Source organism: Pseudorca crassidens, chromosome 20 (genome assembly GCF_039906515.1).
Source record: "Pseudorca crassidens isolate mPseCra1 chromosome 20, mPseCra1.hap1, whole genome shotgun sequence".
Classification (NCBI taxonomy): Eukaryota; Metazoa; Chordata; class Mammalia; order Artiodactyla; family Delphinidae; genus Pseudorca; species Pseudorca crassidens.
In genome coordinates this window covers 37,024,213-37,600,928 of record NC_090315.1, presented here as the reverse complement: position 1 = coordinate 37,600,928, position 576,716 = coordinate 37,024,213, and the positions used below count along the sequence as shown (strand labels likewise).

Genomic DNA, 576,716 nt, shown 5'->3' with positions numbered 1-576,716 from the left:
CCTATCACAGTCTAATCTTTGTATTATAAAATAAATCAATTCTGATTAAATGAATGAAATGATCCAGGAAATCCTTTCGGTTTCTTTGCCTTGATCATTGATTTACCATCAATATTCTGAGGATTAATTTGTTTTCCTGTTATTTTGATATTGGGAATGAGCTGTCCTGAGTGTCTGAAACATACTTAGTTGTCTTGGTTAAATGCTTTGCTTTGTAAATTTATTTTACTTTCATATCCAGTTCAGTTTCCTGAGAATTTGGATGGTGTGAGATTTCCAGAGACCTGATATGAAAGTCACTAGTCTCATTCATTTCTTTTCTTGATCTATTCCAAAACCTCTCTGTATTTTCCCTCAGTACTTAGTGTTTCTCTCTCCCCAGAACTTACTCACCTTTTCCTACTCATTCCTTTCAGAGTTTACCTTTTGATCCTCAAGAATTGTAAGGTAACACTATATACATGACAGTTCCTATTTCAAACTCAGAGCTACTGTCCATACAAATACACTCACACCTGTCAGACTACATAGCCTGATGCTGGATGAACAAAATAGATCTCTAGCAGCTCACACTGACATCTCTCTAAGAGCAGTCAGCTTTCACAGTCAGTCTCTAGAGAGGTTAAAAAAAAAATGCAGAGAGCACTGCTGGCGTCCTGATAGCCCACCTTCACCGCCCCATACGACCTGCCTGTTGTTCCACAAAGTATAATTTCAACTCCACAGACTTCTCTTAAGTGTTCTCTTTTGCTTGGCCTCACATCAGATCACCATCTAATCTAGCCTAGAGACTTTTCATTAGGTTTCATTACAGGATGTTACAGTTTCTGTTGCATTGATGTGCTCTCCACAGAGACTTTTCACTGAATTTATTCCGAGAAATTAAGTGATCTCAAGTGCAGCGGTAGGAGCACCCGTTACGATGTCGGATTTTAAAGCCAAATAAAACTGAAAGATCATGTTTGGAATCCTGAGTATGCCAAAAGGTCCAAAGACAGTTTATTAAAATAATAACAATGATAATAATAATATTAAACAAGAGCAAAAACTACATGTTTTGAAAAAATCCATTTGTGCGTTCATTCCTTCAACAGATTATTTTGTTATGTATCTTTAATCATCGGATACATAATGGTGAAGAGAAATTTGGGGCTATTTGGCTAATCTGAATATCAGAAGTATATATATTCTTCTACATGAAGAAAGGTAAATGTTTATGTCTCAGGAGCAGCACATAACTTAGATAGAATTTTAGTAACTGGATCCCAGCTCTTTCTTGTGCGTTCCTTAGGAGAAGTCTCAGAGTATTTTCGTGTCCAAGGACCACAGATTCAATTGCAAAATTAGGGCTGGTTTACATAAAATGTACTAAAGTTTTCCTAAGTAAATAGAGAGGTGATATTATATGTCATTCATCAAGCAAAACTACATAAATATTCCATTTTCATCCTGTCTTTTTCCTTTCATTTCCTCATCTGAATAGCTATCCTTTGGACTCTCACTCATGCTTTCCCTGTCTCCACTTCTGTCTCTCTGTCAATCTGTGTCTTTCTGTCTGTTGATCTAAAACAAATAGACTGTCAGTTATTTCTCCAGCAAAAAAAAAAAAAAAAAAAAAAGAAAAGAAAAAGAAAAAAAAAGGGGGGGACAGTGGGGTTTAGTCAGGATTAGCAAAGAATTGCAATCCAGGGTATAAATGTCCACCTGGCAAGGGGAAGAGAACTGTTTTATAGCGGGGAAAAGGAAGCTAGGTTGGCTATAGAAAACAAAGTGTCCATGGTTTTTCATTGGCCGACTGTTGCCAAGGAAAGAAGGAGCCCTTATCCCCGTTGGGCAGTTATCTTTGAAGGATGTGAGCGCTCCCCTTTCTGGTATCCCAACTATATTTAATTGAGGTTTCTGTTTATTAATTTTGTATTTCTCTCTTTTTCTCTGTCTGCTCTCTCTCTCTCTTGCTTTCCACCCCCTCTACCCATACCCTCTCCATTCCCCTTTTTTCCTGCCTTCTCTTCTCCCACCTCATCCCTCCTTTCTGGAGCTCTGCCACTGGGTCATGGAAAGCCTCTTTTTTATAAAAAGCAGTGTGTTCCTCATTCTGCTCCTCTACTTAGCCTCCTTGGTCCCAGAGAGTCTCCCCACTCAGCATGACAAAGCACGTTTCTTACATTCCAATATCCTCAGAAGACAGAGAAAGAATTTTCCTGATGGTGAAAACTGTTCTTTTTTCTAATTATTTTTTTTTTCTTGACATAGTTCCTTTCATCACCTTCATTTAAAAAAAAAATTATATTGGTAAATCCACAGGATTTCAACAGAATCCCAGGAGTAACTTTTTTTTAAAGATGGCTGCATAAGTTTAAAACCCTTAGTAAAATGGAATACTAAGTTGGAAACCTATGGTACCCACTTATGCAGATTTAGTTATTATTTAATAGTGAGAATACCATTTTGGGAATATGATAGGGGGTCAAAAAAACTTCTGCATCATCAGGATTTAGTGTTTGCAGTCAAGAATGCAGACGGATTTCCCTACAATGTTTTCCTGATAAATGGCAAGTTGAAACTTTTCTTAATAAAGTATCGACCCAAGAAGGGAGCATTGATTGCAAAAAGACATTTTTGTGAACTCCAATATTTGAAAATACCTGTTTTCCATTTACTTCAAAAGTAACAGCCCAGGGGCTTCCCTGGTGGCGCAGTGGTTAAGAATCCGCCTGCGAATGCAGAGGACACGGGTTCGAGCCCTGGTCCAGGAAGATCCCACGTGCCGCAGAGCAACTAAGCCCGTGTGCCACAACTACTGAGCCTGCACTCTAGAGCCTCTGTGCCACAACTACTGAAGCCTGTGCGCCTAGAGCCCATGCTCCGCAACAAGAGAAGCCACAGCAATGAGGAACCTGCACACCGCAAGGGAGAGTAGCCCTCACCACAACTACAGAAAGCCCACGTGCAGCAACGAAGACCCAATGCAGCCAAAAATAAATAAATTAAATTAATTAATTAAAAAAAAAAGAGGGATGGAGGGAGGGAGGCTAGTTTAAAAAAAAAAAAAAAGGAACAGCCCAGATTTTCCATTTGCTCTAAAATAATCCTGTCAATTTCGGAAATAGTATAAAAACCTTAACACGTTCAGCTGCTAAGTTAACTTGCACTAAATTGAACACTGTAATCTAATACAGCAAAGATATTTTTATTTCCCTAAAGACATGCCTTTCTCATTTCCTAAGACATGTTTTGGGATTTAACAAACTTTTGGCATGGATAGAAACAAGATGGTTTCATCGTACTGTAAAGTAAAAAAACAAAAAACAGAAAAAGAAAACCCAAGAAACCTGTAAATAACTCTAAACCAAGCTGTGTGGATTTGTGAATTTTTTTTTTCCCACAGCTGGAATATTAGTTTTTATTACAGCTCAACTGGCATGGCAAATTAAAATTCATCTCTGTTTGTTAAATTGCTACTTAAAATGGCTTCCACCAACTGTTACAGTTGAATATTATGTTGTCATTTATGCATTTAGTGGGAATGGTTCGATAGCATGAATATTTTAAAACAAGTACATAGAAGGTACTTTTCCCCCCATTGGTTTTCAATAGTTTACTAACTGAATTATGTTTTGAGTTCTTAGTCAAACGCAGCTTAATTTTCACTGGTGATAAGGCAGCTGTTGACTGAATTAATTAAACAGTCCTTATAGGTACATTATAGCTGTAATTCCTGATTATAGCCAAACAACTCTACTTTATTACTTCTCTGCAGATTTGCTACTTATGGAAACCAAGGGGTTTCAATGACAATTCAACCTTCCACACACAATAAGTGACACATTGCTAGCAACAACAAGGACAAAAGACCCTCCCCTTTGTCTCTGTGCATTTGACACTTATATTCATTGAGCACAGACGTCTGCAGACTATTCAGAAGGAATTACATATCTGGTATCTGACCGTTTACTAAGCTAAGATTGCGTGTGTTTACAGCCACATTTATTTTAGGTCTTAATAAAATAAAACAAAGAAAAGCGCTCAGTGTCATGGTGTATCTGCATACGAAAATCAGCATATTACTCCTTCCTTTAATACCCATAATGCTAATTACCTCCTTCGGGAAACCTTTACTCACACCCCAGACCGAATAAACCATATTCTCATCTGAGTTACTCTCTATCTTCTGAATCATTCTGGTTTTTTCCTTACTAGAATGTTTTTTAAACTTTGTTTATCTGTCTGTCACAGTGGTAAGATCATGGGATGTATCCTGCACTTCATTATACATGGGAATGCCCAGCAGTTTCCTTTACTTAATAGCCCCTATCACCACTGAAATATTGAAGTAGGATTTTTATGACTTGTCTGAACCATGAAGAAAAATAGTAAAAATGCAGCTGAATTATTTTATCTAAAACTCTCTGTTCTTTTTTTAAAAAAATAAATTTATTTATTTTTGGCTGCACTGGGTCTTCATTTTTGGGTCTTAGTTGCTGCGTGCAGGCTTTCTCTAGTTGTGGCGAGTGGGAGCTACTCTTCGTTGTGGTGCATGGGCTTCTCGTTATGGTGGCTTCTCTTGTTGCAGAGCATGGGCTCTAGGCGCTCACGGGCTTCAGTAGTTGTGGCTTAAGGGCTCTAGAGCGCAGGCTCAGTAGTTGGGGCACATGGGCTTAGTTGCTCCGTGGCATGTGGGATCTTCCCGGACCAGGGCTCGAACCCGTGTTCCCTGCATTGGCAGGCAGATTCTCAACCACTGCGCCACCAGGGAAGTCCCAAACTCTCTGTTCTTACCAAGTCTTGAAGTCATAGTTTAAATTTGTTTCTTTTATATTTGCCACTTAAATAGCCTCTCTTTTCCTAAAAAAAACAGACCTTCATGGATGATAATTTATTTAAAAGTGAAAGTACCTTCACGTTTATTTTTTTCTTGTGATTTTCATGCTTTAACTTCCAATGAAAAGAGTAGCTTTTTATAAGCCCTAAATTGAGAAAAAGAGCTCAGGTTCAAAGACATAGGGTCATCATTTTGCTTAAGAAAATAAAAATGCAGTTACAATTAACCATTATTTTTTCCAGGGTCATCAAAATTACAATTCATCTACTATTTTACAGAACAAAGAGATTACGTAGATTGTTTCTTAAAGGATCAGATTCTTATAAGCATCTAACACTGAGAAGGGTAAAATACACATCTAATTTATAACCAATTTGTTTTCAAGTGTTTTATCCTAGGATACACCAAAAAAAGATGACAAGAAAGAAGGAGAAACCTTTATGATGGTTTTATAGCCACCAGTAAGAAAAATGTTAACCTTTTCTTCCTTTAATATCTTGCTAGAACAACATCTTCACCTGGCATTTATCCTCTTAGCTATCTTAATCATACTGTACACTGTGAATGCCAAGAAAAATGTGCATTGGCTGGCCTTAGTAAAATGTCATCTATCTGACAACGAGCTTGTTACTTAACACTCAGGCCCTGAATAATTTGATGTATTCTGTTTGTCATACTGCTTAATATTAGGGAAACTGAGGAACACAAAATTTATATGACAAACGTAAGTTTATAAGAAAACAGCTGCAACAAATCACTTTGGATGAGCCAGGAACCATAACTGATAGATCCAAGAAGTGAGCTTTAGGCTAATTTGCTAAATAATGCTTATCTTCTTTATATATTCTTATAGCATATTGTTTATAAAGAATGCTTAATTTTGTTGAGTAGAAAAGGATGGTTAGCATAAATTGTATTTAATTTAAAAAAAAGAGTAACATATTCCTTAAGCCTTGGACAAATGATTGTTTTCCACATTAATATTTTTCTACCCGTAGATAAATATTTTTCCATCCATCATATTTCATCAAATAAAGAAGTAGCAGTTTTGCTGCTTACCAACTGGGAAATATTGTGTCCAACCTGAAGGGGTTTTTTTGGGTTTTTTTCTTGCTCTCTTTTTAGGACTGAAATAAAGCATTCTTGAGGAGTTAGCTGCAACTTTGTAACTTCGTAAGTCATATAATCATGTCATAACGGAAAGTTAAAAATAACATTCTGTAGTATTTGGGACAAAAGGAAAATTATTGCTTTACTAAGGAATACAATAAGTGTAGTTTGAATCCTAGGTGGGATTTTTATATGATTATCTTTAGGGTATATTAGATAAGCATCTTCAAGTCTGTCCTTTGAAGTATCATCTCTAATCTCAGTACGAATTCCTAACAAGATTTTCACATCATTTTTTTAACACTATTGAAAGAAACTGCATGTCTACATAGAGAAGAAGGTAGTGACACATATACACAGAAATCCTTTTCATGAAAATTGTCAAGTATGCTGCCATAATGGCACGATTCTAGAATGAACACGCCACAATGGCTGAGTAAAGGGTAGAGAGCATTAAGCATCTCAGGTGGAAGAATACGCCACCCCAAAATGTGCCACTTTGGCGTAAGCATTATTTTGAGCTGAAGGCAATCGGGAAGAAGGTTCAAGAAAAGCTCTCTGCCTTCCACCTATTTGCCTAAAAGCAGGACATAAATTTTGAAAGGTATGTCCCCTCTCCTCTGTACCAGGAAGGAAATAAGTTAATCATTCAAGACAATCTTAGAACTTTATCAGCTGGGAGACAGCACCAGAGCAATCCACATAATAAACTTTATGAACTAGTCTTTATCTATCATTAGTTTCCATATATTTGCCTTCTCAAAATTTGCTGCCCAAGAAACTTAAAATCCTTTTCCTTTGTCTCGTCACTTCTCTAAAGAAGTACTGTGCCTCTGCTAATATACTATATAAACCCAAGTTCTAACCAGCCCTTTGTGTTACGCATCTGTGAGTGCTCCCAGGTGTAAGCGTGATACACATGCCAAAAAACTTCTATTGCATTAGTACCTTGGCTATTCCTTGATCAAAATTTACTTCATACAACTGACAGCCTAATTGACCTACTGGAGTTTTTTTTTTTTTAACATCTTTATTGGAGTATAATTGCTTTACAATGGTGTGTTAGTTTCTGCTTTATAACAAAGTGAATCAGTTATACATATACATATGTTCCCATATAGCCAAGGTAGTAATGCAGTAATAAGTTATAAATGTGCTCACTGTGCTCTAGAATGTCACGATTGGAATACAAGAAATATGTGTAAGAAAAAAGACAAATATTCGGGGCTTCCCTGGTGGCGCAGTGGTTGAGAGTCCGCCTGCCGATGCAGGGGACACGGGTTCGTGCCCCGGTCTGGGAAGATCCCACATGCCGCGGAGCGGGTGGGCCCATGAGCCATGGCCGCTGAGCCTGCGCGTCCGGAGCCTGTGCTCCGCAACGGGAGAGCCCACAACAGTGAGAGGCCCGCCTACCGCAAAAAAACAAACAAACAAACAAAAAAACAAACAAAAAAAAAAGACAAATATTCAATATTGATGGTTGAATGAGCTGAATAAGTTAGATGACTCTCCTTTCAATTTAAGAAGTTTGCCAGTGTTTGGATACCTCTGAACAAAGAAAAAATGGAAATAAAATTTTTATTAAGCATAAAAAATAAATAAATAAATAAACTTCTGTTGGTTTTTCTCTTGTGAATCGTCTTTTGTCAATCCACTTTACAAGACCTCAGCCAGAGAACCCAGAACAGTAGCAGGAGAAACAATTCCTCCCTTGCAGCATCCACTTGATTAGGAGTATAAGCAGCTTCACTTAAAAATAAAATTGTGAGGTCGTATCCCTGTTTAAGTTCTTCTATAACCTCCGCATCCCTTCTGATATTTTGCTGACGTTTCCCAAGTCATATCATTTACCATCCCACCCACTCATTTATTCAAAAGTATTTATCAAATCGATTTGCTCTGACAGTACCTTCCCTAACAGATCCTAGCACAGTGAAGATGGGGTTACTAATACATATTAATGTCTATTTGCAAATGGTGGGACAAACTGGAAAGAAAGGAAGAGGAGTCTCATAAGAGTAAAGAACAAAGAGATGTGACTCACTGGGAAAGAAGAAGGGGAGGAACAGGTCAGATTCAGTTTACCTAAGGAAGTAAAATAAAAATTGCGTTCCGGGCTTCATTGTTCTGTACAACATGGTAGCCATTAGCTACATGTGGCTACTGAGTACTTGAAATATAGCCTAGGTGATGGAAGAATTAGGTTTTTAAGTGTATTCAAATGCAATTAATTTAAACAGCCAGATGTAGACAGTACAATTCGAGATATACTAAATGACTCCTCTGGTTCCATATATATGGTGCGCCCCTATTTCTTGGGGTTGCATACACCGTTGCTTTTTCCCCAAATATAAATTTGTGTGGTTAAAAATACAGTCCCGGAAACATCTGATGAAAAAAAAAAGGAAGACAAAAATTATGATTTAAGATCACCCATGTTTTTCTATCTTACCATTTAAATAGAGGTGTCTCGGGCTTCCCTGGTGGCACAGTGGTTAAGAATCCGCCTGCCAATGCAGGGGTCACGGGTTCAAGCCCTGATCCGGGAAGATCCCACATGCTGCGGGGCAACTAAGCCCGTGCGCTGCAACTCCTGAGCCTGCACTCTAGAGCCCGCACACCACAACTACTGAGTCCATGTGCCACAACTACTGAAGCTTGTGTGCTAGAGTCCATGCTCCACAAGAAAAGCCACCAAAACGAGAAGCCCGTGCACCGCAACCAAGAGTAGCCCCTGCTCAGTGCAACTAGAGAAAGCCCGCGCGCAGCAACAAAGACCCAGTGCAGCCAAAAATAAATAGAGGGGTCTCAATCGCCATCTTAGAGTAGGATGGAGGTAAAGGAGGAAGGGAAGATAGAGAAGGAGCAGAACAGGGAGAGAGAAAAATCAAAATCCTTTAAGTTATCTCTTGATGGTTTTACAGAACCTTGTTTCCCACTTTGAGTAAGAGACTTAATGATGTAGACTATCTAATTTATCTCTTGTCTGCATGTACCAATTTAACTTGGAAATGAAGAGGGTACAAAGGTTATGGGGCTCTAATTTTACTGATGAATTTCAAGCATCTCTCCAGTAAAAGCTATGAAGGTAGACTTTGCTGTTACACAGTTGTTCTAATGCTACCTTGAACCGGAGCTCTCCCTGTAAACGTTTTAGATTTTAATTACTCTTGTCTAGATGCATAATGATTTTTAAGGGTTTTACCTCTTTCCTCTTTGAGGTACAACCTATTGTCCAAATCAAAGCCTGAATAACGCTTTTTCAAAGCCTGAATAATGCTTTTTCAAAAACAGCAAAGTCTTTCTACAAGTTATAAAAACATTTGAAGAAGAAAACTATAAATAAAATAAAACTTAGCTCAGAGAGACTCTAATGTAAATTAAGTTGGGTATACTACTCTGAGTTTCTCTTTCAGCTTTGTAAATCAGCAAATTTCATGGGTCCAAGAACTAGTATTAAATATATTTGTTTAAACAAGTGGTATTAGGCTGTTGTATGCACAGAAGTGCCAGCTGGTGTGTGTACGTGTGAGTATGTGTGTGCAAGGAATGGTGAGGAGAAGGCAACGCTAATAAAGCCTCATTCTATCTGTGCCTGAAATGACCTATTATATTAATTAGTTTATTTATTAACATATTAAGGATTGTTATGTTAACTATTATTAGTCATCAGTTACTTATTTAATCAATTCATCATTAATTAATTTATTAAGTTTTGCAGTAGATACGAAGTATGCAGGGGTGGTGAAGCTCAGAGTCTAGCATAGAAAAATAAACATCCATGTGAAGACTGAAACGGCATGCAGTCATTTAGAAGCACAGAGGAGGGTCACTCGCAACAGACCAAGGAGTAAGAAGGCCATACACAGGGGTTGTACCTGAGGAAATAAAACTTGAAGTGAACCTCAGAAAGTTTTGGGAGGGTGGGTGTTTCTAAGCATAATAAACATGTTATATAAAAGCAGAGAGGAAAGAGATTTAGAGCATGGAAGCAGACCATTGTGGCTGGAGTATGGAATATGAGGAGAAAAAAAAAGGACAAGATGAATGTGGAGATAGAGGCAGAGACTAGATAATGAAAACCCTTGTAAGTAACTCTATAGGGCTTGGTGTTTATTGTGAAAGTCCTGTACTGTGTAGAAGATATCTTTATTTTTGCAACGTTAGCAGCATTTCTTTTAAAAAAAACCCTTCTTCATCCATCTCATGGAATGTTGGTAATACCACCAGCCATGAACCATGAGAATTTCAGACACACATTTTGTGATCCCTTGGCCACCTGCCAGTGGAAGCCTCCAAGTATTAGATACGTGAGTTTGATTAAACTATTTGACTCCTACCAAGATGTTTAGTAACTTTGGGAAGTATAACTGTCAGATTTGCAAACAAATGGTACACACGTGGAAACAAAAGAATACAACTTTACAATGAGAGATAAAGACAACTTTTCTCAGAGCTGTATAGAAAGAAGCAAATAGTTCTGCCTGAGGGGAGTCACAGCCTTACTGATGAGATACCATTTATCTGGATCGTGATGGAGGGATCCTATCTATCTATCTATCTATCCATCATCTACTCTTTTTTCAAAGTAGGGAGAGTAAGCCATTCCAAAGAAGCATCACACACAAAGGCAGCAAGTCATAAAAGAGATCAGCATCTAGGGCTGTTACCCTCTAGCAAATGAGGATCCGACATGAATTTTTGTAAAAAGGAATGACATATATATCAATAGATTTATGTTTTCCAAAGGTAGCTCCTGTGGAAATATGGGAACTTATTGTAGTAAAGAGAAACTGCTAATAAGGGATATGCTTTTGAGAGTAAAACTGAAAGATAAGAAGGTAGTAAACTACATTTTTTTAAAAACATCTTTATTGGAGTATAATTGCTTTACAATGGTGTGTTAGTTTCTGTTGCACAACAAAGTGAATCAGCTATAAGTATACATATATCCCCATATCCCCTCCCTCCCACCCTCCCTATCCCACCCCTCTAGGTCGTCACAAAGCACCGAGCTGATCTCCCTGTGCTCTGCAGCAGCTTCCCACTAGCCATCCACTTCACATTCGGTAGTGTATATATGTCATTGCTACTCTCTCACTTCATCCCAGCTTCTCCTTCCCCCACTGTGCCCTCAAGTCCATTCTCTATATCTGCGTCTTTATTCCTGCCCTGCCACTAGGTTCATCAGTACCATTTTTTTAGATTCCACATGTGTGCGTTAGCATACGGTATTTGTTTTTTTCTTTCTGACTTACTTCACTCTGTATGACAGACTCTAAGTCCATCCACCTCATTACAAATGACTCAATTCCATTTCTTTCGATGGCTGGGTAATAATATTCCATTGAAACTACTCATTTTTTAAACGTTTTCTTTGTCTCATAAAAATAATATGGGCTTATATTCAACAACACAGATGTTTATACCTTACTCAGAAATTCTATTAAGTTTAATGTCATAGCTTAATTCTTAGTCGACTAAAGCAGTGGCAGAGCTAGTGATGGAAATGGCCAAGTTATTGACATGTCTAAGTTTGTTGTCTTCAGGATCCATCCATTTCCAATATTTTAATCAGTTACTATGTATCAAGTATTTTCCTAAAGGCTGGGGATACAGATGTAATGAGTCATGACCTCTGTCCTAAATAATTTTATGATCTAAATGTCGCTTTTCTCGCAATATGGTCCATAGACAACCTACATCAGAATCACCTGAGGAGCTTGATAAAAACACACATTTCTGGATCCCAACCCAGACCATTCCCAGCCTGGAATCTACAGGTGCCTCAGGTAGGTCTAATGTGTGCTAATTTTGCGGATAACTGGTCTAATGTGATGAAAGATAGGATTGGGATGTATCAAGGTTATTTCAAGCAGTACTTGGAGAAAATAGGTGGATGGTGATTCTATTCACTGAAATTGAGATTAGAGGAGACATGTCAGCATTGGGAGTAGAGAAAACATACTGAAGCATTCTCAAGTAGATGAAATCAAATAGGTATCTGTCACTTAGGGAAGTGGAAATAAATAGTTGGGAGTCATCAGCACAAAGATGGTCACTGAGATTGGTACTATTACTCAAGAAGAATGTTCTTGAGTAGAGTAAGATTTAATTTTTTTTTAAAGAATTAAAAAAAAAAGTCCTAAAGAAAAATCCTCCAAAGCAAGCAGAGAACAGAAAGTAATCAGTAGCAACTAAAAGAAGCAACTGAAGCATTTCAAATTACATAAATTAACATCTGAAGAGGTGGTCTGTCTTTATCCCCGGTCAGATCACAAGACTCCCATGCTGGCATCAAGACAGGATTCTCCACCTTTGCCTATTCCATCATCTTCATTGGCTTTGTTATCCACCTTGATCCCTTCTGTAGGCCCAATTAAACCTTCAGCATCTACAGATCTCATGTTCTCTCAGGTCCAAAAGCTCTAGTGCAGAGAGGAGCTACTTTCTCTCAGTGAATAAAACAAGTTCTAGCCCTATCTCTCATTGATCCAAGTGTGTCACATGCCCCCCCCCCCATCAACAAATCACTAGGATCAGGGAAGTATTGATAAAATATGCTGACTGTCTTAAGTCCCTCAGAACTCATCTATAGGAGCAGCGGTAGGGTTAACTCCTAACACAAACTACAACCACCAAATCACATGACCTGAGATTCAGAAAGAAAATAGACCTGAAAGAAAACCTGTAATAGCTTTAGGAAGTAGGAATGAAGGTTAACTAGTCAAACAGAACAAAAATGTCAACTTCATTGGGTATTAAAGTCATGCTCACAGCTCATCGTTTAAGGAATATAACTTCCTTGTCTTTTTGGAAACTAGTATATCACTTTCCTGCCTTGTCTCCCTGTTTGTCTCCCACTCACTATTCTTCTTCAAAGATCAGTAGTTTGTCAATCTAATTTCCTACTTACTTCAGTACCCTGGGAAGTCATAAATCCTAACCGGGGTCCTTAAACTCATTTAAGACCTCTATTTTGGTGTCATAATGTATACACACATCTGACTGTGAGATGCATTAAATATAACTACTCATTTCCATAATCATTCAGAGTTTTGCACTGTACTAAATAAGACTCACTGAATTTTTTTTTTTTTTAAACTGCTCTCTGGGCTTTGTCCATGGAAGAATGCTGTTTAAAGGGCAGCCTTAGATAATTCACATAGCTAAAGGTCATGAAGTTGGAAAAGGAAGAATGATAGAGTTGCTCATAAAAGAAGGCAAGTGATATGAAGTTGAGGTTATCTGAGTGTAAAGAAATCGAATAATGAATAGGAAGAGAGAGGAAGTTTGATTGAAAAAGTATATATGTATACCTTAAATATTGGGATATTATAGAGTTATTAAAAAGTAAACATCATAAAGGAGGAAAATATATTTAAGTCATGGAAAGTATTGGTTAGTAAAGTACTAAAACTGCAATAAAATTGCACGCATTATATATTTTATTCTTTATACTCTCCTTTATTTTCCAGACTTTCTAAGCACATATTACCTTGAGATTAAATCAAAAGAACATAAACATCATCTGTTTGAGTGGCATTCTTCTTCACCTCTCCCATCAAAAAATTTTAATTTTATTGCTTACACTCAGATTTTTCTTCAAAAAATGCACAGGTCTTGAAGCCATATCTCAAGGATTCCTATCAGAGTTAACCCAGATAAAGTCATAAAGTGTACGACGGCCACTACATTATTTTCCAGGGTCAGTGATCCAGTAACTTCAACTATCCAGAAAATGTCTGTGAAGCTAGAAGGAAGGTATAATCAAAACATGTAGACGTATGGGGAATGCTGTTATATGTAAGCAATACGTTCCAAAATTTTGTTGGGTGTGCAAAAAAATCATATAATTTGTCATTTTTCCCTGAAATATTTTAAATAATTTTATGGCTTATCTTAAGTGACTAATTTTTTTAAAGACAGTAATCCAAAAATTCTCATAGAAATCAATCCTAAACAAAAAGAAACAGTGTTCTCATTAACGTCCATAATATGCTTAATCTGGAGGTCGACTGAAGTAATTTCTGGATTGATACCTTTTCCTTTCCTTTCAGTTCCTTGCTCAAACCCTCCTCTTATGCACTTCAACTCATTTGCCAGTTTTCAGCTAAACTGATATTTCTCACCCTTTTTTTTTTATTATCAATCCCCAGGAATATTTTTAGACGTATTTTTCCTGATTGTTCTCCATGAAATTTTAATACCACAGGTATTTATATATACTATATATCTGTTCTTTCACTGTTTGTGTATTTGTGCTTTATACATAACAAAAGGAAGATTGTTTTCTGCCCCAAAGAATCAATTTTCACACCCTTAGAGGTGACATCACCCCCACTGAGAATGCACGTACTACAGAGCTTCACAAAGGAAGAGCTATTGGTGTTTAGGGACATGCAATTCTTTGTTATACAGAAATGACTCCCAAATTGCAGAACCCTTAGCTTACTTGGATCCTGCCCAACAAATATCAGTGATATCTCTAGTAACTGGGGTAACAAAAAATGCTTCCTAAGAGAAGAGATAATGTCCTTCTAGAAGAATTCCCAATAGTGTATGTAGATACTCCTCATCCAGGAAGCAGAGCTTTACCCCTCCTTCGCTGACCTTGGACTAGATTTATGATTGGCTTCCAATGAACTGAGTAGGGAAAGAAAAATAATAGCAACTTTATAGAGGAGGAACCTGGCATACACCATGTTAACATGTGATAAAGTTTACCAACCCCAGTGATGTCATGTAGATATCATGTACCCCTGATATGATGTAAGTGCACGTTGTGATATTCTTTTATAAAAGGTATAACTCTGATCTAATCATGAGGAAAACATTAGACAAATACAGATCAGTGAGCATTCTATAAAATGTCAGATTGGGCAGTACTCCTAAAACTGTCAAGATCACAAATAACAAAGAAAAGATGAATAATTTCAGAGACCAGAGGACACTAAAGAGACATGACCATTTAAGGCAAGTAATACACTAATTTAAATCCTGGAATGCACACACAAAAGGACATAAATGGAAAATTTGGTAACAGCCAAATGAAGTTGGGAATGTAGTTAATACATGTTTGTATGAACTAATGTTTGCTTTGACAAACGTACTGTGATAAGATACTGACAAAATAGGAAATTAAACGAGAGGTATATGGAACTCTCTGTATTAACCCTACAAGTATTCTGTACATCTAAAATTACTCCAAAATAAAAAGGTTTATTTTTAAAATGTCCCCTGTCCCCACACATGCTTCCAAACACTCCCTCTGATCAATAGTACCCTGAATGGAGAAAACTATTAGACTAACCTTTTAAAAATGCACATCCAATCATGTCACTTTCTGGCAAATTCTTAAGTGAGTACCTCCCCTTATCTATCACACAAGATCCTCACTGCATCTCTTCTGATGATCTTTTCAAACTCATCTCTCTCTACTCTACCTCAGGTGCCCTTCACTTCCTTCACTACTCCTGGCTTTTCACATTTCCCTAAATGCATCTGTTGTTTCATCCTTCCACACTACCTAATATCAAGATAGTAGACATGATTTAGAAATAGATTACAATGAAGATTTGTCTGAGTTTAAGAAAGATTAAACGGCCAAGGAGAATAGCTGTTTGTGTTCGTTTTAGTTATTCCCTGCTACCTACAATAGTCATCCTGTCTGACAGAATCTTTTTTTTTTTTTTTTTTTGCGGTTCATGGGCCTCTCACTGTTGTGGCCTCTCCCGTTGTGGAGCACAGGCTCCGGACACACAGGCTCAGTGGCCATGGCCCACAGACCCAGCCGCTCCGCGGCATGTGGGATCTTCCTGGACCGGGACACGAACCCGTGTCTCCTGCATCGGCAGGCGGACCCTCAACCACTGCGCCACCAAGGAAGCCCTGACAGAATCTTTTGATCAAAGATCTAGTCACGTAGATTATTGCCTGATTGAAAAATGGCCTGTGGTGCCCCAGGAATGAACCGGAGGCGAAGCAGCCCATAGTACGTACAATATCAGGCCTCACAATTCTATAGCTTGGATATGCTCATAGCACACCTTTGACAGATGGCTCTCAGAAATGATACACTTAATTTAAGTATTTGATTATTGTGATAATGAGAGGATGATAATGATTAACACAGGTTTAACCTCTCAGGCAAGGGCAACAAAAGCAAAACCAAGCAAATGGGACCACATCAATTTAAAAAGTTGTCGTGCAACAAAGGAAACCATCAACAAAACAAAAAGGCAACCCAATGAATGGGAGAAGATACTTGCAAATAATATGACTGATAAGGGGTTAATCTAGAGAATATTGAATAGAGTAAACCTGATATCTTAATACAAGTTGGTTAACTGAACACAGTATGTCTCTTTCCTTCTCTCTCCCTCTCTCTGTCTCTCTCTCCCTCCATAAAATACTGGATGTAAATTTGAAGAAGTTACTTGTCTTGTTCCATGGTTAACTTGTTAGTCTGTGCAGAGAACTGTTTTGAAGATTTAAGAAAAAAATCATGTTAAACAACTTAGCAGTGCATGGAACATCTTATTATCTAAACAGAGGGTTGCTATTGTTGTTAACATTATTTCATCATCATCATTATCAATGACAGCAGCAGCAGCAGCCTCTATATACAAGAGAACATACCCAAATAGTCAATTGTAGGAACAGGAATGTCTTTATTCATTGACATTTATTAAGGGCCTACAACAAACCAGTCCCATCTTCCCTGAAAAATGTTGGGGAGGCAAGTATGGTTGGGGCAAAGAAGTTAGTCAATTATACTTGACTAATGAAAGACAATAAGAACCCAGATACAGTGGGGCTCATAACTAGAGATGCTGAAGTTCTCACAATTCTTTAAAAAACGAATACAAATATCATACCATTTAGCATTTGGACTTTATCATTTTCATATAATATGATCAGATCTAGATAGAGGATTTGCCATTCTCAGTGAGTCAGCAGACTACCCTTCTCTCCAAGTTCAGGTGCCTGCCTACACTTAATTCTTCATCCAACATAAGAACCACCCAGATATGTTTTCTGAACATTCAGACAATGTTTAGAATAAAATGGGTTTGAGGAGAAGCATAGGAGTTACTTAAATTCTAGTAAATTCCAAGAACTCTTTACATGGATAGTGTTTATCATATTATTTACTCATCGTAACACTTAGAGGTAGAAATGAGTATCCTTATTTTACAGATTAAAAAATTCAGAAGTCAGAGAGGTTCAGAATCTTGCCCAAGGACACACAGCTAACAGGCAAAAGAATGAAACTACAGTTTGTGTAACTCATACTCTGACTTCCACTCTAGCATCGCCTCCCGAACTCATAAGAGATGCCATGATTTTGATCCATTGTGCAGAATTATTGAGTCATGTAGGTGGTTAAGTATTTAAACCTTTGAGCAAAGTTCACCTGATGCATCATAATTAGCAACGGAGATTAGCTAATCAAAGTCCTAATGATAATCTAATTGGTGTAGTGTTTTACTGCTTACAAAGCTCATTCATGTGATTGTATACTTTTTTGTAAAATGGATGACATGTGGTAGAGATTTCCCCCTAACTTTACAGGTGAAGTATTTAAGGCTCATAAATTTATTGACTTTCCCCCAAATCATTAAACCTATAAAGAAGTAAAGTTGGGAAATGAATGAATTCTAACTCAATATCTTACGTTCTCTAAATACAGTATATGCCACTATCCAACAGGTCAAGATGATCAAAAGCAGAGTTCTTAGGAGTCCTTCCCCTATTCAGAAACGGTTTGCGGTACATTCTTTAGTGAGTAATTACCCTTTCACCTGCAATCTTAGATCCTGCTTTTGATTCTGGTCTCTTCTCCATGGAAAGCATTTTTGAAAGGCTATTGCACCGCCCTGTGAACACAGATTTGGGTTTGACTGTTTTCTTACCATATACAACCTGGAAACCTGGCTAAGACTCCGTGCTCCCAATGCAGGGGGCCTGGGTTCAATCCCTGCTCAGGGAACTAGATCCCACGTGCATGCCGCAACTAAAAATCCTGCATGCCGCAATGAAGATCCCACATGCAGCAACGAAGATCCTGCATGCCACAACTAGGACCTGGTGCAGCCAAATAAATAACTAAATAAATATTTAAAAAATAAAAGATAAGTGTATATAGTCTCTCACTGGTAATCAAGGAAATGCAAATTAAAATCGTAATGAAGATGTTTTTGTTTAGAGTTGGTCAACTCAACACATGCATGAAGTTTCTCTTCCTCAAAGACTTGTATAGTATAAATAAAGGGACAACGACAACCAAAGGCAAGCAACTGGTTTACTAGTTGGGAGGGAGTGATTAAGTGAAAGATTACATGTTGAATTCTAAGAGCTTCTCCCCAGCCTTTCCCTAATAGCTTTTGGGACACTGGCAAAAAGACTTCTTCTGCCACATTGGAGACTATAAATATCTTGTCCGAGGAATCTAACCAGCTCCAGTGAAAAATCTAAAACTACTAGTGTCTGAAGTTACACAGTGAAATGGATCAACCAGATCACCCTACAGTGTGGCTCACATTAAACAAGCCCTTCCCAGAGCTTCCCATCAGCTTTTCACTGCTCTAGTCCTCATATCAGGAAAATAGCCAACAATCATCAGACTTGTGAAAATTTTCTAACGTGAGTATCACAAGCCAAAACAAGTAAAACAAATAAAGATAGATAGGACAGAGGGTAAAAAATGACAAAAGCTACTTGGAGGAAATAAACTACAGAAGGGGAAGAAAACGTAAAAACAACTATTAATGTCTTCAGGGAGAGAGAGAGGAAGAGATGCACAGGCTTACAGGATGGTGGTCTCCTCTGTAGTGGGCAAATAGAGGGACATCAAAGGAGCTGATAATGTTCAGTTTCTGAAGACAGAGGCCAAAACCATCATGAGGTATAGATTCTCTTTGCAATCACACTACGTGGCCAACAGAACAGCAATAATTGCTAGAGACAGAAGATAAATGAAGGGCACTTTTCATCAGTAAGATATTTTAGAGCTGGAGGGACTTCCCTGGTGGCTCAGTGGTGAAGAATCTGCCTGCCACCTCACTACAAATATCTCAATTTCATTTCTTTTTATGGCTGAGTAATATTCCATTGTGTATATGTGCCACATCTTTATCCATTCATCCGATGATGGACACTTAGGTTACTTCCATGTCCTGGCTATTGTAAATAGAGCTGCAATGAACATTTTGGTACATGACTCTTTTTGAATTATGGTTTTCTCAGGGTATATGCCCAGTAGTGGGATTGCTGGGTCGTATCATACAGAGTGAAGTAAGCCAGAAAGAGAAAAACAAATACCGTATGCTAACACATATATATGGAATCTAAGAACAAAAAAAAAGGTCATGAAGAACCTAGGGGTAAGATGGGAATAAAGACACAGACCTACTAGAGAATGGACTTGAGGATATGGGGAGGGGGATGGGTGAGCTGGGACAAAGTGAGAGAGTGGCGTGGACATATATACACTATCAAACGTAAAATAGATAGCTAGTGGGAAAGCAACCGCATAGCACAGGGAGATCAGCTCGGTGCTTTGTGACCACCTAGAGGGGTGGGATAGGGAGGGTGGGAGGGAGGGAGACGCAAGAGGGAAGAGATATGGGAACATATGTATATGTATAACTGATTCACTTTGTTATAAAGCAGAAACAAACACACCATTGTAAAGCAATTATACTCCAATAAAGATGTTAAAAAAAAAAAAGTATCTGCCTGCCAATGCAGGGGGCATGGGTTCGAGCCCTGGTCAGGGAAGATCCCACATGCCGCGGAGCAACTAAGCCTGTGCACCATAACTACTGAGCCTGCTCTCTAGAGCCCACAAGCCACAACTACTGAGCATGTGTGCCACAGCTACTGAAGCCTGCGCACCTCGAGGCTGTGCTCTGCAACAAGAGAAGCCACTGCAGTGAGAAGCCCCTGCAGAGCAACAAAGAGTAGCCCCCGCTCGCCGCAACTAGAGAAAAGTGCACAAGCAGCAACGAAGACCCAACGCAGCCAAAAATTAATTAATTTTTTAAAAAGATATGTTAGAGCTGGAAAGAAACATGCACACATACACACACACAATTCCCTAGAGTTTATAAGTGCAGAGAAAATAAAAAGTGAGGTGAGATCAGAGAGCAGTGACTAGTATGCTATATACAATTTTTTTAATGCTTATGGTAAAAGGAGTGAAGGATCTGTAATCAAATGCTTGCTCTGCCAGTTAATACTTGGGTGAAACTGGGCAAACTAAATTTTCCAAGACTTAGTTTCTTCATCTATGAAACAGAATAATAAAACACATTCTATGGGATTACTGTGAGTATTCAAGATAATGTACACACAAAGTTTGTAGCAAAGTGGTTGATCCAAAGTAGAAATTAAATCAACATCAGTTATTATTACAGTAAAATATATGGAGTTCTCATTACACAGTGATGGGTAAGCCACTCTCATCAAATATTTTCTCTCATTTTTCTTACTTTGTTAATTAAATAACCTCCCCAGTTATCTACCTATATCTATTATCAGTCAATAGATATGTATGTGTATGTGTGCGTATATATACATAGATATATTTACATATATCTACTGATTGATATATATCTACATATATGTGTGTGTGTGTATACTGATCCACTGATCAATCAATAGATTTATATACAAGTCTGCATGGACCCCACCTTACTGTGGAAGTCAAGCTCCTGTTTCCCAGAAAGAAAATAAACAGGCAACAGCTCCTCATGTAGAGTTTTGGCTTTTTAATTCTTGATTCTAATTCTAAATGTTAATATCTTACAATCAGCTTAAAGTCTTGCTTTGGTTTTGTTTTTTATCTAATATTTGCTAAATGGCCCTCATTTTGTTCTCCTGTTTTAGGATGATTAAGATGTTCTATGGATGATCTGAAGACCTAATAACTGATTGTGTGGGAAGGAAGGATATCGAAAGGAAGAGAAAGAGGAGCCGGATTATACAAACGAAAACATTCCAAGAGCAAAGACTGCTCTGCCGTGACAGATTAAAACACGTCTTGCAAACATTCACTTCTGCTTGCAGTTGCCAGGGAAAACGTGCCTGCGTTTTGTATCCCTCTAATGGACCCAGATCACCCTTTGAAATCAGAATGATCTGTGGTTACGCGCGTCCTGGTTTCCAGCAGGTGCCGTGTCTTTTTTTCTTCATTCGGGGGTCAGATACCTGAAGCTGGTGGCAAAGTCATAAACTACAAAGCTAAATGAAAAGGCATTTGGGTGATAATTTAATTCACACTTAATTGTGCCTAGAGCAATTAGGCCTGATGACAACCACTTTTTCAAAGAGTACAATTTGGATCCATTCTATGTCATCCCAGGAGCTCCAGACAAGCTCATACGTGAACTGGATCAAGAGATCACCAAACTCTCTTTAAGCATTAGACGTCGAGACTTTTTGTTTTTATTATTATTATTATTTAATGGAAGCCTTTCGAGGCACTGAATTCCTTTGAATCTTTGTAAATGAGGACCCTATATCCACCCAGATAGCATTAACTTCTCTCAGTCAAGGCTGCTGCAGAAATGATAATATACATAGTGACGGCAAACACTTACATTACGCAAGGAACAGCGTGAAAGCTTCACGTTGACGAGTACATCTGATGCTCACAACCCCGTGAAGAAAGTATTAAGCTGTTTACCATAAAGATAGGAAAAGTGAGGCCTAGAGAGGAGAAAAGAAGTGACTTGCCCAGTTCCACAAAGGCACTGTGACTGAGTGTACTGTGAGTTCATCAAAAGCCATTTTCTTCATTTATGGGGTACTAACCTACACTTTCCAACTTTTCCTTCAATTAAGCATGGCAATGTAATTAACTTCTGGCCAATAGAATATGAGCAGAAATAGCATGCTTCCAGGTGAATATGTTTAAGAAGTGGTGGTCTGCCACATGGGGCCTTTCCGAATCCGGGGCTGAATCGAGAACACACCAAGGCCGTTTGAAAATGGTGGAGCCACAAAAGAGTAAGAGCCTGGGTCTTGAACCGACTAAAGAGTGTGCAACCTACAAACTCCCTTAGCCACCCATTACACTTTATTTAAGCAAGAAATCAACCTTTAGAATGTCCGTGGCTTAATACAATAAGATTTATTGGTTACTAGCTACAATATTTACGTAAATGCTAGCTGCCTTTAGGGGCATAAACTGAGTGTTGAACTCGGATTTCGTGACTTTTAGAGAACAAGATATTAAACATTATGATGTACCACTCTAAGCCTGATGAATAAATCCTCCTCACTAGAATTCTGAACACTTGCCTGGGGAAATCAATCAGTAATTTACCCTGACTGTATATCCACTAATATATATATATATATATATATATATATATATATATATACTATTTGAGAAATCATAATATAATATTTTCAAAGTAAGGGAAAAGGGAAGTTATCTTTGTGGAGCCCTTGTTTTGAGCCCTGGGTACTTTGAGATTAATGACTCAAACAATCTGACAAATCTGGTAAGTTCTATGAACACTTATATCCCCCAAAGGCATATAAATATAATATTTTGCATAAAATTCTAGGGTCCATAGGAATGGATTTAGGACTCCTGACACATGTGTTCTCATATAATTCATGCAGAAGGTTTGCCTGGTAGCAGTTTTATTATCCTCATTTTACAGATGACAAAACATAAGATACAAGCGCTAAGTGACTTGCCTAAGCTCAGACATTTGGTAGATGGCAGAACCAGGATTTAAATTCAAGACAGTTTTACTCCACGGTTCATGTCCTTTCGACTGCTTTATGATTGCTCAGTCCCTGTGGTGCAATGAAACATCACCCAGTTTCTCACAACTACCTTAAAACCACTGTTTTAAACATAAAAATTTGGAAGATATGCCAGCCTTTACAATTCCAAATATTTATTATTCATGCAATTGTGCAGTCATTGTGTGTGTGAGAGAGACTAATAGAAATATTGTGACTGAGAAATGAAGAGAGATATATAGAAAGATTGAGAAAGATACTATCTTCATAAATTTTTATGTAAGGCATTACCTTTAAATGATATTTATCTTCATCCACAAATCTTATAGAAAGCTACTGGTAAACCTCACATGAAACAGCCTCATGTGCTTATTCCCAAAGTTCACCTACCCTCCAGACATAGGAGCAGCTTGGAGTTACAGAAAAGCACGCAGTTCTCTTTGGTGTTTTGTAACTTGGACTGAGAAGTTTCTCCTGTCCCAAATTATTTTTCCTCTTTGCCTTGATATATCCCACCCATCTTACTTAACACATACTCTGGCCAATGACCAGTCTCTTCCCCTAAATCAAAACAAAATGAATGAAACAAACCTAAGGAACCTACCATTGTCTCGTTTGGGTGGGAATAAGAACAGTGTGAAGGGCTGACATTATAATATTCCTCCCTAACCTGCAGTTTCACTTTCCATGGTTTCAGTTACCTACAGTCAACCAGGACCCCAAAATATTAAGTGGAAAATTCCAGAAATAAACAATTAATATGTTTTAAATTGTGCACTGTCCTTCTGAGTAACATGATGAAATTTCATACTGTCCAACTCTATCCTGCCTGGGAGATGAATCATCCCTTTGTCCAGAGTGCTCTCACTGTATATGTTTCTGCTCATTAGTACAGGAGTAAATACAGTACGTATATAGGAATACCTCATTTTATTGCATTTCACTTTTTTGCACCTCACAGGCCTTGCATTTTCGAAAAATTGAAGGTTTGTGGCAACCTTGCATTGTCAGATTATAGCTAACATTTTTTACCAATTAAGTATTTTTTAATTAAGGTATATCCACTATTTTTTTAGACATAAAGTTATTGCACACTTAATAGACCACAGTATAGCAAAAACATAAATTTTATAGTCACAAAACCTTCACGTGACTCACCTTTTTGTGATATTTACTTTACTGTGGTGATCTGGAACTAAAACCACAATCTTCGACGTCTGCCTGCATAAAGTTTGGTACTATCCATGGTTTCAGGCATTCACTGGGGGTCTTGAAACATATCCCTCTGGATAAGGGGTTCTGTTATATAGTCTGTATCACCAGGGTGTGGCAGATAATTGCACATCTCTTAATAGCAATTATTTATCTGGGGGTTGTTAGGCTTATTGTCCCTTTCCCCCAATAGACTGATTCTCCAGGAAGACAGTGATTATCATCTCTTTTATTCTCTATTTCATTCCCCAAACCAGCACAGCTCCTAATAAGAGTAGGTACATCATATGTGTTGAAAGACTAAAATGTGATAGCTTTAGTGCAATTCAAGGATTTGGGGAAATCTCTAATGATAATAGATAGAGAAAATTCTCTAGTTTGCATCATTCCTGAATGGCTTCAGCACACCTCACAACTGTGTTTCTAAGAATCTGACTAATGAAATGAGTCTGGTGGGGCGCAGGACGCGCAGGCTCAGCGGCCATGGCTCACGGGCCCAGCCACTCCACGGCATGTGGGATCTTCCCGGATTGGGGCACAAACCCGTGTCCCCTGCATCGGCAGACGGACTCTCAACCACTGCGCCACCAGGGAAGCCCCAAACTAACATTCTAAATTGCTTTTTCTTCCTCCTCAGGAGCAGCTGGGCTGGGAACTTGCAGAAGGGGCAGATGGTGTTGCTCTGCCACACTCTGGAAGCGCCTGTCTCAGTTCCACACCAAGAACATCTGCTTCTCTCAACTCCTTATCACAGCACTCCCTCCCCAGCCAGGAGACCAGCACGAAAGGCTCTGGCCTCCACAGAGCAGGGACATATTTTCTGCTAATTCAGAGAGAGATCACGAAGAGCTGACAGAAAATTGATTAGTTAGAACTCAGTGGTGTACACACCCCAGGGAAAAGTACCAATGGCAAACCGCTGCTGGACCAGCAATGCACCTTTATTTCCACATCTGAATTTTTTTTTAAAGATTGAGAAGAACAGCCTGAGGCATTGTCTCAGTGTCTTCATTATAGCCTGTATCACAGATACCTAGCAGAAAGTACAGAATCTTTGATTTGGGAAGACCTGGCTTTCTCTGATTCAAGGCTTCTTCATTTACTGACACTCTTACCTAAGATTCTCTAATATTTCATATCTCAGAGGCAGTTTCCTTGCTTATAAAATGGCAGTAAGGGGGCTTCCCTGGTGGCACAGTGGTTGCGAGTCCGCCTGCCGATGCAGGGGACGCGGGTTGGTGCCCCGGTCCGGGAGGATCCCACATGCCGCGGAGCGGTTGGGCCCGTGAGCCATGGCCGCTGAGCCGGCGTGTCCGGAGCCTGTGCTCCGCGACGGGAGAGGCCACAACAACAGTGAGAGGCCCGCGTACCGCAAAAAAAAAAAAAAAAAAAAGTTAGTAAGTAGATCTGTATCATGCACTGCTATGAAGATGCATCTTTTTCTTTTTGCCTATCTCATTATTCCACTAGAGACATTATTCTTGTTGTGCACACATCTCAAAATGTCCACAGACCACCTGCATCAGAATCACTCACTGCCCTGGTGATTCTAATGCATGCTCAAGATTGTTATAAACTATTCGATTAAATAAAAATCCAGATTGCACTGGCTTGGTCACAGACAAAATGGGCTTCCGAATCTGGGAGTTAGGTTCCTTAAAAACCTCATGTAGAGTTATTTAGGATCAAGAAATTTAGGACCTTATCTATATAAAACAATTAGCATAGCAAAATATATGCTTGAGTAAAGCATCCCACATAAAAGCCTTTACAGATTTTTTTTGATATGATCATAAGATCACTTAATATGGACAGCACACACTAACTGTAACATTAACAACAATATTATACTCCTCTTGAGGCATCCTGATGGTGGTTTTCTTGATATCTATTTGCCATTAGTTGTTTTATATACACTTAGGGATATCCCTTTTCTACATTTTTCTATAAAACATGGGTAAGTTCATCTGGCTTTGTAGCAAATCATCAGTGCATGATGTGATGCCTCTTTGTAATGTTTAATATGCTTATCATTTTAAAATAAGATGGGAGATTGGGGAAATTTAATCAGCGTTAACTAACAATTATATATATTCAGTCTAACATTCACATAGGTTCAGAAAGGATAAAGAATTTATAGTTTCACTTTCATGGCCCAGTAGCTTACAGATGAGAGAGATCACCATCCCAGCATCAGGCCAAATCCAAGATCTATATGTACAGAACTAGTTAACAAGCAGTGTGTTGCTAACCAATACCTTTATACCAGGTCAGCAGGATTGGAAAAATCAGTCTAGGGACTGAAGCTTGCTCTAGAATAAGGAAACAATGCCGGAGGAGGAGGAGAGAAAGGGAGAAAGAGAAAAAGCAGAAGCAACTTATCATTTACTGACTTCTTAGCATCTTACTTACATTACTTCAAGCTTAGGGAAGAGGTACTATTAGCAATTTCCTTTTACAGGAGGGAACATGGGTCTTAAATTACATCACGTATTAGCTAGATTAAGAAGAAGAGCCATTATTAAAATCTGATTTTTGTTTTGTTTTTGTTTTCAGTTCCAAAATAAACCCATCTTACTGTAGTAAGCCACAAACTCTTCTCAATTTTAACAGATGTAGAGAAAAAAAAGCATCTCTTCAAAGAATAAGGCAAATACACTGATAAAACCAAACAAAATATTAAAGTGCAAATTTTTCAGATTAAACAGCTAACAGTGACTCTATACATTTACCCAAGGGGGAAAATGGCTGGCTACATGTGGAAATTAAAAGATCCCTTTACACAGATATACCATAACAAAAGACGAGAAACTAGAGTTATTTAGGGAACACTGGTGTTTTAAGGAAAAAAACATTATAGTTTGTAGTTTTGAAATAATGAATGTTAGAAGTTGAACAAATATAAGTGGAAACACAAATAACGTTAATTTGCAGACATGATATCTTCTGTATTTCATCAACTCAGACTGAACATTTATTTTACATTTTAATATCTCTGAAATCAAAATGAGTAATCTATTAGATGGCTCCATACAGTCACTCTCAACAGGGTGAAAACTGTCTGATTCCAAGGTTAAGAATTCTTTTCCCCACCGTACCCTTAGTTTTTTGGTTGCAACTCCTGAGGGCATAATTGAATAATGGCAACCCCTGTATATTTCAATAAACAAACCAAAAATATCAAACCAGTTGAGAAAAGGACATGAATCTGAGTTGTCTGACAACATTCCATTGTTATTCTTTGGTAAGATCAAGAAAGAGCCAGCAAAAAAACTCCGAGACAGATGTTACAGAAAATACTGGAGTAATAAGCTTAAAGACCTGCTCCCTTCAGCAAAGCAACCACTACATTGACAAATACTGATAGAATCAATGTTTCTGGAAACTCTGGAATCTAAGCAAAAAACTTAGAGCAACCAGGGGTGTGTTTAATGAAGAAAGAGATTGCTAAATTTTGGTTAAAAAGTGATGTGGTTATTTTGCTTCCTTGCCTCTTATCCCCCATTCCCCAACTCAACAGTGGTCATAGAAACAGTGGATTGCATTCTTGATTCAGTTTGCTGGTGCCAGAAGGTGAAATACGAACCGTGTTATCAAAATATTGTGCCTAGGTATTGTGACTTGTCTGGTGATTACCTAAGGGACCAGCATAGAAGCTTGCCTTTGCTTTGCCCTCCTTTGGTGGAAGCAGCTTCTCAGACTGATGTCTATCAAAATGTTTAAAGACACATATCACTTATAACTGCCTGGGGCAAAGAAAAACATATGGGCGGGTGGCACGGAAGGCAAGAAACAGATAGACTGAAAATCCTGGGAAGGAGAAGGCTGAGGAGGAAAATACTTGGAAAAAAGGGGGCCTTTTATGGATACTGAGTATGGGATGGTCAGAGCCAGGCATGTGCTCAGAAAAGAGGTGAGAGGACCCTAAGCTTGACTTCTGGTGGATCTCTGAGGTCCGTGCAAGCAGGAGGTAAATATTAAGTCAGAGTCATAGGTATCTAGAATAAGCATTTCACAAGTGCCCCAGCTCAGAGCTAATCTGCAAGGACCAACAGACCATTTTCTTTTTTTTCTTGGCTCCCAGTTTAAGGAAATCTCTGTCAAGTCACTGGGGACCGCTGAAATAATACAACAGAGACTTTGGTGGTCTCACATGACAAGGAATAAAGCATTTGCAAAAATAAAAAAAAAAGTTTGGAGAAGTTACTGAACAAATGGATGGCTAAAACCATAACAACAGAAAAATCTGGGGAAGACAGGAGGAGAATTCGATTTCCAGATTTACCACACAATAATATTTAAAATTTCCAGTTTTCAACCAAAATTATAAAGGACACAACGAAAAAGGAAAGGATGGCCCAGTCACAGGGGAAAAGAAAAGAATGGACAGAAACTAACTCTGAGGAAGCCCAGACATTGGACTTACTAGAGAAATAGTTAAATCAAAGGTCTTAAATATGCTCAAAGAGCTAATGAAAACCATGAGAAAAGAACTAAAGGAAACCACGAGAAAAATATATAAACACACAGAAACTAAAAAGAGATAGGTATTGTAAAAAAGAACAAAATAAAAATTCTGAAGATGAAAAGTCAAAAGCTGAAATGAAAAATTCACTAGGGTGATTCAATAGCAATTTTAGCAGCAGAAGAACGAATCAGCAAACTTGAAGACAGAACAATTAATATCCAGTCTGAGAAGCAAGAAGAAAGAAAAAATGTAGAAAAATGAACAGAGACTTGGGTAACTGTCAGGCACTATCAAGTGTAACAATGTATGCATTATGGGAGTTCCAGAAGAAGAAGAGAGAGAAAAAGGGACAGAAAGAATATTTAAAGAAATAATGGGTGAAATTTTCACAATTTGAAGAAATACATGAATCTACACATTTGAGAAGCTCAATGGACAACAGGTAGGATAAATTCAAAGGAGCTACACCAAGACGCATTATAATCAAGCTCCTGAGAGCCAAAGACAAAGAGAAAATCCTGAAAGTAACAAGAGAGAGCCAACTCCTCACATAAAATGGATCCTAATTAAGATGAATAGCCAATTTCTAATCAAAAAACTTGGAAGCCAGAAGGCATTGGGAAGACAAATTTAAAGTCCTGAAAAAAATAATCAAGCAAAAATTCTATAACTGACAAAACTGACCTTCAAAAATGGGGAAGTAAAGACATTACCAGATAAACAAAACCTGAGATAGGTCTTCAATAGTAGTCCTTCCCTACAAGTAATGTTAAAAGGTGTCCTTCAGGCAAAAATGGAAGGCCAACAGACAGTAACTAGACTAGAAGCCACATGAAGAAACAAAAAAACTCCAGTAAAAGTGAGTATATAGGAAAATATAAAAGCCACTATTACTTTGGGAAGTGGGGAGGTTGTAACTCCTCTTTCTGTTTCTCGTATGACTTTAAAACCAAATGCACAAAACAATAACTATAAAATATTTTAATGTACACACAATGTATAAAAATATAATTTGTGACATACTAATATAAAGTGGGAGCACAGCTGTATAGGAGAGATTTTGTATTCTATTGAAGCTAAATTGATATCAATTCAGACTAAACGGCTATAAATTCAGGATGTTATTTTAATCCCATGGTAACAAAAAGAAAATAACTAAGAGACAGAAAAAGATATGAGGAGGGAATCAAAATAATATATTATGAAAGAGTTTTGAAAAGAAAGCAATATTGAATTAAGGAATGAAAACTGACATAAGACATAGAAATCAAAGAGCAAAGTGGCAGGAGAAACTCCTTCTTCATTAGAAACCAGTATAAATGCAAATGGAGGGACTTCCCTGGTGGTCCAGTGGTAAAGAATCCATCTTCCAATGCAGGGGGCATGGGTTTGATTCCTGGTTAGGGAACTAAGATCCCACATGCCACAGGGCAACTAAGCCCACATGCCACAACTACAGAGCTCACGTGCCTCAACTAGAGAGCCCGTGTGCCACAAACTACAGAGCCCACACGCTCTAGGGCCTGTGTGCCGCAAATTACAAAGCCCACGTGCTCTAGAGCCCATGTGCCACAACTAAAGAAGAGAAAACCCACACACCACAACTAGAGAGAAGCCCGTGCGCCACAACTAGAGAGAAGCCCATGTGCCGCAACTAGACAGAAGCCCATGCACCTTGACAAAGAGCCTGCATGCTGCAACTAAGACCCAATGCAGCCAAAAACAGTTTAAAAAAATGCAAATGGGGGCTTCCCTGGTGGCACAGTGGTAGAGAGTCTTCCTGCCAATGCAGGGGATACGGGTTCGAGCCCTGGTCTGGGAAGATCCCACATGCCATGGAGCAACTGGGCCCGTGAGCCACGACTACTGAGCCTGCACATCTGGAGCCCGTGCTCCGCAACAATGGAGGCTGCGACAGCGATAGGCCCGCGCACCGCGATGAAGAGTGGTCCCCGCTTGCCACAACTAGAGAAAGCCCTCGCACAGAAACGAAGACCCAACACAGCCAAAGATAAATAAATTAATTTTAAAAAATGCAAATGGCTTACGATTTACACAACACAGAATGGATAAAAAAATACTATACAACAATATGTTGTCTTCAAGAGACTCATTAAAAAAAAAAAAAAGAGACTCATATCCAAGGACACAAATAGGTTGATAGTGAAAGGATGAAATAGGATATTTTATACAAATAGTAACCAGAAGAGAAGTGGAATGGCTATACTAATAAACAAAATAGAATTATAGTAAAAAAAAAAAAAAAAATGGTTAAAGAGACAAAGAGTCACTATATATTGATAAAAGGGTCTATTCATCAACCAAACAATTATAAACATATTTAAAACAAATTAAAAAGCCCAAAATATATATAAAGAAAACAGTGACAAAATTAAAGAGAGAAAGAGGTCTACAGTAATAGTTGGAGACTTTGGTAATCCACTTTCAGTAATGATTAGAATATCTACCCAGCAGGTCAATAAGGAAGTAGAGGACTTGAACCACACTATAAACCAACAAAACCTAACATACAGAGAACACTCCACCTCCCAAGAAACAGAAGACACATTCTTCTGAAGTGTCCAGGTACACATGGAATAGTCACTAACACCATATGTCGGGCCACCAAAGAAGTCTCAATAAATTTGTAAAAATTGAAATCATGCAAAATATCTTCTTTTACCATAATGGGATAAATATAGAAATCAATAACAGAAGGAAAACTAGAAAATTCACAAATATGTGCAAATTAAACAATGTAGTCTTAAACAGTGGGTCAAAAAATAAAAATGGAAATTTGAAAATACTTGGAGATGAATGAAAATAAAAACACAAGATACCAAAATGTATGAAAAGCAATGAACTCAGTGCACAGATGGAAATCTATATACAGCTGTAAATACTTACATTAAAAAAAAATCACAAATCAATAATCTAACTTTACAACTTAAGGAAGTAGGAAAAAGAAGAGTAAGTTAAAGCCAAAGCTAGAAGAAAGGAAAAATTAATGATTAGTGTAGAAATAAATTAAATAAAGAATAGAGAAAATGACACAGAAAAACAGTTAACCAAAGTTTGATTCTTTAAAAATATCAACAAAATTACCAACCTTTAACCAGACTGACTAAGAAAAAAGAGAGAAGTTGAAAAGATCTGAATTAAAAGCAGATAAATTACTACTGACCTTACAGAAATAAAAAAGAAACACAAAAGAATGCTATGAATAATTCTACATGTAAAAAATGAGATAAACTAGATAAAATGAACAAATTCCTAAAAACACACAAATTACCAAAACTGACTCAAGAAGAAGTAGAGATTTAAATAGATCTGTAACAAGTGAAGAGATTGAATCAGTAATCCAACAACTGTCAACGAAGACAAGTCTAGGATCAGGTGACTTCACAGATAAATTCCAACAAATATTTAGCAGGAACATCAATCCATCTGAAACTAATATAAAAACAGAATAAGAGAGAGCATTACTTAATGCATTCTGTGAAGCCAACATCACCCTTACAGCAAAGCCAGATAAAATGTCAAAAACTGGGAAAAGCAGACCAATATCTCTTCTACAGATGTAAAAATCCTCAAAAAATAATAGCACACTGAATCCAACAGTATATTAAAAGGACTTTATACCATGGCTAAGTGGGATTTATTCCCCACACCCAATGCAATGGTGTTTCAAAATTAAAAAAAAAAAATCTCAATCAGTGTAATACAGTGCATAAATAGAACAAAGGAAAAAACACACAGTATCGGGCTTCCCTGGAGGCTCAGTGGTTGAGAGTCCGCCTGCCGATGCAGGGGACACGGGTTCGTGCCCCGGTCCGGGAAGATCCCACATGCCGTGGAGCGGCTAGGCCCGTGAGCCATAGCCGCTGAGTCTGCGCGTCGGGAGCCTGTGCTCCGCAACGGGAGAGGCCACAACAGTGAGAGGCCCGCGTACCGAAAAAAAAAAAAGCAAAAAAACCCACACATTATCATCACGTTGATTGACACAGAAAGGCCATTTGACAAAATCCATCACTTTTTCATAAGAAAAATTCTCCACAAACTAGGAATAAAAACAGATTTCCTCAAACTGATAAGGAGCTTTTATGAAAAATCTCAAGCTAATATCATATTTAATGGTGAAATCTGAAAGCTTTCCCTATTATCAAGAACAAAACAGACAGTCCCACTTTCACTACTACTACTCAAGCTTGTACTGGAAGTCCCAGCCTTTAGGTGAGAGCAATTAGGCGAAAAAAAGAAATAAAAGGCATCCATGTTAGAAAAGAAGAGGTAAAACTATTTTTATTTGTAATTGGCATGATCCTATATATAGAAAATCCCAAATAATACACACTCGCAGGTGCACACACACAACACACACACACACACACACACACACAAACTGTTAGAGCTAATAAATCAATTCAGCAAATTTTCAGGGTACAAAATCATTATGCAAAAGCCAGTTGTGCTTCTATACTGAAAAGGAAATTAAGAAAACAATTCCATTTAAAATAACACCCCAAAATATAAAATGCTGAGGAATAAATTTAAGCTAGGAGGTGAAAGACTTGTATATTAAAACCTGTAAAACACTGCTAAAAGAAATAAAGGAGATATAATTAAACAAACAAACAAACAAAAAAAACCCCACATGTTTAAGAGTTGTCTTACTATTGTTAAGATGGCAATACTACCTAAAGTGATCAAAAGATTTTTGTGTTTGTTTGTTTGTTTTTGCAGAAATATTAAAGCCAATCCTCAAATCCATATGGAATTATAGGGGAGTACTTGATAGCCAAAGCAATATTGAAAAAGAAGGCCAAAGTGGAGACTCATAGTCTCAATTTCAAAACTTACAACAAAACTACAGTAATCATAATAGCATTGTACTAGCATAAGGATGGACATATAAACCAATGGAAAAGAATTGAGAGTCCAGCCATATACCAATATATCTATGGAAAACTGATTTCAACAAGGATGCCAAGACCATTTAATGGGAGAAGAATAGTATTTTCAACAAGTGCTGCTGGAGTAACTGGATATTCACATCCAAAAGAATAAAGTTGGACCTCTACCTCACGTTATATACAAAAATTAACTCAATAAAGATGTTAAAAAAACTTAACTCAAAATGGATCAATATTATAAATATAAAACCATAAATTCTTAGAAGAAAACATAGCAGTAAACTTTGGATTTGGGCAATGAATTCTTCTTAGATATGACACCAAAAGAATGAGCAATAAAATTTAAAAAGAGGGATAAATTGTATTTCATTAAATTAAAAATATTTGAGTGTCAAAGAAAATTATCAAGAAATTAAAAAGACTATCTCCGAATGGGAGAAATAGTTGCAAATCATATATCTGATAAGAGTGCATGATCCAGAATATATATACAGCACAACTCAATAACAAAAAAAGCAAACAATAGAATCTTGAAATGGGCACAAGACATGAATAGAGATTACTCCAAAGAAGATATAAAAATGCTCAATGAGTACATGAAAAGATGTTTAATTAGCATTAGTTATTAGGGAAATGCAAATCAAAACCACAATGAGATATCACTTCATATCCACTAGGATGGCTATAATTGAATAAAAGAAAAATAACAAGTATTGGCAAGGATGTGGAGAAATTTGAACACCTGTACATTGCTGGTGGAACCTAAAATGGTGCAGTCACACATGAAAATAGTACCATAGTTCCTCCAAAAATTAAACATAAAATTACCATATGACCCAGAAATTCCATTTCTACCTAAAAGAAATAGAAACAATTATTCAGATATTTAGATACTTCTCCACATATGTTTATAGCAGCACTATTCATGATAGGTGAAATAGCCAAAAGGTAGGAATGATGCAAATATTCACCAACCAATGAATAGATAAATTATATGTACATTAAATGGAATATCAGTCAGTCATACAAAGGAATGGATACTAATACATGCCATGATACAGATGAACTTTTTTTTTTTTTTTTTTTTTTTTTTTTTTTTTGCGGTACGCGGGCCTCTCACTGTTGTGGCCTCTCCCGTTGCGGAGCACAGGCTCCGGACGCGCAGGACAGATGAACTTTGAAAACACTTTTCTAATTGAAAGAAGGCAGACACAAAGTTACACATCTTATGGTTCCTTGTATATGAAATACCCAGAATAGATAAATCCATAGAAACAGAAAGTAAGATGGAACTATGAGGAGTTACTGCTTAATGGATATGAGTTTTCTTTTGGGTGATAAAAATGGTTTAGCACTAGACAGAGGTGGTGGTACAGCACCTGTGAATATTAAATGCCACTGAATGTACATTTTAAAATGGTTAATTTTATGTTATGTGAATTTCACCTCAATTTTTAAAAATACAAAGTTAATGTCAGCAGCTTGGAAGCAAATCTCAGAGTTACTAGAGGTGCCCTCTTTTAGAAAATACAACATCATCAGCACTTTCGACTGCACAAAAGATGACACCAAATGGTAAAAAATGAACATTAACAACTCTAAATAACTTCTCAAAAAAACTTCAAAGGGGGCTTCCCTGGTGGCGCAGTGGTTTAGAGTCCACCCGCCGATGCAGGGGACACGGGTTCGTGCCCCGGTCCGGGAAGATCCCACATGCCGCGGAGCGGCTGGGCCCGTGAGCCACGGCCGCTGAGCCTGCGTGTCTGGAGCCTGTGCTCTGCAACGGGAGAGGCCACAACAGTGAGAGGCCCGCGTACCGCAAAAAAAACCAAAACCAAACAAACAAAAAAACTTCAAAGGGTCTGCCTCTGAATATTAGAATGCTTTATAAATACCTTAATTCTGCCTCCCCCACACACAAAAAGATGATAGGTATAAAAAAATTGACAAAGTCAACAGATTTCAATAGTAAGTTATTAACATTATTCTAAGTGATAAGAAAGCATGGTTAGAGTATAATTGGCAATGTATTTATTTATATTGGCATATAAAATAATGGTGCTTCCTACAATTAACAGCATTTTGAGTTTAGTGAAAAATAGTAGCTATAATGATATCACTACACTTTCAACAGATGCTTTTCTTACAATGGTGACCACTCATTCACTTACATTCATTAATCAAGATTTTGAATTTGCGGTGCTGAATTCAGAACATAAATGTTTAAAAGTTTTGCTGTGACAAATCTGAAACACATTTGATTAAAAAGGATTGAATCAACTTCAAGAAACATTCACTACCTTGCAAAAGTTCACCATTAAGCAGAAAACGCAAGAAACTAGGAGAAGAAACCAAGAAACCAAGAAACCATACACTATCGCAGGGGCAGTTAAAGGGACATTTTGGGCACAAAACAGTGATTGTCTCTTCTTAGAGATTTACAAGAGGTTTTGTAGAAGCAATAATGTTTGAACAGCATCTTACAGGACAAATAGGAGTTTTGTGTTTATCTCAATGAATAAAATAGAAAGGTCATTCCACCCAGAGGAAATTATAAGGACCAAGGGGAAAAGGTGTGAAGCAATTTATGAAGAGAGCGCAACTGGACAGGCAGAAGGGGTAGAGCACAAGACAAGGCCAGAACCAAGTCAAGAATCCTTTAAAACACTGGATTTCTGGATATCAAATTAATAATCATTTCCTTACCTAGCCCTTTTAACAGAAAGTTAAATGCTTTAGACCACGACATTAATCTTTACTGATTTCTTTGATAAACCAAACTTGATATAGCACTAGGACCAAAGGAAGGTTTAGACTTTGGCCTGTGTCCATGTCACACTATCTTTGGAATCTCTAAATTCTCTATTAAAAAAAAAAAAAAAAGTAAAAATGCTAACCTTATACAACAGCTCCCAATTATTGAGGATATATTTTGTCCCAGGAATCATATCCAGTACATGTCCAGTACACAAGCACACACACACAAACACACACAAGGATCTTTCAAGCAATATCTTTACATGCTCACTTTAAAAATCATGAAACGTAGCCTCACAGAGGTTTGATAAAATTTGTGTCATTACAGAGCAGCAAGCCACTTAAGTCAAATGTCTAAGATTTCATCATTCATTCATTCATTTAAATATGTATTAAGTAAACACTCTGTACTACCAATTTTGATGAATTATTTAAAGACTCTTTCATATGCCATGTTAAATGCGTTTTTCTAATTTCCATGGGCCGACGACTGATTAAAGCCAAATGTGCCACAACCCATGATCTCAACCTTGAACCTCCTTGGTTTAGAGAGTGTGTGTGTGTGTGTGTGTGTGTGTGTGTGCGTGCGCACGCGCGCTGTGTATAAGTGGTCAATTCAGAGACGGGGGGATGAAACACCTATAATTTTTGCTACAATCTGCCTTTTGTTATGACTTAAAATATACTCGAGGGGATATTGTTTCATATCAGCATCAGAAATAATTCCATCTTTGACATAACCATGTGATATTCATTTTTGAGTATTCAGAAAACAATAAACAATTATACCTTTTACTTCTTTGGAAATAAAATATTGAGCCTTGCCAGTATGTCCCTTTACTGGAAAACAGAAACTCATTGAAAGCTGTAGTTAAATTACAAAAGAAAAAGAAATTAACCGTGACACATGTGTTCTTGTTCTTGATATTGATATTGACTTTTGTCCAAATATATTTAATTTGTCTTGGAATCAATGCTGTTCTTTCTTTTATCATCTGTTCTGCAAATTTGTTGCACTGCACATTTCAATTTACTTCTCCACTCATCTACCTTCCCTTTATACCATGAATTGCTTGAAAGCAAGAGCTATTTTGGATTAACCTTTTTATCCCTAGACCCTAAGATTCTCCCAAGCATGGAGCAGTCTCTTGATAATTATTTGAATTGCTGGAAAGAGAATGAGAGAGCGAGATTATCAGTGAGTGACCGAGTGAACATGAACATGCTAGTCAGTATATATTATAACTGAATGGGCAACTGTCCTTGAAGCTGTTGCCTAATTCTAAAAGGTCAGTAGCATTATTACCCCCATCTAACAAATGAAGAGTTTGAACCTCAGAGAATTTGAGTGATAAAATATCACATGCAATTATTATTGTCAAGAAAATTATTATGTACCAGGCATTCTGCTTAATATTTTCTACATGAGATTTTTAAGGGGGTCCCTCTCAGCCCCTTGAAATCTAATAAGATGGGCTTAAATCTAGGTGTCCATATTGTTTATTTTACAAACTGCAACAAATGCAAAAGTGAAGAGGGACATTGTTATTAAGTTTCTAGGACTACAGAATCAAACCAGAATTGTCCCAGGAAAACTAGGACATGCTATCACCCTAGCTTAAATCTTATTTCATGGATAAGGATTGCCAAAAACCTCTTTGCGGTACATTAGAATCACCATGTCCCCATCTGCTTCTGTGTTCTCAATTTCTTCTATGTGAGGAAGGAACTAAGTATAAATTTGGGGCAAATATAAAGAGAAATGACATCTCCACAAAGCATTTGTTAGCAAAGCAGACTAAGTTATGATTTGGGGTAAAACTGAAAGAAATTTTATCAAAGCACAATCAAGAAGACTGAGCTAAATGTTAACCAGTGAGGACATAAATTAACCCACCAGCAAATTTCTACCGGCCACTTTCCCAGATGGACCCAACCTCAAAGAACCTCTTAGTCATTCTTCTCGCTTTTCTTTTCTCCCCCTTCAATTCTAGGAACAAAAACACAGCTCCTCTATTTTTTGTCCATGCATGCAGTTTTACCATCACTTGGATAACTGTATGTGTGAAACCCCTTCATGATCTTACCTTTTATTCCAAAGGCAGTATCCAAGTATTCCCTGCCTCTAAAACCCAATAATTCCCCTCTTCTGGAAACAATGCAGAGTCAATATTATATTTCACAGTGTCATCAGGTTTGAAAATATGTGTAACAATAACTTGTAAATCCCTGGACTTCTAACTTACTACACAGAGCATTCAGTGTATGTCCCAATTAGGTCCTTGCTTAAGATCTCAGTGGAGTACCTGAGGGTCTATTTCTTTCCTGTTCCCTACAGATTCATGTCTTAAGGCTGACCTTTCATCCCCAGAATGTTTTCTGGAGGGACGTTCCCTCTCTGACCTCTACCTTCACTCTACTTTTACAGTGCAGTTCTGAAAATGTGCTTCAGATCATCTGTTAGAACTTATCTGGGATTGGTCTGGGTTGGTCATCTTGCTGGATTTGTATTCTAATCATTGTTCTCCCTGTATACATTACTAATCTGTTAGTTACAAGTGACAGAAAATCAACCTAAATGAAAATAAACAAAAACAAATTAAAACAAAAAACTTACTGGCCACTGGGGTTAAAAAGTTCAGGATTAGGGCTAGATTCAGGACCTCAGATGACGGTATTAGGAACTGCTCTATACCCATATATGCTTCACTATCCCTCTTTTCTGTATGTTGACTTTATTCTCTGGATGTAAACTGTGTTTAGATGACTGCAGAAGCATGATCTTCAAATCCTCCCAGGTAAAAGAACATCTCATAAAGGAAACCCTCTCTCTGTTAGTTTCTCCAAACGTTATGAGTTTCATTCTAGTTTTGTTACAGTCAGTCAATCACTGAATCAATTTCTGTGGCCAGCCGTATTTGGGTCTCTGTTATGCCTGGCCTGGTCACATGCTCCAGGCCTGCAGCTCCACCCAACCAGCATGGGATGGACATAGAAGAGTGTGGGGCTTTATATGAAGGAAACAGATGGTAGAAGGCACAGAGCGAATGTCTTCTAAAACCTCATTTTGAGAAAATTACTTTATTCTTCTCCCTTTTTTTTTTTACATTGCTTCTACTGTCTTTTCTCTATGAACTGCTTCTCTTCTTTCCTTCCACCAAGCTATAGGGCCACACTCTTAAAGTCACTGATACTGAGCTCTGTATCCACTGAATGCAGTAGTTAGAATAAAAAGTAAATTTCTCAGTTTAATCTCTTCCCATCTGTAATACATACGAATAATGTATGTATTCGTATGTATTATAGATGGGAAGAGATTAAATTGAAAGAATTTAACAACACAGGAAGAACTGTGCAAGATGTGCACAGGGCAGTATGTTATAAAGCAGGCACTCAATAAATATTCATGGATAGGCTTTAGGTCCCACTAGCCATTTCCTCAGAGCCCCTCTGGCCCAATTAATACCTCTACCAGAAAAGACAAATCCACAGAGTAATGCTGGAAAAAACAGATTGATTTTGTATATAGCTTAGTCTATAATCTTCAAGATGTATGTTGCTTGGAGAGGTACCTGAAGTGGTTTGTCATTCCCATCTTGTCTCTTTAGCCTCGATAAGGGATGTGACAGGGAAAAGAACAGAATTTGCTACTAAATATTATAGCAACAGACATGAAGATTTACTAGGAAAACTAAGAATATCAATGTGTTTTCTAATTTTAAGAACCTCAGTCAAACCAAGTTGGCTTTAAAGAATGAGAGAAGGTGTTTATTCTTTTCATTTTTGTTTGATGGAGGAAGGCAGACATAAAAGAAAACACTTTTTTTTTTTTGGCAATCAGGAGTGGAATGTCACACAATGCAGTCGCATTTGAGTTTACATAGCAGTGTGTCTATACTCCAGGTCTACCGTTATTGAGAGTATGACCTGCGGAGTTTATTTCCCCCTGTGAATCTCAAGTTCCTCATCCATAAAAGGGAGGAGGTGATTATTGCTACTTCAACACAGTCATTCTAAGGGTCACATACAATATGCTATTTCCTTTTATTTTTATTTATAATAGTTTAACATAGCAGCTAAAAACACAGACTTGAGTGTTACGTTTTCCTGGTTGCAAGCCTCAGCTGTGTGACTTTTGGGAAATCATTTAAGAAACATGTACAGTATATTTCCATTTGTGTAAAAAATGTTACTGACATATATGCATGTACATGCTTAGGACACTTTTGAAAGGATACACACAAATCTGTCAAATATTGTAGCCTTTGGGAGGGGTACAGAGTGAAAGGGGGAGGGAAATATGTCAAAAATAAAGAAATCAATTTAAAACTATAGCTAAACCAAATAACACCACCAACAAAGAGACAAATAGAGTAGAAACTTGTTAATGATTTCACATGAGACTTAAAAGGCTATTTTCTTACGTTCTTTAGCTTACAGAAAAAGAGTCAGACAGAATTGGGTTTTGTTGCCTCTTCACCGTTACTTGCCATAACCTTGCATAAATTAAATTTTTCTCAGTTCTTTTCTATAAAAATGAGAATCAAAATACCTACATCCTGAGATAATTTTAAAAAGTAAGGAAAAAGATCTGTATAAAATTTTAGTATAATGACTAATAAACATCAGTATTACTCTGCTGTTAACATCGACCATTAAAATCAAGAGGTCAAGACCATAAATTGATGGTACATCTAAGGAGAACCATCTTTGCCCTCGCTTCCCTGTGAGGGAAGTCCTGAGCTTCCCTGTAATTTACTCGAAGAAGTGTAAGTAGACTGTTGCTAAGGAATATCTGCTGCCAATCTGCTCCGTGGAGTCTGACTGCTGTTTCTATCTCAGGCTAGAATTTTCTGACTCATCAGCATTTGGACCTATCTAGCACTCAATGACTGGTTAACAGAGAAGCGGTAAATGGGTTCATTTTGAAGAGATCCTTTCAGAAGGGCTCCTGCAGGAAAGCGATTTTTCTCTGGCCACCAAACTGTCAAAATCTTCCAGAAAGTCTTGTGGCAGGAACTCTGCAAAGCACTCAAATCTGCTGAGTGGATGTTAACATGAAACATCATAAGGCACGTACTATTTTTCCTCCAGAATAGCGTCCCATGGCTTTCTTACCGCCATTCCTCCTCTCTTCTCCTTTCCCATCCTGACATGTTGGAGAAAGAGTAGTAAAACAGTGTCGTTTTTAGCTTTTCCTCTCGTTAAACACGACCTGCCTTCTCCACAGGCCAGAATAACTGGCAGCACAGGTAGCACGTGTGGTTATCAAAACCGCAAAGCGGACGCAGACTTAGAGGATGGCTCGAGGACTCAGGGAGGGGGAGGGTGAAGCTGGGATGAAGTGAGAGAGTGGCATGGACATATATACACTACCAAACGTAAAACAGGTAGCTAGTGGGAAGCAGCCGCGTAGCACAGGGAGATCAGCTCGGTGCTTTGTGACCACCTAGAGGGGTGGGATAGGGAGGGTGGGAGGGAGGCGCAAGAGGGAGGGGATATGGGGACATATGTATAGCTGATTCACTTTGTTTTACAGCAGAAACTAACACACCATTGTAAAGCAATTATACTCCAATAAAGATGTTTTAAAAAACAAAACCCACAAAGCAAATGTTTCTCTATTTTTAAAACATGCGGCCACAAGAGTAGTTATTATCCTCACTCCCCTTGGGGAAAATTTGCCCTGGAAGCAAATTTTGAAAAGGCCTAAAGAACAAACGTAGAAAATACTCCTTTGAGTAGGAAAAAAATGGCAACGTGAGAAAAAAATTACTGATGACAGAAGCTATTGCTCACGGTAAAGTTTACAATATGGAATTGGAATTGGACTTTAAACTCTGCTCTTGTGACCTTGTTATGATTAATAACTGTAAGAGGTCCTTTTTTTTTTTTTTTGCAACCATTTAAAATCAGTGAGTCTCTTCCCCAGAGAGAGACTTTATTTTCCATAAAAGAATATCCCTGAATCTGCACAGTTTTATACATCCTTGTGTGTATTTCATAGCAACCTTTGCTTCGATGGAAAGTTTATTCAGGCTTGGGAATCAGAAAACTGTGTGTTTGCATCTTAACACTGATGATCGCGGAGCTAGAGCATCTCTGGTGAACTCCCTGAGTCTCAAAAGGTTTTTATATTCAGGTAAGCACATTATTAAATTAAAAGAGAGAAGAATATATATCATATATATATATATATATAATATTATGAGGAATTAGCTGACATAATTATGAAGGTTGGGAAATTCCACAATCTGAAGAGCCAGGGAAACCAGTGGTATAATTCAGTCTGAGTTAAAGGGCTCAGAAAAAGAGGAACCGATCTCAGTCCAAGGGAAGAAGAAGATGAGATGTTCCTGGTTATGCAGTAAAGCAGGGAAAATGGGGTGAATTCCTGCCTCCTTGTCCTTTTGTTCTATTCATGCCCTCCATAGATTGGACAATGTGCCCACACATACTGGGGAGGCCATCTACCTCACTGAGTCCACTGATTCAAATGCAAATACCATCTGAAAACACTCTCACAGACACACCCAGAAATAACATTTAATTTGGACACCCCACGGCCAGTCAAGTTGACATATAAAAAACTAACTATCACAAAAGGGCTATTGAAGCAGTGGCAATGGAGGGATGATCCCCCACTTGTTTCTAGTAACTTCCAAAGCAATCCTTGGAAGGTCTCTGAGGAAAACAGTCTGAAAATCTCTGATCCCTTTAAATTTAATCGTTTTTGTGAAAGGTTGAAAAATACTCCTCAAAAAAGTCCTAATCCCTGGAACCTATAATTGTCACCATACGGTTGAAAAGAGTTTTTGCAGATGTGATTAAGCTAAGGTTCTTGAAATGGAAAAATTAACCTGAATTATCAGGTGGGCCCTAAATGTTATCAAACATTTCCTTATAGAATAGAGGCAGAGGGAGACCACACAGACAGAAGAGGAGAGGACACGTACAGAGAGGAAAGTCAGTGTGAACTTGGTGGCAGAGGTAAGAGTGAGGTAGCCACAAGCCAAGTCAGCTGGGGCCAGGGACTGATCCTACCCTAAAGCTTTTGGAAAAAGTGCAGCCCTACTGATGCCTCTTTTCTGGCTCAGCGATACTGATTTTACACTTCAACACGCAAAAAATGTGATAGAATAAACTTAGGTTGTTTTAAGCACAGAGTTTATGGTAATTTGTTAGAGCAGCCACAGGATTCTGCATTTTGGAAACGAAGGCCTGTAGAAGAATAGAAAACCTCCTGAGGTCACTTAGCTAAGTAGTGATGGATTTGTGAATGGATTCCAAGTCCAGCGCACTTTCCACTTCTCTGCATGGAGGTACCTTTCCTTTTTTATCACATTCCCATCAGCCCAACTCCAATTACTATAACTTCCCCTTAGACTTGCTCCCTAGTGCTTCTTTGCTTTTTTCCATCTGATTGGCCATTCCCAGTTACCTCCTTAAAAACTACCTATTTTTTTTTTTCAACATTTTAAGTAACAGATGCCACTTTTCATTTGCTAAAAGACCATGTCTGGAAAATGCACATACTTAGAGAGAGTTGGTAAGCAATGTACATGAGGGAAGTGAAAAATAAAGAACCGGAGAAATCATTTTCCATCTAAAACAGTAGATTCCTAGCCCTGAGTGTGTATTAGAATCACCTGGGAGCCTTTCAAAAGGCCAGATCCCAGACTAATTAACTGAAGTCTTTGGGGGTGAGAACTAGGGATTTGTATTTTTCAGACCTCTGCAGCTGATTACAACGCACAGCCTAGAATCACCTACCTAAAGAGAAAGACTGCTACTACTCCCAACAGACTATCATTGTGGAGAAACGCACATCAAACCTAATTTTACCAGATGTTCTAAAATTTTCAGAGAAACAGAAATCTCCATATTTTACATGAAATCTCCAGATTTTTAAAATGTCAACAAAATTCATTTTTTAAAAAAACATTTCCTGGTTGCCATGGACTGAATATTTCTGTCTTCCTTAAATACACATGTTGAAATCCTAAGCCCTAATGTAATGACATTAAGAGGTGGGGCCTCTGGAAAGTGATTCGGCCGTGAGGATGGAGCCTTCACAAAGGAGATTAGCAACCTTATAAAAGCAAGTCCAGAGAAGTATTTATCTCTTTCTCCAACACATGAGGATACAAAGAGAAGTCAGCAGTCTAGAAACTGGAAGAGGATTCTCACCATGATGGACCATGTGTCACCCTGATCTTGGACTTCCAGTCTCCAGAATTTTGAGAAATAAATTTTTGTTTATAAGCCACCCGGTCTGTGTCTATGGTACTTTGTTACAGCAGCCCCGAGAAACTGGTGAAATGAATATGCCTGTATGTCAGATTCAGCCTGTGGGCATCGTTTTGCAACCACTGAAGTACATTAACTTGTTTTGTCTTTCAAATATCTTCTTTCTACTAATAAGGTTTTATGCATATTTTTTTTTCCAAGATGAAATTGGACAAAACAATCAACATTTGATTGAGTGAGTTTCTATAGCATAGAAAGAAATGCCTTCTCTTTCCAAAAAGACATCCATATGAGAAAAGGTATTAAGCCATTTGGTAATTACATTCTAAATAAATCTTACAATAAATGAAAAAATTTAAATAATTATAATATTTTGGGAAATACATTTTAAAATCCTTAGTCTAAATGAGACATAGAACTGATATGATTACAACTCTTCTTTCTGTACCAGTTATTGAAAATGAATTCCATTTCTGCAAGATGAAGGAAGTAGCTACACCCATGCCAGAAAACTGATTAAATATGTTTGAGGTAAGCAATCCTTTTGCCATCAATTCATCTTTAGAATATTCCTGACTGAATTGTCTACCCTGTGTTGTTGCAAGATGCTAAGTCATGAAAGACAAGAACACTAAGAGTTGAGGTGTATCACACTTAAAATCTAGAAGTCTTGACACATTCATGGGTGGACTTTGGGTGTTTGTGACATTTGGCTGAAAATTTTGCTCACTTTTATATTATTTTCTTCCATATTACTTTAGAAAATGAAATGAATCAAAGAGAAATCCTCTAAACAAATTTAATTTCAAAGATCAAACTCCAATATTTAACTCAACATAAGTGACATATAGAGTTTAAGAATTTTTATTATTTATATTTATTATTACATGAGTATCTTGTTTAACTAGATTCATTGATATGTCACCCTAAATGTCACCAGAGAGAAAGATTCGAATCATACTATTGCTAAATATATTAAAATAAAAGGTGGAGGTTCATACAACCCTCTCCTTGGGTTTAATTCATTTGCTAGAATAGCTCACAGAGCTCAGAGAAACATTTCACTTACTAGATTACAGGTTTATTACAAAGGATATAACTCAGGAACACCAAATGGAAGAGACACATAAGGCGAGGTACAGGGAAAGAGTGATGAGCTTCCATGCTCTCTCCAAGTCTACCACTCTCCCCAAATTTCCATGTGTCCACAACCCAAAAGTTCTCCAAGTCCCATTTTTGGGGAGTTCTGAAGGAGGTACCATTACAGAGAAATGACTGATTAAATCACCGGCAACTGATGCACCCTCCAGCTTCTATCTCCTCCTTGGAGGTCAGGGAGAGGAACTAAAAATTCCAACCCTTCAATCACATGGTTGGCTCCACTGACAACCAGCCCCCAATCTTAGTCGCTTTCCAGAAGTCCCCTCACTAACAAAAAAAAGACACCTTTGTCACTCTCCACACCACTTAGGAAATTCCAAGGGTTTGGGGAGCTGTGAGCCAGGAATCGTGGACACAAAGACCAAACTTCTATGAGAAATATATTTTGGTCACCTGAATGACCACATGTATATTTTTCGTATAAATCACAATCCTGCAGGCTACAAAAGGAGTTGCTACCCCTAGACAAAATCAGGAAGCTTCAAAATGAGAAAGTTATCTGTTAAGTTGCTAACTTGGTCACTGGCTCCAGAAACACACCTTCACCTGGTCTGTGACAGAAAAGAATGAATATACCATATCCTGCCTCTACCCACCTGACGTGTTCTAAACACAAGTCAGGTTTATTTGATTGGCAGAACCTAAACACAGTTGCACCTTTGTCTGCCAGGGAATCTGGGAAATGTAGGTTTTAACTTTTCCACCTCTACATGCTTGGAGAGGGATAAAATGTAATTTAAGCTAGTTGATTTTTAGTATCCACCTTTCTCAAGTAAAAGATATTAAATATGTGTGTATAACCTTTTCTGTAATTAAGCCTGGGAAGAAAACACAGGAATCTTAAACACATTCAGAGGTTATATTCACATTATAGAAATTCTTTGGTATAAACAGAAAATGGATTTTAATCAGACTGACAAATATAATGGAAAAAAGAGAGAGAATGAATGAGTATTGAGCCCCTATAATATGTACACTTTACATTAAGTCACTTTACTTAATGCTTGTGACAGTCATATGAGATGGTAAGGACTACCCCCATTGGAGAAATGAAAAAAACTGAGGATTGGGCAAGTGTCACAACCTCTCAAAATTCAAAACACTGTCTAATTGCAAAATCCCTACTTATTCCATTTTATGACATCTCAGACCACTTGATACTCTGGGACCTTAGCCCACTTATTCTGGTGAAGTTATGGAAACACTGTCTGTGATACCCCGACATGTATTTCACTCTTGCTGGCTCAATAGCGTGAAGCTAAGTTTACATCTGGAACATAATCTGCCCTTTTGCAAAATCACTGAACAAAACCAATGAAATGTATGCATACTTCCAAATTCCCACAAGAGAATCTTCAGAAAGGTAAATTTCCCGTAAAATCATTTCACTTGTTTTGGAAATATTAATAGTTGAAAAGCAAAGCTGAAAATAACAAGAGCTAAAATGGAGACACTTGAACGTCCATGTGAGAAGAGAAGATTTGCCCAAGGGACTTGGAGAGTAGGAAATATACTAGAGAAGAGTGCAAATTTATCACAAAGTATCCTTCAGCTGAGCAACAACTACATGCCAATACCTGTGTGTGCCTGGACTTATAAGTGTAGATTAGGGGACACAAACAGAGGCTGGACTCAGAGAAGGCCATTTTGGAACGTGAACATCACCAAGGTGGAAAGACCTTTGAGTATAAGGAAGAATATGGTTTCCAACATATTAGAGCTAAAATCTGAGAGAGATTTCCATGGTAAAATTAGTTAAGGAAATGCTACTTCATCCACCCTGTTTTTTCAAGAGTTGTACTCACAATCCCACAGGACTTCGTAGACCCTTTAAAATGGAAATGCTTATATTTAACAAAGTTGTCCTCAAACCGATGCGCCAGAGAGCTACTTGTGTGTGTATGTGTGTTATGCATCTGCATCTATATCCATATCTACATAATACTTGCTCACAACCTACAGGTATTATGAAGAACCTACAGTAAACAATGCTGACCTGATCCTACCACTTACCCATCAAGTAACAGATTAAATCAGATATGGTAGATGGAAGTGCTTTATAAAGGAAATATTGCAGAAAGCACATGGAGGCAAAAATTTCAGCAAGCTAAAGCCAGGTAGAAAGAAATCATATATACCTAATTGTAAAACAGCATTTTCAATATTCTGTGAGAGAGAGACAATTGTTAGATTCTTCTAACTCTAGACTTAAACCTTCAATGAAAGCACTTAATTAGACTCAGACCTACTGAAATTTCAAAACACATAGCAATCAGCAAGTTGTAAAATTTATGTTCTACTTTCTGAATAAGATTGGCAAGATAATTGATGGAAAATCAATATTAATACCAAAAGGAAACTGTCTATAGGATTTGGTGATTGCACAATATGTTTGAACTTATGAAGCAGACATCATGGGTTTATTGAGGTTTCATTTAATTATGGTAAATGTATCTGTCAAATAATAACTTTATCAGACAAAGCAACACATAAGTAGAACCAAATGAAATTGTAGTGTCTGAAATACACTTAAAATTCACTATATTTTACTAGGGAAAAGCCCTCAACTTTTTAGGATATCAGAGGATGAAATTACAACTAGCAAGTCTTTACAAACTTTTAATTTAGGAATTTCTTTTCTTTTTCTCTTTCAGTGTACAGTTTAGATTTTCTTATTTTCGTTTACTGATTTTTTGTTAACAACTGTTCATATTTCCTTTCACATGTTCTCTTACTACTTTCCCCTCTCTGCACAAAATAGCCGGCTTTATCTCTCTGCCTCTGTCCTCAGTTCATCTCTGCATTCTGGGAGATAAGATTAGAGGCCTTGATCCCCCTGCTGTTAGAACAAGACCTCAATCTCTCACTGTCTCTATTTAATCAGGTCCCTATTTTAGCTGCCACAAAGCTGTCAACAAAAGAAAATAAGCTATCCCCCATCAAGGGGTTAAATTGGATTTCACAGTATGCAAAGGCTCTTCTGAGCAAATTCCACCTGCACCCTCCGTCAGGCAAATTACTTCTGACTTTTAATTTATTTCTCTAGGAAATGGAAAGGTATGGCATAACCAAAGTCAACAGGGAATAAAGTACAAGGTGTAATCAGGTGCTCACCAATCGCAGGCTCCCTTCCCTGTCAGCTTTAATAGGGTCTCAGAACATACAATTTATAGAATGCATGACATGTCCTCTCTGTTCTGAGTTTTATTTTGGACTTGTCCAGTTAATGGCCCCAACAAGTGACAACTGACGTTTGCTTGATGCAATGGTGCCTGGAAGGTGTGTATATTGTACATTAAGGTTCAGTCTGAGAGTTTGTAAATTAAGATGAAGTAATTGCACTGGATTCTTGACTTCCTAATGTATAACGCCTAAACTGGGGAAGAAATCTGATTCAAGTGACGGCATTACTTGTTTTTCAGGATTATGGTTATCAAGAAGAGGGGTGCATATTGAAATCCAGGGAAATGTATTTTTTAGATGAGGTCATTGTTTTGAGACCAGATCAGTTTAGCAGTGAATCACTAAATAATTTAAATAACATGGTTTAATATAGTACCTTTTCTAAAATTTAACTGAATGTGAACTTATTTCTATGATTTAATTTTACAAAATCAATATTAAGGGATGGAGGAGATTTATATAAATTCATAACTTCAAGTACACATTGCTATGGGGGGAAATGGCAAACATTTCTGTCTCCAAGATCAAAGCCAAAAATGTTTTTAAGATACAAATTTAGTAAGTGTGTAGGGAATGCCTCTTCAGTGAAGGAAAAAGGGGATAATGGTGGAAATGTTCATTTTCATTATAAATTAAGAATCAGCGATTTTTCTGGCAGATTTTTTTCTAGTACTATTTAACATTTAATTCAAGCTAGCTTTGAAATAAAAGTTTATATACCCCTGTCGAGTTTATCTCTTTTTCCACTATAAAAGACTGATTAATTTCATATTCCTATGCAGCAAATTCTGAAAAATGAACTCAAGATTATTCATTGGGTGGAGAATTAGGGGAAGGTTATTGAGCAGGAATAATTTTTTCAAGCGATATATAAATAAAACACTTTGAGCTGACCTATTATAATTGACTTTCAAATCTTGTTTCCATCCTCGTAATGGTTTCACTGGTCATTTAAATCAACGTTGTCAAACAAACTCTAAATTATGGATTTCGGGAGAACATGGGGTTAGAGAGAGTATCTGGGAGTATCATAGGAAAAACAACATTCATAATACTTACTATAAATAGAGACGTGCTAGGATCATTGAAACTTCAAAGCATTGTGTTGGACCAGTACTGTTAATATGTATTTGAAGTAGTGGGGCTCTTTTAACAATGGAAATCTACAATTATCACTCCTATATGGATGTCTAAGGAGGGTGCAAGAATAATAATTCCTGGTCTAGTAAGTTACTACAGCCAACAAATCTCCACGTGGCTTAGTCTATTTTAGATGGACTTTATTTCGCTTGCAAAAAAAAAAAAAAAAAAAAAAAAAAAAAAAAAAAACCCAACAATTTCATCTACTGATCTCATACGTGGAATAGAAGATACATTTCCTATTGCCTATCCTTTTCTTCTTGGCCTGCTTCTTGGTCACAAAAATTGCCACCAGTTCTTAGATTCCTCATCAAGATGCTCCACCCTATGTACCAGTTTCTTTTCACTTGTCCTCACAAAGCAGAATGCTTTAATCCTGAGGCTAATGTTAAATTCAACATGGATGAAATGTCTCCACTTATGCTACATCTCTATTCTTTTAAATCTGGGTAGGATAATAAAATTAGGACACCTTACGAGTAACATGTGATAGAGAAGTTTTGACCATAAAGTTTATAACCAGCCCAATGAATGTATTTTTCCTGTGTTACATTAACAAATTACTAAACCACAATGTCCCAAACAACGTTGGAGTATATGCCTATAATATTCTTTCTGCGCTGCTCTCCTGGATTATGTATAAAAGTGAGTGAGCAAACAACTATGAACAATTTAAAAATTAGTCATCTGTAGAAACAGAGTTAAATATTGATAGTATCAGGATGGAAAGGATACCAAGTATCAGAATAAGCCTCCCTCCATCTTCCCCTTGCCCAACTACGGAATAAATGTTTGCTTTTCTCTTTGAGTTTCTTCAGCTCTCTGTACAGTGATCAAGCTCTATTTTCCACCAGGTTTATAGTTAAGCCTTTTCCCTTTAAATCTGTTCATCTTGTTTGTGATCCAGATGGCAGAAAGCAATTGCACTAAGTCCTTAACTTAAGTCTGCTTGCATACAAATGGCGCCTTCTAGGCCTGATTTACATTACCCAAGCAGGTTTGGTGTGGGAAATTCACTTTCCCTGAGACTTGCATGTGGGTCTCCACTTTCATCAAGGGGGAATCCATTGGTCTCCTTCATTTCCTGATTACTCAAGGGTTTATCAAGTAGAAGGGATTTAACTTGCCTGAAAGATGAGCAATCCATCCATTTCTCCAGATGTGGTAAATATTTCTCTTTGGATCTAACCATAAAGCCAGGTACCTGGGCCATAATATGTTACCCTCTGATGGAAATGCTTTTACAGAATTGGTCTTTGCTGTTCTGGTCTTGCATTAAAGCGCATTTATAAAAGTAGACTCAGGAAAACTTAGCATCTACTTGTATTGAAGCCTGAGAAAATTTGTCAAAAACATGTCTTCCATAATAGAGTTTTCAACCAGTGTCTGTGGCACGCTGGTGAACTGGGAGGTGTGCCAAATTATTAGTTCACTCAGTCTTCAGGGACATACGGCAAGCCCCCAGGGCTGGTCCCTTCTGGCTGAGAGCAACCTCATCTATTTATCACTGTGTACCTTAAAAATATGACATTTTCCTTTTGCTCCACGATATAAAAAAGGTTGGGAACACTGCTGGTAGAGCCTTATAACAAGAACATCAGTGAATTGATTTTCTAAGTAACTTGTTTTCTTTTGTGTCACGTAGAATTTAAATTTTGTAACTGGTCTTGTTGGTTCCTACTGGATCCTTGGAATTTCATATTTAATATTGGCAGCCCAGTTCTGGCTGCTGTAGAGGGCCTTAAAGCACAGGGTTTGAATTTTGACCTTGAATCTATGTTTGTTTCATGCCTTTATATTTAATTTGTCTTCACTACAGTGTTATCCTTTTGGTGTGTGGGTGTATGAATGTGTGTATACCTTTGTGGGTATATCTTCGAGCATTTCCTTTTTCATTTCTTTCTGCTTTATGGTGTGTCACCATAAATCCGGTGTGGAACAAGGTGAGACACGGGAATAATATGATATACAAAAATATAATATACAAATATAATAGGACACATATATACTGTACATAATAATTACTGATTTATGAAACAGAACAGTCTCAATTTCATCTCAGGTCAATTTAACATGGTAAAATTCTAAATATCTTTTGAAATAGAGGCGGTGGAAGGACTATTTCTAATCATGAAATGAAAGAAACATATGCAAAAAGTAAACTTTGGATTTTTTTTAATACAAAAACAAGGGGAACTTCTGTTGTTATTTTCAGGTAATCTGCTCAGCTAATGAAAATTTAACATCACTGCTGAGAAAGGACAGAAAAGCAAATGAAAACAGAGCAAACAGAAAAAACAAAGCAAACAGAAAAAGCAAATTATAAATAACAACAATAGAAAAATTGCTATTATTGGACCAGACATGCAGTGTTCTTTTAGGAACAGAGTTACTGATTTTACAACATGAAAGGGGAGGGAGATACAATTGTTGAGGAAAAATAATGAATCAGGAACTTTATTTGCTTGCTATTCACTTTATTTCTAACTGCCTTATGAAGTATTATTACCCATATTTTCAAATGAAGTAATTGAGGATCATGGCATCTTGGTATCTTGTTCAAGAAAAGAGCATGCATGTGAAATAGCCAGAATCCAAACCACAGTAAGTATCTGTCACCAGGGCAGTGTAATTTCCACTCTGGGAGTTGCCTCTAATACATCTACGGCCAGTCTTAAAAGTCTCGATAAGTCTTTGTGGATGCCAGTAATGAACACAACTGGCCACTTCTGTCTAGAGAGAATCATTGTGCCAATTGCCCAGCATGGGACAGGCCCCTCACCACAGAGAGCTCAGTTTGATCCAGAGTCCTAATCCAGATAGAATACAGCAGCAGTAGAAATCCAAGGATGATTGCAAACATCAAACACAAATAGAGAAGAAAGTCACACACCCTGCTTTCCAACCATTCCCAGACATAATTTTGAAGCCCGGGTAGGAATGCTCTGAAATACTTATTGGTCTCTGTACATGGTTTTCTATCTGTATATATTGGTTTGACCTTAACTCCATTTCGCTGGTTAAGTAATTATCCCTCCTTCTACTTTCCTATACTTTTTTCATTCATACATTGTTTATTGAGAACCTCCTATATATAGGCTGGTCCATTAAGCACTAGATTCAGAAACTTGTAAGATGTGGTTTCCACCATCATAGTGTTTACAATTTTGTGGAGAAATACATTTATTTGGGCTTATTTGTTTGCCACCAGTGTTTCTCATATACATTTCTGTCACAGCACTTAACCAATTATTGCAGTTATGGGTTTTTTGTTTTGCTTGTTTGTTTATGATAGCTTTTTACTTGGATAATATTAATTCCTGGGAACTCAGTAATGTGCAAGGCACTTAAGGGAAGCAGAATTTGCCACCCCAAACATGCCTCTTTGGCATAAAGATTATTTCGAGCTATCTATTAAAAGAAACAAATAGTGCACATGGGAGAAGCTCTGAAAGCCAACTAGGAGTTACCCTTTTGTAAGAGCAATTTACACTTATAATGGAAATCTTTATTTGTAAGGGTATCTCCCCTCTGTACCGGGAAGAGGAGAATGACTAACTCTTTAGAAACTCTTATCTATGGACTTAATTCTGCCTAACAACCTTACTCTACTGTGCTTTGTTTGAAAACCTGCCCCCCTCCATGCCCTACCCCACATCGTGTCTTCAGCTGGAGATAGTATTTAAGGTGATGGCCTGGGCCATTTCTGGGAGTTACTCAGTTTTCCTGGGCATCTCCCATGAATACAGGAGACATGAATGTTATTAAACTTCTGTTTGTTTTTCTCCTGTTAATCTATCTTTTATTATGGGGGGGGGGTCTCAGCCAAGAACCTAGAAGGTCAGAAGGAAAATTATTATTATTAATATAGGGTAACAGTATGAATGAATTCATGAATGAATGAAAAGTTAGATTGACTAACTTGATATTTCTGGAATTTAAAGAAGAAAAAAGTTCAGACAGTGAGGTGGTGACCTATTATACCAAGTCTCCGATGAGAATGGGAGAGAGGCTTTTAAATATTCATATGTGCCTTTATCCAAAATTTAAAGCTAAATATAGGTGCCGTGGACAGGGTGGAAAGTCTATCTGGAAGGTGGAAGAGAATCTCTAATGTGAATAGGGCATGTTGGTAGAGGGATGGCAGAAGGAACAATTCCTTTACCACTTTAATGTATGTTGTGATTGGAAGCCATTTAAATTTTCTGAGAAACTGTAAGACAAACAGATTGTAACTATTCTGTGCAGATGTGAAAACTGGCTTTTGCATGAGCTACCACATCTAGAGAAGGCTGAAAAGTGGACCGACTTCCAGGGGTCGTTCTAAAGCATGCGAATGACTGAGAATGTGCGCTGAAATGCAGGCTGCAGGCCTATTCCAGGGATTCAGCTTTATGAGATCGGTTGCATGCACTTAGATTCTGTGTGTTCCGTGAGTATTTTCCCTGATTCCTACCTAAGTGCTCTGTGACCCCAATTTTGGGAAGCATTTTGTCACGCAGGCAGGGTCCATGCAATGTGATTAGACTGACAGATGTCCAGGGAACTCTTGAAGCAAACCAGTAAGAAAAGGGTAGATTTCCCAAGAATATTTTCCCTTTTCAATCTTGAGAAAAAGCTGTGAGGCTTATTCTCTGCATCGCCAATGAAGTCAGTATTTTGTATTAAAGGTTCCCTGCTGCGGAGCTAGCTCCTCTCTCCCCTGAGGGATGAGGCAAGCTCCTCTGTCCTCTTTAGGGGCTCAAGGCACCAGAGACTCTGGTGTGGGTCTGACACTCTAGGAGCTGTCAGATGGGAGAAATTCTGCTAGAATTTGGATTTGACTTTTTTTCAAAATCACTCCCTCACCTTGCCTGTTTGCTGCATGTAGTCCAGAGCTCAGTGTTTCAACCTTTCTCAATAGGAAAGTCTTTTTGAGGATCAGTGAGCACATTTGGGGTATAAAAGAGTGACAGGAAGACTTGAGGTCAGGGACCTGAGTTCAAAGCTTGGCCAATTACCACATGTTTAACATTTGCTGCTTAATACCTCCAAGTTTCCTCATCTGTGAAATGGGGATAATAAATCCACCACGGCAGGGTCAATTCATTCAATCTACAAATATGTATCGAACCGCAATTAGGGGTCAAGCACCCCAGTAGGCGGTGGGTATAGGTTGATAAATACAGAGGGTTTCTGCCTTTCAGAATTTGTGGGGAAGGCAATCAGTGTAGCTGTCAACATCCAGAAGCCCACTTACAAATTGTGATAACTTTTTGTGAAGCAAGTGAAAGGTTTGGTGAAAGATACTTTATATCAAAGATTAAAGGGCAAGGTGGGGATACTTAGGTAGAATAACAGAGTCTTCCTGGGGAAGTAACTTAGACGAGCATATCAAGCAAGCAAAGGGCTGGATGGAGTATATGAAAATAGAGAAAAACGTGAGGAAGGACTTGAATTGGGGAGAACTTCACCAATAAGAGGCCAATAGCATTGGGGAAAAGCAGCAGGAGATAAGGCTTGGAGAGTTGAGCAGGGGCCAAATCACACCTGGCCTAAGTGGCCAGAGATAGGAACTTACATTTTATTCTAATATAATGGCAGATTATTGAAGAGGAAATGTATGTTTCAATTATGAGAATTATACATGATATGAGAGTGTGCAAAACAGGTATTCTATAAATAGGTATTGTGCATAATACATATTCTATAAACAGCTCTTCCGAAGTCATGCCAACTAAGCTTTCAGTCCCAGAACATGACAGAATAACAGAACCTCATTGTTTATAGAGTTCATCACATTATTGTTTCCTGTAAATTGAATGCCCCAATCTGTACAACAGCCAAGTTCTTGAACCTATACATTGAGAATAACATTTCCTCCAAGTGGTGAACAAAGAGTTAAAGGGAAGAATTTCCTAAAATAGGATTAGGGATGTAAGTGCTTAATATGCGTCGAGTGAAATAAAATATTTTGAACAAAGAATGTTTATATACACCGTCAGTCTGTACCCCATAACGAACAGAAATTTCCTCAACACATACTCTGCTGATTGGTGGTAACCTAACATTTGCTGATGAAGGAGGTACGGTTCACAGTGGTTAAGTAACTTTTTCAGTGACATCCAGCTAGTGAGGAAGGGAGCTAGGAGGACAATGAAAACCACATAACGATTTCATGTACTTATCACTGTAAATTTCTAGACTTCAGAGCTCCTGAAGTTCTCTTTTGAAATAGAAAACAACGTAAGTAGTGGACAGAACAGGCTGACTAGGTAACTCAGTGCAAAGTTACCAATTATTGACAGCAAGTAAAAAGATTACAAAAATGAACTATTTAATACAGAAGGCAAGAAAAAACCTGAACTTTCATGGGGCTAAAAGCCAAATCACATGCATTTTAATAGAAACAAATTCAAACATGTTAAAAAGCAGTAAGGCCATCCCTGTTAGATATTCAATCTAATGTTAAACAACCTTTGAAACAGAACAGAATGACACTACGAAGGTCTCCTCCAAAGAATACCTAAGCCATCTCTCTAGTTCAGTTCATCTTTCTGGATTTAGCAAGGCAATCTTAATTTACCATCATAATAAGTCACAAAAACAGTGTTAGTAACCATGCTCTACTAGTTACATAGTGAAATGCAATTAAGAAATATAGTGCAAAGGAAAATAATGCTTGAGATAGCTGAGTGAGATTAAAAAAACCAAACCAAACAAACACAACCGTTCTTTTGTCAGAAATCCTAGTTCTGCCATATATATAGCTTGGGTCCCTGTTCACCTGAACACCAGCCAGCCTTAGTTTCTTTCTGCCTTCCCTCCACTATAAAATCTAAATAATACTCACTTTTATAAGGTAATAAAGGTGAATAACACTTTTGAAACACCATGGTAGTGCTTATTTCCACACTATATGGATCTAATTCAGTTTTTAAAAACAATTCATTTAGGGAGTATGAAAAGTCATGTAAAATATAAATGTCAGCACTAAATTAAATGGATAGAATCATATAGTCTTCTGTCAATCAACTCTTTTCAAATGATTTGCTTACTGGTGTTATCGCTGGTTTCTCCCCCCTTTGCTTTTTCCTTCCACAGATATCAGAGATGCGTTTCTTTCTGAAAGCCAGCAGGTGGCTCTCTGGTGTACAGATGCCAAAAAAAAAAAAAAAAAAAAAAAAAAATCACAGGTCCCAACCCTCTTAAATTAGTTTCAAAGTTTATGATAATCTCGAAAAGGGACATCTTGAAAACTCACATAAAACCATTGTAAACATCTCCTCAGCCCCACCTTAGGGCACCAATTTCAATGCTGAAAATGTTAGTAATTTAATTTTTGTTCAAAATTACAAGTCAACAAGTTAGAATGGATTTTTCATCATCCTGACAGCATCACAGAGGGAATTAGTTTGTTTCCCTCCTCCTTATAGTAAGCAGTATACATTAGAACAAGCAAATAACAACATGCAAATTAGTATAAAAAGACAAATGTGAATAATTTTAAAGTGGCCTAAAGTGGCAGAGTTTGTGTTACTGGAGGACCAGTATCAATATGTTAAATGACACATAAGTTTAATATAGATTTATTTCTACTCAGTATTATTTATATTACATTTATTTCATAAATCACCCCCCTCAAATCTTTAAGCTAAACTCCATTGAGGTCATTCTAATATACCGTAAGGTAAACTTCCAGTCCTATATCATGGATTTTAATGTAGTTTCTGATAAGTAATCATTATCCTCAGGTTTCACAGGTATTTCAGGCCACGTATGCTACTCAGTTGAATACATTCTACTAAGAATTAAGTTTGTAGTTTACAAGATATTAATCTAGGAGAATCGATTATGATATGGTACCATGGATGTCTGAATTTGAAGCACAAACTACTGTTTAGGTAAAAGTTATTAAGAGGACCTTAATTATTTAGCTTTTTCAACATAACTAGGAACTCTGAGTTTACTGTAAATGTGGTTTATTAGGAATGAAATATTACAATTTGGAGAGTTACTCGAGGCGGGCAACTGAATGAATTAATTACTTATGGCTTTAGAGTCAATTCTTCCTTGAGGCTCCACAATCATACATGTTTTAGTATCAAAAGCTAGATGGTGAATATTAAAAGTAATTTTTTTAAAGCCTCACAGTAACCCGAATTTGAAATGGAGCAGGTTGCCTGCGTGTTACTCTGTAAAAGAGAAAATCAACTAGCCTGGGTTTTAAGATAGGACCCCTTTAAGAAAAGAAAAAGGAAAATACCCAAAGATTTGGCATTCCCATTTGTAAAAGCTGAAGTGTTACAGTTACAGTTAACCTGTTTTTGCAAGATCCGTAACCATGTTATTAAAATAGAATGCCAGCTTCCTTTCCCACCCACCAGCCCCTTTGCTTAGAACTGCTGAACGATCTTTATACACCAAACTACTGCCCATTAATTTCCTCCTCATCAAGGCAACTAAGAATTACATAATGCATGTCTGTAAACTCAACTTTAATTGCAGGCAAAAGCCTTATTTCCACTTCTGTTGTCTACAAACAAACAAAACACCAAAAAAATACAAAAGCAAACAAGTCTCAAGGGCCTTAGTTAAAATGGTAAAGGTTGTTAAATTGACTGAAGCAAGGTTGAATTGAAACCTATATAGGTCAAATTTGTGTGAACCAAGGAAGAGAAGATTGGGGTATAGGTATAACCAGACTTCTCTCCACCCTCCACCACACACACACACACACACACACACACACACACGCACACGCCTCTTTTCTGAAATTTTATTTTATTTTTTTACTTGTTTTGAGGGAATTCTGCGGCTCGACTCAACTGTAGTCATCACATGCTAATCTCCCCAAAATCTAAACCGCAAACAACATCCAAATTGACCGTGAATAAGGGGAAGCTTGTCTGTGCCTGGCGGGTTACACAAATTTTCTTGCGCTATCCCATTCCTCCTCAGTATGCACCATTTTTTACGTGTAGGGGCTATAAAAGCCACTGTCAGTCTGTCCCCTGCCTCCTGCTGTTGGCTGTCGATCTGCTGCTGCCTTCCCACTGTGCTAAATCATTCAGCTCCTGTCCAAGCAACACCTCTCATTGATCACTCCAGAGGGGCTGCTTCTGAAAATGCTGATTCAACTCAGTGGGGAAGATGGGCCGGGTGCAGCTGAAGGAGGAGGAATGGCAGAGCCTCTTGAAAACAACACACCTCCTAATTTTCATGGGCACAAAAGGCAATCGCAACCCCTCCCTTGCCTTTTAAGCAAACTTCTGCCGAACTGGCAAGTGATTCCAACTTGAAGTGAAACAGGGCAGGTGGAAAACCAGTTGAATGGCGTCACACACACCAACTGTTTGTTTCTGCCCTGGTGCTACTTGCATATTTCCAAGAGAATCCCAAATCCAGCTGCCTTTGGAGTCATCAAGCTCTCCTTGATTCGAAACCTGGAGAATTGAGGTTAATGCAAAGTGCTTTTGCCACTAAAAATACCTTTCCCAAAGCAGTGATTTCCTAACCCACAACTGTTTAGGATGGCATTGTTTAACAATGTTTATACGTCATAAAACATGCATTGGGCTGATGTATGAGTGTGTATCTAGAGGAAACTAGAATTGCAAACAAACCAAAAGAAATCCCTCAAAACAAAAAAAAACAAAACTGCAGGGAGAGAGAAAAGAAAAACTTCTAACAGATGTGTTCACTACTAAATAGAACACACAACATGTGCTGAAAAATAAAAGAACCATTTGGCAACATAAAGTATCTTGGAATCTGTGTTAGATTTGTAACCACAGTAAAATATTGATATGGACCATAAAATTCAAGTTCTATATCCCCATGCTTCTGGGTGACTCTGCTTTGAAAGACTTTTTGCACTGTACAATTATTCTTGTTTATCAAAGACATTTTATGGCAAACCTGCTTTATGACATTGCATGATTGGCTCATTTTCCAAAAGTAGAGGCACAGAAATAGGAACATCTATTAATTCTGAGCAAGGCATAAATTTGACGTCTTAAGTGAATACAGAAGAAACTACATAGCTTGGACCCATTGAGAGGAAGATGTACTTAGGGAAATGTGTCCAGACAAAAGCTCAATGAAGCCTGAAGCTGAGTTTTAATATTAACCTTACATTTGGTTAACATATCACGGAATTGGCTATTTTCAGAAGAATGAACATGGTAAAAGGTAGTGTCTAAAAAATTATACAATATTTAATAAATTAAATGTTTTATATAAATATATACTCTAAATGGTATGACACATATTTTAATAAAATATTAAATATAATCACATATTTTACCTATTTCATAATCATTACAATATTATAAAATATAATCTATACATAAAAGAGTTCATGTAGACTAAATAGTATACTAACTATAGTTTTTTAGACAAAGCGTCCATTCTGCTTATAAATACAACTACTACTTTAAACTTTTTTTACCTTATAGTTATCTCTATATTTAAAAATATATGTATTTATGGTGCCATTTTCTGTCTTATCAATGTTAGACATTATTAACTTCCTAATATAAAATACGAACATTCTGTCCTTACGTGAACCCCTAATTATAATATTACAATTATGAGTTAAATAATAAGAGTTAAGCCACTTTTCACAGAGCAATATTCACAGTGTAGTAATAAAGTAACCATAGTATACTGCTTTGCTCAGAATGAACAAATGATCACCTCTTTCTAAAATCTGTACTTTGATTTCCATCTATCATTAATTCATCCTAAACTCCAGCAGATATGTAATTTACCACACTACCAATTTCTCCCCTCCCTTCCCATCTGACCCCCAGCCTTGATTCATCCTTCTCGAAGCCCCCTGTTTTTCTATGCCTGTATCTTTCTTCGTCTCATTATGAGTGTCATCCTGGAATGTGCCTTCCCCTTTTCTAGGTTACTCCCTTTACTTCTCTCATATGTTGCAGCTTCTACTTCTGAACCCCCTGTCCTCCCCCTTGTTGGTTTACTCTCTTTGTTTGGCTGCAACACATATTCTAGTATTTTCCTGATAAATGGTATATGAGAGAATTTCATTTTGAGAACTTGCAGACCTAAAATTATCTCCACTTCTCCTTTTCATTGGATTAACAGTTTGACTAAGCTTAGTAGTATAATTTGAATATCAAGTATCTCCATGTTAAGTATTTTTGTTCCATGACTGTCTGACTTTGAGATGTTCTCTGAAAAACCAATGTTCTTCTGTGTCACAGTGCTTTCTGAATTTGTAAATATCTTTTCTATCTCAGGTGTCTACAATTTCATGATGGTACACCTTGTTGAAGGTAAAAATCAATAACACACCGGTCAGAATGGCCATCATCAAAAACCTACAAACAATAAATGCTGGAGAGGGTGTGAAGAAAAGGGAACCCTCTCGCACTGTTGGTGGGAATGTAAATTGATACAGCCGCTATGGAGAACAGTATGGAGGTTCCTTAAAAAACTAAAAATAGAACTATCATATGACCCAGCAATCCCACTACTGGGCATATACCCTGAGAAAACTATAATTCAAAAAGAGTCATGTACCACAATGTTCACTGCAGCTCTATTTACAATAGCCAGGACATGGAAACAACCTAAGTGTCCATCGACAGATGAATGGATAAAGAAGATGTGGCAATATATACAATGGAATATTATTCAGCCATAAAAAGAAACGAAATTGAGTTATTTGTAGTGAGGTGGATGGACCTAGAGTCTGTCATACAGAGTGAAGTAAGTCAGAAAGAGAAAAACAAATACCATATGCTAACACATATATGTGGAATCTAAAAAAAAAAAAAAAAGTTTCTGAAGAACCTAGGGGCAGGACAGGAATAAAGATGCAGACATAGAGAATGGACTTGAGGACACGGGGAGGGGGAAGGGTAAGCTGGGACAAAGTGAAACAGTGGAATGGACATATATATATACACTACCAAACGTAAAATAGATAGCTAGTGGGAAGCAGTCGCATGGCACAGGGAGATCAGCTCGGTGCTTTGTGACCACCTAGAGGAGTGGGATAGGGAGGGTGGGAGGGAGACACAAGAGGGAGGAGATGTGGGGATGTATGTATACGTATAGCTGAGTCACTTTGTTATACAGCAGGAACTAACACACCATTGTAAAGCAGTTATACTCCAATAAAGATGTTAAAAAAAATCAATAACAATAGAAAAGCTGTATTTTTTTTCATATGGAGCATTGATGCTTGCAATGTTTACATTTTAATCTCAAACCAATTTGTCCTATCTCCTTTACATTTCTTTTAAAGGGTATGTTTATTCTAAAAATACCTGGGGCCTTTAAGAGTGATAACACAAAACAATTATATCCCCAGAATGATTTTCTTACATTAAATATAATTAGAATTGGTGAGGAATGTCCCTATAAATATGCTGAGTACATATACATAGCACCTAGAAAGACTGCCTTGCCCAAAGAGAGAATGCTGTCATCAATTGTATGAATCAAAGGAAGGAATTATATTGAGAATTTAACAAACAAAATGTACACAAAATAGATGCTAGAAGCCATCAGTAGAAATAAACTGAAGTCTGCCTATAAAGGTATGCGTGAGTGATTTTGAAATAGCCACAGTTCCAATCAAAGTGACCTACGTGTAATCTCAGGAAGGCAGAACCAAAATGCAGTTGAAACTTAGCAAGGGTGCGTCTCAACAACTGCGTTAAATGGGGTCTAGAGAAAGACAACGTGAACGAAAGAGGAGCATCTCTTGATGAAACACAAATAAGGGAAATCCCATGAGCAGAATGTTGGTAGGAGTTGTCCACCCTAGACTGCTGAAGTGCTGAAGTGTTAAGATGGATAGATCAGGGCATGAAGAAAACTCTGCCATCAAATTTAAGAAACTCCTGCCCAGACCTTAACATTTTGAAGTATTACAGCAGAAAATTATCTCCCCAATTCACCTCCCATTTGGAGATGTTTCTGTAATTATTCTGCCATAACTATGATGGCCCCAGGGAGACTGCACCACATTTGATCATCTGCCCAGCCCAGCAGCCTTTCTCTTCCTTTTCCGTTGCACAGATAAGGACAGAACTTTAAGTAAAACCTTATTAAATATTCTAATAAGTGAAAGAAAAGGAGGTTAGTGGAATAAGCAGAGAAATATTCAACTGGATTTTCTGGTTTATTAGATTCAATGTACTTAGGCTTTGCTTGGTGTTATTTATGTCTCTATTGCCATAAAGCAGAGGCCAAGTTTCCAAGTGTCAAGAAAGGAATAACAAATGCACCTACGTTCACACTTAGCAAGGAGTTTCTCCCAGCCTCTCAGATTCTCTGTGCCTGAGTATTACCTTCCCCTGGGTAATTGGCAGTGGGAATATATACCCTCATGAGGGGATTGCTCTGATATTTATACACAAGGGGTTGATCTTTTTCTGTGATATGAAAAGACTTATTAGAAAATAGTGATTCAAATCGGAAAAATGCACGTACACTTAGCACAGAACTGCCTTCTTTATAGAGATCGACAATACAGTTCAACTATTTAAAAAGACATCTGTCATCAGGACTATGTGTCGTGTTCTCACTGAGTGATCGTTATAAATAGCCTTTGAATTAGAGGCAGGGATGTTTCATTTGCAACACAGAAGATACTCTGCTTTTCCACATACTTTTTACCATAGGGAAGAGCAATGTTGAAAATACCAGGGAGCTCAGAATTCAAATCAAAAAGATAATTTTAATGGAATATTTACAAGCTACTTTTATGGATTTTTTTTTGGATTGTGCTGAAATCTTTTATGAAGTAGTTTGGTAAAATGTGCCTCTTGAATCCTAGCCATCTGGGGACAGTGACAATATTGACTTCTACTTCTTGCCAAGCTGATGGCTAAATCTTGGGTCAGAGTGACCAAAATAAAATAATGTCACCCTAGAAATCTTCTTGATATACAGTCAGTCTGCCTTCCCTAGTGATCGTGGTAAACAGCTGATTGCATCCATTACACTGTATCGAAAGGAGAGGTGATGTAAAAGACACCACCACTGGACCATGTGTAAAAAAATACCAATGCCCATTTAGAGGAAGTGAGGGGAAATGTCAGCTTCAGGAAGTCCAAGAAAAAATAAACAATAGCAGGTAATCTAACAGAGAAAATTGAGGCCTGAAAAATGGTCAGTAAAGACTAGTTTTTTTTTTTCCTTGGACACCCCAACGTCAGGCTGGGGGGGTGGGGAGGGCGAGGGGACATGGACAGGGGAACCTAGCAGTCTGAGGACAGAGGCTTCTGGCTGGAAGTCCCGGATCCCCAGGATAGAGGGAGGAGGAGAAACATGGAAGGTTGTGTAGAGCAGGCAGGGCCCCAGGAGCCACCAAAAGGCACCAGGGAGGCACACATTCCAGAAAGAGGGTAAAACCAGCCCTGTAAAGATGTAGCTTCTATCCTGGGTCTCGGGGCACACACACACACACACACACACACACACAAAATGCTCCAGGGGTCATTATTATGGTCATTAAACAAGGGAAGTCATCCCAAAATTGTTATTTCTGTGTTTTCCGTATAACAGGTGTTGGCTCAGTGGTCCTGAAGTCCATTTACTGGCAGAATAGGAGGCATGCAGGAAAAAGCACTAATGTCTCCTCGACCTTGCCAAAGGATGGCAAAGTGATGCGCTAGTGACGCAAGGTCTGTGGACAACCAAGAAGGCTGGCAGACCAAGTCTTTTAAATTGCTGTTAAATTCAAGACTGTCTTTTAGAGTCTTTTAGCCTCTGAGGCACATTCTCTCTCAGGGATCCACTTAATCTGACAGCAGGGTGACAACTGGCACAATCTGCGATACGTGGATGCCCGTCCATTAGGAACTGGACTGGAACCATCCACTCACTTTACTGAATCTACAGAAAAGAAAGTTACTGTTATAAAGTGATGGCTTCCAGCCGCTTCTGCTCAGGGCCAGCTTTGGATTAGTGGTGAGGAACTATAAAGGCCTTAAGTAGTTTTACAAATCCCAGGAAAATGTTCTCCTTAGTTAAGTATACAATGATACATGAAGGCAGAAATGCTTTGCTTACACCAAGCTCTCATCTTAGATGTCTATGGCTCTTACTGACATCTTTGCAAGTTACATTCACCTAAGATGTGAGGCCATTTTCTCATGAAGAATAACCACTTCACAGTAAACACTATTGCTTTTAGCTGTACAAAGAATTATTCAATTCATACATTTAATTTGGTCGCTTCCTTACTGCCCCCACGTTGTTGTTGTTGTTGTAACTTTTAAATTAATATGCAGTTCTAAGAGTTTTAACATTTGCTTAGATTCATATAACCACTGCCACAATCAGGATACAGAACAACTGTAACACTCCAAAGAATTCCATTGTGCTGAATCTTTTTTTTTTTTTGCGGTACGCGGGCCTCTCACTGTTGTGGCCTCTCCCGTTGCGGAGCACAGGCTCTGGACGCGCAGGCTCAGCGGCCATGGCTCATGGGCCCAGCCGCTCCGTGGCATGTGGGATCTTCCCGGACCGGGGCACCAACCCGCGTCCCCTGCATCGGCAGGCGGACTCTCACCCACTGCGCCACCAGGGAAGCCCTGTGCTAAATCTTTGTATTCAAACGTTCTCCTCATCCCAAATGCTAGCCACATCTGTTCTCTGTTACTATAGTTTTGCCTTTTCTGGAACGTTGCATAAATGAATTCATACAGTTGTCAACTTATAAAACTTCTGAGTAACAAAATGATGGAAGAGGGAATTTTATTCAGGAGTGTATGAAGATTGCAGCTCTGGAGACACACCCGATCATAAAACTAAGCTGTGTTCCACGAGATGAAAGCTACAGTGATGCTTATAAAGGTAAAAACCACATCTGGGAAACTTGGATGGGGTTTGGGTGACCTTTATGACTTGAGCGCAAGTTCCTGGTGGTTGGTCATTGCCTGGGTTGTCCATGGGGGGCATTCTAGGCAGGAACTTTGTCAAAAGTTCATACAGTTCTAGTCTGTGGCTTTTCTGAGAACGCAGAGTACATGACTGAACCCCAGGCCTGTCATGGTTGCCTGGCTCTGTTTCGTTTAGGGTCCCTGTTAGTCATACTGAGTCCATTTCCTGTGTATTTTTTTTTCCCCCAGAGAATTTTACTTTTATTTTCATGTAGTGTATAACTTTATGAGTCTGGCTTCTTTCACTCAGCAGAAGGCACCTGAGATTCATCTATGTTGTTTGTGTATCAACAGTTCATTCCTCTTTATTGCTGGGTAATATACCACACTTCATAAATTCACACGTTAAAGGACATTTTGCTTGATTCCAGTTTTTTGCTATTATGAACAGTGCTGCTATAAACACATGTATATATAAATTTACCTTTGTTTTGGATAAAGACTGAGGAGTGAGATTTTGGGGTCATGTTATAAGTGCAAATTTAACTTTTGGCTGTTAACTACTTGTTTTTATCTGCAGGTAAGCAGATGGATAGATTCCGACTGTGTTTATACATAATTACTCTATTAGCATTTTGTCACTAAATACATATTCTGTTCCAGGCAGTGCCAGGCACGGAGGACCCAGAGATGAATAATGCATTATGCGTTAAATAAATGCATGAGTGCATGAATATAAGCAGTGTATTCATTTTCTAGGGCTGCCATAACAAAGTACCACAAAATGAGTGGCTTAAAACAGCGGACGGTGTTCCGTAGTGGAAGCAAGGTGTCAGCAAGGTCCTGCTCCCGCTGAGACCCTGAGTAAAAGCCTTCCTGTTCTCCTCCTAGCTTCTGGGGGTGGCCAGCAGTCTTCAGCTTTCCCTGGCTTGCAGTTGTAGCACTTCAGTCTCTGCCTCTCTTCTATTCTCCTTTGTCTTCAAGGACACTAGTCACATTGGATTAAGGGCCTACCCTACTCCGATATGACCTTATCTGAACTAATTACGTCTGCAAAGACCCTATTTCTGAATAAGGTCACATTCTGAGGTTAGAACTTCAATATATGTTTAGAAGGGACACAATTCAACCCTAAAGACGGGGACAAAAAATGTATTATGTGCTGATCATCGGACAGGCATTGTGCTGGGTGGGGAATGGTCAGCAGATTAGGCAAAGCTCTGGGTCTCATAGACGCTACAGTCTACTGGGCAAGGTAGATTTTAATACAGTTATTATAAGGGATCTGTTTATAGAGTATAGCCCTTCTTAGGCGAAGCACAGAATACTCTAGGAACTAAAATAAGGCATTCTTTCTAGGTCCAGGGTTTAGAGAAAGCTTCTCTGAAGAAATAACATTTAAGATGCCCCCAGAAGACCAAATGACATGATATTAGACACACAAAGAGGGGGAAAAGCACATTCCATGCAGAGGGAAAAGCATATAAAAAGACTGGAAGCTGGAGAGAGTATCATATTGCAGGAATTCAGCATGAGAGTGTGAAGGAAGAGTGTCAGGGGATGCAGACCAGCTGAGAAGGATCTGATTGTGTAGAACTCTGTAGATTCTGGCTTTGATTTTAGACCATGTTTTAAGGGCAATATGAAGTCACTGAAAGGTTTTATTCAGAGGTTGACATGATCAGAGATGTATTTAGAAAGATCCCCTGCCCTGTGGAGAATAGATTAAGTGGAGACAAAATAGATTGCAAAGGAGATAATTAGTATATTCAACTGTTTAAAATAAGATATGATAGTAACCTGGGTTAGAGTGATGTTGATGGAATACAGAAATGAGGCTGAGGTTGAGAAATATGTTGGACACTCCCTCTCTAAGAATCAGATTTAGTACAAGCGTGAGGAAAAAGGGATATCAAAGAAAACTTTCACATTTCCAGGATGAGCTACTAGGTAAGTGGAAGTGTCTTTTGCTGACTTAAGGACCACAGGTGGACATTCATTCAGATCTGGGGTGTGAGATGCACCAGGAGTCACATTTGTGAGTTTTACGGGTCTGGAAGACATACTCGGATGATTGTATTAAGTCAGTAGTTGGATATAAAGCTCTATAAATGTCTGATCTGGACACATACATTTTTGAGTCATCAGCATACTGATGGTAATTTAGCTGAGAGAATGAATGAAATCATCTAGGCAAGGAGGATAAAATTTGAAGAGCTAAAACTGGGCCCTGAGGAACTCATCATCAAAGAGTCAGGCAAAGAGGAGGTTCTGGGAAAGGAGACTGAAGGAAGCTGGCATTCTTGCTGATAGATACAACTCCAGAACAGGTTAGGGGTGAATGGCAGACGCTGGATGCAGAGGGAACAGCAAAAACACAGGGTAAATAAGTTTCATTTGTACCATTTGTTTTTACAAAACAGAAAGAGAGTTACAGATGTAGAAAACAAACCTATGGTTACCAGGGGGGAAAGGTGGGGGAGGGATAAATTGGGAGATTGGGATTGACATGTACACATTACTATATATAAAATAATCAACAAGGACCTACTGTATCGCACAGGGAACTCTGTTCAATATTCTCTGATAACCTAAATGGGCAAAGAATTTGAAAAAATAATAGATACATGTATATGTATACTGATTCACTGCTGTACGCCTGAAACTAACACGACATTGTAAATTGACTATACTCCAATAAAAATTTAAAAAAAAAAACCAAAACCCACAGGGCAAAGCTGCAAGAAAGTTAAGTTCAGAACATATTGGCAACTTGGTTAGTTTGGTGGAAGAATAGGATGCATACGTTGATTTAGTGAGAGGGAAGCCTGGATTGTTAGGATGGGATCAAGTCAAGGAAAGCCTTAGCTTGAACATTTGGCTTTTTTATCTAACTGGTGTCTTTTCAAGAAAATCTCTTTAGAACAGAGTGTTGAACTGCCCTGCAATCAATCCATGAGTGGGGGAGAGGGGGTGGCAAGGCACAGGGAATTAATTCAGATTTTATTTCATTAATGTACTTTATTTCAATAGAACAGAACTTGGTCCTACTGCAGATACTCTTTTTAGGGATGCATACCCCAAACCTCCTTCCTATTGTAAGTGGGTGGTTTCTATTTACTCACAATGAAATGAGAGTATAAATGCATAGTGTAAATACAAATGCATATTGTAAAAAAAAAAAAAATCCAACATTTTCTTGAAAGGCAGTCTTGAATAAAACCCAGTGAAAAATCTTAAAAAAATAAAAAACAAAAACCAAGAGTTGCAATCAACTGGCAGTTTAATTTCTAGCAGCAGAAATTAAACACATTTTCTAATTCCCTAAGGTATGGTTTTCCTATTCCATTGAACCAGCGTAGGCCACCTTGGAAATCAGTCAAGAGCTGGAATTGACTCAGTACCCAGCACAGTGACCGGAGACATTAGCTATAGTAGCAACCTAATTGTAATGTAATTCCAGTAATATATGCAGTTAGCACTGAGCACAATTTAGGGTTCCCTGCCTAGAGTTTCAGGAAAGCCATGCTGTTATTGTAATGAACCCACTGCTTTTGCTGCTCCAGTTTTAGTCCTTAGTTTCATTATTCAGGATGAGTTCTTTGATTGTTTCTAAAACTCCTCCAACAGAAAGAAATGATAATGACTCTGTATACAACTATCATACGACTCAGGAAGACTTCATAAATGTTAGTTCTTGCCAGCCATTTCATACCTCATTACTATGCTTGTTGCATGGATTATGTAATTTAATCTGCTCATCAACTCCATGAGTAGGACTATTGTTAACTTTCAAGTTTAAATAATTTGAGTAAAGTCACACCACTCGTACACATTAGTGAGAGGAGGTAGCAGGATTCAGACCTAAATCAATCTGATCCCAGAGCCTACTGTTATTATTAATATATTGTATTATGACATTCACTAGAAGTTACAAGTTAATTTGCCTTGTTAATTAGAGTGTAAGTTTCTTTAGGAGTTCTATATTTGTCAGGGGCTTTGCAGACTCACCAAATAATCAATGTTTATGTAGGGAAGGGCAAAAAGAAAAAAAAAAAGACAGAAAGAAAAAAGAATAAAAAAGAGAAAAGAAGAGAAAGAAAGAAAGAACCATTGCAACAAAAATGGAAATGGCTGAGTGTATGGTGATAAATCTTTATCAAAAGATTATTTTTTTAAGGGTAAAAAAATAAACAAATGGGCTTCCCTGGTGGCGCAGTGGTAGAGAGTCCACCTGTCGATGCAGGGGACACGGGTTCGTGCCCCGGTCCGGGAAGATCCCACATGCCGCGGAGCAGCTGGGCCCGTGAGCCATGGCTGCTGAGCCTGCGCGTTCGGAGCCTGTGCTCCACAACGGGTGAGGCCACAGCAGTGAGAGGACCGTGTACCGCAAAAAAAATAAATAAATAAATAAATAAATAAACAAATCAAAATAGATTCTGAGGTAGAGACATTTTCATTCACTTGACCATGAGTCTGTATGGTTACTAGAAAAATAACTGTAATATTTATTTTAAATTCCTGAGGTCTTAAAATAGCGATTTAGACTAATCCTGGCATAGTCATCTAATGTGAGAGGCTATGTAGTCTGAAATACATAGCACAGATTGGAATCTTGGTTCTAGTATTTCTTAGCTGTGTGATCTTCCATAAATTGCTTAAACTGATCCTTACGTTCAACTTCTACAAAACAGGTATAACATCATATACTTTATTAAGTTTTGGTGAGGATTCTACCTTACATCGTTTTTGTGAGAATTCTCAAAGAAGATAGATGACTTGCGCTTTTCACTCTAGGTTAGATCCAGATAACCCCCTGTCCCTCTTTGTTCATCTAGGGTCACGTGGAATAGCCTTCCTCAGCATGGCAAAGATTGGAGATCACCACTTCCTCACCACTATGCATTTGGAAATCAAACCCCATGACAACAGAGAGTGATAGGCGTTCCGGTTACATATTTTATATGTAGAAAACGACCCACATTCACACTGAAGACTCAGAATATAAAACAAAAGTGATGGTGAATCTTTATCAGGCATTATTTTGCAAAGTCTTATTTCATCATCTCATAGAATCTAACTCATAGGGTGACTGTGAGGATTTGATTATTTTTCTCATTTTACAAAAGTGAAGATCAAGTATTAGAGAGGTTAATAAACGTACTCACTGGCAAAGCTAGCAAGAGAAAAAGCAGGGATTGAATCCAAGCCTTTTTATTCTAACTCCATACTCTGACCAAGGATGGAATGTCCTCTCAGAGCCAAATGTGGCCTGGTGACAAGAAATTTGGTGACAGGGACACATTTGAAATTCTACTTCATGTTTTCCCCAGATGTTTGTCTACATCTCTGGCCATGTTTTTAGGGCATTAACTAGTAAGTTTATTAGTAACCTATGCTACGTAACAAATTATCCCAAAACAGAGAAGCCGAAAACCAAATAATCATCTATCATCTCATAGTTTCTGTGGGCTGGGAATTTGGAAGTGGCTTAAAGAGTGCTTCCAGGGACCTCCCTGGTGGTGCAGTGGTGGAGAATCCGCCTGCCAATGCAGGGGACACGGGTTTGATCCCTGGTTCAGGAGGATCCCACATTGCTCCTAGTTGCCACGGAGCAACTAGGCCCATGTGCCACAACTACTGAAGCCCACACGTCCGGAGCCCGTGCTCTACAACAAGAGAAGCCACCACAATGAGAAGCCTGTGCACTGCAACAAAGGGTGGCCCCCTGCTCGCTACAGCTGGAGAAGGCCCGTGTGCAGCAACGAAGACTGAACGCAGCCAAAAATAAATTAAATAAAATAAATAAATTTATAAAAAAAAGAGAGTACTTCCGGCTTAGAGTCACACATGAGGTTGCAGTCAGGATGCTGGCTGGAGTTTCAGTGCTCTGAATGCTTGACTGGGCTTCCAAGATAGCTCACTAGCATGGATGACAAATTGGTGCTGGTTGTGGGCAGGTAGTCTCAGTTTCTCCCCACATGGGTTGCTCCACAGGTTCTTGACTGTCCATATGATACAGCAACTGTCTTTCTTCAGAGTGAGCATCTTTCTACCCACCATCCCCCATACACACACTCCACGATGACTCAGATAAGAAAACCAAGGCAAGGTAAAGTAACTGTGTTCTCTAATACCTATCTTATAGAATGTCTGGGTCAATTAAGAGAGATTAAAAACAGGAGTACGCCAAAATGGTAACAGCTCCTCAGCATGCTACACTTAACGTACATGTGCTTGTATTTATAAGATCTCAGCTGACCCTCCTAAGACTCCTGTGAACACGTATCCTTATGCCCATTTTAGAGATAGGACTAATATAGTTGAAAGGAAGAGAAGCACCTTAGATCTGGCACCAGCTCTATTAGCGACTGAGCAAATTTTGACAGAAGTTCTCAGTCTACAAGGCCAATGTTTCTCTTCACAATCTGGTAGATTTTAAGTCTATTATTTGAAGAGATCATTCTTCATATAAAAGCCTATGTGGTAGTACAAACCTAAAATCTGAGACTCCTCTGGAGCCCTGCCCCCAGTCGCTCAGCTCCTTCTCTAGAATGGACCCCAAGCCTCCATCAAATTCCTAAAGGGTCCTGGGTCCAGCTGGAAACCACCTCACTCCATCATACTCAAGAAACTGCTCTGGCAAGAGCCCTGTCATCTTACAGCACAGTCTACAGGAACCAGGCAGCTCAGAATGAAACACACCATCACTTCCATCCATCACAAGTGAAAGGCAGGAAGATGACCGGATGGGTGTCCTGAGCACTTCAGTCTCCACCAACTCAATAATATTTGAGATTATTACTAATGGAAGAAGGGGACAGTAAATGTCCTATTGTGTATAATATCAACAGCATGAGTCTTGATAGATAAGTGTAACTTTTATGAAGTTTATAGATGAGCCATCAGGAAGAGCCTTCACTGTATTTGCAGAAAGGTTTTCAAAGCCACCCCGAATAGCTGGGCATTAAGATAAGTAAAGCAAACACCTGTGCTCAAGGGAACAGCTGCAGTTGATCTGTAATGTTCTAGTCAGAGGAGACCTTTAGTTCAAAGATGAAGAATGAGGTTCTATAGCATTTACGGTTTCCCCTTGCCAGGTACTTTCTATCTGTTATTGCAGGCAAGGCCTTCATTGATCTTTTCTCCCAGCTGTTATTTATTCTCTCCCTTTTAGCTTCAGTGAAGGAGGAAGATGAAGGGCCCAGGTACTTTGTCATATTCCAACATACCTGAACAGTGTAGCACTTTCTAAATAAGAAAACCAATAGTTATTTTCTTCAGTGCTGCCCACTACATTTTGCTACCCCTGGGAATGTCAGGGCTGCCCCTTGAACAGAGAGACTGAGCAAGCTTGGAATTGGGAATGTATCTGAGGCTTTTTGTTTTTCCTTTCACTTCCTATGGTGTCTGCACTCCCCAGCAACACTGAGCTGCTTACAGCTCCCCAAAATAGAGCATGGCCCTTCACTTCCGTGATGATTCTTTCACTTTTTGTGTATGTTTCTTTCTCTTCTTTCTCCGATCAGTTTTTTCAATAGTGGGGGGGGGGTCCACTTTGTAACAGACCAATTAGAGCAGAAGTGCCTTTGGCATTTGAAAGGACCATATTCTGTTTCCAGATATATCACCTTCCTGATGCGTAACCTGGGAACAGATTCATAACCTCTCTATGCCTCAGTGTCCCCTCCCCCCCTTAAAATAGCAATAATAGTGTTCACTCCCTAAGATTTCTGTGAGACATAGAGAATGCATCGAATGAGTGTAGTACATAGTAAGCACTCAGTAAGCCAGTCCAGTGTAACAATTATTGAATGTTATTTAAGTGTAATTAATAATAATAACAGTAGCAATTCAAAGCTTATACGTTTTTGCCCAGGGCACCTTCCCTGATTCCACAGTTACCTTCGTCATAGAATTATGATGGCCAATTTTCACATCTCTCTTTTCCTTTAGATTTTAAACAGCTAGAGGCAAGGCTTATGCTTATGCTAAGAACTCTGAGTTTCTTAGCACCTAACAAAGTGCCTGCAACAGGGTGAATAAATGTTTGACTGTTTTCCTTGCTTCCCTTCTTTGCTTTCTTTAAATGCATCAGTCATTTCAATAAGCATGTTCTAACTTGCCTGTGCTCCAAGCATAGAAGTGCTAGATATGCAGGTATGGATTAGACATGGACTCGAGAATTTATTGTTCAGGTGTAGAAATAGATTTAGAAATGGATAGCTTCAAAACAGTGTAGTGATTCTATGATACAGTGATGCCCAGGGAACTTTGGGAGTATAAAGAGAATTCCACTGCCACTGAGAGTGAAGAGGTAGAAAGTAGGATGAAGGCCACCCAGTGGAGGCGACACCCAAAGGGATCTTGGAAGCAGAGCAGGCACTTAGGCAAGAAAAGAGAATCGGGAGAGGGCTGAGTATTACAGGCAGAGAGAATGACCTCTGCTGAGGGAACGGAAGCACAAAATGGCATAGTGAACTTAGGCTATACGACACAGTTCAATATCCCCCATCATAAATATCAAGGAGTGACAGAAGGTGAGCCTTAAGAGGTGGGCAGAGGCCAGATCACGGAGGAACTAGAGTATCATGATGGTAAACTGCCAAAAGCCCGGGAAGTACAATGAGATACAATTTTAAAACAACTGAGCCCACAGTCTTGACCAGCTATTTAATCTAAGAGGATGACCTATCTATTAACATCCTCCCCCTAAGGTGGCATAGATAGTACTCAGCCAGGAGAGCAATGAAAGTGTTGGTATTCAAAGTGCAGTTCCCATCAAAAAACACCTTACAGGTTGGAGCCACAAAGCAGAGGAAATAAAGTGCAGGGATAGCAAATTGCCTCAGTAGGCAGAGAAAGTGGAGCATGAAGTTGGAGTTGTTCCTAACCTGTCTAGGTTAGCAACATGACTAGGAAGAAAAGTACACGACTAGGAAGAAAACTTACCTACGGTGAGGTTACAGGAGAATGTCAGCACACAGTAATGAAAATGAATCTAGCATAGTCAAATCTAGCACCCCCATGAACCCATAATTAAGAAAGTGTGAACTCCACAGTCTTCTTTGTTTAATGTGTGGTATTCATTTATAAACAGAGACGTAAATTGAATCCTCGGATCTAACTGTTAGGATGGATACACTAGAGTAAGATTTTCTTCCACACTGCCTCTCCCTTAAATATCTATGATGAGCCTATTAACGAGGATTAAATGGACACTTAGAAATTCACTGTTTCTCTGGCTGAAACTGCATACTTAGTTTTAAAATTCTGTTCTGTACCATTAATAAATATTTATTCATCTTCAAGAACTTTTCTAAGTGGTACTCTGATGTCAAAAGATCTTGGGAAGAATACAGGCAAAGTTAGAGTCATGTAGTATACCTGATTTGCTAGCTGTTTTTCTCATTTCGAAATTCAACCAACATAGGATAACTGACTGTGAGATAACAGACACTGTGTTATACACATTTTTACTTTATCTCAATTTATTATCACAGTAAAGTTATGACTTAGATCTTATTATCCCCAAGAACTCTGACGTGCAGAAAAGTAACTGACCCGTGTCAAAAAGCTAGTAAGAGGTGGAGACGTAATTTGAATTTCGGTTTGTCTGATTCCAAAAGCTGTGCTTTCCCAGTATGTAGCATTTGATGTTACTGTGGCAGATCCAGGAGGCAAAATGGGGGCAAGATAAGACTTGGAAGAAGTCCTCCCTCTGAGATTTGCTATGCCAAGAACACATCTCCTATTAGAGTAACTCTGAGAGAGCATTCAGCTACTATGCAAGTCTTAATATAAACCAGACTTCACGGTTGAGAACCACTGGTCCACCTAAGCCGTCACCACCTCTCACCTGGACCACCGCAACTGCATTCGAATAAATTCCCTGCATTCACTCTCACTTGCCCGCCTCAATGCATTTTCTCCACAGAAGCCGCAGTGAATACCTTAAAATAGAAAACGGATCATGCCAAGCATTCCTCATCGTCTTTGTTTTCAAACAGTCTTTAATTTATAGTTCTCAGTATAAAACCAAAGTTCTTGGTTGGCAGGACCATGATGCCCTGCGATAACCTGTCAGCTACCTTCCTCTTCACACTTGTGTGGCAACCCCAGTGGCTTTCTTTCTCTTTCTCTGTTTCCTCCAGCCAGAAGGTCCTTGCACGTGCAGTTCCCTCTGTCTGGAAGGTTACGTTCTACTCAATATTCAGATCTAAGTTAACTTGTCTCACTCTCCAGCAATTTCTTTCTCACCACTCAGTCTAGGTCACTTCCTTCGCTATTTACGTTCATTGACTCTGGTCCCATTTCCTCCCTGCACTCATTTCAGTCTGTACTATATTCTTTATGGCATATATGTGATGGATATGGCTCTGCAATCAGACTGCAAGTCCATATAGCAGGGATTTATCTTTTTCACCATTACATCTCAGACCTACCCAAGAATCTGGCAGATACTTTGAATAAACGAATGAGTTTTAAAAATCAGAAATCTATGCCTACAAAAAGAGTTGTAACAGAAGACCAAGTTCTTTAGAACCAGAGCCTAGTTGAATCATCTTTGGTACCAACTAGCTATGTACACTTGGACACCAGTATTTATGTATTTAATTCTGCAAATATTACTTGAGTTACAACTTTTCCTAGGTGCTGGGCCAACCAGTAAAGATATAACAATGAGCAAGAGACATGCAGTCCCTGACTCATCGTGTTTACACAGTGAGGGTTTCAGGTTTTTTTCTTCTTTAAACTGAAATTTTTATTGAGAACACTGTAGATACACATACAGTTGTAAGAAATAATACAAAGAGATTCTGTGTACACTTTACCCAGTTTCTCCCAACAGTAACAGTTTGCAAAACTGTAATGTGATATCACATCCAGACTATTGGCATCGATACCAGGTTGCAGTGTTTAAACTAATAATTCCAAGTGCAGAAAGGAAGAGTTCAGAAATTGAAAGAGTTCCTAATGGTGTGAGCAGAAAGAATAAAGTGGAGAGAGACAAACTAATGATTCTGGAGACTTAGACCACATGGAGTGTCTTGTAAACCACATAAAGGATTTGGGACTGTATCTAATATGCAATGGAGAGTCATTGTGGGTTTTAAACAAAGATGAGAATTAAATGCAGAGGGAGGAACATGGTGGGACTTCAAGAGCAGCACAGTATAACTTCCTGCTTCTAATGTCATAGAATAAAAATCTCTTTATGTGTAGAGGAAGACCTGCCCAACATAAGATACGAAGCCCTGGGCTTCCCTGGCGGCACAGTGGTTGAGAGTCCGCCTGCTGATGCAGGGGACGCGGGTTCGTGCCCCGGTCCGGGAAGATCCCACATGCCGCGGAGCGGCTGGGCCCGTGAGCCATGGCCGCTGAGCCTGCGCGTCCGGAGCCCGTGCTCCGCAACGGGAGAGGCCACAACAGTGAGAGGCCCTCGCACTGCAAAAAAAAAAAAAAAAAAAAAAAAAAAAGATACGAAGCCCTGATAAACAAGCTTCAACCTCCTCTTACTTAAACCCTTCAGGACCATATTGAGTACATTTTCAGTCATTTTCTATCACTCACTAACTTTTGGGCTGAATCCCTTATCCATACAAAGGATACCCTGTTGCCTCCTGTAGCGCAGAATATAGGAATGCCATTTTAGGACATTCTCTTGAAAAAGATGGCACGGAGTTTGGGTGAAATGCTTACCCCTATCTTCCCTCACCTCTTGTTTTTGGTAATAAAATCTGAGAAATAGTAATCTAGAAATTAAGCTCTTTGGAAGAAGGAAATATTACTATTACAATATTTTATTTAAAATAACCATTGGGAATATCAAACAGAAATAAAAATGAATGAAGTACTGATACATGCTGCAAGGTGGATGAACATGAAAAACACGCTATGTGAAAGAAACCAGACATGAAAGAACATATACTGTACATTTAATTTGTATAAAATTTAGTTCAGGAAAGGCAAATCTATAAAGTCAGAAAGTAAATTAGTAGTTGCTTAGAGACTAGTGATGATAATGAAGACATCATAAACTGACATGATTAAAATCTAAAACTGGATTATGGTGAATGTTGAATGACTCAGTAAATATGCTAAAAATCCTTGATATATACTTATAATTAGTGAATTTTGTGGTAAGTAAAGTATATCTCAATAAATTTGTTAAAAATTGAAAATTTATCCAATATAAAAATAATATAGAATAGAAAGTCGAGAGGTACCTTTTGGATGAGATATAAAGAATCATTTGTTTTGCATTCCTTACCTAAGAAAGAGCAAGGCTGTTTCTGTTCCCCTTAAGATATATAACCAACTCTGTTTTTCCTCCTACGGGAAATAATTTGTTTATTCCCATTATTCTATAGGGCATGGCTACCTTGTTTGAATGGCTTTTCTTGGGCAATTTCTGGAACATAGATTTCCCACTGTTTGTCCATTGACTTTTTAATTCTTAAGTCCTTGACAGTGGGAAGTCAATATGTGTTAAAGGTTTAAAAATACCAGATGAGACAAACAGAAATTCTTTGCTTGCTGAGTGTGAGTGAAGTCTGACAGAGGTGGGTGTGTGGTTAACATTGTTGCCAAGGGGATAGAGCTGAACGATTTTCATTGAACTTTTTCTCAGAAGCGGCTAAGGCAGATGCTGCATGTCTCTGAGAAGTGCTTCCATGTCTCGGGCACAGGTGAGAAAGTGGGCACGAGGCATCATGATAATACTCTCATGTCCCCTAAAGAACCATTATAGCAACTCTAATCCACAGATAACAAGCCTTTACAAGTATACTAAGGATTAAAATTAAGAAGAACAGCAGCATCTTGTAAACCAGTGGTTCTCAAAGTGGGACCCCCCAGAGAAGCAGCGGCAGCACCACCTAGGAACACATTAAAAATGCATATCCTTTGGCCACACTTGAGACTTAACAGAATCAGAAACTCTGGAGATGGGAGTCAGAAATACGCATATTAAAAAGGCTCCTAGGTGATTCTGACCCATGGTTAAGTTTGAGAACTACTGCTATGAACATAAGAACACAAGTATGGGCATCAGCAGACTTGGGTATGATTCATGGTACTGAAGTAGCCTACTACAGAACCCATCATACAGGTCCCAAAAGAATATCATAAAGGTATAGAAATACTTTGCAAAGGCTGGAGTATGGAAAGTTGAATAAGCATCAACTTTAGCGACTCCTTGAGAAAAGTGGTGAGAGACAGAGAGATGTCTTTTCGTAAAGTGTTGCAAATAAAACCTCTTCAGGTCACTACTATGATTCAGCTACTTCCTGGAGCTCAAGAATCACTTCTCTCTAAGTGCAAGCCAATGTATGGAACCAACTTCACATGAAAAAAATATCATAGGACAACCAGGCTACGGGTGAGAAGAAGTCCAGAACTAGCTCTCTCAGGTTTTAGAGTTCCATTTTCACTGGTCACTAACGAGAGGTGATTCTGCCTTTAGATCTATGCTATACACTACTCAATTTCACAAAAAACTAAGTTAAACTAAAAGAACCATTTATTGACAGTGGAAATAATTATTTACTCTGTAGTCTTCTTTTAAACACTTTATAAATATATTTAATCACTGCAATATACACACATGATTTAAAATACTAAAAATAAAAGATAGAAGGAAGAACATATTATAGAATATGAAATTTTCTGCCCTTTTCCAATCAATCATCTAGATATATCTATTCCCCAGAAGGAATCAATTTTAAGTTTTTTTAAACAATTTCTTCTGGTTATTATTTGGAAGTTTCTTCTTAAACCCCCAAGTCGTATAGTTTCATCAGGTGAAGGCTAATTTCTTTTCTGGGGAGCATGGTAGAGCCATACATCCCAAGTCCTTTTAAATTTCCTGTCACACTATCTTCTTTGGTCTCTGTCATCACCCTCCAACTGCTTATAAGCGTATATATAAAACATGGTACCAATGAAAGAAACAGGTCTTTTTATTTTTTTTCTCCCAAATACAAACCCGTAAAATTGTAAATTGCCTCTATGTTCCATTATAGGATGGATTCCTTTTGAAAGCTGCAGATATTACAATATATTCATAGTTAGTATGTTTTATGAAATGTATGCAAAAATGTACAAATATGTATCCAGAAAATATGCATTCAACTTTAAGGCAAATATTAAAAAAGAACATATTCTTGGGGTTATATTAGCTTCCTAACATTTTGCTTCAATACGTTCTTATTTGTGATCTGAGCATTTGCATTCCTCTTTTGACTGACACTGTGAAACTGTTCCAGTTTTAACAAATATTTATTGAGCACTCACACATGCTACAGTCTTTTCTAGTCCTAAGAATATAGCCAAAAAGGAATCAGAAGAAATGGCCTACTTTCAGCACCTAGAGATGTCATGGTAAGTTAGGAAGCCCACAGACTTTCTGGAATATCCTGACTCCTGACATTTTATCCAATTCCAAACCTGCCGTCCATCACTGTGTTCCTACAGGCAAAGTAATTAATCTCTCTGGGTTTTTAATCCTCTGACCGAAAGGATCTTGGAACTATCTCCTTCTTTCAGGTAAACATCCCACAAATAGTAAATAAAATATATTTAAAGTAGGTCCTAGGTTGTTTTAGAATGAATGAGAAGTTTTTTAAAAAGTAAGAAAAACAGGGGTATATCAAAAAGCTAAATATACATATATGCATATATCTACACACACACGTGTGTGTGTGTGTGTGTGTGTGTGTGTGTATGGGGGGGGGAGAGGAAAACTAGAATGATCTTAATACCAATTGGTAACAACTGACCTTAAGAATACTAAAAGTTGCAACTGAAGAAAGCCTATAGTTACAAAGTTGCTTACAGACCATCTCCTACATTGGTATGACATGGTTAGTGCAAAGGGGTGTAACTACAAGTCTGGTTTTGGCACAGATGTTGGTGGTACTCAAGGCAGATTGCATTTGGCAAGAAGCACTTTCTTCCCTCTACTCTATTCAGAGTAAGAACCTTTAGAGGAGGTTGTATAATTTAGAAATCCAAGCCTGCATATTTGCCAACTCCTTGAGAAGAGCCGCTGGCTCTGTGCCAGTCATTACAGCGAATGAATCGCGCAGTTGTACCCACACTGCTGTGCCTGTTTCAACTGATGGGTATCTTGATGTGGAAGAAAACATGCACTGGGAAACCCTTGATCTCACGTGGTGCCCTGGATAAGGGCACCTGGGATGAGAGCAGTCCAGACAGCCTGTTTTCTAGGTTGCACCCCTCTTCCTTGCTGAACGAATGCCTTATTTTATAAAAGTCCAGAGAGTGGAAGTCATATTCCCAAGGCTCAACAGGAAGGCAGCAACCTGGGACTTGACGCTAGGCCACCACAGCTTTCTCAGCTCTTCTGTAAGATGCCACCAAAACACGACCAGAGAAAAATCTATTTGCCAATGATCAACTTCTACTATTGATGAGCCTTATTTCGCATATGCATTAAAGTATTTACAATTGCAATGTTCACTACCAGGGCCTATTTATTATTTCCACACTGATGTTTTTCACCAAAATACCTAGATGTGCCAAGATAGCAAATATGGGGAACTGACCCAGTGAAATGAAAAATGTGCACTATTGGTTTCTCAGAAATGGTGAAGCGCAAATCCTTCATTTACTCTCCGCTTTCTTTTCAGCTTTCACTTAATATCAGAGAAGCGTCCCATCAGAGCATGAGATCCATACCGATGATTGCATAGTTACACTGCCTGCTCTGCTGTGTCTTGATTATAATTGAGTCACTTACACAAATCTGAGTAAAGGCAGGAAATCGACCATTTGTGATGAATAATTCCTGCAAATGGGATGCAAGACTACATTTTATAAATGTAGATTAGGTAATAGTTCAAGAAGAACCCTACAAGTGGGTGTATTATATTATCTTACTCAGTAACACACTCATTACATACAGTTAGGGTGACTGCACATCCCAATTTGTCGGGAACGGTCTTAGTTCACATCTGTTGTCCTCCTCTTTAGTATTTGTCCCGGACAAAAATATCTCAGATAGAAATACAAATTATATGGTCATTTTGTACAAAGCACAAATAATGTATACAGCATTCAAAAGGCAGTACAGCCTTTTAGAATTTGCTTAGGTCTTAGAATCACGCAGTCCTGAGTTTAATTTTAGCTACCACTTACTGGTTGCATAATCTTGACAAAGTTTTAAACTTCTCTGGGGTTCTGCTTCTTCATAAATAAATGTAAAAAAGACAGCTCTGACTTCCACATTAAGATTGTTGTGAAGATTAACTGAATCCTGCATGCACAATGCCTGAACCTGGCATATACGGTTTTCAGTAAAAGGAAGGTATACACACATAGGTACATAAAGAAACGAGTAAACCCAATATCGTCTCTTTTGAGATGTGCCCTTGAAAAAAAATTCCACTTACACTGCAAATAAAGAGAGATACAGCCAGCCCCCACCCCGCACCAACCCATCAAATAAAATCTGTAATAACTAGTTTTATCAGTAGAAAAGAACATATATATATATAATTAAATACTGGATAATGGTCAGGGCATTTGGCCAATCAGCACAAAGTTCCCTCTAAAACTCTGCCTGTTAACTCTATTTCTTCATAATCCAAGCTGTGCTATTCATTTCTTTCCCCTTCTCTTCTTCTCTCTCCCCTTTCCATGCGCCTTGAAGGAGGCGAAGCATGACCGTTTCTCCACACTCCTGTATCAACCATGTTAGAAATGTTCCCCTGCCCTCTGGGATAGCTTGAGCCAACCCCCAGAGAGCAGGATGCATTCTCATGGCTTCAGTTTTCCTCCCAAATGATAAACAATACTCAGCTTCACTGAAGGGAGACCTGCAGAGACTTACTGGTCTTCAAAACCCAAGCTCATCAACCCTTAGATACTCCCTCTTCTTCAGGAACTTCTTTCTCCTTTTTTCCTGAGAAGTCAATAGCTTATCACTGTTTTTCATCTGAATTCAACCTTTGAATGACTGTCGGTGATACTAATAATTGTATTTAAACTTATTTCCAATCTGAAGATCCATGTATGTTGTTAATTATCAAATACCCATGCTGTTTTCTTTTAATTTAAACATGAAATGCCACTTGGAAGATACTTCAATGATACGTATTTTATAATCATCCATAAGTACTTCAGATAAATATGTATGTCTATTGTATTTTTTTATATGTATACTTCAAAGAGTCTTCTAAACAACTCCAGCTACTACTTACACAAAACAATCGCATTTAAACAAACATGTTAGTGACTATAATTTTGAGGGTTAATATAAGTGAAATAAAAATATTTAGATAAGACTTTTATATTCATTTTTAGATAAAATCAACCATCCTCCTGAAGATATGAAAAATACTTTTGAAAGAAAGTGAGACAGAATTATAACTATATCTATAGATAGATATTTATATATGCATATGTACATATATATACACAGAGAGAGTAGCCACAGAATCAACCATTAACCCTTTCCAGCCCACTAATCATCTTGTAATAGCTGGGCCAATTTCGCCCAACTTTTGCAACCTATACAGGAAGATACCAAGGTTCACACCACAAAACTTTGAGAAGGAAATTGAGAGAAAGGAGAACGGTCTTCCAGCCTGGGAGCAAAAGGTCTAGCACGACATATAAAGCTGCAGAGTGTTTAGTGGTTAGGTGAGGAAAACTGTGTGACACAACTGTTCAAACAAATTAATTGATACTGTCCTTGACACCTTATTTTCCCACAACTTCACAGCCAAACCATCATTAAATCTTGTCCCATCCCCTTGCAAAATATACGACAAGACCTTGATCAAACTTGCCATCATTCCATGTTTCCTAATATGCTTTCCTGCTTCTGTGGTTAACCACCTATAGACTACTGTCAATAGGACACAGAGTGATCTTTTCAAAACAGGACGCTAAAAATACTTTCATAGCTCCCTATCTCACTCAGAGCAGAGGTCAAGGCCCTTACTGCATGGTAAGCCTCCAAGTAAGGTTGCCAGATTAAGCAATTAAAAACACAGAAAGCTTGTACTGAGCTTCAGCAAAACTTACCTTCTTGCCGTTCCTTTACATCCATGGTACTCGATGAGCGCCCATTGCCTGAGATGGGGGAGGCTGTCAGCCACCAGACCGGGGCTGAGGGACGTGTTCAGGTGTCTCCTTATCAGAAACGTCTTTCTTGACTAGCCTTATTGTAGCCTTTATCACCACCTGACAGATGAAAATTAAAAATATCAAAATCTCTCCCTCCATTAAAATGTGTAGCTCCCATAAGTCAGAGAACTTGATTTCTCACTGCCACACCACTAATACTTATCGTTTGCTGCAAAGAAGGCGCCCACTAACTACTTGAAGATCAAGTGTTTTCAAGAGACTCAAATATAAACAATGGCAGTATTGACAATTTCAGTGCAACGTCCAGGGTTTTATCACTAGGAAATGGCAAAGCTACAATCAGAAGCCATTAAACCCAGACTCTTAACCACTATCCTATTTTTATTATGTTTTTAGTGGGAAATACAGGGTTTTTTCCCTCTCGTGTCTAGATCTTTGCTCTTTGTCTATTATTTATGAAAAAATAAACAATAAATCTCTGGGATAAACAACTCGTGAACGGAACTTTCTGTCCTTACTCCTTGTACATGATGCATTTACTTTGTAGTCCTCAATTTTCTGATAATTCCAATGGATCAGAAAACAAGGGAACAGTGATGATGGATATTGTGTTTAGGGTAACACTGACAACTCTCTAAAATCCAAACATAATGATTTTCACCATCTAACTCAGTAACCATTCTCATACATATCCCACCACCACCAGTCTGCCAGAAAGTTTTCTTACAGAAGAAGAGGGAGGAAAGAATTAGTATAATTCCATAATCACAATTCCAGAAGGTACGTTGTTAAACCTCTAAAGTAAATATTACTTCAAAATATTCTAATACAAAAGTAAAGCTAAATTTTTCATTTACCAAATGAGGAAACTTAACTCACTTTAATATCTCTGTGCTTTATCTGTAAAATAGAATATTTTAATCAGTTAACTAGTTCTCTATACATTCACCTTATAAACGAGTTTAACTGATCTTAAGGAAACTTTTTCTACCTGAACATCTCCCTGAGAAAAAGAGTACTGAATTGCCCTTAAAAATTTAAATGTGGCTAACGCATTATATTACTTTCTATTAATCATTTTTGAATAACAATGACATAAGAAAAAGAAAATAAAGCATATTTGTTTACAGGAAAATTTGCTGAGGACTAGAGGACTTAATCACTCAAGGACCCTGTAAGATAAAGATTCTAGTCTTCATGGCTATATTCATTGGAGAATACGGTTCAAACAAGATGCTATATGAAGAATGCTCCCCAAAAACTAAAAACAAATATATAAAAATTCAACTTGATTCCATCTTGTAGAAGGAAAATTTATTTTTTGTTACGAACGTGGATTGATTGATTGGTTTGCAAGAAGCTGCACCTGGATGGAATAAGCATAATGTGAGAAGCAAGTGAACGTAGCCAAGTGAGAATGGTCCCTCATAGACGCTGCTGGTGTCCTTCTAGGATTCCTTTGACTGCGTGACGGTCCCTATAACATAGGATTGTTTTAAGTAGTATAAGAGGTAATGTACATAAAGCTTTTTCCACAGTGCTTGACATAAATCTCACACAATAATACTGTAGTTATTTTTTATGTCCTATTATAACATTACGTTTCTGCAGTACAGGGTGTTCAGATACCTGCTCCAATTCTTCTGAGGGCTCAGGGTCTTATTATGTAAGTCCTCACTGGGACCTCATTCCCACTCATCCTCAGCTTCTGAGGATTTATGGTTTGTACAAAAGCCACATTTTATTACGGGCAGCAGTATGCCTGGGACCCCAGGGTTTCATAGCAGGGCAGCACCACCTCTAATTTACTAGCACAGATAACTATGGGATGCGTTTTGTGCTTTCAAAAGCTCTCATTTAGTAAATTCAGTCTTTGAGAAACTGATTAGTCTTGAACTCAAACAGTGGGAAATGCCACCATATTACCAGACTTTCAATTTCACTTGATAAAATTATGTAAGATTTTTAATCTAACATAATAGGCTTCAGACAAAGCAGGAAATCCAGGACATCAGAAATCACATAGTAATGAGGGACTCGCTACCGAACGGTAAGGGAAAAATTTGCTATGATTCTGATAGTAAAGGTGAACAGAAAAATATATGAGAATCCTAGCCAGGCCAGCTAGTTCTGACAGAACAATTTTTAGTATCTTTACTTAGAACCAAAGGATTATGTAAAATGTCTTCAAGATGAATAGTCTGTTGGACAGTACATTAGAATAGTATCAACTTTGTTCACAATTTCAATATTAAGACTGACTGTAATAGGGCTTCCCTGGTAGCGCAGTAGTTAAGAATCTGCCTGCCCATTCAGGGGACATAGGTTCGAGCCCTGGTCTGGGAAGATCCCACATGCCGTGGAGCAACTAAGCCCTTGCACCACAACTACTGATCCTGTGCTCTAGAACCTGTGAGCCACAACTACTGAGCCCACGTGCCACAACTACTGAAGTCCGCACACCTAGAGCCCGTGCTTCACAACAAGGGAAGCCACCGCAATGAGAAACCCGCGCACCGCAACGAAGAGTAGTCCCCGCTCACCGCAACTAGAGAAAGCCCGCGTGCAGCAACAAAGACCTAACGCAGCCAATAAATAAATAAATTTATTAAAAAAAAGAGTGATTGTAATATAAAAAATGATTTTGCAAAAATTGTGTTGGGGTATTTGAGGTCAGGGGACCACATCATCCATCTTTATATCTGTGGGGCTTCGCCTAATTGTGCCAGACCTTTTCCAACTCCCACTGCAAGTCCATTTGCTGCTTCACCCCCTTCAATCCTCTGCCCTGGGTAGTTGATCTTCATAAATCACAACAACAGTTCTCCTTGCTCTTTGTTTCCTATTAAATTTGGCCAGTGAGGACCCCCATCAGGGATCAAAGGACTTCAGTGGGACAGTGAGGTCAGATATTTATTCCCCAGTATTTTCCCTATGAGATCACCTTGAGTTGGTTGTGTCCCAGGTCACCTGGGATTACTACTTCCAAAGGGGCATCCTATACACCAGTATTTTTCAAACATTAACATGCCTACAAATTACCTTGGGAGTTTATGAAAATGCAGCTCTAATTCTTAGGTTTAGGGTTGGACCTGAGAATTTTCCTTTCTATTTAGCTTCAAGGTGATACCAATATTGCAACTGTGTAAACCATATTTTGACTCGCAAGTTATGATATGACTGTCTCTTTCTGATTTCCGATTTTGCTACATCCCTTTTGGCCCAGGGGTAGAAATATCACAGTTTCTATAAATTTGAAGGTTTTGCACTATCCCTTGTGGTCTCCTACAACCACAGTCAGACATTTAAATATTCCTTTGGCTATAAACCCAAGCTTCCTCAATTACCTAGTAGAGAGCTAATGCTACACTTGTGCTTTAACACATAGTAGGAATTCAATAAATGTTCATGACATTAATCTCTGAATAATTCTATTAGATTGTGAAGGTAGAGGTATTTTTCATGTATTCCACCATATAATGTATGTGTCAAATAACCCATAATATATCATTTGAAGGCATGAAAGAATGAAGATTTTTAATTAAGGAATTTCTTTAGTTAAAAAATCAGTGGAGACTTCAAAACTAAGTAACACGTTTCATTTTCTAATGATTTCAACATAATGGCACAGAAAATTGATATCAAGGTAAAGGAGGCAGTTACAGAATTGAAACTGCATAATTTAGAGAGAATCTGACATTTTCCCTAGGCTTGTGAACCAAATGGTAGCAAGTCATACTAGTTGGCATCAGACCAGCAATTTGGGAAATAATATGACATTTTAGCAAGCAGTCTTTATAAAGCTTCTGTATAATATTCAAAAATAGCTGAACTGTAACATTTGCTATCTAAGGGAACTCACTTTCCTTCAGAGTATTATTTAATTAAAATTAGCATTTATGAAATTTGGAAATGCTAAACAACTTAATAGGCATATGTATGTATTAACATAGTTTAGGTGTCCAAATTATGTTCATCTACCAGCAAATGTCCACCTGTGGCTCATATATAGAAAGTCAAAACAGACAGACAGTTGAATGTATTCAGCAAGTACAGTGAAATTTTATTGCATACCTATTATCTGCCAGAGTCTGAGACAGATTCTATGTCTGAACTGAATTTCACATGGTTCCTCACGAGAAATGGGTCAGTTAACCCGAGTTTGAGCCTCACCTTTATCATATAAGAACTAAGTGACACTGGGAAACCACAATTAATTTGTTGAAAATATTTAAAAAGCTAGTGTATGTGAAAACACCTTTACCATGAAGTCTGCACTGAAAATGAGAGTTTGTATAAATATGTAATATACATGAGATGTTTTATAACTATGGCAAGGAAGATTATAATTAAAGTAGCAGTGTAAAGATATTTTTACACTGACATATAAATCTTGATTTTTATTGACTCCTGCTTCTTGCTTTCTTTCATAGAAGAGACAACGAGAAATATTTAAGGAATGTATGGCTTTTTAATGCCATCTTTTGAAACTGTTTCAATTTTTTAATAGACTTTATTTTTCAGAGTACTTTTAGTTTCACAGCAAAACTGAGCTGAAAACAGAGAGTTTCTATATATCCCCTCCCCACACATATGGCTTCTCCCACTATCAGCATCCCGTACCCAAATGGTACATTTGTTACGATCGATGAACCTATACTGATATGTCATTATCACTCGAGGTCTATAGTTTACATTATGGCTCACTCTTGGTATTGCACATTCTATGGGTTTTGACAAATGTATAATGACATGTATCCATATTTACAGTATCATACAGAATAGTTTCACTGACCTAAAAACTCACTGTGCTCTGCCTATTCATCCCTTCCTCTCCCCTAACCCATGACAATCGTTAATCTTTTTACTGACTCAATCGTTTTGCCTTTTCCGGAATGTCATACGGTTGGAGTCATACACTATAATGCATTTTCAGATTGGCTTCTCTCGCTTAGTAATATGCATTTAAGTCTCCATCATGTCTTTTCTTGGCTTGATAGCTTCTTTCTTTCTAGCTCTATATAACACTCCTTTGTCTGGATGTACCACAGTTTATTTATCCATTCATCTACTGAAAGACCTCTCGTTTGCATCCAACTTTTGGCAATTATGATAAAGTGGCTATAAAACCACTTTATTCCATGTGCGGGTTTTGTGTGGATGTAAGTTTTCAAATCCTTTGGGTAAATACCAAGGAGTGTGATTGCTGGATCACATGCTAAGAATTTGTTTAGTTTTGTAAGAAGCTGCCAACTTGTCTCCTAAAGTGACTGTACCATTTTGCATTCCTACCGGAGGCAAATGAGAGTTCCTGTTTCTCCACATCCTCATCAGCATTTGGTGTTGTCAGTAGTCTGGATTTTGGCCATTCTAATAGGTGTGTAGTGATATCTCATTGTTTCAGTGTGCAGTTCCCCAATGACATATGATGTGGAACATCTTTTCATTTGCTTATTTGTCAGCTGTAAATCTTCTTTGGTGAAGTGTCCATTCAGATCTTTTGCCCATTTTTTAATCGGGTTATTTGCTTTCTTACTGTTGAGCTTTAAGAGTTCTTTGGATAAAAATCTTTGATCAGATATGTCTTTTGCAAATAAATTCTCTTGATCTGTAGCCTGCCTTCTTATTCTCTTGAAAGTGTATTTTTCAGAGCAGAAGTTTTAAATGTTAATGAAGTCCAGCTTGTCAGCTTTTCTTTCATGAATCGTGCCTTTGGTCTTCACCACACCCAAGATCATCTAGGTTTTCTCCTATGTTTTCTTCCAGGAGTTTTATATTTTACATTTAGGTTTATGATCCATTTTGAGCTAATTTTTGCAAAGGAGGAAGAGTCTGTGTCTAGATTCATTTCTTTGCATGTAGTTGTCTAGTTGTTCCAGAACTACTTGCTGTATTTCAACCACTTTTAGAGTTATTAAACGATATCTGGATAAAAACCTAGGCAGTAACTTGGATCCATGCACAATTTCCTGGTGCACCATGGAGGTAACCCCACTCTACCCCCAAGGAAAATAAAATGATAGTTAGAAAACGAATTTTATTCATCTGATTGAAGAAAAATTGAATATAAAGGGGGAGCATCCCATATAAAAGGAGGGGAGTCCCAGAATGATCCTTCCGAGCCACAGGATCTGACTGTATCCATCCCACTCCGACTGCGGCTGCTGTACTTGTAGTCAAACATGTGTGAAATGGGGCTGTGCACTGCATCTTCACTAAGGCAGACTGCTGTGGGAAATGCCATGGAGACTCATTTCTTCACTCGTGGCCTAGTCAGCTTGTTCCTCTGGGGACTAGAATCTATACCTTGTGGGTTGAGAGCCAAAGATAGCCAGAATTCCCTTCAGGGGCTATGTAAGATTGGGCTTCGATATTAAGTACTCAAAATGGAGACTACTAAGGAGCAAGGAAAATTTAGTGAGGTGACTTAAGCAACAAAGTATGATTATGAGTTAAAATACTCAGTATTGTAAAGATGAGGAGTCTTAGACCAATTTCCTTGAAAGTAGAGCCTAAGGCAGGAATTCTTATGAAAATCATTTACTGAGGGATTATTCTATGGAGAAATCTATAAGAAAGTGAGAAAAGCAGTGTAGACCAGGAGAAGAAGCTAAAGGAAATATGTTGGATCATCTGGAGTCTAGTGTCAGCCTGATTCCACGGCAAGCTCTTAAGTCTAAATGGTTCCATAGTTTTGAATTACCTGGAGTTTTGTACAGTATCACTCAATTATTGGATGCAAGCTACTCCAGGGAAGGACATAGACTCTCAGACATTTCCTAGTGATTTCCCAAGAGGAATTCTTGAAAGAAGGTGCGGGGGGCTTCCCTGGTGGCGCAGTGGTTAAGGATTCACCTGCCAATGCAGGGGACACGGGTTCGAGCCCTGGTCCGGGAAGATCCCACATGCCACTGAGCAACTAAGCCCGTGCGCCACAACTACTGAGCCTGTGCTCTAGAGCCCGCGAGCCACGACTACCGAGCTGACATGCCACAACTACTGAAGCCTGCATGCCTAGAGCCCATGCTCTGCAACAAGAGAAACCACCACAGTGAGAAGCCTGCACACCACAATGAAGAGTGGCCCCCACTCGCCACAACTAGAGAGAGCCCACATGCAGCAACGAAGACCCAATGCAGACAAAAATAAATAAATAAATTTAGTTATTTATTTTTTTTAAAAAAGGTGCAGTTGGAGATGTCAACAATGAACAGTGACTACACAGAGCAGTTGGGGCAAGGGTACACTCGCCCATATTGATCCTAGACAGGCACAAAGAGTCTCTATGAGAGCATCCTTGCACTACTAGATCCCGTTGCTTCTCCATTAGTGTATTTCATCCAGGCATGGTTCTGGTTGTTCACAGTTTTGGGAGAAATATACAAAAGACTGATGGTGGAAATACTCTTCTGTTCCTGCTGTGCTCCCAAAGCTATAAACTGATACATCATCCCTTTTTCCTATGACCTTTCTACTTTCTCTTCCCCCTCCTTGGTTAGCACTTCTACTGGTCTAGATGGCTTTCAAGGTGGAATACCAGACGCTCATCCCTGAGGGGCCTGAGATCCAGGTTACTATGCCCTTATCAGGCTACAGTTGCTATGCTTGCCCATTTAAAGTAAATTTGGGTTAAGAACATCAAGAAATTCATTAGTGTATCACCTGAGTGCAAACATATCCCTCCCTGACAGCATTATATAATAGCATAATTACTTGAAGTATTGTAATTCCTTATTTTGTTGCCCTTCTGTACCACAGTGACCAGGTGGTGAATATGGCATTGAACTCAGTGGGACTCTGACTATGTGTTTTGGTAGGAACTGTCTCCCTCGGGGAACATGAATATCCAAGACCCACTGAGCCCACATTTGGGGAAGGAGCAGGAAGCCCTAATACCTCAAGTGATCAGTGGAAGTGATGGTAAGAATGGCCACACATACTCTCAAATCTTGTTTCCCACAGCAATTTTTCTACCTATCATATTATCTCTCTCAATACAAGGTATATACTGTATCCTGAAAGATGCAGTATAGTCAGTGAGTGACAGCACCTTTAAGAGGCAATTCCATTACTCACTTCTCCAGGGCAGCAAGTCCTATATGGCGTGGTTTGCAGTAGTAACAATGGATCTCAAAGTTGTGTGCCCAGGGATGTTCCTCTTCGGACTTAAATTGGGTTCCTTGGTCCGAAGCAAAGTTATACATTATCTCATGTCAGCAGGTCAGAAACTCTTAAGGCCTCAAATAGTGCTTAGGCATTGAGGGCAGGAGAGGGGCACACATATGAAAAATGTGTCAATACCTGTCAGGATGTCATTGCTCTTCCTAGGATAGAAGATGTCTAATGTCATCAACTTTCCCCCAAGTGCCTGGCTGTTCTCCTTGAAGGACGGCACAGTGTGGGTCTCTTCTGCTGACAGGTTGAATACTTTGAAGTAGCAGGAGATAAGTCAGATTTGATAAGAGGAAACCCATGCCGTGAGGCCTATCTCAGGCATTCGCTGGCCAAAGGTAGTTCTTTGCCACTGTGACTACTCCATTCATAAGCCCACTGCACAAGCACCAGGGCAGCCAAGGACAGTCTTGCTAACATCAACTATCTGAGTTCTCCTATTCTCTTTATTTATTATCTTTTTTGTGTGTGTAGTAGATCCTCTCTGGTAGGCATTGACATGTGATATAAGATCCCTACACTTTGCATCATGTCCTTTAGGCCTATCCATATGCCTCATCCCATGACCTCCTAAATCCAATCTTCCAAACTTGCCCCACAGTAGTACTTAATACATTTGAGACATATAGTGACTAGGTTACTTTAAATGGACAAAGGAGACATATCAGAGAGTAGCTGAACCTTCCACTAGAAACAGGAGCAGCAAAAAGATAGTGAAATCAGCCTGGGAAATTCGGGACACTGGCATTTTTGTTTATTAATGACAAGAATTTATACAGATGGATGAACCTGCTGGGGGAATAGCACAGAACCAACATAGCTCTGATTACACTGCAATTGGCATTGCATTGGAAGATGGGGAGACCTGTTTCGGGGGCGGGGGTGAGCACGGCGGCAAATGACCCAGTTTTGACATAGGCTGGATGTCTGTGAAAATGAGAAGATGATGCATTTGAGAGCTATTCAGAAAGCTGAATCGAGATAAAGTTTGATGGACATTTATTTTTGAAAAGTTCAGGGAGTTTGGGCATTATCTGGTCTCTCAGGATAAGAGTATAATTCTTTATTCAGCATGTTAAAACACCTAACAGAAAAATATAGATGGTTCTCACACCTGGTATTTACAAGATCTTACTTTCTATAATTATTATACCATATGTGTGTGTGTGTATATACATATATATATATATTTCCTAATATTATTCTTGATAACTGGTACAGAATTGTTGCACTGGTTTTTGAAAAGTGTTTTTTAGCTTCAAATATACAACCACAGCTTCAGCTACTTTAATTTTTTCTCCACTTCTGAAAGTTAATAATGCTCCTGAAAAAGCAATTAAACTAAAAAACAAAGCTTCATTTTGAAGAATAAGCAGCTTGCAGCCTGGTTTAACGCTGAGACAGCACTAATAACACAGCACTTATGATCTAAGGGAGAAAACAAAAAGTCTTTATTATTTCCCCAAACACTGGAACAACCAGGGCCTAAAGACACACTATCACCATTTATTGCATTAGATAACATGCATTTTTGGAAATGAAATGCTTACTTCTGAGCATTATATCCTCCACTTTAATGACCTGGCTAAATAGTTAATTTGATCTCCAAACATAAAGAGCTCTAATGTCATTTTAAGACTCAGAAGCCAAGTAGAAAGGTGAGAGGGAAATAGAATTAAACAGAGCCAATGAGGCAGCCTCTACTTGGAGATACATGATGGGGCATAAATGCTCATTTGACTTAACCCAGAGAAAATAATCTTTGCATTTTAAGATAGGGCTATTTTAAGAAAACCTTCTTCCTAATCCCAGCTCTGCTTTCCACAAGGCTGAGGATAAAGCAGACAGGTTAGTTCAGTAAAATAAAAGTGAAACTCGGCTTTCAACTGAAGAATTTTTTTTTTTCAACTGAAGAATTTGTCTTGCTTCTCTATTAGCCTCAAGAAGTCAGACCCACTCTTGAAGTTGGTATACTCTTGGTGGTTTTCGCATAGAGAAAAGGCTTTCACAGCCCTTATGCCCCGCAAATAAGCATGTCTTTGTTTAATTTGACCCCTGAAATTGGAACCTGTTATCCTAGAGAGAAAGCTCCATACTTAAAGTAAAAGCCACAGTAAACAAAGGATTTATACTTAATAAAATGCCTCACATAACCCCCAAAGCCTTCAACAACAACGCTGATGGTAGCAGAGGTGTTTACTCAGCTCACCTCTTCTGATGGTGGTCAACAGATGCTTGGGCTGAGGGCTGCACTCCTTGATAGAAAACAGTGTTTCCTAATTAGCATACAAACCCTAACCCCATGTGGCACTACACTGATTTTGACAGAAAGGTATATAACACTTATTTTCTTTCCAGAAAAAGACTCAAGCTTGATGTTAAAGTCATACCTTAATCTGTTCTCACTCCCAATTTCTCCCCATTGGCTTCTTGGAAGCTTAGCTCTCTTTGAAGCCACTCTCATATTTCAGGCACTTTCTAAATACTATCCCTTCTCTCCCTACGTGAGTTTAGGTATATTTTCATCCAAACAATTTTGATTTTTTAAAAGAATAAGTTTTTTTTGTTTGTTTGCGGTACGCGGGCCTCTCACTGCTGTGGCCTCTCCCGTTGCGGAGCACGGGCTCCGGACGCGCAGGCTCAGCGGCCATGGCTCACGGGCCCAGCCGCTCCGCGGCATGTGGGATCTTCCCGGACCGGGGCACGAACCCGTGTCCCCTGTATCGGCAGGCGGACTCTCAACCACTGCGCCACCAGGGAAGCCCCTAAAAGGATACGTTTTTAACTTTTCTTGTAGTGCAACACTATTGTCAGCTTTTGCATATATGAAAAAGTACTTATTTCACCTACATTTTCAAAAGTAGCAACTTCTTACCAAGGAATTGGAAAGACCAGAAGAGCAAAAGTGAGAACGTGGGAATCCCTGGAGGAACAAAGAAAGGAGAGGGGAACGTTTCATGAAAATATTAAGAAGTTCCTGCAACTCCTGGACAGAAGTCCACAAGTTCCAGATTTCCACCTCCTTCTGTTTTCCAGTCAGCCTAATGTATTTGAGATGTTTAACCCCATCTGTAGGGAGGATAGTCTATAAAAGAATGAATATGAAGCTGAGAGAAACACCTGAGCTAGGAAACATTTTGGGAGAGCTATACAGTAAATAACAATGTCAAAAAAAAAAAAGTGCATGTGTTTAGATCCAAAAATTTCTTTCTGGAATCTCATGCATGTGCTTAGATCGCCATACATGCATGGATATTGCCAAATTATTCTATAATTTTATTATTATTAAATAAGAGAAAACCACACATATGTCTTAAAGTAGGGTCATGATTAAATTCTAGTACAGCACTCCCCAACATTTTTGGCACCAGAGACCGGTTTTGTGGAAGACAATTTTTTCACGGACAGCGTGGTGGTGGGGATGGTTCAGGCGGTAAGGGGAGCGACGGGGAGTGCAGATGAAGCTTCGCTCACTGGCCCGCCACTCACCTCCTGCTGTGCGGCCCGGTTCCTAACGGGCCTGGGGGTGGGGACCCTTATTCTAGTATATATTCATATTATGGAATTGTATACACAGTACAGTAGCTTTATATAAGATGAATAAAAAGACCTTTAAAATATATGTTGAATAGAAACAAATCATAGAGAAAAAAGCTAAATATAGCAATGCCATGGCAAAATCTTCCCTAATCCCCCCCCCAAAAATAATATATATACTAAACTTTTGCTTTAAATAGTTAGTTATATGTAAGGAGGGGAGTTAGGGATAATGGGGATGATAGAGAGAAAATGTTCACTTTTTATTCTATGTAATTCTAACTTTTGAATGTTTGAAGTATACATTTATCTTCATATTTCTTATAAAATTTACAACATTATTGGCATTTTTAAACTGATGAAATTTATTCATTGTCAGTATAGGATCAATTAATAAATTTTGAATGAAATACAATCACTAAGTACAGTATCTCTTACTATTTATTTTTCTACATTAAAGAATATTTCAATAAACTTAAATTTGTACATAGATTTGTAAAATATTCATATTGCTATTTCTTTTTCAATTAAACTTCTTTATTTTGAAATAATTTTAGATTCACATGTAAGTATAAGAAATCATAGAAATTCTGAGCTACTTTTGCCCAATTTTCCCTAATGGTAACATCTTACAAAAGAAGGATCTTCGGATTGCCCTTTTATACCTGCATATATTTCCGTCCTGTGCCCATGATCTCCTTTACCACTATCAGACGCTAACCTGGTCTCCATTTCTATAGTTTTGTCATTTCAAAATAGTATATAAATAAAATTATGCTGTGTGCGTCCTTCCGAAACTGGCCTTTTTTCCACTCAGCATTATTTGGAGATTCATTCCGGTTGCTGTATGCATCAATTGTTTGTCATTTTTATTGCTTTGGTTGTATTCCATGGCATGAATGTACCGCCATTTGTTTATAAACTGCTGAGGGGTAGCTGGCTTGTTTCCAGTTTAGGACTTCAAGAATAAAGCTGCTATACACATTCGTGTACATGTTTATGTTTGGACACAAATGACCAAGAGTGACATTCCTGGATTACATTGCAAATATATGTTTAGTTTTATAAAAAAGATGTCATTTTTTATTCAGAATAGCTATATAATTTCACAATCCCAACAGAAATATGAGTGATTCCATTTCCCCATATCCTTGTCAGTATTTAGTGTCGTCACTACTTTTTATTTCAGTCATTGCGATCACGTGTAGCAATATCTCACTCTGGTTTTAATTCGCATTTCTCTAATGGCAATGCTGTTCAACATCTTTTTATTCTTTGTTATGAGCATTCTTGTCATCTGTGTATCCTCTATGGTAAAATTTCTTTTGAGTTTTGCCCATTTTCTAGTTGGATTATTTGTTTATTAATAACATTGCGTTTTGAGACTTCTTTACATATGCTAGACGCTAGTCCTTTGTTGGATATGTGGTTTACAAATATTTTATTGCATTCTGTAACGTGTTTTTATCATCCTTTTAAACATGATCTTTTGCAGAACAAAAGTTTTTAATTTTGATAAATCCAAATTATCGTTTTTTCCTTTAATGGATTGTCCATTTGGAATCAAGTCTAGAACTCTTTGCCAGATCCTATATCCAAAATTTTCAAAAATTTTTTCTCAAAGTTTTATCATTTTATGATTTACATTAAGTTCATATCATTTCAATTAATTTTTGTATAAGATATGAGACTTAGGTCAAAGTTCTCACCTCTCCTCCCATGGATGTCCAAATCTATTTATTGAAAGGCTAGTTTTCCTTCATTGCATTGCTCTTGCACCTCTGTAAACAATAAGCTGGACATATTTGTGTGAGTCTATTTCTGGGTTCACTACTCTGTTCCACTGAACTATGCGTATAACTGTGTGCCAACAGCACACATTTGATTACTGTAGCTTTATAATAGGTCTTGAAATCAGGTAGACTGATTCTTCACACTATTTTCCTATTTCAAAATTATTTTTGATATTCTAGCTAATTTTCTCCAATATAAAGTTTAGAATAATCGTGTCAATATGTACCAAAAATATTCCTAACATTTTTATAGGAATTGTGTTAAACATATACATTGACTTGAAGGAACTGACATCTTTACTGTGTTGTCTTCTAATCCATGAACATGGCATTTCTCTTCATTTATTGAGATCTTTGTTTTTGTTTTTTCAGCTTGGAAACTCTCTAAGGACAGTAAACTGTGGCAGTGGTGGGGCTCACATTCTTAGTTCCTACTCTCAAAGATCAATGTTTTTTTTCGTTTTAGGAGGGAGGATAAATCTGATCCTTGTTATTCCATCTTGGACAGAAGGGAAAGTCTTCAAGTAATTTTAACTAGTCCAGGTATATTTATTTTCAAATTGTATGCAAATGAAAAGATCAAACAAACAAGCAAAACATTTTTTAAGCAGGTAGGATAAAGATTTCATGATGATAAATCCCAGATAGTCATGATTTCAAGCATTCTTTATTAGATTAGATTCCAATTGTCACATAAATGTCCTTCCATTTTTATCGTCTTTATAATGACTCTTACACTTAGGAAGGACACAGCCATTTTTTCTTTTTTCTCTTTGTTTTCTTTTCAACCTAGATGCCTGCATGTTGAATTCAGATAATAGACATTATAATTGTTGTGGTCATGGTTATTATCATTATCATGCAGAATTTACTGAGCACTTGCTTATGTCCTGGCAATATGTTACATATAAAATTATATGGGATTACAATATGAATCCTCACGTTGACCATTTCATGTTTGTAAATTATAATGCCCAATACATAAAAGAAGAAAGTGAAAGCAAAGAGGTGAAGTATCTTATATTGGAATAAAAATCCAGACAGCTTGATTCCAGAGCCTGTGCGTTCGCCGCTGTGAAAAAACTGTCTCAAAGTTTGCTTAAAGATATCGGGGAGATTTTGACTATCCTATCTGTCTGGCGTTCTGCTCATGCCTGACATATTATTCAGACCTCTAATTTTATTAACTACGTTACCAGAAAGACATTCTCACTATTTTCTCCTCAGGTGGTTATATTAGGCCATTTCATTACCAGTGAAAACCACTGACTATGCTTTTAAAGCAGTGTCTTTTACCAGTTATTACCCCAAAGACCCTACTTGGACTCTTCTTAATTAAATGATCACTATTTTAAACTTTTCAACCGAATTTGAACTAAATGCTTATGAAGAACTCTAAGGGCTAGGGTATTGTGTGTAGGTGTCCTCATTTCACACACTTTGCTTTCTCTAGTAGATAAGCCCAGATAACAACAGACCATGACTTGGACTCTTAGTCCTTTCCAGATCCGTGGTTACCCTGAGAAATTCATTCATGTTCCCAAAGCAAACCCAAAAATGCCATGTGTCAAGTTTCATGTGTATATGTATTTAGAACACAAGTAGAGTAGCAAATAAGACATAGATAATCTAAAACAGGTTGATCCAGAACTGTTAACACATGAATACATAGCCTCTGAAAGAGTCTTCCCACCACCATCGTAAATAAACTATATTTACTAAGACAGTTCCCGTGATTTGTGGGTCCCTGGTGCACAGTACTCCATGCACACAAGTAGGAGTTGATAGACTCAGTTCTTAAAGAGGAGGGGGGAACGAGGGAAGGAAGGTAGTTTGTGCAGCGTTAAAAGGGTTAGGACTTCTTTTTGCATCTGGGTTTGGACTACTCTTTCCATACAGCAGAACTCTGACCTGTGCCGGGTATGGGAGTGCTACCATTGCTATTTTTTCAAGCTGCCTCTGACAGGATTTCCACTTCAAAGTCCAAAGGAGCCTATTATTGCAAAAAAACCCAAAATATTTTGTGGTCTCCAAGAAACAGGAGATTGATTGAGGACATTTAAAAGGTAGCAGGTAAGAAAACAATCCACTGATGGCTTAACCTGCAACCCCAATTGTATATGATATGCATTAACGAGGAAAGGTAGAACAACTGAAAGGAAACTGCAGCAACACTCCTTTACAGAGACTAGTGACCTTTTTAACGTACTTGAAGAATGATTATTCTTATTGTTTTAGCAAAGCAAGTATAAACACTTTTTAATTGAGGCTTGCATTTAATTCCATCATTTCAGTGATTATTGCTTATTTGAAAACATGTGCATGAGCAGTACCAAATCACCTTATTTTTTTCTCATTTCCTTATTTAGCTTACAAATATGTTTGGCTCAACATGTTTGGAAAATAAATATGCCTACAAGAGTTTTAAAACTATGGTTTATTAAAATATAACACTTGTGAGGTATAGAGAGCAAATGTTAAATGTCAAGCTTCTTTTCGTTCAACAATTTTTCTATTGACAGATCGTCGGCATGTCTGATGAAGTATTTCATGGCACTATTTATATGTATACTTCTACACAGAAAAGATTCATTTTTTTCTTTAGTCTTTGAAGAGGTCGTTCTTCTTCTCAAAAGCAAACTCAAATAATTGGACTTCCTATATTTATATGCACTGCAGTTAGTGTTAGGTTGATGTCAAAATGATACAGACAAAAATCTGTATTTTCAGGAGGTTTAAACAAGCATACATTTCAAAGACTACATTGGGCATTTCTCTCTCTTGCACAGACAGATGATTTAAGCATGATTTAGGTTTCTGGCTGTATAATGGTGTGAGGAGACCTCTGAAAACATGCTCTGCCTTCATTGGAAGTAGTAGGAAACACTACACAGTAAAGAGATTCTGAAGTTAACATGTGATTATGAGTGGGGAATTTATAACCAACTAGTAGAGCAGGGAACAAAATGATATTTTTATTTAGAAGATGGCATTTCAAATACTCTAGATGGTATATTATTTCTTAAAGGGTAAACAGAAGAAATACTGTAAATTGACTTATATTACAGATTATGCCTGTCTACATTTGCCATCTACACTGCATGATTTAAACCAACACATGTCTTCTTTCATCTGTGAAAGGACTTATTACCTTGTCCTTTCTAGGCGCATGCTAAGTTTTATTTATAGATAGTGAGGAAAATTTACAGGAGAGGTTTGTAAGTACAATATGCAATTATTTTGAGAGCTGTATCTATCACCAAGGGGTGCTAGAGATGGTATTAATAAAGTTCCTGATTCTTTCCATTGACTTTTATATAAAAACTGAGATGTGCCTAATTAATCATGACAATGTTATTTCCTCAGGTAGTTAGTGTTTTAAGAGTACCGAAGGGATGTAAATTCTGGGAAGAAAATATATGTTAATTTCATTTAAAATGGGGAATGCCTGGTATGGAAAATATTGTTCATGATTTCACTGTGAATCTGCATAAGCATGACTCTGGAATAATGGGGATTTAGAGGTGCAAGAATGGTTTCACTAACTCCAAGTTTCTCCAAGCCTCCACAGAATAGAATTTTTTTTTTTTACCTTTAAAAAAATTTTTTTTAAATTTTTTATTGGAGTATAATTGCTTTACAATAGTGTGTTAGTTTCTGCTTTACAATAAAGTGAATCAACTATACATATACATATATCCCCATATCTCCTCTCTCCTGCGTCTCCCTCCCACCCTCCCTATTCCATCCCTTTAGGTGGTCACAAAGCACCGAGCTGATCACCCTGTGCTATGCGGATGCTTCCCACTAGCTATTTATTTTACATTTGGTAGTGTATATATGTCTATGCCACTCTCTCACTTCGTCCCAGCTTACCCTTCTCCCTCCCCATGTCCTCAAGTCCATTCTCTACATCTGTGTCTTTGCTCCTGTCCTGCCCCTAGGTTCTTCAGAATTTTTTTTTTTTTTAGATTCCATATATATGTGTTAGCATATGGTATTTGGTTTTCTCTTTCTGACTTACTTCACTCTGTATGACAGTCTCTAGGTCCATCCACCTCACTACAAATAACTCAATTTCACTCTTTCTATGGCTCAGTAATATTCCACTGTGTATATGTGCCATATCTTCTTTATCCATTCATCTGTCGATGGACACTAAGGTTGTTTCCATGTCCTGGCTATTGTAAATAGTGCTGCAATGAACACTGTGGTACATAACTCTTTTTGAATTATGGTTTTCTCAGGGTATATGCCCAGTAGTGGGATGGGTGGGTCACAAGGTAGTTCTATTTTTAGTTTTTTAAGGAACCTCCATACTGTTCTGCATAGTGGCTGTATCAATTTACATTACCACCAACAGTGCAAGAGGGTTCCCTTTTCTCCACACCCTCTCTAGAATTTATTGTTTGTAGATTTTTTGATGAAGGCCATCCTCACTGGTGTGAGGTGATAACTCATTGTAGTTTTGATTTGCATTTCTCTACTGATTAGTGATGTTGAGCATACCTTCATGGGCTTGTTGGCAATCTATATATCTTCTTCGGAAAAATGTCTATTTAGGTCTTCTGCCCATTTTTGCATTGGGTTGTTTGAGCTGTAGGAGCTACTTGTATATGTTGCAGATTAATCGTTTGTCAGTTGCTTCATTTGCAAATATTTTCTCCCATTCTGAGGGTTGTCTTTTCATCTTGTTTATGGTTTCCTTTGCTGTGCAAAAGCTTTTAAGTTTCATTAGGTCCCATTTGTTTGTTTTTATTTCCATTTCTCTAGGAGGTGGGTCAAAAAGGATCTTGCTGTGATTTATGTCATAATGTGTTCTGCCTATGTTTTCCTCTAAAAGTTTTATAATGTCTGGCCTTACATTTAGGTCTTTAATCCATTTTGAGTTTATTTTTCTGTATGGTGTTAGGGAGCGTTCAAATTTCATTCTTTTACATGTAGCTCTGCAGCTTCCCAGCACCAATTATTGAAGAGGCTGTCTTTTCTCCACTGTATATTCTTGCCTCCTTTATCAAAGATAAGGTGACCATATGTGTGTGGGTTTATCTCTGGGCTTTCTATCCTGTTCCATTGATCTATATTTCTGTTTTTGTGCCAGTACCATACTGTCTTGATTACTGTAGCTTTGTAGTATAGTCTGAAGTCTGGGAGCCTGATTCCTCCAGCTCCGTTTTTCTTTCTCAAGATTGCTTTGGCTATTCGGGTCTTTTGTGTTTCCATACAAATTGTGAAATTTTTCTTTCAAGTTCTGTGAAAAATGCCATTGGTAGTTTGATAGGGATTGCACTGAATCTGTAGATTGCTTTGGGTAGTTTAGTCTTTTTCACAATGTTGATTCTTCCAATCCAAGAACATGGGATATCTCTCCATCTGTTTGTGTCATCTTTAATTTCTTTCATTAGTGTCATAGTTTTCTGCATACAGGTCTTTTATCTACTTAGGTAGGTTTATTCCTAGGTATTTTATTCTTTTGTTGCAATGGTAAATGGGAGTGATTCCTTAATTCTTCTTTCAGATTTTTCATAATTATTGTATAGGAATGCTAGAGCTCTCTGTGCATTAATTTTGTATCCTGCTACTTTACCAAATTCATTGATTAGCTCTAGTAGTTTTCTGGTAGCATGTTTAGGATTCTCTATGTATAATATCACGTCATCTGCAAACAGTGACGGCTTTACTTCTTTTCCGATTTGTATTCCTTTTATTTCTTTTCCTACTCTGACTGCTGTGGCTAAAACTTCCAAAACTAAGTTGCATAATAGTGGTGAGATTAGACAACCTTGTCTTGCTCCTGATCTTAGAGGAAATGGTTTCAGTTTTTCACCATTGACAAAGATGTTGGCTGTGGGTTTGTCATATATGGCCTTTATTATGTTCAGGTAAGTTCCTCTATGCCTACTTTCTGGAGGGCTTTTATCATAAATGGGTGTTGAATTTTGTCACAAGCTTTTTCTGCATCTACTGAGATGATCATATGGTTTCTCTCCTTCAATTTGTTAATATGGTGTATCACATTGATTGATTTGCATATACTGAAGAATCCCTGCATTCCTGGAACAAACCCCACTTGATCATAGTGTATGATCCTTATAATGTGCTGTTGGATTCTGTTTGCTAATATTTTGTTGAGGATTTTTGCATCTATGTTCAACAGTGATATTAGCCTGTAGTTTTCTTTGTGACATCTTTGTCTGGTTTTGGTATCAGGGTCAGTCTTTCCCATGGTTAAAATCAGTGAGGCTCTAATGAGGTCTTAGGGAAGGCTTCAGCCAAACAGAAAACCTAGAATTTTTTAAAAAAGAAAAACTGTATGCAATGATATGCTTTAGAGCTTGTTTTTAGTTTGTTGTTAGATTCATTAGTAAAGGTTTCTGGGAACTATCTGTATTTAGTAATTTGATATGGAAATCCTGAAATATGGGATACTTTACAATGTTTTGGGCTTCCCCATTGGTTTTTTACCACTGTGAGAAACAAAAGTAGAGAAAAGAAAAATAATGTCAGGTTCCTAGGACCCATTTCAATGTTATAAAACTCACCAGTAGGCCCAATTTGAAACATGACAGTACTTTTTTCTAATCTAGTACAATATTCTAAGCACTTGCTTAGCACTTTCTTATTGGTAATTGAATAGTTTTTATTTCCATAATCTTTGATTTTACAATCAAATAATTCTAAACATTCTTGTTTATTTAAATATTTGCATTTAAAAGAGATGTGGAAAAATTAGACAAGAGTATTCTGGCCTCATGTTGTATAGACCAATGTGGAAAACAGTATTCTTATATTCTACATAAACTCCTGTCAAGACTCCAACAGTCGATCGAATAATTCAATTCTGAGTCAGTTTCACAGTAATGTGTGGCCATCTCTCCCCTATTTTGGTAGTTGATATCTAATATAAATAAGTACTTCCTAGTCTGTAAGCTAAGTTCAGGAAAACAAATTATGTGAAGGAATCTGGTCATATAATTATTTTTTTCTATAAGGAATTCTGAAAAATAATAAGCTGGTTTTAAAAACTGATATATCAGTGTTGTCATGTATCAATGTAAAAAATAAAAAAGATGCTAATTGACTTATAATCATCAGAAGAAATCAGAAAAATATGCTGCCATGATATAAATGCAAATATATTATCAATTAGTTCAGATACAGTACTTGACATTTAAAGATGATTTGTCCTAATTCAGACACATCGTGTTCATTTATCTTTTTTTAAGTTGGTTCATATAAGGAAACCAATATGCATTCAGTTATATAGGATGAAGACAGTTTAGAATAAAGTCTTGTAAAAAAATCTAAAGTAAAACTATAGCCAGCCCTCCGTATATAAGGGTTCTACATCTGGAGAGTCCACCAACCACAGATTGAAAATATTTTAAAAAATCTCCAAAAAGTTGCCAAAAGCAAAAATTGAAGTTGCCACACTCAGGCAATTTTTACATAGCATTTACATTGTATTTAAACCATATACATGGGATTTACATTGTATTAATTATGATAAATAATCTTCAGATGGTTTAAAGTACAAGAAAGGATGAGAATAGGTTATATGCAAATAGCACGCTATTTTATATAAGGGACTTGAACATCCATGGATTTCAGTATCCACAGGTGGTCCTGGAACCAAACCCCCTCAATACCAAGGGATGACTGTATAAACAGAGATTAACTCCAGAGAAGGGTCGAAGAGTCAGGATGAAGTGAAGGAAAGTGGTGAGACAGTAAAAAAAAAAAAAAAAAAAAAAAGTAGATTAAATTTTACACCCTTTACAATGCATTAAATATATGCCTATTTTACATGCGTTCTTTTTCAAATAAAATGTGTTAGAATTATTTTAATATATTTATTTTATAGTGATAGCTGAAATGTTATTATATGCAAATATGTTTTCCCTTCAAGACATCAAAACTGAGCAAATTTTAAATGCACAATTGTATTCCATCAATCAAATATAAACGTTATTCATATTTGGCTGTATGTGTATAACTTTAACCAAGTAACAGTTCTTTTGGCTTATTTTTTTCTGTAATCTACCCAATTTTCAAGTTCTATTTGAATTTCTTTCAGAAAAAAAAAAAATTCAATTCTTATTCTCCATAATACCTCCTGACTAACCTGAGGTCTTCAACTCTACCTGATCACTATGAATTTTAAGGAAGCAAAAAGATTTCTCATTCTCAGACTGATTTGATGCACATCAACAAACAGTCTTTCTTTTTTGTGTGCAAATGTTATTTCTTCAAAGGTAGGAACAGTGCCCTAACCTCCTTTTCATCTCACACAAAGCTGGGTATTCTTGTTGTTTGTTGAATAAATACATATTTAACAATTATGGCACTAGAATTTTTTATTCAGATGTGCCTATTTTTAATAGAGACTGTCTCATAAACTGAGCTGATTACTTGTTTTAGGATCCTGCAAAATGATCTTATTCTGGTTGCTTTTACAGACTTTTAACAGTCATTATTTCTTTAAGTATCAAGGAGTTAATTTTCCTCCCCAAAGATTAAAATTGAAGGAAACCCAGGGAAACCACCTTGTCTGGCTGAAGTTAGAGGTAAATGTGCAGTGTAATGTGGAGAAATCGAAAGTATTCCATGACATCTATTAACTCTCCAACTATGTAACAATTCTGTTCACTACCCTGCACTTAGTTTTATCATGTATAAAATGAGAATTTTTGACAAATATTATTAAAATAAACTTATATTTAGAATAGTTTTAGATTTACAGGAAAATTGCAAAGATAGTTTAGCTTAAACTTTAAAACAAAAGAGATAACTAACTGCTGAACAACCATGAACAGGAAGACACTCAAACTCACCAAAAAGATACCCCACATCCAAAGACAAAGGAGAAGCAACAATGAGATGTTAGGAGGGACGCAATCACAATAAAATAAAATCCCATAACTGCTCGGTGGGTGACTCACAAACTGGACAACAATTATACCACAGAAGTCCACCCACTGGAGTGAAGGTTCTGAGTCCCACGTCAGGCTTCCCAACCTGGGGGTCCGGCAACGGGAGGAGGAATTCCCAGAGAATCAGACTTTGAAGGATAGCGGGATTTGATTGCCTTCAAATCAAACTTCAAAGGGACAGGGGGAAACAGAGACTCCACTCTTGGAGGACACACAGAAAGTAGTAAGCATATCAGGAGCCAGGGGGAAGGAGCAGTAACCCCATAGGAGATTAAACCAGACCTACCTGCTACTGTTGGAGGGTCTCCTGCAGAGGCAGGAGGTGGCTGTGGCTGACCACGGGGACAAGGACACAGGCAGCAGAAGTTCTGGGAAGTACTCCCTGGCATAAGCCTTCACAGAGTCTGCCATTAGCCCCACCAAAGAGCATGTAGGCTCCAGTGCCAGATCACCTCAGGCCAAACAACCAGCAGAAAGGGAACTCAGCCCCACCCATCATCAGACAGGCAGATTAAAATTTTACTGAGCTCTGCCCACCAGACCAACACCCAGCTCTACCCACCACCAGTCCCTCCCATCAGGAAGCTTGCACAAGCCTCTTAGACAGCCTGATCCACCAGAGGAGACAGGAGAAGCAAGAATTACAATCCTGCAGCCTGTGGAACGAAAACCACATTCACAGAAAGACAGACAAAATGAAAAGGCAGAGGACTATGTACCAGATGAAGGAACAGGATAAAAATACAGAAAAACAAGTAAATTAAGTGGAGATAGGCAACCTTCCAGAAAAAGAATTCAGAACAATGAGAGTGAAAATGATCCAAGACCTCAGAAAAAGAATGGAGGCCAAAATCAAGAAGATGCAAGAAATGTTTAACAAAGATCTAGAAGAATTAAAGAACAAACAAACAGAGATGAACAATACAATAACTGAAATGAAAAATACACTAGAAGGAATCAATAGCAGAATAACAGGCAAAGAACGGATAAGTGACCTGGAAGACAGAATCCTGGAAATCACTGCTGCAGAACAGAATAAAGAAAGAGGAATGAAAAGAAATGAAGACAACCTAAGAGACATCTGGGGCAACACTAAACACACCAATATTCACATTATAGGGGTCCCAGAAAGAGAAGAGAGAGAACGGACCCAAGAAAATATGTGAAGAGATTATAGTTGAAAACTTCCCTAACATGGGAAAGGAAATAGTGACCCAAGTCCAGGAAGCAGAGAGAGTCCCAGGCAGGATAAACCTAAGGAGAAACATGCTGAGACACACAGTAATCAAACTAACAAAAATTAAAGACAAGAAAAATTATTAAAAGCAACAAGGGAAAAACAACAAATAACATAAAAGGGAACGCCCATAAAGTTCATAGCTGATTTCGCAGCAGAAACTCTACAAGCCAGAAGGGAGTGGCACGATATATTTAAAGTGAAAAAAGGGAAGAATCTACAACAAGATTACTCTACCCAGCAAGGATCTCATTCAGATTTGACAGAGAAATCAAAAGCTTTACAGACAAGCAAAAGCTAAGAGAATTCAGCACCACCAAACCAGCTCTACAACAAATGCTAAAGAAACTTCCCTAAGTGGGAAACACAAGAAAAGAAAAGGACCTACAAAAACAAATCCAAAACAATTAAGAAAATGGTAATAGGAATATACATATCAATAATTACCTTAAATGTGAATGGATTAAATGGTCCAACCAAAAGACACAGGCGTGCTGAGTGAATACAAAAACAAGACCCATATATATGCTGTCTACAAGAGACACACTTCAGACCTAGGGACACATACAGACTGAAAGTGAGGGGATGGGAAAAGATATTCCATGCAAATGGAAATCAAAAGAAAGCTGGAGTAGCAATACTCATATCAGATGAAATAGACTTTAAAATAAAGCATGTTACAAGAGACAAGGAAGGACACTACATAATGATCAAGGGATCAATACAAGAAGAAGATATAACAATTATAAATATATATGCACCTAACATAGGAGCACCTCAATACATAAGGCAAATGCTAAGAGCTCTAAAAGAGGAAATCAACAGCAACACAATAATAGTGGGGGACTTTAACAACTCACACCAATGGACAGATCATCGAGACAGAAAATTAATAAGGAAACACAAGCTTTAAATGATACAATAGAACAGATAAATTTAATTGATATTTATTGGACATTCCATCAAAAAAAGGCAGATTACACTTTCTTCTCAAGTGTACATGGAACATTCTCCAGGACAGATCACATCTTGGGTCACAAATCAAGCCTTGGTAAATTTAAGAAAATTGAAATGATATCAAGCATCTTTTCCAAGCACAACACTATGAGATTAGAAATCCGTTAACAGGGAAGAAAACATAAAAAACACAAACACATGGAGGCTAAACATTACTGAATAACCAAGAGATCACTGAAGAAATCAAAGAGAAAATCAAAAAATACCTAGAGACAAATCACAATGAAAAGATGACAATCTAAAACCTATGGGATGCAGCAAAAGCCATTCTAAGAGGGAAGTTTATAGCAATACAATCCTACCTCAAGAAGCAGTAAAAATCTCAAATAAACAACCAAACCTTACATCTAAAGCAATTAGAGAAAGAAGAAAAAAAAACCCCCAAAGTTAGCAGAAGGAAAGAAATCATAAAGATCAGATCAGAAATAAATGAAATAGAAACAAAGAAAACAAGAGCAAAGATCAATAAAACTGCAAGCTGGTTCTTTGAAAAGATAAAACTGATAAATCTTTAGCCAGACTCATCAAGAAAAAGAGGGAGAGGACTCAAATCAATAAAATTAGAAATGAAAAAGGAGAAGTTACAATGGACACCACAGAAATACAAAGCATCATAAGAGACTACTACAAGCAACTCTGTTTCAATAAAATGGACAACCTGGAAAAAATGGACAAATATTTAGAAAGTTATACCTTCCAAGACTGAACCAGGATGAAATAGAAAATATGAACAGACCACTCACAAGTAATGAAATGGAAACTATGATTAAAAATCTTCCAGCAAACAAAAGTCCAGGACCAGATGGCTTCACCGGTGAACTCTATCAAACATTTAGAGAAGAGCTAACGCCCATCCTTCTCAAACTCTTCCAAAAAATTGCAGAGGAAGGAACATTCCTAAACTCATTCTACGAGGCCACCATCACCCTGTTACCAAAACCAGACAAAGATACTTTAAAAAAAGAAAATTACAGACCAATATCACTGATGAATATAGATGCAACAATCCTCAACAAAATACTGGCAAACAGAATCCAACAACACATTAAAAGGATCATACATCATGATCAAGTGGGATTTATCCCAGTGATGCAAGGATTCTTCAATATATGTAAATCAATGTGATACACCATATTAACAAACTGAAATATAAAAACCATATGATCATCTCAATAGATGAAGAAACAGCTTTTGACAAAATTCAACACCCATTTATGATAAAAACTCTAGAGAAAATGGGCATAGAGGGAATCTACCTCAACATAATAAAGGCCATATATGCAAAACCCACAGCAAATATAATTCTCAACGGTGAAAACTGAAAGCATTTCCTCTCAGATCAGAAACAAGACAGGGATGTCCACTCTCGCCACTATTATTCAACATAGTTTTGGAAGTCCTAACCACAGCAGAGAAGAAAAAGAAATAAAAGGAATAGAAATTGGAAAAGAAGAAGTAAAACTATCACTGTTTGCAGATGACACGATACTATACATAGATAATTCTGAAGATGCCACCAGAAAACTACTAGAGCTAATCAGTGAATGTGGTAAAGCTGCAGGATATAAAATTAATGCACAGAAATCTCTTGCATTCCTATACATTAAGAATGAAAGATCAGCAAGAGATATTAAGAAAACAATTCCATTCACCATTGCAACAAAAAGAACAGAATACCTAGGAATAAACCTACCTAAGGAGGTAAAAGACCTGTACTCAGCAAACTATAAGACACTGATGAAAGAAATCAAAGATGACACAAACAGATGGAACAATATACCATATTCTTGGATTGGAAGAATAAATATTGTGAAAATGATTGTACTACCCAAAGCAATCTACAGATTCAATGCAATCCCTATCAAATTACCAATGGCATTTTTTACAGAACTATAACAAAAAATCTTAAAATTTGTATGGAGACACAAAAGAACCCAAATAGCCAAAGCAATGTTGAGGGGAAAAAAATGGATCTGGAGGAATCAGACTCCCTGACTTCACACTATACTACAAAGATGCAGTAATCAAGACGATATGGTACTGGCACAAAAACAGAAGTATAGATCAGTGGAACCAAATGGAAAGCCCAAAGATAAACCCATGCACCTATGGTCAACTAATCTATGACAAAGGAGGCAAGGATATACAATGGAGAAAAGACAGTCTCTTCAACAAGTGGTGCTGGGAAAACTGGACAGCTACCTGTAAAAGAATGAAATTAGAACACTCCCTAACACCATACACAAAAATAAACTCAAAATGGATTCAAGACCTAAATGTAAGGCCAGACACTATCAAACTCTTAGAAGAAAACATAGGCAGAACACTCTATGAGATAAATCACAGCAGGATCCTTTTTGACCCACCTCTTAGAGAAATGGAAATAAAAACAAAAATAAATAAATGGGACCTAATGAAACTTAAAAGCTTTTGCACAGCAAAGGAAACCATAAACAAGATGAAAAGACAACCCTCAGAATGGGAGAAAATATTTGCAAATGAAGCAACTGACAAAGGATTAATCTCCAAAATTTACAAGCAGCTCATGCGGCTCAATAACAAAAAAACAAACAACTCAATCGAAAAATGGCAGAAGACCTAAATAGACATTTCTCCAAAGAAGATATATAGATTGCCAACAAACACATGAAAGGATGCTCAACATCACTAATCATTAGAGAAATGCAAATCAAAACTACAATGAGGTATCACCTCACAGTGGTCAGAATGGCCATCATCAAAAAATCTACAAACAATAAATGCTGGAGAGGGTGTGGAGAAAAGGGAACCCTCTTGTACTGTTGGTGGGAATGTAAATTGATACAGCCACTATGGAGAACAGTATGGAGGTTCCTTAAAAAACTAAAAATAGAACTACCGTATGACCCAGCAATCCCACTACTGGGCATATACCCTGAGAAAACCGTAATTCAAAAAGACACGTGCACCCCAATGTTCATTGTAGCACTATTTACAACAGCCAGGACATGGAAGCAACCTAAGTGTCCATCAACAGATGAATGGATAAAAAAGATGTGGCACATATATACAATGGAATATTACTCAGCCATTAAAAGTAACTAAATTGGGTCATTTGTAGAGAGGTGAATGGACCTAGAGACTGTCCCGCAGAGTGAAATAAGTCAGAAAGAAAAAAACAAATATCGTATATTAATGCATATATGTGGAATCTAGAAAAATGGTACTGATGAACTGGTTTGCAAGGCAGAAATAGAGACACAGATGTAGAGAATAAATGTATGGACACCAAGGGGGGAAAGCAGGGGTTAGGAGGTGGTGGTGGTGGTGGGATGAATTGGGAGTTTGGGATTGACATACATACACTAATATGTATAAAACAGATTAACTAATTAGAACCTGCTGTATAAACAAATAAAGTAAAATTCAAAACTGATCTAAAATGTTAAGAAAAGATCTTATGTAAAAAGTCAATGCTAATAAGGTATAGAGAGCACTGAATGTTCTTTCACTTGCTGCACAGTATGTGTGTCAAAAAGTTTGTTAGAAAGTAAAATTTTCATCCAGTGAATATCATTTGATTGAATATTATTTTGACTATTACCTTTTTTTGATTTTAGAGGTATTCTCTTCCTTAAAATGTGTTTTTGAAAATAACATTTATTTTCTTTTTACCTTAACAATCACCCTTTTTATCAATATGTGATCTAAACACGTATATCTTTCTTTTTTTAAAATAAATTAATTTTTATTGGAGTATAGATGCTTTATAACGTTGTGTTAGTTTCTTCTGTGCCGCAAAGTGAATCAGTTATACATATACAAATATCCACTCTTTTTTAGATTTCCTTCCCATTTAGGTCATCACAGAGCACTGAGTAGTGTTCCCTGTGCTAACCAGTAGGTTCTTATTAGTTATGTATTTCATACATAGTAGTGTATATAACATACAGCTTTCTTTTATTCCAAGTTATCTCTGAGGGAAATTGGTAAATGTTATCATAAGTGTGTATATGTGTTTACATTTACTTGAAAATATGCATTTTTTCACATGTTATCTTAGGACAAACACCAAAATATTAGTAGTAGTTAACTCTGAGAGAAGAGATTAAACACAATTTTTTCTGTTTGGGAAAAAAAAAAATTAAAGAAACTGTAAAGCTGATTATAAAATGCATGTGGAAATACAAGGGACCCAGAATAGTCAAAACAATCTTAAGACAGAGAAACAAAGTTGGGTGACACACACTTCCCTATTTCAAAACTTATTACAAAGCTAAAGTAACTTATTACAGTACTTACAGTGTGTACTGGCATGAGAATAGACATATAGGTACATAGAATATAATTGAGAGCCCCCAAATTGTCTCACGTTTAGTGTCAGTTGATTTTTGACAAGGGTGCCCAGACAATTCAATGGGAGTTAAGTTTGTCTTTTCAACAAATGGTGCTGGGACAACTGGATATCTACATGCAAAGGAATGAAATTGGACCCCTTCTGCACACCAGATACAAAAAAAAAGCTCAAAAGGAAGCAGAGACTTAAATGTAACAGCTAAAACTATGAAACTGTAGAAGAAAACATAAGCATAATTCTTCATGTCCTTGGATTAGGAAAGTTTCATATATACCAAAAGCTCAAGTGACAAAAGAAAAAATAGATAAATGGTTTCATCAAAATTTGAAACTGTGCAGTAAAAGACACAATGAAGAAAGTGAATGGACAAGATACAGTGTGGAAGAAAATATCTGCAAATATTATAAATGATGAGGGAATGGTGTCCAGATTATATATTTAAATTAAAAAAACAAAAAACCTGGTACAAATGGAAAATAAAAAGACACATAACCCAATTAAAAATGGGCAGAGATGGGCTTCCCTGGTGGCACAGTGGTTGAGAGTCTGCCTGCCAATGCAGGGGACACGGGTTCGTGCCCTGGTCCAGGAAGATCCCACATGTCACGGAGCGGCTGGGCCCGTGGGACTTGGCCGCTGAGCCTGCGCGTCCAGAGCCTGTGCTCCACAACGGGAGAGGCCACAACAGTGAGAGGCACGTGTACAGCAAAAAAAAAAAAATGGGCAGAGAATCTGAATAGACATTTCTCCAAGGAAGAGATATACACCTGACAATTAAAGTAGTTATTCAGGAATGCAAATCAACATCACAATGAAATACCACTCCACACCTACTAGGATGACTACAATCCAAAAAGCAATGTGTTGATGAGGATGTGGAGAGATTGGTACACTGAAACATTTTTGCTGAGATTCTAAAATAGTATAGCTATTATGGAAAACAGTCTGTCAGTTCCTCAAAATGTTAAACCTAGATTTCCTATGTGACCCAGCAATTCCACTTCTAACTATATACCCCTCAAAATGAAAACCTATGTCCAACAAAAACTTGTACATGAATATTCTTAGCAGCATTATTCATAATAGCCAAAAAGTGGAAACAACATAAAAGTCCAGCAAATGGTGAATGGATAAACAAAATGTGGTTTATTCTGTCTATTATCTATTCAATGGAATATTATTCTGCTATAAAAACAAACGGAATGCCGATACATTCCACAACACGGATAGACTTTGAAGACATTATGCCAAGTAAAATGAATCCAGTCACAAAAGAACCAAAAGTATATGATTCCACTTACGGGAACTGTGCAGAACAGGCAATTCTACAGACACAGACAGGAGATTAGTATTTGCCTAGGGCTGGGTGGGTTAGAGGGAAATAGGAAGTGAACTGCTAAAGGGTACATGGAAATAAGAGGAAAATTATAAAACTTTTAGAAAAAACCATAGGAGTAAATCTTTATGACTTATATATTAGGTAATTACTGCTAAGATATGACACCATCTTAGATATGATGCCTTGGATATGACAGGGTTTCTTTTTGGGGTAATGAAATGACTTATATATTAGGTAATTACTGCTAAGATATGACACCATCTTAGATATGATGCCTTGGATATGACAGGGTTTCTTTTTGGGGTAATGAAATGCTCTAAAATTGATTTTGCTGGCAGTCACACAGTTGTGAACATACTGAAGAGCATCAACGTGTACAATTTAAATTAGCAAATTGTATGGCATGCAAAATATATCTCAGGAAGGGCATTAAAAGTAACATTTTTAAAGGCGTCTTTATAACATAAGCAATCAGACACATAAAATTCTACCCAGCAAATACTGGGACATGGGAGAAAGACGGGGCAAATAGAGAAAATATTCTGGCTAAATCAAAAATAAATGCCTATGTTAAGGCAACAATGTAATTTATGTAAAAAATGCCAAATAAATCAGCTATATTTTCAATTTTATCCTTTTTTTTGTTTTTGAAATTCCATTTCCATGGCGTGGTAAGATAGACATTTTTCCCTCTCAATTTTGTCATTCTCTCACTGTATAGTAAGTTGGCCTTTACCTATTTAGTGACATAAACACAGAGCTCCAGAAACTTTGCTTAAGTAAGTAAATCTGATTTCATTTTGCTAGTGGTAACAATTCCCTTTGATTTCCAAGTTAATCTGAACTGCTCCTATAAGAGTAATCTCTTGTTATTATGTGTGTCTACTGGGCTAGTTCTGTTAGCAAACCTTGTCTACCCACAGAAAATGAAGAATGAATAAAAAGAGACAGAAGATTTCAATTCATCACCCATGCCACATCATACGCCATCAAATCCCTTTTAAAGTTAAACGTTATATTTTTTTCCCTTTGGTTTAAGAACTCAAAGCAATTTCAGTGACTATAAGGTCACACTTCTGGAAATTAATTAAACTCTTTTGAAATACAGTCTCTGCTTTGGTTATTGAGTCTACTTATATGGTCAAAGTTACATACGTTAATCTCACAATTTTTTAATTTGATTCTATTTTCCACATTCCTCATTTTATATACAATACAGTTTTCTTCCAATTTATATAATTTGTCAATAACTGTTGAAATTCATAATTCATACTCTGAGAGTTTCTAAATTTATTAATAGCAATGCACATTGAAATGCTATCTCAAAATATTTGTACCTGTAACCTCCCTCTACCACTGTGAACCTGAATTAATACAAAAGTTAAATTACCAGAAATCTACAAGAAGCTCTTTGTTTCATGTATAGAATGGAGATATTATAACTCAATGAAATAGCTCTTTGTGAGACTCAGAATTAATGGATATAAACTGTTTATCATTATTTTGGTTCCACATTAGATACCTTTTAATAGCAGAAATATTCTGAGCCTTTCAAGAACACACAACACTCTTTTCCTCTTCTGGAAAACTCTCTACTAATTTGAAATTACTAATAGGCTTTAATTTATGTCAAATAAGTTGCCAGTATTTAAATGTCTGTTTACAGTGGAGTAATTTTCAGCTAAACTGTTTGCAAAACTCCATAGTTAACATGCAAGGAGGGTCAACCATCCCCCTAGAAGGCTGTAGGGTTCTTTTCAACCCTCAAAAGCATTAATTCTGGTTTTAGGTACCCAGAGGATTCCCAAAGTGGTTTCTGCCAGCCAAGTCACCATGCCCTCCAGCATCCCTTCTAACGTGGCAGTTTCTCTTGAAGAAAAAAAAGTTCCTCAAATTGTTAAATGAGATAATTAGAACTAGCTAGAATTGGGCTGATAATAGGCATGGGAATTTTTCAAGGGCAACCGTGTCAAAAACGTTTTTTAATACAGGTCCAGGGTTTGTGAAAACTTGTACAAAGGGAAATGTTGCCACTTTGGATCCCTGAGGAGTTCAGTCCTTTGCCAACATGAATGAACTGCACTGTGCACAAGCGATTGCTCCATTTCTAAGCAAAACATTGAAGTGGTTAGTGTCAGTCTGTTTCTTATATCTTCACAGTTAGCAACTTAAAAAAGAGAAAGAAATGAATCGCAAGCCTTTTAATGTTATACACTCAGAGCTCCAGCATGGGAATTTTCTATGTAAAAGAAAAAAAAAAGTATGATAGCTAAACCATTATGTAAATCGGAACTTCTCAAGGCGAACAAGAAAACATTCTACAATTGTAGCATGTCATATCAGATAATTTTTCGTTGTTAGAAGAAAAGCTCTTATTTGAAATGATAATTAATTCATTACTATTATTTTTTAAAAATATTAAATACATGAATCAAAAAAGAATGAAAAGCCCTGAGAAACTTGTTGCTTTTACCACTGCACCCACTGATAATAAGAGAATGATTCTGCATTTGCAAATATCTTTGTTGATATGTATGTTGGTAGGTACATTTAATAACAAAATCAATAACAACAAAATATCCCATAAAAACACACTGTTGGGCAACAGAGTCTAGGAAAACTTCAGTAGCTTTTCTTCACTGGTGATCAGAGAGTTATAGTGTAACTAATTCTTTTAACCATCTCAGAGAGAAGAAAAAAATGTGTGAAATGAGATATATTTAAATTAAATCCTCTGATGACACTGGCATTCTTTAATGACTTCACCTCATGCTATTTCCCATTATTCCTCAGCTCTAAATCTAGCCCAGAAGATTAAGGCTCTGAGAGTGAGTCTTGAAGCTCCAACATTTCATCTCAGATCTGTTTCTCACCTACTAAACAAGTCCTGTGAACCTTGACAAATCATTTAGCAATACAAGGAAGTCTCACCTTGCGAAGTCTAATGATCCTTTGTACTTTCAAGCCATACAAATATTCAAAACCTGCTGTCACTGAAGCTTATAAGAAAATTTATCCATGTTGTCCAAATACTCCAGTTCTTCTGCTTCTACAAAGGGAGACTCCCGAAATGAAGGCTACAACTTTAGGGATGTTGAATTGGTTCAACAAAATATAATGGGAAATAAAATTAAAATGGATTTCGAGTTCTGGTGAAGACAAGAGCTAAGGATAGCCTACATATACTCCAACCACAAACAACTGGATCAATGGATAAAATTTATGAAGTATAAATTATGCTATTTGTAGGCATCAGACAACACAAAGAATGGAAATACATGACGTAGGCTTCGTATCTACCTCGGCTTCTATCTGTATGGAGGCATTTCAAAATTTTGTTACAGGGGAGTAGTGGCCAAATAGAGAGAAATAGTTTCATTGGGCAGAAGAAAGAGAGATCAGAGTTTGTGGTTGTTAAATAAGCAAAGATGTGTGGGGTAGAAGAAGAGACACAGATATCTACAGAGTGATTTCCTTGAGTCTTTGACTGAATATTAACTTCCTATTTGCAGGATGAGACTCTGTGCAGCCTGGCAGGGAACAGCTTAATTTATGGAAGTCAAACAGTCCTGGGAACAATTAGAGTTCTCATCAATCATATAAAGAGAGATCACTGAAAACCCAGACATTCAATTAAAATCCCAGAAAAGCCTTTCCTTATAAATAAAGCTGATGTAATCTTAGAGTAAGAGTTACGCCAGGACATTCCTAACAAAACCTAAAACTAGCTTCAGTGTAGTTAAGGTAATCATGCAGTAAATTAGGTGACTGACAGAACAAAACTGAAACCTCTTACAAATGAAATCCAGATTCTGATACACCTGGGTCAATTAAAAAATTTGTAACACATACCCAGAGAAAACAGTCAATAGAAACAGATTGAGAGATGACACTCTTGTAGAAACTAGCAGAGTAGTGATTTAAAGCAGCCATGTAAGTATGTTCAAGGACTTAACAGGAAAAATGAATATAACCTGAAAAGATATACATAATCAAAGTCCAAAGTGGAAGTGAAGAAAGATCTGAAAAGAAAAAGTCTTCAAATTTGACAGATATCTTAACGTACAGATTTAGGAAGCAAATCAAAAACTGAACAGCATAAATAAAAAAGATAAATCTAAACACATTATAGCTTAAATTGCTGAAAACCAAAGAGAGAGAAAATTTAAAAAAAACCCAGTTGGAGAAAGATAAAAACATAAACAGGATCATTCATAAGAATGGGTGCTGAGTTTCATCAGAACAATGCAATGGAGAAGCTAACTAGATAACTTTAAATTACTAAAAATAAAAAGTCTCGGGCTTCCCTGGTGGCGCAGTGGTTGAGAGTCCTCCTGCCGATTCAGGGGGCACAGGTTCGTGCCCCAGTCCGGGAGGACCCCACATGCCGCGGAGCGGCTGGGCCCATGAGCCATGGCCGCTGAGCCTGCACGTCCGGAGCCTGTGCTCCGCAACAGGAGAGGCCACAACAGTGAGAGGCCCGCATATCGCAAAAAATAAAAATAAAAAAGAGGTACCAGTGAGGTTTGTGCTTTATACAGTTACCACAATTACTATAAAATTGTAACTGAAGTTTGAACTATGTTGTTGGGGGAATGTTATAAATCAACTAAAACATGGTGTCTTTGTTAATTCAGTTGGCTATAACAAAAATACCATAGAGCGGGAGGCTTAAAAAATATTGGTTTCTCACAGATCTGGAAGTTCAAGGTCAAAGAACTGGTAGATTCAGTGTCTGGTGTGGGCCTGCTTCCTGGTTCATAGACAACCTTTTTCTCTCTGTGTCCTAATAGGGTGGAAAGAAGGCTGGCTAACTCTCTGGCCTCTTCTTAGAAGAGCATTATGGCCACTCACGAGGGCTCTATCTTCATTAGCTCCCAAAGGCTCCACCTCCAAATAGCATCATATTGGGACAAGGCTTCAACAACAGTTTTGGGGGGAGGGGGCAGGTACAGACATCAGTACACTGCACATGGTAACAAAATGCGTGCATATCAGAATCTTATAAGGTGAGGACTGTCTGTGTGTACTTATCAAATGACTGAGATTTTCCACTTCTACATGTTTTCCCAAGAGAAATGAAAATGTAGACCCACTTAGATGTGTGTACATGAATCATCACTGCAGCATTATTCATAACAGGTAAAAGCTGCCAGTAAACCAAATGTCCATCAACGCCTGAATAAATAACAAATTGCTGTATATCCATACAATGAAATAGTACTCAGCCATAAAAAGTAACAAACTATTACTGTATGCAACAACATAAATGGATTCTAAAATATTATTATGTATCAAAAAAGTACAACACAAACACTATACATTATATGGTCCCATTGATATGAAATTATAAGAACACATGTAGTAACAAAACTTATCAGTCGTTACTTGGAGTGAGGGAAAGTTATCAAATGCAAAAGAGCACAAAGAGCTATTTAGGATGAAGGAATTGTCCTACATCTTGAATGTGAAAGTGTTTACATATAATTACTAAAATTCATCAAACTGTACACTTTGAATATCTATCTCTCTATCTATCCATCCACACACACACACAACTCTATGTATACAACACAGAGACATGATACCCCTACATATATAAATATTCCATTCCAATATGTATTTCTCCAAATCAAGGACTTATACTACATGATAACAGAAATACCAAAATCAGAATGTTTTAATAATATCTAAAATTTTAATAATATCTAATCCACAAACTTAATTGAGATTTTATCAGTTATTGCAATAATTTTCTTTAGAGCAAAAGGAAATTCAAGGTAATGCTTGCATTCAGTTGCCACTTCTCTTTAATAAGACATATATATTAAAACCTAGCACAGCCTCTACAATTCAGAAAAACATCAGATGCAAAGTAAATAAGATAATAGTGGAGATAAAATGAAAACCTAAAGTTACCTGATTAATCCAAAAGGAGGCAGGGGAAGGGGGCAGGGGGGTGTGAGGGAGGGAAGAGAGAACAAATGGAACAAATAAAAAATAATTAGGTAGATAGTGGATTTAAATCCTGTCACATTGATAATTATATTAAATATAAATAGTCTACACCTGGAAATTAAAAAGCAGAAATTCTCAGAATGGGTAAAAATAAAAAAAAAATGAAAAGACCCAACAATATGCTTAAAAGAAAGCTTCTTCACATATATAGGGACACACAAAGTAAAAGGAATAGGATGCCAAAAAATATATTATGCAAACACAGAGTATTAAAGGCTGAGGTGTCCATTTTAATATCAGACAATGCAGACTTCAGTATGTATATGAACCTAATAACAGAGCTTTAAAATACATGAAGCAATAATTGTCAGAACTTAAAGAAGAAATCCACAATTATAGAGTTCGATATTCTTTCTCATTAATTAATAGAAGACCAAAAATAACAAATTAAATAGAAGAATTGAACAATACCATTAACCAGCTTTGACAGATACTTATTGAATATTTGACCTAACATCTGCAAAAGATATAGTCTTTTCACATGTACAAGAAATATTCACTAAGGTAGACCGGATGGGTCATAAAACCAGGTCACCATAAATATAAAAGGACTGGAATTAGAGAATATCCTCTGACCTCATCAATGCTAAATTGGAGATCAATAACAGAAAGTTATCTGGAAAATCTCCAAGTATGCATATAATGTTAAATGACTTACAACACTGGTTCCAAAATAATTCAACTGGGAAACGAAATTCAACAAATAATGCTGGAATAACTATATTTCCACGTGTGAAAGAAACGAACCTCAATTCCTATTTCACAGAATACACAGAAGTTACTATAAATGGATCATATACTTAAACATAAAATTTATAGAGCTAGGGGCTTCCCTGGTGGCGCAGTGGTTGGGAGTCCGCCTGCCGATGCAGGGGACACGGGTTCGTGCCCCAGTCCGGGAAGATCCCACATGCCGCGGAGCGGTTGGGCCCGTGAGCCATGGCCGCTGAGCCTGCGCGTCCGGAGCCTGTGCTCCACAATGGGAGAGGCCACAACAGTGAGAGGCCCGTGTACCGCAAAAAAAAAAAAAAAAAAAATCCTGGGAGTGTTAGAATTTTTCTTTCTAATAATATATTGGAATCAGAGACACCCTAGGTTCACGTCCCAGTTCTGACCCTGACTGCGTGCAAGTTCAATACTCAATGCCTCATTTCTTCATCAGTTTCTGTATCACTCAGGGTAGTAGGAAAAAAAAAAAAAAAAAAGAACTGACATTCAATTTGCGTAACGTCAGGCCATTTTTATAAAGGGGTTATTTTACAAAGGTATAGGCAGTGTAATAGGAAAACCACAGGCAATCTACCACCTCAAAGCAAGGAACAGTGGGTATTCTTACACCCATATAACTGAAAGGTAAGAGGGGAAGTGAAACCAAAACCTTGAGGAAGAATGACCATCTAAAAGCCATCTGACAGGCGCCATCACCATCTGTGGAGGAGTGCAGCCAGCCTGAAACGGCACCGCATGGAGGCTTCCCAACTTCACTCCCTTCCTTGCCTCCAATCTTCAGCAGGTTCCTCTCACTGGCTGAACTCAGCCAGAAACCAAGTGACCTTGTTGACGTACTCCACTGTTTCTCAAACATTAGCATGCAGCACAGTTACTTGGAGAGCTTTGGGATACTGTGATTTATAATAAGAAATATATGTTTGACCCCTCTAGGAGCTTTCCAGAAAGCTCCTAAAACTCTCGGAATTTCCTAAGTGCTTGGAGCTATACAGGTGTCTTTTGTCATGTTACTGAGGTGACTTTTGGAAAGCCCCTAAGGATCAGGGCTAGTGGCCAAGAGAAACAACCAGGTGATTAAAGGGTTGATATTTCCGTCCCAGCCCTCTGACCTCTGGGGAGGGGAGAGGGTCTGGAGGTTGAATCACTTGTCAGTGGCTGATGATTTAATCAATTGTGCCTGTGTAATGAAGCCTCCATAAACCCCCAAAAGGTCAGGGTTCTGAGAGCTTCCAGGTTGGTGAACACGTGGAGATTGGGGGAGAGTTGTGCCCTGAGAGGGGCCATGGAAGCTCCGAGCATTTTCCCCATAACTTGCCCTATGCATCTCTTCCATCTGGCCATTCCTGAGTTACTTCCTTGTATAGTAAATGTGTGATCTAGTAAGTAAAATATTTCTGAGCTCTGTGAGCTGCTTGAGCAAATCAATCAAACCCGAGGAGAGGGTTGTCAGACCCTCTGATTTATAGTCCTTCGGCCAGAAGTACAAGTAACCCTTGGACTTGCGACTGGCATCTGAAACCCAGAGTGGCTCCAATCTACAACAGGTTGGTGAGAAGCACAGATTGCAACCTGGGAACCCGGGCTTGCAACCGGTGTCTGAAGTTGGGGGTGGGGGTAGTCTTACAGGATTGACCCGTTATCTGTGGGATCTAATGTTATGTCTAGCCGATTGCTTGGTAGTGGAGGGGGGTGGGGACCCTGCTCTCCAGTGGAACTGGGTCCAGGAACTCAAAATAGCATTAAACCACATATTGTTCTTCCTCAGTTCAGATTTTCTGTTTCAGTAGATATGAGTGGAGCTCAGTAATTTGAATTTCTATGGAGACCCTGGTGATGTTGATGCTGCTGGTCTGGGGAACACAATGAGAATGAATGACGTAGTTCATATGGGTCAGGTTTCCAGGACAAACAATATGGTGGAAAAAGTGACTGGAGGATCTGGAGTTGGGACAAATAGAAGATATCTAGCAAAGGAGACGATGAACCCTCGTACACGGTTGGTGGGAACGTAAATTGGTGCCGCCACTATGGAGAACACTATGGAGGTTCCTCAAAAAACTAAAAATAGAGTTACCATATGATCCAGCAATCTCACCCCAGGCATATATCCAGACAAAACTATAATTCAAAAAGATACATGCACCCCTATGTTCACAACACCACTATTTACAACAGCCAAGATGTGAAAACAACCTAAATGTCCATTGACAGATGAGTGGATAAAGAAGAGGTGGTACATATATACAATGGAATACTACTCCACCATAAAAAAGAATGAAATGATGCCATTTGCAGCAACATGTAGGCAACTAGAGATTATCATAGTAAGTGAAGTAAGTCAGAAAGAGAAAGACAAATCCCATATATCACTTATATGTAAAACTTAGATATGATACAAATGAACTTATCTAGGAAACAGAAACAGACTCATAGACACAGAGAGCAGACTTGTGGTTGCCAAGGCAGAGCGGGGTCGGGAAGGGATGGATTGGGAATTTGGGATTAGCAGATGCAAACTATTATATACAGAATTTATAAACAACAAGTTTCTACTGTATAGCACAGGGAACTATATTCAATATCCTGTGATAAACCATAATGGAAAAGAATATGAAAAAGAATATGTATATATGTATAACTGAATCACTTTGAGTACAGCAGAAATTAACACAACATTGTAAATCAACTATAGTTCAATAAAATAAGTGTAAAAAAAGAAGATATCCAGCAAAATTCCACATACAGTTGACCCTTGAACAAGAGGGGTTTCAACTGTGTGGGTCCACTTATACAAGAATATTTTTCAGTAAATGTGTACATGATCCTGGACTGGCTGAATACATGGATACAGAACCATGAATATGAAGGGCCTACTGTAAAGTTATACTCAGATTTCCAGTTTCTCAAGGGTCAGTGCCCCTAACCCCTGCTTGCTCAAGGGTCCACTGTATATGGAACACACACAGACACATGTGAACATTAAAGTATCTATTGATCAATTAACAACTACTTTTGCGCCCATCAATAAATTTGTTAACAAGGCCCCTATCCGCTCTACTTCTACAGTAGAGAAGAGCAGAATAAACTCTTTCAGCCATGAATAAGTAGAATCTGCATATATGTTATTGGCTAGAAGGACTGACCTCTTTAATATCTCAGAGTTGTTCAAGGTAAGTTAAGACTATCCTAAGAGATAGGTGTTCTCCGAAAAATCTTGATGACTCAGGATAAAGAAGGAAATCACATTTTCATAATGCAAATTTATAGTTTTTGAATATCTGGTGTGTTTTAAGAAATTTACATAAATGAATTTGTTTAATCTTTCTAACAATCTCAGAGTAGATACACTGGCACTAATTATTTTTTTCACTGTACAATTTGCTAAATAAAAAAAAGGAAAAAAGGTCTCTATAGAAGAGAATAGAGTATTGCATTGTTATAATTTATCTTGTTCAATGTATCCTGTGAAATTAGTTTTCAAAATGTATTTTCGGTTTTAATTTGTCACGTAAAGCTAAACTAATTACTTCCACTTTTCCCTTTAATGCTTGAGTATCTACATTTAAGATGTTTTGAAGTTATTTTTCTGTAAATGGCTCCACCTATAATTTGTCAATTTGTATTATGAACTTTTAAATCTTTTTTTCCTATTTTGTGGAGAGTAGCTAATAACAAAATGTACTTAATGTTGACTCCTTAATTAATAGGTTTCAAGCACTATATAAAATAGTTCCTCAGTTATGCCTTCTAAACATTCCCTTTTTCTTCTTTTCTCCCTTCCTTCCTTTCTTCCCTCTCTTTTCTTCTCTTCTTCCCTTTTTCTCTTCCTCCTCTCCTTCCTTCCTTATGTATGTATTTATCCTTTTTATCGTATGCTTCCCTCCAATATAAGCATCTTGTAGTCAGAGAATTGAGTGGAGATAAATATTTTAATGCACTCTAATTGTCAGGCACTTTTCAAAGCACTGGTGATACGTCCATAAAAAGGGAAAAAAAAAAACTAAAATTATACATATATCTTCTCATTGACCCTATCAACAATCCTATGACATAGGTATTCTAATTTTTCCCACATACAGGTGATAAAATTAAGACTTGGATAAGCCATGCTACCTGCCCAAAGTCACATAGCATAGAAATAGAGAAGCTGGGATTCAAGCACAGTTCTAATATTTCCCAAACACCGCTAGTAGGGCAAAGTGATTCACAGGCTTGTCACAAAATCATTCATGGAATTGTTAGTATTAAGTCAACATTTCTTTTCCATCAAGTCCAAGGAAATTCAGTTATAACAGAGGCATTTTCTATAGTTACATTTTCATCACACCCAACACAGCTAATATTCTATATAAAATTACTACCATGAATTAACTATGCCTGCAGAAAATGGGATTGCATGTAACTACTGATTTCCATTCACAATAAAATAAGCAAATTATCTTCACCAACATAAACGCACCATAAATTGTTTTGAGGCATAGAGATGAATTTCTGAAAGAAATATGGACCAGATTTGCCAAATTATTGAAAACGATTAATAAAACGAGGGCATCGAACTGCAATTGGAAAATGTTATCCTCTTAATGGTTACATTATTATTGGGTAGACGGATAATCCTCTTTGCTGATGTTCCATTTCTGGAGTATTGACAAATTTTACACATTTTAATATCAAAACATCATCAAATTTATACATAGAATGATTTACCGTTTTCAAGACCAGATCTGTCATAATGAACTGCCATCCATGAGTGTAACGTAATAACATTTTAATTGAGAGAAGGTGCTTTGGCAAATAAAGAAGAAAGCTATTTTTCTTTGGATATTTCTGAGTTTGTTGATGATTTTTAGCTGAGTGTACTTTCAATTCAGAAGACTGTTCTAACATATGGCTACTTGCATTTAATCTTAATGAGTGAAAATAACCTTTACTACGTGACATTTTAAATCAAATAGAATAATCAGCCTAATTTGAGCATAGCACTTTATAACTATTATCTATTACATTTTGCATAAGAATACAACATCTGCATCACAAAATGTCACAGATAATAAAGGTGGTGATCATTTTATTGTAAAACTCTTATGTTATCTAACAGAAAGAATCACTTACGTTATACAGCCAATTCTAGTTAACTAGTAGCACTTAAAATGTTTGCAAATGAAACTTTCACTGAACTCAGAGTAGCTATCAGTGATTTGAAAGATTTTCCATTCAATGAATTAAACAGCATGTGACCCCTTTTTCACATTTGTGCTCATTTAACTGAGACATGCATGCTAAACTTGTCACTTGGCTAGTATTTTTCTAGCTTTGGCTGTGTGATTTCCCCCCACAAAAAAAGGATGTGTCTCTATATCTACTTAGCAAGCACTGTGTTAAACACCCATTTAAGACAATTCTTCTAGGGGTAGTATTTTTTAAAAGTACACATATCAAAACATTTTGAAATGTTTTCATAAATTTAAATGCATATCAATATAATACCTATAAACTACTAAAGTATGACTATTTCAATAAAAGTCAAAATATTATTTCAAGTTATTGTCCTTATAAAGTGAACGATGTGGAAACAGTGCAAAAGCATGACTCTTTCAAAATAGTAAATATGCATACTGTTGGGAAAATTTGTTTAATAAAAGCATAATTTCATAACAAGAAAATTAAACAAATATATTTATAGAAATCAATTTCATTTTGTAAAGTCAAAAGAGATACTGTAGAAATTTACATATTTGTTTATTTCTTCTTTTAAAATTTGGATTATCTGGACACTGATACAAAGAAGAGGTTTCTCTTCTGCATTATTATAATAATTACTAAGCATTTCCATTTTATTTTTCATGGTAACCTTTTTCTTTGGAAGAGGGAAGCTGGATTTACTAATAAACAAAATATTTTTTTCCAAATCTCTATTTTACTTGAAATTCTCCCTCTTTATTCTCACTGTATACACATTTCCAAGCTTAGGAAAACTTGCCTAATGAAAAATTTATTTTTAGCCACCTATTTGTTATCTTCAGCCTTCAAAGCCTTCAAAACTACTGCAAGGTCTAGAAGTAAGACAAAATCATGGGATGTAACACTTAACAATAAGAGACCTTATTGAAACATAGTATTTGAGCTTAATTTTATTTATCTGCATAACTAGGTCAGAAATAATACCTACCTCAGTGGAAAATCTAGAGGATTGATTGACAGAAGGTAGTTAAGCAACTGGTATGCTGGTGGTTACTTCTGCAAGAAAGTCTCTGAGGTCAGAACTCCTAACTCAAGATAGTTTTGTGGAAGCAAAAGACAGATGATTGCAGAGCAAAGTGCTAGGTTCTAGCTCTACTGTGTCCTAAACTAGACTTCATTCATAATATTATTGTTTTTAGGAATATGTGTTATAATTGACCTAATTTCGTATTGTTTGGCCCTGTATATTTGATGAGAGTCTAAATAGCAAACACTTAGTTGAAAATTTAAGGAACAAGTCATTGTGTACTAACTATAACAACTAATTTTGTGGCTTGATAAAAAATAATTTATTGAATTAATATCTTTTAAACAACTATGTATGTGAGATACTATGCTGGACACCAGGGGTAAAATTGACAAATAAACCGGATGTTCTTCTGGACCTCTTTGTTTCTGAATATTGGTTACCAGTTGTCTTTCTCTTTGAAAGAGATTTCAAACAAGTGAGTGACACAGATGTAGTATGCCTTATTTCAACCAGCAAAAATGTACATTACAACTTGGTGGGCAATAAAGAAGCTGGCTTTAAAACAAATTATAAGTGTGGATACCACACCTTATAGCTCATTGACAACCACATTCTACACAGGCTTTGTAATAGATTTCACGATGGGACCTCTCTTCTGGAGGCATCTTTGGCTGCCCTGATCAAAGTCTCGGATAAAATTATGGAAGCCACACGCATGTTGATTTTAAATCAACAATAGGGCCAAGTTCCAAAATAATTTCAACAAGCTATAGTGAAGAATGAAAAGCAGCAGGAATGCATCTAACAGATGAAGGGCAAATCTTGCTTTTATGTTTAGTATCCCTCCTCCTCATTGTACATGAACATCATGGAAAACTTCCTTTACACCACTGCTTTGCGTTAAGTCTGGAACTTTCACTGAACTCACACTTGGTTTGGAGGGACTTCAAATCAAATATAGCATTCAGAGAACACATGTGCCTGTCACCTTCTTAGCTCTGAAATTCACTCACAGTTCCAAAATATGAAAGAAAGTGATGGACCCGATTCCAAATCCTGGCTCCGCTAGACTACCTCTGTGACCCTGTTTGAATTACTTAAGCTCTCTAATTTCCCAACTAGAAAATCAAGAGTTCCAGCCCTGATCCGGGAAGATCCCACATGCCGCGGAACAACAAAGCCCATGCGCTACAGCTACTGAGCCTGTGCTCTAGAGCCTGTGAGGTACAACTACTGAGCCTGCGCGCCACGACTACTGAAGCCCACGTGCCTAGAGCCTGTGCTCCGCAACGAGAAGCCACCTTAATGAGAAGCCCGCGCACCGCAATGAAGAGTAGCCCCCAAAGCTTTAAGCTTTTGTCAGAATTGGAGAAGATAATGACCTTAGTTCTGTAAGTATACATCTATATGTATATAACTATTTATTGGGCATCTCCTATGGCTTAGATACAACTTGCTTATCTTACTTGGTATAAACAGAAACAAAATCAACAAGAAAGTGAGTTCAGGTTCCTGAAGTCCTACAACTAGTAAAGCCAGAATTGGAACATAAATGTGACATCCAAAGCTACAGCCAATTTAGAAATAAATAAAAATCTTCATTCATTCTGAATAAAGCGAATGTGGGGAAACTGTCTTTTTCAGCGCCTCTGCAAAGCGATAGTTCTTCAAATACTTGTCTTATTCTTAGTGCTTCTTTATAAGAGCTAATAATTCTACTTTCTGAAGCAATAATCATAGCCCACTCTAAAGATTTTTGGTTTTTTAACAATTAGAGCTCTCCAGTATTTCTATGGACATCTTATAATGGGAAAAGTTCCGCATCACTGGCCGTTTTCAAGGAACAGACTTTTATAGCTTATTTTCACAAAGGAAAAGAAAAAGACTATTTCCTTTGAAAGCGTACCAGTGACTTTTTGATGGATGACATTGAGGAGTTGCAAAGAAACCTTTCTGTCATATGTTTTCTTTGCAAACAGAAATTTTACTGCTGTGTTTTCCCCACAGCCCTACTTCAGGAATCTCTGAAAGTAGAACAGCTGAATGGCAGGAAGACATCGTACTGCACACAATGAAAGGAAGTCTGAGACAGGATAAAGGTTTCATGTTAAAAACTAACATAGAGATGCCCAAAGTGGTACCAGCCAGGCGTTACGGTAGACAGAACAGGAAGCAGGAATTCATGTTATTTTCTAAGAGGAGAAGTGGGGAAAGGAACAAGTATTTTAAACTGCACTATGTGCTAGAGACTGTGCTAAGCAGTTTATCCATATTTTCTAGTTTAATTCTTCAAAAGCTGGAAGGTAGGTATTACATTCTTTAACATAAATAAATAAATAGGAAGGAAGGAAGAAAGGGACCTTAGAAAACTTAACTAATATGCTTAAGTCAAAGCTAAGGAGGAATAGAGCTGGAATTCATGCCTAAGTATGTCTGACTTCAAAGCTCATGCTTGTTCTCCAATATCAGGCCTTTTCCATCCCATCAGCTGGTTTCGACACCTCGCCATCAGAGACCTTAGATTTGTCATTTGTTAATATTCTGCTTCTCAGCCGTTTCATTTCAATTCTGCTCTCTGACCTTAAATTTGGAAGAACTTTTTGGATTTGGAAATAAGCTTGTACTTCACCATGCCTATTTTTTCTGAATTCTTATTTAATCGTGTGACTCTGGAAAGTAACCAATACTTGGTTTACATTCCTATTGTAATCTCTGCAAATGACTTAATTCTAGTTAGCCTTAACTAAAGTATCAGGGAAGAACAATCCTTTGCCATTGCTTTGTAAAAGGACAATTCTGCAGACTCTCTGGGGATTCTGATGACTGGAAAATTATTTTATAATGAAAAAAATAGGAATTCACCACGATCAACATGAACTATATGCTGTTTGCCCGCGAGCAAGAGAAAAAGTCATTAGCGCGGTATGTTGAGACAAATAGGGGGATACCCAGGAAAGAGAACTAACACATGCTCATCCAGAAGAGCGGATGCTCAATATTACATCCAAATCTGGAAGGATTAACTGATTGTTTCACTGTTTAAAAGAGTTACAAAGTGAGAATTTTTGGTAAATCTTAATATCTTTTTCTTAATATTCTTGGAGATTAGGAAGGAAACACATTTGACTTTAAGGTCAGGCTTATATTTGTATATTTCCTATCAGCTAAAACTGCACATGTGTTACAATAATAGTTGTAAGTTTAGGAGTAAGTCTTGTCTCTAGAGAAACAAGTATACCTCTGAAATTTACCTTAACACAACTGAACTCTAAAAGCACGGAGAAAATGTCTGCACTTTGTTATTTCTTATTTTTAACATAAATGCAATGCACACAAGAAAAACACAAGCCATAATTATCATAGGTGTAAGCAAGTGCTTATATTTTATATAAAATTAGAGATTTTATATTTTGTGAAAGACAGTTTTAAAGAAATGTGGTAGTCCTTTCCCCGCCCCCCTTTATGTATGCTTTAAGATGTCAGTAAATTTCATTTTGATACACAGCACAATTTCACTAACATGTCTTGCAAGCATTTCTGTTGACATTCTAATATGACGAATATAAGCAGCAATACGAAAATGACGATCACTTAGTCTCTCAAAATTTTAAGATGTTAAAATATTTCTTAGACTTTTAAGAAAGATGTTTTTCTGAAGCAGCTATTAAAGTCTTCTGAAAATGTACCGCTGACCTTTGCAATATTTGCTTAAGGTTTATAAAGCACTTTCATCTTCTGGGATTAGAGACACTAAAGTATTTGGTGGTTTTATCACCGTATTAGCATTAATGACTATTATCCAATCCTTCATCAAAATAAGGATGGTGCCCAGCGTTCTCTGTTGATTTTGTTTCCTTAACAACATATTTTATAGTGGAAAATAAGGAACCTTTTTTTCCTACTTAAAAAGAACAGATCTAGTACTTCCCTGGTGGCGCGGTAGTTAAGAATCCGCCTGCCAATGCAGGGGACACAGGTTCGAGCCCTGGTCTGGGAAGATCCCACATGCCGTGGAGCAACTAAGCCGGTGTGCCACAGCTACTGAGCCTGCACTCTAGAGACCGCAGGCCACAACTACGGAAGCCTGCGCACCCAGAGCCCGTGCTCTGCAACAAGAGAAAAGCCCTCACAGGGCAACCAGGACCCAATACAGCCAAAAATAAATAAATAAAGTTATTAAAAAAAAAAAGACACAGATCTAAAAAAGAGGCAGTTTGTGAGTGACAGTTTGTAGGATAAAACACCATCATCAGTGAAACTGTATTATTTAGGGAAACTAGATTCCTTTAGTTTCTGGTGGCTGCTCTAATCATCTGAACAAAGTAACAGTACGCAAATGCTTGCTCCAGAGTTTGACAAGGCTGTCACTTTCCCTTATCGGACACAGTACTTTATCACAGCGCAGTGGAAAGAAAGGGGGAAATGAGGTGGAAAATATTACTCTAGGATTTTTAGGGTACTTTCATAGAACCTAGAGACAGCTGTTAAAACTACTGTATTTAACAGCAAACGTGGGTAATGAACCATAAAGTGAAATATGTAAGGCAGGGAAATATTTCTGGTGATGCACATGCTCTAACATAAATTTTACTTCTGCATTCAGTGTTAAAGAGTAGGCTGAGGCTATGTGGAGACGTGGATCAGGCAGTCAGCACTGCCACCTTGTTTACACAACAGAGCTTGCATAGTACTTTCTGAAGAGTTGCGGGGCTGTCTTGTGTCATGTAATAGTGACCGTGTAATTCATCTCCTCCCTCCTTCCCACCTTCTCTCAGTTCCTCCTTCCCTCACTCTCACTCTTTCCCTCTTTGCACTGGCTGCCAGGAAGCACAGGGTGTAATATACCGAGTGTATGACTCAGCTCTGCCTCTCAATACAATTATCACTTTTCACAATATCCGTCTTTCTATTTTTCTCTGAATATCTGCATACCATGTACAGTGGCATGAAAGTGATTTTATTATAATCCATTTCAAATACCTTGTAGAGAAGCAGATTGTTTATTCTAAACAAACATGAAACAGGTACGAGAGTTAAATAATTAATTTCAAAGAAAATTCAACCAATACAGCAGGGTGGTGATGTGATTCTTCTTATCTTACTCTCTTGGGTAACTAATATAGAAGGAGGGTGGTGCCAACAATGGAAACATGCTAAGTTGTGCTGGAAATCATTGCTAACAGTGTTTCTGGGCAAATACAAGAGTAGCAACATGAGTTGTATTGATTAAATAATAATTTAATAGCACAGTTTGCTCTGTTAAAGCTTTGTTAGTATTTTTCCTGGCACTGTCGAGGGAAAACAGAATTTTTTTTATTACAAAATTGTGCCTACCGTTTGGCTACGTGTTTAGCTCTCTAGACAATATTTTGAAGTCTGTGTGAAATAAGCATTTAATACCACAAAGACCACTGAATCGGAAATGTTTATTGTGGTATATAAAATATCTTCTTTTGTTGTGAGTTTTACTATAGATGGCTGATTCTGGAGTTTTCTTCTCTTGTCATTTTTGTTTGGAGTAGTTTTTTTTTTTTTTTTTTGAAATATTTGTTGTGAGGGGTTAGGGGACAATAATGATTTTTCTAAAGGGTTTGCTAAACCTAAAAACAATGAGATGGTAGGATAAAAGAGGTGACAATGTTCATTCCTAAGCAAGTAGAGCTTTTTTCAAACAGGTTAGATCACCTGTGAAAAATAAAAGTGTATCATAGGAGTCACTGCAAAGATTCTGCCATGTGGAGGAAAGACGGTGAGAAATAAAACATCCCCCATATTACCAAAGACTGAGCTTCTTGGCCAGACAGTTGGCCAATCTTTCTTCTCTCAGAGAATGTGGAAGGCGGGGGGGCACATATAACACCTTCAACTTGAACTCAGAATCAAACTTGATTCAACAGTCTTTAAATGCTTTGTGGTCTAAATGAGAGGAATCTGGAAGGAAATGACACTTCAAAATCAGAAGCATGTATCTGTCTTGAAAAAGTCAGAAGCTTGAATTCTCCTCTGGGGTGGGCTGTCATTTGTTCCTGGAAATCTGTTTGAATTGCCCTTTTAGGGGCACAAATGTGAAGGCAGTCAGCTCCTCTGAGGGAAGATCTTATATTCTACCAAGGTCATTTGTCTTCTGTTGCTACCAAAAAAATGTGTGTGTGTGCCTGCATGGTGTACATAGATATCCTGAGTCTTTTTTTGTTTGTTTTTCTTTGTGATAAATACAAATGCATTTATTTATTTATTATTATTATTATTTTTTGCGGTACGCGGGCCTCTCACTGTTGTGGCCTCTCCCGTTGCGGAGCACAGGCTCCGGACGCGCAGGCTCAGCGGCCATGGCTCCCGGGCCCAGCCGCTCCGCGGCATGTGGGATCTTCCCGGACCGGGGCACGAACCCGTGTCCCCTGCGTCAGCAGGCGGACTCTCAACCACTGCGCCACCAGGGAAGCCCTACACGTGCATTTATTAACTAACCATTTATTAGCAAGCAAACATAAGAGTAAAAATGTATACGGTGCATTCTTAGTGTGACCACATATCGACACTTTATCTGTCAAACCCAGATATGTTTGAGGGTAAAATAGGACATTATTAACCATTATGCTGGGGCAGCAGTCATAAACTAGGGTTGCCTTGGCTGTTTAGTTACTCTAACTTTGATTTGTCTCTAAGCTTTCATTTGTGATGCAGTCATCATCATCACCACTTGAAGTAGAAGGTTTGAATGAAGCAAATGCCAAGACTCCAGCGGCAAACTTTTGTCACCCTTTCAGCTGACAGAATCCAAAAAGTATGACTGGACACGGCTGGTTCAGGATGTAGCCCGCCATCACGCCTAAGGCCTTACTAGAACCTCACAACTTGTTCAAACAAGGATCAAGGATTTCCCTAAACTGGTGCTCTTCAAATTAATATGCATATGAATCGCCTAGGAATCTTGTTAAATGTTTAAGTACAGATTTTGATTCTTGTGGTAGGGCCTGATATTCTGCATTTTTGCTCCCAGGTTATGTTGACTCTGCACACTTCACCTTGAGTAGCAAATCCCTAAATTATTATAGCTAATTCACAAATTTTATTTCCGATTTTGTCACTGAGCTCTCATGTCATCACACTACTTAACAAGATGTTACTAGATTCACCAATAAAACTCCATGTCAGATACACAGAAACTAATTAAAGCATGGCTTTCATTGATGATAGACAAGCATTTCAGGAAGGCTTCTGTCATCTACCTATGGAATAAAAAAACCTCAAAGGAATGACATTTTAAATGTTATATCTTGTCTATGGGCTGTTCTAAATCTTCCTTCTTCCTGGAAATAATCTGATTTTGTTCTTGTTTCTCTGATCCCTTCTTCTCAACATATAATGTGCTCAGAATTCTTCTTCCTTTGTTTGAAGAAGGTAACTTTCATCCATCATCTTCAATCTCGGTTCTGAGGTTTCAGGACCAGCTATATCCTTCTCACTAGAAAAATTTATGACAAGGATTCAGACAGCTCAATGTTTTGATCAGTCCCCTCAGATGATTAGTTTTGTCTTGAGGGGAAAGAGGTTAAGAACAGAGGGAAATTGGAGGGGTGAGGGCGATAGGAGACAAGACTGTTTATCGATGTGGGTGAAGGCACTGCCAACTATCTCCTTGTTAAGGCATACTATCTGCAGACAACCTTTGCATCTATTATAAAACCTTATGTTTGTGACTCTGCTCTGCAGTGGTAATGTATGGTACGTAGGTCTTCCTAGGCATGCTGCAACTAGTCCCGCATGCCTAGGAAGACCTGCGTACCATTCGATATATCCATTTGCTTCTCAAGAAGGGGAAACACACATGTGCAAGCTCACATAAACTGCGAGATATGGTACACAGAGTCAGTGCCAGGAAAGTTATTAATTTTCTTATTTAGCAAATATTTATTCATTATAAAAAGAAATAACTCAAATATTTTCATTCCTGATAATTCACAATAGTATCACAATAAAATGAAAGATGAAATAAGTCAAGGGATTTTAAAGATTTGGCAGATGGACCTCCCTCATTCCAGTTCTAGTTTACCGTCAGAATTGCAACAGAGTATGAGTCTAGCCTGCCCATTAAATCTTCATCTAAATATCATCAGAATGTTTGACTCCCCCAAATGTACCTTGTCTGCTCACTTTTAACAGTGTACCTAGTATTTCCTGTTTTTTAGCTGAGGTACATTTATGAAGTCTTGTGAGGACTGAATTGTCTATTTCCATTCACTGTGTTTTCCTTGCCCACCTGGTCATCCTTGCTCACCTGTAAGAGCCATAAGTAGTCGCTTGAATATATTCCCATTATGTGTATATTTCTGTCTTTGTTTAAACGTTTTTTAATATATCTTTGTGTAACGCATCATAATAAAAATGAAAGAGTTCACATCAATCAATTCTCCCTACTAATCAAATCTGCTACTGCAAAACATTATCATTTCTGAAGCAGAAACAGACTATTTTAAAAAACAGATGAAATGAATAAAAAGAGTCATTCATTATGTAAAATTAAGCAAATTCTTAATAATTAACCTCATTTCCTTATGAAACAGTTTTTTCTGCATTTCTTACTTGAATTAATAAGTAAAAAGGAGGCAGAAAGACTAATATTCATTGCATGCCTAACTGCTAGGGATGGTGAAATATCCCCTGCTGAATATTTTTATTATGGTAATTGATTATTATGATTAGAGATTAGAAGACATTTTCCAATAATATCTTCCACTTATTGAAGACTTCCCATATGCCCACAAGCTAGGGACTTCACATGAATCATTTAAAATACTCTCATCTGGCTTTTATTATGCCCACTTAATGGATGATGGACCTTAAGCTCAGAGAGGTTAAGTAGCTTCTCTATATCTAACAGCTTGTTAGTGCCAGGTTTTGAGTCAAATAGTTCATTTGAATTATAATTTCATGTTCTGTCCATTACATTTATATTTTCTTGAGAAATATATGCCCTGAATGCACCCAGCTCTTTTATGTTATTCATATATATGTGTACATGGAAGATTTCTGAAATCAGACAATTCAGGGAAAAATAATCTTCACCCCCATAAACATTTTTTCTATGCCTTAGGCTTAGATGTATTTGTATTTTGCTCAAATTGCTCTTTCTCCTTCACAATTATTCCTTCTGTTGAGCATTTGTTCTATAAGCACAGGTGATATTATTCGCACCATTTTGAATAATTATATTTATTACCATCATCTTTACCTTTCTTTTTGTAATAATTTAATGCCATTTATTAGTACTTTCAACATTCCCATTACCATTGTACTTCCGAGACATAATATCTACTATTGTAATTAATAACTACAAAAATTAACCTAAGTACAACACACAGTAAGCATTGGGTGTCACAAAACAGTTTGACACCCAATGCTTAGATGACTTTTCTCAAGTGCCTATGTCACCTCTAAGGGTAAAATCAAGCTGGGTTAGTCTTACTTTAGAGAGTAACTTGGTTCAAGTCTATAAAATTCATGTGCTGAAAATCCATATATAGACATGTTTCCAGGTACATGATCAACATTGTTATTAGACTATGTGCATGTATTTATATGTGATATGTATGTGTTTTATTTCTTCCTTCTCATATTGTCTTTCCTTCTTTTGTCTTGTCTCTTTTCTTCTTTATTTCCTAAAACCAATATCTCAGGTTTAGCCTACTTGACTGACTCAACATTGCCCAGATCAGTGATTTCTAAACTTCTTTCATCAGGTACTCATCAGTAAAATATGGAAACATTTATCACCAATTTAAATATATTTATTTGTAAATAATATATATAGACTTCTATATTAAAATATTCTATTATAAAACATGAAGAAAATAAAATATTTTAAAAGATGATAAATATATCAATTTTAACATTTTCTTTCCACAACCCAATAAATTACATTTTTCGCTTCACTTCGGCTCAGAAGTTCATATTTATTTAATTTCTGAACTTTAGCTTTTAAGATCTAAATTGAAATACATGATACCAAGATACTGCCCTAGTCCTACCTCCTACCCATCTTTCATCATCCCAGATAAACATGTTTGCCTTTCCATGGGCTTTGACATGGGTCAGGGGCTAAGGGGAACCTTCCCTGTATGACCCTAAGCTCCAATAACCCTTGAATAAAAGGGTACTTGGCGGAGATCTCTTAGAATATTTTCTGCTGTAAAAATGTTTTCCATGGCTTGATCAAACAGCCAGGACCTAAAAAGATATGTGTTGTAAATAAAGGGGATATTTGTGTTTTCTCTCTTCTGCAAACAACCCAGAGTAATTCTTACGTCCAGTGACAGCTATAGAATTTCGTAAAAGACTTCTGAGAAGGTAGGAAATGACCTCATTGAGCAACCTTTGGAAAAGTGGTTTCCTTATACTTTTCTACCAGATGAAAAATATGATTAATGGAATACCTCAAAAGAATATCTTATTTCATATTCTTTAAAATAAATAATTCATATGCATTAGCTTTCTATAAATGTCATAAAATAGGTAAACTTTTAACCATAGATGCCTTAAGTGCTTTTATTTTCTACATAAAATGACATTAGTCTGAAAATAGAACAGACTTTAAGAACAAGGTACTTCAAAAAAAGATCTTCCTTTGTGGTAAGTGCCAACAAAGGACACATTTTACATTAATTGGTTGTCTCCATCCAGACCATCTGTCTTTCCAAATGTAATGAATCCTGGCATTCTTATTGGTATGTACTGAATAGCTCAAATTGGGTCTGAAATAAACCCTGTTTGAAGTCTCGTTATAGGATCACCTTGTGAGTTGTGGAACAAATGTTAAGAGCCTTCTCATCAGACTCCCTCCCAGTGAAAAACTGAAGTTCAGTTGCATATAGCTGGAGCATGGGCTTCACGTGGATCCATTTTGCATTTGCATAGTAGTATCACACATTCTTCTCTCGTTATACGACTTGTGCATGTGTATGTGCCATTATATAACGTGAGTGCCTAGAATTTTAAATATGACATTAAAATTCACATATGCCTTTATACTGAGTGTTTCACTGGTTTCTGACAACCTTCTACCAGATGCAGGCAATCACCATTAGCTCCATTTCGTAGATGAGAAAATCGAGGCTTAAAGGCAGTGCATGATTTAACCTGTGACTATTTCTCCTATGATACTCTTCCCTTTCATTCTGTTGGCATTAGCTATCTTGGTCATCTCCTACAGGCCAAACTCCCCCCGACACTGGATCTCTGTAATTTATGAAAGAGGAAGAGAGAGAGAGGAAGTTACCACTAGGCACTTGAACCTCATCTTAAATGTCTCATCACCAAGAAAATCTTTCATTCTATCTCAGACCAGCTTAAGTACCTCTATGGACTCCTACACTTTTTTAAAAAAAATAATTGTAATTAAAACGATACATATATAAGTATGATCCCCCAATAGAAAGTAAACTCCAGGAAAACAGAAACTTTGCATATTTTGCTGGTCAAATTCAGCAATGATATTCAATTTCTAATACTGATTGAGCAGTTAATGAGCAGGTGCTGTGCTAGCAGCAAAATCCTATAATCATGAACTGGGAAATATGAAGCTTCCTCTCACTTAGTAGCCCTTTCCATGCTGCAAGCAAAATGGAAAATGTAACAGTAACTAAACTCAACCAACATTGTTGCATATTGTGGAACTAGTGAGGCACTTTTGGAATTAGTTAGGGCTGGGACTGATTGATTCATAGCTCATCCACACTCTAGGGGGTAACATGAGACCAGTAACTCTGTAGTAATTCTGTAGCTATTCATATAGTCATATATTAGAAACCGTCTATTCAGATGCTTTAAGAATTTTTCAGCACTTTGAAAACAGGAATACATGCATTGATTGTATAGTCATTTGATAGATGATAATTTTCTCCCTTCTGAATATATATACATATATATGTATCTCCAACAAGATAGTTGATCATGAGGTGGAAGGTAAAAAATCTAGTTTGTGAATGGCAGTCATGGATAAGGCTGGAGACCTCCTCAATGAGGTCTTAAAGAAACCTCAAAAAACTTATGGCTGTTTTAATCACAGTAATAAATCACTGCAGTGAGAAAAACTGTGGATTACTTCACCACAGTCCCCAAAACAACAGGAAAAACTCCACTGAACATTCCAAAGCCTAAAGGAGAGGATCAAAGAGGCTAAGTTTGTAGATTTACCCGTGGTTTGGCCAGACTACTTCCACTCAACAGTTACTCAGTTGTTCTAAATTCTTTGCTACCAATATCACTGCTACCATCCTATTCAGAAAAAGTAGGGCTAGTCGAGGGGATGTTGGCCTTTGGGAGAGGGCAGTGATTGTAAACAGAAAGGCTCTCCCTCTACCATATGCCAAATGCTGAATTCTATTCTGTGACTTAATGAGAAACAAAACAGACCTGGGCACTATCAACACAGAGTTTATAGTCTCAAGGATTAAATGCAGTAAATCACATATTATGACCTAATCAGTGCCTATGAGAAACATACTATCAAGAAGGTTCTGATTGCGCATGATATGACAACCAGACTTAATCTGGAAGCTCAGGGTATTTAAGAAGCAACTAGAATAAATAGGAGTTATCTAGGTGAAAAATGGAGAGGGACAGAGAACATTCTAGATTGTGGAAACAGTATAGGCAAAGGTTTTGAAGCTCGAGGGAACACAGCACAAGAGCATGTAAAGCCTCAGACATTTTCCAGTCACTTTACATATACTATCTCATTTAATCCTCACATCTTCCCTAAAGTAGGCACTGTTCTTTCCCCTGATGTGAAATAAGGAGACAGATGCTTAGTGAGAATGAGTAACCTGCCCAACGTCACACAGCTACTGAACTCATATTTGAATGCAGATCTCATATTTCTGACGGAGACTGCAGTGAAACTCAATTGAAATACCAAGTTTATTAACAGACAATCAGGAAGCTTCCTGGGGAAGTTAGGCCTGAAAATTGGTCTGATGAAAGATAAAATTTAAGCATCCAGATAAATCAAGTTATTCTACATCTAGAAAGTCCAAAATAAATCCCAAGGAGCTTTTGTTCATTATTCATTTGTGGTATGAAAATCAGGTAATGGTATTAGAAATCAGCCAGCAGCCTACACTTTCCTTACAAGTAAAGACTAGCTTTGAAATTATTTAAGAAGGCTGACAGATGCGTCAAAATTATTCAACCCATTTTAAGTAGAGAAAAACAGACACCGCATTCTATTTATTTCACTTCTACATGTAAAGCTCATTCTAAATTTGACTACAAGAAAACTGCCTTTGAATATAGAGCTATTTGTTCCAAAATGCCATGCTGGCACATACAGTTTCTCTCAAGTTTTTCCTCTACACAAAAAGAGCAATGATGAAGTGGACTAGATTCATAGTGACAATTTTTATATGTTTTCTGGTGGTTGACAACTGCTCAGAAGATCGGATACCATAGGAAAAATTTCAGCCATCATGGCTATATGAATTGTCTAAAGGCTTAAAAACATAAAGGCAGAAAAAAATTATAGGAACATTTACCTTTCAAAGTAATAGAATACTGCAGTGACTTTCCCAGGTATCCCAGAGACAAGTGGTTTTGAGTCTCACTGGCTAGATAACTCCTTTTGTAACAATCTAGGATGAGATATTGTGTGTCTCTTTAAAGCCTCAAGAATGCTTCCAAGTCTCCAGGAACCAGAAATCGAGTATGACAGGCTGTATTCTGTGCTGCTTGGTGCTTCCTTAAAGTCATGCCCAATCATGTTTCAGACAGACTTGTAACTTCTTAAAGTCCCACTAAGGCTTGCCTCCATTATCAGATACTGTAGTCCCTGAGAAGAGGATAGTTGCGGGACCTACACACTGAATTGGTAATGTCAGGCTCCCACCTTCCTGATGCTCCTGGAAATGTGGTTACAAATAGGTTATAAGACATCTGGGTAAACATTTCCAAGTCATGGTCATTCCTTTCCAAAGCTTACGGAGATAAGATGTCAGCCATGGTGACTAAACTCCATTTAAAGCATAAATCCTCATTGGACTTAAAAAATAACTTAATTCATAGTGTTGCACACACTAAGGGGATTTTTCAAACTCTTCCTACACAAAGTAACAGTTTTACATTTTCTGCCTTTTTATTTTTTCAAATTAGCTGTCTCTTTCTTTCCATGTGAAATATTCGAACTCCCCTCTCTCTGTTAAGATTCTTTGGACACAAGCAACAGAAACATAATTGGGCTGGCCTAATCTTTTCAAGGAATTGATTGAAAGGACACTTGGGAGGTCACGGAATCAAATGTAAAGCTGAACACCTGGATTTTTAGAAGAATAATGGTGTATTGAAAGATATTACTAGCAGGTACTCATGCACAATCTCTTTGTAGCATTAACAAATGCTTTGTAGCATCTGCTGTTTATCACGATACTGAGAATTTATTCCAGAGATTGTTTAATGTGGGTCATGAACTCATCTTGGTTGGGAGGTGGAGGGAAAGCATTATTATGAAGATCTCCACCGGCACAGTATAGAATGTGGGATGGAAGTTTCCCAAACGATAAATGAAGTGCTATTGCCAAAGAAGGGGACAAAGGAAGCAAATGCTCACAACCATTGTTTTGATTTTGTTGGTTTGGTTTCAGGTTGTTTTGTTTGTTTGCTGTCATGCTGTTAAACTCATATTTCTTTTTTCTTTTTTAAGGTGCTACAAAACACTGTTCAAATGCTCATCCGTAATAATGTGAGTACAGTGTGTTATAGTCACAAAAATAAGTGAAGCTAACTCATAGTGTTAAAAGGCAGGATTTTGATAACCCTTGAGGAAAAGAGAATAGTGACTGGAAGAAAAGACGAAGAGGTTCTGGAGACATTAGTCATGTTCTGTTTCTTGAACTGAGTGCTGGTTTCAGAGACTGTGGTTAGTTTGTGAAAATCCATTGATCTGTGAAAAAAAAGAATCATTGAGCTGTAAACTGTAAACTTATGTACACTATTTGGTAGGTACATTACCTGAGCCAAAAGGAAAATTAAATAATATAGATCCTGTCTTTAAAAATATGATATTGTGTTAACCATAGACTTTTTTACATTAATGAACGTAATGAATCAAATGGAGAGAATGTGGAGAATGAAAGCCAAGGGACACGAAATGGATGAGCCAAAGTCACAGAGGTAGATCTTTCAGTGCCCACTCCTCTCCTTTCTCTATGGTTATACACCCATGGAATGAATCTCACAAACTTCTATACTTCCCATTGCCCAATCATGCATTTCCAAAGGAAACAAAATTAAAAACTCAAATGCTACAAGGTAACAATTTTATTCACTTTCTTGTCCTCAGTGCCTAAAACAGTGCCTGGCATTCAGTCTGTGCTCATATGCTACGTGTTAATTATATTTTTAAGTTAGAGAAACATTTGTCAAAGTCTGGTCTCTGCTATGGGAGATTCAACCAAATGAAAATTTTTTTTTCTTTAAATGTCAGCAACTCAAGGAAATTCAGTTTGAATAAGGTCCAAGGTCAGAATAGCTTCTTAAAAAAGATGAAATCTATTATTTGGTTTTCTCAAAGAAATTTTAATTTTAAAGCCATCAACAATTTCCCAAGGTTAATCATCTTCCTCAAGAGAGATAATGATAAAAGTCAATGATCAAAAAAGGTTACAAAGCAAAGAGTGTGTGATTTTCCAATTATTACCTTATGTGATTTTTTTTGCCTTTTCTTTAATGATAAATTGTATTTAATGTAATTTGGTTCTTTCTCCTGACACTTCAAAAGTTTATCAAGTGCTTTTGTCACGCCTTTTGACTTTTTTTTTGCTTTTGGATTGCTTATTTCTGATTAACAGAAGCTTGAAAATCTCTTGTTCGGAAGTCAATCAGAATGCAGCTGTTTCATAATGGTACAGTGAACAGTTGACACTTTGCTGGGCTAACATCTTCTCGACAAATTGATTACCTCTACTGCACATCAATCACTTGACATAACCAAAATAAAGCCAGCTTAATAGAACAATATCTCATGATAAATACTTTCCCTTGAAACTTCCCATCTTTGCCTCCACACATATATTGATAAATGATGTTTCTTCACCTTGATGCTCTTTTTCTCGAGCAGGAGGCCCACTGTCCTATGACAGCATCCTACTGCATTCACTACATTACCTAGATGTTTAGGGCAGTTTTCAAAAAGAGACTTCTCTGTCTCAGTATATTTCCAGTTAAATCAATAAACACTGAGAGAGAGCCCAAAGTTTAGCAAGGCAGCTGCTTGCCCTCATCCAATGGAACTAGGTAACAAGACACCTGTTTCTTACTTTCTGTCCCCTTTATAGCCAAGAGCAAAATCACAGGTTAACCAGGATGCTTGCCTTTCTTGGCCTGTTTCACAGGTCTCAGATGAACAAGAACTCAGTCTGAGCTTCCATTCAGTGACTTCTTCCCTTCATGGAGTAATAAGAACGATGTTAATCTCTTCAACAATTTTAGAAAGACAGTTAAAAGCAACCACTGGAAATGGCACAGGCTCCATATGGAGGTTTATACTTTTTCAGTTACCATACTACTGCTTTGTAAGTCTGTTTTTGTTATCTTCTAAATGAGTTAAAAGTCTTTTCTCATATAAACTCTGTATTAGTGTGCTCTTGCTTTAAAGAAAAGGCTACCTCCAAAATCTGTAGATTTAGAGAATAAGTATTTATTATTGCTCAAGAGTCCATGGGTCATCAGGGTTGATTTGGGCCAGGCTCAGTCATGTGTCAGCACTCAATGGCAGATCAGCTGGGAACTGGCTCATCTAGAATGGCTTCACTCACAGGCCTGTTGATTGGATGGCAGTCAGCCAGGGCAAGGGGGTGACAGGGCTGCTTATCTTTCATCATCCTACACACTAGCTTCAGCTTATTTACATGTCAGTGGTCAGGTTCCCAGGGAGTAAAAGGAAGCACATACCAAAACATCGCATCTGACACATTCCGTTGGCCAGAACAAATCACAAAGCTAGTACAGAATCAAAGGATGGGAAATACATGCCACCTGTTCATGGGAAGAGATTCAAAGTCACATTCCATGAGCCGCAGATATAAGGAAAGGACAAAAAAATTATAACCAATTTTGTAATCAATGTATGCTAAATTCAAGAGCACCCAGTCAAATATATTTGCATGAATTTTAAAAATTATGACCCACTTTAAAATTTCAACTAAATTTTTGAGAAATCAGTCCAATCAAATTATTTCATTTATACAAACATGTTTTTGAATTTCACTGACGGATTTGTTTTAATTATTGGGTATCTGTTAGGTGGAAAACAACATGTATGAATTTGAACACATCACCATAAATTTACATTTTGGTGGCATCATTTCAAATTCACATAAAGCAACTTTTAACTGCACTGTCATTAGCATTAGATGTTTAGGATCTTAATGAGCTGTATCTGAGAATAGAAATGATAATAATATACATGCTATATCAAATAAATCTTCCTTGGTGTAAAGTCTGAAATGTTCATACATCATATAAGGCAAAGTGAATGTCATATCTGTTCAACTCGATCAACATCCAGGTGCTTTTGATTTGCCTTTAATAAGGCAAAGAAGTATGTTATAGTCAAATCTTTATAGCAAGATATATCATAAAGGAACACTTTAAAAGATTAATATTAATATCAAGGAATTTAGAAAAATGAATGTAAGCAAAAAACATGCTTAAAACTTTTGTTTTATAAAAGCACTAAAGAGCTATATGTATGTAAATATTTGTAATATGTAAATGTATGTAGAGAAATATTAAAATATCTGATATCCATCACTCAATACATAGTAGTATTTTTTTCCTACAGTTTAGCATAATATTCATTTCTTTTTGGAGGCTAGCATGTATTTTTGAATGAATTCTGTGAACAACATACAAATATCACTGGGGCACAATTCTGGTATTTATTTTTAACCAGTAAATATCCTCACTGGCTATAACAGCCTGACATTTTATAATTTAGCAGCTTTTACTCTTACTTGTGCAGGCTGCCTTATTTTCTGTCAATTTGCCCTTTAGAGGGAGGTTGTTTTCAAATAGAAAATGTACTATTACATTAATAGATGAAAAATGGTTGTATACTATTATTTCAAATGTTTATGGAGTACTAAACAAACTTTTAAAAAATGAGAAATGATGTTAACCCCAAGGTTCCAACAATCTACAAGTGAAGATACAAGAAGCCAACGTATATAAGGAATGCAGCATGAAATAATTGTTTAAATAAATGCTTAAAACTTAATTACTGCTTTCCGTATTTCAGTCACTTTTTACTTTAAGCTGGTTTGTAAAAACTTCAAGCATTAATATTGAATTTTCATGGTTCAATACCATGAGTAGTAATTCTATAAAATGTGTGATAAATATCTGTTTCTTACTTCATTCTATCCTCTGAGATCAAGTCATCAGCAAACAACAAAACCAACTTTCAACAGGGAGACAGAAATTTTCTGTAGGCCAGAAAGACAAATTCAGGACATCACCATATCTGTCACCATCCCAAACCTTCTTTGCCTACCTAACTGAGGGTACACAGAAAGGAAAATATATAGAGAGAAAATCACTAGAGGGGATTTTATAGTCAGGCTGGCTTGAAGACATTTAACTATGTTGTGGAATTGTTGTGAAGATTACATTTATGTAATAGTTACAAAGCGTTTCAGATAGTATGTAGCAAGCGTGTGCTCAAAACACGAAATCATATTATCACTATCATTAGCAACATCATTATAATCTCCATTACTATCTTTAAAATATTTGCACTGACTTTTATGATGTCAAATTTCTAACAAAAATACTATGAAAAGCATTTTAATTGATCTGTTCTATCCACAGCTAAGTTTTACTCCTCACTACACAAACGTTTTAACTGAAGCTGACATAAGGAAAGAGTTTTTTGAGTACATTACAATCATAAACTAGCCCATGAAGATTCAAAATGATAATCACATCTTCAGCTAACGCTTTCTGTGAGCTCAGCTATTTCCAAAGCGTTAACACAAATTTCCAAGCTTGACACAGAGGTGAAGTTTTTTTTTTCAAAGCAAACAACAATACTATATTCTCTGGCTCTTTCGCAGAGACATTTACTTTAGCAGTCAGAGTTCTATATAAAGACCCAAAGTGTGGGAAGCCCCTATTCTATCTTCTGACGTCTTCCCTCTTGAGCACCACAAATATCCTTTCTCGGGGATAAAAAATGGGACACCAAGAGGTGATGAAGACACCTCTATTAAGAGGTGACCACTGGTGTGTTCTTAGGTGTAAGGCGCTTTAAGAGATGAAGCTATACTGATTGAACTTGCTTTGCACAGTGTATACAAGGAAATAGAGCTAAGAAAAGAGACTTAATCAATACTGACTAAGGATGATAATTTGAGAGGTGAAGGAAAATCTATGAGGATTTCTTTGGAAAAGCCTGAACCATCAGAAACAAGATATCAACTTAGAGCTTAATCTGTTGTAACACATTTATAACAAAATAACTTTTCAAAGTACTCCACTATCATGTCAGCATATATTTTTTTTAATACCACAGCAAACTGGGCACTATGCTTGTGGCTTGAAATATAAATGTTATTAAGATACTCATTCTGCTCTGGAGAAACACCCTTACAGGGGAATCGTCTATGTTAGTGTTTTCTGGGATGCTTATGTTTTTCTTTTTTGTTGTTGTTTTTTTTTGTGGTACGCGGGCCTCTCACTGTTGTGGCCCCTCCCGCTGCGGAGCACAGGCTCCGGACGCGCAGGCTCAGCGGCCATGGCTCACGGGCCCAGCCGCTCCGTGGCACGTGGGATCTTCCCAGACTGGGGCACGAACCCGTGTCCCCTGCATCGGCAGGCGGACTCTCAACCACTGCGCCACCAGAGAAGCCCGATGCTTATGTTTTAACATATTCAAGAAGAATAAGAGGAAGTGATTTAAGTTTAAATATATGAATGAAAATGTAAGCCCAAGCTTCATGTAAATCAGATCAAGGCAATTACTTATGGTCTACTCATCTGACATAAAAATGCATGAATCCGTTAAAAAATATATATATATACTTACATTTTTAAAGTTGTGTTAAGAACACTTAACATGAGATCTACCCTCAAATGTTTAAGTACACAATACAGTAATGTTCAGTATAGGAACAATATTGTACAGTGGATTTCTAGAACTTATTCATCTTGCATAACTAAAACATTTTTTTCAACTTATAATGAAAAAGAGTGCCTTTGGAATCAAGGACAAAATCTTCACACAAATAACCAAATATTTATCAATAAGTGTTTTCAAGGAATTGATCAAAACTATGAATTGTGCATACTCAAAACAATAATGTATTAACTAGAGTGCATGGGACTTCAGTGATTTAAGCACAAGCCCTTTATCTTTTTTCAGTGCTTCTCTAATGTGTTCAAAGACTATCACACCTAAAGCAGCCTGCACTGCTAAGGGACATATTCATGATATAATTCTACAACGATCACACTGATATGTTCTCTTTTTAGAGAGAATTTATTTTTAATTTATTTTAGCAACATCTTGGTAAAGTTGGGAGTGTGGAGTAATTTAAATCTTTTCAGAGATGAGAACCATTACTACACACTTTACTATGTACAACTTACTCTCCTCTGTACATAGTTATATACATACAACTAGTTCACTAGCTAAAAGCCTCATATGCTTTTCCACATTCTCGTTTCCAAGTAAGATGATCATATTTTCTGAATCCAAATTTATAAAGCATCATGAAAAACAGTTAAAATGTTGTCTGTCTTGTAAAATCAGGCTCACTTTTCTCTGTTTACTGAAGAGCTTTCCTTCACATGACATGTGTACTGTTTGAAATTATACATAGGATTTATTGCCACTCGTAAATTTGATTTAGATAGTTTCTAAAATAATTTCCATATCTTTAATACGTTTTGTAAATCACCTCTGAGAACACACAGACTAATATTCTTTGTGATGCTACTAGAAGAATGATGCTCATAAAAGGAAGCTATTCTAATGAGTGAATTGCACTGGAATATTCTTTTCACTGTATGTGTTCCCATTATTTTACTCAAGTAAGCAACAAAGAGAATCTCTATACTTATTGTGCAACACAACAGCAACACCTGGAGAAAAATGAAGACTGACAGTTAACAAATTGTAAAGTATCGGGTATGGTAACATGAGCAATATTTTATCAGGACTGAAAATAATTCCTCAACACTATAATAGAAAGGGTTTATATAGTCATTCATAGCAGTTAAGCATATAATTGTAACAAACACTGAAATCCAGTCAACATAATCACTGTCTCTTAGTTGTCTAGGGTTAAAAAAATAAGAGAAAAAAAAACTATGATGCTATTAGAAAATATTTTTGTTCAGGGAGAATTATTAATCAGAAAAAAAACGTCCTCCACTGAAAGAAAGAAAAAAATGTTCTTACTAAAGTGAATAATTTTTCTATTAATTATCCCCATTGAGATTTCCTCAGTGACACATACGTAAATTAAGTTTGGAATCTGAAAAGTTCTTAGATTTATTAAGTACCAAAGTACTATCAGAAATCTTTAGCATTAATGTGAACTGGAAAATTAGACACCCATAACTTGTAAACCCCAAGTTGAAATTCTGATACAAAGAAAATTGGTGAGGGAGTTATATTAAAACATTAAACCTGTGAATATGTGAACTCTTAAATATTTGCTTTCTGTCTTCTTGGCAAACCCACCTCAGGTACAAGAATAGGAGAGTCAATATTCTAGGTGTGCACAAACAGAAAAAGTTTGATGAAGCAGGTATCAAAGAAGTTCTTTAGGACCCTTTTGAAACAAAGACACCTCAATAAATGGCTTTTGTTATATCCAGGTCCCTATATGTTTCTGACTGAATATGAAACTCTATCCTGGGAATGTGTTTGAGTCTGTCTTCTATTATCATAGAAGTTGACAACTAATGGTTTTAATAACCCTTGAATTACAAGTCAAGATTTTATGACAGGTAGACACTGCATCTTATGTCCTGAAACTAAATGTGAGTTATCCTTTTAAAGGTAACTAATATCTGACATCTGATGTTTATTTAGAACATATGTGAGCATTCATATTAAATGATAAAAGTGCCATTTATCTTGGGCTTTCTCTACACAGCTGAGGAAATGAGGCAACTAAAGGGCTCACACAGTTCTTTCATTTAGTGTTTTTCTTATATAAGTTTATTTATTTTATTTATTTACTTTTGGCTGTGTTGGGTCTTTGCTGCTGTGCGCGGGCTTTCTCTAGTTGCCGTGAGCGGGGGCTACTCTTTGTTGCGGTGCGCGGGCTTCTCATTGCGGTGGCTTCTTTTGTTGCGGAGCACGGGCTCTAGGCACACAGGCTCAGTAGTTGTGGTTCGCGGGCTCTAGAGCGCAGGCTCAGTAGTTGTGGTGCACGGGCTTAGTTGCTCCGCGGCATGTGGGATCTTCCCGGACCAGAGATCAAACCCGTGTCCCCTGCATTGGCAGGCGGATTCTTAACCACTGCACCACCAGGGAAGTCCTCTATCGTTTAGTTTTTAAAGTAAACTTTTATTGCTTATAAATCCCTTAAACCATAAAGTATACTCTGTGCTGTTCTTTCCAAATGCTGAAATAATTATTTTTAAAAGGATAAACGTTCATTCTAAAGGGCAAAGTAATTAGGGAAAGAAAGTGATATACAAGCCGGCCTTGGGGTTGGGTGGCAAAATGAAGTGTGTTGGGGAATGGAGAGCCAGGAATATAAGCACCCCGTCAGGGCTGGTTGAGGCTGTGACTGTAAATGTGGGAGTAAAACACAGCGTGAGTCTCAATGTATACTAATAATGTTGGTTCAGATGGAGTGGAGCCTGGGGTATTATTAGTATCTTGCCCATCATACTACTCTAAGGAAGGCTTGTGCTAGCAGTCACTACTGGGGGGGTGGTTCAACATTAAAAGACTGAGGAAGACATCACATTGATCTTAACACTTAAGTAGAGCCACCATTCTTAACTTTTTCTAGGGTACACAAAGATGGTTGATATTTGTATCTATGAAAAACAAATTTCATTAATGTATCCACTAATGTGCATATTAGCTATGTCTCCATCATTTTTCTCTCCTATTCAGGAAAGTATTATAGCAATATAAATGTGTGAGAGTGACTTCGAGGTCCTACCTAAATGTCCATCGACAGATGAATGGATAAAGAAGATGTGGTGTATGTGTATACACACACACAGACACACACAATGGAATACTACTCAGCCATAAAAAAGAATGAAATAATGCCACGTGCAGCAACATGGATGGACCTAGAGACTATCGTACTAAGTGAAGTAAGCCAGACAGAAAAAGACAAATATCATATGATATTGCTTATATGTGGAATCTAAAAAAAGAAAAAAATACAAATGAATTTATTTACAAAACAAAAATAGACACAGACACAGAAAATAGACATAGAAAACAAATTTATGGTTACCAAAGGAGAAGTGGGGAGGAAGGATAAATTAGAAGGTTGGGATTAACATATACATACTGTTATATATAAAATATATAACCAACAAGGACCTGCTGTATAGCACAGGGAACTATACTCAATACTCTGTAATAACCTATATGGGAAAAGAATCTGAAAAAGAATATATCTATATCTATCTCTGAATCACTCTGCTCTACACCTGAAACTAACACAACATTGTAAATTATACTTCAATAATAAACAAAATAAAATAAAAACAAAAAATAACATACAGTGTGGATTAAAACTTCAAGATAAATAAAGCTGTTAAAAAAATAAATGAGTGAGAGTGACTTACAGGTTTTACTTGCTTTTGTATTAGTTTATTAAAAAAGAAATAATCTTCTAACATTGGGACTGCTACCACTAATCGTCACACTTCTCAAGGTCCACCTTACTAATAAATAATACAAAGGCTGTAAATCTTTTACAAGAAAGACGGTCCTGTTTGGAGAGCTACCAAAGAGGTGGCTGGTTACTAAGGAGCAAAAGAGGAATCCAAATAACTGACTGTTGTGATGGCAAAATCAGAGGGACTTCAACAGGCAAATTAACATCTGGCAAAGTTAAGCTATAAAAAGAATTGTTTATGTCTCAAGTTATATACGTTTCATCTTGAGCACTGTGGTTGGATCAGTGCAGTGCGTAGAAATGTTACCAAATATCTTTGGTAGAAAGGAACTGTCTACATAGCTAGAAACTAAAGGGTTCAAGAGGGAGAGCACTGAGCAGGTATCTAAAGGATGAACTTAATAAGGACACTGGGATGAAATTGATCATGATGCCCAGTGCTTGGGAGAAGGTCTGGCACATAGCAGGAATAAATACATAGGAAATCTCAGAATTTTAAAACTGGACAGGACCTATTAGAATTCCTACATCAGCCAAGTCATTTAAAACCTGGAGAAACTAAGCTTTTTAATTTTTTTTTCTGAGACTCAGAAAGGTAATTATAACATAGTTCAAAACTTAGAATGTGGAATGCATTGGTCACTTATTTATTCAATGCACCTGAGCAAATTATTTAAATTCCATGAGCCTCACTTCTTCAATGGTAACAAACAGCTGCTTTAAGTTCTAACATGTAAATAAAGAGCTTAACAAAATGTCCGACACATAGGGAGTATTCAATAAATGACAGTTGTAGTGTACACACACAAAGTCGCTAACAGACAGAGGATAGAATTTATGTCTCCCGCATCCATCGGTGCTAGTCAATCTGTTTCCAAATTCTAACTGAACTATTATTTATTGAGCTTTCATGCATGGTGAATGTCAATTTCATATATGTTATTCTTGATAGTACATCATGCTTCTATCAGAATTGGTGTATAACATTAAACGGTACTGCAACCAGCTCATTTTTTCCAGTAATAGTCCTTCTATTATAATTTCTGAACATTCCAATTTATCAGTGTTAAAGATAATTTCCTCCCCTCATAAAATATTAACATCCTTTTCTGTGTGACTAAGAATTGTCTCCAAGCAACTTCTTCCTGTCATTAATTAAAAGAATGAGCATTGTAATATTAATGTGTAATTCTCTGACAAGCACTCAAGTGTTTGCTGAGAAGTCCCTTTCTACCAAAAACATCTGGAAAATAATATGGTAAATTAAAAATCTGATACTTTAATATACTACACAGTAATCCCCAAGGCTAGGTAGGCAAAGTGCCAAACTGGCAAAGCTCTTACTCCTGGAGTGGTGCCACGGCTTCCTCATTTTTCTTTTCTCGATGCGTTATACGAGGAGTTTGCACTGCTTTACTTATCAGACGAGTAAATGATAACAAACACATTCCAACCCAGGTTAGCTTTTCTGCTTGCAGTGGACAGTGTCTCCCTCAGACACAGCTATCATAAATATTTTAGGTACTCCGATAGACTTGGGAACAGCTGTAGTTAGTAAAAGCAGTTGCATGACTCCTGCCCCAGCAGTAAAAGTAAATTGCTCCTTCTCATTGGTTTTATGTCGTCTGCTGGAAGCATTTTAATGGGCATTCAAGTCCCATTCCAAGAGGCTGTAGCCCTTTCCTTATTTTTTCCCCTGTCTCAACTTTATGTTTTCAGGGTGTTGAATAGTATATTAAGAGCCTGAAGCTTTAAAACTCAGCCATCCAATACTTTGTGAAATGAGGTCCAGGACTTCACTGTTCTGATTCCCAACCATATGATGTTTCACACTTTGTAAAGGACTGTCGTATTCCTAACACCTTCGATTCTCAGATGTACACCATGAAGGATTACTTTCCCCACTTTTCTTTTATGAAAACTGAAGCTCAGAAAGCTAAGGGATTCTTCACAAAACCAAGAGACAGATTATACAAGTGTACTTATGAAAATGTAAAACTTGCAGGAAGATAATCATTCTACATATTAGACACACATAAGTGGAAAAACAAAGAACTGAATACAGATCTCGTGACCCCACATCTAGAGATCTTTCTGTGGCAGCACCTTGGATCACAAAAGCCAGGTAGGAGGAAGGGAAATAGTACATGAAAACAGCATATGGAAAGACTTTCATATCATAGTCAACTATTTCTCCTCATCAAGTCTCAGGTAAATATCACTGAAGAAGAGAAAATGATTTTTCTTTGATAGAAACAAAGCAGTCTTCAATGATATCTTACCTTTATTGTACTGCAGGAAGCTTACGAGGGAGTGCTCTCTGGAACAAAAGGAAGGGTGTAAAAGAAGTAGAACTGGGTAGTGGAAGAAGCTGAACTCAAAGGCTGTAGTCTTCGAAAGAGAAGCCTTAGCTAACCTCAGTCAACACTCTCCTAACTTAAGGGAAAGGGCCTAGGACTTTGTACCTCAAACTGACCTGTCATTGGATGTAGTGTGATTCTGCGAAGGGGCATAACCATGAGCAAGGCCTTTCTGTGGCTGAAAGTGAGCCAAAGAAAGAGACTCAGCTGTGAACTATCAACAGCCAACATTCTAAGCAGATGGAAGAATGAATGTCTTGGTTCTAAAGGGGAGTCTGGGTGGCGCACAGTAGTGTTTATATTAGCCTATAAAGCCATTCTATACTCTTGTCTACCTGAGACAAATCCTAGTTATCTTTCAAAATGCAGGCCAAGAGTTACTCCCACCATCACTGTTCCATTATATCATTTTATGTCTCTAGAATAGTATCTATCACAAGCCTCACCAATCTGTGAGTTGCATGAAGACAGGCCCTGTATCTTATCTTTTACTCTCTCTCCAGTGCCCGGCACAGCACCAGGCTATAACAATTAATAAATGCTGAATTAAAAATCCACATCAAGCCAGCAGCATGCAGGGTCCTCTCCTGAATGCTTTCTTCCTTTCAATCTTGATGATGTAGTGGAAATTAAGTCATATACATGTATAACTAGAGAAGATCTGTTGATGTTCTGTCCTGAAGTTCTTGCATGAAACATTTTTTTGAAGAAGGATTTGTATCATTTATAGTCCAAGGAGGAAGTGAAGTAAAAGCAAGAGAGACAGCTGCAATAAAAATTGCACACCACTCAAAATTAGGAGAGCTAAATTCCAGCCCAGACATTGCCATGTACTAGTCGGGAGAACTCAGACTGTACTAGATCTCTGTTTATTATGATTTCCTAGAAAATAATTGTGTGTGACTGCATCAGAGAATATCTGAACTAAAAGGAAATTTGTAGAACTTTTCATCCTTATCCTATAACACCACAATGAAGTGAAAAATGTTAAGGGTGCTCTACAAAGAAATGCCTTTTTAGAAAACAAAATTTTAGTTATTTACAGATGAGACGGAGGTGTGCATCTATTTTAGGCAAAAGGAAATGAGCAAAAGTGAACCTCAAAATTTTTAGGTATATTCCCTAAGTAAGTTCATATGTGCAGAGGCATAATTTAAAATTAAAGGCTAAATATTTTAATATTTTTAAACTTTTTTTTTTTCTAATACTATCTCCTAGAAACCTCATCATTTTCTTATTATTTCATTTGCCTCTGCCAGGTACTATGGCCAAATCTACAGAAATGTACCAGCCCACACAGTTACTAGATTGGGTCTCAACAATAGTTTTTGCTGTCAACCAAAGATATTTTAGAGACTGATTAGAATGTTATATTTTAAACACCAGCTATAATTCTTGAATTTTGTTTTTTTCTTGAAGAGATACATGTCCATGACTCTAGAATTTTACCAGAGGAATCTGTGAAATGTTTTTCTTTGATTTCTTTTGTGACTTTGTTTTTCTCCTAAACCACATGCCATTGCATTTTGTTTTTAAAGAATCAAAGGGGATTTTCCTGTGTTGAAGATTGCTGACTCAAGTTTAAAAGATAAAAGAGTTTATTCTAGGTTACTGTTGGGAAAGTCAAGCTTGAAATTGAGGTATGGGGGTGCAGTAATCCTGGAAATGAGGAAGCTACAAGAGGGGGAACCACAAACATATGAAAATAAATTGCATCAAGATTACTGACTGATTCTTCAACTGTGCCTACCAAGGAAAAGATTTCAAGCAAAAGCATAAATTAAAAAGCTGAAAAATAACTTAATAGTTTTACCTATTTCCACCATACAATTTGGGGTTTGATTCCAGACAATTTAACTGGTTAATAAACCAATTAATTCTCTTCCGAGGAAGATAACACAATCCAATACGTCTAAAATGTTTTATTCACAGTGTTCAGTATGCAATAAAAACATACTAGATATACAGAGAATAAGAACTATGTGGCCTTTAATCAAGAGAGAAAACAGTAAGTAGAAGCTAACTCCAAAATGGCACAGATATTGCAAACTGCACACAAGGACTTTAAAGCAGCTATTATAAATACGTTAATAGACTTTTAGCAAAGATGGTCATGAATGAACACATGAACAATTTTAGCAGTAAAATGGAAACAATAAAAAGATAAAATTTGAAATGAATAGTTCATTTGCACAGCTTAATAGCAAAGTTGAGGTAATAGAGGAAAAGGTCAATGAATTTGAAGAGAAATCAAGAGATATTTATCAATTTAATGAAGACAAAGAGAAAGATGAAGATAAATGAACAATTCCTCAGTGATATGTGGGATAATATCAAACCATCCAGCTGCAAAGAAGATACAGAATGTGATAGAAAGAGGGAGAATGTGATAGAAAAATATATAAAGAAACAGTGGGAAATACATAGATATAGGAATATCCAAACACACACCCACACACACCACTCCCACACACATTTTCCCTTTTTTTTTTTTTTTCCCACTGAAAGGGATTAAAAATAAGGACATATCCTTAGCAATGAGCACACATAGCTTTCAGATCCTGTTTTTAAAATGCACCTCTTCTCTCAAATGAATCAGAATCCAGGTTGAATCCAGGGTTGGGTCAAGAAAGTTAACAATAAACTTGGTACTCTTGATGTGCCATAAAATAATGAATTATATAAAGAAAGATAAACACACGTCCAAATGACACAGTAGACAGCTGAAGAGACCTCCACTGGCCAAAACTGAGACAACTTACGCATCAGAAAAAAAGAGGAATGGATTATTACTCACTGAGTAATAAATAAAATCCATGATTTCATAATAATAAATAAATAAATGAATAAATAAACAGATGAAGAAGAAAAGAAAACTTTTCCTTACAGATGAATGCCAAATAATAAACATAGAGGGAATGGTATATTTGGAAGATCATCAATGGATGCTAAAACTACTGAGTGAGAGTTTGATAAGAGAGGAAATAGTTTAAAAATATCTCCCCACAAATGACTTATTAATTACAAGGGGAAAGTGTAACTTTATAGTAGAGAAAACTCACTGACACACCAAGCAAAGTTAACATCACCAATACTGTGACTAGTTGGCATCATGTGCTTTATGATATGATGCACTGAAAGGATACAACACTATTTCTGTGTTATTCCATCAAGTAAGGCAAATGGGGGAATCTAATAATTAAGAGAAATCAGACAAATCCAAATTTAGGACATGGTTTAAAATAATTATCCACTTCTCTTCAAAATTCTCAAGGTCAATAAATGCAAAGAAGAACTGAAATGCTTTTCCAGATTAAAGAAACTAAAGATGTGTGAAGACTAAATATGATGTGTAATCCCAGACTGGACCCTGAACTAGGAATGAAATGCCTATACAAATCATTACTGGGAAAACTCACAAAATGTACATATGGACTATGTAATGGTATTGTGTCGTGAATTTTCCAAATTTTGACCACTGGACTGTACATTTATAAGGGAATGTCTTTTTCTTAAAAACTACACAATGAAGTACTTAGACAAAAAGGTGCATGATATCTATAACTTCCTCCCAAATATCTTTTAGGAGTTCTGTGTGTGTGTTTGGGTGTGGAAAACTAGATAATGTAGCTTAGTTTTATTTGCATAACATATATTTTACATGTACAGTCACACACAGAGAGCAAAAAAAGGAACTGGTGAATCTATGTACAGGGTTTACAACTTTCCTATAGGCTTGAAGTTATACCAAAATTAAAAACTATAAACAAAACGTGATAACATGTAAAATATATCTATGCATGAGTATGTATTCCATAATGTTGACCATAGCTCTATTCTGCACACAAACATGGATGAGTTAGCAAGCTTTTATTTCTAGATAAATACATCACTTAGTTTCAAAATTAAAGACAATGGAACAATAATGGGTACAATGTTTTATTTCCGTGTTCTGTTATTCTAAAGTAAAATAATTGATTTAAAAATACTTTCTACTGGCAATCCGTATGTAAATCCATATTAGTAAAGATTTAACTCAACAAGAATGACTACAGTGATAGAGCACATGGCTTTTAGCTTATCCTTGTTCACTTCAGTATTAAAGGACTTTTATTCATTTGTAAGGGCATCTATGGTACATTGATTGCATTTATAAATAACATAAAAGTGTTCAATCCACTAATCTATTTAACTGGCAGGCATCATGGGTCAGATTTAACTAAATTAACTGTAAGAAGGTCAGATTAAATAAAAATAGATGTACACATACAAGGTTAAAATTACTGACGGAATTATATCATGGGAATTTTGACTGAATTCATTTCAAAGTGGCTTAAAAGAGTTGCCCTCTATTTGATTTTATTCCTCCAGGCCTTAGATCATGCAGCTTAGGTTTACAGAATATCCTGGACATCACACACATCAAGCTTCCCCTTCTATTTGTCCCGATAGTACCTATTTTCTTTCAAGGCTGGGCTCAAACTTTTCTTTTTTCAAAGGTATTTCATTAGATTCTATAAGTTAGCATTAACCATTCTCACCCCTAGTACCCACAACATCCCCATCATATATGTGAACCTCTATAGAATCTAACGAGAAATCCACATGCCAAACTTCAGTGACTGTATTTGTGTGTAACTCCTTTACTGGATTGTAAACCTAGGGATAGAGGAAAGGAATATTTTTCATTATTTGTCTATCACGGTCTTTGTCATACATGCCAAATAAGCTAATGCCATCTTATGCATAATGTCCATAAGCATCTTAGCATGATGTCTGTATGCTAGCAGGCCCATGGAGAATAAGCTAGACAAAAGACACCAAGAATGTCTGGTTCAGCCTGTAGTCCAGCATGGCAGTTAAGAGCGTGGGGTTGGCAGTCTCAAGTACCTGAAATCGAATTCTAGCTCTACTGCCTAATAGCTAGAGGGTATAGTGCTAGTAATCGAACCTTTTTGTGGGTTTGTTTCCTCATTTAAAAATTTGGAATAAAGAAAAATATGTTATTCTTAGAGTTGTGTGGGAACTAAATATATTAGCAGACACAGCGGGTTTAGAAAAATACCTGGCACGTAAGTGCTTCATAAGTGCTTGCTATTACTGCTATGCCGTGCATGGATGAAAAGCTGATGGTATGTAGGTGTTCTCTAGAGAAGGCATGGTTATCTTGAACCACGCCATACGAAGAACTGTTGAAAACGGTGTAATGCTTATTCTAAACTCAGCCGACAGACCAGAGCAGGAATCTTGCTTCTACTATTTGCTAGCCAGGTGATATTGTGCAAATCTCTTAACTTCTCTGAGTTTCATATCTACTTTGTAGACTAGAACTAATAGCGAGAAGAGAGAGACGATGGAGAGGACAGAGAAAGGAGGAGAAGGCGCAGGAGGGGGAAAGAGAAAATCTGCCCGCAATCGCAGTAAGGAAGGAAAAGAGAGAATAGAGTGGAGTGAGACAATGAAACACTGAGGAGAAAAAGAGGCTGAAAAGCCATGGAATAAAGTGAGTGAAAAATATCTTGGGGTAGTGAAAAGACAATATGAGGAAAGTTAAGTGTTCAAGTTGAAGTAGATGCATTTTAGGGAAGTAAACCTCTCTTGTAGGCCACTATAGTCACAGAATACCCAATCTTGAGCAAAGCATTTAGGTTCAATGGAATCAAGGAATTGAGGAAAGTGCTTAATTCTCTGTCTTGATTAATGAGGTTTGGATCAGAATGACTGTATACAGAAGAACAAACGCAAAAAAAGCACAGGTATCCCCTGAGAATGCCCATGACCCATAAAATCCCAGAAATACTAGTGGCTGATGTAAACTTCTATAAAACGAGGGATAGTGGTTGACATAGCATATGAAAATCTCAAGGGATCAGGAAACCTGACCTGTCATCTGGACACACTGTATTTGAAGGAACACATGATGCTGTAAGAATTGCCTTTAAATACTGGAATTCAATAATACCGGCAAGAGTCATTTTAGTTAATTTTTCTCTTAATGTCTCCAGAAAGCATAATGGAGAACAATATTTACAAAAGTCAAATACTGGCCAACTTCAGTTCATTAAAATGAAGACTATTTTGACAATTACTCTGTACAAAATTATTAGGAGATTGGAAACCATCTGTTCCATAACGTGTTTAAACTGAACAAAATGACCACTAGTTGGCATTACTACAGAGGGGATTTAAGCCGGAGAGAGGAAGATGAGGTAGCTGATCTTTGGGGCTCTTTCTAAAAATAAAAACAAGAACATAGAAAAGAGAACAAAACAAAGGAGAAATCATTAGAAAAAGGGGCGGGGACATAACATTTAGTAATAACTGATTTTGACTTGAATGTGATTTTTTTTAATTTATTTATTTTTGGCTGCATTGGGCCTCCGTTGCTGCGCATGGGTTTTCTCTAGTTGAGGCGAGCGGGGGCTACCCTTCGTTGCGGTGCGCAGGTTTCTCATTGCAGTGACTTCTCTTGCTGCAAATCACAGGCTCTAGGCACACAGGCTTCAGTAGTTGTGGCACGCGGGCTCAGTAGTTGTGGCTCGCGGGCTCTAGAGCGCAGGCTGAGTAGTTGTGGCACATGGGCTTAGTCGCTCCACGGCATGTGGGATCCTCCCGGACCAGGGCTCGAACCCGTGTCCCCTGCATTGGCAGGTGGGCTCTTAACCACTGAGCCACCAGGGAAGCCCTTCAATGTGATTTTTAAGAAAATAAATTAACTCTAAATGACATGGGAGGAAGTCAAGAATCCTAATTTCAGAAAACTTTGAAAATAAATAGCTGCAGGAAGTAATAGTATAGTAGTGGCATAATAACATTTGAAGCAGAGAGATGTTTGTAGCCAAACAATGCCCTTAGGGCTGATTTTGTAGTCTGAATATGAGGCTTGAAGCTAATAAAGCAGAAACGAACGACAGAAAGATGTGAAATGTAAAAGTGGGAGCTGTCATATGGGTCTATGACATGTGGCCAATTTCTACATATTTCGGAAGACACGCAAAATTTTACGTATTCACTATTACTCAACAAGTATTTTTTGGACACCAACTAAGTGTTGTAGTTGAAACGAAGAATTAAATGTGAATAGATTTTCAGAGTTTACTGAAGATAAATAATTAAGCACACAGTCATACTGTTGTTTGGTAATAACAAACGTATTTGGCTTTTTACCTTAGAGGTTTTAGAAAGAAGCACTTCCTATTCTCTCTGTTTTCTTACCACTTGACTATTATTTATCATCCTTTCTAAATCCTCTTGTGGATTAGTCACAATACAATAAAATATTTTTAAAATCCTACTATTTATTTCCATGTTTTTTTGGACTCTGAATTTAAATAGCTTTTCTACCTCCTTAAGAGAGATTATTCCATAAAACTTCTATTCTCATCTATTTCTGTCTTTCTCTTTAATTTTCTTCTCCCACTTACCCTATCAGAAAATAACCATAAACACCTTTCCACCTTCTCAGATTTCCACATTCTTTTTATTCTTCAGAGTGAAAGCTTATTTCAATACTCTTGTTCTGCTTCCTGCCACTTCTTAGACTGATGAATATTATCTAATCTTTCAAACTTTAAAATACAGATCACTTTTTCAGGGAGGACTTTTATGACCTCTAGGCTATGTCATTCTCATTTTCCTCATGTTCCAGCTATGCCCAACACTCACTGCTCATTTCATTGCAACTGCTTTGTTAAAGTTTGTTGTCTGCAGTAGGCTGTCAGTGACATCAAGGCAGGCACTACCACCTTAGTTATGTTCATCCTCTGTGTCCTCATTATCACTGGATATCGCATACAACAGCCTAGTGTTTATTTGACAGATGATGAATAAATGATTTAATAAATGGATAGATGTATAAAAAGATGACTTAATAAATGTAAATCTACCAGGTACCAGTAGAATTCTACATTATGTAGAGGTAGAATACAGAAATGAATGGGATATTGTCCCTTACCTTAAGACGCTAAAAATTTAGATTGAGAGATGCACATGTGAATGACTAATACTAAGTTAGGGGAATAAAACACACGCTATTTCAAAAAGCGTAAGTGAAGTGCTGCTGCTGGAGGTTATAAAGGAAGGAGTGAGCCTAACTGGGAGCATCAGGCAAGGCATCACAAATAGGATGGGATCTGACTTAAGTCCTGTAGAAAGAGTAGGAAATTGATAGATATGGAGGCAGGGAAAATACTGTCCCCAGTGGTAGAGGCTTAGTCAAAGATGACATCATCAGGTCTTGTAGTCTAGGCTTGGTTGGAGTAGATGCCTATGAAAGTATTTAATCAGGAAAAACATGGACATGGGACAGAATATGAATAGTTCTACCAACTGGGCTAAAGAGTTTTGAGTTTAGTCTGTAGGAAATAGGGACCCATAAAACGTTTTTTGAGAAAATTAATAATCAGTTTTTTTAAGAACAATAACTGGAAATAATACGGAGAGTTCCCTATAGAGATTTGAAAGCATCTGAGTGAAACGCGAGGCTATTTAAATAACAATGGCAAGGGATGACAATAAATGTAATGCCATGGCAAATGAATCTATCAATATGAAGTTTATACGCCCTTTTATACTTGAATGACCATCCTCAATGTATCTGTAACAGGCACATCTACTTAGATGTAAGATCGATACGTTTATAGAGAAAGCACCAAAGGGAACTTACTAAAATTTATATCTGAAAATCAAATTTGAAAGGAGACATGTACTCAAACACAGATTGAGGCTACTGAGCTATTAAGGTATTTATCTGTTAATTAAACCAATATTATGTTTATACATATATCTATAATTTATATAAAAGGAGGTTCTAATGTATCAAAATTTGCCTTTAATACTATCATAACTTGTCTTGAGAACAACAGCCCATAAACTGTAATGACATGTTACATTTGTAGCTTGAAAATTTTAGTGGCATATATATTGATTTGGGAACTTATTTATTTAACTTTTGATTGTGCATGTTTTCAAGGTTTACTGGGGAGAAAAAACTAAGGAGAATGTGACTGAAATGGCTGTATTTATTTTGAGGTCCTGAATGTGTTTATCTGTTTGTTTCATCCTGATTAAGCTGCAGCTTGTGTTAACCTTGGTGGATGCATATCTTTTTCCTGATTTAATTGCAATTGCCTGGAGCTTCAGTCTGCATTAAGTGCCGTGACAGCTTATAAAACAACAACAAAACAAACCAAAGTCAGCTAGGGAGGAGGAGACAAGAAGGAAAATGAGAAGTAGGAGATTTTCATCTCACTGAATTTCACTACGTAAGTATTTATGTCCCCCTCAAGTTCATATGTTGAAGTTGTAACTCCCAGTGTGGTGGTATTTGGAAATGAACCCTTTGGGGAGATAATTAGGTTTAGATGAGGTCAGGAGGGTAGGATTCACAAGATGGGATAAGTGCCTTTCCAAGGCGGGAGAGGGGAAGAGACGGAGAAGGAGAGAGATCTCCCTTGAGTGCAAGTCCTAAGAAAAGGCCATGTTAGGCCATAACAAGAAGGCAGCCACCTGCAAGCCAGAAAGGGGGCCCTCCCCAGATATCAAATCTGTTTGCACTTTGATCTTGGACTTCCCAGCCTCCAGGAATGTGAGAAATAAACGTCTGTTGTTTAAACCACCCAGTCTACGGTATTTTTTTTTTTTTTTTGTGGTAAGCGGGCCTCTCACTGCCACTGCCGCGGCCTCTCCCATTGCGGAGCACAGGCTCCAGACGCGCAGGCTCAGCGGCCATGGCTCACGGGCCCAGCCGCTCCGCGACATGTGGGATCTTCCCGGACCGGGGCACGAGCCCGTGTCCCCTGCATCGGCAGGCGGACTCTAAACCACTGCGCCACCAGGGAAACCCCATTCTATGGTATTTTGATTGAGCAGCCTGAGCAAAGACAGCGGGCATACTGTATAATTTGTTAACACATATTTCCCTTTCCAGAAGCTGTCTTTTTTCCCTAAGCATTTTGGTTTTTATCTACAGAACAAGGTAAGAATGTGATGGTCAATGATGACAGGTTTTCTAAATCTTACTAGCTGTAAAAGGGGAGAATAGTTTAATTTACATATAAAAACTTAAAACAGCAAAAATATTTCCTGTTGGCTTAGACAATTAAAAGTTAGATTAACAAAACGAATAATTATTTGGGGGTTTCCAGTTGCTTGTATGTACTCTTTTGTGTCCTGTGCCCTGTGGAAACTTGTCCCTGAGGATAGCACAGGTCAGGCAGGTGAAGGGTTCATTTTTAACTGGGAAACATTCTCATATGAGGCTGGAGAAACAGCCTGGTCAAGGTGAGAACTAACCAGAAAAACTGTGGGAGAGAAGTTAAAGGGGAAATTGAGACAGATGCCACTAATGGTAATTAAAAGGGTGGGAAAAAAGTGTTAAAAGGGGAGAAGATAAGCACCCAGGTTAGAAACCGGAAGGTTTCGGCGCAGCACAGATTAGGTTCAATGCACTGTTCTCAAAGAGTGGTCAAGAAGGACTAACTCAAAGGGAGACCAGAATTTCCCACAAACCTGGTGACCCAGTACAGTGGGGCTCCACCCACATTTTCACATAAAAGAATCACTGATATTACGTCACGTGTTTTTTGAAAGCATAATTTGGCAGTCCTGACCCCACCCTCACCACCCCGCCAATCCTTTTTGAAATCCTTTCCTCCTTGGTTTCTGTGATACTGCATTAGCCAGGGTTGTCTTCTCCCTTCTAGTGGCTACTCTCCTCCTCAGACTGCTCATATGAAAGTATCTTTCGAGTTATCAGGTCCAACTGTGTTTTTTCCTTGGATCTTAAGAACAGGATAACCAACTGTCTATTGAGTGGTGCCTTCTGGATGCGCTGAGGGCACCTCAAAATTAACGTGCCAATAACGAACTTCTCTGTCGCCAAACCAACTCCCTTTCTTGATCCCTGAAGCTTTTTTTCTTTTTTTTTTTTTTTTTGCGGTACGCGGGCCTCTCGCTGTTGCGGCCTCTCCCATTGCAGAGCACAGGCTCTGGACGCGCAGGCTCAGCAGCCATGGCTCACAAGCCCAGCCGCTCCACAGCATGTGGGATCTTCCCGGACCGGGGCATGAACCCGCGTCCCCTGCATCGGCAGGCGGACTCCCAACCACTGAACCACCAGGGAAGCCCCCTGAAGCTTTTTAATAGCATCTTCAGCACTTATGACAATATTCTCATCATGACTTTTTGGCCCTTTCATCTTTCTAGCTTATCACATCCTGGCCCTCCTCTACCACTTAAGTTGAATTTCAGTAGCAGTTAGCATAAACAGAACTGAGCTATAGACAAGGATTCTGTTCTCCCCCAAATCCAAAATTCACAATGATTTACATTGTTTGAGATGCAGATTTCATACGTCTACTGTGAGTGTGGGATTTGAGTTTCTTTACTTAGAAATATTTGGTTTAGTTTATTTATCTGTATGAAAGATATGCTCAGGATTTCCCTCCGAACAATATTTCATTGTGTTTGTTTTCCTTTCTCTTTTCTATGTGAATACCACATTATTATCTCTTCTGAAATGTTTGGATTCTAGAACTGTGTTAATTTGTGTTCTTTCCTCATTTTCTGGGAACTTCATGATCTCTCAAGAAGCAAAAAAGAATCTACCGTCTTATTCTGAGGATTTCAGCACATTTAATCCCGTTTCTCTGGAGGGCACATCCCCAATATCATCAATCCCACAGTCACTCTGAGAGCCATGAGGTGAAGTCTCCAGCGTACTTTGCTCCAAAGTGTTGGTCCTCAGGACCTGCTCCTCTGAGAGTAGTCAGATAGCAGCTTGTGTTTACTAACGATTTCCACTCCAAGTAATCGCAAACAAATCAGCTCTCTAACCTTAAATAATTCCTCACCTGAGTTAATAAGAGCTACCTCATAAGCAACCGCGAAGGAAAATGAAGCACTAGGTATAGAGTTTCCCATGGAGTTCCTGGGATACATTAGGTACTAGACAATTTCTGTGGGTGGCGATTATCAACACTGCTGTTGCTAGTATAGTAGGTATGCTGTAAGAAAACTTTGGGGAATTATACCAGATGCAGAAACATTGATATCAGCAAGCAAAACTGCTCAACAGCAATTTGACCTATAATGTAGTAGAAGTTTTATTATTATTATTGTCATTAAACAAAGTCAAGAGTTCATAAGACATAGACATATGCTACCACTTAGCACAAGCCAAACCTACTTTTGCATTATTAATACCCACCAGTTAAGACTCATTTCATCATGGCCTACTTGTTGATAAATTAAGATCTGGGTCATTTAGAAAATAAATGTAAATTTATCTTCACTTGGTTTAAGAAGACAATGAAGCATGCATGCTATCTGGAAAGGTTTTTATTTAAAATTGTTAATATGTAAGATTTAAAAGAATGTAATGAAGTGTAACAATTTAGAAAACTAAGGGGAAAAATCCATAGATAAACATCCTTGCTCTGAAAAGAGGGGAAAATAATCTTTAGTTGGCAGCCTGTATTTCTACCTGCTTTGCATGACTGTTTGGTATGCAGGTACCAGGTCACAGGTGGAAGACATTGAGGACCATCATGCAACGTAAATGTTTATAAGACATCATAATTACTGGCACATCTGTGGTAAATAATTTTGTGAGGTTGTGCATCAAAGATGCTGAAAATGCTCAAAAGAGAAAGCAAGAAATAAAAATTTCTCTCTTGTTTTTTAACCTACCATTGGCTGGTACCCAATTTACATGTTTCATTGGTTGGAACAGCCGTTTGTAAGTCTGTGAAGCAGAAGTTTGTCTCTAATGTGTTCTGCTTCTCCCCAGCCACCTCCCCAGCTCCCAATATTAGACACTCATGATCCTCAGGGACCATATTTTCTTTTATCATGTTGTCTCCTATTCTGAGAAATACCTTGTGCTTAGGTTTTATTTTCACAAAAACAAATCAATTAAGTATTTTCTTAAGTCAAAAAAACATAATTAACAAGTTAAAAATTTCACAATTCATTACTGTAATATCTAAAAGTTTTTGCAAAATCTCCCAGCATTAAACCGACATCCAATTCGCCCTCCATGTTTGTGGATTCTGCATCCAAATTCAACACACCTCGAATCTTTTTTGCAGAACACACGGATACAGGAAGGCCAACTGTACCACACCATTTTATATAAGGGACTTGAGCATCTATGGATTTTGATATCTGCAGGGGTTCCTGGAACTAATCCCCCACAGATACCGAGGGACTACTGTATTTATTATTACCATATCACAAATTAGTTCATTAGCTTCCTTAGCTATCTGTTTTGCATCCAGTTTACCTTAATGGTACCCCAGAAAGAAACCCGGTCCAAGATTAACTGTTCTAACAGATCTGGGATTGGCCCCAACCATGTGAGGGGAAAGATTCTCTAGAGACCAACATCTGAGTTAAAGAATACCTGCTTCAAAACATATTCTTATGTAAGACAATTAGAAAACTATGCATTTCGACAGGCTTATTGTATTCTTCTTTCTGCCACCCAACCTCACAGCATGTATGTTATTGAAATGTTTGTCTTATACTAATAGGTAAAATTGAGAAAGATTCTCTGAAGTGGCAGCTGTACTACAAACGTAATTTTAAAGGACTGTTTTCATTATAATCCTTAATATTCCCCTGGGTACTACCGGGTATTGGAGAAATTGGAACACAGCATGCTTCTGAATACATGCTTTTGTTCTTTGTTTTTCCCCTTCTTCCCTCAATGGGCGCTGAAAAGGCTCATGATCTCTGCGGTGGTTAAGGAAGGGTTGGAATCCAATTTATGGCTCACCACTTCCAAGTGTTGAGGTTTTTAAGACAAACACTGTGAGTACTAGCGTCACTCTCATTTTTATCGTCTCATTCGAAGTCTCATTTTCCATTTGTTCTAACTTCTTCATCTACTAACTTCAGGTTTTTGTATTTTTTTAATGTGTTTATGTATAAGCAAGTGGCATAAACATGACACATTTTCAACTTATTACAAAATAACCAAAGACTGCCTTGGCCTCTTCCATCTCTTCTTATCAAACAAACATCCTGAATGATAAAAGTTACTGTAACCACAGAACCAGCCCAAACTGGCCCAGTACTCTATTTGTAAGAAAATGCTGGGTTGTTTTTCAGAGATAACTGGACAAAAAAGCAAGTCACGCAGCTGAAGCCAGAACTGAGGAGAAAATGTTGACCTCAAGTAACAGTCAGAACCAAAGTTTCTCCCTGCAGTGGAACCAAAGGACCGGACATGACCAGAACCTGAAGGCAGGAACCTTTTCCGAAGTGAAGGGTCTGCTGTCCAGGAAGATCTGGTACTGAAGCCCCCTTCACCACACCTCACCATAAACGGGCAAGTTCCAAAGCCCTCCAATCGAAACCAACCCTGCCAGCACTTCCACAAGCCAACCCGCCCACCTCTAACTCATAAAAGTTTGATGGAACCCCAGATCAGGGAGACAGATTTGAGCTCTGCCTCCTGTCTATTCGCTGGTCAACCCTGCAATAAAATTCTTTGTTATCTCAAAAACTATTGTCAACATATTGGCTTCTATGTGCTTCAGGCAGCAAACCCTTTGCTCGGTAACATTACCCCCAAAATCACCCTCTGGAGAAATAAGATCAACGACATAACAAAGAAACTGTGTCTTGGACATGGAAAGTCTCGAAAATAGATGTCGTGCATGTCTCAGCCAGATCTGATCACATTTAATTATTATTTATTTTTCCCCCAGCTCTTAAGTTAAAGTTTGAAACTGAACTCACTTATGGGTCAGAGGTACTTACAAAGGAATTGGCAAATACTTCACAGACCAGAGAGGTTGCGTATTGATATAGTTTTAAGAGAGAGAGGAAAAGCTTTTCCCCATGAACTCAGTGAGTATGAAACACAGCCTGAAGCTATATCAACAGGGAATTAATGAGCCACAGGACATAAAGTCTAACAGAGAACAAAGCATATTAATGAGCTCAAGGCTCATGTTCACCCTCAATCAATTAGTCTGAGAAGACCTACCTCATGTCCCTCTGATTCGCCTTCAATGAATCATTCACGCTGCTGCTTGCGGGTCACAGCCTTCCCCATTCCGGTGCCTCATCACCTAGAGAATAAAGTCCAGATTGTTTGTCTGTCACTCAAGACCACCCACAAGAAGTCCAAAGCAACTTTCTAGTCATCATACACCTTCTTACATTCTCCAGTCATACATTTTGCCGTGTTGTTGTCTGAATAAATCATTCGGTTACAAGTTCCTTTGGATTTTTTGGTACAGATTGGTCTATTATCCCAAAATATCCTTCCCATCGTGCTCTGCCTCTGTTCAAATCCTACTCATTCTTTAAGACACAGCTCAGATATAAAATCCTCTCTGAAGCCTATCTACGTATTTCAGTCTGCATCTTCATCTATGCAATTTACACTTTGTGGAAAATAATGACTAGGTTTTGGGGTGCCCAGCACTTCTATAGACAAAGAAACTAAGCTGAAAGATTAAATGGGGACAATATTAGTGTTTACTTCAAAGGACTGTTTGGAGAATATGACAATATATAAGCCATTAGTACTAGATAAATATTAATTGCTTGGAAAATATTTATGTTAGCTAGGAAGTGACAATTTATGAACTCTAAACGTGGGCTCTCTGACTTCGAGAGTAATCTTGTATAGGTGAGCATACCTGTGGTGAGGTACTATGGTACTCCACTACTATAAGCTCTGTGTTTTCAGGTTGGTTTATTGACTGTCTTGGTCTCTTAGAGACTCACTCTTAACAAATGAACATTCTGGAGCTCTTTTATTCTGTGTTTCAGAGACAACTGTGAGACCCATCTGAGTCTGAAGATGGAGATATAGACGGTCATGGAAGAAAAAACTAAGTAGTGAGGAGCCTGCAGTGCTTTACCAAGCCACAGTGACTGGTTAGCACAAGACAGAATTTATCAGATTTGTTTGGAGTTTTGACTTTGCCATATGGGTTCAGACAAAACTGAAATGCAAAACAGAATTCTAAATCATTCAAAGCTGTGAACGGAAATTGCCAAGTTTTACAGTCTCAACTGTGAGGTGGTGGGACCACAGGAAGAAGAGAGGTACTCTAAGGAAACAAGATGATCTTTCTCTTTAACTCACAGAAGCGCCTACTATGCAGAAGACATGCACTAAAGACGATGGGGAAAATAAAGATGATTTGGTAGATTTCGTGATCTGAAAACTAAGTATCATAATGACAGCTGAGTTTTTATAGGTCTCTGGGGGCCTTATCATGAGCCTTACATGCAATCTACTAAAAGCACAGCCATCCATCCACACATGTTCATATATACTTCCCTTGTGAAAATTATCAGGTGATACCAGGCTTCACACAATGACAAACAAAATGATTTTTTTCATTATCAAAACCATAAACTTTAAAAAATTTCAGTAAATATATCTCAATCTTCTAAATATATATACATAACACATAATTTCTAATGTACAGATAAACATGATTTATTTCAGTTTTAAAAAATTTTACTATAATAAACTAGAGAAAATAACATTCTTTTTTAAACATTCATTAAGTGGCACAACTAAATATACCCAGCTTCTACATTTATTAATTGAGCACTTAATAAAGTCTTTGCTTTAAAAGAGTTTTAGAAAATTTGCCAGAATATCAGAGAGCATTCCCATACACCCTACACACAGTCTCGCCTATTGTAAACACCTCATATTAATGTGCACATGTAGCACAACAAACCAATATTGATAAGTAATGATTCACAAAAGCCATATTCTCTTCAAAGCTCCTCAGGGTTTTTTTTAAAGTATATTTTGAGATAACTGTAGTTCTACATTTGCATGTAGTTCTATAAAATAACAGAAAGACCTTGTGTATCATTTACCCAGTTTCACTCAACAGTCATACAGCCATACCTTGGAGATATTGTGGGTTTGGTTCCAGACTACCACAATAAAGCAAATATTGCAATAAAGCAAGTCACACCAATTTTTTCGTTTCCCAGTGTATGTAAAAGTTCTGTTTAAACTACACTGTAGTCAATTAAGTGTGCAATAGCATTATGTCTAAAAAAAGTATATACCTTAATTAAAAAATACTTTATCGATAAAAAAATGCCAAAACAATTAAATAGTAACATCAGTGATCACTGGAAGTGATCACCATAACAAATATAACAATAATGAAAAAGTCTGAAACATTGTGAGAATTCCCAAAATGTGACACAGAAACACAAAGTGAGCAAACGCTGTTGGAAAAATGGCGCCATAGACTTGCTCGATGCAGGGTTGCCAAAAACCTTTAATTTGTAACAAACATAATGTCTGCGAAGCACAATAAAACAAAAAGCAATAACACAGGTGTGCCTGTATCTTGAAAATCTGTAGAACAACATCACAACCAGGATATTGACATTGATATTCGAGATACAGAACATTTCCATCACCACAAGGATCCCTCCTGTTGTTCTTTTATAGAGAGAACTTAGAGGGAAAGGTCTGCTTAATTGTTTTTGTCTTAATTGTTTCTGATCTTAGAGGGAAAGACCTACGTAGTGACCACCTAAGATCAGAAACAATTGTCTTCACCATTAAGTATACTGTTAGCTGTAGAATTTTTGTATATGTTCTTTATCAGTATGAGGAAGGTTTTGTATGAGGAATATGAGTATGTAGAATAAAAATGTATGAGGAATAAAAATATTCCTATTTTTAATAGTTTATATCATAAATGGATGTTGGTTGAGTTTTTTCAAATACTTTAACTGCATTAATTGATTTCATCAGGTGATATTTCTTCTTTAGCCTGTAGTATGGTGGACTACATTGTTTGATTTTCTAATATCAAACCAGTCTTTTATCACTGATGATGGTATATAATTCTTTTATATATTGTTACGTCTTATTTGCTAATATTTTGTTAAAGATTTTTGCATCTGCGTTCATGAGGGATACTGGTTTACAATGAGTTTTATTTTTTTTTGTACTGTACTTCACTGATTTTTTTACCCATGTAATACTAACTTTATAAAATAAAGTAGAAAGTGTTTCTTCTTTCTTATTTCCAAGATAACACTGTGTAGAATGGGTGTTATTTCACTCTTTATTTTCTAAGTTCTTGAGGTTGGAGCTTAGATTATTCATTTAGGACTTTTCCCCTTTTACTACACATGTATTTAGTACTATATATATTCCTCACAACACTGTTTTCATCCCATCACCATTCCCCTTCAGTGATAAGATTGTTTTAAATATTTTCTCTATAAACATTAGAACCACATCAGACAGTGTTTAATTTTTGCTCCAAAAGTCAAACATAATATAGGAAATTCAAGAGGAGAAGGAAAATATTTACTGATTTTTCACTCTTTCCATTGTTCTTTCTTCCTTTCTGATGTTCCAAAACTCTTTCTTTCACCATCTCCTTTCCATTTAGAGAAATTCCTTTAGCCATTCTTCTAGGGTAGATTTACTGGAGACAAATTCTTTTGATTTTCCTTCATTATGAGAATGTTTTCTTTTCCCCTTCATTTCTAAATGATATTTTGCCTGAAAATAGGATTCTAGGTTGACAGTTCTTTTCTTACAGTACTTGAAAAATGTTGTGTCACGTCCTTTCGGCAAGTGACACTACATTATTAATCTCTTATGAGAAAATCACTGCAATTTGAATTATTTGTCCCCCATAGATAAGGTGTAATTTCTTTCTGTTTTCGAGATTTGCTTGTCTTTATTTTTCAGAAGTTTGACCGTAATGTGTCTTGGGATGGATTTATTTGGAATTATCCTTTTTGGATTTCTCTCAGATTCTTGAATCTATAAATTTGTCTTCTGCGAAATTTGAGAATTTTTCTGTCATTTCTTTTTCAAGTACTTTTTCAGCCCCACACTCTTTTTCTTCCTTAGCTTGGACTCCAATGCCATGGATATTAGATCTTGTTTTATTCCCACAGGGAATATATCTCTGAGGCTCTTCTTATTTTTAAGTGTAGTTTCTTCATGCTGTTCAGATTGTGTAACTTCTTTTGTTCTAATCATCAAGTTCATTGATTCTTTGGTCTCCTCCATTTGGCTGTTAAATCAATTTATTGAGTATTTTATTTCACTTACTGAATTTTTCAGTTATAAATTTCCATTTGGTTCTTTATATCATCTACTTCTTGCTGAGAACACCTAGTTCTTGCTGTGACTATTTTTTAATTTGTTTCAAGTGCATTCATTATTACTCATTGAAACATTCTTATACGACTGCTTTAAAATATTTGTCACGTAATTTTAATATCTATGACAGATGTTAAAGATGACAACTGTCATCTCAGCATTGGTGCCTATTAACTGCCTTTTTTCATTCAGGTTGGGATCTTTCTGATTCTTGGTAATACAAGTTATTTCTCTACTGAAACCTAGAAATTGTGAATATGATGTTATAAAACTGTGGATCTTAATTAAATTTCTGTTTAGCTGGCTTCTTCTGACATTACCATGGAATGGGAAGAAGTGGTAGTACCTCATTACCGCCAGGCAGATACAGACATCCAGGTTTCCCACTTGGCCCCCAGTGATACCCAAGGGAGGGAACTCCTCTTTACTTCTGGACAGGAATGGGCTTTCCAGTTCCTCACTAGGCCTCCACTGATAACTCTTAGCATGGGTGATGTAGATGTGCCTTGTTACTTCTCCCCATGTGGCTTCCATTCACACCAAGGTTGGGGGAATGGCCTTGTTGTTGCTGGGCAATGGTGAAATTCCTAATTATCTCATAGGTCTCCTTGATACCACCCTCGTATGGAGAGTAGGAGGAAGAGCACCCCATTAATGATGAGTGGGAATGTAAGTTCAGGCTTCCCATGTGGTTTCTCTACGAAGGAGAAAAGGGTGGTCTCATTATTCATTGTAGGAATGAAAGTTACAGCTCCCAAATCAGTCTTCTCTAACACCATCTCATCAGTGGGGTTAAGGTGCCTTACTACAGCCAGGTAACAGTTCCTAGGCTCCCCACTAGGTCTTTACTAGTGGGGGTAGGAATGGGGCCATGGCTTTTTCAAAGACATTTGGCTGAAATAAAAGTATTGTAGTTTAACTTTTTTTCCTCTGTTTTGTTGGGCTGCCCCTTCATTTTGGTTTTTTAGCTAGAGATAAAAGGCTTTTGTTTGAACCCTTTTTTTTTTTCTTATGCCCATTGGCATTTCCAGATTGCTGGCTTTTTCAGCTCCAAGTCTGGGAAATATGAGACAAAAAGAAAACCCAAGGAATTCACTACCATGTCATTCCTTGTGTCCCAAAATTCCTAGCCAGTCTTCCTTTTTTCTAACTTCCAGAGTCTTCCTATGTTTCTTTTATATATAATAGCCAGGGGTTTTAGTTGTGTGTAGCAAATGAAATAGAGTAAAGTACATCTATTCCATCTTCCCAGAAGTGGAAGTCCCCTCGTTTTAAGTATTTCTACTCAAATTACACTACTAATTTTTCCAATTATACTACTAATTTTTCCAATTATACTAGGCTCTGGAAAATTTCAGAAATAACCATATACATTTGCACCAGGCATTCCTGGGTGTAGATGATGGTTTTAAGCTTTGTCAGTTTCCTAACCTATAACATGAGGATAAAAGCATCTTCCTGGCAGGAGTCTAGTGAAGAATAAATGCAATTATGTATGCGGTATTTGGCAGAGTGCCTCACACATATTCACTCAAAAATGGCAGCTGTTCTTATTTTTATTGCTAATAGGCTCAAAATCAGATTTTTTCAATTAAAAACCATGTGATCTTAAACTTCATATAATTTTTTTTTAATACAGCAAAATGATGCCATCTATACCATGAGACTGCTGTTGGTTAGGGTAGAAATTCATGGAATTGATATAGGTAACCTGGAGTCAGAAATGGAGAGAAGGTTTACCATCAGGATGTTAGAAACATACCTTAATTATAACTATACATTTCAGAGTCCACCAAAAGTTCCAGTCTGAGAATCGGAATGAAGAAAGACAGCTTATGCACGTAGCCTTATGATAAATGAGGAGGATTCCACTACAGTACTGGAAGTGCATTCTATTATGGCAAAAAGGAAAATGTCAAAACCTTTCCCGGATTTGAGGAGAAAATGTGCCTCATCATACGTCTTGATCAGTCCTTTTATTGAATCTCTGAATATTGACCAGCCTTGTGCTACTGTATATGTATTTCTTTCCAAGGCTTAGGTAATGTTCTAAGGACCTAATCTTGACTATTTCTGAAATCTCAGGTTTTACCCTTTTAAGTTGAAAAGTCTTATACCCTGATCCAGTTCAATCTACCAGGCTGAGAAGCCAATATTCAAAAGCACAGATCTTAGGAAGGACCTTGGAACAGGTTACAGGCTGCCAAGCACTCTATGCTTTCTGCCCAATGCCAGCTCAGGAGTAATATTAAAGGATGTGCCTATTCCCCACCTACCCACCCACCCCCCAACTTAGGGCTACAATTGTGAATCACAGTTTTGAATGGATCCTACTATAAAAATCAATTAATTCAAATGGTTGTGAACATGGTTGATATTTTGGTTACCTGGAAGTGAACAGAAAACCCCTTTATTTACTACAACAATCTTTTGAGAATTCTAGGTCACAGAATTCAACGTTTCTCTGAGAAATTAGGATGAGGAAAAGCTTATCCAACTGGACTCTGCAGAGTGAGGATCTTTCCAAAGTAATGTGCTACCAGGACACACATTTATTGGGCATTTCTTTTTTATACTTCTTACCCGCCACCTCTTTCCATCCTCATAACTTACTTTGAAGTGAGGTCTGTGACCTCTATTTTACAGATGAGGCTTGTTGAGGTTTTAAGACTTGCTAGAACCAGGATTTTCATTCCGGTCTCTCTGCCTTTAAGTCCTAGGTGTTTTCAATTAAATCCACTCTCTCTCTGGGCTATTCTTCCTCAGTTTAAGTTCTGGTCCAAATGTCCCATCAGCCAAATTGATGTTTTCAAAGACACTGTGAAAGAAGCACAGTGCATCCCTGTGGCCAGCATAGTGAACAGCAGGGATTGAGCTTTCGGATTTCAAGAAAAGGGAAAATTTAGCAGCATGTAATAGTGGCAGCCTTGAGAACACTTGAAATATGTTGTTCCTAAACTAAGATTTTGGAAACTAATAAAAAAAGGCAACTTCTCTTTTAGGAGGTTCGGTTTTGTATTAACTTTTTGGTTTTCTGTTTGAGTTTGTATATGTGTGCATTTTGCAGTATAAGATTTTATTTTTTTATCATTTCCCATATGACAAAACATAGTATGAAAACTTTTATATGCATAATCTCATTTAATCGTCACAGTGGCCCTGTGATGTCAGTGCTATTAATTACCACAACTCCTTACTCTATAATGGAGGAAATCAAACTTCAGAGATGCCATGTGACATGACTGGTAGTGTACAAAGCTAAGATTCCAGCTCAGGACTGTCAGCCCCAAGCCTGGAAATTTAATTACTCTCTACATTCCTATCACCAATTTTTTCTCTTTATTCTTAATGGGAAAGATGAAGACAACAAGGGTATTTGAAATTCTAATAAAATTAATCAAGAGTTTGCTCATGTATTTGATATAATTGATTACTGATGACATCTCTTGAGCCTCAATTCTTATGTAGATGTCGGATAGCTTAACCCAAGACAAATATACACCTCCTGAAGCCCTTCAAAGCACCTACAAAGATTTTTAAAATTCTTGCCTTGTTTTCTTTTACCCATCTGTAGCAGTTCCAGGCCAGACTCTCAGAAGATTCTTCTACCCTTAAGTGGAATACACCATTGGAATCTATGGAATTCAGTAACTTTCTACTAATAGACTTTTGAAAACATTTTGTGTCATTGTTCCACTGGATGTTTTAACTGTTTGTCCAAACAGGTAAAATTCTGTTCTCTTTCAGAGAAGGAGACTGAAAGACAAACTCTCCTGTGGGCACACCTCGAAAACAACCATCTCGAGCAGCTGCATTTACTTCACCTTAACCGTGCATTTATGGGGATTTCAGGCGGGGCTAGGACTACTCAGTCTAGACCTTCATCACTCTGAACCTGATCCTCAGACCGGGTGCATCAGCATTGCCTGGGAGCTTGTTTAGAAATTCAGGATCTCGGTTTCTACCCCAGACCTACTGGATCAGAATCTGCATGATTTTAATAGTCCCTTAGGTAATCTGTCTGCAAATCAAAGTTTGAGGATAGGTTTAGACAGCCCTATCTACCTTGTGAGTTTCACTATTTGGCCTACCTAACAAACATAAATAAATCCACAAAATGTAATTTGATTGCTATTTTTCTTTTCATATAGGAACTCTGGGATTCACACGCACAAGACTCTTAATCTGTTTTCTGCAAAACAGTGGGGAGGGGTAGGGAGAGATGGTTAAGATGCCACACAGATGATTCTTTCATGGACCTTCAGCATTAGTTATGACATTCATTTTCTATGTGATTATGAAGTATGGTCAATCACAACATAGTTTATCCAAGTTGGTAAGGTTGATACAGAAGAATTTCATGACTAAACACTATTTTATTTTGAAGATACTCTCTAAGTATGCACTTGTCTCTTCCTCAGAAACCAACCAAGTGTATTTTCTGTAATAACAGGGTAAAAGCAGGTATGGGACAAATGTTACAGAACTGAGGAGAAAAGAATGGTTTAAGAGTAAAAATTTTGGTTATTTGACCAATGACTCAGGTAAAATTAAAGGTCAGCAGATTAAAATGGGGACACAGAATTCAAAGAATCATAGACTGTAGAAATGTTTAAGCTGAAAAGAAGCTAAGCATGCATTTCCTTCAAGACCCTCGAATGAACTAAGTAACCCAGATTAATCAAGTGCCTTGCCTGAAGACACATAGCCCATAAATAGTAAGACTGTCTCGATTTTCTAGGCTATCAGTTCCGTTGTTATGGAAACTATCCACTTTCCTCAACCGCCCATTTTATTGCCATATACATACTGAAAAATCAAGTAACAAATGAATAGCTGACCAATTCAACAAGACACAAAATATCACTTGGCAATTTTTTTTTTCCTTCCATCATTGCCTTATTTGGCCTGGCTTTGTTATTCTCTTTGTCAAGTTTTCGTTTTATGTTTTGATTGCCCTTGTTTCTCCCTCTGGTGATCTTCCTGGACATCTCTTCTATTTCATGAAAAGCTTCTAAAGAAATGTGTGTAAGAGTTTTTGCTGAAACAACTATTTCAGTCAAGAAGATAGCCATAGCAACTCCTTTTGGGAATCACGAGTATTAATAAATTCAGTTGATTCTGCCACATTTTAGTGCAGGGTATGGATCAAATACTGTGCAGTGTGCTTTACATGCATTTCTCCATTCAATCCTCAATCCCATTCCTATAGCTAAGGAAAATGAAGGTCAGAGAAGTTAATCATCATATGTCCTTGGGCTATTCACTTAAGTGGTGCATTCAGAATTCAGACTCAGATCTTAATCCACCCATAAGCGCATCCTGTTTTGTTGCAAAGAGTACCTTATGATTTTCCATTTTAAAAAGTAGGCTTCAGCAAACTACTGCAGGTTATGAATTTATAAACAGGTAAGAGAAACGGTGGCAGTAGATGAGGCTATCTCCATTTTCTTTGACCATTTCCATCGTATTAAAATTTTAAACATTAATTACTAATTAGACAAATCTAGATGGTAATCACAGAGATTTAATTTACCCAGTATCATTTATTGGAGGGTGAGATTTGTCACTTGGAAATGATAATTAACTCATCAAAAATGTTTTGGGATTGGAAGGAAAAAATTAAAAGGAAGTACTCAGGAGTTATGCTAAAAAAGGCATCTGAGACTCTCACTGTTACTGAATATATTGGTGTAAGGCAAAACAGCTTTCCAACAGGTATCATGTTTGTGGTTTAGAATTCTCAGTAAAGAGGACACAGTACGAGAAAGATCTTTGGATATTTTAACACCTTAATGTAACTTTAATGCTCTGTGAATGTTAGTTTCCTAATGCATAACTGGAATAACAAATTGATTTTCAAAGGGCTTTTTTTCTTGTTTTTGCTGTCTTCTATGGAAGAAATATATTACTTCTATAATAAGTGTTTTTTTCTTGTCTCTCTGCCTCTACAACATGAAAATACCATAGATAGACACAGAGTAATAAATTTTATTAGCGATGTTACAGAGCAAAGAAATGGTAGCTTTTTTTTTTCCAATGTTTATTGAGAACTTCAGTGTCAAGAGTTCAGATATTAATATTAACAAGAGTACTGAGTCTATCAGGAAAGATATCTTTTCAGTTTCCATCAGGCTTTATAAAATCACCTACATAGTACTAAGCAAACCATCAGTTTGCAAGGGATCTAGGTCTGACTAGATGATGTGACAAAGGCTCAAATATTTCATGGGCTTGGCTTTAGTTCCTTACAAAATATTCTACAGGAACCAGAAATTTTTAATTGAAAAAAAGATAACAAAAGTCATCTTTAAACATGAAAATTTTTAAAAATATGGAAAATGAATAAGAAATGTGTTCTTTAAAATCCCTAGGTACACGAGGGCTTCTCTGGTGGCACAGTGGTTAAGAATCCGCTTGCCAATGCAGGGGACACAGGTTTGAGCCCTGGTCCGGGAAGATCCCACATGCAATTAAGCAATTAATTGGAGCAATTAAGCCCATGTGCCACAACTACTGAGCCTGTGCTCTAGAGCCCGCAAGCCACAAATACTGAAGCCTGTGTGCCACAACTACTGAAGCCCGCGCACCTAGAGCCCGTGCTCTGCAACAAGAAAAGCCACCGCAGTGAGAAGCCCACGCACCGCAACAAAGAGTAGCACCCGCTTGCTGCAACTAGAGAAAGCCCGCGTGCAGCAACAAAGACCCAACACAGCCAAAAATAAATAAAAATAAAATAAATTTATTTAAAAAAATCCCTAAGTACACGAATTATAAAAAATGACCTCAAATTGTTATTCAAAATGTTTCTGCTCCCAGTTGTGGCGGTAGGATAGTCAATGTCTTTTTTTTTAAAATACATCTTTATTGGAGTATAATTACTTCACAAAAGTGTGTTAGTTTCTGTTGTACAACCAAGTGAATCAGCCATATGTATACATATATGCCCATATCCCCTCCCTCTTGAGCCCCCTCCCACTGTCCCTATCCCACCCCTCTAGGTGGTCACAAAGCACCGAGCTGATCTCCCTCTGCTATGCTGCTGCTTCCCACTAGCTGTCTATTTTACATTTGGTAGTGTAGATATGTTGATGCTAGTCTCACCTCGCCCCAGCTTCCCCCTCTCCCTACCGCCACCCCATGTCCTCAAGTCCATTCTCTATGTCTACGTCTTTATTCCTGCCCTGCCACACTGCAGTTTCCCAACAATGAAGTTCAAAGAGCTCTTTAAATAGTGGTTTTTTCATTATAAATTTTGCATGTAAACACTTTGCATGCTCTGATTTAATGAGGCCATTCAATGCTTTCTTAATACTACTGAAACTTTCTCCCCCAGGACTCATTTAATTGCTCAGAAATATCTTTGATTCATTTGCATTTACTAATTCAGGGAACCATGAGGATATCTTCTGAGCCCCTACTAAATTTCTACCAGTGAGCCCTGGGGATACAGCAATAAACAAGATAAATGTGGTCCTTGCCTTCACTGAGCTTGTAATCCACTGGATAAAACAGATTTTTGAGGAAGTAATTATAAGAACAGTGAATTTAACAAAGAAGTTCAAGGCACAATGCAAGTATAAATATTTTATACATTATAAAATGAACGTATATCAAAGTTTTTATATAATGTGTTAACTAATGAGAGAACTAGAAATTAGTTCAACTGTGAATTTACAGAGATTTATACTCTATATCAGATGAAATTTATTTCATTATTATGAACAGGAATAATTTGCATTGCTCTGGACAGAAAGCACTAATATTACTATCAGTTTTCTTCTAACTCTACATAGTTGTGAAATAGACTAGTCTACGGAACCAAGTAACCCCTAGAGGGTTCACCAGGTAATGTCCAGCACTCCTCCTAAAGGATACTCCATAATCCTTTTTGCCTATTTCCAAGTCTTTGACAGTTTGCCCTGGTAGCTTAAAAAGGATAACCTAGATAAAAGGTTAGTAATAATTGGGACAAGGATAGTTACCACATCCCTGTAAACCTTAACTGAAAGGCATAATATGAACATTGGAAGGAGTAGTAGAATCTCAAAGCAAAAGAGAAACAAATTGAAACAGTTTTAGAACATATGTCACCTTGCTTTGTTTCCACGAAAGGTACTGACAAAAATGCATGCTTTCTTATGATTCAGCATACCGGCCCATACCTTTATGTTAACGATCTTTATCTATTAATGTGGAGCTACTCACTTTTCAAATACAGTCTATGATGGTTAATTTTATGTGTCAACTTGACTGGATTGAGTCACAGAATGCCAAATATCTGATCAAATATTATTCCGTGTGTTTCTGTGAGGGTGCTTTTAGATAACTAACATTTAAATCAATAGACAAAGTAAAGCAGATTGCTCTCTCTAATGGAGGTGGGCCTCATCCAATCAACTGAAGGTATGAATGAAACAAAAGACTGACCCTTCCCTGAATAAGAGGTAATTTCCTCTTGCCTGATTACCTGAAGCTGCGACATTTTTCTGCCTTAGAACTTTAACAGAGACATAAGCTTGTTGGGTCTTGAGCCTGCCAGCTTTCAGACTGGAATTACACCATCAGCTCCCCTGGATCTCAGCTTGTTGACTGCAATCCTTGGGTCTTACCATCCTCCATAACCCTGTGAGCCAATTTCACATATATATATATATGTATATAGACCATAATGGAGAACTGCTTAATATCCTCTTGAGTATCAGGTAAAAGGTTGAAACTTCAGTTCCACCTCTAGAAGATGGCATTCAATTTTTTCTGTGTTTATCTATATATGTCTTTTTTTATATTTTTGTTTATATTGAATGGAAAAAGTATACATCATGAATTTAAATTCATTTAAATTTAGATTTTTAAATTTATATTTTTGTTTATTTATACTGAATGGAAAAAAGTATTCAACATCATGAATTTAAAATTTCTTGAATGTTGAATGTGTAGCCATTAAAATAATGTATGTAACATAGTTAAATTCAATCATTCTTCTTTAGCTGGATTTTTAGGTTTACTAAAATTACTCGTATTAAAATAATACTGCAACAATATCCTTATATGGACATATTTGCTCCTATATCTAATAATATATCTGTAAACCTATTTTATTGAGAATAACTAGAACAAAAAGATTGTAGACTTTTAAAGGACTGTATGCATAATTTTTCTAATTAACCTTTTGCAGCTTTCTTTTCTTTTCTTCTTTCATCTTTCTTTCTCACTTTTTCCAACACTAACTAGAGTAGATTTTTTTTAAAAAATAAAAAGCACACAAAATCTCTCTTCTTTCTACTAAAAACAAGTGAAGCTAAAAACTCTGTACAGAGTATATATCAAATTACTAAGTTGTACACCTGAAACTAATATAATATTGTAAGTCACCTAGACTCCAATTAAAAAAAAGTGAAAATGTCTCAACTTAATGATTACCCCACCTCCTGTCATGATTAGGGTCTAGTGGGGAAAATGCCCTTTAAGAGAACATTTCTTCTCCTTATCTCTGTTGGTGGGCTGAAAGAAAATCATGGAGGATATGAATGCTAATAATTTAGAAGAATCCAGAAGGGAGAAATATATGCTACTTAATTTAAAATGCAAGAAGTGGGGGCAAAGCCACCAGATACCCTTCGCTAGCAACAGTCACGTCATTTAAATCATTCATGCCATAGAAGAAAGAATACAGACCATTTTATTATACTCTCTTGAATGGGATCTTACAACCTCAATCACTTGAGAACTAACTCTGGGAGGCATGCAGCAAAGAAGCAAGATAGCACGCTGTCTATCTTTAGAACACAATTTTTAAACGAATTTTGAGACAGCAAAACAAATTAATACTTGGTATATGCAATGCTTGTCTGTGCTTCCTTTTATGAAGGCATTGACATGGCAACTTTTTTTTAAATCATTTAATATGTGACACCCCTGTGATTAAAGGCAGCCAGTAATGCACATGTTCTATTTGGTTATAAATTAAAACAATGGGATCCACAAATGTACATTTTCTAGATGTTAAAGTTGATACTGATTTCTTTCTTTATCTTAGGCCAGCCATCCTATCTTCATTCTTTTATCCTTTCTTAGTGTATGGACTCAATGAGTTGCACTGGAACAGCACAATTAATTTTGTTGGGCCCCATTAATACCTCATGCTCTCTTTTTACCAAAAAATGATTAAACTTGACTTATAATATTAAAAAAGGGAATTGAGCCAAATAAGAGAAGGGTAATTGTCTAGCAACCAGGCATATTTTATTAATTACTCAGTATTATTAAATATAGTTCTATACTTCCTAGAAACCAACATTAAGAGGAAAATTTGTTGAATTATATGAGTCTCATCTTCTAACAGGAGGCAGTATTATCTGGTAATGAGTGTACGTTTGCTAACAGTGAAGCCTAGAAAAACTTACTAAGCAACACTTACTTAAGAAACATTAGATAGTGTGATGGTCTAAAGGTTTGGTCCCCCCAAAATTAATATGTTAAAATTCTAACCTCCAAAGCTGATGGTATTAGGAGGTGGGGACTTGGGGAGGTGATTAGGTCATGAGGGTGGAGCCCTCATGATTGGGATTAGTGCTCTTATAAAAGAGATCCTGAAGAGGGCTTCCCTGGTGGCACAGTGGTTAAGAATCCACCTGCCAATGCAGGGGACATGGGTTTGAGCCCTGATCTAGGAAGATCCCACATGCCATGGGGCAACTAAGCCCGTGCACCACAACTACCGAGCCTGTTCTCTAGAACCCGTGAGCCACAACTACTGAAGCCTGTGCACCTACAGCCTGTGCTCCGCAGCAAGAGAAGCCACCGCAGTGAGAAGCCCACGCACTGAATAACCCAAATACTTCAGGGTGCACTTCCTAACACTAGAGATAACCTCTTATGTAATAACCACAGTACAGTAATCAACTTCAGTAAATGTAGAGTTGATACAATACTTTTACCTAACCTGGTGTTTGTTTTCCAGTTTTGTCAATTAGCCTATCAATATTAAACTCTCAGTATAGCAACCTGGTATATCTCTCCATTTGTTTCTTTAATTAATCTCAGCACGGTATACATGTCTTGATCATACTTTTAGAAATCTATGCCTATGTATCATATTTGGTTTACTTATGTGTTAACTACTAGCATATGCATATACTATTGGTTATACTATGCTGACTTTGTACTCTGTGACCTTGCAAAATTAATTATTTTTAGTAGCTTGTTGGTAAGTTTATTAGAATTTTCCAAGTATATAATCAAGTTGTCTGACAACAAAGACAATTTTGTTTCTTTTCTTCCCATCTATATACCTTTTATTTCTTTATCCTGTGCTTCTGCACTGGCTAGATCTTCCAGTATAATGCTGAATGAAATGGTAAGGGAGGATATTCTTACCTTGTTCTTGATCTTAGGTCAAAAGCAATCAGTTTAACACTGTTAAGTATGATGTTAGGCATTAGGATTTTTTTTTAATGTTCTTTATCAAGTGAAAAACATTCCTTCTATTTGTAGTTTGCTGAGAATTTTATCATGAATGTGTGTTGAATTTTATTAAATGCTTTTTCTGCCTCTACTGAGATAATCATATGGTTCTTTTCTTAATTTTGTTAGCATGATTATATACCTTAATCAATTTCTAAATGTTGAATCAAACTTGCATTCCTTGAATAAACTTTACTTGGTAATGATGAATTATCCATTTTATATAATGCTGAATTTCAACTTTTTACTACTATATTAGTTTTTTGCATCTGTGTTCATAATAGATATTCGTCTATAGTTTTTTCTTTGTTGTAACAGTTTCGCTTTTGGTATCACAGTTATGGTGGTCTCATAAATAAGTTAGGAAGCATTCCCTTTTCATCTATTTTTTGATGAAAAGAAAGGTAATATTCTTTTTCAAATGTTAGGCAGAACTCATTAGTGGAGATATCTGAGCCTGACACTTTCTCTATGAAAAGGTTTTTATTTATGAATTAAATATTTGTCTTAGATATAACACAATTCAAGTTTTATATTCCTGAATTAGTTTTGGAAAAATCATGTCTTTTAAGGAATTTGTTATTTCATCTGGGTTGTCAAATATATTGACATAAAGTTGTTGATAATATCCCTGAGTTATTCCTTTTATATCTCAGGATGTTGAGTGATAGCTCTTCTTCTACTTCTAGTACTGATAGTTTGTGTCCTCTCATTTTCTTGATCAGTCTAACTAAAGGCTTATCAATTTTATGGATTTATTTAAAAAACAAATGTCTGTTTTTACTGATTATTCTTATTGTCTGTTCACTTTCTTTAAATCAATCTTATCTTTCATATTTGCTTTCATTTACTTACTTTCACTTTCACTTGCTCTTCTTTTTCTAGCTTCTTAACAACAAAGATTATATCAGTGATTTTGGCTACTTTTTCTGTTTATATTTAATCATTTAAATCTCTAAGTTTCCTGTAAGTACTGTTTAGCTGCATCTCACAAAATTTTGATGTTTTGCATTTTCATTTTCACTCAGTTTCAAAATATTTTCTAATTTCTCTCTTGATTTCTTCTTTGATCCATGGGTTATTTAGAAGACTGTTGTTTAATTTCCAAATATATAAAGATTTTCCAAATATATAAAGGTTTTCCAAGTATCTTCCTGTTATTGATTTCTATTTTCATTATGTTGTGGTAAACGAAGATATTCTGCATTATTTCAATCATTTTAATTTTGTTGGGACTAATTTTGTGACCAAAAATGTACGTTATCTTGGTAAATTTATGTAAGCTTTTGAAAAGGATGTGCATTTTTATTGTTTTGTGGTATTTCTATAGATCACACTTCAAGTTAGTCAAGTTAATTAATGACATTCATAGGTCTTCAACAGCCTATAAATGTAAATTATTTAACATGAGTTAACAGTAGTCATATCTTCTACATCTTTATTCTTTTTCTGTCTACTTTTATATCAATTTCCAAGAGAAATATATGAAATATCCACTATAACTGTAGAGCTGCCTATGTCTCCTTCCTCTTCTATCAGCATGCACACCACGGATTTTGAAGCTCTATTACTGTGTGCATACACAGTTAGGTGAATTAACCCCTTTATCATTATAAAATGCAACATTTTATTCCTGTTTCACTCTGGCTGAAGCAAATATGAATGTTTGACCCCCCCACAGGAGACCCTGGAAGCCAGATTATAGATCCCTGGTTGCTCTTTGTCTATCGTTGAGGAAATTTCTTCAACACATGCTCAGCTTATTATTCAGCAAGAGAGTGAAGGAGTCCCCAAGACATACTTCTAAACCTCATTCTCGGCCTAGCTCCATTCTGTCCGATACTCTACAAATTTCAGCTGCCTCAGCCTCAGAAAGCCCACTGTACTCTTTTTGGGTTTCCCTTCCCAGAAGCAAGGTCTACAAAGTGCTTCTAGTATCACAGTCCTACTTCCTACTGCCTTCCACTTTCTGACAGTAGTTGTTTCACATATTTTGTCCTGTTTTCTGTGTGTTACATTAAGAGGGAAGTTTGGTCTCAGCTACTCCATTACATCTACAAGAGGAAGTCTCACTAGCTTTTTTATGTTTCCCCAAAGCTAAACTTAGCTCCAATTTCATAACAGAAACTTTCCTAGGTGCTGTGTTACAACCAGGATACTTAGAACATAATGAGTATAACTGATCTACAGGTAGATTCAAGGTCTCATCTGCCTATGGAACACACATAAGAAAACTGTAACTGATCAGCAAATTATTTATTTCCATCAAAGAAACGAGTAATGTGACATTTTTATCCCATTAATAATACTTTTCAAAACAGTTCATGTTTCAGATAGTTAATAATAATAGTTATGTTTAAAATAGTTAAAATACTTAAGTCTGTGGCTTGAGGTTTTCAATAAAGTAAAATAAAAATTAGCTGTGTTCTCTAAGATCGAATAAATTACCTTTTACAGACACACATCTTAGAAGTGTCTGAGCAAGAAGAATATAAAGTATATTCTTAAATACTCATTGCTATAAACTGCAAGATATATAGAGTAGGTAGATTCCTCTACTTAGCAATCACGGTATAATGATTAAGTGTTGTTTTTATTACAATGAATAATAATGAAACTGAGACTCACCCAGTGAGATTCTATGATGTTGCACACAGACACTTTGTGGCAAAACCAAAGGTCATCAAGTGCTGAGCAGTCATCAGACTGAGCAGTCATCAGACTAAGCAGTCTGGGTCTTCCTCCTATGCTGTTCCTACTACAATGCACAAGTAACATTGTGCATCATGTATATCAAAGTCTGCTCAGAGTATATCTACCTGAGAGTAATAGTTTTCATTCAGTTAATTGACCTATACACTTATTTTTGAATCAATTCCACATTTGAAACAGTACTACATTTGATAAATAACATAGTAATTAAGAATTCAGTCTTTGGCATCAGATAAATTGGTGTCAAATCTTACCTCTACTACTAACTTGCCCAATGTCACACAAGTAGAAATTTTCTAAGCTTCAGTTTTCCTTTATTAGGTAGAAATAATAATACTGCATGACTCATGTAGTTTTGCAGAGAATAAATGAGTTAAACTTAGTAGATGCTCAATAAATTTGTTCAATAAAGGCTCATGTGTAAAAAGCGTACTGATAGTGAATATTCATTGAATGGTTAATACAGGTCAGTAATACACAATATTTTGGAATTCAAAATACTTTAAGTGTAATCTTATGCAGTTGATTTTTCAAAAGGTAACATTTAAAACACAAAATAGGAGGCAACTGTAAGGAAAGGCCACTGTTTGACCAGATGGCCCATGCGTTAGCATCAACTTGGTGTAACTCAGCATTCTAGAGCCAAAGACACAATCTTTGTGCATGTCCTGAAGTTGATATGCTTTATAGAGACATTGAATAAATATATTAACTGTTATTGTTATTTTTGATGATTAAAAGCTCGCCAGAGAGCATTCTACAACTATGTCTTATAAGCTTCCAGGGATGGCTTACCTTCTCCTCTGTGCCCTCTCACCACCTTTCTATTTTAGGCTAAGATCTAGCAGTACTTTCTTGCTGTTGCTAGAAACGGGGTGTGTTATCATTCTTTGTTGATTTCCTTAAAACCTGCTTATACTGTATATATTATCTCCAGCATCTCTCTTGAATCATCCCTCTTGAGCATGCCATCATTCTTCTTTTGCAACCTGTACTAATACATACACACCCTCAGTTCTAATTTTGTCTACAAATTCACAAAGTTCACACAGTTCTTTCTGTCCTGTGGCCCTAAGAACATTCTATCTATATATCTTCTTCCTTTCCTCATCCCTGGATCTCCAAGTATCTTGCTGACCAAGACCGTTCTTCTTGCCAACTAAGACAAACTCATCCGCTTTATGGATTTTAAGTTGTTTATATTTCCACCAGGAAGATAGAACATATATTTCCAAACACACATTACCACATGCAAACTTCCCTACAGAATATACTTCCTATATGTACTTATTAGTTTAAAAATCTATTTTAAAATAATACATTTTTATTTTGATCAAAATCTTAAGGCATGGGCTTCCCTGGTGGCACAGTGGTTAAGAATTCGCCTCCAATACAGGGGACATAGGTTTGAGCCCTGGTCCAGGCATCTCACATGCCACAGAGCAACTAAGCCCATGCACCACAACTACTGAACCTGCGCTCTAGAGCTAGTGAGCCACAACTACTGAAGCTCGAGCACCTAGAGCCCACGCTCTGCAACAAGAGAAGCCACCAAAATGAGAAGCCCGCACACTGCAACTAGAGAAAGCCCACACACAGCTAGGAAGACCCAACACAGCCAAAAATAAATAAATAAAATAAATTGATAAAAAAAAAAACTTAAGGCAAATTTAAGTTTGTTTAGCTTTTTTTTTTTTTTCTGGTACTCTTGATATCTGCAAATTAATTTTTTCTCTCTGCATGCCCATATAAGTATGTAGGTAAAGTTTACTGTTTCATAGTTTCAGTATCCAAGTGTTTTACAGTATGATCAAAGAGCACAAGAGTAGCTGTTGTATTACATCATACAACAGAGCCATTCATGTGCAACTAGAGATGATTCACTGGATTCAAAAGTATGAAGTGATTATAAGTCTTGATTGCAATTGAGAATGATGTGACAAACACCAAAAGTGATTTATTCTAAGGAGAAAAATAATATTGCATTGGTTGTTACAAGTTCAGAGGTCAAAGGATGGCATTTTATGCATGGCAATATATTTACAGTTTAGAGAGATTGAATGCGATACTGACAGTCAATACCTAAGCTGTCATCCACTCATCACTGAATTGCAACATGTGGGAGACTGGGAACCAAGGAAAAACTTCAAGTTCAAACAGAGTAGGCAATGCTCGATGGCCACAGAGATTCTCTTTCTCTTCAGCACACTTAAATGCTGTTTGTGAGGTGAAAAGAACTGTAAAAGTTATCTCCTGTTCTGGAGTTCAATCTCAAGTTGTTTGTGGTTGAAGTGACATTATGTATGCCTTTCATCAGAGTTATTATCAAACAATATAAAAAGTTTCTTTTCATAGGTTAAATTAGTTGACTTGAATAAATTCTTTAAAATATTTCAAAAACTCAGTTTATAAGATAATGACACTTTACAATTAACTTATGCCATTAACAATGAAAATTATTTTGCTATCAAAAGATTACTAAAGCACTTAATAGATATCACATATGGCTTTGCACTCCATCATCCTTGTACAGAAATTTAACCATTTTTGTAAGATCTATAATAATTTATCTGGTTTTGCTCACCATTACAACCTTAATCCTAGGGCAGTGACTGGTACATAGAAACCATTCATTAGACAGTTGCTGAGTAACATTCTCTGACATATATCGTAGCAATGTTTTCTTAAATCATCCTCCAAGGCAATAGAAATAAAAGCAAAAGTAAACAAATGGGACCTAGTCAAGCTTATAAGCTTTTGCACAGCAAAGGAAACCATAAACAAAAAGACAATCTAAGAACGGAAGAAAATATTTGCAAACAATGCAACTGATAAGGGATTAATTTCTAAAATATAAATACAGTTCATACAACTCAATATCAAAAACAAACAACCCATTAGAAAAATGATTAGAAGACCTAAATAAACATTTCTACAAAGAAGACATACAGATGGCCAATAGGCACATGAAAAGATGCTCAACATCACTAATTATTAGAGAAATGCAAATCAAAACTATGAGGTATCACCTCTCACCAGTCATAATGGCCATCATCAAAGTCTACAAATAATAAATGCTGGGTAGGGTGTGGAGAAAAGAGAACCCTCCTACAATGTTGGGGGGAATGTAAATTGGGGCAGCCATTATGGGAAACAGTATAGAGGTTCCTTAAAAAAACTAAACATACAGTTGCCATATGATCCAGCAATCCCACTCCTGGGCACATATCCAGAGAAAACTCTAATTTGAAAAGATACATGCAACCCAATGTTCACAGCAGCACTATTTACAATAGCCAAGATATGGGAGCAACCTAAACGTCCACTGACAGATGAATAGATAAAGAAGACGTGGTATATAGATATATACAATGGAATATTACTCAGCCATTAAAAAGAATGAAATAATGTCATTTGCAGAAACATGGATGGACCTAGAGATTATCATACTAAGTGATGTAAGTCAGACAGAGAAAGATAAATATCACATGATACCACTTACATATGGAATCTAAAAAAATGCTACAGGGAGGAGCTTCAAGATGGCAGAAGAGTAAGACATAGAGATCACCTTCCTCCCCACAAATACATCAGAAATACATCTACATGTGGAAAAACTCCTATAGAACACCTACCAAAGGCTGGCAGAAGACCTCAGACCTCCCAAAAGGCAAGAAACTCCCCTCGTACCTGGGTAGGGCAAAAGAAAAAGAAAAAACAGAGACAAAAGAACAGGGACGGGACCCGCACCAGTGGGAGGGAGCTGTGAAGGAGGAAAGTTTTCCACACACTAGGAAGCCCCTTCGTGGGCGGAGACTGCGGGTGGCGGAGCGGGGAAGGCTTCGGAGCCGCGGAGGAGAGCGCAGCCACAGGGGTGCAGAGGGCAAAGCACAAAGATTCCCGCACAGAGGATCAGTGCCAACCAGCACCCACCAGCCCGAGAGGCTTGTCTGCTCACCCACCGGGGTGGGCGGGGGCTGGGAGCTGAGGCTCAGACTTCGGTCGGATGCCGGGAGAGGACTGGGGTTGGCGGCATGAACACAGCGTATAGGGGTCTAGTGCACCACAGCTAGCCGGGAGCGAGTCCGGGAAAAGGTCTGGAGCTGCCGAAAAGGCAAGAGACTTTTTCTTGTCTCTTTGTTTCCTGGTGCGCGAGGAGAGGGGATTAAGAGCGCTGCTTAAAGGAGCTCCAGAGACGGGCGCGAGCCGCAGCTATCAGAGCGGACCCCAGAGATGGGCATGAGATGCTAAGGCTGTTGCTGCCACCACCAAGAAGCCTGTGTGCAAGCACAGGTAACTATCCACACCTCCCCTCCCGGGATCCTGCGCAGTCCCCCACTGCCAGGGTCCCGTGATCCAGGGACAACTCCCACGGGAGAACACACAGCGCGTCTCAGGCTGCTGCAATATCATGCCGGCCTCTGCCGCCGCAGGCTCACCCCACACTCTGTACCCCTCCCTCCCCCCGACCTGAGTGAGCCAGAGCCCCCAAATCAGCTACTGCTTTAACCTGTCTGAAGGAAGAAAAGACGTCCTCAGGGGACCTGCACGCAGAGGCGGGTCCAAATCCAAAGCTGAACCCCAGGAGATGTGCAACAAAGAAAAGAAGGGGAAACTTCTCCCAGCAGCCTCAGGAGCAGCGGATTAAATCTCCACAATCAACTTGATGTACCTGCATCTGTGGAATACCTGAATAGATAATGAATCATCCCAAATTGAGGAGGTGGACTTTGGGAGCAATGATATACATATATTTTTCCCTCTTTCTCTTTTTGTGAGTGTGTATAGGTATGATTTTGTGTGTGATTTTGTCTGTATAGCTTTGCTTTTACCATTTGTCCTAGGGTTCTGTCTGTCCGTTCTTTTTTGGGTTTTTTTGGTATAACTTTTAGCACTTGTTATCATTGGTGGATTTGTTTTTTCATTTGGTTGCTCTCTTCTTTCTTTCTTTTTTTTCCCTATTACTTAAAACTTTTTAATACTTATTTTTTATTTTAATAACTTTATTTTATATTATATTATTCTTTCTCTCTTTCTTTCTTTTTTTCCTCCCTTTTATTCTGAGCCGTGTGGATGACAGGCTCTTGGTGCTCCAGCCAGGCGTCAGGGCTATGCCTCTAAGGTGGGAGAGCTGAGCAGGACATTGGTCCTCAAGAGACTTCCCAACTCCACATAACATCAAACGGTGAAAACTTCCCAGAGAACTCCATCTCAACACCAAGATCCAGCTCCACTCAACGACCAGCAAGCTACAGTGCTGGACACCCTATGCCAAACAACTAGCAAGACAGGAACACAACACCACCCATTAGCAGAGAGGCTGCCTAAAATCATAAAAAGGCCACAGACACCCCAAAACACACCACCAGTTGTGGACCTGCCCACCAGAAAGACAAGATCCAGCCTCATCCACCAGAAAACAGGCACTAGTCCCCTCCACCAGCAAGCCTGCACAACCCACTGAACCAACCTTAGCTACTGGGGGCAGACACCAAAAACAACGGGAACTACGAACCTGCAGGCTGCGAAAAGGAGACCCCAAACACGGTAAGTTAAGCAAAATAAGAAGACAGAGAAACACACAGCAGATGAAGGAGCAAGGTGAAAACCCACCAGACTTTACAAATGAAGAGGAAATAGGCAGTCTATCTGAAAAAGAATTCAGAATAATCAAAGTAAAGATGATCCAAAATCTTGGAAATAGAACGGTGAAAATGCAAGAAACGTTTAACAAGGACCTAGAGAACTAAAGAGTAAACCAACAGTGATGAACAACACAATAAATGAAATTAAAAATTCTTTAGAAGGGATCAATAGCAGAATAACTGAGGCAGAAGAACGGATAAGTGACCTGGAAGATAAAATAGTAGAAATAACTACTGCAGAGCAGAATAAAGAAAAAAGAATGAAAAGAATTGAGGACAGTTTCAGAGACCTCTGAGACAACATTAAACGCACCAACATTCAAATTATACGGGTCCCAGAAGAAGAAGAGAAAAAGACAGGGACTGAGAAAATATTTTAAGAGATTATAGTTTAAAACTTCCCTAATATGGGAAAGGAAACAGTTAATCAAGTCCAGGAAACACAGAGAGTCCCATACAGGATAAATCCAAGGAGAAACACGCCAAGACACATATTAATCAAACTATAAAAATTAAATACAAAGAAAAAATATTAAAAGCAGCAAGGAAAAAACAACAAATAACATACAAGGGAATCCCCATAAGGTTAACAGCTGATTTTTCAGCAGAAACTCTGCAAGCCAGAAGGGAGTGGCAGGACATATCTAAAGTGATGAAGGGGAAAAACCTACAACCAAGATTACTCTACCCAGCAAGGATCTCATACAGATTTGACGGAGAAATTAAAACCTTTACAGACAAGCAAAAGCTAAAAGAATTCAGCACCACCAAACCAGCTTTACAACAAATGCTAAAGGAACTTTTCTAGGCAGGATACACAAGAGAAGGAAAAGAACTACAATAACAAACCCCAAACAATTAAGAAAATGGGAATAGGAACATACATATTGATAATTACCTTAAATGTAAATGGATTAAATGCTCCCACCAAAAGACACAGACTGGCTGAATGGATACAAAAACAAGACCTGTACTTATGCTGTCTACAAGACACCCACTTCAGACCTAGGGACACATACTGACTGAAAGTGAAGGGATGGAAAAAGATATTCCATGCAAATGGAAATCAAAAGAAAGCTGGAGTAGCAATTCTCATATCAGACAAAATAGACTTTAAAATAAAGACTATTACAGGAGACACAGAAGGACACTACATAATGATCAAGGGATCAATACAAGAAGAAGATATAACAACTGTAAATATTTATGCACCCAACATAGGAGCACCTCAATACCTAAGGCAAATATTAACAGCCATAAAAGGGGAAATCGACAGTAATACAATCATAGTAGGGGACTTTAACACCCCACTTTCACCAATGGACAGATCATCCAAAATGAAAATAAACAAGAAAACACAAGCTTTAAGTGATACAATAAACAAGATAGACTTAATTGACATTTATAGGACATTCCATCCAAAAACAACAGAATACACTTTCTTCTCAAGTGCTCATGGAACATTCTCCAGCATAGATCACATCTTGGGTCACAAATCAAGGCTTGGTAAATTTAAGAAGATTGAAATCATATCAAGTATCTTTTCTGACCACAATGCTATGAGACTAGATATCAATTACAAGAAAAAATCTGTAAAAAATACAAACACATGGAGGCTAAGCAATACACTACTTAATAGCCAAGAGGTCACTGAAGAAATCAAAGAAGAAATAAAAAAATTCCTAGAAACAAATGACAATGAAAACACGATGACCCAAAACCTATGGGATACAGCAAAAGTAGTTCTAAGAGGGAAGTTTATAGCAATACAATCCTATCTGAAGAAACAAGAAACATCTCAAATAAACAACCTAACCTTACACATAAAGCAATTAGAGAAAGAAGAACAAAAAACCCCAAAGTTAGCAAAAGAAAAGAAATCATAAAGATCAGATCAGAAATAAATGAAAAAGAAATGAAGGAAATGATAGCAAAGATCAATAAAACTAAAAGCTGCTTTTTGAGAAGATAAACAAAATGGATAAACCATTAGTCAGACAAATCAAGAAAAAAAGGGAGAAGACTCAAATCAACAGAATTAGAATTGAAAAAGGAGAAGTAACAACTGGCAGAAATACAAAGGATCATGAGAGATTACTACAAGCAACTATATGCCAATAAAATGGACAATCTGGAAGAAATGGACAAATTCTTAGAAATGCACAACCTTCCGAGACTGGACCAGGAAGAAATAGAAAATATGAACAGACCAATCACAAGCACTGAAATTGAAACTGTGATTAAAAATCTTCCAACAAACAAAAGTCCAGGACCAGATAGCTTCACAGGCGAATTCCATCAAACGTTTAGAGAAGAGCTAACACCTATCCTTCTCAAACTCTTCCAAAATATAGCAGAGGGATGAACACTCCCCAACTCATTCTACGAGGCCACCATCACCCTGATACCAAAACCAGACAAAGATGTCACAAAGAAAGAAAACTGCAGGCCAATATCACTGATGAACACAGATGGAAAAATTCTCAACAAAATACTAGCAAACAGAATCCAACAGCACATTAAAAGGATCATACACCATGATCAAGTGGGGTTTATCCCAGGAATGAAAGTATTCTTCATATTGATGCAAATCAATCAATGTGATACACCATTTTAACACAGTGAAGGAGAAAAACCATAGGATCATCTCAATAGATGCAGAGAAAGCTTTCGACAAAATTCAACACCTGTTTATGATAAAAACCCTCCAGAAAGTAGGCATAGAGGGAACTTACCTCAAGATAATAAAGGCCATATATGACCAACCCACAGCCAACATCATCCTCAATGGTGGAAAACTGAAAGCATTTCCACGAAGATTAGGAAAAAGACAAGCTTGTCCACTCTCACCACTATTATTCAACAGAGTTTTGGAAGTTTTAGCCACAGCAATCAGAGAAGAAAAGGAAATAAAAGGAATCCAAATCAGAAAGGAAGAAGTAAAGCTGTCACTGTTTGCAGATGACACGATACTATATAAAGAGAATCCTAAAGTTGCTACCAGAAACTACTAGAGCTAATCAATGAATTTGTTAAAGTAGCAGGATACAAAATTAATGCACAGAAATCTCTGGCATTCCTATACACTAATGATGAAAAATCTGAAAGTGAAATTAAGAAAACACTACCGCTTACCATTGCAACAAAAACAATAAAATATCTAGGAATAAACCTACCTAAGGAGACAAAAGACCTGTATGCAGAAAATTATAAGACACTGATGAAAGAAATTAAAGATGATACAAACAGATGGAGAGATATACCATGTTCTTGGATTGGAAGAATCAACATTGTGAAAATGACTCTACTACCCAAAGCAATCTACAGATTCAATGCAATCCCTATCAAACAAATTCAATGCAATCCCTAGCAAACTACCAATGGCATTTTTCACAGAACTAGAACAAAAAATTTCACAATTTGTATGGAAACACAAAAGACCCCGATAGCCAAAGCAATCTTGAGAAAGAAAAACGGAGTTGGAGGAATCAGGCTCCCTGACTGCAGACTATACTACAAAGCTACAGTAATCAATACAGTATGGTACTGGCACAAAAACAGAACTATAGATCAATGGAACAGGATAGAAAGCCCAGAGATAAACCCACACACATACAGTCAACTTTTCTTTGATAAAGGAGGCAAGAATATACAATGGCGAAAAGACAGCCTCTTCAATAAGTGGTGCTGGGAAAACTGGACAGCTACATGTAAAAGAATGAAATTAGAACACTTCCTAACATCATACACAAAAATAAACTCAAAATGGATTAAAGGTCTAAATATAAGGCCAGACACTATCAAGCTCTTAGAGGAAAAAATAGGCAGATCACTCAACGACATAAATCACAGCAAGATCCTTTTTGACCCACCTCCTAGAGAAATGGAAATAAAAACAAAAATAAACATATGGGACCTAATGAAACTTAAGAGCTTCTGCACAGCAAAGGAAACCATAAACAAGACCAACAGACAACCGTCAGAATTGGAGAAAATGTTTGCAAATGAAGCAACTGACAAAGGATTAATCTCCCAAGTTTACAAGCAGCTCATGCAGCTCAATATCAAAAAAACAAACAACCCAATCCAAAAATGGGTAGAAGACCTAAATAGACATTTCTCCAAAGAAGATATACAGATTGTCAACAAACAAATGAAAGAATGCTCAACATCATTAATCATTAGAGAAATGCAAATCAAAACTACAATGATGTATCATCTCACAGCGGTCAGAATGGCCATCATCAAAAAACTACAAACAATAAATGCTGGAGAGGGTGTGGAGAAAAGGGAACCCTCTTGCACCGTTGGTGGGAATGTAAATTGATACAGCCACTATGGAGAACAGTATGGAGGTTCCTTAAAAAACTAAAAATAGAACTACCATATGACCCAGCAGTCCCACTACTGGGCATATACCCTGAGAAAACCATAATTCAAAAGGAGTCATGTACTACAATGTTCACTGCAGCTCTATTTACAATAGCCATGACATGGAAGCAAACTTAGTGTCATTCAGCAGATGAATGTATAAAGAAGATGTGGCACATATATACAATGGAATATTACTCTGCCATAAAAAGAAACGAAATTGAGTTATTTGTAGTGAGGTGGATGGACCTAGAGTCTGTCATACAGAGTGAGGTAAGTCAGAAAGAGAAAAACAAATACTGTATGCTAACACATATATATGGAATCTAAAAACACACACACACAAAATGGTCATGAGGAACCTAGGGCCAAGACAGGAATTAAGACGCAGACCTACTAGAGAATGGACGTGAAGATGCGGGGAGGGGGAAGGGTAAGCTGTGACAAAGTGAGAGAGTGGCATGGACATATATACACTACCAAATGTAAAACAGATAGCTAGTGAGAAGCAGCCACATAGCACAGGGAGATGAGCTCGGTGGTTTGTGACCACCTAGAGGGGTGGGATAGGGAGGGTGGGAGGGAGGGAGATGCAAGAGGGAAGAGAGATGGGGATATATGTATATGTATAACTGATTTAGTTTGTTGTGAAGCAGAAACTAGCACACCACTGTAGAGCAATTATACTCCAATAAAGATGTTAAAAAATGAAAAAAATAAAATGCTTTTAGTGAAAAATAAGTAAAGAAATAAAAATTAAAAAATGATACAAATGAACTTATTTACCAAACAGAAACAGACTCACAGACATAGAAAACAAACTTACAGTTACCAATAGGGAAAGGTGGGGTACAAATTAGGAGTTGGGGATTAACAGATACAAACTACTATATATAAAATAGACAAAAAACAAGGTCCTACTGTATAGCACAGGGAACTATATTCAATGTATTGCAATAAACTATAATGGAAAAGAATCTGAAAAAGTATATATATATGTATATGTATTTTTTATATATATACATACACATATATATATATAAAACAATCATTTTGCTGTACACCAGAAACTAACACAACACTGTAAATCAACTATACTTCAATAAAAAACAATTTAAAAAATAATGAAGAGGGACCTCCCTGGTGGCACAGTTGTTTAAGAATCTGCCTGCCAATGCAAGGGACATGGGTTTGAGCCCTGGTCCGGGAAGATCCCACATGCCACAGAGCAACTAAGCCTGTGTGCCACAACTGCTGAGCCTGTGCTCTAAAGCCTCTAAGCCACAGCTACTGAGCCCATATGCCACAACTTCTGAAGCCCATGCGCCTGAACCTCGTTCTCCGCAACAAGAGAAGCCACCGCAATGAGAGGGCCATGCACCGCAGTGAAGAGTAGCCCCCACTCGCTGCGACTAGAGAAAGCCAGTGTGCAACAGTGAAGACCCAATGCAGCCATAAATAAATAAATAAATAAATAGTGAATGAACTGATCAATTCTGAAAAATTATAAAGTTTCTTCTCTCTACCATCTCCCCTTTTCCCCTTGAACTTCTCCTTTCCTTTCTCTAGTACTATTAATGGGTTAGGGAGAAGTGAGGGGAGTTGGAACAGAAAAGGGGAAAAAAAAGAAACTAATCATTCTTAATGATGGTTATTTAGAAAATTTTATTTTTATATTTTAATATGGGGGCTATTACATGAATTAACTCTGGCATCAGTAAGTGAACTATATCCCCCAAATGGAATAAATGTAAGTAAATAAATCCGTATATTTGATGAAGCAGATACTAGTGAAGACCTGAATCAAAGGAGGCAGAATCGGCATGTCAAACCAGAGTAACGAATAAGGAGGAAAAACAATTCCTTTAAATAAAGGGAATAAAACATGAAGAAAATACACACACACACACATTCATACACATTAATTCAAGGTTATTTGATGAATTTGAATATATTTCTCTGATGAGATATTCAGATAAGGATGGATTAACTCTTTTTTAATGGAACCCATATAAGAATCTCGTTAATTCAGAAATAAAAATAGAGACTGTAAAAACATTTTTCATTCAGGGAGAAAAGGAGGTATGGTGTAATGCAAATACCTTTGGATCTAGAGTCAGACAATCTGAGTTCAAATCCTGACTTTATCATTTACAAACCATATGACAGCGCTCAGCCTACCTTCAAGGACTGTTCTGAAAATTGATACTAATACATGACAACACTAAACTTGTTTTTTTCCATATTGAAGTTTTCCCTGTGGGAAACTTTTCTTCTAGGAAATTCAATTCTATTTTGAATGTGTGTGTGTGTGTGTGTGTGTGTGTGTGTGTGTGTGCGCGCGCGTGTGACAGAGACAGAGAGGGAGATATCTGGGGATGGATTTCTTGCTGGCTAAGATGGGAAGTAAAGAGGAGAAAACAGAGATAAAGAAAACTTCCAACACCCACAAGATGCCTTGCTAGTAAGTGCAAGTTTTAAGTGTACAGATGGAGCGCCTACTGACAAATGTGATCTTTCCAATATTTATTTTGAAACTAAACATCGCAGTACATAAAAATCCTGAAAAATTTATTTTTTGAAAACATAAGCATTTAAAACAAATATGTCTCTTGCTTCAGTGACGACTCAATAGCCTAAATGTTATAGTTGCTTTTAAGTGCCAAGAAAGTTGGAGAAATAAAAGATAAAATTATAGTGACTGCTTCCCTCATGAAAAGTCATTCTTTTAGTAATTCAGTAAACAAAGACACTTATATAATCCCGTTCATGTGCAAAAAATACTTTATGACAAAAATGTCTTTGTGATAAGAATTAATTAAGATCAGCCATCTGGTTTGAGGAGTATTTCTCTAAAATTAAAAAGGAAATAAGTATTCTTTAATTGTTTTTAAAAAGCAACATTCATTAAAGATAGAAAATTAAATAATATTATTTTGATTAATTTAGGCAGAAATGTGTATGTTTAGGAAAGACAGGAGTAACCTGGCTGGGACGAAAACTAAATCTCTATATCTAACTATCTATATGTCACATGTGGCTTATATTATCATTGTTGTAACTTTTAACTTATCCTATCAAATGGAATATTTGTGGCTTTGAAAACTTTTGTGTTTAGAATTAATCTTGTATCCCTCTCCTCTCCAAACCCCCCACGAAAGTAAACTTACAGAGCCTTCTGTGTTTTCTATCATTTTGATCATATATTTCTTGAATTCTATTGATAGTTTCAGAGAAGAATCATTGAACAACCTCCATTGTAATGAAGTTCTTCTGTGGCTTAATTTTAAGCCTTCATAACACTGCTACATTATTCTAATTCTATTAGTAAAGATAAGTATGTCTTTCAGAATGATGGTGATGTTGCTCTGGTGTTGCATACATACTACACTTGAATCTATTTTTGGAGTATGTTTATTGTTACAAACAGGTAAGAGTATAGTATCAATAGCTGGTTCCAAAAACCTATATTCTTTCCAATCCATCAAATAGACCTGGGCATTTGTCAGGTCTCTATATGTCATTTACTAGCCATGTGGCCTTGGACTGTTTCATAGGACAGTTAAAAATGAATTCCTGGGGCTTCCCTGGTGGCGCAGTGGTTGAGAGTCCGCCTGCCGATGCAGGGGACACAGGTTCGTGCCCCGGTCCGGGAAGATCCCACATGCCGCGGAGTGGCTGGGCCCGTGAGCCATGGCCGCTGAGCCTGCACATCCAGAGCCTGTGCTCCGCATCGGGAGAGGCCACAACAGTGAGAGCGTACCGCAAAAAAAAGAAAAAAAAATGAATTCCTGTATTATTTCTTATGGTAATCTTGCTAGATGTTTATAAAACGTTTACCACAGGGAAAAGAAAGGAGCTACTCAATCAACAGTAGTCCTACAATAGGTTCTTAAATAGACCTTTGAAGGAAATTCACAGTCATCTTTCAGGTCTAAGTTGGTTAATCGTTCATAAAACATGATTGTGATGAGGAGCACATGCACATTTATGCAGGCTCTCTAATTCAGAGGAAGATAGCCATAACTTCATTCACACTATTTTAATTATACGTAAGGTTTTAATGCTTATGATACTATTAAGAAAATCCAAATTCAATACCTACTTCTACAAAGTCTAACCAAGATTTGGAGGTAAATGAGTTGGCTATTCTGGAGACGTGATTTTTTTTTTTTTTTTTTTTTGGTTTTTAAAGAGAATTACTCTTCCTCCATTTTATTAAGAAATAGGAAGATGTGATTTTTATTTATAAGTTTGTATTCCAGATAATGATTACCTGGCAAATTTAACAGTTCTCAGCGCCATTAATAGAATATATGATTTACTGAATAGATGTGTTCTGTGACTTTAGAGGTTTTTTTCTAATCCACAGAATTTTCTTTTTAAGAATATTGAGCTGGTGAATGTTTGTTCAATGGAATCAGATTATGAGATTTCTGGCATTGTGCCAGGTACATGGATCTTCCAGGTACAATTGACAAGTTATTCACTGGAAGTGTTTGATGTGTGAGTAACTGAAGTGGTATGATGGGAACTGAAAGCTCTGGAATACATTATTTTCATTGCATCAGGTAGGAACCAGTCAGGAAACAGAGATTATATCATTTATTTTAACAAAGATTTATTTTTTACTATAAACTATTGTTAACCATCTGTTGACAAACTGAAAAGGAAGAAAAGAACACTAAGGTTTCACTTTAGGAAGCAGCTACCTTCCCTAGGGATGAGGGATCCAATGGAGGAAGCTGGAATTATTAAAACTTAGAAGCTTAAGACTGGGGTCCTGAGGAACTGAGACTCAGGCCTCTGAGCGAGGACACTGGCCAGATGGTACTATGTCTGTGAGCTCAGAGGAAGGAGCATGTGGTTTGGATCCAGGTAGGTATCAATTTGTTGGTCTCTTGCCTCTGAAGAGGGGGTGATGAGGCTGATTCTGCAAGTGTTAGAAAATGTTGCAGAACTCGCATGCCGCAAAAAAAAAAAAAACGAAACAAAAACAAAACAAAAACAAAAAAAAAGTACTTATCTTCTCTCTTAATTTATGTCGCAACCTATAAAGTACCTCAGAATTTGGCAGAGAAGATTAAATGAGATAATAAATGAATATTAGCACTCTGGCTCTTAGTAGGTCTTTAATAACTAAAAAGAATTATTATTAAATTTTATTTTAGTACTTTGGCCAAGGACTATATTTTTCATTTTCTTTTATTTAGATCCTCTGATTTTTGATTCTCAATATTTAGCATGGTTATTAGTTGACCTTCTGCAGTAGAATAGTTCAAACACTATACAAGAGGTTAACCTGGAGGTTTTCCCTTTCCTGAAATGAATACACTGTCTCCCGAGAATTTTGAATTGAATTTCAATTGGTTAGTATCCTTTTTCAATTTAACATTTATTGTAAGATTTGGGTATAGAATAAAACTCAATTCAAAACTAAAAATGAACCTATCATTTTTAGTTTACTATCTCATTTTTCAAATATGTTTACTTTCATAAAAGTATTTTAATGCTGAAAAACACGGGCCTCTCACTGTTGTGGCCTCTCTCGTTGCGGAGCACGGGCTCCGGACGCGCAGGCTCAGCGGCCGTGGCTCACGGGCCCAGCTGCTCCGCGGCATGTGGGACCTTCCCGGACCGGGGCATGAACCTGTGTCCCCTGCATCGGCAGGCGGACTCTCAACCACTGCGCCACCAGGAAAGCCCAGAACCTTTATTCTCAATCTGTGTTTTTCACTTTGTAAGAAGCAAAGGTATCTGCTCTTTAAAAGAAACGCAGGCCCTCTAGTTGTCTAAAGAGATTTTGCTGCATTGAGATTATTTTTCATCGCACACTTTTCTTCCAAATTCAATCCTGCTCTATGACACTGAAACTTTTTTAACAGCTTTACTGAGACATAATTGATAAACAAAGAACTGCACATATCTAGTTTGCACAATTTGATGAGTTTGGACATATGAAACACCTCTGATACCATCACCACAACCAAGGTAATAGATATATCCAATACTCCCACAAGTTTCCCTATGTCCCTTTGTTTGTTTTTTAAGCTTAATTTAGGTTTAACTGATATACTAAAAAACCCTGCACAATTTGATGAGTTTGGATACATTGCATACACCCATGAAATTATCACCACAGTCAACTTAGTGGGCAGATCCATCACCAACAAAAGTTTCATTGTGCCCCTTTTGTGTGTGTGTGCTAAGAATACTTAACGTGAGATCAGCTCTCTTAACAAATGTTTAAGTGCACAATACAGTTTTGTTAACTATAGTCACTGTGTTGTAAAGCACATCTCTAGAAGTTACTCATCTTGCAAAACTGAAACTTTATACCAATTGAATGACTCCCCATTTCCCCCTCCTTCCAGTCCATAGTAACCACTGTTCTATTCTTAGCTTCTATGAGTTTGGCAATATAAGTGGAATCATGTAGTATCCATCCTTCTGTGATTGGCTTATTTCTTATCATCATGTCCTCCAAGTTCAGCCATGTAGTCACAAATGACAGGATTTCCTTATTTTTAAAGGCTGAATAAAATTCTATTGTACATATATACCACACTTTCTTTATTCATTCATCCATCCATGCACATTTAGGTTGTTTTCATATCTTGCCAATTGTGAATAATTCTGCAACGCACATGGGAATGCAGATATCTCTTTGAGATTCCTGATTTCAGTTCTTCTGGGTATATAATCAGAGGTGGGATGGATCACATGGTAATTCTTTTCCTAATTTATTTGAGGAAGCTCCACACTGTTTTCCATAGTGGCTATAGCAAGTTGCATTCCTACCAACAGTGTATAGGGTTCAAATTTCTCCACTTCCTCACAAACACTTTTTATCTTTTGTTTTTCTGACAGTAATCACTCTAACAGATGTGAGGTGATATCTCATTGTGGTTTTGCTTTGCATTTTCCTGATGATTAGTGATGTGGAACACTTATTTTCATATACCTATTGGCCATTTGTTGTATGTCTTTGCAGAAATGTCTAATCAAGTCCTTTGCCCGTTTGTAATTGGGTTATTTACTTTTTGTTATTAACTTATATGAATTCTCTTTATATTTTCAATATTAATCCCTTATCAGATACATGGTATATGAATATTTTCTCTCATTCTGTAGGTTGTCTTTTAGCTCTGTGGATTGTTTTCTTTACTGTGCAGATGCTTTTTAGTTTAATGTAGTCCCACTTGCCTAATTTTGCTTTTGTTGCTGGTGCTTTTGGTGTCACGTCCAAGAAATCATTGCCAAGTCCAATGTCTTCCAGGTTTTCCCTTATTGTTCCTTCAAAGAGTTTTATAGTTTCAGGCCTTATGTTTAAGTCTTTAATCAATTTTAGTTGATTTTCTGTGAATAGTGTAAGTTAAGGGTCTAATTATATTCTTTTGCCTGTTGATATCCAATTTCCCCAATACCGTTTGTTGTCATAATCTTGTCATCCTTGTCAAAAATCAGTTGACTGTATATGTGAAGGTTTATTTCTGGGCTCTCCAATCTGTTTCATTGGTCTATAAGTCTGTTTTTATGCCAGTACCATACTGTTTTGTTTGCAATAGTTTTGAAATACAATTTGAAACCAGGAAGTATGATGCTTCTAGATTTGTTCTTCTTCCTCAAGGTTTGTTTGGCTATTCAAAGTCTTTTGTCATTCCACATGAATTTTAGCATTGTTTTTTTTCTATTTTGGTAAAAACTATCATTGGTATCATAATAGATATTGCACTGAAACTGTACATTGCTTTTGGTAGTATGAACATTTTAACAATATTATTGTATATTCCAATCCATGAACATGGGATGTCTTTCCAGTTATCTATGTCTTCTAAATGTCCTTCATCAGTTAGTTGTAATTTTTAGTGTGCAAGTTCTTCACCCCTTTGGTTAAATTTATTCCTAAGTGTTTTATTCTTTTTGATGCTGTTGTAAATGGGATTGTTTTATTTCCAGTTTGGATAGTTTCTTTGTGTTGTACAGAAGAACAACTGATTTCTGTATGTTGATTTTGTATCCTGCAACTTTGATTATTAGATATAAGGATTTTTTGGTGGAGTCTTTAGGATTTTCTTCATGTAAGATCATATCATCTGCAAAGAGAGATAATTTTACATCTATCTTCCCAATTTGGGTGACTTTTGCTTCTTTTTTCTCGCCTAATTGCTCTGGTTAGGATTCCCAGGACTATGTTGACTAGAAATGATGATATTGGCCATCTTTGTCTTGTTCCTGATCTTAAAGGAAAAGTTTTCAGTTTTTCATTGTTGAGTATGATGTTAGCTGTAAGCTTGTTATATATGGTCTTTATTATGTTGAAATAAATTCCTTTTTTTTTTTTTTTTTTTTTTTTTTTGCGGTATGTCGGCCCCTCACTGTTGTGGCCTCTCCTGTTGCGGAGCACAGGCTCCGGACGTGCAGGCTCAGTGGCCATGGCTCATGGGCCTAGCCACTCCGCGGCATGTGGGATCCTCCCAGACCGGGGCACGAGCCCGCGTCCCCTGCATCGGCAGGTGGACTCTCAACCACTGCGCCACCAGGGAAGCCCTAAATTCCTTTTATACCTAGTTTATTGAGGGTTTTTATAATAACATTGTGTTGAAAATTGTCAAATGCTTTTTCTGAATCTACTAAGATGATCATGTGAATTTTATTCTTTGCTCTGTTAATGTGTATCACGTTAATTGATCTGCATATATTGCACCAGCCTTTCAGCCATAGGACACATCTCACTTGGACATGGTGTTGGATCCTTTTAATGTGCTGTTGAATTTAGTTTCTGAATATTTTGTTGAGGATTTTTGTATCTATGTTTATCAGAGATATTGGCTTATAGTTTTCTTGTAGTTTCTTTGGTTTCAGTATCAGGGTAATTTAGCTCCACATTTTCTGTTTAGTCTTTTATTATTTTTACCTTTTTGTTTAACTTATTTATGTATTGTTTTCCTGATTTTATTTAGTTGTCTATCTGCATTCTCTTGTAACTCATTCAGCTTCTTCAAGATGATTACTTTTATTTTCTTTGTCATTTTATAGATCTCTATTTAGATTAAGTTATTGGAGATTTTGTTCTTTTGATTATACCATGTTTTCCTGATTCTTTATGTTTCTTGTAATTTTACACTGATGTCCACACATTTAAAGAAAGAGCCACCTCTCCCAGTTTTTTAGGTATTGGTTTTGACTGAGAGACCTTCACCAGTCAGTCTGCCTGTAGATTCTGGGCCTTTGTTACTAGTTGCCCTGGGAGTCCAGTCTGTTGTTCTTGTTTTCTGGAACCCATAAACTTCTGCCCCATCTGATGCCTCACTGTGTCAGTTTCTTCAGAGCTGCGTGTTGCTAGCCCCTCAAGCAACAAACTGAAAGTCTGGGGCTACTGAAACTACACTCCACTCCTCCCTCCCTTTTGGATAAGAAGTCTCAGTTTTGCACTGTCTCCAATACTCACAGAGCTAAGTCAGCTGAGGAAGTGCCCTTCCTCCAGCTGCTGCAGGCAACCAAACTATGGTGGTTCTTTCAGTTCTCTGTGTGCAATGAGACAGAAGCCTGCCCTCTGGGAGTCCTCTGAAATCCCTAGGACACTGGACATTCACTCCATTCTCTCTCTTCACCCTCCCTTGGGAGTAGTCGAGCTCTTTCTTGGTGCTGAGTCTTAATGGTTTGGAGGAGGGCCTGACATAGGTAATGATAATTTGCTTTCTTACTCATTTCAGCGCAGCTTGATTTTGTTCTTGTGCTCATCTGGGATACTACAACTTCTTAACTGGAATATGGACTGCTTGTAAGGTATTTTATTCCTTACATTATTACATCAGTGTTTCTGTGGGAGAACAAGGGCTGGGACTTCCTATTCCTCCATCTTGCTTAAGTCCCTCTGTATGACAATGAAATTTACAGTCTGCGCCTAACCACTCTTTTGGGAAAGGTGAATCAACTCCAAAGAAGAGGAAAAGTGTTTGGAAGCATTGAGAACCATCTTTATGAGGCATATTTGTGTTTTATATTGCATGCAAATAGCCCAACTTTTAAATTGTATGTCATTTCTTGGTTTGTGCAATTGCCAGGTGCCTTTCCTAAGATACAGGATCACCAAATCTTCCTTTAGGCAGATTTGTTACTGAGGAGATTTAGGTTACTTAAGGTAAAACAAAAGAAGACGCTAAGTAAAATATCTGTTATGAGGTTGAGCCATCATATATCATGACATTTGCATGTAGAATAATGCATAAGACCTCAAAAATAGAATGTTACTATAGCCTTCATCAACTTTGTTTTTCTCTTCTCTTAGTCCACAAAAATTGCCTGCTGGCTAGTCTACTTGCCTCTAGCTTTGACCTAGTTACATGAACATTGCCTATAGGACATCTAGCCTGTAATTTCTGAAAAACAACTATAACCATGTCCCTTTTTTTTTTTTTTTTTTTTTTTTTTTTTTTAATATATGATTCAGTGCTATGTGATTCCCAATGGGAGACAGTCTGTCCTGCAACATGGGTCTACAATGTTTCCCCAGTGTCTGGTCTCTACTTATCTATCCATCTCCCTAGTTTTATCTCCTACCACTTCAATATTACTCTAAAAATATAAAAAAGTTAGAGCTCCAGAATCGTCCTGCTGCTCACTCTGCCTGGAAGTTCTATCCCCTATATATCTGTTACCTTACTTTTCCGCTTTTTGCATCTTAACTCCTGCTGTTGCAGTAAAAATCATTTAGGCCTCACTTCTTCCAGAGAGTCTTCTCTGAATCTCCCAAGATGAACTGAGTGTCTACCATTGATGTTTGACATAACATGGAAACTTCTAACTATGGTAAATATTGTGAATTTGTCTGTTTTTGTTTGTTTGTTTACTCTGGACAATATGCTTCTTGAAAAAATTGTTTTACATTTACGTTTGTTTTCCTGCCCACTGCACAATGCTTATATCCTAAAAGTCATTTAATAAATGCATGCTTAAGGATTGTATCTGGTAGGAAAATGATTAAGACTCAAAAATCAGCTTTCAAGTCCTGTTTATTCTATCTGACAAATAGGCTACCCCAGTATTACTTTTACCTCTTTATTAGATTAATAACATAGCCTCCTAATTGACCTACCTATTTCTCTCCACTTGTCTCTGGCTCATTACGGCTATCACTGCAGATCAATCTCTAAAATCACAAGTAAAAAGGCACTAAGTGATCAAGGTTCTCTACGTTGGGCTAAAGCTATAGAGAATCACTTTCAGATATTCTAAATGAAATAAAATAAAGCACTGATTCCTTACTTGATTTTCAAGATACTCCATGGTATTATCTCAACTTTTCTGAACATATTCCCTCAGTCTCCGACTTTTATGCTTTCATTTGCATTTTCCCTTGACCTGAAATCTCTGTCTACATCCTTATCTGTTAGGTGCAATGGGACAAATTTTGAAATGGAAATTCTAAATGAAGATATCAGTATTTGTGTAGCTAGAAAAATGAGATTTCATTTGCCATCAGAGAGAATTCTCAACTGAGAGTACGTCTGGTGACATAGAGTATGTTACCTGATTGCCTAGGACAACTCTCCTGATTTGCCTAGGACTTTCCTGCTTTTAGCTTTGGAAGGCCCATGTCCTAGGAACCTCCTCAGTTCCAGGAAAACTTATGGTTGCTCCCTCTACAGCTAGCTATATAGACATTCTTACAGATCATTGAGTGGCCTTAATATAGAATTTGAAGATGTGTCAGATAGTGAAGAGTAGAATGACTTAACTAGGGAAAGACTGACGTTATAATGATCACATAGTAAGGTATTGTACAATACAGTCCCAAACAGAGAAGCCATTCCACAGGTAGAATATGAATAGGGACTTCTGTTCAATAGTCAACAGAATTTGATGACTCACTAAATAAAGGGATTAAAGAGGAGGAACTACGACCCTGGTAAGTTAGCTAAGAATCTCATTAAGAAATAAGAACTGTCATCAAATTCTTGTTTCTTGCTGAAGTTGAGCAGCCAAATATCCCCAGGACACTGAGGCAATAAATATTCTTCAAAAGAAAATTGTGGAAAAATGACATTTAAATGGGTTACTGAAATTAACATATCAGATTATATCTTGAGGTAAAATCAGACTGTATCAATTTTAGAGCCGTAGTAGAGAACACGCCACAAACACATCTGAAGAAGGTGCCAGCATAAAATGCTGAGCCAGAAAGGAGCCAGAAGAGAAGTGGCATAGCTAGAGAAGAAGTACTCTGAATCCTACCTTTCTGTCCCAACAAATAATTACAGTAATAAAATAATAATAAACGTTCAATAAAAACAGTTGTTAAGCAGGTCAAGCAGTGCGCTGAGCACACATAAGTTATTTTACTTAAACCTCAAAAATCTCTTGGAGTTAAGTATCTACTTGAGATTATATTTGGGATATTTCCATTTGGGAAGATGGGAAAGGAACAAAAGGGACAGGGATCTTGGGAGAGTGTGAGATGCAAGACTTCCTTGCTTCAAGGTGCACCGGTCTCACCTCAACCACAGTAGAATCAGAGATGCAAGCCAGTTACTAAGAAAAAACCCCGAGATTAGGAGGCGGCCATGCCAGAGACAGATGGGCTATTATCTCCTTAAGTTTAAACTATGGAAAGTGACTTAGAGAAATCAAGTGTGTCAGCAGTGATGTCTGGGAATAACTTAACAGACAAAATAATAATTTTTGAATACTGAATTGGATTTCAAAATGTTACACTTTAAACAATATCTCAAGGAATTTTGTTCTTATACATTAATTTTGAATGTATTTGGATTGTCCTACCTCACCTAAATTTTGCATTAAAGGGCTGGAACAGTAAAGACTTATAGTCAAACCAGTAACAGTTTAATAGTCAATAATGTAGTTTGATTTTTCATCAAAAGACTATACAGTTTTTTTGAGGAAACTCTGATAAGGAGTTGGGCTGAAATATTACTACTGAAATATAACTATAGAGACAAAGACATTTTCCTTTGAGTAAGTGCATACTGGATGTGTAGAGAAAGGTTAAGAAAGAATACAGCACTGTATTTAGGAAACTTCATGCCTTGAGAAGGTTAATAAGATGTAGCTCATTTATACATTTCCTTTTTTTTTTCAACTAAGGGAAAATCACTTATCAACATGGTTTCTAAGTCACTTCGAATATCTGTCACTAGGGGTACATCCTTCCATCATTTATGTGTAACTTTTTCATCTCATACAATACCACTGAGGCTGAGAAGTAGTTTTCACAGAAGACCTAAAAATAATTTGACATTTTAAGTCTTGAGAATAAAAAAAAATATGCTTATTCTATGAATGAGAAGACTAAAGCTAAAATCAGAGGACACTTCTCAATTAAAAACAAATCATTTTTAACAAATATTTATAGAGTAACTCTTATGTTCCAGACATCGGATATAGAGCAGTGAGCAGCGTAGATGTCGCAGTAGACCTCAAGATGCTTATTGCCTGTATCACTTAATTATGGTCAAAATAATGCTGCATAACATACAAATCCAACCATCAAATCTCAGCAGCACATGACGGTATGCATTTATTTAGCACACCTATTTGGGGATTGGCTGGAAGTTTGCTGATGTAAGTGAGGTTCAGCTGAGAGGCTCTGCTAGTCTTGAATGGATTATCTCACACATCTCAACTGACTGATTTTCAAGTCTGCTGATTCTTTTTTTTTCTTTGCTTACTCAAATAGGCTGAGCTCCTCCAGTGAAGTTTTCATTACAGTTGTACTTATCAACTCCATAATTTCTTTTCAGTTCCTTTTTAAAATAGTATCTTTCTTTTTATCGATCTATTTGTCAATATATTGTTCTAAACTTTCTTTTACTTCTTTAGATATGATTTCCTCTAGTGCTTTGAACATATTTAGAATAAGTGATTTAAAAGTCTTGGTGCTGATGATAGTCTGCTATCGAGGAGGAATGATATGATGGAAATAGAACTGCACTTGAAGGGATCAAAGCCCAAATCAAACATTTCACTGCTACCTCCTTTTGGGTAAGTTGTTTCACTTCCTGGTGAACTTTATTTCCTTACCCATAGAATGGAGACAATTATACAGGGTTATTGCGAAGCACAAACAAATTACTCTATTTGTAAAACTTTTATAAATGGTTAAAGCATTATGCAAGAACAAAAGACTCTTATTATGCTGTAAACCTGAGTGTGATATTGTCCTGCTGGCTTTATTGACCAAAAATTTTGTGGCTTGACTGTACGTAAAGAGAACTAGGGAAAGATTTTACTAACGGTTTTTAGCACCAACACACCAAGTTCAGAATCATAGCCTAGACAGACTGCTACAATCTCATAAAAAGATACAGGATTGCAGGGATGTGAGGGTGGTGCTTTTTGATGCAGTAATTCCCAAGGGTATGCTGACCATGCATGTAGGATTTAGGGATATAGCAATTTACTTCTGGATTATTGCATAACCTGGACAGTGTCTTTGATTTATCATTATTACATTATAATCATTTTCTATCTTTAAAATAATGATGAATAATAAATGTTAAAACACTATGCGTACTTACTATTTAATATTATTTATAATTATAATTTATAGGTACTATTTATTACATATACACATTTCTTTATAGTTTTTTACTATTAAAACATAATATTATAATCAGTTAGTATTTACTTTTTGTGATTACTATAACAATTAATATTATCATTTATTAAGTATTATGTATCTGCCAGATCCTCTAATAAACAGATAATCCTTATAACAACCCAGTTAGATATCAATTAATACCTGCAATAAACAGATTTTTAAAATGGAGATGCAAGAAGCTTAAGGAGTATATACAGGAAATGACCAAGCTAAAACTAAACGTGGGTTGTATGACTGCTAAGTATATGCTCTTGAAACAGCAAGACAAGAGCTGTTTCTCTCTCTCTGATTATATTTAAACCAAATCCCCTTGAAGTGATATAACACTACTTTTAACAGAATATTATTTTCAATAGTTAACATTTGAAGCTGATCCCTATAATTTATGGGACACTTTGACATAGAGCCCCGGGGAAATACTGATGTAGTGAAATAAAATCAACTGGGAATATATTTGAATATTCCTGATGATGTTTCCACTTAAGCTCTCTATTAGTTGGTAAAGAATTTCTCAAGGGATCCCTGACCCTACTTAGTGTCCTTCAGATTGCACAGGAAAAAAAAAAGAGCATCTCCCTTCCCCGACACATAGAGCCAAAATATATAGCCCCATTTCTCTGTGGGTTTAAAGGAAACAAAGAAATTCAGGTGTTGAAATGTTGGTTTCACAGGGATCAGTTTCAGCATACAGTGTATTTTGTCACTTTCATTTCACTCCACCAACACACAAACAGGCATGCCTGTGCACACATCATATTTGGAATCAATCAACGTCTTGATAGCACTCAGGGATTCAGGTCTTTTCCCTGACTTTTATTTTTAACTTTAGTAAAAAACATGCAACATAAAATTTACCATCTTAACCACTTTAAGTCTACAATTCAGTATATTAAATACATTCAGTATATTAAATACATTCATGAATGTATTTAATATAATGTGCAAAAGATCTCCAGAGCATTTTCATCTTGCAGAATTGAAACCCTGTATTTATCAAACAACTACTCCCCATTTCCCACCCCCCCAGCCCTTGGTAACCATCATTCTACTTTCTGTTTCTACAATTTTGACCACTTCAAATACCTCATGTAAGTGGAGTCATACAATATTTTTCTTTTTGTGACTGACATTTCACTTAGCATAATGTGCTTAAAGTTCATCCATGTTATGTCATATGACAGAATTTCCTTCTTTTTTAAGGCTAATGCTACATTGTATGAATATATCATATTCTGTTTACCCATCCATCCATCAATGGACAACTCAGTTGCTGTCAATTTTTGGCTATTGTGAATAATACTGCTAAGAACATGGGTGTGCAAATATCTCTGACACACTGCCTTCAATTATTTTGAATATATACAGAAGTGGGATTGCTGGATCATATGGTAGTGCTATTTTTAATTTTTTGAGGAATCTCCATACTTTTTCCCACAGTGGCTGTACAAATTTATATTCCCACCCATAGTGTACAAGGGTTCCCCTGTGTGTGCTTGTAAAGAATGTGTATGCTGCTGCTGTTGGATTAAGTGTCCCATAACGTCTGTTAGACCCATTTGGTCTGAAGTATGTTCAAGTACAATGTTTCCTGTTGGTTTTCTGTTTGGATGGTCTATCCATTGCTGAAAGTGAGGTACTGAAGTCCACTACTATTATTGCATTGCTGTCTATTTCTCCCTTCAGAACCTATTAGAATTTGCTTAACATATTTACGTGCTCTGATGTTGGGTAGTTACATATTTACAATTGTTATATCTACTTGATGAATTGATTCTTTTTATCATTATATAATGACCTTCTTTGTCTCTTGTTACTGATTTTGGCCTAAAGTCTATTTTGTCTGATATAATTATAGCTACCGCAATTTCTTTTGGATTCCACTTGCATAAAATATCACTTACCATCCCTTCACGTAAATTTATTTACAATTTCTTGATAGTTCAGGTTTTCTTGTATCTCACTACCTTTGAACCTCATTTACCTTTTTTCTTGAATGCTCACTCTCTTCCTATATTCTCCTGTGATTATATTTGAGTCAGATTTAATGCATGCCAAAGGTAGGCTTAGTGCTTCCATAGCTTCTTTTTCTTTTCTTTTTTTTTTTGATTAAGGATGAAGCCTCAAAACATGCTAGGTTCTAGTGACAGTAGCATCTTTTCCCACATTCTGGCCTAGGATTTATCACTGAACGCTCTTATTATTTCTTTAGACATTAATTTCCAGACCTCTGACTGATTAAGGTGAGGAAAAAATACAAGCTTACTTTTATAACTCCATTGTCTATGAGAATGTGAGCTGACTGATAGAGAATCATACAATAACACAGCATTAAATCTTGCTTTCTAGAGTTGAGAAGTTCCTCGAGCCAGATGGATGTCACCTGTTTAAGCTAAGCTGAGATTGTGAGTAAATATTGCCCAATGTTTTGCCAATTTAAGATTATTAAATTGCTGCGGATTTCCACAGTCAAGACTATACCAGTTACGATTTCATACATAACAAAAAGCTATCTGGTTATTATTCCTCCTAGCTACTCTGATAATGGGATATATTTGCCATGTATAATGCACATTTCTTTTTATTGTGGGTGGGAAAGGAATATTTACTAAGGAAAATTAATAAGAATTATAAGAATTCAGGTTTATAAACATCGGTGTTCCCTAAGTTCTGTTAGTTTGAGTGAGCCTCCCTAAGTCTGATGAACTCTCAATTGTCTGACCAAGCCCTTGTCAAGCTGAATTTGGGGTGCAGAACAGAGCCTGGATCATAGACTACCAATCAAGGTAGTTTGTCTTCTGGGATGGGCTTAACTGTGTGGTCAGCTAGCATCATTTCTGTGCCACGAGGGAGAATTCCTGCCTTTGCACACCAAATCAAATCAACTATTGGTGACTACTTGTAATAAAAATAAAATCTTAACTTCTTTAGTTTAAACTTAATTAATTCTCCTGTTATCTTTATAAAACACTGGGATAGACCAAAAAAATTTTTCTTTTATATACAGAAATACATAATATGCCCCTTTTTCTCTATAGATATATATAGAGACATATATTACACATGTCACACAGCACCATTCTGATATTAACTTTCAAGATCTCTTTTCTAAAGAAAACCCTAGAAAGTTGTGGCTGAGTCAATGGGCTCTATCAACATGACATCTTTGACCAATGATTTCTAGAACAGTTCTGATTCCTGTTTCACATTGCATTTTGTGTCTAAGTCATTTGTTTTCTCTACAATATACAACTTACACACTTACTGTAGGGATATTTCAATCTCTGCAACTACAGACATTCAATGTTTATAAATTTAAATGAGAAGTTTTTTAATTGAAGTATAGTTGATTTAAAATGTTGTGTTAGTTTCAGGTGTACAGCAAAGTGATTCAGATATATATATATATGTATATATATATATTCAGATTATTTTCGCTGAAAGGCTATTACAAAACACTGAGTATAGTTCTCTGTGCTATACAATAGGTCCTTGTTGGTTATCTATTTTATGTATAGTACATGTTAATCTCAACCTCCTAATTTACTCGCCTACCGCTTTCCCCTTTGGTAAGCATAAATTTGTTTTCTATGCCTGTGTGTCTATTTCTGTTCTGTATATAAGTTCATTTGTATCATTTTTTTTAGATTCCACATATTACGAAGTTTTCAATGGCACTCACTCAGCCTGTTGCAAACTGGTTACCACAAATAGCTATGCTGAGCTGACTTCCCCATGTTGGTCTAGAAAATGCCTGTTGCAATTTATGTTGCCCTGTGCTTGAGTTCACAGTGTTCTGAGAACCCTCTGACGTTGAACTGGCTGCTGACTGGAACAAGAATGACTGGAACAAGAATGACTTGTTCTGACTGGATTCTGACTGGATTCTGACTGGAACAAGAATGACTTCCAAGTTGCGTGAGACCTAAAAAATGCTCCCCAACTGAACAGAAGATACTGACATTTATGTTCTTCCTGCACTGCAATATCAAGAATGCTGTGTGGTGGTAGCACCCTGTGGCTTTGTTGGATAGTCATTTTGTGCTTTCCTCTCTGTAGCAGACCCATTCTAGAGTGATGTTTAACTTTTCTTTGGCTTATAAATGCCCAACCAAATGGAAGGATGGATGGATGAATTATTCCAGACATGAGCTGACAATATTTGCTTATATGTTCATCCACTGCTTTATTATTGAGCTTAATCATGATCATGTGTGCAATCTTTCAGACTTCAAATAAGCCCCCCTTTTTCCTCCAAATTACATATTATGGGAAAGGGTTTCATCATCTTCAAATAAGATATGCCAATCACCAGACAATAACTGTAAGTAGAAATTCACATAAAAATGACAAATATCTGTATTTAATAAAAGAGAACTAGAATCTTAGAAAAATAGAGCACCAAGGACATTAAAGATTAATCTCCAGGAATTTAGTGCTGAAATAACTGAAGGATAATATCACTATTGACTGAACTATATAATGTCCTTAGCAAAAAGCTTGTCAGGACCAACATAATCAAATACAAAATTGATACAGGGAATCCTGACCCTACATCTCAAACACCACACTGAGCCTTTCCCACCCAGAGGAAGGTAATTAATTAATTTCAGCTGGAGAATGTCTGCCTGTCTGTAATTAACAACATGTGTACCTACCACACTCTCATCCTCCACTGTGTTAAGGATGTGCAGAGTGATTAGTGAAGCCAGGTTGTCAACATGCCTCCTGGTTGTTCCTTCTTCCACCTCAAACTCACTCAGCCTCCCACCCTCACCCCACATTCCTTATCATGTTCTCAGTGGGATTGTCTTTTTAATCAACTAAAGCATAAATGACCTATTTTCTTCATTTTCTTAAAAAGACAGTTTTATTCTAAGTTCACATCTTGAGTTCTAAACTAAACCTCAGAGTAAGTTTTATTTTGGTTTATTACTACAGAACCTGTCAAAATGCTCGTAAAATGCATATTCCATGTATTTTGTCATGGTTAATTTTTTTAAACTTGTGAAGTATTTGAGAAATGATATTTATAGGTACATAAGAAAGATGCTACATGCTTGCTTTCTTCAAGATTTTTGGCCTGGCATCTCTACAATGTAGACAGCTCAATAAAATAATCAAGTCAGTGGAAAAATCAAAGTGTGGCACATACGAAAGGGCATAAGATTGGCATTAAACCAGAACTTTTAACTGGCTTTGCTACTTCTCAGCAGTGTGCCCTTGGGAATATTAGTTAGCTTTTCCTTAATTTCCTTGTTTCTTCCATGAAGAGAAGATATAGATTGCTAACAATATGGTGAACACATCATTATAGACATATTTAAGTATGTCTCTTAAATATAAATGTTTATGAATGGACACTTCACCAAAGAGGATATACACATGGCAAGTAAGCACACAAAAATATGTTCAATATCATAAGCCATGAGGAAAATGCAAATTAAACCCATGATGGGACAGCACTACATACTTATTAGGACAGCTGAAATAAAAAGTCAGTGACAATACCAAATGCTAGAAAAGATGCAGAGAAAATGGCTCTCTCACACATTGTGGATGGAAATGTAAAATGGTACAGCCATTCTGAAGAACAGTTTCACATTAAAAAAAAAAAAGGAACAAACACGTACTTAATTTATAGCCTAGCAATTGCACTCCTGGGCATCTATCTAGAGAAATAAACTTTTCTCAACACAAAAACATGCACATCCATGTTCAGGGCAGCTTTTCTATAATAGCCAAACACTGGAAACAACCCACATGTCCTTCAGTGGGTGAACAGCTTGATGACCTGGGCCATATCCATTCCATGGACTACTATTCAGGAATAAAAAGGAACAAACTCTCAATACACACAGCATGGATGTATCGCAAGGGAGTGATGCTGAGTGAAGGCGGCCAACACCAAAAAGTTACATACTATACGATTCCATAGAATATTCGTGAAATGACAAAATTATAGAAATAGGCAGATTAGTAGTTTTCAGAGATTAAGGATAAGAGAAGGTAAAGGGGATGGGAGTGGATATAAAGGTGTACCATGGGGGATCTTTGTAGTGATAGAACGGTATCTGGATTGTGATGGCGGTTACATAAATAAATGTATGTGTGTCATAAAATCGTATAGAAGGACTTCCCTGGTGCCGCAGTGGTTAAGTTCTGCGTGCCAATGCAGGGGACATGGATTCAATCCCTGGTCCGGGAAGATCCCACATGCCGAGGAGCAACTAAGCCCACGTGCCACAACTACTGAGCTTGCGCTCTAGAGCCATGAGCCACAACTACTGAGCCCATATGCCACAACTACTGAAGTCCACGTAACTAGAGCCCGGGCTCTGTAACAAGAGAAGCCACCACATCGGGGCTTCCCTGGTGGCGCAGTGGTTGAGAGTCCACCTGCCGATGCAGGGGACACGGGTTCGTGCTCTGGTCCGGGAAGATCCCACATGCCGCGGAGCAGCTGGGCCCGTCAGCCATGGCCGCTGAGCCTGCGCCAAAAAGTAATTTAATAGGTAGGGTTCAGAATGTCCACAAATGCTTTGACACTCGTCCCATTATGAGGTGGAGTCCCTTTATCTTCCCACTGAATATAGATTAGCCTGTGACTGCTTTGAGAAGTGGAGTATGGTGAAGCCAGTTTTGTACTTAGCCTTTAGATGACTAGCCACTTTCCTTTGCTGGCTGGGAGCCCTGTGCTGCCATATAAGAAGTCTACGTACTGGGCTGAACAGACCATATGAAAGGACTTTGAGATTATATGGAGAAGGTGAGTGGCCTGGCAGAAGCCAGCCTTCAAATCACCTCTGCCAAGCACTAGCCTGCTTATACCCTCCAAATCGGACCATTCACCAGCTGACTGTCACTGAGTTCTCTCTCTATGGCATGTGGAGCAGAAATATCACCCTGCTGAACCCTGTAGGAAATCAGGAAGCACAAAATCAGGAGATATCTTTAAATGTTTATTATTTAGAGCTGTTACATCTTGAGGCAGTTTTTTTTTAAGGCAGCAATAGATATCTGGAACTGAAATAATGGCTGAGAATTTTCCAAAATGAAGAAAATATGGAATCTTTAGATTGAAGAATCACAAGTCCCAAACAAGAGAAATAAAATTAATCCCTTCCTAGACTCACTGTTGAAGACAGCAGAACAAGAGCAAAGTGAGGTCTTTAATAAAGCAAAAAGATAGATTATATACAAATAAACAATTCTAAGACTGAAAACAGATTCCTTAATAGAAACAAAAGAGATGAGAATATAATGGAATGACACTGTCCAAGTGATATACCTGTTAACCTAGAATTCTACAATACATTCTGCCAAATAATCATTCAGGATTAAGAGCAGAATCAAGACAAAAAATCAATACACGATTGGGTTGGGATTCAGGCTACACACATCCTTCCATTAATTTTTCCAAAAAGAACAGTGGAACTTCTGACTAAACTAATAAAAGTTAATTACAGTGGTGATGTTGTTAAAGGAGGGAAAGTGGAGCAGGGGAAGGAACCCTAAACCTGGAGGAAGGAGAAAGGGATGTAAATCTAGTAAGACTCTTCTACTTGCTACTTCATTGTTCATTCTGAGCTTTATTTCCTTGGCTTATATTGTACAAAATGGCTCCTATACTTATAATTTGTGTGAATGTTGAAGGACAAGGTAAAAAGTGAGAGAATGAAGATGAAAACACATAGCATAGATCCTAGTACACTGTAGTTATTTAAAACATCACATGAATTGTTTATTGACTGTATTAATTATACTGTTTGAGAAAGAAAGCTAGTAAAGAAAACAAATGTGGGCATAACGAATATGGGCATTAAAACAGTCTATTTTAAGAATTGGGCATTTACCGCCATAAAGGAAGAGAAAAATGAACTTATTAAATTTTGTCATACTGTTTTTCCTATTAATTTTAATTAGATCTTATTAAATATTTTAGGATTCCTTTTAGTGGTTACCACACTTACTATTTAGATGTATTATTAATTGTAGATGGAACTTCCCTCTTGTTAGATTTGTTGTCTTTTGAGGAATTTTGTTTCACTTAAGTGTTTTTTCTAATGTAGATCCCATGGCATGTCCCCAGAGAATACACCAAAATGCTGTAAATATTGTGTACAGAGTACAGGTATTTCTCTCAATGCAGGCTTTGCTCTGGATACTGTAACTCTGGTAAGAATAACTCTGAATGAGTCAGACATCTAACACCATTTTATAGTGATCAACAGAAGCTGGAGATTTAACACTGGTCATTGAAATAAAAATTATCTCCCTAGAGAACTAAGGAATGTTCTTCTCCAATGATGGTTTGTGCATTGCTTCTTTATGACCTCTTCAAAAATAATCCATCCAAATAGGAAACTAGTCCATAAAAGAGAAGTACTTAAGTGTAAAAATGATTTATGGAGGCTGAGGTCTAAATTCCCATCCCATATATAGAGATGGTGACAAAAAATACACCTTAAGACTGTGGGAAATAGTTGAATTAACAAGTGATCTGCTTATTGAATTTTTTATTCACTTCTTTTTCTTTCATTTGTGCATTTTTCACAGTGGACTGGGGTATCAGAAAAGGATTCCTCAAGGAAATGACAAGGTAAAAAGGAAGGAAAGGAGGAAGGGAGGAAGGGAGGAAGGGAGGAAGGGAGGAAGGGAGGAAGGGAGGAAGGGAGGAAGGGAGGAAGGGAGGAAGGGAGGGAGGGAAAGACATTACTAATTCCTACACCAAGAAGCAGTTTGAAGTGGCCTATTAACTGGAAATTCCAGAAGTGGAGAGTAATTTAGACCTGGTGGAAAAAGTATCTTTGATGAGTGGATAGAAATAAGGTCAGAGAGTTGTACAGTGATACATCATGGAGGGAGTTCTGTGTTAAATTACAAAGTTTGAAATTTATTCTGAAAATTACAAAGAGCCATTGAAAGATGATGCATAAGTGTTCTAATTCTGCTGTAATAAATTACCAAAATTAAATAAATTTGGTGGCTTTAAACTACACAAATTAATTAATTATTTTTTTTCCATTTTGTATCAGAATTTGTTTTATTTTTCATTTTATATTGGAGTATAGTTGATAAACAATGTTGTGATAGTTTCAGGTGTACAACAAAGGGATTCCATTATACATATACATAAATCTATCCTTTTTCAAATTCTTTTCCCATTTACATTATTATAGCATATTGAGCAGAATTTGTTTTTCAATTGATTTGTATGACATTCTTTATATATTCTGGATACTAATCCTTGTGGATTTGCAAAGTATCTACACAAATTTATTATCTAACATTTCTGGAGGTCCAAAGTCTGAAATCAGTCTCATTGGCCTAAAGTCAAAGTGTCATCTTGGCTGGTTCCTTATGGAGCCTCTGAGAGGAGAATCCATTTTCATGCCTTTTTCGTGTCCTAAAGGCTGTTTGCATTCATTGATTCATGGTTCCTTCCTCACATCACCCCTACCTCTTGCTTCCATCATCACGTCTCCTAAGTCTGATCCTCCTGCCTCACTGTTATAAGGACTCCTGAGGTGACTGCACTTGGCCCACCTGCATAATCTAGGATAATCTCCCCATCAACATCCTTAACTTAATCATTTTTTTAAAATTTATTTATTCAGTTTTGGCTGTGTTGGGTCTCTGTTTCGTGCGAGGGCTTTCTCTAGTTGTGGCAAGCGGGGGCCACTCTTCATCGCGGTGCGGGGGCCTTTCACTATCACGGTCTCTCCTGTTGCGGAGCACAGGCTCCAGACGCGCAGGCTCAGTAGTTGTGGCTCACGGGTCCAGTTGCTCCGTGGCATGTGGGATCCTCCCAGACCAGGGCCCGAACCCACGTCCCCTGCATTGGCAGGCGGATTCCCAACCACTGTGCCACCAGGGAAGCCCTTAACTTAATCATATTTACAAAACTCCTTTAACCTTGTAATATCCTCGCAGGTTCGGGGAATTAGGACATGACTATTTTCGAGAAGCAATTATTCAGCTTACCACAAATTATAAACAGAGATATGACATGATAAATTCTGTACTTCAGAAGGAACTCTCTGATACAGTAGGAGTTAGTCTGAAGAACAATCAGTCTGGTGGAAGGAGACCAAGGGGCAGTTGTTGAGCTCCTGATGAAAAATGGCTCATTCCATATCTCTTCATGTGCAACATTTGGCTCTAAGACTACTGTGTCCCATGTCCTTCACAGGAGCAAAGGCCCCTGTGATGAAGAGCAAAAACATGTAGAAGGTGCCTTTTAACAGAACACAGAAACTCACTGGATAGGGAGAGAAGTGAGGAGTAGAGGTAAGGAAGCGATTAAAGTCTCCAAATTTGAATCACCATTCATAGAGATGGGAACTTTAGGAAAAGAGAAGAGGAAGAAAATAAAGAATTCATTCAAAGACCCTATTAGCCTGTAGAGCATCACTGTGCAAATTGGGAAAAGATGCCCCTTCTGGGCAGATGCTGTCCCACAGGCACATGGCTGGGTCACATGTCCATGCCTTTACAGAGAGGAAAAGGTGCCCCTTCCTCCCAGCTAATGCAGCTCTCCGGCGGGACACAGGAGGAGCATGCCGCAGACCACAGCCATAGTTGTCCTGAGCTGTTTTGTACATGATAAATATAAAGCATCAGTGAAAACTGAGGTGGAGTTATCTATAGGCACCTCTCAGAAGGAAAGTTAAAAAAAAAAATCTGGATGCCAGTTTTATATCAGCAGAAAAATAACAGATGAAGGTATAGAGTGGCTGAGATTGTACAGGCAGCAAAGAAAGTAACATAACTTCAAGAGGCAATCCAGTTTAAAGAGAGAATGTCCAAAATCACACCATCATTGCTACCATCAGAATGGGACAATCTCTTGTTGCAGAGACAGTCTAGGTGAATGTTTACTGCATTCGATCAGTGTGTATGACAAGGCTAGACCTTTAACATTTTGCTTGTCTGTATTTTTACAAAAATATTGATGTATTAATTATTAAATATAACTAATTTTGGGGCAATAATAAGAAATGGAGCAGAGCTAAATTATTTGATATCAGCAAAAGGGAAGATTAGTAGAAGGGCAACTGGGGTATATCAACCATGGGTGAAAACAGCTAAAAAATCCTTTGCTGCATAATTAAACCAAAGTCTCTTAGAAATCTCTGGAAAGGAAAAGAGGCAGAAAAAAAAAAAAAAAGGAAAAGGGAGAAAATAGAAAATTTTAAATTAAAATATTTTGATTTTTTTAACCAACTTATTTTTAAAATGAATTGATTTCATGAAATGATGCTTGATCTTGATTATTTGAACCTGTGAAATGTTTTGACAAGGGAAATGCATTTTCTTCAGTTCTATTTGTGGAATTTAGTTATCTGTTCAATGTATGCATTTCACTTAAACTTCAGCTGATTTGAGACACCCAACTCTCCCTTGGAAGTCACTTGGCTTTTCTCATAAATGTGTAATTTTCAGCTCGAAGAAACATTTGCACCTTCAGGGAGCAATATATTCTCTTCTCCCAGTAGTTCCTTATTTTATTTACCCTGTCAAGTAGCCAACAAGAACATTTTCTCATACTGTACCGAGGATAAGTGAAGTTCAAGCATTCAGCTTGCCCAGCTTTTAGAGGAAATTAGAAAATACTTTCTAGCAAAGTAACTAATAATAGTTCTTATTGAGACATAGGCCACCTGTTTGGAATTATCAATCAAATCAGCTTTTATAATAAATACCTATTATTTTCTGAAATATAATGCATTACAAAAGTGTTTGCATTTTTCATTTGGCATCTTGGCAAAATGTTGGAAGGAGAGTCTAAATCTTAGAGCATACCGTTGTTAATTGTCCCATTTTGGAGTAACCTAAGCATGAAAAAGTACAAGTGCTTTTTCCCTTATTGGGCATTTAGTGACCTGCATAAAACTGAATATGGCAAGTTCTGATTCTTTGGATTGTTATTTGTTGAAAATGTGCAGAAATGAAGCTATCAGAAATGCTTCCTTTAAATGAATATTGAATAGAAGCTAGTGGCATCTTTCCAATAAAGTAATTTCTTCCTTAGTTAGAATGGGTTTAGTTAAAGGGGAAATCCTACTTCAGTGCCATTTTTTTTCCTCCCCTCATTTATGCCCAAAGCATATTGTATGCAGAGATGTCATGCCATGGGCCCAGTAATAGTTCTGCTATAGACAGTTTCCACCTGACTGCATTTCTATTACTGCGGATAACCTTCAACTCATGAACAGAATTCACAATTTATAAGGAATATAGAAAAAAGAAGTCTTCCATATAAATCCAGAATTCTAATTGTGTGAGGTATGGATAAATTGCATAACTTTAAAACTGAATGTGAAATCCTTTTCAGTGTGATCCTTATGGGAAGGATTACTAACTTGCTGCTCATCTTGAAAGTTTTCCTCGATGTGCTATTATTTTTCAAGTGTCATATGTTTGCAAGACATTTCTCTGATATTTCCCCCAGGGCATGGAGAATAAGACTCAGTTTGACCAGAAGAGGTTGAAGATGAGCAATCTAGTTTAGAAACGGGGCCTGTCAAAGAAAAAAGGCTGGTTATTTTTGTGAACCTGGATCAAGCAGACCAGAGACCCATTGAAAGAATCTGGCTCGATGAATAAGCATTGAAGAGGTGCACTACATTTCAGCAGTATCCAGGAGCTAGCCACTGAAGACCTGGCTTTTATTGTTGACTCTGTTAATAATGTACTATGTAAACTTTGGCAAGTAAATGAACACATCTGTTCTTTCTTCCTTTTCCCCATTTGTAAAAAAGTGGTTTGAATTGCTTGATCCATAAGATTCTCCTCAACTCCAAGTTTCTCAGTTTGAAGGAGGGGCAGAATTAGTGAGCTTATGATATAAGGAAGGTATAAATTCTCTGACCTCTTCCCTGTCCTTCCATGCATGGGTATAGCAGCACTTACACATGTCTGCTTCCAGCCAGAGGAAAAGAAGGAAAATAGTCACTAGGTCCTTTTATATCCACATTTTAGAAAAGTGAAGGTCTATACAAATTGTCAGGGCCTGCCAGAATTAAGAGTATGTCTTATTATTGCATTGGGCTAGCTTTAGCTGTAAGTTTCATCCATCCATTCAAGCATCCATCCATCTATCCTTCATCAATATATCCACTGAATCAATAGGTACTGTATACTTATTTTCTGGCTTGTAAGCACTAGAAATACACTGGTCAACAAGACAGGCTTGTCCCTTTTTCAGGGAATTGAGTGGGCATGTGTTACAAACACACAATCAGTTAATTACGCATATGAAAAGTGTTATTTAAGAAAATACAGAGAGTAATAACAATGTCTAACAAGCAGCTTTGTTCTTCATATAAGAACAGACCTGATTATCCTCACACAAACTAACTTCTTTATTCAAAGGAAGCTAGAGATACAAGTTGATTAAAAAGTCAAGAATGAAATTCATTTTTCAATGTTCAGTCATTTGATCTGTTTGCAAGATCATTTTATCACAACATAAACACTACTGGCTTCTGAATAACAAAGAATTAAATTTATAAAACTCTCCATACTGTTGTGACCTCCACAGAGGTCCTGGGCAAGAGTTTGCCCTTGCGAACTCATCCAGAAGTACCATAACCTTTAATATCAAATTGGTATTCTAAGTACACGAAGGCAATAAAGAAGAACAATAACAACTAAATCCTGAAGGAACTAACGGAATCAGCCTTTATTTGGCAGAGAATGGCATGCAATTATAAAGCTATCAAGACTCCAAACTATAAATTTAATTAAGCATAAAGATGGGTGAGTACTGAAATACTAATGAGAAAACTTAGTCTTCCTTCTAATGAGATTATGCAGTTATGACCCAAATATCCCATCCTAGATTATATCAACTAACCATCTGTCCTGGTTTATCTGGGACTGAGGGATGTAGGACTTTTAGCGCCAAACCAGGAAAGTCTTGGGCAAACCGAGGAGAGTTGTTTTCCTACATATCTTCTATTAAGTAATAACAATGTAAGACTCCTATTATGCAAGCCTCTAAACTTCTTCAGTTCATGCTCTCAAAGCATTGGCAAGCCATGAATCATGGCCACCCACCCTCTGGAAAAGGGTATTTTAGAATCCACTGATCTAATCTGACTAATCTGTCAACAAAGTTATGTTCTTAGCAGGGGCTATTTTGCCCAAAGTAGTACCAGGAAACAAACATGTATAAGCTCTAGTCAAGGAAGTTATTTACTTCCACCATGCAAGGTACCTGTTCTTTGCCGAATCATCAGTAAACAGCAAAATATATCAGCTGGCTATCACACCTGTGCTTTAACTGACACTGCGGTCAGTGATTCTAGCTCTATTACTGAGTTATCTCCATTCAAAGTTACTTAGCTAGAAATATCACCATCATTTGACATTTCAATGAGCCTCTGTTTCCTCAGTTAAAAGAAAAAGTTTGATTGTCATAGATGAAACAGTCTACTGTGCCCAGAGTTGGGTTTGGTAGATAAAGATAACAGTGGAAAGTTGCCAGTGTAAGTGCATTACACAGATACATGGAGGGCCTCATTTCATTTTCCACAAAGCCCTATGAGGTATGCATTTTTATATCACTTTCTTTAGGCATGACTGACATGTAAAAAAGCTATACATATTTGATATTTAAAACTCCATGAGTTCACGGATAAATATACCCCCATGAAAACATCACCACCATCAAGGCCATAGAGATATCTATCGCTACCCAAAGTTTCCTCCTGCCTTATTTATTATTATTAATAGAAGTAGCAGTAGTAGCAGTAGTAGAATATCTAACATAAAATTTAACCTCGTACCAAATTTTAAGTATACAACATAGTACTGTTAGCTACAGGCACTATGCTGTCTAATAGAATTCCAGAACTTAGTCATCTTGCATAACTGACACTTTGTACCTTTGACTATCACTTCCCCATTTACCCCTCTCCTTAGCCCCTGGCAATGACCATCCTACTCTCTGCTCCTATGAGTTTGACTATATTAGATTCTACAAGTAAGTGACATCATACTGTAATTGTCTTCCGTATCTGGCTTATTTCACTTAGCATAATGTCCTCCAGGTTAATACATGTTGTCACAAATAGCAAAATTTCCTTCTTTTCTGAAGGCTGAATAATATTCAACTGTATGTATATACCATATTTTCTTTATTCATTCATACATCCATGGACATTTAGATTGTTTCCATACCTTAGCTATCGTGAATAACGCTGCATTGAACATGAGGGTGTAGGCAAAAAGATCCTGATTTCAGCTCCTTTAGATAAATACCAAGAAGTGGCATTGCCAGATTGCATGGTAGCTGTATTTTTAATTTTTTGAGGCATATTCATACTGTTTTCCATAAAGGCTGGATCAATTTACATTCCCACCGAGGGCGTACCAAGTTAATCTTTTCTCTACATCCTCACCAACATTTGCTCTTCTAAAAATAGGTGTGAGGTGGTATCTCATTGTGGTTTCAATGTACATTTCCCTGATGATTGAGACCGAGCACTTTTCATATACTTGTTGGTCATTTGCACGTCTTCTTTGGAACAATGTCTGTTGAGGTCCTTTGCACTTTTTTTTTTTTTTTGCAGTACGCGGGCCTCTCACTGTTGTGGCCTCTCCCATTGTGGAGCACAGGCTCCTGATGTGCAGGCTCAGTGGCCATGGCTCACAGGTCCAGCCGCTCCACGGCATGTGGGATCTTCCTGGACTGGGGCACGAACCCATGTCCCCTGCATTGGCAGGCGGACTCTCAACCACTGCGCCACCGGGGAAGCCCCCTTTGCACATTTTTTAACAGTTATTTGTTTTGTTTTCTTGCTATTGAGTTGTAGGACTTCCTAATATATTTTGGATATTAATCTTTTATCAGATATATGGTTTGCAAATTTTTCTTCCATTGCATAGGTTGTCTTTTCATTCCAATTGTTTCCTTTGCTGTGCAAAAGATTTTAGTTGCATATAATCTTATCTGTTTATTTTTGCTTCTGTTGCCTGTAGTATCCAAAAAGTTTTGTGCTTTGGCATCATATCCAAAAAATCATTGCCAACACCAATGTTAAGGAGCTTTTTTCTGAAGTTTCCTGTAGAAGTTTTATGATTTCAGGTCTTACATTTAAGTCTTCAATCAATTTTGAGTCAAATTTTGTGTATTCTACATGTGGATATCCAGCTTTCCCAACATTATTTACAGAAGAGAATACGCTTCCCCATTTTGTATTCTTGGCACCCTTGTTGAAGATGAGTGGACTGTATATGCATGCGTTTATTTCTGGGCTCTCGATTCTATTCCATTGGTCTATTTGTCTATTTTCATGCCACTATGGTACTGTTTTACTTACTGTAGCTTCATAATATAGTTTGAAATCAGGAAGTGTGATACCGCCAGGTTTGTTCTTTTTGTTCAGGATTGCTTTGGCTAATGGGGGATTTTTGTGGTTCCATATGAATATTAGGATTGTTTTTCAATTTCTGTGAAAAATGTCACTGGAATTTTGATAGATATTGCATTGAATCTATAGAGGGTGTGAGTAGTATGGGCATTTTAACAATATTAATTCTTCTAAATCATGGATATGGGATATCTTTCCTTTTATGCATGTCTTCTTCAATTTCTTTTATCAGTCTATTATATTGATAGATTTCAGCAAACAGATCTTTCACCACCTTGGTTAATACTATTCCTAAATATTTTACTGTTTTGATGCTATTGTAAGCGTGGTTGTTTTCTTAATTTATTTTTCATATAGTTCTAACAAATTTTTGGCAGTGTCTTGAGGGTTTTATATATGAAAGATCATGTCATCCGGAAACAAAGACAATTTTACTTCTTTCTAATTTGGGTATCTTTTAAATTTGGATACCTTTTCTTTTCTTTTTTTTTCTAATTGTTCTGGCCAGAACTTTCTGTACTGTGTTGAATAAAAGTGGTGAGAGTAGGGGCCCTATCTTTTTTCCTGATCTTAGAGGAAATGCTTTCAACATTTCACCATCGAGTATGATATTAGCTGCTGGTTTATCACATATGGTCTCTATTAGTTTGAAGTACATTTCTTCTATACTAAATTTGTTGAGAGTTTTTTTTTTAAGCACGAAAGGATTTTGAGTTTTATCAAATTATTTTTCTGCATCTATTGAAACCATCATGTGAATTGTATTCTTAATTCTGTTAATGTAGTGTATCACATTTATTGATTTGTGTATGTTGAACCATCTTTGCATCTCAGGGATAAATCCCACTTGATCATGGTGTACTCTCCCTTTAATGTGCTGTGGAATTCATTTTACTAGTATTTTGTTAAAGATATTTGCATCAGTGCTTATCAGAGATACTGGCCTATAATTTTCTTTTCCCATTATGTCTTTCTCTGTCTTTGTTATGAAAGTATTGCTGGCCTTGTGAATGAGTTTGGCAGTGCTCCTTCCTCTTCAATTTTTTGGAATTGTTTAAGAAGGACTGGTATTAATTCTTCCTTAAATGTTTGGCAGACTTCACCAATGAAGCTATCTGATAATGGGCTTTTCTTTGTTGGGAGGTTTTCATTATTAATTCAATCTCCTTACTCATACTAATCTGTTTAGATTTTCTATTTCTTCATAATTTAGTCTTGGTAGATACTATGTTTTTAGGAACTTATCCATTTCTTCTACTTTACCCAGTTTCTTGGCATATAGATTTAATAATAATCCTTCATGATCCTTTGTATTTCTGTGGTATCAGTTGTAATATCTCCCCTTTAGTTTAAAATTTTATTTTGAAATTCTCCCTTCTTTTTTCTGAATTAGCCTAAAGATTGGTCATTTTTTTTTTGTCTCTTCAAAAAAAAAATCAACTCTAGCTTCACTGATCTTTTCTATTGGTTTCCTGTTTCCTATTTCACTTATTATCACTCTGATCTTTGTTATTTATATCCCTTTGCTAACTTTAGGCTTATTTTGTTCTTTTTCTAGTTCCTTGAGGTGTAACATTATGTAGTTTACTTGATATCTATCTTTTTCCTTAATGTAGATTTTTATCACTATAATCTTTTCTCTTAAAAGTGCATATAAGTTTTAGTATGTTGTGTTTTCTTTTTTATTTTTATCAAGATACTCTTTTACTTCCCTTTTGTCTTCCTTGACCCATTGGTTGTCCTGGAGTGTGTTATTTAATTTCCACTTATCTGTGAACTTTCCAATTTTCATCCTGTTATTGATTTCAAATTTTATATCATTGTGTACAGAGAAAATACTTGGTATGATTTCACGTTTCTTTAATTTGCTAACATGTACTTTGTTGCTTAAAAGATGATCTCTCCTGGAGAATGGTCCATGTGATATATATCTATCACAAATCATGTACACATGTGCCCGCGCACACACACTCACATATATACACTTCAATACTGAGATGAATTATTTGCTAATTTCCTCATTACTCTCACTTTTTAGAGTAATGGTCAACGTATTCTAACTACCTTTCAGAAAATACTTAGGAGTTATCAATATAGGTAATATTTTCAAAGCAAGAATGGCATATAATAGAAATTTTTGTTTATAGCCATGTTTTAACCACCAAAATCAGCATTGTCTTCAACATAGCCACTATGTTTTTTAACACTTCTGTTTTGTTCTAATTTTCAGAACTTAAAATTTGTGATTTTCCCCTGAGTCTCTGAATTTAGCCTGAAAGCTGGAATAATATTTCTTAGCTCTAAAAAACAATAATGTGCCCAAAGTTTTGCTTAGTCTGAACCAGAAAGTCATCTCTGGGCAGTAAGTGACATGTCCACACTGGATAAAATGGAAATCAATTGAGCTTAGGTGTCATGTCATCATAGGTGATGGGGTGAGAGCAGAAGGACAATATGTAGAGAAGGGTTAATTTTCAACTTTTAGTCTCCTCAACAGAATCAGTAGACATGACACCTTCTCATGAGAAACAGTGGCTCATTGTAGCAGTTATCCTCAAATAAGGGGAAACATCAGAATCTCTACCAGAAGGACAGGAAATACCTGTTGAATCTCTGTCCTACTGCCCATTCTTGACAAACATAAATTTCCTGTAAATTAGTTAGATAAACAATCCAAGAATCAGGATTTCTGAATTTTATCCATCTCTGACAACTTACATGGAATAGGAGACATAGGATTGTCACATTTTTCTAGTCTATGTTTCCTTCGAAGAGTTCTGTTGATGAAACTGATATGCAACTCCATGATATATTTCTCATGCCAACTTACCTCATGAAATTAAAATTTTTTAAATAAGAAGAATAAAATGATAGCTTAAATGTACTTTTTGTTAGTAAGAATCCACCTGACATGGTATGCACATGTGACAATCATATATTAGAAGGGATATAAAAATGGTAACATTTCCATGGAAATGACCAAAATGATAAAGAAAACACCAAGTATTTGAGGGTTTGAAGGAGGAAGCAGTGATGTTTAGATCTGAATGAGACCTGTGAGGTGGCACATGATAGATTTCATTAACGAGATACTTGAAAAGAGTTATTTTCTATTTACTAGTCCTTTAGCTTGATCCAACAAGACAAAACCAGTGATTGGAAGAAAAAAGCCATCACTTCCAAAAATTTCCAAATGTCATCAAGAGTGGAACACAATGTCTTACACAAGAGTGAGTTTCTATCATGTAAGTACTTCAAGCAAGAGACTGTTAAGTAAAAGATTTCTAAAGATGTTTTGGACTTACGTTCACAAGGTGTGTGCCATGGAAGAGGAGATACAGGTTACGTTAAACAGTACTTCTGAAAAAGAAAAAAATAATCTGTCATTGAATATGATTGAAAGACACTAGGTTAAATGAAATTAGACTTTTTAAATTGTAGGACTTAACAGAGCACTTCAAATAATAATGTGCATTCCTAGACAATGAATGGGGAGGAGGGGGTGTGGATAAAAAAGAATAAAAGAAATGATGTATCTGAGATCTCAAGATGTTATTTTTGCCCTGTTATCGACCTTGCTCAAAACTATTTTAAAAACCATTGCTATACAATGTATGCTAAAAGAATAAAAATAAACACAGATAAGTTATGGGAGATAATCACCATATTGGTATTTAATACAACATGAATGTCTAATATTTTATGAGTGCATGAGGTTATGCCAGAACCACAATATAATAACAAACAGCAGTAAATGTGGTGGCATTATCTACACCTATTTACCCAGCTGGCAATGAATAAGTAACTGAGCATGAGGCAACCACTATGAGTCAATTTGAGAGACCCTGGGGTAACCCATTCATTTAACTAAAGTCGGAATAATTTTAAAAGTAATGAATAATTTTTCTACCTCTAATGGGTCAGTTGATTTGTGCCAGCCCATGACCTGTTTGCCTTCAGATCTACTCCTTAATCTTTTTCTGCCATTCTCTGGGTGACAGGGAAGCTGATTTCTGCAGACTCCCAGGTCAGGTGACTTTTGGCTGGGTTTAGCCAACAGGAGATGTTGGTGAGAGACTGGAGGGCAGGAAGGATAGAAGGTCTAGCGATTTCCCTTCTCCTTCTCTGCCTCAGGCTGGGTCTGTGTAGTATAAGAATTACCTTGGTGATTCAAGCCCTTCGGATCTGGTAACGGTGCCTTTTCCTTGGTTCATCCTGCCTAGGATGGCAGAGGTTTTTTGCTTTTGCTAATCTCTGGATTATACCAGAGTTTTCTTTTGGCTTCTTAGCAATGCTATCACCCATATAACAAATTCCCAGCACTTTATTTCCTGTGACTTATGTACTTTCAGTGGTTTCTGTTTTCCTGGTTGGACTCTGGTAAATATAATGGTTTTCTACATTACAGAAGCATTTTTTTAAATGTTAATGCATTATTATTTTCTCATAGGATTCCAAAGATGAAAAGGATCTTGGAGACTGCTTAGCCAAACAGTCAGACTGCAGTGTCTGATAAAGACAGGGAGAGAGCCAAATGGGTAGGGATGTGAAAAACTCTCACCCTTGCTTCAACAAGATCATTGTAACTATTTACCTGTTTACAGGTATTGCTTCTATATCATAAAAAAGGTGTTGCATTGATATAGTTGTAAACCCTAATATTGCAGAAAAGGCCCAGGTAAGGGGTGACTTTTATTTTGTTCAATTCACTACATCCTTTCAAATTCATCAATCTTTTATTGAGCAGATCCTGCTTTCCACCCCCAACCCCCAGCAAGTATCGAAAGGGACTCTACCTACACTGTTTTGCTTTATCTTCCCATCAACTCATTGAAGGTGGAGTATTATTCAGAAATTGAGATTGAGAAAGGTGAAATATCTTGCCTATATCTCTATAGTAAATAAGTATCCAAATCAGACCTAAACCCCAAATTAATGTCCTTCCACAACACAATCCTGTTTCCCTTGATGATTAAATGCTTATCTGATCTTAGAGTTACAAGAAGAGTTTTAGAGAGTAAAATGATGAGTTTAATTGTGGGGATGTGAAATAAAAGTGAATGTGCCTTTCAGCAAGAACTTAATCTAATGCCTGATCTAACCGTGATATAGTAATTTTTGCCAACTGTTGTTTTTGTTTAAACAGTGTCTTATAAAATATTCCATTCCCAAGGTACAGGATGAATATTAGCATCTATAAACTTTCCCCTAGCCTACCACTTAGAACACACCTTTATCACAAATTATTCCACCCAAGATCCTCAATTAATATTAATATTATAACCCCCATCATCATCCTCTCCAAAATAATTCAGTGTACAAACTTTGTCTAATGAGGGAAAGAATAGAAAAAAATCTTTAACAGATTCGCATATGGGAGGGAAAAACCAATTAAAGATTATCTCTGAACCAGGACCGCCAATATGAGATGAGATGCATAACTAATCAGCCCAAGAAGTACAACACGTGAAGTGAGGAAAGTGTCATTGTGAGAAATGTAACAACAGTCTGATGTGCATAATTCACTTTTCCCATGGAGCCCTTGCCCATCTGCTGTGACTTAGCTGAATATCAGAAGATGCAAGGAGGCCATCACTCATTAACTCACTCAGCTCCTTCAGGGCCTGGCTTTGCCTTCATTTTGTTTTTATTCTTGCACTAAAGACTTGGAAACCATTAATATTACTCTATGGGTTTCTGAACTTTCCAGGCTAGGATCTAATCAGATTCTCTTCTAAAGGGAGCAGAGGTCTGAAGTTCTTTATACACAAAGCAAAGAGTATCTAACATTTGTTAAAGCTCCAAAGAACTACCTTCTCCCCGGCTATGATGGATTAAAACCATGAAAACACAGTCCTAATTCTAATGTTCTTGGAAACAATCCTCCCACGCTTTATTTTTCCTATGTCTGCCTGGGCTCAGGCAGGTTTTTGACACTAAGCACTCCCAGTCAGGCTTTGGAATCACTGCTTGAAAGAATTTCTCAACTTTAAGACACACATGGAATGAGTAGATGATTTTAAGCTAATCCTGCATGATATGAGTTATTTATTTTAAAGATGTTGATCAAATGATGCTTTGATTTGAAATGCCCTTAATTATTCCTTAGTATTTTAGGAGTAGTGTTGTTTTTCTCTCATTCAGTCATGGATTCATTTGACAAATATATAATGAATAGCTTTCTATGTCAGGCCCTGGCATAGGCATTAGGGATTCAGTAAACAGTAGGACCTAGTTCCTTTCTTTAATACTTTAAGTTCTGGTAGGTGCTTAGTACTGGCATTAATATCATAGTAAGAATGTTCATTATTCTGGTGCATTATTTTCCCCTTTCAGGATGTCCTTCTTTCTAAACCTCTACATCCTGAGTCCTGTTTCCATTCCTTAAGCTCTGTAGCTCTATCTAAACTAAATTCCATCAGAATGGTGACTGTGTCTGATTTTGCTCACTAGCTGTTTATCCCCAATCCCTATAGTGCCTGTCACATAGGAGGCACTCAACAAACATTTAAATTATTTATTTACTGAAAAAACTCTGTTTTATCAAGCCAAATGATATCCTATTTCTCTGAACTTTGTTCCACTCAGACAAACCACTGGTATTAGATGCTTCTAAAAATGAACAAAATTTTTAGAAACTAGTTGAGCTTATAAAATATACAGTTTACAAGCAGAGATATGTCTTAACCATGTTGGTGATCCCTTCAGTCTTAAACCCATACAGTTAGCAATCCCCACACTTTGTTTGACAGAAAGATTTTCAGTTGGCCAGTGTAAAATCAAATGGCACTAAAACTACTGTGAACTAAATGCCTTTTTAGTACTATTTTTTCTTTTGTTAAAAATTAAAGACAATATACAAATATGGAATATTTGAGTATCAGGATTATTCTCTGTTATACATCTGTATAGAAAAGGCTTGATTTGAACATTACTCTTTCTTTGCAGTTTTCAAAATAACTATTTTTGTTAAAAATTAAATTTTAAAAGTGTACATTTGGGGAAATGATGAATATATAAAACTTTGTAACTATCAGCCAGACCAAATTATAGAATACTTCCATCAACCCAGGAAGTCTTCCCTCCAAATATCCCAAAGATGGAGTCACTCTTCTATTCTAATACTTCATATAAATGATGTCATACAGGAGTATCAGACAGGTAAATTGAAAAAGATATGTTAACATTACTCTCTTAACATTTTATTAACAATTTAGAGCTTTATATCCAATGGATATTAATCAGTGGACCCAGTTTGCACGTTTTTTTGGTAGAAATGTTAGAGTGCACAAAATTATTTTTTTCTCCATTACCATTCTGACTAACCTATTTAAAAATTTTAAATAAAAACAAAAATCAGTACTGGTCTTGAAAACAGAATAAATATACTTTTTAAAATGAAGGAATGGAAGAGTATAAGACAGCCTCTAAATATCTTTGGGTAAAAAGTGGATTTAGCATTATATCTGGAAATATAAAACTTATTTCTTTTCATTAGGGAGTCTTACTTAAAACTAGGATTGTTGGGCAGAGTACAACCCTGTGGGATCCAACAGGACAATGGACAAATGTTATGACTTAGGTATAATTTCCAAAAGCATTAAAAAGTCTTTAGAAACTACTAGTAGTATGCAGAAATTCTGCAGCTTGAAGGGTTATATTTAAATATGTCTACCAAGATTCTTAAGAATGTAAGCTTACCTGCAGTTGGAAGGCTGCAAGTTTTGCTTTCCTGCCAGAAATCTTAATCAACTGATACTGTTGACATCGTCCAAAAACAATAAGCAAGATTAGTGGAAGTTACACATCCTACTCATTATTGCTTTGTTGAAGAGTCACTCAACTGAGAGAACAATATTATAGGACTTATTTACACTGATGTAAATCATTTCGTCCATAAACAAATGAGTAATGACCTGTTAGTCCAGGAGATTAAAAGCTAAGCAGATGTTTCACAAGAACAGAAATTAGTCTAGGGGAGGAAACAGAAAGCAAATTCATGTTAGCCATTGGCTTTCAAAACTGAACGATGTTAGACCACTTGAGTTTGTTGAGTGGGACAAGGGAACGCAATTGCTATTTTTGCTAAGGACCATTTATAAAGAAGTTTCAAAGTTCCTTTTAAAAAAATTACTTGCTTTTTAAACAAGGAAGCAGCAACTAAGAAAATGGGTCCTCAAACAGCTCACCTCCAACTCTGTAAAAGACTGCCAAACATCTCTTGTGCATTGAAATTTATGGCTCAGGGACTGATTTCACTGGACTTTACACAAATCTTTGATCCATGGACCCATTTTAGTAGGTAATGCTATATCCTGTAACTCTATTTATCCTATTAGTCAGTGAAGGGGAGAGGAAATGTTGCCAGGATGTCAGAAGAAGATGAATAACTGGAAAGTAGAAGTTCAGAGAGATCAAGAAAGTCAATCTGGTAGCAGTAATGTGATTAGAGTAGATGACTCAAAAGGGACCTAATGCTGGTGATTTTAAATGTACTTATTTACAAAACAGAAATAGATTCATAGACATAGAAAACAAACTTATGGTTACCAAAGGGGATAATGGCGGGTGGGGGATAAATTAGGAGTTTGAGATTAACATATACACACAATATATGAAATAGATAAACAGGAATGACCTACTATATTGTGCAGGGAACCATACTCAATATCTTGTAATAACCTATAATGGAAAAGAATCTGGAAAAGAATATATATATATATATATATATATATATACACACACACACACACACACACACACATATGTGTGTGTGTATATGTACACATTAACTGAATCACTTTGCTGTACACTTGAAACTAACACACTGTAAATTAACTATACTTCAATTAAAAAATGAAAAAAAAGTCAAGCTGGTAGTAATAATGTGATTAGAGTAGATGATTCAAAAGGAACCTAATATTGGTGATTTTGTGCTTACTATCTCATGAAAAGGACTTTACAGCTTTGTAATAAGATGCCCTGATTCTGGACCTCTGAGCCTGCAAGGATGCAGTGACTTTCCTATTTAGGACCCTGTTACATGTCAGATAGCCACTTAGGTCAAGAATATTGCTGGTTCTGGGCTGAGGTGAAGATCAAATGCAATGATGATGTTTAATCTTGGAATCTCACATGCTTATATTTTTAGAGAAAGATAGCTAGTCTTTAATTAACACTAAATCTTGATAATACAGCATTCTTTTTTTCAATTTGCATGATCATCATGCACATTAGTTAAATATTACAATCTTGATTTTGCAGTTATGAAATTTAAGGTGCAGAGAGTTTAACAAAATTACTGAAGTATAAGTAACTGGCTTCAAATTCACGGGTAAAAATTTAAGTAGGTTTGAGTTTAATCCAGTGTTTTTTCCAAAAATCTAGTATTAAAGGACTTATACATGGTCAGTCTCGATGTAAATCAAATGGGAAGCTTTTCAAATCATACATATTAAAACTCCACCCCCATGACACCCATGTGCTATTATAAATATGCCACATTCTAAAATGTTTTATTTTTCATTAAAGTTGTGCTGGCTTAGTGTTCAACATGTTTCAGACCTAGGCAAACTGTTTGAAAATCACCTAACTATGCAAACTAGTACAATCACTGGAATGGCCCAATTAAGAACATACTATTCTTCTCAATGTAATTTAACTATGCATGAATATTAGAAAATTTTGAATGCATCTGCTAATATGCTGATTATATAATCAATGATACTGATCATGTAGTAGGATAAATTGCCATTGACTTTGAACTGCTTTCAAATTCCCCAAACATAAATTACCATAAATTTTTCATTTGAATTTTGTTTCTAGAAAAAGCAACAGAGACTATCATTTCGTCTATGTAGTTATTTGTAATTCATTGACTACAATTAGTGTTCTTAATATATCAGATGAAGTCTTTCAGCTGAAAATTTTCCATAAAAAATATCTAGAGCAGACTTCCTGTGTCCTACTACACATTATGTGCATATCCCACACCTGACACATACCCTCATTCCTCACCATTTCTGTCCTAATAAGTTCTCTGTTACTTGTACTACCATGCTCAAGCATCACATCCTTAAAAAATATCTTTCCTGCAACTACAGGTCATGGTACACAATCTGTGTGTGACACATTTTCATGGAAAGAAGGAAGGAAAGAGAAAGATATAGTATTAAGAACATCAATTCTACTGCTAGTAATAATAGCAGCTAACATTTATTGATACTTATTCCACTAAGCACTTTATATACAGTAATGCTGTCAGTGACCCCCAATCAAACCACCAGGAACACTGCCTGTGGCTGAAAAAGTCAGTTTATTACTCATAGCAAAGGAGAATGCACAGCATGGGAAACAATAGGATAGCTCAGTGAAAGCATGTTAAAAAGGACTTATTATAGGATTTATGCTCTGGTTGAGCTGGGGCGGGTCCAAAGAAGTGGGGACACCTACTGGTTTGGGTGATGTCAGAAAGCAGGAATCATTCTATAATTGTATATCTCATTAAATCTTATTTGCAGGGCAGGTGAACTAAAGAAAAGCTAATGCTGTTTTTGGTAAAACAGCAGTAGCCATTCATACCACCTAGGAGAAAGGGTTATTTGGTATATTGTGCCTTGGACAAATAGTCATAATTGGTCAGTTTTTAGACGTGACTGTGGAGTGGTCTTTTGTTTTGATCCATCATGACCACAGAGCGGCATTCTGATGTTGATATTCTATGTAACTGCTTATGTTCAACAGTGCCTGGCAGTGAGTGCGGGAACAGCATGTAGTAACACAAAAGCCTAGCTGATAGTCGCGGGCTAGCTCCAGATGTCAGGGACTGCTTTTCTCTTTCTTAATACCTATGCTAGGCCATTCATTTCATCAATAATTCAATCAGTTTTATGCTATTACCGTCTCCATTCTATCGATGAGATAAATGAAAGTCAGATGGGTTATGTAACTTGCTCAAGGACACAGTGACAGTAATAGGACCCATTAGTTGAACATTAGGCTGTCTGCTTCCCTGATTCCAGAGGCCAAACCATTAATCCTACACTAAAGTCTCCATTAATAGACATGAGAGAATTATTCTGTTTTTCTCCCTTTGAGTCAAATTATTACCCTAAGAGCTACAAACATTAAAAATGTTTCTAGTCTCAACCCAGTGATATTGCCCAAACATTTCAAATGTATTCCTTCCCTCTTCCCTCACAATTCACAATGTTTTGGCTTGTAAAGTGGTCAGTTTGCTCTGTTGAGTCACTAGGTCTACTCACTCAAAGCGTATTATTCTCATGCCTTCAGCTGAAATACAGAAACCATATAAATGTTTACAGGATGAGCCACCTAAACCCATGAATAGGCAAAGCTTCTTATTTATTTTTTTAACCCAAGGAGATGAGCAGCAAAGCTTTCTTGAATAATCCCTGAAACAACCTCTGAGATCGCTTCAGGATTCATGTGGCTCACAATCCCAGTCATAGCAGCCCCGTAAAGCTCAGCAACACGATGGGACTCTCATGACTCCCTTTGATGCAGACTCGTATTCAGCTGTATGTTCTACTGTGAGTTCAGGCAATCTGGGAAGAACTCAGAATCGTATAACTGCACATTTCACACTTTTAAGACAAAAGGGAGTTGATAGCTTGACCCAAAATTTGTTTGATTTATTTTTATGTTGACAGATATGTAACATTTTGATAGTTACAATTATATAATGTGATAATCATGTTGCAGAAGGTCTATATAACGTTAGAGATAAACTACCAGTTTTACAACAACAACTACAAATTCTTTAACACTCCTCTCAATGAGAGATGCGGTAAGGCCCCTCTCTTTGAATTTGGACAGGTTTGTGACTGCTTCGGCCATTAAAATATGGCAGAAGTGACACAAGGTGACCTCTGAGGCTACATTATAAAGGCCATGCAGCTTCTGCCTTGTTTGTTGGAAAACTCATTCTTGAAGCCCTAAGCCCCCATATGGGAAGTCCAGTGAGTCGTGAGTCGGAGATTGCCCAGACCGACAGATGAGCCATCCCTTCAGAGGAACCAGTCCTGTGAATGAAGCTGTCTTGGGCCCTCCGGACCATTTACCATGATAATACCACTGCGAGATATCTTACAACACCATGTAGGATAGAAGAATCACCTAACTGAGCCCTGCTCAGATTTCTAACCCTAAAATCATGACATACAATAAAATAGTTATTGTTTTGTCATAGTTTCACACACAGAAGTAGATAACTGGAACAATTTATCTCTAAAGAACTGAAGATTGCAAGGAATTTCACATGGCTGGAGAAATGGCTAAAAAAAAGAGACCTGTCTTTCTGGCAAACTCAATTCACCATGAACATTATGTGATTTTTTTCCCCCCCAAAGTATTGAAATCTGGATATGGTTGGGAGGCAGACAAATATTCAAATATTCCTTTAAATTATCTGGTATAAAACACACAAACTATTATTTAACTATTCATTCACTCAATCAGTGAACCACTCTTCACCACAGAGAATAAATTTTGACTTGGATTTTACTTGGTGGAAGGTTTAAGCAGGAATTATTAGGGATACATTAGGTTCCTAGCTCTAATCCCTACAGTAGTAAGACACAAATACATACTATTTCTCCTCAAGGATTTTTTACTTTAGAGAAAAAAATACACATTTTAAAAAAAATTCTGGTATTTTTGTGACCTATTTCCAGTCCTTATTTTCTACCCTGTCCAGTCATCTATCTCAATTTCTTGATTCAAATATCAGCATGGAAACACATTTTAGTATGATGGGTAGTCTAAGGAATGATGAACATAACAAAGTGATTTAAGTTAGTAAGAAGTGATTTTGATGTTAATACACACAAAAATACTTAATTTAACAGAAATGTTACTTAATAAATATTGAATCGCCTAATTTAAAATATAATAAGTAACAAAGGTTTGTATCAGTAGATGTCATATTGAATCCATATTTTCATTTCATACACTTTTTGTCAAGTGTGTCTAGTATCTTGGTAATTAAAACCCTGCAAAAAAAAAAAAAAAAAACCCTGCAAACTCTATTTGTCAGTGTTCACTAAATGAGTGCATTGGAAATCGTGATTGACCTCATTTTTGAAGTTCAGGTTGTAAAAAATATATTAGGAGATAGGTCCTGAAAAAGCATAACTTTATATCTGACTACTAGTTACTAAAAATGTACAGTCTCTTATAAAATTATAATATTCTATCATAAATAATCAAGATTTTTATTGAATAGTTTTATAATCATTCCTATGGTTAAAATATAGGGGTAAATAATACATGAAGTATTTAGAGACCCGTGAGGAAACTGCAAATATAGCAGGACTAATGCTGAAACAAAAGGACAATTGGACTACTAAGAAGGCCAGGGGAGGAACTGAAAGATATCCTCACACAATTCTTTGATAAATTCTCCAAGATTCATAAAGGGGGACATGTAGAGAACTCTGTAGCTACATATACTTATACATTGATGCTGTGGACAGTCATTCACGTAGACCAGATCTTTTCCCACAGGTGGCCCTTAAAATGATTTTAGGTAGTAAGATAGCAAAATATAAAATAAAATAAATCCCATATTGAGAAAGCCATTTTCCTTTTAATCCATCTTTCACTCCTTTTGAATACACTGACTCAGTTTGGTGCTGGTATGTCCTGAACACCATTCTAAAACTTGCTTCACCTAACAAAGAGTAGGTTTATGGCACAAAGCCTTCACAAAATAATACTATCTTATTAAAATGTAACTGCATCGCTTTTTTGTATTTGTTTTTATATTTACCTTATTTTTTTTCAAATGGCAGCAAAGTAATACACTCGTAGTAATAGATAAATAGTCTTTCCAAAATGCTGAAAGGTACACAGGAAGATTTAATGAGGTATATGTGGTCACTGCCTGAGCTTTCTGTTCCGAATGAAGACATGTACCTATAAAGTCTGAATCTGACTGTACAACCAAATCCACCCGAAATTTTGTAGTCTATAAATTTGGTTGTCTAGATACTAATCCTCACTGCTTTACCGCTACTCCCTTGTCAGAGTTACTATCATCTCTCACCACAATTAAATAGCAAGAGCTTCTAATTCATCTGCCAGTTCCTACCTCTTCCCCTATCTGTACTCCATTCTCAAAACAGCATCCAAAGTGTCCCATGACAAATGCTATCAGGTCTCGCAGCTTCTCTGTACAGAATCCTCCAATGTCTCCCTATTTTACTCAGTTTGAAAGTCCATCTATTTGCAATGTCCTATTAAGGTCCGGCTGCTGGTTATTTACTTGACCTCATCTATTACAAATCTCATCTTGCTTCCACCCACTGGCAAAAAGTATTCCTAAAAACATTACGTCTCCAAGATGGTTGGCACTAATACAAATATTTTTAGTTAAACTAGATTCTGCTAATAATTTTATTAGATGTAGTTATTTCATTTTTAATTTCTGAGATAACTATACAATTCCTTAAATACTTAACGTTTTCTGCAGTTTGAATGAATAATTTCTGATCTTTAAAGTATTAGTACAGTCTTTAAAAATATTAACCATTTATATGTCCCATTATTCACCAGTTCTCAAATTCCAGGCGTTATTATTCCTTATAGAAGGCCCAAGTCTTACAGATTAGAGCCAGATTTAAATAGCCCAAATGACAGGATGCTGAAGCAAGCGGGAGAGACATGCTGATCACTCATGCACTCCGTTATTACCATGCTCCCAAAGCTCTGTTTTCTATTTCACATCATGTAACAGTAAAAACGTCGCAATGACAAGGTAATAGAAGGATGATTAGCTTTAATGTACTCCCTTTCATGTTTGTAGTTAGAGCTAATATGAACTAATTTACACCCTTAGATATTTTTCTTTTCTCTGTGTTTTGTAACAAATGTGAAAATTACTGGTGTAAGTGCAATCGATCAACTGAGATAAATGCAAGTTGAGCTCAATGACTCCTTAAAAAATTTTCATAAGGCTACCCCTTTTGGTAAAAATTGTTAGTCATTTCTATGTCAGCATAAACACTGTAGAATCCTAGGAACTCCAGGTTCTGGTAGGTGACATGGATTTTTTTGATTAAACAAGTGAAACAAATAGCAACAAATCGAGTTGGCAAACAATTGGATGGTACAGAACAAAGAAATCACATTGCATTTTATCATCTTGTATTTGATCTTAAAACTGCATTTTAGGGTTTCCCTGGTGGCGCAGTAGTTGAGAGTCCGCCTGCCGATGCAGGGGACACGGGTTCGTGCCCGGACTGGGTAGATCCCACATGCCGCGGAGCGGCTGGGCCCGTGAGCCATGGCCACTGAGCCTGCGCGTCCGGAGCCTGTGCTCCGCAATGGGAGAGGCCACAACAGTGAGAGGCCCGCGTACCGAAAAAAAAACAAAAACAAAACAAACAAACAAACAAAACCCCAAAAAACTGCATTTTATATTATCAACAGTACAGCTAATCAATATTTTGAAAGATCTTGGACAACTGTAAAGTGGTATAGGCAGTCAGTTCTGAATAACTCTAAATGAAATGTACCCAAAATTATTCACTATTTTTATTTAGTGTTCTATTTCTGGATATCCTTTAAATACTATGAAATATAATTAGAACGACTAATAGAATCTTTATCAAATTTGATGATATACTTAATATATCAATAGTGAATGCTTTGAGTCAATTTGCAAGGTACATACAAATACAAATTTGCTCAATGCTTTGACTAATGGAAGTCACATTTTAGACAGATAGATACAGATAGATATAGATACAGATGTATAGATAAATAGATATATATAGTCCTATATTGCGTATAATCTAAGCACATACACTATCTAGAAATGCTTATACCTCAAAAGCACCTAGAGATGCCTCAACTAATAACAGTGCTTGTTAATTTCCCATGCTAACACAGTTCAAAACTATGGTGGCTTGATACTGAGATGCTAAGTATGGTTCCTGGGGAAGGAGCTTGGTGGTGTCATTCTCCCCACTTGAGGTGTGCACTGTCTCTGTAACAACGAGCTGCAAAACAAACACTGAAAGCAATTTTCACTTTTCACCTTTTTTCATAAAAGTGAAAACCTTCTTCAGATTTCTTTCGGTTAGCAAAAACTGGTATTAATGTCGGTCTTTCATAAAAGCAAATTGGCATAAAACAAACCTTAAAAAATTGGGGGGTACCTCTATACAGAAGGAACTGAAATTAGGTTCTCAAAGAGATATCTGTACTCTCCTGGTCACTGGTGCTCTATTCACTATAGCCAAGACATGGAAGCAATCTAAATGTCCACAGATGGATGAATGGATACAGAAATGTAGTATGTGCATAAAGTGGAATATTATTCATCTTAAAAAAATAAATCCTGCTTTTGTGAGAATATGAACAGACCTGGAGGACATTATGCTAGGTGAAATAAGCTAGACAAACACTACATGATACAACTTAACAAGAGAAATCAAAAACAGTCAAACTAATTGAAGCAGAGAGTAGAATGGTGATTTACAGAAGGTTGGGGGAGGGAGAAATAAGGAGGTGTTAGTCAAAGGGTACTAACTTTGTTATGCAAGGTAAATTAAGTCCTAGAGATCTACTACATAGCATAGTGCCTGTAATTAACAATACATATACATAGTTAAAAATTTGCTAAGAGGGTAGATCTTATATTAAATATTCTTATCACAAAAATAACAATAATAAAGAAAGAAGGCAGGAGGAAACACTTGGAGGTGATGGTTTAGATTGTGGTGATGGCTTCAAAGATGTATAGTTCTCTCCAAACTCATCAAGGTGTATATATTAAATATGTAGAACTTTTTGTATGCCAATCAGACCTCAATAAAGTGGTTTTAAAAATGAAAAGTTAAAGCAAAAAAGTGACAGTCACAGGAAATCACCACTGTAATCCTGATTGCTTAAATGCAAAATCCATTCCTCTATGAACAATTCATGAGTTTCCCTAGACAGGTAAAACTCTCCTTCTCTAAATTCCCATGTCATTTTATTGGTTGATTTTGCCTCAACAAAATAATAGCTTTTCATAGTCACAAAAATTGCTAAAGCAATCCATACTTCATTTCCATTTAGTCTTCAGGGCTATCTTATCTTAGGATGAAATTATTGATATAAATAAATGTGGTCCCAAGATATATTTTAAAAGGTTAAATATTCTCTATAGCATTTTTTATACTCAATTCAGGGGATGAATCAATTTCTTTTTAGAAATATATATTTAAACCACATTTAAATAGAAAATTTGGCGCTTACATAAATTTTACAGGGGTCTGAAATGACAGAGCACGTCTCAATATATTCAGATAGGGCTTCTCTGGTGGAGCAGTGGCTGAGAGTCCGCCTGCCGATGCAGGGGACACGGGTTCGTGCCCCGGTCCGGGAAGATCCCACATGCCGCGGAACGGCTGGGCCCGTGAGCCATGGCCGCTGGACCTGCGGGTCTGGAGCCTGTGCTCCGCAGCGGAAGAGGCCACAGCAGTGAGAGGCCCGCATACCGCAAAAACAAACAAAAAAAAAAAAAAAAAAAAAAATCAATATATTCAGATAAATTTCATTCCTTAGTGTGGCAGTTGTTAGCATCATTCACCAAATACTTCTGGTTCTCTTTCCAGTCAAATAGTAGGACTGCATTTTCCTGCCTCTTGAAGTTCATGGGGCCATGTAACCAGCACTGGCCAATGAAGCTATGAGTGGAAATAACGTGTATGACTTCTAGGTGGAAATTCTAGGAGTTAATGTGCAATTATTCCTATTTAATTTTTCTGCCTTTGCAATCATGAAGGCACACCCAGACACTGAATCAAATTCACACTGTGTCTCTGAATGAGGATGATGTAGAGGTGAGCCCATCAGCTACTCTGTGCTGTTAATGTATTGTAAGTGAGCAAGAAACAAACCTTTGTCATTTTAATACACTAAGATTTTTAGAGTTGTTTGTTACAGCAGCATAATCTAACGCTGACTGACACATTTATTATTATCATTTTTTCTTAAAAAATGGAGAAGATATATATGGCTCATATTTTCTGGAGCAATAGGTTACAAAAATAAAGTTAAAATATTGAATGCATATAATTAAACAATGAATGATGTGATATGCTCTATTCCTTCAAAAAATCATTTCACTAGATTGGAGGGCATGTAAAAATTATCTGTCAACAACTTGTCACTTTGATCACATAAAAAAGAAAGTTACTCTATGAAATCCTTTAATTTGAAATGTTTAATTTTTAATTTTACCCAGAATCCTGTCTGCCATCCTTGGTTATGACACCAATCAAAAAATTTTTTTAATTATACTGATCAAAAATAGAGATTATGATAACTTGACAGCCAAAGGCACCTACCTTTTAAAACTGATAAAAGTTCAAAAAGTTGATAAGTATGTTTGAAAAATGCACAATTTCTGCAATACATATCAACTTAGTGGAAGGAAATTCACTTTGCAGTTTGCATACTAGATATGCCAATATAAACTGCATTTGAAAGAAATAAGACCATGAGGGTTGGAAATGTCTGTTCCCAGTCCCTTCACTGTCAGGTGGGTCCATATGATAAGTTCTGGCCAATAAAGTGTGAGCAAATTTGATGTACATTATTTTCAGGTGGAGGAATGGTGATGCCTATGGTTAATTTCTTAGTCTTTCTTCCCAGCCTCCTGTTCCAGGTAGGGCAGGTGAAAGATGGCATAATCTCTGCCAGTACGGCACTATCTCTTGTGATTCCCTTGTATGTTGCTAACACCTTAGCAAACTGCCTCTTTATTAAACATTCCTTGAATTACACTAATTTAAGTATTCCATCGGCTTCTTGCTGGGCCCCTGAGTTATAGAATCAGACTACTGCCCAGAGGTTTATGTAGAAAAGAACACCCCTCTTTCCTCCAACTGGCTTATGATAAACATGTAACATCAAGAAGAAATAAACCTCATACATTAAGCCATTGAGATTTGGGGATTATTTGTCAAAGCTCCATAACCCTAAGCCAAACCTTAAAAATACACCTATCAGGGGCTTCCCTGGTGGCGCAGTGGTTGAGAGTCTGCCTGCTAATGCAGGGGACACGGGTTCGAGCCCTGGTCTGGGGGATCCCACATGCCGCGGAGCAACTGGGCCTGTGAGCCACAACTACTGAACCTGCGCGTCTGGAGCCTGTGCTCCGTAACAAGAGAGGCCGCGATAGTGAGAGGCCCGTGCACCGCGATGAAGAGTGGCCTCCGCTTGCCACAACTAGAGAAAGCCCTCGCACAGAAACGAAGACACAACACAGCAAAAATAAATAAATGAATAAACTCCTACCCCCAACATCTTTAAAAAAAAAAAAAAATACACCTATCAAACTAGATAAGGATTCATCTGTACCTGTTTTTCTAAGAACTCCTGACAAGAGAAACTGGTAAGTGAGTGGACACAAAAGGAAAAAAAAGCCAAAAGGAGGTACAATTTTAGCATAGTGTTAGTCCGGTTTTTCAGGGGGATTCTGGAATGTGACACCTCAGAGTTGGGAGCTTGGAGCTTGAATTTCATATTGAGTCAAGGAGCTTGAATTTCATATTGAACACTCACTGATCACTGATAAAACTTTTCTTACACCTGTGTACGTGGGCAAGCCGCCAAAGGTCATTTTCTGAGTAAGTGCTCAAAAACTAGTACAGGTAAAAGGAGCCTAAGGGGATTTGATACAGCATAAACAGTGTCCAACTAGAACAACTTTCAAAAGAGAACACGGTCTTATCAGTCAACATTAGTTACAGTCTGTACCTTATAATCAAAAGGAGAAAGAACAATGGTTATATTTATAAAGATTCAAGGAAATTAAAAATATATGATCTCAAAAGAAAAAAATTATGTAAATTAGTCTTGCAGTTTTCTGCTCTAAATTATATAATCTGGAAGGATATCTTGGTCAATTCACTTCTAACACTTTAGGTCACTTACCCCAAAATAGTGATGGAAAAACAGTATCAGGTACTATATATTCAAGAAACTTCATTATTTCTCTAAAGAAAAAATGATTGTGGGACTACTACATACCCACGGGGAATACAAGAACAAATATAACAAATTCTATTTCCTCAACCAGCATACATTCTAGTGAGGGAGACAGAAAAGTACAACAAATAGAGTTATAATACATTATCGATGGTGAAAAATGTTATGAAGAAAGTATCAGCAAAGTAAGAGAAAGGCCATGAAAAGAGTTGGCTATTTTAAATAGTAAAGTCATGTTAGGTCTCTCTGATCAAATAACATCACCTAGGAACCTAAGCAAATTGAGGGAGTGAGCACTGAAAAAATCCGAGAGAACAGCATTCCAGGTAGAGCAAACCTCAAAATCAAGTTCCCAGAGCCTACAGTAGGTTTACTGTGTTCAAGGAACAATAAAGGCCAGTGTTCTGGTCATGGCTAATGGAGCGAGGAAGAGAATGTTGGAATATACAATTGGAGAGAACCAAGGCCAGACCATGTAGGCCCTTGCAGGCCAAGGTGAGGTTTACTTCTGTATATGTTTGTTATTGTTTTCTATTGTAAGCCACTAGAAGACTATAAACACAGGAGTTGCATTAACTGATTCTAGACATAAAGAGGTAACAAAAGGTGAACTTAATCTCCCACCGTAAACAACTAGAAAACTGTCTATTATATATGAAAAACCTGGCTCCACACACTGGACAATAGGTTGCACAGAACTGTGATCCCCAAAAGAAAGGAAAGGTAGTTGAAATTGTCCCAATTTGCTGCCTGGATGCAATGCCTTAGACTGTATTCACAGAGATGGGGAAGAACACAAACAAGAGCCTGGCAGTCTCAGCGAGTTCAGTCACTGGAGACCAGAGTTTAGGGAGGCTTATGAGACTGTAAGTAGCAGGGCAGAGCTCGGGAAAGGACCTATGCAGAAACACAGCTCCAGACATCTATTACATAAAGGTTTCCTTAAGTCTTTGCTGAAAACTTAGCTATATGTACATTAAGTAAAATTCCACAAGCCTTGGCCAAAACTACCAGCAAGCTGTAAGTTAAAAATTTGTAAAAGCTCACATAAGGCAGGGAGTTATTCAAAGTCTAACCATCCAGAGAGTAGAGTCCTTGGTGATCAGCCAGGCCATTTGGTGGAGACCTCAGGAGAATCGTATCTCAGAAATAGGGCTTACACATGCCTGGAAACACTCTAGGAAATCTTAAAAACAGGGTCAAGTTCATAAAATTTATCCAGAATAATCTAATTGTCAAAATTAACTGCCAAAACAGCAGCATAGCGTTCATAAGATCCAGCCTCCTATCAAAATATTTTATACATACCAAGAAGCAGTAAAGGTAACTAACTATAGCCAGGAATAAAATCATTCAACAGAAAAAGACACAGAAATGACTGACAAGGATGTTAAGTAGCTATTATAACTATGAGCAAGTATTCCATTAAAAACATCAAGCAAGAGAGAAATTAAAGATATTAAAAAATGGACTTCCATAGATTAGAACAACATCTGAAATTAAGATATCACTGGATGGGATTAACAGCAGATTAGATGTTGCAGAATATATCAGTGAACTTGAAAACACAGCAGTAGAATCAAACCAAATGAAACAAGGAGGAAAAAAAAAAAAAGAAAGAATTTAAAAAGCCTCTATGACCTGTGAAATAAATTAAATAGTCTGACAGACATATGACTGATCTCCTAGAAGAAGCAGAGAGTCTAGGAAGACATCAAAAATATTCAAAAGGGCTTCCCTGGTGGCACAGTGGTTGAGAATCCGCCTGCCGATGCAGGGGACACAGGTTTGTGCCCCGGTCCAGGAAGATCCCACATGCCGCGGAGCGGCTGGGCCCGTGAGCCATGGCCACTGAGCCTGCACGTCCGGAGCCTATGCTCCGCAACGGGAGAGGCCACAACAGTGAGAGGCCTGCGTACCACAAAAAAACAATAATAATAAATAAAAATAAATAAATAAAAAATACAGTGACTAAACAAGTTGCAAATTTGATAAAATATAAAAGCCCACAGATCTAAAAGTCTCAATGAACTTAAACAGGATAAACATACACACAAACACACCAAGATATATCAAATTGCTGAAAATCACAAATAAAATCTCAAAAGCCACCAGAGTGGGGAAAATATGTATTATGTACAGAGGAATGACTATGTGAACAAATGAAGACTTTTTTTTCAAAAACTATGCAAACCTGGTGACCATGAATGGAATCTTTAAACAGCTGAAAAAAGAAAAAAAAAAAAAAGATGAAGACCCGTCCATCTAAAATTATTTATCCAGCAAAGAAATATCCTTTATAATGATTATGAACTCTAAGAGAATTTGCAGGGATGGGTAATGGAACTGTTCTATAATGTAACTTATTTCTTCCCCCCACCACCACATGCCCAATACTCTTCACTTTTCTCTACCTGTTCTTTACCCCAAGTGGCTGACCAGTTTGGACTTCCTTGACTTCTGACTTGCAATTAGGATCAGTCAATGAAAAGCACAGGAAGGAAATTCAAGGGAGGGGAGAGGAAAGGATGGTTATTTCTCCAACTCTGTTTCTGTAAGTTCTCCGAGGCAACATCTCTATCTCACTTTTTTAAATGTTTTAATCCATTCACCTATTGATGGACATTTGGGTTGTTTCCAGTTTTTGAATATTACAAATAAAACTGCATGAACATTCACATACACTTTCCTTTTTTTATACAGGACACACAGTTTTACTTCCCTTAGGTAACTAATGAATAAATTATATAAATAACATTTGTATTTATTTATAAATATTATCATTTATAAATATTATCCTGTATAATTTATAAATATAAATAAAATGAATGGAATGATTATGTTAAGGGAGGTATATGTTAAAATTTTTAAGAAAGTTCCACATTTTTGTAGCATTTTACATCCCCACAGCACTGTATGAGCACTCTAGTTCCTCCATATACTACCACTAGATATGATCAGTATTTTTAATTTTAATCATTCTAATAGGTACGTAGTAATATTTCATTGCGGTTCTTATTTGTATTTCTTTAATGACTAATAATGTTGAACATCTTTTTATGTGCTTATCTTCTATCCATGTTTGTTATTTGATGAAATGTTTAATAAAATTATTACCCTATTTGTTACTTTTGTTGTCGTTTGCTTTGTTTTCCTCATTATTGGATATTGAAATGTCCTTTTTTTTAAATTTATAAATGTATTTATTTATTTTGGGCTGCGTTGGGTCTTCATTGCTAAGTGCGGGCTTTCTCTAGTTGCAGCGAGCGGGCTTCTCATTGTGGTGGCTTCTCTTGTTGCAGACCACGGGCTCTAGGCAGGCAGGCTTCAGTAGTTGCGGCACGTGGGCTCAGTAGTTGTGGCTTGCGGGCTCCAGGGCGCAGGCTCAGTAGTTGTGGCATACGGGCTTAGTGTGCCACAACTTCCGAAACTATGCTGAATAATAGTGGTGACAGTGGGCAAGCTTGTCTTGTTTCTGATCTTAGTGGAAATGGTTTCAGTTTTTCACCACTGAGAATGATGTTGGCTGTGGGTTTGTCATATATGGCCTTTATTATATTGAGGTAGGGTCCCTCTATGCCTACTTTCTGGAGGGCTTTTATCATAAATGGTGTTGAATTTTGTCAAAAGTTTTTTCTGCATCTATTGAGATGATCATATGGTTTTTCTCCTTCAATTTGTTAATATGGTGTATCACATTGATTGATTTGCGTACATTGAAGAATCCCTGCATTCCTGGGATAAACCCCACTTGATCATGGTGTATGATCCTTTTAAAGTGCTGTTGGATTCTGATTCTAGCATTTTGTTGAGGATTTTTGCATCTATGTTCATCAGCGATATTGGCATGTCATTTTCTTTCTCTGTGACATCTTTTTCTGGTTTCGGTATCGGTGATGGTGGCCTTGTAGAATGAATTGGGGAGTGTTCCTCCCTCTGCTATATTTTGGAAGAGTTTGAGAAGGATAGGTGTTAGCTCTTCTCTAAATGTTTGATAGAATTCACCTGTGAAGCCATCTGGTCCTGGGCTTTTGTTTGTTGGAAGATTTTTAATCACAGTTTCAATTTCAGTGCTTCTGATTGGTCTGTTTGTATTTTCTATTTCTTCCTGGTTCAGTCTTGGAAGGTTGTGCTTTTCTAAGAATTTGTCCATTTCTTCCAGGCTGTCCATTTTATTGCCACAGAGTTGCTTGGAGTAATCGCTCATGATCCTTCATATTTCTACAGTGTCAGTTGTTACTTCTCCTTTTTCATCTCTTATTCTATTGATTTGAGTCTTTTCCCTTTTTTCTTGATGAGCCTGGCTAATGGTTTATCAATTTTGTTTATCTTCTCAAAGAACCAGCTTTTAGTTTTATTGATCTTTGCTATTGTTTCATTCATTTCTTTTCCACTTATTTCTGATCTGACCTTTATGATTTCTTTCCTTCTGCTTACTTTGGGCTTTTTTCTGTTCTTCTTTCTCTAATTGCTTTAGGTGTAAGGTTAGGTTGTTTGAGATTTTTCTTGTTTCTTGAGGTAGGATTGTATTGCTATATACTTCTCTCTTAGAACTGCTTTTGCTGCATCCCATAGGTTTTGGGTCATCGTGTTTTCATGCCATTTTTTTCTAGGTATTTTTTTATTTCCTCCTTAATTTCTTCAGTGATCGCCTGGTTATTTAGTAACATATTATTCAGCCTCCAGGTGTTTGTATTTTTTACAGTTTTTTTCCCTGTAACTCATATCTAGTCTCATAGCATTATGGTCAGAAAACATACTTAATACAAATTCAGTTTTCTTAAATTTACCAAGGCTTGATTTGTGACCCAAGATATGATCTATCCTGGACAATGTTCCACGAGCACTTGAGAAGAAAGTGTATTCTGTTGTTTTGGGATGGAATGTCCTATAAGTATCAATTAAGTCCATGTTGTTTAACATGTCATTTAAAGCTTGTGTTTCTTTATCTTCATTCTGGATAATCTGTCCATTGGTGAAAGTGCGGTGTTAAAGTACCCTACTATGATTGTGTTACTGTCAATTTCCCCTTTTATGGCTGTTAGCATTTGTCTGATGTATTGAGGTGCTCCTATGTTTGATGCACAGGTATTTACAATTGCTATATCTTCTTCATGGATTGATCCCTTGATCATTATGTAGTGTCCTTCTTTCTCTCTTGTAATAGTCTTTATTTTAAAGTATGTTTTGTCTGATATGAGAATTGCTACTCCAGCTTTCTTTTGATTTCCATTTACATGGAATATCATTTTCCATCCCCTCACTTTCAGTCTGCATGTGTCCCTAGGTCTGAAGTGGGTCTCTTGTAGACAGCATATATACGGGTCTTGTTTTTGCACCCATTCAGCCAGTGTATGTCTTTTGGTTGGAGCATTTACTCCATTTACATTTAAGGTAATTATCGATATGTGTGTGCCTATTCCCATTTTCTTATTTGTTTTGGGTTTGTTTTTGTAGGTCTTTTCCTTCTCTTGTGTATCCTGCCTACAGAAGTTCCTTCAGCACTTGTAGTAAAGCTGGTTTGGTCGTGGTGAATTCTTTTATCTTTTGCTTGTCTGTAAAGGTTTTAATTTCTCCGCCAAATCTGAATGAGACCTTTGTTGGGTAGAGTAATCTTGGTTGTAGGCTTTTCCCTTTCATCACTTTAAATATGTCCTGCCACACCCTTCTGGCTTGCAGAGTTTCTGCTGAAAGATCAGCTGTTAACCTTATAGGGATTCCCTTGTATGTTATCTGTTGCTTTTCCCTTGCTTTTATTATTTTTTCTTTACATTTAACTTTTGATAGTTTGATTAATATGTGTCTTGGCATGTTTCTCCTTGGATTTATCCTGTATGGGACTCTCTGTGTTCCCTGGACTTGGTTAACTATTTCGTTTCCCATATTAGGGAAGTTTTCAACTATAATCTCTTCAAATATTTTTTCAGTCCCTTTCTTTTTCTGTTCTTCTTTTAGGACCCCTATAATTCGAATGTTGGTGCATTTAATGTGCGTTTAATGTTGTCCTAGAGGTCTTTAAGACTGTCCTCAATTCTTTTCATTCTTTTGTCTATATTCTGCTCTGCAGTAGTTATTTCCACTATTTTATCTTCCAGGTCACTTGTCCGTTCTTCTGCCTCAGTTATTCTACTATTGATTCCTTCTAGAGAATTTTTTATTTCATTTATTGTGTTGTTCATCAGTTTGTTTGCTCTTTAGTTCTTCTAGGTCCTTGTTAAGCGTTTCTTGTATTTTCTCCATTCTATTTCCAAGAGTTTGGATCATCTTTACTATCATTCCTCTGAATTCTTTATCAGGTAAACTACCTATTTCCTCTTTATTTGTTTGGTCTGGTGGGTTTTTACTTTGCTCCTTCATCTGCTGTGTATTTCTCTGTCTTCTCACTTTGCTTAACTTACTGTGTTTGGGGTCTCCTTTTCTCAGGCTACAGGTTCTTATTTCCTGTTGTTTTCGGTGTCTGCCCCCAGTGGGTAAGGTTGATTCAGTGGGTCATGTAGGCTTCCTGGTGCAGGGGACTGGTGCCTGTGTTCTGGTGGTGGAGGCCGGATTTTGTCTTTCTGGTGGGTAGGACCACGTCCAGTGATGTATTTTGGGATGTCTGTGAAGTTATTATGATTCTAGTCAGCCTCTCTGCTAATGGGTGGGGTTGTGTTCCTGTCTTGCTAGTTGTTTGGCATGGGGTGTTCAGCACTGGAGCTTGCTGGTCGTTGGGTGGAGGTGCATCTTAGCGTTGAGACGGAGATCTCTGGGAGAGCTCTCACCGATTGATATTACGTGGGGCTGGGAGATCTCTGGTGGACCAATGTCCTGAACTCGGCTCTCCCACCTCAGAGGCTCAGGCTTGACACCCAGCCGGAGCACCAAGACCCTGTGAGCCACACAGCCAGATCCAGGTACGTGGGGAGTTTCTTGCCTTTTGGGAAGTCTGAGGTCTTCTGCCTGCCAGCATTCAGTAGGTGTTCTGTAGGAGTTGTTCCACATGTAGATGTATTTTTGATGTATCTGTGGACAGGAAGGTGATCTTCATGTCTTCCTCCTCCGCTATCTTTAAGGTCCTCCTGAGCTTGCCAAACTTAATCCTAACCCCAAAGTTATGTTCTTCCCTCTGCTTTTAATGTTCTTCCCCAAGGGCATAAGTGGTCCCTGGTACTGTATTCAGATCCTGCTTACATATCACCATGTCATGAGAATAACTGTCATGTGGGCAATAGGGGATGGAAGGGGGAGAGTAAGATTAGATTCAGAGAACTTTCTTACCTCTAAACCACTCTGCAGATTTATTTGCTTTTAAGAAGATATCACTATATTATATTATTGTTAATTAAATTTTCAGTATCCTCTAACAAGAAACTAGATCTGTCTTGCCCTCTACTGTATCAGCTACCCATAGAATCATGCCCAGGATATAGTGGGTACTAACAAGTAGATGTGGGATACAGACTGCCAACAAACACATGAAAGAATGCTCAACATCATTAATCATTAGAGAAATGCAAATCAACACTACAATGAGATATCATCTCACACCAGTCAGAATGGCCATCATCAAAAAATCTAGAAACAATAAATGCTGGAGAGGGTGTGGGGAAAAGGGAACATTCTTGTACTGTTGGTGGGAATGTAAATTGATACAGCCACTATGGAGAACAGTATGGAGGTTCCTTAAAAAACTACAAATAGAACTACCATACAACCCAGCAATCCCACTACTGGGCATATACCTTGAGAAAACCATCATTCAAAAAGAGTCATGTACCACAATGTTCATTGCAGCTCTATTTACAATAGGCAGGACATGGAAGCAACCTAAGTATCCATCAACAGATGAATGGATAAAGAAGATGTGGTACATATATACAATGGAATATTACTCTGCCATAAAAAGAAACAAAATTGAGTTATCTGTAGTGAGGTGGATGGACCTAGAGTCTGTCATTCAGAGTGAAGTAAGTCAGAAAGAGAAAAACAAATACCGTATGCTAACACATATATATGGAATCTAAGGGAAGAAAAAGGTCATGAAGAACCTAGGGGTAAGATGGGAATAAAGACACAGACCTAATAGAGCATGGACTTGAGGATATGGGGAGGGGGAAGGGTAAGCTGTGACAAAGTGAGAGAGTGGCATGGACATATATACACTACCAAATGTAAAATAGATAGCTAGTGGGAAAGCAACCCCATAGCAGAGGGAGATCAGCTCGGTGCTTTGTGACTACCTAGAGGGGTGGGATAGGGAGGGTGGGAGGGAGGGAGACGCAAGAGGGAAGAGATATGGGAACATATGTATATGTATAACTGATTCACTTTGTTATAAAGCAGAAACTAACACACCGTTGTAAAGCAATTATACTCCAATAAAGATGTTTAAAAAAAACAAACAAAAAAAAACACAAATAGATGTGGGAAAGGAAGATATATAGAAGAAAAGGACTTTCAAAACTAGGTTTCAAAAATGCCTTTAAAAACCTTTCTCTCATTTTTTGGCCTTAGGTCATTTGCATTCTGTTTTGAATATGCATAAATTAGTTTCCTTACTGGAAGTTAAAATGTTACTTAGTTTGCTCTTTGGGAAATAATAAAGTGAGTTGAAATTGAGGTGGCATTTGATCATTATTCCCTCTCTTGAGTTCTTCTAGGGAGATGTATACACAAAGGATGAAGCAAGGCAGAGTAAAACTTTATTACTGGTTGACATTCTGTCCCCACAGCCCTGTGAAGAACACTTGTGATATAGACTGGAACAATTAGAGAAATCATTTTTTAATCTGCTTGGAAGGCCTATGCAAACCAGAATAAAGAAAACCAAAAGGCTGGGCTTTGTTCATTTCCACCCCAAAGAACAGACATAATTATCAAGTCTACATTGCAGAGAAAGAGAAGGACTGGACAAGAGTACAACTGCAACGGTTGGTTAGAACCGCTTCTTTTTTAAGTGTGTTTTATTTTTTATCACCATCACAGACCATGGTTACTATCCCCTTGTTTAGCTGTCTTCTTGAAAGGAAGAAACCATTTTTTAAGAGCAAGGGAAATTGCCTTCTGCCCCTCCCTCCCCCCCTAAACCCAGAGATTTTTAGGCTTTCTCCCTATTGGAGCAAACTGGACAACTAATAAGTACCTACTTTATGGCACAGGGAATTCTACTCAGTGCTCTATAATGACCTATATGGGAAAAGACACTAAAAAGGAGTGGATATATGAATAATATATATATATGACTGATTCACTTTGTTGTACACCTGAAACTAATACAATACTGTAAATCAACTATACTCCAATAAATTTTTTTTTTAAATTGCATCTCAGTAAAACTGTTTTTTTTTTAAAGCCTTTAAACTGTGAAAAGATAATAGATTGGTGAGCTATTACCAAGGTTAACAATCTCATGCATCTCTATTTCTTTGCATGATAAATGTTTAAAACGGACAAGGGTGTGGGAGTGGGGTGGGGTGGGGTGGGGTGGGGGGGGAATGACTGGAACTTCTCCCAGAGAAGTAAGGCAACAGCTTTATTCAGTGTTTCCTTTAATTACAAAATCACAAAAGGACATAAACACAGAAAGTAAAAGATGATTAGTAGCATGGGCCCAAGCTCCTCCCTCATGTAAAGAGGCTCTTTCTAGTATCTTTGAATAAAATGAGAAACTGAGTATGCAGACAATGGCCAGACCATATGTGACAATAGAACTTTGACCTACAATCTCTACAGCAATCATTCCCGAAGGCCAAACCACCACCTCTTCACAATCAACCCAGAATGGCTAGAAATTAAGTTCCAACTTCCCTATTTTTGCCTCTGCTTTCAACACAGGACCAACCAGAGAAAGCCAAATATTCTTTCTAAATCAATCACATAATTTGCCTCATTTCTAGTTAGCCCACCTTCAGCTTCCCCATGCCAACAATTTCCAAAGAACACCTAAAGTCTTCCCTGTTTTTCACTATACAGCTCTCCCACATCCCTGCCTGATTTTTTTTCTTTTTTTCTATATATTTATTTTAACATCTTCATTGGAGTATAATTGCTTTACAATGGTGTGTTAGTTTCTGCTTTATAACAAAGGGAATCAGCTATACGTATACATATATCCCCATATCCCCTCCCTCTTGCATCTCCCTCCCACCCTCCCTACCCCACCCCTCTAGGTGGTCACAAAGCACCCAGCTGATCTCCCTGTGCTATGCGGCCGCTTCCCACTAGCTATCTATTTTACATTTGGTAGTGTATATATGTCCATGCCACTCTCTCACTTCGTCCCAGTTTACCCTTCCCCCTCCTCGTGGCCTCAAGTCCATTCTTTATGTCTGCGTCTTTATTCCTGTCCTGCCCTTAGGTTCTTCAGAGACATTTTCTTTCTTGTACATTGAGTCTCTGCCAAACTCAAGCAATGGCAATTGACTCCCTCACTATAGTAAGCTCTGAAGAGTCTCCATTTGGGTTTTCTTCCTTTATTTCCACAAAGTAAGACAGGCATAACCTTTATCCCCATGTACAACGAAAGGTGATAAATTTCTATAACAGCATTTTATTTTCTACAGTATTTTTTACCTTGCTGATAAGGATTGGTACCTTGAAAATCCTTTAGACTTTCATGAACTCCCTTGAACCATAATAAACTTAAAATCAAAATAATAAATAAAATAATGGTTCATATTATTTTTAATAAATATCAAGAGGAGAGAGCTCTATTGCTTTGGTAGGTTTCCTGATTTTTTTTTTTTTTTCCTGTTTGGTAGGATTTTATCACCCCAAGATGAAACCAGAGGGAATAATGGAAAGGCTGATATAGGAGATTCTCCCGTGCTCTTTCCCCTGTGACCACTACCAGCTTCTTAATGAGCAAGATTCTATAAAAGGTTCAGGAAAGAAAAAAAAAATCTGCATTCCTTTGAACACTCTCCCTCTTATCTCCTACATCAACAGCTCCACAATCTCTAACCCCTTTGTAAATACCCTCCAAATTCCCAATTTTTCTGTCATATCAGGAATGAATCTGTAGATGCTCAGTTGCTTTCTAAGTGATGGCAGGACAAAGGTGCCACTTCAGATCCTGTGAGAAGAACAATTTTAAGATAACCAAACTTTCTGCATGGGTAAAATGAGCCTTCTCTTAGTATAGAGCTAGAAACCATGCTAAATGCTTTATTTATATCATCTAATTTAATCCTCACAACAGTCAAGCTGGGTATTTATGGCTTCTTCATTAAAATGTGGATGAGGGACTTCCCTCATGGTCCAGCAGTTAGGATCCGCAGTCCCAATGTGGGGGCAGGGGGCCCAGGTTCGATCCCTGGTCAGGGAACTAGATCCTGCATGCCACAACTAAGAGCCTGCATGCCACAGCTAAAGGATCCCGCATGCCACAACCAAAGATCCTGCATGCTGCAACTAAAGACCCGGTGCAGCCAAATGAATTAATAAATAAATATATTTTTTTAAATGTGGATAACACTGAAAATGGGACAGGTGTGGTAACTTCCTATCTATGAGATCATGAGACAGCAGACTTGCTGATATTTCAAACCATGTCTCCCTGACCCCAAAGACTGTTCTTAGTCAATACTTACTCAGTCCTAAGCATATGGAAAATATTCTTGGAAAGGAGCATATTTTAGAGACATATGCAACACGGTAACACAACATTTTTCCACATTTCAGCTCATTAAAACAACAAAAAAAATCTCTTCCAGGGTAGCTAGGGCATTGTTGAAGACACAGACCTAGTAACTGGGCTTCAATTTTGTTTTACCATATTCTATCTGTTCTGATTCAACAGAAAATTAAGTCAACGTGATTTTTTCATTAAAGCATACTGTAACATGGATTGGAAAGGAAAAAAAATACTGTTTCAAGTGACTTGAAAAGTCAAGGACCAGCTTTCTTAGCTTAGATTTCCTGGGGGCGGGGGGAAGAGCCTGAGGCAAAGCTTCAGGTAAAATAGGGTCTGGATTATAACCCCAGGCTGGCAAGAATAAGGGGGAAATGCAGTCAGTTGAGGAAGAGGTAAAGCAAGGCAAAGTGGTCCGTTACTGACTTAACCATGTCAGGATAACTTTTCAGCTGTGTGTGGAATCATACTGTGCCTCACAGTCTACTGGGAAAAGTAAAAGAAGAATGTATCTTTCAGCGGTTTCCCATCTTCTGCAACTTGTCTGTCCCAGTATCCCCCCCAGGGAATTAACATTCCCAAACTTTTGGGCTTGGCAACCTGACCCCCCCACGGTTGCCTCTGGGGAATCCATTTTCCAAGCCCCATTGTTTAGTTCTTCATCTGAAACCAGGAGTGAAGGTAGTATCTATTGCCTTCATAGCTACAGTTGCAGTAGATATAGGAGTTACAGCCCTCGCAGCTTCCACTCTGGAAAGGTCCAATGATGGTCAACCGATACCTGGCCCCTCTACTGGGGCTGCTGAGACAGCTGGTGGTCTCAATAAACAAGGAGACTAATGGGATAAGTGCCTAATGTTCAGGTAGTGAATATGTATGTGAGTTATATGTGGGTGTACACACATGAACACCCAGGGCGGGGTGGGGAGGGGTGGGCAGAGGGAGCTAAGAGAATCGGAGAAGGTATATAAACTGAGTCCCATAGAGCCACTCCTTCAAATCTGCATTCAATATTCCTGATGCTTCTCTATTGCCTAATGAGCAACGCATGTGAATTGAGTTTTGTCATTTTCAAAACAATACACAAATTGTAGTATTTTAATGAAACATACCAAAGTAATCCATCCTACAGACTTTACTCACCTATTAGTTTATTTAATAAATCCCAACAATTCACTCAGCATTCATTTATTATTAGGTTGTACTCTAGGAATTGGAGTTACAGCAGGGAATAGACAAAAATTTCTGTCGTGGTAGAGCTTAAACTATTAAGATAACTATTAAGATAGTGTCAGCTGGTGATAAATCTTATGAAGAAAATCAGATAGTGCAATGTGCAGAAAGGGGAGGGATAGCGTTAATTTAGGTTGGTTTTAACTGAATACCTAATGATAAGAAGGAGACAGCTAAGCTAAATTGAGGGTATGGGGGGATAAGAAGTTTTTGAGGGAAAACAAAGTGCAAAGATCCAACAGTGAGAATAAACCTGGTATGTTTAAAGAGAAAAATGGAAGGCCCTTTTTCCCATCCTTCTTTGCTAGTAGAGCTATGGAGTTCAAGTTCACGTGGAAAATGACAACTGTGCTTTCCATGTAAGAATAAGGAACATTCTTTCCCAAGAATGTTACTGGGGGATGAAGGGAGCAGGTGTTGTAGTGGAAAGTAATCCTTTATTTCCTCTAAAGGATGGCTGTGATATAAATGCAAGAGAAATTTCAAAAACTTATTTGTGGCTCCTAGAAGATAAATTATAGTAGGGTAAACGTTGATCAGCCATGAGGTGCGTCCAATTTTTTACCTCATGGGTTTTAGTGCATAAAAATTGATGCTTTCATGAAAAAGGGAAAATGTCCTTGGCCATATGAACAAATTTCTGACACAAAATTGTCCTTGTATCTAAAGGGTAAAACTTTGAAGCTTAAGTCTTGCTCAATATTTAAGCCAAAGGCTAACCTGACTGCATTTCTTTTAACATAAGTTTTAAATTCAAAAGACAAATACAAATCAAATACAGCCATAGACAAATGCATACAAGTTACTTTATCTGCCCCCCACCAAAAAAAAAAAACTTTGTGTCTTATTTTGCAAGGTGTTCACTGATCCTCAAGCAAACCCTAGAAGGAAAGATGAAGGCGGAGAAAGGAGAAATGCAGCTGCCTTGACTCACCTCTCCACAAGTTTACAGATGCTTATATAAACCAGTGCTATATAATTACATTCTGTTTATCAAACTGACATTTCATTACAGTGGTAATACTAAGTGCTGGCAAAGATGAGGTTTATTTATTTTTTTAACATCTTTATTGGAGTATAATTGCTTTACAATGGTGTGTTAGCTTCTGCTGTATAACAAAGTGAATCAGCTATACGTATACATATATCCCCATATCCCCTCCCTCTTGTGTCTCCCTCCCACCCTCCCTATCCCACCCCTCTAGGGAGACACAAAGCACCGAGCTGATCTCCCTGTGCTATGCGGCTGTTGCCCACTAGCTATCTATTTTACATTTGGTAGCGTATATATGTCCATGCCACTCTCTCACTTCATCCCAGCTTACCCTTCCCCCCCCCCCCATGGCCTCAAGTCCATTCTCTATGTCTGCGTCTTTATTCCTGTCCTGCCCCTAGGCTCTTCAGGACCTTTTTTTTTTTTTTTTTTTTTTTAAGATTCCATATATATGTGTTAGCATACGGTATTTGATTTTCTGTTTCTGACTTACTTCACTCTGTATGACGGTCTCTAGGTCCATCCACCTCACTACAAATAACTCTTTCTTTTCTTTTTATGACTGAGTAATATTCCATTGTGTATATGTGCCACATCTTCTTTATCCATCCATCTGTCGATGGACATTTAGGTTGCCTCCATGTCCTGGCTATTGTAAATAGTGCTGCAATGAACATTGTGGAACATGACAAAGATGAGGTTTATTTGATAGTATCATTCACTGATGTAATAAGCATGATCTCTCTGGAAGTCAATGTCTATCAAGAGCCGTAAAAAACTCATAGTAACACCAAATTTACTAGCCTTGATTCTTAGGGAAAATTAGATTTGTTGAAATATTTCTCAATATGTTAATGATAATAGTATAACAAATCTTTGAAAAATTAAAATGTAAAGGAAGTAACAGAAATGTGTAAAAAAAAAAAAAGGGGGGGGCGGGGAATTTAAATAAATTATGGTATAGTACCAGGGTGGAAATTTTGAAAAATAATGTCTTTTGAAAACAAAATTTTTTTTTTACCTAGGAAAACACAGTACTGTATTAAGGAGGAAAATTGGGAGCAATGCCATGCTGTGTTAGAGATCTTTAGACAATCACCAAATTCCGTGCTCCCCTTTCTACAGGAAAGAGTTGTCATTGCTAAGTGACTGTTGTGCCAGTTATTATGTTTTCTAGCTTCTATTACATCTAGATGAGTCCATGAGGCATTTGATTGTGAAGACATTAGAAGAATTTATTTGTGCCACTTCCAGCCAAAATTTCTTAAGAAGAGGATGTATTCTTTCTATACGTTTTTTTAAAGCCATTTCTTGGATGGAAGAAAACAATTACAATGTTGTGGAAGATGGAGGTGGAGAAGACACAAAATAGGAGCCTGGGTCTATGTACCACTCCATAAAATAGAGTCTCCCAGAGACAAGGAAGAGTCAGACTTGTACACATAGAAGAAATAACCTTCTGTTATGTCAAATCTTTGTGTATTTTGAGGCTATTTGTTTTAGCAGCTGGTGTTATCCTAACTAATTCAGAAATGTACCATCGACAGTGAAAGTCACATATATATGTGTGTGCACATGCTCTTAAGTGTGTAGTTCTATAGGTTTTAGAAAATGTAATATGCACTCATTTAATCTATTTAACCATTCATTATACCAGAAAGTCCCCTTGTGCTTTTTTCTTGTCATTGCCCTCTCCTAAATAAAAAACAAGAAAACAAAAAAAAACCCTCACTGTTCTGATTTCTCTCACCATAGATTAGACTTGCCTATACTTAAAATTCATATAAAAGGTTTTTTTAACATATCCCCATATACATAACTTTAAAAAAGTAGTTTATTTTGAGATAATATTACATTCACAGGGGAGTTGAAGACATTTTATGAAGAGTTCTTATACACCCTTCACTCAGCTTCCCAAAGAGTTAATATAGTACGTCACCATTATGGGTTGAATCTGTGCCCTCCAAAATTCATATGCTTAAACCCTAATCTTCAATATGATGGTATTAGTAGATGGGGCTTTTGGGATATAATCTGGTTATAAGGATGAAACCCTCATGAATGAGATAATCAGAAATGTAAAGCCATATATGTTCTACATGTGAACTAAGAAACAGCAAGTGTCAGTTTGCAGCAAAAAATAAAAATAAAACCAATATGAAATATGATTTCAACTTATTCCTGGTACCTAGCTTTAGCCCCACCTTAAAATACTAGTCAAACTATTGTCCTCTTATAATAAAGTATGTTTTTTTGCCAAAATCAGAAGTATGTATTTTTTCTAGCTTTAATATTATTGGCACATAAGGAAGTTTAAGGTGTAAAATGTGATATAATATGATACATGTATATATTGTGAAATAATTATGACAGTAAGGTTAGGCATCACCTCCAACTCTATTCATAATCACCATTTCTTTGTGTGTGCTGATAACATTTAAGATTTACACTCTTTAACAACTTTCAAGTATGTAATACTGTATCAGGTTTTTTTTATATAAATTTATTTGTTTATTTATGGCTGTGTTGGGTCTTTGTTGCTGTGCATAGGCTTTCTCTAGTTGTGATGAGTGGGGGCTACTCTTCGTTGCACTGCACAGGCTTCTCATTGCGGTGGCTTCTTCTCATTGCGGTGGCTTCCCTAGTTGTGGAGCACAGGCTCTAGCTGCATGGGCTTCAGTAGTTGTGGCGTGCAGGCTCTAGAGTGCAGGCTCAGTAGTGTGGCGCACGGGCTTATTTGCTCTGCGGCATGTGGGATCTTCCCAGACCAGGGATCAAACCCGTGTCCCCTGCATTGGCAGGCAGATTCTTAACCACTGCGCCACCAGGGCAGTCCCAGTATTGATAATTATAGTCACTATGCTGTATACTAGATCCCTAAATCAACATCTCCCCATTTCCCCCACTCCCCAGTACCTGGCAACCACCATTCTACCCTCTATTTCTTCGAGTTTAGCCTTTCAGTTTCTAAAAGTAAGTGAGAATACACAGTATTTGTCTCTGACATTTCACTTAGCATATTCCCTCAAGATGTATCCGTGTTGTTGTAAAAGACAGAAGTTCCTTCTTTTTGATGGCTGAATTAAATATTCCATTATACACACACACACAACCACACAGATACATATACACACACATCACACTTTCTTTATCCACTCAATCATCAATGGATGTTTGGGTTGTTTCAATGCCTTGGTTATGAATAATGCTGCAGTGAACATGGGGGTGCAGATATATCTTTGAAAGAGTGATTTCACTTCCTTTGGATATATTCCCGGAAGTGGGACTGCTGGGTCATATGGTAGTTCAATTTTTAATTTTTTGAGGGATCTTTTCACTGTTTTCTACAGTGGTGGTACCAAGTTACATTCCCATCAACAGTACACAAGCGTTCCCTTTTCCACATCCTCATCAACACTTGTTGTCTCTGGTCTATTTGATAATAGCCATTGTAACAGGTGTTAGGTTATAATAATATCTCATTGAGGGCTTCCCTGGTGGCACAGTGGTTGAGAATCTGCCTGCTAATGCAGGGGACATGGGTTCGAGCCCTGGTCTGGGAGGATCCTACATGCCACGGAACAACTAGGCCCGTGAGCCACAACTACTGAGACTGTGCGTCTGGAGCCTGTGCTCCGCAACAAGAGAGGCCACGATAGTGAGAGGCCCGCACACCACGATGAAGAGTGGCCCCCGCTTGCCACAACTAGAGAAAGCCCTTGCACAGAAACAAAGACGCAACACAGCAGAAATAAAGTCTTAAAAAAAAATCTCATTGTGCTTTTGATTTTCTCCCTGATAATTAGTGATGTTGAACACCTGTTCATTAGAGCTGTTGCCCACCTGTATGTCTTCTTTGGAAAAATGTCTATTCAGGTCCTCTGCCCATGTTTTAGTCAAACTGTTTATTTTGTTGCAAATTGAACTGTATGAGTTCCTTATGTATTTAGGATATTAACCCCTTATCAGACATATTATTTGCAAATATTTTCTCTCATTCTATAGGTTGCTTTTCATTTTGCTGATTGCTTCTTTTGCTGAATAGAAGCTTTTTCATTTCATGTAGTCCCACCTATTTTTTTGTTTTGTTTGTTTGTTGCTTGTGCTTTTGGTGTCATATCCAAAAAAAATGTTGTCAAGACAAGTGTCAAAGAGCTTTTCTCCTATGTTTTCTTCTAGTAGATTTAACAGTTTTTGGGTCTTATGTTTAAGTCTTTAATTCATTTTGAGTTAATTTTATTGAGTTGTGTTAAAACAGGGGCTCAATTTCATTCTGTATGTAGTTATCCAGTTTTCTCAGCACCATTTATTGAAGAAACCATCCTTTCCCCACTGAGAATATTTTACGCATTGACAATATCCTTTGTCAAATATTAGTTGTCTGTATATATATGATTTCTGGGCTCTCAAATCTGTTCTGTTGGTCTGTGTGTCTATTTTTATGCCAGTACCATACTGTTTTGATTACTATAGCTTTGTAATAAAGTATGAAATCAAGGAAGTGTGATACCTCCATCTTTGTCCTTCTTTCCCAGGACTGCTTTGGCTATTCGGGGTCTTTTGTGGTTCTATATGAATTTTAGGGTTTGTTTTTTTTTTTCTATTTCTGTGAAAAATGGCATTGTAATTTTGATAGGGATTGCATGGAATCCATAGATGACTTTGGGTAGTACGGACATTTTAACAATATTAACTCTTCTCGTCATAGACATGGGATACCTTTCAATTTATTTGTGTCTTCTTTAATTTCTTTCATCAATGTCTTCCAATTTTCAGTGTACAGAGCTTTTACCTCCTTGGCAAAAGCTACTCCTAGGTATTTTACAATTTTTGATGTTTTTATAAATAGGATTGCTTTCTTTATTTCTTTTGCAGATAATTTGTTGCTAGCGTATAAAAATGCAACTGATTTTTGTATGTTGATTTTGTTACCTGCAACTTTACTGAAATTGTTTATTAGTTCTAACAGGTTTTTTTGGTGGAGTCATTAGCGTAGTCTATATAGAAGATTACATCATCTATACAAACATTGACAATTTTACTTCATTCATGCCTTTTCTTCCTTCCTTCTTTCCTTTTTTTTTTTTTCTAATTTCCAAATTGCTCTGGCTAGGACTTTCAGTACCATGTTGAATAGGAGTGATGAGGATGAAACAAGACAAGAAACCTTGTCGTGTTTCTGATTTTAGCAAGAAAGCCTTCAACCTTTCACTACTGAGTATGACATTAACTGTGGGTCTGTACAATATGGCCTTTATTATGTTCAGTTACATTCCTTCTATAATTGATTTGTTGAGAGTTTTTCTCATAAAAGAATGTTGAATTTTGTCAAATGCTTTTTCTGCATCTATTGAGATGATTATATGATTTTAATCTACCATTCTATTAATGTGGTATATCACATTTATTGAATTGTACATGTTGAACCATCCTTGTATCCCAGGGATAAATGCCACTTGATCATGGTATATGAGCCTCTTAAAGTAGTGTTAAATTTGGTTTGCTACCATTTTGTTGAGAATTCTTGCTTCTATATTCATTAGGGATATTGGCCTGTAGTTTTTCTTCTCTTGTAGTGTCAGGACATGTAGGTATATTTTGCTTTCTGCCAAGACTCTAAATTAAAACTCCATTGGGTTTTCAACTTTATTTATGTACTCACTACATACTTTTATTATATTTAATTATACTAATTTAAGTTATAATTAAAATTTAAGAGTAGTTATTAACAGAGACTTGGCAGTAATTATAGTAATAAAACTATTTTAGTTGAGTATTTGACCTGTGTGGATGCCTCTTGAGCTCATACTCATTCTGTGATTTACACATTATGCATTTCATTGTAATATACTAAATAATGACTGTTTATATGCAAATACACTTAATGGTGCAGTATTTTTTATTGTCTTTGTCTTAGTTAAATATGGATCCCAGGTCATTTCTAATGGAGGGCTAATTTATATCACTAGATTTTCAAAAGAAATCTTTATCCACTGGAAAAAAGTCCTCACCTACCCAGAAGTAAATATTTTCTGCATTTTGGTTAGAAAATGATCCCAAAAAAGTCATCAAAACTGATAAATCTTGTCTTTATTAAGCTAGATGACTTTTAGAAATAGCACTTTCTAATCCAAGTCTACTCCCATGTAAATGATATCACTGAATTCTCAAGGTTTAGCAAGTTCAACTAAAAGTATAACTTTTGCCTTGATTCTTCTTGAATCTTCTCAGATTACTTAAAATTGCTTTCTACACTAAATAAACATAGAATAAAAAAAGCATTTGCCTTCCAAAAAAGAGTTTTAATGAAACCTGAAACATGTATCCAAATATCATAGGATCAAATATTCTTATAATTGTAAAGAAAATAACAATAAAAATTGGGTTGATATTCCATCTTTGTAAAATTTACTCTAAAATGCTACCCATTCTTACATTAAAATACTTTTGCAGAGCAAAACTGAACAAACCCAGGCTGTGATATTTAGAAATATTTTATTTTTCTCTCTTTTCATTGCTTTTGCTCCATGTCCACTGCAATTCATCCAAAGTTGAACTACTGCTTGAAGTCAAATTGAATGTCTGGAGTTGTATTTGAATGTTTGGAGCGACACTTTGAATATGATTAGATATCTATAGATTTATCTGTATTTTTTTCTCTCCATCCCCACTCTGCAATTTTTCAATCTTCCAACACAAATAACTACTAAATGCCTTATTACTAAATCCAATAAAAAACTGAGTTTTCTCCCTACCCATCAGCAGCATTTGACATAGCTTTTTCTTCCTCCTTGATGAACTCTCATTACTTGGCTTTTAGAACAACATAGAAGACTCTTCATTTTCCGCTCATCTCATTGCTGATCCTTCTCTGTCTCCTCTAATCGTCCCTATTTCTGTCCCCAACCTCACAGTGTAAAGTGTTTGAGAATCAATCCCTGGTTATCTTCTCATCTTTACCTGTACTTATTTCCTGGATAAGCTCATCTACTTTCTGAAAATTCCATATATATCCAATGACTCTCGTACCTGCTCGGGCAAAAACCTCTCTCCTAAACTCCAGATTTGTGCATCCAACGGCTTACTCAAAGGCCTACCATCACCATTTGAATGTCTAAAGACATTGAGAATTTGATTTACCCTGTACTGGACTCCTTAAATTTCATCCAAACCTGCTCCACCTACATCCTTCCTCATCACGGCTGATGGCAAACACCATTCTTCTTTGTTGCTCTTCATAGTTTGTCCAGGTCAAAATATTGATATTATGTTGACTCCTTTTCTTCTCTCATACTTTATATACAATATGTCAGCAAATCATGTTGACTCTATCTTCAGTATATAATCAGAATTTGACTACCTCTAAGCATAGCCACTCACCTTTTGCATTTGAATACAAATTATAAACTAAAGAGTTCTGATGTAATAGAGATGTTTTACAATAGTTGGACATATTTTTGGGAAACTTCGACTGATTATATTGTCATTAAGAAAAAAATCAACACTTGATTCGGCAAAATGTTGTCCACAACATTCAGGACATCAGACTTCCTTGCATATGGAGCACTTCTTAATAAAATCACTGAAATAATTCAATGCACTGGCTTACTTGGGTAAGTTCCAACACAGATTAGCTTAACCAAAAGTCTACTGCAGCAAGAGAGGGAAAAGAGAGCGCTGGGTGGAATCACCTTGAAGGCCTTTGCTTTTGCAGTGTGAAATCCTAAAGAACTAAATAAGCCACGGAGTCAGTGACCTGGGTTTGAATTCTACCACTTCTGCAGTTTATGCCTCTTTGGGTTAGGTTTCTCCACTCTGAAATGTGTGCCTTCCTTGCAGTAATCTTGTGAGCATTGAGATTAAGTGCCTAGAGAAGAAAGCAACTGGCACAGTTGCAGGCTGATGACCGGAATCAAACGCTGCTTGCCTCATTTGTCAGCGTTTGTCCCAGGGAGCACGAGGTAGATTACAGGGCTTTGTGTAAACAGGCATGGAGCCATGATGAAATTATTTCTAAGGATACATAAAAAGCCTTGCCTGAACAGCCTAACATGCTTTTCAGCACTAATTAACTTGATTGAAAACTTGTCAAATGTTTCCCCATCACTTTGTATAAACACAAGAGCAACTGAGAAAGACAACTTGAATGCAGTCAATAAAAATATGAAAAAAAATGTTTTAAGAATATAAAAGTATTATTATGTTCTCTGAAGGTCTGTTACTTGGTAATATTGAACCGAAAGCAAATCTGTTATTAGTTGATAACATTACTTTTTTCCATAACATTTTGTTAGAAATGTAAAACTAGACTGAGCTGACAACCTTATTTTAAAGATACTTTAAATACGAAAATGTCTAAAATTTTATTATGCACTCTCTTGATACAGGAACATATCTTTTTTTTTTAATGAACTTCTTTTTGTGTTAAATACAAATAGAAAGTTAAAAAAGAGATGCCCAAATACAATGTTACTGTAAAACGTTATCACATGATTATAGAAACAGTGTAGCTTTTGAGAGCTTCCTAACTTCAATACAGAGACACAATGTGACCAATATGGAAACACTCGTTAAAGAAGGTAAAATCTATCAAACAGCACTACTCTGATTCTAACAAATTCAGACTTAATGACATATTTAGCATACGCTATTGCTGTTCATTTAAATATGCTATTACTGATACTGTTTCATCAGGAATACAATTTCTTGCTCAGTATTTTCATGCCTAAGTGACCTCTAAATTGGTCTGCTGCAAATCACCTCTAATGCACTTACAACAATCTACTCCACTCAACCGTTTATAGAGACTGAATGACACAGAGATGACAGATGAATCTTCAGAAACACAATATGCTTCCTTTTCCCTGTGGTATTCTTCCTCCCTGTCCCCTTCATCTTTTGCTTTTCCTTTCTCTTTCCATCTCCCTGTCTCTCCTGTACTCTCTTCTCTTCCCGCTCAGCATCCACAAACACTTTTCCCATACACACCCAACTAAGATCGAGTCGGGCACTAGAGTGGGATGATCTGCTGTCTGAAATAACAGAACTCACTGCTCAAAACTGTGATTTATGAGCACAGGAGAAGTGAAATATCTCCAACTGTTCTATTCCAAGGGACATTCATATCTGAATGTATAAAGCCAGTAAATAGCACAGTTATCGTTGAAGAGTGAAAGGGGGCATGGATTCTAAAGTCAGATAGACAGCTTAAGTTCAGATCCTGCATTTCATTACCTGTCCAGCTGGAGTAAGGGATGTGTCTTTGCAGGGCTGTTGCTTAATATCTGGAAATTGGGGCTAAGAACAAGTTTTATTCCATAGACTTTTCACACAGATTATTCATTTATTTAAGAAGTATTTATTGTGTTCCTACTCTGACTAGATATTGGTCAATGGGCTGGTGATACAGCAGTGAACAAAACAGACAAAACTCTTGCCCCATTGGAGCCTACAGTCTGTTTAGAGGAGGCAGGGCCTCAAAAATATATAATATCCTATAATAAATATAGGAAAATACGGGGTGATGATAAATACAATGAAGATGATGCTATGAAGTGCTTAGCAGCATGGTTGGAATGTAGTAAGTGCTCAGCAAATATTCAGGGTGGTTTTCAGAGAAGTTTATCTGGTGGGAGGACAGTATCCATCATGAAATGAACATAGTCCTTATTCATCTTAGCCCGGGGCTGAAAACACAGAGACAATGACTGCCTTGAAGCAAGGGAGAATCAGTCAGCTGCCTGGACATAGGGAAATACAGCACATTACTTCTCCCCTCTATGCAGCCATGTACCCTCCAGCCCCCAAAGGTGAAAATAAAGGCCATTTTGTTCTGCCCACAAAATAGTGTGTTCAGTGCCAGAGAAAAAGAAAGTTGTTATTTAACTCTGACAAGGTCCCTGATAAAAATAATATATAAGGATCTATTGATGTTTTTCATGGTCAGTTTTTTTGTTTTCCTTGAAGTTTTATGTTTACCATGCCCAAGTAAAAGGGGATTTATTTTAGATTCTGACACATTCCATCAAGGAGTCATTTCAGAGGTTCCTTTGAAAATAAGTGCATGGCAACAAGATGACCTGTACGTTCACATAATTGCACACTAGCTGCAGGAAAGGGGAGCAAAGCCCAGTGAGGCCTGGGACTGTCTCTCCTATAAATAAGCAAGTAAAAGAGCAGCTTAGAGACATGAGAGGGATCAGCAGAGAATCCTGAAACAGAAGAACACCCAGTTAAAAGTCAGAGGCTCGTGGCCGCTGGGTCTGTGCGTCCGGAGCCTGTGCTCCGCAGCGGGAGAGGCCACAGCAGTGAGGGGCCCGCGTACCGCAAAAAAATAAAAAAATAAATAAAAATAAAAAAGTCAGAGGCTCATGCTCTATAGACCACTTGGCCTGTGTGCATGTGTAATTAAACAACAAAGCAAAGTAAGACTTGATATTTGGGAGGCTGCCCTATCTGTCCTTTTACAGGCCGCCTCTAACAAGTTCAGAGAAATGACAACATTAAATGGAGAGATGTGCACTTATACTTAATTTGTCTTTGGGCCATTAGCCCCAAGAATAGCAGTGTTCAGGCTGTTTCATGCCTGATGGGCAACACCATGGAGTTACTCTATGAGAAAAGCCCAATTCCTTTCTCTAATTTATGTCTTTTAAAACTCTGTGCTTACTGGTTCAACCTAACAGGGTATTTATAACACAGTAATTTCCATTCATTTGGTCTGTATCTGCCAGATTTATCAAATCATTTGGAGGGTTTAGTATTATATAATTTTAGTCCTCCAGAATACAGCATGGCATGCCACTACCGACGGCAGATTGCTTTGGGGATAAAAAATATATACATCACTTTACAAATAATATATAGCGTTGTGTATGTGTTTAAGTACTCATCACATATTGCCTTGGGATAGAAACAGGAAATAGTTGCAGCAGTTTGCTACAGGCTGAAGATATTTGTAAACCATGATTATAAATTTAACACATGCTGCTGGAGTCAACGCTTATCTGTGCTGAAGGCTAAAGGGGGCCTTGCGGGACTGCTGCTTAAGAGTTACAGGATTTCAAATAATCATATGGGCCCCAATTTTGTCTTACTAAGTCTACGGGCACAATTCCCATCATTTGTCCCCACCATATTTGCTTGGATTATCCCCCCAAAAGTCAAGAGTTCTTGGTATATCAAATAGTATCCTTGTGATACAGAGAGAAATTACCTGAGTATCACAGGGTTACTCTGAGAATGAAATAAGATTAAAGTGTCTAGCACATGGGGAAGTGATTGACAACTGATGGACATATTTGAGGAATAGTAAGAATGCTCATGTGTCTGGAATATAGTGGGTCCAGGAGAGCAAGGGGCAGAGAAAGAACTGCCTATACACATTTTGTAGCGAAGACCGATACGTAATGGATACTGACTGGATGCTTTGAGGAAGCTTTGAGGAAAGAAAGGAAGACTGCTTATCATTGCCATGAGTTCAGATTATAAAACGTTAAAGCTGGTCTCTCTCACTTCCAGGCCAAGTCCATTTTGTTTCATCTCACTCTCACTACCCACACTCTTATGATAGCATTGTTTATTCGTAATTCTAAGACAGGGTAACATGTTTGAAATAGCACAGCCCTGTCCTTACATAGACAAGGGTTCTAATTCCATTTCTGTGCCTTTCTAGCTAGATGTCTTTAAACAGCTTCCTTTCTGAATTTCTTCTAAGATTGGGATAATAATTTCTGCACCTTAGGATCATTGTGGGAATTAAATGAGAGCCCTGAGTAGTATGAATACTTGCATCCCTAAAGAAGACAGACATGAGGCAAAGTGGCACAGTTACCTGCACACACGCACACACACACACACACACACACGTTCCATGGAGCTTCCCCTTTGTGTCACTCCTCTTTCCTTCCACAGATGCTCCAAGCCTCCTACATTACTCACAAATAGTCAGTAGCAGGGTGCATTGTTCTGAGCTTTCCGTTTTTCTATACATTCTTCAGTACCCCAGTTGTGCCTCATTTTTCATAAGGCGCTCATCTCCAGATTTGGCCGGGCTTCTATATCCACTGAGATTACACAATCAAAATAAACTCAGGAATGCTTTTTTGTCTTACATTCCCTAGGAGTACTGAAATCTGAACAGATGTCGAGCCCTAAATGAACCCAGCCAGCCCATTCTTGGAGGCCACTGGGGAAGGACTGTTGTTCCACCGCAGGATTCTGGCAAAGAGCAGAGAATAATCCTGCGTATCCCAAAAAGAACAACGGAAACTTTGTTTTTGAATCCTGCTGTCCTTGCAAAAACCTTTCAGTAATTTTTCCTTCTAGATAACACATCTCTTTGATAAAAGTTCAGTTCACATTGTGGTGGGTCATTAAAAGGAATTATTTATCTCTAATACAAATATTAGTTGTTTGCTTTTTTTTTTTTCTTCTTGGTCACTAGAACATAACTGGTGCTTATTTTAAAATAACTTGATAAATGTAAAGAAAACATTTGGGAAACATTTGCTTATTTGGATTGAAAACACTAGTATGTCTCAAAGTATACTTAAAAATTACCTAAGGTACTTGTTTAAATGGTAGAGTCATGGCCCCATAACCCATAGGCAGATTCAAATCCAAGAATTTGGAGTCAAAAGCGGCACATTCCAATCATTTTCCAGGTGATGCCTATGTAGGCTTTAGTTAGAGTTCCACTTATGGGTAATCAATGTGAATAATTCAGAAAGAATTTGGATCACATATAATTTTCCTGCTTTTCTAAGAGCCTTAAATCATTGCTAGTGCAGTATAAAAAAGGACATTAACATTCATTGAGCCAGTGTTCTGCAAGGCATCTGCTATGCAGAAGTTCATTTACTCTTCATAGAAAAGCTATGAGAAAAGCTTTATTATTCTTCCCATTTCCCACATGAATCAATAGAGTCTCAGAGTGATTAAGCCAGTGAGAGGTCGGTCACACAGCTGGTAGGGGGTAGGATGCATCCTGGCCTGCCTCAGTGATAACTCTGGTCCCTGAGTGACTGAGCCCTATTCCTCTTAACAAATCCTTACACAGCACCCTTTAAAAAATAGGATGCTTGGTCCTTCACTTAATTTATATTCATCAAACTGAGTTTTCAGTAGTTACAAACTTTTATGAGTTTTTTTCTGTTTATTACTGATAATATGCTTTTCCTACACTGCCTTGTAGTTAAACCCACATGTTACTGTCTGGCCTCTTAATAGAATGTACTTATTTGCACAATAAGTTCCCTGTACAGTTGTTTATTTCTTGGCCCAGCTGTAGATTAATTATAATGCCCATGTTTATGTTCTTATGGATGCTGTTCTAAAATCATTTTTAAGTCAGTTATTAAAGATGTCAGATGACATAAAAACAGTTGTTTTTTTTAATGAAAAAATCTCATTTAAAATTCCCAAGTTCTAACTCAATGATAGAAATTAATTTCATGCTGTGAGGTTGGGGATAATTTACGGAATCTAACAAAGATAAATAAAACATTGTTTTCCCCAAAATACATGTGATTGTTTTAAGAAGTCAACAAATTCAATTAAAATAAAAAAAAACGCTACTACACAAGTCCTGAAATAAAGGGACTGCTGTATTTAGGAAACTACTAAAGTTTAGTATTCCAAGTGTGGTCTATTTGAGTTCAACCCCTCTTTTCACCATATGTGGCAAAAGACCTAAAATTGAGGTCCAGTATTATGTGCTGTGTCTTGACATCTGGTGAAATTGAGAAGTTCTTAAATGGCTTGCCTACAAGTTTCCCTACCCACTCTGCTCCAGGAAATAAGGCCCCTTAGACAAAAATTCCTCTTTTATTGAAGAATCAAGTGCAACCCCTGAATATTAGGCTTTAGTCCTTTGGCAGCCCATGGAATTATTCAACCAAACCAATCACATACTCCCCACAGGAACTAGAGGGCACTCCATCCTTTTTTTTTTTTTTTTTTTTAACATCTTTATTGGAGTATAATTGCTTTACGTATAAAGATGCAGATGTAGAGAATGCACTCCATCCTTCTGATGCAACAAAGTCTGCCTCACACAGCTCCTGGTTGTTCACTCCTTTGCCAAGGGCAGCCCTCATGTGGCCCTGCATGGCGTGAGGTGCCCTCCTTCCCCGGGCTGTGCAACTAATAAACTAATCATCTCATCTGTCCAGCTACCTTGCTAATGCTTCGGCAAGAATCCCTCCCTCACCAAGGGTGTAAATAGAAGGCAATTAGAGCACCATGCCATCCTTTGCACTTGTTATGTTCAGAACCTGCAACTTCTATGAATCTAGCTGGGATCTTCATGGTAGAAGAAGTTAATAGGGAATACCGATATTTTGAAAAAAGATTCTATAGGTCAGACTTGCTTAGCCAATATGGTGAGAAGCCTGTTCATTCAGATTGGCAGTAAAAGTCCAGAGGACATTGGAAGGGGAGTTTGGAGAGGAGTGACATGCCAGTTGGGGCTTTCTGCTAATATTACTCTTAAAGAATAACTTCCTCAGATCTTACTCTATCACTGCTGCCGCCAGTGAAAGCATCTGCTAAATTTCTTATTACTGGAGAATTATGGAAAATAGACAATTGACATAGTTGTAAGGACACAAGGTATTTCAAGATGCACTAAAAATTACTGAAAGAAAAACTAAAAAGAAAGTAAAGGTCACTTATAACTTTACTATTTACAATTATATATGTTAATAAAAGGAAGTTCTATCCTTCCACTTAAAACCCCCAGCTCCAATGATTTTATGCACAGCCTTCCTCGTTTTTCTCATGTCTTCATAAACACATGTACACACATACATACATATCTGTTCTTTTATTTTTTCAAAAGAGGAATCATTCTATTCATATAGTTCAGCAAGTTGTTGTTTCTGTTGTTTTTCAGCTCACAATATATCACAGTTATATTCTCAGGCGGGTAAATATTAATAATTCTTTTTTTTTTTTTTTTTTTTTTTTACTAATTGTTATTCCATTATTTTGGTGAACTAAAATTCAACTAGTACCCTATGTCAATGGAACATGCAGCTTGTTTTCAGTATTTTGCTGTTACAAATGAAATGCACAGACACTGAAATTAAATAAATTAAGATTTGAGTCCCATATCTGTCACTTACTAGGTAGGCCATCTTATCTCGGGTAATTTTCTTAACCTTTCTGAATTCCATTTTATTTTAGATAAAAAATGGGGAATAAAATAACTGTCCAGCATTGTTGCAAGGATAAAATGCAATCACGTGCTTAAATAAACACTTATAATCTATGTAACAATTTAATAATTGTTTAATAATCATCTGAGCATGATTTAGAAATCAGAGAACTACCATTAAATATCCTCGATATTTTGTTTTTTTAAATAGTTCAGACTTTCCTTAACTTTAGCCATTGTGTAACTGTTATGATTTTGCCATATTCATGAGTTACATTCACTCTTATTTATGAAACATTATATAAGTCAATTTATTTAAATTTTAAAAGTGAGTTGTTGTAGGGTAGAAACTTTATATTTCTGTCATGAAATTATGAATTTCCACAAATCACAATTTTGTACTAAACATAAATAGTAATAAAAATATTAAATACATTCTATATTAGTCAAGGTCCAGTCAGAAGACAGAAACCACAGTGGAAATTTGAACAGGAAAACTGTAATGTAAAGAAATATTAACTAGTAAAAGTAATTAGCTACTAAAAGAGACTTTTAATTTTAAAAAAGTATTCTAACAGCAACTATAAGGAAAAGCTACCACTTCTAGGGCTGAGGGAGAATCATCAACGAAGGAGCTAAGCAAGTGGCAGAGCCCTGGCCTCCCAGGCTGAGATACTGATCTCCTTGGATGCAGCCTTCTGGAAGGTGGAAAGGTCTGTTGGTAAGATTTGGGGCAGAGTTTGTGCACAGGAAGCCAGCAAATGAGGTGATCCGTGGACTGGAATTAGTCCACCGGAAGCTGTTCACTTGGGTGCCTAACAAACTTCCTGGAGAGCGAGTGCCACTGGGTCCTGCACGCCACTGGCAGCCACAAGAGAATGAAAAAAGAGGAATCAAGAAGAAAAGCCTTGTAGTACATGACGTTTTGAATTATGGTTTTCTCAGGGTATATGCTAACACATATATATGGAATTTAAAAAAAAAAAAAGGTTCTGAAGAACCTAGGGGCAGGACAGGAATAAAGATGCAGACGTAGAGAATGGACTTGAAAACACGGGGAGGGGGAAGGGTAAGCTGGGATGAAGGGAGAGAGTGGCACGGACATATATACACTCCCAAATGTAAAACAGATAGCTAGTGGGAAGCAGCTGCATAGCACAGGGAGATCAGCTCGGTGCTATGTGGCCACCTAGAGGGGTGGGATAGGGAGGGTGGGAGGGAGGGAGATGCAAGAGGGAAGAGATATGGGGATACATGTATATGTATAGCTGATTCCCTTTGTTATAAAGCAGAAACTAACACACCATTGTAAAGCAATTATACTCCCATAAGGATGTTAAAAAAAAAAAAAAGAAAAGCCTTTCTGTGCTATGCTTTCCAGTATCCCTCTAGCATCCTCTGTGGAAGGAGTCCAACACTGCACCACCTGGCAAAGGAGAAATACAGGTTCTAGCTGAGATAATAAATCAGGACAAAGAAGGGTAGATTTGGAGCTGACAGGAGATTTAATAACTTCTGTACATGTTTTCCCTTATTGTCTAAGATCATCTGATGTAGTCCCAGGAGGGAATGCACCATGTGGAGAAACACTGACATGGAACATTGCATTTTAAATATAGTGTCACATTTATTTTCACATATCACCTTAAAAACTCTATGAAGGTAGATAGTATTGACGGTCTAGATACAACTCTACTTTATAGATTAGAAAACCAGAAAGCAACACATTACCTAAGATCTCTTATTTAGCTACCGGCGTAACAAAACTCCTCTCTCCTGATGTTCAATATGGCTTCTTGCTAGATATTTTACATTCTGAAGCAATGAAATGTAACATGCATGCTTCTCGTTTCTTTCAAAGAATTAACACTTACAAAGCGTTTAGCTAATTTACTAAATTTCATCTCATTTCAAATTAGAGAACAGTAACCAGGCGTTCAGTTGGAATGGACTATAACACTCACATCAGATTTGAATCGATCAGGAGAAAGATCTCATTTGGATACCAGCTATCCTAGGGTGTGATTTTAGGTTTCAACTTTAACCACTGTTTTGCTGTGTGACTTAGAACAAATCACTTCCCCCTTTCTCTGAGTCTCATTTGCTTCATCTGTAAAGAATAAGGAGGATATTTCTATATTCCCAAGCTTCCTTATAATTCTATTATTTTGGAAGGAGGATCAGTGACCAGAGTTTGGCAACAGGCTTTGGGACATACAGAATTTCATCAGCAATCATTCTACTCACTTCTTTCAAACTGTATAAACCTCATCCTTTCCAGGATAAAATCTATGCATCTCAGTGTGATACACCACGTTTCTAAGACTTGGCCCATATTTTTTATTCCAGCCTCCATATCCCATCTTTTTTTATTTTTGTACTACTCCAAATACCGTACTAGTTCCATTTCTAATGGTTTATTTGCATATTCTCACACTATAATGTCCCTTCCTCACTTCTCCACTTGAATAGTTATTCCTTGTTCTTCATCATCCAGCCCAGAGCTCATCTCCTCTAAGAAGCATGTCACTCCTCAGGCCTGGGCTAAGTGCTGTGTGTGATCCACCACAATGCTTTACAAGTTTCTCATAACTCTAAACATTTGTCTGTGGATAAGTGGAAATTATTTAAATGTCCCCCTCACACATCTGAAGGCAGCAGCGAGAACATTATATTTTTATCTGGATCACACTGTAATAAAAATAAACTGAATGCTTAACATTTTTCACTCCTTGGTTGTTCATACCTTTTCTACTTCCCACCACTTTAAGAAAACTTTGCAGAACATTATTTGTATTTACATGTGCCCCCAAAAGTCTGTGTTAATGTCTGATCAAGAGTTATCCAATCCAGGTGTCAAATGATTTATTTTGAAATGGTTTTCAGCATCCTTGGCCAAAGTCTCTGCATTTGTGGATCTAGGTGTTAGTAGCACTATAATATCAAAGTGTCATTTCTGGTCTGAAAATGCTTCACTTCAGCCACAAATAAATATTGTCAAAGGCGATTAACTGTGTCGCCTTAATAGATGAGGATGTTCTCCCTGCTTGCCCTTGCAGGGGTGCTCACCTAGAAGGAGTGTTGCTTTATAAAGGAATGGAAAGGTAAACAGACAATCTGGCAGAGAAAAGAGTGAAGCAGACCATTAGCCTACTCAGTGTTCAGGGCATGGTTTTTTTGTGGGGTTTTTTTGTTTGTTTTTTTGCGGTACGCGGGCCTCTCACTGTTGTGGCCTCTCCCGTTGCGGAGCACAGGCTCCGGACGCGCAGGCTCAGCAGCCATGGCTCCCGAGCCTAGCCACTCCGCTGCATGTGGGATCTTCCTGGACCGGGGCACAAACCTGTGTCCCCTGCACTGGCAGGCGGACTCTCAACCACTGCGCCACCAGGGAAGGCCCTCAAGGCATGGTTTTTAAGTTAAGTTGAAGTTCAGCAGTTTGGCATTTCAGATATTGCTTAACTACCTGGAAATTGAATTAGACCCAAGTGCTTTTTTCTTAGTGACCCAGGAATTTCTTAGGTGAGAAAAGGGAAAAATAGAAAAACAAACACAGAAGGCTGCTTCCAAATCTTCCCATGCTGAACACCATTCAGAATGGTTATTCCATATATGATTTGTATTAATCAAATGCACTCATGTTATAAAGTTTAAGGTACTTGTGCTATAATTAGGTAGAATATATTTTTCCTAGCCACGATCCCCAGCTCCACACACACATACTCAAAAGGGAGTCTCACTTTCAACTCTTAATAATTTTAGTTTAATGATTCTATGGTATTTATCCCTTCCTTAAATTCTGGGGTGCACAACTGGATACTTTTATTTAGAACTTAAGAGGATGTCTAGGGTGACAGGAAAACACAAAAAGATCTGTTGAATAAGTGGTTTATTTTAAGAAAAGGTAGAAAGTATATAACCTGAGTTTCTGTAATAAAAATTGCATTTCTTGGGCTTCCCTGGTGGCACAGTGGTTGAGAGTCTGCCTGCCAATGCAGGGGACACGGGTTCGTGACCCAGTCTGGGAAGATCCCACATGCCGCGGAGCGGCTGGGCCCGTGAGCCATGGCCGCTGGGCCTGCGCGTCCGGAGCCTGTGCTCCACAACAGGAGAGGCCACAACAGTGAGAGGCCTGCGTACCGCAAAAAAAAAAAAAAAAAAAAAATTGCATTTCTTGAATACAGGCTTGGACCAAGAGTTAACAGACACAATTATTCCTGTAAGCAATGCTGTAATGTGGTGGAAATCACATGTATAATGGAAATTTGGTGAGTTATCCTTATATCTTCATCTTTTGTGAAACATTCATTCAAATGAAGGTGAGAGAACTACAAGCTAGATTCCTAAAGTCCCTTCCAATTTAACTCCCCATTTTGTCGGTGAGGAAACTGCTATCTGGGGAAGTGACTGAATTTTCTAATGTCAGTTAGATGAGCAAGCTCAGGACTGACACTGAGGTCTTCAAAGCTCCAGACAGACACACTTTTGTGTGTTCTCGCTCGCTCTCTCTAATTTATAGGAAACTCAGCCCTTTCTATTAATTATTAACAAGAGATAAAGTGCAAATTTATTAATTTAATTATAAAAATTGAGGCAGTTTGCACAGGTGTAAACATTAATACAAATTAAATATAAATACAGTAATAAAGTAAAATTGAATAAAGCAGGTATGATGTCAGTATACAACAGGCTTATTATAAAGTGTGATTCAATTGTTCAACCAACAAAAACTTGGCTCTGGGCATCTACTGGCAAAAAAAAGTTAAACTAGAAGTACTTCAGTGTTTATAAAATAAACACCAAAAGGTTTAGTGAAGGAAGTGCTGAATTTCTTAGTTCTAAAACCTGAAAGACAGACTTCCCTGGTGGCTCAGTGGTTAAGAATCTGTCTGCCAATGCAGGGACACGGGTTTGATCCCTGGTCCAGGAAGATCCCACATGCCATGGAGCAAGTAAGCCCATGCACCACAACTACTGAGCCTGTGCTCTAGAGCCCGCGCTCCACGACAAGACAAGCCACCGCAATGAGAAGCCCGTGCACTGCAGTTAAGAGTAGCCCCCGCTCGCCACAACCAGAGAAGGTCCGTGCACAGCAACGAAGACCCAACGCAGCCAAAAATAAACGAATAAATTTATGAAAATAAATAAATTAAAAAAAAAAAACCTGAGACACATTTTGCAGTTTTCAGTTTGGTGTGTAAGGAGTTAGGAAGTTATCACTTGTGTCGTACCAACAAGAAAAAAGTTGAACACACTGAAAATCAATAACTCTTCTTAGGTCCAGCAAAGAATTGATGTCACAAGGCAAACTTCTGCCCCGCAGATTGGAGAGAGAGATTGGTGAATGCAGAGAATCACAGCTCACTAGCATAAAACCCCAAGAGTATAAACTTTCACAGGAACCATTACCAGAGTAGAGAAAAATGACACCATAAATTGCCAGATGTTAGAGGATCAATGTGCCCAAGCTTGAGAATTAAGGACACCAGGGGCCCAGTCTTGGAGGAGCTCCTATACTTCTGTGAGTTTTATTCCAGGAGCCTTACCAGGTTCTCACAGTGAAGATCTGAAGGATGAGGGAACAAGTTATCATTCTGAAATAGAACTTATTTTACCAGAGCCTAACCAACCTTGGGGAAGAGAAACATCCAACTCCAACTTCTGCTAGCCTTCCTATCATATCAAAGGGGGAAGAAAGAAGCATTTATGAGGATCACAAACCAAGGGCACAAGTTCACTAAAAGACTGACACCTGATAAAAAGACTGCAGAATGTGTCCCCCTCTACACAAACACACGCGCACACACACACACACACACAGACACACACACTACTACTACCACATCAATAAAGCTTCTGTGCAATAGGAGAAACAAAATCAAGAACATCAGAGGAAGTTTTAGCTTCTGATCCTTTAGCAAACTGTAAAAGCAGCCTAACTCCTACTCAAATAAACGTAAAACCTCACACTAGCAACTCATTTACCTCAGATCCTTTTGCCCAGTATATCATGTAGAAATTTCAACAAAAAATTAAAAAGTAAAATAAAAAACAAAAAAATACAGTTTGAAGAGACAGCATAAGAAACAGCACCAGCTGAGGTATGGCAGAGATGCTGAAACGATCATACTGAGAATTTAAAAATTTTTTGACTAATATGCGAAGGGCTATAGTGGAAAAAGTGTACAACATGCAAAAATGATGGATAACGTAAGCAGAAAGATGGAAAGGCTAAGAAAGAATCAAAAAGAAACACCAGAAATAAAAACACTGTAAAAGAAAGGAACAGTGCCTTTGATGAGCTCATCAATAGACTCGACACATCACAGGAAAGAGTCAGTGAACTTGAAGAAATATCAATGGAAATTTCCCAAAGTGAAATGCAAAGAGAAAAATTGTATATATAAATGGCAGAATCAAAGAAACAAGAACTAGGGAACAATTACCAAAAGTTAAACCAAACCACAAATCCAGGAGGCTCACAGAACACCAAGAAGGATAAATACCAAAATAACTATTATACACCTAGGTGTATCATATTCAAACTGCAGTAAATCAAAGACAAAGAGTAAATCCTGAAAAAGGTAAAGGAGAAACAAACAAAATAACACCTTACCCATAGAGAAACAAAGATAAGAATTACATTGGACCTCTCTTCAGAAACCATGGAAATAAGGAGAAAGTGGAGTTAAATATTTAAATTGCTGAAAGAAAAAAAAAAAAACCCATAATTCTGTATCCAGTAAAAGTATCCTTCAAAAGTGAAGGAGAAATACTTTTTCAGAAAACAAAAATTGAGAGAATTTGTCACCAGTAGACCTACCTTGCCAGAAATATTAAAAGAAGTTCTTCAGAAATAAAGAAAATAATATAGGTCAAAAACCTGAATCTACATAAAAGAAAAGCACTAGAGGAGGAATAAATGAAGGTAAAATAAAATATTTCATTTTTATTGTTTTTAATTGACCTAATGGATGACAATTTATTTAAAGAATAATAACAAGAAAATATTTGGCGATTATACCTTATGTATAAGTGAAATAAATGAAAAAAAATTATAAGAGGCAGAAATTGAGAATACTTTGTTATAAAGTACTTGCACTTGTTATAAAGCACATGTCAAGGGCAAGTACAAAAGCAAATAAAAACAGTAAGTATAATTGATGGGATGAGAGATGAAAAAATTAGGTTACATAAGATGTAACCATCTTTCTGCCAAAGATGGCAGAAAACAAGTGGAGGACAAAAAAAGGAACAAAGAATAAGGGCAATGAATAGAAAACAGTAAAATAAATAAAAGTTATATTTAAAAATCACTTAAAATATCAATGGTCTAAATGCACCAGTTAAAAGACAGAGACCTTCTGTCTCTGGATTAAAAAAAGATTAAAAAAAGATAAAATTGTATGTTATGTACAAGAAACGTACTGTAAATATAAGACACAAATAGATTTAAAATGAAGAGGTGGAGGAATCCGTACCATTCTGACATTAATCAAAGGCAAGTTGCAGTATCTATGTTAATGTCAGACAAAGTGAACTTCAGGGCGCTGAAGATTATCAAGGATTGAGGAACATTACATGATGATAAAGAGGTCAATTATCCAAGAAGAAAAAACAATCCTTAATAGGTATGCACCCAACAGCAGAGCATCAAAACACATGGGGCAAATGTGCAGTTGATTGAACTGCAAGGAAAAATAGATGAATCGTCTACTACAGTTGGACCTTTAAATACCCCTCTATCGTTATCTGGCAGATTCAGTGCACAGAGTGTCAGTAAAGGATACAGGAGAGCTGAATGACACCAATAATCAGCTTGATCTAACTGACACCTATAGAATCCTTCATCCATCAGTGGCAGAACCCACATTTCTCTCAGTTCTAACAGAATATTCAACATAGACTACATTCAATAGGCTATACAACATATTTGAACACATTTAAAGGACTAGAAAGTGTATGAAGTGCGCTTTCAGGCAATTATGTATTTTAACTAGGAATCAAATCAGAAAGATAATTGCAGAACACCAAAATACTTAGAGATGAAACAGCACACTTTGAAATAACACATGGATGACAAAAGAAGTCCTAAGAAAAAATCTGTAAATATTCTGAAATAAATGAAAATAAAATAAAAATAATAAAAATTTGCAGTGTGCAAGAGAAAGCAGTGCTTAGAAGGAAATTTATCCTTCATTCTGTCAATGTAAATCTTTCACATTTATTGATTGGTGTTATTTTGAACCATCTTTTTAATTCCAGGGATAAATTTCACTTGATCATTGTATATGGTCCTTTGAATTTGCTGTTGAATTCAGTTTGCTAGTATTTTGCTGAGGAATTTGGCATTTATGTCTGTTAGGGGTATTGGCCTGTAATTTTCTTTTCTTACACCATCTTTGTCTTGCTTTGATGTAGGGGTAATAATGGCCTCATAAAATGAGTCTGGAAGCAACCCCTGCTTTTCAATTTTTCTGAAAGAGTTTGAGAAGGACTGAAATTAATTCATTAAATGTTTGATAAAATTCACCAGTGAAGCCATCTGGTCCTGGGCTTTTCTCTGTTGGGAGGTTTTTTGATCCTTTTCAGTTCTGTGGCATTTGTTGTAATTTTCTCCTCTTTCATCTGATTTTATTAATTTGGGTCTTCAACAAACATTTCTTCAAAGAATACATACAAATGACCAACAGGATAATGAAAATACTCAAAATCATTATCAGAGAAATGCAAATCAAACCCACAATGAGATACCACCTTACATCTCTTAGGATGGCTATTATTTTAAAAAATAAAATAAAAAAGCACTGGAGAGGATTTGAAGAAATTGGAACCCTCGTCAACTACTGGAGGGAATGTAAAATGGTGAAGCAGCTATGGAAAAACAGTACAGAGGTCCCTGCCCCCCCACAAAATTAAAAACAGAACTACCATATGACCCAGCAATCTCACTGCTGTATATATATATGCTCAAAAGAACTGAACTCAGGATTGCGAAGGGATAGCTGCACTCCCCTGTTCGTTACAGCCTTATTAACAATAGCAAAGATATGGAAACATCCTAAGTGTTCATGAATAGATGAATGGATATGTACATACAACGGAATATTACTCAGCTGTGAAGAAGAAGGAAATCCTGCCATTTGCAACAATATGGATGAACCTAGAGGACATTATGCTAAGTGAAATAAGCCAGTCACTGAAGGACAAAATACTGAATTATTCCACTTCTGTGAAGTATCTAAAATAGAGAATTCACAGAAGCTGAGAACACAATAGTGGTTGCCAGGGGCTAGCGGGTGGGGGAAATGAGAAGTTGTTCAATGGGTATAAAGTTTCAGTTACCCTACATGAATAAGGGCTAGATATCTGCTGTACAACATAGTGGCTGTAGCTAACAATATGGTATTGTGCCATCAAAATCTGTTAAGAGGACAGATCTCACATGAAGTGTTCTTACCATTAAATAAACAAAAAAAGAGATACAAGCAGACATGTTGGATATGTCTACTACCATGATTACGTTGATGGTATAATGGGCGTTTGCACGTACCTAAACCCATCAAATTGTATACATCACATATGTACAGATTTTGTGTATCAATTACACAACAATAAAGCTGTTAAGAAAAAGAAGGGTATTTATAACATCACATGCATACATTAGAAAAGAAGATCTCAAATCAATACTCTAAGCTTCCACATTAGGAAACTATAAAAATAAATATTAAAATGTGTATCATGAGATATTAAGCCTCTCTTATACAACTGTATGATCTCAATTCTAGCATCCTTAAGATCCAGTCCCATAAAACTCTCCTTTTATCCACTGGTCCATGCTGGCTAGATCTTGCACCTCCTTTGGAGTATATTCCTTTTCTTCCCCTAGCAGGCCCAAGGGAAAATTATGTTGTGCCATGATCCAGTTTATACTGGTCTGATGGTCAAGAGGGAAGTTAGAGTAGACCCTTAGATGTGTTATTTTCATGGTCCTGCTGGCAAAGTCCTCTGCTATTTTGTCAAGAAAGGGTAGAATTCTCTCCTTAACAGGGCACAACGGATCATTTCTACATATTTCTCTAAGTCCAGAGCATTGTGAGGCATCTGAAGAGTCAAGATTTGGGGATGCGTTAACCAATGTGTCCTCATCCTATATCTTTAGAGCATCCTGGTCTTCCAAATCAAGACGCTGATCCTGGCATAATAGACTTTGGGAGCTGGAGATTAACTTCCTCTAATATTCTGCTATTCTTTTAATTAAGTCCTAGGCTTGACCTGAGTTATTTTCTGCTCCTTGATTGCATGAGATGAGAGTTTCTCAATATCATGCTGACAATGTTTTCTGGATTCAAACTTAGTCCTTCATCCATCTAATTCCATTGTCCTATAATTACTACCTCTATCCCCCAATTTGTCACCCCCAATTTTTCAAATACCTGAGACCCTGCCCTGGCCAGCACACATTCCTTCACTAATGGCTTATCCATTTTTACCACAACTGAAAATGTCTATAGAGATTTCTATAACATATAGCACATATGCATATAATATATAGCATGGTGCTATATGCCAAAGGAACTATCCATACCCCATGTACTACTAGTAATGGGCTGATTATTGCCAGGTCTTTGATGGTTAGTCCAGCTCCAAAATCCTTTGTCAGAGCCTGTTTCTTCTTGGCACCACCTGTCTTAGGTCAGGTTCTGGGAGACAGATTCTAAGAAGATTTGCATGCAGGAAGTTTACAGGAAAGTGATGGAAGTACGAGCAGACAGAAGGCTTGAGCAATTTAACTGCAATGTATTCATAGCAAAAGTATCACCTGATTCCATGGGGAGCTCTGGAGTTGGGATGAGCTTTCAGAGTTGTCATACCTTGAGGCAAAGAAACCAGGCATGTTTACTCCCATAATGACCAATCAGTGGGTATTTGAGTGTCCTTGGGCAAGCGGTATGACCATGAAAGCCCATCTTTTGGGCTGAGGGCAAATTCCCAGAGACAAATTCAGCTGTCAGCTGACACCACTCCAGGTAGTTGTAAGAATGAGTGTGTCATTCCTGAAGGGAGATCTGTACATAACCACTAGACTATCTTGTCAGATTCTTTACCATGCCTGTTTAACTGATACTTAGTTTTGTATAGAGACATTAAAAATTAGATTATATTTCCATGTGCAATATTTGTATTTTTGGACAAATAACTTGACATCTCCAGGAATCAAAATTTCCATACGAAATACAGAAACGTTAGTATCTTCTCTAACCTACTTGCCAGCACATTAATGCAGGGAAAAATGAAATCACGAAGATTTAAAAACTGTAAGACTATCTAAAGATGACTCATATAAGCTCCTACTTTTGCTTAAGCCTGAATCCACGCCTGTTTCTCATGTCCTCATATAACATGGAGTCAAAAGTTGTTATCTGGGTGAAATTTGATGTACAAAATTTTCCTTGCAAAGGAAGGATGTAAATATTAGAGGAGACATGTTTTCTCATGTTGGTAAGTATAAGCACAAATTTTACTTCTACTATATCAGGCAAAGATCAAGTGGAAGGTGTACATAAGTACATGGACATAACCAGCCAGAAGATTCATGCCGGCAAGCAACCAACAGATTAGAGCTTCCATCTTACCCTCAGGGGAACTGCTGAAACCATCTATTGAGGAAATTACCAGACAAGGCATTCTGACACACTGAACAAGTACCTAAAAAAGAACTCTTTTGTTTCCCCCCCCCCCCCTTGACTTAGAGGTCAAAACAAAACAAAATAAGTGCCCTCTTCCAATCCACTCCAGGCCATTAAAAAATAAGTAAAATAAAATTGTTCCATCCCATGCCGAGTTATGCAAGTGTTAGAGATGACTCAGAACTCAGAATCACCCACGCTGCTTGGGTAGAATGCCAGCAAAGCAGATGGGACAGCCTGTAAAGTATCTTCAGATGGTCCCAACCATCTATTGCATCTGCTTTTATGATGTGAATAAATGGGAAAAAATGTCTTTGGCTTTGTAGATTTTTATTGGTTTCAGAAATCAGGTTATGTCATTTTAAAATCTGTCTGTGGAAGGAACTTCGCTTAATTAAATCCTCCCAGTAAAGACTGGATTTAAACTTCCAGTGTTGACTGTATTGTAGTGATGTTGTTTACAGAAATCTGAGAGATTTGCTTTCAAGATCATCTGTTCCTTCTGATGAAGCAGGCTTTCCTGACACATCTGCTGGCCATCTTTTGATCTTGAAAGCGACTGGCCTAAGGAACAAAGCCATTCCTAGAGTATGACAGGCCAGTAAGATGGAAAGACAGATATTACTGACATGGAACCTCTGATTAACTAGTATTAATATGTATTTATGTTAGGACTTCTTGTTATGAGATATGATATTTTTTCTTTAAGTCCTTTTGCATTGAGTCCAGTGTTACATCTGAATGGAAACACAAAGGTAAAGGAATATACATTAGAAGGCATTATTTGTGATGGATGTTTAGGTAGAAATGGTATTGAACAAAAACACCAAAAAACCTGAGCTATAGATTATACTCTACCCTTTATTAGCCATGTGACTTTGTATCAGCTACAGACTTCCCTTGCTTAAATGGGGATAATATCGTGTAGAAATTCTGGTTAAAAAATATAAGTGAATGTGAAAAAAATAACTTTGAAATTATTAGAGGTACTACATAATATGCTATCTAAAACGTAACTTTCCAAGAGTTTATACTAAAACTTTAACACAGAGATTTGTGCTGACAGAATGACTCCCATGTGTGATATGTGTGTTCGATGACATGATTTCACATAAAGAAGTGAACTGACGCTTTTATGCCACATCAACAGCCACCAGCCCTTCATACATACTAATACAATTGGAGGTGATAACTTTGATTGGAAAAATTAAACACAACAGACAAGTAAACAAAAATTTCCAGAACAATGTCTACATTACAAAATCACCTTCAGGACATGAGGGAATTAAAAACCCTTCATTTATAAAAATCATGGTGGCCTGGTAACTTTGATGGTTTGCATTTTGATTTTTCATTAAGAGAAAAATGACAGCAAATTCTTAAACTCTTCCAATTAGCTGGTGTAAACTGGATGAATTTATCTCAAGGGAATGTTTGTCAAATTTTTAAAGATAAATTACCAGGCTTATCTAAAGAATCACTTTTTTTTTAAGAAATGATAAACTATAACAACAAGCAATCAACATCATTCCATTCAAATTACTCACCAGATGTCTCAGAGTTGACCCACACTTTAAGGTAAATAATAAAGCTGGCATAATACATATTTTTAGGTAATTTTTATTGACTTTTAGAATGCCAGTGATGGGAAATTTAGAATAAAGGTTATTCACACACAATACCATATTTGAACTTAGCATAACTAAGGCTTAGAAAGGATAAAATTCACCATTTATTGGTGATTTATCATGTGGAAAGGTCTTGACACCCATGATCCAAGTGAATCCTTGTAACAGTTTATTATATCACAACCATTATCCTAGTCTTACAGATGAAGACAGTCAGATTCAATAACTAATTCAAGATCTCCCTGCCAGTAGACAGGAAAGAAGAAACTCAAGCTCACAGCTATATGACACCAAAGTTCAAGGTCATAGCCATTACTCTAGGCAGGCTTGGAAGTCAGGAGACTTGGATTTTAAATCAAAGGGAAAAGACTCAGCTGTTTGAATCAGACGTGTGGGCTTAGATGCTCTCTCTGTGTCACTTGATGCTGAGCTTTGTGTTTCTCCCCCATGTTTGTTGGATTGAAATAGGACTGAAGAGATAACCATTGGCTTATAAAATTCTAAATTAAGACAGAAAACCTACAATTTCCAAGAGAGACTGAAATACTTTACTCACACTTACGTTAGTCAGGAACTATCTGGCACATGTTGGTAAAGCCCATGGTGAAATCAGATTATCCATGTGAAATATTTTAACCAGATGTTTAATAATGGGTTACGTTTTATATGGAATGTTAAGCTCAGTAACTTTTTTGTCATGTCATTGCAGACACTGGAAACAACAGTGGAGCAAGAGCTAACCCAGCCAGCTGACTCTTTTGTATTACTCAGGTACTTTGGTTAAGGCATGGAGGTTCAGTGTTTCATAAAATTGAGACACAGGTTCAAAGCTTACTTCAATTGCTTTGTTCAACAATATCATCAATAATAATAGAATTTGGGAGAGCTTAGGAGGTCCAGGCTCTGCGCTCAATATTTTAGGACGTTGGCTTACTGAAATCTTACGAAGTAGGGACTATTGTTACCCCATTTTACAGATGAGAAACAACAGTTACAGAGTTTGCGCAACTTGCAAATTCAGTCACAGAGTCAATGGAATCAAGATTCAAGCCCAAGCCCATTGTGTGTCAGTGCCTGAGTTCTCAACCACTGCAACATTTTTTGAAAATTATAAACATCATGTGGAACATGATTGCAATTCCGCTCTTGCTAATATTTCTGTTCCTGTCATTATCTTATTTGATCCTCACAGCAACTTTGTCGAGGAGGTATGATCAACTGCATACAGCAGACAAGGACGCTGAGGGTCACAGGACTGAATGTATCCATGTAATACATCTACTGCTGCCTGATATCCCATAGAAAGATATTGGGAAATGAACGTGTCTTTCAAACAAATCTCCATTTTTTTTTCCCTTGTAGAAAAAAATGCACATACCCCAAACACACACACACACACACTCACACACACACACTCACACAGAGAAAACATTATTTTGGATACATTTTTATAAGCTATACATTGTAATTATGTAAATGAAATTGTCATAAATTTTAATCATGCTAAAAATGCTCTTTTTATATAAGAAACAGAGGAATAAATACTCATTAACAATGAAGGCCTCAAGAACTGAAATGAAATTTTACTTTGAGATAGGAAACTGGTATAAAAAGAAGGATGCATTAATTACACTATCCACTCTTCCCACCCTCTCCATTAAAAAATAATTTGTACAAGTAGTCATCTTTAAAGCCAAAAGTAATTTCAGAGGAAAAATAAATTCTATACTGTTTAGACTTTTAAAAGCACCAAGCCTCACCAAGTCTGTAGGTGTGTACGAACTCTCCTATTACCCTAGAGAACCGCCTCTTTCGCCCTACTGGGTCTCTGGAGTATTGAGGGGGTGGGTAGTGGCAGAAAAAATTGATTATGCTTTGTGTATTCACTTATGTATGTCTTTGCATGTGTATACAGACATAGGCATATACATGTAGAATCATTTACATAAATACATATTTTGTGGTATTCTTGTGTGTTGTAATAATTAAATAAATTTTGTGTCCTAAGATCTTTCATCATAGTGAATACTCAACATTTTGGTTCCCTTCAGGCAATCCTTCATTCCAGGACAACCTGTAACTGCTTTCAGGTTGTGGCTATATTTGTTTAGTTAAAAATAATTGAATATCTCTGTACAACTTCACAGCTATCCTGGCCAGGAACTGGCAGAACCAGTAATGTATAAAAATGCACAGGATACATTTATTTGTTAGAAGGAACATCAGCCTCTTTCAACCTAATTCAGTTAATTAGGTGATTCACTTCCCCTTGACTTATACTGCTTTTATATCCAGGGAAACTCAGAGACATGACTACTAGTACTAACAACAAGAGCAGAAAAATTAGTATCACATATAATACGCTAATACTAATGATAGTATTTAACAAGTAGCCATTTATATGGGCCAAGTTCAGTGCTAAGGGCTTCATATCTATCTTTCTTTTCATGCTCACAGTAAGCCCAAGAGGTAGATACTATTATAAATAACTTTCTGATAATGACATTGAGTTTGGAGAAGAATGAGTAATTGGCTCAAAGCTACAGTGTCACTGAATGTCTACATTCTGATCCAGAACTTGCCAACTTTCCGAACTCCCTTAGCCCTCAGATTAACCCACTTTCTCGTGGTTGGTATCTTCCATTTCTTCCTCCATATCTACTCCTCACACATCCACACTCTACCCTATTCCAAGACGAGCTGACCTAGGGGTACTCAGCCAAAGCTCCCCGCATCCTGTGTTTGCTGTTAAATCCAGTCCACCAGGAGCACCAGAAAGAAAGCAGAGAGGGAGAGCAGAGAGAAGGCGGGCTTTCATTTTCTTGCCTCCACAAGCTGCTTCAGGCTAGCTGAGATCTGTCCGGTGACTTCTTCTGCCCAGAATTCTCTGTCCCCAGATCTGGAAAACTATTCCTTCCCCTCACTCCTCCAGAACTACAGGTACTAATTCCAAGGTTCTGTACTGCTCTCTGTGGTTTCCTTCACCAGCCCACACCTTTGAAAATGGTTCTCTTCAAGAGTGTGGAGAAAAGGGAACCCTCCTACACTGTTGGTGGGAATGTAAATTGGTGCAGCCACTAAGGAAAACAGTATGGAGGTTCCTCAGAAAACTGAAAATAGAGTTGCCACATAATCCAGCAATCCCTTGGCATATACCCAGACAAAACTATGATTTGAAAAGATACGTGCACCCCTGTGTTCACAGCAGCACTACTCACAATAGTGACGGAAAGGCATGGAAACAACCTAAATGTCCATCAACGGATGAATGGATAAAGAAGATGTGATACACAACTACTGAGCCCACATGCCACAGCTGCTGAGGCCTGTGTGACTAGAGCCTGTGCTCCACAACAAGAGAAACCACCGCAGTGAGAAGATTGCACGCTGCAACGAAGAGTGGTTCCCGCTCGCCACAGCTGGAGAGGGCCCGTGCGCAGCAGCGGAGACCCAGCACAGCCAAAATAAATTAATTAATTAATTAATTAAATTTATATATAAAAAAAGATGTGGTACGTATCTCCAGTGGAATGTTAACCACAAAGAAGCATGAAATAATGCCACTTGCAGAAACACGGATAGACCTAGAGTTTATCATACTAAGCGAAGTGACTCAGAAAGAGAAAGACAAATATCATATGATATCACTTATATGTGGAATCTTTAAAAAGGTATAAAAATGAACTTATTTAAAAAACAGAAACAGGGCTTCCCTGGTGGCGCAGTGGTTGAGAGTCCGATGCAGGGGACACGGGTTCGTGCCCCGGTCCAGGAAGATCCCACATGCCGCGGAGCAGCTGGGCCCATGAGCCATGGACGCTGAGCTTGCGCGTCCGGAGCCTGTGCTCCGCAACGGGAGAGGCCACAGCGGTGAGAGGCCCGCGTACCGCAAAAAATGATAATAATAAAATAAAACAGAAACAGACTCATAGACTTCGAAAACAAACTTATGGTTACCAAAGGGGAAGGTGGGAGAGGGATAAATGACTTTGGGACTAGCAGATACAAACTACCATATATAAGACAGATAAACAACAAGGTCCTACTGTATAGTACAGGAAACTACATTCAATATCCTGTAATAAACCATAATGGAAAAGAATATGAAAAAGAATATACATATATATATATCTGAATCACTTTGCTGTACACCAGAAACACAACATTGTAAATTAACTATACCCCAATTTTTTAAAAAAGGTCCTCTTCTAATTCTCTATTACTGATCCCAATTGGAGTGTGCCATTTGTTCCCTACCAACATCCTGACGGATGCATGCTTGTTATACAATGTGAACACAGTTCTTTCCCTTTAAAGTGCTTACCATTGTTCACAATTACAGATTAGAGCAGAAAAACATTTATTTACTACTTAATTTGTTTCCTGCCTGGTCTCTATTAAGGCAGTGACTATGTCCTCTGTGCTCAGTCTTGTACCCTTGGTGCCTAGCAGAATGCCTTGTGCTCAGCTGGTGCCCCAAATATTCATTGACTAAATGATTGCCTCAAGGTATGGAATGGGTAACTTATATGTTATCTCTGTAATTTATTGTTTGTCTTTTAGAAAGAACAATATATATGTGTATGTATGTAGGTGTGTGTACATATATATACACACACACAGAGACAGAGAGAGAAAGAGACAGAGAGAGAGGAGAAAGACACTAGTACACCAACCCAAAGCTATTTGTTAAGTTTCTTCACTTAAATTTATCAGATAATAAGTATTTTGGACACTTAATAAGTAGAATATCAGCAGGCATGCCAACCCAGAAACCCAATCTCCAAGACAATACAGATTTTTTTTTCCTGCTAAATGGAGTTGAATATTATAAAGGTGACAAAGGGTTAAGAGATAACCAGGCTAGCAGCTTAAAATGCCATGTCTCTACCAGGTTTTGAAGCAGGCTTTCACAGTGTTCTTTTAAAAATATTTATGAAGACACGGAAAAATAATAAAAATCACATCACAACAAAAGACTGAGTGACAAATACATAAATACATTCTAAGCTGAATTTTCAAATGGCATCAATAGATAGAATGGGGGTGAGAACATCATGGTTTTGGTAACAAAGATTGCTCAGATATAAAAAGCAGAAGGATATAATATTTTATACTTCAACTCTCCATCCCCTCACACAGATTCCAGGGCCCATAGCAAACAGAAAACTGAACAAACTTCTTCCTCTCATTTTTTTGATGAAACATCTAGAACCTATAAAGAAAGTAACAGAAAAATCAACTCTCTTCTTGATTAAAATAATCATAATAACCTTAGTAAAATAGTCATAAAAGTAGCTGTTTAATGAAAAATAACAACCAATACTACCTTTATAGTGTAACAGATTCTGTCTTATTAAAATCAGGAACATGACTAAGATTTTTACGGCTCTACCATTAAACAATGTTCTTGAGATTACATCCAATACACTTAACAAAAACAAAAACCAACCAAAATCAAAAGGATAAAAATTGGAAAGGATACAAAATCATTCTTCCTTACAGATGATGTGCGTATCTGCCAAGAAAACCATAGAGAAGGAACTAGAAGTCTATTCAAATAGCTGGGTCCATTAAGGAGGTCACTTATGAAATAAGTGTACAGAATCAATCAAAACTTACAGGGACTTTGTTAAGAATTCGCCTGCCAATGCAGGGGACATGGGTTGGATCCCTGTTCCAGGAAGATCCCACATGCTGTGGAGCAACTAAGGCCGTGCGCCACAACTACTGAGCCTGCGCTCTAGAGCCCATGAGCCACAACTACTGAGCCCTCGTGCCACAACTACTGAAGCTTGCGCGCCTGGAGCCCGTGCTCTGCAACAAGAAAAGCCCCCGCAATGAGAAGCACACACACTGCAACGAAAGTAGCCCCTGCTCGCCGCAACTAGAGAAAGCCTGTGCTCAGCAAGGGAGACCCAACACAGCCAAAAAAACAAATAATCTATGAAAAAGAAACTTACAGAACTTTGCTGAAGGCAAAGAAAAGAAAAAAAAGTATTAGAATCCTTACTGAGGTATATTAAAAAAAGAATGTGGAGATAAAATGCAATACTATAATGTTAATTCTACCTTGTTTGAATTAACTTACAAGTATTTTTCAATTCATCTAGGAATTAATAGTTATTTTTAGAAAAATGTCTTTGTTATGGTAATTAAAATCCTGAAATATCTGAGCTTCACCATAATGAACTTTCGAAGTCTTAAGTCTTAAAAGTATAAAAGGCTCGGATGGTTGAAATTGCAGAAAGTAAGGTGAGCTGACTTCCTCGCTTTCTGTGGCTGTGAATCAAGTGAATCATCCAGTGGGTGGATGTCTCCTTGGGTGTCACAACTTTGGATTCCGTAATCAATCACCCACAGGGTCCCATCTGCTGGCAAGGCATCACAGGAAGAAGAGCAGGCATTTCATTCTCCAAACGGCTGTTTGAAGTTGAAGCTCTCGACGCTTCTCAAAGGGAGGATGCATCCACCCATAAGGTGATGCCACTAGATGAAGTTGGACATGAGTATGGGGCGGTCTGACATGAACAGTGTCAGTGTAAGTAAAATATGTGCCTTTGTTGTGTCCCCAGTACTTCTGAAGTCTGAAAAACATATTTTCTTTCTACCAAAGGAGATGGAAACCTCCTTAACACAAAAGGAAAAATAGAGTTTTATTTTGCTTTCTTCTCCAGCCTTCTTTTCTTCTCGTATGAAATGAAGGTGCCCCAGAAACTTGTAGATTCCAAGACTTATGTGGAACTTCAAGTATCTGTAAGTCATTAAATGACTGCTTTGTACCATACGCACCTTCCATGCAATGAGTCTGTGAAGCAGAAGTGCTTAGCAATAGCCTTAGAATCAGACTGATCTGGGCCAATCTCAACTCTGCCACATTTTGGTTGTGTAGAGTTACGTACAATCCACAGTAAGCATTTTTATAGCCATGGTTCTCTTATTTGTCAAATAAAGATAGTATGGCTTACCTCAGAGGGTTGTTGTCCGGAATAAACATGATAATGTATGCAAAGAGCACAGCACTTTACAATAAATATGAGTTATCTATTTCAGTAATTAAGTTGTTCGAAATAAGTAACAGTAATCTATTCTTCAAGAGAAATATGTATTCTAATACTATTTTGAATGCCTTCAGTTGTAAATATCCAGAAAACTCAATGAAGGATAGTTTAAAATTACAGAGAATTTCATGGATCATGTAATTTAAATATTCAGAGTCAGTTTAGTTATAATTTGATCAAGGTTGTGAATTTTCGTTTTGGTTTTTTTTTTTGCTATTCTCTTGGCTCAACATACTTCCATTTTTCAGCTAAACACTCAAAGCGGCTTCCCTGATGGTTGAAAATGGCTATCGAAGCCCTAAACTTCATGTGTTTGTGTTCCACAATGTCCAAAAGGAGCTCACCATGTTCAAGATTCTGAGAAAAAGTGTTAATGTTCCTCACAGCTGAACTACAATTGAAACCAGCCAATATATCTAGGGGAAGCAATTGTAGTAGTTGGCTAAGATAGATTAACTGAACCAAAAATTGTCACAAGTAGAATATGATTAACCCACTTATTCCAATCGTGGCCCTTGTCCTAGAAGTAGAGGTTAAAGTTTAGAGTAACTTCTAATCCTTTGTCCAGGGACAGTTAGGAGGGGACGGAGGACTAGAAATAGAGGTGAATTATATTCTTCAAACAGATTGCATATTTCTGTATCAATAGGACAACGTTTTCTAAGACCCTGTCACTGACTTCTCTCATTTGCAGGACTAACATGCCTTGATATTTTTAGCTTGATGTCTGGAGTTGCAATCATGCTGAGTCCTATTCTCAGGCTCAACCATTACTGAGTTGCAGGATCTTCAGCAAGTCACATCTGATCTCTGGGCATCAATGTTTTCACTTGTGGGAAAAAAAAAAAAAAAAAAAAGAAGGCTGGATTCGATGACTTAAAAATTCTCAATAGTTTCAGGGGTCTCAACGAACCCAACACATTTCTCTTATAAGTAGGGAAATGGCTGTTAAGCAATCTCTCAACTTCTATTCTGGAAATTACACAAACTAACTCAAGTTCCTTTTATCTTTCCTCACCGGTACTATTTTCTATTCCTTTAATCTTTCTGTTGATATTCTATGGACCTGCTACAATTTCTCCATATCCTATTCTCTATATGAAATCTTTAACCAGAAAAACAAAAAATCTTAGCTATCAGTAATGTCTCCTAAGTAAGGAGAGATCTCTTCCAAGCAATTATTTTGAAACTTGCTTGTGTATTTAACAATATTTTATTCTTGAAAATTCCCAACGTAGACTATTTTGGCAGGTGCTTAAAATGTTCTGTTGCTTTTTGAGTTTACCGTTATTTTCATCTTTGTAAGATTTAAGTACAATGAAATGTACAATTCTTATTACATATTCACTGAATTTAAACATGAATCTACCTATGTAACACACTCCTTATCAAAAATTAGAATGTTATCATCCCATAATATTCCTCATGCCCCTTACAAGTCAAACAACACTTACATGGCTCCACGAGTTTTGCACTATAGATTAAATTTGTTCCAGAACTTCACATAATTAAAATCATGCCGTATGTGCTCTTTTGTATGAAAAAAACTATCTCTATAATTAAAATTCAATTAACTATATTTGTGCATGTCAATTATTGGATTCTATATTCTGTTTCATGAATCTGTATGTTTATTCTTTTGCCAGTAACACACTGTCTTGATTTCTGTGACCTAGTTATAGAAATACATCTTGAAATCAGTTAGTGTGACTCTTTCTGCTTTGTTATGCTTTCAAGCTTGCTTTGGCTCTTCCACTTCCTTTGCCTTTCCATATATACTTTAGAATGAGCTTGAGGAGGCCCTGCATGTCAGTTTTATAGAAACGTTCCCAACATGTGAGAAGGAGACTTGGGAGAAAGTCTTACATCATGCTGTGGATATGTGGGGTAGTTGTGGCCACTTGGCAATTAAAAATGCAAGTTTGGGGCTTCCCTGGTGGCGCAGTGGTTGAGAGTCCGCCTGCCGATGCAGGGGACACGGGTTCGTGCCCCGGTCCAGGAAGATCCCACATGCCGCGGAGTGGCTGGGACCATGAGCCATGGCCGCTGAGCCTGCGCGTCCGGAGCCTGTGCCCCGCAACGGGAGAGGCCACAACAGTGAGAGGCCCGCGTACCGCAAAAAAAAAAAAAAGAAAAAAAAAAGAAAAAAATTCAAGTTTGAACAGTGGTCAGGGTCCTAAAGTTGGATTTTTACAGCATTCTCCAGGAATAAAGAGATAAGATTCTGTGTAATTCTCTAGACTCAATTCTCTCCACTGCTGAGTCCAACAGACATGAAGCTTAATGCTCCAGAAATACTACAAACATTTTATTTCCCCCAAACTTTATGCTGCCCAGTACGCCCTTCACTTTTCCCATGCTGTTTGCCTTCTCCTATGACGGCTTAGTTACACTCGACTTCTTATCAAGAGCCTGTGCAACTTTTAATCATCAGTTTAAATGCTTCCCTTTCTCTGACAAAATTCCAAACTTATCCTGATTCTTGTTCATTCTCCTTCTTGGTTCTTATTTTGCTCTGTAAACACTGGGGTTGATGCCATGCTGCATTTGAATTATTTGCTTTTATGAGTATTTCCCCAATAGACCTCAGTAAGTTAAGGAAAGGCAGAGTGCTAGTATTTTTACCTTTTCATCCCTGATTCCAAGCAGCACTTGGCACACAGTCTTTACTTGGAAACTTTTCAAAGATTCTTTTATCTACCAAGAGTTTTCTGTAAACAATATTACAATTAAAATGCCACAGCAGATGTTCCTGGGGCAAAAGTAAGGTAGGAAAGAGGTTAAGCAAAACTGAAAACAGAGAATTCCAAACCAAACTGACACCCAGGTTATAAGACACTGAATCAAACAGGCAGCACTTTCCCATTATAGCCATTTCTGCCCAATTTATAGAGTTTTATATTTACTGTAGCTTGTTTCCCTCTTGGGGTTATTCATGTCAATGTGACAAGGTATCATAACCAATGATTTTGCTCATTAGGTAGTAAGATTTGTTAATATTACTAGTTATTTGCAATTATTTTTCTCTTTTCATATTCACCATTATAACCTCAGCACCTAGCAAAATGTCTGGTGCATAAGGAAGACCCCATTTCCAGGCCACTGGAAATGATTATCATGAGGTACAATCGTTTATGTTATTTCTCATTTGAAATTTAAATTTCAGTATTCATTTAACTAGCATTTATTAAAATCGTTTGTTAATAGAGTTTAAAGTATAAACTCTCAAAATTTGTTTAAGTCAAAAAAATCAATTTAATTACTTGTATAGTTAGGATTTGATAATGAAAAAAGATCAAATATATAACCAGATTTTTGAATCAAAAAGTATTTTTAATATTATAGCATTAAATTATAGTTACCATTATTAGTCATATTTATTCATGAGAGGTAATTTGATATCTTACAAAATAAGCCAATACATGGTATAACCTCTTGCAGTCTAATTTTTCATGGATGAGCTCTTGCATATTTTATATCCTTGGAGGTTATATTTTAGCATAGTCTAATTACCACTTTCCCTTTATTTCTATTCAGTTTGATACAACCACTTTGCCTAAAATAATTTAATATTCTTATGAATGAGATAGTGTTAAAACTAGCCTATAACATCAATTGCCTTTGTTTATGCCAACAACTCTAGTGAATTAACAACTAGAATGTGAGAACAAATGGCCCTTAGAAAGAAGTGAAAAAATATTCTGCATAATTTTTATAAGATTTTTGAATAATTTTAAACATTTCTAGTTTGAATACCATACATCTGCACTACATATCAGAATCCCTGGTAATCTAATTAATATGGAAGTAAAGAACGTTTTTATCCTTTTTTTCCCCACTGCAATCTTACCCATACAACCAGGCACCATGCTGCCTGATTGGTCCCAGGTGCTTTGGGCAAGACCAGACGTGCTTGATGAAACATCGTACGGCATTTCTGCAGGCTCTGATGCCTCTACAGAGACCCTCAGACAGCTGGCCTGTGCACAAGGGAAGTTATGAACACAATTCCTGAAGGTGGGTACTTACAGCTGAATCATAATACTGACTCTTACCAGGCATGCTACCTTGGGAGAGTTAGGTCACCTCCCTTAGCCTCAGTTTTCCAATATCTAAAACCTACCTCATATTACTGTCCAGATATGCAAATTAAATGAGATAATCCATGGCAAGTAAGTATTTCAGCCTGGCATGTCATATGGTAAGAATCCAAATATTATCAGCTGCAGTATTATGATCGGCATTGGTCTAAATTTTAGATTATTTATTTATTCTAAAATCAATGATACTCCTTGCATCATATCCTGCATCTTTGGGCAACATAACTTAATAGAATTTAATAGATGTACAGGATCTATTAACTTTGGGAACCAGATCAAGACTTTCCAAAAGGCCTATAAACTTTACAAGACTACACAGGATGATCAAAATACTTGTTCCACGTTTTTCTAGATTTTAGACTCAGCCCTAGCATTAGCAGTGGATAAAATGACATCCACTGATATTAACCATAAAAAGCCATGCTTGCATTAAGACATCGGGAACAACTTAGAAAGCAGAGAAAGGAGAAAAGAAAAATGTGCTCACAGTCACTACCTTCCATTTCATAGCTGGTTGCCTTACTGGGGGAAAAACAACCTGTCATCCATAATGGTCCAAAGCCATGGAAATAACTATTCACAAAATCATGATTGTGAAACATCGAAAATCTATAACAGACATTTGTAATTTAATTCTCAGGATGTTCTTGCTAATATATTTACCTTAGCTGAGAGCCTCTCTGAGGCAGAGAGATTCTGCCTGTAGCAAATGTGGGCAGTACTTCAAGATGGCCAGAAACATACTGATTTGCAGAATTCATGTTCTGGTCTCTATCTATCATTGCAAACATTCTCCGTTAAATATGCGCATTAGCCCCACTTCTGCACAATGATTTCATCGTGCTAATGCGAGAGAACAGTGCTGCAATCTGTAATGTCTTCAGCAACCAACCCTAATCAAATAAATCAAAATATATATTTCTTCTCATAGCTGGACTCTGATCTATTCATGTGCTGCCTTAAATACTCATTCTAGGACTCTCAAATCTGATTGATGATGTCTTTGAACAGTTTAGAAAAGGATAATCAACCACAAAGCCCAACTTGAAGCTGAGCTGAATCTCGAAGCCTAAACATCTAATGTGCTTTGATTTATCCTTGCTGAAAGGCTTAAGAAATCCACACTGTTTATGTATGTATCATCATTCATAGGCTTAAAATTTAATTTTCATTACCCAAAGTGTTTCTGTTTGTGGACAGTGCTCCAACTTAGCACCTGGACTTCAATAAAACTTTTTAAATCAGGTAAGGATTTGATCATCCTATGCCATCATTTGATAAATTTCTCTCAATGCTAAGAACTACATTTTATATGTTCCCAGTATTAACTACATATGATTTATTGGTAGCCATGAATTTTACCTTGCAATCACTGAATAACCGGTAATAATTCACTGAAGGCATGGCCATAACATTCGAATGCAGGGTTTTCTAGAATTCCTATGAAACAGACATAATCGTGAAATACCTGTCACATAATACATGTTGGACTGGGGACAGCAGAGGATTTTAAGCTTATTGAGGGGCTCAATTAAAGATACCCGAATGTCATATATTAAGACATCATAATTACAATTTCAGATTCTTCTTCTTTGTTCTCAGCATATTCATTACACAGTAATTGAGAAATTCTGCCTATTGCATGTTTGCATAAAAACATAAATTTACCTTTCCAGAGAACATGCTAGACGTTTGATATGTGTAACTAGCAAATTTTACTTTCCTTACGAGCTTATTATCTCTGGTTAAGAAAACCAGACAAATAAGTGGCCTAATTCTTACTTTCAGCTACCTGAAAGATGATTTGCAAAGAAAATTGTTTTTCACTGTAACATTAATGTTATTGATGACAGGTTAGAAAAACGAGAATTATTCTACTGGGAACTACAGATTGAAGTTGGTAGTTATCAAAGCTCTTATTAGATGCATAAAAGGGCTAATGAGTTCATTTCTGAACTGCCGCATTTTCCCAAAGACAGTGAGTCACCAGAAGACTAGTAACAGACACAGTCAAAAAGGCAGAGATGGGGCAAATGTAGGTTCGTGTGCTGCCCAGTGTTTGGACACATATAACTCACAGGACGCTCTAGTCCCATGTCAAAGATGGGGCCCCAATCAAATATTCATATAAAATACTCCTGTCACTATAGACATGCCCATTCTCATACATCCTGTAGGCAGCATTAGAAGATTCTAATTCCCCACTTTTGGGTGACAGTGAGATTGTACTTTCAGTTCACTCTCCTCTTGGCAATCATGAAGATTTTTTCCCCCACTACATTCCTACCACTGGGTAGGAACTCAAAAAACATTGCTGAATGAAAAACGTTATCACTGATGACTGGGAAAATTTAGATGGTTCAGAATTTCCTATTCTGTACCATGATTTTCCAGCTCTCAAACTTGCATAAACATACAGAATTCAGTGTTATCTGTCAAGCAGTGGTCCTCTGTTATTCTGGATTTAAAAAAAAATCACCGAAACCTGTATTATGCATACAATACTTGAAGGGTATACCTGACCTGTTTGTAATATCCAGCAGCAATTAATTAGACTAAGGCAGGGAAAGAATAATACAGATATCTGAAAAACACAAGATACATATTGGGATGAGAAGTTACCATTTCCTTTAAGAAAAAATGCTGGAGTTAAGTTTCTATACTTAGTAAAAAAAAAAAAAAAGTATATATATATAATGGTAATAGTTGCCATTCTGCCCATCACTGTGTTTTGCCAGCAGTTATAAGAGTCTATCTATCTGAGGTGTTAATACAATGAAAATACAAACACCTTCCCTGGTGGTCCAGTGGTAAAGAATCCGCCTTATAATGCAGGGGACTCAGGTTCGATCCCTGGTCAGGGAACTAAGATCCCACATGTCACAGGGCAACTAAGCCCGCATGCCACAACTACAGAGCTTGTGCACCTCAACTAGAGTCAAAGTGCTGCAAACTAGAGAGCCCACGCACTCTGGAGCCCGCACCACAACTAGAGAAGAGAAAACCTGCATGCCACAACTAGAGAGAAGCCCGCACACCGCAACTAAGACCTGATGCAGTCAAAAATAAATAACTCTTTAAAAGAAAATACAACCATTTAAAATAAAGAGCTCACTCAGTCAAAGCTCTTAAATCTTTAGGCTGAAAGTAATCTTAGACTAATATAGCTCAGTATTTTACTCATGGCAGGTCTTCCCTTCTAAAAAACATTTTTTCCAGTGGTTACCTAGTTTCTTATGTATACTTCTAAAGAAAGGGTAGATCACATTTAGTGGCCTGTGCAACTTTAAACGCTTTTATTATCATCATTATCATTAATAGGTGTTTCTACCCCTTGGACTAACCTGAAACCCACCCTCATATTGTAATTTCCACATATTTTTTGCCCACTTGGCCTGTGCAGAACCACCTACAGATACCAGTCCCACTCAGCTCCAATCAAAAGTCTCCAGTCTCTTCAAAAAACTATCCTTTTTTTCTCCCAGTTTGCTACTTTTACTACATCCGCTGGCAACACAGGGCACAACCAGGACTATAATCAGATTATACTCTTTTGTCCCCAACATTTCATACCTTAGCTCACAGTTGTGAAGTTTAATGGACACAACCTAATGCAGAATTCACACTGCCACTACTGAACATGTAAAACTGATAAGCTCTTTCTCTCAATGTCAGATTAGCAAAGATTTAAATGTAAGTCACCTAATCGCCATGGCTGCGGGGCATCTTCCTAGCTCATCTCCTGTGCCTTTTGTGTACTTCCCACACCAATCTGGGATTGTTTTCAGTTGACCGCAACCCCTTTTGCCTTTTCAGAGTCCCTAACCCACACACAAGCCTCTCTTAGTGTGCGTTTGGCTGATGGCAGCATTTATAAAGGGAAAAGGAAAATCGATTTTGTCCCCTTCCCCTCTTTCCTAGACATGTTAGGCATCATTATCACCATCACCACCACCATCACCACCATCATTTATTCACCTTAATTTTAAGCTAAATGCTTGGCAGAGTCAGTTCTACAAAAGTATTATTATTCTCCTTCTAATAACAAAGAAAAGTTCAGAGAAATGGACACCAGTCTAAGGTCACACTGCTAGTGAGTGGGACAGCTGTTTTACAAACGCACATTCACACCAGTAAATATCAGACTTTCTGTAACCATGTATCTTCAGCAAAATGTGGTACGGCCAGACTTTGTGATTTTTGCAGTCTGGTGTGTCCATACTCTTTCTCTGCCTATTAAAAAAAAAAAACACATAAAACAAAAAAAAGCTTAGCTGGCTCATTTATCAAAGTAATATTTTTCACTATGTGGTTGTGAGGACTATGCCGTACTCTGTCACACACTTAGCATATTATAATGACGCAAAAGATGTTTACTATTATGTCATCTTCTCCTTTATTCTGATACAGTTTTGTTGGTTGGCTTTATATTTTTCTTCCCCAAGAAAGGAAATGGTCTGGACAGCCTCCCTTGCATATCCACAGACACACTGATGATAGTCCTTCCTGTTTACAATCATTTCCTCCTCCATGCCAAGCAGTGGCTAGAGTCCCACATTCATCTTTTCTTTCTGTTACACAAATCCCACACATATTCAGGACGTATATAAGGCAGGTGCCTCAGTACGGAAAACTTCTGGGTTTTGATTTCTTAGCACCCTAAATATTCAGTGTGTGACCCAGTGATAGGGGGGATTATGGTTGAAAATCGGCACTTCCTAAAGAGACCTAGATATAAGGACAGACAGAAAATAAGATACGAACTTGCAGTGTAATATGCTGACATGTGAGGAAAAATCTGCCCTGAATACGTATGGACACCACATTATGATTCCAAGAGTTGATAATGCTTCTTTCTACAGCACCGTTGAGGATTTACCTAAAACACGTTCCCCAGTTCAGCTCAATAACGCCTGTCATCCTTTTCCTTTTTAAAAAATATTTTCCATTTAAGGTGCTTAGTAAAATACCTCATGATGTTCAACAGTGAAGGTATTCAAGTTGCTTCTTATTTTAGTGTCCTTTTTTCTTTTTCACTTCATTCCTCATTCCGCACGCTTCCCAGCAAAATGTCTTAAGCAAATCAAAGGAAAATTTTTGGATGCAATTTTTCACCCTCAGAAGCCCCACGTCTCTCTGTAACATTTTAAGGGTAACCTGGTGAATAACACTGATCATATTCTACGCATAAAAGAACATTCACTGAACACACTCTTTGTTTCCCAGAAAACATCAAAGATTTAACGCTACCAAGTATTCTGTACTCTGGGACATCTGAATCAGTATGATGCTCTTATATTCAGGAGAGATATCTGCAGTTGAATAACCTATTTATAAACAGCATTACATATTCTACTTAATGTTAGTTCGCCCTTCATATAAACTTTACTGGGCTAAGAATGCATGATAACACCTACATATCACCATCATGACTCCCTGCATGCCACTCTGACCCTTAGGCCATGGTATGTCACCTCTTACCTCTTTTTCTCCCTTTCCAGTGAAAGAGACAAAAGCATTTGCAACAAGTGGCAATTTGATGTGAGTTAACCAGTCAGTCGTCTTTAAATTATTATGGATACCTTAAGTGCCTGTTATCTGAGAAACCTGAGATGTCAACACAAACATAATATACTTCTCACCCTCACGTTGCTTTCGGTTTAACAGGAAACACAAACAGGTGAACAAATCATTCCAGACCCAGATGAGAAATGCTAAAGGAGACACAAACAATGTGTAACGGACTCATCAAGAAATGAATGGATTACTGTTCCTGCTTGGAAAGCAGAGGAAGTAATATTAGGGAAAACTCTGGAGGAGAGGGGAAGATAGAAAAGAATGTTTCCACAGACACATCCCACGTTCTCTCTCAGAGTTTCAGCTTTCCACAAGTACAGTATGCAAAGTGCCCTTTCCAAAATTAGGACTTTTTTTTTTTTTTTAAGCATCAAAGCATGAAAAGGCACTGCTGATGATACAGATGTAACACTTCACCATTACTTATCTGGAATAAAAGGAGGGTCAGGATGTATCTGTAGCCAGGAAAACCTAGATTCTGGAATTTCTGTCCTGTAACCTTGGACACATTATCACAGCTCACTAGAAGACGTCAGACAAGGTAATATTTAAATATAATTAGATGTCAAAGAGGCAGAGCAGTCTGTGGAGTCATAAAGACCTGGGTTCAAATTCTTGATTAGCTATTAAATAGCTGAATGACATGTGCACAGCTTCCCCCCACCCAAAGAAAGTGATAATAAAACCTGCTCTACAGAATAGTAATAGACTAGAATCCTGTATGTAAAGCACGTGGAACAGTGTGCACTGTATAAACAAGCTACGCTTTGGTAATGCTTACCTTTTACTACTCGTAGCAATAGTAGCTGCATCAGTGGCAACAGGAGAGGGGAGGAGTAATAGTAATGGCTACTGTGAAGAACAGTTTACTATTCCAGGATTGTGAGCACAGGCATCTTCTTAATAAGATTTCATTTACAACTAAAATCCTTTTTAGCTCTACTAGTAATTCTGTTACCTATCTAATATTTTTCTGCTGTGAAAAATAAAACCTGAGAGGCTCTTTGTAGAGAACAAATATCCTCCAACCACCAGAGTTAAAAGGACACTCTTGGCTCAGCAGTATTTATAATCACAATTCTGATTATTCTAAGACAGAGTCCAGGATTTTCCCCAGCCATCCCACTCGGTGGAGCCATGTTTGTCCATCCAATGATTTCCAAGTATATCAAGGAGATGCCACTCTCTGATTAGGGTGGATTTAACTGTACCTTACACAGCGTGGCAGAGAACACCAGGACTCCTAAGTGCCTTAGCAGAGCTTCCACCTCCCAGGCAACTAGAAGGCATGTCCTGCAAGTCTCCGGGACAGGCAGTGCCTGGGCACACTATACACTGATGACAGAGGGGGCTGTCCCTGCTGACAGCCAGCCAGCCGCCTCCGGCAAACGAGCAGTGGACGAAAGATGTGAGACTAAAAACTAAACCTGTCGTCTTGAACCGACAGAAGCTGTGCATTTTCAGTGCTTTTGAAAGAAAGGTGTGGCATGTTTGCATCAGGTGGTTGGTTGTTATATGTGTAAACGTTCACTTCTAGGAAAACTCTGAGCTCAGTGGAGGTGGCAAAACACTGTGAGTTAACAACCTACTTTGATGTCCACATGCCAACGTCCCAGTTCTGCCCAGACGTGGCACGTATTTATGGGACGTTAAATATGTCAGGTACTGTACTTAATATTTCACACAAATTTCCTTGTTTCATCTTTCTGACACAATAGCGTAAAGGTTAAGCTGGGGTTTTAAAGTTCGAGCGCCCCAGTTTAACCAGGATCTATCACTGATTAGCTTCTGTGATTTAGGGTAGGTTAATTCTCTTGTTTAAATCACAATTTTCTCATCTCTAAATTGGGATAAATAATAGTATTGCTTTGTAACCACTCTAGAGAAATAGGATGGACCCTCATCCAAAATTTGTTTCAGATATTGAGACTGAATACCCCCCCACACACACCAAGAGGATCTGAATATATGAAAATGTTTATTACTCAAAGAATGAGGCTTTCTCAGGAGAGCAGAACAGGTTCCCCAAGCTGGCCCTAAGATGGCTTGAGAGATCAGGGAAAGGAGATTGGCTTGGGGTTTCTTTGGTGGTGAAGAAGTAAGGCTGGAGTATACGGGTTCCTCCCATTGGAACTTCCTCCTGGCACCAAAGGAGGGCGCACCCAGCCTTTACAGCTTGCTCAGATGTGGGGCAGAGGGCGAAGAGGAAGAGGCGCAGCTTAAAACCTATTAGCAGTCAAACATCAAAAATGGAATCTGTTTCTTTATTACAAGTGGTTCTTATCAAGATTTGCTGAAATAATTAATGTTTAACTCTTTATGCCCCGTCAGGCACAAAACAACTGGTCAACTTATGTTACCTATGTATTGGTGGAGGCAAAATCATTTCCATTTTACAGATTTGAAAACTGAGGCTCAGAAAGTAACATGACCTACGTTGTTTAGCTGACAAGTGGAAGAGCACAAATTCCAACCCACCTCTTAGGAATTCTAAACACTGAACTTTTAAATACAATACAAACAAATGCTCACCACCACTGCCCAGAGCAAAGAAAAGAAGAAAATACTGATTCAGTATTTGGTTTAGTAATAATTCATTATTTGCTTCAATACACTCAACGCACTCAGAACATTTTATATACATTATATATAATATATGTAATGCTGTACTATATGTATATATAGAGAGAATATTGTGTAGTGCTTCAGTTTAAGCTTTGTAATAGGTAGTGTGGCCTGAGTTCTGGTATTTTCAATTACACTGAGTGACTTAGGTTTGCCATATTTAGTAAATATAAATACAAAACACCCAGTTAAACTTGAATTTCAGAAAAAAATCAATACTTTTTAGTATAAGTATGTGCCACGCACTATGGGATCAGTGACGTACTGCTTGCTCTGGTGATATCACTGGTAGAGATGAACATAAATTGTCCAAACCCTCTACATTTTCTTCTAATTTCCTTTCCAAATGAAGATGTTACTCTTTGGGACAATTAGGACTCCTAACTTAGCTGTAATTTAAAACCTACAAATGTTCATGTCCGTGTACTTCTAAACGTTCCCGTTTTTTATTGCTTGTTTCCATTTTAGAGCAGACAAGCATACCCACACATGTACACAGTGCAAGTAAACAGAATTGCTTGTCATCCGGGGAGCTGGTTCCAACCAAGCCTGTGGTAATTAAGGAATCACATTATTTTAAGACTCAAAAGGCAAATGGTTGATTCTTTTTTTTTCTTTCTTAGGGGAATAGTGATTTACATTTTGTAATAACTAAAAAAGCTACCTTGGGATGGAGCAAAATGGTGAATTAAATGCAAATGCTCAGACTTTGATGAGGATATTCCCTCTAACATAGTCTGATTTCTTAGCCTGGAGTCAAAACCCCTTTTGGAAGAAATATGCATGACTCTAGGATTCAAGCCAGCTTGGCATCAAAAGTCCTTCTGTGTGATTGGTTTTATCTGCCAGCAGCTTTGGCTCCTCAGAGAAAGAGAGAAAGGGAAAAAAGAAAAAGAAAAAAAACCCAAAAGCCCAAACTTTCTTTAACTGCTTTCTCCTAACTGCAGGGAAAGCCTTAGTTTGCCTTTTCAGACACTTTGCTCTACTGTAACTATATGAGGAGGAAAAAGAATAAGGGCAGAAAAAAAGCCTCTAATTGCTGAGTACAAAATAGCTGTGAAAAAATAACGTCTATGGTTTATAAGGTAAAAGGTGGGGATTGGAGCTGCCTTCTCGACCAGAATCTCTACTGAGAGATGCCAGTTCACTGGAATCTGACATTTAAGTACACTAATACACCATCCTAATCTTCGTATTTGTTTATTTCTCTACCGCCATCATGCCTTACTCCGTATCCAAATTTCTTTCCATTCTCTGTTTCAGTCGTCTTGTCAAATTGATGAATTTCTATCCATTTTCCAAAATTCATCTCAGGGGTTAGCACCTCATGAGAACCTTCACTATGTGAAGATTCATATGTCCAGCTAGATGTTTTCCCAACCTCTTCCACGGCACCATATACCATCAATCTACCGCTTACCTCACATTGTTTATCATATGCCCCAATAGATTATGATCACCTTGCATGTCTTATTTTGTTTTATATCCTAGCACCAGTATAGAATGTAGCTAGATGTATTTATTTAAGTGTGCACATGTGTGTGGTTGCTACTTTTTTTTGACAAGGGTCTTATGCTTCATATGAATTGGTAAGGCCCATCAGAATGCCTATAATTTCGCCTGCATATGTAGTAGATATCGTTGTTGCCCCACCCATAGCCCCTCACCCTCACAGTTCCGCTGCAAGCTGACCTGACATCCGGCTGGGGACATCTGTATTTCTCTGCTATAGATCTCACACTGGCAGCTTGAGCCTGCTTTTCCCACACTAGAGGTGGTACAAGAAAACGTCTCCTCCCACTGCCACCACAGCCCTTGTAACGGGATGAATTGTGTCTCTTCCCAAACTAATATTTGAAATCTGAATGTGACTATATTTGGAGATATGGCTTTAAACATATGATTAAGTTAAAATGGGCAGTTAGGGTGGCCCCTGATCCAATCTATTGTCCTTTAAAAAAAAAGTAAATTTGGACACACACAGAGACACCAAATAAAGCATGTGACAACACAGTGAGACAGCTGCCACTTTCAAGCAAAGGAGAGCAGCCTTGGAAGAAACCAAACCTGCCAACACCTTGTTCTTGGACTTCCAGCCACCAGAACTGTGAGAAAATAAACTTCTATTGTTTCAGACACCCAGTCTGTGGTACTTTGTTATGGCAGCCCTGGCAAACTATTCGAGTCCTCAACCAGTGAGGTGACAGGAGTTGACATTAAAATGTCCCAGGTCCCTCAAATCCTGGTTGGAATACTGAGATGTGAGTTCTATTCTATTTCCTGGGGAAATAAGTTTCAATTAGCCACAGTGGTCACTAGCTTGATCACGTAGACACCATTGGGCCCTTGCCTTCTCAATCTTGCTTTTAAGATGGCACTGGTGTTTCTCAAGATCTCTTCCCAGATAAACTCCTTCCCTGGCTCTTTCTCAGGGCTGCTTCTCATGGAACCCAACTAAGATAACACAACCAATTCATAAGGATCTATTTTATAAATACTTCACTTGGTTCAGTATGATTGATTAAGCAACATCTCCAAAGTGTGAGAAACTGCTCTAAGTAAACAGAAAAGACTATTAAAGGCTCAGAATACCTGAGTTTTTCTTTCCTTTTGCTAAATTTTCAGAAATTGACTTCTTCACTATTCCACACCCACAGAATATCATTTTATGAATGTATGAATGATGTGGGGAAAGAAAAGATTTAGGAAAGGAATGTTAATTCAGACCACTTTTACTTAATAATAATTGTAAACATGTATACACGCACCTAAAAAAGAGCCTCGAAATACATGAAGCAGAACCTGACAGAATTAAACTACAGCAGCTGGAGACCTAAATACTCCACTATCAATAATGCATAGAACAACTAGCGAGATCAACAAGGAAAGAGCAGATTTGAACAACACTGTAAACCAACTAGACCTAACCGACATTTATAGAACAATCCACCCAAACCAGCAGAATATGCATTCTTCTCAAGTGTATGTGTAACATTCTCCAGCATAGACCATATGCCAGGCTTCAAACAGGCCTGCACTTTTTTAAAAGAATTGAAACCATGCAAAGTATATTCTCCCACTACAATGGAACTAAATTAGATATTATAACAAAAAGAAAATAAAAAGATAACCCATATAATGAGAGAAAATACTTGCAAATGATATATCTGATAAGGGACTTATATCCAGAAAATATAAAAAACACAACTCAGAAATACAAAAGACAAATAATCTAATTAAAAAATGGGCAGAGGAACTGAGCAGACATTCCTCCAATGTCATGGGCTGAATGTTTGTGTCCCCCAAAAATGAAAACCCTAACCCCCAGTGTGATGCTATTAGGAGATGGAGCCTTTAAGAGGTAATTAGGTTAAGACTAGTTCATGAGGGTGGGGCCCCTATAATGGTAGTAGTGCCCTTATAAGAAGAGGAATAGACAGGAATGCTCACTCTCTCTCCACAGGTATGCACTAAGGAAAGGTCATATGAGGACACAGTGAGAAGGCAATTGTCTAAGCCAGGAAGAAGGCCCTCACCAAGGACCAATCTGTTGGCACCAGGTATTATACTTCTAGTCTCCGGCACTGTGAGAAATAAATGTCTGTTATTTAAGCCAGTGCAAGCTAAGATATGTAAAGCATATACGAAGATGCTCAACATCATTAGCCATTAGGAAAATGCAAATCACATTGAGATACTATTGGGTTGGCCTAAAGGTTCGTTTGATTTTTTCTGTAAGATGGCTCTAGTAGCACTTAGTTGTCTTCAACTTCACTCGAAACACTTTTGTTAAATTGTATGTGACAGTTGTCATATCAGCGTGCATTTAAAAAAAAGACATCAAAATTGGTGAAGTTTTGTGTAGCAAAACTTCAAGTACTGATACATACTACAACATAGCTGTATCTTGAAAGCACGCCAAGTGAATGAAGACTGTCACAAAAGACCATATTTTTATGATCATATTTATATGAAATGTCCAGAACAGGCAAATCTTTACAGTCAGAAAGTAGATTATTGTTTGCCTAGGGCTGCAATAGGGATGCGGGGGGGAGTAAATGCTAATGGATACAGGGCTCTTTTGGGGTGATGAAAATTTTCTAAAATTAGATTTTGGTAATGATTGTACAACACTCGGCATATTCCAAAAACCACTGAGTTTTATACTTTAAATGCATGAACTGCATGTTATGTGAATTATATCACAATAAAGCCATAAAATTTGACAATTTTAAATTTGTTCAAGGGATTGAGCAAAGACTCGAATGAGACGTCAGGATTTTGTGACATAAACTATTGACAATATGGCAAAAATATTCATTACATGCTCCATAAATAATAAATGCTTATTATGTAAAATATGAAAGGTTTCATCACTTGGGAATATTCTCTCTATAGGTCTCTGCTCTAGCTTCTCTTTTCTTTCCCTGGATATCAGATTCATAAGTGATGAACAATAAGGTTTGATAAAATAAATAACAGAGGTGAAATCACAAAATTCCTCAAGTTACTGGAAAAATCAAAGATCTAATAAAACAAAAAGAAAATCAATAACTCTGTTCAATCAGAATAATTTATATTCAACTGTGTCTCCTTTCCGCATTTTCATACCACCTTGGTAAATGTTTACCTAAAAAAAATGTGTCCACATTTCTAAGGTTCTGGATTGCCTTTTAAAAAATATACAAACATGAAAAATAAATAGATAAAAACAGACAAACATGAAATTTACCATTTCAACCATTTTTAAGTGTACAATTCAGTGGCACTAAGTGCATTCACATCGTTGTGTCTGAACTGCCTTCACAAAGGCTTTAGTGTCAGCATTTGACATACGGCAATGACAGAAATACACCTAAGTTAACCAGGGATCTCAATTTTCCTGGGACAGATTTTGTTTATATCTGTTTCTCCAGCTCAATTATTAATAGTGCCTTTTTTCATCCTGTAAAATGTCCTAATTTGGAAGATACATTTTATCATCACCATATACCCATACCTACTTCTCTCCTGTCTTCTTCTGACTTTCTGCTATTTCTTCATCCTGGAACTGGACTTTGGGACTGTCCATCCGGCAAATCACTACTCATCATTGATTCTATTCAGGTCACTTGCCCTTTGCTACCTTCTTTAAACTCTCAAAGATCTAACCTCTCTCTAGTCTGTGTCTCCTCTCCATTTTTTTATGTAAGTTTACTAAGGTAATTAGGTCTTTCCCACCATGCTAGAAAGGCCTCCACATTAGAATTATGCCTAAAAAATCATTTTTGCACTCTCTACTTCTTATACAGTGCATGACACTGAACAGACTCAAACGCTTATTGAATGAATATTTAATGATTTATGTTTTGCACGTCTAATTCTAGAGAGGTGGTGAATACGCAACAATATTTCTCAGAGGATTCCTATACAGTGTTTGATTACCTCTTAAATAACCACACACACACACACACACACACACACACACACACACACACACACACAAACCTCCCTTCCCCATGGCTACTGAATAAAGAAATAAGCTACTCATAAAGCTTGTCAAAGTACTACTTCCCACGGGAGAATTTTGCACTTCTCTCTCATTTATCTAGGCATGTGCTGAGGCTTTTGACCCATTTAGCATAGATAAATGACCCATGATGTGAAATTTCCCAACAGTTTAATAATGCATTTAACTCAAAGTGACATTTGCTTGCAGCTGCCTTGAAGCACTTTGGAGGCGATATATGTCTCTTTGAAATGATGGATGGTGAGGAGGCATGCCTGCATGAGAGAGCCACCACCCATCTCCCCTAGGGAAGAAGTGAGGAAATCCTCTTTGAATTGCCTGCAGCGAATCCAGAGCTTTTGAGACAATTTAATATGTACATTTTCCAGTATCATGTACCGTTATGACCATCAGATTAATTGTAGTATGAAGCTTTTTGTATCCTGTATAATACTTTTTTTTCTGTGATACATTTAAAAGGTTGTACTGATTTCACCTTACAAAAGATCAAGAGCAGAACTTCTTTACTTATTAAAAACACTTTCATAATCCACATAATTTAGTTGTGGCAAAATTGTTTTGCATGTTTTTAAAATCATATGCCATGGAAGAGAAATTTTTGCCTTGTTTTTGTTAAATTCAATGATGACTAAGTCAATAAATCCAAACAGGTTGTTCATCATGTTCAATATTATAGTCAAAAAAGGAAGATGAAAGAGGACGAACTTCCTAATTTGCGATTGCACTTTCTTTCTTAGAAAGACATTCCACATTTTGTGTAACAATATCTGTTATGTGGTAAACATTAAGAACAAAGAAGTTTCCTTTTTTCTTATCACATAATCTTATGTAGACATATTTATAACTTTTTGGAGGATACAATAAGTAATGGCAAAATGTTTTGAACTGTTCTATATCTATAAATTGTTTTATTCAACCATATTTTTTTGAGCATTTATAAGTGAACCCAGAAATGCTGAAAGAAAGAATGACATCAATGAAAACAATCCTTAGGGTGCTTTCTTTGTTTTATGGACTATTTATTCTGATAGAAAACCTGTAAGTCTCACAGTTGCATCTACTCTGAAAATGATGTTTTATGATATTGTAGCAATGTGAGAGAGGAGACGGACAACATGATTTAACAGCATGAAGAGAACAAATGGGCATTAACTGTATCATTCCAGCAGAAACACTCCTAATATCTTAACTGAAGAAGGCTGAGCAGAGGAAATGGCAGGCCAATTACAGTGATTACAGCAGCTGCAAATATGTGTGGCTACCTTCATGCTTCAATGGTGCTGGAATTATGTTTCTAAGAAATGCTATATGCAGGCAACCTCATTCTTATTTCAATCCTGCTGTTTATTTCCTGCCATTTTAACACACATTCTTATGCGTGGAGTAATGCTATATGTTATACCACATAATGGGGTACCCGTGATGAACTCCCATCAAAGTAATGGAAGTTTTAAAAGATCATTTTACACATTTTTCTAGTTTGGTCAAAATGCAGTCAGTCTTTATAAAATCAATTTGTGCTAACAGGGCGCTTTCACAAATGTACCTGCCTACACATATATCCACTATCTGACTGTAAGGCCTGGGATGAAATTGTGAAAGAATGATCAAGGGTGACCTGCCCATAATTATGCCGTAAGACTGTATGTCCTTTACCATCTCTGTATGAGCATATAATTGAGAACTATATGGGTACTTACATGGGTAAAATTACATGGGTGTTACATGGGGAGCTGTATGGGTATTTCAATGTTAGGAAGATGTTTCACTTTTTACCTTGTTATTACTGTTAGTATCCATTAAATATACTAATTTTGTACATGTGGACATAAGAAATGACTGGTTGAATTTTCTGGTGAATTAGATTCCATAAAGAGTTGATCTCTGGGACAGAATCTTTTAAAATCGTCTCCTCTCATTCTCATCAGGTAGAGGTCACTGGTCGTCCATATTTGGGACATGCACTTTCCTCTTTTTCTCCTTCTAAACTGCACTTCAGGAAAATAACTCTGATGTGCAGAGGATGACCTGAAGGTACCAGACTGGAGCTGGAGGCAGGGGTCCTGGAGAGAGGGTAGTACTACTCATTAGGGGAACACTACTGGGATAGATTAAGCCAGATAAGATGAGGGTCTGATGCAATAATGCTGAGAGTCGGTGAGGTACCTAAGGAAAAAAATGACCAGAATTTTGTAACTAATAAAAGTGGGGCTGAGGAGAGACTGAGAAATCTAGAATGATTTCCATACACTGATTGAGTGAGATGGGGAATAGTGACACTATTATTGAGATAAGGAATACAATTGGAAAATCAAGATAGTTTTAGATGAAGATAATGAGTTCAATTCTGAATATGAGTTTAAAGTAGCAATGAAATATTTTTCTGCAAAGACTAATGTTCTCTCACTCCCAAGAAAAACAGGGAAGGTTAAAGAAAAGAGCTAGGGATTCTTCTGAAGGCTAGAAAATGCATCTACACCTTCAATCATCCTTGAAATATTCTGAGAACAAATTATTTACGCTAAGAAAATGACTTCTCTTCACCACATAATTATTCCTCTGATCTTCTTTAATGGACCATTTGGTTCTCCTAAAAAATATCGTATTTTGGTGTTTTAATTAATACCAACACATTATTGCTTAGCTAGACATTTAAACAATTTTTAAGTAGTTAGATTCGGAATATTGAAAGCTTTCTGGCAATTAAAGTAATAATTCATTTCTACTCACTTAGGCACCTGGAGTGTGCTGAAAAAAGGTAATTATATTCATTGTACATTTACATGCTATGCATATCCTGGTAAGCATTCTGCAGGAAAGTGTTACAGGAAGACACAGGTGCTTAAATTAATAAACATTAGGAAATCAGCGAGAGAATTTAACTACACTAGTTATTGTTTCCAAACTAATTATTTAGTAATTGAATATCTCTATACACCTGGCCCCAAATCAAAAGATTCCATGACCTCATGGGGTTTGACCTCATATTTGATCATTTAATATCAAATTTGCATAGTACAGGGCAGTGAACTGGGTAGTTGTTGGAGGGCAATATAAATTTCCCTAAGCTCTCCACAAAGTTCACAAATCAACACATTCACACTTGTAAAACAGGGTGTAATTAATTGTTAAGAAGCCTCGTTAGTACTTCAAACCTAAGAACAAACAAGGTTTGTTGCAGACACTAAGATCCCTGGCAGAACTTTTGAAAGAAGTATTAACTGAGTGATTACCCATGGGCTTGACATAATAATTGTAATATCCTCAGCTTTGGGACAATACTGTTCCCTTGCTTTAAGATCTGTCCAAAGGCTAGAACCTCCGGAGGCCTTTTATTTTTACCCTGAGTATTGGCATTCTGAAAATTTCAGTGTGTTTGTGAGACATTCCAGGGGATTCCTTCCACAAAGTCAATACTACTTCACTGCAGCCAAAGCAGTATTAGGGAATCTATGTACAGCTCTCCCCTGCCTAGGATTACTAAAAATCTTTTTAAAATGTTTACAGTAATGCTTCTATTTCACATTACGTCATTAAAAAATTAAATAGATGAATGAATAAATGAGTAACTAACTGACTGAATGAATGCACTGATGAATGAATGCATGCGGTAATTTTCTGATTCTGCAACAGTAGTGACAGTGGAAGTGGTGACTACTCAATTTTTTACCCATTCATAAGAACTCCAAAACTGTCGGAGTTAACTCATCTCCATCCCTAGGCTGCCATTCACTGGAGTATACAGAGAAAATCACCTTTATGACCCTTTGTATTCAATCTTTCCCTTTAGAAGAAACCATCGTTCAACTGTAATAGCTTTGTTTTTCATGTTTTTGAACTTTATTGAAATGAAGTTTTGTGTCTTTTGTGTCTTTCTGCCTTTTTTGCTAAAAATAATATTTTAGATTAATTTATTCTATTGTGCCTATCAGTACATAACTCCTAATTGCTGAGTAGTATTCCATTGGATGAACACACCACATGTGTTTATGCCTTCATCTACTGATGGGTATTGGGGTTTTCTGTTTCTCATTATTGAGTAAAACTTCTATGACTATTCTTGTACAGTATTTTGTGGATATATGTTTTCATTTCCTAAGGTAAATATCTAGGAGTGAAACTGCTAAATCATGGGTTAAGTGTCTGTTAAATGGACGAGAAACTTTCAAACATTTTTACATTGTGGGTGTGCAACTTTTGCTTTCCCTGGCATCCTCCCAACAATTAGTCTTATCATTATTATTCATTGTAATAAGTATGAAATGATATATCAGGTAATGAGATGACTGATGAGTCTGAGCATCTTTTATAAGTACATTGGCCATTCCTTTATTCTATATGAAGTGTCAATTAAGGTCTATTTTTTATCATTACATATTGTATATTTGTCTTTTTATTTAATTCTCTATAAGGTATCTTATTTGGATAGAAATCTTTTCAGTTATATTGCAAATATTTTCTTCTACCTTATGGTTGACTTTTCAATTTTTTAATGGTGCTTTTTGAAGATCAGATCTTTAATTTTTTTATTGAAGAAAAATTCCCATAACATAAAATGAACCATTGTAATGTGTACACTTCAGTGACTTTTAGTATGTTGACAGTGTTGTGCAACCGTCACTAGTATCTAATTCCAGAACATTCTCATCACCCTCAAAAGAAACCCAAAACCACTAAGCAGTCCCTCTCCATTTTCACTTCCCCCAGCTATGGGAAACCACTAATCTTCTCCCCGTCTCTACGAATTTGAATATTCTGTACATTTCAGATAAATTTTATGGTCTCTATTTTATCTTATTTTTATGATTGAGTTAGCACTATTTGTCATGACTGTGAAATATTTACTTATCTCAAGATGGTAAAGTTTTTCTTCTAGAACGTCACAGTTAATACTTAGGTCTATGAATCATATTGAATTATTTTTTGTATGATGTTAGAGAAGGGTTGCTATTGATTTTTTCAACATACATACCTAGTTGTTTCAGCTCCATTTCTTGAAAAGGCTACCTTTCCCCACTGAAATTACTCTGTTACCTATTTTTATAAAATAGGCACAAAAATATATTTGAATATATTTCTGGGCTTATTGTTTCATTTCATTGCTCTCTATTTTTATGTTTATGCTAATAGCAGGCTGTCTCGATTATTATAGCTTTATAATAGTTCTTAAAGTTAGTGTAAATCCTCCAACACTGTTACACTTTTGTAATTTTTATTTTTATTTAGTTTTTGACTGAAATATAGTTAATCTACAATATCACTTTAGTTTCAGGTATACAGCATACTGATTCAGTATTTTTATGGCTTATACTCTATTAGAAGTTATTATAAGATAATAATTCCCTGTGCTGTACAATGTATCTTTGTTGCTTATCTATTTTATACATAGTAGTTTGTATCTATTAATCTCATACTCCTATCTTGCTACTCCCCCTTTCTCTCATGCCACTGGTAACCACTAGTTTGTTTTCTATATCTCTGAGTCTGTTTCTGTTTTGCTATATATATTCATTTCTTTTATTTTTTTTTAGATTCCACATATAAGTTATACCATATAGTATTTGTCTTTGCCTGACTTATTCCACTAAACATAATATTCTCTAGATCCATCCACATTGCTGCAAATGGCAGAATTTCATTCTTTTTTATGGTTGAGTAATATTCCATTGTATATATTCCATTTTACACACACACACACACATACACACATCTTCTTATCCATTTATCTCTTGATCAACACAGGTTGCTTCCATATCTTGGCAACTCTAAATAAATAATGCTGTTGTGAACATTGGGGTGACATGTATCTTTTTGAACTAGTGTTTTCACTTTTCCTGGATATATACCTAAGGAGTGGAATTCTGGAATGGAATCTAGATCATATGGTAGTTCTATTTTGTGCCAATACCATGCTGTTTTAATTATTGTAGCTTTGTAGTACAGTCTGAAGTCTGGGAAGGTGATACCTCCACCTTTGTTTTTCTGTTTTTGTTTTCCTCAAGATTGCTTTGACAAATTGGGGTCTTTTGTGATTCCATATAAATTTTAGGATTGTTCTTTCTGTGAAAAATGTCATGGGTATTTTGATAGGGATTGCATTAAATCTGTACATTGCTTTGAGTAGTATGGCCATTTTAACAATAATTTTCCAATCCAAGAGCGTGGGCTATCTTTCCAATTCTTTGTTTCATCTTCAGTTGACTTCATTGATGTTTTATAGTTTTTAGAGTTCAGGTCTTTCATCTGTTTTTAAGTTTATTCCTAGGTATTTTATTCTTTCTGATGTGATTTTACTTTCTCTTTCTGATACTTCATTATTAGTGTATAGAAAAGCAACAGATTTCTATATATCAATCTTGTATCCTGCAGCTTTATTGAATTTATTTATTAGTTCTAATAGTTTTTTGGTGGAGACTTCAGGGTTTTCTATAAAAAGTATCATGTCACCTGCAAATAGTGACAGTGTTACTTCTTCCCTTCCAGTTTGGATGCCTTTTATATCTTTTTCTTGTATGATTGCTGTGGCTAGGACTTCCAGTACTGTGCTGAATAGAAGTGGTGAGAGTGGGCATCTTTGTCTTGTTCCAGAATTTAGAGGAAAGGCTTTCAGCTTTTTACAGTTGAGTATGATGTTAGCTGTGGATTTGTCAAAAATTGCCTTTATGTTAAGATATTTTCTCTCTATACCCACTTTGATGAGAGTTTTCATCATGAATGGATGTTGAATTTTGTGAAATGCTCTTTCTGCATCCTTGAGATGATCATGGGATTTTTATCTTTCCTTTTGTTGATGTAGTATATAACATTGATTTGTGAATACTGAACCATCCTTGAGTCTCTGGAATAAATCCAACTTGATCATGGTGTATGATTATTTTTATATATTGTTGGATTTGGTTTGCAAATATTTCGTTGAGGATTTTTGCATCTATATTCAAATCTGGACTTTTGTTTGCTGGGAGTATTTTTATTACAAATTCAATTTCACTACTAGTGATCAGTCTGCTCAAATTGTCTGTTTCTTCTTGATCCAGTCTTGGCAGGTGTTATATTTTTAGAAATTGGTCCATTTCTTCTAGGTTGTCCAATTTGTTAGCATATAACTATACTTAGTATTCGCTTATGATTTGCTGTATCTCTGTGTTATCAGTTGTTGTTTCTCCTCTTTCATTTCTTATTTTGTTGATTTGGGTCCTCTCTCTTTCCTTCTTGATGAACCTGGCTAAAAGTTTATCAATTTCTTTAACAATTTAAAAAAACAGCTCTTGGTTTCACTGATCTTGTGTATGGTTTCTTTGGTCTCTATTTTATTTATATATTTCCTCTCCGATCTCTATTATTTCCTTCCTTCTGCTGACTTTGGGCTTCGTCATTCTTTCACGAAGGTGGTAGGCTAGGTTGTTTATTAGGGATTTTTCTTGTTTCTTGAGGGAGGCCTGCATCACTATAAACTTCCCTCTTAGAACTGCTTTTGCTGCATTCTACAGATTTTGGAGTATGGTGTTTCCATTTTCATTTGTCTCCAGGTATTTTCTTTTCTTTTTTTTTTTTTTTGCGGTACGTGGGCCTCTCACCGCTGTGGCCCCCCCTGCCACAGAGCACAGGCTCCGGACACGCAGGCCCAGTGGCCATGGCCCACAGGCGCAGCCGCTCCGCGGCACGTGGGATCCTCCTGGACTGGGGCACGAACCTGCGTCCCCTGCACTGGCAGGCAGACTCCCAACCACTGTGCCACCAGAGAAGCCCTCCAGGTATTTTCTGACTTCCTCTTTAATTTCTTCATTCACCCATTTTTTTTTCATAGTGTATTATTTTCAACATGTTTGCTTTTTCCCATTTTCCTTCTGTAATTGACTTCTAGTTTCATACCATTGCAGTCAGAAAAAATGCTTGATATATTTTCTATCCTCTTAAATTCTATACAACAGAACATTAATAAAAATTTATTGAGAGCCTTCTTTGTGTCAGGCACTCTCCCATGTGCCAAGGATACAACAGTGTACAAAACACTCCAAGTCGGGGCTTCCGTGGTGACGCAGTGGTTGGGGGTCTGCCTGCTGATGCGGGGGAAGGGGGTTCGTGCCCCGGTCCGGGAGGATCCCGCGTGCCACGGAGCGGCTGGGCCTGTGGGCCACGGCCGCTGAGCCTGTGTGTTCGGAGCCTGTGCTCCGCGGCGGAAGAGGCCGCAGCGGTGAGGGGCCCACGTACCGCAAAGAAAAAACAAAAAAAAAAAACACTCCAAGCCTTTCTTTCATCAAGCTTGCAGTTTAGTAAGAAAGGCAGCTGGTATGAAATAATACAAATGGGTATATAGCATAACGTCACATGTTGCTTGGAGTAAAAATTTAAAGGGGTAAGGGAATAGAGAGTGACAAGGGTGACATCCAGAAACTGCTCCCTGAGCAGGTGTTATTTAAGCATAAACTCAAGGGAAATGAGGGTGTGAGCCATAGAGATTTCTTGGGAAGAACTTTCCAGGCAATGAGGCTGAAGCAGGAAAATGTTTGTACCTTAAGAGGGAGCAGCAAGCCTGGTAGGGCTGGTGAGGATCCTGTGAGAGTAGGAGTGGGAAGACATGAATTTGAAGAAGAGGACAAGTCCATGCATGCCTTGATGAGGACCCAGGTTCCCTTTTATTGCTTTGGGAATCCTTTTTTCAGCAAAGGAGGACCATGATTTTAGCTTTGCAATGAGAGCACACTGCCCCGCAAGAACCACAAGTGTAACCTGTTTTTTCATCCTGTTTAACTCCCCATTAGAAGATGAAAAACAAGGCTCTTACTCTAAGACGGAAAATAATTCACAATTTCACATTATTATGTTTTTCACCTAAATATACATTTGAACTCTTTAGAGGGTGATTTATGCATTACTTCTGTTGTGGAGAGTTTTCTTCTGAACATTTTATAAATAGGCAGGCTAAACTAAAGAAAAGTTCTTAGCTCTATTTTTAGGCAGTGCAGTGCTTGGTCTGCTGCTTAAAATTGGGATTCTTTTTTAGCTAAGCTGTAACTTTCCATTCATGGGTCAGATGGTCATAGATTCAAATGTGAGTCTATCACATACTAGACTCACATACTGTAATACATACAGTATGTAATCACATACTGTAATCTTGGACAAATTACCAAACCTCCCTTTTTCCTCCGAGTAAAGGGACTATTAATACCTATACCACTGTACTGAGCTAGCACACTGCATGACACATAGTAGGTGCTTCAGAACTTTTTCTATCACCTCACATTGGTTATCATCAAAAAATCTACAAACAATAAATGCTGGAGAGGGTGTGGAGAAAAAGGAACCCTCCTACACTGTTGGTGGGAATGTAAACTGGTATGGCCACTATGGAGAACAGTATGGAGTTCCCTTAAAAAACTAAAAATAGAGCTACCATAAGATCTAGCAATCCCACTCCTGGGCATATATCCAGAGAACACCATAATTCGAAAAGATACATGCACCCCTATGTTCTTTGCAGCATCATTTACAATAACTAGGACATGGAAGCAACATAAATGTCTATTAACAGAGGAATGGATAAAGCAGATGTGGTACATATATACAATGGAATATTACTCAGCCATAAAAAAGAATGAAATGATGTCATTTGCAAGCATCATGGATGGACCTAGAGATTGTCATACTGAGTGAAGTAAGTCAGACACATAAAGACAAGTATATGATATTACTTGTATGTGGAATCTAAAAAAAAGGGTACAAATGAACTTATCTACAAAACAAAATAGAGTTACAGATGTAGAAAACAAACTTATGGTTACCAGGGGTTAAGGGGGAAGGGATAAATTGGAAAACTGGGATTTACATATACATACTACTATATATAAAATAGATAACTAATAAGGACCTACTGTATAGCTCAGGGAACTCTACTCAATACTCTGTAATGGCTTATATGGGAAAAGAATCTAAAAGAGAGTGGATATATGTATAACGGATTCACTTTGCTATACACCTGAAACTAAAACAACATTGTAAATCAACTGTACTCCAATAAAATTTTTCTAAAAAAGAACTTTTTCTTCTCATTCTAAACCTGCTATTTTTCATTGCATCTGAGTGGCAGGCATGGTTTGATCAGGAGTCACTATAAAGATCTGTTTGAATTGCGAATAATAAAGGCTGACCAAGGAAAATGATCAAGTATGCAGTGATCACCCTTATCTTTTACCACCTGGAGCAATGTGTGTTTAATATGGCCAGTGTCTGACAAAATATTTTGATCAAAGTCTGAGTCAGAAAGATTAGTACCAGCTTGAGAAATGAGCAGTGAACTTACAGGACCGGATGGAGATGGAGCTTCCTATGGTAGCAATCAAACATTATCCTTATAGTTCTGTAGCTGGACATACCTCACTTTTGACCGATGGTGTTGTGAGGGATCTTTCACTTTAAAAAATTTATTTACTTACAACTATAGGATGTAATTTAGGACATTCAGCTTTCTAGTCACCAACCTACATGGGAAAGTAGTTAATTTGCAAGGCAGGAGAGTTGTCATCTCTGTAATCTTGGAAAGAACACAGAATTTACAGCAAGACACTGTGGTTCCAATCCCAGTTTTGAGTCCTTCATTATGTGTCTCACCTCTACCTGCCCCCACCCCACTGTAAAATGAAAGACTTGGAGTCCCTATCTATCTCTGAGGTCTCTATAATCTGTCGAATTCTAACGTTCCACATCTATAAGAATTTTTTAAGTTACCCAGGTAACATGCAAAAATAATTTAGGATGCTCAACCCTGTGGTGATATTAAGATGCCTAGAAATTCCTTCTTTAGGCAGTGACATCTATCAAGAAGGATGACAGCTCTGAAGAGCAGTTAAAGCAAGAGAGAATTTATCAACCTTCCTATTAACTGCAAATTTATAGGATGTTTGAAAGTTGCAAGAGAACTCTTAGGGCCATGTTAACGAGGTGGCCTTTAACTTGAAAGAGATCTGTAGCTGAACTGTGTCTTTGAGACCTGGTATTTTAATGAGGTTTCATCCAATTTGAACAGAGGCAAGGAAGGCCAGCAAAAATGCCATGTCTGCTAGACACTTGATGATTTTTGTCCTAGGGAGGAAAGGTTGGGCTATGTCAGAGCCCACACACTTTTAGCCATTTATCTGTCCCTTCCACTACCCCACGGCTTTCATGCTTCCCAGGTTGCCTACTTCAGGTTCTCCAAAGTGCACCAGTATCTAAGGATAAAGAGGTAATGGACATATCCAAACTTATGACACTACGTTACCAATTCATTTACTTTCCTGACATTTCAAAGTGATCTTCTACCTTTGTGACCTTTAGAATAGATTATTTATGTAGGTATTTCAGAAAATGTACCGTGCATTAAAATTACTGAAGTGTCTTGTGGGCTGGTGGGGGCACAGGGAAGCCTCAAGTGTAAGGAAAATAGTGTTCCTCTTTTTGTTGCTTTTGAAATGGCTTAAATCATTCACAGAATAAAGGTTACACTAATAAATGTCTCATTTGCTTTAAATGCTCTGAAATGTGAACACTTCTGTGGAACATATAAAATCATATATGGTAAATGGGCTGTGGTGAGATACAGTGAACTGTAGTCATTTCTTTTTGAGTTGCTCTTTAATCCTCCTTCCCCTTGACCAAGTTTCAAATTGGTGTAGAGTAGGAGTGAGGCAGGTATTGGTATCTTTGAGGTTGGAAGTAGTATGGAAATGTGGAGATAGATCTGGTTTTCCTTACCAGCATGGCACAAAGGGATGCTGTGAAGTGCACGTGCTGTGTTCTCCAACTTATTCTTCCGTCATTTTCCTCCATGCTCATTACCAGTAAGGAATACCAAACTATCTACAGTCCCCCAAACATGGCATGCCTTTGTGCATGTTTTGTCTAAAATATTCGTTTCTTTGTCTACCTTGCCATCTTCCATTTACCCTTCAAAACCCAACTACTCTAAGAAGCCCAACTGCTACATAGCCAATCAACGTTTTCCCTATATTAACTCTGCATCGGGGGTGTATTTTCACACTGTACACGGTAACGCTTAAACACATGGATTCAGAGGTCAGACTGTCAGATTACAAACCTTGGCTTCACTGTATGTTTGTTGTGGAATCGTGGGTGAGTTTCTTAACCTATCTGTGCCTTTATTCATATGAAAGAAGATGAAAATAAAAATGATCAATTCCACTTGGTTTGTGTAAAGATTCTAAAGATATATACATCAAAACATTTTAAAGCACTACTAGGTACAAAGTGTTCAATAAATGTTAGCTCTTTGTCATCCTATCGCCACATTACATATATCACACAGAAAAATTCAACACCATGTTGCTGATTCCTTGGCCCTGTCTGGCACCAGTTCTGTCTGACTCTCAGCCCTCATCCAACTCAAGGAATGATGACTTCAATTTCTTGCTTTTTTATGCAAAGGAGGAGTCAATCAGAGAATATCCCTGTTTTATAGTTTTCTCTAAACATTATAAAATGGAGTTTTAAGTCTTTGGAATGTTTTGATTATACCACAGTTATTCTAGAATCAAATGACTTACATCTTCCATGAAATTTGTCACCTCTCCAGTAAAAATAATAAAAACTAAAAAACATTAGTCTGTAATATTTTTCATGCATGCATCAATTCAACAAATTGTTCAAAGATCAGATACTGTGCTGAAACAGTGACTCACAACAGGTGCATATAGTAAGCCTAGGGCTGCGTGAGGCCCCCTTTGTTACTTAGCAGAAGTCCTGTTTTAGGAAACAAAACAATAATCCAGCAGAAAGGCAAGCTGAGCTACGAGATAGAAAACAGAAGAGCTTTGAATACATATCCAACTATGTCACTTCTCATTTCTAAGCTCTATTAAATAATAATAGTTATCACTCATAGTAAAACAAGTAGCAGCAGTACTTTGCTTATACTAATTTAAGTAGGTTCTGTAAGCTTACAATTAGAAGAATACTGTTCATACACCAGATGAGTTTCCCCATCTGAAAAAGGGTCATAATATTGCATTACGGTACTAATCAAAGGATTGGGTTCTTTTATTCTTCAAAGTACGTTCTAAGTGCATACCATGCTCCTGATGGCTCTTGAGGCACTGGGATACAGTAGTGAAGTACAAATAAGGTCTGTACCCTCATGGACCTTACATTCTAGATGTATGGGATGATGCATGGGCCTGGCACATGGTAGCAATACAATAAAGATGGATCCTTTCCCTTTTACTCCTTCTGGCATTATCTGGGTAACCCAGCGACTTTGTTAGGAATCCAAAGAAAATATAATCTGACATTTAGGAAAACAGGAACTTTCACAGCCATGAAGGTAGAGGATATTCTAGAACACAATATCTATCTTCAATTATTTGACAAAATTCCACAAAGCAAGCTATTAAAATGCCTTATACGGTAAAAAAAAAAAAAAAAATCAAGAACAATTAGATGCACTCATTGTAATTTAATATAAGAAATTCTTTTAATCAAGATCATGTCTTCCATGGGGTCAGGGGCCATGTCTGTTTTTTTCCCCATATACACTAAGCCTAGGACAGCAGGGACACATGTTAAGTTTCAATAGATTTCTGTTGATGAAAATAATGCAGAATTGGCTGACTGAGTAAATGAATGATACAAGATAAGCTGTCTCATACGGTTTGTCTTTCCATTCACTTGAGCTTTTCAAAGAATCTGTGCAACCTCCCCACTAAAAGTCCTTGGCAAATAGAACATAGAATCTGATTAGGCTAAGTGACAGGTAGGGTCCTGTTTGCCATTCAATGCTCAGATCCTTTTTCTATGATTCTATACTTCATCATGGGTTAGATTTTTTTTTCAACTTGTAACAAGGAGCTCCTCTTCATTTACATCAACATTACTGTGTTCTGCTCTATTAGTCTCTTAATCTCTTTGCTAATTCCCATATGTCGCTGCATCATTTAATTAAGGGCTACACTGCCATGTGGCTGAAGCTCAATGTCCTTTCCTGCCGGGAGCATACTCAGGCTTGTGGGAATGTAGAGGTTCTGACTCTGTCTGAATTTTAGAAAACCTGGACTACTTTACATTTCTGAAATAATTTTTTTCTGAGAGAAATTCATGCCTGTATCCAACAGAATCAAATTCCTGGAACTGTAGATATTCGCTCTTTCCTTTTTTTCAAATGGGGAAAGTAGGGTAAACTATTCTTCCAAAATATTGATATTATGCTTTATAAAGTACCTCATGGATTGGTAGGAAGAGACATTAACCCAATAAGTGGCTTAGTCCTTACTAATTGCATGACTTTAGGAATGGCCATAGCTTCTCAGAACTTAAGAATTCTTGCCATTGAAATGAGTTTTGCTTTACCATTTAAAAGATACTTTGCTAGCTCTTTTTGAAATTAAATCTACAATAATTCGCAAACCATCCTGTAACGTAGGTCTGAAGATGTATTTGCATTGTAATTTATAAAGATTTATTTTACAGATAGGAATTTAATATAATCTTTTAAACTGCATACTATAAAATGCTCTGTAAATTCTTAGAAAAAATTTAATTTCACTACAAAATCCATAAGAATTACCTAATCTACATTAATCCTACCCCAAAAAGATCTAATGAAAGGGCTCATGATTTTTCTACACACAGGTAAGAATTTTTTTCTTTTTTTTTTCTTTTTTATAGGGTGCTCTATAAAATCAGCCAGAAACAGCATCTATTGTGTTTCCACGACATTTCCACTATTGTTTTCAACATTGAAGAAAATGAAGACAATATATAAAGCCACCGAAAAAGACTATTTCAAGCCATATTAATAAGGGAGATGATTATTTTATGTATTGCTCAGGCTACACCTGGAATATTGTATGCCACTTGGGTTAATCCCAAATTTAGAAAGTGACTGTGTCTTGACCACCTTTAAATGTTTTTAAGGACGTGAAAATCATGCATAATAAAACATGTTTGCAATAACTGACATTTAACCTGACAAAGGAAAAACAAATCCTCAAAAGGATGTGACGGACTTCTAGTTTAAGCCCCAACGTGTAAAGAGCTTAAAAGTCATCATACCATCTTTACAACAAGAAAAAATTGTACAAACTGAAAATCATTGACCTTAGTTGAGGCCATTTGTGAATGGAATTTTCAAGACGGACCACTACTCTGAAGTCTGGAGAGATAGGCAAATCTAGAGAATCAATTCAAGATCTGCTTACATGGAGTTTAAGGTGGTGGATTTATAAATGGGTAATAACACTTAAATGGTAACTTTGATAAAGTGCTGGAGGCTGAAGGTAGACGAGTCTTAGGGAGGTCCCCACACTTCCATAGGCTTTACCCCCAGAAACCTCACTAGGTTCTCATGGTAAAGATCTGGGGGAAATCCCCACATTGGTCTGGAAGGAGGAGTTAAAGAATAATTATTATGAATATGCCCAGAGCCTCCTCTTTAGTTCTCCACGGGTAAAGAATCTATCAGGACCATGTTGTAAAGCCATGGGGAAAGGTCATGAGTAAATCTTCAATGCATATTGCTAAGTGAAATAGTCTACTCTGAAAAAAGCTACATATTGTATGATTTCAATTATGACATTCTGAAAAAGACAAAACTACACAGATCACAAAGAGATTAGTGATTGCAAGGGATACAGTGGATGGGGGGAGAGGAAGGCTGAACAGATTAACCACTAGGGATTTTGAGGGTGGTAAAAGTCTTTGTATGCCACTGCAACCATGAATGTGAGTCATCTAGCATTTGCCAAAACCCATAGATCTTTACAAAACGAACAGTTAACCTTATTATATGCAGATTTTCAAAAAATCAATTGAGAGGCTGGGGAATTCCAGGATGGAATATACAATGTGACAAAAAATTCATTATAGATATATGAAACAACTTCACTGAAAAGGATGGATGGTAGAATAAGTTACTGACACAAGTAACTTTGGAAATGAATGCAGTCTATAAGACTAAAGGCAAAAGAAACTGTAAATACCGTATTCTAGTTGATTGTTTCCCATAGACATATGGGTTAAAAATTCTAAAACCACTGTGCACAGTACTGGAATTAACCAATTAAGCAAACAGATGAAAAACAGTGGGAGCCAATTTTCTCACTGTTGGAGAGGAATATTACAAATAGTAAAGAAAAGATGACAAGAATGATCCATGTAGTAATGAATTAGAGTTGGAGATACCAGAATGAACTCATGCTTAGCTGATTATAGGTAAAGAAATATTTACAGATATGTGTATGTACATGGATAAATATACACACATATAACTCTTTGCTTTGTCAGCTGAGAGGTCCTAGAAGTAACAGCACCCCAATAGCAATGAGCTCACCTAATACTCAGAACATGGTTTCTAATACCATTCTCCAATACAAAGAATGAGAGTTCCTTGGATAATTCCTTGGAGGCTGATTCTAAGATTGGGGCAGGAAATATATAAGAGAAGCTTGGAGAATCTTATAGTGTCAAAAAGTAAGAAAGTAATACATACACATGCATACAAAATAATTGAGGTATGTCAAAGGAACATAGGAACAAGCTGAAAGAACTCCCAATGACCAAAGCTGGAACGATTTGAGCAACACAATAACGTAGTAATGGGCTATAACCCAAAGTATAAGTATGAGACCATACTGATATAAATAACTGAATAAATAATAGAGAGATAGACAAATCTCCCATTTACACAAAATTCCAATCTGTGTAGACTTTTCACCTTTAAGTCACTTATTAAGTGCTGACTGCACATAACACCCGCCTTCCAAAAATTACAGTGTGAAAAGGGAGAAAAAAAGAGTAACTTTTCAGTGGAGGAACCTGCCAAACACTAACAGACAGGTGATCAATGTTAAAATCAACCAAAATAAGTCACATTGAAAGTATGTACCTGTATTAATCAGGGTTCTCCAGAGAAACAGAACCAGTAGAAGTTGAGAGAGAGAGAGAGAGAGAGAGAGAGATAGATATAATTATAGAAATTGGCTCATGCAATTACAGAGGCCAGGATGTCCTACAATATGCCATCTGCAAGCTGGAGAACCAGAAAAGCCAGTGGTATAATTTAGTCTGAGTTTGAAGACCTGAGAAGGAGGGGAACTGATAGTATAAGTCCCAGTCCATGTTGAAGGCCCAAGAACCAGGAGTGCTGATGTGCAAGGGCAGGAGAAAATGGATGTCCCATCAAACTCATTCTTCCTTGGCCTTTTGGTTCTACTCAGGCCCTCAATGGATTGGATGCTTACCTGCATTGGTGAGGGTGACATCCTTTACTCAATTTACTGATTCACTTGCTACTCTTCTGGAAATACCCTCACAGATACACCCAGAAATTTAATGTTCTAACAGCGATCTAGGCATCCTCTGGACCAGTCAAGTTGACATATAAAATTAAACAGCACAGTACTCTTGATATGATGTAATGAGAATGAGATTTTACCTCTCTGGTCTTCCTTCAAAATCCATAACCTCAGTCTAATTATGAAAAAAATATCATCAAATCCCCATTAACGGATATTCGACAAAATGCCTGACCAGCAATCCCCAAAACTATCAAGGTCATCATAACACAGAATGTCTGAGAAACTACCACATCAAAGAGAAGCCTAAGAAAATATGACAAGTAAATGTAATTTGGTATCCTGAATGTTAGCTCAGAACAGAAAAGGGACTTTTGAAAAAAGTGAGGAAAGCTGAATAATATATGGACTTATGTCAATAATAATGTATCAAGTTTGGTTCATTAATTGTGACAAATGTACTATACTAATGTAAGATGGAGACACTGAATTTGAATAATTACAGAACTGAACTTGAAGTGTATGGGAAGTCTCTGTACTATCTTTACAGTAATTCTGTAAACCTAAAACTGTTCTAAATTTAAAAGTTTGTTTAGAAATAAAAGAATATGGCAGCCATCTTAATATATTGGAGAGATCTCAGATGAAAACACTTGGCTTCATCACTGCAGTCTCCCACAATGGATTTAACTTAGCATGTGATCACAGTCCAGATGTTGACTCAAAGCAAAGAAGAATCAAAACAACAGAAACAGTAACATCACACATAAACACACGCACGTGCGCACACACACACACCGCTAACCCTATTTAGAAAAGTTTGAACTAAGTGGTAGTGAGATAGTCAAAGAATTCAAAGAAAGACTGGATGATTAACTAACAGTGATTTTGTAGTATAATTCTAGCAACCTACAGATGTTATACTGTTGTCTACAATGGCCTCTGGGCTGGCCACTTGTTTCTGTAAATAAAGTTTTATGGGAACACATTTTAAATGTATCTTCTATGACTGTTTTCATACTACAATGGCCGAGTTGAGTAGTGGTGACAGAGTTTGGCCTGCAAAATATTTATAATATGGACTTTTACAGAAAAAGTTTGCCAATCCACGCTTTCGACAACATCATCAATCTTTTGAGACCTTAAACACCATCATTCCACATTCCCACCTTCTTCACAAGATCCCAGCTTGTATGCTTATCCACTATCAGTGTTCATCCACATCCACTCTATTTCAGATGCTGCTTAATAAGCTGTTCTCTGTAGTATGTCCTATCAGCTTAACCAAAGAGAAAGCAAACATTGCTTCCAAATAAACAATGATGATCCCACAAAAGCATAACATCAAATGTCTCCCTGATTTGGTCTCTAAGGACAGGTGTGAAAGTGAATAAGCAGATAAGCAGTGAAGCATATGAGATTACCATATGCAACATTACCTGCAGCACATTGTTTTTAATCCATTTCTGTACCTCTGACCCCAGACCTCATCTCCTACCAATGGTAGAAAGGCAACATTAATGCTACAAGACACGTGGCTTCACAAACACAGAAAATGCAGCTGTTCATTACTTGCTTCCAGCTTTTCTAACAGAAATTTGCCTCTTTCTTCATTCTCTACTCTCTTCCTTCTTCCTTCCCATCTCTCTTCTTTATTCCTTCTTTTCATTTTCCTTGTAATAATTTCATTCATTTTTTTGAAAATGTATTGCATATAAAAGTGATATCCAGAAGTCAACAAGATAGAATTTCTTCCTTAAGGAGCTCATTTTCCTTTGGAATAGTCTGAGAGTTACTCCAAAAAAACGTATTATGTCATATTAAGTAGTATAATAGAAGTATAAATAAGGAGCTAGTATGAGAGATTCTTAGAGAAACTGATGCTTGAGTAAGATGTACTTTTTTTTAATTGCTTCCTCCTACCAGGACCAGATATTTGGCCTTACAGATTTAACACAAACACATCACGACTATTTTCCACATATAAGAAGAGTATAGTAGAAACAGTAATAGTTAAGTATGATTATTCCTTATGTTTGTATAGTACATAGAAGCTCACAGTCACTTTTATATTCGTTATATCCAAAGACAGCCTTCTGGGATATAAAGGATCTAACAACCACGAGTCAAGTATATTGTATACATGCAATCCTGCTGCCATTTTATTCCCAAATCTCTATTCTAAGATGCTGTTTCCCACCGACTCCATTCTCCCCTAACATTTCTTCTCAGCATGAGGCTCTTTACAAACTCCACAAGATCTGACATGCAAGTTTAAATAAAAATGTGCAGGGCTTCCCTGGTGGCGCAGTGGTTAACAATCCACCTACCAACGCAGGGGTCCCGGGTTTGAGCCCTGGTCCCGGAAAATCCCACATGCCGCGAAGCAACGAAGCCTGTGCACCACAACTACTGAGCCTGCACTCTAGAGACTGCAAGCCACAACTACTGAGCCCACGTGCCACAACTACTGAGCCCACATGCCACAGCTACTGAAGCTGGCGCGCCTAGAGCCCGTGCTCCACAACAAGAGAAGCCACTGCAATGAGAAGCCCGCACACTGCAACGAAGAGTAGCCCCCGCTCACCGCAACTAGAGAAAAACCGCATGCAGCAACAAAGGCCCAACACAGCCAAAAATAAATAAATAAATTTATTTAAAAAATATGCAATCCTTTCCGTAAATTACAACACTTTAAAAATATAGCTGTTATGCAATGGCATGGCCACTTGGGAAGTGTAATCAAGTGAGAAGAAGTAAAAAGTATTAGGTAATTTTTATTATTCCTCCTTCCCAAGGGTCTCAAATCCAGAGCAAACCATCCTCTCTAAAATACTAGAATTGTATTTCCAAGAAAAATAATGTGAAAATATGAATATTTTTTGGTAATAAACTTTGCTCCTGTATCTGCAATTTAGGATAATTCTGGCCAGTTCACAGTCATTCTTGGATCCTCTACGCTCTTCAAAGTTATAAATATCAAGAGTCTTAAGTGCCCCATGAAGATCAACATTGGTTAAAAATTTCTTTCCTGAAGATATCTTTATTCTTCCATTCTGGTTTCACTGTGATCTCTAAATATTAAATTTTAAGTGCATTGAATTTTGGGATAAAGTGTTAAGGGAACCATTTATTTTCTTTACCTATAGACAAGGGTGAGAAAGTGTCTTTTAACTTTCTCACCATAACAGCTTTTATAAATAAATAAATTCTTCATTTAGCCAGGGAAATATTAACACTACTATGTTTCACATCTAAACCATGCATGGAACATGATCAATGAGACCCATTTTTCCAGCATATTAAGACAAGAAGAATATCCTTCATAAAAGAAAACTGCTTTGGCTACGTTAAAATCTCCCAAGTTCTCTCATGTTCTTTCTCCTCTGCTTTTCAAAGTTACAAAGGGCAAGACTCCGAAGTGCCTCATGAAAAGGAACATTTCTGTTACTTTTGTTAAAAATTCTCTCACTGGATAACTTCTTGCTTAAAAGTATGTTAATTTCCTCTGCCCACAACTGAGCATCAGGGAGAAGGCAAAAAGAGCCCAAGGATTTCTAAAATCCATGTTGCAGTGGGCAGACACTGAAGTTGATTATCCTTTCTACATTAGAAAATCAGTTTTCCACCCACACTGTTGTTGGTTTTAACTCTCACACTACTATCACATTCACAACACTCCTGACCCAAGTTGTGTGAGGGTTTTCTCTTACCAAGAAATTATCTTCAACCACAGATAATTACCAAGAAATTATCTTACAATTTAACTCAATTCTGACACTATCTACCCTGAGATAGTGTCAGATCCCACAGGCTAAGGGCTTGGACATGACTGCTTCCACCCCACTTCAGATCCCAATCACAAGTCCAGGTTGTCACCCGTCCCCCTCCTCGGGTTTAATTTGCTATAGTGGGTCACAGAACTCAGGGAGAATATTTCCTATGTTTACTGCTTTACTAAAGGCTATGAAAAGGATACAGATGAAGAGCCAGATGAAGAGGTCCATAGGGTGAAGTTTTGGAGAGTCTCAAGAGAGGTGCTTCTGTCCCCATAGAGTTGGGATGTGTCACCCTCCTAGTACATAGATGCCCTCACTGACCTGGAAGCTCTCTGAAATCCAAACTACTGGGATTTTTATGGAGGCTTGCTCACAAAGGCATGATCAAATACTAGCTTCATTTCCAGCTCCTCTCCCCTCTTTAGACAAGTGCAGGGCTGTAGGGCTGAAAGTTCCAAGCATCTAATCATGGCTTGGTCTAGGAGCCCACCCAGAGTTGCCTCATTACAACAAAAAACACTCCTATCACTCAGGAAATTACACGGATTTAGGAGCACTGTGTCAGGAACTGGAGTCAAAGGCTAAGTATCAGATAGAAAGCCCAGAAATAAACCCACACACCTATGGTCAATCAATCTACAACAAAGGAGGAAAGACTATACAATGGAGAAAAGACAGCTCTTCAATAAATGGTGCTGGAAAAACTGGACAGTTACATGTAAGAAATGAAATTAGAACATTCTTTAACACCATACACAAAAATAAATTCAAACTGGATTAAAGAACTAAATGTAGGAACAGATACTATAAAATGCTTAGAGGAAAGCATAGGCAGAACACTCTGACATAGATCGCAGCAGTATCTTTTTGGATCTGTCTCCTAGAGTAATGGAAATAAAAACAAAAATAAACAAATGGGACCTAATTAAACTCAAAAGCTTTTGCACAGCAAAGGAAACCATAAACAAAACAAAACTCCCACAGGATGGGAGAAAATATTTGCAAATGATGTGAACAACAAGGAATTAATCTCCAAAATTTACAAATAGCTCATGTGGCTCAATATCAAAACAACAACAACAACACAATCCAATCAAAAAATGGGCAGAAAACCTAGACATTTCTCCAGAGAAAACATACAGATGGCTAAGAGGCACACAAAAAGATGCTCAACATCACTAATTATTAGAGGAATGCAAATCAAAACTACAATGAGACATCACCTCACACAGGTCAGAATGGCCATCATCAAAAAGTCTACAAATAATAAATGCTGGAGAGGGTGTGGAGAAAAGGGAACCCTCCTACATTGTTGGTGGAAATGTAAATTGGTACAACCACTATGGAGAAGAGTATGTTTAGTTTCTTTAGGTTCCTTAATAACTAAAAGTAGAGCTATCATAGATCCAGCAACCCCACCCCTGGGCATATATACGAAGAAAAACATGATTCAAAAGGATACATGCACCGCAATGTTCACTGCAGTGTTGTTTACAATAGCCGAGACATGGAAGCAACCTAAATGTCCATTGACAGATGAATGAATAATGAAGATGCGGTACATATATAGAATGGAATATTACTCAGCCATTAAAAAAAGAATGAAATAATGCCATTTGCAGCAACATGGATGGACCTGAAGATTATCATACTAAGTGAAATAAGTCAAACAGAGGAAGACAAATATCATATGATATTGCTTATACGTGGAATCTAAAAAAAAAAAACTGATACAAATGACCTTATTTACAAAACAGAAACAGGCTCAGAGAACTAACTTATGGTTACCAGGGGAGAAGCGTGGTGGGGAGGGATAGATTGGGAGTTTGGGATTGACAGGTACACACTGCTATATTTAAAATAGGTAACTAACAAGGACCTACTGTATAGCACAGAGAATTCTGCTCAGTAATTTGTAATAACCTAAATGGGAGAAGAATTTGAAAAAGAATAGATACATGCATATGTATAACTGAATCACTTTGCTGTACACCTGAAATTAACACAACATTGTTAATCAACTATAATATAAACATTTTTTTATAAAAAGGAATTTACAAGGGTTTCAGAAGCTTGCGCCAGGAACCAGGGGCAGAGGCCAGTATGAGTATTTTCTATTATCTCACACTTTCCTAATGGGGTGTCTCTTGGATATTCATTTAGAACTGTGTCCCTGCTTTTGCCACAATTACGATAATATTGCCATTAGATTTCTTAGTTTATAAAATACTTTCAGCAAATTTAAAATGTTAGTTACTAGATATAGGCACACTAAAAGATGCTAAGAAATTTTAAGTGACTTAAAAAGAAGTAACAGATTAACACAAAAATTATTCCAGAGAATTTTAATGTGAGGGATCCTGAAAGAGCAAATCCTTAAGGGTCCTATACCATCATCATTCTCTAAGGAAATAATACATTATTGTTGTTTGAAAGATTATCCTGAATTTGACTGAAGGGTTATAACTGTGATGTATTTTATTCTCTTTATGTTGTTTGTATGTGTTTACTAAAAAATACCTATTTTAATACCTATAAACTTAAAGTGATCTTAAAATATTAATGTTCAAAACATTGCATTGCAACTTTTAATTACCTTTTAGGTGCAATGTACTGTGTACTCAGTGACAGGTACTTTTAATGCACTATCCCATTTACTATTATTATTATAAAGATAAGTGACACATGTCATGTATTGAAGTTGAGGTTCACATTTACTAAATATTTTAAGTTACACAAATAATAAATAACATATCTGAAAATAAAATTCAAGTTTTCTGGTTTCAAGTCTAGTGATCTTTTTCTCTTTATCACATCTGCTTCTGTAAATGTTTTCTTTACCCCTTAGGAAAAAAAACATTCTATGTGAAATTCCACCTATTTATGGATTTCAGAAATTCCAAGAGAGCACAAACTAAAGTATATTATAATGATGCTGTGAACACCCTTATAAACTTATTTTTGTTAACTTTGAATTAGTTACTAGAATTAGAATGGATAAAAGGGTATGTGCATTTTAATCTACTCTTTGTTATGTATTGCTAATTAGTCCTCCAAGATTTAAACAAACTTTTAAAAAGAAAAATATTTCAAGTGCATCTTGCATCGTTGAGGTACTCATCGGTTTTTTTTTAACAACTTTATTGGAGTATAATTGCTTTACAATGGTGTGTTAGCTTCTTCTGTATAACAAAGTGAATCAGATATACGTATACATATATCCCCATATCCCCTCCCTCTTGCATCTCCCTCTTACCCTCCCTATCCCACCCCTCTAAGTGGTCATAAAGCACTGAACTGATCTCCCTGTGCTATGCAGCTGCTTCCCATTAGCTATTGTACATTTGGTAGTGTATATGTCAATGTCACCCTCTCATTTCATCCCAGTTTCCCCCTCCCTGTGTCAAGTCCATTCTCTACATCTGAGTCTTTATTCCTGTCCTGCCCCTAGGTTCATCAGAAACTTTTTTTTTTCAGAATATATATGTGTTAGCATACAGTATTTGTTTTTCTCTTTCTGACTTACTTCACTCTGTATGATAGACTCTAGGTCCATCCACCTCACTACAACTAACTCAGTTTCATTTATTTTTATGGCTGAGTAATATTCCATTATATGTATGTGCCACATCTTCTTTATCCATTCATCTGTCAATGGACACTTAGGTTGCTTCCATGTCCTGGCTATTGTAAATAGTGTTGCAATGAACATTGTGGTACATGACTCTTTTTTGAATTATGGTTTTCTCAGGGTATATGCCCAGTAGTGGAATTGCTGGGTCGTATGGTAGTTCTATTTTTAGTTTTTTTAAGGAACCTCCATACTGTTCTCCATAGTGGCTGTATCAATTTACATTCCCACCAACAGTGCAAGAGGGTTCCCTTTTCTCCACACCCTCTCCAGCATTTGCTTGTAGATTTTTTGATGATGGCCATTCTGACCTGTGTGAGGTGTTATTAAGGTACTCATCTTTGAAATATGTTCCTTTTGACAAATCATCCTACTAATTCCTAGGAACAGATTAAAGCTGATTTAAGATCCAAAGTAATTGTAATTAGGCCAGGGAATGAGCCATGACCCCAATTCCTTTTTTTAAATCATTCTAGCCAAGAATAAAAGATAACTCTACAATTGAAAATAACAACTCACAGATTCAAAGCTCACATCAAACCTTTGCTACATGTCAGATCCTGTGTACAAAATGATGTGCTTGACTTCAAGCCCACGTTACATCTGTGGGCTGGGTAGACGGATTGCAATTTTGGCTACAATTATTCTTTTACTTTGTACAGGACTCTTCAAAGTGTAACATTGTGACTCCCCCCATGAAGAGGTAGAGCTTATTTCTTACCACCTTGAATCTGCATTGTCCCTGTGTCTTGTTTTGACAAACAGAATGAGACAGAAATGACGTTGTGCCAGTTCTGAGCTGGTACACCAGCTCACTCTTGGAAACTAGCTTTGTCGCCATTAATTAATTGGCTAGCCTGCTGGATGATAAGAGACACATAGCCCAGTTGCCCCATCACCCCAACCAACAGCCAGCCAAAACAGAGCCACAGATGCATGAGTAAACCCAGCCAAGATCATACGACCATCTAGCTGAGTGCAGCTCAGATTGCTAAACCACAAAACCAAAAGCTAATATTTAGTGGCTGTTTTAAACAGTTAAGTTTGGGGGTTGATAGTTATACAAGAAAAGTTATCTGATACTTACAACATCTTTCCCACAAATTTTAATTAAGAAGAGACAGGAAAAGAACTCCTATATCCAAGAGAATAGGAATTTTTTTTTTTTTCTGTATAGGTATCTGATCCTTTGATCTGATCCTTGAAGGAGAATCTGAAATTAAAAACCTGATGTTTATAGAGTATTCCAAACAAGTGAAAGAACCATCCCACAGTTGTCAATGTTGGAGGCTATTTGTGGGCATTATTAAAAAGATGGAGCATTTTATACCAGAGGTTAAATCCCATTCACGGTATTAACTGTAGGAGCATGGTACGGTTCTGTTCCTTAGTTTTCACATCTTAACTGAGGATGATACGTAGCACTTGTATCGTAGAATTACTGTAAGAATTAAACAAATCAACAGACGCGAAATACCTAAACTAGCACCTAGTATGTAGTAACTATTAGCTATTAGCATCAGATACCAAGTTTAGAGTTTGTTATGTTTACCTATCTGATTCTGTATTATATACGTGCATATGCATCCATGTATGTGAGCTGAAGGTAGCCAAGCACAGAAGGTAGGAAAAGAAATACCTGGAAAGACAGAAGCATGAATACAGAATTGGCATATGTGGCTGTGCATCTGAATAGTGATTGGTAGTTTACAAAGAATTTTCACAGCGTCGTTTTATTCACAGCCAAAGAAACCAAATAATTCAGCAAATATTTATTAAGTAACTTCTATATTCCAGGCATTGCATTAAATAATGCTTAGGGAATGTAGGAGCAGCTATAAATAACATTAAATTTATGGACCCTGAAAATCTTATAACTCAGCAAGCTTCCCTCTTTACATTTCCCAACAGGAAGTTTAAATTTAAAAATTCTGCCCAATTCTACCAAGTGTACATCTCTGTGTATTAACATTGTCCCAGTATAAAATTGTTCTCCTACTATTACCCTTTTATTTTTCTAATACACTAAATTAGTGACTTTTTTTCAGCTTTTTCTTTTTCGAAGGAGGAGAAAACAGACACACAGTGAAAAAAATCCTTTACAAAATCAGTCACTCCTACATTCCTTTGCTTTAGAATGTGAGTCACAAAGCTCCGTTCAAAAACAACTTTTCATAATCACAAATCTATAGACTGAACTGACGGGAGACTCAAACAAATTGGCTTGCATTTATAAAGTTTGCCTCTGCACCTTTCTTGTGTCAGTTGCTCCCTACTGTGTCAATATATTGATATTTTAAAATCTGCTTTTTGATTTTTATTATGATTTAAGAAAGGGTTTCTCAACCTCAGCACTATCGACATTTTGGATATAGATGGTAAGGGGATTTTCCTATAGAACGTTTAGCAGTATCCCTGGCTTCTGGCATCCACTCCTTTCCAGTTGTGACAACCAAAAATATTTCCAGACATTGTCAAATGTCCCCTAGGTTTAGAACCACAGATTTAAGGAATGAACTATGTGGCAAAATGTTTTTGTTAAGAGTTTGCTTCATTCATTTGTTTATTGAAAATATTTTGGGCAATAGCATGGAATAAGCTAAGAGCCTAAATGACCTCACAGCTGACACAATGAGTAAACACATGAAATTATAAAGTATGTCATTGACTTTCAAACTGTAAAATATAGAACCAAACTGTCTCCAGAATGACCAAGTTTATAACCAAACAGTGGGAAGTATATTCCCTTTTAAAGAAACATATATGTCTCATTAATTATTATATCAACAGGAAAAAAAAATCCTATTTATTTAGCAAACAGTGGAAAGAACTATATATTTTTATTCAAGATTTTCTCCTTTTATTTACAAAATACCCATAATTCAATTCTGCTGAGTCACTACACTTCATGTGCAATTAACACCATTAAGTTAATATAACAGATATCTTTCAAACTGTCAAACATTACAATTAACTGAGTGTTTTAAAAATAAGATTAAATTGTGACTTATTTTGAATTATGGCTCAACAAGCTAATATTCTTTTTTCAAAGACTGAGTATTGACTGATCATGGTAAATAGTGATTACAAGATAGATTTTTTAAAAAAGACTATCCTCGGGGGGAAAATGTGATATTTTGTGTGCTATCTTTGAAGCAGTTCTCAGTCTTTTGCATGGAATGAAGTATATGTTTGCTACATCCAAAGTATAAACCTGTCTGTATTTAATAGAGGTTGAACAAAACGCCAATTTTCAAATCCCTATCAAGACTTACCAAGGGCTCTAAAATCTTTTAATATAATAATTTTTGATAAATTTGTAATAATTTGTCTTTACCCACAGGAAAGGAGACTTTAATTTTTAGATATTTCAAGCAGAAGACTCAAAATAGTAAAACTACTATTAAATATTCTAATATCTGAGTAGATCGGTGTTTACCTCATAAATGCAAAAATCCCTGAAATGCACTCATATAATGCATATCTATTTGCCTTGTAACCTTATGACTTATATTACAAATCTTACTATAAACAGATACTGAACTTGAATATATTAAAACTAGCATGAAAAAAGCTATTCTCTAATTTAGATATTGCTTGAGCTCTGATGACCATATATAACTCATTATTCTAAAATGGTGGAAGTGGAAATTATGTGGTACTCTTTAACCTTCACTAGGTTTCAAATCAAATTTAATCTCCAATTCCTGATGTACTGCTTACTATGGAAATCAACACAGGCAACTCGTCTAACCCCTACCTTCATCTAACTGCCTTGTCTATCAAGTGGGGATAATTAAAATAATCCATACCTATCACTTTGTTGCTGTTCTTTGTTTTAATTTGTTGTGTATTTTGCTTTTGCTTAGCTCTATCCTAGGAAAATGTTGAGCGAATATTAGCTCCACTAAGTTTTCACATGGGGAGAACCAAAATTTGACCTATGACCCAGATTGCTAACATTCTTGGTATATCCCTGGTATTTGTAGACAAAGGATCCAATCATTCTAATAAAAATAATATGTAAGAGATTTTTGAGCTTCTGACCTCCGCAACTGTAGGATAATAATGTCTTGTTATTTTAAGCCACTGAGTTTGTGATTTGTTATGTCAGCAACAGAAAACTAATACAGATTTCTGTTTATGCTTTTTCCCAAAGATACCTCTTTTGAATCCACCCTCCTTTTCTTCACATACTTCCCTTGTATCCTTACACTTTAAAGAAAGCAAGCCAAGTTTTTAACTTGACATCCAGCACAATCCAACTCTTGGTTTCAGCCAAACTTTCTCATCTGATCTCTCAGTGTTTCTAAATAACATTATAAACATTAGAGTTTCATCCGAACTACACTGATCTTTTACTCTCAAAATTAAATGCATACACAGGATTTTGTTATTATTGTAAAAGAGAAAAATACCTCAAACAAAACATTTTGAAAGGGCGTTTCTTGGTTTATGTAACCGAAAAATCCAGTAATAAAGCTTGCATTAATCAAAGCTATATCCAGATCCTTGAATAATATCTTCAGGTATCTGTCACAATCCTTTGTCTCTATGTGTTTCTGTTGACTTTCTTCTCACACTTTCTTTTCAAGATAGCACCAGGTTTGCATTCTACAGATACTGCAAACTAGTAGAAAGAGTACTTTCTGAAATGCCCCAACAAATGTATCAAATATGGCTGCGATTTAGACTCAATTTCCCAGAAAGCAAAGATCGAAGCAAGGATTAAAGTGCTAACACCATTTTTTTTTTAGAGGTTCAAGCTAAGGCAATGAAGGTAAGGGAAAAACACAAGTGAGATAAATAATGATGTGCTACATCACAATACAAGGCTTTAACACACTACTTATTCTTCAGAATGTGCTGCAGAGCGACAGCTGCAGTAGTCCCAGTTGGCATATTCACTGGGCACATGAGACTTCCCAACGACTGAACGGAGAACCCTTACCTGTGACTCATAACAAGAAAAAGAAAGTGGAATCTGCCTATCTCCCATTTTCTATTATTTGATGTTGCTCTCACAAAGTCAGATCCTCTATCTCACACTATGGTATTTACCCAAATCTCACAGTGGAGTGACAACCTGCACAATAAGTGTTTTTAATCTAAAAAGAGATAAAAGAGAAGAATGTGGTTAAGGGAATCTGGGGAACACACTGTTTATATATCCAAACAGGCTCTTAATGGTCCAACTTGGGTTATGTGCCTATTTCTGAACCAGTTGCTCTAGCTGAGGGCTATGGAGTTTTGACTGGGAAGCCTTTGGTCACATGTCTATCCCTGAAGCCAGAGATGGGTGGGTATCTGCTCACATGTAAAAAATGTGGATTTATAAGATCAAGTGTGCTATTATTGCAAAAAGGGGTAAAGGATGCCGGACAGGCTAAAGCAACAAATATCAACCTCTCAAATCTCTAAGTCAACAATAACACCTAAAACTATCCTTCAAGATTCACTATCAACGCTTCTAAGAGATCTCTGGAAATGTCTCATGACGACTCAGTACGTACAGTGTTATATCGCTCACATCAACTCGTCACTCACTGTTTATCCTATAATATTTTATATCATGTAGTAGACTTTAAGCTCTGGATGTATTATATAAGAGTTGTTGAAAAACATGTAGATACACACACACATGGAGAATTTATTTATGTATTTTTAGAAAATATTTATTTAACCTCATTACATGCTAGGCACTATTCTGTACAAAGAAGAGTACAAAGCCATGACTTTCAGAAGAGCTTTGTCTAGAAAAAAAAATTAAACAGACCATTATAATTTGATTTGAAAAGTTATTATAATACTACATACTACACATACTGCATGATTCAGGCCCTCAGCAGGAAACTGAGCCCAATCTAAGAAACTATATATAGACTACATACACATGTGAGCAGGGTTAAGGGGTGCTGAGGTATCCATAGACTAGCAACAATAGGAATACATCCCTAAGATGAAATCATCCCTAAGATGAAAAAGAGCAAAAAGAGGAAACAGAGCTCTGTAAAACAGTGTGAACTAGAGTCATGGAGGAAAAACTGACAATGGAAAGGGGTCATGGTTGGACACACCTACGTTTAAGGAACAAAGCTTAAAACATGTAGAGATCAGGAAAAAAGTCTCCTTTTCACACTGACTCCTTTCTTCTCCCATCTTGCAAGATTTCCTCTGGGTACGTCCCATAGACTTAGCCCAAATAGGTGCTCAAAGGTAATAGTGGTGAAAGTGGGAGAGCACTTGGAGTCAGGCCCCTGGTCATTGGGCAGGAAAGAAAAGGGTGAACAATGGATCTGGGTACCTGGAGTGATGGCTGGGCAAAGGCAGAAGAAGATGAATGCACACTCACTTTGGAAAAACATGGAAGAATGTGTGTGTCTGAGTGTGTTTAAGTAGCAGGAAAGGGAGACCCTCAGGGAGGAGACTCAATAGAAAGATAGCAGTCATTCCAAGTGAAGACAACTGCACAAAGATGTGAGAAGATCTGGGACGGCATGATCAGAGTGCCTCCAGGGAGCAGGTATTGCCTGGAGGAATCTGGAAAAGTATCCATAACCGATACCATATTTCCTCTTTATTTCTTGAAGAGCCACAAATACGGGCAGCTATTCACTGAACAGTATTGTTGAATGAATGACCAAATGGATTAACTAACGTTTCCCTTATGTTGATTTCTACACAAATCAAGAATGACAGGTCTGGGGACTTCCCTGGTGGTCCAGTGGTTAAGACTTCACCTTCCAACACAGGGGGTACAGGTTTGATCCCTGGTCAGGGAGGTAAGATCCCACATACCTCACGGCCAAAAAAAACCAAAACATAAAAAAAACAGAAGCAATATTGTAACAAATTCAATGAATACTCTAAAAATGGTCCACATCAAAAATAATCTAAAAAAAAAAATGAATGACACGTCTGGTATTTCTGATCATCATAATACAATTCTGGTATATACTCTCTTGTGAAATATGTCTTGATAATTCGACCTCACTGACTGGATTACCATTTTTATAGCCTTTTTTTCATTGTTTGAAATAAATAATTCACTCTGGGATGGAGATATTGAGTAAAACTTTATACCAAGATTTGTATATGATTTTTCTGGTAGTATCTTAAATTTCAAAGGAATTGGAGAATAAGTAGCCTTTGTAATTACTATCATCTTTATTTAATTAAAATGAACTTCAGAAGTTTACAAAATAAAGCCTAAAATGTTAATAATGATTAGAAACAAAATAAAAATTGAAAAAAAGAACATATAATCAATATTTTTCCATTCCAATACCCACAAAGTGCATCGGTTCTGATAGATAATCCAGTGTCTTTAAAGTCAACTGAAGAAATAAGAACTATAAACTACTTGAGTTAAGTCCCTTTAGGACAAACTGACATTTGGTGCTACCCTATGCAAACTCTACATTTATCAGCTTAGGCAGATGTCATCATCACAACAACTTTTCTTGAGTTTTCTAATGCACTTATCTCTAAGACAAGAGCATTGCCATTTCATTTAGCCTTCACAATGATCCTGTGAAGAAGGGACTTTTATAGGTGAGGAAACTGTTTCAAAGAGTTTGCATAAAAATAAACATATTAAAACGTGGAGCTGATATTCAAACTGAGATCAGTCCACACCCTGAATCGTTAGGCTTTCCTGAATACATGGTATACTGTTTTTCTAATGAAAGTTCTTGACTTATTTATACATGTCTGTAAGGCAACCAATCTTGAGGATCTAGTTCAAATGTTCTACTCCCTGAAATCATTGCCTACTGCCCCAGCCAGAAGGGACTGCTCTCTATCTTTGAGTTTCTATGCTTTGTGATTTGAGCATAATTAATATTTGTTTTGAGTATACCATGATAGAGGCTGTATTTTACAACATTTCTATTAAAAAAATGCATTCAGAAAAGCAAAAATATAATATACAACTTGATGAATTTCTACATAGTAGAAATTCCAAGAAACAGAACATTACCAGAATAACAGAAACTCCTTTTTGTTCCTTTCCTACTCCTATCCCCTAAAATAACTGTTACTCTGATTTCTAAGAGCATACACTAGTTTGGGGCAGGTATTACTTTAAGTGCTGTATATATAATTTAACATTCACAACCATTCTAGGCACAGAGAGAGAGAGTAAATAACCTACTCAAAATAATACAGCTCCTGAATAGTGCAGAGTTAGGATAACAGGGGCAGAGAGAAAGAGAGAGAGATTGGAGGATAGTGTGCTGTTGGGAGAAGGATGGGACCATAAGCCAAGGAATGCAGGAGCCTCTATAAACTAGAAGAGACAAAGAAATGGATTCTCCCCTTGAGCCTCAAGGAGTACAGCCTTGTTAATCCATAGATTTCTGACCTCCAGAACTATAAGAAAGATGTGTTGTTTAATGCCACCATGTTTGTGGTGATTTGATACAACAGCAATAAGAAATTAATCACCTTGTGCTAAAAATTGTGGGACAAGAAACTCAGATGTTCTGATTGCATATGGAAAGAAAAGAAAGAGAACCTCAGATTAAAGTAGAAAAATAATTTAATAGCTGGAATAGTTTAAGAATTTACATCAATTATCTAGAAAGAAATTAGACAGATAATAGAATTCACTCCTTTATCCTTTATTGTATTTGAATATGATAATGTTCAATTGTATGGAATGGTAAAAATTTTATATAATTTCCCTGGCACAGATTGGTTAAATCAATCTCCAGTTAAATAAAATATTGTCATCTTCACATAAAAGCTTGTATTGAAGAACTTCTGCAAGATTTACTATAGATTAAAGTATGTTCTTAATTTATTTTTGCAAAATCTAAAATTTTAAGAGTGAGGAAGATTTAGAGTGTGCCAATTTAGGCAGGTATGTGTGTATGTTTGTGTGTGTGTGCTGAATCACCATCTGGTTTCATATTAACAAGAGTTACTCTGAGTAAACAAAAACAAAAAAACCTTAACAAAATTTAGAATTCAAATGTCATGTATTCTCCTATATGAAATTCTTTCAGTCAACTAAATTTTAGAGGTTGCAAAGTGTCACACTGGGGCCAGTTATGGAAATAACTTGGTACAGAATTGGAGTAGGCAGAACCACAAAGGTTAGGGTAAGCACGTGGTAAGCTGAATAATGGCTCCCTAAAAGATGCCCAAGTTCTAATGTCTGGAATCTGTGAATGTTACCTTCTATGACAAAAAAGGACCTTGCAAATGTAAGTAAGTTAAAGATCCTGAAATGGGGAGATGATCTTGGATAATTCAGGTGGCACTTAAATGCATTTACATGTACCCTTATAAGAGAAAGTCAGAAGATGTGACACAGAAGAAAAGGAGAATGTGACCACAGAGTCAAAGATCTAAAGTATGTGGCCACAAGCCAAAGAGGGCCAGCTGTCACTGGAAGCTGGTAAGGCAAGAAACAGATTCTGTCGTAGAGCTTCCAAACAGAGTGCAACCCTACTGGCACCCGGATTTCAGCCCAGTTACACTGGATTTCAGACTTCCGGCATCTAGAACTATTCTAGAATACATTTCTGTTGTTTTAAGCCAACAACTTTATGGAAATTTGTTACAGCAGCTGCAGGAAACCAATATAGATTTCAGCACCTGAGAATGGGGCACTGCTGTAACAAATACCTAAAAAGTTGGAAGTGGCTTTGGAATCAAATAATGAGTAGAGGCTGAAAGAAGTTTGAGGTACAGGATGGAAAAAGCTTACCGCCTTAAACAAACTGTTGGTAGGAATATGGGCATTAAAGGCTCTGTTGGTGAGGGGTCAGAAAGAAGAGCATGAGAAAGAAAGAAAGAATATATTATCTTAGAGAACACTTATACTGTCATAAACAGAATATTGTTAGAAATATGACTCAGCACTGCCGCCTGAGAACTCAGAAGGAAATGAAGAACATGATTTTGGGAACTGGAGAAAAGGGCATCCTTGTTACATAGTGACAGAAAGCCCAGCTGAATTCTGCCCTTCAACTATGAGGAAAGCAGACCTCATAAGCAATTAACTTGAGTATTTACCTAAGAATTCCAAGCAATGTGTTGAAGGTGTGGCTGGATTTCTTTTTGATGAAAATAAAATATATGAGGAAAGAGATAAATTGAGAAAGACAGGGCAAACAGAAAGAAGGCAGGTCTTAATGATTCAGGAAATTCTCAGACTATCCAGATTGCAAAAGATGTTAAAACTAGGAAATTCACTGTTAGGAAAGTGTGCTCTGAAGAGAAAGCCATGGGTATGGTTGGGCAACCACTAGCTAGTGCCTCAAAAGGATCAAAAGGTGAGAGCATCACCTCACACAGAGGGTTCTTTGAAGAGATTAAGCCTATGACTCATGGATGCCCTCAAGTATCTCAACAGAAGCCAAGAATAAAGATTAAATTATATAGAAAAGATCTAAAAAACAAACAAACAATATTCATCGGGTTCCTTTTAAGTTTTATTCTCCAAGCCAGTAGTTTTTTTTTTGTTTTTTTTCTTTTGAATTTTTTTTTTGCGGTACGTGGGCCTCTCACTGTTGTGGCCTCTCCCGTTGCGGAGCACAGGCTCTGGACGTGCAGGCTCAGTGGCCATGGCTCACGGGCCCAGCCGCTCCGCGGCATGTGGGATCTTCCCGGACCGGGGCACGAACTCGTGTCCCCTGCATCGGCAGGCGGACTCTCAACCACTGTGCCACCAGGGAAGCCCCAGTAGTTTTAATATATATTATTTTATTAAAAATCGATATCACCTTTGTGAGTAAAATATAATTGTTCCCAATTTATATGTACAAATATATCCGTTTTTTGGTTGCAAGCAACAGAGACCACTGCAATTAAATTAAAAATGGAAGTTAGTGAAAAGTTATCAGGCAGCTCATAAAAGTGAAGGAGAAAATAAAATATGACATTGGAAGGAGAAAATCCAGGTGAGTTTTGGGCAACCAGGACAAATAGATAATGCCTTCAGGAAGATTCTACCAGAATGAATCAGTTCTAAATCTTTTCTATATTTGCATCACTTTGCTCAGGAGTTCATTTCCGTGTAGGGAGAGGCTGGTTGACTTAATTCGTGTGAAGAATTTACACCTTGCTCCTCATGAGGGCAGAATAACTGAATGAAAAGTCCCATTAAGAACATACGCAATGGGAAAGAGAAGTTCCCAGAAATGAAGGGAGATGCTAAAGGAAAGTAGAATGGATGCTAACCAGACTAAAAACACACAGGAAAAGAATGTCTCCTTCAGTGATGGCTAGAGTGTCCCATTGTCTTTCCCAAAGCTGTCTATCTAGGTCATAGCTGAGCCCTGACAAAGACTACTTGATTTAAATTAGAGTCTATGCATCTATAATATAGCTGCTAACCTTCTCCCAGGGGGTTCAGTGCTTCCATATATACAATGAGGAAATAAGGTATGTATAACCTCTAAGGGATCTTCCAACTTTTGGTGTCCTTCTTATATGATCCAGCTTGTTGCTTTGAGGCACTGGATGGTTTTTTATCATTGACAACAGATATATTCACTTCATTCTTATTTACATAGATGGAAACTATGTAGTGACAAGGTCTCTTCAAGGCTGGAATACTTCCTTAATAACACGAACAAAATTGCATATGGTATCAATCTTGTCCCACTGACTTGACTGTAGTGATTTAAAAGCTTTCATTCTTTGAATTCAAAAATCTAATTTTTAATGCACTCTGTCAGCTGTCTTCATGGATTGTAAATTAGTTTCTGTCATCCTGACAGACTCTCAGATAAACTGAAACTTAACTAGGGAAAAAGGATAAAATGTTAAAAAACAATTCGGTTCTGAATAGAATAAACGTGATATATATTTTGGTTACTTTCCCTCTAAATTGTCATTGGTTTCTCTGCAGTGGCGAGCTGATGAGTCCATGTGATGATCAACTACTTCTGTAATTTACTGTCTGACAACAGATTGTAAGCAAATTGCCAGGCTGACTTTGAGTGAACCCATTAAGCATTATTCCTTTCAAACACACTGACCTGAAGAAAAGACTCAAATCATTTTATTCACCAGCATAACCTAAAATTACTGAGCATTTCAGCTGTTATTTCCTCCAAGTGTTCACTTTAATTGGGTGAGTAATCATTTTACTTGAAAAAAAAATCCATTAGGTTGACCAAAGGTGGGTGAGAAGGCAATAGTGTGGTTCTCACTGGTAAAGAACCAGAAGACAGGGAAATTCAGCTAGGGAGAGAAGGGGCATGAGAGAAGGGGCATGATCCAGGGAGAAAAGGAAGGATAGAGTGGGGAAGAGAGACAGAAACACAGAGAAATTAGGAAAATGGTATTTAATGACATAGGAAAGTCTGACTACCCAAGGCTTTCTATATTAATACTCCAAAGTGCTGGGTTCTCTCAAAATACATATAACCATCCACATTTGTAAAGCAATTTACTACTTAAATGTAAAGCCACCTCCCTCCTCAGAATCTCAAAATACACTTTAAGTTACAAAGAGCTCCATTTACAGGTGGGGAACCTGAGGCTCCATGAGGACAAGTGATTTAATCCACAGCTGGTTGACGGCAGAAACTACATCAGAACCAGGTCTCTACCTCCTCCACCCAATGTAATTTCCATCCCACCTCACTGCCTTTATACCAGAGTTCCTTAATTCACTTCCACCATTCAATTAGATCCTTCTTTCCACGGAACTTCCTTGAGAAAGCTTTTGCTGTTGTTTCTGAGAATGTTCTCCCCCAAGTAACCCTATAATCTTTGAAGACAGCCTTAGATTAAGGCTCTGACACTTCTGGACTCTACAAGGATGACTACCACCTTTTCATACTGGTTGAGGCGATAAAGCCTTTGTCCAATTTAACCTGAAGAAAACTACTTAACTGGCAGAGAAGAAGTGTTGCGTGGGCACCCTCCACTTGGGTACCCTTCCTTCTAATACTTAATTGGCTGTCATTGGAAACACAGTTAAACCATTTAGGTCCCATGTCTAAAATGAGAATAGGAATATCATTCCTGTAAGAATTATATGAGCTAATGCATGGAAAAGCATGTTGCCCATGTAAGGTATTAATATTAATGAGATAATTCTCCAAAATGAGGACTAATGTTTACTTGAAACAGTCTGTGTGATGACTGAGCCTTGTGCAGAAATGGGGAGAGTATGTGGCAGAATGTCTATAGCAGATACTATTAGTACCTCACCCATGTCTCGTAGGGACTCACCAATCCCATACTCACTGTAGCTTCCTAAGGCAACCACTGGAGGAATTTCTCTGGCCTGCTTGGCTAGTGACAGTGACACCAGGATTGTAGAATCTGATATCCCCAGAGAATACCCCTCAACCGAGAGTTGAAGGACAAATATTCCAGATTCTTCTCCCCTTAAGTGGAGCAATGCTAAGGAATTGTTTTTTAACTATAATGTTTGTTGTACTAGAGTGTCAATAACCTTAAAGGAATAGGTCCCGAAGAAGTGAATAAATCAAATGGAACATTTTTTATGTTTACTCCCTCCTCATGTCCTCCCTTTGTGACTGTCTGGCATCACTGCCTTCATGCAGAGTATGTGGACATGCCAGTTAACTAACCATGGCATTTTATGACCCTATAAGAGGAATAAATGTCAAGAATGTACAAATATTAGGACACTTTCCTCTATAAATCATAGCGCTGAGGGCTTCCCTGGTGGCGCAGTGGTTAAGAATCTGCCTGCTAATGCAGGGGACACGGGTTCGAGCCCTGGTCTGGGAGGATCCCACATGCCGCGGAGCAACTAGGCCCGTGAGCCACAACTACTGAGCCTGTGCATCTGGAGCCTGTGCTCCGCAACAAGAGAGGCCGCAATAGTGAGAGGCCCGCGCACCGCGATGAAGAGTGGTCCCCGCTCGCTGCAACTAGAGAAAGCCCTCGCACAGAAACGAAGACCCAACACAACAAAAATAAATAAATTAATTAATAAACTCCTACGCCCAACATCTAAAAAAAAAAAAAAAATCATAGCGCTGAACTCACTGGCAGTGGTGTAAATCTTGAAAAATCAAAGAAGGTACCCTCAGGATCTTCTCTTGTATTTTTTTTTAAATGGTTGATAGGATGAAAGGAGGGGCAACTGGAGTAAAAAGATGGAAATTTATTTCCATTCCAGAGACTATCAAATCTTTGTAAAATATTTTCTTTATTTTGTCTTTACTTCAAGCTTTAACTAATTCATTGCTTGACTCAAGGAACACATTAAATGTATACGACAAATATCATTAAAAATCTTCTGGTCTAGTGATCTATTTCAAAGGTCAATTGTAAGTCACTACAGTACACTAAGGTCATGGAAGCAAAAGGAATGTATCCTAATAGTCACACCTGTATTTGTAAATCTAACTTCACCTGCATATCTATTTATCTACCTTGGAACATAATTATTATTCATGCAACGAACAAACCAACTCACATGCACACATACACACACAAATGTACATATATATATAAATGTGTGTGTGTGTATATATATATATATACACATACATACGTATATAAAATACACATATTTATGCATGTTTGTGTGCATGTGTCAGTTTATTAGTTATTAATTATTAATTACAGAATGAGTATACAGAGAAGCCCACATGTTTTGGAACCAGACTGCTTGTGCTTGAATCTCAGTTCTGCCACTTATGATCTGGGTGACCATGAGCAAGTTACTTAATCTCTCTGTGCCTCAGTTTCCTTATTTTTTTCCTTAAAAAGGGATGACAATTGTACCTGCCTCTTAAAGCTATTCTGAGGATTAAATGTGTTAATATAGGTACATATAGAGCCTAGCAAAGAATAAGGACTATATCAGCATTAGCATTACCTTCACACATATTCTATCAACCTATATTATACACACATTACCCACATATATATATATAAATATATATATATATACACACACATAAGAATTCATCCATATATGTTGCTGAATACTATACAGGTACAGTATAATTATTACATGCATGTAGCATAATGAGTAGACAATGTGATTTTGGTGATGATGTTGACTATTCCCATTAACAGGCAATCCCCCTCCTGTGGTGAGTTAAGCAGGGCCTCACTGGGTGCTCCATGATAACTCCAACCCTGAATAATTAAAAGCCCTCCTAGCACCACTTGAAATACATCTTCTAAAATCATTATTCAATTCTCCCCTTACAGGTCAAATTATTTGCTTCCACTTTCAAATGAAGTTATCAATCCCTTTAAAAGAAATAAAAAACAAAAATAATAACATAAATAATCATAAGCTATCACATTAATTGGAGTCATTTTCCTCCTGGGCGTCTCTAGATAGTATATCCCTTCCCTGATCGGCTTGCTGATCTGAGATTAATATTCAGTGCACCCTGCAGTCATTCTTTTCCACAGAGTTCTGACAGGGAGGATCTAATAGAAGAACAAAGAGAAAATTCAACTATTTGGTGTCGTGGCTACTCAGGAACTCCCATGCCTATTATTTCTAGGAAGGACTATAAGGATTTCCATTACACACTGTTGAAATCATCGTGTGTTGGGATAATTATAGGAAAATTAGAAAATAAAAGGCAATAGAAAATTTAAATGCTACCCATGCTTACGTCTCTGAACTCATCACTTCTCCCTCACTGCCCTGAGTCTCTTCACCCAAATGACACTGTCAGACCCCAGGTGGTATATTTGCCTAGCACCCCCTGTGAACTCTGCATTGATTCTAGTAAATTCAAATATCTGCTCCTTATTGGAAAATGTTAATGCTAGATATGTATGTGTCAAGATAACCGCAGGCTTCATTTGGAGGAAGAAAGGCCAAAGGGAACTAATATTTATGGAGAGCCGACTATGTTTCAGACATTTTACTTCGTGTGCTTTATCTTACTTAATCCTCACCTCAAGTCTCTGAGACATTATTATATTCATTGCATAACTGAGGAATCAGAAGCTTAGACAGGTTGATTAATTTGCCCAATTCCACATACTGACAAACCACACAGGCAGGATTGAATCCAGGCCTAGCCTACACCAAAGTTCATGCTGTTCTACTTTTACGGCACTGCTGATGTAACAGCAATTTAGGGCAAAAAATCTCATGGCTGGATTCACTGAATATAGAAACTTTCCCATGACCATTTCACAGAAACGCATTTTTATACACAAAAAGTAGCTAAATGTAGAACAGCAGTATAGATTATCATGTTCTTTGACGCATCTCCCATCAGAGGCAGGGTCTGTGTGTCCTCTCCTTGAACCTGGATGAGGTTGTGACTATTTCAAGCCATAGAGGACGGCAGGAGTGACAAAAAGGATTTCTGAGAAGGGCCATAAAAGGCATTTGAATTTCCCACGTTTGCTGAAACACTTACACTTAGAGCCCTGAATGGCAATGAGAAGTTGGACTTCCCTGGGGCCACCATGTTGTGAGGAAGCCACGCCAATAGGGATGCTTTGGTGGAAAGTCCTTGTCTTTGAGTCACCCCAGCCCAGAATCCAGACATGTGATTGAATGTAACTCCCCAGCCCTGTCATTTTCCCAGCAGAGGACCTAAACATTTTAAACACAGATGGGCTCTACCTTGTCTGCTGCCTGAATTCCTGACCTCAGAATTCTTTGGGCATAATAAATGAGTTATTTTAAGCTAGTAAATTTTAGTATGCTTTGATATGCAGCAAAATAATGGAAACCAACAGCTGAGCTATAGAAGTATGTAAGGCACAATTCTCAACATTGCGAAGAAAACAAAGCTGAAATTCATTGTGGTCCCTGAATACAAATCTACAAAGAAAAAGACATATACGCTATTATTTCTGATTCTAGAACGAATCCAACAAAGAAGGAAGTTTCTTTCAAGTTAGTTCGTAAAAATGAAAAATGAGTAATACTTTGAGAGAATCAGAAGTACAATAATGTTCCAAAAAAAGGAATCATGTGAACTAACTTCATAGCCTCTTTTTAGGAAGGACACTGAGTACAGAATTATCAGACTATTTAATCTGCGGGGAAACGTGAGAAGTCAGATAAAGCTAGGTCATTAAGATTTTTTAATATCCTGCTTGGGAGTTTCCATAGATAAGGTAGATCCTCAAAGATACTGAGCTTTACAAGGACATTTCTGATGGTATTCAGAGGACAGATTGGAAGTCAAGAAACAGATGATAGGAAAAATAATTAATAGATTTTTTAAATATTCTGGATCAAGGATGACAAAACCCAAATAAAGTCAGTATTCATGAGAATATAGAAAATGGGAATGTACAACTAATTTGTTTTTTTTGTTTGTTTGTTTTAGGGGAAAAGGAAGTGATGCAACCAAAGAAAGTGAGGAAAATCATGAAGCACCTGGTATGTCACAGTAGAGGAAACGCATGGTGATGAGAATATGATTTTAAGATACATTCTGTATATTTTAATAACAAAGAAGTGTGTGTGTGTGTGTGTGTATGTGTGTGTAAAGAAATCCAGTCACTGCTGATACAAGGCAGAGTGCATTAGAGATTCCTTTCTATTTAACTTTCCTTGAGCCTCTACAGTACATGTGCACTGGGCTTTTGTGTTCCTTTCACATTTACTTCTAGACAAAACCCTTGGAAATGTATTAGTACATTTCCCATCTACCCACATTCTTTAATACAATTCAATTTCACTTAAAATCATCATTTTTCAAAATGGCTTAGTTAATATAAAATTTCTGCATTTTCCCACCTCAGTTCCAATAAATTTTATAATTATTAGCCTAAAGGAGGCGGGGTGGGGAAGGCAGGGAACTGAAGCAGGCTCTTTATTACATGCTTTGTAGGACTACATGTGATCGCCTAACCACTGAAACACATCTGCCATATCTTATACTCCTCACATGTCTCATTCTATACCTAATATAATCATATCTGATTATTTGTCATATATGATTATTAAGTAAAGTACTTAAAGACTGGTGTTCTTACTATAATGAGGCTATAGGGATGAAAAATAAACTTTAAAAATTATGAAAATAGAGAAAGAAAATGAAATAGAAGAGTGTAAAGGTAAGAGAAATGCACTCATTCACTCAACAAATACTTACTGAATATTTACTATTTGCCAAACACTGTTCCAAGTGCTGAGAATGCAATAGTGAATAAAATAGGTAAAGTCCCTGCCTTCAGGGAGCTTACACACACTTGGAGAGAAAGTGGAGAAAATAAGCAAGTAAAATTCAAGTATATTAGTTATATGTACTTCGGCAGACATTCAGTAGGTGAAAGAGGAGAGGGACTTCTGGAGAAAATCATAGGGATGGCATGGCATTTGATCAGTCAATCAAACAAGCAAATGGAGGTGAGAAATGAAAATGATACAAATTTCCGGGGAGAAGGCATTTCAGGCCAAACAAGTAGAGTCCCTGAGGCACAAGCATGCTTGACATATTGGAGGAACAGCAAGGAAACCTCGGGAGAGGAATGATCTAGCAATGAAACAAAGATTAAATTAGAGAAATGATAGGGAGTGAGAGGCCGTCAGATCATAATTGGTCTTCTAAGTCAAAGAAGCTTGGAGAGAATTAAAAGTAGCCTGGACTCGATCTGGGTCCTGTCTCTGCTACTGCCTAGCTCTGAAATCTTAACAAGTCACTCAACCTCTGAGCCTTATTTTTCTCTTGCCTTAAACAGAGATGATATTGAATTACACTCATTTCCTGTAGGGGTCAAGTGAGATAATGCAATGTAATGCTAGGAAGTGCTTAGCACGGCGTCTGAAAACAATGGGAAATAATAATGTTATTGCAGTTATTTTAGATAATACATAATGAAAACCTCAAATATACTACTTTTGAGAGTGGGATGGTGGGGTTAGTATCCTAAACTTTTCAACTATAACATATCCTGAGGATTCTTTGACTACAAGAGATGAAAAACTGTTCAAGACAACTGGTAAAGGAGTTTTGGAAATGTGATGAGGGATGGCGAGGATTAATAGAAGTGTACTTTTGTACCTGCATCCTCATACCTATGGCCTCTCCATGATTCACTGTGCCATGAAGAAAAAAGAAAACATAAGTTGCAATAATATTTTTTCAATAATTATTACTGAATCAATAATAAGTAAAAGCATTGGCTAATATGTAATTAATATTAATAGTATTAATAAATAAGATTCAATAATAAATAGTTATTATCTCTGTCAATTCTGTTTAATACTTTGTTAGAATCTGAGGAACAGCAAATATTTCTCTTGGATATTTAAAAGAAGTGACCATTTAACTAGTTTTGGATTGCATATAATTTTTCCACCTTTCAACCACAAGTTGAAGCCCAATCTTTGGAGTTTATGATTTCTATTCAAGATGGTATCACTCTAAAAACTTACTTGGCATTTGAAAATTTTCCTGATTTTTAGGAATGTGGATCAAGATAATTTTTAGAATCAAGGTCAACCTTAATCTTGACGTTTTTGTCTCTCTATGTGTAAGACTGGAAGCACCTAACCATTGATTTCTGCACTACATTCAAGGGCTAGTACCAAGTGGAAAGGGGTTGAAAAGGAGAGGAAAGCTATCTGTTCTGAGTATTGTCCAAAAGTGAGGTAATGTCCAGAGGCACACCAGCTCTACCCTTCCCACTCCAGGCAGAGAATCTCATCACCTAGAATAGTCTCCCCAAATAGTTTGGGAATCCCACATTTCCAGGAGTTCACTTTACTTCTGATGTATTTCTCTGATGTACTTTTCTTTTAAAAACTGAACTTAGATATCTCTCTTGCTTCTCTGTTCAATGTCTTTGTATTTGAGACAGGATAATATCACATACTTGTTAAAAACCTACTGGGGATCCTTATTGCCTAGAAGAATACTTCCCAAAACTGTTCTGGGGGGCATCTTCAGGACTTACATAGAAAAAGTTTTCTTGGTCAAATACATATAGGAAATGCTGAGTTAAATCAAGGTAAGCAGATTTCTGACTGAAAGAATTCTCGGATCTTCTTAGTGGTAAATGTGTGTTTCAATCTCCCAAGAGGAAGATATACAGTCAAAAATCTTCTAATTTTATGCATATTGATGAATGACATTTTTGAGATGGCTACTAGGTGTTCTGTGAAATTTAGGCTGGGAATTTCTTAGCTTGGACTTCAAGACTGTCCACTATCTGGTATAATTTACTACTCCATTCACATTTCCTCTCACTCCTCATAGCAATTTCCATGCTTTGGCCACATAAACTAATGCCTATTCCTTGAAGACAGAATGTTTTTAATGTTCTCTGCCTCCATTCCAGAGGGAACATTGACAAGTAAACAAACCATTTTGATATAGAGACTATCTTAATGTCTTTTCATATCAAACCCATAGCCTAGCAAAGCCATTAGTACTTGATTACTAGAATAAATAATTGAATCAACTGATACAGCTATAGATATAGTCAAGCTAAAGATTACTCTTATTCCTCATATTTCTTCTTTCTCATTACATGAGTATCTGATTTTCTAGACAACATAACCAAGATCATTTCACTTTGATGAAAAATTTTTATCATCCATTAAGAATAAGCATTCTTTTGTCTGAAAATGCACAAGCTTTCCTATGAGATTCGATTAGCATTTTTCTCCAAAATTAGAGATTATCAGTGCAAATTTATTACATTTATTACGTTTCCATATTTCAAATTTCACTGGTGTGAACCCACTGAGGGAAATTATAGTATGTAATAATAATAGAAAAATAAAAGAGAGAGAGAGAGAAAGCCGAGGAGAAAAAGGGACACACTTGTGAACATCACACAATAGATAAAATAAATGGATTCCTGGCAACTTAGTGATATATACACAAGTGGAAAACAGTATAAAATTTGATGCCCAAAATTACAGTTCTACAAATTTAATTCAAGGAAATAAAAACAAGTGTGCAAATATTTCTATACATATGGCAAATACTCGTTGCTTTACTTGTAATAGGGGGAAAATGAAGACCACAGTGTTGTCCAACAATAGAGCATTTGTTACATACATGATAGTATTACATTCTATGGATAGTTTAGATAGTCATAAAAATAATGTTACAGACAAAAGGAAAAGACAACCTGCTGAATGGGAGAAAATAGTTGCAAATGATATGAACCATAAAGGGCTAATATCCAAAATGTATAAAGAGCTTGTACAACTCAATATCAAAAAGCAAAGAACTGAATTTTAAAATGGGCAGAAGACCTGAATAGATATTTTTCCAAAGAAGATATACAGATGGCCAACAGGCACGTGAAAAAATGTTCAACATCACTAATCATCAGAAAAATGCAAATCAAAACCACAATGAGATATCACCTCCCACCTTTCAAAATGGCTATCATCCAAAAGTCTACAAATAATTAATATTGGTGAGGATGCAGAGAAAAGGGAAACCTAATAAATGGTTGATGGGATTGTAGATTGGTGCAGCCACTACGGAAAACAGTATGGAAGCTCCTCATAATACTAAAAATAAAAGCACCATAGGATCCAGCAATTCCACTTCAGGGTATACATCCAAAGAAAACAAAAACATTAATTCAAAAAGATACATGCACACAAATGTTCACAGCAGCATTATTTACAACAGCCAAGATATGGAAGCAACCTAAGTGATGAATATATAAAGAAGACACAAGATATATACATACACACACAATAAAACATATATATACACACAATGGAATATTAGTTATAAAAAAGAATGAAATTCCGCCATTTCCAACAACATGGATGGACTTAGGGAGTATTACTCTTAGTGAAATGAGACAGAGAAAGACAAATACTCTATGTTATCATTTCCATGTGGATCTAAAAAATAAAACAAACAAATGTATATAACAAAACAGAAAAAGACTCACAAATACAGAGAACAAACTAAGTGGTTACCAGTGTAGGGAGGTTGGGGGGAGGGGAGAGATAGAAGTATGGGATTAAGAGACACAAACTACTATGTATAAAATATATGAGCTACAAGGATATATTGCACAGCACAGGGAAATATAGTCATTATTTTGTAATAATTTTAAAATGGAGTATACTCTATAAAAACATTGAATCACTATGTTGTACAGCTGAAACTAATATACTGTAAGTCAACTATACTTCAGTTAAAAAAAACTTTAAACCACTTTGAACTTCACATGCTTTGGGGAGATATCAGAAATATTATCAAATGAAAGAATCTATTCAATTCAAAATAGCATTAAAATAATCAACTTTTAATTAAGGAGCTAAAACTAAAAAATATATATTACAGAACACTCTTTCAAGCTCTGTTTCAAAGAGTCATCAGGGGATTGCTGGTTCAATCCTAACCTAACAATTTAAGTTTATAGGTGTGCATAGTCTGTTTCTCAGAAGGGCATAACTTTGAGAGACATCTGGACATTCTATAAATACGAAATTGTTCTGCACACCTCCCTTTAGTGTCAAGACAGGCACAAGATGAATATTATTTTTCTCTCTCCCCCTTTCTTGCCTCAGCATTCCATAAACTGAACTGCTGAGATTCTTTGGGACTGTTTTGGAAGTAGAAGAAGGTTATTGTCAAGTGAACTGTGTCTGTTCTGCTTCATGGTTCTGTTTGCAGACCTGAAGCAGATGTGCAGGCAAATTCAATTTACCTTAATTCGTCCCAGTTTAATTAGCAGCTGGGTTACTCCTGGCTCCAGGAAAGCAAGAGAATGACAGTATAACAGAGTGTCTGTCCTCTAGAAACAACTTTCCCCTCCGGAAAGCTACTTGATCAATAGATAAATCTTACTATGTTGACACCAAAAGGGACAGACTTCTAATACCAGTTAATTCTAAACAAAACCACTCTCTTCAGCTTCAAGAAAAACTTGTGTCTTATGTGAGTATATGTTGTATTATTGGAAATGGCAGATGCATTAAGACATAATCCTCTAACCAAAGTTGAGAATTAAGTTCACATTTGCAAATTCCCCATCGTCTAGGCAATTTGGGGGGAGCAGAAGGTCTTATGGACATTAATTTAAGGTAGAATGGAGTAAAAACGATCAGGTATAAATCTATTATACCATTATATTAATTAAGTATAGAAATATCACGCCTTAAGAAGCATCACTCTATTTCTCTTTTTAAATTTATTGTGGTAAAATGCACATAACATAATCTTAACCATTTTTAAGTATATAGTTCAGTGGTAGAAAATACATTTATAATGTTGTGCAACCATCACCACCATCCATTTACATAAGTTTTCATCTTATAAAAGTAAAACTCTATGTCCATTAAACAATAATCCCTCAGTTCCCTTTCCACTCAGCCCCAGGTAACCACTATTCTACCTTTTGCCTCTGTGATTTTGACTACTTTAAGCGCCTCATATAAGTGGAATCATAAAATATTTGTCTTATTGTGACTGGTTTATTTCACTTAGAATAATGTCCTCAAGGTTCAACCATGTTGCAGTGTGTGTCAGAGTTTCCTTCCTTTTTAAGGCTAAATAATATTCCATCGTATGTATATAACACATTTGCCTATCTATTCATTGGTCAATGGACACTTTGGTTGCTTCCATGTTTTAGCTATTGTGATTACAGTGCTTACTGAAAAGGCATAAATGTACATAAGCTCATAATATAGTAGCTAATATCAGAACCCATGCTGGTTTAAAGAAATGAGTCATAACCACTGAGTAACCAGACAACAAAAGTTGGAAGTGACTTGGAGGAAAAAAACTCTATAAGACTGTCAGTCAACAATATATATAATCCTCAGTGATGATGCTAAAACGCTGTGCATGTGTTCTTCTTCTATTATGTTCCAGACACTGTGTCAGGTGTGTGTGTGTATTATTTTCTGTTTACCTTTGCAGACACTCTATTAAGTAGGTATCATTATCTTTATTCAGGTTTTTTTTAAGAATAGCTCAGATATAAGTTATGATTAACCCCAAAATACTGAAATATGAATCAGTTTGATTCATTTGCACATATTACAGAAGTAAATTTTCACAATAGGGAAATAACACAAGGGCAAATGCTAGAGAGTCAAGTTTGTACTAGTGCAAATTATGAAATTTAATTAAATAATCCATAAATCATTGAAATGCAACTATCGACAGAAAAAGGCTTTTTTCCTTCCATGTTGAGTGTGCTAGAAAAAACATATATCTTTGAGCGACAAAGGAGAAAAACTCTGATGAATTACGTGTGAGAGATATCTGTGAAAAGGGCCTGAACCCAAATTCCCTTCTAGTTCCCTTTGAAGTACTTTTTCTCCTGAAATCAGAAATTACAGACAATTCGCTATGAGAATGTCTTGTAATAAGAAAGACTACATGGGTTCCAATCAATGGAAACATACTGAAAGAAAAGACCATATGACCCTACCTGGAGACCTTGGCAAATGGAAGCAGTATTTATTTATATATTATTGATAAGTTAAAATGTCTAGGTTATGTATCTTTTAACTGATGCTCAACTTTCAATTAAATAACTTGATTTGATTAGGTCCCATAAAAGGAACAAAAACAAATCTATGGTTATCAAAGGGGAAACGTTGGGGAGAGGGATAAATTGGGAGCTTCGGATTAACATACACACACTACTATGTATAAGAGAGATAAGCAAAGAGGACCTACTGTATAGCACAGGGAACTCTACTCAATATTCTGTGATAACCTATATGGGAGAAGAATCTGAAAAAGAATGAATATATGTATACGTATAACAATCACTTTGCTGTACACCTGAAACTAACAACATTGTAAATCAACTATACTCTAATAAAATTTAAAAAAAAAAGATAGTGGTGGGTGGGTCTTCTCAATCTATACTTTCCTATTTAATTTTGATTTTAAAAGGTAATTAAAAATTAAATTTAAAAAAGGAATTCAGCTTTACCTATATCAGACTGTTGAGTACTTAATGAGACAATGCACATATTTCCCATAGAACAATTATCTAGCATGTATTAATTATCCAATCAATGTTGGTTATTATAGTTGTAGTGCTAATAATGGCATTAGTAATAAGGGTGATAAAGCAAGATACTTAAATATAGACATGTAAGAATATTTAACTTGTCAGTTGAAGATGCAAATAATTTCAACAGGACAGGTAAGTTAAAAGCTACAAAAAGGCAGGCCACACACTGCCCTAATAAGAAAATTTCTGCCCAGTATTTGGATGGGCTTTCTCAAAAGTAGTAAGTGTTGTGCTATAAGAAACTCACTCATAGACTAGATAACCCTATGAAAGTGATTTTAAAGAAGATGGTTTGGGAGCCCTGTGTAAGAATCCTGAAAGGGTTCCTCCATATCTGAGCATTAATCATTTCAATGAGCTCCTTTAGTTTCCTCCCTTGACAGAGGTGATCCATCAGCCTTGGGGACCAAAGGCTGCTAAGCATATGCTTTTGCCCTTTATAAGCTCTTAAGGATACACAGACAAACACAGGCAGCAGTAAAAGTGACTCAACTTCATACTTGGATCATTTATCTTGCAACACAAGATGTATTGATTTGCCAGGGTGGAAGTGAGGGGTGGAGGACTGATTCCAGAATTTGTAAAATATGAATACAGGAGCAATGACAAAATTGACAACAGTTGTTAAACCATCCTAACCATAATGGATTTAGCTCGATAAAAAAGCCCAACACACCTGGCCCAATATCTTCCCAGCAATGTCAGATCTGCTTTTGTAAAAAAAAACCAAACCATCATCTTCCCTCCAACCAATAAATACAGAAGACTACTGGGATATTCTAGAATCCACATACAAGTCCGAGAAACTTATTTCAAATTTCATCTGACCTTTTGTGAGTGCAGCTACCACCAGCATTTGCTGATTTTTCTGCCCAAACTTAGACCCCCAAAACGCTTCTAGTGCTATGGACAACACCTTCAGAATTTCAAAATGACTCAAAAATTTAGGCTTCAACTTCTTCGGAGTGTGACTTGCCATAACACGGAAAAAGTGCTTTGTGAATATTTAAAGGAAGTTCAGATCTCATGTATATGACCTGCCTATTTGGGGTTTTTTAAATGGCTGAATTTTATCAGTATATCTGAAATTAAGATGTCTCAGTGTTGATCCCAATGACCGTTTTCCTGTACTCAACAATTACCTCTGAAAAAGTGGGAAATATAGCCAGTAGATAATGTGAAGTGCTAGACATTTTTCTACTTTGCTACTACCTCGCTATACATTGGGTGGAATTTATCAGCATGAAAATCTCATATCTAGAACTCTAACATTTGAGTATGTTGAAACACATATCTGCCCATCTTTCCAAATTTTAATAAGCATTTACAGAACACCTACGATATGCCAGGTACTGTGTATTGAGTGGCGAACAAATCAGAAAATTCCGATTCTCTAGAACCTTGAGCTAGCAGAAACGACAGATATTAACTAAAGAATATAAATATTTCGTCTTCTTTTTTAAACAACATAATTGTTAGTTTTAGAAGGTATTAACAAGTATCATCCTGTTCACATTTGTATTAAAGGACCTGGTTCCTGACGTATAATTGATGCAAAGTAATTATTTGATAAATAGATGAAATATATTTCTGGGAATATATAGTGGGGAGTTATATCAATCAGCTCTGATAGTCTGATTTCCTAAAATATTCATTATTTCACTAACTAAAATTTTTAGCATACATCAAGTTGCAGAGGAACATGAAAGAATGCATGCACCACATACCGCTCCTTGGAAACTGCTCCACCTTTGGATACTCAGCCAGATAACATGTAATCAGCTTTCCCCAGTGCAGGCCATGCTGACATTGTTTCTCCTGTAAACATGGGACCTTGGAGAAGCATGTAAAATCTTCCCACATCGCTGCCTCCAGCATCCATCTGGAAACAGATCGTTTCATGTTCTTGGTGGGCATCCCAGATGTATTCTGTCACTCCGTTAAGATATTCTTGTGTCACTTGCTGACACCACATAAATCTCTAATGTCACCTGCACTTTCCCTGGCTATTCTTTCATGAGCACTTTCCCCTCTCCCACCATCTCCACCTCCAGCTCTGCAGAGAATTAAATGCAAGGCATGTGTAATGTGTAGAAAGATGTCAAATACTGTGAGGTGAAAAAGATGTGTAGAGAGAAGTCACATACAGATAATGAACAGCAACTTGCCTTCATACCATTAAAAGCCTGGCTTCAGTGGGCACCAATAATTATTTCACACTATTATAACCCTCATGTTACTATGGCTTACATAGGTAGGAAAATCATGTTCCTAGACTGTTATACTTTAGGGGACTACATTGGACAGGAAATTTTGTTTAGGTTGGATGGGTTTCTTTTAATAATAATGACTGATAAAATCTCAATTATTCATTCATCAAACATCTATTGGACTCCTATGTGCCAGTCAATGTGCCTGGGACAAATTCCACATGAGTAACTCAAAGAACTTTGATAGAAAGAATAATCTACATGATAATTACTACAATTTATCACAAATCCTATAAACAAATAAGTGGAGGAAGCTATGCAAATACATACATGTAAGGGCTCCTAAACCAATCTCAAGGGTTGAGGAAAGATTTTTCTGGACAAAGGAAAGTCTAAGCTAAACCATACAGGATAATTAGGAATTGGCTAATTATTTATTTACCCTATAATGATATATTGAGAACTTTGGCAACATGCAATATAATATTCCAAGCACACTAAGAGTAGAAGAAGAGAGTGCAGAAAAAGATAATGGCATTGCATGGAGAAAAAATAAGTACAAACTAATGAAAGTTTCAAGCCTCATAAAGCTTGTGAATGGAGAGTCATTCACTGGTATAGGTAATGCAAGACGAGAAACAAGTTTGAGGAGGATACTTTTATCTTGGACTTTAATTTGAGGAGACGGGTCATTTAAATGTAGTTAGTTGGTTCTAAATTCAGAGCAAAAATCAGAAAACATTAATAAAAGTGAAGGTCACAGGTGAGATCAAAAGTCTCCCAAATTCCAATATCTGCTTTATATTCTTCTGAATAACTAAATTTAATTCACTATTGCGATGGTCCCTCATCCTGTTCTTCCTAGTACCTTAAATCTAATGAATTATTGGTCTTACGCATTCATACAGTTGCTACGTCCAGGCACTAGGAATGTAGAGATGGATAAAAATTAATTCCTGTCATTGAAAAGCTCAAGAGGATAATCTATTCAATGTGTTTTTCTCAAAAATTATTCTTTGACAGTCAGCAAATATTTCCCCAAATACTCTACCTCTCTGAAATATTAATGGGAATTTTTGAAGAGGAAGTATTTACGGTCAAATACATTTAGGAAACTGCTTTTTTTTTTAGCCCACTCTTGTTGACTCACAATTCAACTGGCATTATAACAGTGACAAGAAAACCTAAAGCAAAGAAACTTGTTTAACTTAGTTTATTTGGTCATGAAATCCATTGTTATTGCTTCTTTGTGTGCCTTATATTAACATCACATTAATAACATTCCTCATTATTTGTCTCTCATGCAAATTTACACTAATGTATACCCTCTAGCTTGTATGTTTTTCATCTCCTTCCAGCCACTTACATAACTGGACTCTCAATCCCAGAGGGTTTTTTTAAAATTAATTAATTTATTTATTTATTTTTTAATTTTTGGCTGTGTTGGGTCTTCGTTGTTATGTGCGGGCTTTCTCTAGTTGCGCTGAGCAGGGGCTACTCTTTGTTGCAGTGTGCGGGCTTCTCATTGTCGCAGCTTCTCTTGCTGCAGAGCACAGGCTCTGGTTGCACAGGCTTCAGGAGCTGTGGCATGTGGGCTCAGTAGTTGTTGCTTCCAGGATCTAGAGTGCAGGCTCAGTAGTTGTGGCACATGGGCTTAGTTGCTCCACGGCATGTGGGATCTTCCCGGGCCAGGGCTCGAACCTGTGTCCCCTGCATTGGCAGGCAGATTCTTAACCACTGTGCCAACAGGGAAGCCCTCCCAGAGGGTTTTATGACAAACTTTTTAACACACCAAGCACAACCTCGATTGGGAGTTTGAAAACATCCTTCCCCAATAAACTTTGATTTTACCAAGAGCTTGCAAAATTCTGTATTGCTACATCCCAGGGAGAGGACTGGGGTTGGCTGTGTGAACACAGCCTGAAGGGGGCTAGTGCACCACAGCTAGCTGGAAGGGAGTCTGAGAAAAAGGCTGGAACTGCCTAAGAGCCACGAGACGACTGTTTCAGGGTGCGTGAGAAGAGGGGATTCAGAGCACCACCTAAATGAGCTCCAGAGACGGGCATGAGCCACGGCTATCAGGGTGGACACCAAAGATAGGCATGAAATGCTACAGCTGCTGCAGCCACCAAGAAGCCTGTGTGCAAGCAAAAGTCACTCTCCACACCTCCCCTCCCGGGAGCCTGTGCAGCCCACCACTGCCAGGGTCCCGTGATCCAGGGACAACTTCCCTGGGAGAACACACAGTGCCCCTCAGGCTGTTGCAACGTCACGACGGCCTCTGCCGCCGCAGGCTCGCCCCGCATTCTGTACCCCACCCTCCCCCAGCCTGAGTGAGCAAGAGCCCCCTAATCAGCTGCTCCTTTAACCCCGTCCTGTCTGGGCAGGAACAGACACTCTCAGGTGACCTACATGTAGAGGTGGGTCCAAATCCAAAGCTGAACCCCAGGAGCTGTGCGAACAATGAAGAGAAAGGGAAATCTCTCCCAGCAGCCTCAGGAGCAATGGATTAAAGCTCCACAATCAACCTGATGTACCCTGCATCTGTGCAATACCTGAATAGACAACGAATCATCCCAAAATTTAGGTGGTGGAATTCGGGAGCTACGGTAGTCTTGCGGTTTGTTTTCTGCATCTAATTTGTTTCTGGTTTTATGTTTATCTTAGTTTAGTATTTAGAGCTTATTATCACTGGCAGATTTGTTTATTGATTTGATGCTCTCTTCCTTTATATATATATATATATATATATATATATATATTTTTTTTTTTTTATTTCTTCTCTTTTAGTGAGTGTGTATGTTTATGCATCTTTGTGTGATTTTCTCTTTATAGCTTGCTCTTACCATTTATCCTAGGGTTCTGTCTGTTTGGTTTTTTTTTTTTTAGTATAGATTTTTGCACTTGTTATCATTGGTGAATTTGTTTATTGGTTTGGTTGGTCCTTTTTTTTATTACTTTTTAATTTTTTTTATGTTAATAACTATTTTTTTAAATTTTACTTTCTTTCTTTTCTTCTGAGCAGTGTGGCTGACAGTGTCTTGGTGCTCTGGCTGGGTGTCAGGCCAGAGCCACTTAGGTGCGAGAGCCAAGTTCAGGACATTGGTCCACCAGAGACGTCCCAGGCCCACATAATATCAAACAGCAAAAGCTCTCCCCGAGATTTCAATCTCAACTCTAAGACCCAGCTCCACTCAAAAACCAGCAAGCTATGGTGCTGGATACCCCATGCCAAACAACTGACAGGAACACAACCCTATCAATTAGGAGAGAGGCTACCTAAAATCATAACTTCACAGACGCCCCCAAAACACACCACAGGACGCAGTCCAGCCCACCAGAAAAACAAGATCCAGATTCATCCACCAGAACACAGGCACCAGTCCCCTCCACCAGGAAGCCTACACAACCCACTGAACCAACCTTAGCCACTGGGGGCAGACACCAAAAACAATGGGAACTACAAACCTGCAGCCTGCGAAAAGGAGACCCCAAACACAGTAAGTTAAGCAAAATGAGAAGACACAGAAATACACAGCAGATGAAGGAGCAAGGTAAAAACCCACCATATCAAACAAATGAAGAGGAAATACACAGTCTACCTGAAAAAGAATTCAGAGTAATGATAATGAAGATAATCCAAAAGCTTGGGAATAGAATGGAGAAAATACAAGAAATGTTTAACAAGGACTGAGAAGAACTAAAGAGCAAACAAACAAGTATGAACAACACAATAAATGAAATTTAAAATACTCTAGAAGGAATCAATAGCAGAATAACTGAGGGAGAAGAAACGATAAGTGACCTGAAAGATAAAATAGTGGAAACAGCTACCACAGAGCAGAATGAAGAAAAAAGAATGAAAAGAATTGGGGACAGTCTCAGAGACTTCTGAGACAACTATAATGCACCAACATTTGAAGAATAGGGGTCCCAGAAGAAAAAGAGAAAAACAAAGGGACTGAGAAAATATTTGAAGAGATTGTAGTTGAAAACTTCCCTAACATGGGAAAGGCAATAGTCAATCAAGTCCAGGAAGGACAGAGAGTCCCATGCACGATAAATCCAAAGAGAAACACACCAAAACACATAATAATCAAACTATCAAAAATTAAATACAAAGAAAAAATATTAAAAGCAGCAAGGGAAAAGCAACAAATAACACAGAATGGAATCCCAGTAAGTTTAACAACTGATTTCTCTGCAGAAACTCTACAAGCCAGAAGGGTGTGGCAGGACATATTTAAAGTGATGAAAGGAAAACACCTACAACCAAGATTACTCTACCCAACAAGGATCTCATTCAGCTTCGACAGAGAAATTAAAACCTTTACAGACGAGCAAAACCTAAGAGAACTCAGCACCACCAAACCAGCTTTACAACAAATCCTAAAGGAACTTCTCTGGGGAGGAAACACAATAGAAGGAAAATTCCTACACTAACAAAACCAAAACAATTAAGAAAATGGTAATAGGAACATACATATCAATAATTACTTTAAACGTAAATGGATTAAATACTCCAACTGAAAGACACAGACTGGCTGAATGGATACAAAAACAAGACCTATATATATGCTGTCTTCAGGAGACCCACTTCAGAACTAGGGACACATACAGACTGAAAGTGAGGGGATGGAAAAACATATTCCATGCACATGGAAATCAAAAGAAAGCTGGAGTAGCTATACTCAGATAAAATAGACTTTAAAATAAAGAATGTTACAAGAGAGAAGGAGGGCCACTACATAATGATCAAGAGATCAATCCAAGAAGAAGATATAACAATTGTAAATATTTATGCACCCAACATAGGAGCACATCAATACATAAGGCAAATGCTAACATTCATAAAAAGGGAAATCGACAGTAACACAATCATAGTAGGGGACTTTAACACACCACTTTCACCAATGGACAGATCATCCAAAATGAAAATAAGGAAACACAAGCTTTAAGTGATACATTAAACAATATGGACTTAATTGATATTTATAGGACATTCCATCCAAAAACAACAGAATACACTTTCTTCTCAAGTGTTCATGGAACATTCTCCAGGATAGATCATATCTTGGGTCACAAATCAAGCCTTGGTAAACTTAAGAAAATTGAAATCATATCCAGTATCTTTTCCAACCACACCACTATGAGACTACATATCAATTACAGGAAAAAAATCTGTAAAAAATATAAACACATGCAGGCTACACAACACTCTACTAAATAAGCAAGAGATCACTGAAGAAATCAGAGAAGAAATCAAAAAATACCTAGAAATAAATGACTATGAAAACACGACAACCCACAACCAATGGAATGAAGCAAAGGCAGTTCTAAGAGGCAAGTTTATAGCAATACAATCCTACCTCAAGAAACAAGAAACATCTCAAATAAACAATCTAACATTACACCTAAAGCAATTAGAGAAAGAAGAACAAAAATAACCCAAAGTTAGCAGAAGGAAAGAAATCATAAAGATCAGATCAGAAATAAATGAAAACGAAAGGAAGGAAACGATAGCAAAGATCAATAAAACTAAAAGCTGGTTCTTTGAGAAGATAAACAAAATTGATAAACCATTAGCCAGACTCATCAGGAAAAAAAGAGAGAAGACTCAAATCGATAGAATTAGAAATTAGAAAGAAGAAGTAACAACTGACACTGCAGAAAAACAAAGGATCATGAGAGATTACTACAAGCAACTCTATGCCAATAAAATGGACAACCTGGAAGAAATGGAGAAATTCTTCGAAAAGCACAACCTTCCAAGCCTGAACCAGGAAGAAATAGAAAATATAAACAGATCGATTGCAAGCACTGAAATTGAAACTGATTAAAAATCTTCTAACGAACAAAGGCCAGGACCAGATGGCTACATGGCTTCACAGGTGAATTCTATCAAACATTTAAAAAAGAGCTAACATCTATCCTTCTCAAACTCTTCCAAATTAAAGCAGAGCGAGGAACACTCCCAAACTCATTCTACGAGGCCACAATCACCCTGATACCAAAACCAGACAAAGATGTCACAAAAAAAGAAAACTACGGGCCAATATCACTGATGAGCATCGATGCAAAAATCCTCAACAAAATACTAGCAAACAGAATCCAACAGCACATTAAAAGGATCATACACCATGATCAAGTGGGGTTTATCCCAGGAATGCAAGGATTCTTCAATATATGCAAATCAATACGATGCACCATATTAACAAACTGAACAAGAAAAATCATATGATCATCTCAATAGATGCAGAAAAAGCTTAAGACAAAATTCAACACTCATTTATGATAAAAACCCTCCAGAAAGTAGGCATAGAGGTAACTTACCTAAACGTAATAAAGGCCATATATGACAAACTTACAGCCAACATCGTTCTCAATGGTGAAAAACTGAAAACATTTCCACTAAGATCAGGAACAAGACAAGGTTGTCCACTCTCACCGCTATAATTCAACATAGTTTTTGGAAGTTTTAGTCACAGCAATCAGAGAAGAAAAGGAAATAAGAGGAATCCAAACTGGAAAAGAGAAGTAAAACTGTCACTGTTTGCAGATAACATGATACTATACATAGACAATCCTAAAGATGCTACCAGAAAACTACTAGAGCTAATCAATGAATTTGGTAAAGTAGCAAGGTACAAAGTTAATGCATAGAAATCTCTTGCATTCTTATACACTAATGATGAAAAATCGGAAAGAGAAATTAAGGAAACACTCCCATTTACCACTGCAACAAAAAGAACAAAATATGTAGGAATAAACCTACCTAAGGAGACCTGTATGCAGGAAACTATAAGACACTGATGAAAGAAATTAAAGATGATACAAACAGATGAAGAGATATACCATGTTCTTGGATTGGAAGAATCGACATTGTGAAAATAACTATACTACCCAAAGCAATCTACAGATTCAATGCAATCCCTATCAAACTACCAATGGCATTTTTCACAGAAGTAGAACCAAAAATTTCACAATTTTTATGGAAACACAAAAGACCCTGAATAGCCAAAGCAACCTTGAGAAAGAAAAACGGAGCTGGAGGAATCAGGCTCCGTGACTTCAGACTATATCACAAAGCTACAGTAATCAAGACAGTATGGTACTGGCACAAAAACAGAAATATAGATCAATGGAATGGGATAGAAAGCCCAGAGATAAACCCACACACATATGGTCACCTTATTTTTGATAAAGGAAGCAAGAATATACAATGGAGAAAAGACAGCCTCTTCAATAAGTGGTGCTGGGAAAACCGGACAACTACATGTAAAAGAATGAAATTAGAACACTCCCTAACACCATACATAAAAATAAACTCAAAATGCATTAAAGACCTAAATGTAAGGCCAGACACTATCAAACTCTTAAGGGAAAACATAGGCAGAACACTCTATGACATACATCACAGCTAGATCCTTTTTGACCCACTTCCTAGAGAAATGGAAATAAAAACAAAAATAAACAAGTGGGCCCTAATGAAACTTCAAAGCTTTAGCACAGCAAAGGAAACCATAAACAAGACGAGAAGACAACCCTCAGAATGGGAGAAAATATTTGCAAATGAAGCAACTGACAAAGGATTAATCTCCAAAATTTACAAGCAGCTCATGCAGCTCAATATCATGAAAACAAACAACCCAATCTCAAAATGGGCAGAAGATCTAAACAGACATTTCTCCAAAGAAGATATACAGATTGCCAACAAACACATGAAAGGATGCTCAACATCACTAATCATTAGAGAAATGCAAATCAAAACTACAATGAGGTATCACCTCACACCAGTCAGAATGGCCATCATCAAAAATCTACAAACAGTAAATGCTGGAGAGGGTGTGGGATAAGGGAACCCTCTTGCACTGTAGGTGGGAATGTAAATTGGTACAGCCACTATGGAGAACAGTATGGAGGTTCCTTAAAAAATGAAAAAATAGAACTACCATACAACCCAGCAATCCCACTACTGGGCATATACCCTGAGAAAACCATAATTCAAAAAGAGTCATGCACCACAATGTTCATTGCAGCTTTATTTACAATAGCCAGGACATGGAAGCAACCTAAGTGTCCATCAACAGATGAATGGATAAAGAAGATGTGGCACATATATACAATGGAATATTACTCACCCATAAAAAGAAATGAAACTAAGTTATTTGTAGTGAGGTGGATGGACCTAGAGTCTATCATACAGAGTGTAGTAAGTCAGAAAGAGAAAAACAAATACCGTATGCTAACAAATATATATTCTAAAAAAAAAAAAAAGGTTCTGAAGAACCTAGGGGCAGGACAGGAATAAAGACACAGATGTAGAGAATGGACTTGAGGACACAGGGAGGGGGAAGGGTAAGCTGAGACAAAGTGAGAGAGTGGCATGGACATATATACACTACCAAATGTAGATAGGTAGTGGGAAGCAGCCGCGTAGCACAGGGAGATCAGCTCGGTGCTTTGTGTCCACATAGAGGGGTGGGATAGGGAGTGTGGGAGAGAGACGCAAGAGGGAGGAGATATGGGGAAACATGTATATGTATAGCTGATTCACTTTGTTATACAACAGAAACTAACACACCATTGTAAAGCAATTATACTCCAATAAAGATGTTTAAAAAAAAGAGGTTTCCCAATAGGAAAAAAAAAAAGAAATTCTGTATTGCTTTCTCCAAGTTTCCAAAGCCCTTACTATCTATATATTAATTTAATGTTTTCTCTAAATCTAGTTTAAATCTAATAACTTTTTGCAATCATCTAAGCAATAATATTTGTGACATAATGGGTTTGAGATCAATTGCACTTGCTAATACACATTAAGTTAAATACATATTTTAAAGAAAGTTTATGTAGTACCTAAAATCATCTCACACTCCACAAGTATCATGGGGAGAACATTTTGAGAAACAGTGAATTAACTAATAGAAATTCTCTCTTTTCTGCATCTACTTATATATATGCAAAATACTAAGACTTCTGGAACAACAGTTGGACAAAATTCTAAGTTGAAGAAAAATGTGATTTTAAAGTCAGTTTCCAATATTCTAGACAATTCACGTGAAATGAAAAAGGTTATTGGTAATTAACCAAATATTTCAGTAGGATTCAATAAAAACAAATCTATTATCATGTGTTGAAGGCAACCTTATTGGGAAAATATATGTCCTGAAATAAAGACCGTAATGAGGAACTGAAAACAATCAAACAAAACCCAAATAAAATACTTAAAAATTCAGGCAATGGAATTGTGGTTGACAAATAAGTAACCTATATTTCCCATGACATCTGAAAAATAAACAGAATCCTTACTTTCCAATAGCAGCCTAAGAGAACTGATTCAAAGATTGATGTGGGACCCTTGTTTGTGGGACAACAAGGTATGCTAGAAACGCTCAATAATTATAATGTCTACATCTCAATAGCTTTATGTTATCATCACTTTGGAGTACTACTATAAAATATTTTTGTTAAGACACATTGTAAAAATTGGTTGATTTTGGTTTCTTTGGGGAGATTTGAAACCCTAAATGGTAGAGCCATAAATGTGCAGAGATGATACTTCAGGAGAAGAGAACTATATAGTCCTATGAAGAAAGTAGTCCAGGACTATCAGAAGTTAAGTGAGTTTTGTGACCCTTCTTGAACTCACAATATCACCTTTTCAAAAAAGGTGAAGACGCAATGTACTTTTTATATGCATACAACATTAGAAATACTAGAAACATTGGGGGTACACGTATTAACAAGCTGGAAATCTTCTGTCCATTACCTCCACCACCACTACCACTCTAAGAGCTACTGCTAATTAACTTCTATTAAACACATTATCTGTGAGCTATTTTCCTAAAACTTTTATACGGTTTCATTAGTCCTTAAAGTAATCCTACCATGAAGTTACACTATTATCTCCAATTTCATATATGGACACTGAAACTTGTAGAGACTGAAATACTGAATGATGGATCTACACAACACACAAGCAATGGCTAACATACATTTTTTCTTTGAAGCAACTTTGAGGGCAACGTTTTTGAATAAATGTAAAACACAAAGTTCGGTCCCTGGCATATATTAGGTGCTGAATACATTTTAGTTCTCTAAAACTCTATCAAATAAACTTCGTATAGTAAAATAGATGGTGGCTATGCCTTCGTGCATTTCTCTCATTGGGCTTGCTGAGTCATTGACAATTATTTAAAGTAGATAGTATAAGTTATTAATAAAGGGAATTGTGATTTTCTCATGTCATACAGCTGGTACATGATGAAGCCAGAATGAAAACCAGGTTTATGAATTTCAGATATAATGCTCTATTTGCCTTCAATGTAGAGGAAGATCTCACACCCCTTCGAATTTGAGGTGAATTTTTTTACCCTATAAGAAACATAGGTGAATTTCTAGACACACTTAGGATCATAAAGAATGGGAACAGAAAGAAATGATAGGTACAATGAATAAGAGGAATGATGATACCACTTTAGGCATGTCAATCTGCTAGGAAAGCCCACAGTTTCAGAAAAAGTGAACGGGGAATCTACCCTATAGCAGCAGCTTCGGAAATGAAAACTGGATTGTAAAAGTGTCTTACATTTCAACTAAGTGTTCAACATATATAAAATGGAATGCTTGCAGGAGTTTAACAGGATTAAACCAAGGATCATACCAAAATGACAGTTCCACTTAAAAGATGAATTGTAAAGTCACTAAAGTACAGAGGGAGGTCAAGCCACAGCAGGAGTTTATTGCTAAAGGATTGATGAAGTGACATTTTCCAATAAAGGGAGACAACAATCGTTTTGAAAAATAAAATCAGAAGTATATTCAGGGCTCATGGGAAAGAGTCAGGTAGTATTATCAGGAATCTTTTAAAAATCACCAACTATTTTATTTAATACATGACCAAACATCTCAAAATATCCCTACTTAAATTCACAAATACAATCATGTATTAAGAAAACATTACCCTCATTTTAGCCCACTAACAGGGTTGTTAATTAGTTCTGTGTTCCAAAAAATGAACAATAACTGAAAAATTATCTAATTAGTATGCACAAAAACTAACCAAAGAATTTTGCTTTGAAATATAAAAACAAAAATGGAAATAATTACAAAGGATGCAACTTATTAATTATGGACACATTTTATAGCATTTGTGTTTAAAGATTCAAGTATTACCTCTGCCTTAGGATTCCTGGGTAACTTTTCACTGACTTTTGAGACCCTGGGTAACTTTGCATAAAAACAGTCATTTAAAAAAAAAAAGTTTCATTTAGGACTTTTTAGTTCAGAGTTTTAGGTGCTAAGATGTATACCTAAATTGCCGTCATCACCAATGAGATAATGAAGGTGAGAAGAGATGTATGAACATCGCATAGAATCTACAGGAGATAACAGATGAATCCATAGAAGGAAGTGAAGTGACTATCTCAAGGCCACGTTACTCTAAAAGCAAAACTGCCACTAGTTGAGTCAATTCCATTTGAAAAGTAAATCATGACTCAATCTAAAGGATTCCCTGTGCTGACTATTCTTGACCTTATTCTAATATTACAATACCTTGAAAATATTTTCTGTATGCATGGACTTTAAACTACATGAGGATAGGACTGTAACAGTTTTGCAGATCTTATTTTCTTAGTTCACATCTGTATATATTCTTGTTAAAATGTGACTGCTTGTTTGTCCCACTTCCTCAGGGGGACTTTCAAAGAGTTTTGAGCTACCCTGGAACAAATACAATACTCTGGGAATACAATATTAAAGAGTTATGTGTAAATGGGCATCCAAATTTTAGGTTTGGTTAACAGTACCTTCAATACTTTGTGACTAGTCTTGCAAAAATCCCCAGACATAGAGCCTAGGTTGTGGAGCGTATGTTTTCGTTGGCTTTACTGGTGGCTGCTTCTGGTTAAGGTCAAGACTTACTGATAACATAATCAGCAGAATAAATGGCAGCACAGATAATAATAAAAATCATCAAGCTCAACAAGGACTATGCAACCCATATTTGATATTAATACATTAAAGTGGAAATCTGTCATCTGAAACCCAAGCACTTAAACTTTCTAAGTCACTTTAAAGAATGAAACATTACTGAATAAAATATAAATTCCTCTCTGTACACTCAGTAAAGCAATTTTCTTTTTAAAAAAGCATACAATTAGGGGACAAGTAGAAATATAAAAGAAAGATGGGCTATTCAAGCCACTTTTTCACCCAAAGAACATAACGGGGCTACTTCCTCAGTTGATCTTACTCCTCAGGTATTTATGTTTTTTGTTGTTTTTTTTTTTTCACGCAACTTGGTCCCTTAAAAACAGCCAACTGCTTCATATGGGATTCAATAGAAGAAAAAGCAATGTGTTTCCTTATTAGAGGAAAACATTCTGCTGGACTCATGTGGGAATACTTTGTGTCTATTTTGTACATTATGAATAATTTAAAGTCTTTTCAAGGGTAACTTTCACCCTACCTGCTGACACTGGGGCCACTGTTCCTTGTAAATCAGTAACTATATACAGTCATCCTATCCTGGATTTATGATCTTGAGAAAGACATTTACCTTCTTGGACATTAGTTTCCTCATCTGCTAAAGGAGATAAATTTTCTTTAAGGTACCTTTTAGTGGTAACATTCTGTGATTCTAGGGAATACAGTTCAATGCATGGAATATATGTAAAAACATTTTGCTCAGTGAAAACCTACATATTTGTATATTCTTATTCTCAGAGCCACTACCCTTGAAGAGTCTCTTTCTTCATCTCCTACTTCTTACCTCACCCAAAAGCTGCCCCATGGTCAGGGAAATTAACTGTCCATTTGAGAATGTTCCATTATCAATACTTTAAAATTTGGTTATCATAACTTTTTTATTATAAACTCAGTTTCAAAGTTGAAATATATAAAAAGCAAATAATTTGAGAATGTGACTCACTGTTAAAGGTATCAGCAGAGTTAGTGTTAAGTGATGACAAGTTTCCATTTCAGCCGCTTACTTTTGCTGCATTAATTAACAACACCTGGATGACAAGATGTGCACTGACTTCATTGCTCACCCCAGCATACTGCATGAGCCCATCCAATCACAGCTACGCCTATTAGATAAATGAGCAGTACACATAGGTGCATGTTATAAAACATGAATCACGTAGAGCTGTGGGGTTTTACCAAGTGGTATGCGTGTGGCTTTGTTTATGTTTTTCTTTTCTTTTTTTTTTTTTTTTACTGTGCAAAGATGGGAAATGCACAGACTTCTCAACGACTAGAGTCTGAATAACTTTCCAAACAGTACTTGAACCCTTACCTTAAAGTCATCCCATCATATTTTATAGCCACTGTTGCTTCTATTGTTTATTTTCATTTTTAAATGGTTTCCAGTTTTGTATTTTTTTTTTTTTTTTTGGCGGTACGCGGGCCTCTCACTGTTGTGGCCTCTCCCGTTGCGGAGCACAGGCTCCGGACACGCAGGCTCAGCAGCCATGGCTCACGGGCCCAGGTGCTCCGCGGCATGTGGGATCTTCCCGGACCGGGGCACGAACCCGTGTCCCCTGCATCGGCAGGCGGATTCTCAACCACTGCGCCACCAGGGAAGCCCTCCAGTTTTTTAAGTGTACAACCTGAAGTTTTGCTGGAAGTTAATAAATTCATTCAGATCTTGAAAAAAAAAAGATATCAATGTAGATGAGATCATTTAAAACCAACAACTGAACTCACAGATTTTGCATAATGTGGGGGAGGAGGGGGGAAGATCAAAACAATATGTTTTCAGGCCAAATGGGTCACTTTTACTCATAATGTACAAATGTTTGTATTATGCCCAGGAACAGCAGGTATCTTGTAGAACAAAAAATATCAACTATAAAAGGATGAGTTGTAACAATTCATATTTTCTAGTCTCAAAACACAGTCTTTGATCCTTAGTATCAAAAGGACACTTGATTTTTGTATTGTATATTTTTCCTTTTTTTTTAACCTTAGCTTCACTCTACTTTTGATGATAAAAACCTTTAAGATAATGATTTGTCATAGCCACAATCTGAAAGCATTCAATAACACACAAGAAGTACTTTGGATTAGATTTAGAATATTTTTAAAACACATGTGTCACCTAAGAAAGGCAATTTTTTTTTTTTTTAGAGAGGATAAAATGAAAAATTTGAAAAAGAAATTTTAAAGGAAATTCTTTTAGGATATGTAGGCAGAAAGGACTAACGCCTGTGTACTCTTCTTGGTGTTATTATTTTCTTAATGGGATTACATAATGTGCTGGGGTCACAATTAGAAGGTCCTTTAGATCCCCTGCAACCCTGCAGGGAGAACTATCAGCAAAATGGGATTCCAGGGCCTGGCTGCTCTCTGTTTTTTTTTTGCAGTACGTGGGCCTCTCATTGTTGTGGCCTCTCCCGCCGTGGAGCACAGGCTCCAGACGCGCAGGCTTAGCGGTCATGGCTCACGGGCCCAGACGCTCTGCGGCATGTGGGATCTTCCCGGACTGGGGCATGAACCTGTATCCCCTGCATCGGCAGGCGGACTCTCAACCACTGCGCCACCAGGGAAGCCCAACATCTTCATTTTAAAAAATATTTTCTTTGATACACACATATATTCATTGTAATGTTATCTAACAGTCTGTGTAGAATCATTGCATCTTTCCAAACAAAAACAATGCATGTCCTTGTCGGACAAAAGTATACTGAGTATAACAGGACAGTTATTAGAAATGGAATAGCTTCAGAAAATTTGTATTACATATTTTCTACATTAAAATACATATTTTCTGCTTGGCTCATGGAATGGTTTCACTGATATAAAAAGTAAAAGATTTTAACATAATTTTAGGCAGTCTCTTATTTAGTTTTGTTGCATAAGAAAGATAGTATCTGTCAAGTCAGGTCCATGAAACTGAATTATACTAAAAGATATACATTCTCTTCCTAACTAATTATAAAAGGAACCAAAACTCAAAAAAAACATATTTGTCATAAAAGATATGCATCCACACAAAATTTTGTAATAAATCATCCTAGAGGATTACTGGAAATAACTTGAACTTCAGAAAGACTAAAATCAGAGCGAAGCCTGAGGTTTTCTTATGTTTTACCCATCAATTGGATAGTTCCTCTATTTTCTATCAACAGAAACGAAAGTAATCTGGCTGTTTATCAATAGTAGGAGCCAATTTCTATCTCATCAGAATTTTATATAGTACAAATAATTGACAGTATCAAGCGACTTTGATAAGAACACCTCTAGGTACTTTCAATTAAGCCAAAATAGAGTATCACATTGACAGACTCAAAGGTAACCAGCGAGTTGGACTTTTACCGAATTTCACCCAATGCAATTCACCACTGAAGTGGGAAAGTACGCAATAGTGTCAGTGGGATGTGAGATAATGCTACTTGAAGTTTGCTTCTTTTTTGTGAAATAAAAGCATGTATACAAAATTTCATTATTTCATATGAGACATGCCTATGACCATACTAGAGATTATTTCAGAAATAATGAAGAAAAGGCAATCATTTTTCCACATCACTGTTTTACTTGCTAATATATGGCAGACACTGTTCTGCATTATGTATTACATTGTGCTTGCATTGGTACCATAATTTTTACCATTTAAAAAAATTATCCATCCCTTTCCTTCAGTTTTACTCCAACTTTCTGCTCTTATCTTGTTCCTTTCCTATAGAACTTTACTACTTTATTACTCTATGAAGTAGTTCCTTGAGTTCATTTCCTAAAACAATGATCAGATTATAAAATTCTGAGGGCAGAGACTGTCTCCAATTCATATTTGTATCTATTCTACAGTAACTGTTATTTTATCTTGGAGAACTTAGGGCTTTATAGTTACGTCAGTTTGCTTCTACTGCTTAAAGCATCTCCCAAAATAATGGTTTATAAAAAAATTATTCAGCTTATTATATGGGGGGCTGGGATTTGGGGCTTGGTTAACCTAGGTAGTTCATTCTTCTGGTCCTTGCTGGACTCACTCAAGCATCTGCAGTTAGGTTCCTAGGCAGTTCTGCCAGTTTTGACTGGGCTCTCACACGACTGGGATGATGACTACCTGACCCATGTGGTCATTCATCCACACAGCAGCCTATCTTAGATTAGTTCTCAGGGTAACAATGGAGAGACCAGAAGTTTTCAAGACCTCCAGGGGCCTTAACTCCAAATTGGTACAACACTGCTTCTGCTTCATTCTCTTGGCTAAAACAAATCACAGCCCAGATGAAGGGGACTGGAAAACAGACTCAACCTTTTCAAACAGGATCTGGGGAGTCACACTGGAAGGGCACAAGTACGGGAAGAGGAAGAATGTATGGTTATTTCTATAGTTTACCACAACAGTTTTACTATTTTTCAAGATAGCATGTCTATTATTTCATATATTTTTCTCAAAATAGGTAGTTTGAGAATTTACAACCATAAATGCTACTTAACATTTAATATGGAAATCTCAAATCAGGCACTTAGAGAGCTGGATGGGAAATATATTTACTAAATCTTTCTTTTCAGATGAAAATTGATGCCTGACGAGCTTGCACGACTTGCATACAGTCAATGGCTAAATCAGCCCTGGAGACCAGGTCTCCTGATCTACTCCATTTCCTAGCAGACTACACTACAACCATGCTGATGTTAAAAAGTTATCTCTAATATTTATTTTCAGTTAGAAATATTTCAAAATATACTTATTTTAATGCCAACATATCTATCATTATACCATAGCTGAAATTTACTTAGAATTGACATATTTGATGGTCTTTTAAAAAAATTATTCCCAAGAAGCCTCACTTTGCATACTTGCTCACCAGACTTCTGTTGTCCTCATTCAAGTTTTTCAAATATGTGTATTAAACATTCAGATACAAGCTGCTAAACAGACACATGAGTGCTGTTTGATTTAAATGGCCCTAATTAATACTAAAAAATAGTTAACATGCTATATATTGTAATTTTAAAGAAATTGTGTGAAAATGATAAATTATATATAAAAAGCTAAATATTAACTGCTTCCCTTACTCATCATACATTTTCAATGTCTCAATATCTCTTTTCTATGAATTCTGTCAAAAATGAAAGTCAGATGATGTCAGTAAAAAGAAGGAGAAACAGGCAATTTCTAAGCAAACTGCCATGTTTGCATGAGTAACTCCAGAGAGTATAGTATTTAAAATATCTAACATAAGAAAGTTATAGCAGTAAGCTCAATTATATAGATGAAAAATAGACAGCATCAATATGGACTAAATTTTTTTATTTGGAGCTCTCTAGAAATATGAAAGTAGGAAAAACCCAAGAGATCTACTCACTACTTCTAAATTACCAGAAGGAACTGTTTTGGCCAATCATTTATTTATTCATTCCTTTTTTGTCCATTTATATTTCCATTATTTCTATTCAAAATCAACCGTAACCATACCTGGCCCATGTGCAAGGCATGTGAATGTCAGGGACTAATAAGATATGCAAATCACAGGAAAGACTAAAAGATAATAATGATATCACCAGTTTACTGATGAACAGGTTGCCAAGGCTCTGAACTCTGAGTGTAAGGACTATGTTTATCTTCCTCCACAATGAATCTCTAGTGCTGAAGAACAAGAGCCAGGCTCATAGCAGAGACTGAAAGAAGGCTTATTGAATAAATAAGTAATATGACTAACACTAAGTTAGTATCATTCAAGATTACAACACATCGGGACTTCTCTGGTGGTCCAGTGGTAAAGAATCTGCCTTACAATGCAGGGGATGCAGGTTCAATCCCTGGTCAAGAACTGAGATCCCACATGCCACGGGGCAACTACGCCCGTGTGCCACAACTACTGAGCTCACATGCCTTAACTAGAGAGACTGTGTGCCACAAACTACAGAGCCCACGTGCTCTGGAACCTACACACCACAACTACAGAGCCCCAGATGCCCTGGAGCCCGCACGTCACAACTAGAGAAGAGAAAACCCACCGTCACAACTAGAGAGACGCCCACACGCCACAACAAAAGATCCCGCATGCTTCAGTGAAGATCCAGCCTGCTGCAGCTAAGACCCGATGCAGCCAATAAATAAATAAATAAATAAATATTTTTTAAAACAAGATTACAACACATCACATGACTCAGTTTAGGAACTGGATTAAATCAAAATAAACATTTTTGTATTATTATAACAAAAAAACAACCTAAAAGTATTTTTCCTTTATAGTCACAAACACTCCAAGCTTAAAATTTCTTACTTTATGTATCAAAGAATCAGAAATTAATTACTAGACCTATCATTGAGAATGAGTATGCACTTTATTTTACAAATATTGTTATCACTCCTTTTCTCTATAAAAGTCTGCATAATCATTTTACTATGTTAGAAGATATTTATCAAAATGAAATAAATGTAATTTTAATAGTGAGAATAAATTCTAACACTTCAATTACGTGAGCTGACTCTTAGAATCAGATAGTTTGCAGTATTATCCTTCTCTTCCATATTTGATGTATCTACTTCATGTGCTAAACAGGAAGGACCTCGTATGCTTACCCCAAAGTTATGAAGTCTTTTTCCATTTAATCCAAGTACAAATCTCTAGGGAAATTACCAAAGAAATTCAGCATACCCAAACAGGTGAGAGTGAGAAAATAAATATCATAACTGCAATTAAAAGTAGAGTATTTAATGTACTGTAAAGGAGGGTGTGAATTAACTAGCTGATTTCAAACTGCTAAGTTAAATCTATATTATCTGTTTGCCTTGCAATAATTTAGAAGCTACAGTTGCCTGGAGGTCACCTTTGAGAAAGCAGAGAAAATCAATACATTTCACTATAAGTTAAGTAGTGTCATTTACCTCTATTAAATAAGGCCTTCATGAGTTAAGGGAAAAACACACACACACGACAAAACAACCAAGACCAGCAATGATTTTTTTTGGTTTGAGGATACACATTCCTTATATAATTCTTCCTAGCTAACAAAATATTTCTGACATCCTCTGACATGATGTAGGGGTGAAACTAGCAGGGCTTCTAGCCATGGTGCTAACATTAGGGTGGTATTTCCAGGGGTAGAAATGGTAATCAGCAGTTTAGGAATAGGAAACCTCAAAGGATTAATTGACAATTTTGTCCTAGGAAATCGGGAGGATCAGAGGAGAAGGAATCTGACAAGAACATCTATATAGCCCAGAGAATGGGCATAGCATGAGTAATGAAAGACTAGGTCAAAATGATCAGAAGCCAGGTAGATCTTGCATCAGAGTCAAGAAAGATGATTAATAATAAATTATTAATAATAAATTAATTACTTATTTGGATTCAACTAAGCTCTTATAACAAGGCAGCCCTTGTGCAAAACTGGGCAGATAGAACAATGAACAAAGCTTAAATGTTAACTCTCCCAAAGTTTTCACTCTTATATTAGTGAAATTCACACAAATTCCTGCGGAATTTTGATTACCACAAAATATGATATTGAAATGCTGAATTAAATTCAAATCCTAGTAAGTAGTTTCGTTATAGAAATCCCACTTTCACAGTAGAGCTTTCTGAGACTTGGAGTCTGGCTACTTTCTTTAAATATGCTAATGAACTCGCCCTCATAGTTCTATTCATCGAAAATTAATTACAATAGAGTTGCTCTGACAAAATACATGCTACACTCTGTAAGCCTTAATTTATTCTGTTCAGAACCACACTCATTATCAACAGACTGACTTTTTCAATGACTTTGGATATGTGGTGATAATCTACGGCAGAATATTTTCACAAATCCATTAAAATTTTAAAACATTTTATTCTGAATATAAATGGAAAAATGGACTAATTGATTCAAAGTAAGGTAATGGGATTTGTGCTGTAGTTAAGTCACAGAACTTGGATCTAAAGAGTCCTTCAGTTAATTCCTAACTTATCTATTTAGTTGGAGTGTAAACTTGAATAATTTCTGAGATGTAGCCCATGCAAATGAAAACTGGTCAAATCTCTTTATAGCAAAATTCTTGCTTGTAGCTGCAAAGCAACAGCACATTCTTTGGGAAGACTGCATAATTAGAACCAAACCCTTAAGCTGTCAGATGCCCATCATATCACTTTGTATGTGTTATGGGAAAGCCAGAGAAGATACAATTTTTTTAAAAAATTAAGTCTGTGGAAAGACAAAGTGACTCAAGTGGAAAACACTCAGCCCATTCTCACTGAATACAGACATGAAACAACCAGAATCCCCATTTATAGTGATATGCTGGAAGAGGTTGAAGCCAAACCATAAAAGTCCCAAGAGACAAGAAAAATAGTTTTCATTAAAGCCAACAAAAGAAACAAGGTTTTATTTTTTTCTTTAAGGAAGATGACTGATAAATTTAATTAAAATTTAATAAGATAAGCAAAATAAAATAACAAGGTGGGAAAAATTATTTGCCACTTATATCACCACAAAGGATGGATATCCCAGATATATAAGAAAATAAAGAAGAAAGAATAAGAATAGAGAAGAAAAGTGCCAAAAATGCCTCAGAAACTCTGGATGGTTCAAATGAAGAGAAACACAAACATCTCTCAACCATCTGAAAATATGTTCAACTTTACCCACAAAAAAGATTAATGCAAATTAATACTTTGCTAGGATAGCTTTTCTCTCCTATCAGATTGGCAAAATTCCAAAAGCCTGACAACATACCCTGTTGCAAAGCTGTGGGAAATAGACTTCTCATACTTTGCTGATGGGAATACAAAATGCTAAAACTGTGGAGGAAGGAAATTTGGCAATACCTACAAAAATCACATATTCATTTACTATTTGATGAAACTATTACACTTCTAGGAATCCATCCCAAAGGTAAAATGGCTAAAATACTAAAAAGATATACAAACCAGGCTATTAATCACAGCAAACATATAAATAGGATACTGACCTATCAATATACTACATACCTGAGAAGGAAATGAGGAATATGGTTGAAAACAACAACTGAGTATTCTTTAGGATGTATTTTGAAGTGAAATCAATCAAAATAGAGTGAATACATGTAGTATGCTCCATATGCATACATCAATTACCTTTTATCTGAAGAAAGCAATTGGAAAAATGAACTATAAAATAAAAGCTACGTTTTAGGAAAGGGAAGGAGAAAAATGGAGGAAACAAATAGAAGCCAGACCTTTATAATATATATATCTTGTTTAGTAGACTTGACTTTGGAACTCTGTGCACATTTTACATAATTATTCTACAAAAAGTAAAAACAGCTTCTAAAAATTAAAAATGGCATGGATCCAGTTGTCAGCATAAGCACATAGGGAGAAATTGTTTAATTCTTCTACACATCCTGGTAGAATATACGCCTCTGGAGAAAAGAACTGCACACACATAAATAAATAAATGAACCAAACAAACTCTTTCCAGTAATCATATTTTTAGCAATTATGTTGATATTTTTATATATGATATGACATAAAGAAAATGAGTAACTTCATTGTTAATTGGAATTTTCACCATGATTAAACAGCAATGTGATACAAGGTGGATGAGAATAAGTGAAAACTTGATTTGGAAGTATCACTGTGAACTCGTAATTTACATTAAAATTAAAAAACACACTATGCTTGTACACTGAAAATCCCAGAAATGAAGACAAAGCCAAATACCAATAAGCACCCATGGTGTGTAGATGGATTTTTTTTTCTTTGAATTTAATTTTATTTTTTATAAGGCAGGTTCTTATTAGTTATATATTTTATACATATTAGTGTATACATGTCAACCCCAATCTCCCAATTCATCACATCACCACCACCACCACCACCCCCGCCGCTTTCCCCCTTGGTGTCCATACGTTTGTTCTCTACATCTGTGTCTCTATTTCTGCCTTGCACCAGTTCATCTGTACCATTTTTCTAGATTCCACATATATGTGTTAATATACGATATTTTTCTCTTTTTTTTTTTGCGGTACGCGGGCCTTTCACTGTTGTGGCCTCTCCCGTTGTGGAGCACGGGCTCCGGACTCGCAGGCTCAGCGGTCACGGCTCACGGGCCCAGCCGCTCCGCAGCATGTGGGATCTTCCCAGACTCGGGCACGAACCCGTGTCCTCTGCATCGGCAGGTGGACTCTCAACCACTGCACCACCAGGGAAGCCCGATATTTTTCTCTTTGACTTACTTCACTCTGTATGATGGTCTCTAGGTCCATCCAGGTCTCTGCAAATGACCCAATTTTGTTCCTTTTTATGGCTGAGTAATACTCCATTGATTATATGTACCACATCTTCTTTAACCATTAGTCTGTTGATGGGCATTTAGGTTGCTTCCATGACCTGGCTATTGTAAACAGTGCTGCAATGAACATTGGGGTGCATGTGTCTTTTTGAAGTATGGTTTTCTCTGGGTATATGCCCAGTAATGGGGTTGCTGGGTCATATGGTAGTTCTATTTTTAGTTGTGCATTTTTTTTTAATTTTTTTATTTTTGGCTGTGTTGGGTCTTTGTTGCTGTGCATGGGCTTTCTCTAGTTCCGGCGAGCAGGGGCTAATCTTCGTTGCAGTGCTTGGGCTTCTCATTGTGATGACTTCTCTTGTTGCGGAGCACAGGTAGTTAGTTGTGATTCTGGTGCTCTCGCAAGTGGGAGTGAATGCACGTCCTTCTAATCCGCCATCTTGAACCCTGTTCCTGTAGACTGATTTCTAAATACCTTTTCCTACTAAAAGAAATCAGGATTTTAAGAAATTTTGATTACTGGTCTAGAGCAGGAAATATAAAATGTGAGCCTGGAACATTTTGTCTTACATGAAAGCAGGCAAGCTATCAAAGGCTAGCTAGATTCTTGTCTAGATCTAACTACCATTCTAGAGGAATATTAGGGTGAATCACATAAAAGTGCCATGTTGCACAACAAAACCAGATAAATATTGACAGTTTCATATGATTGGGGCTACTATAAGGGATAGAGAATCATATCAAGTAACACTACAGAAATGTACACATTAAAACATGAACTGTGCAAAAATCTATAGGACTAGTAACCTAATTTCTGTATCAAAAATATGCAAGAACAACAATTAGGGAAGCCTATAGAACGAAAGAGAATGAAAGAGAAGACATCAAACAATTACAATAAATAGACCTTACTAGTTAATGGTCAAATGAATACATCTTTAAAAATCAGGAAATGTGAAATTTGATTGAATAATGATTACATTAAGGAGTTAAATATTATTTCAATTCAGTTAAAATTTAATATTTATATTTAATATAAATCAAATATAAATATTAATTAAATCTTATTTTCAAGGTCTGATAATGATATTGCAATTATTTTTTCTTAAGAGTTTTCTTTTAGAGAATGATACAAAAATATAAGAAATTATTTGCTTCAAAATCAGGGGTGGAGGATACTGTAGCAGATAAAATATGAAACAACATGGGTGTCACGTACATCACATTTGTTAGACTCTCTTCTCTAATTCTGTACATATTCAAAATTCTTTGTTATAAATATCTTTAAAAACAAATGAGGGCATTTTGTACATATTCAAAATTCTTTGTTATAAATATCTTTAAAAACAAATGAGGGCTTGGGTTTTGTACATATTCAATTTTGTACATATTCAAAATTCTTTGTTATAAATATCTTTAAAAACAAACGAGGGATTGGGTTTTTGTCCACTTTCTTATGGATAAATAGAAATGCTTATAAGATTTCCATGATTTTGATGAGTAAGTACTTTGGGGAGCCAAGTAAGAAAGGCAACTACAATTTATTGATTGCTTATTACATTCCAGAAACTGTGCTTGGAAATTTGCATATTAACTCAAAGTAGGTATTATTTCAATGTTATATTAAGCTTTATTTATATTAAGATCCTAAAATAAATTGTGTTAGTAAGAAATAAGATGATTGAATTAGATTTGAATTAAAAACACTGTGGTTATTTTTCAATGTCAAATAAGCTGACTCAGGTATATACATTTCTGATACATAACTGTCCAACAGAGGAATGGATAAAGAAGATGTGGTACATATACACAATGGAGTATTAGTCAGTCATGAAAATGAACAAAATGATGCCATTTGCAGCAACACAGATGGACCTAGAGATTGTCATACTGAGTGAAGTCAGTCAGACAAAGACAAATATCATATGATATCACTTATATGTGGAATCTAAAAAAAGGGTACAAATGAACTTGTTGAGAAAACAGAAATAGAGTCACCAAAGTAGAAAACAAACTTATGGTTACCAGGGGCTAAGGAGGGGTAGGGATAAATTGCGAGATTGGGATTGACATACAGACTACTATATAAAATAGCTAACTAAAAATGACCTACTGTATAGCACAGGGGACTCTACTCAGTACTCTGTAATGACCTATATGGAAAAAGAATCTAAAACAGAGTGGATATACGTACATGTAAAACAGATTCACTTTGCTGTACACCTGAAACTAACACAACATTGTAAATCAACTATACTCCAATAAAAATTGTAAAAAAAAAAAAAAAAGATATTGGAACTGCCATGTTCTTGGAAAACAGTGGGAAGTGAAAATGAAATACTAACTTCCACATGATCCAGGATATGGGCTGGGGTAGAAGGAGCACAAAAGAAGACAAAACATTCCAATCAAAAGTTGATGGACATGGGGAAGTAAGGATTGGTTTTTCCTACTAACCATTCAGCCATTGAATAACTAGATTTTTCTGAGTATACATATGATTGACAAGTTATTGAGCAGGTAATATTTACCTGTCTGCTATATCTACACATGCACACACACACACAAACACACACACACACTCCTCATTTAAAATTTTTAAATGCTAAAATAATCTCAATCTTAACTCCATATGATATTCACTGTTAACACTGTTCCTTTTGCTAGTCATATCATCGATAAACAGTGATATGATTAGGGAGTACTGTGGCTCTATGAGAATTTGGCTTGTTACTTATTTTCATTAGGTCATAGATAACTCATCCGTACAAGGGGAAAAATAACAATTGGCTGTAGTGTGATTGTGACGATTAACATCTCTAATGCACGCAAGATTCCTGCCATGAAGTGGCATGTCCCTGATAACCTAGCGAAGTGTTTATAATTAACACAATTAATGGACCTCAGGTCAAAGCCTGGCTCTGTCATTTAGGAGCTGGGGGCTTCTAACGAAGCAGGTTACTTTCACCCTCTGGGCCTCAGTTTCTCCACCTGTAAAATAACTCCTCATAAAATTGTGTGAAAGGCTTCAATGAGTTAGTATAAAATAGTTAAGTGCTCATTTCAGTGTCTGACAAATAGTGCTCAGTGATGGTGATTCTCCTTTACAGGCTTTCAATAATAATTTACTAATATTGTTATTACATTTTATAAGGAGTTTTATTCTGCTTTTTTCAATAAACACAGCAGTAACATTTACCATGCTATCGAGAACACTTCATAGATGTCCTTCTTACTGGAAAAAGTACAATGTTGACAGGTGGCGATGTAAGCAAGAGGACAGTTATCTGATGGAGAGACATCTCCCATGCGTTTTCATGAGCAAGAATTCCTGGGTGGTAGGTGGTGCTCAGTTCATCATTTTGTCAAACTTTAAGGCTTCAAGTTGTCCAGTCATAGCCAAACGCTTATATTAATTTTGTGCCACTTAATTTTGCTAAATGCAGTGTACCCTTTCTGTGTCTGGCTATGTACATGGAAAAGCTTTTCTCTCCTTGAACATAATTGTCTATCAGGAAAGGAGTTTCATTTTGGCTTTTTTTTTTAACTACAAGGACAGATATGCTCCTGAGTGACAGTTAAATTTGTTGAAGGTATTAAATTGCTAATGCTAATGCATTTTACAATCTTCTGAACTGATTTAATATATTAGACTGCCACTCAAAGTTGAAATAAACAATACCGCACTCTTAGTCGGAAATCATTCTGTCAGATCTAGAGGCTTTCAAAAATGCCCACCTATGTTCAGAGTTTACAAACACATTTTTATTTCTCTGTGGGCTGCCCCAAAAACCAATGGCATAAAGACTTCAATTTGCATCTCTTATTGCAGAGTTTGGAAGTAACATGGAGCCTTAATAAACACCTGGCTGGAAATCTGAAGCTGGGAAATAATTCTCCTCTTACGGAGGTGAAGATGCTATTTCACATAAGGGAAAAACATTTAAAACTTATTGTCAGCTAACTTCACGTACTTGTCATGACTTCATATGTATTTCTCAGGTTTGAATAGAGTACAGTAGGCATACACAGGCAAAAAAAAGCCTACTGAATAACCACAAAAACCTAGAGAGCGATATGACTGAGATAAAGATTACATACATATAATACATATATGTTATGTATTTTTTCTATAAGGACATGTCTTAGCTGTTAAGAGAAAGTATTTGACTCAGCTTAGGTCAGGAATAGTAATAGCCCAGTAACATTGCATTAAAATTTTTTCAGTGTTTTATATAGTCTACCTCACTTTATTTTCACAGTGAACTTGGGAAAGTGGGTGGGGCGAGTATTATTCCCTTTCATAAAGGAGAAAACTAGAAATTCCACTTGGAAAAAAATGGCACACCCAGACTTATGTAGGTATATTGTCAATGGGGTCAAGAAGAACTCAAATACTCTACCTTACGTCGTAACTTCATTTTTCTTTTCATGTGGAAAAAAATGAGCGTTTTTAATTACAAGTGACGCTGAAAATATTTTCGTATACTTGTTTTGATTGTCTCTTCTGTGCTGTGAACATTTTTCAGCTTTATTAAGGTACAACTGACAAACTGTAAGGTATTTAAAGTGTACAATATGATGGGGGTTTTTTTTGTTTGTTTGTTTTTTGCGGCACACGGGCCTCTCACTGCTGTGGCCTCTCCCGCTGCGGAGCGCTCCGGACGCGCAGGCTCAGCAGCCATGGCTCACGGGCCCAGCCGCTCCGCGGCATGTGGGATCTTCCCGGACCGGGGCACGAACCCATGTCCCCTGCATCGGCAGGCGGACTCTCAACCACTGCGCCACCAGGGAAGCCCCAATGTGATTTAATATATTTACACATTGTGAAAGGATTCCTCCTCATCAAGCTAATTAACACATTCATAGAAACGGAGAGTAGAAAAGAGGCAGGTGAGGTAAATAGGGAGTGGTTGATAAAAGGGTACAAAAGTTCAGCTTTAAGATAAATAATGTCTGAGGATCTAGGACATACCATGGTAACTGTAGTTGTTAACAAATTTCATTTATACATTACAGTGTTAAGAGAGTAGAAAATGTTTTCACCAAAAAAAAAAAAATTCTGACTTCTTTTTGTATCACAGTGAATGTCTTTCTGAGACGAAAATATAATTAATATACATGAATTTGGATGAAAGCGATAATGAAAATAGGTAAGTTGGAAATTTGTTTTGGGTAATGTAAACCAAAATAGATTTAAGCAAAAGAAGTAGTTCCAAAAAAATGACTGCATGCAGTGGGACTGAAAGAAAGTAGACAATGGCCCTGTCCTAAGGGAGCTTAAATTTTGAGGAAAGAAACAGAAAACAGATAAATATCAATACCTGGCATTATAGTATAAATATTATTAAGAAAAATAAGAGGGTCAAGGGATAAAGTTTGAAGAAAGGTGCCATGTCAGAAAGAATAGAGAGGGATGGCTTCCCTGAGGAGAAAAACTTTTCAACAGAAATAAGAATAGTTTGAGAGAATCAATGAGGTGAACACTGGGGAGAAAAGTGCTGTAAAAAGAAGCTACAAAGGTGACTGATAGGATGGAATCTTACTGTACTGCTCATTTATTGATTTTATTTTCAGAACCTACTTTGAAAAAAAGTAGGCAAATAGAAAGGAGGAATCAAATTAATCACCAGACATTATAGATGTATTCTGAAACTGCCATGGACTGTTCTGAATGCAGCAAATCCTCAATTTAATTTACCATCCTGTTTTGTCCAATCCCTAATTCATGAAAATGCTAAGCCTTCCACTGGAAAGGTGCTCTTAATGCAGAGGGGGTCACCAGAAAAGGCCAGCTGGCTGCCTTAGCTGGGACTGCATTCACTACCACAGCTCGGTATCTGATCTGGTCTTGCAAACTCAGCAATGCTTTTGTCAATTCAGAAAGTAGTTCTCTCTCCCCCCTCTCTCTCTCCCCCCTCTCTCTCTCCCCCCTCTCTCTCTCCCCCCTCTCTCTCTCCCCGCTCTCTCTCTCCCCCCTCTCTCTCTCCCCCCTCTCTCTCTCCCCCCCCTCTCTCTCTCCCTCCCTCCCTGTATGTGTGTGTGTGTGTGTGTGTGTGTGTGTGTGTGTGTGTGTGTGTGTGTTGAGAGACCAGAGGTGATAGGATAGCAGCTCAGTCATCAAATGTATGCGGTCAATGAATAAAATTAGGACAATTTATTGCTGCACAATGAGAAAATTAATTGTCCATTGCAATAGAATGTTTTTAAACACAGAGAGTAATTATTTCCTACAAAATACCTGACACTTAGTAGGAGTTTAATTAAATTCTGGTTGAGCTGGATGCCCTTGTTGAAGGATATACTATGTGATTAGCCACATAATAATCAGAACAATAATTGTGAACACGTTTCAGAGCAAAGAGTTTTCCATTGGAAAACTTGGATAGACTGATTCATGTAGTTATACAACATGGACAGCCCTGACAGTTGCAATTCATTTTTTAAAACCAAGAGTTAATTTTCCCTCTACCTTTGCTGGGTCTTGACCAGATAGTATTGAACAATACTAACTGGTTCTCTACTTGCTCATCTTTTCTCGAGACCTCATTGCTGACCACATCACTCTGGAACTTCCCTATTCCTTCCCCAGATACGTTCACACTTTCTGTCAAGTCTCTCTGAGGACCAACAGCCACAGAGCCTTTTAAGGGAGACTGACATATTTCTGATTTAATGAATTCTGTGCTGATTGAGGAGCCCTTTTTCCGAAGGCTTTCTTAGCTCCCTTTTTTCCAAATGGAAGTATATAGCAAACCTTGTTAAAAAAAAATAAATTATGTTAAAAAAATCCTCATATAGACAGGAAATAACTTATCTTGAGGCCACTATTCTCATGAAGTCCTGTTAATGCAAATGACTAATATTCACTAACTAGGGCAGAAAAAGTCTGTAAAACATCCCCTCCCTTATCTACTGCCTTGTAGGAGGATCCTTCCTTGAAATGACCAGCTGTGTTGAAATATTTGTTTAAAAACACTGTCATAGGGAGTGATGTCAACAAGATGATGGAGTAGGAAATCCCAACACCCCGCCCCACTAAAACACTGATTCAGCAACGATGCATGGACCGAAGTTCAGAATTCAGTTAAGAAGTTATAGTATCACAGAAGAGCAAAAAGCTAAGAACAGCCACAATGAACCAGGACGGAAGAACAAATTCACGATGCCCGCATCAGCCCCTCCCCTCAAGTCCCCACAGCTCAGTGCTGAGAGAGATTGCCTCAGCCTGTGACTTCTCCCCCAGGGAGAAAGAGTGGAGTGTGCCTCCAACACACCAGGACTTTAGAGGAGCTACCCAAGAGACCTGCTTCTGTCTCACCTCATTTTGAATGCTGAGGGAATGCACACAGTTTGAACATCTGAAGGAAGCTAAGAACGAAGGGAAAGGAAGAGGAGTTTACAATAGTTGGCATGGCTCTGTGAGACAGAGAAAAAGTGTGCAACACTGAGACTTCTCCCCCTAGGAAGAATGGGGCAGGATGAAGTGTGCATCCAACATCCAGGTGCTTCAGTGCACTGTACGAAGGAAATGGGATAGGTGACTTACTGTGGCCAACATGGATTTGCAAGATTAGGAGAAGGAACACAACTTTGAGACTTCTTCCTCACGGTGGAGAGAAAAGAGTGGAATGTATACGACCACACAAAACCTTTGAGAAGCACCTGGAATCTCAAGCCAGGATGACTGGTGAAGACCATTCCCTATTAAAGCCAGCTTGTAAAGAATGCGACAGGCAGAAGCTCATTTCAATGCGCAGGCATTAGTGTAACACTAACAAAGAACATGAATAATCAGGAAAATAAGACACAAGCAAGGGAACAAAATAAATCTACAGTAGCTGACCCTAAAGAAACAGATCAATTGCCTAAGAAATCAAAATAATCACCTTAAAGTTGTTCAGCAAAGCACAAGAGAACGCAGGTGAATGAAATCAGGAAATGGTATATGAACAAACTAAAAGTATCAGCAAAGAGATTAAAAACCATAAAAGAGAGAGCTGAAGTATACAGTAACTGAACAGATAAAAATCAGTAGAGTGCTCCAAAGCAGATGTGATCAGGCAGAAAAGAATCAAACCTGAAGACAGGTCATACAAAATTTTCCTGTCAGAGGAACAATGACAACAACAACACAGTAAAAAAGAGTGAAGAGAGCCTGAGGGACTGATGGGACAGTATGAAAAGAATATGTGCATATTAAGGAGTGCCGAAAAGAGAGATGTGTGCAAAAATTACTTACAGAAATAATGGCTGAAAACGTCCCAAAACCTAGGAGAGAAATAGACATCCAGATTCATGAAACATAAAGAATCCCAAATAGGAAAAATTCAAAGAAATATTCAGTGACCATGCATTATCAAAAGTCAAAGACAAAAAGAATTTTGAAAGCACCAAGATAAAAAAGACTCATCAAATACAAAGAAGCCCTCATAAGATTCTCAGATTTGGAAAAAGAAACCTTGAAGGCAAGAGGGAAGGGGAATGATATATTCTATTCTAACTATTAATCAAGAATGATATGTCCAGCAAAACCATCCTTCAAAATGAAGGAGAGGTAAAGAACAAAGAAAAACTAAGGGACTGTATCAACACTATACCCTTTACCACTTACAAGAAGTGCTAAAGGGAGTTCTTCAAGTTGAAGCAAAAGATGCTAAACAGAGCCACAGTAAAACATAAAAGTACAAAACTTGCTAGAAAGGTAAATATAGGGACAAATACAGAATACTATAATACTGTAATGATGGTGTGAAAATCACTTAATTTTAATACAAATGTTAAAATGCAGAAGTCTTAAGAATTACTATAATTACATTTTTTTTTAAATAATTGATTAGAGTAATAATGATGTAAAACTATCAATAACAGGCTTTTAGGTAGAGGTAAACATGCACATTTACTCAGTCTACTTTTCTGTTTCCAAGAGCTATGTCAATGTGATGGGATCTACACATTTTGTTAATTCCATGATTAGATGTAATTATGGTCAATTTTTAAATTATTAAAGGATACATAATATAAAAAGTGTGAATTATGACATCAATAACATAAGGTAGGGGGAGAAGTAAAAATGTAGAGTTTTTTTTTTTTTTTTTGCGGTACGCGGGCCTCTCACTGCTGTGGCCTCTCCCGCTGAGGAGCACAGGCTCCGGACGCGCAGGCTCAGCGGCCATGGCTCACGGGCCCAGCCTCTCCACGGCATGGGGAATCCTCCCGGACCAGGGCACAAACCCGCATCCCCTGCAATGGCAGGCGGACTCTCAACCACTGCGCCACCAGGGAAGCCCAAAATGTACAGTTTTGTATGTTATTGAAGTTAAGTTTTTAATCAGCTTAAAATAGATTATTACTCTAAGATGTTTTATGTAAGCCTCATGACAACCATAAAAATTACTTATAGAGTATAAACAAAAAAAATATAAAGGAATTAAAGCATAGCACTATGAAAAAAAAATCAATGAAACACAGGAAGACAGCAAGGGAGGAAAACCGGAGCAAAAGAACTATGACAGACAGAAAGCAATTAACAGAAGTGGCAATAGTAAGTCCTTCCCTATCAATAATTACTTTAAACACAATAGATTAAACACCCCAATCAAACGATACAGACTGGCTGAATGAATAAAAATAAAAACACCCAACAATATGCTGTCTATAATAGACTCACTTTAGATTTAAGGAAACAGGCCGAAAGCAAGGGGTATAAAAAAAGATTCCATACAAATTATAACAAAAAGAGAGCAGGGGTGACTATACTTATATCAGACAAAATGAACTTTAAGTAAAAAACTGACACAAGAGACAAAGAAGGACATTATATAGTGATAAAAGAAACAATTCATGAGAAAGATGACAATTATAAATATGTGAGCCCAACATCAGAGAATCTGAATATATAAAGCTAACACTGACATAACTGAAAAGTAAAATAGACAGCAATACTATAGTAGAGACTTCAATACTACACTTTCACTAACGGACAGAACGTCCAAACAGAAAATGAATAAGGAAACAAAGGACTTCAACACTACAGAACAAATAGACCTAACAGACGCATATAGAACATTCCACCCAACAGCAGCAGAATACTCATCTCAAGTGCAAAAGGAATATTCTCCAGGATAGATCATATGTTAGGCCACAAAATAAGTCTTTACAAATTTAAGAAAATTTAAACAATATTGAGTGTCTTTTCTGACCACAATGGGATAAAACTAGCAATCAATAAGAGAGGAAAGGAAGAAGGCGGAAGATGGCGGAAGAGTAAGACGCAGAGATCACCTTCCTCCCCACAAATACATCAGAAATACATCTACACGTGGAACAACTCCTACAGAACACCTACTGAAGGCTGGCAGAAGACCTCAGACCTCCCAAAAGGCAAGAAACTCCCCACGTACCTGGGTAGGGCAAAAGAAAAAACAGAGACAAAAGAATAGGGACGGCACCTGCACCAGTGGGAGGGAGCTGTGAAGGAGGAAAAGTTTCCACACTCTAGGAAGCCCCTTCGCGGGCGGAGACTGCGGGAGGCGGAGGGGGGAGCTTCGAAGCCGCGGAGGAGAGCACAGCAACGGGTGCGGAGGGCAAAGCGGGGAGATTCCCGCACAGAGGATCGGTGCCGACCGGCACTCACCAGCCCGAGAGGCTTGTCTGCTCACCCGCCGGGGTGGGCGGGGCTGGGAGCTGAGGCCGGAGCGCAGGGAGAGGACTGGGGTTGGCAGCTTGAACATAGCCTGAAGGGGTTAGTGCACCACAGCTAGCCGGGAGGGAGTCCGGGGAAAAGCCTGCACCTGCAGAAGAGGCAGGAGACTTTTCCTTCCCTCTTTGTTTCCTGGGGCGTGAGGAGAGGGGTTTAAGAACGCTGCTTAAAGGAACTCCAGAGACGGGCGCGAGCCGCGGCTGAAAGCGCGGAATCCAGAGACGGGCGCGAGCCACGGCTGAAAGCGCGGAATCCAGAGACGGGCGCGAGCCGCGGCTGAAAGCGCGGAACCCAGAGGCGGGCGGGAGACGTTAAGGCTGCTGCTGCCGCCACCGAGGGGCCTGTGTGCGGGCACAGGTCACTCTCCACACCCCTCTTCCGCGGAGCCTGTGCAGCCCGCCACTGCCGGGTTCCCGGGATCCAGGGACAACTTCCCCGGGAGAGCGCACAGCGCGCCTCAGGCTGGTGCAAAGTCACGCCGGCCTTTGCCACCGCAAGCCCGCCCCGCACTCTGTGCCCCTCCGTCCCCGCCGGCCTGAGTGCGCCAGAGCCCCCAATCAGCGGCTCTTTTAACCCCATCCAGTCTGAGCAAAAAACAGACGCCCTCCAGCGATCTACACGCAGTGGCAGGGCCAAATCCAAAGCTTAGCCCTGGGAGCTGTGAGAACAAAGAAGAGAAAGGGAAATCTCTCCCAGCAGCCTCAGAAGCAGCGGATTAAAGCTCCACAATCAACTTGATGTACCCTGCATCTGTGGAATACATGAATAGACGGCCAATCATCCCAAATTAAGGAAGTGGACTTTAGAAGCAAGATCTATGATTTTTTCCCCTTTCCTCTTTTTGTGAATGTGTATGTGTATGCTTCTGTGTGAGATCTTGTCTGTATAGTCTTGCTTCCACCATTTGCCCTAGGGTTCTATCCGTCCATGTTTTTTTTTTTAAATTTTTTTCTTAATAATTAATTTTAATAACCTTATTATACTTTACCTTCGTTCTTTCTTTCTTTCTTTCCGTCCTTCCTTCCCTCCTTTAGACAACGAATCATCCCAAATTGAGGAGGTGGTCTCTGACAGCAAGATTTAGGATTTTTCCCCATTTACCTCTTTTAGTGAGGGTGTATGTGTATGCTTCTGTGTAAGATTTTGTCTGTATAGCTTTGCTTCCAACATTTGTCCTAAGGTTCTTTCCGTCCCTTTTTTTTTTTTCTAAATAAGAATTTTTTAATTCAATAACTTTATTATACTTTATTTTATTTTTACTGTATCTTCTTTCTTTCTGTCTTTTTTCCTTCTTTCCCTCCTTCCTTCCTCCCTCCCTCCCTCCCTCCCTTTCTTTCCTTCTTGCCTTCTTTCCTTCTTTGCTTCTTTCTTTCTTTCTTCCTTCCTTCCTACCCTCCTTTCCTTCTTTCTTTCCTCATACTTCTACTAATTCCCTCTACTTTTTCTCCCTTTTATCCTGAGCCTGTGGATGAAAAGCTTTTGGTGCTCCAGCCAGGAGGCAGGGCTCTGCCTCTGAGGTAGGACAGCCAACTTCAGGACACTGATCAACAAGAGACCTCCCAGCTCCACATAATATCAAACGGCGAAAATCTCCCAGAGACCTCCATCTTAACACCAGCACCCAGCTTCACTCAACGACCAGCAAGCCACAGTGCTGGAAAACCTATGCCAAACAACTAGCAAAACAGGAACACAACCCCACCCATTAGCAGAGAGGCTGCCTAAAATCATAATAAGGCCACAGACACCCCCAAACACACCACCAGACGTGAACCTGCCCACTAGAGAGACAAGATCCAGCCTCATCCACCACAACACAGGCACTAGTCCCCTCCACCAGGAAGCCTACACAACCCACTGAACCAACCTTAGCCACTGGAGACAGACATCAAAAACAGGAGGAACTACAAACCTGCAGCCTGCAAAAAGGAGACCCCAAACACAGTAAGATAAGCAAAATGAGAAGACAGAAAAACACACAGCAGATAAAGGAGCAAGATAAAAATGCACCAGACCTAACAAATGAAGAGGAAATAGGCAGTCTACCTGAAAGAGAATTCAGAATAATGATAGTAAGGTTGATCCGAAATCCTGGAGATAGAATGGACAATAGATTGGACAAAATGCAAGAATCAGTTAACAAGGACCTAGAAGAACTAAAGATGAAACAAGCAACGATGAACAACACAATAAATGAAATTAAAAGTACTCTAGATGGGATCAATAGCAGAATAACTGAGGCAGAAGAACGGATAAGTGACCTGGAAGATAAAATAGTGGAAATAACTACTGCAGAGCAGAATAAAGAAAAAAGAATGAAAAGAACTGAGGACAGTCTCAGAGACCTCTGGGACAACGTTAAACGCACCAACATTCGAATTATAGGGGTTCCAGAAGAAGAAGAGAAAAAGAAAGGGACTGAGAAAATATTTGAAGAGATTATAGTTGAAAACTTCCCTAATATGGGAAAGGAAATAGTTAATCAAGTCCAGGAAGCACAGAGAGTCCCATACAAGATAAATACAAGGAGAAATACGCCAAGACACATATTAATCAAACTGTCAAAAATTAAATACAAAGAAAGCATATTAAAAGCAGCAAGGGAAAAACAACAAATAACACATAAGGGAATCCCCATAAGGTTAACAGCTGATCTCTCAGCAGAAACCCTACAAGCCAGAAGGGAGTGGCAGGACATACTGAAAGTGATGAAGGGGAAAAACATGCAGCCAAGACTACTCTACCCAGCAAGGATCTCATTCAGATTTGATGGAGAAATTAAAACCTTTACAGACAAGCAAAAGCTGAGAGAGTTCAGCACCACCAAACCAGCTTTACAACAAATGCTAAAGGATCTTCTCTAGGCAAGAAACACAAGAGAAGGAAAAGACCTATAATAACGAACCCAAAACAATTTAGAAAATGGGAATAGGAACATACATATCGATAATTACCTTAAATGTAAATGGACTAAATGCTCCCACCAAAAGACACAGACTGGCTGAATGGATACAAAAACAAGACCCTTATATATGCTGTCTACAAGAGACCCACTTCAGACCTAGAGACACATACAGACTGAAAGTAAGGGGATGGAAAAAGATATTCCATGCAAATGGAAGCCAAAAGAAGGCTGGAGTAGCAATTCTCATATCAGACAAAATAGACTTTAAAATAAGGACTATTAAAAGAGACAAAGAAGGACACTACATAATGATCAAGGGATCGATCCAAGAAGAAGATATACCAATTGTAAATATTTATGCACCCAACATAGGAGCACCTCAATACATAAGGCAAATACTAACAGCCATAAAAGGGGAAATCGACAGTAACACATTCATAGTAGGGGACTTAAACACCCCACTTTCACCCATGGACAGATCATCCAAAATGAAAATAAATAAGGAAACACAAGCTTTAAATGATACATTAAACAAGATGGACTTAATTGATATTTATAGGACACTCCATCCAAAAACAACAGAATACACATTTTTCTCAAGTGCTCATGGAACATTCTCCAGGATAGATCATATCTTAGGTCACAAATCAAGCCTTGGTAAATTTAAGAAAATTGAAATTGTATCAAGTATCTTTTCTGACCACAACGCTATGAGACTAGATATCAATTACAGGAAAAGATCTGTAAAAAATACAAACACATGGAGGCTAAACAATACACTACTTAATAATGAAGAGATCACTGAAGAAATCAAAGAGGAAATAAAAAAATACCTAGAAACAAATGACAATGGAGACACAACGACCCAAAACCTGTGGGATGCAGCAAAAGCAGGTCTAAGGGGGAAGTTTATAGCAATACAAGCCCACCTTAAGAAGCAGGAAACATCTTGAATAAACAACCTAACCTTGCACCTCAAGCAATTAGAGAAAGAAGAACAAAAAAACCCCAAAGCTAGCAGAAGGAAAGAAATCATAAAAATCAGATCAGAAATAAATGAAAAATAAATGAAGGAAACAATAGCAAAGATCAATAAAACTAAAAGCTGGTTCTTTGAGAAGATAAACAAAATAGATAAACCACTAGCCAGACTCATCAAGAAAAAAAGGGAGAAGACTCAAATCAATAGAATTAGAAATGAAAAAGGAGAGGTAACAACTGACACTGCAGAGATAAAAGAGATCATGAGAGATTACTACAAGCAACTCTATGCCAATAAAATGGACAACCTGGAAGAAATGGACAAATTCTTAGAAATGCAAAACCTGCCAAGACTGAATCAGGAAGAAATAGAAAATATGAACAGACCAATCACAAGCACTGAAATTGAAACTGTGATTAAAAATCTTCCAACAAAGAAAAGCCCAGGACCAGATGGCTTCACAGGCGAATTCTATCAAACATTTAGAGAAGAGCTAACACCTATCCTTCTCAAACTCTTCCAAAATATAGCAGAGGGAGGACCACCCCCTAACTCCTTCTACGAGGCCACCATCACCTTGATACCAAAACCAGACAAGGATGTCACAAAGAAAGAAAACTACAGGCCAATATCACTGATGAACATAGATGCAAAAATCCTCAACAAAATACTAGCAAACAGAATCCAACAGCACATTAAAAGGATCATACACCATGATCAAGTGGGGTTTATTCCAGGAATGCAAGGATTCTTCAATATACGCAAATCTATCAATGTGATAAACCATATTAACAAATTGAAGGAGAAAAACCATATAATCATCTCAATAGATGCAGAGAAAGCTTTTGACAAAATTCAACACCCATTTATGATAAAAACCCTGCAGAAAGTAGGCATAGAGGGAACTTTCCTCAACATAATAAAGGCCATATATGACAAGCCCACAGCAAACATCATCCTCAATGGTGAAAAACTGAAAGCATTTCCACTAAGATCAGGAACAAGACAAGGTTGCCCACTCTCACCACTATTATTCAACATTGTTTTGGAAGTTTTAGCCACAGCAATCAGAGAAGAAAAGGAAATAAAAGGAATCCAAATCGGAAAAGAAGAAGTAAAGCTGTCACTGTTTGCAGATGACATGATCCTATACATAGAGAACCCTAAAGATGCTACCAGAAAACTACTAGAGCTAATCAATGAATTTGGTAAAGTGGCAGGATACAAAATTAATGCACAGAAATCTCTGGCATTCCTATATACTAATGATGAAAAATCCGAAAGTGAAATCAAGAAAACACTCCCATTTACCATTGCAACAAAAAGAATAAAATATCTAGGAATAAACCTACCTAAGGAGACAAAAGACCTGTATGCAGAAAATTATAAGACACTGATGAAAGAAATTAAAGATGATATAAATAGATGGAGAGATATACCATGTTCTTGGATTGGAAGAATCAACATTGTGAAAATGACTCTACTACCCAAAGCAATCTATAGATTCAATGCAATCCCTATCAAACTACCACTGGCATTTTTCACAGAACTAGAACAAAAAATTTCACAATTTGTATGGAAACACAAAAGACCCCGAATAGCCAAAGCAATCTTGAGAACGAAAGAAGGAACTGGAGGAATCAGGCTCCCTGACTTCAGACTATACTACAAAGCTACAGTCATCAAGACGGTATGGTAGTGGCACAAAAACAGAAAGCTAGATCAATGGAACAGGATAGAAAGCCCAGAGATAAACCCACACACGTACGGTCACCTTATCTTTGATAAAGGAAACAGCAAAGTACAGTGGAGAAAGGACAGCCTCTTCAATAAGTGGTGCTGGGAAAACTGGACAGGTACATGTAAAAGTATGAGATTAGATCACTCCCTAACACCATACACAAAAATAAGCTCAAAATGGATTAAAGACCTAAATGTAAGGCCAGAAACTATCAAACTCTTAGAGGAAAACATAGGCAGAACACTCTATGACATAAATCAAAGCAAGATCCTTTCTGACCCACCTCCTAGAGTAATGGAAATAAAAACAAAAATAAACAAATGGGACCTAATGAAACTTCAAAGCTTTTGCACAGCAAAGGAAACCATAAACAAGACCAAAAGACAACCCTCAGAATGGGAGAAAATATTTGCAAATGAAGCAACCGACAAAGGATTAATCTCCAAAATTTACAAGCAGCTCATGCAGCTCAATAACAAGAAAACAAACAACCCAATCCAAAAATGGGCAGAAGACCTAAATAGACATTTCTCCAAAGAAGATATACAGATTGCCAACAAACACATGAAAGAATGCTCAACATCACTAATCATTAGAGAAATGCAAATCAAAACTACAATGAGATATCATCTCACACCAGTCAGAATGGCCATCATCAAAAATCTACAAACAGTAAATGCTGGAGAGGGTGTGGAGAAAAGGGAACACTCTTGCACTGCTGGTGGGAATGTGAATTGGTTCAGCCACTATGGAGAACAGTATGGAGGTTCCTTAAAAAACTACAAATAGAACTACCATATGACCCAGCAATCCCACTACTGGGCATATACCCTGAGAAAACCAAAATTCAAAAAGAGTCATGTACCAAAATGTTCATCGCAGCTCTATTTACAATAGCCCGGAGATGGAAACAACCTAAGTGCCCGTCATCGGATGAATGGATAAAGAAGATGTGGCACATATATACAATGGAATATTACTCAGCCATAAAAAGAAACGAAATTGAGCTATTTGTAATGAGGTGGATAGACCTAGAGTCTGTCATACAGAGTGAAGTAAGTCAGAAAGAAAAAGACAAATACCGTATGCTAACACATATATATGGAATTTAAGAAAAAAATGTCATGAAGAACCTAGGGGTAAAGCAGGAATAAAGACGCAGACCTCTTAGAGAACGGACTTGAGGTTATGGGGAGGGGGAAGGGTGAGCTGTGACAGGGCGAGAGAGAGTCATGGGCATATACACACTAACAAACGCAGTAAGGTAGATAGCTAGTGGGAAGCAGCCGCATGGCACAGGGATCTTGGCTCGGTGCTTTGTGACAGCCTGGAGGGGTGGGATGGGGAGGGTGGGAGGGAGGGAGACGCAACAGGGAAGACATATGGGAACATATGTTTATGTATGACTGATTCACTTTGTTATAAAGCAGAAACTAACACACCATTTTAAAGCAATTATACCCCAATAAAGATGTTAAAAAAAAAAAAATAAGAGAGGAAAGTCAGAAAATTCATAAATATGTGTAAATTAAACAACACACTCCTGAATAACAATGGGTCAAAGACAAAAATCAAAAAGAAAATCAAAAGGTATCTTGAGACAAATGAAAATGGAAACACAACATACTAAAACTTATGGAATACAGCACAAGTAGTTCTAAGAGGGAAGCTTATAGTGATGAATGCCTACGTTAAGAAAAAAAGAGTTTCTAAATAACAACCTAACTTTGCACCTCAAGGAACTAGAAAAATAAAAAAATTAGCTGAAAATTAGCAAAAAGATGGAAATAATAAAGATTAGAGCAGAAATGAACAAAATAGAGAAGAGAAACAACAGGAAATATCAACAAAACTAAGTTGTTCTTTTTAAACAAAATTGACAAACTTTTAGCTAAACTAAGAAAAAATGAGAAGACTAAAACTTTAAAATTTAAAAACAAAAAAGGAGACATTACAACTGAGGCCACAGAAATAAAAAATATTATAAGAAATTACTAAATAAGAAAACAATTATATATCAACAAACAGGTAACAAGGGAGCAATGAATAAAGTCCTTCAGACATACAACCTACCAAGAATGAAACACGAAGAAACAGAAAACCTTTACAGGCAATGAGTACAGAGACTGAATCCGTTATCAAAGATATCCTAAAAGAAATCCCACGACCAGATGCCCTCACTGGTGAATTCTATCAAATATTTAAAAAAGAATAAATACCAATCATTATCAAACTCTTTTAAAAATTGGAGGGCTTCCCTGGTGGCGCAGTGGTTGAGAGTTCGCCTGCTGATGCAGGGGACACAGGTGCGTGCCCCAGTTTGGCAAGATCCCACATGCCACGGAGCGGCTGGGCCCATGAGCCATGGCTGCTGAGCCTGCGCATCCGGAGCCTGTGCTCCGCAACAGGAGAGCCCGCAACAGTGAGAGGCCCGCGTACCGCAAAAAAAAAAAAAAAAAAAATTGGAGAGCAGCGAACACTTCCAAAAACACTTCATGAGACCAGCATTACCCTGATAGCCAAGCCGACAAAGATACTACAAGAAAAGGAAACTATAGGCTAATGTTCCTGCTGAACATAAATACAAAAACCCTTAACAAAATATGACAAATCAAATTCAACAGCATATTTAAAGTATCATACAATGACTAACTGGGATTTATCCTTAGGATGCAAAGACAGTTCAATATACACAAATCAATTAATCTTACATACCACATTAACATAATAAAGGGTAAAAATCACATGATTGAGAAAGAACTCTGGGAAGATAGTAGAGTAGGAAGCATTAGGAATCTGAGTCCCCACTGAGACAACAATTGCACTAGCAGAATCTGTCTCATGTAACTATTTTGGAATTCTGGAGTCAATTGGAGGCCTTCAACTCCCAGGGGAAGGCTTGGACCTGCCTTCAGGTCCAAGAGTACAGGAGTCAGGGTGGGCAAAAAAGGACCCTGTCCTCCAAATATTGAGGATATGTGCTATGACTGCTACTTCTATCTTAGAGGTGCTAAGAGGCCAGCAGCCATTGTTGCTGTACCGCCCCTGACTGTTGCAAGCCACACCCCCTCTGAATGAAGTGAATTCCAAAAGACTTAAAGAGCCAGCACCTTCCCATACCCTCTTCATTTTCTTTTTTTTTTTTTTTTTCTTTTTTAGGAGTCAGACATTAAAAACTGGTACATTGAAAACCAACTGAATACATGGGAAAAACTATAAAGTTACTTTGTTATACCCAGGGAAAGGAGCAAGCTCAGAAAAGACCAGAAAAGACTTTAGGTTTACTCATCAAGCTGATCCTTGGCACACAGAACACAAAAACAATAAACAAAAACAATAACAAAAATACCAAACACTGGAAAAGTAGGAGAATCTTTTTCTAGATTTATATTGTATTCAAATGTCCAGAATTCAATAAAAATCACAAACCATACATAGAAACAGGAAAAAATGGCCCTTTCAAAAGAAAAAACGAAAACCAACAGAAACTGCCCCAGAAAATACCTGATGGCAAATTTACCAAAGACTTTAAAGAAATTTCCAAAACATGCTAAAATAACTAAAGGAAAGGTAGACAAAATTAAGAAAATGATGTATGAACAAAACAAATATCAGTAATGAGATAGAAACTTTAAAAAAAGCAAAAGAGCTTCCCTGGTGGCGCAGTGGTTGAGAGTCCGCCTGCTGATGCAGGGGACACGGGTTCGTGCCCTGGTCTGGGAGGATCCCACATGCCGTGGAGCAGCTAGGCCCGTGAGCCATGGCCGCTGGGCCTGCGCTCCACAACGGGAGAGACCACAGTGGTGAGAGGCCCGCATACCACAGAAAAAAAAAAGCAAAAGAAAATTCTGAAGCTGAAAAGTACAATTGAAATGAAAAATTTACTAGAGAGACCCACCAAGAGATTAAACACAAAAAAGAAAGAATTAGCAAACCTGAAGATAGAAAAATGGAAATTATCAAGTCTAAGGAACAGAAATTGAAAAAAACTGAAGACACAAATAAATGAAAAAATATCCATGCTCATGGATTGGAAGAATTAATGTTGCTGAAATCCATACTACCCAAAGCAAACTACAGATTCAATGCAATCCCTATCAAGATTCTAATGTCATTCCTTACAGAAATAGAATAATCTTAAAATTTGTATGGAACCACAAAGGACCTTAAATAGCCAAAGCAATCTTGAGAAAGAAGAATAAAGCTGGAGGCATCACACATCCTGATTTCAAACTACATTACAAAGCTATAGTAATTAAAACATCATGGTATTACCATAAAAACAGACACACAGATCAGTGGAACAAAGAGCTCAGAAATAAGCCCATTCATAAACAATCAATTTACAACAAAGGAGCCAAGAATATACAATGTGAAAAGGACAGTCTCTTCAATAAATAGTCTTAGGAAAACTGCACAGCAACATACAATAGAATGAAACTGGACTATTTTCTTATATCACACACAGAAATAAAATGTAAATGGATTAAAGACTCAAACATAAGACTGAAACCATAAAATTCCTAGACGAAAACACAGGTGGTAAACTCCTTGATAGGTCTTGGCAATTATTTTTTTAAATTTGACACCAAAAGCAAAAAAACAAACAATTGGGACTATACCAAACTAAAAAGCTTCCACACTGGAAAGGAAATCACCAACAAAATGAAAAGGCAACATATCAGATGGGAGAAAATATTTGCAAATCATATATTTGATAAGGGTTTAATATCCAAAATATATAATAACTCATACAACTCAATAGCAACAAAAAACAAAACAAACAAAAATATCAAAAACAGGCAGAGGATCTGAATAAACATTTTTTCCCAAGAAGACATAGAGATGGCCAACAGGTACATGAAAAAGTGCTCAACGTCACTATCATCAGGGATATGCAAATCAACACCACAATGGACTATCACTTCATACCTATTAGATGGCTATGCCAAAAAAACAAGACATAATAAATGTTGGCAAGAATGTGGAGAAAAGGCGACTCTTGTGCACTGTTGATGGGAATGTAATTTGGTGCTACCACTATGGAAAACAATATGGAGGTTCCTCAAAAAAAAATAGAACTACCATATGATCCAGCAATTCCACTTCTGGGTATTTATCCAAAAAAGCAAAAACACTAACTCAGAATGATATATGCACCCCTATGTTCATTGAAGCATTATTCACAATGGCCAAGACACAGCAGCAACCTAAATGTCCATCAAAAGATGAAGGGATAGAGAAAATGTGGTATGTATACACAATGGCATATTATTCAGCCATAAAAAGGAAGGAAATCCTGCCATTTGCAACAACATGGATGGACCTTGAGAGCATTATGATAAGTGAAATGAGAGAGAGAAAGAAAAATATCATATGACCTCACTTACTTACAGAATCTAGAAAACAAAACAAAACAAAACCCAGATTCGTAGATATAGAAAACAGATTGGTGGTTGCCAGAGGTATGGGATCAGGGGTTGGAAAAAATGGGTGAAGGTGGTCAAAAGGTACAAACTACCAGTTATAAAATAAATATGTCCTAGTGATGTAATGTACAGCATGGTGACTATATTTAATTATATTGTATTGTATAGCTGAAAGTTGCTAAGAGAGAATCTTAAAATTTCTCATGACAAAAAAATTTGTAACTATGTGTGGCGATGGATATTAACTAGACTTATTAGGGTGATCATTTCACAATATATACGTATATCAAAACGTTATGCTGTATATCTGCAACCAGTATTTAATGTTATATGCCAATTACATCTCAATATAAATAAGTAAATAGATAACAATGAGATGTCATCTCACACCTGTTAGGGTAGTGTTATCAAAAAAAAAAAAGTGTTGGAGAGGATATGGAGAAATCGAAACACTGGTATACTTTTGTGGGATGCATAATGGTGTATCCACTGCGAAAAACCCGTATGAAGCCTCCTCAAAAACTTTAAAATAGAACTACCATGTGATCCATCAATTCCATTAGTGGGTATATATCCAAAAGAATTGAAATTATGATCTGAAAGAGATTATCTGTACTCTCATGTTCCTGGCAGTCTCATTCACAATAGCAAAGATAAGGAAATCCATCAACAAATGAATGGATAAAGAAAATGTTACACACAGTGGATTACTATTCCACCTCAAATAAGAAGGAAATTCAGCCATTTGGGACAAATGACCTGTTAAGTGACGTAAGCGAGTCACAGAAGGACCAATACTGCATTATTCCACTTACATGAGGTATCTAAAATAGTCAAACTCATAGACGCAAAGAGTAAAATTGAGATTGACAGTGGCTAGTGGGAGGGGGATATGGATGGTTGTTGTTAAGTGGGTATAAAGTTTTAGTTATGCAAGATTAATTACTTCCAGAGGATCCGCTGTCCAGCATAGTTTCTACAACTAACAATGTATTGTGCACTTAAATTTGTTAAGAGTGTAGATCACATGTTAAGTGTTATTACCGTAAGAAAAGGGTTTAAAGTAATTTGGAGATGAGGGATATCTTTATTACCTTGATCGTGGTGTTGGCTTCATGGGTGTATGCATACGTCCAAACTCATCAAACTGGATAAATTAAATATGTGCATTTTCATATCAATTACACCTCAACAAAGCTGTTAAAAAATAACTTCATGAAAAGCAAGGTTGGATGAAAGTTAAAATTCTCTGAATACCAGATACGTTTAAGAAACTGTGCTTAGTAAAAAAAATTAATACGTGAGCCCTGCCATCAAGAAATACATCCCTGTTTGTAGAAATAAAATAGCTACATAAGACAAATACTTAAAATACCAAGCACAATGGTTAGTAGCTCCCCACTGTTGTGAAAGGCAACTCCAAATTTATTAGCACTTATTCAGCAAATATATATTGAGTAACTTTTATGCTTCAAGCATTGTGCTAGCTGTTGGGGAATGCAAAGATAATAAAAACATAGTATTCTGTGATCTGGTCCTTGAGTACCTCTCCTTCCTTGGCTTGCCACTCTTCTCCTAAAAATGCCTTCAGCCAAACTGAGCAATTCCAGTTTGCAGACTCACCCAGCTCTTCTAAACCTCATATATTTGTAAACATTTTCTTCTCCACAAAATGTTCGTCTTGCCTTTTCTGCCTGGCAAACATCTTTTTTATTCAAGTCCCAAGGTCTCTGACTCACCCAATATTAGTTATTGCCATTGTTTTATCTCCTCTTGTCTAGTACACCTATTATTAATGTCCATTGTTTGCTCATCTGTCCGACTCTTCTTAGATTCTATATGACTTGAAAACAAAGACAATTCTGTCCTCATTTCTGAATCCTCAGCTTCTTATCCAGTACCTAACATTCAATACATGCTGAGCAAATGTTGGCTGAAAGAATTAATGAATATGTTATACCAAAAATAAATGCTGTAAAAGTTAATAAAAAAAAGGTTCACAGTTGGATGGGGCCTGTGGTATGATGGTAAATGTTTTACAACTGCCTCCCCAGGAAACCAAAGTATCATAGATTTATAATGTTTGCTGATTTTCATGGTATAAATCTCCCACTACATCTGATTTTTATGCTTTGTCCCTGTACGTGGAGCTGGGAAGCAGTACACACCACTGTATAGTATTTCTACCATTCTTATATAATATTCATAAATAAAACTCAGAGTGTAGATTACAGTAAAATAATTAGGAAGTAATGATTTTTCAGCATCTATTACTTTGGTTTCTAGTATAACTTAATTAATCATGAGTTTATATAGTTACTTTTAAGTCATGGTCATGTTTAACAATTGGCTTGCAAAATTCCTGAAAATTTTACAATCGACTCCTGCAAGTTGGTATGAGTCAGTGCTAAGTGCTAGCACACCACTAAATGAGGCATTATAGGCAAAGTAGTAAGACAATTTTATAGAGGAAGTAGCACTTATTTGTTTATTGTGAAGCAATTATTTCAAGAAGACAATTAAGTTGGATGGAGAATATATGATCCACAAGGACACTGATTTTTGTATGTTTAATTCAGTGGTTTATCCCTGGTACCAAGATAAGTGCTAGACACATACTTAGTGCTCATAAAATATTTGTAACGTGAACGAATGTTCAATAGAAAGTACATTTCACAGGCTTCTTAACTGCAACACTAAGTCAAATTAGAGAGACCTCTATTGGTAAAGGGCAGCTAACTGAATCCCACTCACACAATGTCCACATGTTACTTTCATTTAAAAATGAAGAACAGTGATGAGAATCTTGCCCAAACAGAGACCTCAGTCATCTGAAAGTGATGGCCTATGTTTAAACATAGGCATAAAAAGACAAGAAAAGCTGGTATCACTGAATATATCTGTGAGCCGCCCAACCAGTGACAGAAACCATGCACTTTGGGATTTCTTGCTCTATGAGAAAAAGAATGCACTGTTTGTTTAAGCTATGCTAGGTTGAATTTTTTATTACTCGCAGCCAATATCTAACTAATATATCTAACACAGCCTAATGGAGAACTCTTTCCTGAGCATGTGTAGAGGAGGAAAAGGTAAAAGTGAGCAGAGCTGGTCTGCAGCCCAGAGCAAAATACCTGGGATTTCTGAGCAAAATACAAACTTCTCTTTCTTCTGGGCTTAGGGCCACTTTATCATGCATGAGATGATAGCTTATGCAGCGCATATGAGGAGCTGGAATACAAGCGACACATAAACAAACTGCCTACAATAATGGAAGAATGTCATTGCAGATACTTGACGTTCCCTGTACAGTTTGGGAAACTGATAAAATCATAATTGTAAAAGAGACATTCCATATTGCCAATCCAGAGTTGCTTCTTGCATGCAGTCTGGCACATACGTCTTACTCTTCGGCACAAGCAGGCAGAAGGAATGAACAAAAAGAAAAGAGCAATTTCCCCACCGTAAATTGAAAAGTCTGCCAACCAGCTAAATGATCTGCCATCAATCAGTGTTAAATTCTCCTTAGCAGCAGAAAATTCAAGGGCTAACAATTACTGAGAGATTTCACATAGTGACTAATGATATATGACAAACACATTTAAAGTCTGCATAGACCAGCACCAGTTTAAAATGTAACATGAATAATAAATAATTTTAAAGAAATCCTAGCATGCAAAATAAGATATAATCTTTTCAGACATAAATTACACAGAGAATATTATAGTTCTAAGAAAGGCATTTTCAAACTGACCAAAACAAAGTCAAAAGTGTAATTCATTCAGAAGGGAACTATATTTGATGTTTTTGCACATAAACAGATTTTCAAAGTGTTAGGCAGATACGCTATAAAACAGTGGTCACTGAAGTATGACCAGGAAAAATCTCAGGTCTCTGATCATTTATAAATGACAGTGAGGATTCTGGACAGACATAAATGCAATAGGACAGGCTTTCTGTTTTCCAAGAAATACAATTTTTGTGAGAATAATAAGAAAATGCTTTCCTTTTTTTAAACCAAGCTGAGCTACAAACCTGGAAGAAAAATGTATAGATGCAAGGTGGGCAGTAAAGGATTTAAACATAAAATTCCCTTATGCTTATAAGACACTGGTATTTGGGAAGCAGGAAAAATAGCACTGTATTTGGAAACCTGAATTTGAGAGTCTATTCCCAAATTTATCACATCTCAGTTTCTCCGTTCATTTCATGTAAAATAACATGACTAATCTCACAAGACAGTTGAGATGGGCAAATAATGATGTGGAAAAATTATTACAAATGGTAAAGGATTATTCACACATTTGTGTGACTGTTCTATTATTTATTTTAAATCTAAGACAAAATGAGTGTGTGTCAGAAGGAAAAACAGTGGAGTGGAATGGAAGCACAGTGTTCTTGCCTGTCTTTAAAAAAAATAAAAGAGCTTTTATAAAGTACGTAGACAACCACCACCTTGTTGAAATTAAGCTCCTGGAAGTTTTGAGAACTATGGAATCTATATAAAACAATCAACTAAGTAAAGGCAATTTTTTAATCATGAAAACTAAATTTTGTTAATTCACTTCCCAAATATTAACACATTTAGTCTTCAATTAAGTGCCATTATTCACAGGTGTGCCATGATGAACTATTTTTCCTTGATTGGATTTTAATTATTGTTATCAACAAGAGTTCAAAATTTTTTGACAAAATTGAAATTTCCATATATTAGTTTGGTGAATAGTGAATATACAACTTCCTCATTCTGAAGCAGTAGGGAGCAGGGAACAACACGACTAAGTTTGTATTTTGTCATATAAAGGAAATTAAACGCCCCTGATTGTGAGAGCACAAATAATAAAAAATAAGTCTACTGACTGAGACATTTAAGAAGAACATACAAAGTTTTAAAATATCTTTGACCTCATCTGTCCCTGACAAAAGGCCCGGGATGTAGAATGGGCTATCACTCGTATTTCCTTTTGAAAGATGAGAAAAATCAATCTCATCAAGTAATGAAATGTTTTTTAAAATCTCCCAGCCAATTCGTAAGAGTGGAATAAAAATTCAGGTCCTTCCATGCTTTTCTGAGCCATAGTTTTTGCACCCATCCCAGTAATGTTCAAGACAGCACCCTACTTTATCATCTGAAAAAAAAAGCATAAATCGGTAAAAACAATACTTTTAAATATTCTGAAAATTCAGTTTTACCTCTTAAAATATTCAGAGTGACTGGAACTGGATTGATGAAGTCATTTAAGTCCACTGTGCTCTTGTTTAAGTTACGCATTATATTTCATGAACGTTATTTTTTTTTTGGCCAGAATAGTACAAACTTATAAGTAGTTTGGTAGATTCCAGATTTCTAAATTATTGTATTAGAGGAAAGACACTTGTGTATTGGGTATTTTATTAAGCAGAAACAGGACAGGTTATTCTGTGGCAACAAATAACCCCAAAACTTCAGTGGCTTAGCACAACAAAGTTCACTTTTTGGCCACGCAAAGATCACAGGGCCCTGACCAACCCTCTAGGAAGTTCCATCTACATGCTGCATGGGAAGTTCAGGCTGCTTCTACCTTATTATTCCACGACCACTAAAGCAGGGGAAGAGTGAGCTGGAGATTCCAGTACTGGAAATCAAAAGCTTCTATACACAGTTCATTGGCCAGAGTAAGTGATATGTTGAAACTCAAGGGGGTTGCTCTGAACTGAGTTATGTCCCCTTCAAAATCCAAACCCCCAGTGCGATGGTATTTGGAGATGGGGTCTTTGGGAATTAGTTAGGTTTAGATGAGGTCATGAGGGTGGGACCTTTATGACGGGATTAATGTTCTCTGTCTCTCTCTCCTTCTCTCTCTCTCCATGTCAGACAACATAGGCCATATGCATATTTCGTGTATATATGTATAATTAAATTTTTAGCCTGATGTTTAGTGGAATTTTTCCAAGGTCAGATGATAGTAAGTGTGTATCCCAAAGGAATAAAAAGTGCTATCACAAAAAAAGTTTTCAAATATTAGATAAATGTCTTACTGTACAACTGATAGTAGACAAAATAAATGGGAGCTGTTGATAAGATCAAATATCATAATTTTTTCTTTATATATTTAATTGCATTTAATTTTTATCATGACCCTTTATTATGAATTAATGTCATTACTTTCAAAAATAAGGAAACTGATACACATAGAAATTAATTAACCTGTCCATGTTCACACAACAACTACAAACCAAGACTCAGACCAAAGTTTGAGCTGTTCTATTGCCCCATGCTGCAAGGCAGGTCTTAGCTTTTACAGTAGTTATTTTTTTATATTTTTTTGCTTCTCATATGCACATGTCTTATTTTATGAATGCTTATATTCCAAGAATATAATCTTAGGCAGTAAAAATGAAACTTCTCATATTATTTTCGTTTTAAAGAAAACAAAAATACCTCAAAGTACAAGGTTTGCTCAGTTTAGTTGATCACTATAAAATCAGATAATATGAGAAAGGAGTAGACTGCTGCACCACAGTAAGACTTCCATGTCTGAAATTAGCAGATGGCAGCCACTGTAACTTTCTCTTCAACTCCATCTGCAGCAGATACAAGTGTTATGCTAGTATATTTCTGTTAAGGAATAGGGCAGGAGCAGTGTTATCAATTCGCTGTAATTGTTCCATGATTCAGCAGTTGAGACACTTAATGACTCCCATGCATATACCAACTCATATAATTTTAAGAAGGGTCTAGTGTGTGGACCATCTGTTACAATAAATCCATGGTGCCTTGAGACATCAGTAGATAATGATTGTGATGCCCCTGGCTTGAGTAACTAGGCTGTACCTTTACTGAAGGTGAAACATATAGAAAGACTGTGTTGGAATTAGGTCTGCTGAGGATTGTACATAGTTCATTTCAATTCATTTATGAGACATTAACAATAAAAAAGAATCCTGCTACTGACCAATAAATGGTGTTAACATTTTTCAGTCTATCAGGTGAAGACATGGAGGTATGAAGTTTCCCAGATTCAAACTCACTGCAGCATCCCCTAAGTGTAAAGATATCCTAACTTCTTTTATATGCATTTGAAAGAGATGTACAAATATGACATTAAAAACCTAAAGCAAAGTTCAAAAGACCAATGTAAACCCTTGGTCAATCATATATTAACTTCCTGCGAAGTACAAGACACAGTATTAGGCACTGATCTTGTAAAGATGGGCATGTCATGATCCATGCCACCAAACTGTTCACGGTCTAAAATAGGACACATAATTATGGCACAGTAATACAAGTGCTACGGTAGAGCTAAGCACAGATTATTATTGAAATGTAAAAAAACAATAATCTATCCAGACCAAGAATGCAGATGGAGGAAAGAGGCTATCTATCCTAAATATTAAATCTAGGAGATGATGCAATTTGAATGGAAGCCCTGAAGGATCTGCATCCTTGCAGTCCACACACGACATGTGATTTCTTTCAAGCAATACATAGTCCATGTACCCTTCAGATTTTCACTGAAGATTTGAGCTTTAAATTAGTTACCAAGTAACCATGGCAAAAGCCAAGCTAAAGTCTCATGCAGTGGTAAAGGAATGCAAATGACATGCATTTACTCTGATCTAGAAATCCGATTTCTAGGAACTTACTGAAAAATACGTAGGCAAAAATATTAAAAAGATATGCACAAGACTATTTACCTCAGCACTTCTGTGACAGCAAAATACTGGGGGAAAAAACACAAATATACATCAATAGAAGACAACTTCTGTAAACTACTGTGTAATTACACATCAGAATATTATGGAACTATATACTGTAATACAGAATAACTCTATAAATAACTATGAAATGATCTCCAGAAAATACTGCAAAATGAAAAAAGGAGCAATAAAGAGAGGAATATAACGATACTATTTACTGATAAGAGTATTCACACACACATACATGCAAACACACACAATGACCTCTTCTTTTAAATGGAAGCATAAATCATATAATGCAATACAGATTATGTATGGAGTGGACAGGAACTGAATAGAAAGGGTCAGGGATAGACTAGTCTATACTACATTGAATACCATGTTTTGGTCTAACTGTAAAACAATGTAAGTATTTTACATTATTACAAAACACAATTTAAAAGTCTTGAAAAAAAAACAGGAATAGAATTAAACAAGTGAACACATAACTGTGTATCGCATTTTCAGCAAAAGAGAGGAATTCTTCCAAGGGCCTATCAAACACAGGACTGGGGCTTCCCTAGTGGCGCAGTGGTTGAGAGTCTGCCTGCCAATGCAGGGGACACGGGTTCGTGTCCCGGTCCAGGAAGATCCCACATGCCGCGGAGCGACTAGCCCCATGAGCCACAATTACTGAGCCTGTGTGTCTGGAGCCTGTGCTCCGCAACGAGAGAGGCCGCGATAGTGAGAGGCCCGCGCACCGCGATGAAGAGTGGCCCCCACTTCCACAACTAGAGAAAGCCCTCGCACAGAAACGAAGACCCAACACAGCCATGAATAAATAAATAAAATTAAAAAAACAAAACAAAACAGGACTTTTACAACAGGTTCCTAGTGGGGTATACCTTAATGCAAAATGACTACAAACAAAATCCCAAAGTGCTTTTTTAATAATCATATTATAGGTGGTACTGTACATATTGTCATTTTAATATTGTTCCGTAGGTGAGAATTATAGGACCAAGAAAATGGGTATATATGTTGATGTCACTGAAAACCAAGTTTTCAAATTGGAAGAAAGGAGATAAAAATATGAGATCAACGTAGATAAAAAAAACCTTTATGGTCCTGAAATTTAACAGAAAATATCAGTATAAACAAATAACATACTTTATCTTAAAAACAAAATAAAATTTATATTCTAACACTGCCTACTGAAAACACCTAGTAACCATAAGCACCTCTAAAGACTTAGTGTGGTCTCTAAATATCACTTCCTATTACAAGGAACAAGCCTTCCATAAAGAAGCAGCTCACTCCAGCTCTAGAGTAAGAAATACCAAGATGACCATGGATCAGAGCAGGGAAGCTGCCAAGGAAAATAGGTTCATGAGGAATCAACTTGCATATGGTACCACTAGCCAAACATAGGACAATTAAGCACAAGTTAATACATTCAATGCATTGAAACACACAGGTATCTCAATTCTTGAATTCATAGTGATTCTAAAACACAAGTAAAACTCTATTATTTTTGGAGGATGATAGAGAATCAGCACCATTCTGAAAACTGATCAAAGAGAAAATTCAAGTGTTTATCTTTTCTTCCTTATAAAATCAGAAGGCAAACATATACATGTGTGTGTGTATATATGTGTGTGTGTATATATATATATATACACACATACATCCCATATATAGATATGTATCAGATAAGCCAATAAAACCTATTAACTATTCACTCCAAGAGTTTCTGGTTCCAAAACTATATAGTCCATCAATTATAAAGCTACACATAAGAACTAGACTATACTGCCTCCTCATATACCTCCATTAAAACTGCAGGTAAAGAGCTCTGTATCAACTTTATGGACCCTCTCAGTGAGGGTGGATGCATCTCTTCAGATATTTTGCAAACCTGTTCTCCAAAACATGAACTTTTAAAAAAATATTGCCCAGTAATTTATGCATAAACACAGATGCAAATTCCTGTAGGAATACAGGATTAAAAAAAATAAAAACAATATTGTCTCTATCCTTATGACTAAGTAGTGTTTATTAATATTAATAGCAGTAACAGTAATAGAAGTTGTAGTGGTATTTCAAAGTGAAAGCTACTTGAAAGATTGAGTTTTTAATTATGTACCATATTCTTAGCAGGCAGATAAATTAGTTACAATACACTATTAAAATCTTTTAGAAAGAGATTATGTAATAGTCTGCTCAGGCTGCCATGGTAAAATACCACAGACTGAGTGGTTTACACACAGAAATTTATTTTTCATAGTTCTGGAGGTTGGGAAGTCTAAGATCGAAGTGCCAGCTGATTCAGTTCCTGCTGAGAGCTCTCTTCCTGGCTTGCAGACGGCTGCCCTCTCAGTGTCCCCTCATGTGGTGAACAGAGAGAGAGTTCTGGTATCTCTTCCTCTTCTTATAATGGCACCAGACCTATTGGATTAGGGCCCCACTCTTATGGCCTCACTTAACCTTTATCATCTCCTCACAGTCCCTATCTCCAAGCACAGTTACATTGGGGATTAGGGCTTCAACGTATGACTTTTGAGGGGACACAAATATTCACTCTATAACAAATAGTAAAGACAAAAGATATGTAAATGAAAAATATAAAAATAGAATAAGAAAACCAAGTCCACAGAAAAAGGGCAACATGCCAACTATAGAGATTGCAGTGGCTATCAATGAACATCGGATTCTGAGCTTCCTGGCAGTCAAGGGAAAAAGGGGAATATGATTTTCATATTACTTATCCTTATCAAAATAGAGAAAAAACCTATTTCCTCAAGGATTCTCTACAATTGAATTCAAGGGCATCTCGTAAGTGGGACTTTAGAGGGGACACAAAGATATAATGAAGGCTATGCCTCAAAAATGTGAACATTCCTATAACTACAGTCGACTCTTGAAAGACAGGTTTGTACTGGGTAGGTGTACTTATACATGGGTTTTTTTCTATAGTAAATACTACAGTACTATACCATGTGTGGTTAGTTAAACCCATGGATGCAGAACCGTGGATACACAGGATCCGCAAATACAGAGTGTGAACTGTAAGTTATACGTGGATTTTTGACTGCAGGGATGGTTATTGCCCCAACCCCCATGTGGGTTAAAACTCAACTGTCTTTTTTTTTTATATATAAATTTTGTTTTATTTATTTATTTATTTTTGGTCGCGTTGGGTCTTCGTTGCTGTAAGCAGGCTCTCTAGTTGCAGTGCGCAGGCTTCTCATTGAGGTGGCTTCTCTTGTTGTGGAGCATGGGCTCTAGGCGCATGGGCATCAGTTGTTGTGGCACGTGGGCTCTAGAGCTCAGGCTCAGTAGTTGTGGCACACGGGCTTAGTTGCTCCACGGCATGTGGGATCTTCCCGGACCAGGGCATGAACCCGTGTCCCCTGCATCGGCAGGCGGACTCTCAACCACTGCGCCACCAGGGAAGCCCAAGGTCAACTGTATTTCTTAATTTGAACTTAAATAATGCTCAAGGGCATGGCACACGTAAACCAAAAACAAACAAAAAATGCAGAGAAAGTGGTTCCCCCAATCCCCTGAAGAAGAGAAATACAGAATACGAAGTTTTAGGTATTAAAAGCTGCCACTTTTCTTGACTTGCTTTTCCTAATGTAGTTTTCCCTTTTCTTCTGACTCTTTCTTAACCTGAGTTTGACCTGTACCTGTACAAACAGCTTATGAATATCTTCAATTCTTACTACAAGTTGCCTAAAAACCTCTTTGGAAGTAGTCAGGTTTAAAAAGGCAAATAAACAAGGACATTCCCACCATCTTATTGGAGAGAAAGAAATTGCCCCTTGCTTTTGAATGAACAAGGCAAAAATTTTATTCAAGTCTCCAGGCTGAAGAGGAAAAAAATCAGAAAATTAATGAAATGAAAATGAAACCCAAAAAGAAATGCCTGGAGCCTTAGAAAGTGCAGAGTACAAAGGGACAGCAAGAGCCATGAATAGCAATGAGGTTCCAACTACACTGATATCAGGAGCTATTCTTTTGTGTCCATTTAACCAAAGCCTCAAGTCACCTCCTCTGACTGGTGAAAGAAACCCAATCTGTTCATTCTTCTCCAGAATTGAAACATTCAGTGACATTGGAAACTGTGTTACCAGCAACCTAAATTTGATTTTTTGTGTGTCACTGGTCTAGATTCATGCCCATTTTGTACAGACAACCGTAGACAATAGACAACCGTAGACAACAGACAACTGTAAATGCTAAATTGAAAAATGCTCCTTAAAATGTGAAAAATATATTGCTAAATTACTTCATATATATTTGGCTTGCCTCATGGGGAGTGGTGTCTTTTACAATAATGATCGTTATGGTTATTATTAATTACATTACCTGTAACAATTAGCCCAGCATTTAGAAAGAGTTCAAAAAGGGGTAATTATTTTATATATTTCACTTAGCACTAGAAATAAGTCTATGGGATAAATATTATTTCCATTTTACAGATAAGTAGTACACTGAGGTTTATGGGAGCTATGCAATTTGATAAGGGTCTGTCAGCTAATAATTGCAGAGCTGGGAATGAAAGAATTGAACCTACTCTGTGTGACCAGAGAGGCTGAGCTTTTAACCAATAGGTTCACTCAGTTCTCTGAAGCACACAGGTTTAAGAAAAAGATACAATATAAATTTATTATTCAAGTATTTCAAATATTGACTGAGACAACCATGGGGAAACCCCAGGGCTTAAAAGAAAACAACTACATTATTATCATTAATAGTAACTATTATTAATGATAATAATAATGCTCATAAGTTTTGTTATTAACTTAACATTTATAGCTGTGATATATATACATTATTGCCACTTACACATATTTTGCAACTAAGAACAGAGCAGAGATGTAGATGGTCCAAGTCTGTAGTGTTAGCAAGCAGCAGGGCCAAAAGTATTAACACACACTTAATCAAAACATCCTACAGGGAAAACAGTGTCCGTGGGTTAATCTCTGTCTTCTCTTAGAACTGGGCATGTACTCTTGATCAGTTGCTCAGTACCAATGAAATTCTGTTTCTTTGTCATGTGATTTCTGTAACAGTAACTGCCTTGCACTTGCTAATCATGGTACATACTTCGCCTGTGTACTTTTGTGCACTATACCTGTACACCCCTCCATTAGAAGGCAACCAACCATGTGGTTTTCAACAACTGAATTGAGTACCTAGGATGCTAGATCATGGCAAGCAAAAAAGAAACAGTTCCTGCCTTCCTGAGGCTTAGAATCTTAAAGACATTTACATTTGTGACTCAATCACACCACAAAGTATGAAATTATTATCAGAAAAGAGCTGCATGGAGTTGTATGTATTAAGGAGAGATTTTCCATAATTCAAGGTCAAGGTAGGCTTCCCTAAGGAAGTTAAGACAGGAGCTTGACTAAGAGCAAACTCTATGAGACAGGTATATGCCAAGCGGAGGAAAGCATGTGTGTAAAGAGCAGTAAATGTTTCCAGGCAACGTGGTCTGAGGAAGCATGACACAGGGGAGGGGCTGCAAGAAGGTCTGGGTGATTGAAGCAGAGAACAGGGTGAGAGGTCTGAGAGGAGGCTACCAAGCTGCATAGGGGCCAGACCATGATTGTATTACAGGCTGTGTTAAAGATTTCCATTTTGATCCCAAGAGCAATGGAGGCCATGGGTTGGTTTTTAACCAGGCAACTGGCATATCAGGTTTGAATTTTGGAACTATCATTCTGGTTGCAAAGCAGAAAGAAGTCTTAGAGTGAAAGCAGTGGGAACAGGCTTCGGTGCGACATCTTTAAGAAAATGGGCCAGGTCTTATGCCTGCATCCTCAGCGACCTGCACCATGCCTAAAACACTAAAAGAATACTAACACTAATAACTGATACAACGTGATAAATGCAGTCATGGAGGCATGCATTGGATACAGCAGAGGGAGGATGGGGTGGGAGTAATCAGCTCTGACACAGGGCATAATAGTTGGACTCAGCTTCTGAGTTACATGGGTGAACCTGTGTGTTACTACTGGCACTGACACTTACAACTGTGTTACGGATTTGTTAAATTAACATTTGTTACGTGGAACACAAGGAGCTGGATGGTGAGCATCGATTCAGAAACAGACCACAAGAGAAACTGAAATAGACAAGGGTATAGCTCACAGATCCTGGAGGAAGTACATGCAGGGCACACCTCAAGGGCCCACACAGAGAAGTCAAGGCAGAGTGCAGACAGAGAGACAGGACGTGGGGCAGACGCCTTTATTGGGATCCATGAGTGGAGTGCTTTGGGATTCCCAGGCTAGGGACAATACTGATCAATTCAAACTAAAAGAGTGGGGTTTGGCACAGGGGTCTTATCTAAGGGGTCTGTAAGGCATACAGGCACTGGCAGTCAGGGAAGACTGCTGATCACAAGGGCTGCTGGGGAAGTCATATCAGAAACATATTTGCTGTGACTCTAGCTGATATCTAGGGCACAGGCTTGCATGAGGGGGTTAATGTCAGTGTAAGGTCCCTGCAGGCCATCTGGCCAAACAAAATGCAAACTAAGGTGGCAATACTATGGACTAACTTAGCTGAACTCTCAACACTGTGTTAACTTTAGTTAAATTCTTGATTTTTCTAAGTAGCCTTATTTTATAGATGAGAAAATCCAGTATATCATTCATAGGGTTGTTATAGAGATTAAGTAATATAACTTAAAGTGCTTAGCAGAGTACCTGAGAGGTATTTAGCAGTCAATGAATGACAAACTTTTATTTTGTTTTAATAATCATTACTTTTACTATTACCTACAAAAGGGAAATAATTGATATTGATGAATGAGAAAGAATTCAACATGTGGACAGTAGGAATCCTGTGTCTACAAAAAGATGAAAAACTAGCATATACAGATGAGTATTTTTAATACCAAAGAATCAATATGTTATTATCTAGTACATGCAAAAAATCAAGCTGTAATAAGCTGAGTGGCATTTGCCAATCAACTATGAAGGTTCATTAAAACTTCACAAGGTTAAAAAATAATAAAAAGAAACATGCTGAAAATGAAATCTGAATCTAGGTTTGACACCTGCTGCCATGATTCAGCTACTAAAACCTGCTGCTGCTTCTTTTCCATCTGTCTCTACCTTGTGCTCCAAGAGTTTAGTGGCAATGAGCATCTTCAGCATTTTCAGAGCTCTTCCTTCTCTCCATTCTGATTCTGGCCTTTGCCCCCCAAGTAGTAGGACTCAGGGCAAAAATCCTCACAGAGCAGTTTGACCTTCAGTGTTTCAATTCAACTTTGCCTTTTCTGGCAAACACCAGTTTATATGGAGATAGTGTAATGGTTCCACCCAAACACACACTGGCTATGGAAGTGCACTCCCCATCCCCATGGAGCTACCACCAGTGTCCCTGGGCTGGCATGAGCAAGCACTGTATGCAAAGATGCTGGGAGTCTTGATAAGTAGAGGGCAAGGAAATGCCAGCTGTGCCCTGGATTTACAGCTCAAGATCATTCCCCACATTCCCAGTTGGGTTGAGGGGTGGGAAGGGAAGGAGAACTTATTCTACAGTGCCACTTGCCCAGCACAGTAATTCTAAAAACAAATAGGGAGTGATTTACCATAAGAAATAGTTAGCACTAGGTTGTATTTAATGACAATGACAGATGTTACATCATTAGTTTATAATTCTGTAACTGCACCAAAGAAACCAAATAAATAATGAGTAAAAAGAAAAAAAAATTGTGTCATTTCCTAAGGACCTAAATAGTTGTCTATTGCAAACAACTCAAGGTTGGAATTTGTTTCTTATTTCTCCTCACAGCTGCTTTTTATTTCCAAGTGTGACTTCACTTAAAGTTTTGTCTTTTTTCCCGCATAAAGACTTCATAAAAGCTTAAAGGGCTAATACATTTTGGTGTGTATATGTTAAATATTAACGGCAGTTTGTTCTGAGATTCTGCCTTCCCCACAGTCTTTAAAAGCTGAAGACTGGGGCTTCCCTAGTGGCACAGTGGTTGAGAGTCCGCCTGCCGATGCAGGGGACACGGGTTCGTGCCCCGGTCCGGGAGGATCCCGCGTGCCGCAGAGCGGCTGGGCCCGTGAGCCATGGCTGCTGAGCCTGCGCGTCCGGAGCCTGTGCTCCGCAACAGGAGAGGCCACAACAGTGAGAGGCCTGCGTACCGCAAAAAAAAAAAAAAAAAAGAAAAAAAAAAAGCTGAATTATACCAAAAGTTATGACATTACACAAGAGGAGCAGCAATCTTCCTCATAATGAAGTCATTTGTTCATCAGCCTTAAAATATTCAGTGGCTTGGTTATGCCTCCTTTTCTCCCTCCCTCCGAGGCAAGAAAGCATTAGAAATGCAAAGGACACACCTGGCCATTACTTAGCACACATTTTAGTTCAGTTTTCCCCCCTTGATGCCAGACTGTTCAACATAATTATATTAAGAAAAAAAACTGTAACCCTTTTCTCTGAGAATTAAGTGCATATTTTAATGCTCAGTAGCCACTGGTGAGAGGAGCTGTTTAATATCAGAACAAGTGGATCACGCGCTGCACTGGGCATGGCTTTGGTTGGACGTGCTGGGGGTGACATGTGAGAAGGGAGTGTTGGGAGTGCCCACCCATCAAGCCCTGGGTCGTTTAGAACAACTTGTTCTCTGCCCTGAAGAAGTCAATATCTGTAAGTATTGCAATAAACTCCTGCAGATTTGCAGGCATTTACTGAGAGTCCACTGTATCCCAAGGACTTTGCACTGTGCTGGAACAGTAAATATGAATAAAGTGTTGATATTCTTGTCAGGATTCTACTCCCCAGGGAGAAGACGGCCATGTGCCAGGAAGACAAAAGGAATCAAACTAACTTATTTATGAAGAGGAAATATCTTGGTTTATATAACTTAGAACTCCAAAGCCCATCTTTGGAAGACAACCACTCTTGCAATAGGTCTGGTCAAAATCCTGTGTGAGGCTTCAGGGATGAGGTTAAGCCAGAGGGCTCTTATTAGTCAGGTTTAGGACATCTGCCCAGCCTTGAAGCAAATACCTGTAGCCGTGGATTGACAGTCCTACCAGGGAAACATGACATGAGGAAATAAGTAGACATTTTCCAAAGGAAGATTATGGATCTATAAGCAAAAGAAAAACACTGGATAGTCCCAAACCACAATGCCCCCTTTAAGAATACCTAACCCATTCAAATCTAGACAGAAACTAAGATTTCCTTAAAGTTAAGGCAGACAAGTCAATATAGGCAATACTCACTATTAAGTCATACATTTGTGTAACACTTTATATTTTGCAAAACACAGACATGCAGTATAGCAGCCAATGCTTGCAAAACTGACATTCATACTGAACACAGAAAGCAAGTAAGTCATATGCTCAAACCACAGAGTTAAATATTCCATAATTCCCAACCTCCACTCTATTGCTATGAGGCTGACCCAAGGAGAAATGAAAAATATAATTCACTTCACTTTCCTGGGTCTCAGTTTCTTCTATGAAGTGGGAAAATACAATGACATCTAAATCAATTTCATGAAGTTAGATACTAGCATTTAGTCGATGCATCATATAGATGCAGTAAATGTCTTTATAAAATGTTCTATAACAGAACATTTGTCATTTAATAGACAAATACGCTTACCTTGCTCTATTGTATTATTTCCATTATACCCTTGCAAAACATATCTTATTAATCCTTCAATTCCTAGTACCAATTATGTCCTCATTTAGCCCTTAACAAAATAAATGAGGAATGGACTGGCCAGATAAATAAATTAAAAAAAAAACAGACAAAAAAACACTTACTTTGATTCAGCATCCTACTACTATTTTCTTTGTTACATGGTATTTACTAAAATTAGAGGCATGAGTAATGAATTTTTTTTTCAAAGGAGAAACAACTAGACCTTGGAATCCACAGATGAGCATGTGATTTTACTGCAACAACTTCTTCCAGGGTACACCACCTCTGGGTACCTGAAGCCTCCCACTCAGAGGCTCTGATTTTAGAATGCTTAAAATTAGAATTGTCACCCAAACTGCCACTCAAAAAATGGGTATAAAGACACCTGGCACTGCGCTCAAGATGTGGTCCTGACATAAACATGAAGCCCAACTCACGGATCAACTGCCTATCATTGAGCCTGATCATTTGCAAATGCTTAGGAGAGCAATTCCCTTGTTAGGTAAGGGACCCTGCATGTGTGATAGCTCATGCATGAGTTCCGTTGCCAGACTAGGGTATTCTGATGCCTGAGGTTAAGTCCTGGCTCTGATAATGTGAACTTGAAAATTTGCTTAAACTCTGTGCCTCCTGAAGAATAGTACCTATCACATAGGCTTACTGTGAGGATTAAATGAGATGATGCATACAAAATACAGCGACACTGGGAAAGTGGAGATTTCTGCAGGGCAAGGTCTGGAAATCTACACAAAGTTTTTATGCAACTCCCTGGTAGGACAAAATCCTAAAGCTTACTCAATTTCAGCTGCTATGGATGTTGACAGAACATCTAGAGATACTACAGGCTAAAGCATGCAGCCTGAGGGGCAGTGCTGGATGAATTTGGAGTTTAGGCCCTGCCAGAATGGAGAGATCTTGGTAACACACTGTTAAAATACCCGGTACTCAGTTAAGATAACAGAAAAGTCATGACTTTGGAATATGGACCATGCTTAGGAGTAAAACCTAGGCTACACTCACTCCCTCAAAGCATAAAAACAAGTCCTACCATAATCATCTGGGAGACAGGAACTTGAAGACTGAGTTTCAACAAGTTTGGGTGGTTTGAGAAACACGTGTCACAAACTGTCACTGACAAAGCATGAGACCAAAAGCCTGTATAAGTTTATCAGGCAGTAATCGAACTGACTGCTAAAGAGAGTTAACATTCTTCAGAGGAAATTTTCGAAATCCAAAGTCTCTTCAATGTATTGACCAAAATATTATATATCTTTAGATATACAAAGCAAGAAAAATGGGATTCATAACCAAGAAAACAAATCAACTGAAGTGGAACCCAATGGATGTTGGTATGAGAAGACAGAATATATAGCAATTATTATGAATCTACTCAAAGCACTAAAGCGAAGTGTGATTTTAAAGAATAAAGAGACAGGAAATCCCATCAAGAAAAGAGAAAATTTTAGAAAAAAGCAAATGGATTTTTCTCCTTTATTAAGATAATGAGTTTTTCACTTATATATTTTTGTCCCCAGTATTTCCATCTGTCTGAGCACCAGTCTCTCATATAAATAGATGCAAAAGTCTTTAAAAGAACGTTAAAAAAAAGAAATATATGAAAAGAATCGTATATCACCACAAATTAGGGTTTATCCAAGAAAGGTAAGTTTGTTTCAGTATTCAGAAACCAATTATTATAAGTCACCAGACTAACAGAATAAAAGAAAGGTTGTGTCATCGTATTACACCAGTTGATGAAATTCAATAACCAATCCTTTAAAAATAAAACCTCTTGGCACACTGGAAATATACTGAAATTTTATCAACTTAATAAAGACCATCTATGAAAAATCTGACAAAAATTACACTAATAAAGACCAAATGCTTACCCTCTAAAATTGGAAATAAGAAAAGAATGTTCACTCTTATAACTTCTATTCAATATTGTACTATAGCCAGTGCAGTAAGAAAAAGGAATGATATGCTTAAAGATCGGAAAATAGAAAGTAAAACGTAATTATCAACATAAAACATATACCAAAAAACTGATAGATTTAATAAATCTATAAAGATTGCAGTATACAAAATCAATATACAAATCATTTCTGTTTCTATATACTAGCAAACAATTGGAAAATGAAAAATTAATATCTACAGTAAAGTACAAAAACTAGAAATTAATTTACCAAAAAGTTTAAAAAAAACCTTTATGCTAAAAACTAAAAGAGAAATAGGGAAAAAAAGTATTGCTGAAATTTTTTAAAGCTGAAATAAATTAAGAGCTATCCCACGTGTATGGATTCAAAGGTTCAATACTATTAAGATGTCCATTGATCTATAGTTTGAATGAAATCCAGTTGAACACCCCAGTGAGCAATTTTGCCAGAAATTGCCAGACTGGGTCTAAATATTTTATATGGAACATACAAAGGACTTAGAATAATCAGAAATATTTTAGAAAAAAAATGAGATTGGAGGGCTTACCCCTCCCTAATTTCACTAGTCATTGTAAAACTTCAGTAATCAATACAACATGGTATTAGCACAAGGATATATTTAGATAAATGGAACAGAATAGACCCATCCATACATAATCAACTGATTTTTAACAAACTCTTTGACATATCATAACAGTTCAAATCATACAATTCATCTATTTAAAGTGTAAAATTAAATGAGTTTCACTATATACGCAGAGTTATACAACCATCAACAATTAATTTTAGAACCTTTTCATCTTCCCAAAAAGAAACCCCATACAATTAGCATTCATTCCCCCTTTGACCCCATATCCCTCCCCAAGCCCTAGGCAGTAACTAATCTACTTTCTGTCTCAATAGAGTTGCCTGTTCTGGACATTTCATATAAATAATACAATATATGGTGATTAGCTTTTTTAACGTAGCACATTTTCAAAATTTGTCCATATAGTAGCATGTATCAGTACTTCATTCCAAGTAATATGCCATTTTAAGTATATATCATGTTTAAGTATACATCATGTTTTCTTTATTCTTTTATCAGTTGGATGGTTTCCGATTGGGGGTATTATGTATAATGAATGTTATGAACAATCCTGTGTAAGTTATGTGGACATATTTTTCATTTCTCTTGGGTATCTACCTATGAGTAGAACTGCTTGATCATTTTTTAACTCTGTGTAACTTTTTGAAGAACTGCCAGACTGTTTTCCAGAGTAGCTGCATCATTTACGGTCCTACCAGCATGAAGGCTCCAAGTTGCCTACATCCTCACCAAATCTTATTACCTTTTTTTTTTTTTTTTTGCAGTACGCAGGCCTCTCACTGTTGTGGCCTCTCCCGTTGCGGAGCACAGGCTCCAGACGCACAAGCCCAGCGGCCAAGGCTCACGGGCCCAGCCGCTGCGCGGTATGTGGGATCTTCCTGGACAGGGGTACGAACCCGTGTCCCCTGCATCGGCAGGCGGACTCTCAACCACTGCGCCACCAGGGAAGCCCTATTACCTTTTCAATTTTAGTCACCATAGAGGTATGAAGTGGCATCTCATTATGGTTTTGATTTTCATTTCCCCAATGTCTGATCAATTGATTTTTGACATAAGTAATCAAATGGCTAAATGATAGGCTTTTCAAAAAATTGTACTGAGATAACTGTCTATTCATAGACATACACACACACACAAACACACACTACGCTTATGTCACACCTGCAGAAAATTTTAACTTGAAATGGAACACAGACCTAAATGCAAAGGCTAAAACTATAAAACTTTTAGAAGAAAAGTGGTAAGCAAAGATTTCTTAGGACAAAATAGCACAAATTATTATTTTTAAAGCACAAATAAATATGCAAATTCAACTTTGTTAAAATTAAAGCCTTCTGTTCTTCAAATGATAAAATAAAATCCTACAATTGGAAAAACTATTCTTTAGAGATATGTCAGATCAGTGGTTACCGGGGCAGGTGGGCATAAGGAACCTTTCTGTGGTGATGGTCATGTTCTCTGTCTTCATTGGGTGGCAGTTATCAAATGTATACATTTGGCAAGAATCATATACTTTACATTTAGAGTAATTTTATGAATTTTAGTCTAAGGAAATTATACCTCGATGAAGATGATATTGTAAAAGGACTGTGAAGCAGTGATTATGCTCCCAGCACTGCGTTATGTGGCGGGTATACAATGATAAAAGAAACAGGAAGCCTCTGCTTTCATGGAGGTTGTAATCTAGTCTACTTTCGTGTTATCCAAGTTATTTATTCAACCTCAGAACAATCTTGTAAGGACATATGGGCTTGAATTATTCCTTTTTCAGAAATGAGTAAACAATAGCTCAGAGGTTTTAAATGAATAGCTAAGATCAAAGACATGTCGTTGAGTGCAGAAGGACGAAAGCCCACATTTTCTGACTCTAAAGACAACCTTTTTTCTACAAACTATAAAGTGACATCTTTTATTATTTCACAAATAGTTACAGAACACACACACACATACCCATACGTTGCAATAATAGCATAACTTGTAGGAGAAAGCATAGTTCTGGTAGACCTATATCTAAAGACCTATACCAGCTCTACTTCTTTCTAGTTTTATTACTGTGGAAAATGTACTTAACTTCAAGACTCAGTTTCTTTTTCTCCAAGACTGGAGTGAACTACCTGTTTATAAATGCCATAGCACATACAACTGATTAACCAACGTGGTTTTAGAAAGTTCCTTCCCTACTTTCCTTCATGCTTATAAAAACACACAGGAATATGTATACATTATGGCAGTTTTTGATAATAAAAATTCCTATGTGTGTGCCTGTATCTACAGGAGCATTTGTGTTTCTGTATCTTTGCAGTATACATTTTATACTGAGTGTAACATACATTCAGATCTATATATAAATATCTACCTTATTCCTTCTAATAGCTACATGATACTTCTTAGCAGTGACTTGACATTTTCCCCATTATTCTCCTTGAGGAAGAAGTTCCAAAATGTTTTATTTGGAAGTGGGGAGTGCTATAAAAAAATACTGTAGATTTGTATGCACACCACTGCATTGGTTCTACTGATTCTGTAGGATGGGTTCTCTAAAAGAAGTGAACTGCTAGCTGAAGAGTTATGCATTGGTAATATTCGTTAAAATGACCAAACTATTATCTAAAATATTTGTAGCCATTCAAATGCATTCTCACAGCAATGTGTGACTATAAATAGCCTGTATTCATGTGCCCTCTATGATGTTTATCCCAAACAAAGAAATTTCTATTTGTCATGTTCTGCCCATCCAAATCCAGTGCCTCTGCTTCCTTTGTCCCAGGCAAGTGTGATCATGTCATAGCTGGGCTGTGATAAGCCACCGCTGAAACAAGTCTGGGCTCTGAACAGAGTCACTGTGCCAGGGTCCACGGCGCAGGAACAGCAGAAGCACGCTTTTCCTCCACTCCGGCATCTCGTGTATTTACCCTTTTCCACACGTCTGAGCTAATGACTCTACTGACGTGGAGCAGAGGATTACACTAAGCCACTCTTTGTAATGCTCGCTTGACTGAGAATGAACTCAGGATGAAATGATGTTTGTAATGTTTTTTCAGGAATTGTAGGCCATTGCAATAGAATTTTTCAAATATTTATATTGGGCAACTATCATCTGTCAGTCTCTCTGTCCATCCATGTCTATCTAGAAAACCCTGCTCTTTTGTCCCACACTATTTTCAAAGGGCTTACAGATATAACCTATAACCAGATAGGCTATAACCTCACTCAGAGGTATGGAACAGGATTCCAAATGAGGGTGTTGATATTATTTATCAGTTCCACTGGGTTTACATTCAGTGAAACCCAGTGCATTAGAGCATTAGCCGTAGACTAACGCCCCTTGTTCCTTGTCCCCTTTTCTCTTTTCAGTTTCTGCTCTGCTTCACTCCCTTAAAGATCCTAACTTAACTTTGAAGCTATTATTTACCACTGAGATTGTTAGGACTCATCCTGGCTCCATCCTAGGATGGCAATAGCTCATCTTTCGTGAGGAGCATCTTCAAACCTCTACCTTGCTAATAAAAATCGTTCTATATAGAAATCTTAAATAGCCACTGTTATAAAATACCTCTCTCCAGCAGGAACAAGGATGGGTGGAACAAAGGTGGGGAAAAAACCTGGAACATACCACCTGTCCACAGGTAAACATGTCCGAGTCCCCAATCTTGAGGAGCTCAACTTCTAGTAAAGTCAGAGGCGTACATAACTAGCTTGAATGATACCTGCTCGAATGGGATGAGGTTAAAGAATAGGAATAAGGAACACAGGGCAACTTCATAGCACAGGAAACTATCTTTCCTTGACTGGACTGGAGAAGGCTTCACACAGGAGTTGGACCTTCAAAGATGGGTCAGACAAGAAAAGGCCAAGCAAAGGACATCAGTGAAAGCACAGATGCTGTAACGTATGGCACTTAGAAGCCAGCACCACTTTGTAAACATAAACTAATAATTAGAGCAGTTTCAATTTTAGAACTGAAAGACTAAAGTTCAGACTCCACTGGAAGAAATCAGAGGATATTTTGTTAAGATAATAATGAGAACATTTTCAGTTTGTCATTATTTCTCATTTTCCAGCTCAAGCCCAGTGCACACCCTGAATCTTAGTTCCAAAGGTCTCTGCACACAGAAGAGAACGATGGGATATTTATAATCAGGGAAATAAGCCACTTGGGACATACAGAGAGCGGCAATCCTGGGCATTGTTAATTCTGACCCTGTGGCCAGAAAGTCAGAGGACACCAATGTAGGCATAACCAGCCCTTCCAGCTTAAAACACATAGGGGAATATCTTCATAATGATCAGGGCCCCTGTGAGCCCTTGATTTCTTGTACATGTGGGAAGGTGCCTGGATGCCTGGTCTGATAAACCAGGCTCTATCAGTTCTGAGCAAGAAGAATAGGGTTATGACAGGTGACAGATCCAATTGCTGTTAATGCCAATAAAAGGACACATCTGACTTTTCTTACAATTAAGCCAATAGGTCCTTCTTGTTAACACTGCATTGAGGAAAAATGAAAACAATAACAAAAGTAAAATAAATATACACAAAAGTGGAGGGAATAGTCATCTGCAAAAGAAGACCTTTGCTCAAATGGCTTATTTTGGTAACTAAAGTATGAATAATTGGATCAATCTGCTTGCAAAAAAAAAATCAAGTGTGAACTCAGCATTTTCCCCCAGATAATGAAAAGGACAGGCAACAGGAGCCATTATTAAACACTTCTAGTTAGACAAGCTCACAGCAATTCTAGGGAAAAAAATGTCAGAAAACAGTTTTTCAGGTTCAAGCTGTAATTGCCAATAGATAAAGAGTGTGTAGGAGATAATGAGTTTGGAAGGACAGAGCAATGAGACAGCTATATATCCACAGGCCTAGCCCTTGAGACCACTTTATATGTTCACTCCACCCATGCAAATTTGACCTCGTGTTTCTTCCTGTCTGCTAAAAAGGATAACTATTCATTTCCCACTTGTTTTACTCTATGGCATGTGTGTGTATGCGTATGTTTGTTTCAAAGTCACGAGTGTATGCATTTGAACATGTGTATGAAGATACAGGTATTAAGTGGAAAATGGGGAGCAACATCCTATATGGGAAATGAACATCCAAGAAAATCAAGTCTTTGATACATTAAGACAGGCTACGTGTTAACACTACTCCAATATACCGTTGTCCTGAGATCAGCTTTTTCTTCCTTTGCCTCAAGCCTCATACCAGGTCCAACTTTCGTTAACCCAGTTTCTATCTGTGCCAGGACTCAGAATTAAATGGGCTTAGGCCAAGGCCCTGGAGCGGGAAGGATGTACAGATGGTCCCTCACTTAACAGTTCAACTTAAAGTTTTCTGACTTTACGATGGTACGAAAGTGATACACGTTCAGTGGAAACCATACTTTGAATTTTGATCTTTTCCTGGGTTAGTGATATGCTGTACGATACTCTCTCATGATGCTGGGCAGAGGTCATGCCACAGCTCCTAGTATGCCATATATATGATCATGAGCCATAATAAATCGTTTGTTTCTCACCATAACTCTAATAGGAAAACATTCTACAGAAGAATGCAGAGATCAAAGACATTTATAATAAAAAAATAATGAGAAACATAAACACTCATCATTGAATATAAAATTATTTACTATCCATTATGGGCAAAACAAAGCCATCAGAATAACTGAAGTTCAAGAGATTATTGATTTTTTTTTTTAATGAGTCATGGTGGCTGACTGTTTTTGCAGTAGTACTTACTATAGTACTTTGACTTGGGGTGGTGGGATTTTATTTTTCAGGCACAGTTTTTTCCTGTGCAAAATTAAGGTTATAGGTTTGCTGTATGGTAGACAGGATAATGACCCCCAAAGATGCCCACATGCTAATCCTCAGGACCTTTGAATGTTATGTTACATAGCAAAGGGGAATTAAGGTTTCAAATAAATTGATTGCTATTACTTCAAATCAAATTGAGATTGCTAACCTTAAAATAATATTATCCTGGATTATCTGGGTGGGCCCGGTGTAATCACAAGGGTCCTCAAATGTGGATGAGGCAGGCAGAAGGGCCAGTGTCAGAGTGATGTAACATGAGAACCAGACATTGCTGGCTTTGAAGATGGAAGGGAGCCAGGAGCCAAGGAACACAGGCAACCTCTAGAAGCTGGAAAAGGTAAGGAGATAGGTTCTCTCCTAGAGCCTCCTGAAGGAATGTAGGCCCACTGAGAACCTTGACGTTAACCCGCTGAGACTGATTTTAGACTTGTGACTTCCAGAACTGCAGTGGAATAAATTTATGTCATCTTTAGCCATCAAGTTTGTGGCACTTTGTTACAACAGCAATAGGAAATTCATACAAGGTCCAATGATCTTTACAAGGTTAGAGTGGTGATTGCCTCCAAACACAAACTAATGCATTCTTTCTCATTCTCATTAATATTCATCCTCCCTCCCTCCCTCAGAAATCTTTGAAATCTCCCTCCACACCACCTAGCCTTGTTTTACTTGCCGTCTTTATCCCTTTTCTCATTTTAGGTCTCCCTTCTTTCTGCTCTATATTGATTCTATTTATATTCCATTTTTTAAAAGTCAATAACATCTGCCTTGGTTTCGCTCATTTTTTTCTCTTATCCATTTCTCTTGATAAGTCTAAGTCTCCTCCAAACACCAAAGATAAAATAGTCCTGAGGAGGAGGAGAAGTTGTAAATATCAATATACATTACTCGTATTTATTTCTCTCACCACAATACATTTTCTGAAGACCCTAATTTAAAGCATGGGATCATCATGCCTACTTCACCAAGATCATACAGGTTACCATTAATTTATAAATTATTTCTAGTAATATAGAAAATGTTCAAGTATAAAAGCTAAATGAAAGCAATTTCAGTTGAGGTGCAATACCTCGAAATCAACCTTTTCAGCCCTATCGGAATTCTTTTTTATTCACCACATAGGTTGTCTATTAAAAAACAAAAAGAAAGAAAACCAATATAAAAGGATTCAGAAGACTCACCCCAGCTTTGTAAATAATGCAGTTTGAATATACATGAATTAGCTATTCACTTGAATTTATCAAGATGCAGAGGTAGCTGAAAACTACTCCTGTTTCAAACACAGCTCAATGTGCACTGAAGAAAAAAAGAGATGTCTCAAAGTCTGTGGAAGCCCATCTGAATAAGCATTCAGTATAAACTAATAGCAGCTGGGAAATAAAATGCTTTTGGTGCAGATGGGCAAGTGTTCTACAGAAAACATTATCCTTTTTTTAATAAAAGGTTTTTTCTCACTTTTAATACAAACATAATCATAAAGAAAATTTCAAAGAATTCATTGCAAAGTATGCTCTTAGAAAAACCCATTAAGTTTTTTAATTCCCTCTTACCATGTGTGTGTGTTTTCTATAGAAGAAAAATATAACCAGTACCACTAGGTTAGGCTGTAAAAGTTTATTCACAAGCAGTCATTTGAGACTCAGTAGTGTTCTCCATGACTTGACTTTTTATCTGGCAAGCTAAAGTATATGTAACCCATAATGTACTGAAAGTAGATTTTATCCAAGGAAATAAAAAATGTTGCAATTCTGGGAATAATTAATAAATATTTTGCTTTCTGATATATCAATGATTTTTAAAATGTGGAGTATACTAGATGCCTCATATTGCAAAACATGTGCGGAACACTGCTTAGCATTCTATATTTGGAATGTTACGAGGTATGAGTGAAGGAAATTCCTTCATGTTTAAGGAATATTAATACTCCAATCCCGTAGCTTTAGCTTTTCCCACAATAACCTCTTGCTGGAACAAAGCAAAACGTTGTGGCCACATTCCTAAAGACCCTCTAAATATACCAACACTTATGCATTCAGTAAAGCTTACTGAGTGCCAACTAAGCATCAAGTATCATGTTGGTACTTTCCTTACAATCGCCTTATGAATAGATTATCATCCCCATTTCACAGATGAGAAACTGGGACATTTTAGTCACATAGCTAATTTTCCTTACACTCATTGTATGACTCAGAGTTGTGTGTCATCTCGTTTATTCCTCATAACAATCTTCTAAGGTCAGTACTTTTCTTACTCTTACTGTACTGAGGAGCAAACTAGAACTTAACAGAATTTAAAAAACTGACCAGAAGCATTTTAGTGATATAGCCAAGAGTCAGTCCTGAATTTTGTTTGATGTCACATCTCAAGCTCTTAACCTCTATGTTTAGGTGATTTCTCAACAATGGAAAATGACTAAGATGTAAAGTTGGGGTTTGAACCTACATTTCTTACTCCAAAGCCTAAATGATTGATTTAGTGGAGAAGGTAAGCTACATGACCCAGTAATTATGATGCAATATGAAAAGTGCCATAATCAATGTGTGAGAGGTTAAGGCAGGGTAGGCTTTATAAATCAAGTTTATTGAGCTGACATTAAGATGAATGTAAGTTAAACAGAAGTAAAAGGGAATGGCATTTCAGCAGAGGGAAGACAGTCCTAGCAGCACAGGTGCATGAAAACAGCATATGTATTCAGGGAACTATGAGACGTCAATAAAATGGAAACACAATATTCATACTGGAAATGGTGGAAAATCAGACTGGAAATATAAGCGAAGATCAGTTCGTACTCCTCTCATAAAGTTGGGGATACCTTTCTGTGAAAAAAAAAGCAGCCAGTTTATCTGGCTAGAGCCAATGGTTCCTCACCTGCATTTTGAAGAGCACTTTGAAGGACAGGACAAATAATGCCTGGGTAAGCATTAGAATCTGAACTGAAGAGTACCTATGAGGCAAGATTAACTTTCTCAGAAATTTGCTGGAATGTCAAAGAAAGACTTGATTGGTTCACATGAAAACTGTCAATTTAGCGAGAACACAATTTAGAGAGGGAAAACGTAGCTCTGCTCACTGACGCATGTGCGAGATGAGATGCTGGCAGTGGAATTGTGTATATATGATAATTTTTCTATTGCAGGGCAAGGGAGGCCGTCTACCAGAGAATTGCAGCAATTAGATGAGGAAAGTGATTGTTCCATAAAACTCAGCTACAACGTTACAGTGGAGCTAAGAGAAATGAAGAATAAAGAGTATTTCCCAAATCAGAAAAGATTGTTTTATTGTCTATTTTACAAGCATAGTTAGGATGTTAAATTGGAAGCAAATCTAGCTGGAAAGCAGTAACATTCCAGATTTGGCCATCAAATTAATTCTATCATAATGAAATGTGAAATTTGACTGAAATGAAGAGGAATTGGATTTAGGTTGCCTATGCTGGTGGCTTTCAATTATAATATAATCCACTTCCTTTTGTTAAACATAAAAATAAATGCTGAGCAAACAGAGGCAACTAGTGAACGCGAAACATAAAAAGAGTTGCCAATCCAGAAATTTACAAAGCTTACCTGGGAGGGCATCAGAAAAATGAGATTATCAGTATTGATCATCTCCAATGTCATTTACAGCTCTACTGTAAATGACTGTAGCCATAAATTTAGGTCTTAGGAGGGAATAACATGTCATAGCATGCAATAAAATATTAAAGTTGGCAGTTTTCTTCTTTATTAAACCTGTTCTAGATGATTCCTGTAACGATGTCATGCTTGCTCTCCTGCTTTTGGCTATGCTTTCTTAAGATGAAAAGAAAGTGGTAAAATTATAAGTAGCAACCTGTGTAGCCTTTGTAGCCATGGGAACCGCTGGAGAATCTAGGATGTTCATATTACTTACTTCATGTTTTAGCCCTTGAACATAGTATAGGAAACCTATTACTGTTTTCAGGTCTTTTCCCTCTATCAGCTTCTCTCCTTGAGAGAGTATAACTGGCCATATACTTACACATTCTATTTTGACTTCCCTGTACAGGAGTAAGTGATAGAGGAAGGCTGTCCGACCTCATCCAAAGATCACTTTTCAGACCCAGGGCAAGGGAAAAAGAAGCATCAGTTATGCCCTCTGTTATAACTTTTTGTACTGATGGCATGTTAAAATGTTACACGTGGGCGGATGGCGTTAAGTAAAATATATTATTATAATTAAATTCACTTGTTTTGTTTTTCTGTAATATGGTTAACTAGGCATTTTTAAATTATGTGTGTGCTGTGAATTTCTACTGAACAACGCTGATCGAGACAACCCACAGAATAGGACGCTGGCCAACTACCTGGTGACACCATGCTTCCTGTAGCTGAGGAGCAACAAGTGGCAAGTATTTCTGGATGCCCTGGTAGAACACGCAATCTCTAGAATTTGGGAGAGCCTACAAGGGTTTAGGAGCCTGTTACATTGGTGAGGTTCTTAGGAGTCCAGAGTTCTGAAGCATGCTAACATACCCCCTCCAAAGTAAAGGGTGCTTACTGCACCTGGCACCACCTGTCTCCAAGAGACATGTACAACAGTCGTCAGGCCTCTTTCACACTTCTATACAGGGAATATTATTCTCATGAGCTTACTGGATGACATGGAAGGATGTTAATTTTGAGTTAGTCTAAGAACAAGAAGTAGCTCTGTATTAGTCTAGTCTATAGTAAGAAAGCCCTATAGCTTGGTCCATACAGCCTGACAGATCCCATGTGGTAGAGTTAAGTACTGAGGGATCAAGTTTGTATCAATAATCTTCCCCTTCACATTTTCCCAGAAAAGGGAAGCTGGGCATGGATGGATTGAATTTAATGTGAAAAGCAAGGAGATCTGATTAATTCAAGGGGGTGAACTGTATTAGATGCTTTTGGTACTTGCCCAGATACCCTTCACTGCGCCAGTGCACTCACCCTTTAGGTGTTATGTGTGACTGTCACAAAATGCCCCTACCTGCAGAGTTCTCCTTGGATGAATGGAGCTCCTTTCCCAAGACATTACACTCCTTATAGGGAGCAGTCAGCTACCAACAACTGACTAAAAAGGGGAAAAAATGCTAACACCCCTTGCCTCAAGGTGGGACTATCTCTGCAGTACAAATAATGGTCCAGACCTCCCCAAGACACAAGGTTTAAATTATTCCCAGCCACGTCTATATCTTTGCTTAGCTTTTTCCCCTGCCATACCCTGCTTTTCTTACCTGCCATATGCTTTTTCCCTTTCCTCTATTCTCTTAAGAGCACTCTTTTAATAAATCCCTTTAATAAGAATTCTAATCTTAGTCTCAATACCTTTCTGTTGTTGGACAATTAAAATACTGTCTATTGCTCAGTTTGTGCATCTACTAAATGAGATAAGAGATGTAAATCATCCCGCAGGGGCTCACATTTCTCATGGGCTTGGTTTACTCATCAGGCAAGTCACCGACCTAGACCAGTACAAGTGCTAGCCAAGGGGGAGGGAAGTCTAGAATGGACAGTAGACAAGGAATATAGTATCATTCAATCTATATTAAGTTATAATTTTTGTTATAATTTTAAAATAATGAATGTTAGAAAGGGGGCACTAGTGGTAATGGTGAAGATATTTCAGGGAAGGTAATGTTAGAGCTTAGTTATAAATGAGTAGGGGTTAGCTAGGAAGAAAGAAGGAAGGGGGAGGATATTACAGGTAATGAGAATAGAATAATCAAAGAGGACACAAAAATAGGGATGTGTGCAGTCTCATCTCACAGTAGCTTACAGCAGAATTCACCATTTGTGCCATGCAAAACAATATTTAAATTTAGGTTTTACAACATGGAAACTTCTTAAGCAGGAGAAATAAGATGAGATTTATTCTTCTCCTTACTTTCATACTGTAAGTAATATCAGAACAGAGACTGTGTCCCTGTTATTCCTGTTTCCCTATTGCCTAGTAAATAACATTAATTACTCTGGGTTCTAGCAACTGTTCTATACACCCTGTTCCTAAGTAATTTCATATTAGGCCATAGTTAAAAAAATACTGTGTTATCTCCGAAAACTTTAAAATTTCTCTCTTTCCCTGACCTCTAACTTGAACTCTATATTTGTAGACCCAACTGCCTACTTGATATCTCTACATCAACGTCTAATAGGTATCTATTTGTGAAATGGATGAATAACTACCTTCCAGATGAGTTGTTGAGGATTCCAAGGACTGGCACATAGTAGGTGCTCAACAAAATCAAACAAAATAATGTAGTGTGGTTCCAGAAATATTAGCCTATATTCTTTAGGAATGGAGCAAAAACAAAACCAATATAAAATAGTTTAAGACTAAGAAGGAATTAATTATTTTAAATGTGAATCTTGGGAATTCCCTGGCAGTCCAGTGGTTAGGACTCTGCACTTTCACTGCTGAGAGCCCAGGTTCAATCCTTGGTCAGGGAACTAAAATCCTGCAAGCCACATGGCTAAAAATAAAAACAAATGTGAATCTTATCCTAGTGTATGAACACTGTCATCTATTTTAAATAATGAGAGAAAGGACTTGTGTGCATGAGTATGTGTGTTTGTGTGTGTATCTCTGTTTGGGGAAATTTGGCATCACTGGAGAGGAAGGAGACAGAACTAACACATAGACTTGGCAGGTAGATGAAGCATTTCAATCTAATGTAAAGAATACTAACCTGGAAATTGAAACACTGAAAATGAAATATTTGGTGAAGCACAGAATTTCCTCTTTTAAAATATTACCATCCAAGAAGATGGAACAGATGTACCTTTCTCTGTTACTCCTGCTAGATATAACTGAAAACCTGAGCATTATAGATAAAAAAAAAAAACATAAGACTCTGACATGTGGAAAGAAAAAGACCAGTTAGGGACCTCAGAACTCAAGGAACAACATAGTGGTGAGTTCCCTGGGTTTTGTTTTTGCCTCACATATCCAGAATTTGGGGCTTAAGAAATCAGCAAGCAGAAAACATCAATGAGTTCTAACAACAATAACAAAAAGCCTCAAATGACAGATGTAAGCCCTAACTTATCAATAATTACATTAAATATAAATGGTCTAAAAACACCAATAAAATGATAGATTGGAAGAGCAGGGTTTTTTTAATATAGCCCAACTCCATACTGTCTACAAAAAATTCACTCCAAATATAACTATATAGGCATATAAAAATATAACTGTATAGGCACATGAAAATTTAGAAGATGGAAAAAGATATATCATGAAACATTTATCAGTGGAAAGGAGTGGCTGTACTAATATCAAATAAAATAGATTTCAGAGAAAAGATTACTAGAAACAGAAAGGAACACTAAAAAGGATAAAAGGGTCAGTTCACCAAGAAGACATAGTAATCCAAAATGTGTATGCACCAAGCAAAAGAGCTGCAAAATAGGGGAAGCAAAAATTGATAGAACTGAAAGGAGGAATAGACAACTCTATAGTTTAATTAGAGATATGAATGCCCTTCTCTAAACAATTGATAGAAGAACCACACAGGAAATCACCAATTCAGCAATAACATCAACCTATAGGATCTAATTAATATATTCAGAACAGTCTACCCAACAACAACAAAATATATATTCTTTTGGAGTGCAGAGCATGTAACATGTTAGATTATATTCTGGACCACAAACAAACCACAAAAATTTCAAAGCAATTGAAACCATACAGTATGTTCTTTGACAAAACTGGAATGAAAATAGAAATCAATAACAGAAAGAGAACAGAAAAACTGCCCAACAATTGGAAACTAAACGCACTTCTCAATAATCCATGGGTCAAACAGGAAGTCAAGGGAAATTAAAAAAAAACCACTGAACTTAATAAAAATGGAACTGAATACAAATGAAAATAGACCATATCAAAGTTGTGGGACACCTCTAAAGCAGTGCTGCAGTGAACATTTATAGTAGTAAATGTATACATTAGAAAAGAGGAAAACATCTCCAATTAGTAATCTAAGTTTCTACTTCAAGAACCTAGAAAAAAGCAGAGCAAGATGAGCCCAAAGAAAGCAGGAAGAATAAATAAAGGTAAGGGCAGAAGTCAATGAATCGAAACTAGAAAAACAACAGGCAAACTCAGTAACACAGCTGGTTCTTTGAAAAGAGTTTTAAAGACTGAAATACCTCTAGCGAAACAAAGAAAACAAAAATTACCAACACTGAGAATGAAATGGGCATATCACTATAAACAGTGCCAACATTAAAAAGATAATAGGGAATACTAAGAATTCTACATATAAATTTGACAATTTAGAAGACATAAACCAGTCTCTCAAAAAACACAAACAACCACAACTCATTCAATATGAAACAGATAATTAGAAAAGCCCTATAAATACTAAGAAAATAGAATTCATAACTAAAAGGCTCCTAAAATAGAAATCTCCAAGCTTGGATGGTCTCACGGGACAATTCTGCCAAATACTATATTTTAAAAAGCAGTGGGCTTCTCTGGTGGCGTAGTGGTTAAGAATCCGCCTGCCAGTGCAGGGGATATGGGTTCAAGCCCTGGTCCAGGAAGATCCCACATGCCATGGAGCAAATAAGCTCATGTGCCACAACTACTAAGCCTGCGCTCTAGAGCCTGCGTGCCACAATTACTGAGCCTGCATGCCACAACTACTGAAGCCTGCACGCCTAGAGCCTGTGCTCTGCAACAGGAGAAGCCACTGCAATGAGAAGCCCCGGAATGAGCCCACGTACCACAATGAAGAGTAGACCCCACTCGCCGCAACTAGAGAAAGCCACGCACAGCAATGAAGACCCAACGCAGCCAAAAATAAATAAATAAATAAATAAAGCAGTGACACCAATTCTAAATAATCTCTTCCAAAAAAACAAAGAGGAGGGAACACTTCCAAATTCATTTTATAAAGTTAGTATTACCCTAATACCAAAACCAGAGAGAGTACAAAAAAAGCAAACTACAGACCAATATTCCTCATGAACATTAGCAAACAGAATTCAATAACACACACAAAAAATTATACACCATAACCAAGTAGGGGTTAATCCCAGGAAGAAAGGCTCATTGAATATTTGAAAACCAAGGAGTGCAATCCCCACGATTTTCAGACTAAGTAAAAAAAAATATATATATGATCATATCAATACAGAAAAACGTGATATAAGTCAATAGCCATTCACGGTAGAAGCCCTCCAAATACATAGTGAGTTACTTCCTCAACTCAGTAAAGGGCACATAACCTATAGCTAGTACTATACTCAGTGGGAAAGACTGAATGCTTTCCCTCTAACATCAAGAAAAGGCAAGCATGTTCCCTCTTACTACATCAACACAGAGATGGAAATTCTGGCCAGTTCAACAGGTGGAAAAAAAAAAAACAAAGAAAAATGAAAAGAAAATAAAGTACATTTCTATATACTAACAATGAACATAAGGATACAACATTAAAAGCAATACCACTTCCAACTGCCCAAAACATGAACTGCTTAGGTGCAAATAAAAACATATCCAAGACTTTTATGCAGAAGATTACCCAACCTGATGAAATTAAAGATCTACATAAATGGAGGGACATGCCACGTTCTAAACTGAAAGAGTCAACATAGAGAAGATGTCAAGTCTCCCAAATTTACACACAGGTTTGATGTAACTTCTACCAAATTTCAGCATAATTTTCATAGATACAGGTAAGATTATTCCAAAATTTATACGTAATGGCAAAAAATCAGAACAGCCACAACAATTTTGAAAGAGAAGAATAAATTGGGAGGAACTGTTCTACCTGATTTCAACTGTTGTTACACAGCTACAGTAATGAAGACTACGTTGTGCCACCTCACACCAGCCAGAATGGCCATCATGAAAAAGTCTGCAAATAAACGCTGGAGAGGGTGTGTAGGAAAGGGAACCCTCCTACACTGTTGGTGGGAATGTAACCTGCTACAGCCACTATGAAAAACAGTATGGAGGTTCCTCAGCAAACTAAAATAGAGTTACCATATGATCAAGCAATCCCACTCCTGGACATATATCTGAACAAAACTATAATTCAAAAAGATACCATGCACCCCTATGTTCACAGCAGCACAATTCACAGTAACCAAGATGTGAAAACAACCTAAATGTCCATCGACAGATGAATGGATAAAGATGTGGTGTATATATATATATATACACAATGGAATACTACTCAGCCATAAAAGAATGAAATAATGCCATTTGCAGCAATATGGATAGACCTAGGCATTATCATACTAAGTGAAGTCAGAAAGAGAAAGACAAATACCATATGATATCACTTATATGTAGAATCTAAAATATGACACAAATGAACTTATCTATGAAACAGACTCACCAACATAGAGAACAGACTTGTGGTTGCCAAGGGGGAGGGGGTGGGGGAGGAATGGAGTGGCAGTTTGGGGTTAGCAGATGCAAACTAGTATATATAGAATGGGTAAACAAGGTCCTACTATATAGCACAGGGAACTATATTCAATATCCTGTAACAAACCATAATGGAAAAGAATATAAAAAAGAATCTATGTATATGTATAACTGAAACACTTTGCTGTACAGCAGAAATTAATACATTGTAAATCAACTATACTTCAATTAAAAAAAAAAACACTATGTGGTATTAGCTGAAAGACTGACACATTGGTCAATGAAACAGAATGCAGAACCCAGAAATAGACCCACATAAATATACCCAACTGATATTTGACAAGGTACAAAAATATTTCAACAGAGGAAAATTAGCCTTTTCAACAAATGATACTGGAGTAACTGGACATCCATAGGCCAAGAAGAGGGGGCAATTTCAACTTCAGTCTTACATCTTACAAAAATTAACTGAAAATAAGCCATGGAGTTAAATGTAAACTGTAAACCTATGAAAATTTTGGGGAAAAAAAAAAGACAGAAGAAAATCTTCAGGATTTAGGGCTAAGCAAAGAGTTCTTAGACTTCCCACTAAAAGCACAATCCATGAGAGGAAATTCTGATAAGAGTTCATTTACATTAAAAACCTGTGAAATACTCTGCTGAGTGGATAAAATGACAAGCTACCCAAGTGGGAGAAAATGTTTGCAAACCATATACCTGACTAAGGACTAGTATCTAGAAAATATAAAGAACACTCTCGACTCAACAGTAAAAAGCAAACAGCCCATTAGAACCTGGATGAAAGACATGAAGGAACATTTCACCAAAAAAAGATACGTCAAATAAGTACATGAAGATGTTCAACATAATTAGCCATTATGAAATGCAAATTAAAACCACAATGAGATCATTGCACACTGATCAAAATGGCTAAAATAAAAACTAATGACAATCCCAAATGATGACAAGGATGTGAAGAAAGTGGATCACTCACACTTTGCTGGTAGGAATTTTAAATGGTACAGCCACTCTGGAAAACAGCTTGACAATTTCTTTTAAAAAAGCAAATATGCAACTACCATAACTACCATAAATGCATTCTTGGGCATTTACCCCAGAGAAATGAGAACTTCTATTCACACAAATACCTGCACACAAATGTTTACAGCAGCTTTATTTTAACAGCCTAAAACTGCAAACAACCCAGATATCTTTCAACAGGTGAGTGGCTAAACAAACTGTAGCGCATCTAGACCATAGGATAATCCAGCAATAAAAAGGAATAAACTATTGATGCACATAAAAAGCTGGATAGAATTCCACAGAACGATGTTGACTGAGAAAAAGACAACCCCAAAAGGTTACCTACCTACATTGATATGACATTCTTGAATTGACAAAGTTATAAGTAAAGAGAAGATTCGTGGTTTAACAAGTTAAGGAGAGACGGGATGAGGACAAGTAGGTGTTCTATAAAAGAGCAACTGAGAGATCCTCGTGTTGATGGAAATGCTATGTATCTTGGACTCTGTGTTAATATCCTGGTTGTAGTATTGTACTATGCTTTTACAACAGTTTACCATCGAGGGAAACTAGGTAAAGGATACATGAGCTCCTCTGCTTTATTTCTTACAACTGCAGGTGATTCCACAATTACTTCAAAATAAAAAACTTAATTAAAAAATATTTGGGGGCTTCCCTGGTGGCGCAGTGGTTGAGAGTCCGCCTGCCGATGCAGGGGACACGGGTTCGTGCCCCGGTCTGGGAAGATCCCACATGCCGTGGAGCAGCTGGGCCCGTGAGCCATGGCCACTGAGCCTGCGCGTCCGGAGCCTGTGCTCCACAACGGGAGAGGCCACAACAGTGAGAGGCCCGCGTACTGCAAAAAAAAAATAAATAAAAATAATAATAATAATATTTGGGACTTCCCTGGTGGCGCAGTGGTTAAGAATCCGCCTGCCAATGCCGTGGACACCGGTTCGAGCCCTGGTCCGGAAAGATCCCACATGATGCAGAGCAACTAAGCCCGTGTGCCACAACTACAACTGCGCTCCTGCGCGCCTAGAGGCCGTGCTCCACAACGAGAAGCCACCGCAATGAGAAGCCCATACGCTACAACAAAGAGTAGCCCCTGCCCGGCTCAACTAGAGAAAGCCCGTGTGCAGCAACAAAGACCCAACGCAGCCAAAAATAAATAAATTTCTTAAAAAAAATAAAAATTAAAAATATTTAAGCAAAGTCCAGATCAACAGCAATCGTGGTTGCTATAAGGGAGGTTAGCACAATGGGTCATGATTGTACTAAAAAGGCCTGTGATGTTCCAGCCAATACAAAGGTTCATAAGGCAATCATTTTATGAGCAATCAATTCAGAGTAATTTGAAGACTCAAGAGAAATTACTTTCTTTGGCGGCATATTTGGAACATAATTTTCATAAATACATGCTGAATGAGCACATGTTTCATTTTATGAATTTAATTGAACTACACATATCTACTGGAAAACTATTTTAAATTATAAAATATATAATTATTTTATAAAGCGTTGGGCATTGACCAAGTGTCAGCATCATGATTAGTCACTTTGTGTAAAATTTTTCATCTGATTTTTACAGTTATCCTTTGTGGTAACCCTGGTAACTTTATGAATAAAAAAAACAAGTTCTAGAAGTTTAACTTTTCCAAGCTGATACAACCTTGTAAGTAGCAAACCCTAAATTTGAGCCCATGCTAATCTTGCTACATCCTATAGACAAGCACACAGCCGCTCAATAATAAGAGATGTCCTCTTATAAGCCAGGATGGTCATGAAGAATAGTTAGTATGCAGGTAAATAGAAAGAATCAGGAAGCACTCCTGATGGATGGACCAAAAATGAGGGAAAAAAAGGAAAATCAAAGATCTAATTGGAGGACAATGTTTGTACTGTGTGGCATGAGGAGAGCATTCGTACAAAGAGAAGACGGAGATGAGCAGGCAATGGCAGTTAATTGGCTCCTGTGTCCCACGAAAAGCACAGTTCTAATTTTTTTCAGAGTGGCAAATGCCTCAAACAGGACTCATTATACTCCCCGCAGATCTACCCTTCTCAGCATTCTCTATTTCATTAAGTGTTCCCACCGTTTATCCAGTTGCTCATGGCAGAAGCCAAGAGCTAAGCTTGACACTTTTTCCTCCTGCAACTCAAATATCCAATCATTAAATTCCGTAGGTTTTACCTCCAAAATTTTTTTCAATTCCATTTCTATATTTTTATACCCACTGCCCAGTTTCTCTCCTCCTGGGCTGTAAGATCCTTGATTAAATTATGTATGTGTTTCCTATTTACCTGTAGCACAAAATTTGTCATATAGCAGGCAGACGCCCCACTGCTTCTGTGTACTTCCACTGTATCAAGGTACAATTCTAAACACACTTTTAAAGCATTCTCTGTTCATTTGTTGTTGTGAAGATTATTGCCCTATTTTGTAGACAAGGAAACTAAGGCTTAAAGGTTAAATTATTTGTCCAACTAATACAAGTGGGATCTGAAGTGAAACAGACTAACTCCATTAACTAGCGCTCTTAGCCCCAAATGACATTGCCTTTGCCCTGCACCTGTAGGGCTCATCTCCTACATCATCACCTTCCCAGAGGACACAGAAGGGCTTCCTAAGCCTTTTGGCGGCATCCTGAACTCAAGACTCTGACTCTTTTCCTTTAGGATTTTGATCCTAAATGAGACATCAGCTAAGAACAAAAAGAATTTTGGCTTTGAGAGGCATCATTCAACCTGTGCAAGCTAATAAAAATGCCTAAAATGGCTTACAATAATCAATATCATGACAACCATGAAAATGTGTCACTCAGCTCTCCTGCCGCAGGAGCCCAAGATGCTATTCTTCTGAGTCTACCACCTATTTATGTAACTTGCCCAAAGTCAGAAAGTTAATAGGCACAGTAATAATCTGACTTCACCATACAGGTGACGGCTACGCTGAGGCAAGTTGAGACAACCAGGATTAAAGGAGGCATTCACTTTCAGGTGGATGCAATGCCAGCACTGCACTTGCATAACCCTAAAGATGAGTGCCTCCCTAGATGCTCACCCTCAGTGCCTCTTTGCCTTATCCTAGTCCTGACCCTGTCACAGTCCAGACGGAAAGATCAAACTTGCAATGATGGTTCCAGATCCTCTTCTTTCAGGGTTTCCATGTTGAATATATCTATGTACACAACGGACATTAAATGAGCGCTATCTCCAGTTTGAATCTTCAAGCTAATCCACCCCTTCCCTGGTTTCAACTGAGAATATGTGGATACGTGAAAGGTCATGGAATCCGTCTCAGTATCATTAGTCCAATCTTTAAGATACCCTGTGACACCTCAACTTTCCCAAATACTCTCCATCTGCTTTCTCTTTCCTCTGCCTTGTTTCTCTTCTCTATGACTGTGATGGTGATTAACTCACACCCACTGCCTACTCCAGCTCTGGCTGGGTCAAAAATGGGAAGCTTTCCTTTCTTATTGTTATTTGAAATCAGCGGAAGAGATGTGTAGCAGTGAACTTTTCTGTTGTTGAAATAAATTACTCAAATTCACTCTCCTTAATATTTTTGAAGTGTCTGATTTAGTGGCACCCCATCATCCATATACCCTAAATATTTATTTCATTACATATATGAATACATATTTATTTATAGATCTGGTTACGGGTGCAAAAGGTCTATAACCTTAAACATTTTTAAAGTGGTTACTCCAAACTGAAATTACAAAGCTAGGGACAGAAACTAATGTCTCAACATGCTCGTTGCAGATAATCATCTTTCCTTAACCAATAAAATGACTAGTGAAAGAAGGGTTTCTTAGGCACAGTGATGTTGAGTGTATCATGATTGGAAATTTAAGGTTCATGGAACCGCCCTTCCATGTCTTGCCCCCAGTCTAATACCAAGTGTCTTCAGTTAGATGCTTTTATTATTAAAGTCTTTTTTCCTTTGGAAATTGCAATTCTGAAAGGCTTACGGTATTTTTTTTTTAATGGCCTAGCAGTTCCAACTCAATGATATAACATCATGGCTTAATATTTAGCATAGAATATCGAAAAACACCAGAGGGGATAATTAAGCTTACCAAATGAGACACTGGAGCCCTTCATGAGCCAGCAGTAAGGTGAAGACTACATTGTTAAACTTACATAACAAAAGTTCCAGTCCCCAACTCTAACTACTTGAATATGTTGGCTCCTTTTGGTCATTTTTTATTCGTCAAAGGAAAACAGCCATGAAGTTGATACAATGCAGAAAAGAAAACTTTACATATTGGAAGGAAAGTAATAGCACTCTTATTTGCATTTGCCTCAATCAATTATGCAACCTCAGGAACACAATAAATGCACATTGACTGTTTATACATCATTAATATTCCAAAATCAACTACATTACCATAAATTTCCTTTACTTATCTCAGAATATAGTCTCCAAAGACTGTAGTCTCCATGAAACAATTGTCCATCTGGAATTCCTGTGGCCCCCTAAATGAGGCTAGTTACTTTTTTCCTATTAGGAAGCCATCCCAAGTTTGATTCCTTTCACAGTCATATCTCAAATGTCTATTTCTGAATTTATTTTGTTGCAAGCTTACAGTTAGCATTTGACAAAACTTTTACCTTTTTTATACCCACAATAATTTGACAAAACATTGTTTACCTTTTTTATACCCACAATTTGACAAAACATTTTTTACTTTTTTTATACCCACAATAATTTTGTCCATTTTCAGTGTGCCAAACCTGAAAGTGGGCGCATCACATCTGCCTTTTTATTTTATTTTCCCCTTATTAACACTAACTTTTCCTCTTCATTTTCTACTTGCTCCACAGGGATTCCTGAAACAATGTAGTGGCTGCAAACCCATAGCATTGCCTTACAATTACTATATGTTGCTGCTTTGGGATTCACAACTTATACCTCTCCCTTGAAATTTTTAAAAATACCATATGAGATGGAACGTTTTTCCATGGAGACTCAGTTGTATAAATCATTCTGTGTATATCTCAGGTCATTATGGAATTCTTTAGAAAGAGGCTATAATTTTACCAGACTCTAGTGTTTTCTATATATACAGTTTATTAGAAGGTAGAACTGACAGTAACAATATAAGCCTCCAGAGATGTCTAGGGACCATGTAGAGGAGGCTGACAAGAACTCTGAGGGCTAGAAATTTTGTCTGTGAAAGAAAATTTACGTATAACCCAGAGGTTAAAGGACTGTCTCTTTCTAAATAGCCTAAGGGCAATAATTATATCAACCTTCCTGAGTACCTTATGCTCTCAGTGCCTAGTATATTCATCCATTCATTCATTTAACAAATATTTTCTGAGCAGCCCCAAGTCTGAGAGCACAAAGACCAAACGTCTCATTTCCAAAACCTTGAAGAGAATGATCTGTGATCCTGTCATTCAACCTTTGTCAGCTTGATCCAGTAAACGTTGTTCTGTTTCCCTCAGCTTGGCATTCTTTCCCAATTCTAAACCATTACCCAATAATATGAATGCTAAACTTCAGGGAGGTTGCTCACTTTTAGGCCTAGTGCTAGTCTTCCTAGAATGTTCTTCCCTTAGTGAGAAATACCACCAAGAGAACTGAAAATGTGAAGAGAAAGACTGTTTGCTCTCTTCCCGGAAAAACCTAGTAGACAGTCCCCTCTAATATGTAAGAATCAGGTCAAAGAAGAGCATTTTTTGAGTGTACCATATGTCTACCACCCTGCTAGGTCTTAGGAGGATTCTAAGAGAGGAATACTCATTCAAAACTGTTTTCTCTCCCAAAGAAGAATGTAAATAATTTGGGAAGTGATGATAATTACATGAAGGGAATAAAGGATTTAGCTGATGCTGATTTTGTCTTCTCTAAAAGCTACAGAAGTTATTCTTTAGAGGTTATATTCAAGCCATGTTTTAATAGTGGGTAAAACTGGGGGAATCGGAATATATGAAGCTGTAGGAAAAAGATAGTTTTGTTTTAATGGCACTAACGTGTATTAGATGTTATGATTTAGCTGAGGTTGGATCCAGGTTTCAGAGTTTCAATTCCAGGAAGATCAAATGGTACCTGGACAAACTCTTCACTCTCCTCCTTAGAAAAGAGCAAAGTCTATTCCAGATGACCCATGTTCTCCCCCAACATTGCCATGCTCCCCTAGTAAGCTCTGCTCTGGTCATGACCTTCATGGAAGGAGATAAATAGGAAGAGTGCAAACAAGCTCCAGGATCCAGCTTTCCAACCACAGCTCTGTGTTTCTATTGTGAGTCCAGACAAAGTTCTTAGCTCCTTTAGCTGATGCCAACATTTTAAGGACAAGTTTTGAGTTGTTACTCTAGGCTTAGCCTTATGCTGGGAAATGTCAAAATACATAAATGATATTGCCAGTTCCTACCCTTCTAGAGTTTACTTCTGAATAAAGGAGATAAGATATTTATAAAAATAAAGGCAAACATGAATCACACATCAAGGTGATGTAGACAGACAGATGCTCCGAAGTTGTAGGTAATCTGAGTCCAATAACAATCAAGAGAGAACTCTAAGAAGCCAAATCTGTTCACTGAAGTCATAAAAATCAGGATGATTATGTATATGTAAAAGGACTTTTCCCTTCAAAGAAACAGGCTGGGTGATAAAGCTGCGAGTGTGAAGAATCATCAAGTACCACATGGATTTTTTTTCCCTCATTCTTACATTAACACCTGAAATCCCTTCACTGAGCACGTATTTCAACAGCTGTGCAAACAAAGTCAAAGTCATGTGTCTAACTGAATCTTCAATATCCGAGTCAATACCTCACAATTGCCTTTCAGTGTGTACCCCGAGTCTTGTTGGAAGCTGCTAATGGTGAGGACTGCTACTGCAGAAGGCAGGCAGTTGTCACAAGTGAAAAGCACTTCACTTCTGACAGAGTCTAGCGGAGGCAAAAATGAGCTTGCTCTTTAAAATCGCTGTGACCATCTCCCTCTCAAGTTGCTCTTTTTTTATATATAAATGAATCACTCTCCAGGGATCGCTGAAATGAGTAAAGCAAAAAATCCCCAGCTCGCAATTTCTACAGAGACCTGAATTCATCCTAGGGACTGCTGACTTGACTCCTTGCAGGGAAATAAGGAAGCCCGAACGTCAGTACTAAGAGATGTTTGGCAGTTAAATTTAAGAACGGGAATGGCCCTCAAAGCTTCCAAAGTCTCAGGGGAAGGTTTTTGAACATTCCACTCAACACTTTGGAATTTTACAGTATCAGACAATGACCCAGAGCCTTCCTGAGACATCTACATCCTGCCACAGCCTGTGGAAGAGTTATTTAGCTTAACAACATTTATTGACTCTGAACAAGGGTGATGATTAGTTTTCATTCCAGGGGTGAACCAGTGGTATCACCTAATGGCTACTTGTTCTGTATTCAATAAACTACATCTGCCTTGGAACTGGAATAGGTAGTAACAGGCATCATACTCTGGTTGTCCTATGTGAGAGATTCAGTAATTCAATGTGTCCAATACAAAGGCAATACAGCATTTGGAGATGGACTTTAGGAACCAAAATGTCTAGGTTCTTACTACTTTCTACATAATTTTTCTAAGCTGGCCTTTCCTCATTTGTAAATGAGGATACTTATATTTTTGTGCCAGGGTTGCTGCAGATTACATTAGGTTAAGGTAAAATAAAGCACTTAGAATGGCACCCTGATGCACTGTAAGTGTCAAACAGTATAATTATAATTGTTCCTTTTCTTCACTATTAACATCTTTAAAATTTTACAGTTCAGCTTCTCAATGCAAATAAGTCATTGTGGCTCTCTTCCTCAACACTGTTGCCATCATTATCATCACCTAAATTTACATTTTCAAAGTATTTTACATTTATTATCTCATCAAATATTTACTGCTTGAACACCTCCAATAATAAGAACAAGAAGACAGTCTCATTCACAGATCAGCCCTTAGGTTACAAGAATTCTTCCTTGTATTGAACAGATACCTGCCATCCTCTAAGTTTCACTTATCAGTCCTTGGTTTCTCTTACCCAAATTCAAGTCTGATACCTCTTCTACATAATAATTCTTCTGAAATCTCAAGGTAGTTATTATTGCTTCTCTAAGAAGTTACACAGAATCATAGAAATTCTCTCATGGCCCCTGTTTTAAAATGCATATTAGAGGCACTGTCCCTTAGACTCAGCAATCGGTTTTTTGCACACACTCAGAATTCTGACACAGCTAGTCCTAAGATCTCACCACCGAAGGACTGAATAGTTTGTTGGATATCTGTAATTCACCTAAGCAGGTTTACTCCCCCTACCCTCTTCACCCTGCTCTGCGTTCTTGGAAGGTGAATCTGGACTATATCGATGCCTCTTTGGCTTCCTTTGAGGTTCACATGACTGGAAGCACCAGCCGGAGGCCATGGACTCCCTCTCGTGGGTCTCTTCGGGCTGGACCAAAGGACAGCTCCTGTCAGGGGTCCCAGCTCATTCTTTCCGATTTCCAGGGATCACGTGTTTCCGCTGTACCTTCAGATCTCTGGATGAAAAAGACACCCTGTTCTTACTATTCCCAGAGAGCTGCTCTATACCTAGTGATTTCCCTGCACCCTGTCCCTTCTTTGTAAATGGTAACTTGATTAAACTCTCCGTGAAACTACCCAGTTAGATGGTGTTATTTCTTTCTTGCAAGTTTCCTGGCTGATACACTGGTTTAGACAAAGCTGTTCAAATCCCCTCTTCTCTAAGAATCATAAACTTGGGGAGCTTAAGATCCCAAATCCTCAGTTTCCTCACTTTGAAATGAGGTAAGAAGACCTACATCCTGGAGGAGTCACAAAAATTGAGTACATGTATACGTGAACTGCTTAACCAAGAGCCTGGTGCACAGTAAACACTCGATGTAACTTGGCAGAACTGTTGTCATTCTTTTCCAGTCTAAATTGGACTTTAAACCCAGAGAGGCTACAGGTGAATTTACAAAACATAAAAAAAATAATTATATCAAAGGAGGAGAAATATAATTACAAGGTAAATAAATAGTTTAAAGGAGATTTCAATCAAAGAAATTAGACAAACATTTTTAGCTCAAGAAATTTCTGAAGCTACAGAAGTCCTTTCCAAGTAAATATTAGATGAGAATTTAGGAATACATTTCATTAAGGAGAGTTAGGATTCTAAATCAGAAATATAACAAGCTTTAGCTGATGTTTTAAAAAGTCCATTAATATAAGAAGATCCCCAATACTAGTCATATTCATTGATTTAGTTTGATGAAAGCCAAAGATAAAAATGTAGAAAAAAATAAGGATTAGACCAAATCCCATATAATCTTTCCAGTAGGATTACTTACGTGTGAGGGTTTTTTCTCATCTTAAGATAGCACCTTGAAAATTCTGGGCTTACTGGGAACAAGAAGATAACATGAATCCTTTCAAATTTATTTAATTTTTAAAAATAACCCACATTGGCTACATGGGAAAAAGGCTTAGTCTGAGAATAAACCCTGGGGCAACACTAGGATCCACATTCATTGTAGTCTCTGCCAACACCATATCATTACTACAGGTTCAAAGCAAAATCAATAGCAAATCATTTGACTTTGTAATAGCAGAAACACAAGACGCCACCAGTTTAATCAAAGAAAGCTGTCTGGAAAGAGGTAGCTACATGCACCACGTTTAAATACTGTGAAGGATTTCAGCGTCAAGTGAAATAATTGTCTAAAATCTAGCTTTTATATTTGTGTATTATTTAGGCAGCTAAATGCCTTGACATAAATCTTAGTATTTGACAAATTACCTCTCCAGAAGACCATGTGGGTTGTTTCTGCTTTAATAAATTTGTCAAAAGCCAAAGGAACAATAGCAACCACCCACCAAACAAGGGGATATATATTTCTCTGAACTGAAAAAGGTACTTTTATGTGCAAGAATCTCATACATGTGCGCAGAGATGGGCCTAGCTTCTGGCGGCTTTAGCGAATTATTAGCTACTTGCCTATCCCTATTTTGATATTTAGTTCAAATTATTATTTAGTTCACTCATATGATTGAATTATCTTTCTACTAATGCTGGAAAGAAAAGGAAGGGAAGGTTAGCTATCGGGTGGGATTGGCATCTGCCATTTACAGTCTTGTCTGGATTTACAAATGGGCAAACCAGTTAATACTATAAGAAAAAAAAAAGCTCGAGTGCCACGAGATACTTGTTTTCTTATCTGCTGAGATACTCCCATAGAATCTCCTCAGATCACAAACGTAGGGTGGACCTCCCATCCTAAGCATTAAGACTAGAAAAGAGGAGGTGGGTGTACTTGTGCGTGGAAAATCATTGGAAAGGTTATATATTTCACAGAATAATAAATTTTAACTTCAAAGAACTCGAGGTAATGTGCAATTCTCTTTTTTTTTTTTTTTTTTTTGTTGGTACGCGGCCCTCTCACTGTTGTGGCCTCTCCCGCTGCGGAACACAGGCTCCTGACACGCAGGCTCAGCGGCCATGGCTCACGGACCCAGCCACTCCCGCGGCACGTGGGATCTTCCCAGACCGAGGCACGAACCCGTGTCCCCTGCAACGGCAGGTGGACTCTCAACCACTGCGCCACCAGGGAAGCCCCTCAATTCTCTTTTAAGATGAAGATGCTGAGGTCTGGGGAGGTCCGTGACCTACTAAAAGGCTTTTATTTGTTAAAATAATTAAAGCACTTGATTAGTCTAATTCATTTATTTCTCTTTACTCCAATTGCTCTTACCCTCTGATTAAATTTTTCTTCTCATATGCTAAAGGCATCTGCTCACCATAAAGACTTAGAATATACCGATTATCTTATTGTGGCAGAGTAGATTAATAAATTTGCATTCTGCTTTTAGAAAACAACCAACCAAGCAAAGCATCCAGTTCAAAATTTATGCCTGAAAAAAGTAAAATAATAAAATTAAGCTATGAAAATCCAAGGTAGTTAGATAGCAAATTTTAATCCACTGGTCTAAGGGATGAGGTGGTGATTATATCCACTTGCTAGGCTCCTAGACAATACACAGGTTTTGAACATGCACTTTGTAGATTCATTCATTTATCCCTGCAATCATCAACCATTGTTGGAACTGCTGTCCTCAAGTCTAAGATGAAAAAGATTATAAAACAAGGGCTCTGCTCAAGGAGATCCAAGTCTGTGGGGCTTCTCGATAAGATCTGATAATGTTTCCACTTCAGAAATGAAGAAGCAACAAGAGGAAGGAGCTACATGCAGCTTCATAGGGAGAGGTGATTTTTTTTTTTTTTTGCTTGTTTTTCACTTATGTTTGAGAGACATTTGAAACTCTCCTTTGGCTATTATCACTAACTTAATGCCATGTGAAGAACGTTTTTACAGTATTTGTGAGGATTTTGAAGCTCCTGGTCTTTCCTACTATGGAAGAATCTGGCTCATTCCTAGAATACTATTATTAGTAAGTATAACACTAATATTTATTAAATGGCTACTCTAAGGGTCCCTCGTGTGTTAATGCACTTAGCCCTCACCACAACCTTGAGAGAGAGTTAAAAAGCATTATCTGTGCCATTTTAAAGATGGGGAACCTGAGACACAGAGTGCTTATATAAGTCCCTAAGTCACCCTGCTAGATCAGAGAACAACCAGGATTTGAACACGTGTTCTCCCTCCAAAGTCTATTTACTTTGCCGTGACATCATGCTGCCTTCCTATGCTCCTTTTGTTATTAAAGTGGTTAAGAGCTTGGGCACCAAGTCAAGCACACAGTTTCAAATTTTATTACCTCTTAAAAGTATAACCTTCAGCAAGTAACTACCCCTCAGCTTACCTATCTGAAAATGGTGATTCAATGTATACCTCCCTCAATGGATTGTTACGAAAATTAAAGAAAACCGTATGAAGCCACTGATGTAGAACCAAAGTAAACACTGAATAAATGGTAAAGCTCTTCTTATTGCTATTGTTAACTGTGAGACGTGTTAATAGCCTAAAAGCAAACAGACTTGCAACCACCCAATAAAGTGAGGTATATAGCAATGGGGGCACAGAGGAAAAAAATGGATAAATCTAACAGAGACCATCAAAGGACATGGGAGATTAAATGAAATAGGAAAGGAAAGGACCACCTGCTATAGGAAAAAGAATATAGAGATTACTTCTGTCTTATAACAAATGGAAAGAAAGTTTAAAGAAAAAAATAAAGGTAATACAGCTGATAAATTAGGATCTGTTATAGACTGACTGTGTTCCCCTAAAATGCATATGTTGAAGCCCTATCCCCAATGTGATAGTATTTGGAGATGAAGCCTTTGGGAGGTAATTAGGTTTAGATGAGGTCATGAGGGTGAGGCTTCATGACGGGATTAGTGTCTTTATAAGAAGAAGAGAAGCCAGAGCTCGCTCTCTCAGCTGGAAGGTGACAGTTTGCAAGCCAGGAAGAGGGCTCTCACCAGAGCCCGACCATGCTGGCACCCTCAGACTTTTAGCCTCCAGAACGGCGAGAAAATAAAATTCTGTTGTTTAAGCCACCCAGCCTCTGGTATTTTGTTATGGCAGCCTGAGCTGACTAGGAGAGGGTCAAAAATCTGGAAGGCCAAGTATAACTGAAGAGATGGTAAGAGTATCTGACAAGTAATCTTGACAAGTAATCTAACACGTGGCAGATGTATACTTTAAACATTCTGTTACTGTTCTAGATGTGTTAGTGTATTGCCTCTCTTACAGTAAAGGGAGCTGAGATGAGAGACAGGGAAAGTTGTTTTGTTTCTTTTTAAGATACATATGATACAGATGGCCAGGAGAGTGACACTAACACGGTAGGGCAGAATGATTTGTTTAAATTGGTGCCTTCTATTTTTTCCTCCCTGTTTTCATCTCTTTTCGTTAACCAGCCCTTTGTTCAAGTCCCAGATGTTGGAAGGGTAAAGAAGAAGCAATTTGAAGTCAGTGGCCCTTGAGACCGAGCTGTATACCTCAACGTAGCAGGCAGGGTCCCTGCAGCAGTATGACAGTACACTCAAACTGGTCCACTGAGAAGCACTTAATGAAGACTGCTTGTTAACATCCAGGCAGAATTTAGGGAAAACAACCATGATTAGTGCAATGCACCAAGGCTAGCAAAAGTGTGGAACTATTACCATTCTTAGGCTTTCAAATAGCCGAACAAAACACAGAGTAGGTAGCTTCATGGAAGATCTTCCCAAGAGGAGCTGCGGCCTTCAGTAGAGTGATGTAGCCAACCCATAGTAATTCAGCAAGGGCAGAACTGGGGGAATAAATACCTTAATCTCACTTCCCTTCCATCCCATTCTCTAATCTCCTGCCAGAACAGCCATTGATAGCAGATGCTGGCCATATACATCAGGCTTCTAGGATACAGAGCAGGGTAGACAGGGGTAGAAAGTGGATTTGGAGGGCAAATAGAAGATAATCTACCACAGGAAGACAGAAAGAAGGGGGAGATAATAGCCCACTGAGAAAAAAGATAGTGCTGTAGGTTCCTTCAGCTCCCTGACAGTAGGGGAAGTGGTCCCGGCTTCCTGACAAGTGCCTCAAGGAAACTGCAAGATTTCAGAGTGGAAGTCTGCCTGCAAGCCTTAGCTAGTCAGATCTTAAACACAAGGCTTCAGAGTCCACCAAGAGTGTGGCTTAGGAGTCCAAACGATCAGGAATGTGAGACATCTAGGGGCTTCAACAATGAGAATATCTTTTCCTGTCTTATGGTGCAGAGAAGGTAAGTCATTTGCTCAGATCACACAATCATCAATTGGAGAAATTGAGCCGTGTCAGTTCTGGTTTGAATGACATTTTTTTCCCCCTTGTACCAATATGCTTTAGAAACATAAGCCCTCTGGCCTTTATCTTCGTTTTCATAAAAATATTTTTACAATAATTTATATAACCATATCCTGTTTGATCAGTTGAGAAGACTCAGTGAAACATCTACGAAAGTGAGAAATGTAAATTTGGCTGTCTTTCAATACTGTCAGCCTCATTCTCCAGAAAGAGACAAGTGATAAGTGTGGGTAAATTACATGACATTTTCTTCCTAATAAAATTATTTATCTGGATACTGTGAATTCTTAACTGAAGCAAAAGGATTCAAAATACTTTTTGGCAGCTGGATTAAGAGATAGATTCTTAGATTTATGATCTACAGATTAAACCTTAACGGGATTAACAGATTTGTCCAAATAGTACTCTAGGCTTCTGGAATGGGGATGAGAATAGAATTAGAAAACTTTGCAGAAGTGAAGATATTTTCTTTGGGAAAAAGCATTGAATATTTAGAAAAGGGCAAGAAAGATTATTGGGTATCCTTTCAGAGGAGTGGGGACCCTCTGGGGATTATCTGATTCCATAGGATAAGCACCTTTGATTGTCTTTCAGTTGGCTTGTTTATACTCCTCTATAGTGGTAGGAGTTGTAGAAAACTGAATGTCATGCAAATAATTATTGTCCACAGCAATAAAAATGAATGTTGTCTAGTAAAGATAAAATCGATTTTCCAATCTGTAGAAAAGATGACTCCAAACATTACATTTTATCACCCAATAGCCTTTTAGCCAGTTTTGCACTTATTAAATTCATTTCTGCATTTCTGTTTGCCTGATTATATCTGTCTTCCAAATTCACCTGTGAACCCAGTTTTAGCATCTTCCTGGTTCCCCATTAATGTTACATACATCTTTGACAGGTTTTCATTTTACATATTTGTATAGGAGTCATGATATAACCTTCTTATAAATTATACTTTAAAATTTTATGCAATCACTTTAAAGTTGTTTAGTGATTTTTGAGTAGCATTTATTTTTATTCAACAGGTACTTATTGAGTGCCTGCTTTGTCCCAGCTAGTGAGACTCTGGGGACACAAACAGTGAAGAAGACAGCAAATATTCCAGCCTTAATAGATGTCACAGTCTACCGCAGATGATAGGCAGTGGAATAATTTTTTTTAAACGTACAAATAAAATTCTGGTATATGTCATGGAGGAAATAAATACTGACTTTTAAGGGCAAATAATAGAAGAACTAGACCTGGTAAGGCAGTTCAAAATGATGTTCCTACTGTTTTGAGCTGATATCTGGGGAAAAGTTTCTAAGCCACTGTGAGGTAAGGATGAGTATGAAGGAGGATATTTCCACATAGAGGATTTAATGCATGTAAAGACCTAGGCACGAAAAAGGAAAGTCACTTTTGAGCAGAAAGCCAAGAATAATGTGATGCCAGAAGGAAAAAACATAAAGGGCCTTGCTGCCCATGTTAAGTATTTTGGTCCTAAAAATACGAATTGTATATACATGCTTAAAACTCTACAGTAGATTCCCATTGCTCCTATGATTAAGAGAAAAATCTTTCTAGCAGTACAGGGAGGGTGGAACAGAAGGGAATAAAACAGATGTGGAAAGTGTGCTTTTGTTTCGTTTTGTTTAATGGGAACACTGAATTGGATTTCACATAGGATGAGTAAAAGACACTTTGAGATTTTCTAATGGGCACTGATGTAGGTCATTGTACAGAAAGGTCAGCCTGTTAAAATGAGCTAAGATGAACACTGGATGTAACGAAAAGAAGGAATCCAGTGTAGACACATTCAGGAGCTCTGACAACTTCAATATTTGACCTATTAATCCTACATGTAGGCGATTCTTCACATATTTGAAAGATTTGACCAATTTAAGAGCTGAATTTGAAATTATTTGCTGTTACGTAAACAGTGAGGCAGAGAATGAACTCAGCTGCAAGGAAGCCTTGTGATATCAGCACTATCTTAAAGGGCACAGTACACACAAGCAGGAAGCGTGGACAGTGTAAGCATCCCCTGAGCAGTTTTAACGCAGGTTGGATGACGCAACGCAAGGTGACTTGGAAGTCTCTGTTAATACAAAGTTAGCTGTGGCATTCCTCAGTTTGAGGGAATGAGGATTATTCAATCTTCTAGTTTCTCACAGCTTCAAATTTTTATACCACATTAGAGCTTCAAAAAGTTATTTGGCCTGAGTTATGTTATACAAGTTCCCCCTAAGCATGCTTTTGCATTGTTTTAATAATCTTGGCCTTGGCCTTGGCCACTATACACAAATATATATTCTTGATTACTGTTGATATAAAAAGGCTTTGACCAATATACTGGCACTGTTCCCAAGACCAATGTCAGTGACAACATGGTCCCCTTTGTGTAGAAATTTTCCTTCCTTTTTCTTTTTTTTTTTTTTTTTGGCCACAACATGCAGCTTGTGGGATCTTAGTTCCCTGACCAGGGATCGAACCCAGGCCCAGGCTGTGAAAATGCCAAGTCTTAACCACTGGACCACATGGGAATTCCCAAAATGGTCTCCTTTGAGAGGATATCTTAAGTTCTTTTCCAACTTCTTCTTCAGATAAATGTATGTCTGTCATTTCAAAGAATAAGGAGAACTACTGAAACTAAATTTTTTTACTTTCCCAAAACAAAAGTTTAAAGAAAAAACCAAATTACCATTATAGTTATTAACTTGTACTAAATGGTTTGTAAAACAATAATATAAAACATATCAATAATAATGACAGTTCTTAGTATAATACTGATTACTAGACATATGTTAAATAAGCTTTAATCTTTATTTGTATTTATTTACAAGTAAATACTGGTCTTGTTTATAATGTGATTTTACTAATTTATCAACATATTTATTGCATGCCTTCCATGTGGCAGGCTCTGACTTAGGTTCTGAGAATTTTTTAAAAAAGAAAAAAGGTCTGATCCATAGTTCCTAACTGCAAACATTTTTAAATTTAGAACTGAGTTCCAGCTGCTGGAAATAGGTGAAATAAAAATTAATATTTTGAAATATGATTTAAGGCCACTTCCTCTTCTTATAGTATATTACCCAGAAATTCCTAACCTTCTAAGAATTTCTGTTAGAACTCCAGATTTCCTTCTCTCCCGAATAAGGGCCAACTTATTAAAATAATTCAAGCAAGGAACAGAAATCAAAGAGAATTAATTGGATATTCCTTAAGTAGTGTATAGGACATATTGAAACCTTCTAAAAAAACAAAGCCTTTAGTGCAAATATTATCTATCTCTAAGTAAGGAAATGAAGATTCAGAAAGGCTAAGTTAATTGTCAAATGCCATGCAGCCTGTTAGTTCAAGAGCTAGAATGTAAAGCACATCATTTCTTTTCAAAGTCCGTCTTGCTTCTCCTACACCATGTGGTCTTATGTTGCTATGAAATTATTTTTTAGGGTTCTTTTGAGGAAGATAATGTGGAATCAACAAACATTTTAGTAAAAAGTGGCCAGCCGCCTGCTTTAATCTCATGTGTTATCTTTTCTTTCAGTTATAGCTGTGGTGATATTGCCTGGAGCTTCTGACCAAATAACACAACAGCTCCTAAAACAAATCACATTATAGGGAAGTCTGCCTGTTTTGAGAAAGCTGTTCAGATGATCCCTTACTAAAAGGAAAATTTACCATCATGGAATCCCCAGACACTGCAACTAAAAGCAGTGTCTACAGCCCTGTTATGGAGAACTATGGTTGTTTGAAGTGCACTGTTAACTGTGAAGATGAAATTGATCATGTCTTTTACTTTCCTGTGGCCTTTCCCATGTTTTTTTTTTTTTTTACAGGTTATGTAATTTGCTAGACCAGTCTCTCTCACACACATACCAATCTAAATGTGTTCATGCAAACACTCTTTATACTAATTTTTTCTTCCTTTTTTTCCAGTCCCATTATCTTAGATTATAATTGACTCATTAGTGGGGAATATAGACAAATTATCTGAAATCCCTCTGGTCTAGAATTGTGGTTTGCTCATTAACATTTCTTTTTTTTTTTTTGTACGGTACGCGGGCCTCTCACTGTTGTGGCCTCTCCCGTTGCAGAGCACAGGCTCCGGACGCGCAGGCTCAGCGGCCATGGCTCACGGGCCCAGCCGCTCCGCGGAATGTGGGATCTTCCCGGACTGGGGCACTAACCCGTGTCCCCTGCATCGGCAGGTGGACTCTCAACCACTGAGCCACCAGGGAAACCCACTAACATTTTTTAAAAGCCTGAGATACTGAATAAATGTTAACTGAATGAACAAAGAAATGAATGAATGCATCCATTTGGATAATGTAACGTGCAATGCCAAGTCACTGAGCAATTTAAATCAAGGACAACATGATTTGATTTATGTTGTAATTATGCTATATTTTAAATTCACTTGAAGTGGGGTGACGATGGTAGGAGTGAAATACTAGAATATTATAATAGTCCAGGTGAGAGAAATAAGGAGCTTGAGGTAAAAATTCTTGTTACGTATAAAATTCATTATTAAGAATATATCTTATGGTTTCTATGTGATATGTGTAAATTTATCTTCATGAGTACCACCAAGTATTTCATGGTAGATAATTATACCCCCGTTTTGCACAAGAGGCAAATGAGGCTCAAAAGTTTTAAATAATTGTCCCAAGGTCTCACAGCTAGACCTCTGATCAAATTCCAGCTCTGCTGCTTTCTGCTTCAATGCTGAAACCCTTGGCCTGTCAACTGTAGTTAAGTGCCTACAGTAATTACATAGGAATGCATACTAAACCCGAGGCCGGAGACCTCAGCAAGGGCTAGGTTCTGGTCCACGTAATGATACTCTTGATAATTTATTTAAACTACATATATTATCAACACTTTCAGACTTCCTTTATGCTAAACTCATTTTGAGGGACCATCTCAGATTACTTTTCAGTCCCCTGAGAAGCAGTTAGGTTGGCCTTGATGGGGCTATTATTCAAGGGACACTTTTACCTGACTGTGGCAAGCAGAATAATGGCCTCCCAAAGATGCCCAAGGAACCTAATCTCTGGATCCTGTGAATATGTTGCACTACGTGGAAAAGGGGAATCATGGCAGCAGATGGAGTTAAGGTGGCTACTTAGCTGCCATTTAAATAGAAAGATTATCCTGGATTATCTGGATGAGCCTCATCTAATCACAAGGGTCTGTTAAAAGTACAAGAGAGGCAGAAGACACAGAATGAAAGTGATATATTACAAGAAACACACAACTGGCTGTTGCTGGCTTTGAAGAGGGAAGGTGGCTACAAGCCAAGGAATGAAAGCAGCCTCTAGAAACTGGAAAATGTTAAGAAACAGAGTCTCCCTAGAGCATCCAGAAGGAACCAGCCCTGCTGGTACCTTGACTTCGGCCCAGTGAGACTAACTTTGGACTTCTGACTTTCGTAATTGTATGACAATAAATTTATTTTGTTAAAAAATGAGAGTTTGTGGTAATTTATTACAGCAGCAATAGGAGACTCAGACACTGACTCTGATAAAACTGTTGAAAATGAAAGATTTTTTTCCTAGGAAAAAGCACAATGCAACAGGCTCAGTCCCTTACAGGCCTGCATTCAGCCTATCTTCTACAATCCACCATCACCACCCCAACTTGCTGAAAAGTGACTAAGCTAAACTCAATGGTTAGTCTTTCTGGTATCAAATAAGAACATCTGGACACAGGTAAGGAGAGATTTTATTCACAAAAAGTATTCTAATAAGGAAAAGAGGATTATAGCAATAGGGAGAATGCTCTGGCCATAACATCTGCAAGGATCTCAAAGGTCAGACAGAAAAGGGTTTTTCTTTTATAGGGAGGAGTAAACAATTTTATTGATCATATCTTCCTATTCTGCATTTCTGATGCTTTGTTATCTTGAGGACTTGCTGATCTTGCAGAGACTGGCCCAACTAGGGCTAGCCAGTTCCTAGAGATAGTAAACCATTTGCCTGCTAGAGAGTGAATGCCTTTCATATGCAAACCAACCAACGTAGAGCAGAGAAGACCCTCGAAGGCTCTGGGGCTGGTGAGCAAACAAGTGTGGTACCCACAACTGAGCCTACTGTGCTCACTGCTTTTCTCATCAGTCATGGAATTTGAAGGAATGTTTTTTTCCTTGATCTGAGCTCACGCCCTCTTTGCATTTGAAGCTCTCCCCTTTATTTGGGCTCTATTTTAAGGTTTTGTTCTTGCTGGTTAGGGCTTTGCTCTGTAACCAAGTACTCATTTGACACGTTGGTCTTGCTTTTGAGATCAGCGTTTTAACCAAAGTTGTCTGAGAAGCCATCAGCCATTTCTTCAGGAACAAGGGCTGTTTCACTGAAACTGTGCTAGTTTTTCACCTTTCTGTCCATTCCTTTGGAATAGGGGCTGTTCTCCAGATACTGGCTGAGAAGCCTTTAGCCTGGTTCCTCTCGGACCAACCTATTTCCTAAGAACTGGCTGGTGTTAGCTTGTGGGCTGCTTGAGTTGAAAGCTGTTTGAATTGAACTGCTTGATCTATAAGCTATTTGAAAATTATTCTTTGACGCTGGAGAAAAACCGCTTAAAAATATGATCCCAGCTATCTAAATATTTTAAGAGCCCCCCCCCCCCCAACACACACACACACAGGGACTCTGGCTGATTTTATGTTTAAGAACTGCAGTCCTTCCTCATGCACATTTCTAACTAAATGGACCCACCTGACCTGTCCAAAGGCAATTTAACATATCAATGGTCATTATGGAGAACTTTTGAAATCTTCCAACTTAATTTTCTTAAACTCAAACTGGACTACAATTGCTCAAAATTTTCCAGCACTGAGTGGAATGCTTACTTTGATTAGTGTTTCGAGGCTTCCAAATGTTATCAGGGGCCAAAATTGTCTCTCCGCAAAATAAGATGTTAAGATGAACTGAGGCAAACAAATAATTAAAGATAAAATGGCTCCTGAGGGCTCAGCCTCTTCCTCCTCGACTTGTCTCGCACCCTGCCTGCAGTGCCACCTTCCTTCTTCCCTTCTGTGCTGCACATGCCTCCACTGTACCCTCAATTCCCCCCACGCTAATTCTCTTGCTAAACTCCCCCTGTTCTTCCAAACTCTCCCCACTCCTTTTTCCTCTGAATTTATCAGAAACTGTACCTTTAAAATTAGCTTTCTGAGGATCCAAAAGCAAATTCCTTTCATTTCTTATATTCTCTGGATAAAGCTGAACTGTGAGCCACTCAAAGGTTTTCCCAAAGTAACAAAAGGTCCTCAAAGATTTGCTGAGGAATTTAATAATATAATCATTCAAACTCATCAAGCTTGTTTCTCAGCTAGTTCGTATGCTTGTCCGTGAAGGACAGGGCCAGCAATTGAATGAAAACCATTAATTGGGTAAATACTGAAGGGTCCCTAGAATTACAACCAGAGGACCAGCCCACTAACTCATATGATCAGGCTTCACCGATCACCAGACGACTTCGCTGATCAATTCCTAGTGCTTTTCCAAAGTCTGTTGACTGGAAAAAAAAATTCAGGCTTGCACACACAAATCTGATAGACCTGTTCATGAGTATTACAATTGACCTCAGTTTGTAAAGTAAATGCTGGTCTTCCTTCAGATGTTCATTTATCCAGGCAGCTTTTAACTCTATGTTTATTAACGGGCTGAAACGAGAACTTTCCCTTCTAGTAAAAAAAAAAGGACCAGGATGGAATGGGAAACTGTCCACTGCAGAGTTAATGTAGCAAACCAGCTTTCTTACACTCTTGATGAATCACCTCAAAGGAAGATGGCTAAAATTCTTAATCTTATACTTCAACTCCAGTGACTAAAGGCTCCTAAATGAAAGTAAAACCCTCCTAGTTTCTGCTATTATTGCAAAGAGCCAGGAAATTAGAAAAGAGATTGTTACAAATTCAAGTGCTTCAGGTACCTCCAGCCCTCTAACTAGCTTTCCCAACATCCTCCCAATTCTCAATGATGGGGCTCCAGGAACAACAGGGGCTCTTCCCAATCCTCCCTCTTAATCAGCTCGGAGGAACATTTCTCCAGAGGGGATGAATCTCTTCCAGTCCTAATGGACCTGGAGTCATGCTTTCAGTGCCTGACCCCACTACTATAAAGCAGCCCCTGCCTCAGAGTACCAAAACAGCTCAAATAGTGGGGCTCTCTAACGGACCTCAAGAGGTTCCTGCCTCTGAATGTTTTCCCTTCTTTCTAGACCCTTTGATAGATACACACCCTTTTCTCCTTAGTTCCTATGCTCCTACCCATTGATTAGGCTGAGACTTAGAGAATTATGGAAGGTGAAAATAATTCGAGAATTTGATAATAGTCAAAGTAACCAGCCAGGTGAATAAATGTCCCTTTGATATTTTTCGTTTGTTTCATCTCTGACAGTACTAGAGCTGATTCTTGAAAAGCTATCATGTGTCCCTACTGAATCAGCTATCACCTTCCCTATGAGCAAAATCTACAACCGATATTGGCAAAATTCACAGCACGTCTCCCATCAAGATTCAAGTAGACCCCTCACCTCTTCCCACAATTAATCAATACCCTATAAGTAAAGAAGCTCTTTATGGCATAAAACCCATAATAGATTACAAGACTCAAGGCCTCACCATCCTTTATACAAGTCCCTGTAACGTTCGTATTTTACCAGTGAGAATCTAAGGGCAAAGGATGGAGGTGTGTCCAGGACCTCTGAGCAATAAACAACATTGTTATCCCATGACACACTGTTGTTCCTAACCCTCACAAGTTACTAACATTCATTCCCACCAGAAGTAAATTCTTTACTGTAATTGATTTATGCAGTACATTCTTTAGTATTTCAGTTGATGAAGCTACCCAATATGTTTTTGCTTTCACTTGGGAAGAAAAATAATTCACCTGGATAGTAAAGCCTCAGGGTTTTACTGAGAGGCCTTCTTATTTCTTGTAAATCCTACAGGCTGATCTGGATGATATAAAGTTCCCTAGAGGTTCTATTTTGCTGCAATATGTGGATGATTTGCTTCTTTGCTCTCCTTCTCAAGCCTTCTCACGGGAAGAGAGTATCCACTTGCTAAAGCTTTAGCCTTAGAGGGACATAAAGCTCGCCAAAGAAAAACTGAAGTTTGCCCAAACCCAGATTCAATATTTAGGATATCTGAAACCAGAACAAGGCCTACTCCTAGATCCAGATAAGCTTCATGGTGTCCTAAGCTTCCCCAAACCCAAAACTAAGCACCAACTGTGAGGTTTTCTTGGGCTAATTGGTCATTACTGAAAACTGGATCCCAAATTTCTCTCTTACAGCCAAACCTCTGTATGTTTTACTCATCAATAACAATCCCAACCCAATTTTATGGGAAGAACTGAATGACATAGCTTTTAAGGCCTCAAAGGAGAGTTTGATGAACCCACCTGCCGTTGGGCAGTCCAATGATCAGATCCCATTCTTCCCCGTTTATATCCGAAAAGGAAGGGAATGCTTTTGGGGTATTCACCCCAAACACAGAAACCACCATCAACTCATAGCCAGCAACTGGACCCTGTGGCATGGGGATACCATGCCCTTAACCACTGCCCTTTTGCTTAAGGCCACCAAGAAAGTGATCATGGGATCCCCTTTAACCAGCTGTGTCCCTCATACAGTAGAAGATCTTCTGAATTCTCAACACACTCAACATTTCTCCAGCTGCCTCATCTACCATGCAGTCCCTTGGTAAACTGGTCCTCACATAACTCTTTTACACCGTAGTAACCTTAACGCTACTACTCTTTCCTCCATCATCAACAAAGTCCCTCACGACTACTTAACATGCTGACGCCACCTGGTATCTACAAGAAAGTCCTCTGGGTAACACTGACTTCTCATGGTTCTCTGACGGTTCCTATTTAAAATGTGGCAATGGCAAATACTGTGCTGGGTGTGCTAAACTGCCAGTATTTACATTGTTAGTATACGTGCTTTTGAAGGAGCTCATGATTTGGGGATGCTGTGGGAGCAACATGATTTTCTTACTTTCAGCAGAAATAAAATTTTAAATGGCCCCTATGTTTAGCAATTATAGTGTGCAATACTTTTACCTGCCACTTGAGCTATTATTAAGATTACGGGGCATTCTCAACTTCTCTCTGGAAGTTTAGAGAGATCATGTTGCTGCTATTTCCACAAGGAATGCTGCCCTTCAAGGGGCCAACAGCAGCCAAACCTCTGTCATGGTCCAAAGGGATATTTCCCCAAATGATAATTTAGAAAAACTGGCTAGAGAAGCCCAACAATTGGCTTCAGAAAAGGAAAAACAAGATTGGAAATTCAACAACTGTTGGTTTGATAAAAAGAGAAAGCTCTCGTTTGGACCAAATAACTCAGTCTTACTGGAGACTCTAAAATTCCCACTCCTCGCCACTGTACATGCATGAAACCATGGTCTACTAACTCATTCACGAGTTAATATTCGTGGGGAAAAATTAGCAAACCTACAAAAAGTGCCTACCTCACTTGTCCCACTTGTCTGAAGTACAACCCAGGGAAGCCTCTTCACATGCTCCCAAATATTTCAAACTGCCTAACTGACCATTTGAGTTCTGGTTAAGTGAATGTCATACAACTTCCTCCTCCATCTAATGGATAAACATGTTACAGTCACAGTTCATATGTTTTCACACTGGGCTCAAGAACCTTTCTTTGCAGATAGGCTACTGCCTCTTTTGTGGCTAATGTCCTTTTGGAAAAGATTATCCCCACCTGGGGAACTCCTCTCAAACTTCAAAGTTATTGAGGAACCCATTTTACTGGCCACGTGTTTCAACAAGTTTGTGCTGTTTGGCCAGTTTTACAACAGTTGTACCGTGTTTACACCCTCCCTCAATCCTCTGGTTTAGTTGAACGCACTAACAGCATTATTAAGACTCAATTGGCAAGATTTGTAGAGGTCCTCCAAGTACCCTGGCCAAAAGCATTTCTGTTGTTCCTTCTAAATCTCAGATCCATTCCTTGTGGAAATCCAACTCTCCTCTCACCCTTCGAGATCGTCACAGGACACCTAATGCATTTGGTTCCTGCTTCTTTTCACCCACAACTGACAAAAGGAGAGATACTCCAATACTGCAAAGGCCTAATTGCTTCTATTAAAAATAACCATGTTTTGGTGGAGCAATCTTTTCACAGCATGCTCTCGGGGGACAAAGACCTTAAGCATCATACCTTGTAAACCTGGAGATTTTGTCTGGTGGAAAGGACACCTCCAGAAGAACCCTGCTCAGCCTTACTGGAGAGGCCCCTATCAGGTACTGCTAACCAATCCTTATCCCACCAAACTTCAAAGAATAGACTCTTGGATTCATGTGACACACCTGAAGAAAGCAGAGAACCCTGACTGGACCTGCAAATCACCTAGTGACCTGAAAATAAAGATTTCCTGGAATTGAAACAGATGATATCTGATGAGACAGCTTTCCCAAGATATCCAGACCAGGCATGTTGGAAGTTTGTTGCCAAACCTTTGATGATGACATAACACTTTAGATAACCTCTAATGCCTATGACCTTGATAAGATATGGACTTTAGATTAAAAGTGCTCAAGAGTTCTCCCTCCTACCCCCTCTTTTACTCAAATGTGACCTCAATAGGTTTACAATCTGTGTACTTTTTCTCTGATGTGAGACACTACACTTAGGAAAGGTCCTTCCTGGCACTGAGGGACAGAAGCTGCTGAAACTAGAAAACCTGACTCTTGATCAACAGTGCTTTCAGGGAAAGGTCTTGATCAGAAGGGGTAAATATAAAAAAAAAATTAATAAACAGAAACCTCAACCAAATATAGTCAGGGGACCAGAAGGGGGAGATCTCATGCCCTGCACCAATAGCAGACCCCAAGGAGGAGAAGAAAGACCCCTTTTCCTTCCCAGCAAGGACTCAGCCAATTAAAAAAACATGGACTCTTTCTTTACTATAACCCTCCCAACTTTCTTTTTCCCTCTGTAAAAGAGCTATCCTTCCCTTGCCATGCAGGGACTTGCACATGGCTCACCATGGTTGCAGACACAAATAGCAATTCTCTGTTAATCCCCAATAAACCCATCTTTGCTGGAGAAATATCTGGCAGTTTATTTGCTGTAGGTCAATAAACCCATGTCCCAACCACCTCCTTTATCAGGCTCCCCTCATAGGACTTATACTCTGGGCCACTTACCCCAGGGCCAAGTACCAGACAACTAAGAACAGCCTCCATGCCCCAGAGCATGCCAAAATTATTCATACTAGCCAACTCTAAACCTGTTTACCTACTCCACCCATTCCTTCTTGCAGAAATCACTATAAAGTCTCTTGTTCACTCACTCTGCCTCCTGATTGACCCTGGGGCTTCTCTGCATGGCCCTGCATGGCATATCATGCTTTTTGTTTCCTGTTTCTAAGGAGCTGTAAGTATAAAAAACTTCTTGCAATGACAGTAAGTTACATGTCTGTGTGTCTCACCATACTTGATTAAAGCAAATGCTGGGCACTCTTTTAAGACAAGAAGGCTAGAAAGAATTGGATGTAAGGGAGTGATGAGTGTGTTGCATGACTGGACAGTTGATCAAGGACCATTTAAGTGGGGACCATTTAACTTCAACTAATCATTTATGAGACAAAGGATGGGAATTTAAAGGGTCTATAACTAGCCTTGTTATAGATACATAAAATTTGAAGATAACTTGTTTAAATCATATGGGTAAGAGTGGATCTCTGCAATAAACAATGTCCAGAAACACAAAAAGGATGGGGGAGATTTCTTGACTGTTCCTGTTTTCCAGGAGAACAGGGCTCAGGTAAAGTTCCACGATGTCACTAGCCTTTTTAGAACAGGATTCTTATCATGGCAGGTCATATTGTTTAACTTTTTTTTTTTTTTTTACTTTTTTCTCTACACTTGTGAGCTTTAACAGTGCTTTTGGAGTGGGACAATATAAAATTTGAGTGTCAATTATAAATATTGTTTGAGATTCCATTAGACTCAAAACCAACTTTGCTGAAACAAATAACTTAGGGTTAATACAAAACAAAATAAAAATTCCTTCATATAGTGATTATTGCGCTCTGTCTCAAAACACTTGTGGAATATTAACTCATTCTACATGTTATCAGACTGGGCTTCAAAATGTTAAAACAACCTAGATCATTACTGAGATTCTTCCAGGGTCTAATACAGATGATTCTAAGATAAAGATGCCTTTATGTTTCTAAGTCCCTGACCCATTAAATTCCACCGTGGTCTGTCTCCGTTCCATAGAACACTATGCCTCAACCCCTACCCTACTGAGAAAGGGACAGTTGGTGAAGGGGAAGAGGTTGAGAAAAGAGGATGTGCAAAGAATTAACTCTGATGTACGAATTTGCTTCCTACAGGGTCTCAATCACAGAACAGAGAGGAAATCATAACATAATAAAATTGCATTCATGCATATTCACTTAGAAAGAATTGTATTTAATATTAACAATATCTTAAGTCGTCATGATGTAGCTAATAAACCAGCAAACAGCAATTCATATTGGAATTGTTTGACTTCCTGTCAAATAGCAGCATTCTTGTACATGTAGAAAGAGTGAGATAAACAACTTAGCTGAGAATTAATGAATTAAGAAATACCTGAAAAGCTTTGTCTATGATCTGGGTTATTGGAAGAACTCCAAGGAGTAGTCTTGATTTTGATTAATATTATAATTTATCTAGTTAAGGAAGTACCTCATAAATACTAATGAAGCATTTTATTAGATGACTGTAAATACTTAAAATCTTATTTTGCAGTCCTTTTCATCACAAAGAAAGAGGAACAGTCTGTGAGCTGTATATCATTTAGCCTTGTTCATTGACAGCCAGTCACACTGTTTTAAAAACAAGATGTTTCAATACTCATGCTGCCTTTGCATAAAGTTGGTGTTCTTATAGATCTGCCCTTGTACTAATGTGATATATAGAACTTAATTCTGTGATGACACATGCTCTCCTACACCCTCTAGTGGCACATTTTCCCTAAGGCCATTCCAATGATGAGCTAAGGACAGATAGGGTCTATTTACAGCAACTCAGTGGACATTTGATAGCCCAATATATGCCAGCAGCTTGGAGAGAGAAGGGCTAAAAGCAGCATTTCAAACCTACCTCACAGGAAGTAAGGCTCTGCAAAACTTTTAAAACTTTCATCCATCTGCCCTTCTCCACTTTGCAATAACCATCCTCTCTCTGCTGTCCAAACCGTACCACCACTACAGCTAGTGCCCTCTGGTTTCTCCTCTCCATAGCTACACTCTCATCATAACAGTACACACACACCATAATACAAAAAAGCAAACACTTTCATTCATCTATCAAAGGGAAAGGAGTAATGACTTTCAGTGACGCCGCCCATCTACAGAACAGGTGCACTTTTGATATGCCAGGACTTACAGATCTTCCCAATCTCCATTTACAATCCCACTTCAATTTCATGGACATTTTCATGCCAGTGATACTTCTGTCCAACATCCATTTATAAACAAGCATGTATTAGTTGAAATTCATCTGAACCTTTTTTTTTTACTCAAGCCTTTTTGGGTCTTCTACACACTTTCCACATTTTCAAGCAAATATCCATAAAATCTCTGCTTTCTCAACTCAATCTGATCCACTAAGCCCTATAAGAAACCTGACCCTTCCACTCAATCCAATTTGTTCACTGTATGAAAAGTCTCTATAGGTTCTAGGACCGATTTGAGAAATTATCCAGAACATTCCTTCCATCTACAAGTTTCCCCAACTTGCTTTGTCCTAACCAGCAACTGAGAATGCTTTATTCAAAATATAAATCCCAAGGATTGACATCCACAAGATGACAGGAATTGTTTTTTAAAAAAAAACCATCATCCTCAAATAGAACATTGATTTTAACAGCCACCCCTACCTTTGTAGGAGTCAAGGAGTCCAGCAGAGAAGTTTCAGCACACCACCAAAGCAAAAAAACCCCTGAAAATAAATGCATTGAAGAAAGTGAGAACAGTTTCAATTTACCCATATCAGTCCTCCCCCAAGGGGGCACATCTCAGTGCCAAGAGCAATTTCTTGGCCCCCAGCAATTTCTCCTACATGGGAAAGTAACAGTGTAGTGAGTGCCTTGCTTCCCTGGCTATGTGAGATACTGCCCAAGAGGCACCCTTCTTTCTCACCCAAACCAGAACACTAAGGTGATCAGCACCACCAAGGGACTGAGAGAAGCTAGGAGCACAGTAACCAAGACACAGAACTCAAAGGACTTTGAGTCCTATGACAAATTCCATCAGGAAGATGCCCCATAAGCCACTTGGGACACCTTGCTTACAGGTCCCCCCAGCTGGCCCATGGATGCCCTTGAAGCTCTGTCTGCCTCACTCACCCGAATCCTCTTCCCCACCACCCACACGGCGGGCTCCCTGAGCATGCGCTGGTGGATTATGAATGCAAGTTTTTGCAGATGGCTTGTGAGCACGTGCATAAAGTCAAGCTGACTGCAGGACTGGAAGAGGGCACAGTTAGGGCACCACCCCCAGGGAGAACAAATGGGAGGCTCTCAAGCATCTGGCCTGGCTTTCTAGAATTCAGAGAAGGCACACAATTTTAGTAATTCGCTCCCAAGAGGGAACAACAGATGTAGAGCGGGTGATTCCATCGAGAGCCTCAGAAGCCTTAGCCAGACTGGTGAAACTATTTTTCTCCCGAAGCCAGTCGTCAAAGAACAGAGAAGGTGACTGCTCCTTCAGTAGAAATCATAAAAAAGAACCAAATAAATTCTGGAACTAAAGAATACAAAGAGAGCAAGCTTAAGAGTCTGTGAATTCAAAGGTAAGTCATTTGAAATTATCCAGTCAGAGAAGAAAAAAAGATGGATGAATAAAACCCTGCAATTATTTACTCTCATTATTCCACGACCCCTGCCCTGTCAAGGTGATGACATTATTTTGGAACTATTGGTTCACACAAAAGTGTGGTTGCTTGTTGTTATCATTTAAATAATTTTGGAAAACCCATCACACCAGACTTCCCTCTGGGATTGTGGTTTTCAATTTTTTTTTTTTTTTGGTCTCATGAAAATTCTACATTCTTAAAAATAAATGAGGACTCTCATGAGGTTTCGTTTATGGGGGTTGTATCTGCTAATATTTAATGTATTAAAAATAAAATAGATTAAAAAATTTAATTTATTGATTCATTTAAAAATAATAAACCCATTACATGTTAACTTAAATAACAACCTTTATTTAAAAAGAAGAGTGAGAGATGTGGTATTGTTTTACATTTTTTCAAATCTCTTTAATGCCTCATTTAATAGAAGACGGCTGGATTGTCATATCTGTTTCTGCATTCAGTCCATTGTGTAAGTCATTCTAGTTGAAGTAAATGAACATTTGACCTCACAGAGATAGGTAGTTGAAAAGAGAGGGACCCCACTGACCTCCTGAAAAGGTCTCAGGGAACCCCAACCTTCCCCAGACCACTCTTTGAAAACCTCTAAAAACAAACAGACAAAACCTGTTTAATATCCTTTAACCAACCATTACTAAAGCTATTGGAATAACCACGGTTATTGAACTAAGGACATGCTATGTTGGGTTTGAATTTCAAAATCTTAATTAAGGTTTATTTGCCTTTGTTATTGTTTCCTAAATGGCTTTCCTCTTTAGGCTTGAGTTTGCTCCAGGACTAAGTCACTTAACTTCTCTAAATGCCATATAGTGTGTTCCTTTCCCCATCTCTACTTTCCTGGGTATAGCACAGGAGTCTAAAAAAGAATCAGTGCTGCCCCTCTATTGGTGCCACAAGTGGGATCTCCCCAGCCATTTTCTTTGCATCCTGTGACAGTTCATTTGTAGTACATTCATGCTTTTTAGTTCTCTCTTGGGGAAACATCTCAGCTAGAAACTGAAGCATAAGGTGTGTGTGCACAGACACAGACACTGTTGTTTGCTATTATCTTAGGAAGATGTAGTAGAAGTAAATAAGTTTTATGGTGCAAATATTTCACATTCTGATAAATACAAGTCACTTCCTACTTTATCCTTTTCACATCGACATTCTTACCTGAACACTCTTTCCATAACATAACTAATCCAGAAGTGGTGAGTATAAATTTTGTAGATTAAAACAACAGTATGTCTAATTACATATAATTACCCAAACCATTATCTGCCACAACTACCAACATCCTTTGAAGCACAATTTGTAAAATCTATTCTAGACTATACCTAGGAGAACTGCTATTAAGATAGTGTTGGAAATCTCTAGTGGGTCACTGAATGCTCCTGAAATCATCTCATTAGCAAGTTCTAAACTATCCCTCCAGATTCTACATTTCTACTTTAAAAAAATGTAGTGATCCATTTTATATAGACAAATTGGGTAAAAACTTACAATAATCTTGAAAAGCACGCAGAACATAGAATAGATAACAAATTACTAATTTGGTAATTCTTGCCAAAACAACACTCTTAATTTTGTTCAGTTTCTGATAATGTGTTTAAAAAATAAGCAAACAAAACTTAACAAAATTAGAAAAGATGCCCAATTCGCAAATAGGCATAAGAGGAAAGAAAAATATATTCCTCCTACTGAGAAAAATTTTCTTAGATACCTACATATGAATGACATATCAAAAAGAAACTATGAAAGACAGGAGAGCAAACTGAGATTAGTTCGATTAGTACGTTGATTATTTCATGCAAGGCACATGTGTACTGAGGGATTCAAAGCAAAATAAACTATGGCCTGTGACCACCTGGAGCTTATGATCTACTGAGTAATATAAGACTTTACACAACTCAAATTGCCAAATCAGATTACTACTATTATTGCAAATATTAAAGTATACTGAGTGAATAAAGAAGAAAAAATAAGTAATTCCAATGAGTTCTAAAATACAGTTTATAGAGAAAGTGACATTCAATTAGTTTTTTATAAAACAGACTGAAGTGTGACCAGTGAATCTTCTAAGTTAAAAAAAAAAAATAGGACCAGAGGTCAGAATATAAGAAAACGCAGGGTATGCTTAGGTGTATTGGGGGAAGTTTCTGCTTCAAAGAATTGTTGATTATAGTCAATGCATTATAAAGCATATTTTCCCTTATGACCTGTATTCACTCAGAATTAGATTAAGGTCTTTATAGGTCAGAAGTCATTCGAACTCAGTACGGATGAGCAGCTGTGGAAAGTTAATAACTTGCACAGATTATTTATGATCCCACTGAAGTTTCTTTAATTAAGCGAACTTTCATAATCCCTTTCTAATACCTTATCAACTTGATTTTTATCTATGTAACCACTGGCTGCCATAGACCAGGGGACCTGTTATGAGACTCAAGATGATACCAAAGAATTTTAGACTTAAATGAACAATTGATGGCTAGCTACCCACTCAGCAGTGGTTAGGGCAAGAATTGGTCTGACTAAAGCTTTCTATCCTGAGCTTCTGGTACATAATGTTCCACTCCTGAAACTGGATCAGTTGTCCTAACACTGCTAGACAATCCTTTGCCCCGTCCAATGCATGGACTTAGAAGAAATCGTCTTAACCTCTTGACTCTATCAGGCCATCATCTGTACATCCTTTTCAGACTTAGTATATTCTCCTCAGGAGGCCCAAGGATGTCCTCTATCATGAGTTTAGTAACCTTTGGCAAACTTTTTCTGTAAAGAGCCAGATAATATCAACATATATTTAGGCTTTCCAGATAATAAACAGTTGGTCTCTGTTGCAACTGCTCAGCTCTTCATTATAGCACAGAAGCAGCCACAGACACTATATAAATGAATGGATATAGTCAGATTTCACCTGGGGGCTGGCTGTAGTTTCTGGTTCCTGCACTAAGGTGTCTGATTTATGAAGGGAAACCCTTATAAGATCCTGGTAAAGCAAAATTAAGAGGGAAAGAAAAAAAAAAAAAAACTATAAAGGTACAAAGAGGGGCTTCCCTGGTGGCGCAGTGGTTGAGCGTCCGCTGCCGAGGCAGGGGACACGGGTTTGTGCCCCGGTCCGGGAAGATCCCACATGCCGCGGAGCGGCTGGACCCGTGAGCCACGGCCGCTGAGCCTGCGCGTCCGGAGCCTGTGCTCCGCAACGGGAGAGGCCACAACAGTGAGAGGCCCGCGTACCTCAAAAAAAAAAAAAAAAAAGGTACAAAGAGGAGGTACAACAAAGAACTTTTAGCTGCAAGCAACTCATACTCGAGAGAGAAAAAGAAAATACAATTAATACGTGTTCGGCTGCAGCCCGCAGACCTGCAAGCCTTGTAGTTGCCCAACCCCGAGACTGAACAAAGAGCCCGAAGACAAGGACAGAGACATAAACGGTTTATGGACTGGGGGGCTCTTACATACCCGAAGGAAGGTCCCAGAGCTACACCCCACCGTGTGAGGCAGACTGCGAGCAGAACATGGCGTCAGCCTTCGTTACTCAAGGGAGGGGCCAGGGCAAGGAGGCTACCATTTATAGGGGGAATTGGCATCAGATGCGCTCAGTTACCAGGGATTAACTAGGCCCTATAATTAAGAGGATTGGATAGTCATGTGAGTGAAGCAGGGACTGGTCGAGCAGGGGACGTACAGAGAGCAAGAGAACAGCCACGTTGAACGGCCTGAGCATACAACAGGTAACACAAACAAAAGAGAAAAAGTCATTGTGCCTCATCACCTTCATTTCTATGCCTCAAAACAGAGTTTGCCAAATACCCCCATCTTAGATTTGCCTGGGAGTCTCTTGAGACATGTAATCCTCAGGCTCTAACGCAGGCCTCTTGAATTAGGGTCTCCAAGGTGGAAGATTACCATGTTTAACAAGATTCCAAGGTGATTCTCATATATGCTTAAGCAGAATTGTTGTATAGCTTCAAGAACTTTCTCTGCATTCTTTAGCTCCCTAATTAACTCTTCTCTTTATCACTGCATGAAGTCTCAGTGAAGAGGAGAATGTATTATCAGCTCCCTTTGAATTGATGCCTTGGTCTGTAGCTTCCTAAACTTACTCTCACCCCTTAGACATAGGTCTTTGATTCTATTCACTGTATTTAGGGATCACCCCCACTAGCAGACCCACCTGATGCTGATCTCCAGACCCAATCAAGATCAGAAACCCGTGCTTTTCACTTAATAGGATTCCTCCTGTTATATGTGGGATGAGCATTAAGGAAACAACTTGTATCAAGATTCTTAATAACACTGCTTTCCTATGTAAGTCTCTTCAAAGTAATACAGTTTGGATTCTGGAAATGTTCCACTGGCTGAAAAAATATCAGGAAAAAATAAAACTTCTAGACAAACATGAACTGTAAAACATAACAAAATAAAATCCTTAGAAGGGAATGCTTTCAGTTTTAGGCTTGAGGCAAAAACAAATGTATATCTAGTAAAGAGACAGGAATTCTGTCTTATCCTACCTTTAAGTCAACAACAAACTTGCAATTTTGGACGACCTCAGATGTGTTATTTTTTTTTTAAATAGACAATCACCATGTAACTAGACACTGAGGATACCAATTTAGAGACTTGGCAATTTATAGAAAAGTGAAATTATGAAGTGGATGGAATCTTAGATAATATTTTTTGAAAGAATTGACAAAAGACTTATGAATAATGGTAAATTTTCTCATAATCTGGTATCTTCCTGCCAAAGTGAATTTATATATTCTTTTAAGCCAATTTATTCTTAGAAGCAAAGTTCAATACAAATTGGGCTGAAATTTAATTTCCTTTTGTCCTAGGGATGGATTTGAGAAGTGACTTTTGTTTTCTTTGATTTCAGAATAGCTTTGAATGATTTCCTCTTTAAGGATTCAGAAATGGCTTTGCAGTCTTCTGTTTCTTTGTTAATCCCTGAAGACTTGTGAATTCTATGTTTCTTTTTTTTTTTCGCTGTACACGGGCCTCTGACTGTTGTGGCCTCTCCCTGTTGCGGAGCACAGGCTCCGGACACGCAGGACCAGCGGCCATGGCTCACGGGCCCAGCCGCTCCGCAGCATGTGGGATCTTCCCGGACCGGGTCACGAACCCACGTCCCCTGCATCAGCAGGCAGACTCTCAACCACTGCGCCATCAGGGAAGCCCGAATTCTATTATTTTTAATCTCATTTTTTTTCTTGTCCACTTTTCTCTGTTGGACTTTATGCAAATCTCATCAAAAGTGGACCATCCTGCTTAAGAATAACACTCCTTTTTTTTTTTTTTTTTCCCTACTTCTGTTTCAGCCCGTTTCTTGATCCAGTCACTTTTGGTCCAGAAGCTCAAGTTCATCTTGAAGAAAAGTTATTTATTTCTCAGGAGATATGATTATATTATTTTTCTCTCTCCTCAAATGACCTGTTGAAATAGATTTCTGGGGACTAATTTATATTAGTTCCAAAGTATGACTCTGAGAGCACGAGCATTAATTGAAAGACTATTTTTATCACCTTATGCTCTCCTTTAAAAAATAAATGACATTTTTCCTAGATTTAATTCAACTTTCACTTTTGACTAGGATATTAAATGTCAGGAATTATACTTCTCTATGTATGTATGTTTAATAATTCTCTAACGAATGCAATTAATATCAAGAGAATCAGGTTATAATGCATTTCCTTTAATACCACAAAATTAAAGAGTCACTTTTAATGAGGTAGAAGGTGCCTGGAAGTACGTTAGCCTTAAGAAATGAGTAGCTCACAAATACACATACCTATAAAAAGCAGACGTTTTTTGAAGGCCATGAAAGCAAACCTTTAAATAATTTGGATTTACGGTATACGGCACAAATGCATCAAAGAATTATGACTGATATACAAACCTTTAGCTTCAACTCGAAAAAGTTATAACTGTTATGCTAACATTTGTCGAGTGATTACTAAGTGCCAAGCATGGTGCCCATTTGATTTAATAATTACAAAAACTTTATGTAGATATTATTATCCTTAATTTATGTAAACTGCCCAGAGTCACACATCTCATAAGTGGTCGAGCCAGAATTCAAATTCAAGTATTTTAATTCAAAAACTTCTATCTTTAGCCCCACATTATACTTCGATATATCACAAGGAAAAAAATTTTTTTCAGTTAAACCAGTGTTCCTCACAGCTCTACCCGTCTCCAGAGCTGAACATGTTTGTCTGCAGGAAAGGATTCTGATGATGGCATCTATACCAGATCAAGGTTTGTCACATTCACACTTGGTTAGATAAAGAGTTCATTCTCACCAGGATTCTGCTTTGGAACAGTTTTTGCATTCTAAGATCCATTTTATCTGTAGAACTATGATGCTACTGCCTGCCCATCATCTTCTTTGGACTTCTCTTCCAAAAAAATCAATAAATTCAACAAATATTTATTCATGAATGATTGAAAAATGAACTCATGAAATAACCAATGACTACTCAAATGAAAATATCCAAAACGTATATACCCAAATCAAGGTAACTGGAGAAAAAATTCTGGGTAGGGTATAATCTTTTCTTCCTCAAAAAGTAAAACTACATTCTATCATTTCATAGCTCAAGAGCCCTTCTTTCTGCTCTCCTTATTCACACGCACATACATACCCACACACCTGTCCACACGCACGTGTCAACAGGTGCTCAATCTTAGGGGAAGTTCTATTCTATGAAGGGAACTGTGGCACACTATGTGCCACTGTAGGGCATGTTTCCAGTTTATATTTATGTATTTCTGGTGTGAGGAGTTCTAGCATCTACTTCCACCAAGAACACCACTATTAACCTCTGCCAGAGCAAGAGAGTAGTCATATTAGTAGAATTCTAGGATACAAAGCATTGAGATTTTCATTTCCTATTTTCTCCCCTGAAAGTGGTGGTATGTCAATTCTTTAAAGTCTCTTTGATATTTAAACATCTGATTTATCCTGATACATTTAAGAATTACAATAAAAGGTAAAGTTTCTTAAGAATCCTAGAAAATCACAAATAGTCTGTGTACCATTTAACCACTGAAGACATTTGGAAACTTAGGTGCAACCATGTTAATTTGCTTCATGTTTATTTGTGAGATTTTATTAAAATTATCTGATAGACGAAAGCCTAAATTTATCAACCTCAGGGATTAATCTGGTGCCATTGGAGAGAAGGAAAAAAATTAGCCACGAATTCCATTCATACTCCTGTACGCAGAATTCCTGTGGGAACACATTCTGCACATCCAAGTCAACCAAACTCACTTTGAGGTCAAGGACTACTTCAGGTGAGTTTCAGCAGAAAGAATTTTGCCATCTGTTTGATATATTATTCATTTTAAATATTCAGAGAATTGCAAATGCCAACAGAGGACATTAGATTGAATGCAAGCCCTCCTATGCATATTCAAGCAGCTTTATATATCCTTCATGAGCCAAAATAAAGTGGCTAAATGAGAAGGTACAGAGAATAGACCATGGTGAACAAAAGGATGCATGAAGTCTTCCATGTGAAATCTAAATAACATTAGGCCATGGCAAGATCTTCAAGGTCAGGTATAATAAAGAAATTTAATTTTGTACCAGGTGTACTATAATCGTCTAAAAAGTTTTTTTCTATATATGAGTTAAGCTATGACTTAAAATGTAATTTTTGTCAGGTCTTCAACTTGTAATGTGCCAAAGGATGCCTTAAATTTTTCAGTTTTAAGGCCTTCCAAGAGATTTTATATTTGGAAATATTTTCCGTCCTATATTATCCTCAATTCAATAACCTCAGATATCAGGTTAACAGAAGAATGAAGACTGGCCCAAGGATGCACTGCTATATATGTGTGTATATGTGTTTGTGTGTGTGCACGTATATTCATATGTGTATTTATATGCATATATATTTTATATGTTTTAGATTAATGTATGTGATTAATAGATAAAACCACAAATTCAATATAACTGGCAGAATAACTCTCCTAAAGACTGTCTTCATAAAATAGCCCGTTGTATATAAAATATGACAGTTGGATTGTATATTAATTAGCCACCTGTAAGGAGGATAATACATTTGTACGTACAAAGCTAAAGTGAACACTGGATCTTAAAAAAAAACAGCATCCTTAAGCAATGAAATACGTATCTTAGTTTGTTTCCCTACTTAACTATTTTGCTCTCTGATTTCCTCATGAAAATTTCCAAGTCTACAGTTTGTACTTTTTTCACAAAGGGGCAGTAATGCCTGTAAAATCATTCCAGGTCAAAGTAGACCACTTTTTCTCACTTTCCTTACCAAATATCAACTTTCTTCTTTCAACTAAAGTGGTTTTACCATATTTTATTTACTTCCTTATCCAAATATTATTTGTCTAGCAGTCTCAAACCTATGGACCCACAAGAAGTAAAAAAATAAAACTATGGACAGTGAAAATAGTTGTCTCAAATCCCATGCAGATGGACTTTGATGTATTCATGCAGAAGCTTATGACGCATCTCAAACATTCTTTGGGCCAGCTGTGAATAATGGCAACTAAGAGCACCAGGAAACTAGAAATATCCAGCATGCTGTGCTCCCTGAGAATAGAAGCAAATCCACCCTACTGAGCTATAAACCCAACAGGTGTTCCAAATTATGGAATTAGAATTCATAACAATGTTGACCCCAGTCTGTGAACAACTGAAAGAATTTACTGAGGAATTGTGTGTTTGATGCTGCACTGTAATCTCAACCTCTGGAATAGTAAGCATTCATTAATTTATTTAGCAAATATTTATTGACCTCCAGTAACAAATAAAAGACTCTGTCTTAGGTATATAAGACTCTGTCTTACATTAGAATGCAGAAGAGTGTGCATTTGTGCATGCATAAATGTGTTCATGTATATGTACATACATATTTACATATTACATGTACATCTATATATGTGTGCATGTATGTATACATATATTTGTGGGTCTGTTTGTTCTGTGATGTTAAATATTTCTTCTTCATATAGAATATAAAGAAGAGATAAACATCTGTCTCACAAAGAAAACACTGGTTTTTTTCTTTCCTTTCTGGTGTTTTGCTAATGCATTGAAATGATCAAAAAATCAGCAGCCAAACTCTTGTCTAATGTGAACCATTAGTATTACTTAAATTATTTCCTGAAGTTCCGTCTCCAGGATGATCAGTGATCTCTAGCTTGTTCCCTGCTTGCTTCTAGCTGGCAAGGTTTTTCATGATAATTACCCTCTTGCCTTTTTAGCTTTCAGCAACTTCAGAATTTCTGCACTAATTTATCTCTGTTTGGGATGTAAATTGCATGATATCAGTAATAGCTATGATTATAGATCTGATAGTACTTTCAAATCCAGTCTCAGGATTTGGTCTGATCTAGCTGGATTTCTGGGTGTCCTGCACTGTCTGCTTGACAAGTAGCCTATGTCTAAGCTGTCCTGGATCATGTTCTCTGATAGATGTATTATTATTCCTACAAATTGAAATAGACTTACTTCTTTCTTGCCAGAGAGACTTATTTTGAAGTGTCATGGCTTCTACAAAGGACCCATGTGCTCAGGGAATGAGACCTTCTGTTTAAACAGGAAAAAATATAATGCTTGCTATAATTGTCTTCCATTATGACTTATCTGCATTTTTTTTTTAAATCATGGGTTCTTACACAGAATTTGAAGCTACAATTTCCTACCCAATGCCTGAATTTCCTCTGCTAATTCTCCAACCAAAGGTCATGCAGACTTCTGCTTGACCACCGTCTGTAATGGGGCAGCATTCTTTTCCTCGCAGGAGACAATCTGTTAGGCTATTTCCAAAGATGAAATCGTTAGGTTGTAATTCTTTAATCAAATGAAAATGTGCCTTCCTTTTTGACTCAGGTTTTTCATTCTAGTTCCACACAAAATACATCCTACCCCTCCATTCCAGAAAAAATCTTACTTCACTTGGTTAAGCACGACCTTCACTGAGAAACACCTATTGAATTGCACCCCAGTCCTCAGGATAGGCAGACCCTCCTCAGAGATAGCTAACTGGGGAACAGGACCACAATTTAGCACTTACGTTACAATTTAGTAGAGAAGCCATTGGTACTCTGATACTTTGTATGTCTGTTAAAACTCAGAGAAACATATAAAAGGCCTGATACTTGGAACTCTGGTTATACTCATTATCTCCTTTGTCAGAATTTTCCCTTCAGCAAGTTCTTAAGTGAGCATAAGAAAAAAAATTTAAATAAATAAACAAGAACATCCATCATCTAGGTGGGCTATATCAGGTGCCCTAGTGAAGCCATCAGAGTTCTGTAGTCTTCATTTTTCACCTCGACTTCCTCAGTGTGTGAGTTCAATTACGTCAAGTGCTTCTTCCATGCAGTCAGGGAAGATGACCATTGGAAACTCCATGCTCACAGCCTGTGACCCCAGCAAATGCACTCTCTCTCCTATTGTCCAGATGTTACTACATTGCCTGAAAGGACCCTGATTAGCCCAGGCAAAGGACATGGAGCTACTGGACAGGCCCAACACAGCTGCATGGGATGGAGAGGGAAAATTCTCAAAAGGAAAGAAATCTGGGCAATCCACCTAGCTCCATTACAAAAGGGTGAAAAATTTTAGAATACATGAATAAACAAGCAAAGAATGTCACCTGTATCTCATACAGTCCTGAAATCTGGCTTTGGTAAACTAGTGGGAAAAGTGAAACTGCCTTTTTCTTTTTGGAAAGTTTGACAATGGACAGCAGCTCAACATCTGTAGAAATCCCATTGTCCTTTAGTCTCCTGACATAATACCAATCTCATTTCTCGCACCTGAAAGACTTTCCATTCAATAAAGTCAAGGAGAGAATAAAGAGTAAAGCGGTCAGTCTCAAATAATAAAGGAGCTGGAAGATCACAATTTAGCAAGCCTCTGGCATGACAAAAATCAAGACCAGACGAGTGTGCAAGCAAGAATCTGGAGGTTAGTACAGGATTACACCAGAGGAGGTTTTAAAAAATTCCATGTATGGCATTAGGGCCATACATAACACATAGGTGTCCCTATTACATAGGGACAAAATTAGTTTCCACAGAAGGATTTCTAAATATTTTGTATTCTACCACAATATGTCTATCTTCCCCCATCCTAAACACTGGATTCTTTTAATCCATAAAAGGTGATTTGGGTTCATACACCACACTCTATTAAAGTACACAGAGCTAAGCCTAGGAGATAAGTGCCTTAGGTACCTGACCTGGTCTTTGCCATCAACAGTACTTCACTCAGCGATTGGCCCACAGTATTTGCTCAGAAAGTGTTAAAATAAGACTGAAAATCTTGGACTAGTTGACTTTGAAAATCCTGACCATTTCTTAGTATCTATAGTTCTATTTGTGCAATAGTAAATCAATCCATGAAATTTGTATCAGATCCTTTTTACTGTTTTGGTTTCTACTTTGTTTTAGAAACAAAGCACATTTTCAGAGCTACAAATTGGTGAAATATATTCTAATGCCATGCTATGGCCATGTTTAATTTTTCAAAGAATTCCCATGACATTTCTTCCACGAAGCAATTCTATCTTTGTAGTGGATATTATTGTTGTGTTTTTCAGATGATGGAATGGGTTTACTATTGGGCCTTAGGAAAACTCCTAAACTACTGAATTTCAGTGATTCAGTTGGAACTTACTTCACTCTCCTCTTCCAATTTCTGACTGGGAACAATGTTCAAATGCCTTCTCTGCGTATAATATAGGGAAAAAGATACTGTTGACAGAAAAAATACTTCCTGTCTAAAACCAGTGCCAAACAGGAACAATGACAAAAAGAATGTCTAATTATGTAAAGTTTACTGCTTCGTTTAAAAGCCTTTCTATTGTACAGGATCCTTTTAATTACTGCGGTGAACTGCTATCTCCTGTGATCTTTCACGTACACTGCCATCCGTTTTTAAAATATCTTATGATATTGAAATAACATTGCATGTAATTTGCTGTCTTTTATTCGGTCTACCAGGACAATGTGAAGGACCCCACACAGTGTGACTGCGAATCTCAGGGCTTTCTATGAAAGAGGGAAAACGAAGTCAACTACAAAAACCCAGTATGTTCTCAAACTTCATCTGGACTGCAGCATCCGGATCAATAAATTATAAAAAACAGTCCTACCACTAATTAGCTATATGACATTAGGTAAGTTAATGTATTGTGCTGATTTTCAGTCTTCTCACTTGTGTAAAGAACAGATAGGCTAGATGAAAACCAAAGGACTTGTGGCCTCCAGTATCGTGGAGCGTCGCCTAATCATCTCTAGGAGCTCTTGCTCTGCCTGCAAACACACACAATTAAATCAAAGCTTTGTCATAATCACAAAATAATATCTTTGCTCAATACTTAATTCCAGGCTTGGTTTTACAACATCCAGACTTTCTTTGGCTGCTGAAATAATACTGTAGCGGAAAAACATGAACAAAAGTAATCCTAATGCATTGCACAAAAAAATACTCATGTGTGTTATTATGTTAGTATGTTATTGTACATGTTTATGTTATCTGGCATGATGGAGCATAGGGAATCATTAACTCAACAACAATGGAAACTCAAAACTCAACTATATTGAGTCCATAAGGTGAAGGAAGTTGGGCAAATCCAAGCTTATGTCTTATTAGAGCTTACAGCTTTGCCTTGCACATAGTAGATGATATATAAATATTTACATAGAATTTCTTTAGAATTTTATGATTTCATGATAATAATTATTTGAGTGGAAGAGGTAAGTTAATACATAACAAAACAGTGCAGTCTGCTCAGTACCTGATACATAGCAAAACTGAACTTTTAATTAATTAATCTATTTATTTGAAGAAAGAAAACTTGTCAAAATATTTTTCTAAAAGGCCTAAGTTTTTATTTCCATCTGAGATTATATTATGAACATTTAAAGGAAATAATTGAAAAATACGCAAAAGATATATAGGTAAGAATGATCAACCCAAGGATTAATAATAGCAAAATATTTGATACAGGTTGTTAAAAATTGGGTTGATTATGGTAATCATGGGGCATCTATAGGATGCATTCTTAAAAGGGTAATAATATACATAATAGTTAAGTAAAGGAAAACGTAGAATAGAAATTGTGTAATTATTGCCTGACACTGATTTAAATTTATTTCTAGAAATATGACATAATTTGTTAAGATAAATACATTAATGTTTTATGTATAGTAAAATATTTGGTTATTTTATCATATAAATATATTTATTGCATTTAACAAAATTAATTTAATTAATATATTATATATAATAAATAATATATAATAAAATGAAACACTATGTGACAAACTAAAATTCTTTAATATTAACAGCTATCTCAGGTTCTAGAACCATGGGAAGATTTTATTTTTCATAAGCATTATAAATTTTCCCTGCATAAATATTAAAAAAAAGATTTTTTCCCCTATTCTTTTTTTTTTACATACTTTTGTTTTAATTTTAGTACTACTACTCATTATTTGTGGGGCTTAAACAACTCAAGTTTTCTCCTGTTTCTTCTCCATAAAATGCAGGAGATGCTCAACTGAAAATTGCTTGGACCAATGATCTAATCAAAGATGTGAACCAGCCAAATGCAGCAGGCTCATCACCCAACCATTATACAATTCTTGTGGAAACACAGCCTGAAACACCGTATTAATTCCAGAAGAATGTTTGAGCTGCACAGGTAAACCATCCATTCATTATAAGGCCCTTCAATGCAGAAAGAACAAACTTAAATGTCAACAAAAAATGGAAAGCATTGCAAGGAATGCCGAAGATTGAAGCGAGCCCTAAAGCAAAAGAGAGGCCATAGAATTGATGAGGAGTGTGGACGACTGGAAAGTACACCTTCCTGGTGTCCAAATGGTACAGACCCACGTCGCTTCCATGACCTGTTGCCAAGTGGAAATGTGGGCTCTGCACTGACAAATCATTGACAAGAAATCCAGAATTTTTGGTAGTTTCTCAGTGCTGACCACCAACTATGTTGGTAACTTTTGTCTTTGCTGTTATTTTTAACACCCTGATGGCCATTATTTTGTGTTCAATAATGTAAGACTACTAACACCAGAAACATGGGAGGGGATGAGAAAGAGGATGTTTACTAGATATGGAAGCACAGAATCCTAAAGACTTGTTTTGACCAAAACAGGTACCTCCAACTGAGGGACAGTCACTCTCAGGAAACATCACAGGGAAGGAGTGAGTAGAATAATAACCCTGACCTCACTGCCCTCTCTCCCTCCATCCCCTGGACCTCCAGCCAGAACTCCCCATTAGCCAAGCCCAAAGATAAGCCAGAGATGGAGGGGGCCCATTGATGTGGTCATACAGGTCAGCCCGCTGGGCAGAGAGCAAAGTGAGTAAGAGAATCCTCATGTAGAGAGGATATGCAGGCCAAGAGAGGATGTTTGGCACAAATCCTAAATTACTATTCATAAAGTATTAAAGCCAGAGTTTATCTCAAGAGTGCTCTGTACCTTTCAGTTAGCCCACATTTTTTCATTCCATCCAGGATATTTGTAACCAAATACAATCATCTGCCGAAGTGTAACCGAAGATAAACTAATGTATGACTTTGTAGCACCACAATCTAACAGGCTGTTAAACAGCATGATCGAATTAGAGGTCCTGAAAGTGGCATAACTAATGGCACTGTCTAGGAAAAAAAAATAGTGCTAATGCAGAGGTTCATGAAATGTGTATGAACCGTATAACATATTCATGCCCTATTACTGAGAATTTCAAAGTGTCTCACTGCTCGAGATAATAGGCCTCGATTCAATTCAGTCTGATGTGGCATGAATTTCATGCGCTAATTAGTAAAGCATTTCTTAATGATTAAGGGGGAAAAATCAGATAACGTTTGATTGGAAACACAACTGTCAGAGATAAAACATAGCTACAACTAAGGTTAGAAGGAATGCCATACATTTTGAATTCAGGTGTCTTAATTATGACAATTAATGATTGTATTCTCTCTATAAATGAATTCAACCAACATGGTAAGCATATGGTAATTAAAGTGCTTTTGTAGTGCAAGAAATTTAAACAAATGACATCAATAATAATCGTGTCCTTTCTTGCATTTTAAGTTTAGTTTCCTATCAAATCTGTTTTCTCCGTCAGTCATTTATGAGTTTTATATACTGTTAGTACTTTAATAACAAGTATACTTCCAGGAGTTGATATCTGTTAACATTGGATTTCTGGCAAGAATGTAAATTATTTCCCATTCATTGAAGTTATAGATAGTGAATCCTGCTTTCTATCAGTGCTATGGAAGTTTGTTAAAAATAGCGTCGGATTATCAGACTACAGTGCCTAGAGTTAATAAAAAATAGACCATTGACCCAGTAGATATAGGTTAATATGGATAGCATTACATAAGGATAACTACATAAAATTTGATAGGTCATTTAAATTCTGAATATTCTGAGTGTAGTCTAATCACAGGAGATGGTTTTAAAGGCTCACATTGTTATTGAAAGCGTTTTCACGCTGACACATTATTGATCCAGACTTCATCACCTCTTGCCTGGCCTGCTGCAATAACTGCCCTGCCTCCATGACCTCACAACTCCATTCCTACACACGTTACCTAAGACTTTTTCCTCACTTCAGTAGATAGTAAAGAGCCTCCATGATAAGACGCCAACCTCTTTTCCAGCCTCATCTTCCACTTTTCTTCTGTTTGTGCCTTACTCTTCTGGTCAATTCACTTGGTCATCTGTAAGTCTTTCACTCTTCTGCCACCTTGGAAGTCCCTTCCTCCTCCACCTGATTTGCCCCCATCCTCTGGAAAGATGTTTGCAGACCTTCAGAAAGACCGTTCAGAAATCTCTCTCTGGAATCGAGATATCTCTGACTTGAGTAGCACAGTAAACATTTTCACACTGTGCTTCCATACAAGACTATGACACTTGAGTATAGGTGTCCTTTTCTCTCCTCAATGCTTGGAACATGTTTTGACATAAAATAGATGTTCAAACAATATCCTCAGCAGTAAGATGGGTCAATCAATTGCCTATAACTTGATAAAACAAGAAAAGCACCTTTAAGGAATTGTATTATTCACTAGTCAAGAATACATGCTGAGGTTTATTCGTTTATATTGAGAACAGTATGAAACTCATTGCATATTGCTCCCATGTGTTGTTGGACAACCATCAACTACTAATCCACTAAGAAGAGAAGAGAATTAATTGCTATGGGAGGGGGAGGGGAGAGCAGGTGACAAGGTGATGATGATAAAGAGATTATGCCCCCAAGCCCCAAAACAAATTTATCTGTAAAAACAAAGAAAAAGTCTAGCTCACAAACCGTCTGTCTGAAACAAGAAAAACGGAAAGACTAAAATTTTATTTGTTTGCTCTTTTGCAAAGAGATCCATTCTTGATTCTGGGTGGCCCAAAAACAGTCATAGAGAAATAGAAGCTGGTCAAAGGAATGGAGAGACTGTTCCAAAGCTGAAGAGAAAGGATGCTGTGACCCTATTTCCTGATGCAGAGCTAAAATTTAAGTAACCACATAATCAAATGAACATATCCCTCAGTTCAAAGTGTAAATTCATTCATTCTTCAACAGAACTTTTGTTGATTATCTAAAACCCTGAGTTGAAGAAAGTGTTTCTCTCCTGAAAATGTATCAGGCAAATAACCAATCAGGGTGGATCCCAATGTACAGTGAGAGCCGAAGTTCCAGTATATTCTATGTGTGAAAAATGGACTCACGTAGATATTCGAGTAGCCATAAGGGGTAGAACTGCAATTTCTCCATTTTCTTTCTATTCCACAGTAAATGTTATCTATTATTAGAATGTTTTCATATGCAAACCACACTAGTCTGTTACTTCAGTCAGGCTGGCCTAAGCCACTGCTAAATCCATAATTCCTAAGTCTTGACGTTCAGTAACTATACTTGTTTTTAGCATGTTTCACATGCCTTTACCATAATCGTGTACGAGAGAATAATATTTCTAACTCGGTTTTGGAAAACCAGTATAGTGTGCACAAACAGTAACTTATAGAATAGCCCACTTACTCACTTTCAATACAAAGTCTACAGAGAGTCAATACTGATCACTATCCTTATATGGCATGATGATTCTCACTGGGAGAGCAGTAATGGAGACGGGGGGTAGCTGCGATTTATCTTTCAACTGTTCCAGTAAAATACCTGTTTATTTAAATCTACTTCTTTCTTGTCATTCTGTCTGAATGCAGTACAATTTAACCATAGTAGCAATAAGTTCCGGATTTTTGCCACAAACATTTCATTTTATACTATATTATTCATTAAATGAATAACTTTAAGGTGATAGACATTTCTTCTATTTGTAAGACTTTTCATAAAGCTAAATCTACAAAGCAAAAATGGGCCATCAGATATGCATGTTGGAATATATGGCTACTGTTACTGTTACATAATTTTAATACAATGGAAGACATGTCTATGAGCACGCAGAATCCAGAACCTTTTAGCAAAGATGCTTCCAATTCAGAAACAAAAACAAATGCTGATCTGTACCGTGTGGCACTGAGGCCAAAGCTAATGCAGCTCAAAAGCCACCCGTGTCGTACAGGGAAGCAAGGATACACACTTCTTCAGGCATTTGTGACAAGACTGCCAGTATCCTGACCTCATATGCATGAATCCTATCAAACTGATCACTGAATACATTTTTTTTCTTAATAGTAGAAAAATTCATAAACCACAGAATTCTAAAAGTTAAGATGCATCGGTCTGCTGTCTTTTTCTGAAAATAAAAAATAAAAAGAAACAGGAGGAGAGACAAAACCAAAGTCCTAAAACAAAGACACAAAAAATTGTTGTTTTCTTTCTTTCCTATGAAGCAGCTCTATCTATTGAGGTTGTTTTGCAAAGAGAAAAGTATGAGTTAGGGGCCAATAAATTGTGTGTTTTCCCAACTCAGTTCCTCTGCCTTTGCAGTAGGAGTATCCCCTGATAGCTAAAGCCTTCTAGAGGCCATAATTCTTGTTTTTCCACCCCTACACACTTTTACATAAAACAAGAAAGACTGCCACTGCATGCACTTCGGAGCAGTCAAAACGTAGTCCTGGGGAAGTTATTCTGTAGTTTTCTAACTTTCCCTTATCTCTCCTCTGCCGAATCACAAAGTACACATGTTTGGAATTATCGATCTATCGCAACATCTATCTGAGGCAATGTGGGTGGAAGAGGTCGGTGTTGCCTTGCATGTTTCACTTTGTGATCATTAGTGACACCATCTTCCTCACTTTCATTTGCTTCCATAATGCAATTGAAATCTTGTGCCCTTTCTTGCCTGAAAAATAACTTTAAGAAATGCTTTGGGAAGATTGGTTCAAGATGGCAGAGTAGAAGAACGTGCACTCACACCCTCTTGTGAGAGCACCAGAATCACAACTAACTGCTGAACAATCATCGACAGGAAGACATTGGAACTCACCAAATACGATACCCCACATCCAAAGACAAAGGAGAAGCCGTGGTGAGATGATAGGAGGAGCACAATCACAGTAAAGTCAAATCCCATGACCACTGGGTACGTGACTCACAAATTGGAGAAAATTATACCACAGAAGTCCACCCACTGGAGTGAAGGTTCTGAGCCCCACATCAGGCTTCCCAACCTGGGATCCAAAAATGGGAGGAGGAATTCCCAGAGAATCTGGGACAACATTATACACACCAACATTTGCATTATAGGGGTCCCAGAAGGAGAAAAGAGAGAGAAAGGACCCAAGAAAATATCTGAAGAGATTAAACTCAAAACTTCCCTAACATGGGAAAGGAAATAGCCACCCAGTTCATGAAGAGCAGAGACTCCCAGGCAGGATAAACCCAAGGAGAAACACGCAGAGACACATAGTAATCAAACTGACAAAAATTAAAGACAAAGAAAAATTATTAAAAGCAACAAGGGAAAAATGACAAATAACATACAATGGAACTCCCATAAGGTTAACAGCTGATTTCTCAGCAGAAACTCTACAAGCCAGAAGGGAGTGGCATGATATACTTAAAGTGATGAAAGGGAAGAACCTACAACCAAGATTACTCTACCCAGCAAGGATCTCATTCAGATTCAACAGAGAAATCAAAAGCTTTACAGACAAGCAAAAGCTAAGAGAATTCAGGACCACCAAACCAGCTCTACAACAAATGCTAAAGGAACTTCTCTAACTGGGAAACACAAGAGAAGAAAAGGGCCTACAAAAACAAGCCCAAAACAATTAAGAAAATGGTCATAGGAACATACATATCAATAATTACCTTAAATGTGAATAGATTAAATGCTCCAAACAAAAGACACAGGCTTGCTGAATGGATATAAAAACAAGACCCATATATATGCTGTCTACAAGAGACCCACTTCAGACCTAGGGACACATACAGACTGAAAGTGAGGGGATGGAAAAAGATATTCCATGCAAATGGAAATCAAAAGAAAGCTGGAGTAGCAATACTCATATCAGATAAAATAGATTTCAAAATAATGTTACAATAAGGGCTTCCCTGGTGGCGCAGTGGTTGAGAGTCCACCTGCCGATGCAGGGGACACAGGTTTTGTGCCCCGGTCCGGGAGGATCCCACATGCTGCAGAGTGGCTGGGCCCGTGAGCCATGGCCGCTGAGCCTGCGCGTCCGGAGCCTGTGCTCCACAACGGGAGAGGCCACAGCAGTGAGAGGCCTGCATGCCACACAAAAAAAGAAAAAAGAATAATGTTACAAGAGACAAGGAAGGACACTACATAATGATCAAGGGATCAATCCAACAAGAAGATATAACATTTATAAATATATATGCACCCAACATAGGAGAACCTCAATATATAAGGCAAATGCTAACAGCTATAAGAGAGGAAATCGGCAGTAACACAATAATAGTGGGGGACTTTAACACCTCACTTACACCAATGGACAGATCATGCAGATAGAAAATTAATAAGGAAACACAAGCTTTCAATGACATAAGGCCAGATAGATTTAATTGATATTTATAGGACATTTCATCCAAAAACAGCATATTACACTTTCTTTTTAAGTCCACATGGAACATTCTCCAGGATAGATCATATCTCAGGCCACAAATCATGCCTCGGTAAATTTAAGAAAATTGAAATCATATCAAGCATCTTTTCTGACTACAACACTATGAGATTAGAAACCAGTTACAGGGAAAAAAAACTAAAAAAGAAAAACACATGGCGGCTAAACAATACATTACTAAATAACCGAGATCACTGAAAAAATCAAAGAGGAAATCAAAAACTACCTAGAGACAAATGACAATGAAAACATGATGATCCAAAACCTATGGGATGCAGCAAAAGCAGTCCTAAGAGGTAAGTTTATAGCAATACAATCTTACATCAAGAAACAAGAAAAATCTCAAATAAACAATCTAACCTTACACCTAAAGGAACTAGAGAAAGAAGAACAAACAAAATCAAAAGTTAGCAGAAGGAAAGAAATCATAAAGATCAGAGCAGAAATAAATGAAATAGAAACAAAGAAAACAATAGCAAAGATCAATAAAACTGAAAGCTGGTTCTTTGAGAAGGTAAAGAAAATTGATAAACCTTTAGCCAGACTCATCAAGAAAAAGAGGGAGAGGACTCAAATCAATAAAATTAGAAATGAAAAAGAAGTTACAATGTACACTGCAGAAATTCAAAGCATCGTAAGAGACCACTACAAGCAACTCTATGCCAATAAATTGGAAAACCTGGAAGAAATGGAAAAATTCTTAGAAAGGTATAACCTTCGAAGACTGAAACAGGAAGAAATAGAAAATGTGAACAGACCAATCACAAGTAATAAAATTGAAACTGTGATTAAAAATCTTCCAACAAACAAACGCCCAGGACCAGATGGCTTCACAGGTGAATTCTATCAGACATTTAGAGAAAAGCTAACACCCATCCTTCTCAAATATCTTCCAAAAAATTGCAGAGGAAGGAACACTCCCAAACTCATTCTACAAGGCCACCATTACCCTGATACTAAAACCAGACAGAGATACTACAAAAAAAAAGAAAATTACAGATCAATATCACTGATGAATATAGATGGAAAAATCCTCAACAAAATACTAGCAAACAGAATCCAACAACACATTAAAAGGATCATACACCATGATCAAGTGGGATTTACCCCAGGGATGCAAGGATTCTTCAATATACGCCAGTCAATCAATGTGATACACCATATTAAAAATTTAAGGATAAAAAACATATGATCATCTCAATAGATGCAGAAAAACCTTTTGACAAAATTCAACACCGATTTATGATAAAAAACGCACCAGAAAGTGGGCACAGAGGGAACCTACCCCAACTTAATAAAGGCCATATATGACAAACCCATAGCAAACATCATTCTCAATGGTGAAAAACTGAAAGCATTTCCTCTAAAATCAGGAGAAAGACAAGGATGTCCACTCTCACCACTATTATTCAACATAGTTTTGGAAGTCCTAACCATGGCAATCAGAGAAGAAAAAGAAATAAAAGGAATACAAATTGGAAAAGAAGAAGTAAAACTGTCACTGTTGGCAGATGACATGATACTATACATAGAGAATCCTAAAGATGCCACCAGAAAACTACTAGAGCTAATCAATGAATTTCATAAAGTTGCAGGATACAAAATTAATGCACAGAAATCTCCTGCATTCCTATATACTAACAATGAAAGATCAGAAAGAGAAATTAAGGAAACAATCCCATTCACCAATGCAACAAAAAGAATAAAATAGCAAACCTACCTAAGGAGGTAAAGACCTGTACTCCGAAAAGTATAAGACACTGATGAAAGAAATCAAAGATGACACAAACATATGGAGAGACATACTATATTCTTGGATTGAAAGAATCAGTATTGTGAAAATGACTATAATACCCAAAGCAATCTACAGATTCAATGCAATCCCTATCAAACTATCAATGGCATTTTTCACAGCACTAGAACAAAAAATTTCACAATTTGTATGGAAACACAAAAGACCCCGAATAGCCAATGCAATCTTAAGAAAGAAAAACGGAGCTGGAGGAATCAGGCTTCCTGACTTCAGACTATACCACAAAGCTACAGTAATCAAGACAATATGGTACTGGCACAAAAGCAGAAACACAGATCAATGGAACAGGATAGAAAGCCTAGAGATAAACCCACACACCTATGGTCAACTAATCTATGACAAAGGAGGCAAGGATATACAAAGGAGAAAAGACAGTCTCTTCAATAAGTGGTGCTGGGAAAACTGGACAGCCATATGTAAAAGAATGAAATTAGAACACTCCCTAACACCATACACAAAAATAAACTCAAAATGGATTAAAGACCTAAATGTAAGACTGGACACTATAAAACTCTTAGAGGAAAACACTCTTTGATGTAAATCACAAAAGATCTTTTTTGACCCACCTCCTAGAGTAATGGAAATAAAAACAAAAATAAACAAATGGGACCTAATGAAACTCAAAAGCTTTTGCACAGCAAAGGAAACTATAAACAAGACGAAAAGACAACCCTCAGAATGGAGAAAATATTTGCAAACAAATCAATGGACAAAGGATTAATCTCCAAAATATATAAACAGCTCATGCAGCTCAATATTAAAAAAACAAATAACCCAATCAAAAAATGGGCAGAAGACCTAAGTAAACATATCTCCAAAGAATACATACAGATGGCCAAGAGGAACATGAAAAGCTGCTCAACATCACTAATTATTAGAGAAATGCAAATCAAAACTACAATGAGGTATCACTTCACACCAGTTAGAATGGGCATCATCAGAAAATCTACAAACAACAAATGCTGGAGAGGATGTGGAGGAAAAGGAACCCTCTTGAACTGTTGTTGGGAATGTAAATTGATACAGTCACTATGGTGAACAGTAAGGATGTTCCTTAGAAAATTAAAAATAGAATTACCATATAACCCAGCAATCCCACTACTGGGCATATACCCAGCGAAAACCATAATTCAAAAAGGCACGTGCACCCCAATGTTCATTGCAGCACCATTTACAGTAGCCAGGTCATGGAAGCAACCTAAATGCTCACTGAGAGACAAAAGGATAAAGAAGATGTGGTACATATATACAGTGGAATATTACTCAGCCATAAAAAGGAACGAAATTGGGTCACTTGTAGAGATGTGGATGGATCTAGAGACTGTCATACAGAGTGAAGTAAGTCAGAAAGAGAAAAACAAATATCATATATTAATGCATATATGTGGAATCTAGAAAAATGGTACAGATGAACCGGTTTTCAAGGCAGAAATAGAGGCACAGATATAGAGAACAAATGTATGTATGGACACCAAGGGGGAAAGTGGGGGGGTGGTGGTGGGATGAATTGGGAGATTGGGATTGACGTGTATACACTAATATGTATAAAATGGATGACTAATAAGAACCTGCTGTATAAAAAAATAAATTAAATAAAATTCAAAAAGAAAAAGAAAGAAATGCTTTGGGGACATCTAGCAAGGAGTTCACTGTTTTCCTATTCATTTCCTAGAGATTACTTCTATCATGTGCTTAAGATGCTTCTAGCAATGCTAACTGCACAAGGTTGAAATATACTGGCCAATGGACTAAATTACAGCACAGCCCATTTTCGAAAGGGTAGCTTATCACTTCACTGGGCAAAAATACAATTTAAACATCTTAGAAGTGTGGTTTTCAGTAACATCAGCACCAAATGGGGTGTTGGGAAATGTAACTGAACCACTTGAATCTTTTTTGTTGAAAAGTAACTTGAATGCCAAGCTTTAGGAAGATTACATTTTACTATTCTCTCAATGTGAGTAAGAATATACAGCAACTGCTGTTATTACAGCAAATAATAAACATTAGTCTTCAAGAACGTAAAAATAAGCACAAACCAAAGCAATGTTAACCATGAATAGAGTTTATCTCATCCCTTCCTATGTATAATTCCCTGCAGCTTTTTTTTTTTTTTTTTTTTCCGATACGCGGGCTTCTCACTGTTGTGGCCTCTCCCGTTGTGGAACACAGGCCCCGGACGTGCAGGCTCAGCGGCCATGGCTCACGGGCCCAGCCGCTCCGCAGCACGTGGTATCCTCCCGGACCGGGGCACGAACCCGCGCCCCCTGCATCGGCAGGCGGTCTCCCAACCACTGCGCCACCAGGGAAGCCCTCCCTGCAGCTTTTGAATAATAATGGGGACTATGATGGTAGAAAGTGCTAGCAAGTAGTAGTGTCTACACAGGCTTTATACAAAAAGTTGTGTGTGCACTATTTTTTTCAATGATCACTTTACAAAATCAGAGAGCTGTTGATATAATGCTAAGAGATACAAGAAAGAGGAGTAATGGGCATTGTCCAGCGATTGAAGGCTTTATTCTCTATTCAATAACTGAGCATGGCTTTGAGTCATTTTGGTTCGGGGAAGAGGCATGCATTTTCATCTTTATGTGAGCTAGTCATAATATAAATATGTTAAGCAGAAGCACTATGTTATGGGAATTCTGCCAGTTGCTGAGTATGTCTATTCCAATTATGCATTCCAGAACCGGAGAAATAATGTCATCATGGGTTCAGAGAACCACTGAACCCACCATGAGATAGATCTAAGCTAACACTCCATTGATCACTTGGCCTCCACAAGCACCAGTTCCAACGGATGGACCAAGTGATATTCTAGGTCTCCTGGGATTGGTGTCAGTTTAGAACAAGCACCCATTAATCCCTGAAGAATCTGATTATTTCCTTTTCCCCAATGCCTGACAAAAAGCCATATAGGTCCCTTTGGGGAAGGCTGGGAGTGATACTAACAGTATACACTTTTGGCAGTGTAACAGGGTCCTTCCTCCAGGGCATTCAGCCTCTCCTTCATTCAAGGGATTCTAGGTTTATAAACTGGTTCGAGTCTGGGAATTGATCGAGGAGCTGTGACACTGTTTTGATGATTCAAGTTAGAATTTTGTTCATTTGACTTAGGATACTTCTTTTTAGACAGTTCAAGCAAAAATTTAGTAGGCTACCCATCTATTTCTTTTCTAGAGACACAATGATAAACTAGTTGATGCCACAGGTCTTTTCAAGTCAGACTATTGTGATTACTGTTTGGACTCTGCTGTCCATTATGATAACCACACCCACCTTGTCCTTGGCGATTAAGTGCTACCTCTTGGCCCCTGCCACCGTGGAATCCAATTATCTCTATTGCATTTAAGGATCCCAGTTCAGTGACAGTGGTTCCCACTGACCTACAGAGAAGAGTGACCACAATGCTCTGCAATGACGCTGGGCTCCCCTCACAAATTTATTTCTCACAGTCGTGGTGAAAGGTGTGTCCTCTGGACCCTCCCAGGGTGGGTGAGCAGGTCTGACATGATAAATCCACTCTAACATTCCAATCTCCCTAAGCCTTCGGATCCTTTCTACCACAGTATACCAGGGCAGTTCTGGAATTTCAACTTCATTTAGTATTGGCCACTTTTTGATCCACGTTTCAGCCGAACCACCAAATAAATGTTAGCATTCTTCCTCACCCTTTGAGCTACATCGAATCTTAAATTTCTGCTTAGTGGACCCATATCAGTAAGTTCAGCCTGATCCAACTTTTTGTTCCTTAACTATTATCCTACATCCTTACTATCCATCTCCACCCATATTCTCCAGATCTGTGCACTAAAAGAAGCTTGTGTGTATATGTTTAGTGTACATGTACATGCTGCTCAGTTAAGAAATGAAATATAGTGACAGTCTTTTTAAAAAATTCCCCTTTGTGTTTTGTGATGATTCTTAATATTTTCTATTCTTATGTCCTTTTAAGATGAAAATATTGGGAAGATTTATATCTGACAGGTGTAGTTTGGTTTGAAAACCCATCTCTCCATGTGTGTGTACCTGGGGGGTTTAAATAAGTTTTATTGAGAACACTAATCTTATCCTTTTCATAATTAGCTCTCCTCTGCTTTACGAATCCTTGATGAAACTTTTCTTTTTCTTTTAATACTTAACAAATTAATTCATAAAAGTAAAAAGTACAAATAGCCAATAAGATATGAAAAAATTAAAGTAATTCTCAACCTTACTAACAAACATGTTAATACCTATGAATAAATATAGACACCATTTTTTCCTTCAGATTACACACACGCACACACAGAATAACAAAGTGTAGCAAAGGGAGAACTCTCAGGCACCAATGGCTGAAATATAAAGTAATACAAAATTCCCAGCAGAAAGGTGGCTCTTTTGTCATTATTTTATTTTGGTATTTCTGTAAATATTTTATTCAATGATAATCTTTGCAAATGTATGGATAACGTCCAAAACTTAGGGAAGAGTAAAAAAATGTCAAGTAAATCCATATGGTGTAATATAATGCTTCAAATATAAAGCCTATCTTAAAAGTTTATACAAGGAAATGTACAAATCTTCATGTACAAAAATAAAATCATATATTTCATGCAGCTTTCCAAAGAAAATATATTAATATGCATGAAAATACTGGATGATATATATCAACATATTAATAGCTGTTGCTTCTGGGAATTGAAAATATTAGTAAGTTTCTTTTTCTTTTTAAAGAAATCCATAGTTTTTAATCTTAATGTTTTGCAATGAGCATGTATTGGAAACAAAGAACTAAAAGCAACCTTATATTGGAGACTTCTGTTATTTATGTTGTGTTTCAGAATTTTTATCCTAAACTCTTCTTTTAAAGTTTTCTATCCATTTGAATTTAATACACAAATTATCCATGTTTTAGCTTAGGTTCCACCAAAAAGCAAAGTTTTCATATGGGTAGTTTAATTTTGGAAATTACCCCAAGGAACAGGATTTAGGGAATTGAAAGAGGAAAACAGGAAGGAGGAAAAACAAATTCGTAAGTGTGATATGGATCTGGTTACCAATGTGAGCAACTAGGACACACACACTAAAAAGAGCTATGGGGAATGCACCTCGGAACTCCCCCCAGTGTAAAGAAGAGAGTGTTTATATACTAGTACCTAGTCAGGAGTTATCTCATGCAGAGTTAATTCCCTCAAATTTCCAGGTTTGGATACTCAACAGAATTACCACGTGTAGCTGTTTGCTACAGCAACGTCTGTAAAAAAGCTGGGCCAAGGTCCTGAAAGGTGGAGCATGAGATCATTTTCAAAGATCCCTCTAGTCTATTGCTATTACTAGCTATGTGAATTTAGGCCTATTATATCTGTTTCTGAGATTTAAACACTAATATCAGTTCGTTATTTTACTTACCTTGTATGGGTTGTTGTGAAGATAAACTTTTATCAATTTTTATTAAAGAACTGAACCATGCTTTACAAGCATTTCCTTATGCTGTTAATTAGCATATTCTTCAAGATGACAGATGATAATTATTAAAGATCTTGTAGTTAAACATGGTTACTTCTACACCTTGGGAAAGAACAAGTCTGCCTCTGTGAGACAGGTTCAATAGGGCACGACGGTCAAGGAAAACTTACAGAGTAGTGAGGGAGAAGAGAACCTTCCCACTGACCATCAACCAGATAAACCCTTCAATCAATGTTAATCAGATGCCACAAAAGGATGCTCTTAAAGCAAATCATCAGTGTTCCCCAACGATGCAAAAAAATTCAGAAAGGCTATCTGTAACTCCTCTATAAGTGCAGTTTGAGTACCTACACACACACACAAAAGAATATGACCCAAGAATCACTTTCCTGGTAGCTTTTTCTAAGGAAATAATACAAAGTAAAGCTTTAGCTATAACAACATCAAGTTAGCAATAACTTCAAAGTTCAAGGATAAGGGAATTAATTAAGTTATTCTTCCATATGATAAAATTTTAAGCAACCATTAAAAATTATGATTTCCAAAATAATATTTATATCACAGACACTGTGTTTTCACAGACACATGAAAAGAAACTATAAAATGACACATGTGATACTATTTCAAATATGCATAAATCTTTCCTATATACGGGAAAATGATGAGAAAAAATGAAGAATTGAAATCAAGAAACAGGGCTGATCGAGGGTGTATTTTTTTAGTTTTTGTTTTAATATTTTACCATTATTCATTTTTATAGGCATTATAGCATAGTTGTTAACATGGGATGTAAAACCAACTACCTGAATTAGAATTTTTTTTTCCATTCACTAAATATATGAACTTGGGCAAATCAATTTCTCTGAGTTTCTATTAGTTCCTCTGTAAAGCAAAAATAATAAGACTACCTTACACATAGGGTAGGGAGAGCACTGAATGAGCTAATGCACGATAAATGCTTGGCACAATACCTAACCCATAATAGGTGCTCAGTGAACATCATCTATATTTATTACGTTGGAAGGTGAATTCATTGTAATTGTTTCCATGAACACCTTCAGCCAAGCATAAAAATTATAGTGATAATTTCCAAAGATTATTGCATCGTAGCCTTCTTTTCTTAAAAATTCACTTTGAAACAGAAATGTATGTATGCTGGTAAAGAAAAACTAATTAACACCTTTTGTTAAATGACGAGGTAATAAAAATATTTAGAGTTAGCTATGAGGGAAACAATGTAAATATTTGAGATGATTTAACCTTCCCTAATCAGAGTACAAATTTGCAAATTTGCACTGCAAATGTTCTTAGCTATAGATTTTGATCTGATGAATTGAAAATTTTCATCTTACTGTTAGCTGAGCGATTTTAGTTCAGGAATATTGTGACCCCCCTTTTTTTAAGATGTTGGGGTTAGGAGTTGAGTAATTTATTTATTTATTTTTGCTGTGTTTGGTCTTCGTTTCTGTGCGAGGGCTTTCTCTAGTTGTGGCAAGCAGGGGCCACTCTACCTCGCGGTGCGCGGGCCTCTCACTATTGCGGCCTCTCTTGTTGCGGAGCACAGGCTCCAGACGTGCAGGCTCAGTAGCTGTGGCTCATGGGCCCAGTTGCTCCGCGGCATGTGGGATCCTCCCAGACCAGGGCTCGAACCCGTGTCCCCTGCATTAGCAGGCAGATCCTCAACCACTGTGCCACCAAGGGAAGCCCTTGTGACCTTTTTGTAGGTACACATGACAGGATGAGGTAGGACAAGAGCCTTGCTTCCAGAGGTATCAGCTACTTTAAGTTATTGTTTATTGTATTTTCTTCATCTAGTCAGAGCATGTGCCAGACATGGATAGCAGAGTCAATATAGAGGAAAGCAGGATCTCACAAAGGCGCCAAACTCAGAAAGGTGAACGTAAGTTGCTTCTTCTCAGCTACATACGTGGCTCCTCATCTGACTCAGTTTCCCTAACACTTTGTCCTTAAGCTGATTAAAAATAGAATGATAGTAGTTGGTAGGCAGAACCCACTGGATCTGAATGCCACGGACTGATTCCCCAAAGTACAGGTTATGCTGAGCTTTCCTGTATGGTAGGTGGCATGCTGATACTAAGTGTGCTGAGATTTCATTATGAGTACCCATGCAAAGCAAAAGGACGTTTCCTAAGGCATGGAAACATCCTTCTTCTCACTTCTTGATACAGAATAATGCACTATCTCTCTCATTTTGTTGGTGGCTCAATTTTGTTCTACCTTCACCCCAAATTCATTTATCTTTGGTTGACTAAATAACAAAAAAAAGATCTGAGTGTTACTAGGATATACCGTATGAAAAATGAAAGCATCCAAAATAAAGGCTCTGGAATACCTAGTTTGGTTTACCACTAACTTAAGCACTTAATAGTTTGGCAAGTTTATCAAAATTCCCTTTGCCTCAGTTTGAGCATCTGTGAAATGGTGAATCATATTTACCAAGAGGCTGTCATGTGTATTAAATGAGATAATATAAATACAAAACTGGTATGCCTACATTATATTCATTACTAAGTAAATTAATACTATTTCTTTATAGTATTGTTGATTATTTATACCAGTGAGTGTTGGAAAAGCATGGACCATTCTACACAGCTCATAAATAAAATGCATTAAATAGTAACACCGAAATAATTTATTATAGACAAAAGTCATAAACAGTCTACTATTTGTGGTATTAGGATAAGAGGGAAATGGAAGAAAGCAAGCTTGCTAGAAAAGCATTTCCTTCATATAAATCCTAGGGGAAAATAATCCATCTACCAAAGAAATGTACTCCATTTATTAGGAAAAAAGATAAACTGATTTCTTTAGAAAAGTATTTTTGCAAACTGTTGCTTCATCAAATTAAAACCTACAAACGCTTGTTTATAAAAGAGTACCTAACAGAATAGCTTCTATCTCAATATTTTAAACAGTTCCTTTCTAAGTGAAATGAGCCATTCACAGAAAAACAAACACTGCATGATTCCAGTTACTTGAGGTATCCAAAGTCAAATTCATGGAATCAAAGAATGGAATGGTCCTTGCCAGTGGCTGGGGAGAACGGGAAATGGAAGGTTACTAAACAAAGGGCAAAAAGTTGCAGTCAAGGGACTTCCCTGGTGGTCCAGTGGTTAAGAATCTGCCTTCCAATGCTGGAAACTCGGGTTCGATCCCTGGTCGAGGAACTAAGATCCCACATGCCGCGGGGCAACTAAGCCCACGCGCCTCAACTAGAGAGAGAAAACCCGCACACCACAACTAGAGAGAAGCCGGTGTGCCGCAATGAAGAGCCCATGTGCTGAGTCCACGCGCCACAATGAAAGATCCCACATGCCGCAACAAGGATCCCGTGTGCCACAACTAAGACACGATGCAGCCAAAAAATAAAAAATAAAATAAAATAAATAAATATTAAAAAAGCAAGTCAAGCAAGATGAATAAGCTCTAGAGATCTGCTGTACAACATTGTACCTATAGTTAACAAAATATTATACATTTAAAAATTTATTATGAGGCTCGATCTCATATTAAGTGTTCTTGCCACAATGAATTGTTTTTAAAAATTAAAAAGGTGTACTAACATAGCTGCCAAATCAATAAAATTTTGTCCCAAAGTCAAGCATCTGTAAAAAAAATCTCCCTCTCTTATCCTATTCTTATCAGCTTGTCATCAAATTATGTATAGTATTTATGTTTTAAAAATTTTTAAATCTGATGTTATAGACACACAGATTTATTGCATAATTTTTACATACAGCTGTAGTGAAGTTCTCTGTTTTGCCTAATATTTTAAAATATTCTTTAAGTTTCTTCAACAGTCTGGCCAATGAATGGTATATTTTGTTAGTCTTTTCAAAGAAGCAACTTTTTCTGATGATGCTCTCTATTGGTTTGATTATTTTTCACTATACAGTTATGCTCTTAACTTTAATTTTTCTTTTCTTCTACATCTTTAATTTACTTTGTAGCTGCTATTATAATTTCTTGAGTTGGATATATTAGAAAAAAAGAAAGTTTGAAAATCAGTGAGCTGAATATTTAAGGCTACATATTTTTTTCTCAGAATCACCTTTACTGAATCTCTTTCTCTCTCTCTCTCTTTTTTTTTTTCACTGTTCCAGGAAACACAGTGGACAATTGCCATATCTCCAATAGGGCTCATACAGTAAGTCTAGGTCAGAGACACCTCCTGTTCAAGGAGTTCTTGGACCCACAGTGACCCTTGTAAAAAGGATTAAAGAGCATCAGAATAAAGAGAATGTTAGTAGTATGTGACCTAAGCAAGCTTTACTGTAGTTGACAACAATAAATTCTTTTAACCACATGGGTGTTCTCTTCCCGTTTTAACCATTAGAATGGCAAGAGCTACATGAAAGAGTTCAGGGCATATTGGAAATAGCCAAAAAGTAGTATTTTAGGTTGTTTTCATCTAGAACTTAAAATAGAAGGATCAAATGATCAATGTTGAGATTTATAGCCATATTAGTCTCTGCCTTTTTGATCTGCCCCCATGTGCCAGGTGCTACCCGACCCCTTAAACTGACTGAAGTTTATCATCTGTACTACTGTGTTCGGTTCTTAGTGACCCTGTTGACTCCACATGCTTACTGGCAAAGTGTGGGCATTTGTGTTCATGCCTTATATAAATTATCATTTTGTAAAGTTTACTGAATTATAAATTTCATGACTGGCGCTAAGTAAACTGAGACTGTGCTTTCACTAATCTGGACATTTAGAAGCGTCACCTGAGATAACAACCCTGTCAGGCAAAATGTCTAGAACAGCTGTTGCTGCAACTGATATTTTGAAATTTCATGGTTCCTGGCTGACTGAAACATATATTACAATATTTCCAGGCAAAATGTACAAAAGATTAAAATACATTGGCATAGACTAAAACAACTCGCTAGCTACCATTGAATGAAACATTCCTCTCCCAGCTTTGTGTAACTTACAAATTTACTGACAAGGCTTCCTAAACCATCCTCCACATTATTGATTATATTGTAATGAAGACAAAGTGTCTGTTACTTGCTTGGTGTGTGTCACTTAGGAAGTGTTTCAGTATTCATCAGTTTTCAGAATTCATCACATATTTTTGAATAACTGCAATTACTGTTCCAGAGAATACAGTGAAAAGTCTTCCTTTTACTAAATTTCATATCTCCTGAATACATTCTTGTTTCCATACTAAATAAGTTTGTTTCATATTAACTTTCCCTTAGTTTGTTTCATATTAACTTTCCCTTATGTGAATGAATTCCAACACATTCACTATACAGGTGTGTGTTATTGAATGCCCCTTGAATTTGCAGTGACTTACATGGTTTGGAGCTATGGCAGGACCAAATCACCCCCAATACAGATTTCCAAGGGACTATGAATATCTTTATGCTAGAAATTTTTTTAACAATAATAGTATATGCTTAGTTTATAATTGGCTCATGTCTAAAATAAAAAATCTGTGTAGGTGCTACTACACAGATTCTGTCAAATCAAAGTTTTATCTACATTTTATTTGAGTAAATTGTATTATATGATATAAATGGAAGGTTTATTCATCTTGATGGCATCTTATTCACATACAGGCTAAATACTGCTATACATAATTACTGATTACAAATGCCTTTATACTTTAGTAGTAGATGCAATTTAGAGGTTCATATTATCCACAACATTAAAAGGCTAAGTACTCAAGGACTTAGTAACTTAACTTCAATTTCTTCATCTATAAAATGGGCTAGTAATAATTTACTTACACCAAAAGGTGATCTTGAGTAAAATAATTATGGATACAAAACTTTAATAAGAATATAAATGAGGTAAGCTGTAAAGTTTAAATATTTTTTAAAACATTATTCTAAATCAAGAGTTAGGGAGCTTTTCTCTGCAAAGGGTCAAAAAATAAATATTTTAGGTTTTGTAGGCCATATACATATATTATTTTTTTTAACCCTAAAAAATGTTAAAAGTATTCTTTACTTCCAGGCAGTCCAATTTGGCCTGGGAAATGTAGTTTGCTGACCCCTCTGCTCTAGGTTACCTCCTCTATACATTGCTTTTTCATTAAACCATATTATTCTGAGTTTTTAAATACTAAGCAAAACAAGTTATATTATATACTTTTTATTGTAAAATATTTACACATAGTCTTTATGATATGCAGCTTTACTATAACCAGAGCAAAAAGAACTGAGTTTAGAGCGTGTTTTTCTTAACAACATCTATTCACATGAAAAAATGCCACACAATCCCCAAAGAGCCAAATGCCTATAGCTTTTGCTCTCAAGAAAAAAACTGGTCCTAAGGGAATCAATAGATTGAGCATTCAGAGTGGGATCTGAATATGAAAACCTTCAGTAGAGCTTCTCTTTCCTGCTGTGTTTTTTGTTTGTTTTGACTTTCAGAAAACTATCCAAGATACTGAATTACATCCATCTATTTCCTTCTCTAAATTAGGGAAGCAACTTTTCTCTCTCTGCCTGGTAGGTTATAGTTGACTGCCTAAATCCTTGCTAAGAGTTAGTAGAACTCTGGATATAGAAAACAAACTTATGGTTACCAGGGGATAAGGTGAGGGAGGGATAAACTGGAAGACTGGGACTGACACATACACACTACTATACATAAAACAGATAACTAATAAGAACCTGCTGTACAGCACAGGAAACTCTATTCAATAAATACTCTGTAATAGCCTATATAGGAACAGAATCTAAAAAAAGAGTGTATATGTATATGTATAACTGATTCACTGTGCTAACACAACTGAAACTAGCACATTGTAAATCAACTATACTCTGATAAAAATTTAAAAATTTAAAAATAAATAAAATTCCAACCCCCCCCTCAAAAAAAAAGTTAGTAGAACTCTTTCTAACAGTTTACCATCTATTTAATCTATCTAAACCCCCTTCCTCCCTTGTTTGGTTCTAGTCTGAATAAGAATAATTTAAGCTTCTCTGCCTGAATCCATTAAACTCATTTCCAAGTATGTACTGCATTATATTAAAATCAAAACAATAAAGATACTATAAGTATATCTTTATGGTGACATCAAGAAGCTCATATCATTATTTTCAAGCAACAATTAAATTTCACAATTTTGTGAATGGTCATTTCTTATTTAGGCATTAGAGAAAGTCAAAGGAATTGCATTTCCTGCTATTCTCATGGTTTTAGAGCTATGACAGGACAGAATCATCAGTACAGATTGCAGCAGCTTAAAAACTATTCAAACATGCAGAATTTACACACCCAGAATGACTCACAACAAAACTATAGCAGTACTAGTTCAAAGAAATTATTCTTGCCTTCTGGGAGGAAAATGAGGATGAAAGAACTTGATGGGCATTATAAAATGTAACAAATAATGAGTGACATAATATATCCTCTAGTTCAACTGCTTAACATTTCAAATTTAACTAAAAATTTAAACTTAAACTTTCCAAAGTGTTTTATCTAAAGAGCCTTTTAGTCAAACCAATATGGTTCTGCTCTCACTCTTGGGAAGTCAAGTAACCTCTGACCTCAGCATCCCTGTCTGCCTCTGCCACATCATGATTTGGGGAGGATTAAAAGGCAGAATTGACTCATCTAAAACACACACAAAATATATTCTCAATCAATGTAAACACTCCCCCCTATTTCTCTTGATGTCATCATCTGCAAACTCATAGAATAAGCACCCTCCATACTGGGGAAAAAAGGAAAACTATAATATAATGCTGAGAAAAAAATCTCTCTCTAGTGAGAAGAGTATTAGTTTGGTAGCTAGGAATTCTGATTGTCTATTTCTAGGGCTGATGTTTGCTGGCCTTGGGAAAATAAACCTTTCTCTTTCTTTGGAACTGAGTGACTTCATTGGTAAAATTAAGGTGTTTCACAAAATACTATCTGAAATAGACTTTACTGATTTTAATGTTATTATGGCATTTTGTCCTCTGTATATTCAGAGATAGGCTTTGGAACAGTAAGAGGCAGGTTCAAATTCTGGAGCTGTTGATTTGTTCATAAATGATCTTATGCAAATTAAAAAACTTCTTTGAACATCAGCTACTTATTTTCTCTTAACTACTGTTTTCTCACTGATATAACTGAACTAATATTCCATTACTGTTTAATAGGTATATTATTTTCAAAGACAATAGTATATATAGCAGAGTGTTTGGAAGACAGTAGATGCCTAATAAATGATATATATGATGAATCTCAAGACAGAACCCAGGTATTCACCCTAGACTCCTCCCACATCCTAACCCCCCCCAACACATTATAGAGGAGCAACCATTCTCATCATTATGCCAAGACACCTGGCACCTAGAAAAAGTCTAGCAGTTAGCATGATCTGCAAGAAAGGTAATACGTGGCATGTAATTCCACCCTTGCTGGCCTCACAAACAGATGATAGTGTCCTGTACTGGGGTGAACTCTCACAATACCCCTCCACACAGTATACCAGAGGATGTTAAAATACAAGTCATAAAGAAAGGAAACTCACATTTTACTCCCACTTCACAGCCTACCTGGCTGGCCAGGGTAAGGAATACCCTAGTGATGGAAGTAAACTGAAGTTCTCTAGCCATGAAGTAATCTGGCACAAGAACCTCATTTACTACTGTGGGAACTGGGGTCCAGTGATTTCGAGTAATTTACTCAAGCTCTCCTAAACACTGGAACTCATACTAGAATTCAGCTGTCTGTATTTTCAGTCTAGGGATCACTTCATAGTGTACATAATTTGCTCTTATTGTAGTAATAACACTGTCCCATGTCCTTCAATATAGCAATGCAAGGGAATAACAGAGAAACATTGCCTCTGTGGCCAATAAAAGGAAAAGCCCTGGTCCTGGTGCCCATTAACACCACGATATAATAAGCAATTAGTGAAATGTTCTTGTATTTCAAGGACCTGCAACTATAATTATATTCACAATGAAAATAATTCAACTTATAAATGTCATCTGCTCAACATCTTTAGTTATAATTCTTATCATTCAGTCAACTGTTAATGATAAATTCAAGGAGTTATCAACTGTTCTTTTGATGTGAAAGTACCTGGAGAACATTGACAAAACCAAGGTTCAGGGAGAAGATGTAATGTACCCAAAATCACATAGTTTATAAGAGGCAAATCAGTACCAAAACCCTTTCCTCCAAAGTTGTGTCAGCTTTTGTAAATAAACACATGTCAACCTTCATTTAGACCTCCACTGATGCTCCTGAGACCATTTTGGCCATCGGCAGGAAGCTGATAACTTCAAGACATCCCATTGAATCCGTACAGCAGCTAATAAGCTATTAGAAATGGAAGAAATTAAACCCATTAATAGGTGGCATTGGAATAAAGTCCAGTTTTTGGTTAATATTCTTGACATATACATCTCTATCTACCCAGTGCGTAGCACTAATATATTTCCTCTATGGCATCAGTAATATTTTAAAAGCTAAGGGATTCCTTCATTCATTCAAAAATGGTAAGTGAATTAAAAAAGATCCTATTCTGTGAAATAGCCAGGAATCCTAAAATTCATATCAACTTCTCTTTGGAAAAATGAGTAAAACTAACAAATAAACTTGGATAGTTCTTTCTGATAGTGACGTGTGGACACCTGGCATCTATTCCTGGCTTAAGTCTACTCCAACTTTCAGCATATAATTCACTTATGCTCTCTGGGCCTCAATATCCCCATCAGTGAAGTAAACAGTTTTTTTGAGCAGATGACTTATAAAGCCCACTGGCCCTTTCTTTCTAGATGCATGGAATTGCAGGGCAAGGAAGATAAACTACAACTCATGTATTCTGAGAAACGCCTAATAGATATTCTTTGTCGTGACCTATGGCCTTAAAAAATGAATCAAAGTCCTCCTCCAAGCTAGTCAGTTTGGGATTGTTTATTTCTACCTACTATCAATATTTAATTTGGCATTTGCTGGATTTGGGGTGTCCTGGTCCTCAATCTTTGCCAATCCTAATGATTACACAGAGGAAAGATTATGGAAGCCTGGAATGTCATTAAATAAAATCAGAGAGAATTCAAAGGGACTCAAGGATGTCAACTTCATGCCTCTTCAAATATGAAAAGTACTTAAACTTGAATCTTTCCACTCCAATGACAGTCTCATTTAATTCTACAAACCTCTGATGAATAGTATTTTACCACCATGTCCGTTGCCATTTTAATTTTGTTTTATGTCTGCTTTTTTTCTAAGGTCAGACCTAGAGCTTCCACTCTGGTTGGTCTTCTAACTTATGATCCTCAGAGTTCAGAAAGGTGTTGGTCAGGCCGCATAGATCACTGGAATTGTCTAGCCACATTTATGAGCTCTGGAGCCTCTCCTTGTACAAAATCCTAGAGTAGTGATAAATGACTTGTAGTTTATCTGCTGAGTACTTTGGTTTTATATTCCCAGTTCTAGCTTTACAGAGTTTCTTTCTTTTATAAAAAGAATGTGTCACTTTGCTTCTTGTAAGTCATTGCGTTTATGGTGCAACTTGCTACAAGGTAATGTGCAAAGGCAAAAGAGAAGTCATGGTCAGACATAGCAAGCCTCAAATGAAGTTCATATTCTGTTTCTGCAGCCTGAGTTCCCCAAGAAACATCACTGACTCATGAAACGTTGTTCTCTCTCATGTTCTTTTTAAATCTTCATCTTATGTTAACTGCCTGGAGACACTGACACTATATAGTGTTGTTGTTTTCTTCTTTTGTAGAAATGCCTAGAGGAGAAACATTCTTTGTCTTCAACCACTGTACGTTGATTTCACATCTGCCTACAAACACACTATACCCCCAAATGTTATAATCCTAATTATGACTTCCAGCTATTATAAATATTTCTCTTTTAAAACTAGTGATGAGTGACATTTTAATTTTTTTTTCCAATAAATTTGTATTTTACCAAACACTTTTTCAAAGACTGGGCATGCTACGGTATGCTATGTATACATGAAGGTGGAAATGCCACACAAATATGTCTAGCTTGTTGCTGGGCTACACAGGTATTATTTAGAGAAAAGTTTACTCTAGAGATGTCATCCAGAGAATTTACAATTCTTGGTGAATTTGACCAGTTGCAAACGACTACTCCAGGGAATTCATTTACCCCTAAGGGTGGAGATACTAAAAGAGGTCCAAGAGGTTAATGCTATTCTGGGTGATTTCCCCTGCTCAATTCCAATGAATGGTATGGCTATAAAAACCTTTGGGTGACTATTAATATCTAATGATGGAAGAAGAACAGCAATTCATGACAAGGTTTAGTTGATGGCACTTTTCACATAGAAGGATAGGAATCTTTAACAAAATGAAATTCTTTAACACAAAATGGCAATAATGCTTAATAGTTTTGTGGCTATTTTAATTCATGGATATAGATAATAATGAAATTTCAATGTAATATTTTCTTCCCATTATACTTCACTGTCTACAACTGATAATAACATTTAGCATATATATTACTTTTCCTAATTAAACTGAATTGAATTTATTGAGCAGCCACCATGTGAGAGACTCTGCTGGAGGAGGGAGATTCAAAGATGAAATGACCAAATTCTAATTTTCCGGAGACTCAAAGTTAGAGATGCAAATAGACATTTTTACAATAAAAATCATTTGATATTTATTTCACAATAAAAATTATTGAATGCCTTTATACCATGTGAGAGGTGCTATAATAGACACACCTTTGCCCTTAAGGGTCTCTCTTTCTGGGCTACGGAGCTAATAGTAGGGACACCACAGCAGTATCAATGAGTCATTGAAGGCTTCTGGTAGAAAATATATCTAACAGAAGCTTGAGGCATGTGTAGGGCTTTCTTCCACTACCCTCCATGCCCTATTCACCTAGTTTAAAATGTCTAGAAGGAGAAAGCGCTGTTAATGAAAAAGTTTTGAGAGGTAGGAAATAGTGTATTCAAGCCAAAAGACTCTGTGAAAAAGCTTAACGGTAGAAAATGTTTTGAAGAATAACCAAAAGTCTGTTGTTGTAGTCACACAGGTTAGACATAGAGTTGAGCATTGTGGGAAATAAGGCCTTCAATATCAGGCTAAGGAATCAGTGCACCACTCTGATTGAAGAACCTTCCAAGGAAAAGCAAGAACTACATTTAACAATGGAAATCATCACAGCAACAAGAGCCTATGCTGTATCACGCCCATGGGCTTTTCTTTTAACCTGGGGATCAGGATGCAGGTAAAACTAGAGCATATGGAATGAAGATAACGGCAGTTCTGCCAGGAAGATACACGCTGACGCTTCTGTTGAAAAAAATCCAAATCGAGCACAAAAATATATTTCTATAACAAGCCCTTTTGAACCGAACATGTGCAAATTTAAGTTTACCAAAAAATAAATAAATAAAAGAAGTATGTCCAAAGTGATTACGGCAGTTCAAAATGATATTTCACTACAAAATGAACCACAATAGCTTCCTTCTGAACACTAAATTATTTTTAAGGACACAGATACTCTATTCTGAAAGGAACTTAAATCCCACTTTCACCATTGCCAGCTTTGTGAAAATAGGCAAAACAACTAACCTTCCTTTTCTTCTGTGTTATTTTTGATTGTTATTTTTCCAGAGGTGTGATCTCACTCTGGTCTGGCTGTGTTCCGACAGGTCTACCAGGGAAAACAGATGATAGACTAAGAAGTTAAGGGACTTGTTTGGAGAGTTCCTCAAAGTTACAGTCCTCTAAATAAGGAATCACTTGGACTGCCTGTTGAAATAAAAATAGTATTCATACCACAGACCTGCTGAGTTGAACCCACAGGGCTGGAGCCTCAAGTCATTCATGTGCTGCTCCTCAGCTAGTAAATGATCCACTTGAGATGTGAGCCTTTTCTGGCCACATTGCCAGAGTAAAGTGTGATTGAAAATAAGCCCCACTGTTTAATACCTGTTTTTGAAGACTACATATGTAACAACTATAGTCAGTTTGGATATTCCAGAAGGCAGATGCCAAGATATTTGGGGGGAGGGGAGTTGATGCCCCTGTAAGGTACAAGAGAGAAGGAGCTGGAATGGGCTAGGAGAGCTTTCGGACTACAACATGAAAGGAATGAGGGAAGGGGAAAAGAAGGGAAGAGACTCAGAGGATGGTGCAGCTCTGAGAATGTTTCGTCAGCCCCTCAGGGAACCTTGGCACAAGGACAGCCCAAGAGCAGTCCTGCACCGAGCAGAAATGACCATGCTCTACTACCTGACTATGTGCCATTACTGGCTGGGAGCTGCTGGGATGGGTGTGGCCTGGGCTAGAGTGCTACAGTGGATCCCAGAAGCTATCAGCTAACTGCACTCTTCATGGCAGGTTGTTATTATGATCATCATAATCCACACAGTTTGGATCAAATCACACAACCAAATTGCACACAGTGATTTGGAATCATGTTGCTCTTACAATGACCTAAAGGTCCAGTGCACATCTTGCTTAAATGCACATATATCTTCCTGCCGGTTCATTTTAAAATTATATTACTTGATAAGGGAATTATGTAAGCTTCCTTCTCTATTGGGTCTTTTAAAAAATATGTTGTATTGTCTCTTTCATTAACTTTTTCCCAAGCCCTCTCCTAAATATAGACAGCACTTCTCTAGTGCCTCACCTGAGTCATGCATCACTTTCTACCTTAAAATGGTAGATCGGTCCTTCTTGGCTGTAAGTTATATAAAAGCAGAATCCAGTTCAAAAATATCTCTGTAATTCTCACCAACCATTACAGGGTGCCTGGCCACAGTAGAAGCTCAGTAAACACCTGCTGAAGAAATGAAGATTGTTATTTTTCCAGAGATGTGATCTCACTCTGGTCTGGCTGTGTTCCGACAGCAATAAACCATGTTTAACCAGGTTCTTGTGAGGATGTTTGTGTAGACAGTATATAGTAAGTTGACACAGCCGTCCCTGAATAAAACATTCAGGCCTTTTGATGTTTCTTTATACATATGTTTTTTATATTTAGTATTTTGGACTACACTTCTTTTCTTTTTTTTTTAAATTTCACTGCATTTAGGACTTTATAATGATACTTTGCAAAAAGTGAAAGATGAATTGCTCTCCAGCCATAAAAGACAATGAAGATTTCCCTTAGGGATTTCTCATTATGGAGAGTGAAATGCAGACCTGTTGCAATACTCCCATGCTGTAATAAATACTTGACAAGCCCAGAAGTAAGTAAAATATGATAGAAAAGAGGCTTAGCGCAAGTTGGTACATTAGGGCTGACTTGCCTATCTTGGCTCTCAAGCAGATTAGTCATGAGAAGTGAATGGTGCCACGCCTGCATGAATATTTCAGGAATGTTTCTGCATCTAAACATAGATGTTTAAATATGCCAGTAATTATCAAGACTCTGCATGTGTGGAGCCCTCTTCTCCTCTGCTCCCAAGCAAATAGTACTACTTCAAGGATACGGAAAATAAATTAATCCAACAAGGACTTTAACCTTCAAACGAACTCCTCACCATTAAATTTCTGCCCAAGAAAGACGGTCATAACCTTCACAAACATGGCTTTTCATAAAATATTCTCTGCCAAGGATTTCACATCTCCTAATCCTTCAATTAAGGATCTTTGTAAATAGAGGCGTCCCCCATATTTTGGCTAGAAATACAGAGATTTAAATGCAGACCTCTTTTAAGTTCACTCTCTTGTGTACAAGTAGTGAGAAGGAAAGAAACACATTGGAATACGATTTAACAAGTGAGGGGAAGTGTTTCTCTCATTTCTTAAAGTTTTAGTTTAGGAATTCTGAGAGCTCATCGAAAAAGAAACCAACAATGAGAAATTGTGAAGCAAGAAAAGTTTTTATTGCCACCTTAAAGATCATTTTAGTCATGCTTTCTGTTGTTATTCTCCGAGAAGAGGAAGGGCTGAGCTGACATAGACTCTTTTTTTTTTTTTTTTGCGGTACGCGGGCCTCTCACTGTTGTGGCCTCTCCCGCTTCAGAGCACGGCCTCCGGACGCGCAGGCCCAGCGGCCATGGCTCACGGGCCCAGCCGTTCCGCAGCATGTGGGATCTTCCCGGACTGGGGCACAAACCCGCGTCCACCGCATCGGCAGGCGGACTCCCAACCACTGCGCCACCAGGGAAGCCCAACATAGATTCTTTAATGCAGACATTATCCCAGAGATAAGATCTTGTAACACCCCGTAGTTTAAGTACACCCTAATGATATTTTTTTTTCTTTCGCTGTTTATCTCTAGTTATTTTTATTTTTATTTTTTCTAACATTTTTATTGGAGTATAATTGCTTTACAATGGTGTGTTAGTTTCTACTTTATAAAAAAGTGAATCAGCTATACATATACATATGTTACCATATCTCTTCCCACTTGCGTCTCCCTCCCTCCCACCCTCCCTATCCCACCCTCCAGGCGGTCACAAAGCACCGAGCAGATATACCTGTGCCATGTGGCTGTTTCCCACTAGCTATCTATTTTACGTTTGGTAGTGTATATATGTCCATGCCTCTCTCTCGCCCTGTCACAGCTCACACTTCCCCCTCCCCATATCCTCAAGTCCGTTCTCCAGTAGGTCTGTGTCTTTATTCCTGTCTTACCCCTAGGTTCTTCATGAAATTTTTTTTTTCTTAGATTCCATATATATGTGTTAGCATACGGTATTTGTCTTTCTCTTTCTGACTTACCTCACTCTGTATGACACACTCTAGGTCCATCCACCTCAATACAAACAACTCAGCTTCGTTCCTTTTTATGGCTGAGTAATATTCCATTGTATATATGTGCCACATCTTCTTTATCCATTCATCTGTTGATGGACACTTCGGTTGCTTCCATCTCCTGGCTATTGTAAATAGAGCTGCAATGAACATTTTGGTACATGACTCTTTTTGAATTTTGGTTTTCTCAGGGTATATGCCCAGCAGTGGGATTGCAGGGTCATATGGTAGTTCTATTTGTAGTTTTTTAAGGAACCTCCATACTGTTCTCCATAGTGGCTGTATCAATTTACATTCCCACCAGCAGTGCAAGAGTGTTCCCTTTTCTCCACACCCTCTCCAGCATTTATTGTTTCTAGATTTTTTGATGATGGCCATTCTGACTGGTGTGAGATGATATCTCATTGTAGTTTTGATTTGCATTTCTCTAATGATTAATGATGTTAAGCATTGTTTCATGTGTTTGTTGGCAATCTGTATATCTTCTTTGGAGAAATGTCTATTTAGGTCTTCTGCCCATTTTTGGATTGAGTTGTTCGTTTTTTGTTATTGAGCCGCATGAGCTGCTTGTAAATTTTGGAGATTAATCCTTTGTCAGTTGCTTCATTTGCAAATATTTTCTCCCATTCTGAGGGTTGTCTTTTCATCTTGTTTATGGTTTCCTTTGCTGTGCAAAAGCTTTTAAGTTTCATTAGGTCCCATTTGTTTACTTTTGTTTTTATTTCCATTTCTCTAGGAAGTGGATCAAAAAGGATCTTGCTGTGATTTATGTCACAGAGTGTTCTGCCTACGTTTTCCTCTAAGAGTTTGATAGTTTCTGGCCTTACATTTAGATCTTTAATCCATTTTGAGCTTATTTTTTGTATGGTGTTAGGGATTGTTCTAATCTCATACTTTTACATGTACCTGTCCAGTTTCCCGAGCACCACTTATCGAAGAGGCTGTCTTTTCTCCACTGTATACTCTTGCCTCCTTTATCAAAGATAAGGTGAACATACATGCATGGGTTTATCTCTGGGCTTTCTATCCCGTTCCATTGACCTATATTTCTGTTTTTGTGCCAGTGCCATACTGTCTTGATTACTGTAGCTTTATAGTATAGCCTGAAGTCAGAGAGCCTGATTCCTCCAGCTCCATTTTTCGTTCTCAAGATTGCTTTGGCTATTCAGGGTCTTTTGTGTTTCCATACAAATTGTGAAATTTTTTGTTCTAGTTCTGTGAAAAATGTCAGTGGTAGTTTGATAGGGATTGCACTGAATCTGTAGATTGCTTTGGGTAGTAGAGTCATTTTCACAATGTTGAGTCTTCCAATCCAAGAACATAGTATATCTCCCCATCTATTTGTATCATCTTTAATTTCTTTGCTCAGTGTCTTATAATTTTCTGCATACAGGTCTTTTGTCTCCTTAGGTAGGTTTATTCCTAGATATCTTATTCTTTTCATTGCAATGGTAAATGGGAGTGTTTTCTTAATTTCATTTTCAGATTTTTCATCATTAGTGTATAGGAATGCCAGAGATTTCTGTGCATTAATTTTGTATCCTGCTACTTTACCAAATTCATTGATTAGCTCTAGTAGTTTTCTGGTAGCATCTTTAGGATTCTCTATAGTATCATGTCATCTGCAAACAGTGACAGTTTTACTTCTTCTTTTCCGATTTGGATTCCTTTTATTTCTTTTTCTTCTCTGATTGTTGTGGCTAAAACTTCCAAAACTATGTTGAATAAGGGTGGTGAGAGTGGGCAACCTTGTCTTGTTCCTGATCTTAGTGGAAATGCTTTCAGTTTTTCACCATTGAGGACCCCCCCCAATGATACTGAAACTGCATTTTTGTAATATTTCTTGAATAATAGGAGGAAAAAGAAATTCTCAAGTCCTTGATTCTGGTGTTGTAATGAAATGTCACACAGAGAAGTAGCCATTTCATTAAATGAGGAGTTGCACTGAATTCTTTCCAAGTGAGATTATAATTCATTATCTATTATCAGAATATCAAACACAATTTAGAGTGACATTATAGTTCCCAATCTAATAACTATCATTTCTTTATCATTAGAATTTTAATAGTTAACTTTGTGTTCTAAGCAAACAAATATCTACAATTAGAAACGTGATGAAATATGAGGATATTCTGGTGCTTTAGAAGTAAAGAGCTTTGGGTTATAATAGAAAAAAATGTCAGTGAATGGCAACATATCTTAAGGTAAGTGTAGGGAGCTTAGAACACGATACCTAAGTTGAAGTCTTGGCTCACCCACTCACTAGCTACATAACTTTGATGCTTGGAGATATTAAATACGTTTCTCATTGTCTAATTTATAAAATGGCTGCATTTCTACTTTATTCAATGGTTACTGCTAAGTTTGGATGACATGATTATTAACATGCCCGAGGCAAAATAAATATCTAATTAAATGAGTGTGTTCTCCAAGCACTTTTCCTATAATGAGCTTTATAGTTAATAACACACAGTTTATCACATCATAAAACAAACATTCAGTTCAATCTGTGATTTTCCATAGAGGACCTGGTTTTCACAAAGGCAAGAGGAAATTGTTTAATGTCATGAAATGAGTGAGTGGCCAAATGAGCATTAGGAAACAGACACCACAATCACTGTTTTGGGGCTCCCATTCCTCACTAAGCTACACCTTTCAAATCATCCTTCAGGACTGAGAACCACTAGAGAAGGGGTTACTTTTCAGGCAGAGACTACACAAAGAATGGCGAGCCTTGTTTCAGCACAGAACGCTGATTGTCACATAAAAGAGAATGTCTCTGCCCCTTCATACTTATTAACTGTGGACTATCAATAGGCAACTTAGTAAGACGATTAATTCTTTTTAAAAGTATTCTTTATACTGTACTTTAATTCTTTAGTTTGACTATGCATAATAGAACATAGTAATCAGGTGGGAATCTTTTGTAACACCAATAACTCAATCAACATGACAATACAGTCATAAAATTTTTGGAGTGAGGAAACCCTGGAATGATCATTACATGGTGTATCATGGAGATAGATACAACATAATTAAGTGAACTAACTGCAAGGCTAGAAGTAAAACTCAGTTCCCACATTTCTAAATTTGGTGATTCCCTGCCAAAACCTCCAGCTTTCACAACATCTGGATATTAATATAAATAAAAATATGGCAATAACCCCCCCCCCAAAAAAAATCCTGAAAGGGCATTTCTCTTACCTGTGAAATTTTTGAAGAAAAAGGTGTATTATTTTACATTGGTGTTTTTAAGTATAAATCACCTTTCTTTGCAGTTCTACTCATATTATTACCCTCAGACACATTTGTTCCCCTGTTTCTATTTGTTGGATTGTTAAAAGTCATTACTAAGTGTTGGTAGCCTTTGTATATATTTTCCACAACCAGAGGCAAGAGAGGTGTGAGAGTCTTTTAGGTAGTTACCTCTTCTTTCCAGACTTAGTAATTGGAATATCTGTTAGATCAGGTTGGTCTTGATTTCTCTGGCCAAGAAATCTTAGCCAAATTTTTACACAGACAATGGGTAGCAGTAACTTTGAAATAATTATACTGAGGCTTAAATGAAGAACATGATACCAAGTTATGGCACTCAATATTTTATAATCTGTACAAATAATTCAGCCAAATCAGTATAAAGTTACATATTTGACTACATCTTGTTGCTCCTCCATCCCTACCCACTCTTACAGAGTGGCAAAATAGTGCCTTACACTGAAATCTAATTTAATATGATACCATCAGCTTTTACAGAAGAATGCTACAAAGAACTGCTTTAAGGAACTCACCACGGTTGTTATCTCAAGTTGGTTGAGAACATGGATGGCAATGCATTTCCTGAGACCTGTCAAGAGAATATCCCACCTCTTTTGACCATCTCTTCCGAACAGTTCATTTTTTTACAGCCTAAATATTGTCAGTGTAATAACCTACCAAATTCCTTCAACATGGGTTGCTTAAAATCTTAGAAACAATAGTAAATGTGTAAAATTTTCACTAAACGATACTTTTATTATATTTTTTTCTATTTCTGGTTTGACTTTAGGTTGCTAGTCTTGTTATTTTTCTACTTTCTCACCTATTTCTAATTATGTTGCTTTGATATATTTTAAATATCCTCATAAGCTCTCCTAAATCCTTTTTAGAACAAAGTGAGGAATAAATAACTAAAACTATGAGCAACTTCACATGTGCAGAATACGATGGGAGGGTGAATATTCATAACATAAAATTAGGTTTTCTTTAAATAGAGTCTATGTCAAATAAATTGGGCTTTTTACTTTTCTGTTGGCTTAGCTGCCACCTCTCTTTCCTCATTATTTCAGTGAGGCCCTTACTTTACATCTTTCTCTTGTAACTATCCCAGTGTTGATTAAATAGTAGATATCTATCTCTGCTTAGTATCAACATATCCCTGAAAATTAAATCATCTAAAATATCACAAATTCATCTACTGAGAAATTCAGCACAATCTTGGATAACAAGTAAAAATAGTAAGAATGTCACTATTTTTGATGTCCACATAATTTTGATTGGACTAAGATCATGTGAGATGTAGAAAAATAACAGAGAAGACTTTAGGTAAATATTTTAGCGAGCTAATCAGACTGTGTGTGTGTGTGTATGTGTGTGTCTGTGTCTGTGTATGTGTGAGAGAGAGAAAGAGAGAGAGAGAGAGAGAGTAGAATCTGCACAGGTTTGAAATGGCAAATTAGGAAGGAAGAAAAGTAAGAATAGTACAGTAGAGGAGAAATAATTAAAGAAAAGGAGATGAGTAAGAAGTAATGGGACTTCCTTCCTTTCTTTCTTATAAATTATGGAAACAGAAGTGAGGAATTATGAACATAATTATTCTTTGGAGTTTTACCACACTCGACTAGGACTGACAATCAATGTGGATAATTATATTTTCCATAATTTCACTTTATTGCTGGAAAGACATTTTCTATGCCTTTTCATATATTAAATCATTTTCAGCAGTTATATTCTCTTGGCACACAGATAGTTGCTCAGGCAAATATAAAAATAAAACTATTGCCATCTATTTATCTGTTTACATTTTGTCCTGTCTTTTAGATTCTGAACGCCCTGCGATCAGACCTTTTCATTATTCATACTTATCCAAACATAGTGCCTGGCTCAAGGTAAAGCTTCTGCTGAATACCATAAATAATTTACTCAAAATAGTCCCTGTTTTCAAAGATTACACTTGGAAAAGAAATATTTAGGCAATAAAACAAGAGGAAGAAAAGGGTGCTAAAAATGGGTGGTGATCAAATGGGGGGTGTACTCTAAGAGAACACCTCAAAATGACAGAATCGTGTGGGTTATAATCATACAGAAGGCTTCATGGAAGCGATGGGATATGTACTGGGATGAGAAAGTATTTAGAGAAGGAGGAACAGACTTCCACATCATGGGGAACATATTTTGATTCAACACCCTGCTGTGTTCCCTTTGTGTGTCAGAGCTTGTGATTGCCAGTAAGAACACACAGGAATGAGACAGACTGAGTCAGTGCTTACAGCTTAGTGGGGTGTGTAAAGAAGCAACTAGGCAATGAAAATACAGTGTAATGAGAGTTACTGAGGAGGAAGTCCAGTATCCCCTATGAGTATATGGGAAGGGTCTCAACCTGGAGATAAGAACAATCTTCCATGAGTAACCACCTGTTTGGTGGAGACCTACAGATAAGGAGTTTGCAAAATAAAGGTGGGAAACTGTGTCAGTTGTTCCAGCCTGGAAAAAAAAAAACATAAAGAGAAGACTGGCAGAAGATGTGGCTGAAGAAAGCCAGAACATAAAGGATTCATTAAGCCCTATAAAGAAGTTTATGGTAGAAACAATAATGAATCATTGAAAGACGGTGATCAGAAGAATAACACAGTAAAAATAAAACAAAATAATAATAATATTAGATATAGTAAAATATAGAAGAATTTGAATAGATTAAATTATCTAGAGTAGAGATTATCTGGAGTTCTATGAAATCAGTAAAGTGGAGTTTGATTCTGAAAGACTTTGAGAGACAAGTTAAACAACGTTTCAATCTCTTACCAAAAGGCTCTAGAGAGCCGTAATTGCTCATTAGCCGAGACAGGCTAGTGTATTCTCTATGTGTGAGGCACTTAACAAAGCAGATAGTTTTAAAATTTTGTTTCTCCTTTATTATGTGCTGTCGTGTACTGGGCAAGGTCATTCAGGGAACCAGGCTCCCCATCTTGAACAGGTATCATCTAGAAAAGGGACAGATGATGTTGGCTGTGGGTCTGTCGTATATGGCCTTTATTATGTTGAGGTAGGTTCCCCCTATGCCCACTTTCTGGAGAGTTTTTGTCATAAATGGGTGTTTAATTTTGCCAAAAGCTTTTTCTGCATCTATTGAAAGGATCATATGCTTTTTATTCTTCAATTTGTTGATGTAGTATATCACAAGGATTTTTGATACTGAAAAATCCTTGCATCCCTGGGATAAATCCCACTTGATTGTGGTGTATGATCCTTTTAATGTATTTTTGGATTTGGTTTGCTACTATTTTGTTGAGAATTTTTGTGTCTACAATTGGTTCTGGGAAAACTGGACAGCTACATTTAAGAGAATGAAATTAGAACATTCTCTAACACCATACACAAAAATAAACTCAAAATGTATTAAAGACCTAAATGTAAGACCGGGTACTGTAAAACTCTTAGAGGAAAACATAGAACACTCTGACATAAATCGCAGCAATATCTTTTTGAATCCACCTCTTAGAGTAATGAAAATAAAAACAAAAATAAACAAATGGCACCTAAATAAACTCAAAAGCTTTTGCACAGCAAAGGAAACCATAAACAAAACAAAAAGATAACCCACATAATGGGAGAAAATATTTGCAAACGATACTACCGACAAGGGATTAATCTCCAAAATATATATACAGCTTGTGCAGCTCAGTATCAAAAAAACAAACAGCCCAATTAAGAAATGGGCAGAAGACCTAAAAAGACACTTCTCTAAAGAAGATATACAGATGGCCAAAAAGCACAGGGAAAGATACTCAAAATCGCTAATTATCAGAGAAATGCAAATCAAAACTACAATGAGGTATCACCTCACACCGGTACGGCCATCATCAGAAAGTCTACAAACAAAAAATGCTGGAGAGGGTGTGGAGAAAAGGGAACCCTCCTACACTGTGGGAATATAAACTGGTACAGCCGCTATGGAGAACAGTATGGAGGTTTAAAATACTAAAAATAGAGCTACCATATGACCCAGCAATCCCACTCCTGAGCATATATCTGGAGAAAACCATAATTTGAAAAGATACATAGTTCAATGCAGCACTATTTACAATAGCCAAGACATGGAAGCAACCTACATAATCCACTGGCAGAGGAATGGATAAAGATGTGGTACATATATACAATGGAATATTACTCAGCCATAAAAAGAATAAAATAATGCCATTTGCAGCAACATGGATGGACCTAGAGATTATCATACTAAGTGAAGTAAGCCAGACAAAGACAAATATCATATAATATCGCTTATATGTGGAATCTAAAAAAAAAAAACAAAACATAGATACAAATGAACCTATTTACAAAACAGAAACAGACTCACAGACTTAGGAAACAAACTTATGGTTACCAAAGGGGAAAAGTGTGTGTGTGGGGATACATTAGGAGTTTGGTATTAACAGATACACACTACTCTATATAAAACAGATAATCAACAAGGACCTACTGTATAGCACAGGGAACTCTACTCAATATTCTGTAATAACCTAAATGGAAAAATAATCTGAAAAAGGATATATGTATAACTGAAGCACTTTGCTGTACGCCTGAAACTAACACAACATTCTAAATCAACTATACTCCAATATAAAATATATTTTTTTAAAATATTTGGAACAATACACAGCCAAAAAGAAAAAGAGAGAGAGAAAGAAAGAAAAGGGACAAATGTAGGGTAAGGAACTGGCCTCTTCCGTGCTTCCATTGAAGTACCCTCTGTTACTTTCATGGGTAGCCCATTAGCCAGAACTAGTCATGAGGACCTACCTACATGCAATATAGGTCTGTTTATATACGTGTTAACTTGCCCCGCTTCCTTCTTAGTGTATATAACATTTAAGTTTCTGATCACATAGCTCTATTTACAATTTTGCATTTCAAATGTGGGGCAGCAAATGGAATGTTCGCTGAACACCACTGTCCCTGTTGCAGCAAAGGATGAAGATGTCAAGGGTTAGCTTCGGATGTAGGAAAGCAAAAAAAAAAATGTAAAGAGATTGATTAGAAGCAAGACATTGTCCAGAAAATATGTACAACAGCACAAGTGGGAGATGAGAAGAAACCGAACTAGAAATGGAGCATAAGAAAAATGAGAACGGTGCCTATTCTTACCATTAGAAAGTCTATTCAACAACGCACTGAAATTAGGAAGTTTGCTAAATAAGCAGTACTCTAGTACATCCTGACTTATATTTTTTTTAATGCAGATCTCTAGAGATACAGATTTTTATTCCGTGAAGCAAATGCCCATTTTCTGAAATGACTGAATGTCAAAACAGAACATTTCATATTAATGGCATGAAGTGAGAGCACTGAATGAGTCTATCAGAGAACAGCAACCTGAAGCATGTCAGAATTGAAAGTTTGAGAATCTAGCCTCTAAGAAAAACAGTGCAGCGTTTGTAATATATAAAAGCTTTTTGCTCTGTGGGAAACAGTTATTAGCGAGGGCAGTCTGAAAACACTGTTAGGAGATTTGGGAGTCGCAGTCCTTGAAGGGAAGATTTACTCTGGTCAATTTTACAATTTATGCATTTTTGGTGGTTGTGATGTATGAGTCACAAGGGTAATAAACTTCTAATAGGTTGAAGTAAAGTTAAGCATTTCCCAGTATTTCTATTAATTATCTGTGAAAGAGAAAAAAGAAAATTAATGCAGAGACATAAGCTGGTCTTTGAACAAAGAGGGATATGTTTTATTATGATGGTTTTGGCTACAGTCCTTTTCAAAATGGGCAAAGGACCAAGAAATATTTAAGCAGATTAAAATTATAAATAGAGCAATGTGATCAGTAACTTAAATGTTATATACACTAAGAAGGAAGGGTAGCAAGTTAACATGTAAATAAACTGAGCCAGAATAAGATACAGAAAACGTCTAGCTAACCGTAAGTACTGAAAAGGCTTCTCTAAATAGGAGAATTTATATTCTGTTAACAGCTAGAAAATGCATTTGTTTCACAATTTTTTCAAAAGAAATACAAGTCCCAGTAATTTAAAAAGTATTCTTAATTTCCATATGCTTACGTACGGAAAAAGAAAACTAGAGCTTAGAAAATAATCATTGTGTATTCACTGTAGCATTCTTTGAAACAATGAAACATAGCAATAGTTGAAATGTATATTAACTGGAAATGGATAAATATTATACAACATATCCGTATGATAGAATATTTGGCATCAGTTAAATAAAATCAATAGATCTGATCTATTACCAAATATCAACATGCACTAGAGGTATCAGTAGAAGTGAAGAGACCTCATTTCACTCAAGCAGATCATAGTATAGGAAATAGAAAATTAAGTTTATGGCTACAGTATGGCATCAGTCATAGAAGTATGTCAGGGATGTGTGGTGGTAGCACATGAGAGCATGAGGACAAGACACAGGAAAGATAATTATAGGGATATAGTGAGTTGAGTCTTGAAATGTGAATATGGGTGTATTGAACACCTCTTGTATAAAACTTCATATGCTCTCTTTTTCCAGCCCCTGCTGGGTGACAAGCCTATCCCAGGTAAAATCGGAGAGCACCTTGCTCAGGCCTCCGCTACAAAATTTTTTTTCCTGCCCTTTGTTTATCAGCAACCCCAGCACCTTCTCTGACTCCTTCAGGTGTGTTGCTGCCATAAATCTGCATGGCACTCCCACACGAGCCACTCAAAAGGACCGTAAGTAATGCACGTGGGCCATACTTGACTAATGGAAGCTGGGAGACAATTGATAAATGCTTCTCCTTTCTGTCTGTTATGAGAACAGACACAGATGAGCAAAGGGGAAAAAACAGTACATCCAAAGAGCTGCAAATCATTCACTTTCCTTGAATCTAGAATATGATAAAAGTGTGATAAGAGACTCTTTCAAGTGCCTGATCATGAAGAGCCTTGTGTATACAACAAAACTAGGAGTCTGTCTCATCAGCATGGGATTACTACTGAATGGTTGAAATCTGTGTGACAATATGAAATGTCAATTTTTTAAAATTCTTTTAGTTATGTGGAGGTGAATTTGAAAGTAACATCACCAAAGATAAGAGACAAGTTAGATACAATTCTTGATCCAGAAATGAAATCATTAAAACTTAAAAAAAAACCCTCAAATCTACAGCTATTATTGGATCCAAAAAAATGACAGTTCTTAGTACTCATGACATTAAGGATAAAGGAAAAATTTATCACTGCTGTTTTTGTTTCCTGAAAGATGCCATAAACTCATCTGGGAAGATCCACTTTCGTTAGGAGATACAAACACATTCACACATACATACACACATACATTTGCAAGTTTGAGTTAGAGGTAACCATGGCTACTCTGGTTAAGATTGCAAGTAGGCTGACACAAATAACATGGAGTTGGACTGCAGAAGAGAAGTCTGCTTTGGAAATATGAGTTAAAGCATTTTTGTTGTGTTTCACTATCAACAGGCAGTTTGACTAGATGGAATTGACTCCTGCCAAGAATATGTAAAGGGAGAAGAGGAGCCTGACATGGGGAAAAAGATGGAGATTTCCTACTAGGTGAGTAGGTGGAAGAGGAATCTCCACCTTTTGAGACTTATGGATAAGTCTCAAAATACATAGTCACAAGAGAACAGAATGGTGTGTTAAAGAAGCATAGTTCAGAAAATTTTATAAGTCACTGAGAAAAATCAGTGTCAAAGACCACAGGGAGGTCAGCTGAGAGAAAGTCTGAAACTGATTCACTAAACTATACCAAGAAGAGTCCACAATGAGTGTAGACTCATTTTAAGTAGATTGTAAGGAAAGTAGAGAGGTAAGCCTAGGCTTGGTTACACTTTTCTGAAAATTCTTATAGAGTTAAGTTCCATTGGTAAAATACTTGTTGCTAAATGTAAGAAAAGACTGGATGATTGAACTGGGAATAAGAATGTCTTTCTTACTGTTAGAAGCTGCTAGTGAAAAGTCGAACACATACTCGCGTATAGTAAATGTATTCTTTTAAATTAATGTGCAAAACTTTTTGCGCTTAAACCCTGTGCCTAATTTCACCTGCAAGAAGAGAATAGGCTGAACCTAAAAGCAGCATTTATTTTTATCAATCACAATCTGTAATTACTATACACAAGTAAAATTTTTTTTGTTTGCTTGCTAACTTGCTTTAGGAAACACACAGAAATGCAAACACCGAGATGAAAGAAGGTGATAACTATTGAAGAAACAAGAAGGTAATTCACTTTTTTTTAACACAGAAGCCAAACAGTCAATATATTCTGAATGTACCTTGGAGGGAAAAAGTTTTTCTCAGGCATCAGATAATCTGAGATTTATTTGAATATCTTAACTGCCTAGTAGAAAATCAATGATTTTCAGAAGAGAAGTAAAAACTTTGTGTTTATGTAACCAAACAAATTGCAGCCCAATGGTTGTGATTAACTCAGGCCACAGTTTTAGCATTCTTGTGGCTTACTATCAGTTAATCGGCTCCAGGATTCACATGTGTTAAAAAACGAAGAATGTATGAAAGTGAGATGATAAAAATATTTTAGGGAAAAAAATTAAATTGCGTAATTGAGTAATGGTGCAGGACAATTACATTTTACTATCTGCTAGAGAAAGAGGGTGCAGCTACCCAATTAAGGGCTGAATAGCTGGATAAAGGCAGCCTGAGATTTCGACACTACCTCTGACAGAATCTGTGAGATGCTGGGCAAATCCTTCACACCATCACTCCATGGAAGATATTGTTGACATCTTCATTATACACATGAGGATGCATCTATAAAAGGTAGTGTGGTAAAAATTAATATTGGTACTGTTTATCGTTATTATTGTGGTGGTAGTGTACCAGCTTTCAGTTAGCATCTGGAGTCCAGCACACATGATGATATAACATCAGGGTTTAATTGGAACTAACTTTTTGGAATTACACATATTCTGTTATAAGTATTTTAAACTGCAAACGTCTACAATGGTTTCATAACTTTTTCAAGAAAAACTAGAAAAATGGCATGTAATTTCCTTTGGGCTCTGGCTCTACCTACTCTCCTATCATTTCTATCACCATATTTCATATGTGGAGACCTTTGTGGAAGTACAAGAAAACAATGAAAATGGAGTACAGTGTCTCCCCTGCATCTGCCTGGATTTTCTGCACTGGAATGACTGTCTCTACTTCCTGAAAGCCATTCAGCCCTGCCTGCCAGCTGGCCTTGGCCAGTTGAGCTACTTTTGCACTAAATGCTCAGCGACAGAATGGAGTGTCACAGGTGAAAGTAAGTTTTTAAAAGGAGGAAAAAGAGAAAGATTCATAGAGAAAGAAAAATGAAGAAAGTAAAGGAGGGAGGTATGAAGGAAAGAAGGAAGGAGGGATGAGGGGAGGGAGGAAGGAAGAAAAAAGGGAAGTGGGAAGAAGGAGAAAGGAGCAAGGGGGGAAAAAGGATGTGAATCAACTAACTTGAGCCATAGCGTGAAGGTGAAGACCACATAGCTTCAGATGAAGATTGATTGCACTTGGATCCAAGCCAAGGCCTTTTTGCCATCCTAAATGCCTCTCCATTATCCATGCTAAGCAACTTCCTTTTCTGAATTACTCAGAGCGAAGTGAGAATGTGCTTCAAACTTACCAGCCATAGAAAACATGCAGTTGAAATATATTAAAAGGGAGACAGTATGGAAGAGAGCAGTGCAGTCGAATACTAAATTGACACAATTGTTACCATGCTTTTTTTTTAAAGCAGTTATTTTAGATCTATTTCCATTACCACCTCCATCAATTAAAAATTATGTATACATCAATTTTCAAGTAACCTCTGCTTTCGAGGAACAAAGAAGATTAATTATACCATGCCACCACATCCCACTACCCTGTCGTCTCCTTACCACAGCAAATGAACACTAAACAGCCCAAGATTAAAATCAGAAATAAAATATATCAGAAACACCTTCTTTTAAGTCAGGACACAAAATAAAGATTTCTGTTGTGTTGGGAGATGTAAATGCCAGTTTTCTTGCTATTTACAAAAAAAAAAAAATGCCCATGAAATATTTTGTGAGCATTATACTGGGAGCCAGGAGACCTCGCTAGGCACTATTCTCCATTCTGTCATTTGTTCCATTTTATTTTTATTGTACTTATACTTGAGTGAATGTGTTACTCTAAATATATAATCACTCAATATTTTCAATACATTTTGCCCTCAATTAGTTTCCTCAAACCTCTGTGGAAAATTACGTTAAAGTTTAGCTTCATCCAAATTAGCGTCTTCCTAATAGAAGAAACTTGGCTTTAGAGTACATGCTGCATGGACATCCCAGGGGAAGCAAAGTTTATGAAATTTATCTTATTCTCATTAATAGCCATGCTGGGATATGGAATCTACATACATTTTTAAAAATAGCAAATTTTCAGAATCCTTAAACCACTTATCAGGAAATCCCTCTTCTTTTTTGTGGCTCAGTGGTCATCTAGCAAGTAGGTTTTTAATTGTTGTTCATGTTTATTTGTTTGTCTTTCCACATCTCTGTCTAATGTAACCATCATCTCCATAGATAACTTGGCACAGAAAAACTGGGACAGAGAATAATCTTCTTAGAGGATAATCTCACTGTAGTATCATAAAGTAGTTGAATAATAACATTAAGATATGGTCTTATCTGAGGTTTCCTTTCTGGAAATAGTCATCCTAAACCATGTAAAAATTGAGAAAAAAAAATCATTACCAAGGAGCTTTCAAAGGGGTCTAAGAGGCACGCTAGTCTAAGGAGTTTGCACTATACGCAAGGCTTACAGAATTGTCACAGACTCGAATGCCCATTCATTGTTCAATCCTAGTCTTAGATGATGCCTTCCATACACATGCTTTCCAATTCAAAATTAATTATGTTTTCTATTTCCTTGATTTCCTTACTTATTTGAAATCATTTGAGGACAAGCAAATCGAATGGACAGCAGATTGAAATGAGTGCCAGAATATTGTTTAAATTAGGATATTCCATGTGGAAGGGACAGCCATTTATTCAGACTTCTATTCCCTATTCAAATTGAAGTCATTTGGAAAATTGCCCTCTCCCTTTATTTTCCTCCTAGTTATGTATGGGAAAAGCATAACCTCAGTAACATCATCCACTTCCCAACTGTGTTAGAGAAATTTTGGTAGAACTTTTAATGACAAAACAATGAACTCAGTTATCTATAATCCTGAAAATATTCAAAAATTGTTCCACTATCATGATGGCAACATATGCACACACCTCAATATGCACTTACACATGAATACAGCATCAATATCTTAATGTGATAATGAAACCAAAGTGGGGAAAATCAAAGAAATTAGCTTACCAGATATAAAATTGTTAAAATAGCTCAATTTACTCATTTTATCACTATGGAAACGAAGGCACAAAGGTGAAATTGCTTACTCATGTTTCAGTTCACTGTCAGAGAGTCAGGATAATAAAAGTAATCAAAATACTGCCACAAAGCAGGTTTAGAAAGTTGCAAAGCTATGAAAGGTATTTTGACATCGTTCTCTCATTTGTTAGTGCCAATCATACTTGTACAAATTGTAACAAATTGTAAAGATCTTTAAGGAAAAGATTAGATTATCAGGTTTCTAGAAGTTTTAGAATATAATACAACCATTGGTAGCTCTTAGGTAAATTACCTAAATTAGTGATTAAATAAAAAGTTGTATTTCTTATGCTTATCAAAACTGCAGAATTGTTCTAAGATCTACATTCTGCTAGGCAGTTTTCTGCTATTAGCTCCATAGAAATTTGCAGTTTGAGATTTTTTTTGTTTTCTCTCTGGCTTTTAATGTTTACAGAACTCCTCCACTTTTTAATTTAAAACATTTTATGAATAGAAAAATAAAATAAAAATACAACAAACATGTATATATAGATTAATAATGTAAATGTATAAGACTATGTAATAAAAGAGGTATAATACAATTATGGTAATTACCTATCTGAGAGTTTTGAGATATGATTTTCCTAGAAGAAATATAATTTTATTTGCAAAGAAGCTGAATTTAGATCTTATCAAAAAATGTAATTTTTAAAAGATAAAAAAGGTTGAAGAACTTGTCTACACTGGATACAGTTTTGCGGGGTATTTTTTAATTTGGAAATTCCAACCTTTGTAGTATATATGGCATTCACTGAGTTCTCCCAGTCTGTCTTCGGCAATGAAACAAGCAAAACTGCATCCTGCTATCAAACAGAAAAAACTTCAAAAAAAAAATTAACATTCCAAACAGAAGAAAGGGGAAGTGTTTACTGAGACTTGTTTTTGAATTATTTATATTTCATGATTTGTGCATCCCATGAGGGGATTCAGAGCATTGCCAAGAAAATATGGGAACACCTGCCCCAGGAGCTGTGGACAATGATTCACTAAACTTAATGATAAAATGTTCCGAGACTCAGGATCAAATGCCATTTCCTATAATTTCTGGTTCACAGTTTTGCTTTAGCAGTATATGTTTTATCCTTCAATGAAGTGGAGGCTTAGAAAAAGCAAACTGACTCTTACAAAGAGAAATGTATCCTCAGAAATTTCTGCTCAACATATTATCAGCCTAAACATTTTCATCCAGCCCTCAAGGCTGGGGACTCTTCTTAGTAACTGAGAAGACGAGTCCATAAATATGTATTTATTTGTATACCCCTTATTATATATCTCCTACACCAGAATCGACATATGGTTGCTAAAGTTAAGAATCCTGTCTTATTTATTGGGCTTCCCTGGTGGCGCAGTGGTTGAAAGTCCGCCTGCCGATGCAGGGAACACGGGTTCGTGCCCCGGTCTGGGAATATCCCACATGCCACGGAGCGGCTGGGCCCGTGAGCCATGGTCGCTGAGCCTGTGCGTCCGGAGTCTGTGCTCCGCAACGGGAGAGGCCACAACAGTGAGAGGCCCACGTACCACACACACACACACACACACACACACACACACACACACACACACACAGAATCCTGTCTTATTTATCTTGGTAGTGTCTGAAACTAGAAAAGTTGGTATTCAAAAATATTTGTTGAATGAATGAGCAAACGTCATGTTTACCTGGATAAGCTAGCTATCCAAACACCTCTAACAATACTAAAGCTACATAAGGGAGGACAGCAATGTGATTCTAACGTGAACAGGGTTGGAGGAGGGAGCAAAAACAAAATTTAAAAATAGTGGCTGGAAAATCACCATTGGGATTTATGAGATGTGGGCTGTATTAGGTGTTTCAGAATTTAGCCTGTGAAAGTGAGCACTGTAGCATCCCCTGTACATGATGTTTGACTACTTTGGGTTGAAAAGTACGGAAGCATGAGTTTACCACAGAAGCAGAATGATTTCCAACCGTTAGAACAGTTATTGTCACAAACCAGGAGAGAATATATTTTGGTCAGCCCAGGGGAACACTAACCATGTCAAATATAAAAGTCCCAACAGCTTTGAAGAGGAAAAAAAGCAACCTTATTACTCCTGCTTCTATAATTCTAGAAACGAATGTTTCCGTTAGGAAATATGCACTATTGAAATGCATCCCTCTCCCTGAAAACTTCATTTAGACAGTTAACATTGGTATTTAGTTGTTTGCCCAGATAAATATTTCATATTGAAAACACAAACATTTTTGCTTGGGATATTACAATTTAATAGGAAATATTCAATAACTTCTCCTGATAGGATAATGTGACTGTTGCTTAGTGATATTTTAATGTAACTTTTTATTTTAGTTAAGAACACATTCTCATGATTCGGAAAAAAAAAAAAATCTTTTTTTTTCCACATTGTATTTTGTTGCTTGTCTCATTGAGGATGCTTAAAGAAAACCTAGACTATTTATTTACTGGCTTCCAAATTGTCCAGGCAAATAAAAGCAAGAACTCTTAATGACAACAGTGCACATATTGTCAGGATTTCACTTTGCTACAATTTATGCCCTCCACAAATGTCTGGCATCCTAGACTAGAAAACACTTAGGTTCTCACTCCTACCACTGTCTGATTATCTTTCAAGAACTTCCCTAATACTATAGGGGAAAAAAAAAATCTCTAAAAGCCTCAGAAATTTTATCTCCTAGTAGACTCTTCATTGGCTATAAACCTTAGCGTTAGCTTCTACCAATTTGATCTTATTTGGGATTGCTAAATTGTTGCTTCCTTTTATATAATACAGTTGTTTTCAAGAAATACCACATGTTGCAAGTGAATATGGCCATGGCTAAATGAGGTTTACTGTAAAATAATAATTAAGTTTCATTTTTAAAGTACAGTGTCACTTCTGATTTAAAAGAACCATAGCGTAGAGTATCATGAAAGCAAATAACTATTGGCATAACCTAAATAAATATATTTTTAAATCTATAAGGTACATTGCAGTTGGAAATATAAAATGTGAAGCTGTCATCACTGAGGCCAATGATAACCTTTTCAAACTTTATTAACATGATTAGGATTTAAAATTAGATATAATTAAATTAATAACAGCATCTTTTACTTAATTTTAAGAATAAAGCTTTAATAAAATCAGTATGCATTCTAATTGTTTATTTACACAATATTAATATTCAGACAGAAGGATCGCTAAAACACAGTTAATTAAATATAAATTAATGTGGTGGAATATTTAATTATCTTTTCTACACCTCACAACTAATGATTATGTAAATGCCTTGCATTTAATCTTGTTGCCAGGAAATTAACTTAATGGCCTTCAACAAATGAACATTTTGTATGCATTACAGGACACTTTATCTAAAATTTAACTGCATGGTATTAGTTTCAGATAATAACATGATTACACAATTTAAAATGTAAATGTATGCGATACTTTTGCCTCTCCCCCCACCTTTTTTACAAAGAGGAGACTAAAATTGTTCAAGTGTCATTTAATAACCCAGGTTCTGACATGTGAGAGATTTCCTGCTTATCACTGAGGAAGCCAACTCCTTTTAAAGGAAACACTTCCAAAGAAAAAAGACAAGTCCCTTTGCAGTGGACAGTTAAATCAATGATTTCATACAATGCCACCTTTAAAAGTAAATTACTTTGGATGTCAGAGGATGGCAGGGCCATCAGCACTCTGAGTGGTTTCTCCAAGCTTTGGGGATTCTCTGAAGTGCCAGCACTTTGGGATTTGTTAACAAAATCTCGGGACTTGTAACCCTCTCAAAGAACTGAAGCTCAGAATAATTACAAGTCTCATTAGATATCACTAAAAATATGGGAGACAGAGATTTAATTTTCCAGAGTAAGATCCTTGTCTTGAACAATTTTAATGAATAGACATTCCAATACCTAAATGAATAGAAATGATCTGTCCTACACTGAATGGGAAATCTCACAGAGGGAGTGACGTGAACAGCCAGGCAGCTCTCGTCTCACTGACTGTAGCAGATGCTGTTGTGCCCCCACGTAACTCCTCGTTCTTACCCCTCAGAGACTACCAACGAACCGACAGCACCAGCATTTCATTTCCTGAGATTTCTCTTTTTTTCCAACAGAGACCACTTTGCTGCCTACCTGGCAGATCAAGTGACAAGGTTTGGGATTTAATCCTCCCCATCCCAGCAGCCCTCAATCAGTTATTAGAGTTGGTATATTAATGACCCGGCTACCTTGCTTACCCCTTGAGTGAGATCATTTGGAAGCATATGTTTCACACCGAGACCCAGAGTTTCCTATTGGAATGAAGTTCTAGTTACCTGTGCAAAGTGGCTTGATAATGGACCCTTTATTGCCTCTCCTTCTCTCCTTCATTTCCCAATTCCCTTACCGGTGTTTATTTCACTTCTCAGATAAATTCTATGCATTTATATTTTAACGCAGCCTCTGTTTCTGAGGCAATCCAAACTACATTAAGTCTGTTTGGGGGAAATCAATGCAGTCTGACATAGGACTGAGATCAGGACACTAAAACGTGGCATTAGGATTAGTAGAATATCCAGGAATTTCTAAGTGTATTAGATCACACCCATTCCTTCCTCACTCAGTCTCTGAATGAGATGTATAGAAAAATATTACATATTAAGATAGCTAATAGTTGAGGGCTTATTACATATCAGACATTTTTAAGTGCTTTACACATATGACCACATTTGTGTCTCAAAAAAAACTCAACAATATAGACACTACTATAACGCCCCCCAAAATTCCTTGCTTGTAATAACAGCTAGTTTATTATATCTCAGGATTTTTTGAGTTAAGAATTGAGGAAAGTCTAGATCAAATAATTCTCGTTTCTCATAACGTTGATAGAAGTCACTGGCTGTATTCAGTTGAAATACGGGCTGGTCTAGAGGGTCCACAGTGGTTTCACTCGCTCATCTGGCACAGTGGGAAGAGTGGCTAGAAGGCTGGGCTCATTTGGAATTATCAACCAGAGCACCCTCACCTGGCCTTTCCAGTGTGGTGGGCTCATATAATAGTCTGACATCTTAATGGTAACTCAGAGCTCACAGAGAGAGGACTCCAGGGAAAGGAAGTATAAGCTGCCAGATCCTTAAGGCCTGGATCTAGAAAGTGGCACTGAGTCACTCCTGCTGTGCTCTATTGGTCAAAGGAGTTACTCCTCAGGTTCAAGGGGAGGGGGAGAGAACTTGCAGCCATCTTTAATCTTCCACATTAGGTTAAGTAGCTCACCTGCATAATTAGTAGAGCCAGATTTCAACCCCCAAATGCTAACTTCAAAGCCTAGATTCTTAAACACCATGTTTTCTTTCTTCCTATATAACAAAGAATAAGAAATGTAGAAGCAAATTAATATTTTTATTAATATCTGAGGCATTGTATCCATACTCCAACTCAGAGAATTCTTATAAATTGAACCACAGGTAGCATGATGTTACCAATACTGGGTAAAAATAACAGCTAGCATAGAAAGGGGTACCCAGCACAACATGCTAAATGCTAACACCTTTTTATTTTTTTTTTCAGTTTTCACTCCAAACACAAAGCAAAGTGAGCCAAAAATGCAAAATAAAACTAATTTTCAGATATTCTTCCTTGCACTCACATCAAAACTTTGCACTCACACCAAGATGTATATACATGTATACATATACACACATATATATACACACATACACAGACATATACATAATGTGTGTGTGCACATATATATGTCTATATATATATATAAACATAGATTTCACATACTCCGATGAACATGCAGTTGTCTTTTTCATGTCTTTCATGCAAGGGCTACTCAATATAATATTACATATTTCAATGTATTCAGTAGGCAGTTATTAAGGGTGAGTCTAATTTTTAATGGATCTTATGCTCACCATTAGTTGTTGTGTATTCACATCTAGAAAGCATTTTATTACCAGCTGAGGTATCCTACAAAATAAGCCACCTTTCCCCAGAGCCTGCCTGCTTCACCATGAGATGTCTTCAGTAGTTAGAAGTGGACATCTCATTCTGCCTATTTCAAGGCCTTTGCTGTATTATGACCATACTCCTTAGGTCTCCACGTACCTGGAGGGATGTTTCCCTTGTTTATAAAAAAGAGATAAATGCCAGATGATGAGATCAGTAAATCTTTTCATGCATTTTTTAGATTTATGATCACTCATTTCTCAGAAAGTCCCAGGAGTGTAGGCTTCCAAAGTTCCCAGTTTATAATTCTAAATATGCTGTACTAACAGCAAACACTTTTCTCTATTGGAGAAAAAAGTAGCTTATGCATGATTTCAATATGATGGCTTTGATTTACTGCTTTATTGCTGCAGCTATTCAATGAGATTTCATAATAGAATTAATATATGTACTATATTTACTATATTAAGTATCTCAGTCATTTTCCTATATTCTATATGAGATATCGTCTATAGAAAGTCTATAAGGAGACTAATTCAAATTACAAAAAGACACAGCATTCTCTAATTTCTAGTTCATGGATTCATTCACAAAATATTCTAAAACCTTCAGAGTCACCTATTATATTCTGATGCATACAACATGAATTTATATCTTGCAACTTGGTAATGGTTCTAAATGGTTAACTATCCTAATTAATAAGTAACAAGAATGTTGCAATTCCCTCTATGTTTTTTCTATCATACAAGTATTATTTTATACTTGAATCTCTGCACTGAAGGAATCTGAAATTTTCAGCTCCATGTAAAAATCCTCCATTTAGTTTTCATCCATATGAAACCACATTTATGCATAAGAAAATCCTACATGTTCTCTTTCTAAGCAAAGCTGGAAATACTGAGGAGATAAACATCTCCTCTGCACTCACTCCACAAGCAGGAACCAAAGAAATATCAGGCAACAAATCACAATCTATTTTTTTTCTTTTTTAAAAAAAATTTTATTGAAGTATAGTTGATTGACAATATCATGTAGGTTTCAGGTGTACAGCACAGTGACTCCGTTATACATATATATATTCTTTTTCAGATTATTTCCCCTTACAGGTTATTACATAATACTGAGTATAGAAACCACAGATATTTCCATTCCATACTATGGTAGTTGTAGATATCTCCCAACATCATTTACTCTCTTGCTGCTTTAGACTTAGAGTAGTTATGAGACTTGTGGCTAGATCTTGTTTTTTATTTTTAATATAATTTTTTTTACACACCATGTTCTTATTAGTTATCTATTTTATATATATTAGTGTATATACGTCTATCCCAATCTCCCAATTCTTCCCAATACCACCACCACTCCTCCACTTTCCCCCATTTGGTATCCATACGTTTGTTCTCTACTTCTATGTCTATTTCTGCCTTGCAAACTGGTTCATCTGCACCATTTTTCTAGATTCCACATACATGCGTTAATATACGATATCTGTTTTTCTCTTTCTGACTTACTTCACTCTGTATGACAGTCTCTAGGTCCATTCACGTCTCTACAAATGACCCAATTTCGTTCCTTTTTATTGCGGAGTAATATTCCATTGTATATATGTACCACATCTTCTTTATCCATTCATCTATTGATGGGCATTTAGGTTGCTTCCATGATCTGGCTATTGTAAATAGTGCTGCAATGAACATTGGGGTGCATGTGTCTTTTTCAATTATGGTTTCCTGTGGGTATATGCCCAGTAGTGGGATTGTGGGGTCATACGGTAATTCTATTTTTAGTTTTCTAAGGAACCTCCATACTGTTCTCCATAGTGGCTGTATCAATTTACATTCCCACCACAGTGCAAGAGGGTTCCCTTTTCTCCACATCCTCTCCAGCATTTGTTGTTTGTAGATTTTCTGATGATGCCCATTCTACCCAGTGTGAAGTGATACCTCATTGTAGTTTTGATTTGCATTTCTCTAATAATTAGTGATGATGAACAGCTTTTTATGTGCCTCTTGGCCATCTGTGTGTCTTCTTTGGAGATATGTCTATTTAGGTCTTCTGACCATTTTTTGATTGGGTTGTTTGTTTTTTTAATATTGAGCTGCATGAGCTGCTTATATATTTTGGAGATTAATCCTTTGTCTGTTGATATGTTTGCAAATATTTTCTCCCATTCTGAAGGTTGTCTTTTCGTCCTGTTTATAGTTTCCTTTGCTGTGCAAAAGCTTTTGAGTTTCATTAGGTCCCACTTGTTTAGTTTTGTTGGAATCTGCTTGCTAGTATTTTGCTGAGGATTTTTGCATCTATATTCATCAGTGATATTGGTCTGTAATTTTCTTTTTTTGTAGTATCTCTGTCTGATTTTGGCATCAGGGTGATGGTGGCCTCCTAGAATGAGTTTGGGAATGTTCTTTCCTCTGCAATTGTTGAGAAGGATGGGTGTTAACTGTTCTCTAAATGTTTGATAGAATTCACCTGTGAAGCCATCTGGTCCTGGACTTCTGTTTGTTGGAAGATTTTTAATCACAATTTCAATTTCATTACTTGTGATTGGCCTGTTCATGTTTTCTTCCTGGTTCAGTCTTAGAAGGTTATACATTTCTAAGAATTTGTCCATTTCTTTCAGGTTGTCCATTTTACTGGCATAGAGTTGCTTGTAGTAGTCTCTTATGATGCTTTGTATTTCTGCAGTGTCCATTGTAATGTCTCCTTTTTCATTTTTAATTTTACTGATTTGAGTCCTCTCCCTATTTTTCTTGATGAGCCTGGCTAAAGATTTATCAATTTTGTTTATCTTCTCAAAGAACCAGCTTTTAGTTTTATTGATCTTTGCTACTGTTTTCTTTGTTTCTATTGCATTTATTTCTGCTCTGACCTTTACGATTTCTTTCTAACCTTGGGTTTTGTTTGTTCTTCTCTCTCTAATTCCTTTAGGTGTAAAGTTAGATTGTTTATTTGAGATTTTTCTTGTTTCTTGACATAGGCTTGTATAGCTAAAACTGCTTTTGCTGCATCTCATAGTTTTTTGTTGTTGTTGTTTTGTTTTGTTTTGTTTGTTTGTTTTTTTGCGGTATGTGGGCCTCTCACTGTTGTGGCCTCTCCCGTCGCAGAGCACAGGCTCCAGACCTGCAGACCCGGCAGCCATGGCTCACAGGCGCAGCTGCTCCGCAGCATGTGGGATCCTCCCGGACCGGGGCATGAACCCATGTTCCCTGCGTCGGCAGGCGGATTCTCAACCACTGCACCACCAGGGAAGCCCTCCCATAGGTTTTTGATCGTCGTGTTTTCATTGTCATTTGTCTCTAGATATTTTTTTATTTCCTCTTTGATTTCTTCAGTGATCTCTTGGCTATTTAGTAACATACTGTTTAGCCTCCAATGTGTTTGTAGTTTTTACATTTTTTTCCCTGTAATTGATTTCTAATCTCATAGCATTGTGGTCGGAAAAGATGCTTGATATGATTTCAATTTTCTTAAATTTACCAAGGCTTGATTTGTGACCTAAGGTGTGATCTATCCTAGAGAATGTTCCATGCACACTTGAGAAGAAAGTGTAATCTGCTGTTTTCGGATGGAATGTCCTATAAATATCAATTAAATCTATCTGGCCTTATGTCATTTAAAGCTTGCATTTCCTTATTAATTTTCTGTCTGGATGATCTGTCCATTGGTGTAAGTGAGGTGTTAAAGTCTCCCACTATTACTGTGTTACTGTCAATTTCCTCTTTTAGAGCTGTTAGCAGTTGCCTTATGTTTTGAGATGCTCCTATGTTAGGTGCATATATATTTTTAATTGTTATATCTTCAACTAGGATTGATCCCTTGATCATTATGCAGTATCCTTCCTTGTTTCTTGTAACATTCTTTATTTTAAAGTCTATTTTATCTGATATGAGTATTGCTACTCTGGCTTTCTTTTGATTTCCATTTGCATGGAATATCTTTTTTCCATCCCCTCACTTTCAGTCTTTATGTGTCCCTAGGTCTGAAGTGGGTCTCTTGTACACAGCATATATATGGGTCTTGTTTTCATATCCATTCAGAGAGCCTGGTCTTTTTTTTTGGAGCATTTAATCTATTCACATTTAAGGTAATTATTGATATGTATGTTCCTATTACCCTTTTCTTGTTTGGGTTTGTTTTTGTAGGTCCTTTTCTTCTCTTGTGTTTCCCACTTAGAGAAGTTCCTTTAGCATTTGTTGTAGAGCTGGTTTGGTGGTCCTGAATTCTCTTAGCTTTTGCTTATCTGTAAAGCTTCTGATTTCTCCATAGATTCTGAATGAGATTCTTGCCAGGTAGAGTAATCTTGGTTGTAGGTTCTTCCCTTTCATCACTTTAAGTATATCATGCCACTCCCTTCTGGCTTGTAGAGTTTCTGCTGAGAAATCAGCTGTTAACCTTATGGGAGTTCCCTTGTATGTTATTTTTTGTTTTTCACTTGCTGCTTTCAATAATTTTTGTCTTTAATTTTTGTCAGTTTGATTACTATGTGTCTCCGCGTGTTTCTCCTTGGGTTTATCCTGCCTGGGACTCTCTGCTCTTCCTGAACTTGGGTGGCTAGTTCCTTTCCCATGTTAGGGAAGTTTTCGACTATAATCTCTTCAAATATTTTCTTGGGTCCTTTCTCTCTCTCTTCTCCTTCTGGGACCCCTATAATGCGAATGTTGGTGCATTTAATGTTGTCCCAGAGGTCTCTGAGGCTGTATTCATTTCTTTTCTTTCTGTTTTCTTTATCTGTTCCACGGCAGTGAATTCCGCCATTCTGTTTTCCAGGTCACTTATCCATTCTTCTGCCTCAGTTATTCTGCTATTGATTCCTTCTAGTGTAGTTTTCATTTCAGTTATTGTATTGTTCATCTCTGTTTGTTTGTTCTTTAATTCTTCTAGGTCTTTGTTAAACATTTCTTGCATCTTCTCAATCTTTGCCTCCATTCTTTTTTTGAGGTCCTGGATCATCTTCACTATCATTACTCTGAGTTCTTTTTCTGGAAGGTTGCCTATCTCCACTTCATTTAATTGTTTTTCTGGGGTTTTATCTTGTTCCTTCATCTGGTACATCGTCCTCTGCCTTTTCATTTTACCTGTCTTTCTGTGAATGTGGTTTTCGTTCCACAGGCTGCAGAATTGTAGTTCTTCTTGCTTCTGCTGTCTGCCCTCTGATGGATGAGGCTATCTAAGAGGCTTGTGCAAGCTTCCTGATGGGGGGCACTGGTGGTGGGTAGAGCTGGGTGTTGCTCTGGTGGGCAGAGCTCAGTAAATCTTTAATCCACTTGTCTGCTGATGGGTTGGGCTGAGTTCCCTTTCTGTTGGTTGTTTGGCCTGAGGCAACCCAGCACTGGAGGCTACAGGCTCTTTGGTGGGGCTAATGGCGGACTCTGGAAGTGGTTATGCCAAGGAGTACTTCCCAGAACTTCTGCTGCCAGTGTCCTTGTCCCCGTGGTGACCCACAGCCATACCCTGCCTCTGTAGGAGACCCTCCAACACTAGCAGGTAGGTGTGCTTCAGTCTCCTATGGGGTCACTGCTCCTTCCCCCTGGGTCCCGTTGCGCACACTACTTTGTGTGTCCCTCCAAGAGTGGAGTCTCTGTTTCCCCCAGTCCTGTCAAAGTCCTGCAATCAAATCCCACTGGCCCTCAAAGTCTGATTGTCTAGGAATTCTTCCTCCTGCTTCCAGACCCCCAGGTTGGGAAGCCTGACATGGGGCTCAGAACCTTCACTGCAGTGGGTGGACTTCTGTGGTATAATTGTTCTCCAGTTTGTGAGTCACCCACCTAGAGGTTATGGGATTTGATTTTATTGTGATTGTGCCCCTCCTACTGTCTCACTGCAGCTTCTCTTTTGTCTTTGGATGCAGGGTATATTTTTGGTGAGTTTCAGTGTCTTCCTGTCAATGATTGTTCAGCAGTTAGTTGTGATTCTGGTGCTCTAGCAAGAGGGAGTGAGCACATGTCCTTCTGCTCCTCCATCTTGAACCAATCTCCTCATTCTTTTATTTCTAAGAATTCCAACTTCTAATTTCAAAGATATGATTTTTTAGGTGATAATTTCTCATTTTTTTCAGACTTCTGATATCCAGAACCATAAGATAATAAGTTTATATTGTTTTAAGCCACAAATTTGTGGTAATTTGGAAAACAAGTACCTACCAAATATTATGTTATATGGCTTTCTAATTAACCAAGTACCATTTATAAACAATCATATCATGCTGGACTGCAAAGGCAACTTTATTCTAAATGAGATGACCATATGTGACTCTATTTCCAGACCCTTTATTATACTTCAATATTCTCTTCATCTATCTTTTCACCAATATTGCACTTTCTTAATAACTGTAACGTTACAGTAAGTCTTAATATGTGGTAGTGTAAATCTGCAAGCTTCTTCTATGATAGTTTTTTGTTTTTTTTTTACCATTTTGGTCTTTTGAAAATCTGATAATAAAATTTATATGAAAATTTGATTTCAACAATAACAAAGAATCCTACTGGAATTTTGACTGAGATTGCACTGATTTATAGAGCAATTTGGGGAAAACTGATATCTTAAAAATCCTGAATTTCAGATCTATGAATATGGTATACCTTCCATTTAATTTAGGTCCTCTTTGTTTTTCCATTATAATGTTTTTCTCTTTCTGTGTGGCTATACTACCAACTGGACTTGTATTTACCTTGTGGGAAAGTTTTTAATTTCATATTCAATTCTTGAGATGTTTTTTGAATTTTTTTGTCAGTTTTGGCATCAAGTGATGGTTTTCAAAGAATTCATTTATTTCCTAAATTTAAAACTATGCTGGTATCAAATTATTCATTTTTGTCTCTTATTATAATTTTCTTATGTCCCTTTTACATTCTCAGTAATGGGAATATTTTTTCCTTATTTTTAGATCAGCCTTTCCAGTGGTAATTGTGATAATGGTCTTTATCATTATCTCTCCCCTTACAAAGTAATAGAAATACTATATAATGCAGACCATCATGTTTAATAACATTAGCTAAAGAGAAAGCAATGTTTACGGAATATGATGAGATCATCGTTCAAGTTATTAAGTTGCTATTAAGTAGTATTTTTGTTTGATTTGAATAGAAAATATAACCACTATCCTAATAAAGTTTATAAATATAGCCTTGTTAGTATATAGGAGCTTAATTTCAAATTTAAGAATTTATACCACATCAGTTTAACATAAGGTCTATATCATCAATGATCAGTGATCAATAAAAATGCACACACTAAGAAAAGTACCATACAACAATAGGATATGCACGTTGGAAAAATATCTTTTAAAAGGCTGGCTTAAGACCTCAATTATTTGTAATACTTACAAAAATTCTGCAAAATTTATATTCTTTTGTGGTAATTCATCTCAGAATGATTAAATCAAATGTCCAAGTAAGAGGGTCAGATTATGAACACTGGCCCATGAGAATTTCAAGCCTGTGTTATCTCATCTATGATACTGTTCTTCAGATGAGCAGATCACTTATCAATCTGAAATCTTCCCATGTCTATAGATTTTTAAACTATCTAACTAAAAGTTATCAAAATGGAGAAAAATCTTAAAGATCTGTTAGAAACCCAGTAATGTTTTGCTTTAGATATTTATTTTTCATTATTTACACCACTTTTTAGTATTATTACTATTGCTCCACTGGCATTAGATATTCTTCATTTTGTCAATATCTCTGCAGATATACATATATTGCTCAATCACTTTAAAAAAAAGAGAGATGGGGTGGAAGTAGAACTAGAGATTCACTGCAGTCACCTCAAATCTCACCAATTCTCATTATACAAATCTTGCATTAGTACAGGATTAAGTGAAGGACTCTGCCTTACAATGTATTTTCAACCATACACAATGGGAGGGCAGTTCTATTAAGCATTTGTATTTTACTAATAATGAATATAATGCTGTACTAAATGAATGATACCTTCAAAGCATTTTAAACAAACTTCCTAAAATCTTTAATGCTTCGTCGAAAAGAAATACTTCATTTTACTAATTGGATTGGTGGGATTTATCTGTGTTACACTATGAATCTCAACCTATTGTTATTAATCAATCACCATAATTACAGAATAAAGTTCTTCATTTCCATTTCTTTCATAAAAATAGAAAAATTTTAGTACTTACAAACCCTATCTTGTTATTTTCATCTGTGAAAACAAGTGACTTTTCAACATATTCCAGAAAATCAACATATAATGTATATTATATAAGAACTTAAATTAGGCTTTGTAGGAAATTGGGTAACAGTATAATTTTCTTTACTCACCTTAACTTCTGGCCAGGAAAATCGGGAAAAATGCTGGATTTCCTTGGCAGTCTCATGGTCCACTTTCTATCCTTGGTGAAATTGCAGTGCAAACCTAACAGTTCTTGACTCTGTCCTCTTTGCAGACCATGTGAAAGTGACTCTGGGACCTAGACAGAGGAAGTACAGGAGGAAGGTGATACTTTTTCTACCTCACAGGTACTGAAAAAAAATAGCTCAATATATTCAGAATTTTTTAATTTATATAAAAATGTTTGAAAAAAAAGATTCCCCTTATACAATGGTTTAAAACTTGGTCAAACTAGGATCTACAGACGAGCAGAGGAGAGGAAGAAGGAAAGAAAAGTCTGACCGAGGTTAATCCTTAGGAACCACTCAGTCATGTGTTATAAGATTCAATACCAACTGAATATTCAGCTCTGTGTTACTACAACATGATCATAGGAGACAGAAGGGAAAAGAGAGAAATATAAGCACCAATTCCATTGCAATCTAGTAAAATATTAGTTTTTTTCAAATATAGACATTAGGTTAATATGTCTTTAAATTACATGGTTTTAAGTAACATGGCTCCTTGAGGCCAGGTAATAATTGTCACAGCGTTAGCAACTCATGTTAAGAGAAGAAATTGTTTCCTTCATGTTTGACTCTCAGCATTTACTAGAGAGTGTTACAAATAGGAAAGGTTTCTAAAAATCTGTTGAGGACACAGATCCAGTCCCAATTCTACAGGTAATAATAATTGTATACGTTGAGAAGTTGAAACAAATTTCTCCTAAATTCAGACTTCATTCAGCCACTAATTCCCAATTTATATATGCAAAGGCTCATTGTTTCATTAAAGACCAAAGGTAACACTAAAATGTATAGGAGTTTGCTACACAGACTGGAGCCTCTGTGTTCCTCTTGTCTGAGTTGGAAAATAAATGTAATACTCCGATATTCTGCGTTCCTGAAGCTGGGCAAAGCAGTGGGGGTTTCAATTAAAAACCACAGGAATGGAAAGGGATACGTCAATAAAACCACAGACTTGTACGTATGGCATACTAGTTTGCAAACAAACACAGCAAGCCTTCCTGGAGTATGAGTCTATTACTGTATGTTTAAACTGAATGTGTGATGGCTGAGGTGACTATCGCAGCATGGTTTTCCCTCATTTCATGTACAGGGGAATGCAGACTTGCATCCTTGGTTCCCTGTAACAAATGAAATGAGGAAACTGCTTAACTGAAGAACGCATCACCAAAGTGGGAAAAGCTGAAATGATACTAAATCTGCCTTTTAAGTACAAACATCATTAAAGGAAGAAAATCTCAATGCTGAACTGATATGCAATCAGTAATGGTGGAAAATTAGTTTTTTCAAATATAGACATCAGGTTAACATCCATTTAAACTACATGGTTTTCACTATAAGGTTTCTACAAACAGTGTCTGACATTAGAATATATTTGTTGAGTAATCAATTGGCTATAGAGGAGTACAATCAGTACATAAAAATATTACATATTTTACAAGGATAAAACCAGAATAAAGGCAGTCAAGTTGAACAGAGCATAGGCAAAGTATTTAATTTATAATTCGCGGTACATAGCTGTGTATTTTTTTAAAAGATGTGATGTGTTACAAATATTTAAGAGAAGACAGCTACGTGGGAAAAACTGGATAGTTTACTTGGTTAATTAATTAGGCTAAATGTTGCTTAACTTTGCTACCAGTTAACAACTGGTTTCAAATATATTGGCTTCTCATTATGCTTGAACAATTCATGAAATTAATCTTATTGACTACCTAGTGCATTCAGAGACTGTTTGAAGCTCAAAGAAAAATCCACGATATTTTTAGGTAAGGATTATCTCATTTGACTCTGACAAAGAATGCTTTCTTTCCACAGAAAACATGTTTATTTTATCCATATTGAAGGATAACAGAAATAAAAGTCAGCTTTGTTTATTTTCCAACATTTTGATGCTTACCTTATTGCACAGTCTAATGAAACATGGTGGTAGACACAGCACTTACTGTGGGGTTTATTTTATGGAGGGTTTTATTCCTGAGTAAAAGATAAAAGGCTGGGGATAAAAGTGAACATACTTTACTTTCCAAGCTTCCTATATATTGTAAAGGATATACATTGTGATACTTCAGGAAATTCAAAGATTGTGAGATGTCTTGCACTTCCTAAACAATTAATTTTTATGAATTATAAATTTCAAAGAGTTTGATAAAGGCTTAATCCTAAATCTCTTGGTTATCTTATCAGTCAGTTGTGGGGTCTTCTGATTACTATAATGATAGAGCCCAACAATTATGGGATGTGTTATTTTGAAGTCAAAACATAAATGTACATGTGTAAAATGGAGCACAGCATCCTTGTACTTGAAAATATAATTAGAGTGAATAAAAACAGAACATAGGATAAGTTTTATCATAATCCCTTACTCACTACTATGTCTCCAATGTTTATTCAGTCCAGTCTCTGACACATAGTACAGGTTTTATAAACAGCAGTTGGGAAGATAAATAAAGATAAATAAAAGAATTAACAAATAAAAATAGATGTTAAGTGGAAACAGATCTAAAACCTAGATTTTCTAAAATGTGCCTTCCTCTGCTTCTTTTTTAAAATTTTATTTAGTTATTTATTTTAATTCACAAGACATTTTATTATATTCTTCTTCCTTTTTTTTAAACATCTTTATTGGAGTATAATTGCTTTACAGTGTTGTGTTAGTTTCTGCTGTATAACAAAGTGAATCAGCTATACATATACATATATCCCCATATCTCCTCCCTCTTGTGTCTCCCTCCCACCTTCCCTGTCCCACCCCTCTAGGTGGTCACAAAGCACCGAGCTGATCTCCTTGTGCTATGTGGCTGCTTCCCACTAGCTATCTGTTTTACATTTGGTAGTATATATATGTCCATGCCACTCTCTCACTTTGTCTCAGCATACCCTTCCCCCTCCCCGTGTCCTCAAGTCCATTCTCTATGTCTGTGTCTTTATTCCTGTCCTGCCCCTAGGTTCTTCAGAAACATTGTTTTTTTTTTAGATTCCATATATATGTGTTAGCATACGGTATTTGTTTTTCTCTTTCTGACTTACTTCACTCTGTATCAGACTCTAGGTCCATCTACCTCACTACAAATAACTCAATTTCATTTCTTTTTATGGCTGAGTAATATTCCATTGTATATATGTGCCACATCTTCTTTATATATTCATCTGTCAATGGACACTTAGGCTGCTTCCATGTCCTGGCTATTGTAAATAGTGCCCTATGCTTCTTTTTTAAGGAAGCCTGTTGCATCATAAAAATCATATAAAATGCCTTGCTCCCTCAGGCACTACAATTCTGAGACAGCATCACGACCAAGCAAATGAGTTTTCACGAAGAGCACCATGTTAGAAATGGACACCATAAAAAATAATCAAAGTCCATATTTTCACAGGATAAATAGTAATACAGGAAACTCAAAAATCAGTATTTGATCTTAAGAATTATAAATATTTCTTTGAGGATCTGTAGTTGCTGCAAATTATTTTTTTAAAAAAAGAACAATTATGATTAGCCTTTATTCTTAACCTACTCAAATATATTATTAATAAAATATCAAATGTTTAATAATGAAATTCCCTAAACGCTGCTTCATTAAAATGGAGGCTTATAATAGATTATTAAAAAACAGTTAGCACAAAGCATAGTGGAGTAGCTATAAGTAGTTATTTACCTAATGTAATGTGTATACAAATTAAAAGGTTAAAGTTAATAAGAAGCTGAGAAAGCTAAACAAATTAAGACATAATGCATTTATCATTTGCTAAATTGTTTGACATTTATTTAAAATAAGGAATCTCGCTAAATCAGCTCCCAACATAAAAAAGGCCTTTATGTATTAAAATATGTCAAATAAAAATTTTAAATGTTTTCAAGCTCCTAATATAAACACTGTGATTGACACATTAGAGGATACAAAAAATATTAATAATAATAATAAACTGACCATAGTTGAACTGCTGCTATGCTTCAGTAAAGTTAAACCATTTTTAACATCTCCTTACTTCATCTCACACTAACTCCTGGATTGTCTATTTCAGTGTCAATACAGACAGCAATAACTGATGTCTTGGGGCCAAGGATAGGTACCTAGGAGGACATGTACCTTGACTCATAGGTACTCATGTACCTGTGAGTCAAAACCCATTTGAGCCCAAGGTTCATACTTTTTCTCCAAACTGAAATTGAGTATACGTGAAAACTTGCACACACACACACACACACACACACACACACACACACACATATATACACACACAATGCTGTATATAGCAGTGTGTCCTAGAAGAGCTATGAAGAGATTGTATCAGCATGGGAAATTATGGGGGTTTTTTTGGTCGAAGGATGAAAGAAGGTTTGATGGAGGAGATGGCTTTTGAAATGAGCTTAAATGTATCAGTAGAATTTCACTGGCTCAGGTTACAGAAGACACGGCAGGCAAAGGTAAAAAAGCTGAGACAAATAAATCAAAATTTGTGGAAAAATAATCTAGGCTATTCAAATTGTTAACTAAGTTGCTAAGTAAGTAGCATTTAGGATGCTGCTGGCATCTTCCTCTCTCTTCAATACCATTCCCAAAATATTAATTAATCTTAGGCCCTTATATAAAAAGAGCCGTTTCTTTGAAGCATTTGCTATATAGGTATACAAAATAATAAATACAAATCAAAGCACAATTTTGATTTAGCATCCTAAAAGCTAACATTTCCCTCTAAATTAAACAAATAAACTAAAATACTTTGTTTGAGCCTATTAAAAAGTTAGACAGCATAACTTGGATAGATAATATTTAACATGTATATTTTTAGCTTGCACTATATTATTTTATATACTTTTGTATAGTATGCACAGATGTATATAATACATAAGGGATATTTACACTATTATTTTGATCTTCAAAGATCTCAAACTCATACACAAAGGTCAAGTTTAAAGTTGGTATCTTCCATAAATTAAATATAAATGTGTCTATCCATACTTGGGCAGTTATACACAGAGTTCAGGAAAACAGGACGTACGTGAAAATAATGAACTATTTATAGACAATATTAATTATCTAGAGACATTTTTTACAGATACATAGAAATATCTGCCTCTGCCTCAGTCAGTTAGCTGAGACATGTTTTATAACATAAGATATTTTTATTAGTAACAGAAGAAACATGAAGAAATTTACTTACTATAAGCACATGATATAAATTTTCTAAAACCAATAGTATTAAATAAATTAGTGGTAACTACTATGGGTTTAAGATTGACATTACTGATGGAGTTTAGACCTTCCTCGATATGACAACCTTCAAGTGACAGAATCTGGAAATAAGGTAAATTTGTCCAAACTGCTTTGGGGTTAGTGGGCATAAATCTTGCCATATATACGTAAGTATACATGTATATACACACACATATGTACATATGTATTACATATACAAATATAATTTATATAGACCTAATTTAAAATAGTTAAATTAGTAACAACAGTAATTAATGAACATTTCAGAAAACTCATAAAACAAAAAAAAAAATCTATAGAAATCATTATTATCCATCAACTCCAAACATACAGATAACAATTAATATTTTGGAATATTTTCTTCCAATATTATTCTCTCTATATATATTTACAGTACTGAATATCTATAGCTAGATGAAAAGAAGGCTTTCAAAAATAAATCAGTTACATGAATATTTTAAAAGTCATTAAATACCCTTAAATATTTTTTAAAGCATGTCTACATTTCAAGTATTGAATTTATCAAAATGTTTCATTATTTTCTCAATTATTATTTATTTAAATTATTGTTAGTCACAGTTATAAATAAAGCTGTGACACATAATATTTTTGACCATTTCTCTCATTACTGAATTCCTCAAAGTTGGATTCTTGTATAAAAGTGTCCTGACATTTTTAGAGCTCTTGATGAAGAAGGAATATAATTTTTATAGCAGTTGATATGGATTTAAATTATTTGAATGATGGGTGTTTATTGAGAGACAACTATTTCTCTTCAAATCTATCAGAATATAAGGTCAAAAATTAACTGTGTGTAAAAGTTTTATTAAAACATAGTAAGTCCAATAAAATACTTGTATTTTTTGAGCAGTACCTTTCTGCACTTTTTTGAACTTTTTGAGTAGTACTTTTCATCATTGTATTGTTACTCTCAAGCTGACTTGGATTTAAGATTCATATTGCTGGGTCAAAAAAAAAAAACTGAAACAATTTTAGTAAATAGAATTAATTTTGAAAATGTGAAATGGTTTGTTACCACAAATATAAATTAGTCAAGTTTAATACTTTATATAAATATACCAACCATGTTCACGTTAGGTATCAGACCTAAATAATTCTGTTTGAGAAAACTGTGTGCCTACCATATCAAGCCTTCATCTGAGACTCCTGAGGCACATGTGGCATTCATCGCCAGCAACCTGCTCACAGACTAGTGATCACCCCCTTGCCAGCTGGCTGGTCGCATGGATGAATAAGGAAAAGGTTTTCATGACTGCCATAGGAGCAGTGAGTTGGCAGGGAGCAAAGTAATCTTCAACAGCCAACTGGCACCAGGGAACTCCTTAACTCTCAGAGGGTTAGCCATGCAGAGCTTACTGCCAGGAAGCCTACATTTGGAAAGGCATTCTCCCAAAGAAGCAGGCAGAGCACTCCCTTCATGAAGAACTGCCTCATTCACAGATTCAGCACCTCAGAAAATGCTGAAACCAGAAAAGCTGGCATTGCTCCTGAGGTTTACTTGCTTATTACATTGACTCATTTATTTGTTGACTTTCAGAGTATTCAATTTTTAAAGATATTCAGTAGAATTCCTACCTACCAAGTGGGAGACCACCTGAGTCAGTTTGTTTTGAACAGCCCTGTTTTGTGATTGTGGTCCTAACTCATTAAAAGCACCTCCATTCATTCCCAGCAGGGTCCTGGTTTAGATGATATAGGATATGGTCACTCAGTTACTAACAAAATACCTAAATTGAGTTTTGGGCCAAAATAACTAAAATGACCAAAGTACCGATGCTCAATAAGAGAACAAGTGAGATGACAACCCTGTGCATTTTTTAAATTTTAGCTTTTTATTATTAAAAAAAATCAGATCTTTATAAGATTTAGAAATCTTATAAAATTTTATGAGTATAAATAATATATTATGGACCTCCACATACCCATCAACCAACTTCAACAACTATCAACTTTTTTTTCCTATTCTAAACTTTAACTAAATAAAACATGACTTCCTTGAATTCTCGTTCTATCACGATGTTAAGGAAGTATTTACCAGAGTTTATTCATGCAAAACTAGTCCTGGGAATTGTTTCAAGAGAAAGAAAAGAGTTGTATATTAATCCCCTGCTTTTCACAACAAATGTTAATGCTGCTACCAAATCTTTAATAGGCTAAAGAAAGTATGTTTATGTGTGTTGGATACAGTTTTCATAAATCAAATCACACATATTAAGATCCTACAGAATTAGTGTTAAACCTAAAAAAAAATAGTCAACTTGTAAACATAACCAGATTTTTTTAAACCACTGTCTTTGGAATGATACAGTTTTATAAAATTAAATTTTATCTAACTACCTAGGCCTCTGGGCAATCATATCAATGTATGGTTTATCTGGGACCAAGGAAAATAGCACCTTGGGAGAAGTAAACCTGTGTTGTTCTTCACGGGTGCAAACCCCAGAGAGTAAGCCTAAATTTCTGTTAATGCACTCATCTACCAATCCAGTCATGAAGCACCTACTGTGTTTTTTAAGTTCTGTGCCAGAACTTCAGTGAAAAAGAAACATCGCCCAGTGGGGAAAGATATTACATGCCTATTGTCTATTTAGTTGTTCAAGTGCTTTTCGTTCATTCCTTAATCATTCATTAATCATTTGTTGAGTACCTACTATTTTCAGGTCTCGTCTAAGTTTTGGGGATATAATACTGAGAGAAACACACAACATTTCTGTTCTCATGGTGCTTTCATTGTAGGTGGCCTGGGGACAGCAGGCAGAACACAATGAGGAGAAGCACCAATGTGACCCGAGTGGGAAGATGTTGCAGGGAGGAAGCAAGAGGAGAAATTCCTGGATGACATAAACTTGTTCTTTAAAACAAAGAAAAGTTAGGTATGGAAGGGGAATAGAAATAAAGGAAGTCAAAAGATAGCATTTGCTAAGATTAGAAGATGGGAGAGTGTCTGTTCTAAGACTTTGTTTTACTTGACACCTCACTTATAAGCACTATGGATAAGTGTTTTGCTCTTGTTTCCAAAGTCCTAGTACAAGACCGCTCATGAAATACTTTTGACTAGATTTCTCTAAAAAGGACTGCTTCTTCCAAACAAACAAACAAACAAAAGCGTGCATTGGAGATACGAGTTGACAAGGGATTTTTCATAGTTCTCTTGGATTCCGCATCTTTCCTCCTCCCCCTAGTAATCCTCACTTCTAAGACGATAGAGTCAGCCTCTGTCTGTGGCCCACACTCACCATATTATCTTTAGTCATGATGACGCCACAGAAACAGACTATATTCTGCTTTGTTCTGTTCAATGGCCATTTTGTTTGGTCCCTGTTTACTTCTGCCCATATGGTCACCAGCCCCCTAACCCTCCTTTTGTCCCAAGACCTGGACTACTTGTGTGTCTTATAAAAGGGTATTTTCACCTCAGGGCTTTTGCTTTTGTAGTTTCCTCTGCATGGAGCTCTCTTCCACCTGATATTCATGTAGTTTGCTCTCTCATGCCGTGTTGGTGTCAGCTAAGACACCGTTTTGTCAGTGAATGTTTCCTGACCACGCAAGATAAAACAGCAACCACCATTTACCTAATCACGCCTACCCTACTTTAGCCTTTTCCTTTCAATTATTATTATATTACACTCTGATACATGTTTCTTTCCCTTTTTTAACAAAATTATCTTCCTACACCAGGCTCTATACTCCATAAGGAAAGGGACTTTGTTTTAGTCACTGCTGAGTCTTCTCTACATAAAACAATTCTTGGTATAATGTAGATGCTCACTGAACAAACAAGCCAATGAATGAGGGAAACTATGCCAACTCTAGATGGTATCATGCTTTTTCTTAAAGCATTCCAATATCAAAGGGTCAGTATTAGGGAGAACATTGGTAGCAAACTGATAGAGAGTAAAGAGTTTCTATATTTGATGTTTTTAAATGACATGGTTTCATAGTTGGTCCTTTCCATTTGGGCTTGCTGTGATTAATTAAATGCCCAACATGAAATGGGAAACCCTGTTGGTGTCAACCTCAGTTTCCATATCTGCAAAAGAAGTTAGGCTTAAAAACTACTATAAAATTAGAAAAGCTGTAACAATACTTTGGTTGCTAAAATAATGTCACCAGTGAATCCATTACTGTATGTGGAGTAAAATAATAAACTTTCCTTCAGGTTGAACTGTCAAAGTGCAAATCTGTAGGAAGCCTCTCTTGATGAAGAGTGCAGCTCTTTTCCTCAGATTAAATTGGAAAAGTGATAATTATACCTTTCATGCATTCCAGATTTTATAGGACAGTTTCATTGTAATAACCACTTGCAAAACTGTGTGGAGTGAGGTGGTGTTAAACAGCACATATTTTTAATTTAAAATCCATTAGCATTCCACATAATTAATTAGAATTTTATACTCCAGTGACTTTTGGTTCCCTACAGAAAACTGAGCACACAGAAAATAATTTGATTTAATTTTTGGTTTAGGTTTAATCTACCTTAAACATTTTTTTAAATATCTCGGGGGAAATTTTAACTACTTAAAATTTTGTGTTCTTTCTTTAGTAAACTCAGCATTCTATTCTAATATTCTTTGATGTGGGGCGGGGGCGAAGCTTAGAAAAGTATAGGTAAAGCAAAAATATTTAATGCAAGTATTTAGAATCCAAAATACAGAGTACATAGCCTTGCTATGGTAATATACTTGGGAGAAATGAGAGGTTGTGAAATTTTGCCTGTCAATTTCACACCCTTCTCTTCTTATGAGAATTATGGAACTGTATCTCCACACAGGTCTTTTAAAGTTTCAGTCTATGCCACTAAAATGATCTCTCACAAAAGGTATCACATGTATTTTACGTTCTTACAACACATTTATTGTGGCTCAGGAGGCCAAGTACAGGCTCATAATTCCATTCCATAACAATTTCCAGGGGCCATTTCTGTGGGTAAGTTTCCAGTTGGATTATTTATAACCACGGAATTAAATCACAAGGTTTGGAGCGCCTTAGCCTAACTTCAAACTGCTTTACAATGACTATAATAAATATTAGGTCTTTAGAATTCTTTGTTCAGGTTTAGTGGGGTCATCAATTAAATTTTCTGTACATTTTCTTTTTACTCTAATGTTTTCTTTAATTTCTTGCCCTCTTTTAACCTTATCCTACGCCCTTTTATCTCAAAGGCTGACACATTCATATAGTATTTGTTAGATATGCAAGTAGATTTATTTATCATTCACCTGGATAAGGCTTTTCAAACTTCTTGCATTATTGTTACACTAAGTAGTCTTTCAAACATTTAGATTGAGTAGGACCATTTAGCATTTACTAAAAACAATTATAATATTGTGACATACTTTCTACAAATGGCAATGCAGTTCAATTCAAAACAGTGGTAATAATAAGCTATTAAATAAAACACACATATACACACAAGTGCACACACATATACATACATAAAACATACAGATTTAATTAAGTCTATCAAACAACAAGCTTTGAAAATTTTAACAGAACCACCAAGGATCTGTTGCTTCTTCTGTTTTACCACCAGAGATTTGAATACGATATTTCATTTTAAAATATGTTTAAAGTCGTATAAAGCAGGAGATACAGTGATCTTTTAGGTTTTCAAATCTTGGGGGACAAAATAAGATGTCATTTAGTCTCCAGATCCAAATTTGAATGAGATACTTTCCAGATATAGACATTTTACAGAATTTAAACTCATTTTGTCTATAGGTAGAATTAAAATGTTGGCTCATTTATACACATATAATTTTAATCTAAATGGTAGATTTAGGCTTATTTTGACTCTTTAGAAATGTGCATTCAAATGTAGGGTAAATCTCGTTCGATCTCAATCACAAACATTTTTTTAATATTAAGATTTGACGTATTAAACATAAAATATTCTGAAACACAAGTTAGTTAAAATTAGACAAGATCAGGTTACTATACGGGAAAACGCTATTCATTGGTTTGATGTCATAATGTGAATATGCTAATAACTACGGGAATAATTGACACTGGAGGAACAAATATAAACATGTTTAATGAGGTTATTGATTTTTTCCCTCATAAATGTTTTGTAAGCATATCACTAATGATGGATGTCTTTTCATTAGAGTTGGCATAATAAAGATAACAATTAATCTTTAATGCATCTGTTAGTGAAATTTAATATAGAAAAATTAATAAAGCAAACTTAATTTCATTGCTGACTCTATTATTAGCATTACATGTATTAGCAAGCAAATTCACCAATATGAACATTTATCAGGCAACTTGGTTAGGAAAGCTATAATAATGCTAAATCGCTATCAGCCTGGTCAGGAGGAGAATAAAACAGTTCCTCAGAAAATAAACCAAAGCCCACAGTTTGAGAGTGTTGTAATCCTATAGGACTCATTTCTCCTTTGATACAGAGCATTCACGACAGCTGTACAAAGGTCAGCTTGTTGAGTAGTTTCCTGATTGGCATTAAATGAATTGGACTACTCTGGACTGTCTGTGAAGTCCTCAACAGGCTTCCGTTGGACAAGGATTGTAGAAAGGGAATTCTTATTTCTATCCACTTACACCACCAATTGTAATACACTGTCTTATTTAAGGCGTCTTCCCTCTGGAAGAGAGGTATTATTCTCATCTATTCTATAGACGAGAAAACCAAGTGTCAGAGAGGTTAAGAAATATTCCATCAATGGATAGAGCTCAGATTCTAAAACAACTGGGTCTCACTCCAGTACGTCTGGTCTTTCTAACTTGAGAGGCCTGTGGCCTTGTTTTGTGTAAATTGCATTTGAGCAAAATGACACATGTTTTAAGATTCTGAAATGGGATGAAATGGTCATTTTATGAAATAAAATGTTAAGCCCAGAAAACTTTCCTCGTGTGATTAAATCTAGCTCAGATTTTATTCCGCACCAATTCATTCAAAGACATTTTTAAAGTGTCTGTCAAGTAAGCTTTGCATCTTTTTTCTTCCTCTACACAACACATGATACAAGTACCCTCTGGTCTGTCATTTGTAACTATTATATCTCTAGAAAAGCATTTGTTTTAAACGGATGATTTATCACTAATTTTCAACTTTCTACACATATAGGCAGAGGATCTGAGAGAAGGCAAGTAGAAGAAACAAAACAACAGCCCAGTTTTCTGCAACTAGGGTGGTATAAAATCTTTCAAAAGGTAGCAAGTTCATCAGAGGCACAAAAAAATTTAACATATTCCTGCCATAAATATTTTTGAAGAGAAGACTGAAAAAACACAAAACAGCAACAACAAAAAGAAAATTTGCGTCAGTAATATTCCATTTTATCTTATAATGTTAAACCAATTACCTAAAAATTCTCCATCTTTATCAATCATTTATTAAGGCCACTCATTTATTCATCTGGTTTGTGCATTAAATATATGTTCAAATAAATTATACAAACTTGTGATCCAGAAAGAGGGTTGGGAATTAGAGAAAGCTTAAAAGATCACTGAAGTACATCTCCAGACTAACTGTCCCTAGAGCCTATACTGACTCAAAGCAAAACAAAACAAAAAAAAACTGCACAGAACAAATATTATGTGATTTAAATTATGGCTCCATCACTGATGACCTTGGGAAGGTACTTCATATGAAGAAGCCATTTACATTTTTTAACAAGTAGAGGGCTACACATATTTAAAAAAATAATTATAAAGGTCAACTATTAGACAAAGAAAACCCAGAGAAAGCAAAGAAAACAACACTTACTAAAAAAGAAACTAAAAGAACATTAAAAACTAAAAACTGGACATAAACCAGATATATCTGTCATGTCAATTAATATTAAAACCGTGAGAATATCTATGAAAACTTTCAGATTGGACACTACGGAAAATCAAAACCAGAAAAATTTAGGGGAATAAAAGCAAACAAAAACAAAGTGGGGCACTTGACAAAGTAGAATTCAGGCCAAAAACAAGTAAATAAACTAGACTAAGAAAGACAATTTATACTGGGGAGAGTACAACCTGCATAAACATATAACAGCTATGAATATGCATAAGCTAAATGAAGCAGCAGCAGTGGTGATAAAGCAAAAACTGTAAAAGACATCAGAGGGAAATACATAGAAATATGCAACAAGCAGGAAGCTTTAATTCACAGATATTGGACTATGAAATATCGAGTGCATAAAATTAAATAAAAGAACACTTAAAATTTTTTTAAATTTAACAAATATACATTAAATTTTCTTCCCTGAAAATAAAGAATGTACTTTATTTTCATATGCCCATGGAATAGTCACAAAATTGATCATATATATTATGCCACAAATTGTCGATAATTTTCAGAAATGTGTAAATAAAACAGTATTCTCTAATTGGATGCGAATGAACTAAGACAGTAAGAAAGCCAGAATAAATCATCCCTACCACCTGGCAAAAAGAGAAGTATATTACAAAACTAAGTTAGTAAGAATATAAACGAAAGACAGTAAAACAGATTATAATATTAAATATAGTAGCTAATAACAAGACATGAGATACAGCTAAAGAGATTCTCAGAGGAAAATTTGTAGTCTTAAATTTATATGTCAATATTAGCAAAGACCTTTTTCTTTACATCAGTTAGGGAGGAAAAGGGAACTAGTAAGTAATTTTATAAGAGTGATGTTTTGAATGGCTACCGTAAGGCTAAAGATTAAAAAATAACTGTACATAAATATTGTACTCTAGTTTTGTTTCTCACAGAGGTATGGATTAGTAATTCTGAAACTGCTTTATGTATATATATACAGTCATTCCTCAGTATCTACAGGGTATTGGTTCAGGACCTCCCACAGATACCAAGATCCTCAGCTGCTCAAGTTCCTTATGTAAAATAGCTTAGTAATGCATATAACCTCCTCCCACGTATTTTAAATTATCTCTAGATTACTTATAACACCTAATACAATGTAAATGCTATGTAAACAGTTTACTAATGCACATCGAATTCAAATTTTGCTTTTAGGAATTTTCTGGAATTCTTTTTCTAAACATTCTTATTCACTGTTGGTTGAATCCACAGGTGCAAAACCTGTAGATATGGAGGGCCAACTATACTAAGATTGAATTAATGAATACTGATATATATATATTCACATATAAATATGAATTCACACTGATATTATATAATAACTATACATATACATATGTAAATATATGAATATATATAAATATATACTTACATAAATGTATATATGTAAATATATATATTTGTTGTATATATATGTAAATATATATATATAGCAGTTGTAACAAATTATAACAGGCTTAGTAACGTAAAACTACACAAACTAATTCTTAGAGTTCTGGAAGTCAAAAGATCAAAATGGGTCTTACTGGGCTAAAATCAATGTGTCAGCGGGGATGCATTTTTTTTGGAGGTCCTAGGGGAGAATGTGTTTCCTTCCTTTTTCCAGCTTTAGAAGCTACCTGTATTCCTTGGTGTATGCCCCTTCCGCCAACATCAAAACTAGTAGCACAGCATAGTCACATCTCTCTCTGGCTCCTACCTCGTCTGCCTCCATCTTCCACTTTAAAGGACACTGTGATTATATTGAGCCCACCTTGATAAACTTCTTACTTTAATATTAATTATTTTCCCTTGCCAGCATGTAACCTAATATATTCATAGCTTCCAGGGATTAGAACATGGATATTGTTGGGGGGGGGGCAGGAGCATTATTCTGCCTACCACAAAACCTAAACTCTTTTGCAAGAGAACTCTACCAAAATTTTAAAGAGCAAATAATTCCAATGCTTTCTGAACTGTTTCAGGGAATAAAAAGAACTGAAACAATTATTTCTTTTAATCAAGCGAAACAACATTGATACTTAACTTGGCAGTGTTAGCCCGCAAAAGATGATTACAAACAAATCTCATCTCTGATAATCAAAGCAAACATCTTAAATAAAATATTAGCAACTGGAATTCAGTAGCACATCAAAAGAATAATACATCATGACCAAGTGTTACTTATCTTCTTATACAATGAAAAAGTATTTGATACAGCTAAATGTCTATTCTTAACTTTTAAAAACTTTCAAATATTAATATTATTGTGATAAAACATATATTAACCCAAAAGATAACATTAAACTTAACAAGAAAAAAAGAATAAGACTATGAAGTCTTAAGTTGGAAAAGAGGAAGTAACTGTCTTATGGTTTATAACTGAAAAACTCAAAAGAATCAACTAAAAGCCACTGTGAGAGGAATAAATACGCAGACATAGAGAACGGACTTGAGGACACGGGGAGGGGGAAGGGTAAGCTGGGACAAAGTGAGAGAGTGGCATGGACATATATACACTACCAAATGTAAAACAGATAGCTAGTGGGAAGCAGCCGCATAGCACAGGGAGATCAGCTCGGTGCTTTGTGACCACCTAGAGGGGTGGGATAGGGAGGGTGGGAGGGAGGGAGACGCAAGAGGGAGGAGATATGGGGATATATGTATATGTATAGCTGATTCACTTTGTTATACAACAGAAACTAACACACCATTGTAAAGCAATTATACTCCAATAAAGATGTAAAAAAAATAATAATAATAAAAAAATGAAAACCAATGGTAGGAACAAAACTTGGTAATGTAGCAATGTACAAAGTTAATATTTCAGATAGTAGATTTTCTACAAGCAAACACAAACAGCTAAAAAACTTAAACTAAATATCTAAATTTACAAAATAAATATAAAACCTGTGAGGATATATATGATAAGAAATGTCTCTATGAATTATATGGTGAAAAAACTAGCACATATGATAATTATATTTATTGAAAATATATAATGATTTCAATTCTCTCCAAATTGACTGCAATAAAACAGTAATCTTTTATCTTTATGTTAACAAAAGGAATTAAAATTCTCATGGATCAAAACCACAATGAGATATCACTTCACACCCACCAGGATTGTTTGAACAAAAAGTCAGAAAATGATTGTATTGTTGAAGATATGGAGAAATCAGAACCTTTATACACTCCTAATAGGAAAAGAAAATGCTGTATCCACCCTGGAAAACTATCTGGAACTTCCTCAAATAATTTAACATAGAATACCACATGACCCACCAATTCATCTCCTAGTTAAATGAAATGAAATGAAAACATATACCCACAAAAAATAATTGCACATGAATATTTATAAAAGCATTAGTCAAAGTAGCCAAAAGGAGGAAACAACCTAAATGTCCACCAAGTGATGAATGGATAAACTGTGGTATATCCATACAATGGGATATTATTCAGCCTTAAAAAGGAATGGAATACTGATACATGTTACAATTTGGATGAACCCTGAAATTGCCTGCTAAGTGAAAAAAGCCAGTCACACAAGACCATATATAGTATGATTCCATTTGTATGAAATGTCCAGAATAGGAAAATCTATAGAAACAAAGAGTAGATTGGTCATTGCTTAGGGCTGTAGAGGGATGTGTAGACACGGAGGTGACAGTTAAAAGGTACAATGTTTCTTTATAAGGTGATGAAGATATTCTAAAACTGACTCTGATGATGGTCACACATATCAGCGATTATACTGAAAACCATTGAACCATATACTTTAAATGGGTGAATAGTATAAGAATTACATTTTAATAAAGCTGTTAAAAATTCTTATAAAAATGAACAAGCAAAAATGGCTAGGGGAAAAAACTCTAAAAATGAAAAGCAATAAACATGAACTCAGTCCAATAATGAAAAAAAAAATGAGACTGTGGTACCACTCATGAACAAGGACAGATAAATGGAGCACAATATACAGAGCGAAGTCAAACACCAATGAGGATGGTATAAATGTTTTAAGGGGTATAATAAATCCGTGGGAAGATATGGAGTATTCAAAAACTATGTTTGAGACAGCTACTTAACTAGCTGGGGGGTAAAAATTGAATTGACATATAACATCAAATACCAACATAAATTACCAAATATCAAAGATTTCATTGTAAAAATAAAATCAGAAAAGCAATAAAAGAAAACTTTGGATTTCAAATTATCAGAAAGACTTTTTCTAAAAGTAGCTCATAACACAGAAACCATGAAAGAATGAATCAATTAAAATTGTATTTTATAGTTATATTTATATAATATATATTATAATAATCATACTGTTATATTTTATATATTATTATATTTACATTATATATAATATATAAAATTGTATATTTTAACCTTCATGGTTGAAATATATAAAATAAAATTTTAAAAACACTGTCATAATACAAGTGACACACCAGGGGTATTACTTGCAAATCACCAAACAGAAAAAAAGAACCCCGAGAAACTAATAAAAATAAAAACAAACATTTCTTAAAACTGGGGAAAAAACTATAAACAACCATGCACGAAAGATAGAACATTGAATGGGCCCTTAATTATGAATGGATGCTCAACCTAACATAATAAGAGAAAGAAAGCTTTAAAACAGACTCAAATAACACATTTTCAGATTGATAAATTTCTTAATGCTTGTTAACACACAATGTTGGCAATGTAGTTGGAAATAAACCTTAACACGTTTCTGAAAGGACTGTAACTTGACAAAACTCCCAATGCATGAAGTTTTTCCATTCTGAAATGAAAAATTCTTTAACTTTTAACAATCAATTCTACTTCTTGCAAATAGTCTCTCGTATGTGAAATAAAGCATATGCAATTATTCATTCTGGCATTGCTGTAATAACAAAATTTTGGAAATAACTCAATTGTCCATCAATAGGGCATAGGTAAATTGGGGTACACCCATATAACACAGGATTTTTCAATCTTAGCATTATTGATATTTTGGACCAAATAATTCTTTGGAAGGGGAGGGGCTGTCCTGAGCATTGTAACATGTTTAACACCATCCCTGGCTCGTACCCACTAGATGCCAGCAGCACACCCCACCCCCAGTTACAACAACCAAAAATGTCTCCATACATTGCCAAATGTGCCAAGTGGGACAAAATTGCTCCCTCTCATTGAGACACACTAATATAATGGAATACCACACAGTTATTTCTAAAAATTGAAAGTATTCTAATGCATCGAATTAGAAAGACATATAATATATATTTTGTCAAGTTCTACCATTTTTGAATATAGGTTGGGAAAAAGAAAATATCCATATTTGCACAGAAATGTTTTGGAAGAATTCAAAAGAAACAAAACAGAGGTTACCTATTGTTGGAAGGTGGATAAATGGGTGACAGATAGGGAGGGGGATGTTTTTTATTTTAATTTTTATGATAGATTTAATTAACCACGGGAATGTTAAAATAAAAACACATTAATCAAATTTGACAAATGCATTTGAGTCTTTTCCATTAGCTCTGTCTTAATAATCATCCTTTATAAAGGTGCTGGACCTTGATTTCCCTCTCAAGCTACTGAGAATCTTTAATTAAGGGGACAGATTTTCTTTATCTGTACATTGGTTTGGGTGCCTGAAATATCTGCACAGTCAGTCATGTTTTAATGTCTTGAGAAGGGGAAATTTTAAGGAAGTGGAAATAGTACTGTAGTTTGCTTCTTGTTGTTCTGATAGTTTCTCAACTGGGAAAAACTTTTCAACAGTTTTCAGTTTGGGATTTTTATTTCAGTTTTCAGGTTTTTACAACAGTTGAAAAACTGGGACCCTTCTGTGAAGACCTGTGGAGTGTCAATCTTATCAGCGTTCTCCAGCTGCTAGCTGGGGAGTGATATCCTCTTTTAGAGGCATGGAATTACAGGACTTCAGACTACCAGGGCAGTCCTTCAGGACCGCCACTGTCAGCAGGACTGGACAGGCCCCACCTCCAGGTGCCTGATGCACAGGAAGCAAAGCCATCCCTCTTGATATATTAATGTGATTGTCTATGGTTTGTTGGGCTGCTCCTCCAGGAAACCTCATAGTCCATGGATTTGAACACAGTCTCTTCCAAAGAGGTAACTTTGGACCAAATAAGCAACTCTGGATTCTACTTTTCAAATCCTGTCCCATTTCTGAACCGCAAATAACAACCTCCTGTAGCTGTTCTTCATTCTGTGGAACTTATGGATTTAGATGAATAAAAATTCCCTCCAGAAGATTTTAAGTGACTCATAGAAATTTGGGAGAATTAACATAAAAACACATGAAGCAACATTTTTACACAAATTGTGTTTAGCCCAACTCTTCATATCACAAATAAGGAAATTCAGTTGAACAGGTTAAGCAACTTAGCCAGGACCAAATAACTAGATAACCTGATGCTAAATCTGAGATGCTTGCTTAAAGCAAATATCCATTTGAAAAATATGTACTTGGTATTCTGAACTAGAACATAGGAAGGCAGTTCTCGATTGCATTATAATGAGAATGGAGATTAGAACTGAAACCAGGGGGAAGAGGGCATTCATTAAGAGAATATATAGAAAGATCAGATCACTGACATGTGAATTTGCAGGAATGCCCACAGTTGAAGTATGAATAGAAGAAGAAGAAAATTTTCCCTTTAACTTTCCATTTCTTCTGACTTTAAGTGCTATATAGTTTTGTTTCGTGAAGAAAGAAAGGAATGACAATGTCGTAAGTGGAATAGAGTTTATTTCTCAACTCTCCAAAGATGTCTCTTTCTTAGACTTCTATTTCAATCCAATAATTTCAGTATTCTCCAACATATTTTATATGGGCACTGTTTCTGTGGAATATTTATTGAAATTTCTCTCAAATTAACTTTGTTAAGCTTGATATTTTCAAAATCTAAAGGCTTTGAGAAATTTTGAAGTAAAGCAACCTGATAATAGGCTACTATTTCCCACTCTGAAATTCACTATTCTATTTGACCACAAACACTTCTACCTTGTGTTTAGCAGAGTAACTCTCAGAAATAGAAATTTATGGGCAAGCCTTGGGTAACATCACTCCAGCTCTCTTCCCACGTCCATGAAAACACTAAGAGTCCTGGAGTTGATACACATTGTGAAAGTCTCCTCACTGGGGCTACTGTCTCTCCTTCTATCCATTCTCCATCCTTCCCTACTCTGTGCCTAAGGACCCATATTGCTGAGGACTGCATCACCGGGGTTTCCTCACCTCCTGGCTTCTGTACTGAATTAGCTAATATGAGGCATCCTCCAGGAGAGTCAAAAGAAGGAGAAGAGAGAACAACTAATTTGTTCCTCATTCCCTCCCTGCACCAGTGCTGCATCTCTGGCAGCAGCTGAGATGCTCCACAACTATCCCTCTGCTAAGCAGCCCTGTGGCCACCACTATTCCAGCTCTCACTGGGCTCTGGTGTCATCATTTTCTCCCTTATCTCCTTCCAGACCTTTGACTGTCCTGGTGTTATTAGTTTCTGAATTCCTCAACATTCTTTGTTCCCTTAATATCTCTACATTTGAACCAACTGGGAAGAATTCTATTTTATGCTGAAACCCTAAATATTAAAAGTAGGTTTTCTTCTACAAATTTCTAATTTGTACACAAAAAGCGCTGAAGAACATTTATGCTTCCTGTACTTCTCAAATTAAATATATACAAACAATAGTATAAAACTAATGTTAAAATATCAATGCTATATGCAAATATAATCATATATTTTTGGGATAATGACTTTTTCTTTGATTTTTTTTAACATCTTTATTGGAGTATAAGTGCTTTACAACAGTCTGTTAGTTTCTGCTTTATGACAAAGTGAATCAGTTATACATATACATATGTCCCCATATCTCTTCCGTCTTGCATCTCCCTCCCTCCCACCCTCCCTATCCCACCCCTCTAGGTGGTCACAAAGCACCGAGCTGATCTCCCTGTGCTATGCGGCTACTACCCACTAGCTATCTGTTTTATATTCGGTAGTGTATATCGTACATGCTACTCTCTCACTTTGTCCCACCTTACCCTTCCCTCTCCCCGTATCCTCAAGTCCATTCTCTAGTAAGTATGCATCTTTATTCCCATCTTGCCCCTAGGTTCTTCATGACCATTTTTTTTTTTAGACTCCATATATATGTGTTAGCATATGGTATTGTTTTACTCTTTCTGACTTACTTCACTCTGTATGACAAACTTTAGGTCCATCCACCTCAATACAAATAACTCAGCTTCGTTCCTTTTTATGGCTGAGTAATATTCCATTGTATATACGTGCCACATCTTCTTTATCCATTCATCTGTTCATGGACACTTTGGTTGCTTCCATCTCCTGGCTATTGTAAATACAGCTGCAATGACTATTTTGGTGCATGACTCTTTTTGAATTATGGTTTTCTCAGGGTATATGCCCAGTAGTGGGACTGCTGGGTCATATGGTAGTTCTATTTTTGGTTTTTTAAGGACTCTCCATACTGCTCTCCATAGTGGCTGTATCAATTTACATTCCCACCAACAGTGCAGGAGGGTTCCCTTTTCTCCACACTCTCTCCAGCATTTATTGTTTCTAGATTTTTTGATAATGGACGTTCTAACCGGTGTGAGATGATATCTTATTGTAGTTTTGATTTGCATTTCTCTAATGATTAATGCTGTTGAGCATTCTTTCATGTGTCTGTTGGCAATCTGTACATCTTCTTTGGAGAAATGTCTATTTAGGTGTTCTGCCCATTTTTTGATTGGGCTGTTTGTTTTTTTTGATATTGAGCTGCATGAGCTGCTTGTACATTTTGAAGATTTATCCTTTGTCAGTTGCTTCATTTGCAAACATTTTCTCCCATTCTGAGGGCTGTCTTTTTGTCTTGTCTATGATTTCCTTTGCTGTGCAAAACCTTTTAAGTTTCATTAGGTCCCATTTGTTTATCTTTGTTTTTATTTCCATTTCTCTAGGAGGTGGGTCAGAAAGGATCTTGCTGTGATGTATGTCATAGAGTGTTCTGCCTATGTTTTCCTCTAAGAGTTGTATGGTGTCAGTCCTTACATTTAGGTCTTTAATCCATTTTGAGTTTATTTTTGTGTATGGTGTTAGGGAGTGTTCTAATTTCATTCTTTTACATGTAGCTGTCGAGTTTTCCCAGCACCACTTATTGAAGAGGCTATCTTTTCTCCACTGTATATTCCTGCCTCCTTTAACAAAGGTGATCATATGTGTGTGGGTTTATTTCTGGGCTTTCTATCCTGTTCCATTGATCTATATTTCTGTTTTTGTGTCAGTACCATACTGTCTTGATTACTGTACCTTTCTAGTATAGCCTGAAGTCAGGGAGCCTGATTCCTCCAGCTCCATTTTTCTTTCTCAAGCTTGCTTTGGCTATTTGGGGTCTTTTGTGTTTCCATACAAATTGTGAAATTTTTTGTTCTAGTTCTATGAAAAATGCCAGTGGTAGTTTGATAGGGATTGCATTGACGCTGTAGATGGCTTTGGGTAGTAGAGTCATTATCACAATGTTGATTCTTCCAATCCAAGAACATGGTATATTTCTCCATCTATCTGTATCATCTTTAATTTCTTTCATCAGTGTCTTATAATTTTCTGCATACAGGTCTTTCGTCTCCTTAGGTAGGTTTATTCCTAGATATTTTATTCTTTTTGTTGCTATGGTAAATGAGAGTGCTTCCTTAATTTCACTTTCAGATTTTTCATCATTAGTGTATAGGAATGCCAGAGATTTCTGTGCATTAACTTTGTATCCTGATACTTTACCAAATTCATTGATTAGCTCTAGTAGTTTTCTAGTAGCATCTTTAGGATTCTCTATGTATAGTATCATGTCATCTGCAAACAGTGACAGCTTTACTTCTTCTTTTCCGATTTGGATTCCTTTTATTTCTTTTTCTTCTCTGATTGTTGTGGCTAAAACGTCCAAAACTATGTTGAATAAGAGTGGTGAGAGTTGGCAACCTTGTCTTTCTCCTGATCATAGTGGAAATGGTTTCAGTTTTTCACCATTGAGGGTGATGTCAGCTATGGGTTTGTCATATATGGCCTTTATTATGTTGAGGAAAGTTCCCTTTCTCTCTACTTTCTGGAGGGTTTTTATCATAAATGGGTGTTGAATTTTGTCAAAAGCTTTTTCTGCATCTATTGAGATGATCATATGATTTTTCTCCTTCAATTTCTTAATATGGTGTATCACGTTGATTGATTTGCGTATATTGAAGAAGCCTTACCTTCCTTGGATAAACCATACTTGATCATAGTGTATAATCCTTATAATGTGCTGTTGGATTCTGTTTGCTAGTATTTTGTTGAGGATTTTTGCATCTATGTTTATCAGTGATATTGGCCTGTGGTTTTCTTTCTTTGTGACATCCTTGTCTGGTTTTGGTATCAGGGTGATTGTGGCCTCGTAGAATGAGTTTGGGACTGTTCCTCCCTCTGCTATATTTTCGAAGAGTTTGAGAAGCATAGGTGTTAGCTCTTCTCTAAATGTTTGATAGAATTTGCCTGTGAAGCCATCTGGTCCTGCGCTTTCGTTGGTTGGAAGCTTTTTAATCACAGTTTCAATTTCAGTGCTTGTGATTGGTCTGTTTATATTTCCTATTTCTTCCTGTTCAGTGTCGGAAGGTTGTGCTTTTCTAAGAATTTGTTCATTTCTTCCAGGGGTCCATTTTATTGGCATACAGTTGCTTGTAGTAATCTGTCACGATCCTTTGTATTTCTGCAATGTCATTTTTTACCTCTTTTTCATTTCTAATTCTATTGATTTGAGTCTTCTCCCTTTTTTTCTTGATAAGTCTGTCTAATGGTTTATCCATTTTGTTTATCTTCTCAAAGAACCAGCTTTTAGTTTTATTGATCTTTGCTATCGTTTCCTTCATTTCCTTTTCATTTATTTCTGATCTCATCTTTATCATTTCTTTCCTTTTGCTAAATTTGGTTTTTTTTTAATTCTTTCTCTAATTGCTTTAGGTGTAAGGTTAGGTTGTTTATTTGAGATGTTTCTTGCTTCTTGAGGTAGGATTGTATTGCTATAAACTTCCCTCTTAGAACTGCTTTTGCTGCATCCCATACATTTTGGGTCGTCGTGTTTTCATTGTCATTTGTTTCTAGGTATTTTTTGAATCCTCCTTGATTTGTTCAGTGATCTCTTGGTTATTAAGTAGTGCATTGTTTAGCCTCCATGTGTTTGTATTTTTAACAGATTATTTCCTGTAACTGATATCAAGTCTCATAGTGGTCAGAGAAGATACTTGATACGATTTCAATTTTCTTAAATTTACTCAGGCTTGATTCGTGACCCAAGATATGATCTATCCTGGAGAATGTTCCAAGAGCACTTGAGAAGAATGTGTATTCTGTTGTTTTTGGATGGAATGTCCTATAAATATCAATTGAGTCCATCTTGTTTAATGTATCATTTAAAGCTTGTGTTTCCTTATTTATTTTCATTTTGGATGATCTGTCCATTGGTGAAAGTGGTGTGTTAAAGTCCCCTACTATGATTCTGTTACTGTTGACTTCCCTTTTTATGGCTGTTAGTATTTGCCTTATGTATTGAGGTGCTCCTATGTTGGGCGCATAAATATTTACAATTGTTATATCTTCTTCTTGGATTGATCCCTTGATCATTATGTAGTGTCCTTCTTTGTCTCTTGTAATAGTCTTTGTTTTACAGTCTATTTTGTCAGATATGAGAACTGTTACTCCAGCTTTCTTTTGATTTATATTTGCATGGAATATCTTTTTCCATCCCCTTTTTCAGTCTGTATATGTCTCTAGGTCTGAAGTCGGTCTCTTGTAGACAGCATATATACGGGTCTTGCTTTTGTATCCATTCAGCCAGTCTATGTCTTTTGTTTGGAGCATTTAATCCATTTACATTTAAGGTAATTATCGATATGTATGTTCCTATTACCATTTTCTTTATTGTTTTGGGTTTATTATTGTAGGTCTTTTCCTCCTCTTGTGTTTCCTGCCTAGAGAAGTTCCTTTAGCATTTGTTGTAAAGTTGGTTTGGTGGTGCTAAATTCTCTTAGCTTTTGCTTGCCTGTATAGGTTTTAATTTCTCCATCAAATCTGAATGAGATCCTTGCTGGGTAGAGTACTCTTGGTTGTAGGTTTTTCTCCTTCATCACTTTAAATATGTCCTGACACTCCCTTCTGGCTTGTAGAGTTTCTGCTGAAAGATCAGCTGTTAACCTTATGGGGATTCCCTCGTGTGTTATTTATTGCTTTTCCCTCACTGCTTTTAATATTTGTTCTTTGTATGTAATTTTTGGTAGTTTGATTAATATGTGTCTAGGCGTGTTTCTCCTTGGATTTATCCTGTATGGGACTCTCTGTGTTCCCTGGACTTGGTTAACTATTTCCTTTCCCATATTAGGGAAGTTTTCAACTATAATCTCTTCAAATATTTTCTCAGTCCCTGTCTTTTTCTCTTCTTCTTCTGGGACCCCTATAATTCGAATTTGGTGCGTTTAATGTTGTCCCAGAGGTCTCTGAGACTGTCCTCAATTCTTTTCATTCTTTTTTCTTTATTCTTCTCTGCAATAGTTATTTCTACTATTTTATCTTCCAGGTCACTTATCCGTTCTTCTGCCTCTGTTATTGTGCTATTGATCCCTTCTAGAGAATTTTTAATTTCATCTATTGTGTTGTTCATCACTGTTTGTTTGCTCTTTAGTTCTTCTAAGTCCTTGTTAAACATTTCTTGTATTTTTTCCATTCTATGTCCAAGATTTTGGATCATCTTTACTATCATTATTCTGAATTCTTTTTCAGGTAGACTGCCTATTTCCTCTTCAGTTGTTAAGTCTGGTGGTTTTTTGCCTTTCTCCTTCATCTGCTGGGTGTTTTTCTGTCTTCTCATTTTGCTTAACTTACTGTGTTTGGGGTCTCCTTTTCGCAGGCTGCAGGTTCTTAGTTCCTGTTGTTTTTGGTGTCTGTCCCAAGTGGCTAAGGTTGGTTCAGTGGGTTGTGTAGGCTTCCTGGTGGAGGGGACCTGTGCCTTTGTTCTGGTGGATGAGGCTGGATATTGTCTTTCTAGTGGGCAGGTCCACATCTGGTGGTGTGTTTTGGGGTGTCTGTGGACTTATTATGATTTTAGGCAGCCTCTCTGCTAATGGATGGGGTTGTTTTCCTCTCTTGCTAGTTGTTTGGCATGGGGTGTCCAGCACTGTAGCTTGCTGGTCATTGAGTGGAGCAGGGTCTTGGTGTTGAGATGGAGATCTCTGGGAGATTTTTGCCATTTGATGTTACATGGAGCCGGGAGGTCTGTTGTGGACCAGGGTCCTGAACTTGGCTCTCCCACCTCAGTGGCACAGCCTGACGCCTGGCTGGAGCACCAAGAGCCTGTCCTCCACATGGCTCAGAATAAAAGGGAGGAAAAAAAGAAGAAGATAAAATAAAATAAAGTAAAATAAAGTTATTAAAATAAAAAAATAATTATTAAGAAAGAAAAAATTTTAAGTAATACAGAAAAAAAAAAAAAAAAAAAGACAGACAGAACCCTAGGACAAAGGGTAAAAGGAAAGCTATACAGACAAAATCACACACAGAAGCATACACATACACACTCACAAAAAAAGGAAAAAGGTTAAAATATATATATATCGTTGCTCCTGAAGTCCACTTCCTAAATTTGGGATGATTCGTTGTCTCTCCAGGTATTCCACAGATGCAGGGCACATCAAGTTGATTGTGGAGATTTAATCTGCTGCTCTTCAGGCTGCTGGGAGAGATTTCCCTTTCTCTTCTTTGTTCGCACAGCGCCCAGGCTTCTCCTTTGGATTTGGACCCGCCTCTGTGTGTAGGTCGCAGGAGGGCATCTGTTCTTCGCTCAGACAGGATGGGGTTAAAGGAGCAGCTGAATCAGGGGCTCTGGCTCACTTAGGCCAGGGGAAGGGAGGGGTACGGATGCGGGGTGAGCCTGTGGCGGCAGAGGCCAGTGTGACATTGCACCAGCCTGAGGCACGCCGTGCATTCTCCCGGGGAAGTTGCCCCTGGATCACGGGACCCTGGCAATGGAGGGCTACACAGCCTCCCAGAAGGGGCGGTGTTAACAGTGACCTGTGCTTACACACAGGCTTCTTGGTGTCAGCAGCAGCAGCCTTAGCGTCCCATGCCCGTCTCTGGGGTCCGCACTGATAGCCGTGGCTCGCGCCTAGCAGCGCTCTGAATCCCCTCTCCTGGAGCACCAGGAAACAAAGAGGCAAGAAAATGTCTCTTGCCTCTTCGGCAGCTCCAGACTTTTTCCTGGACTCCCTCCCAGGTAGCCGTGACACACTAACTCCTTCAGGCTGTGTTCATGCAGCCAACCCCAGTCCTCTCCCTGGG

General features: G+C 37.1%; 1 long non-coding RNA gene across 1 annotated transcript; it reads right to left on the bottom strand.

The window, feature by feature from the left end:
* Nucleotides 1–168,314: 168,314 nt before the first annotated feature.
* Nucleotides 168,315–549,345, bottom strand: LOC137214554 (uncharacterized). Its single transcript, XR_010938938.1, has 4 exons — nt 549,235–549,345; nt 476,380–476,441; nt 230,964–231,018; nt 168,315–168,401 (listed from the first exon to the last, which is right to left on the bottom strand). It is a non-coding gene; the product is annotated as an uncharacterized lncRNA (long non-coding RNA).
* Between the last annotated feature and the right edge of the window lie 27,371 nt (nt 549,346–576,716).